The sequence below is a fragment of the Crotalus tigris genome, unplaced genomic scaffold (assembly GCF_016545835.1).
Source record: "Crotalus tigris isolate CLP2741 ecotype Arizona unplaced genomic scaffold, ASM1654583v1 scf7180000018455.1436977, whole genome shotgun sequence".
In the NCBI taxonomy this organism is placed as follows: Eukaryota; Metazoa; Chordata; class Lepidosauria; order Squamata; family Viperidae; genus Crotalus; species Crotalus tigris.
The window spans coordinates 521,963-1,098,678 of record NW_024097011.1 but is presented as its reverse complement, the minus strand read 5'-3'; the positions used below and the strand labels follow the sequence as shown (position 1 = coordinate 1,098,678).

General features: G+C 36.2%; 1 protein-coding gene across 1 annotated transcript; it reads left to right on the top strand.

Annotated features, from left to right (window-relative positions):
• Positions 1 to 314,085: 314,085 nt before the first annotated feature.
• On the top strand, positions 314,086 to 568,935 carry EDIL3 (EGF like repeats and discoidin domains 3). The gene is made up of 10 exons (XM_039352624.1): positions 314,086 to 315,175; positions 400,576 to 400,701; positions 453,619 to 453,747; positions 465,805 to 465,918; positions 475,014 to 475,195; positions 499,173 to 499,328; positions 502,892 to 503,036; positions 506,450 to 506,634; positions 542,598 to 542,753; positions 562,238 to 568,935. Exons 1-10 carry the CDS (start codon positions 315,109 to 315,111, stop codon positions 562,385 to 562,387), a joined length of 1,410 nt encoding a protein of 469 aa, XP_039208558.1. The 5' UTR covers positions 314,086 to 315,108; the 3' UTR covers positions 562,388 to 568,935.
• The last annotated feature ends 7,781 nt before the right edge of the window (positions 568,936 to 576,716 follow it).

Genomic DNA, 576,716 nt, shown 5'->3' with positions numbered 1-576,716 from the left:
TTTTCTACTCTGCCCTATCTATGTTTCCTGATAAAATACATGGGAAAATCCCATTGGAGGAAAATTCCACATAGGGCTAGGGTTAGGAAACGATGAACTCATAGAACAAAATGGACACCACCAACAAATTTCGAGTGCTTGGGTATGGTTTGAAGGGCACTGACTATTCTAGCCTATCCTATCTATGTTTCCTGGTAAAATACACGGGAAAATGCCATTGGAGAAAAATTACACTTAGGGTTAGGGTTAGGTCACCATGAACTCATAGAGCAAAATGGACACCACCAACAAATTTGGAGTGCTGGGTATGGTTAGGAGGGCACACATTTTCCAGCCTGGCCTAACTATGTTTCCTGGTAAAATAAATGGGAAAATCAAATTGGAGGAAAATTCCACTTAGGGTTAGGGTTAGGAAACCATGAATTCATAGAGCAAAATGGACACCACCAACAAATTTGGAGTGCATTTGTATGGTTAGGAGGGCACTGACTTTTCTAGCCTGCCCTATCTATGTTTCCTGGTAAAATACACGGGAAAATTCCATTGGAGGAAAATGCTACTTAGGGTTAAGGTTAGGTAACCATGAACTCATAGAACAAAATGGACACCACCAACAATTTTGGAGTCCTTGTGTATAGTTAGGAGGGCACTTACATTTCTAGCCTGCCCTATCTATGTTTCCTTGGAAAATACATGGGAAAATCCCATTGGAGGAAAATTGCACTTAGGGTTAGGGTTAGGAAACCATGAACTCATAGAGCAAAATGGACACCACAAACAAATTCGGAGGGCTTGGGTATGCTTAAGAGGGCATGGATTTTTCTACCCTGCGATATCAATGTTTCCTGGTAAAATACATGTGAAAATCCCATTTTAGGAAAGTTCCACTTAGGGTTAGGGGTAGGTCACCATGAACTCTTAGAGCAAAATGGACACCAGGAACAAATTTGGAGTCCTTGGGTATGGTTAGGAGGGCACTTACTTTTCTAGCCTGCCGTATCTATGTTTCCTGTTAAAATACATGGGAAAATCCCATTGGAGGAAAATTCCACTTAGAGTTAGGGTTAGATCACCATGAACTCATAGAGCAAAATGGACATCACGAACATATTTGGAATTCTTGGGTATCGTTAGAAGGAGACTTATTTTTCAACCTGCCCTATCTATGTTTCCTGGTAAAATACAAGGGAAAATTCCATTGTAGGAAAATTCCACATAGGGCTAGGGTTAGGAAACAATGAACTCATAGAACAAAATGGACACCACCAACAAATTTCGAGTGCTTGGTTATGGTTAGGAAGGCACTGACTTTTCTAGCTTGCCCTATGTAAGTTTCCTCGTAAAATACATGAGGAAATATCTTTGGAGGAAAATTCGACTTAGGGTTAGGGTTAGGACAGCATGAACTCATAGAGCAAAATGGACATCACCAACAAATTTGGAGTCTTGGGTATGGTTAGGAGGGCACTGACTTTTCTATCCTGCCCTAACTATGTTTCCTTTTAAAATATATGGGAAAATCCCATTAGAGGAAAATTTCACTTAGGGTTAGGGTTAGGTCACCATGAACACATAGAGCAAAATGGACACCACCAACAAATTTGGAATCATTGGGTATGGTTAGGAAGGCTCTTACTTTTCTAGCCTGCGCTATCTATGTTTTCTGTTAAAAAACATGGGAAAATCCCATTGGAGGAAAATTCCACTTACGGTTAAGGTTAGGTCACCATGAACTCATAGAGCAAAATGGACACCACTAACAAATTTGGAGTGCTTGTGTATGGTTACGAGGGCACAGACTTATCTAGCCTGCCCTAACTATGTTTCCTGGAAAAAAAATGGGAAAATCCCATTGGAGGAAAATTCCACTTAGGGTTAGGGTTAGGAAACCATGAATTCATAGAGCAAAATGGACATCAACAACAAATTTGGAGTGCATTTGTATGGTTAGGAGGGCACTGACTTTTCTAGCCTGCCCTATCTATGTTTCCTGGTAAAATACACGGGAAAATCCCATTGGAGGAAAATGCTACTTAGGGTTAAGGTTAGGTCACCATGAACTCATAGAGCAAAATGGACACCACCAACAATTTTGGAGTCCTTGTGTATAGTTAGGAGGGCAGTTACATTTCTAGCTTGCCCTATCTATGTTTCCTTGGAAAATACATGTGAAAATCCCATTTTAGGAAAGTTCCACTTAGGGTTAGGGGTAGGTCACCATGAACTCATAGAGCAAAATGGACACCACCAACAAATTTGGAGTCCTTGGTTATAGTTAGGAGGGCATGTAGCTTTCTCGCCTGCCCTATCTATGTTTCCTGGTAAAATACGTGGGAAAATCCCATTGGAGGAAAATTCCACTAGGGGTTAGGATTTGGAAATTATGAACTCATAGAACAAAATGGACACGACCAACAAATTTCGAGTGCTTGGGTATGGTTTGGAGGGCACTGACTATTCTAGCCTACCCTATCTATGTTTCCTGGTAAAATACACGGGAAAATCCCATTGGAGGAAAATTCCACTTACGGTTAGGGTTAGGTCACCATGAACTCATAGAGCAAAATGGACACCACCAACAAATTTGGAGTGGTTGGGTATTGTTAGGAGGGCACACACCTTTCCAGCCTGCCCTAACTATGTTTCCTGGTAAAATAAATGGGAAAATCCCATTGGAGGAAAATTCCACTTAGGGTTAGGGTTAGGAAACCATGAATTCATAGAGCAAAATGGACACCACCAACAAATTTTTAGTGCATTTGTATGGTTAGGAGGGCACTGACTTTTCTAGCCTGCCCAATCTATGTTTCTTGGTAAAATACACGGGAAAATCCCATTGGAGGAAAATGCTACTTAGGGTTAAGGTTAGGTCACCATGAACTCATAGAGCAAAATGGACACCACCAACAATTTTGGAGTCCTTGTGTATAGTTAGGAGGGCACTTACATTTCTAGCTTGCCCTATCTATGTTTCCTTGGAAAATACATGTGAAAATCCCATTTTAGGAAAGTTCCACTTCGGGTTAGGGGTAGGTCACCATGAACTCATAGAGCAAAATGGACACCAGCAACAAATTTGGAGTCCTTGGTATGGTTAGGAGGGCACTTACTTTTCTAGCCTGCCGTATCTATGTTTCCTGTTAAAATACATGGGAAAATCCCATTGGAGAAAAATTCCACTTAGGGTTAGGGTTAGATCACCATGAACTCATAGAGCAAAATGGACATCACGAACAAATTTGGAATCCTTGGGTATCGTTAGAAGGGGACTTAGTTTTCTAGCCTGCCCTATTTATGTTTCCTGGTAAAATACATGGGAAAATTCCATTGGAGGAAAATTCCACCTAGGGTTAGGTTAGGAAACCATAAACTCATAGAGCAAAATGGACCTCACAAACAAATTCAGAGCGCTTGGGTATGCTTAAGAGGGCACGGACTTTTCTACCCAGTCATATATATGTTTCCTGATAAAATAAATGGGAAAATCCCATTGGAGGAAAATTCCACTTAGGGTTAGGGTTAGGTCACCATTAACTTATATAGCAAAATGGACATCACCAACAAATTCGTAGTGCTTCGGTATTGTTAGGAGGGCATGGACTTTTGTACCCTTCAATATCAAATGTTTCCTGGTAAAAAACATGGGAAAATCCCATTTGAGGAAAATTCCACTTAGGGTTAGGGTTAGGTCACCATGAACTTATATAGCAAAATGGACAACACCAACAAATTGGTAGTGCTTGGGTATTGTTTGGAGGGCACTGACTTTTCTAATCTACCCTATCAATGTTTCCTGGTAAAATACATGGGAAAATCCCATTGGAGGAAAATTCCACCTAGGGTTAGGTTATGAAACCATGAACTCATAGAGCAAAATGGAATTCACAAACAAATTCGGAGTCCTTGGGTATGCTTAAGAGGGCACGGACTTTTCTACCCAGTCATATTTATGTTTCCTGGTAAAATACATGGGAAAATCCCATTGGAGGAAAATTCCACTTAGGGTTAGGGTTAGGTCACCATGAATTCATAGAGCAAAATGGAAACCACCAACATATTTGGAGTGCATTGGTATGATTAAGAGGGCACTGACTTTTCTAGCCTGCCCTATCTATGTTTCTTGGTAAAATACTTGGGAAAATCCCATTGGAGGAAAATTCCACCTAGGGTTAGGTTAGGACACCATGAACTCATAGAGCAAAATGGACTTCATCGACAAATTCCTAGTGCTTGGTTATGGTTAGGAAGACACTGACTTTTCTAACTTGCCCTATCTATGTTTCCTAGTAAAATGCATGAGAAAATCCCATTGGAGGAAAATTCCACTTAGGGTTAGGGTTAGGACACCATGAACTCATAGAGCAAAATGGACTTCACCGACAAATTCCGAGTGCTTGGTTATGGTTAGGAAAGCACTGCCTTTTTTTGCTTGCCCTATCTATGTTTCGTGGTAAAATATATGAGAAAATCCCTTTGGAGGAAAATTCCACTTAGGGTTAGGGTTAGCACACCATGAACTCATAGAGTAAAATGGAGTTCACCAACAAATTTGGAGTGCTTGGGTATGGTTAGGAGGGCACTGACTTTTCTAGCCTGCCCTCACTATGTTTCCTGGTAAAATATATGGGAAAATCCCATTGGAGGAAAATTCCACTTAGGGTTAGGGTTAGGTCACCATGAATTCATAGAGCAAAATGGACACCACCAACAAATTTGGAGTGCATTGGTATGATTAGGAGGGCACTGACTTTTCTAGCCTGCCCTATCTATGTTTCTTGGTAAAATACTTGGGAAAATCCCATTGGAGGAAAATTCCACCTAGGGTTAGGTTAGGAAACGATGAACTCATAGAGCAAAATGGACTTCACAAACAAATTCAGAGTGCTTGGGTATGCTTAAGAGGGCACGGACTTTTCTACCCAGTCATATCTATGTTTCCTGGTAAAATACATGGGAAAATCCCATTGGAGGAAAATTCCACTTATGGTTAGGGTTAGATCACCATGAACTCATAGAGCAAAATGGACATCACCAACAAATTTGGAGTCCTTGGGTATCCTTAGAAGAGGACTTAGTTTTCTAGCCTGACCTATCTATCTTTCCTGGTAAAATACATGGGAAAATTCCATTGGAGGAAAATTCCACCTAGGGTTAGGTTAGGAAACCATTAACTCATAGAGCAAAATGGACTTCAGAAACAAATTCGGAGTGCTTGGGTATGCTTAAGAGGGCATGGACTTTTCTACACAGTCATATCTATGTTTCCTGGTAAAATACATGGGAAAATCCCATTGGAGGAAAATTCCACTTAGGGTTAGGGTTAGGTCACCACGAACTCATCGAGCAAAATGGACACCACCAACAAATTTGGAGTACTTGTGTATGGTTACGAGGGCACAGACTTATCTAGCCTGCCCTAACTATGTTTCCTGGAAAAAAAATGGGAAAATCCCATTGGAGGAAAATTCCACTTAGGGTTAGGGTTAGGAAACCATGAATTCATAGAGCAAAATGGACATCAACAACAAATTTGGAGTGCATTTGTATGGTTAGGAGGGCACTGACTTTTCTAGCCTGCCCTATCTATGTTTCCTGGTAAAATACACGGGAAAATCCCATTGGAGGAAAATGCTACTTAGGGTTAAGGTTAGGTCACCATGAACTCATAGAGCAAAATGGACACCACCAACAAATTTGGAGTCCTTGGTTATGGTTAGGAGGGCATGTAGCTTTCTCGCCTGCCCTATCTATGTTTCCTGGTAAAATACGTGGGAAAATCCCATTGGAGGAAAATTCCACTAGGGGTTAGGATTTGGAAATTATGAACTCATAGAACAAAATGGACACCACCAACAAATTTCGAGTGCTTGGGTATGGTTTGGAGGGCACTGACTATTCTAGCCTACCCTATCTATGTTTCCTGGTAAAATACACGGGAAAATCCCATTGGAGGAAAATTCCACTTACGGTTAGGGTTAGGTCACCATGAACTCATAGAGCAAAATGGACACCACCAACAAATTTGGAGTGGTTGGGTATTGTTAGGAGGGCACACACCTTTCCAGCCTGCCCTAACTATGTTTCCTGGTAAAATAAATGGGAAAATCCCATTGGAGGAAAATTCCACTTAGGGTTAGGGTTAGGAAACCATGAATTCATAGAGCAAAATGGACACCACCAACAAATTTTTAGTGCATTTGTATGGTTAGGAGGGCACTGACTTTTCTAGCCTGCCCAATCTATGTTTCCTGGTAAAATACGTGGGAAAATCCCATTGGAGGAAAATTCCACTAGGGGTTAGGATTTGGAAATTATGAACTCATAGAACAAAATGGACACCACCAACAAATTTCGAGTGCTTGGGTATGGTTTGGAGGGCACTGACTATTCTAGCCTACCCTATCTATGTTTCCTGGTAAAATACACGGGAAAATCCCATTGGAGGAAAATTCCACTTACGGTTAGGGTTAGGTCACCATGAACTCATAGAGCAAAATGGACACCACCAACAAATTTGGAGTGGTTGAGTATTGTTAGGAGGGCACACACTTTTCCAGCCTGCCCTAACTATGTTTCCTGGTAAAATAAATGGGAAAATCCCATTGGAGGAAAATTCCACTTAGGGTTAGGGTTAGGAAACCATGAATTCATAGAGCAAAATGGACACCACCAACAAATTTTTAGTGCATTTGTATGGTTAGGAGGGCACTGACTTTTCTAGCCTGCCCAATCTATGTTTCCTGGTAAAATACACGGGAAAATCCCATTGGAGGAAAATGCTACTTAGGGTTAAGGTTAGGTCACCATGAACTCATAGAGCAAAATGGACACCACCAACAATTTTGGAGTCCTTGTGTATAGTTAGGAGGGCACTTACATTTCTAGCTTGCCCTATCTATGTTTCCTTGGAAAATACATGTGAAAATCCCATTTTAGGAAAGTTCCACTTAGGGTTAGGGGTAGGTCACCATGAACTCATAGAGCAAAATGGACACCAGCAACAAATTTGGAGTCCTTGGTATGGTTAGGAGGGCACTTACTTTTCTAGCCTGCCGTATCTATGTTTCCTGTTAAAATACATGGGAAAATCCCATTGGAGAAAAATTCCACTTAGGGTTAGGGTTAGATCACCATGAACTCATAGAGCAAAATGGACATCACGAACAAATTTGGAATCCTTGGGTATCGTTAGAAGGGGACTTAGTTTTCTAGCCTGCCCTATCTATGTTTCCTGGTAAAATACATGGGAAAATTCCATTGGAGGAAAATTCCACCTAGGGTTAGGTTAGGAAACCATAAACTCATAGAGCAAAATGGACCTCACAAACAAATTCAGAGCGCTTGGGTATGCTTAAGAGGGCACGGACTTTTCTACCCAGTCATATATATGTTTCCTGATAAAATAAATGGGAAAATCCCATTGGAGGAAAATTCCACTTAGGGTTAGGGTTAGGTCACCATTAACTTATATAGCAAAATGGACATCACCAACAAATTCGTAGTGCTTCGGTATTGTTAGGAGGGCATGGACTTTTGTACCCTTCAATATCAAATGTTTCCTGGTAAAAAACATGGGAAAATCCCATTTGAGGAAAATTCCACTTAGGGTTAGGGTTAGGTCACCATGAACTTATATAGCAAAATGGACAACACCAACAAATTGGTAGTGCTTGGGTATTGTTAGGAGGGCACTGACTTTTCTAGTCTACCCTATCAATGTTTCCTGGTAAAATACATGGGAAAATCCCATTGGAGGAAAATTCCACCTAGGGTTAGGTTAGGAAACCATGAACTCATAGAGCAAAATGGAATTCACAAACAAATTCGGAGTCCTTGGGTATGCTTAAGAGGGCACGGACTTTTCTACCCAGTCATATCTATGTTTCCTGGTAAAATACATGGGAAAATCCCATTGGAGGAAAATTCCACTTAGGGTTAGGGTTAGGACACCATGAACTCAAAGAGCAAAATGGACTTCACCGACAAATTCCTAGTGCTTGGTTATGGTTAGGAAGACACTGACTTTTCTAGCTTGCCCTATCTATGTTTCCTAGTAAAATGCATGAGAAAATCCCATTGGAGGAAAATTCCACTTAGGTTTAGGGTTAGGACACCATGAACTCATAGAGCAAAATGGACTTCACCGACAAATTCCGAGTGCTTGGTTATGGTTAGGAAAGCACTGCCTTTTTTTGCTTGCCCTATCTATGTTTCGTGGTAAAATACATGGGAAAATCCCTTTGGAGGAAAATTCCACTTAGGGTTAGGGTTAGCACACCATAAACTCATAGAGTAAAATGGAGTTCACGAACAAATTTGGAATGCTTGGGTGTGGTTAGGAGGGCACTGACTTTTCTAGCCTGCCCTCACTATGTTTCCTGGTAAAATACTTGGGAAAATCCCATTGGAGGAAAATTCCACCTAGGGTTAGGTTAGGAAACGATGAACTCATAGAGCAAAATGGACTTCACAAACAAATTCGGAGTGCTTGGGTATGCTTAAGAGGGCACGGACTTTTCTACCCAGTCATATCTATGTTTCCTGGTAAAATACATGGGAAAATCCCATTGGAGGAAAATTCCACTTACGGTTAGGGTTAGATCACCATGAACTCATAGAGCAAAATGGACATCACCAACAAATTTGGAGTCCTTGGGTATCGTTAGAAGAGGACTTAGTTTTCTAGCCTGACCTATCTATCTTTCCTGGTAAAATACATGGGAAAATTCCATTGGAGGAAAATTCCACCTAGGGTTAGGTTAGGAAACCATTAACTCATAGAGCAAAATGGACTTCACAAACAAATTCAGAGTCCTTCGGTATGGTTAGGAGGACACGGACTTTTCTACCCTGGCCTATCTATGTTTCCTGGTAAAACACATGGGAAAATCCCTTTGGAGGAAAATTGCACTTAGGGTTAGGGTTAGGTCACCACGAACTCATCGAGCAAAATGGACACCACCAACAAATTTGGAGTACTTGTGTATGGTTACGAGGGCACAGACTTATCTAGCCTGCCCTAACTATGTTTCCTGGAAAAAAAAATGGGAAAATCCCATTGGAGGAAAATTCCACTTAGGGTTAGGGTTAGGAAACCATGAATTCATAGAGCAAAATGGACATCACCAACAAATTTGGAGTGCTTGAGTATGGTTAGGAGGGCACTGACTTTTCTAGCCTGCCCTAACTATGTTTCCTGTTAAAATATATGGGAAAATCCCATTGGAGGAAAATTCCACTTAGGGTTAGGGTTAGATCACCATGAACACATAGAGCAAAATGGACATCACCAACAAATTTGGACTCCTTGGGTATAGTTAGGAAGGCTCTTACTTTTCTAGCCTGCGCTATCTATTTTTCCTGGTAAAAAACATGGGAAAATCCCATTGGAAGCAAATTCCACTTAGGGGTAAAGCTAGATCACCATGAACTCATAGAGCAAAATGGACACTAGCAACAAATTTGGAGTCCTTGGGTATGGTTAGGAGGGCACATACTTTTCTAGCCTGCCCTAACTATGTTTCCTGTTAAAATATATGGGAAAATCCCATTGGAGGAAAATTCCACTTAGGGTTAGGGTTAGGTCACCATGAACACATAGAGCAAAATGGACATAACCAACAAATTTGGACTCCTTGGGTATCGTTAGAAGGGTACTTAGTTTTCTACCCTGCCCTATCTATCTTTCCTGGTAAAACACATGGGAAAAACCCATTGGAGGAATATTCCACTTAGGGCTAGGGTGAGGTCACCGTGAACTCGTAGAGCAAAATGGACACCACCAACAAATTCAGAGTCCTTCGGTATGGTTAGGAGGACACGGACTTTTCTACCCTGGCCTATCTATGTTTCCTGGTAAAACACATGGGAAAATCCCATTGGAGGAAAATTCCACTTAGGGTTAGGTTTAGGTCACCATGAACCCATAGAGCAAAATAGACACCACCAACAAATTTTTAGTGCTTGGGTATGGATAGGAGGGCACTGAAATTTCTAGCCTGCCCTATATATATTTACTGGTAAAGCACATTCGAAAATTTCATTGTAGGAAAATTCCTCTTCTGGTTACAATGAAATCATACAGCAAAATGGACATCACCAACAAATTCGGAGTACTTGGGTATACTTAAGAGGGCACGGACTTTTCTACTCTGCTATATCTATCTTTCCAGGTAAAATACATGGGAATATCCCATTGGAGGAAAATTCCACTTAGCATTAGGGTTAGGACAACATGAACTCATAGAGCAAAATGGACACCACCAACAAATTTGGAGTGCTTGGGTATGGTTAGGAGTTTTCTACCTTGCCCAACCTTTGTTTCATGGTAAAATACATGGGAAAATCCCATTGGAGGAAAATTCGAATTAGTGTTAGGGTTAGGACAACATGAACTCATAGAGCAAAATGTACATCACCAATAATGTCGGAGTCCTATGGTATGGTTAGGAGGGCACTGACTTTTCTAGCCTACCCTATCTATGTTTCCTCATAAAATACATGGGAAAATCCCATTGGAGGAAAATTACCTTAGGGTTAGTGTTAGGAAACCATGAATTCATAGAGCAAAATGGACACCACCAACAAATTTGGATTCCTTGGGTATGGTTAGGAGGGCACTGAACATTCTAGATTGCCCTATCTATGTTTCCTGTTGAAATTCATGGGAAAATCCCTTTGGAGGAAAATTCCCCTTTGGGTTAGTGTTAGGTCAACATGTTCTCAAAGATCAAAAAAGACACCACCAACATATTTGGAGTGCGTGGGTATGGTTAGGAGGGCACTGACTTTTCTAGCGTGCCCTATCTATGTTTCCTGGTAAAATACATGGGAAAATCCCATTGGAGGAAAATTCCACTTAGGGTTAGGGTTAGGACAACATATATTCATAGAGCAAAAAAGACACCACCAACAAATTTGGAGTGCTAGGATATGCTTAGGAGGGCACTGAATTTTCTACGCTGCCCTATCTATGTTTCCTGCTAAAATACATGGGAAAATCCCATTGGAGGAAAGTTCCCCTTAGGGTTAGGGTTAGGTCACCATGAATTCATAGAGAAAAATGGACACCATCAACAAATTCGGAGTCCTTGGTTATGGTTAGGAGGGCACTAAACATTCTAGATTGTCCTATCTGTGTTTCCTGGTAAAATACATGGGAAAATCCCTTTGGAGAAAAATTCCACTTAGGGTTAGTGTTAGGTCAACGTGAACTCAAAGAGCACAAAAGACACCACCAACATATTTGGAGTGCGTGGTTATGGTTAGGAGGGCACTGACTTTTCTAGCGTGCCCTATCTATGTTTCCTGGTAAAATACGTGGGAAAATCCCATTGGAGGAAAATTCCACTTAGGGTTATGGTTAGGAAAACATGAACTCATAGAGTAAAAAAGAGACCACCAACAAATTTGGAGTGCTAGGGTATGCTTAGGAGGTCACTGACTTTTCTACCCTGCCCTATCTATGTTTCCTGGTAAAATACATGGGAAAATCCCATTGGAGGTTAATTCCAATTAACCAGTTCATGGTGACCTAACACTAAGCCTAAGTGGAATTTGCCTCCAATGGGATTTTCACATGTATTTTACCAGGAAATATAGATAGAGCAGGCTAGAAAAGTATGCCCTCCTAAGCATAACCAAGGACTCCGAATTTGTTGGTGGTGTCCATTTGGCTCTATGAGTTCATGGTGTCCTAACCTAGCCCTAAGTGGAATTTTCCTCCAATGGGATTTTCCCATGTGTTTTACGAGGAAACATAGATAGGGAAGGCTAGAAAAGTCAGTGCCTTCCTAACCATACCCAAGCACTCCAAATTTGTTGGTGGTGTCAATTTTGCTCTATGAGTTAATGGTGACCTAACCCTAACCCTAAGTGGAATTTTCCTCCATTGGCATTTTCCCATGTATTTTATCAGGAAACATAGATACGGTAGGCTAGAAAAATCAGTGCCCTCCTATCCATACACAAGCACTACGAATTTGTTGGTGGTGTCCATTTGGCTCTATGATTTCATGGTGTCCTAACACTAGCCCTAAGTGGAATATTCCTCCAATGGGATTTTCCCATGTGCTTTACCAGGAATCATAGATAGGGCAGGCTAGGAAATTGAGTGCCCTCCTAACCATACCCAAGCTCTAAAAATTTGTTGGTTGTGTCTATTTTGCTCTATGGGTTCATGGTGACCTAACCCTAACCCGAAGTGGAATTTTCCTGCAATGGGATTTTCCCATGTATTTTACCAGGAAATATAGATAGAGCAGGCAAGAAAAGTAAGGGCTCGTAACCATACCCAAGGACTCCAAATTTGTTGCTGGTGTGCATTTTGCTCTATGAGTTCACGGTGACCTAACGTTAACCCAAAGTGGAATTTTCCACAAATGGGTTTTTCCCATGTATTTTACCAGGAAACAAAGATAGGCAGGTAACAAAAGTAAGTGCCCTCCTAAACATACCCAAGCACTCGGAATTTGTTGGTGAAGTTGATTCTGCTCTATGAGATCATGGTGTCCTAACCCTAACCCTAAGTGGAATTTTCCTCCAATGGGATTTTCCCATGTATTTTACCAGGAAACATAGATATGACTGCGTAGAAAAGTCCGTGCCCTCTTAAGCATACCCAAGCACTCCGAATTTGTTGGTGAAGTCCATTTTGCTCTATGAGTTCATGGTGTCCTAACCCTAACCCTAAGTGGAATTTTCCTCCAATTGGATTTTCCCATATATTTTATCAGGAAATATAGATAGAGCAGGCAAGAAAAGTAAGTGCCCTCCTAACTATAGCCAAGCACTCAGAATTTGTTGGTGAAGAACATTTTGCTCTATGAGTTCATGGTGTCCTAACCCTAACCCTAAGTGGAATTTTCCTCCAATTGGATTTTCTCATGTATTTTACCAGGAAACTTAGATAGGGCAGGGTAGAAAAGTCAGTGCCCTCCTAAGCGTAACCAAGGACTCCGAATTTGTTTGTGGTGTCCATTTTGCTCTATGAGTTCATGATTTCCTAACCGTAAGTTGAATTTGCCTCCAATGGGATTTTCTCATGTATTTTACCAGGAAACATATATAGGGCAAGGTAGAAAAATCAGTGCCTTCCTAACCATAACCAAGCACTCGGAATTTGTCGGTGAAGTCCATTTTGCTCTATGAGTTCACGGTGTCCTAACCCTAACCCTAAGTGGAATTTTCCTCCAATGGCATTTTCCCATGTATTTTATCAGGAAACTTACATAGGGCAGGGTAGAAAAGTCTGTGCCCTCTTAAGCATACCCAAGCACTCCAAATTTGTTGGTGGTGTCGATTTTGCTCTGTGAGTTCATGGTGACCAAATCCTAACCCTAGTGAAATTTTCGTACAATGGGATTTTCCCATGTATTTTAACAGGAAACATAGAAAGGTCAGGCTAGCAAAGTCAGTGCCCTCTTAAGCATAACCAAGCACTACGAATTTGTTGGTGGTGTCAATTTTGCTCTATGAGTTCATGATTTCCTAACCCTAGCCCTAAGTGGAATTTTCCTCCAATGGCATTTTCCCATGTATTTTATCAGGAAACTTACATAGGGCAGGGTAGAAAAATCTGTGCCCTCCTACGCATACCCAAGAACTCGGAATTTGTTGGTGAAGTCCATTTTGCTCTATGAGTTAATGGTGTCCTAACCCTAACCCTAAGTGGAATTTTCCTCCAAAGGGATATTCTCATGTATTTTACCAGGAAATATAGATAGAGCAGGCAAGAAAAGTAATGGCTCCTAACCATACCCATGGACTCCAAATTTGTTGCTGGTGTCCATTTTGCTCTATGAGTTCATGGTGACCTAACCTTAACCCAAGGTGGAATATTCCACAAATGGGATTTTCCCATGTATTTTACCGGGAAACATAGATAGAGCAGTCAAGAAAAGTAAGTACCCTCCTAACCATACCCAAGCCCTCGGAATTTGCTGGTGAAGTCCATTTTGCTCTATGAGTTCATGGTTTCCTAACCCTAACCCTAAGTGGAATTTTCCTCCAATGGGATTTTCTCATGTATTTTACCAGTAAACATAGATAGGGCAAGCTAGAAAAGTCAGTGCCTTCCTAACCATAACCAAGCACTCGGAATTTGTCGGTGAAGTCCATTTTGCTCTATGAGTTCATGGTGTCCTAACCCTAACCCTAAGTGGCATTTTCCTCCAAAGGGATTTTCCCATGTGTTTTACAAGGAAACATAGATAGGGCAGGATAGAAAAGTCAGTGCCCTCCTAAGCATACCCAAGCACTCCAAATTTGTTGGTGGTGTCGATTTTGCTCTATGAGTTCATGGTGACCTAACCTTAACCCAAAGTGGAATTTTCCACAAATGGGATTTTCCCATATATTTTACCAGGAAACATAGATAGGGCAGGCAACAAAAGTAAATGGCCTGCTAACCATAACCAAGCACTCGGAATTTCTCGGTGAAGTCCATTCTGCTCTATGAGTTCATGGTGTCCTAACCCTAACCCTAAGTGGAATTTTCCTCCAATGGGATTTTCCTATGTATTTTACCAGGAAACATAGATAGAGCAGGCAAGAAAAGTAAGGGCTCCTAACCATCCCAAGGACTCCAAATTTGTTGCTGGTGTCCATTTTGCTCTATGAGTTCATGTTGACCTAACCTTAACCCAAAGTGGAATTTTCCACAAATGGGATTTTCCCATGTATTTTACCAGGAAACATAGATAGGCAAGGCAACAAAAGTCAGTGCCTCCTAAGCATACCCAAGCACTCCAAATTTATTGGTGGTGTCCATTTTTCTCTATGAGTTCACGGTGACCTAACCCTAACCCTAAGTGGAATTTTCCTCCAATGGGATTTTCCTATGTATTTTACCAGGAAACATAGATAGAGCAGGCAAGAAAAGTAAGGGCTCCTAACCATCCCAAGGACTCCAAATTTGTTGCTGGTGTCCATTTTGCTCTATGAGTTCATGTTGACCTAACCTTAACCCAAAGTGGAATTTTCCACAAATGGGATTTTACCATATATTTTACCAGGAAACATAGATAGGGCAGGCAACAAAAGTAAATGGCCTGCTAACCATAACCAAGCACTCGGAATTTCTCGGTGAAGTCCATTCTGCTCTATGAGTTCATGGTGTCCTAACCCTAACCCTAAGTGGAATTTTCCTCCAATGGGATTTTCCTATGTATTTTACCAGGAAACATAGATAGAGCAGGCAAGAAAAGTAAGGGCTCCTAACCATCCCAAGGACTCCAAATTTGTTGCTGGTGTCCATTTTGCTCTATGAGTTCATGGTGACCTAACCTTAACCCAAAGTGGAATTTTCCACAAATGGGATTTTTCCATATATTTTACCAGGAAACATAGATAGTGGAGGCAACAAAACTAAGTGCCCTCGTAACCACACCCAAGCACTCGGAATTTGCTGGTGAAGTCCATTTTGCTCTATGAGTTCATAGTGTCCTAACCCTAACCCTAAGTGGAATTTTCCTCCAATGGGAATTTCCCATGTATTTTACCAGGAAACATAGATAGGGCATGGTAGAAAAGTCAGTGCCTTCCTAACCATACCCGACAACTCCAAATTTGTTGGTGGTTTCAATTTTGGTCTGCGAGTTCATGGTGACCTAACCCTAACCCTAAGTGGTATTTTCCTCTAATGGCATTTTCCCATTTATTTTACCAGGAAACATAGATAGTGGAGGTAACAAAAGTAAGTGCCCTCCTAACCATACTCAAGCACTCGGAATTTGTTGGCAGTGTCGATTTTGCTCTATGAGTTCATGGTGTCCTAACCCTAACTCTAAGTGTAATTTTCCTCCAATTGGATTTTCTCATGTATTTTACCAGGAAACATAGATAGGGTAGGCTAAAAAATTGAGTGCCTTCCTAACCATACCCAATCACTCCGAATTTGTTTGTGAAGTCCATTTTGCTCTATGAGTTCATGGTGTCCTAACCCTAACCCTAAGTGGAATTTTCCTCCAATAGGATTTTCTCATGTATTTTACCAGGAAACAAAGATAGGGCAGGCTAGAAAAGTCAGTGCCCTCCTAAACGTAACCAAGGACTCCGAATTTGTTCGTGGTGTCCATTTTGCTCTATGAGTTCATGGTTTCCTAAACCTAAGTTGAATTTGCCTCCAATGGGATTTTCCCATGTATTTTACCAGGAAATATAGATAGAGTAGGCAAGAAAAGTAAGGGCCCCTAATCATACCCAAGGACTCCAAATTTGTTGCTGGTGCCGATTTTGCTCTATGAGTTCATGGTGACCTAACCTTAACCCAAAGTGGAATTTTCCACAAATTGGATTTTCCCATGTATTTTACCAGGAAACATAGATAGGCAAGGCAACAAAAGTAAGTGCCCTCCTAAACATACCCAAGCACTCGTAATTTGTTGGTGAAGTCCATTCTGCTCTATGAGTTCATGGTGTCCTAACCCTAACTTTAAGTGTAATTTTCCTCCAACTGGATTTTCTCATGTATTTTACCAGGAAACATAGATAGGGCAGAGTAGAAAAGTCAGTGCCTTCCTAACCATACCCGACCACTCCAAATTTGTTGGCAGTGTCGATTTTGCTCTGTGAATTCCTGGTGACCTAACCTTAACCCAAGGTGGAATTTTCCACAAATGGGATTTTCCCATGTATTTTACCGGGAAACATAGATAGGGCAGGCAACAAAAATAAGTGCCCTCCTAACCATACCCAAGGACTCCAAATTTGTTGGTGGTGTCGATTTTGCTCTATGTGTTCATGGTTTCCTAACCCTAAGTTGAATTTGCCTCCAATCGTATTTTCCCATGTATTTTACCAAGAAATATAGATAGAGCAGGCAAGAAAAGTAAGTACCCTCCTAACCATACCCAAGCCCTCGGAATTTGCTGGTGAAGTCCATTTTGCTCTATGAGTTCATGGTGTCCTAACCCTAACCCTAAGTGGAATTTTCCTCCAATGGGATTTTCCCATGTATTTTACCAGGAAACATAGATAGGGCAGGGTAGAAAAGTCAGTGCATTCCTAACCATACCAGACAACTCCAAATTTGTTTGTGGTGTCGATTTTGCTATGTGAGTTCATGGTGATCTAACCCTAACCCGAAGAGGAATTTTCCTCCAATGGCATTTTCACATGTATTTTACCAGGAAACATAGATAGGGCAGGCTAGAAAAGTCAGTGCCCTCCTAAGCATAACCAAGGACTCCGAATTTGTTCGTGGTGTCCATTTTTATCTATGAGTTCATGGTTTCCTAACCCTAAGTTGAATTTGCCTCCAATGGGATTTTCCCATGTATTTTACCAGGAAATATAGATAGAGCACGCACGAAAAGTAAGTGCCCTCTTAACCATACCCAAGCACTTGGAATTTGTTGGTGAAGTCCATTCTGCTCTATGAGTTCATGGTGTCCTAACCCTAACCCTAAGTGGAATTTTCCTCCAATGGGATTTTCCCATGTATTTTACCAGGAAACATAGATAGGGCAGGGTAGAAAAGTCAGTGCATTCCTAACCATACCCGACAACTCCAAATTTGTTGGTAGTGTCGATTTTGCTCTGTGAGTTCATGGTGACCTAACCCTAACCCGAAGTGGAATTTTCCTCCAATAGGATTTTCTCATGTATTTTACCAGGAAATATAGATAGAGCAGGCAAGAAAAGTAAGTACCCTCCTAAGCATACCGTAGCACTTACAATTTGTTGGTGATGTCGATTTTGCGCTATGATTTCATGGTTTACGAACAATAACCTTAAGGAATTTTCATCCAATGGGATTTTACCATGTATTTTACCAGGAAACATAGATATGACTGGGTAGAAAAGTCCGTGCCCTCTTAAGCATACCCAAGCACTCCGAATTTGTTTGTGGTGTCCATTTGACTCTATGAGTTCATGGTGACCTAACCCTAACCCGAAGTGGAATTTTCCTCCAATGGGATTTTCCCATGTGTTTTACCAAGAAAAATAGATAGGGTAAGCTAAAAAATTGAGTGCCTTCCTAACCATACCCAAGCACTCCGAATTTGTTTGTGAAGTCCATTTTGCTCTATGAGTTCATGGTGTCCTAACCCTAACCCTAAGTGGAATTTTCCTCCAAAGGGTTTTTCTCATGTATTTTACCAGGAAACAAAGATAGGGCAGGCTAGAAAAGTCAGTGCCCTCCTAAGCGTAACCAAGGACTCTGAATTTGTTCGTGGTGTCCATTTTGCTCTATGAGTTCACGGTTTCATAAACCTAAGTTGAATTTGCCTCCAATGGGATTTTCCCATGTATTTTACCAGGAAATATTGATAGAGCAGGCAAGAAAAGTAAGGGCCCCTAACCATACCCAAGGACTCCAAATTTGTTGCTGGTGCCGATTTTGCTCTATGAGTTCATGGTGACCTAACATTAACCCAAAGTGGAATTTTCCACAAATGGGATTTCACCATGTATTTTACCAGGAAACATAGATAGGCAAGGCAACAAAAGTAAGTGCCCTCCTAAACATACCCAAGCTCTCGGAATTTGTTGGTGAAGTCCATTCTGCTCTATGAGTTCATGGTGTCCTAACCCTAACCCTAAGTGGAATTTTTCTCCAATGGGATTTTCTCATGTATTTTACCAGGAAACATAGATAGGAGAGGCTAGAAAAGTCAGTGCCTTCCTAACCATACCCAAACCCTCCAAATTTGTTGGTGGTGTCGATTTTGCTCTATGAGGTCATGGTGACCTAACCTTCACCCAAAGTGGAATTTTCCACAAATGGGATTTTCCCATGTATTTTACCAGGAAACATAGATAGGGCAGGCAACAAAAGTAAGTGCCCTCCTAACCATACCCAAGCACTTGGAATTTGTCGGTGAAGTCCATTTTGCTCTATGAGTTCATGGTGTCCTAACCCTAACCCTAAGTGGAATTTTCCTCCAAAGGGATTTTCCCATGTATTTTGCCAGGAATCATAGATAGGGCAGGGTAGAAAAGTCAGTGCCCTCCTAAGCATAATCAAGCACGAGGAATTTGTTGGCAATGTCCAATTTGCTCTATGGGTTCATGGTGACCTAACCCTACCCCGAAGTGGAATTTTCCTCCAAAGGGATTTTCCCATGTGTTTTGCCAGGAATCATAGATAGGGCAGGGTAGAAACGTCTATGCCCTCCTAAGCATACCCTAGCACTTACAATTTGTTGGTGATGTGCATTTTGCACTATGATTTCATGATTTCCTAACACTAACCCTAAGGTAATTTTTCTCCAATGGGATTTTTCCATGTATTTTACCAGGAAACGTAGATAGGGCAGGCTAGAAAAGTCAGTGCCCTCCTAAGCATACCCATGCACTCCAAATTTGTTGGTGGTGTCCATTTTGCTCTATGAGTTCATGGTGACCTAAACCTAACCCTAAGTGGTATTTTCCTCCAATGGCATTTTCCCATGTATTTTACCAGGAAATATAGATAGAGCAAGCAAGAAAAGTAAGTGCCCTCCTAACCATACCCAAGTACTCCAAATTTGTTGGTGGTGTCCATTTTGCTCTATGAGTTCATGGTTTCCTAATCCTAAACTGAATTTGCCTCCAATGGTATTTTCCCATGTATTTTACCAGGAAATATAGATAGAGTAGGCAAGAAAAGTAAGGGCTCCAAACCATACCCAAGGACTCCAAATTTGTTGCTGGTGCCGATTTTGCTCTATGAGTTCACGGTGACCTAACCCTAACCCTAAGTGGAATTTTCCTCCAATGGGATTTTCCTATGTACTTTACCAGGAAACATAGATAGGGCAGGCTAGAAAAGTCCGTTCCTTTCTAACCATACCCAAGCACTCCAAATTTGTTGGTAGTGTCGATTTTGCTCTATGAGTTCTTGGTATCCTAACCCTAACCCTAAGTGGAATTTTCCTCCAAAGGGATTTTCCCATGTATTTTGCCAGGAATCGTAGATAGGGCAGGGTAGAAAAGTCAGTGCCCTCCTAAGCATAATCAAGCACTAGGAATTTGTTGGCGATGTCCAATTTGCTCTATGGGTTCATGGTGTCCTTACCCTAGCCCTTAGTGGAATTTTCCTCCAACGGCATTTTCCCATGTATTTTACCAGAAAATATAGATAGAGCAGGCAAGAAAAGTAAGTGCCTTCCTAACCATACCCAAGCATTCGGAATTTGTTGGTGAAGTCCATTTTCCTCTATGAGTTCATGGTGTCCTAAACCCTAACCCTAAGTGGAATTTTCCTCCAATAGGATTTTCTCATGTATTTTACCAGGAAACATAGATAGGGCAGGCTAGAAAAGTCAGTGCCCTCCTAAGCGTAACCAAGGACTCCGAATTTGTTCGTGGTGTCCATTTTGCTCTATGAGTTCATGGTTTCCTAAACCTAAGTTGAATTTGCCTCCAATGGGATTTTCCCATGTATTTTACCAGGAAATATAGGTAGAGAAGGCAAGAAAAGTAAGGGCCCCTAACCATACCCAAGGACTCCAAATTTGTTGCTGGTGCCGATTTCGCTCTATGAGTTCATGGTGACCTAACCTTAACCCAAAGTGGAATTTTCCACAAATGGGATTTTCCCATGTATTTTACCAGGAAACATAGATAGGGCAGGCAACAAAAGTAAGTGCCCTCCTAAACATACCCAAGCACTCGGAATTTGTCGGTGAAGTCCATTTTGCTCTATGAGTTCATGGTGACCTAACCCTAACCCGAAGTGGAATTTTCCTCCAATGGGATTTTCCCATGTGTTTTACCAGGAACGATAGCTAGGGCAGGCTAGAAAAGTCAGTGCCCTCCTAAGCATACCCATGCACTCGAAATTTGTTGGAGGTGTCCATTTTGCTCTATGAGTTCACGGTGACCTAACCCTAACCCTAAGTGGTATTTTCCTCCAATGGCATTTTCCCATGTATTTTACCAGGAAATATAGATAGAGCAGGGTAGAAAAGTCTTTGCTCTCCTAACAATAAACAAGCACTCCGAATTTGTTTCTGGTGTCGATTTTGCTCTATGAGTTCATGGTGACCTAACCCTAACCCTAAGTGGAATTTTCCTCCAATGGCATTTCCCCATGTATTTTATCAGGAAACTTAGATAGGGTAGGGTAGAAAAGTCAGTGCCCTCCTAAGCATACCCTAGCACTTACAATTTGTTGGTGATGTCCATTTTGCACTATGATTTCATTGTTTCCTAGCACTAAGTTGAATTTGCCTCCAATGGGATTTTCTCATGTATTTTACCAGGAAATATAGATAGCGTAGGCAAGAAAAGTAAGGGCTCCAAACGATACCCAAGTACTCCAAATTTGTTGCTAGTGTCCATTTTGCTCTATGACTTCATGGTGACCTAAACTTCACCCAAAGTGGAATTTTCCACAAATGGGATTTTCCCATGTATTTTACCAGGAAACATAGATAGGGCAGGCAACAAAAGTAAGTGCCCTCCTAACCATACCCAAGCACTCGGAATTTGTCGGTGAAGTCCATTTTGCTCTATGAGTTCATGGTGTCCTAACCCTAACCCTAAGTTGAATTTTCCTCCAATGGGATTTTCTCATGTACTTTACCAGGAAACATAGATAGGGCAGGCTAGAAAAGTCCGTTCCTCTCTAACCATAGCCAAGCACTCCAAATTTGTTGGTGGTGTCGATTTTGATCTATGAGTTCATGGTGACCTAACCCTAACCCTAAGTGGAATTTTCCTCCAATGGCATTTTCCCCTGTATTTTATCAGGAAACTTAGATAGGGCAGAGTAGAAAAGTCAGTGCCCTCCTAACCATAGCCAAGCACTCGGAATTTGTTGGTGGTGTCGATTTTGCTCTATGAGTTCATGGTTTCCTAACCCTAAGTTGAATTTGCCTCCAATCGTATTTTCCCATGTATTTTACCAAGAAATATAGATAGGGCAGGCAACAAAAGTAAGTACCCCCCTAACCATACCCAAGCCCTTGGAATTTGCTGGTGAAATCCATTTTGCTGTATGAGTTCATGGTGTCCTAACCCTAACCCTAAGTGGAATTTTCCTCCAATGGGATTTTCCCATGTATTTTACCAGGAAACATAGATAGGGCAGGGTAGAAAAGTCAGTGCCTTCCTAACCATACCCGACAACTCCATATTTGTTGGTGGTGTCGATTTTGCTCTGTGAGTTCATGGTGACCTAACCCTAACCCTAAGTGGAATTTTCCTCCAATGGGATTTTCTCATGTATTTTACCAGGAAACATAGATAGGGCAAGCTAGAAAAGTCAGTGCCTTCCTAACCATAACCAAGCACTCGGAATTTGTCGGTGAAGTCCATTTTGCTCTATGGGTTCATGGTGACCTAACCCTAACCCGAAGTGGAATTTTCCTCCAATGGGATTTTCCCATGTGTTTTACCAGGAAACATAGATATTGTAGGCTAGAAAATTGATTGCCTTCCTAACAATACCCAAGCACTCTGAATTTGTTTGTGAAGTCCATTTTGCTCTATGAGTTCATGGTTTCCTTACCCTAACCCTATATGGAATTTTCCTCCAAAGGGATTTTCTCATGTATTTTACCAGGAAACATAGATAGGGCAGGCTAGAAAAGTCAGTGCCTTCCTAACTATACCCAAACCCTCCAAATTTGATGGTGGTGTCCATTTTGCTCTATGAGTTCACTGTGACCAAAACCTAACCCTAGTGGAATTTTCCTCCAATGGGATTTTCCCATGAATATTACCAGGAAACACAGATAGGCCAGGGTAGAATAATCTGTCTCCTCCTAACCATACCGAAGGACTCCAAATTTGTTGGTGGTGTCCATTTTGCTCTATGAGTTCATGGTTTCCTAACCCTAAGTTGAATTTGCCTCCAATGGGATTTTCACATGTATTTTACCAGGAAATATACATAGAGCAGGCAAGAATAGTAAGGGCTCCAAACCATACCCTAGGACTCCAAATTTGTTTCTGGTGTCCATTTTGCTCTATGAGTTCATGGTGACCTAACCTTCACCCAAAGTGGAATTTTCCACAAATGGGATTTTCCCATGTATTTTACCAGGAAACATAGATAGGGCAGGCAACAAAAGTAAGTGCCCTCCTGAACATACCCAAGCACTCGGAATTTGTTGGTGAAGTCCCTTTTGCTCTATCAGTTCATGGTGTCCTAACCATAACCCTAAGTGGAATTTTTCTCCAATGGGATTTTCCCATGTATTTTACCAGGAAACATAGATAGGGCAGGGTAGAAAAGTCAGTGCCTTCCTAACCATACCCGACAACTCCATATTTGTTGGTGGTGTCGATTTTGCTCTGTGAGTTCATGGTGACCTAACCCTAACCCTAAGTGGAATTTTCCTCCAATGGGATTTTCCCCTGTGTTTTACCAGGAAACATAGATATTGTAGGCTAGAAAATTGATTGCCTTCCTAACAATACCCAAGCACTCTGAATTTGTTTGTGAAGTCCATTTTGCTCTATGAGTTCATGGTTTCCTTACCCTAACCCTATATGGAATTTTCCTCCAAAGGGATTTTCTCATGTATTTTACCAGGAAACATAAATAGGGCAGGCTAGAAAAGTCAGTGCCTTCCTAAACATTACCCAAGCACTCCAAATTTGTTGGTGGTGTCCATTTTACTCTATGAGTTCATGGTGACCTAATCCTAACCCTAAGTGGAATTTTCCTCCAATGGGATTTTCCCATGTAATTTACCGGGAAACATAGATAGGGCAGGCTAGAAAGGTAAGTGCCCTTCTAACTATACACAAAGACTCCAAAATTGTTGGTGGTGTCCATTTTGCTCTATGAGTTCATGGTGACCTAACCCTAACCCTAAGTGGAATTTTCCTCCAATGGCATTTTGCCATGTATTTTATCAGGTAACTTAGATAGGGCAGGGTAGAAACGTCTATGCCCTGCTAAGCATACCCTAGCACTTAAAACTTGTTGGTGATTTCCATTTTGCACTATGATTTCATGGTTTCCTAACACTAACCCTAAGGTAATTTTCCTCCAATGGGATTTTCCCATGTATTTTACCAAGAAACAAAGATAGGGCAGGCTAGAAAAGTCAGTGCCCTCCTAAAGATACCCAAGCACTATGAAATTGTTGGCGGTGTCCATATTGCTCAATGGGTTCATGGTGTCCTAACCCTAGCCTTAAGTGGAATTTTCCTCCAATGGGATTTTCCCATGTATTTTACCAGGAAAAATAGATAGCGCAGGCTAGAATAGTAAGAGCCCTCCTAACCATACCCAAGGACTCCAAATTTGTTGGTGGTGTCCATTTTGCTCTATGAGTTCATGGTGACCTAACCCTAACCCTAAGTGGAATTTTTCTCCAATGCTATTTTCTCATGTATTTTACCAGGAAACATAGATAGGGCAGGCTAGAAAAGTCAGTGCCTTCCTAACTATACCCAAGCACTCCAAATTTGTTGGTGGTGTCGATTTTGCTCTATGAGTTCATGGTGACCTAATCCTAACCCTAAGTGGAATTTTCCTCCAATGGCATTTTCCCATGTATTTTATAAGGAAACTTAGATAGGGCAGGGTAGAAACGTCTGTGCCCTCCTAAGCATACCCTAGCACTTATAACTTGTTGGTGATGTCCATTTTGCACTATGATTTCATGGTTTCCTAACACTAACCCTAAGGTAATTTTCCTCCAATGGACTTTTCCCATGTATTTTAAAAAGAAACATGGATAGGGCAGGCTAGAAAAGTCATTGTCCTCCTAACCATACCCAAGAAATCCAAATTTGTTGGTGGTATCTATTTTGCTCTATGAGCTCATGGTGACCTAATCCTAACCCTTAGTGGAATTTTCCTCCAATGGGATTTTCCCATGTATTTTAACAGGAAACCTAGATAGGGGAGACTTGAAAATTCAGTGCCCTCCTAACTATACCCAAGCACTCCAAATTTGTTAGTGGTGTCCATTTTGCTCTATGAGTTCATGGTGACCTAACCCTAACCCTAAGTGGAATTTTCCTCCAATGGGATTTTCATATGAATTTTACCAGGAAACATTGATATGGCAGGGTACAAAAATCTATGCCTTCTTAAGCATACCCAAGAACTCCGAATTTGTTGGTAGTGTCCATTTTGCTCTATGAGTTCATGGTGACCTACCCCTAACCCTAATTGGAATTTTCCTCCAATGGGATTTTCCCATGTATTTTAACAGGAAACATAGATAGGGCAGAGTAGAAAAGTCAGTGCCCTCCTAACCATACCCAAGCACTTCAAATATATTGGTGGTGTCCATTTTGCTTTATGAGTTAATGGTTTCTGAAACCTAACCCTAAGTGGAATTTTCCTCCAATGGGATTTTGTCATGTATTTTACCAGGAAACATAGATAGGGCAGTCTAGAAAACTCAGTGCCCTCCTAACCATACCCAGGATTCCAAAATTGTTGGTGGTGTTCATTATTCTCTATGAGTTCGTGGTGACCTAACCCTAAGTGGAATTTTCCTCCAGTGGGATTTTCCCATGTATTTTACCAGGAAACATAGAAAGGGCAGTCTAGAAAACTCAGTGCCCTCCTAACCATACCCAGGATTCCAAAATTGTTGGTGGTGTTCATTATTCTCTATGAGTTCGTGGTGACCTAACCCTAAGTGGAATTTTCCTCCAGTGGGATTTTCCCATGTATTTTACCAGGAAACATAGAAAGGGCAGTCTAGAAAACTCAGTGCCCTCCTAACCATACCCAGGATTCCAAAATTGTTGGTGGTGTTCATTATTCTCTATGAGTTCGTGGTGACCTAACCCTAAGTGGAATTTTCCTCCAGTGGGATTTTCCCATGTATTTTAGCAGGAAACATAGAAAGGGCAGTCTAGAAAAGTCATTGCCCTCCAAACCATACCCAAGCACTACAAATTTGTTGGTGGTGTCCATTTTGCTCTATGAGTTCGTGGTGACCTAAACCTCACCCTAAGTGGAATTTTCCTGCAATAGGATTTTCCCGTGTATTTTACCAGGAAACACAGATAGGGTAGGATAGAAAAGTCAGTGCCCTCCTAACCATACCCAAGGACTCAAAATTTGTTGGTGGTGTCCATTTTCTTCTATGAGTTCATGGTTTCCTAACTCTAACCCTAAGTGGAATTTTCCTCCAATGGGATTGTCCCAAGTATTTTACCAGGAAACATAGATAGGGCAGGCTAGAAAAGTAAGTGCCCTCCTAACCATACCCAAGGACTCCTAATTTGTTGTTGGTCCCCATTTTGCTCTATGGGTTCATGGTGACTTAACCCTAACCCTAAGTGGAATTTTCCTACAATGGGATTTTCCCATGTATTTTACCAGGAAACATTGATATTGAAGGGTACAAAAGTCAATGCCCTCTTAAGCATACCAAAGCACTCCGAATTTCTTGGTGGTGTTGATTTTGCTCTATGAGTTCATGGTGACCTAACACTAACCCGAAGTGGAATATTCCTCCAATGGGATTTTCCCATGTATTTTACCAGGAAACATAGATATGGCAGGTTAGAAAAGTCAGTGCGCTCCTAACCATACCAAGCACTCCGAATTTGCTGGCCATGTCCATTTTGCTCTATGAGTTCATGGTGTCCTAATCCTAGCCCTAAGTGGAATTTTCCTCCAATTAGATTTTCACATGTAGTTTATCAGGAAACATAGATAGGGCAGGCTGGAAAAGTCAGTGCCCTTCTAACCATACCCAAGCACTCCAAATTTGTTTGTGGTGTCCATTTTGCTCTAGTTGTTCATGGTTTCCTAACCCTAACCCTAAGTGGAATTTTCCTCCAATGGGATTTTCCCATGGATTTTACCAGGAAACATAGATAGGGCAATGTAGAAAAATTAGTGCCCTCCTAACCAAACCCAAGGACTCCAAATTTTTGGTGGTGTCCATTTTGCTATATGCGTTCATGGAGAGCTAACCCTAACCCTTCATGTTTATGTCACCATGAACTCATAGAGCAAAATTAACAACACCAACAAATTTGGAGTGCTTGGGTATGTTTAGGAGGGCACACACTTTTCCAGCCTGCCCTAACTATGTTTCCTAGTAAAATAAATGGGAAAATCCCATTCGAGGAAAATTCCACTTAGGGTTAGGGATAGGAAACCATTAATTCATAGAGCAAAATGGACACCACGAACAAATTTGGAGTGCATTGGTATGGTTAGGAGGGCACTGACTTTTCTAGCCTGCCCTATCTATGTTTCCTGGTAAAATACACGGGAAAATCCCATTGGAGGAAAATTCTACTTAGGGTTAAGGTTAGGTCACCATGAACTCATAGAGCAAAATGGACACCGCCAACAGTTTTGGAGTCCTTGTGTATAGTTAGGAGGGCACTTACATTTCTAGCCTGCCCTATCTATGTTTCCTTGGAAAATACATGGGAAAATCCCATTGGAGGAAAATTCCACCTAGGGTTAGGGTTAGATCACCATGAACTCATAGAGCAAAATGGATATCACCAACAAATTTGGAGACCTTGGGTATCGTTAGAAGGGACTTAGTTTTCTAGCCTGCCCTATCTATGTTTCCTGGTAAAATACATGGGAAAATTCCATTGGAGGAAAATTCCTCCTAGGGTTAGGTTAGAAAACCATTAACTCATAGACCAAAATGGACTTCACAAACAAATTCGGAGTGCTTGGGTATGCTTAAGAGGGCACGGACGTTTCTACCCAGTCGTATCTATGTTTCCTGGTAAAATACATGGGAAAATCCCATTGGAGGAAAATTCCACTTAGGGTTAGGGTTAGGTCACCATGAAATCAGAGAGCAAAATTGACACCACCAACAAATTTGGAGTCCTTGGGTATGGTTAGGAGGGCTCTTACTTTTCTAGCCTGCGCTATCTATGTTTCCTGGTAAAATACATGGGAAAATCCCATTGGAGGAAAATTCCACTTAGGGCTAGGGTTAGGACACCATGAACTCATTGAGCAATATGGAGATCACCAACAAATTTGGAGTCCTTGGGTATTGTTAGAAGGGGACTTAGTTTTCTAGCGTGCCCTATCTATGTTTCCTGGTTAAATACATGGGAAAATCCCATTGGAGATAAATTCCACTTAGGGTTAGGGTTAGGTCACCTTGAACACATAGAGCAAAATGGACACCACCAACAAATTTGGAATCTTTGGGTATGGTTAGGAAGGCTCTTTTTTTCGAGCCTGCGCTATCTATGTTTCCTGGTAAAAAAATGGGAAAATCCCATTGGAAGCAAATTCCACTTATGGTTAGGGCTAGGTCACCATGAACTCATAGAGCAAAATGGACACCACCAACAAATTTGGAGTCCTTGGGTATACTTAAGAGGGCACTGACTTTTCTACCCTGCCCTATCTTTGTTTCCTGGTAAAATGCATGGGAAAATCCCATTGGAGATAAATTACACTTAGGGCTAGCGTAAGGACACCATGAACTCACAGAGCAAATTGGACATCGCCAACAAATTCCTAGTGCTTGGGTATGCTTAGGAGGGCACTGACTTTTCTACCCTGCCCTATCTATCTTTCCTGATAAAATACATAGGAAAATCCTATTAAAGGAAAATTCCACTTAGGGTTAGGGTTAGGAAACGATGAATTCATAGAGCAAAATGGACACCACCAACAAATTTGGAGTGCATTGGTATGGTTAGGAGGGCACTTACTTTTGTTGCCTGCTCTATCTATATTTCTTGGTAAAAAACGTGGGAAAATACGATTGGAGGCAAATTCAACTTAGGGTTAGGAAACCATGAACTCATATCGGAAAATGGACACCACCAACAAATTTGGAGTGCTTGGGTATGGTTTGGCGGGCACTGACTATTCTAGCCTACCCTATCTATGTTTCCTGGTAAAATACACGGGAAAATCCCATTGGAGAAAAATTCCACTAAGGGTTAGGTTTAGGTCACCATGAACTCATCGAGCAAAATGGACACCACCAACAAATTTGGAGTGCTTGGGTATGGTTAGGAGAGCACAGAGTTTTCTAGCCTGCCCTAACTATGTTTCCTGGTAAAATAAATGGGAAAATCCCATTGGAGGAAAATTCCACTTAGGGTTAGGGTTAGGAAACCAAGAATTCATAGAGCAAAATGGACACCACCAACAAATTTGGAGTGCATTGGTATGGTTAGGAGGGCACTGACTTTTCTACTCTGCCCTATCTATGTTTCCTGTTAAAATACATGGTAAAATCCCATGAACTTATACAGCAAAATGGACACCACCAACAATTTTGGAGTCCTTGTGTATAGTTAGAAGGGCACTTAAATTTCTAGCCTGCCCTATCTATGTTTCCTGGTAAAATACATGGGAAAATCCCATTGGGAAAAATTCCACTTAGGGTTAGGGTTAGGTCACCATGAACTCATAGAGCAAAATGGACACCAGCAACAAATTTGTAGTCCTTGTGTATGGTTAGGAGGGCACTGACTTTTCTAGCGTGCCCCATCTATGTTTCCTGTTAAAATACATGGGAAAATCCCATTGGAGGAAAATTCCACTTAGGGTTAGGGTTAGGTCACCATGAACTCATAGAGCAAAATTGACAGCACCAACAAATTCGGAGTGGTTGTGTATGCTTAATCGGGCACTGACTTTTCTAGACTGCCCTGTCTATGTTTCCTGGTAAAATACATGAGAAAATCCCATTGGAGAAAAATTCCACTTAGGGTTACGGTTAGGAAACTATGAACTCATAGAGCAAAATGGACACCAAGAACAAATTCGGAGTGCTTGGGTATGGTTTGGAGGGCACTGACTTTTCTAGACTGCCCTGCCTATGTTTCCTGGTAAAATACATGGGAAAATCCCATTGGAGGAAAATTCCACTTAGGGTTAGGGTTAGGAAACCATGAACTGATAGATCAAAATGCACACCACCAACAAATTCGTAGTGCTTGGGTATGCTTAGGAGGGCACTGACTTTTCTAGCCTGACCTTTCTGTTTCCTGGTAAAATACATGGGTAAATCCTACTGCAGGAAAATTCCACTTAGGGTTAGGATTAGGAAATTATGAAACCATAGAGCAAAATGGACACCACCAACAAATTCGGAGTGCTTGGGTATGGTTAGGAGAGCACTGACTTTTCTAGCGTGCCCCATCTATGTTTCCTGGTAAAATACATGGGAAAATCCCATAGGAGAAAAATTCCACTTAGGGTTAGGAAACCATGAACTCATAGAGGAAAATGGACACCACCAAGTAATCTGGAGTGCTTGGGTATGGTTAGGAGGGCATTGACTTTTCTAGCCTACCCTACCTATGTTTCCTTGTAAAATACACAGGAAAATCCCATTGGAGGAAAATTCCACTTAGGGTGAGGGTTAGGTCACCATGAACTCATAGAGCAAAATGGACACCACCAACAAATTTGTAGTGCTTGGCTATGCTTAGGAGGGCACGGTCTTTTCTACTCTTCCCTATTTATGTTTCCTGGTAAAATACGTGGGAAAATCCCATTGGAGGAAAATTCCACTTAGGGTTAGGGTTAGGTCATCATAAACTCATAGAGCAAAATGGACACCACCAACAAATATGGAGTGCTTGGATATGGTTAGTAGGGCACTGACTTTTCTACCCTGCCCTTTATATGTTTCCTGGTAAAATACATGGGAAAATTCCACTTAGGCTTAAGACTAGAAAACCATGAATTCAGAGAGCAAAATGGACACCAGCAATAAATTCATAGTACTTCGGTATGCTTAAGTGTGCATGGACTTTTGTACCCTGCCATATCAATGTTTCCTGGTAAATTACATGTGAAAATCCCATTGGAGGAAAATTCCACTTAGCATTAGGGTTAGGTCACCATGAACTGATAGAGCACAATGGACACCACCAAGAAATTAATAGTGGTTCGTTATGGTTAGGCGGGCACTGACTTTTCTACTCTGCCCTATCTATGTTTCCTGTTAAAATACATGGGAAAATCCCATTGGAGGAAAATTCCACTTAAGGTTAGGGTTAGGTCACCATGAACTGATAGAGGAAAATGGACACCACCAACAATTTTGGAGTCCTTGTGTATAGTTAGAAGGGCACTTACATTTCCATCCTGCCCTATCTATGTTTCCTGGTAAAATACATGGGAAAATCCCATTTCTAGGAAAATTCCACTTAGGGTTAGGGTTAGGTCACCACGAACTCATAGAGCAAAATGGACACCACCAACAAATTCGGAGTGCTTGGTTATGCTTAAGAGGGCATGGATTTTTGTACCCTGCCATATCAATGTTTCCTGGTAAAATACATTTGAAAATCCCATTGGAGGAAAATTCCACTTAGGGTTAGGGTTAGGTCATCATAAACTCATAGAGCAAAATGGACACCACCAACAAATATGTAGTGCTTGGGTATGGTTTGGCGGGCACTGACTATTCTAGCCTACCCTATCTATGTTTCCTGGTAAAATACACGGGAAAATCCCATTGGAGAAAAATTCCACTAAGGGTTAGGTTTAGGTCACCATGAACTCATCGAGCAAAATGGACACCACCAACAAATTTGGAGTGCTTGGGTATGGTTAGGAGAGCACAGAGTTTTCTAGCCTGCCCTAACTATGTTTCCTGGTAAAATAAATGGGAAAATCCCATTGGAGGAAAATTCCACTTAGGGTTAGGGTTAGGAAACCAAGAATTCATAGAGCAAAATGGACACCACCAACAAATTTGGAGTGCATTGGTATGGTTAGGAGGGCACTGACTTTTCTACTCTGCCCTATCTATGTTTCCTGTTAAAATACATGGTAAAATCCCATGAACTTATACAGCAAAATGGACACCACCAACAATTTTGGAGTCCTTGTGTATAGTTAGAAGGGCACTTAAATTTCTAGCCTGCCCTATCTATGTTTCCTGGTAAAATACATGGGAAAATCCCATTGGGAAAAATTCCACTTAGGGTTAGGGTTAGGTCACCATGAACTCATAGAGCAAAATGGACACCAGCAACAAATTTGTAGTCCTTGTGTATGGTTAGGAGGGCACTGACTTTTCTAGCGTGCCCCATCTATGTTTCCTGTTAAAATACATGGGAAAATCCCATTGGAGGAAAATTCCACTTAGGGTTAGGGTTAGGTCACCATGAACTCATAGAGCAAAATTGACAGCACCAACAAATTCGGAGTGGTTGTGTATGCTTAATCGGGCACTGACTTTTCTAGACTGCCCTGTCTATGTTTCCTGGTAAAATACATGAGAAAATCCCATTGGAGAAAAATTCCACTTAGGGTTACGGTTAGGAAACTATGAACTCATAGAGCAAAATGGACACCAAGAACAAATTCGGAGTGCTTGGGTATGGTTTGGAGGGCACTGACTTTTCTAGACTGCCCTGCCTATGTTTCCTGGTAAAATACATGGGAAAATCCCATTGGAGGAAAATTCCACTTAGGGTTAGGGTTAGGAAACCATGAACTGATAGATCAAAATGCACACCACCAACAAATTCGTAGTGCTTGGGTATGCTTAGGAGGGCACTGACTTTTCTAGCCTGACCGTTCTGTTTCCTGGTAAAATACATGGGTAAATCCTACTGCAGGAAAATTCCACTTAGGGTTAGGATTAGGAAATTATGAAATCATAGAGCAAAATGGACACCACCAACAAATTCGGAGTGCTTGGGTATGGTTAGGAGAGCACTGACTTTTCTAGCGTGCCCCATCTATGTTTCCTGGTAAAATACATGGGAAAATCCCATAGGAGAAAAATTCCACTTAGGGTTAGGAAACCATGAACTCATAGAGGAAAATGGACACCACCAAGTAATCTGGAGTGCTTGGGTATGGTTAGGAGGGCATTGACTTTTCTAGCCTACCCTACCTATGTTTCCTTGTAAAATACACAGGAAAATCCCATTGGAGGAAAATTCCACTTAGGGTGAGGGTTAGGTCACCATGAACTCATAGAGCAAAATGGACACCACCAACAAATTTGTAGTGCTTGGCTATGCTTAGGAGGGCACGGTCTTTTCTACTCTTCCCTATTTATGTTTCCTGGTAAAATACGTGGGAAAATCCCATTGGAGGAAAATTCCACTTAGGGTTAGGGTTAGGTCATCATAAACTCATAGAGCAAAATGGACACCACCAACAAATATGGAGTGCTTGGATATGGTTAGTAGGGCACTGACTTTTCTACCCTGCCCTTTATATGTTTCCTGGTAAAATACATGGGAAAATTCCACTTAGGCTTAAGACTAGAAAACCATGAATTCAGAGAGCAAAATGGACACCAGCAATAAATTCATAGTACTTCGGTATGCTTAAGTGTGCATGGACTTTTGTACCCTGCCATATCAATGTTTCCTGGTAAATTACATGTGAAAATCCCATTGGAGGAAAATTCCACTTAGCATTAGGGTTAGGTCACCATGAACTGATAGAGCACAATGGACACCACCAAGAAATTAATAGTGGTTCGTTATGGTTAGGCGGGCACTGACTTTTCTACTCTGCCCTATCTATGTTTCCTGTTAAAATACATGGGAAAATCCCATTGGAGGAAAATTCCACTTAAGGTTAGGGTTAGGTCACCATGAACTGATAGAGGAAAATGGACACCACCAACAATTTTGGAGTCCTTGTGTATAGTTAGAAGGGCACTTACATTTCCATCCTGCCCTATCTATGTTTCCTGGTAAAATACATGGGAAAATCCCATTTCTAGGACAATTCCACTTAGGGTTAGGGTTAGGTCACCACGAACTCATAGAGCAAAATGGACACCACCAACAAATTCGGAGTGCTTGTTTATGCTTAAGAGGGCATGGATTTTTGTACCCTGCCATATCAATGTTTCCTGGTAAAATACATTTGAAAATCCCATTGGAGGAAAATTCCACTTAGGGTTAGGGTTAGGTCATCATAAACTCATAGAGCAAAATGGACACCACCAACAAATATGTAGTACTTGGGTATGGTTAGGAGGGCACTGACTTTTCTACCCTGCCCTTTATATGTTTCCTGGTAAAATACATGGGAAAATCCCATTGGAGGAAAATTCCACTTAGGGTTAGGGTTAGGTCACCATGAACTGATAGAGGAAAATGGACACCACCAACAATTTTGGAGTCCTTGTGTATAGTTAGAAGGGCACTTACATTTCCAGCCTGCCCTATCTATGTTTCCTGGTAAAATACATGGGAAAATCCCATTTCTAGGAAAATTCCACTTAGGGTTAGGGTTAGGTCACCATGAACTCATAGAACAAAATAGAAACCATCAAGAAATTTCGAGTCCTTGGGTATGATTAGGAGGGCTCTTACTTTTCTAGCCTGCACTATCTATGTTTCCTGGTAAAATACATGGGAAAATCCCATTGGAGGAAAATTCTACTTAGGGTTAGTGTTGGGAAACCTTGAACTCATAGAGCAAAATGGACACCACCAACAAATTCGGAGTGCTTGGTTATGCTTAAGAGGGCATGGATTTTTGTACCCTGCCATATCAATGTTTCCTGGTAAAATACATTTGAAAATCCCATTGGAGGAAAATTCCACTTAGGGTTAGGGTTAGGTCACCATGAACTCTTAGAACAAAATGGAAACCACCAACAGATTTGGAGTCCTTGAATATGATTAGGAGGGCTCTTACTTTTCTAGCCTGCGCTATCTATGTTTCCTGTTAAAGTACATGGGAAAATCCCATTGGAGGAAAATTCCACTTAGGGTTACGGTTAGGATACCCTTAACTCATAGAGCAAAATGGACACCACCAACAAATTTGGAGTGGTTGGGTATGGTTAGGAGGGCACTGACTTTTCTACTCTGCCCTATCTATGTTTCCTGTTAAAATACATGGGAAAATCCCATTGGAGGAAAATTCCACTTTGGGTTAGGGTTAGGTCACCATGAACTGATAGAGCAAAATGGACACCACCAACAATTTTGGAGTCCTTGTGTATAGTTAGAAGGGCACTTACATTTCCAGCCTGCCCTATCTATGTTTCCTGGTAAAATACATGGGAAAATCCCATTTCTAGGAAAATTCCACTTAGGGTTAGGGTTAGGTCACCACGAACTCATAGAACAAAATGGAAACCACCAAGAAATTTGGAGTCCTTGGGTATGGTTAGGAGGGCACTGACTTTTCTACTCTGCCCTATCTATGTTTCCTGGTAAAATACATGGGAAAATCCCATTGGAGGAAAATTCTACTTAGAGTTAGGGTTGGGAAACCATGAACTCATAGAGCAAAATGGACACCACCAACAAATTCGGAGTGCTTGGTTATGCTTAAGAAGGCATGGATTTTTGTACCCTGCCATATCAATGTTTCCTGGTAAAATACATTTGAAAATCCCATTGGAGGAAAATTCCACTTAGGGTTAGGGTTAGGTCATCATAAACTCATAGAGCAAAATGGACACCACCAACAAATATGGAGTGCTTGGGTATGGTTAGGAGGGCACTGACTTTTCTACCCTGCCCTTTATATGTTTCCTGGTAAAATACATGGGAAAATCCCAATTGGAGGAAAATTCCACTTAGGCTTAAGACTAGAAAACCATGAATTCAGAGAGCAAAATGGACACCAGCAACAAATTCAGAGTACTTCGGTATGCTTAAGTGTGCATGGACTTTTGTACCCTGCCATATCAATGTTTCCTGGTAAATTACATGTGAAAATCCCATTGGAGGAAAATTCCACTTAGCATTAGGGTTAGGTCACCATGAACTGATAGAGCACAATGGACACCACCAAGAAATTAATAGTGGTTCGTTATGGTTAGGCGGGCACTGACTTTTCTACTCTGTACTATCTATGTTTCCTGTTAAAATACATGGGAAAATCCCATTGGAGGAAAATTCCACTTAGGGTTAGGGTTAGGTCACCATGAACTCATAGAACAAAATGGAAACCATCAAGAAATTTCGAGGCCTTGGGTATGATTAGGAGGGCTCTTACTTTTCTAGCCTGCACTATCTATGTTTCCTGGTAAAATACATGGGAAAATCCCATTGGAGGAAAATTCTACTTAGGGTTAGTGTTGGGAAACCATGAACTCATAGAGCAAAATGGACACCACCAACAAATTCGGAGTGCTTGGTTATGCTTAAGAGGGCATGGATTTTTGTACCCTGCCATATCAATGTTTCCTGGTAAAATACATTTGAAAATCCCATTGGAGGAAAATTCCACTTAGGGTTAGGGTTAGGTCACCATGAACTCATAGAACAAAATGGAAACCACCAACAAATTTGGAGTCCTTGAATATGATTAGGAGGGCTCTTACTTTTCTAGCCTGCGCTATCTATGTTTCCTGTTAAAGTACATGGGAAAATCCCATTGGAGGAAAATTCCACTTAGGGTTACGGTTAGGAAACCCTTAACTCATAGAGCAAAATGGACACCACCAACAAATTTGGAGTGCTTGGGTATGGTTAGGAGGGCACTGACTTTTCTACCCTGCCCTTTATATGTTTCCTGGTAAAATACATGGGAAAATCCCAATTGGAGGAAAATTCCACTTAGGCTTAAGACTAGAAAACAATAAATTCAGAGAGCAAAATGGACACCAGCAACAAATTCAGAGTACTTCGGTATGCTTAAGTGTGCATGGACTTTTGTACCCTGCCATATCAATGTTTCCTGGTAAATTACATGTGAAAATCCCTTTGGAGGAAAATTCCACTTAGCATTAGGGTTAGGTCACTATGAACTGATAGAGCACAATGGACACCACCAAGAAATTAATAGTGGTTCGTTATGGTAAGGCGGGCACTGACTTTTCTACTCTGCACTATCTATGTTTCCTGGTAAAATACATGGGAATATCCCATTGGAGGAAAATTCCACTTAGGGTTAGGGTTAGGTCACCATGAACTGATAGAGGAAAATGGAAACCACCAACAATTTTGGAGTCCTTGTGTATAGTTAGAAGGGCACTTACATTTCCAGCCTGCCCTATCTATGTTTCCTGGTAAAATACATGGGAAAATCCCATTTCTAGGAAAATTCCACTTAGGGTTAGGGTTAGGTCACCATGAACTCATAGAACAAAAGGGAAACCACCAAGAAATTTCGAGTCCTTGGGTATGATTAGGAGGGCTCTTACTTTTCTAGCCTGCGCTATCTATGTTTCCTGGTAAAATACATGGGAAAATCCTATTGGAGGAAAATTCTACTTAGGGTTAGTGTTGGGAAACCATGAACTCATAGAGCAAAATGGACACCACCAACAAATTCGGAGTGCTTGGTTATGCTTAAGAGGGCATTGATTTTTTTACCCTGCTTATCAATTTTTCCTGGTAAAATACATTTGAAAATCCCATTGGAGGAAAATTCCACTTAGGGTTACGGTTAGGAAACCCTTAACTCATAGAGCAAAATGGACACCACCAACAAATTTGGAGTGCTTGGGTATGGTTAGGAGGGCACTGACTTTTCTACTCTGCCCTATCTATGTTTCCTGTTAAAATACATGGGAAAATCCCATTGGAGGAAAATTCCACTTTGGGTTAGGGTTAGGTCACCATGAACTGATAGAGCAAAATGGACACCACCAACAATTTTGGAGTCCTTGTGTATAGTTAGAAGGGCACTTACATTTCCAGCCTGCCCTATCTATGTTTCCTGGTAAAATACATGGGAAAATCCCATTTCTAGGAAAATTCCACTTAGGGTTAGGGTTAGGTCACCACGAACTCATAGAACAAAATGGAAACCACCAAGAAATTTGGAGTCCTTGGGTATGGTTAGGAGGGCCCTGACTTTTCTACTCTGCCCTATCTATGTTTCCTGGTAAAATAAATGGGAAAATCCCATTGGAGGAAAATTCTACTTAGGGTTAGGGTTGGGAAACCATGAACTCATAGAGCAAAATGGACACCACCAACAAATTCGGAGTGCTTGGTTATGCTTAAGAGGGCATGGATTTTTGTACCCTGCCATATCAATATTTCCTGGTAAAATACATTTGAAAATCCCATTGGAGGAAAATTCCACTTAGGGTTAGGGTTAGGTCACCATGAACTCATAGAGCAAAATGGACACCAGCAACAAATTTGGAGTCCTTGGGTATGATTAGGAGGGCTCTTACTTTTCTAGCCTGCGCTATGTTTCCTGTTAAAGTACATGGGAAAATCCCATTGGAGGAAAATTCCACTTAGGGTTACGGTTAGGAAACCCTTAACTCATAGAGCACAATGGACACCACCAACAAATTCGGAGTGCTTGTGTATGCTTAAGAGGGCATGGATTTTTGTACACTGCCATATCAATGTTTCCTGTTAAAATACATGGGAAAATCCCATTGGAGGAAAATTCCACTTAGGGTTAGGGTTAGGTCACCATGAACTCATAGAGCAAAACGGACACCAGCAACAAATTTGTAGTCCTTGGTTATGGTTAGGAGGGCACTGACTTTTCTAGCGTACCCTATCTATGTTTTCTTGTAAAATACACAGGAAAATCCCATTGGAGGAAAATTCCACTTAGGGTGAGGGTTAGGAAACTATAAACTCATAGAGCAAAATGGACACCACCAACAAATTCAGAGTACTTCGGTATGCTTAAGTGTGCATGGACTTTTGTACCCTGCCTTATCAATGTTTTCTGGTTAATTACATGTGAAAATCCCATTGGAGGAAAATTCCACTTAGCGTTAGGGTTAGGTCACCATGATCTCATAGAGAATAATGGAAACCACCAACAAATTTGGAATCCCTGGGTATGGTTAGGAGGGCACTCACTTTTCTAGCCTGCCCTATCTATGTTTCCTGTTAAAGTACATGGGAAAATCCCACTGGAGGAAAATTCCACTTAGGGTTAGGTCACCACGAACTCATAGAGAATAATGGAAACCACCAACAAATTTGGAATCCCTGGGTATGGTTAGGAGGGCACTGACTTTTCTAGACTGGCCTATCTATGTTTCCTGTTAAAATACATGGGAAAATCCCATTGGAGGAAAATTCCACTTAGGGTTAGGGTTAGGAAACCATGAACTCATAGAGCAAAATTGACTTTGCCAACAAATTTGTAGTTTTTGGGTATGCTTAGAAGGTCACTTAGTTTTCTACCTTGCCGCATCTATTTTTCCTGTTAAAATACATGGGAAAATCCCTTTGGAGCAAAATTCCACTTTGGGTTAGGGTTAGGAAACCATGAAATGATAGAGCAAAATGCACACCACCAACAAATTCGTAGTGCTTGGGTTTGCTTAGGAAGGCACTAACTTTTCTATCCTGACCTTTCTATGTTTCCTGGTAAAATACATGAGTAAATCCTATTGGAGGAAAATTCGACTTAGGGTGAGGGTTAGGAAACTATGAACTCATAGAGCAAAATGCACACCACCAACAAATTCGGAGTTCTTGGGTATGGTTAGGAGGGCACTGACTTTTCTAGCCTGCCCTATCTATGTTTCCTGGTAAAATACATGGGAAAATCCCATAGGAGAAAAATTCCACTTAGTTTTAGAAAACCATAAACTCATAGAGGAAAATGGACACCACAAACAAATTTGGAGTGCTTGGGTATGGTTGGGAGGGCACTGACTTTTCTTGCCTACCCTATCTATGTTTCCTTGTAAAATACACAGGAAAATCCCATTGGAGGAAAATTCCACTTAGGGTGAGGGTTAGGACTCCATGAACTCATAGAGCAAAATGGACACCACCAACAAATTTGTAGTGGTTGGGTATGCTTAGGAGGGCAAGGTCTTTTCTACTCTTCCCTATTTATGTTTCCTGGTAAAATACGTGGGAAAATCCCGTTGGAGGAAAATTCCACTTATGCTTAGGACTAGAAAACCATGAATTGAGAGATCAAAATGGACACCAGCAACAAATTCAGAGTACTTCGGTATGCTTAAGTGTGCATGTACTTTTGTACCCTGCCATATCAATGTTTCCTGGTAAATTACATGTGAAAATCCCATTGGAGTAAAATTCCACTTAACATTAGGGTTAGGTCAACATGAACTGATAGAGCACAATGGACACCACCAAGAAATTCATAGTGCTTCGTTATGGTTAGGAGGGCACTGACTTTTCTAGCCTGCCCTATCTATGTTTCCTGTTAAAATACATGGGAAAATCCCATTGGAGGAAAATTCCACTTAGGGTTAGGGTTAGGAAACCATGAACTTATAGAGCAAAAGTGACTTTGCCAACAAATTTGTACTTTTTGGTTATGCTTAGAAGGTCACTTACTTTTCTACCCTGCCGTATCTATTTTTGTTGGTAAAATACATGGGAAAATCCCATTGGAGGAAAATTCCACTTAGGGTTAAGGTTTAGTCATCATGAACTTATAGAGCAAAATGGACACCACCAACAAATTTGGAGTCCTTGGTTATGGTTAGGAGGGCACTTACCTTTCTCGCCTGGCCTATCTATGTTTCCTGTTAAAATACATGGGAAAATCTCTTTGGAGGAAAATTCCACTTTGTGTTAGGGTTAGGAAACTATAAACTCATAGAGCAAAATGGACACCAAGAACAAATTCGGAGTGCTTGGGTATGGTTTGGAGGGCACTGACTTTTCTAGACTGCCCTGTCTATGTTTCCTGGTAAAATACGTGGGAAAATCCCATTGGAGGAAAATTTCACTTAGGGTTAGGGTTAGGAAACCATGAACTCATAGAGCAAAATGGACACCACCAACAAATTTGTAGTGGTTGGGTATGCTTAGGAGGGCACGGTCTTTTCTACTCTTCCCTATTTATGTTTCCCGGTAAAATACGTGGGAAAATCCCTTTGGAGGAAAATTCCACTTAGGGTTAGGGTTAGGTCATCATAAACTCAGAGAGCAAAATGGACATCACCAACAAATATGGAGTGCTTGGGTATGCTTAAGTGTGCATGTACTTTTGTACCCTGCCATATCAATGTTTCCTGGTAAATTACATTTGAAAATCTCATTGGAGGAAAATTCCACTTAGCGTTAGGGTTAGGTCACCATGAACTGATAGAGCACAATGGACACCACCAAGAAATTCATAGTGGTTCCTTATGGTTAGGAGGACACTGACTTTTCTAGCCTGCCCTATCTATGTTTCCTGTTAAAGTGCATGGGAAAATCCCATTGGAGGAAAATTCCACTTAGGGTTACGGTTAGGAAACCATTAACTCATAGAGCAAAATTGACACCACCAACAAATTTGGAGTGCTTGGGTATGGTTAGGAGGGCACTGACTTTTCTACTCTGCCCTATCTATGTTTCCTGTTAAAATACATGGGAAAATCCCATTGGAGGAAAATTCCACTAAGGGTGATGGTTAGGTCACCATGAACTCATAGAGCAAAATTGACACCACCAACAAATTTGTAGTGCTTGGGTATGGTTAGGAGGGCACTGACTTTTCTAGCCTGCCCTATCTATGTTTCCTGTTAAAGTACATGGGAAAATCCCATTGGAGGAAAATTCCACTTAGGGTTAGGGTTAGGTCACCACGAACTCATAGAGAATAATGGAAACCAGCAACAAATTTGGAATCCCTGGGTATGGTTAGAAGGGGACTTATTTTTCTAGCCTGCCCTATCTATGTTTCCTGTTAAAATACATGGGGAAATCCCATTGGAGGAAAATTCCACTTAGGGTTAGGGTTAGGAAACCATGAACTCATAGAGCAAAATTGACTTTGCCAACAAATTTGTAGTTTTTGTGTATGCTTAGAAGGTCACTTACTTTTCTACCCTGCTGCATCTATTTTTCCTGTTAAAATACATGGTTAAATCCCTTTGGAGGAAAATTCCACTTTGGGTTAGGGTTAGGAAACTATGAACTCATAGAGCAAAATGGACACCAAGAACAAATTCGGAGTGCTTGGGTATGGTTAGGTGGGCATGGACTTTTCTCCCCTGCGTTATCTATGTTTCCTGGTAAAATACATGGGAAAATCCGATTGGAGGAAAATTCCACTTAGGGTTAGGGTTAGGTCACCATGAACCCATAGAGCAAAATGGACACCACCGACAAATTCGTAGTGCTTTGGTATGCTTAGGAGGGCACTGACTTTTCTAGCCTGCCCTATCTATGTTTCCTGTTAAAGTACATGGGAAAATCCCATTGGAGGAAATTCCACTTAGGGTTAGGTCACCATGTACTCATAGAGAAAAATGGACAGCAGCAACAAATTTGGAATCCTTGGGTATGGTTAGGAGGGCACTGACTTTTGTAGACTGCCTTATCTATTTTTCCTGGTAAAATACATGGGAAAATCCCATTGGAGGAAAATTCCACTTAGGGTTAGGGTTAGGAAGCCGTGAACTCTTAGAGTAAAATGGACATCGCCAATAAATTCTTAGTGCTTGGATATGCTTAGGAGGGCATGGTTTTTTCTACCCTGCCCTATCTATGTTTCCTGGTAAAATATATGGGAAAATTCCATTGGAGGAAAATTCCACTTAGGGTTAGGGTTAGGTCATCATGAACTTGTAGATTGAAATGGACAGCACCAACAAATTTTGAGTGCTTGGGTATGGTTAGGAGGGCATTGACTTTTCTATCCTGCCGTATCTATATTTCCTGGTAAAATACATGTGAAAATCCCATTGGAGGGATTAGGGTTAGGTGACCATGAACTCATAGAGCGAAATGGACACCGCCAACAAATTCAGAGTGCTTGTGTATGGTTAGGTGGTCACTGAATTTTCTATCCTGCCTTATCTATATTTCCTGGTAAAATACGTGTGAAAATCCCATTGGAGGAAAATTCCTCTGAGATATCTTTCTCCCAATCAACAGTTTCTGGAAATGGCCTCAAAGTGAGGAGACAATCCAGGACAAGACCGTTCCCTCTCTGTTCCCAGTCCCTTAAGACATTTCAGGATGATACTATGATCAATGATACCATATATGTTCGTCCCACTGCCTCTATGTATCATCAAAAAGCACAACCAATGTTATTTGTTTACCATTTTAGAATACCAAATGAATGGTATTTTATTCTGAATAAATTGTATTGTAAACTGCCCAGAATTACCTTAAATTGTATTGGTGGTATATAAATTTAATAAATAAATACAATAAAGTAATAAAATAGGTAGTGTGATCCATGTAATTGTATATAAGGTCTTGCAATATTATGTAGACACTGTGCTAATCATGATGCTTTTTAATTCACAACTAAAGTATAGTATAGCAAATATATTTTTATACTGAATATCCAAACACATAAAATAATAAGATCTAAAATGCAGCAAGTAGATGTATTTATATTAAATTTATAATCCTATAGTGCTGGAGTTTTAAAAAGGAGGGAAAAAACATAAATTATTCACTGCTCTCCAAAGCTAAATTGCCTTTTGATGTTTAACAACTGTAGTTTGAAACCACATTTAACCATAGTTCCCAAACCTGTACTTATGCCACTTTTATTTAATGCCTTTAAATTATTAATAAATAGTAAATGATTTGATATGGGGGGATTCTATGCAGAAATATCTAGGAATAAACCCCATTCAATAGGATTTCCATACAAAGCTGTGCTTCTACTAAAATATAATTCTTACTCAAATACTAAAAGAAACAGGTTCAGTTGTAACTTTCCTAGAAAAGTGGCAAGTCTAACATTTCAGCATGTTTATATATTTTTCTTCAAAAAATAATTAACATATATAATTTAGGAAGTCAAGGGATAATAGCCAATAAGGAATGAAGTACAGATGACCCAGCAGAATTTCTCTGTAATATAATGAAGATTAACTTTGATAAAGAAAAAAAGGAATCTTGTGTCATAGACAATTTGTTCTTTTGACTGCAATAACTGATTCATCTCCCTCTCCAGACCCATAAAGAGAATATGGGTTTCAAAATAGTTAGGAAATTTAAAAAAAGGGAAACTATGTATGTCTAAAATGGAAGCCATTTAAATTTCATGCTTCAAATTCAGTTGTAATCTTGCCTGTAGTAAGGAAAGTTGGAATCTTGCCTTTGTCAGGTTTCATGACTAAGATGAATTTTGTTTGCCTATTTAATTACTTCTATTTATGTGCTTGAGATTATGCTTTTCCTTTAAAAAGGAAAAAAAGCTGCTTCAGTTATTATTTCACTCTGAACTCTGTTGTTCCAAAATAATTCTAGTGATCATTTTATTGTTTCTGAAGATTTAAAAAAATGCTGTCACAAATTGCATAATTTAATCATTTATTATGGTCATTTGTGTTTTTCAATGTTGCTGGCTGGGGAATTATGGGAGTCTGCCATACATCTTAAAGTTGACAAGATTAAAAAACACTGCACTAGATTATCTCGGGTATCCGAAAACAAAAGATAACATCTTTCTATTGATTTCTCCCTTTCCAATACAGGTAGTCCTTGACTTATAACAGTTCATTTAGTGAATGTTCGAAGTTACAACAGCACTGAAAAAAGTGGCTTATGACCATTTTTCACACTTATTTGCATTGCAGAAGCCCCATGGTCACCTGGTCAAAATTTGGATGCTTGGCAACTGGCTCATATTTACCATCATAAATATGGTTGCAGTGTCCTGCGGTCATACGGTCATCTTTTGCAAACTTCTGATAAGCAAAGTCAATGGAAAAGCTTCACTTAACAACCGTGTTGTTAACTTAATGACTGCAGTGATTCACCTAACAACTGTGACAAGAAAGGTCTTAAAATGGGGCAAAATTCACTTAACAAATGCCTTGTTAGCAATAGTTGGGCTCAATTGTGGTTGTAAGTTGAGGACCACCTGGTATTAAAAAAAAAAGAATATGATTGCATAAATGACAAAGTAAGGCCACACTTGGAATACTGCATCCAGTTTGATGTAAAAAATATGTTGAGACTCTAGAAAGAGTACAGAGAAGAGCAACAAAGATGATTAGGGGACTGGAGGCTAAAGCATATAAGGAACGGTTGCTGGAATTGGGTGTGTCTAGTTTAATGAAGAGAAGGACAAGGGGGGACATGATAGTAGTGTTCCAATATTTCAGGGGCTGCCACAAAGAAGATGGAATCAAGCTATTTTCCAAAGTGCCTGAAGGCAAGACAAGAACCAATGGATAGAAATTAATGAAGGAGAGAAGCAACCTAGAACTAAGGAGAAACATCCTGATAGTTGGAACAATTATCAGTGGAACAACCTGCCTCCAGCAGCTGTGAATACTACAACACTGGAAGTCTTTAAGAAGAGATTGGACAGCTATTTGTCTGAAATGGTATAGGGTTTCCTGCCTGGGCAGGGGGTTGAACTAGATGACCTCCAAGATCCCTTCCAACTTTATTATTATTATTATTATTATTATTATTATTATTATTATTATTATTATTACTACTACTACTACTACTACTACTACTACTTCAAATACTGGGAAAAAGCAACAAAATGTTCAATCTAAAAGCAGTAGCTCCAACAATGGAACTTTTAAAGAAGAGATTGGTCAGCCATTTGTCTGAAATGGTGTAGGGTTTCCTACCTGAGCAGGGGGTTGGACTCGATGACCTCCCAGGTCCCATCCAACTTTATTATTATTATTAAGAGACAATAAGACTATTGGAATGCACTACACATATAAGCTCTCTGTGCAGAAAACAATGTTTCCTCTATTTATCTGCACACATTTGCTGTTGTAGAAGTTGAGACTATAGAACAGTGGTGGCGAACCTATGGCACGCGTGCCAGAGCCCCAGAGATGGCAACCGTCCCTCTTCAACCAGCTGCCCACTAACTCGCCAAGGTCCCAGGTGGCTGGATGCATCCCAGCACGGCTGGTTTCTCTCCCCCCATTCCATCCTCCTGGCCTCACATGCTCTCCTTTTTCCAGGCACGACCCACTGCATCACCTCCTCAGCTGTCGGCCGGCTGTCCAGCTGAGAGGCAGCTTCTTTGAACTGCTGGCAGTGGGCTGCAGAGCCCCAGAGTGTGCCAGTCGAGGGGCCGGCAGGCTCTGCTGCTGACAGACACTGTCAGCCCCCATGCGCTCGCTGGCCTCTGTGTGCGGGGGCCGATGGTGTCAGGCAGCAGTCGCCCCAGCCCCTGCCTCACCTTGCCCTGTGACAATGGTACCCCTGCCCTGCCCTGCCCTGCCTTGCCTTGCCTTGCCTCACCCTGCAGGACAAGCTTTCTACCTCCTGCCCACTGCTTTACCTGCCAGAGACCCTCTGGATCTCCCCCAACCCTGCCCAGCCCCCACAGGCATCCCTCCTCACGAGCAACATTGAGGTGACCATGCCCACCTTGGCCACACCCACCCAGTTTGCCATGACAACCACAGCCATGCCCACCCAGTGGGCCACACCCACACAGCACCCGGCGATAAATAAGTAGGTTTTGGGTTGCAGTTTGGACATTTGGTCTCTAAAAGGTTTGCCATCACTGCTATAGAATGAAGCATTCTTTCCCCAGAAAAGGAGTGCCAGGAGTCTAATCGTGTTATGCTTTGTATGTTCTTAGCATCTTTGTTTCATGTTGATTTTTTATGCCAGGTTGATATCTAGCAAAGGCCTGTACAGCTATAAGGATTGTAGAAAGCATTTTAGCATATGCTTGTAGCAAATACAAAATCAAGACTAGAAATATCCATCTGTCCATCCCTTGAACAATTGTTGTCAACTGAACTGTATGAAAATGATGTAACATCACCAGCAGTTGCTAGTCTAGAATCAAAATAGAAAGATAGACAGCAAACAGGGATAAGAAGGCAGGTAAATAGGCAAGCAAAACACAGAGATATAGTAATAAAACACTATGTTAAATAATTCTGTATTTAAATAAAAGCAGAATAAATGGAAAATTCTTCAGGAATTCATAGGGATTCTCATGAAATTTAAAATGTAATCTGCATGAAAAATATCTATCAATTAATGGAGAAAAACATTTTTAATATTGGAAACATACAGTAGAATATAGTTGCAATCAGCCATAAACAGTGTAGCAATTTAATAATAGTGGATAAAATTCACAATAATTACTTCTTTAACTTCTAATATTCTGGCTAGGGGGAACTCAAACAGCAAAGCACAGAACACAAATTAAGATCAACTAGTCAGCACACAGGACACATACTTCCCTACAATGTGCAGTTGGGATTTGGGAGGTGTAATGTTGGCTTGTCTGAAGCCATCTGCAATCTAGGCTTACCCATCAACCCCTTTGCAGTGTAGGTAAGTGGTGATGCCTACATGCAGTTGTGGGCAACTCTAAAGCAAGCTTTAGCTATCAACCCTGTTATATTCTAGAAGTCTGTCAAGTTCTCGTTATGTCACCAAGTCTGGGGGTCCCAGGGATCTGGAGATGTTCTTTGATGGCTCCGTTGTGGCTGATCTTTTTACTCTCTCCATGTGGTTTCTGTATTTTAAATTTATAATGTTTGTTTCATTTTAATAATAACTTTTTATGTTTTTACATTTTGTTTTTATATGTATTTGTTGTTTTACTGATAGTTCTACACTAACCAGACTGCTTTTTGTGAGATGGGCAGTTATTTAAATGTGATTAAATAAATAAATTTGACAAATATGTCTTTCTGGAAACCAATTGGTCTGTCTCTTTCTCTTCACACATCATAATCACCATTGTTATTAATAAAATTGACTGTGTGAGCCTACTGCATATTCATAAACTTATTTCTGATATTTGTCCTAGGAACCAGTCATATCAACTTTTCTTACCTTTTTTCTTGGATCTAGTAAAATGTTATTTTTTTGCATTTAAAAATACTTTTAAAAAATACTTTCCTAATGCAATTGCATACTTTTAAATACTTTCCTAATGCAATTGCATTATCTTCTTCAACTGGTTTTTTATTTTATAAATATATTTTCATAAAATCAAGATCATGTGAAGTGTTAATATCACTTTATAATGCCTTGGTAAGGTTACACTTGGAATATAGCATCCAATTTTTGTCACCATGGTGTAAAAAAGATGTTGAGACTCTAGAAAGAGTGGAGAAAAGAGCAACAAAGATGATTAGGGGACTCGAGGCTAAAACATAGGAAGAACAGTAGCAGGAATTAGGTAAGTCTATTCTATTCTATTCTATTCTATTCTATTCTGTTCTGTTCTGTTCTGTTCTAAATTAAAACAATATAGAACAATCAATATTGATATGCATATGGGGTTCACAGGATTGTACCAACAAAATGTAGCATTCAAGACTCTCCCTCCCTTTTTTTCCTTTTTTCATAGCATAATTAAAGATTAAAAAGGGAATTGGTTACTCAGCTTGGCCTAGCTTGATGGCTTTATAAGCAGCATGCCGCCAAACAAATAAACACACAGAACTTCAGATCTTTTCCTCCTGTCCTGTTAGGTGACTTTTACACCATCCTAGTAGCTCATGGTCACTACTAAAAGGAAAATTGTGGTTTGGAGCAGACTGATTGAAAACTGGACAAAGATTTATCTTGTCTCTTCAGTAATCCTGATGTTCATGTAAATTAATATATATGAGAATCTAGCCAAAGACCCATGTTGATAATTATCTACCGGATGGATCAATGGCTGATATACTATAGGCAGTTTACTATTTTCTGTATGAAAAGTACTGAAGATAAGACAACTTGAAAAAGAACTTTGGAGAGCTCTGAAAGTAGATCAGAGTTATTTGGATTGGCTTTTTAACTTTTATTCCACATTAGTGTTGCTTTGATCTATTCACTTAACTTTAATTTACCACATTCATGAAGATTAGGGGAAGGTAAGACTGACGACTGAAATAAAAGATCAGAAATTTACACTTTTGAATGAACTCAAATTAAACACAATTTACAGTCCTCTGAATTTTAAGATTCAGGTTATTTATTAAAAATAAGTATAAATAGGGTATTGTGCAGACAACAATGGCATGCATTAGGAAATACTGTTATAAAGCAAACATTCATTCATTCAGGTAAAATCTCAGTGAAAAATACAAGAAATGTACTTGGGTTTTTAGTTTTATTTTTTTAAAGCAGCAAATTGATGTAGGAACTGGACAGTAAGACTATATGATTGTGAAATTGAAAAAGAAAATTACCAGTTTGGGTCTATTCTCACCTCTGAGCCACTATATGAAGAACAGACATATCAGAAAATAGGACTTTTACAAATAAGAATGTCTCAAAATCCTTTAGTGAAAAAAATAGGCTTCTTGAGGAAGACGTGGAAAAGCAATGGCATGGTATCTAATTGGATTATGTGCTTTGGATATAGCTGCTACTTCCAGAAAATTTAAAAGTCTCTTCTCATTTGAGAAATGTTGAAAAAAGTCACATGTGATAAGGCCAACAGTATTACGGTTTTATACCAGGTATGGAAATGAGATTCTCTCCCACTCTACATTCTCAAATAGGCTCAAAAAAGTTAGATTAGGTTTATTGAAGATAATCATGAAGCCACACATATGGGAAAGTCTCCATCTAGCAACATCCACAAATTTTGTTTTTTTATGTATATTAGTCCAAAGTTTGAATTCTGGGTTTCTTCCTTCCACTTTCCCAAGCCAGTAGGGTTCACTCATTCACATTCATGAAGATTTCTGCCACATACTTCCTTTCAAACAATGTCTTTCTGTAATAAAAGCAACAGACATTCCTATATCAACAACTTTAACTCTTACTAGCAGAATGGGGAAGAAGGATCTTGCATATTTTATCATAGGTTGCTGCTTGATTTTACCCAAGAACTATATTATAGTGTATTCTCTGCTTTCCTGTATCTTACAGAAGACTTTAGTCTATGCATTAGAAAAATTAGAAACGGGAAAGATGTCTTTTTCTAGATAAATCTTTTTCATATACATGCACCTCCCTGCCCATCAATTTGGGACTTCATATTGAGTATACATATAAAAATATGCCTTAATTTTTATAAAAGGTAAAGGAGTCCCTTTAGGTTTTACTCTGCTGATCGTTGCTGACTCTAGGGGGCGGTGCTCATCTCCATTTCAAGGTCCCTGAGCAAGCACTATCTGAAGACATTTCCATGGTCATGTGGCCAGCATGACGTCATGGCGCACTGTTACCTTTCCATCACAATTGTACCTATTTATGTGCTCACATTTGCCTGCTTTCAAACTGCTAGATTGGCACGATCTGGGGGGAGACCCAGAACTCATCTCATCACGTAGCACTTAGGTCTGGCTTTCCAGCCAACAAGTCCAGAGTCTTAACTGCTGGGCCACCAGGCCACCCATTTAATTTTTGTAAGGCTAAAAGAAATATAATCTTAGCTATTGTTTTCTATATGCTTTAACACAGTTCTGTTTTCTATATTTCATCTTTCATTAAAGAGCTATAAACTGTAGTATAATGTGAAAAACATCCACCTGATGCATAATGGTAATATTTACATATAAGTAACCATACCAACTAACAATTAATTCGATTCAGATAACAACTGTCCAATGTTTAAAAAAATATTTTCAGATTATAATAATTGACAAGTGCCAATGGGCTATTATAATACTACAGAAGCTAAGCATTTTAAAATTGGGAAAACTTTTTAAAATACTATAATTCTTACATAGCTCACAAAATAAAAAAATGCATTACTTGTATCCAGAAAATGCATTTTTATTATATCATAATCTTATTTATGAGGTACAATTTTTTAATGGAGTATATCTGTTAACTTGATTTCAAGTTTTAAATCTTTTATTACAAATAATACATTTTAAGTATAAAAAATAATCTGTACTTTAATATAATTTTAATTTTTCTTCTAGACAGAAATTTAAATCCTAGATAGAGGTAGAATTATGTGATGGTATATAACGATTTACTTTTGTAGAGAAAAATCATATTCATTACTAATACATTGGCCTATCGAGATACAATTTGTACCACATAGTATTGAATGGATATTCATAAGTTTTTACTTACAGGATATGAAGCAATACAGATTAGCTGCATTATGTTTTCAATATTATATGAATTAACTAAACCAGCAGAAAGCTCCTAAAATAAGGATTATTCTAAAATATATCCTACTGAAGTTAGAAAGGAATGAGGAATTAGTTCAGTTACAAAGGCATAGCAAAACAAAACTGCTGTCTGCTGAAGTTCACAACAAAATTTTCTACTGTAATCATTACAACCCCCAATGAAACAAGGTATATTAAATAAGAATATGAATATAAACACATGGATTTCTGAAAATAATCTATAAAATGTGATATGTTAATATAAGCAATTAATAAAGGCTATGCATGTCAAGCAAAATTGCAAAAAAGAAAGCTTGGGGAAGGGTGCATAACAATGTATTCAAATTATAATATCTTTTCTTTAAAAAAAGAACAAGAAGAAAAATCAAATCTCAAGCTAATACAAGAATGAAAAAAAACCAAATGTACGAACAGAAGATTAGAAGCTGGAAGAAAATTGTTGATTAATTTTCCCTTTCTTGCATATTTGAATAATGTATGTTTAATATACATATGTTTTCTGAAACCAGTAAAAATGCCATTACTAAAATTTAAAAGTTGTCTGAGGTATAGGGGACCCAATCTTGGAGAAAGTTTAGAGATAAAGTTTAAGGATATTAGGCCTGTTACTGTGGAGAAAGACAGATGCCATAGTCAAAACTTATGACCATTTCTCCCATTCCAATCACTGGCAGTTAAAATTATAATCCACACCCCCCTTGCTCATCTGTAACATATGAAAGTTTCCAACCATATCATACAAGTATCAATAAAAATATTTCAGTTCTGTTCAAAGAATGGAGCTGATGAGCTTCAGTTTGACTGAATATTGTGAGAGATGGTGCCTACAGAGGGGGAGCTGATGTGATGGACTATAGTAGAGAAGCAGTTTCCCAGGAAGGAGGGTCAAACAAAGGGCAACAGAGCCCCTGGTAGGATAAAAGACAGAGGAAGAGAGTAAGGATAGCCACTCCCTAGAATCTACCAGGGTATATCAGTCAGGGTAAGAATGGCAAGGGTTTAGTCTGGCAAGATTCTGTCTATTGTGTGTCAGTAAATGAAGAGCTGAACTCTGACTGAATTGCTTTTCTTCATCCTTGGCCTTACCGTGACAAATAGGTAGTTTGTATCCTAGACGATAAATAATGCTGTTGGAATTAATTTTCTAACAGCTCCCATTTAAAAACAGTCTTGGTTTTATAGAAGAAAAAATATCTGACATTTACAGAGAAACACTAGCCTAGCTTCTCATTAAAAAAAAGAAGACAAGTTGTACTGCTGACTTTAAAAAAAGAGCAGATTACCCCAAATCTATTGCTATCATTTCACTTTTCCGCTTGTTGAAACTACTATAAAGAGGAAGAAGAGGATCATAACATGGAAAAGGGAAAGTCTTAAGGAAATGCTTCTGACATTCATCTCCTAATGGGGAAAATCTAGTTTGCATTCATGGATGCTTCTATGTAGACACCTTTTCATGACTGCAGCAAAACTTTAATCAAACCAGTTCAATCTCAAAATGGCTTAACACTTAATGTAGCTTTTATGAGTTGCTACTCTAAGAAGGAAGGAAGGAAGGAAGGAAGGAAAGAAGGAAGGAAGGAAGGAAGGAAGGAAGGAAGGAAGGAAAGAAGGGAGGAGGAGATATATATATATATATATATATATATATATATATATATATATATATATATATATTTCATTTGGATAAAACTGATATTTTTGAGTTACAAATATCAATATTTTGTCTTAGTTTCCTAAGAAGAAAATTTATAGAGATAGAAAGACAGACATTACTTGTTATCAATTTATATAAAACTTTATATTAGTTTGACATGCCTGCCTTAAAGCATGATAAATTAAATTGGATCTATAACTCTACTCTTCCTGTTATATGTACAGTATTGCTATTAAAATATTGTTTATCTGGAATGAACATTCTGATTCTGTATGTAGCTCCACACTTCTTCAATTATTTGAAAAGGGGACTAAGAATATGCATAATAGATCCATCATGAAGATCAACCTATTCTCCAAAGCACCTGAAAGCAGGCCAATACGCAATGGATGGAAACTAATCAAGGAAAGAACCAATCTAGAACTAAGGGAAAAAATCCTGACAGTTAGAACAATTAATCAGTGGAATGATTTGCCTTCAGAAGGTGTAGGTGCTCCAAAACTGGAGGTTTTTAAGAAGAGATTCAACATTCATTTGTCTGAAATGGTATAGAGTTTTCTGCTTAAGCAGGAGATTACACAGAAGACCTCCAAGGTCCCTTCCAACTCTGTTATTGTTATTCTATTATTCTGTCTTTTCACCAGGAAGACTATTCCAGATGTTTGTTGGCCCAGAGTAACACTGGGTTCATTGTACCAAGCATTTGAGCAAATAATACAGCTAAGAGCAAAGTGGGGCTCAACACTGTTTCTGCATAGAATTAAAAAGAGGTATTCTTGAGACCCATGTCCAAATCAAATGTACCTGCTGATAATCCACAAGCTGTTTTTTATACCATAAAACTACAAACACATCAGTTTCCTGATATTTCATTACTTGTTTATTGAACACGTGCACAGCTTAGGGTAATACCACATAATAAGCATGGACCGAGTACTTAAATGTTAAATGACACATTACTTTTTCTTGTTCCAGTAACTGCCCCACTTGAAAAATTCTTCAGCACAGTTACAAAGCCATGATTGGCCAGCTAGACTAATACTTCCTATTACTGAAGCATTTGTGGTCAGCCTCTTTACTTTCTTCTGGTAAGTGTCAAAGTAGGTATTAGCTAACTGCTGATTCTATCAATGGCTATATAAAGCAAAATCATAGACATGGTTTTTAAGATGGACTAGCTATCTTGCAAAAGCCCCCAAATAGTTTGTTCATAATTAATAGGCCAATTTGTGCAGTATCGAGAAGCCCACAAGTTTTCTATATCTGCATTAAAAGTTTAAAAAAGCTATATCGCTTGGTTTCTGTATATAGAATCTTACAATGTTATTTTGAACCCATATGTTGCATGTGTTTCTTAATTACTCTCTTCACTTAGAACAGACATGTCAAACACAAGGCCCAGGGGCCGGATGTGGCCTGCAAAGTGGTTTCATGTGGCCCGTGAAGCCATCCTAGAAACAGTGAGGGAACGGCCCCTATTTCCTCGGCCCTGGCCCAAGCCAGACGGCCGGAAGCCAATTTACAATTTTGTGGTGGCCATCTATGCTAAAATGCATTCAGTCTCCTTCTGACTTTGCCCTGGTACCCATAATGAATAACCTGGTTAAGGAGAGCAAGCACAGCAGCAGCAGCCTTGAGGAGGAGGTAAGTGCAGCTGGACACCCCCTTGGGGAAGTGGGGCTGGGCTTGGTGCCATGGGTGCTTGAGGACCAGGCTGGGCATTTGACCTCTGCTGGCCAGGGCTCCAGGCAGCCTGCACCACCATCCAGTCCCCCCCCCACATGGCCTGAAAGGAACAGTGAGGCTCCTCCAGTGGGCCATGCCTTGGCACTTGCCCTGGTCCTACCCCGTTCTGCCAGAGACCCTCAGATCTGTCCCACTCCTGCCCAGGCCCCCACAGGTACCATTGGTGCGAACAATGTCATGCCCACCCAGGAGGCCACACCCACTCCCTCCATGCCCACCCAATAGGCCGCACCCATCCTGGCCACACCCACCCAGCCCCCTGAGGGCAACTGCAATGCTGATGTGGCCCTCAATGAAACTGAGTTTGACACCCCTGACTTAGAACTTTGCTTGGTTTTTTTGTTTTCATTTTTACACTTTATACAATTAATATAGTGATACAGTATATTGTTTCATTGTAGATCAATGCCTTTTGATTTGAGTTGATATTAGTTTCATTTTAAATATTGGGCTTTAAGATTGATAGTCTGGATTTGATCTAACTGCCATCTAGTTAGAATATCAATCAAAAACTGTTAATGCCATTATGTTAATGGCATTAACAGAATAAAAATATGAGGAAAAAGAGAAATAAGGGTGGATTTCTTTCAAATTTTATGAAGATTTTTCAGTGTTTTTCAAACTTGGCAAACTTTAAGATGTGTGGACTTCAAATCCAAGAATTCCCCAGTCACTTATCTTAAATTTGTTAAGCTTAGAAAACACTGTTTTACATAATCAGTCATATGAAACTGAGTAAGAAAATTAGTATAGCAACCTCCTCCAACTTGCTTTCACAAACCAGTACGTTTGGGAATTCTGCCATTGTAATTCAAATACAGTACAGAGTTGGAATCAGAAGCTGCACATTTCCTATCTATAGTATGTTAATAAAATTGACCAGAAACACTTGTCCTATTGTTTTACCAAAAAATGTGACTATTGCCATATTTCCAGATTCTGTTATAGCAGCAATACATGTCAAGGCTATGATAAAAAAAATTCTGCTGTGATCACTATTACAATATATACCACTTTATGTAACTTATATTTGATACATGTTAACAAGCTTAATATACTGTGTAAGGTATTATAATGGCTTTTTTTAAAATAAAAAAAATATTTCAAAAACTTGAAGAACCAGAAGTGATACTAATTAATCTTTACTTGCTAAAATATACGCTCTTACATGGATTACTTAGTCACACTTAAAATATTTTATAAAGTCAAGTGTCATATGTAAATATGGTAATCTACTAAAGTTTCTTTGCATACAGAATTAAATAGACAAATATATTAATGTCACATAGATAATGCTCTAGTATTCCATTGCAATATTATTAAAACAGGGAAATATCTTATTTAAAACAATTTTTAGACCAGACTGAAATAGGAACCCTAAATATAATTAACAGTAGAAATTCATTGCATAAGACATATGTCGTGATGGAGCATTGTGCATCATTATCTATCATGCTGCACTAGTGTAAGTTGGTACATAATATTTTTAGACTTTGCAATCCAGGTTTGAGAGAGACTGAATAACCTCTATTCACTCATTAATATTAGATAGAATCATAGAATATGGTCCACAACCTTCTATGACCCACAACTGTATACAATAGCCTTCATTCCCTGAAAGCCAGATAATAACTTCTTATGGCAATCTTCAAACTCATTTTCCTATTGTCATAGGAAGGCATTATCAGAGAGTGCTTAAAATCACCCTTTGTACTTTTAAATACAGAGAAATTAAACTTTAGATTTTATTTAGTAGAAGAAAAATGGGAAGAACCAGTGCATAAGCTGGAACAAATCAAATGGGATATAATTAGATTGTTGTTATGTTGTTAATTGCGAAGTCGTGTCCGACCCATCGCGACCCCATGGACAATGTTCATGATTACATGATATTAAAACATAGAATTCTACAGGCTTTCAGGCCACATAATCTAGCTGTTGAATCATCTCAACACTACTTCCTTGAACTGATAAGTGTAGGCGATAAGCAATCACAATAATGAAGACATCAAAGAATTCTAGAAATTAATTTCACATCTGTTGAACCAGAAGAATCAGCATGTCAAAACTGTTATGATGATATAAATGGAATTATGGGAGAAAAACTTTAACACACAAAAATTCAAAATTTTTCATCATGAATTCATATTCAAAAATGGACTTGGAAAAACCTTAATGGCAATACCAAAGAAATGGATTACACTTTAATAGTTTATTCATTTTTAATGGATTGCTCAGTTTTTAACTGATTCAATATTGGTAATAATAATTAACTGGTACGTGAACCATTAAAATAGCACTAAACAAGAGGAGAAAATGTCTGCAAAATGTAGTAGCCTGCACAACCTATCAAATATGCAAGAGTAGGAAGGATGACAATTATGAAATTGTTTCAATGGACACAATGAATTGAACAATGAGAACTTAGCTGAAGCTCAATTTTGTACCCTGAAATTCTGTTATAAACAGTCAATCCAATTGATGGTGCCAAGAAACATAATCCAGAAAGCAATTTATTAAAAGGGTCTAACCAAATGATACAGAAATAACAAGAATGGAAATATGAATAATCAGCCAGAAACACTGTAGAAAATACAAAACAAGACCATTAAAATATATTGAAATAATATATTCAAAAATAGAACATGAAAAAGAACAAAAGACTGAAAAAGACCAAATAAGAAATAGGTGAACAAAACAGAAAAGAATAACAGAGCTGGAAGGGACCTTGGAGGTCTTCTAGTCCAACCCCTGCTCAGGCAGGAAACCTTATACAATTTTAGACAAATGGTTGTCCAGTCTCTTCTTAAAAACTTCCAGTGTTGGAGCATTCACAACTTCTGGAGGCAGGCTGTTTTACTGATTAATTGTTCTAACTGTCAGGAAATTTCTCCTTAGTTCTACGTTGCTTCTCTCTTTGATTGGTTTCCATCTGTTGCTTCTTGTCCTGCCTTCAGGTACTTTGGAGAATAGCTGGACCCCCTCTTCTTTGTGGCAACCCTGAGATATTGAAACATTGCTATCATGTCACTCCTTATCCTTCTTTTCATTAATCTAGTCATACCCAATTTCTGCTACTGTTCTTCATATGTTTTAGCTTCTAGTCCCCTATTCATTTTTGTTGCTCTTTTCTCCACTCTTTCTAGAATCTCAACATCTTTTTACATCATGGTGACCAAAATTGGATGCAGTATTCCAAGTGTGATCTTATCGAGGCATTATAATCAGACCACTCAATCACAACAAGTCAGCAAGAAATCTCAAAATGCATCAGACTTCTAATAACAGAACACAACTGGATACATTAATTATTTGAATTACACAATTCCAGCAGAAGTAGAAGATGCTATTCACAGTTTAGACAAGTCAAAATGACTAGGCCAGAAGGAGTTTTCTCAAACCTTGTGGTAGCAAAATGCACAAAACGTTGATAACATTATCTATGATTTACAACAAAGAAACCTCCCACTGTCATGACAATGTGCCAAAGTCATTATCACACACAAGTAAGATGATCCAAAATATATAAAATAACCTATAGATGGAAAATCTCTCTTTCAATTGTATACAAATTATTTCCAAAGAATTTGCAACAGAACTTGACCCAACTAGGAGAAGAAGCTGGTTTCCAGAATGGATTTATCACTGTAGATCATGTGCAAGTGATTCAGCAAATTATCAAATGTCACAATGAATATCAGCTACTACTTTGCCTCACCTTCACTGACTTTGAAAAAAAAGTTTTATTCTGTTAAATGGTATATTCAAAACCCTATAGAGGGAAGGTGTTGAAGTATCCTACATCACCCTCCAGAAATCAATATACAAAGGCTCCAGCTAACATCCATATAAATGAAAAGTCTGCTACCATGAAATAAAATTTAAAAATTAAATAAAATAAAAATTAAATTAAAATTTTATTTTTTTAATTTAATGTTTAATTGAACATTTAATTCCTTAACCATTTTCAAAGATGAATAATGATTTAATAATGATAGCAGCAAAGAAGACACAGCCATGTTCAGCAATTAACCTAACCTTTGCCAATAAAATTTGAAAACATGAATTAGATATATCAATAAAAAAATAAACCAAACTAAATTAGGTTTGGGAGCATGTGGACAATTCAAAAGCAACATGCCAGCTTGCTTAAGAAAGAAATTGTTTAATCACTGTATTTATTATCTATGCTGAAACAAAGTAGAAGAATAAAGGCAATTCTGTGTATATTTTTGTAAATTAAGAACTGAATTGCAGTATGGAGAAAGTTCTGGTTTTGGTTTACAGAAAATGAATTTTCCTATGTGTTGAAGATATACATATTTGATAATTCATCTACAGATTCCCAGATTTTTTACAAATCATTTCCTAAACATAAAGATCCTTTCCTTTGCGACTGTCAACATAACTTATTTTAATATCAGATCAAGAAGCAGAATATCTGAAGTTAATTGTATAGAATAGAGAGATGTAAGCCTAGGCATAATTATTTTTATTTATTCATTGTCCAGTATAAATACATACATATACTTTCTTGATCAGAAAATATCACTACATATTTCATCTTTAAATTTTATTTGTTCCTCTCCACATAGCTCTACTACTTATATATTGTACTCAATAAAATTTTCACATCAGTTTAGTCATGATGGCTCTAATCCTACCTTAAGTAGAAAGCCAATTGGGTGACCATGGACCAGTCATTTTATTTGAGCTCTAGGAGGAAGGCAAGTGTCTACTAGGCATAAAAGCTGTATATGATACATCACAGGATTTTTAATATCTGCTTATGGGAAACAAAAGCAGAAGGATAAAACTAAGCTATATAATTCTGCTTGTGAGCTTCTCATCTATATCAGATTAGCCACATAAAATAGGCCTTTGATCTAGTCCAGTCTTTTACATGCATACCTGTCTACTCTTTTCTCTTCCTTCTTTCACAGACAAAAATTATTTTATTAGACTTCTTTTTCCTCCATGCATCAGAAAGTTAACAGGCAACAAAAAATATTGTTGGGATAAAACATTTTACTGTGCTGCATTTACTAAAATTGTAATTAAAGAAATATTGCTTTCTGAAATTTTCTTAGAATTTTTTGGGAGGCAGCATGGGAAGTTTTGGGAGTTAAAAGTCCACACATCTTAAAGTTGCTAAGGCTGAGAAAGAGCGCCTAAAGCAGTGGTTCTCAACCTTTCTAATGCCGCGACCCCATAATACAGTTCCCCATGTTGTGGTGACCCCCAACCACTTATACATCACCAGGTGCCAGGGGCGTGGCCAAAGAAAAGGGGAAAAAATGGTGGTCAGCCTTGTTTGGTGACCCCCATGAAATGGTCGTTCGACCCCAAATGGGGTCCCGACCCACAGGTTGAGAATCACTGGCCTAAAGCATCAAAGCATTAATCAGAAGTGCATTTCCCTATTGTTGCATTTCATTGGAAAGGTAACAAATGCTAATCCTTACAGAAATGTAAAAGATTGAAAGAACTGAAAAAGAAAAATCTCTAAGCAGTCCCCCTGTATTTTTACTTGGTCTTTGCAATTCAGGATTACCTAAACTAAAATCAAAATGCAGCTACCTAAGTGATTCCAAGATTTTTTGCTGCTTGAACTGCATTCATAGATGAGTCCATTCACACATATATTTAAGTTTGCCAATTTATGAGATATAAAATTTTAGACTTTTTCATTAGTGTTTCCAATTAAATAATAATTGAAGTTAGGAGCTTCCTGGCCTGATCCCCTATTTTATTTTCTGATTACCTGTCGAAAACTGGCCAAATAATTGTATTTCTTCTATTTGCCTGAGTGTAGTCAGTGGAGTTTCATGATTCATAGTCTCCAAGTAAGTTTCTGTACTGCATTTTCCCAAAGTGGATATAAGACATAGCTTTTTTCTCAAGTCATTCTGATGGCTAACAGGCAGCGTAAATGCCCTGCTACTGTAAAACATTGTGAAGATGTCTTCAAATAATGCAAGGATAATATCTTTTCTTCTGAAAAATAGGCAAAAAGGAACAGAAAAAAATCATGAGAACAGTTTTCTCATTCTAACCATTGCCTTTAACACAAACGGCAAAAATCTGCAGCGAACTAAGGAGACAAGCAGAGAGAAAAAAAAATCAATGAAAACTTGTTTCTCAATGATGTGTTCCCTGGACAATATTACATTACTCATTTCTCCATATATATCAGGACAAACCTTTTTTTGGAAGGCTGGTTCCTTATTATTGGCTTGATTTTTGTAGGCACCCAGTACCCAAATGTTTTATGACATGAGCATTTGCACTTTAAATTCTATCTGCAAGAATGTGGCTGATAAACTCTCTTGAGATGCTGTGCAAAGAGATAAAACTTTATTACCACACATCTAAAGTTACTTAGGGAAGTCTGTCATGGCCCAGTGAGTGGGTGTCTGAAGTTAATGAACTGCTATCAGCAAGATAGGCTTCTCTGAGAGAAGCTAAGCTTCTGCAAAGCGGTAGCTTTGGAACAAAAGAATCAGTGACTCAGTGGGAGGCATCATAATTAATAAAGGGCAACAAACACATTGCTGTTTAATCTAATGTGACAGTGCTACACTGTAGACAGTAGCAGCACGGGGATTTCATTTATAAGGATGGTCTATCATTTGGTTACTCCAGAAAATTAGAAAGTATCAATCTCATCAGCAGTCAAAATGGTACACCAGCTGCCAAAACCTGAACTTTTAAAGTAACCCAGAAAGTTTGAAAAAGATAACTAGGGTACATAAAGAAGGGAAAGGGACATAAAAATAAGTGATGCAATTTGTTTTCATTATTTCCTGACATTATATGGCTTTTATATTCTCACTGTGGTTCTCATAGGATTTTCCTCTTACACATGTTTGTGTAGTGCTTTGGATCTAGGTTTGATGAAAGCGATCCCAGTTGTTTGCACGTGAAGAAGAGGATGAAATACAAAAATGGCTGACAGCAATTGCCTTTGTGCTCAACCCATGCTGTAAATTGCAAACTTCTAATACTTTATTTTACTATCCCTAATGCTTCTGATTGAGTCTAATCCTTTCAAAGAATGGAGTAATTACTGAGAATAATAACAGATGGTATTATGAAGGAAATCTGTTATTATTACAGATAAAAATATAAATTAAAGAATGATCATTTAGCATTAGTAGACATGATAACTTCATTAATCATGAAAATCATAATGCTACAAATATCTAAAATCTTCAGAATTACTTTTCTCATTTATACAGTATTGAAGAATTAAGGTCACAATACCTTGGAAAAATTCTTTCAATCCATTAATATCCTGAAAGTATATATTTAAAGTATTTTAATACTGCACATCTGAAGTTGCTATTACATAATATGTTGAATATTAATAGCTAGTAAAATGTTTAATTCTATATTAGAACACGAGTCTTAGATAAGTATGAAAAAAAAAATGAAAACTATCACTTGAAATGAACTTATCCAATGAAGACAACACATTTTGGTAAGATGGTCACTTAAACATTAAACAAAATAAAATATAATTATCAGAACATAGATTTGTCTAAGTGGAAGCAATTTGCTGTTAAAAATAAATGAGTATAACTAAATAACTGCTGGTATGCACACATTTTTATTTATTATACTAGTTTAATCAAGCAAAATTGATTCTAAAGTTTTATATTAATTATAAAATCATAAAAATTGAAAATACTATTACTACTACTACTACTGGTTTAAATATGCTACTAGTTTTGGAAATGGAATACATTGCAGTTGGCCACAATAGTAGGGATGTGTGTGGTTAGGCATGTGTAATATTGTAGTGCTAATTGTTGATATGCAAAATCAATAACTCTTATTCTTTTTCATAGTTTTTTATCTTTAAAACAGACTTTTAATAGACACCCTTTCAAGAAGATGTTGCCTTTAAGATTATCTCTCTAAACAATTAAAAGCATTGTCATATTGGTAAAATTTCCTCTAGCTAAGCCGCCTTTCACTATCCTCCATTTGTTTGTCCTTCTCTTCTTTATCTCTTTCTCATCTTCCAAACTCTGTGCTGAAATTCCCTGCAGTGTTCCTATTAAAATATATAATTTTATATAAACCAGCAAGTGAGAAGCTGCATTCATCTGTAGAATGTAAGAAGAGTTACCTATTAGGACTGTGCAAAACTTTCCATTGGATGATCCACATTGGGCCTTAGTACAACTGAAACAATTTTCTTTGAATGATAGAAGTATTTACAAGCTATTGTAAGTTAAAGTCTAGCTGTACATTTTTTTCCTATTTTAATATAGTTCCTTCCACTTCAAAATATTTTCTCTATATTTTGCATTTCTTTCCTGCTCCTGTTTTACCCATATTTTCTCTCTCTCTCTCTCCCCCTCTCTCTTGATTTTTAGTCACATTCTCTCAGTTGTTTATATTGCAATGTCAGGCTTGGGTAACAAGCCACTCAATCAATTTCTATTCCAACCAATGGATCAACACTCAATTGATATGAAAAAAGCAGAACTTGCACTTGAGGGGAAATGCTGAAAGGGGAAAAAAAATCTCAGTTGTATGAATAACAGGCTATCCATGCCCTATAAATAAATTACTGCTATTTTCCATTATAACATAATATTTCTATAATCATATAATCGCATTGCATTTGTCCATTTGGCAAAAAAGTCTTTGCAATTTGAACCTTCTGAAAAAATTTAATACGTTGGAGAACATACGTAGCAACTGTTAGAAAAACATGAGCTTAGCCAAGTGAAACAAGAAAGCATGAGAAAGAAAATCAAGATTGCCCAGCCTCAACTCTCTTTGGTTTAACAGAGAGGGATGAGAAAATACCGACCATCTTTTATTTGCTGATCTGTGACCTTTCAAGACGATGTTTACTCTATATAAGTAGAATTTTAGTATTTCTTGTGAAATCCATTTTCTAATCTAGCTCAAATAGCTGCCAGACCCTCTTCAGATAACATGATCAGGATGAACAATATCAGTTTAATAAATTGATCCCTGATAGGCAAATCATTAATTTCAAATGTGTAGCTGGTAGCAGGGGCATCTGTGTGTATCTATGTGATGGGTGTGAATGCATGCTTGAAGCTCCCTATCTCTTTTATATGCATCAACATATGCACACACAATAAGGGAGGGCTTTAATCACATGGTCACACTATCAATGTTGTCTTTTTGCCCTCCATATTTGGATGCCTATGACTGGTGGTATACTTGATTGGCAACTGCAGCTTGAACATTTACAATTTATGTTTGTTTTCCATTTATGTTTATCATTTCCAATATTGATACATATAAATCTGCTACTCTATATATTATTAATTTTTTTTATCAGGATTCTAAGACAGAAATAACATAATTACTAGAAAGCTGCATAATCTTGCAAAAATACTTTGAATGTTTTAAAGCAATTGTGATATTGAAAAGTTAGTTTAAAATATGCCATCATTTCTATATTAACCAACACATATTTTTAAAAACCAGCAGGAAAAATATGCAGAAATATAAATCAACAAAGTATCTTCTGAAATATCTCAAATCCTGATTTCTTATGGTATGCAGTGAAATCCATTAGGTTGCTCAAGACTGTATGATTAAATCTGACTATTTCTTGAGCAACAGATTACCTTCACCTCTTAAGGCTTATCTTTAAGTTTGTAATTTCTTATTTTGCTGTCACTACACTGAATAATTTTCTTCGATGACTTATTTCATTATTATCATTTCACACAGTATATCTTGCATAAGTAAAATGAAGTTAATGGAAACAGAAAAATTCTATTGAATTCTCAACTCTTGTTAGCAGGTGTTTTGCAAATATTTGATTCTGCTATTTTAGCAAATATATAAAACCAAATCACCAAAACATCACCAAAATATAAGCAATATTTCCAAAATAACAAAGCACAAAATGTTTAACTGCAGTCATGGGTCTGACTATTTACAAGTAACCCATTTTCACTGTAGCTGTGCATAGAAAAGAATAAGAACAATTTACAACTTGCATGTGCGAAACAGCACAATAGATCAAACATTTCAGAGGGTCCAGTAGATCATAGCAACTTACTGATTCCCAAACAGTCCATTCTTTCAGTGAAGTAATATACTTGCATATATGAATCGGGCTCAAAAAAGTAACAATTATCAGAAGCAATTCTGACCTGCAGTTCAGGCTCTCAACCCAACTTAGTCTAAAGCCACCCTGTGATTTAAAGGCTCTTTTATCTGTACGGCAGGTTGAATGCACTCTTATTTTTCAGACTAGTCTTTTAAATTCAATAGCAATTGGAGAAGGCTAATCTCCCACTATAGCTATTTTGTAGCTGGGCTTTCAAATAGTAGATATGTAATCTAGAATGATTCATACCCTGCTATACTTGAACATCACTTTTGTGATGAATGTACTTGATGCTTTTGCCCTGATAATAAAGTTTTAGGACTGGTTTACAAATCTTTTATTTGAATTTAAGAAGCACACTACTGTTAGATTGCCAAATAGATCACAGTCAGATGAGATTTCCTGTCACAAGCAGTCACTCTTTTCCAGTAAACTATGTAGTAATGTAAGCATTTTAAAAGTAAAAAGAAGAGAATATGAAAACTTTTCTAAATTGGTATGGAAATAAAAAAAATTCTTTAGTATTTTTTGTTTCTTATAAGACTTTACATTTTATTAAGTTTCAACAGAAGATAAAAATAGAAAGGAGAAAAAAAAATTAAGATGAGAAAACTTCATGACATTGAGAATATTGATCTATGCTACAGGCTGGTAATTTTATGCTTAGGAAGAAGACAAAAATAATAAAGATTTAGTTCTTAATTATAAAATAAGCCTTGCAGTTCTAAAAGTGCAAGAGGGAATAATATTTTAAAACAAACAACATTGTTATTTACATGTACTTTGTCTATTTTCTAAGAAAGTGTTTTTCAAACTCAGCAATGTTAAGATGTGTGGACTTCAACTTACAGAATTCCCCTGCCAACATGTTGAAGTCCATAAATCTTAAAGTTGCTCAGGTTGAAAAACACTATTCTAGGACATTCAAAAAGAAAAAGAGTAACTCAAATTGTTCTTGGGCCACAGTAAATCTCCTATGAGAAAGGCCTGCAGCATCTAAACCTTTTTAGTATGTTACCAAGGAGATTATCAGAAATAATAGAGATATATAAAATCATAACCAGTATAGAAATTATAAACTGAGAGAAGTTAAAAGATGGAATCATTCATTAAAATTAAATATAGAGAGAGTTGGGTACATAGAATGACGCACTTCTCTATATAACTATGCAATTCATTTATTTCTGGGATAATAACAACCACCAGTTTTTACATGTCTAAAAGTGGACTCAACAATCAGGCAGATTATCAACAGCTAGACATGTGTTTCTTGATCTTGGCAACTTTAAGATGTGTGGACAGAATGCTGGTTGAGGATTTCTGGGAATTGAAGTCCCTACATCCTAAAATCACCAAGGTTCCAAACACTGAGCTACATTCCAAACACTGAGCTACATTCTGACAGCAGTGGACAGGAAGGTATTGCAGAGGGTGGTGAGCATGGCACAAGACATCGTGGGCTGTTCCCTGACTTACTGGATAACATCGCCAGGGCCCGTTGCCTTGGCAGAGTGAGGAAAATTCTCAAGGATGACTCACATCCTGGTTGGTACCTTTTAACTCTCCTATCATCGGGTAGAAGATACAGAAACATAGCCAGCCATGCCAACAGGCTGAAGAACAGCTTTTATCCATGGGCTGTCAGGCTTCTGAATGGGACATAACTTTATAACTTTATGCATGACAGACTCGTGAGGCCAGCATGATGTGCAATTAGTTCACAGGGTGAAATAAATTGAGGGTTTGTAGTCACTGTTTGTGGTGAAGGGGGGGCACAGAGGGATGCTCAGCCAATTTCACTGTATACATGTTATACTTTGATAATAAAGGGTTTATTATTATTATTATCGATCATCGCACAATCAGCCAGATGTTCAGACTGGATTTGGCATTTTGTCTACCTATCGAGTCCTTACCCAGGACCTGGGATAGGCAGATGTGGATGTTTGATGGTATTACAGATATCGTCGCAGGATGGAAGCAGTTCCTAATAAGGCCGCCTTTTGCAATTGACTAATAGCGAATTTGTCAATGCCAATGGTGTTCAAGTGGTGCTCCAGTTGTTTTGGGATTGCACCCAAGGAGCCTATGACTATTGGTACTACCCTTGCTTGCTTTTGCCACAGTCTTTCTATTTCTATTTGTAGGTCTTTGTATTTTGTTATCTTCTCCAGTTCTTTCTCTTCTATTCTGCTATCTCCAGGCACTGCCACGTCCACTATCCAGACTTTTTTGTCTTTCTTATCGACAATTGTTAAGTCTGGGGTGTTATGTTGCAGGTGCTTGTCTGTTTGAATTCTGAAGTCCCAGAGCAGTTTAATTTTATCATTTTCTATGACTTTCTCTATTTTATGATCCCACCAGTTTTTGCTTACAGGCAAATGATATTTTTTGCAGATCTTCCAATGCACCATTGTTGCTACTTTGTCATGCCGCTGCTTGTAATCAGTTTGTGCAATCTTCTTGCAACAGCTTACCAAGTGGTCCACTGTTTCTTCAGCTTCTTTGCATAGGCGGCACTTACTGTCTGTTGCTGTCTTCTCAATTTTGACTTTGTATGCATTTGTCCTTAAGGCTTGGTCTTGTGCAGCCAGAATTAGTCCCTCGGTCTCTTTCTTCAATTTTCCTGCTCTTAGCCATTGCCAGGTTTATTATTATCTGCTTTCCCAGCTATTTTTTTCATGTATTGGCCATGTAGTGCTTTGTCTTCCCATGCCTCTATTCTGTTCTTCATTTGGTCTTTCTTGTAGGCCAGTTTGGTCTCTCCAGTAGTTAGTAAGCCTTCCTGATATACTAATTTCAGTGCATCTTCATCATTGTTCTTCAGATATTCTTCCAAAGCCATTTTTTCTTCTTCCACGCATTCCACATCCACCTATTTGCCTTGGTAGATAAAGTCTATTAATGTCACTGCGTGGATGAAGGGCATGATTCATTGTCATTATTTTTCTGGTCTGCCTATCCATTGCTTTTAGTTCTGCTTGAGTCCAGTCCACTATTCCAGCTGTGTACCTAATGACTGGGATTGCCCAGGTGTTGATTGCCTTTATGGTATTTCCTCCATTGAGTTTGGATTTTAAGATCTTCTTCACTCTCTTGATGTATTCACCTCTAATCTTTTTCTTGACTTCAGTGTGCTTGATGTTGTCAGCTTGAAGGATACCCAAGTATTTGTAGTACTCTTCCTCATCCAGACTCTTAATGTTATTTTCGTGGGGCATCTTGATTCCTTCAGTTTTCATTATTTTTCCTTGTTTGATAGTAAGTGTGGCACATTTGTCCAAGCCAAACTCCATTACAATATCTTGGCTATATATACGGACAGTGTTGAGCAGCGATTCTATTTCAGATGATGTTTTTCCATACAGCTTCAGATCATCCATATAAAGGAGGTGGGATAGTCTGGCAGATGTTTTTGATGTTTGATAGCCATGTCCTGAGTTATTCAGTATTGTTGACAGAGGAAACAGTGCAATAACAAATAGTAATGGTGATAATGAATCTCCTTGAAATATTCCTCTCTTGATATTAACCTCTCCCAGCCTCTCACCATTGATCTGCAACTGTGTCTTCCATTGTGCCATCGATCTTTGCACAAATTTTCTGATGTTTCTACTGACTCCTGTTATTTCTAGGCACTTTATTATCCAATCATGTGGCAGAGAGTCAAATGCCTTTTTGTAGTCAATCCATGCCACATTCAGGTTGGTCTTCCTTCTCTTGCAGTTTTCCAAGATCATTTTGTCTATTAGGAGTTGATCTTTTGTTCCTCTGCTATTGGGGCGGTTTCCTTTCTGCTCAGGTGGAAAGAGATTGTTTTCAACTAGATGCTGTTGTACTGCATCAGCTACCACACCAGTTAGTAATTTGAAAGTTGTTGGTAAGCAGGTAATTGGCCTGTAGTTACCTGGTGTTGCCCCTTTTGCTGGATTTTTCATTATTAGGTAGGTTTTCCCAGTTGTTAGCCACTTTTCAATTTCTCCTCCTTGTAGTATATTGTTGAACTGCTTGGCAATGAGTGGGTGTATAACAGTTAGATGTTTCAACCAAAACCCATGCAGTTCATCTTCACCTGGTGCTGACCAATTTTTGATTTTCTTTGCTCTTTTTTCTACCATTTTTGTTGTTATTACTAGTTCTTTCATTTCAACTTCTGTTTTATTTGCATCCACCTCTTTTAACCAAGCCGCATCCTTGTTGTATTTCTTTGGGTTATCCCATATCTGCTTCCAGAACTGCACTGTTTCTTCCTTGTCAGGTACTGACTGATTCCTTGCAGTTTCTCCATTGATGGATTGGTAGAAACGTTTCTGATTGGATTGAAATTGGAGGTTCTGCCTATAGTTTGCAATTCGAGCTTCATATCTACTGATTTTCCTGGCTATAGCTGTTATTTGTTGCTTTATTATTTCCAGTGCTTCCTTGATCTTCCTTGTTTCTAAGTGGTATTTCTTGATTAGGTATTCTTTGGTCTTCTTGTTCTTCAGCTTCTTTTCTTTCATCTGTTCTAGCTTGCTTGCATGTGATCTTAACTTGCTGATCTTATTTTCTAGTCTAACCTTCCATTTTTGTGGTGCACTGTTTGTTTGTTTTTCTTCTTTGTTGATTTTGCATCCCAGGTATTCAGTTATAACTGCAGCTGTGCTGTACATTAGTTGGTTTGTTTCTTGCAGTGAATTGGTGCTTATACTTGCTATTGCAGTATTTGCATCTTTTAATGCTTGTGCTAGCTGTTTCTTTGGAACAAGCTTCAATGCAGGCAGCCTTATTCTGTTGTTTTTGTGCTGTTCTAGATGCTCAGTTATTCTTTGTTTCAATTCTTTTATTTCTTTAGTTAGAGGGTTTTGTTCTTCCTGAGGAAGAGGTGCCTGGTTTCCAAATGAGAACAGTTGTATATCTCTGCTGGATTCCTTCACTGCCAACTCCCCCTGGTTTGCCTCTACATTCTGAATTACTTCTGGTAAGGCTTTGATTTCTTTGCCCTGGGTAAACCTTTGCAGTTCGTCCAATTCTGTTTCTGTAAATACTTTATTTCGTGTTATAAATCGGCGTTGATCTGCTAGTCTCTGTTCTGTTATTTCTGATTCTGGATGTTGTTCTTTCCAGAATTGGTGCATTCGTTTTAGATATCCTCGTCTTGTTGGACTTGATCTGTAGTAACAGATCATTATTTCTTTGTTTTCCATCACTGTGTATCTGCGACGGGTAAACACCTTTTCTTCCAGTAGTTCTGCAGCTGCTGGCCCTGGTTGCTCAGCCAACAGTCCTGAGTCCTGTAACCCATTTTTCACCAGATATCCAGGAACTCCAATATCTAGCGCGGACCTTGTTAACCCGGGCGACGTCCGAGCCGGTATGGCATTCTGAAATTTACGTCTCACCATATTTTTTTATGGGAGAGACACTCTTTGTCTGACTCCTCTGATGAGACCTGTCCAGTATGGTTGAACCTCTGGCATAGCTCTCATCTTCCTCAGAGTACACAAGCCCCACAACCACGTCAAGGTAGTGCCTCACTGGGGGTTATTATTATTATTATTATTATTATTATTATTATTATTATTATTATTATTATTATTATTCTACTTCCAGAATCAAAGGTAGGTCATTGGCCTGACAACAAGCAACAATAGTCTTCTTATGTTCTTAGATAACTAACAATAAAAAAAGTAATAGTCAAAATCACTGTTAAAATTAACTGAAATTAATGCCAGCTGAAGCCATTCTTAGATGTAAAGAGCAAAAGCAAACCATAAGTCAAAGTATTTTTTTTAACTTACATTGCATGCAGGTTACTGGCTAATTTTGCTCTTCACATTTCATTCTTTGTCTTTTTCTACATACAGTATTGCTGCCCTGTCTATTATGCCGTGAATCTGCTGTTATGATTATAGCTGTCAAGCTTATAATTCATAATTATAATGAGTATAAGGTTCAGTCACATTTCTCATATATGAGATAATCCTGATTTGGGGGAAAATATTGTCTTTTTGGTCTCATTGGGAAAAGTCAAAGAATCAGTTCAATTCAACTCTTCTGATGGGAGCAATGGAAATCATCAATATATACAGTATATCTCTTGAGTCTGCTTGAGGATGTGGTTGACTTTAATTGCTTACTCAGACAATATCTCCCATTCTTGCTATGCTAATAGGAAACTCAACTAACAAGGTTTTTCTGGAATTCAACTAACAAGGTTTTTCTGGATGCTCTTCCTTTTTCATCTGCTTTTTGTAGAAAAATGCTTTTATGTTTGTTGCCATTCTCATTCTACCGTTATCAACAGGGTATACAAGGAGTTGTAAAAAAAAATTAACAAGGCAGTGGCAACTGTGTAATGAAAGTCCTGCCTCTTTTTTAAAATGTTTTATTGGTTTTTTTAAAATTACAGTCTTTAGTGCTTAGTAAACAACATGTTGTCTGGGTTCAGATATTTAACATTAGTTTCTTCAAAATAAATCTGTTCAGTACTACACAATCCAGTATTTTTTCCCCTGATCCTCTTTTCTTCCTCATATTTTTTTCCATTTTCCCCTCATTACACAGTTACAATTCTTGGTACTATTGATGTATACAAAGTTAGATATAAGCATCTTCATCATATTTTACTAATATTATACAAATAACAATATCAATTCATAAATCAATATCCTGTTTTTCACGCTCTTGTTAAAGTTTGACTTCCTATCAATATTTGAAATATCTTTGTCAGTTATGATTTTCTTAATATTAATTACATTTATATAGCTAAAACTTTTATTCATACCAATCCTCCTTTTCATATTTCCCATATCAAAAAAAGAAAAAAAATGCTATTTTAATTCTAAATCATATATTTCATTACAAAAGTCTAATTATATCTAAGGGTTATCCATTCTTTTAATCATATTCAAACAAGTATTTAAATGTATAATGCCCCTCTTATAGGTCATTTTTTAAAATCTAACTCTCACTTTCTTTCTTTGCCAAGTAGCTTTCCAAGCAAGGCAATTAAATCGCCCAGAATTTTCTTTCTGTTTTTGTGAAAATAGCTTGGCATGAGGAAGACAATTTAGGTAGGGTATTTTTTTTGAGGGGGGGGATTCTGCCCATTTATATCCCTTAAGCAACTCCCACTTTCCTTCTTCCTCAATTTCTTTTTTCATTTTTTGTCTCCCAAGTTGTGATATTTCCCCTGACAGCTCTATATTCCAGTTTTTAAAATCTTCTTCCTTGTCATCAGGTGTATTTTGCAGACCTAAGGGGTAAAGGGTCTTTTTCATTTTCATTGTTATGACTACGTCTTGCAGTATTTTATTTGTATATGGTAGTTTATATTTCCCTTCTTTTATCTCTTCCATCTCTAGGTCCATTTCCTCTGCTTCATCTTCTGATTTCTGGTTTATTTGTTCATATTTTGAAGTCATTGTCTGGGAACTTTCTAGTTGTAGACTTAATTTGGAGATTTGGTCATTTATATTATCTAAATTATTTTTAGTCTCTTTTTGTGTCCTCTTTGTGTGCGACAATTGTTTGGTGAATTAGTTGTAGCATAAAGTATATTTCCTTCTGAAAGGTGTTTGTTTTTTCTTGAGGCATCATTCCTGGAGATCGTCTAGTATCACCAGTCTCAGTAAGAGTAGAACAAAGTTTCATCTAATTTTCTGGTCTTTATATGTAGCCTTTATAATCCAATAGGTTCCAGAATATGGGTCCAGTCCTAAAAGCAATATTTTATAGTGATCCTTTGTCTCAGGTATCCAAAAAATGTCAGTCAGGCAAGGTTGTAATCCACAATGTTCAAAGTGTTCAAAATGTTCAACCACCCTGAAAACAGCTCAAATGTCTCTCCCAGCCAGATGTAGTCAAAAGTCATTTTTTTCTTTCTCTCCCACTAGCTCTTGAGATTAAAAGTCCAAGCTCAGTATGTGTTTATAGTCCAAGAAGGTCAGGGTGATAAGTATGCCAAAATATTTTCCTTTATTGCCAGCTGTTCTCTCTAAATGGTTAATTAAGAATGACATGCTTGGTGGATTGTAGGTGAAAATATTGATAGGAGTGGCATTAGATTGAAGCAGTCTGGGAAATTTATCCAGAATCTTCCAAGCCTCCTGTCATATCCCTAACTGTGGAAAAATATAGTTACACATATACCTGCTTTAATATATTCATTTCTGTCACGTACATGAGAAAGAACTGTTTAATTTTGTTTTTTTAAGGCACAGTAAAATAAAAAATGGAGAGTGTGGCAGTTAAGGCATCAGACTAGAAACTGGGAGCCTGTGAGTTCTAGTCCTGAATTAGGCACAAAGCCAGATGGATAACCTTGAGCCTGCCTCAGCTCTAGAAAGGAAGCAATGGCCATCGATTTCTGAAAAACCTTGCCAAAAAAAGTGAAGGTATCTTGTCCAAGCAGTTTCCAAGAATAGGACAAGATTGAATGGAAGGGAAAAAAGAATAGAAGACTGAAGACTCTGGCATCTGGAGCACATTGATTTGGATCCAGATTTAATCTTATCTTCCTAATAATCTCACTGAAACCAAAGCAACAGTTTAATAATGATTAACTTTCCACTAATTTCAGTGGGTTTACTTTTAGATGAGTATTCAACAACAACAAAATTAGATAATTCGCTGAAAACCTAATGGATCTTGGAACAGATAGAATCTAATGCTCTTATTCTTTGTCTAACATGCATGTAAAATGCTATTAATTGTACTTAATCTACAGTTTTCAGCCTTTAAAAACACAGGCATCTACTGTATACAGCTAGTGCTGTTTAATACCTAAAAAGTTTTGAAAACTAATTAAATAAACTACATTTTATACTTTAAAAAATGACAGATATGTCTGAATTCATGCTAAGCTATCATGCTAATTTTAGCAATAAGGTGTTTTCATGCATATCAAATGTTTGTGTCATAACAGACTATAAAAATGATACAGATGTTAGAAAATGTGAACTGACATGTGCCATGGCCCTGTGGAATTATAATTATAACCATCTTGGAATGTCTGCAGTTGATTCTGTTTTGCCAGTGATTTTGTATCACTTAAAATGTATTATATATTTATATGGAATTTAGAAGAATATAGTTAAATGTATAGTCATTGAAACAAATAAATACTGTTTAAATTCTAACACACTGATAAATTTTGTATTATAGAATCATGGTAAACAAGAATGATTAAAAACTAAAAATATAACTCAGATTCATAGATCCATTTTGGACTCTGAAGCCTTCAACCGATTTTTAAAAACCTACTTATTATGCAGATGCCAACAAATTTACTCACCACAATGTTAAATTACCATGCCCCATGTTAAAATAAGTCTTGCCAATTGTACATCATTAGCACTTACAAATTCAAGAAAATATATTTTTTATGTTGATTTTAGTCACTTACTGCTTTTCTGTTGGAAAAGAACACTCAAGATTGGAACACTATACTGCCTGAAGGAGATCTTCAATATGGATTGCTTTCTGAAATCTGATGAGAGAACTACTAAGAGGTGAACAATTGATCATGGAAGTCTTTCCATATAGAGTTTGCCTGGTAGCTACCTATTTTTTTTTAAGGTTGTATTTTTCTGTGTTTTGAAATGTGATTTATTTTAGCTTGGAAATAAGCTTAATCCTAGTATTTTAGCCTATAATATACAGACTAGTACTAATCCAGTTTCCTTCCTTGATCCCAAAATTCCGACTGCATATTTGGAATTCTGATATTTGCCACTGAACCCTTGAAACATTATATAAAAGGAATCTCCTTTCTATGTGTTTTGTTTCTCTTTTCTGTAGGTTGGGAAAAATAATTTTACAGAAATAAAAAAAATGCTCCATTTTTCATCACTCACAAGTGGTACTGTAGATATATTTTAACAAAATTAACAAAATAAATTAATAAATGAAATAAAAACACAGACTCAATTGATGTATACGGTAAAAGCAACTCAGTCATCAGACAATTAAACGTTGCCCATAAAAAATCATATACCTCATTCCTCATTATCTGAAGAACTGCCTCTAATGGGATTGGCCCATCCCATTCACTCTGGTAGAAGAGACATGCTGTGGATCTCATTGGCCAAGGAGAAGAGCCTTTTCTGATGTGGCTCCAGTCCTTGGGAACACTGTGCTCCTCAAAATGAAATGTGCCTCCACTCTCTTGGCTTTCTGAAAGGATATGAAAATCTGGTTCTATCAAATGGCTTGAGGCCTCCATCCCAGAGGTAGTTAGTAGATTAGGAAAAGATTCCACCTCCATCCTTATTACATACTGATTCCTTTTTATCCACTTTCTTGTTAATTTTAGAGCTTAATGTTGTTAATTCTCTAATTGTTTGATTTTGTGTTTTATGATATTGTAAGTCACCCAGAGTCACTCAATAGTGAGATGGGTGGCATATCAATTTAATAATAAATAAATATAAATGAGTCTTTTCATTTATATTTGAAGGCAATTCAAAGGCTTTAATTTAATTTTCTAATTAAGGGTTTCCAAGCATTCTATAACATAATACTATAAGCAGTGGTGGGATTCAAATATGCGAACAACCAGTTCTCTGTGTGGGTGTTGCTTCCAGAAGTCTATTCTGGAAGCAACAATAAATTAGCTACCAGTTCTGCCGAAGTGGTGCAAAACGGCTGAATCCCACCACTGACTATAAGGCTTCCTGTAATAATAATATACTCTAAACTTTATGGTTTGTCTACCTCACTTCAAACTCTGGTTTGGGGTTCAGCTTGCCTTGAGAGAAGAAGAAACAGCATTTCTCCAAATAATGCATGCTATACTGACTTTGTTTGAAAACTCTGTGAGGTTAATTGAGTGGATATTAAATGTAAGCCAGGCTAAAATTGCCTGCCCTATAAATTGTAAAGCACTAATCCTCTGGATTTAATTTAAGGCTCTCCTATTTCATGCATCAGAGTAAATCATGTCATAGACAGTTTAACGAAGGAAATACTAATAAAAAGACAAGTTCATTTTGCAAAGTTGAATATAAATGTCTTTCAGTGCAGACATAACCTGGGTTGGCCATCTACCAGCAAGCAGAAAGGTTGTGAACCAGATTGTGTTGGTTTGGAAAAGAAACAAGTGGATGGAGCTAATCTCTAATTGTTAAATTTGCCTAACGAAGTTGAAATTTTTAATGATTAATTCCCATTAGATATATATAGGGGATAATATATTCAGAGTATAGTATAGGCTATATTATAGCATAGCTTAGAATAGCAGACTACAGCAAAACTTGTTTTTTAAAATATATTTAATGGTTACATGATTGGTCTTGGTAAAACTTCTTGAAAATATTTTCAGACTTATAATTAGTTGTCCAAGTACAAAAAGTAGCATGCCAATAATACTATATATGCATCAAATATGCACGACTGACCAGCTATAGGCAGAAATCGGGTGATCTGTAACTAGAGCATACTAAAGAGGACATAACTGTACTCTACTGATCAAGCTTACGTTTTATAAAGCCATGTTTTATTAATATGATATTATTTATGTATCCGTTTAATCCAACTACATAATGACTGGAGACAAAGTTCAGTCAAACTAAATTAGCTCCATTCCCTTTGTATATGTGTCATTGACATTTGGATATACAAAAATGATGTAGCTTGGATCACCGCACCATATTTGGCTCCTTTCCTGTTTTGACCTTCTTCCCCATGCACAAATGCCACTCTAAGTGACAAATTGATTAAGGCTGACAGAACCCTGTCTTCTCTAATTATGTAGCTGCATCAAACAGCAGTTGCATCAATATTATTTAACTTCATCCTCCTACAAAGCCAAATGGTTTTTTTTAGAATCTAATGGTTTTCTAGAATCTAGTTGAATCTAATCCACATTTTGTAAGTATAAATAGAGTATAAAGGTGGGATAGAAATAAATAAACTTTTGTTGGGTAGCTTTTTTGAAAAGCTATGTGACTACTATACATAGCTTTCTTAGTAAGCCCCCCATGCCTTTGTAGTATCCTTTGAAATTTAATGAATATTATTATTATTATAACCCTCTGTCAATTGTTAGAAGGAACAGAGCCTTAAACTTGGTATTTTCTTGGAGAGAAATGTGAGAAAGTTCATTCCATTGTTATGATATTTTTTTTCTTTTATATCATATTGTATTGAACTATTTCTGAAAGACTAGACTGATTTGTAAACAGAATTAACAGGTCCTGGCACATTCCTGGTATAGAACAGCATTCATTTTTCTCTTTGATGAAATAATAATGAAAATAATTCAGGGAGGGAAGTTATTTTGTGTTGAAAGGATTGTGTTGAAAAGATAAACTAGTGGCTAAGAAATGGTAAGTACAAACACAGTTAGAAACATGGAACCAACAATATTGCCACTATGTCACATTTCTCCTTATACATTAAAAAAGCCCCCACTTCAATACTAATAAAGGTGTCAAATATTTTCAGCTTTTCTATTTAGTTTGCTCAGACAATAAAACTTCTTTAATAATTGGTTAAACAGAGAGAAATGGTTTTTGGATTATAATGTTTCTGATATTCCTTGAAGTCCCTTATTCTTTGAATTAATGAGATGGAACAAAGTGCTAGAATCAGCAATAGAAGTAAATATGGTACATCAATCTGAAAGGAAGCTGAATGAGTCTTTGGGAAGAAAAGAATAAATGTGAAGATATAATTAGTCATTGTAATTTGGTGTCAGAATGATGTGCACTGAAATGGTCTATGGTTGGGTGTGCTAGTTCTATTCTTCTGAGTAAATACATCTGTCTTATTCATATTTGATCAAGGTAGATCATTTTATATATGATAATAAAATACATTGTATTTCAATGATCTTTAGAAATGAACTTTAATATATATATATATGAAATACAATGCAAGGTATTTTATTGTCATATATACTGTTGTATTTTTGTTACACTCTTTCCTGCCTGTTCACCAAAGTTCTGACTAGCATTGCTTCCATAGTAATTGTTCCATTAATATATGTTTAAATAGCATTCCTAAATTTCCTTCTTAAGAAGTAAATAGCTTTGTAACATAGAGCTTTTGAGTAAGCATGGTTAAGATTGTATTATCAATAGGTTTTTATCATATTTTATCTGTTTTTATTTGCTCTGTATTGTTATATTGACAGGCATTTTGATGCAATGGTTAACATATCAGGCTAGAAAGTGGAAGAATGACAGTTTTAGTCCTGCCACATGCATAAAGCCAGTTGAATGAACCAGTCACTCTTTCTCAGCCCTGGGAAGTGGATAATGGCAAACCATTTCTGAAAATCCTTGACAAGATAACATCAGGGACTAGTCTGAAAACTTGACAGGAGTCAAAGTGAGGCTGCATACACACGTACACACAAATACATATGTAGCATTACCCCCTCAGAGGCTGCCAAAGCCCAGGCCCTCCTAGCCCTCCCACTTCAGTCTCACTCATAGCCGCATTCTCAAAACATTGGAAACAATGTCCTTTTAGTGGGAGCTCACATGGAGTGAAGAGATGACAGGTTCTTGTCATCAAGGGGTTCACAGGAACAAAGATGACCAACCCCAATCACAGTAGTCAGTGAGTGACAGTGCTTAGCAGCCCCAGACAGTCGTGGCAATAATAGTCAGTAGTTTATACTAGCTATTTGGGATGCAAAAGGGGTGGGGAAATCCTCCAGCTCCAAGCAGCAATGGGAAACATGAGTTAGGACGGTCAATGCTCCACAGCCACAGCTCGCTCCACAAAGACAGCTCCCCACAGTGTCTACACTTGCACCGGTGATAGAAAGCAAAGTTCAAATGGCCGCTAGTCTCTGAAATCACAGCGACCAGCCTCTCTTTTCCTTTTGTTAATGCTCATAGTCCCAGGTCTCTGTATGGCAATTCCCCTTCCCTCCCTTCCTTTGTTAAAATCTGAATCTAACACCCTATCAAACTTTCTCTCTATCCTCTCTCCCTCTCCTTCCGCTCAGGATATTCCACCCCTCCGCGAAAGAAGCAATAAAACTCCACTTTCTCACTCTCTCTTTCCTTCTGTCTCCTTTAAAGAGAGAGAATCAGCTAAAACCCTCAAACTCCTCTTTGGCTTCACCTAGTTTCTCCCCAACTACAGCAACAACCACCCCACCCCCTTTTTCCTTTTCCTTTTCTCTCCTTCCATGCCCACCATGCCCAAACTGGCCGCAGCTGTCCGAGCTTCCATTTCCCTCTTTCTGGCCAGGTTCCCCGCAAAGCCTCTCAGCCAGCCCCGCTACACATTCCCCCCACCTAAGAAGTTTCTTTGGCCCAAAGAATAGTGAATTTTCTTCTAAACATCTATGTCATCCGGGAGCAAGTCAACCCTCATTTCGCAGTAGGCATCACTCTCTCTGTACTATGATCTGGGGCATCGTATGTTAACCTCTTTACTGGTTGTATCACCCGCCTTGGCACCATCCTCTTATAACTCCCCACCCCCAAAGGGACCCGGGATTGATGGCTCCTTCTCTAATTTTGGTAATCATGGGACATGTGAAGTAACCAGTTCCATCTCTACCGGCTCCTCTAACTCTACAACCTCCATGGTCAATGACCCCGTCTGTCCCCCAGACTGATCTATTACCTCAAGTCCCTGAGGGGTCCTCTCCCTTTCACGAACTTTAAGTATAGGCTCAGAAATATCGGGCCCAAATTGTTCTGATTCCACCTCAGTACCCACAATGGGGGATATGATCCCAGTATCCCCCAATAACACAACCAGCCTATAGAACTCTCTTTTTCTTCAGAGTCTTCCATTTCCCTTCCTGCAGACAAATCAGGTTTTGCCCTAGTTCCTAACCTTCTTCCTATTGTGTGGGGCTCAGTCACAGTAGTTGACTGGGTGACATATATTGCCTCATTCAAGGGCAATACATGATTTCAATACCACACTTTCAAAGGCCTTGAACTTGCCTCTGGTCATATCTGATACACTGGTAGCCCCAGCAGCTTCTTACCAACTACATATATCTGGGAACCCCACCGACCTGCCATTTTATGCTTCCCAGAGGCACTCAAATTCCTTAATAACACCTGATCACCAGACTACAAATCCTGAACTCTCGCTTTCAGGTCATAGTTCCTCTTATTCCGCCATTCTTGAGCCCCCTGGGCCACTGAGGCCTTTTCATAAGCCCCCTTCAGATTCTTCCTCAGTCTATCTACATAATTATGATGTGCTGTATCTGAGGTCTCATCCATTGAGGTGCCAAAGACTGTGTCCTAACAAACATCAACCGATACGGGGAATACCCAGTGGCGTCATTCCTCATGCTATTATACGCATGCACAATGATAGAAATATGTTGCGTCCAATGTTGTTTCTGTTCTTCAGTAAGTGTCCCCAACATATCCAAAAGGGTATGATTAAACCTTTCAGGCTGTGGATCTCCTTGTGGATGATAAGAGGTAGTATGTGACTTCCGAATGTCCAGTAAGCCCATTAGTTGCTTAATAAGCCTACTTTCAAAGTCTCTCCCTTGATCGGAATGTATGCACTAAGGTAGCCTATAATGTACAAAAAACTTCTCTACCAACACTTTGGCTACTGTAATAGCATGCTGATCTTTGGTTGGGAAAGCCTGGGCATAATGGGTAAAATGATCAGTCACGACCAATACATTTCCTTGCCCACTTGCATCCAGTTCCAGGCAAAGAAAGTCAATGAAATCCAAATCCAAGGGCCTATAGCCTTGTAAATGGCCCATCGATGCAGCCCTCAAAGGCAAGGTCTTCCTCTGAACACAATGCAGGCAGGATCGACAATAGTCCCTGACTTCTGGCTTCATACAGGGCCAGTAAAATCGATCCAGTACTAATCTAAAAGTCTTTTCCGGCCCCAAGTGTCCATGTTCATCATGTAGTGCAATCAACGCTGCTTCTCGGTGTTTCTCTGGAAGCAAAAGTTACCACTTTTATTGGAGGGGCCCATCTGAAGGGCCCCTCCAATAAACCACTCCATCGTGAAGCTGTAAACAATCCCACTCCTTGGGATGAATCAGCAAGTGGACCCTCCTGCTGATCACTTCTCAGAGCTCTTTCAGCTAGCGCACAAAGGGGATCTTCTGACTGGTCCCTCATCAGATCTTTCTTAGTCAGGGCAAATCTATCCTCCCTCTAATCTGAACAGGACTACAATATAATTTGGGAACACCTGCAATAGTAACCCCCACTGATTCAGTCCCAATTGCTCCCCTAGCTTGGTGCTCAACCCCTCGATACAATGCTTGGATGCCATCAGGAGTCAGTTGTATCCACTGTCCAACATATATCCCTGAATCATGATGTCTCCTTGACAAAGCATCTGCATCCGTGTTCCTCATACCCAGGTGATATTTCAAACTAAACCTAAATCCAGAAAGGGCAGCCAACCATCGATGCCCTGTAGCATCAAGTTTAGCGGTTGTTAGTAAATACCTGGGGGTTATTTTCTGTCTTAACCTCAAACTCTGCCCCATACAGATAATCCTTTAATTTATCCACAACTGCCCACTTGTGTGCCAAAAATTCCAACTTATGGTTAGGATAATTCTTCTCTGCTGGAGTTAAACCCCTGCTGATGTATGCAATGGGCTTCAACTGTTGTTCATGTTCCTGATATAATACTCCCCCAAGGCCATCCCGACTGGCATCCACATGTAACTCATACGGTCGATTAGGGTCTGCATAGGACAGGACTGGGGTATTCATAAGCCTCTACTTCAACTTATCAAAAGCTTGCTCACACCATTCAGTCCTTTCTGCCTGGATAGACTCCCGGGAGTTTCTGGGTCCCATGGTTTGATAGACCGGATTTGAACAACCCATTCTTCCTCTATTTCTTTGTTCTTTAACAACTCATTAAGTGGGTGAGCTATCTTTGCAAATCCTTCCACAAACATCTGATAATATGAACAAAATCTCAAAAACGATTGCAATTCAGCCACATTTTGGGGCCTGGGCCAAGAAACAACTGCCTCGAGCTTTGGTGGGGAGGTCTGATGCCACCCCCAGGCTGAGACAACATGACCTAAATAAGAGACAGATGATTAGTATGTCTGGGTTTATGTTTAAAAAACAATCAATAACAATTAGTTTCTATAATTCTAAAGTCCACATAATAGTTTTGCTTGATGTTATCTTCTTTCAAAAATGTTCTTTTGCCAACCTTGAATTAATACAATTCTTATTATTTGGATAAATAACAAATATAGACATTTTTCTAATATTTCTGCAAATAATAATCACATTGATATAAGGCTTCTTTTCTAACTAATCATCTTGATTGCCTTATCACAGATCCTGTTTAAAATTCTTATTTAAGTTTGTTTTCCCCACAATAATCAAAACATTCTTACCAGTTAAGATTTTCATTACACTTAAGTATTTCAGTCTTTTTCCTCATACAGGCCATCCCAATACTTTTACATTTCTTATATCTTAAAAAAAAGAAAAGAAAAAAAGAAAAGAAAAGAAAAAGAAATAAGAAGATAGTATATTACTTAAAATACATATCCCTCCTACACTTATGTACATTTATCCAGATTTTTTCTCTTCTTTTTAACCATATTCAAGCATTTTTTTAATCTTTAAGTGTTCCATTTAGTAAATCCAACTATCTAATCTTTTAGATCAGAGTCCCCAATCACTGGTCCATGGACTGGTACCGGTCTGCAGCATGCCAGCAACCAGTGCATACCAACAAGCAAAGCCCCATTTGTGGGATGAAGGCAGCATACAAAACCACACACTCTCTGATTTCTCCACGGAACCGGTTCCTGGTGCCCAAAAGATCAGGGACTTCTGTTTTAGATCTAATCAAAACATTTTTATCCATTCAAAGTTTTCTCAAGATCAATTTCACTTAAGTATCTAAAACTTTTCCTTTATATAAACCATCCCAACATTTTTATATTTCTCAGGGCTGACATTAATTTTTAGATTTGAAGTGTTTAATCAAACTATTTGAAAAGTGCTGTCATTATTTTGAAATGTAATTTTCACTGTTTCTCACATCTATCTGTCACTATACGGAAGATTAGCCAATTACTATAGGTACTAGTGAGAATAGCATGAGAATAGCAAAATATCAAGACAAGAAACAAAACAAACTGGATAATATTTAGGATGTACAATTTTGATTTGTTTCTTGGTTTGTTTGTTTTTGGTATAAATAAAATGTTTATATTAGCTTGAGAATCTATAAAGATAGATGAAAGCTCTTTTTCTATTTCTAAATCTGTTATTCCCTGTTGGAAAACTATTGCTTTTTAAATGGTCTTTTAACACGGTAATTTAACATTAATGCCCCAGGGCGAGGAAAGGAATATCAGTCCACAAAAGCTTTTTTTCTGCAGATGTAATTTAAGCTAGATAATATAACATCAAGCTGATGTTGAATGCACATTTCCTTTCTTCATCCTATTTTCTTCCTTTACGCAGAATAGTTGATTCCTTAACTCAGTTAATGATTTACTTTATGTAAAGAACACAACATAGGTCATCTCAAGAGATCCAATCCAGGCAGACAAAGAACCCTGTGATGGGGTACAAAAATATTAGTCAATATAAATTCTCAAAATAAAGATTATTGTCCAAACCAAGTACAAATCTGGATTCTTTTTGGATATTGACTGCAAAAAATTATCTGTGCACATTGGCAAAAGGAAATTTGGCAGCCTCCTTCATTGGCTAATTAACATCACAAACTCTACCTAGAGAAAATTCTCCAGACAAGTGGTATAGAGAGAAGGAGAAATAGCTTAAAATATCAATTATTGGAAAGATTCAACTTGATTTTATTACTTCTGCTAAGTGAAGGAGCTCTTTTGTATGATGAGGATTAATTCCAAATCCACTTTTCATACCGGCCTATTCATTAAATATTATTATTCTTCCAAATCCTTCACAGAAATCATAAATCTACTGGCTTGAAACAAGCTATTATTTTGTCCTAAATACATTGTTTTATATTAAAATGTCTTTTATGTATATCATCTGACTTAATAATGCCATGCTTGACTTTACTAGCCATTGATAGTCTTAAATAATTAGCAAGAATCTATAAGCATTTAGATTTTTATAAAATTTTATATTTACAGTTTTAAAATGTATGTTTTCATCAGTTCTTTTAATTTGTTATTTTAAGTGCATGAATTTTATTATAAACGTTTGGCTTTTTAAATAATAAATGTACAAATCTTTTTAATTTTGTTTAATAAAAATGAATAAGCTATGCAGAGAAAATACATTTCTTCATCATCAATCTTTTCCTACTGATAGATTTGATTGACCCAACATTATTTTGTTTCTCATGGGCACAATATAAGTCATGAGATTCCAAAATGTTATCACTATGCAATACCAATCTGTGTCTCAGAAATATGTATCATAAAAATGTTGAAATACAACTTGACAAAAGTCCTGCTGAGTTTTCAGTAATAAACAGAAAATACTTATGTTCCAAACAGATTACAATATAATGTTTGAAAGCTCTTTTGATATATAAATCAGATGACTTTTCCTGGATTATAAAGATGCTAAGACAGCCAAATATAAAATTACATGACAACCTATATGCATGTCCTCCTTTGATCTAATATACAGTATAATGGTGTTAATACAGCTCAGAATTAGTTATTAGGAAACATATTTGCATTACTTATTACAAGATCTGATTAGCTCCCAGCTTAGGAAATTGATTTAACTGAGATACATCTGAGTTCACAGATTTGACATGGGAATCATTTTGGGCTTATTTCAAAATGAATGATGTTTCTCCATTGGCTTCCATGAGAAATCACAAAGAATGGCACTGTTTTGGATAGAAATATGTGCTGTTTGCAGGTATAGTTGCCCATTCCAATAGATGCTGACATTTTCAAATTCTAGAACAGGAAAGTTCCATTTGCTTCTTTTATTTCTTGGCAAAAAAGCTAAGATTTAATGGCTCCTTTTCATTTCACAGAGGTCAATAAACATTGCCAAATTTTAAATGGATAGATGGAGTCTTTGTGCAAAAAAAAATTCTTTTAATTTAAGGGATGTTCAGCAAGGCATTTACTTATTTTCTGATCTTTTACAAGGTGACATGTATGAATTGGTATTTATACTGGTGCCTCTAGGGAAGAAATCTGATAATATTACATAAAGTTTGTTGAAATGCATGTGCATATATGTATATACAATACAATTAAACATAACTACTGAGAGGCATTCATTTTTTTACCCTTTGGGGTAATATGTATGGATATAGATATAGGTATAGACTTAAGGTTCATGTAGGCTGGGGGAAAATCAAATATATACTATATAGGTAAATAACAAGATATATAATTTGTGAATGAAAACAAGAAAGATTGAAAGTTTGCAAATCAAATTAGTGTTCAGTGTCTTCTAGACACTGAATAAAGTCCTCCCATGGTTATAGTAGCTTCCTTTATCTAAGGCTATTAAGCTAAGGTAGTTAAATGTGTTAGACATTTCTTTATCATGGTTTGTAAGGAGAGTAATAATAAAGTTGGAAGGGACCTTGGAGGTCACCAAGTCCAACCCCCTGCTCAGGCAGGTAAGCCTACCAGACATGTCAAACACAAGACCCGGGGGCCAGATGTGGCCCGCGAAGTGGTTTCATGTAGCCCATGAAGCCATCCTGGAAACTGAAGGAATGGCCTCCTCTGCCTTGGCCCTGGCCCAGGCCAGCCGGGAGCCAATGTACAATTTTGTGGTGGCTATCTATGCTGAAATGCATTTAGTCTTAGCTCCATCAGCCTTCCCCACATGGCCTGAGAGTAACAGTGAGGCTCCTCCAGTGGACCATGCCTTGGCACTTGCCCTGGTCCCACCCCCTTCTGCCAGAGACCCTCAGATCTATCCCACTGGCCACACCCACCTAGTAGGCCACACTCATTCCATCCACACCCACCCAGTAGGCTACACCCACTCTAGCCACACCCACCCGGCCCCCTGAAGGCAACCGCAATGCTGATGCAGCCCTCAATGAAATTGAGTTTGACACCCCTGCCCTATACCATTTCTTAGAAATGGCTGTCCAGTCTCTTCTTAAAAACCTCCAATGTTGGAGCATTCACCGCTTCTGGAGGCAGGTTGTTCCACTGGTTAATTGTTCTAACTGTCAGAAAGTTTCTCCTTAGTTCTAGGTTGCTTCTCTCCTTGATTAGTTTCCATCCATTGCTTCTTGTCCTGCCTTCAGGCACTTTGGAAAATAGCTTGACTCCCTCTTCTTTGTGGCAGCCTCTGAGATATTGGAACACTGCTATCATGTCTCCCCTCGTCCTTCTCTTCATTAAACTAGACATACCCAATTTCAGCAACCGTTCCTCATATGTTTTAGCCTCCAGTCCCCTAATCATCTTTGTTGCTCTTCTCTGTACTCTTTCTAGAGTCTCAATATATTTTTTACATCATGGTGACCAAAACTGGATGCAGTATTCCAAGTGTGGTCTTACCAAGGCATTGTAGAGTGGTATTAATACTTCACATGATCTTGACTCTATCCCTCTGTTAATGCAGCCCAGCACTGTGTTGGCACTGTGTTGTAGGTGAAGATAAACCTGAATTGGTTAATTAACTGAACTAGTACCTTAAGTCAAAATATTCTGTATTAATCTATTTATTGCTTTGTATTTTTATTATTTTTCTCATACTATCCTTTGACTTTTTTTGTTATTTTGATAATAACAAAGGTACAAAGAAATCAAAGCTCTAACTCTAGCATTTGTTTATATTTTTAGGTGTGGGTTTTTTCTCTCTGCTTTTAATGTAAATTATAGTTTTGTAGGGGTTAAGGGTCCACAATAGCATGAAATAATTATTAAGCATTTCTGTGACTTTCTATGTGTCAACTATATCCTTAATCCTTTTCACCTTAAATCATTCTGTTGCATTTACCTTGGGACTAATCCCAAGAAACCCACTAGAATACAACAGTAAATTAAAAACTGAGCAAAGAGTTTCAGCAGTATTAGTGACACTGAATATACTCTCAGGAAAGACTGACTTTGACCTTCTCTCTACTACAACAGTTAATATCAACTACTCAATAGAGGCTTTTATTGTCAGGCCTTGGAGATAATTCATTTAAATCTCTCAGCAGTCCATCTGCAGAAGAAATGCACAAATAGGGGGCATTTGAAATAGCCTTTGTCAATCAATCATAGCCCCAAAAGGCAACACCTGAAACTGCAGGCCAGAGCCATTAGGGGATAATAGAGTCAGCTCATCTTTGCTTCATTCCTTCTTTAGGGACATATCTGCAAGCTGTGATAGTCTATAGCCTGCAGATTTAGTAATTCAAGAAGCAGATGGAATCCTTAATTGCTAGAATGACTTATATATAAGTATTTCACTTACCTTTACGTAAAGGTCTAGGCTTTCTCATGTGATATTATCCTTGGAACTTTGCTGCTTTCAGACTTGACCTGGGAAAAGGAACAGATTTTCTGACAATAACATTATATATCAGAATTTCTCCCTGAGACTTCAGTTAAATAATACTTGTCCCAGGTACAAAATATGTTGAATATATGCCAATTCAGTATCACCTTAATTTGTGGAAGGTAATATAAGTTTCCACAGGAGATCGTTATATTAGAGTTATAATGATCCTGCCTAAGATATGATGGACATTTTGGAGTGCAGGCAAATACCTCTCTGAAAATAAGGTCCTGCATCTAATCTATCCTATAGGCCAAGTCAAAATGGTAATAAAGAGCACTCTCCAGTGACTGGATGGGACAGAATATACCCACAGCAATTTAAGAGCTGATAAAGTATAGTAGGCATTTTCAAAAGAATCAACAAATGCAGTCTACCCTCATTTACCAGAAATACAATCCTTTTCTTTACATGGAATGAAAACAAGAAAGAGAAGCATAACTTTCCCACCCTACATTCCATACATATAGATTTTCCAATTGAAAGTAGTGTACTTGTTGGAATTCTTGGGTTGTTGCTTTAACTTTCTTTTAATTAACTCTTACTAATCAGAACTCAGAAATGCTTTCTGTGTCCACATTTCCAGTCCACACTACTGCAGAAGCTGAAAAAATAGCCTCAACAGGTTAACGGGAGATTGGCGATGCCCACCTATGACCACTTCACCAACAAAATTATGAGTGAAATATTGTATGCTATTCATCTACCAAGATTTGTTCCAGGATAAGATGGAAAACATTACTTTAGACTTGGAGCAGCAAAAGACAAATTTTGGATAGAGTGGATTGGAGATTTATTAATTATAAGCTTATAATAATTAATAATAAATAATGTTGAAAAAGAACATGAGAAAATCATATGCAGCATTAAAAAAAAAAACTCCCAAAGGACTTCACAAATACTCTGTTCCCATTATGGAGCTATGTGGCAGTAGAGCCATGTCTTAAGAAACAGCTGGAACATTTGAAGAACGGAACCATATATATCTCTGATGAGATGGAATGAAGGAGGCATTGTGAACTTGTAGTTTCAAAATATAGAGAGGGTCCTAGTGTCCCACTTGTATCCCAATTAATGGAAAATGAGGATGAAATATTTACATATGAGACCATGTCTGAGATCTATAAAAGAATGGAGCCAGTTAGGCACTCTTTCAAGATGATTACCATGTGTCTACTTCTTGCCCTTTCTATCCATTCAGAAAAGAAAAGCCTGCGTGGAATAATCTACCAGTATAGAGAATCAGAGACATGATCTTGAGTGAAATAGGCAAGAACTGTTCTATAAGCAAAGTGAGTTGAATATCAGCCCTTCCAGGTAAACCAGGCAAGAAACAACAATATGAGCTAGTTTATTGTAAGACTACATTAATAGATTTTTGCTAGTCTGAAGATACATATCTCCTGCCACCCCTTCTTACGACTTAATCAATTAGGGCAGATCCTTCCTATATTTCTTCCTCTTACTGTTAACCTTTTGGGAAGATCTCCCCTCTCTTATTTGACTTTTGACTAGACAACATCTCTCTCACACCATTGCACTGAAAAATTCCTTAAATTCTAGGAAACAAGTCTGTATTTGGAAAAAGGCAGGCTCCTCCCTATTCACTGGGAGATTCTGTTATTACACTTAATTTCAGTAAAATATAGTTCTAGCCTTCATGTAAACTCTGTTTCCTGATCTGATTTACCCTGAAGAACTAACGTTCATTGACTACTGTTTCCTTTCAGCCACTGTCCCTTCCACAATCATCCTTGTACCTTTCCATCCTAATGAGGACTACAGAAATGGTCTTGGAGAAGAATTCAGCAACTATAATGGAAGCATTAGCTTGGCCTAAATAGGTAGGAGGAAGGTGAAGAAAAAAGTCAAGATTGTATAAGAAAAGAAAAAGAGAATCTTTGTCAAGTTTTCAAGAGTTTGTTATATCCTGTAACAATAGAGTTCCTATAGGCCTTGTGATGTCTTCTTTTCTGACCTGATCTATCTCAAACAGATGACACATTCCTTTCCCAGTTGTTTGCACACATGAATACTTTCACCTCATATTTCCACATCATCTTCTTTGACACTAATGTAGAGCCTTTCTTTTTCCTTTTTTCCTCTTAGGGCACCACTGTAGCTCTGATGCTATAATAATCAAAACAATTGGCAACACTTTGTCCTTTGTTTCTACATACCTATTAAATCCATGGAAACTTTGTAGCAAAGAAGAACTGATAGCTCATTTCAGACAAACAAAGGAATAAGGCAACGTCAATCTAAAAATGAAAAGAAAAGGGAAGGTCATAATATTTGGGGTAGGAGATAGTAAAACAAAGAGAAAATGCTTTACCCAGCATCAGAAAACAAAAGGCTTCTAATCTGAAGATGTAAGATTTGAGTGGAGCTTGATATGGTATTTCTGTATCTGTCTGGATTTGTGATTGTTTCCAGCTCTTTTTCTACTTCTCCCTCTAATTCTAGATCTTTCTTTCACCTTCACTTTAGATCTTTATCTCAGCAGAGAATATAGTCACTAAGCAGTCTAGAGGAAGTAGATACTGAGTGCAGCAACCAGCTGATGGAATGGAAGGGATGTGCTAGGCCCTACAGCCAATCAGAGTGCGGGCTGATGCTAGAATGGAACAAAGCGTTGGAGACTGTCAACTCTGAAGGCAATTCAGGTCAGAAAATACCACTTTTGAATTGAAAGTGGAAAATGCTGTATGAGATGCATTTGTAATGGGTTGGGAATGGCAGAAACATGTCATCTGCCTTGCACTCAGGAAGTTGTTTGTGACCTGTACTTATGCAAAAAATATTGATCTGGCTCATTAAAAAAAAATAATCTACCTACATGGTCACTAGGAGACAAAAGTCATGTGTTGGCACTCAATCAATCAATCAATCAATCAGTCAATCACTATCCCAATGATATTTGTATTACACCTCAAAATACTATAGGATTCTTGGGCTCTCTGAGTTTGGTGGTTTTCTTGCAGACGTTTCATTAGCAAATTAGGTAACATCATCAGTGCACTTCAAAAAAGCCACTAATCTCAGACAATCCCAAGGATCCCACATTTAATTCTGAGTTGCAAATATTCTCTTCTATCATTCCTCAAATGATATTATTTTTGATGTTTTTTCTTAAAGTGTTTTTGTAAGAACTCGTTTCATTTTATTAAGCATATTAATAGCTTATGTCATAAAACTGCTTTTAAATCTTCTGAACTCTCTTTGAACTATTTTCCCAGATCTTGCTCGCCAGACTTTATGCTTATCCCTGGTGATAATAAAAAAGCATGGATTGGACATTTCCAAGGTGATAAAAGAAGTAAAAGGAGGAAGAGGGGAATGGATTGCCCTATGGAGTTTTAAAGCTCCAATCTTGAAATCTATCTACCTATCTGTCTAGACAAATACATTCATCATACATAGTGTTGGCTTTTCAAAATAACTAGGTAAATTATTTTATATTTATATATTTATTTTATATTTATAGGATTATAAGTTCAACTATAATCTATCTTGGCTTAGTCAAAGAATTTTTCCAATTTTCAAACAATATCAGAATCACTTTGCAGAATGGTACCACTAGTATTTTCTGATTATTACTTCATATGGTATCTTATTAACTTCTTCACCTTAGACCAAATGTATGTCTTCCAAATTTTATCTGATGCATATTGCTGTCCCTTATAACATCTTGTTAAGTAAGATATTTTCTTCGTATCTACGTCTTTTCTTATATGCATCTAAGCACAGCACAAGAGTGGATTTGTCACATTTTTTCTAACATACTTTAACTCCATTATATTGCTTTTATCTTGTCCCAGGCCATGAGAAACAGGCTTCATTTGTCCTTGCCTTGTATTTCTCCTGTTCCTTAACATCATCCAAAGGCAGTCTCAAGATGCAGAAAGTCAGTTAGTAGTTCAAAATTTAACTATGTTGGTGTTAAGTCAGGTGGCTGACACTGACTGAAAATAGAACAATAAAGGTAAGACAGAAGTCAGCAATCTGGGTAGCAAATTTCATATTGGTTCAAGAATGTGTAAATGACCCCTATCAGTCATTCAGATTTCAATACTTCCACACTGGCAACCATCTTATCAGCTCTTTTTAGTTCCTTCAAATCTCCGTTAGATCTTTCCCTAATTATAAGGGAAACAAATCAGGATACATGAATGATATATTAATGCAAATCATGAAGCTTACCCAATTACACAGGTTGTTATTTTGCAAGTCTAATGTCTATGCTGCTGTACCTTTTTTACACATTCCTAGAATTTGTCCTTCCAGCAATCTCTTTTTTTGTGTGCCCATTTCAAAGGAACAAGAGGGAGGAAGGGATGAGAACAGTTTATTGCAACTTAATTAGGCTCTAAGGATTCATTCCACTAATTCGAGTCACAGGAAGGATAATAAAACACAGAGGGAAGGTAACAAGATATAAATAAATGTAAAAATCTAAACAGCATAAATATAACTGAAATACAAGCTGAATATTTGCTTTTGAAACTTATATTCTTGTCAAGCACAGATTTTCCAAACCTGTATTGCATTTGGTCAACTATATATGAGCCACCCAAATACTGTAAGGGAACAAAAAAGCTTTTGAAGACTGAGAGATCAGAATGAACAAATGATAATTGTGGAACCCAGATAAGATTTCATTAGGCATTATATCTTCCAGGTTCCATGCTTCTAAAACCATTACATTTCAAAAGAATATCTAATAAATACTTAGAAGCTTTCTATTAAAGTCTTATGGACAATAAAGAGAACCAATAAAGAGACATTTATTCTTTTGCAGTGTATTTGTTTTTGAATTTTCTCTTTATAGATGGACAAAAAAGTGATGACAATTTGGAATACCCACTGCAACCTCATCTGAAATGTCTGAAACTTGCTTATGAAACAGACAGGAGCAATGTGGTAACAAATCACCTAGGGCACAATTTGGAACCCCCTTCCACTCTCAATATGTCAGTGCACAATGAACTATACAAACAAGAGTGATTTATTGAGTAAAACCTAATTAATCCAACTAACATTGGATGTTCAGATGGAACTCAGAAAAAACCCTGTTTTCTGCTTTTTTTTTCTGCCCAGACAATTTGTCAAGCATTATCACTAAGCCAATTGCTTACCTCACTTTTTCAACTATCAGCAACCTCACTAGACATTCATAAGGATAGTATAGCACTAAAAGCAGAGATTTATAGGGGCCGTGAAATCTTGAGTTGTTGTTTTCAGAAGTGTAGTAGACCTGGCTGAACATTTGGAAGTTTCTAATCTGACTATGACACACAGGCATAACCTCTGCCTAACAATTGAACATCAAGGTCATTATCTTTTCAGAGGCAAGTGATATTGTAGAAAAGTATAGGATCCATCAGATGATGCTGTTCCAAGGAAGAAATCCAGAACATGCCTACCTTGTTAAAGCAAGTGATCTTCTAAAAGGTAGCCTACATAACCTAGTCCAATGCTACAGTACCTGGGGCTTTTTGGATGATGATCAGCAAATTGAATTGTACCCAGAAGTCAATCCTGGATGAGTTTATTGTTAGTCATCTCTAATAAGTTTAATCTTTAAAATGACATTAAGCCATAAATATGATCTAAGGATCAATGACTGGGCATTGGGAACAGAACACATTACTAATATAAGACCAATAAAGCCACGCTGTTCTTGGCTTTAAAAAAAATTGTTGGATCTGGCTTTTCCTCCAGGTGTTTCAGATTCTGTTGAGTGGAGCCACCTTTTGTTTATCTAATTGTCCCATTTGGTCATTATTTTATAATTTACACATTCATTGTTTTTTGTTTGTGTTGGTTTCTGTGGTTTACCTTGTGGTTCATGTTGGTTGAGTTGAGCAGCTCCATAACTCCAATCAATCAAAGAAACACCGGGACTACCTTTCCCATAAACAAACTGCTCCATGACTTCCACCACACTTTGCATTGTCCATTATTACCACAACCTCCCTGCAGGCCTGCCACCTTATCTCTCCCCAAATACTGTATACTCTTGCAGACTCATTTCCTAGCCCAAGGATCTCAATAAATCCACTGGTATATTCGGTGGTCTAGCAGCACTTGCACGCTTCTGACCGGTAATCAGTATTCTTCCCCACAAACCACCAGACTGTCCCTATCCCCCAAAATTTCCATCCCTATTATGTCCTGTTCTCACCAGGGGAACTGAGGCAGGAGTAACCTCATAAGTACTAAAGAACTTCTTTTCCCCTTTCCCCTAACTCCTTTCCTTCTTTCCAAGCAGTAGACTGGCATTGGAAATGAGGATTCAAATGAGCAAATATAAACAAGAGAGGTTCTATAACTGAGTTGTAAAGCAAATTGCAAACTGTACTAGTGCAAGTTTCTGTTATCCACCTAAGCAGAAGTGGCATTCATTTATGCAAATTATTGCATAAAGTAATAAGCATGGCTAAAAAATGCGTATATTAGCTGTCACATTTGGAACTGCTGAAACCTTTCCCCTCAAAAATTATAAAAAACTATTATCAATCCTGAAAGAAAATGCTCATGTATAGTTAATTCAAATGCCTCTTAAAATTAAATTGGGATTCAGTCTAGTGACTTGATCAATCTTCATGTTGCAAACTAGAACTTGTACTTCATTATGTGTAGTTAATCATTACAGGGGAAAAAAGAGGTTTCTTCCCCTTGCAAGAACAGATGAAAAATTATTAAGCAAATAAGAACCACATTCATTTTCCCCTATCTGATGCAGTCTGGTGCATTCAATATCAAAAATTAGCATGGATCACATTTTGAAATAGTAAAGCCATTTATCCAAATTATTGTCTTGACTAATTATTCACCTTTTCTTTTTAAATTGCTGAAAATTAGGAGAACTGAAAGCTAGTCATGCTACATTTTATAAGAACACCTCCATAACCAAATACTCCTAATTATAAACATTTAAAAGAAGCAGTTGATGAGATTTTTCAAAATCTCCCAAGCAGTAGCAGAATTTGTATAAAGATTAAAATAGGAGCCTCTATATTGGTGTAAGAAATTGCATTAATAAAGTTATTCCATATCACTGTGTAAGGCAGCACTACTCAAAGGTCAGTCATTTTTTTTTAACTTTCTAGATGAAGAGTGTCTTCAGGAAAGGGATATTAAAAAGTCAGGAATGGAATCATGGAACCATGGAATCAAAGCCTCATCACTTGGACATATGTAAAAATAGGGAGTGCTTTGATCATATGGTCATCGCCCTATCTTGACTGTTTGAAAAGCCTGCTCCAGCTGTATTCTTGATAACCATAAGAATAAAGAAGGAATGAATATTATACATTTTTATTCAGACCCCAAGTAGGTTTCTGAAGCAACACAGACAAATATGACAAAAGTATGACCAACACAGGAACTTCAGGAAATGGTAATAATTGTTTTATGATTGCTTTATGATACCCAGGAAGTTGTCTGAAACTTCTTTAGTTTATTTCTTCTGCACATTATTTTACAATGCAGATGCAAGCAGATTCATCAGTAACTGGACAATAGTTTCTGCCATTATTTTAAGTCAGTATTTCATAGCACCAAATCAAGGGAAATACTACATTATAATCACTGCAATTTTGAAAATATATAGCTAAAAATAAAGCCAATGTTTACATCCTTTGGGGACTTTTAAAATTTATTATAATATTAAGCATGATGACTAAAGCATGGTGCAATCTGTGGCAGAAGATATACTGTATTATTTTCTGTTAAACATTTAAATGTTATATGTGTTCTTCATAATTAGCTCAGCATTTCTCTTTCTTAATCAAAACTTAGGTAGCTTTTTTAATTAATAGCTAACCCTACTTGATAAACAATTATTTTCTGCAAAAGAAATGACTATTTTATGGAATGGCTTATTATATAAATTGCATCTTATGGTCTATTAAATCTTCATGCATATAGATAAGGGTTTCATGCATGAAAAAAAATAAAAATAAAACATGAACTTATACACTCCTGGGCAAAATTGTAATTATGTACTTCTAAAATATGTCTCAAAGATATTCTCCTAGTGAAATGTATCTTCTCCTAGTGAAATGTATCATTTTAAGAACAGCTAACACTTTTGAAATCATCTCAAATTGTCTCAGATATGATAAATGAAATACGGTATGCTGCATTCTCATATTTAGAAATTAATTTCAATAAAACAAAAAATTCTTTTGCTGCATAAACTTTCTGCAAAAATGACATATGTGCACATGTGTATAACATTTTATTATTTTTTTTAAAAAAGAGAAAAAACTAACAAGAACTAATGTTAAGAAATAATGTAAAGAAAAAAGCAAAGAAAAGTGCAAAAAAGAAAGAATAAAAAAATAAAAAAGTAGCTTCTGGTTTTCTTTGCAGCAATTATAAGAACAAGTACAAAATTACCTCTTATTCTACAGTTGCCCTCTTTTTCTATAATCTTTTTTTTCTAATCATCAAAACCATAAATCATAAGTCCATTTTTTTCTGTTTTACACAAGAAGTCTATTAAGGGTTTCAAGTCAGCAATAAATGTATATGTTGCCTTTTTTGTAATCAATCAATTTAGTCATCTCTAAAGTTTCATCATCTTCACCAACCATTTCTTCATTGTGGGTAGTGCTGAATCTTTCCACCTTATATGTGGTAATCTTGTTGCAATTATCACATATAAAAACAAAGTTCCATCACTTTATTCCAGTTATTTGTCCATTAATCCCAAAAGAAAACTCTCCAGTTTCAATAGTACATTAATTTTTATGATCCTCTGAATTTGTGTATGTATTTGTTTTCAATTTGTTTTAGATTTTCACATGTCCACTAGTCATGATAAAATGTCCCTTCATGTTCACATTTCCAACATAGATCTGAAGTACCTTTATAATTTCTAGACGGTTTCTCTGGTGACATATACCCATGATGCATCATTTCACAATAATTCTCTTTAAGGTTAGAACAAAGGTAAATTTCAATTCTTTCAGCCATATATTTTTGCATTGATCCATTTGTATATTGTGACTAAACTTTCTAGGCCATTCATCATACATTTTTACTTGTTCTGTTTCAAATTTTAATAACGTTTTATATGTTTTGGCAATTATATGTTCATCACTTTAGACAGTTCAGACTAAGTCTGACAATGTTCAAAATCATAAATTATTCTGTCTACTTTAAACCTTTCTAATAGCTGCAAATTGAAAAACCAGTGACAAGTATGTCCCCATGCTATCAGACATTCTCTTGATTTTATTTTACATTCCCTTTGACAAATTTCAAAACTTTAGCATTTCTCATATAGAAAATGCTTGCTGTGCTGAGAGTGCATTTTAAGCTACAGCCCGAATTTACATTGATTCCATATTCTTAATATGGCATGCCTGTCATCATAATTTTTAAAATCTACATTAATCTTAGCTTTGTCATACCACAAATATGCATACCTTCATAATCTCAGATCATGTCTATATTCAGTATTTCAAGTACCAAAATAAACAGGCGAGGGGACAATGGGCAGCCTTGTTTTGCTCCTTTTTGTATCTCTATTAACAATTATTTGCATTTGGAATAGTGGTGAATATCTGTAGCTCGGCTGTAGAATGAGGGTGAAGGTTCGTTCATTGAGTTTGTGGGTTGGTTTCTGAATGTTTTGTCACCAGGCTAGGTAACATCTTCAGCAGAGGTTAGGGGTCAGTGTTCATCTGTTTATAAGAGCTTCAGGTGTGGATGTGTCAAGTGAGAGTGTGATGAGTCTTGTGATGGATCAGGTGTGAGTCTTGTGATGGGTCTTGTGATGGGAAGATTACATCAGGTCAGGGTTATTGGGAGGTGAACTGCTGGTGGGAGGGGGGCTTGTGTCGGTTGGTTGAGGGTCGGTGCTGTCTCTGGTTGGCTGTCCAGTTGATTTGGATTCTGAGGGGTTCATTGGTTGGTTGTAGATCAATGTGTCTATTGATGGAATTGCTTGTGGAGTGCCAGACTTCGATGAACTCATGAGTGTGGCAAGTGGTAGCATGGCGAATGATTTTTGTGTTGCTCCAATCAAACAGGTGCTATTTGGTGTTGGTATGAGTTGAGATTAAGGATTTGGGATTGTGATGTCTGACTGCCAGCAGATGTTCATGAATCCTGTTTTTTAATTGACATGTTGTTTGTCCCACATAGAATTGGAAACTATAGACCAATTAATCTGACATCAATACCTGGGAAGATACTGGAAAAAATAATAAAAAACAGGTCTGTGAACATTTAGAAACAAAGTTATAATTAATAACCAGCACAGGTTTGTTAAAAACAGACCAGGCCAAACCAATCTTATTTTATTCTTTGACACATGACTAAATTAGTAGACCAATAAAATGCTGTGGACATAGTATATTTAGACTTCAGTAAGGCATTTAACAAAGTAGACCACAACCTACTTCTTTGTAAGCTAGAAAAATGTGGGATTGACAGCATCACCACCAGATGGATTTGTAACTGGCTGACAAACTGTACTCAACAAGTAGTCCTTAATGGTACTACATGTACTTGGAGGGAAGTAAGCAGTGGAGTACCACAAGATTCTCTCTTAGGCCCAATACTCTTCAATATCTTCATAAATGACTTAGATGAGGGAATAGAAGGGGATCTCATCAAATTTACAGATGACACCAAGCTGGCAGGAATAGCCAACACCCTGGAAGACAAGCTCAGAATCCAAAAAGATCTTGACAGACTGGAACAATGGGCCCTATCTAACAAAATGATATTTAATGTGAATAAAAGCAAGATTTTACACCTGGGCAGGATAAACCAAAGATACAAGTACAGATTAGGTGAAACCTAGCTCAAAAACAGTAACTGTGAGAGGGACCTTGGAGTCTTAGTAGATAATCACTTAAACATGAGTCGGCAGTGTGCCGCAGCAGTCAAAACACCTAATACAATCCTTGGTTGTATAAATAAAGGCATAGAATCAAAATCATGTGAAGTATTAGTACTGCTTTATAAAGCCTTAATAAGGCCACATCTGGAATACTGCATCCAGTTTTGGTTACTGCATTACAAAAAAGATGTTGAGACTTTGGAAAAAGTGCAAAGAAGAACAACTAAAATGATTAAAGGCCTGGAGATTAAAACATATGAAGAATGGTTGCAGGATTTAGGAATGGCCAGTCTACAGAAATGAAGGACTAGGGGCAAAATGATAGCAGTATTCCAGTATTTGAGAAGCTGCTACAAGGAAGATTTATTTTTCAAAGCACCAGAAGACAAGAAACAATGGATGGAAACTAATCATAGAGAGAAGCAACTTGGAATTAAGGACACCTTCCTAACAGTAAGGATAATTAACCAGGGGAACAGCTTGCTTTAAATTTACAAAATTTTCTCCAAAATTCATATCTTCCAAATTGCCAAAGACCCCCTCTGCACCTAAAGAAATCATGCAGCTTATTTTTCATTGTGTTGCTCCAAATATTCCAAAATGTCTAACACAATTCTAACATTGTCCTTTAACTGTCTTTTAAAGAAAAAAGCCCACTTGATCTTAATGAATCAGTTCTTGAAAAATTATTTTCAGTCTTTCAGCTATAATCATTGTGAACAACATATAGTCATTCTTCAACATTCACATTAGTGCAGAGCAGGGGCATCCAGTCTTGGCAATTTTAAGACTTGTGGACTTCAACTACCAGAATTCTTCAACCAAAAGTCCACAAGTCTTAAAGTTTCCAACGTTAGACTCTAGAGCAGGGGTCCCCAACCTATGGTTCATGGCCCACTGCCAGGCCATGGTCTACTGGCCACTGGGCCACGTGACAGGCTAGACAGTGCATGCACGTGTGTGCATGAACACACCTTCACTCGTTCTAGAGCCCACAAATCCTTTTTGCGAATGCACGTAGTGCTAGCATAGGCGGTGGATAGTGAATGCATGCATGCGCAAATGGGACTGCTAGGCCATGCAGGTTGTGCACCCCATTTGTGAATGTGCTTGGTGCTAGCAAGGCAGTTAGTGCCAGCATGCCTGCGCAAATGTGGCTGCTAGCGGTGGGAAGGTGCACATGGCTGCATTTGTACATGGTCCTCTGTATGCGCACATGTGCACACATGAAAATTTTACAGTTGCTCCCTTTCCCTCTAGTCTGCCAGCATCAAAAGGTTGGTGACTTCTGCTCTAGAGTTTCTTGTTAGGGTCCAGTCTTGTACCTCTTTAGGAATTACTACTACATTGGCCTGTTTCAAAGTATCTGGCATCTCTGTCTGTAAGATAATTATTATGCCTGTTAGAAGTTGAAAAGTTTGTCCTCATAACATTTATAGTACAAAGCCAATAAACCATCTGGTTAGGGAACTTTTCTGGTTAATCTTTTTTTATATAGCTGCTAAAACTTTCCTTATTGTTATAGGTATATAACAGTAGACTTTGTCTTTGCTATTTAATCCTTGCTAGATTTTGTTTTCTAAGATATTCATCTATTTTCTCTAAAAAATGTCATGTCCTTTATGCAATTTAGAATAAATGCTTTTGTATAGCAGCATTATCCCTTAATACAGTATTTTACACTTGAAATTCTATTATCATTTTCTTTTCTCTTTCTTTTCATAGTTTATATGCCAGCCATTTCCCTGAATTATTCGCACATTCAAAGTGATTTTTGATTAAATAGTTCATTTTTATTTCTATTTATCTTATTAACATAGATAGCTGTTGCTGTAAAAGCTTAATTTGTTAAGAGATACTTATTTCCCTGGAGAATTTTTGAATTCTTTTTATCTCATCCAAAATATTTTGTGTTTTCTCTTGACTCTTCTGGTTTAATATTTAGTATTAGATCCTCCCATGCTTGTAGCATATCAGACAGAAATTCAATATTATGTTGTATAAGCTAACCTCTGCTAAAAGCTTTATTTGCACTCCAAACCATTTTTAAATTAGTGTTTTATTTAAATTAAGTTGAAAAAATTATTTTCTTTTAACAATTCTCTACTATTGCTTCTTTCTGTAACAATGTTTCATTTAATCTCGGTCTAAAATAACTAGGTTTTCTTTTATAAACCAGACACAATTATGATCTGAAAAGTTATTTGGTAATATTTCTGTTTTAAATATTGTAGTACAAAGTCCTTTGAAATACAAATCATATCTATTATTGAGAAGGATCTATGTCTTTCTGAAAAATAGATATACTTTCTTGAACTGCCATTTTTCAGTTGCCATGTATCAACTAGACCTAAATTGTACATTATTTTTTTTAACTGTAACTAGTTATTTTTCCTCAGTTCTATCCAGTTGTGGGGAAATCACTCCATTCCACTCCCCATCAAATACTAGTTTTTCATAAGCTCCACTTTCTCCTCCCACAGTCTTAGTTCTGTGCAAATTAATTTCCACCCCAACAAATCTACTCATGGTTATCAGTCAATACAAATTCTGGTTTTAGTTGAAGATTTATATACCAAAACAACTCCATTTCTTCCTTTCATTTTTGATACATAGTGTGATAAATTTTTCCCAATATTTTATAACTCAAATATTTTATATCCTTTTTTCTAATAACAGTCTCTTGTAGGCAAATAATACCTTGTTTTAATGTTTTCAAATAATGAAATGCTTTTTCTCTCTTTAGAGGAGTATTTACTCTATTTATATTCCATGTTAAGCATTTGTAATCCACAACCAAGCCAAAAATTTATAAAAAGTCAATATTTATAGCACTCAATTCATTTTTTCAGAATCCTGTTGTGATTTTTGTAAAGTCTCTTCTGACATCTCCATTTGAATTTCCTCCAATTCTGATTTAAATCTTTCTAGAAACACCCTTACCTTTGGAACAGATATCATTCAAAATCTCTGTATTTTATCATACATTACCGCACATGGAAAACAGATAGTTTGATGATGGTTTATTTGTCTTAGCCTTAGAATTCTGAGCTGCATCTGCTATGAAGTAATATGACCTTTTCAGTTGAATGGCCGTGGTCTATTTTTATTTCGTTTGGATTTATTAATTGATGCCAGCCATAAAAGCCTATACTGGTATATTGCATGTTACTATCCTATGGTCATGAAGAGTAGGATATGATTTAGCAACTGAACAACATGTTTGGTCCAGACCAGACACCAAATCTGGTAGAATTGAAATTACAGATGATCTTAAACTGACTAAACCATGGAATCTTTTGCTTTTCCTCTGCCGATCCCTATTTCTTCTAGCTGGACAACATGAAAATATGTATTATATCACTGGCTATTTGCAAAATGACCCCTTAAAAAAACCTTGGGAAATGAATGAATATAGTATGCATGCTTGTACAGATAATTCCTGTTCATAGAAAGTGGGATGAGGAGCTAATGCAACTTGCATATCTTCACAAACCAACTTTAGTATAATATAGGCAAAAGATAGATTAAGTAACTTTTCATATTAAATTTCAACTTATCATCTGGACAATCTAATATATTGCTACAGAAATACCATGTACATCATAAAATTACTCATCTGAAATCTAAGCTGAAGGATTTGAGATATCCAGATCAAAGGGGATTCTGCTGCAAACCAAACCAAATAGAGTTAAGCTTGAGAAGACCCAAAATTTACTTATAAATGAATGAATTTCTTCACAAACTCTGTGTAGAAGTGCATGAGATAGAAAAGGGTCAGATGATATATTTGCATAACTTGCTGATAATCAGAGTGTAATTTTTGAGGGTGTATATTAAATTATGTAGGAAATACTAGAAATTTGAGCCTTGCTGCTGCTACTTCCACAATTTGTTCCACATCAATCACATCACATTTAGGTATTATCCATCTCACTCTCAGAGTATAAATATTAACTGCATCTGGAATTAACAGTAAAGTCTTATATATGCCCACCTATAAATAAGAACCAATGAGTTCAACCATATTTAAATTTAAAAAATTGGAATCTGAGTACTTTTATTTTACTGGATTCACTTGTGTTGTTATATTATTGAAATTGTCTCAGTATTTTAAAGAGACTACTAACACAGATTAAAAGACAGTTGAATTATTTGTGACACAACTTATTATATGAACCACGTCACTTTAAAGGACCAGTTGGAGAAATGGAGTACTGCTATTAACAGGTATCTGTTAAAGAAAGTATGTCACTGTAGAATATTATGTCATTTACTTTATTTTGTTAGGCATGGTATAATTTCTAAAACCAACATTTAAAAAAATGGTTTAGGCAAGTCAATCTAATTAAACATATGTCTAGACTATTGTTCATCATAAATCCAAGACCAGCTTTTTAACTTCTTTCAATCAGCCCAACTCTTTTTAAAATGAATATGTTTAATAATATAGAGTCAAAAAAAGCCCCCAATATTATTGGGCTAAATTGGATAATTGACTTACATTTTGGTTTCTTTTTTACTTTTCATTTTAACTGAATCCCTTGATAAATAAAATATATTTTGTCAAAATGCTACATTATTTCATCATTCCTGGAAATTATAATTGTTCATCATTCCTGGAAACTATTTATAATATGTATCACTCATCATGTTTCCAGGAAAATCTAAATCTAAATGGAGAAAGAAAATTAATCTATATGACTTACAGGTTGCTGAAAGGAAGGATGTTAATGGAAGATAATGGAAACTACTGGAAATCTTCAGACTGCACAAGGCGTGCACTTCAGGTAGAAGGGCCATTTAAGAATAACAATGAATCAGTTATTTGACATTTAATATATTACAACTTCTTTTTAACTCTATGAAGAAAGTTTACTCATAAATTCCTTTGGAACTCAAAATGAAATGGCTACATAACTTCAAGGGAGAAAAGGGGAAATTAGGGGAAATATCTTAGCCTCAGAAGAAAAGGTTGTGACATTTTTTTAATTAACCTATAGATAAAGTTTCAGCAAATTAATCACAACTAAACAATGCTTTATTTATTTATTTATAAATAAACAAATTTATAGTCAACCATCCTACAAAACAAGTGATTCAAAGCAGCATACAACAATGCTAAAACAATGAAAAATACCTAAAACATATTATTAAAACATCTAAACTATAATGTAAAAGCTAAAACAACAATAAAAATGGATGAAGGGATGTTAATAATAATTGAACAACCCACTACTTCAGTGGACCCCTGGGGTCCCTAGGCCTAATGCACAACCAAAACTTGAGGGACCTTCAGAAGATCAGAAGTGAGAGAACCAGCCTCACCTCAGGGTGGAAAATATTCCACAATGTAAGTGCCAGAGCAGAAAAGGCCCATCACCTAGGGCTGACCAAGCATAGCTCCCTAGATGACAGAATCCCTAACATGTCCTCTCTGTTGGATCTGGTGGGACAGGTTTATGAAATTGGAGAAAGTTGATCCCTCAAATAACCTGGTCCCATTCCACCCAGGGCTTTAAAAGTCAACACCAAAACTTTGAACTGGACCTGGAAACAAACTGGCAACTAAAAGAGCTTGCAAAACAAAAGTATGACATGTGTTCAACCAGAAATACACACTACAGCTCATGCCACTGGATTCTGCACAGGCTGAAATTTCCAAAGTTTCAGTTATCCCTTTATTTCAAGTATCAACCAAGATTTCAGATGGACTGCAATAGTAAATAGAACACCCCCAGTATTCTCTGAAAGCTATCCATCCCTGGGGACAGACATATTTAATATTCTGTTAGTCTGTTAGTCTATTAATGGATTCAGCCTCCTTAAATTGTATAATAGTGCCAGAGGATCCAATGGTAATCAGAGTGTGATCTGACCTCTGATAGGACAATATGTGACCAGGTCTTGATGACCTGTTATATGGAATAGACCCAAGTTTGTCATGGACACCTGAGCCCCCTCAGATTCCACTACCATGAAAGAAAGATTATAGTTCCCCAAGACAATAAATCTGGGGAACACCACTGCTACACCAGAAATGCAGTCAATGAGCTTTGGCAGGGAGGTTGCTAGGAGCCGGGAGGCTGGTACAATAGCAACAGTCCTAACTGATCTTTAGAGCTCAACTGAATGAACAGGGTCTCACATCCAATAAGCTACGGGAAGCATTCCTAAAAGCCATAAGCAATTCTCAGATGACATAAGAATTGTCACACTACCACCTTTGCCCTAGGTGCTTGTTTTTCATAAATAGAGATTTTAGGCCTAACAAAAGCTCTCTTTTTGCAGAGACTATGTTTTGCTTGAACAACAGTAATTCCTACACAACAGAAAATTATCACAAAATGGAGACAAGATCTTTGAAAAATCTTGATGTGATTCTCCACCCCACTTCCTAAGATATATTTAAAAAAGGATGAATGTGTATAATTTATGTAAATCTGTTATGATCTTGAAACTGTTTTTACTACTTGAAAAAGTGAAAAAGATATTCTGGTGACATGAAATTGGGGAGGGGAGGAAATCTAAAATATTCTGAAGTATGAATTGCCTCTGATATAGGTAAAGGACAATTTACTTGTTTCCCATGTTACTTTCGCCAGAGAAGAATTAAATATGGATTCTTGCCTCCTCTGCCTTTTCAATCAGCTATAAGATAGAAGTATACCATAAAGATTCATTTGTTTGAGTGATCTGAATTTTTTTGCCAGCAAATTGAGAAGATAGATATTGCATGACCCTATAAAATCTACAAGTTTGTGAATGATATTGTTTGCTTTTACAATCTGTATCAAATCTACACTATGTCAAAGAAACACAAAATGATCAGCAATTCCTAACTGATGTTTCAAAACCTAAGCTGATCTGGCTTTGTGACATTGTCCACTTGCAGCCTGTACGGATTGTTTGCAATTATTTTACAAAGAAAGCAGCCATTGTTTTTTTCCTGACAGCAGGTTGGTTGTTTTAGAAATATTTCAGAGGGAGGCATATTTTGGAGTTCAATCTTTCTAGTGTTTCTGTAGTTGCTGTCAAGTTTTTCTCTTAATCAAAATGGAAGTTTCCATTTTAAGCAAACTTAATTTCCAGGATATAATTAGAAAGCTGGTGGTAAAATTAGGGGTTGTATTACTCATTGCTGAAATTAAAAGAATAATTATTTTCCCAGGTTTATAATTACATAATTGTACTCTCAACCCAGTACTGCCAGATGATAAATACATAATAGCTTCCATATTGTTATCAGTTGAGGCAGTTGATAAATATAAATTTCAAATAAATATCTATATTGCAATATATGCTTCAATCTATCAGTACATGGCTACATAAAACCTGCATGGAAATGTATACAGATACTGTACTTCTATATACATTAAGGAAGATTATACACAAACAAATTGTCTGAAGGCAAAAGTAGTGATTTATATTTATAATTTGCTGATTTAGTTCAGATTGGAAGATCGCAGGTAAAAATGAAGTCAAATGAAAAGACATGGGAAATTTTGGCTTTTCAGTTATGAAGGAATATAGCAATAGGAGGGCTAATATCTCAGCATGATATTCAGTTTGGCCAAGTAGCATTTGATTTTTAAAGCAATAAAATGTGCATTCTTTATAGTGGCATCACTAATCCTCAGAGAAGTCAGTTTTTAAATTCCCTCAAGATATTACATATTTTTTTATAACTGAATATTTGGTGGCTTATATTCTTTCCTCTGAGATAATCTGTTATTCATATTCACACAACAATCAAATATTTTTGGGAAGATTACAAAATAATTTAATAGATGAAAGAATGAATCAATAAAACAATGACATAAATCAACAATTTCATGATCATGAACTATCTATATTATCCAGTGTTAAACATATGTAAGTTCTGGCATCTCTACGCTCAGCTGAGTCAATCCAAATTCCACAGTTGGATATTTGTTTCATTAATTCTTTTAATCACTTTGGGTACTTACTGGAATGAAATAGAAATCAAATAAATAATAATTTATTATCACAATTGGCAAAGAGAAATAAAGTAGCTCTGTCACTAAGGATTACCTTGCTAAAATCAGCTATGTTCAAATCCTACAAGGACATTTAATTACATATTCTTTTAGAGTTCCAAAATATTTTCCTTATATGGCTCTCCAATGCTATATAGTTGAATTGTTGGTCTTTCCGTTATTTTTTTTGTTACAGAGTTAGGAATTGATTTGTTACTTTGTCAAGAATTCCCTGTAAGTTGCCAGTTCTATGAAGTGTAGGCAGATGGATGGTGATTGGACTTTCTCTGGGCCTGGCCAGAAGCCTTTGGCATCAATAGCACAACAAAGGGATTTTTACTTCCATTTTAAAAAATTCATGAAGCATGGCAGATTTTCCTTGTTGTTTCATTATAACAAAGGATGCTCAATCACATTGAATTAGTATGAATTAAGGTATTACAGCATTGCTATTTGACTCTGAAACAATTTAGAACATACTGTTTTGGAACTGAATCATAGAAGGAATACTTGGAAGGTACACTAGAGACCATGTAGTGCCATGCCATACCTATGCCAGGAATGTATTGCTACATACTTTTCTACAGTAGTCTTGGATTAAGCTCTTTCAGAAACAGAGTTGACCAGCTGTTGAGCAGTCTGTTCAATAGTTGAACACCTCCTAATGCTAGGGGATTTTTACTAAGACCCTTCATTCCATATAATTTATGACTCATGTCCATTTGTTTACAGAACAATAGTGCTACTTGTTCAGGTAGATTGACTTCTTTCCAAAATATATGGCTTTCTTTGCAACATAACATATTTATTTGCTTATTTTGTTTAGGCTATTTTCTATTAGCTGAGCTCTGGAGAGTCTTTGGCATGAGTATTGGATCTAACACCAATTATATTATATTACCACATGCAATATAGGCCTTTCTTAGTCATTTGAGCTCATTCCAAATTTGGGTATCATTGTGATATAGCCTTAACTGAGAATTCTTTCTTGAATATTTTACATAAAAAATAAATGCTATTTGCTATCTTTTTTCTGTATTGTTTAACTAGTTTAATTGGTATTCTTGTTTTGCTTTGAAATTCTGCCATAGTTATAATAATTGGACTACCTGCATTACAAAATTCCATAAATATTGTAATGTAATGTAATGTAGTGTAATATAATGTAATAATATAATATAATATAATATAATATAATAATATAATATAATATAATATATCTTATACTCTTTGGATGGTGAAGTTCTGCTGCTGAATATTAAGAACCCGTCTACTTTTCTTCCTTTTGTATTCTAGCTCTTAATGGCTCTGACCTGCCTTGAAGCTGAATTAGTGTGCTTAGTAAGTATGCTATGAAAAGCCCATTTTGTAAATGTCTGCTTGATCGTTCTGAAGAGATGACTGCATGACTATTAAACTGTAAATCAAATGTGCAACAACAAACAGGTAGGCCTTTTTATTAACAGTCATGGAAGTGCAAGTCACTGAATTGCATAAAACCCTTTTATTAAGTCTGACAATCCTGCCTGTTCAATAACAAAAGTACACATTTCTGACTACATAATCTTGAATGCTGTATTTCAAAACCTGAACAGGTATCTGAGAGTCAGTTACATGTACATGAAGAATACATCTGCTAATCTTAAATTCAAACAATACCGTATAATTTAAAACTCACTTTAAAAATACTTTCTTATGCATATGATATATTTTTAACAGCATTGCAATATTTTTCCATAAGCAGCTTTGGAAAGTACATTTTACACCCATAATACTCCCATAACTTGGAGACAAAGACAAAAGCTGTTGTTTCTGAAATAATTCCAAATGAGCTGAGCAGACTATAACACTGCAATTTTAATGAGATCAATACATCGGCATACAAACTGCAAGACAGAAATCCAGCCTACAAAAATTTAATTTTTGCTGTTAGGAATACAAGGAAAATATGTTTTTAAAGATACCTTAAGGTTGCATTGTACTCCATGAAGATTTTATATAAACGTTAGTGGACTTGAATTCTTCAACTTACTAATATTTGCTAAGAAATGTTTACATTCTGTATCACATGTAGTATAAGAATTATTGAGCATTTTTATTCCTTGCTTGTTTCTGGATGTTATGAAGTTACATTTTCTAGCTTTGAATGGTTTTCCAGATTGTGTGTGTGTGTGTGTACCCCTGCACTGATGAGTACATGGTCTGAATGTAACACTCTTCTTAAAGATTAAAATATTAATATGAAGCTGCTGAGTATGGTGAGTGGCAGTATGGGTTCACACATGTCCCTATTTTGTGCATAAAAGAACTGATGTGTGAATTCTCCTACGATGAAGGAAAACTTTTTTCTAAAGAATTATAACTCAGACATACTAAATGAACATTAAGTAGCATTTCAAATAATAGCTTGCCAAAAATATTTGTTCAAATGGTATATATTCTGCTGGAATAACGGTGCACAATTTTTCTGAGTTAAACTCTTTCAAATTTGAAACGTCCTGTTTGTGAAAAGCTGTTCTGAGCTCAGTGCTAATTCTTTTGAACATCTCAGGGCATCCGAGAAGCTTGAAACAGCTGTTTTGAATTCAAAATGGTTTGACTAAAATATATTTTAACCCCCTACACTGGAATCACCGAGAAGCTATATGGGAAACTGAGATCCACTTCGGTCTACTATTTGTGCATATAGCTGAGTTCATTTGCAGATCACATTTAGTTAGAATTAGTACTTCTGATTATCTCCATGAGATCATTTAGAAGATTTTCTAGGATCATCTCACATGCACATATCATTTGTAAAAAGCAGTGTCTTCATATGAGAATTCAGTACATGATCACTGTTTATGGAGATTCTCAATCATCCAAATCATGGTTGTCCCAAAGGTTCTTTTCCAAAAGGCAACTGGACTTTGGTTTTTACTTGAGAAATGAAGAAGCTTCCCGGATGAGAAGTTAAACGTTCTCACAGAAAAAAACAAGAAAATCCAGTTGCCTTTTAGAAAAGCACTTTTGGTACATGATCACTGCTTTTTTTTTTTTTAACCTGCTCTGTTTCTGATTTGGTGATATCCCTTTTAAACTGTGGTGACCTAAAGTATACTGTAACTGATTGCACTTTAAATAGGAATAAGGGCATTGCACTACTGACAATTTTACTGAAAATTCCTTTTCTAATGTTCTCCAGCATGGAAAACGTTGTCTTCACAGCAGTCAATAACTTTCATGTTAATCAAAGTCTACCACCTCTACAATTTTTTTTATTACGTCTGTTTAATTTCCATTCATTAAATGTTTTCTTTGTTGCAGCATGTAGAGATATTTTTATTACAATGGGTAGGAGTAGAGGTCCATGGTTCTTCTGATATGCCATAATCATAATAATTTATATTACAATGAAGCATTATTTAAGAAGATTGGTATATTTTATCCTTAGCATGGAAGAACTGCTGAAAAGACCAATTCTTTTGGTGATATGGCTTAAAATGTTCCCTTATCTTACATAGATATTAAATTAATTTACCCTTGCATTAAAGCTTAATTAATAAAATTCATCTGAAAGGAAGATGGCAGGAGCAAATAGTACAATGAACACATGATTTGAAGACCTTATTAATATATTTTCAGCCTTAGATTGTACTCTCTCAAAGGCAAATAGAATTTAATTTGTACATTTATAATTAATTATTCACAATTAATCTGTTAAAACTCATCTCTGTTTAGATTAATGCCTTATCTCTCTTAAAGAAAGAATAGGAGCCCTTAAAGGCTGAATCTGGCTTACAAGACTTTTCCATACAATATGGGTAGGCCTAGAAATATATAGTATCCACCACTGAAGGCATCGTTCCCTCAGAGAATTGGGAAGAATGAGTTGAGCATCTTGGAGAAGGTGCTTCAAGATGCCAAAAGGCATCTTACAGCACTATATTTACAGTGTAGAGCTACAAATCCCAAGACACATTGCACGCAAGATTAAAGATAGGCTGAGGAAGAGAGAGAAAATGGAGAACTCTAGGAGTGTAGTCGAAAACTGATACATATTCAAATGTTGGAAAATACATTTCGTTTGAAAAAAGTCAGTCATTGACTATGAGGATGGGAACTTGGAATGTCATTTAATCATGACTTATTCTGGTTTTGTGACCCCAGGTTCTGAATGTGAATGTAGACGCCTATATACAGAGTACAAGCCATAGACATTCCTATCAAACTGGGCAAGGCAGAAAAGGATATTTGCATGGCTACCATGGTGCATTGTTTGGAAGCTGCAGTAAAATGATTTTTAAAAAAATATGAGGGGAAAAGGTAATTTTCCACAAATTAAAACTTCTTGGGACAAATACTTTATTCCAAGAAGAAATGCAATGAAGGAACACTTGACATTTAAAAAAAATATAAGTACTTCTTGAACTGACATTGTTGTTCGTCCATCGATTTCGATGAGGACCTTGACATCTTGTGGATTATGGGCCATCAACAATGTGTCCGTAGATTGCTGATAAGACCGATGTTAGCACAGAATGTTCTGCCACATACTGAACAAAGAAATGTAGACACTGTTACTTCAGCATTTACAGCTCTGGCTTTGCGGAGTGCTCGCTTCTCTTGTGCCAAGATTCTCCTTCTGTGTTCATATGTCTGGCAACCCTGGTACACCAAGGTGTGCCATGTCGGTCGATTATGCGCCAGAAGCTCCCAAGAAATGGTGTTAATATCCAGGGACTTGAGAGAGGCTTTCAGCATGTCTTTGTATTGCTTCTTTTGTCCCCTGTGCGATCATTTTCCTTGAGACAGCTCACCACAGAAGAGCTGTTTAGGGATGCGATGATCTGGCATCCTTACAACATGGCCTGCCCAACGCATCTGGGCGTTCATCAATAGAGTGTAAACTGATGATAGGCCTGCTCTGGAGAGGACATCTGTATCTGGTATCTTATCCTGCCACCGGATCCTCAAAATTCTACGAAGGCAAGTCATGTGGAAGTAGTTCAGTTGTCTAATGTGCCTCCTGTACACTGTCCAGGTCTCACTAGCATACATCAGGATAGTTAGCACTGCTGCCTGGTAAACTTTAAGCTTAGAAGCAAGGCTTATTCCACGGCGGTCCCACATGTTAGTCCGAAATCTGCCAAATGCAGAACTTGCCTTGGCAATTCTACAGTTGACCTCATTGTCAATTGTCACTGCATGGGAGAGGATACTACCAAGATATGTAAATTAGTTCACTGCTTGCAGCTTTTGTCCCTTTACTGTGATGGTAGGCTCTTGATATTGGGCTTTTGGAACTGGCTGGTGCATCACTTCAGTTTCTTCGTGTTGATGAGGAGGCCAAAGTTGTCACAAGCAGCTGCGAATTTGTCCATGCTGGCTTGCATTTCCTGCTCTGATCCTGCATTAAGAGCGCAGTCATCAGCAAAGAGGAGATCTCATAGCACAGTCTCCTTTACCTTGGTGACAGCCTGAAGTCTTCGCAGATTGAACAATTTCCCATCGGTTCTGTACCTCAGATTAACTCCCATTGAGCTGTTCTGAAAGGCGTCTGACAGCATGGCTGAAAACATCATGCTGAACAGGGTTGATGCCAGCACTCAGCCTTGCTTAACGCCATTAGTGACAGGGAAGGCCTCTGAGGCTCCACCGTTACTCAGAACACAAGCCTCCATGCCATCATGGAACTACTGTACCATCAGAATAAATCTGTCAGGGCACCCAAACTTTGACATAATGCACAATAATCCTTCACGACTGACTGTGTCAAAAGCCTTGGTGAGATCCACGAAGGTGGTTTATAGTTTATGATTCTGCTCCTGACATTTTTCCTGGAGCTGTCGAGCTGCAAAGATCATGTCCACCATGCCACACTCTTTGCAGAAACCACACTGTGTCTCAGTAGTATACCCTGTTCCAGATGGTCAATCAGGCGATTTAGCAACACTCGTGCAAAGATCTTGCCTGCGATGGAGAGAAGCGATATTCCTCTATAATTAACGCAGGCTTGTCGATTTCCTTTCCTCTTGTAGAGGTGCACGATGGACGTGTCTTTCAGTTCCTGGGGAATGGAACCTTGTTTCCAGAAAGATCGAAACAACTGGGTAAGTTTTTCAACAAGCACAGCACCACCAGCCTTATAGACTTCCACTGGGATTGCATCAGATCCTGGCGCCTTACCACTGGAACACTGACTGATGGCCTGTGAGGTTTCAGCCTCGGATGGTAGGGCATCCAGGCTATAGTTGATATCTACCTTGGATATCCTGTCAATCGCCTCATTATTGATGGTGGATAGGCGGTTCAGCACAAAGTGGAAATGCTCAGCCCAATGCTGTAAAATCAGGGTCTTCTCAGTGATAAGAGTTGCACCACTCAAATCCAATAAAGGAGAGCTTCCTAAGGGCTGAGGTCTATACAGGGATCTAAGGGCTTCATAGAATCGTTTGACATCGCCTCTATCAGCAAACTTCTGAATTTCATTTGCTCTGGCACTCAACCAGGAGTCCTGCATCTTGCGGAGCTTGCTCTGTACAATCCTGAGAGTGTTCATAAAAGCATTTTTCTTTGCAGTTGACGATGGGTCATTCTGATGAGCACGGTAGAGATGGTGTTTTTCAGCAAGCAAGGCCTTAATCTCTTCATCGTTTTCATCAGACCAGTCCTGCTGGTTCCTACATGAAGGTCCAAGAACCTTAAGTGCAGAAAAGTGCAAGATGTCCTGGAAACATTCCCAGTCCTTCTCAGCATTTTCCTGTATTTGTAGCTCCAGGAGTTGATTGTCAAGATCTTTTACTAATGAAACTACTACGTTGGGGTTTTCCATTGTACTGACGTTGATCTTTTTCATCACAATTCTGTTTTCCTGTGAATGATTCTTTGGCTTGATGTGAATATTTAACTTGGAAATAATGAGTCTATGGTCAGTCCAGCAGTCAGCACTCGGCATAGCCTTAGTTACTCTTACATCTTGCATGTCTTTCCTCCACACAATGACATAATCAATGAGATGCCAGTGCCTGGAGCGTGGGTGCATCCAGGATGTCTTTTTACGAGTAGGCAGGCAAAAGATGATATTAATAATGACCAGGTCAAGTGAAGGATCAAAGACAAACCCACATTAAGAGGATTTATGGGGTTTTAGTTGAATTGGATTCAGAAACGGAACTAATTAAAGATTGTATGATCAGATGGGCGCAGAATTTTGGTGAGCCAGTTCCATTGGACACTTGGGAAACCATTTGGGTGAGAAATGTCAAATTTACACAAGCACAGAACTTAAGGGAGAATTTTTATAAAATGTTTTATAGATGGCACCTTGATCCACAAAAAATGTCTCTTATGTACCCTGACTTACAACCTAAATGTTGGAGATGTGGTTGTATGGATGCTACCTATTATCATATTTGGTGGTCGTGTAGAGAGATAAAAGCATTTTGGATTAAGATATGGTGGAATATCCAGAGAATTTTTAGAAGGAGGGTAAAATTTACTCCGCAATTATTTTTGTTGGGTATAGTTACTGATTGTGATACAAAGGAGGTTATATTGATGTTAAATTTGATTACAGCCACGAGGCTGTTAGTAGGACAATATTGGAAGAAGGAATCTTTGCCTACATTGCAGGAATGGTTTCTTAAAGTGTCTTATTTGGCGGAAATGGCAAAGATTTCGGCTTTTTTAAAGGAACAAACGCAAGAGAAATTTCTTGCTGTTTGGGATAAATGGATAAAATTTATACCATTTAAATTGGATATAAAAAAATATCATATAGCTTTTTCATAATTTTTATTTTTATATATATACATATATATGTTAATGTTATATATATTTTTTTTCTTTTTCTTTCTTTCTTTCTATAAATATAATTTCTTAACTGTTTTTTTAATTAAGCCTATATCCTGCTCTGGGAAGCTCAGGGGGGGGAAGGGGGGGTGTTTGGGTGGGGGTAGGGGGAGGGGGGTTTTGTTGTGTAATGTTTAGTTTTTTTTTCTTTTTGTATATGTGGTTTTTTTGTTATTGTATTGTTATGTTATTTTTTGTAAAATTTATAAAACTTTTTAATAATAAAAAAAAAATAATGACCAGGTCATGAGCAGCACATGTCTTCAATAGTAAAAGACCATTGCTATTCCACGTGCCAATTCCATTTTTACCAATAACGCCATCCCAGGTAGAATGATCGGACCCCACTCTCAAGTTGAAATTGCCAAGTAAAATCAGCTTATCGGTGCACTTCACGGATGAAAGTAGGGCATCAAGATCTTCATAAAACTTGTCCTTTACTTCATCTGGATTTGTCATTGTGTGTGCGTAGGCACTGATCAATGTGGCTTGCTTTCCACTTAGTAATGGAAGATGCAGTGTCATGAGTCGATTATTCACACCCTTAGGAAGATTGGCAAGTTGGCAAACAAGATGGTTCTTAACCGCTAAGCCAACTCCAGACTCACGATGTTGGTCACTGCTATGTCCACACCAAAAAAATGTGTAACCGCCTCCTGTTTCTGTGAACTGACCTTCATTGGCTAGATGAGTTTCACACAGGGCCAAAATGTCAGTGTTAAATCTTGCAAGCTCTCTGGCTACCAGAGCTGTTCTTCTTTCTGGGCGATCTGCTAATGGATTGTCTTGAAGCGTACGTACATTCCATGTACCAATAGTAAGTGGTAACACCTTGTGTTTCATCTTAAATTTTGTATTTTGACCACATGAAATGGGATCTCCTCCAACCGCAGTAGGCTGGACATGGTTTGAAGAAAGCAACAATGTTTAGGGCACATTTTCTAGCCCCTTCCTCATACTACAGAGGTGAGCAGTGTGATCCTAAAGAGGGCTGCTTAGTCACTCAGATAGACGCCAAATCCAGCTGTTGCTTCATCAGCAAGAAGCGACCATTAGACCTGAGTGCAGGTCTGTGTCCACAGCTCCCAGTGATTCCACACCTGCTGCTTCTTCGCTCGCCTATCACCACAGGACTTTAAGATTTGTTGGAATTAGGGAAAGTCAAGATGTCAAGACTTGTGTGTGGATTGGATTTAAGTGAGGGAGAGGTGCGCATAGTCAGCCTCACTCTCTGTTCTCAGATTCCATCTTATTCCAATGGCAGGACAAAAGTCGAGACAGTTGGAGATGGGCTGGATGCAGTGGGTGACCAGGGCATCTTTTGTGTCTTGCCGTGCTCTCAGAGTACCACATCGCTTTCAGAAACTGCCTTCATGACTGTTGGTTTTATTTTAATAGATCTCATCCGCTCAATCCGCCAGAGTCTATCTTCACATGCTTGGGATAGACAAATCCCTTACTCACTGAGTGTTAAAGACACAACAACTACTCTCAACCTGGTTTAGCCAGCTTGTCGAAGCTGTTGCCCGGGGTGTGGCCACTGCGCATGTTACAGCTACTAAGAGCCACAGGTGAGAGCTGAGTGTCAGGTGGGGACCAAAGGTGTATGAGCTGCCCTAAAGAGGTACGACATGCCCTACACCAGAGGTACTACCCCTCCCTGACCACCCCATACACCCCAAACTGACATTAATGTATTAACAAAACATGGCATGGAAAAGATCTGATATTGGATTAAGAGTTACTATGGACATATAGTAGAAAGTGCTCAACAAGAAATTCACTCAATAACAGGAATGAAGTAGCATTTCTATAGACACTTCCATTAATTGTGTTCATTAGCAAAAAGTAGTGAAAAAGCTGGCAAATACAGTGAAAAGGTGGTTGGGGACACATGTTCAATGATTCAACCCAATCATAGGGAGAAATCACCTGACCAATAAAGTGTTTTTGACCTGCATAGAAAGAAAATTCTGTAAAACATATTACAAATGCTGCTGCTACTCATTCTCAACTAGATCCACTGTAAAATAATACAGCTTTTTGTTTAAAGTACCTGGACAAATTGCTGACTATCACTGACTAGTCCATTGTGCTTCTTGCACAGAATATGAAATATTTTGCAGTATGTGTGTGAATATCAAATTAAACAAAATATTGATGACTGAACTATAGAAAAAGTACATATAAAAATGTTTACTATGTTAGATGCTGAGTCATCCTTTGAACTACTTAATACCAAAGGAGGTAGTGTCTTGAACATGTCAAACATCTTAGAAAGGACCCATCTCAACAGTGAGATAATAGTCTCTTCTCTTTCTGAAATTGCGACATTTCACAATACAGATATCACTGCTTAATAATTACAGTTGGACCTGCAAGTCTATTGCTAAGCAACACATCTGTTAAGCAAAATATCATATGATCTCAATGGGCTTACAACCTCACTTCTGTTGGAATTGTTAAGCAAACCATCTATGACTTTAAGCAAGGCTTGATATGACTTCTGTTGTGGTTGTTAAGCAGGTTATCCATGGTAGTTAAGCAAGACATTTCATAAACATTACTTATGATTTTATTGCTGGCTTCTCTACTGACTCTGTCTGACACCTGCCATGAAATATGCAAATGACAATCACATGACCTTAAGATATTATGATGGTCACAAATTTCCATCAATTGCATAGTGCCTGAACTGATCACAGGGATACTTTAATGTGCATAACTGAGAATACTGGTTGTAACTTCAAACATTCTCTAAACAAGGCAATTGTTAAGCAAGGACTATCTATAATGACCCAAAGAGGCAGTATAGGGAGAGCAGCACAGGAAAAAAAATCTTCCAATTAATTTAGCTCCTGCGATGACAAGTAGAACTGGACAGATTGATATAATAAATTAATATCCACAAATTCTATGATCCAATTATAGATGGAAAGGTTGGTGATTAGGTGGGATCTGTTGTTAGTCTATCAACCATCTCCACTGTGATGCTCCCCCACTGGGGTTCCAAGCTAACTGGCAGGTCTTTAGGCCCCTACAAAAGGTAGGTTGGGGCCAACCTCCAAGATGTTCCAGAGGGCAGTGCAATGGCATAAAAGGCCCTTCTCTTGGATTCCACCAGCCAGAATAATTGAGCTGACAAGGCCCACAGCATGACTCCTCTGCCAGCATTGGTAGGATGGACCAAATTAAGTGGGATGAGGTGGTTCCTCAAGTAGCCTGCACCCATGCCATGATGGGCTTTAAAGGTGATTACCAACACCTTGAATTGCACCCAGAGGCAGACTAGCAACCAATGCAGCTCATGGAGCAGTGGTGTTATATGGGCGATTCTTCAGGCCTGAAGAATTATACATGCCACAGCACTATGCACCAGCTATAGTTCTGAATGCTCTTTAAAGTTAGCCTCCATGATTTCATGAAGTTATGTAGTTTTGTAGTTATGTTTATGAATCTGCTTCATCTGTGGAATATATATGGGTTTACTTAATAATTCTCACCTATGATTGTTCCAAAGCACCAGCTTGCCATTTAACTAGGAATTAAGATTAAAGAACCTATTAAAAATAATGACAATGATAAATCAGCCATGTCATAAGGGGAAAAAAGTTTGCTATGTTCTTTTCCTCCACTTTTCTCTGTGCATGTTTTTTTGAACATAAGCATTCCTGTAAATATTTGAATATGCTCTTAATAATTAATATCAAAATGTCCTAGAAAGAATCTATCCAACAGGCTGAAACTGTCTGTCTCTTCTGCAAAGCTTAAAGACTACTTTCATGTACTGCAAAATAAAACGATTGATTCCCCCCTCTTGAGGTCATGAGATTGTACTAAAGGCCAGATTTTACTGGCTTAATAGAGTTTGTGGTATGCCAATATCCCTGCATGATATATGTGAGAGGTGGTGCCAACAAAGGGGTAGCAGGTGTGATGGACTACGGTGAACCAACTGTTTCCTAGGAAGGAAGGAAAACATTCCAGACAGGAGGGCCACACAGGAGGTAGCACACCCAAAAGATTGATAGAAGACAGAGAAAGAGAATAAGGATAGCCATTCCCTAGAAACTCCTAGGCAGGAGTGTTAGGGTGAGAGTTTAGTCTGACAAGATTCTGCCCTTTGTGTGTCAGCAAATAAAGAAATTAAGTCTGGATGAATTGCTCTTTGTCATTCTTGGGCTTATTCTGACAGTATATTTGTAAAAGACGTTTGATGGGAAACCAGCAACATAATGAGTATCTTAGCATTGATGTTTTCAACAGCCCTAAAGACTCCTGAGAAGTCTGGCTTTCTGTCTGCCATACCAGGCCCCAAAGGGGCAGAGCCCTTTAGGCCCAATAGTATATAGAAATCTCCCCTAGGCAGAAAGGCCCAGCAGCACATAGGCCTCCTGCCTCTCCTCCATGGCTCCTTTCTCCCCCTCCACATTGGCCTTTCTTCTGCCCCACCATGCCCGGGTCCACGTCCCTTTCCCTTTAGCTGAAGACAGGTGTGCCCAGTTGATGTGAGACTCAGCAAGAAAGCTAGCAAAGGAATTTTTTTTCCAGGCTAGAGAGACAATCTTTCCCAAGGTTGGCCAACAACAGGAAATCAGCCAGTGAAGTTCCTGTTTTCCAAATGCCTCTCTAGCCTTGGGAAAGAAAGCCTTCCACCTGCAGACGTCTCCACACTGTTCACTAACGTTAGAGTTCTCCATGAGCGTCTTTGCAGCATTTTGTAGGCAAATTCCAAAATAACTAACCTAGAAGTAGTTTGGCTAGTGCTGGAGGAAAAGCATCTAGTGAAATCTTCTCCCATAGCACTTGCCTAAAACAATATGAGACCACCAAAAATTATTTATCAAGATGAAGGTAATTACCTCTTCCATTTAGCAAATCACATTGATGTCCAACACTTTGTTAAAGCAACTGAAGTTGTTTTATACAGATCTATTTTATACTGCTAACCCAGCAAAAAAAATCTAAAAATTGGTACTAAATTTAAGTTGCAATCCTAATGGGCACAACAGCTGACCTTAGTTTTTTTTATTCTTCTGCTTATGTTGATCAATACAATTATCTTGCATTTTTCCCTGTTTGTATGATAAATCAAATCAAATAAAAGCAATACTAGATCATCCATAACAAAATGAATCAATTAGTTCCTTCCAAATAAAATGAAAAAATGTAGAAAATGAACATGTATGACCTTCAGATCAATTTTATAATATGTAGATCCATAGATCAATGAATATATTTATTATATATTAATTATATCAGACTTATGCAAACAATAAACCTATTATAAATTATAAATGCTATCATTTCAAGCCAAAGTGAAAGAAGTATCAAGATCAACATCCATTTTGGGGTGCCTGACTTTCAGCTGCTGAGTATGCATGACTAATTAATTTTTGCATCACACAATTTAATTTGATAGTTTTTTAAAATTAGGCACATTTGGCTCACAGTTAAAAGAAATATGTTAATGGAAGTCAATTAATAATATTGAAACTGATAAATGATTGCAAAGATATCTCCCCTTATTGAGCAATTTGCCCTGAATATTCACTTAGTGGAAAAAGCAATCAGAAAGCATTCACAGGTTGGACTTCTGGGGAAAAAATGGCAAACTGAATATGGCTCAGCTAACAGTGCAGTCAACTACCATGGCAGAATGAAGAACTGGAGAAGAGACCAGTTCTTCAATAACTCACTTGAAATACCCCACAAGTGCTCCATACAGTTGCTTTTCATGAGAAAACCACAAGACAGTGATCTCTGGTGGTTTTTCAGTTGTAAGGGATGAGGGAATAACTATGCTCAACTGACAGTTGGCACGTTTTAAGGAAACTAGATTCACATACCACTACTTCTTTTTTTAAAAAACAATTTTCAGATATTGCTTGTTAACTGTTTTGAGCTATAGGGAACATTTGGATCAACAGGTTTTACAGCAGTGGATGAGTTTCCTTCAATTCTTAGTAAAAGAAGTTTTAAATGCAAGTTTAAAGATTTAAAACAATTTCTGTTTTGCAAATGGATCAGATTTTGGAATTAATTATAATAATTCTTCCTATGGAAAAAGGAGTTTGTTCTGTATTCTCTTTTTTAAAAAAAAGATAGAATGACCCTTTGAAGATTGGATATTAAAGGAGTCAAAGGAGCTAAAAATACATTTAAAGGAGAAGAACACCTAAGCTTGACTTACTAATACAGAATGAAGTAAAATATTTTAATTTTAAGGCTGCTGAGGTCATCCTGATAATTCTCTCTGCTTCAATTAAGTGATGCTGTTAAAGAAGTTTGTGAGAGTGCTGAAGAACCAGCCTTCAGCACAACTGTGGCAAGACAGAGGAACTGTGAGTTTTAATATCCCTGGATTCCACAAATTTTCCATCTTAATACTGCATGGAGGTACACCTCTCCAGTCAGTTGGTACCGTATATGCCGGCGTATAAGACGACTTCCGCGAGCGCTGAAATCGGCACCAAAGACAGGGGTCGTCTTATACGCCGGAAATACTGGTAGTTTCTGGCATATAAGACGACGTTCTAGGAATGCGGCCCGGCTATAAAGACGGGGGTCGTCTTATACGCCGGGTCACTTAATACGCTGGCATATACGGTATATAAAATGGGGCCCTTCTTGGACTGTTGACTCTTGCTTGAGGAGCAGATGCAGTTGTGATCAGTGGGCTTTTGCATAGGTTCATTTTGTATATCAGTTGTGCCCAATACTAGATTATATTCACGGCAACTGACACCTAGTAATCCCAATAGGACTGTTGTAATTTGCTATATATGGGACTGCCCTTGAAGAGTAGCTGTGCCAGAATGCAGAAGTGGAGGCGGTTTGGAGCATTTCTCATTACACTCACATAACACTAGTTTTCCATGAGTTACACTGCCTCCCTGTGAGCTTCTGGTACAATTCAAAATGCTAGTCTTCACCTATAAAGCTCTCCATTGCCTAGGACCAGGTTAATTGCAAGACTGCCTTTCTCCAATTGCTTTGGCCTATTCCATCAGATCTAATAAAGAGGACATGTTCTGAATAATTTCTATTGAATAATCTTATCTTGTTGTATCCTGAAGTCATTCCTTCTTAGTGGCTGTACCTGCCCTGTGGAACGCCACCCCCACTTTTCATGAGAGAGAGAGAGAGAGAGAGAGAGAGAGAGAGAGAGAGAGAGAGAGAGAGAGAGAGAGAGAGAGATTTTAAATGCTGTTTTCTCCACCAAATCTTCAAAACATAGCAAACTTTCTTCAGAAGAGATCTACACAAATTCCTTCATAATTTTTGAGTGCTTCACCTTTTTAAGCTTTGCAATATCCTTTGGGATGACTCAGTGACTATAATTATATAGACTATTCTAAATCATGGTCAGATGATTATAAGCATTATATTTCTGACAATTTTGTCTTTGACTCCTTTCTTAATGATTCCTAATATAGAATTTGCTTCCCATCAATTTACTTGGAACCAGCATTAAGCTAATTAGCCTGCAATTGCCTGGATTTCTCTTCCACCCACCTTCAGATAGTGCTTATTAAATTGGCATGTTACTAATTGCCTTGTGCCTCTCCATTAAAACAGCTGATGATAACAATACATTCCTTTAAAAAACAGCACTTTCATATTTGACTTTTTAAGAAATCTAGTGTGAATATTTCCTAGTTCCAATGAATAGAATATTTCCAATTTCATATTTAACTTCTGAAATAAAATAGGCGATCTTTGTTGACTAGGGTTATTTTGGAGGGCAGGGAAATGGCAGAAACTAGTTGAGACTGCACTATGTATGCATACCGACAGGACCATAATTTTCTACTTTTTTGATGGATTTGGGGTGGGGTTTTCTTTTGTTTAACTTATCTGTTTCAACCTCATTTTACAATCTGTTCCATCATTTGAGTAGAAAACTATAGAACCAACTACTGACAATGCTTGAGGAAGGGACTATGACAGCTTGAATAAAATTGATTCAGGAGTTAAAGAGTGCCTATGCTTGATCTGGAATTTCATCACTCAAAAGTAGTATTTGCTTTATTTTAACATTTTTATACTGTTATTTATTATCAGGAGATAACATAAATTTCAGACAAAGGATATGCTACAAGTTAAAGTTTCATCTCACATAATTTGCATTGGTGATCTAGTCTGAAGAGAATTTTTAAGTAAAACTTTAATGAAGTATGAAGATGGTATAAATTAGTTTTAATAAATGCTCCAAGAATAGGGAACAATTCTATAATTTAGATTTGAATGTACTTTCGATCTAGGAAATTATGCTCTTGTGTGCATAGCATATTTGCAATAATGCATGCGATAAAAACATTGTTTTCAGGTCTTGCCATTTGTTGCTATAATTAGAAATAGTAAATTGTGATAGCTCACAAATAAGTTGGTAAGATTGTTTGGAAAAGGAGAATATGAAAAAAGTATTCAGTCATATCAATAATGCTATTTTCCATGCAGCCCTGCCTTTATTCCTTCAAAGTCACTGATTAATATTTGTAACAATCGAAGCAACAACCATGGATGTCTTTGTGGTCAATGCAATATAATTTCAGGTGTACTTCAGCCCTACCAGAATATTGCTATGCTTTCTTACCAGTGAGGCATATTCACGAATAAATCAGGCTAGCTGTTCCTCTCCTATAACCACAGCATTCAAGAAGGTGCACAGCATGAATATAACAGAAGTTGGAGTGCAAGTTTATTGTAGTGGCTCCTTAGTTACTGAGCACTTAAGATGTAACTAATTAACACCTTGGGCTACTGTAGCTTATAAGAACAGGTTAGTTCTTAAATAATGAGTTTGCTTGAGGAAAATTCCAGCATTTAAAGTGAATTCAGTCTGAGTTTGCCAATTCATTTTTTCCCCAAAAACTGCTTATTCTTTAAATAAAGGGAGCAAGACTCACATATGTTCCCACAGCAGCACAGTTCTTTTGACTTACACTTAATAATAATAATATATAAACTGAATAGGTGTTTAGATATATAGGACTTCTGCCTAGCCCTGGCTGTGCTTGGATCAAGTCTAATTACGGCCAGTAGCTGGCTGACCGGCCGTACCCAGCGAATGGTCCTCAATGGAACTGCATCTATATGGAGGGAAGTGTGTAGTGGGGTGCCCCAGGGCTCTGTTCTGGGCCCAGTACTCTTCAACATCTTCATCAACGATTTGGATGAAGGAATAGATGGGGAACTCATCAAATTTGCAGACAATACCAAGCTGGCAGGAATAGCCAACACTCCAGAAGACAGGCTTAAGATACAGAAGGATCTGGACAGACTTGAACACTGGGCGCTAACTAACAAAATGAAATTCAATGGTGAAAAAAGCAAGGTTCTACATTTAGGCAAGAAAAACCAAATGCACAAGTACAGCATAGGTGGCACCATGCTCAATAGTAGTAACTGTGAGAGGGACCTCGGAGTCCTAGTAGACAATCACTTAAATATGAGCCAGCAGTGTGCTGCAGCTGCCAAAAAGGCCAACACAGTGCTAGGCTGCATTAACAGAGGGATAGAATCAAGATCACGTGAAGTATTAATACCACTCTTCAATGCCTTGGTAAGGCCACACTTGGAATACTGCATCCAGTTTTGGTCACCACGATGTAAAAAAGATGTTGAGACTCTAGAAAGAGTACAGAGAAGAGCAACAAAGATGATTAGGGGACTGGAGGCTAAAACATATAAGGAACGGTTGCTAGAATTGGGTATGTCTAGTTTAACGAAGAGAAGGACAAGGGGGGACATGATAGCAGTATTCCAATATCTCAGGGGCTGCCATAAAGAAGAGGGAATTAAGCTATTTTCCAAAGCACCTGAAGGCAGGACAAGAAGCAACGGGTGGAAACTAATCAAGGAGAGAAGCAACCTAGAACTAAGGAGAAACTTCCTGACAGTGAGAACAATTAATCAGTGGAACAGCTTGCCTCCAGAAGCAGTAAATGCTCCAACACTGGAAGTTTTTAAGAAGAGACTGGACAGCCACTTGTCCGAAATGGTGTAGGGTTTCCTGCCCGAGCAGGGGGTTGGACTAGATGACCTCCAAGGTACCTTACAACTTTACTACTATTATTATTACATCTTGGATGATTTTTTTGAATGAAAGAACTTCCTTGGACTTGTATACTACAATGAGAATTTAGAAACAAAAAATAAAAAAGACATAACATCTGAGATGCTAACTTGCTTCCCATTCTACTAAAAAACTAGGTGGATAGATCCATGACTTCACAAGAAGTTAAACCTGATTTGTAAGAGGCTTTATTTTACTTCATTTAATATATAAATGCTCAAGCACTCAGAAAAGACTGTATAAGTGCCATATGTTCTCTTTGTTGTACCCTGTAAGCTTTGCATCAACATCCATCCTTCTGTCACTATGTTAAGTTGTGAAAAGCTACAGAATGAATTCTTATCTGTATCAGAAGGCTTCTTAGAGGATTCTAAAGTGGATGAGAAGCTACATTTGTACAGAAAAGTTAAGATGAGTAAGATGTTTCCAATTCAAAATGTTACAAGCTTGAAATATTTTGCATACTTCCAGTTTCTGATGTAGAAATGATTTTCCACAAATAGGGAGCAGTGAGACAGGAATGCAAGAGTGAAAGCTGCAGGCCTAACATGTATCCCTGCACCAGAAGTCTTCAAACTTGGCCCTTTTATGACTTGTGGACTTCAACTCTCAGAATTCCTAAGTCAGCGTGCGTGTCTGAGGAATTCTGGAAGTTGAAGTCCACAAGCCATAAAAGGGTCAAGTCTGAAGACCCCTGCCACACACTGTCCCTCACTCCATTGTGGTTTAATGAATTTATTGCTAAATAGAACTTCAAGCTTTCTAATGGTTTTCCCTATTTTATTGAATCAGTTGGTCTGGTTTGTGTTGCAGTCCTGAATTGCATTTAGAAAATTTGATGATTTTATTATTTTTTAAAACAGAATTAAATCATTCAACAAAAAACATGTTGTCTGAGTATCTTATTCACTAATACAAATTAAATTCCTAATCCCTAAATCTTTTCTCTAACTATTGATAAAATAGATCCCAATAGATAAAATAGATCCCAATATTTGAAAATATTCTGTTTCTCCTTTTTCTTTCAACCTTAAAGTAAGTCTGTCCATTTCCACACAGTCTAGTATTTTTTTATTATTTCTTCTTCTGGTGGTATTTCTTCATTCTTCCAATATTGTGCAAATATAATTCTTGCTGCTGTTATCACATATAGAATTAAATACGTGCTTTGCTTATCGAGTATTTCTGGCATTATACCTAGTAAAAAAAAATCAGGTTTATAGTCTATGTATTTCTCTAACATTTTTTTCTAACCAAATGTGGATTATTGTCCAATATCTCCTTGCTTTAACACATGTGCACCACGTATGATAATAGGTATCTGGTTTGTGTTTACATTTCCAACATTTTTCTGACATATTTTTAAACATTTTTGCTAATCTTGTTGGTGGCAAGTACCATCTATAGAACATTTTATACACATTTTCTTTATATGAAGATGACATTGTCAACTTATAGTTTCTTTCCCACAAACTTTGCCACTTTTCTAAGTCTATATTGTATTTGATGATTTTACTGCAATATTTGGAAATCTTGTGCCACAGTGGCCATTGGGATAGTGACTCAGTGAGGTACCATCAAGATATTGTCTCAGAAGATTGCAGAAACAATAAATTCAGCAATAAAATATTGCATTAAAGGTGAATTATAGATTAATTATTTTGTGTTTGGATTGCTCAATATCTCCTTTTCTTGATCCTACACATGTGGTCTCATTACTCTATTTAGGAGCAAATGAGAGCAAATTAAAATGGTATGTAACACCTGCCATCTTGTATTTTTTTTTAAACTTGCTTAGAGCATTGTTTCTCAATTTAGCAATCTGTGGACTTCAATTCCCAGAATTCCCCAACCAAAGTTGAAGTCCAGACATCTTTAAAATTGCTATGGTTGAGAAACACTGGTTTAGAGGATTACTTTCAGAATACCATTGTAGAATATTGAAATTGTCACATTTCATGTACCTAGTTTATTTACAATGTATTTAAAATTTAAGTATTTCCCAAACAAATTATCAATTTCTCTCTTCCAGTGGCTTTATGTTTCAGAAGGAAAATCCCAGTTCATTAGCTACAGTGTGTAGTTTGGTCCTTCTCTGGGGATTATGTTTACTCTTTGGTTGGTCTTTGTATTCCATGATAGCACATCAATAGGATATGCTTCTTTCACTAACTCATTTATTTTCAGAATGGATCCTTTAAGGCCTTCTTCTCATTCAGCTCTCTAGCTCATGAACTACAGTCTAGACAAAATGATTCATAGCTCAATAACAATGGTTAATGTTGCAATGTCACACATGGTCTTGTAATGCTCCCATTTCCACTGACTGGAAGCATAGTGTGCTGAGTAAATAAGATTGCTTTGAAAGCAGAGCACCAACTGACTAAAAAATTGTGCATGTATGAGTCTATTTTTGTAAAACGAAGTAGTCACTGGTTGAATGCTAAATCTGAAAGTTGACTCTCTAAAGATGAGTTGCTGGCAGCCCTGTGCGGTTTTTAGCTAGCAGTAATTTATTAAAGTTACAGCTGGTGAAGAAGCCATAGAATAAGATATTCTGCACATTTTCCTAAGGACCTTTTCAACTATATTTAAGATTAGTTTCTTCTAAGATGGTAACAGAAGAGGCTTCCATTCACTATATCTCTGAGGAATACCCATTAGGCTATCACTGTATACTGTAGATACAGGAATAAAATGTCATTTTAATGGTCCACATAAAAATAAAATCCTTATTTCCATAGTTTTATTAGATATTAACCAAAAAGTGATGGCAGGGGTGGAAAACTTACCATTTTGCTAAATTACTGTGGCCAGAATCCCTCACTAGCGGTTATGCTGGTGGGGATTGCTGGGAATTGCAATTCAGCAACATTTGGAAGGAAACAAATCCTCAATTCCTGCTGGGTTAAATGAATGGTTTCAGAGAGAAGCAGGGCTCTTAGTCTGTTGCAGTAAAAAAATCTTGCAGCATCTGAAAGGTCATATAAGTTTCCATGGATCATAGTTTACCGTTCGTTGTGGGCATATCCTGAGAGAGTAGTATTATGTATATACAGCCACTGTTGTGAGAGAAAGGAATTGTAAAAGAAAGGTCAGAGATAGTAAAATGTAAGTGGTGCAGAATTGAAAATGGCCTGTTGGTAGCTGTCCTTGTTACTGGATGTTTAATAATAACTTAGATGTCAGATGTTACTTTAGTGTATAAAACCCTAAAGCTCCCTTCCTAATTGTATTATGACTGTGGAGGTTTGAATGGGGGTATCCGCTCCATGAAATTTCAAATGAAGCATATCTTGAAAGTGCTTCAACAGAGCAAAGCATCTGCTTCCCCAGAATCAAAGCACAAAGTTTTGCAAATAGGTCTCCTTTTTTTGTATCTATTTTGCATGTGCAAAAACTTTGTCCTTTGATGCAAAATAGCTGATTATGATCTATTAGCTCTTCATTGATGTTTAGGGTAGTAAAATTCCTTACCAAAGAAAAGCACTGCTAACTCACACATTTCTAAAACCCACTGTATGTTCTAAGGCAAGGTTGCCAAACTGCTGGCCTGTGGGCCGGTTGCATCATGCAGAGGCTGCACCCACCTTATCTCTGGCAATGCAAAAAATGTTGCGATATGTCACAACACGTCATGTGACATGGCAAGTTTGACACTCGTGTTCTAAGGGGTATATGCTGTTGAATACAACTGCCATCATTACTAAAAAGTAAATTCCACTGAACCTAATTAGCATTCTCTGTGTGTACAAGCTTAGGATCACAAAGATCAGTCAGTATACTTTCATGATGTTTAAAGCCCAATACACATTTTAAATGCCATAATAATGCTGGCGAGTGGTCAGAGTTGGGGTGGACAACCAGAGGCTCCTGAGAAGTTGTTGTTTTACAGTCCTTGGTTCCTAAAAATTTGGTAAACTTATTAAAACAGAGCACATATGCTTGAAGTTTTAAAACAGATGCAAAAAATATATGAGCATATAACAATTTAGAAAGGAGTTCTCAAAAATGTCCACCAAAAATTGGTCCATTTCTCTACTGTTAAGATGCAGTTATCAGATTGTGATATTCATATATATTATATACTTTGATAGCTATATTATGAAGTTTGCTTAGTTGCTGTTGATTTATTTACTATATATATTCAAAATTCAACCTAGAAAATTACCTGACTATTCTTAATGGCTGAAATATGCCAGCATGCATAACTTCCTTAAATAAACCTAAATATTTGAAGAGTTAGAGACAACCATCTAACCATCTTATCCTATTCCTTCTTCTTCTCCTTTTGGCTTTTCCAACCTTAGGAATTTTTGCAATGAGTCCTCTCCTCTCCTTTGGTGGCCAAAATATTAGATAGATAGATAGATAGATAGATAGATAGATAGATAGATAGATAGATAGATAGATAGATAGATAGATAGATAGACAGACAGACAGACATGATTTAAAGCTGAAACATAAAACAAATCCAAATGCTATAATAGTAGAAAACCAGATTAATTAAGCTAAAGTAAGGCCATGAACTGAGGATCACCTATGTAGCTTACTGTGCTAAATGGCAAAGGAGACCTTTATGGCTACCAAATTAGTGCAGTGACATTGTTGAAATAAAAGGGGGAAACTTATTTTTTTCAAAGTTTTCTTCTCTCTTAATGCAAGTGGACTTATTTCTTGTTTTAAGATGTATAACCACCTAGTGAAGCTTGATTGTTTTATGTGCAAGAGACCACATACAGCAGATGGTCTGTTTTTTTCCAGAGCAGTCTGTTGAGATGACTTTAGTTATGCCTCAACAGTTTGGAATACATCTCATCTCATGGTGTTTCTTTAGGGTAAGATTCTTAGCCTAGTTCAGGGATAGGCAACCTTGGCTCTTTTATGACTCGTGGACTTCAACTCCCAGAATTCCTGAACCAGCTTGGCTGGCTCAGGAATTCTGGGAGTTGAAGTCCATGAGTCATAAAAGAGCCGAGGTTGCCTACCCCTGGCCTAGTTAAAGATAGGAAGTAAGTACTGTTAAAGAAAAACAAGGACTAGAAGCATAAGAGTTAATGCTCAATGCATACAGCTGCTAATAATAACATAAAAACTGAGTATGTGAGGAATTTGGTCCACCACCCCCTTAATTGCAGATTTGCCATCCTTCTTGATTTTTGAGGTGTCTTCCAGACATGGAAAGCATTACCAATGAAAAGAGCTGTAGGCAGAATACTGGAGGATTCTTAACAATAATGGAAGAATTAAAAAAAAAAAACTATCCTACAATGGATGGGTAAAGTAGTTGGGTAGAAGACCTAACACATTCATGTTCTTCCAAGAATAGTTATATCAGTCTACTAATATTTGTATAAGAATTTGATACTAGAATATAAAATATTTATTGCAATATATGGTTTCCCTTTAATTGATCATTTTGATTTATTTATGGTTTAATTTTTTGGGACTGCTTCATGTATATAGCTATAAACCCACACTGAATAGCATATGTAATTGCTCTGAGTTGAATACTGAGATCGACTGGGAGGGTGCTGAGTGCAAAGTAAATTGGATATTATTTAAAATAATTTTCCCACACTCCCTAGTTACTAGAAATACAGATGTTAATAATATTAACACTTGTACAATTTCTGTAGATATTAATCAAGACTAACATGAAGAATACCCAGTGGAAAGTTGAGGCTTAAAAGGCCATGACAATTTAACATTAAGTGGTTGATGTACTATAGTATAAAATGCAGTGGTTGGACTTCTGACAAGACAATGCTAAAAGTCTGGAAATCATTACTATGAAATCATTACATTAGTAATGATTAGTTATAACTTTTTAAAGTTGTCATAAAAAGAGTTCCACAGTCTCTCTCTCTCTCTCTCTCTCTCTCTCTCTCTCTCTCTCTCTCTCTCTCTCTCTCTGACTAGCATTTCATAAACAACTTAAAGCAGTTTAATATTGATTAATTTTAGTAATCTAGAGAAGCTCCTCTATTTTCTTTTTACTGTTGGAATATTTTAGAATCCATTTCAATGTATTTGAAAAAATAATCTCAAATCTCATATGAACTGGTTAAGTGCTCAGAATGAAAATCTTTCAAGTTTAAGCCTAAAATGAAACAAAAAGTGAATAAGTGAATAAAGTTAAAAGTTATTAAGATTAAGTATAAGCAAAATTTTCTTTGTAGGATAGAGCTTAAAAGTGTATGATTAATTGCTAAGGTTACTGACATTCAAACCTTACTGTATGTTCCAGAACATCCTATCCAGAAAATAATCAGCAACCACTACAATCTCTGTCAACCCTGGTGTCAGGATCCCAGATGTGTTAGCATTGGAGCTAGAATATCAAGTAAGGATGCTAGTAGACTGCAGGCTAGAAAATAGAAATAGTGCTTATCCAGTATGTATAATAAGGTCAACAACAAGTTTAGAAATTTCCTTTAGTATTCAAAGTTTGATTAGCTTAACCATTTTATATTTATGGCTTACTATGTCATGGTGTATTTTATTAATTATTGAGCCAATATAAACCCAGAAAAGGACTTCATTCAATAACCAAGTAAAGTGAGTTCCATGAATATCACATAGGAACTATATTCTCAACCTGGGAAGCTGGTTTATCATCATATCACAAATATTTTATTTAGAAATTAGCTCCACAGATTCAGTAGTATTTATTTTCAGATGGAGTTTAAGCTTTCAAAAAATGTTCCTTATTAGCTGTCATGTTTTTTGACATTTCAGGTTTCTGAAACTTTGTTGTTGTTTTTTTGCTGTGACCTTTTCTACATACCTTATTTTGCATTGTGTTTTTATAAATCAGTAGCGCTTCGTAAAAAGAAAAAAGAACCTGAAAGGAATCTGCCTAGAGTTTCAGTTAAAACAATTTGATTTGAATAAACACTTGTTGCTATACTATATTTTTTAAAAATAAAATTTAGCAAAGTCTTCAAAATGTGAACATATGCTTTTGTAAGCTGATATGTAAACATTCTATCTGACATTGTTGGTAACTTCATATTTTTAATTAGACTAAGGCTTAGGACTTGATGTTTGCATCGTTGTCTTTCTGCCGAAATAAATATGTGAGAATTGCTTGGCTGTATAGAATTTGTTCACTACATAAAAATAACAGAAAAGCAGCAATCAGATTGACTGAATACAATACAGTATTTTAAAAAAACAACACTTTTTACAGTACTGCTGTTCACTCCAATTTTGCTTTCAGCTTGAACACAATGAAAATAATCTTAATCAGACAGATGTCTTATGCAGGGGACAGGAAAAGGAAGGACAGTTCTATTATTCATCTGAATCTCCTGGTGGCTATCATTGACCATTATCCTGTTGGATAACTGGGGCAAAATTATTTCTGGCTAAATATGTGCCCTAGCTGTAGGAGTCTATTTGGCTAGGGTAATTAGGACTTTTTTTTCCATCATGTACCATTTGCTATGATCTTTGTATTAACTTAAGCTTTGGTTATGTCCAGATGAGTCTATTGCAATGTGCTTTAAGATATGTCAACATTTTTAAGACATAGGAAGTCCTTAAATGTCCTGAGCAAAAGTGTAATTATGTTATTGTGATGGCATATTCAACCTACCAGATTTACATCTACATTAAATCTGCTGGGTTAATGGAAAAACAGTTATGTTTTCAATGCAAATCACACAAGAAATTGATTCTGTGATGTAACCCTATTTAAAAATAGTAGGGAAGATGTTTTATGGAATGCTTGGACTTACAAGGAATTAATACTTGATTTCTAATGCTGTTTTAAAGACCTTAAGAGACTGCATATAGAATATGATCAGTCTATAATATTTGTTTTGCAATACAGGTAGTCCTTGACTTACAACAGTTCATTTAGTGACCATTCAAAGTTACAACAACACTGAAAAAAGTGACTTATGGCCATTTTTCACACTTAACAACCATTGCAGCATCCCCATGGTCACATGATTGAAATTCAGAGACTTGGCAACTGATTCATATTTATGACATAATCGTGTTACCAGCTTAACAATCAGAGTGATTCACTTAACAATGGGGCAAGAAAGGTTGTAAACTGGGGCAAAATTCACTTAACAAATGTCTCAGTTAGCAATTTTGGGCTCAATTGTGGTCGCAAGTAGAGGACTACCTGTATATATCATTAGAAGACCTTGGTTCTAGTCCCTTCTTAGCCACAAAAGCCATGAATCTAAGGTTCGGAGAGAAACTTAGAGAACTAGGGGGAGAAGTAAGGAAGACTTTCTCCAGTGTATCATCTGACAAATTTTGTGATGAAACACTCATTCACTTAAAAATATTGGGAACCTCTGATATAAGATATTGAGACCAAAATAGAAGGTGAATAATATTTTAACTGCTTTTAATGAGTCTTAATGGTTGAATTATGTTGATTGTTAGTTTGTGATTTAATTGTGTATGACACCCAGAGATATATGCAAATGAGATGGCTGGCTATACAAATTCAATAAGTAAATAATAAATAGATAAATAAGAATTATTTTATATTATAATGCATTCTTCCAGATGGGCCAGTCACTTTCTCTCAGCACAACTCATTTTGCAGGGCTGTTGATCTGGGGAAAATAGAAGGAGGAAGGTATGTCTGGATATGTCCTGAATTATTTGTGAAAATAATAAAAGCAAAATACAAAGAAATTTTGGCTTGAATGTTCTAGCAGGAGGAATAAAGGGGTGATTTTTTTTTTAAAGTTTGTTTTTGCTATTGGAAGTGAAATTATATGCTTTCTCAGAATGAATGTTCTAATTTATTTATCCTATATATCAAGAGTATGATGTGTTAATGTGGGGGTTTGTTGGAAAAATACTGCTTTGATGGAACACTGAATCTGACAATTCTCACAATAATAAAGACACAGATTTTGTGTATGCAGAGATGGATTCGTTGATACAAAATAACTTATCTGCATATGCATACAAATTTATTCTAACTTTATTTATGGAAGTAATTTTACTCTGTTTTCTATCAAAATGAAAAAGATCATAAATACTCTTTAAGGCAGAAAACAATTGTTTTAACAGAATAAGAACCACACACTAATTATTTGTGCAAATCTTTAGAAAGAGATGCTTTTCAACATATAGGAGTAAATACAAAATATCTATATTCTAATTGCTAAAATACCTGTAATCATGCCCTGCATGGTTATTTTAGATATTAATCACATCTGACTTTGCATGAATTTGCATGCATGTTCCTTCCACTTGGCTGGGAAAAAGTAAAGTGAAGTACCAGTCTCTGTTTTAAGGGCTTCTGTGTCACCATCCCATCTGGCTGGCTCTATCCTCCCAACTGGGATTTCAACCTTCATTTCTCCCCTCAACCAGGAGAACGGCCCAAAGCACAAGGGTGTTCTAAGCTTTGCAACCATCAAACAGTCGTCCAAAGGTTAAAGTTATAATTCTTCTGAAATAACCAGCCCTGAAAAGATGGCTTAATAAAGTAAATGATTTTTATTTTATTTAAGCACTCAGCAATGAGAGTAACCTGGATGGTGTTCGGCTCAAAGAAAAGAGTTAGAATTGAAAGAGCCTATATAGACAAAGAAACAAGGATTAGGAGTATCCAAAATGGAGATTAAGCCTCTAGGAAAAAAAACTTTGTAAGAATCTGGCATACTTTTAACACGTTCAAATGGAAATAAACCTATGCAACCTCAGCGAGTTAATTATTGGACAAGATTTCTGTGGGTGTTGAATGTTTTTCCTGAATTCTGGAAGACTTACATGCTGTTTTGAGTTGTAATATATTGGATTACTTGTAAAAAGAATGTAATGAGCGAATATATGGAGCAATACACATATGAGAGTAGCTTTCTATTTCTAACATAATTTTCAACCTACCTGTAAAGCTTAACAGTGTATTTGGGGTTTTATGTTGTGATAACACAACATTTGTTAAAATTCAGCTGAAGGTCTGAATGCTCCTACTGTAGTAATTTATTAGTACAGCCTTTAAATAATTTAAGGTTGTTTCGAAATATGTTGAAAAACTGGAAAATATGGAAACATAAGCCTGATGTAGTGAATGGAGCCATTAAAAAGAATGAGAAATTGCAAGCAGCTTTGGTTTGTATAGTGTTATGGGGGAGGAAGCAACAGAAGTAGTGATACATTCTAATTTAAAGAGGAATTTGAAAAACAGAAGGGATGATTTGGGATAATTTGAGAAATGTGAAATGGTTATGGTGTATCCCAAAAAATAAGCATATATCTTTTACTAAGAGTCAAAGAGAAAGTGTTGATATCATGCCTAAATCAATCAATCAGAATAGAGCTGGAAAGGACTTTGGAGATCTTCTAGTCCAATCCCCTGCTTAAGCAGGAGTTCCTATACCACGAGTGTCAAACTCAATTTCATTGAGGGCCGCATCAGCATTGCAATTGCCCTCAGGGGGCCGGGTGGGTGCAGCCTACTGGGTGGGTGTGGATGGAGTGAGTGTGGCCTACTGGGTGGGTGTGGCCAGTGGGATAGATCTGAGGATCACTGGCAGAAGGAGGTGGGATCAGGGCAAGTGCCGAGGCATGGTCCACTGGAGGAGCCTCACTGTTCCTCTCAGGTCATGCAGGGGAGGGCTTATGGAGTTAGGACTGAATGAGTTTCAGCATAGATGGCCAACACAAAATTGTACATTGGCTCCCAGCTGGCCTGAGCCAGGGCTAAGGCAGAGGGGGACATTCCCTCACTGTTTCCAGGATGGCTTCACGGGCCACATGAAACCACTTTGCGGGCTCAATCCGGCCCACAGGCCTTGTGTTTGACATGTCTGCCCTATACCATTTCAGACAAGTGGCTGTCCAGTCTCTTCTTAAAGACCTTCAGCGATGAAGTACCCACAAAGTCTAAAGGCAAGCCATTCCACCAGTTAATTGTTCTCACTGTTAGGAAGTTTTAATTAATTAATTCCAAGTTGTTTCTCTTCTTAATTAGTTTCCATCCATTGTTTCTTGTCTTGCTTTCTGATGCTTTAGAAAATAAGTTGAACCCTTCTTCTTTGTAGCAGCCCCTCAAATACTGGAATTCTCCTATCATGTCACCCCTAGAAGGACTAGAGTTATAACAGATAACAGAGTTAAAACTTTTAGTGCACTCTTGTGACTTTAGACATCTATGTGACATTTTAATTAAGGACTGTATAATATGTGGAATAAGATTAGAAACAGTAAGGCCAAGATAAATTGTTTATCACTGTAACACTGTTGTTGTTTGTGGAACTGAAGAGATATTTGCAATTCCATTAAAAGACTTTGCAAATGCTGATAAGGAAATTGATATCTGGAGGAATGAATGGAACCTCTGGAAAAGTTAAATCCCAGCCAATAGTTTTAATGCCAACGATCAAAGACTGGAAGCAGGAATTTCTCAACTTAAACAAAAAAGTCCTACTGTTAAAAGAGAATATAAAAATATGGAAGGCTAAATATATTTTTTTAAAAAATGTATTGTACTAATAACAAAAATACACTAAAACATCACATGCATTCCATTAGATTCTTTCAGGCCAATTTTTTATTGGACTGGTTAAAAAGGAGGGTGTAGAAGTTGAATGGATTTAATTATTTTGAAAATCAGTAAACAAGTGTGCAAAATGGAGTATTTCATTCATATACTAATGTCAGGTGGTAAGGTCAACTGATGACACAAAGACTGAAGCGATTGTTAACACACCAAGCCCACAGAATAAAACTAAACTTCAGCAGCTTTTAGATATGTCTAATTATTTGACACAATTTGTTCCAGGAATGGCTACTGTAACAAGTCCTTTAAGGGAATTGCTGTTTCAGCATATGGAATTTCAGACCGTGGCTATACACAAAAGTCCATTAAGTAATTTGAAAGCATTTTTAGTAACAGTATTAAACTAATACAATAAAAACAGTGGTGGTGTTGGGGGATGTTAAAGCATCTAGTTTAGGTGCACTATTGCCAAAAGAGTGTAAGACATGTAAGTCTAAAGTTGCAGATGCCCTATCTGGAGTTTCTTAATCCAATTATGTGTGGATTGTTCTGATGTTGCAGTATATATCATGACATTTTTTCCTTTTTCCTTTTTTAAATTTATTTTAAATAATTATTAATCCATGTTTAAACATACACAAAAGATGAACAATTCACCTCACACAAAACAAAAAGAAAAAAATTATTCAAGTATTTTTTTTTAAAAAAAGAAAGGACAACTACCATGTTTTCCCAAAATAAGACCTATCACAAAAATGAGCCCTAGCTTGAATTTTATACCTAATATAAGCCCTACCCCCCAAAATAAGCCTTAGTTAAGGCCCACCCACTCCTTCCCATGTCAGGTTGTATGAGGTGGGACAAGGCATAAAAATCAAGCTAGGGTGGGGATGGGGGGGTGAAGTTGCCCCATGCATCCCACACCCACTTACCTCAGGACCACAGCAGCCAGGCCTCCCATGCCCTGACACTTGTTGCGCTGCTGGCTGATTTCTTCTGTGGCTGCTCGCAGCAGGATGTCATATGGAGTGTCGCACCCATGCTGCCGCTCATGTCAGGGTCTTATTTTCAGGCAAACAGGATACATGCCAAGTTCATCAGATCTAGTAAGACTTTAAAAGGGGGAAATAAATTACAAAATCTGTCCTACATTTTTTTTCCAAAGGGAGAGATAATGATGTGATATCTGATTTGCATATATCTGCAAAGAGAATTTAAAGTATTTAAAGATGCTTCATCAAATTTTAAGACCTTACAATGTTTAAAAAATACAAATGAAAATTTACTTTTAAAAATGAAAGAATAATATTATCTGAAAAGTTAAGCATTCACATCTTGAAATAATAAATGAGCTCATTTGAATTGAGATTTGACAAGATCTGAAGATGTTGTCTTTGGGCCAGGTATAAATATTCAGATAAAAACAATTGACAGACTTTTGCCAACTGTAACTATAAGAAGCCAATATAAATTACTTATAGTAATTTTGCAAAAGCTAGATATTGATATTAAATTTTACCTAAAAACCATTTCATAGTGGTAGATTATTATTCTAAATTTCATGAAGTTGGTTTGGAAATTATTTAGACAAATTGTGGTTTTACATTTTAAACCTCTCTTCACAACACATGGAATCCCTGATGTTTGAATATTTGAAGGGTTGAGACTTTATGCATACTAGTTTCAGTTCATATTATGCTCACTCAAGTGTGTTTTTATAAAAGACTATATGAAGGGAATCTTTAAAAAGTCAGTGTGGATGGCTTTATTTATTACTTGGGTCTTTATAGAAATAATTCTATTTTGGACAATAAATTACCAGCATTGTTATTGATAAGGGCGATATGTGAACAATTGAATCAAAGACAAGAAAAACAAAATAATTTTAATAACTAGAGGCTCAATCTTTACCATCTCTGGTTGTGGTTGATCATGTGTAACTTATACATAGTGGAATGTAGAGACAAGTCTAAATTTTAGAACATCAAATTCCTAAATCCTACTCTCTGTAAGCAGATGAAAGAACAATTTATTGATATAACAAAAAAACCTAGAGAGATATGACCAATGAAATCCAGTTGGCATTTTAAGTTTATCAGAAATTGAGAAGAGTTCAAACTCAAACCATGCTTTCTACCAAGGTTTTAGATTACTCTTGGCAAAGAAGATGCTGAAGTATCTTCAGTATAAATTCTGTTTTTTAGGATCAATCATCAACAGTAAAGAAATCAGCAAGTAAGAATTACACCACATGTCATCACTTGGTAGGACAGCAATGAAAGCCTTGGAAAAGATATTCAGATGCCATGATGTGTCTATACTAGTGTTTCCCAACCTTAACAACTTTAATATGTGTGGACTTCAATTCCCAGAATTCCCAAGCAACTCTACAAAATCAGAATAGTACAACCAGTGATGTTCCCTGTAACATACTATAGAAATGAAAATTGAATTTTGAACTTTGGAGAAGCATAATAGAAAGAATATTGATGCTTTTGAACTGTAGTATTAGAGGATGCTCCTGAGAATACCACAGAGAGCCAAGGAAACAAATACATGGATCATTGAAGAAATTCTCATTTCACACATAAATATCCAGGCTGAAATTATATTTCAGAATATATTCAGAATTATATTTCACAATAATGTGAAGACCTTTCTGGAAAAGGCTCTAATATTGAGATATGTGGAAGGAAAGAAAAGGAGAGGACAACCAGCACAAGGTGGATGGAAATACAGAAATGATAAAAACTCTAATAGAGGGAAAATGGCATAAATGCAAGGGTAGTGGTCTTTCAATTACACAACCATACACCTACTTAGGAGGGATATGCAAAGAAGTGCTGCTATGTTTCAGTAGGGTACTATGGCACAATATGCTTCCCTATAACAGCTTTCATCCTTTGATACATCAAACTATTCAGTCCTGTTGAAGCATTGGAAGTGGGGTGGGAGAGCAGTGCTGATCCATAATTATTGGTCACTGCAGTTATGGGCCTTCTGTGCATTCTCTGTGCGTGCACACAAATCTTACTTGTTGGTAAAAGAAATATCATGCAACCATTCCTCTCTGATATTTGGAAATGAGACTGCTTGTTTCATTGAAATGCTTTGAAAGGCTTCTTGAATCAAAACTTCATCAAAGGAAACATAGCATGAAACTTCTCCTACTGAGAACTGTGAGGTCTGTTATCCCAGAAATGATATTTACTGGATTATTTCTGTCTGTTTGACACAGTTAATTATTGAGGTCAGAGTGCTCATTTTGTTCCCCATAAGTTATTTACCACTAAAGTGACATCAAACTCCCTTGAAAGACCAGACAATCAATTCCACAACAATACTAAAATTAGACTTTGTTGAAACAGCTTATAATATAAGATTGCACATCTAATTGTCCTATCTTTCCCTTCTTCTTATATCCAATGAACAAAGGAGTTTTTAGCCTGAGCCACTTCTGAATATTATTGTTTCCCAGTACTTAAAAAAAAAGTATCAGCCCCTTTGTGTCTCAGTAAAGATTCTTGTGCATTTCTGACAAGGTCATCTCTTTTATTCTCAATAGTTGATTTATGAATTGCTCTTTTTAATGCCCTATAACACCAGTCCCGAACCTTTTGGGCACCAGGGACTGGTGCCGGGGCGGGGGGGGAATCACGGATCATGGAGACATGGTTTTGCATGCTACCTAGATCTCTCATATGTGCAGGTGAAGCTTTGCATGGCCCGGTTCTTAATGGGTCATTGACTGGTACCAATCCATGGCCCAGGGTTTGGGGATTCCTGACCAATAGAAAGTAAGATATCAACATCATGATTATTGTCATCATGCATATAAGCAACAGAAGTCCTGAAACTCTTGCAGCATATGGCTTAGAAAGGTATCTCTCAATATCAAAAAGTGGCAATATTTATGCAGGATTTCAATTATTAGTCTTTCCAGCCATATCTGGAAATGTTTTACCCTGTTCTGTTCTGAGCTTTTCCTCTTATAAATTTGTCATTTTTATTCTGCTCAGTTTCGACATACAGTAAATTAAATTACTAAGCATCAGGAATATCTTGGTGCATTCACTGTAGTATCAGCTCAGAGGATCAGTATTGTTTTCTTTTTGCTGTGTGCTGATTCGCTAGCTATGACTTAGCATTTCCCACTGAGACAATCATGCCAAAATAAGAATATATATTTTTAAAAGAAATCTGCCATGGTGAATTTGTAAAAAATAGCAAAACAGATTCAGCATGGCAAAAATAGTAGCAATGAATAGAATCCATTAGTATCAGTTCTTTGAATTAAAAAAAGAACTGATACAAACAAATCACTTGAAGGTTGTATATTAAAGTGTATTGGGGCTTTTTAAAAGGAGTTACTTAAGGAAATTATATGACCAAAGAATCCACAAAGAAATAAACAAATCCTGGCTTCAAGCATTAAATGTCATTACGAACAGTGTAATAAAGAAAATTTATATTTAACAAATTAGGGAAAAGATGCAGAACAAATGACAAATGAATGAAAAATGTTTCTAAAACCTTTTCCCCCCAAAATAAATTTATTTAACTCCAAAGGCTTAAATGATATTTTACATATGACACTAAAACAGATGAGATTTTTTAGTGATATACAATTATAGTACTATTCTATTAAAAAGTTTTTATTTTCCATTTATTCATACAAAATACAATTAAATTCCTAACCATTGGTACCGCCTGCCCATTCCCCCCAGGCTTTGTCCACCCTCTCTAATCCTTCCCCACGTCCCTCCTCTTTCTCTCCTCCCCTCCTACTCTCTTCCCCTCCCCTTCTCCTCTAACCATCCTACTTCCTCCCTACTCCTTCCTCCCCTCTCATCCCTCTCACACACATGAACGCAGCATAGGGGAAATGCCCAAGCGTTTACCATGACTATATTATCATTACCCACCCACTCACCCACCACCAACTCTCAACCCTCTCCCCCTCGCTTCCCAGAGCAGAGTATAGGGTTATTATTAAGAAAGTTAACAATAATAAAAAAAGAAAAGAAAAAAAGAAAAAAGAAAAAAAGAGAAAAAAAACATCATACTTAACCTTTAACTCCCCTTAAATTAAGTCATATAAACAAATCTCTACAACAGTTACTATAAAATTTACTCATAAAATAAATGAAACTTTATAGTCCCATATTTTTTCTGAATATAATCTATCCATCTTCTCCATACAATAATATATCTTTCTTGTGTATGATCTTTCAAATAAGCAGAAATTTTTGCCATTTCTGCAAAGTTAGAAACTTTAAATATCCATTCTTCTAAAGTAGGCAATGAGTCCTTCTTCCAATAGGAGCCTACTAATAACCTTGCTGCAGTTAATAAATTCAACATTAAAGTAGTTTCTTTGTCATTTAAATCCACAAAGATACCCAATAAGAATAATTGAGGGGTGAACTTTATCTTCCTTTAAAAAATCTTTTGAATGTTCCACCAAATCACAATCCAAAAAGCCTTTACCTTTTTACAATTCCACCAAACATGAAAATATGTTGCATCCATATTACCATATCTCCAACATTTGGGTTGTAAATTTGGATACATACAAGATAATTTTTTAGGATCTAAATGCCATCTGTAAAACATTTTATAAAAATTTTCCCTCAAATTTTGAGCTTGTGTAAATCTAACATTTCTAATCCAAATTGTCTCCCATAAGTCCAATGGGATCGGATCCTGGATATTCTGAGCCCATTTAATCATACAGTCTTTAACCAATTCTGTTTCAGAGTCTAATTTTATTAAAGCATTGTAAATTCTTTTTATATGGGCCTGACTCTGATCTTTAATCTGAATAACCAGATTTCCATCTTCTAGTGTTATTCCTTCTTTCTTATCTACAGTCCACCTGTCCACTATTTGTAAATATTGAAACCATGACTGTAGAATATTTTCTTGCCTTAATACATCTAGAGATTTTAAATGCCAATCCGAACCTGACCAAGTTAATAATTCTTTATACGAAATTTTATCAAAATTCATCCCCTTAGAAATCCCCTCAATTGCATGTCTAGGAATCCCCCAGATAGGTATTTTATAGTTTAACCTATAATAATACTTTTTCCAAATTCGAAGTAAGGCACTCCTCAAAATATTTCTTATTAAAAATTAAATATTCATGCCAACCATACATTAAATCCCATCCTTCAAGAACAAGAATATCCTTATTTGTTAAATTAAGCCAATCACTTATCCAAGTTAAGGCGGCTGCATCATAGTATAATTTCAAGTTAGATGCTTTAAGTCCTCCTCTTTCTCGGGCATCTTGCAAAATCTTAAACTTAACCCTTGGTTTTTTCCCAGCCCAAATGAATTTATTGATACCCTTCTGCCATTCCTTCAAATTTACATCTTTTTTTAAAATAGGTATCATCTAAAACAAGAAAATAAACTTTGGTAGAACATTCATTTTTACAGCTGAAATTCTCCCCAACAATGACAATTGCAGTTTTTTCCAGTTATTTAAATCCTTTTGCACTTTTGCCCATAATAATTCATAATTATTTTTATACAATTTTCCATTTGAGGCAGTTAAATATACTCCCAGATATTTAACCTTTTTCACCACCTAAAAATCTGTGGCTTTAACCAAACTTTCCTTATCATTGGCTAACATATTCTTAGATAATATCTTAGTCTTATGGTTATTGACTTTAAAACCAGAAACTTTTCCATACGGTGTTATAAGTTCTAATAGACAATCAACTGCTCCAATTGGTTGTTCCAAAATCAAAACCAAATCATCCACAAAAGCCCGTAATTTATACTCATTTTTTCTTATCTTTATACCCTTGATGACTGTTGATTCTCGAATCTGGATCAATAAAATCTCCAATGTCAAAACAAATAACAATGGAGATAATGGACATTCTTGTCTTGTCCCTTTTTCAATATTAAAAGTCTCAGTCAATCCCCCATTAAAAACAATTTGAGCAGATTGTTGCTGATATATAGCTTTAAGTGCATGTAAAAAATTATCCCCAAAATTCATTTTCTCTACCAGTGAGAATAAGAATTGCCAATCTAATTGATCAAAGGCTTTTTCAGCATCCAAAAATATAAAAGCCACAGGAATCTGATTGTTCTTATCCAAATACTCAATTAAGTCAATAATTTGTCTAACATTATATTTCATGTATCGCCCTGTTATGAATCCTGATTGATCACTGTGAATCAAATCCTTCATAACCTGCATTAATCTATTTGCCAAAATTTTTGTAAAAATCTTGTAATCTACATTTAATAATGATATCGGCCTATAATTCTTAGGATCTGTAAGATCTTGATCCTCCTTCGGAATCAATGATATAAACGCTCTTTTCCAAGAAGGAGGAACTTGTGCTCCCAGCAAGATACTATTAAAAAGCTCCTTTAATGGCTCCAACATTTCTTCATATAAATTTTTATAATATGTCGACGTCAATCCATCTGTTCCTGGAGATTTTCCCACCTTTAACTGCTTGATAGCTAAGCCAATTTCCTCCCAGTTTGCTGTTCCCCAGAAAGTTTAGGAAAATGTACTGATTGTAAATATTTATCTATATCCATTCCCTTTATATTATCACTTGAGTATAGTTTTGTGTAAAATTCTAAAAAACTCTTTTTAATCAAATTTTGCTGAAAAACTTCAGTATCTTTATATTTAACTTTCTCTATAATCCTAGCCTTCTGTTTCTTTCGTAACTGATAAGCTAATTATAGTACTATTCTAGTGCTGCTCATTTCTATTTGTCATTGTTTAGCCACTTCTATGAAATTCATCTGAAATTTTCTGTTCTCATCCATCTGCTTAATCAGAAGGTCCAATATTTCCCCAGTCTAGACATAAGTTTCTGTTTAAATTATTATGATCACTGTTCAACTGATATTCAAAACTACTTTTTATTTTTATTTTTTTCTGGAAATATTAAAAATATTCAGTCATATTATATAGGCTGTTAAATGCATCCTAAATATTACATTATATAACACAGCAGTACATTAATATTAAATTTAAAAAATACTTTTTTCACCTTGTACATTGTCTTTAAAATATATATCCTATTTCATTATTTATACTTTTCTATCCACCTTGATATTCACATCCTGTAAAGCCACAGTTCACTGTAACAAAATTTATTACTATTGTGTTATGACAGTCTGAAGCAGGTGTTTTTGTGTTTTTTTTAAAAAAACTCTAGCATTATCATAATTAAAAGCAATAAATCTGTGGAAATTAGATCATACTATTAAGAACATGTGCTGGTATGTAAGATAGTGAGTTTGGCGTAGCAGTTAAGACACTGGGCTAGAAACTGGGAAACTGGGAATTAGAGTCCCATTTTAGGCACAAAGTCAACTGGGTGACATTGGATCAGTCCTAGGAAGGAGGCAATGGCAAGCTACTTCTAAAAAAACTTGCCAAGAAAATTGTGGGGATTTGTCCAGGAAGTTGCTAGGAGGCAAGGCTGACTTGAAAGCAAAGTAAACAAACAAACAACTGTCCATTTCATCTGAAAGCCTGGGAGAACAATCAGGTCTTCAGGATCTTATGGAATACTAAGAGGATGGGAGCCAATGGATTGCAAGGTGAATCTCATTCTGGAGAGCAGGGACCATAGAAAGACAAGGCACATTTCCTGGGTCCTAACAGATTGCACACTTAAATCAAGGAAGCCAGAGTGTGTCATCTTTGCCAGTATATATTGGTTGCACAGCAAGCATAGGAGTTGACAGTCTCAAATAACATGACCCTATCCATAGTTAATAGTCAGACAAACATATGACGGGGAGATACAGTTCTGAAAATGAAGAGCATTATAGCTTGTAGATGAAATGGGATATATATTTTAAATGTTTCATTTTTTCTTCTGTTTTAACAGATCATAATATCTGTTTAAGATAGAGAGCTCTGCAATAGGAGGAGCCAAATGTTACTAGAATCTAAGACTGCCTAGGACAGAACCCCTGGCCAGAAGGAGTCTGCATTTGTCCTATTGAGAAATGCTTGGAGATTCTTCTCATTCCCTGTAGCCATGTTCCCTCTTTTTTTCCATGCATGGTATGATCTGGCCTTGAAGGACAAGTTTCGGAATCAGTACCACAAATAAAATATTTCTCTCCCCTTTTCTAAACAACCATAAAAAAGAGTATTGGGGTAGAAAAAGAAGCATCTTGGGCCCACTGTTGCAATTTAACTCTGCACCTTTTTTTATTAGCCATTCACAAACTAAAAGTTACTCACCGTAACTCTTTTTTACTCTTAGCAATGATAGATAACTTTAATTAGATATTTGGAAAGGTAATTAGAAATTACATATATGGTTACACTTCAAACCTATTAGCAGTTAAGGCAGTATATATAGTTCAAAGCTTCCCTGCATAAGTATTAAGCAAATTAGAAGGCTTAATCACTATGATATTATTTTCTAAGCTATGCACTGCTTTATTTCAAAAAGGACTTAGGATTTATAACATTAATTTGCCAGACATTTTATGGAATCCCTTCCTGAAGTCTAACTAATTTTTCATTCATTGCACCAAGTGCTACACTGATCTCACTGGGAATGAGGGAAACTTTTCTCCAATAAATGCGAAAAGATGCAGTTTGATTTCTGATATTTCAGATAGCTTTATTAATGGTGGCCCATGCACCTGGCATCCTGGTGGCAAAAATGCTAATGTGATCAGTTTGTAATTTTATGCACTGCTCATGTTTATGTATCAAAATATTAAATTTTGTTTACATAATTAGCTTATTCACTCAATGAGTCCTCGCAGTGACCTTAGTGAAAGGCAACTTGTGTATTCTAATAAGATATCAGAAGGTGATTTTTTTATTGATTTAATAAAGTCATATCATGTGATCATTTTTTTTAAAGATTAAAAAGCACAGCATGTGGGATAGGGGAAGTGTCCACTATAGTTAACAAACAAACATGAATTTATTTCCTATTCAACCATTGATTTTTATACAATACTATTTTTATATATATATATAATTGTTAGTGGAGCTGGGACACTGGAACAAGTTCCAGGATCAATGCTCCTTTTAAAATTTCTCTTTCTTCTAAGGATAAAAAAAATAGTGAAAAGATTATTAGAAAACTATATCTCTTGAGATATTGTGAAAGAACAGTAAATTGTTATTTATTTTTATGTTATATTTTTATTTTTATATTTTTCTTATTCTCAGGGCATACTTAGAAAGATACTTCAAGATTTCAAACAGCTCAGACATCACACTAATATACTGTATTTAATCATTATTTATTGAATAAACCCCATTCAGTGAGATTCATAAAAGAAGCTAAGCCATCAAAAAGGGTGCCCTGAAGTGACACCTTTCAGTCTTTCTGTCTCATTTACTAAAACAGCTTACACAGCTCCACCAGTTTTGTTAACTAGGAAAAGGGAGCAACATTTTGTAGTTTTGACTGAAACATTCCTTTGAAGTGTCTTTTGCAACTCCTTGTTTTAAGGAATGGATTAGCCATGCTGCTTTGCTTTGCCTTAGTAAAACAAAATTCGAACTTGCGCAGAACATGCAAAAAATCCATATTTCTCAAAGTGAAGTGGGCAGTAGGGATAGATCAGCCCTGTGTCCTTCTTCTAATTGAATAATGATGGTGAAGGGTTTTAGGCATATGCTAAGCAAGTTATTGCTTAGGACCTCATGGTCTGAAAGATCTTTGCAAAATGTCTGATTCTTTTGTTTACACTTTTATTAGATGTGAAAATTTCCATAAATCAAACTGCCCCAAATGGTTCACATGATCTTCATTAATTAAGATATGCTTTGTTTCTGCAATCATTCATACCTTCTATTCAAAGAAAATTCTTTGTGATCCCCAACACAGATTTGTTATGCATCTTGGTGACAGTTTTACCACATTCAACTGTTTTATATATCCTTATTCCCTATTAGCCCTTGCCAAATAGAGCCTACAGCTTTGCCATAGCTTAAGGTATAACTAAATCTAAAATTCAGCCCCAACAGTGTATAGTTTATGCAGCCCAGTAAACATTGTATAATGAATACAGAGCTTCATGAAAGATAAGGCTATACTTTGTACACTTCAAGTAACAAAAATTGATTGTTGTGCACTGTGCAGAGTCACTTTTGGTGAGATGGGTAGCTATATAAATTGGATAAATAAATAAAAATAAAAATTTGTCTGGCCCAAGGGAATATTATCTATATATTTTCTGCATTAGAAGTAAACTATATCTCTGACATTTTTTTTGCTTTATCCTTTTGTCTATATTTTATTATGCTAAATTACCTCCATCAATTCATTAAAATGCATGATTATTGTGCCTACTTTTGTTCAACTTTTTTCATTAGCTACCATTTGTCATCTTTTAAGATAAACATTATCACTAACTATAAAAAAATTAATAGAAATTTAAATACATTCAATGCCAATATAATTATCTTGAGAGTAATTCCCAAAGATGAAAGATAATAATAGTAAATATTCATTTTATTCTTGAAAGAGTTTTTCATAAAAATGATAATTAAAGTATTACAATACATATGTAGAGAAAGAAATATACTAAGAGAAGTGTTATAAAAAGCCAACTTACAATCTTATAAATGCTGGGCTTCATGCAAGATTGGTATTGAACACTAAAATGAATGAAGATTGGTTGCAGGAATTGGATATGGCTAGTCTAGAGAAAAGAAGACTAGGGAGTGACATGATAGCAGTGTTTCAATATTTGAGGGGTTGCCACAAAGAGTAGGGGAGTCAAAGCACCAGAAGGCAAGACAAGAACAATGGATGAAAACTAATCAAGGAGAGAAGCAACTTAGAATTAAGGAGAAACTTCTGAACAGTGGGAACAATTAACAGTGGAACAGCTTGCTTTCAGAAGTTGTTGTAGGTGCTTCATCATTGGAAACTTTAAAGGAGACTGGACAATCATTTTTTCTAAAATGATATATCTCCTGCTTGAGCAGGGGATTGGATTAGAAGATTTTCAAGGTTCCTTCCAGCTCTATTTTGTAACTAACCATACAGTAAACAGCTATTATTTAATATAAGTTACACAAGGACTTTGTTGATATCATTTTATTTATTAAATAAATTTATACAGCCACCCAACTCACATGCAGATGACTCCATGTGGCTTACATATATGTATTTCAATTACATATAATAAAATAAAATGTACTACACTAAAATCTTTTGTAAAGCTCATTTTGGAAAGTGATCTGCAAATGTATTGATTGGGTTGAGAATTTAGACTGAAATTATTTATGGCTATTGAAGCTGTACCAAGCTAGAAATAATTATATATTGTTATCCTGGTCCAGAATTTGGACAACAAATGTATCATTTAAGATGTTACACCTTTCAACCCTGGAAGGTTACTTGATGATTTGGCACAATAGGACCTAGGACTTAGGAGGACTACATGTTTAGGCTTCTAAATAAAAAACAAGATATAAATTTAATAAATTTAAAAAGTGTTTCCCCATGATATTCATAAATGAATCTTTTGTGCATATCATTCAATGGCAAGAATCAATCTAAGGACTCTGAGAACAAAACTAAAATAAAGAATGGTTTCTCAGCTGAAGTGAACAGTGTTAACTGCAACATTCTAAACAGATGGTGTAACAGAGTACTGATATGTAAATGCTCAAATATAAGAATTTATTTCCTAGTGAGCAAAGCTGAAAACGTTATCTGAAAGGCAAAGAATAGCTGAAAGGAACAGCAGCTCTTTTTCTTGTTTATTTTGCCTGTCAAAAAGTAGAATGCATTTGGAGGGTCTTGTTTAGTTCCAAATGGCAAATATAAATGACACATAAATAGAGTATTATGATCCATTGGTCTCCTCTGTGTGCAAGTGCTCAGTGCAAACAGGAATGGTATATCAGAATTACCCCATTTATCTGAATCAAAGTAGTCAATTTCTATGAAAAGTGAAGACCTGCTTGAGTTCAACACTTTCTTAATAACAGAAAATAAGTGATTTGATAGAACCTTCTTCTGCAGTATTTTGTCTTCCCAAGCTAGATAATAGCCTTAGAATTTCATGTTTAGATTTTTCAAGACCAGGCAAGTTCAGCCAGAAAATGAGATATCCCTTTATGCCTATGCTACTGAGAAGAACTGATTTAATTGGTTTACACAGAAACTATATGTAGATAGAACAGCTTGTAAAATTGGATCATGGTGAGGTTTATAGGTAACAGCTAAAGTAAGTGTTTAGGTAATCAGTGGAAGCTTATTGAAATATGGATAAAACATTCAAACCAGGACAATTTTTATTTTCACATGGGTGTACTCAGACCAAATGATTCCAATCACCTTGTGAACAGGGGTCAAGGCTTATGTTATACATATTATGTGGAAACTATCTATATCAGTGTTTCTCAATCTCGGCAACTCTAAGATTTATGAACTTCAACTCCAAGAAGTTTCCCAGTCAGCCAAGAAACCCACACTTCTTAAGTTGCCAAGGTTGAGAAACACTGGTCTAAATATTTGGCACCCAAAATGTTTGATTCAACTTGAAAAGACTCTTCATGCCATGAAGGTGACATGATTCACTTCCTTGTTGGTGTCGCTAGATAACAAAATTTCACATTAACAATAAAGGCAGTCTGCCAAGGAATAAAATACAATGCATCTGTACTTTCAACATTTATATTCAGCATGTCCTGTTCAACACTGATCTGGAAAGACTTTATATGATAGTAGTGATAATGTGATCTCCATGGGAGATGGTTTTCAGCAGTCGTCCCATTAAATGTAAAATAGATATATTGATGCTTAGGATCGATCTGTTTGAGTGATCATCTTGTTTAGTAATAATCCCATCAATCCCCTTCGATGCAAGGATACTTCTCAAAATATCTAATAAATTAGAACCATAATCTTTAGTGTCATCTGAAATCATTTTCTATTTTCCTGGGTGTTATTGGTTCAGTAGAAAACTTTAAAAAGTTAAAATGTGACTACAGGGTTCTGACCAGAGGCCACCTACAGAGGGGATCAAAACAGTCAAAACAGTGGTCATGACAACTCATGATAACTTATTTAAAAGAATGGCTCTCTGATCAACAAGTCATCTTGATTTTTTTTAATACATTCCCTTGTGGCTACACCTGGGGCTGACCATTATCCTGGAGAAAACAACTTTAGCTGTAGAAACCTATTTTGTAGAGCCAATCTGAATGTTCTATAAATTATACATTGCCTACCAATCAGAGACCTTGACCTTACAACCCCCTTTCCTACTTTTGAAAAATGACTGAAATCTTCAAAGAAGTGGTTCATTGGAGTTCACCAGATTAATTCCCAGCTTAAAATCTCACATCTTTGAAAGTGATTGCTTCTAAGGTTGTACGTTTCATTTATTATTCCTTTTTAATTTTGATTTCATTGGTTGATTGCATGGTCAAACTTGAAAATGTGTATGATCTGAGTTATCTATTGCTTCACTTGCAATTTTTTTTCCCAAAGTCAGTTTGGATTCAGAGAAAAAAAAGTTAAGAACCTTGAGCTGAACTTTCTTCTGGATTTAAAATCTCCCCATTTAAATTGTATCAATCTTGGATGTAATTATGAAAGATTCAAAAGCTTCATTTTGATAAGTATTCCTGTGATTATGATTAATTGCATCCCAAATTTTCACACATGTACAAAATGAGCAATTAGATATAGTACACTTCTTTCCTTACCACAAGACTAATAAGTTAGCTTATAAATAGTGACAGGATCATTTGAGTGTAAGAAACCTCTATATTACCGCATATCAGTTACAAAAGATTTTTGAACATTTGCTCCCATCTAAGGAATTTTAGCATTTCCACAGACTTTCTTTTTATTATTTTAATGTGAAGTCAGGCACAATGTTACAAATTGATTTTGGAAGTTCCACTCTTTAGTTTTCATTTCAGCCTTTGTACAGCTAGAATTTTATTGTGTTAAAACACAGTGTGATGTACAAAGAACATTATTATGCAATGCTCCTCTTTCATTCCATAGAACTTTTTCATTTTAGTCCCTTCACTTGTTTTGGAAACAGAAGAGTGGCCTTTTCCTTCTTTCTTTTTAAAAATATTTTTTACATTCATGTTTTTTGAAATGTAGAAGATAAGGGTAAGAAGCTACCTGTTCTGTGCTGGATTTTCATCCCCTTTATATAGTATTCCTTTGTTCTTTTATTCCAGGGGTTCATTTGAAATGTCCTTCAGATTTCATTGAACCCCCAAGTTGAATTGTCACAAGACCACTCTTCTCTCTCCTAACCCAAAGGCCACATTAATTAAAAAAAAATACAAAATACAGCCACTTATATTTACATATAAAATGTAATTTATTTGTATTAGAATCTTTTAGAGATGTGCAATTATGTGCAAAAATAAACATATATAATAAATCCTGATATTATGGTATTACTGTTGTAGTCTTATGTCATGTTTCACATGTACTGTTGGCAATTATCAAAACCAAACACTTATTGTGGATCAAGATTTAAAATTTACCTACATACAGTTCAAGACCAAGTCACAACATTTATTAATACATGTATAAATATATATATATATATATATATATATATATATATATATAGTTATTTATACATGTATAAATAACATATATATATAGCTGAGGTTTTCGCAGGTGTTTGTATGTAGGTCTTTGGTTATTTGGGTTTTCTCCTGCGTAAAATTGAAAGTGTCTTGGCGATGTTTTGACGACGTCCCATTTGTCATCTTCAGGTTGGTGTTTTCGGCTTCGTGTTCCTAGAAGCACGAAGCCGAACACACCAGCCTGAAGATGACAAATGGGACTTTGTCGAAACGTAGCCAAGACACTTTCAATTTTACGTGGGAGAAAACCCGAATAACCAAAGACCTATATATATATATATATATATATATATATTATATATATATATATATATATATACAGTGGTACCCTGGTACTCAGCTGCTTTGAAACTCATTGAATTTGGTACTCAATGCATTTTGACATGAAAATTTTGCCCCAGTACTCATAGTTTATTTGAGTACTGGGGCAATGCATAAGCTAGAAATTGTTAGTGTCACTGCTTTGTAACTCTCTACATTATTTCATATGGGGAAAAATTGTTTGGTACTCATCATTTTTGATACTCATTGCACCTCCCAGAACAAATTAATGATGAGTACCGTAGTACCACTATATTAGGAACAAAGCCAATAAAGTTAATCTTTCATAAAAGGTATGAATATAAAATTCTTTACTGCTTTTGAAATTATGGATAGTTGTCATTGAATAAGAATACAGTATATCAATCTTCTCATTATGAATGGGGGGTAGCAGACTAAAGAGCATATCTACTTGCTCTGATTTCCAGTATGCATACAGTGGGCTCTTTAGAAGGATATTAAAACAGTCCTATATCAACCTTATATTGAAGTACTTTGTCTTTATATGGAAGATTGGAATATCAAGGTAGATTCCCTACCTTTTTGGGGGGGGGTAATTTAAAAATAATTCTTATTTATTTAACACATTTGTATATTTTTCCATTTGAAAAATTGTATAACTAAAAACAATATATGAATGGCTGGCTTTTACAGAGTTTATATTTCAGTTTCTGTCATTTAATATATCTCATTTCAAATTGTGATGGCCTGGTGATACTACATTTGCACCAAGTCTACTTTGTTGTGTTCTATGTCTCACTACAAGCAATGGTTTGACACATTTTTGTTACCTTGCTTAGAATTTAGCAGTAGCTAAACATGACTATAATTAAGCTGTATGAGAGAGTTAATTTTGTATAAATTTCACAATTTTTACCGATATAGAAACCCACAGTAGATAGATAAATTGTTATACATTTATGTATTTTATGTTTTTTACTATTGGTTTCTCCCTCTGGTCATTTGCTGAGAATATTTTTTCCTTCTGAAATCCAGCAGAAGAACAAAGAAATAACTTCTCATTTTACATATCATCCTTTTAGTCCTTTTAAGGATTGTTGAATGAGTTTATAGTGTTTTTTTTTATTTTCTTCCAAAGCAAATATGCAAGGAAATAGCTAACCACAGCCCAAAAGATAGGAACTACTGTATGTATGCTGCTTTTGAAATGAGCTGCAAAGTAATCATCAGCTCCAATCTTCCCCAAGAAGAGCAGTTTAATAAGCAATTATTATTTGTGAGACAATCCTCCTGAGAAATAGCTGTGCTCTTTAGCTTTTATTGTTTGGTGTAATGGAAATTGACATGAAAAGAAAATAGTAGAGTGGGTTTTTTAACTATTTGTAAAAGAACCAAAACATTAAAATGTTGCTCCAATGGCAATTTCTATTCTGTGCAATTGGAACATTAGAGATCCAATAGTCACCTTGCTCCTTAACACAACACTTGCATTGAAGAAAATACTTCCTATTGAAACTCTAAATGCTGATGGAAATGTGTATTGATTTTCCTGAAAAGGGTGAAGAGATTATTAGGAGGAAAAGGAAAAGAAGAGGCTGATGACTTCACATCTTGTATTCAGAAACTGTTGGAATTCAGTCATTATTTATCGATCTGCTGAAAGCTGAACAAGCTAATGTGCTGAGGGCAAAATCCTACAGAGCAGACGAGCCATAATCAATGTGAATGTGATGTTACTTGTGTTTCTCTCATCTTTTGCAGGGGTGATAAAACAAAAGATCATGACACATAAACTCATTGAAGTGGCAAAGGAATGAACTCTGGCAGCCTGAGCCTCTTAGACCCAGGTGCCTCGTGGAGAAATAACTCCTCACAAGTGTACTAATCAAACTAACTTTTGAAAGGTGAAATAATGTTCATTGGAGGAAATGAAAAAATATGATCATTTGAAGAATGTATACAGATAATACCAAATATATCAGACAGTGAAAGCCAGATGGCTTGTATATGCTGGTTTAAGGATGTAAAAACACAACATGTATGTTACAGTCCTTTCCTTCCTTCCTTCCTTCCTTCCTTCCTTCCTTCCTTCCTTCCTTCCTTCCTTCCTTCCTTCCTTTTTCAAGTTGGGGTTTTCTTAGCTGAAATCTGCAATATAGCAGAAGTATTCTTCTTTTTGTAAATTTGTGTTCTTTTCTTTACAATTCATTTGACTGCTGAAATATTATCATACTGCAAAGATTTTGGGATTCATTAACCCTCCACAACTGACTTTCCATCCATCAGATAGGTTTCCTATGTTTTCTATATAACCATTTTTAAAAGCAAAAATCATAAACCAGACAACCTTTAAAAGACCAAAGAAGTTTTTATAAGCATAAATAAACTGTACTGCATTTGTTATATGACCAATCAGACTCTTAGGAGAAGCAAACCATCATGAGTAAAATAGTGGTCTGTGCATAGCATATACATGTACATACACAAATACAAAGATTCTAAGCAATTTGTCTAGTTCAGCATGATTTGTAGGGATGAAATATCAGTAATCAAAAACCAGTGCTGAAAAATGCTGTAAGAATTCAGCTTATTTTGAAAGAATGTGGACTGCTTGTGGGCATGAGTTTATAAGTGTTTATGTATCTCTCTACATTTTATTTTTTACCATTATTATGAAAGAATGAAAAATAATACACATTTTGAGTTGATAGGAAAAAACAATAAGAAAATGAAAAATAGAAATAAAAATAAAAAATAATAATAAATAAGATATTTCACAGCTTCTTAATACCAGTTGTAAGTGCATTTATATTTTATCCTGTCTCTCTAAAGTAACATAATTTCCTTCTTTTCATAATCTAATTTTTCTAATCATCAAATCAATAAATTAGCAGTTTATTTCTTTTTCTTTTTCCAGCAAAGGGTGCATAAGGGAGGTATCTCTCTGTGATTTTATGTGTGTATCACATGTATGTGCTCTGGGGATGTTGTTATCTATAGCATAAACAAATGTTAGCCTTTGGACATTGATCAGAGTAGGAATTAGTTACAAGGAACACTAGAACCAGAATCTTCTTATGCTTTCCTATTTCCCTGAGTTAAAATCACATCTTACTAACAGTTGCTACACACTAGACTTAGTGTGTAGCAACTGTATTTTTTCTGTATTTCTCTGCAACAATGTCTGAGACTTTAGATGTTACGGAACCAAAACTCCCAACATTCATCCTTACATTGGTAATGCTTCCTTTCATTACTGGGATTTATTAAATATCAATTTCTGAATGTTCATAGATTCCTTCATGATTTCATGTTTATCCAGTCCTCTTCTGATATGAGGTCATTAACACTGGCTTTAGCCTAGATGAAACAGGCATGCAGATTCTTACTTTGGTTATTCTTGGATATTATTTTTCATGAACTTGGACAATGTTGTGTTGGGCTCTTTGGATGATTTTGACAGGATGGCCACTTTTGAGGAAATTCACTATTCTCCCCAATCTTCTGCATTTCAAAGTGATGTCTCCAATTTCAAATCAGCATTTTATGCATGTTTTTGTAATCTTTTCCAGAAAGATAGGCATCAATACCTATTATGAGGATATTTAGAGTGATAAATGGCATACTTCTAGAATCTGTGTGGAAGAATTTCAGTGTGCTGAAGGGATCCAATCTTTGTAAAATTTATATAGGGCAGCACTGGCCCAAAATCTGTCCTGATTGTTTAAGGAAATATTCACACAAATCATTCTAAATAATCTCTTAAATGGTGGTCGTGGTTACATTTTCACAATGGCATATTATCTTATATTGGGTGATTTTGTTTATGAAATAACTATGTGTGTGTGTGTGTGTGTGTGTGTGTGAGAGAGAGAGAGAGAGAGAGAGAGAGAGAGAGAGAGAGAGAGAGAGAGAGAGAGAGAGAGAGAGAGAGAGAGAGCAGAACTCATATAATGCTGTGATAACATTCAGCAAAGATATTGCAAAACATTCCAAAACTCTGATAAGAAGTAAATACTTTCTTATATAATCGGATCTTCGAATAATCATAGAGATACAGTCATATCAAGATTTCTAGTTTACAGTTTTTCATCAATGTGCACATGTGCATTAATAGTTTAGAAGGGAGGGGGAAAAAAAGCAATATCTAGGAAATGCTTGTAGAATGCCAAATATCTACTTCACCAATAAGACCAGACAATTTAGAACCCCAAAGAGAATGGAGGCCCATGGGTGAGAAGAATTTTAGATGAAAGAGCTAGACATACCTGAAATGCATATTCATTATGGATGTTTGAAGCAGCACTGGTCTGCTTTAGTGAGACATGTTGCTTAGATATAGACAGCAACCTGACTTAGATACAGTTCTTCACTTTGACACATTGAGGTATTTCATTCTGAAGAATCGACATGCTGTGCCTTGTTAGAGTTTTGAGTCAGGGCCAATCCTCAATCAGATGCTTCACTAAACAATACAAGAATTCATTTGTCAATTGCAATGAAGTGACACAACTCTTCCCCTCCAGTGTTTGGAAGTGGAGGACCACAATTTTTCATTAAGTGCTTCAGAGGAGCACATACTGAAGATTTATCAAGCCAATTCATTTCTTTAAAACTCCATTCTTCTGTAATAGCCTATGGTCCTTGGGGATAGTTCATTTGATGTTTCTTTTCCCAGGAGGAAATGACTTGGGTTTTATATTTATATACACAGAATTTGAACCTGAGTAGTAAGATTGGCCTGTGCTGGGGGTTTTGTCTCTTTCCATTTAAAATATTTATCTACAATAATATTTTATACAATACTTGTATACTCTACTGCAGTAAGTAACTACTGTAGCTTGTGCTGTGCATACTTCTGAATGAAATAGGCTATCATTGCAGGTCTATCTATACTCACTCTTCTCAAATTTAATTGCATCCTGGGAAATTGAGAGCAAATTATACTTCTGAGACAAAAGCCAAGCTACAGTGATATTGGAATATTTTCAAAAACACCTTTGAGTCTCATAAAAAAATGATTATTTTTGTTTGAATGTCACAAAAGTTTTGGGAGATCAGGAAAGTTGCTATGGATGATAGCTCTAATGAGTCAGCTATGTTTATTTGTTTTTTTGCTTCATTTCTTTAGATTTCCAGCCTTCAGAATATACCTATATCTGTAAAAACAAGTGCATAAATATTTTTAAACCTTTCTTAGTCTGTACACTTGCAAAGCACTAGGCTTGGGAAAGTTATTATTAGTATTTTAGCATCAGCTAAATATTTGCTAGTATTTACATTATTTATTAAAGTAATCATTGAGTTTTATTTAAATGAAATCTATTTCTAACTTTTGTATACTTTTTCAGATATTCTTATTCTGACAGTGCTATTAATGTAAGCAGTGAAAATTGTTCAAGAACACCAAACCAATTTTGCTTCTGTTTGTCACAGAATGAAATATATTTTATCATTAATAGAATATATAACCTGACCTCTACATCTTGCATCTTTTTCTACTTCTCAGCCTAGTTACAACATCAGTGAAAAAGTTGTGGAAATGACTATAAATAATTGATAGGAAGATAGTGGAGGAGAGACAGACAGACAAGTAAAGCCACTTTGAAGTAGTGGTTAAGGTTAATCCCTGCCTAAGATATGAAGCCAGCTGGGTGGTTTTCTCTCAGCTCTAAGGAAACTGCAGGGACTTGTCCAAGCAGTTGCTAGGAAGACCAAACTGACTTTAAGGGGACAAAAAGTCATGAAGCCACTGGGTATCCTTGGTCTAGTCAGTCTCTCTGCAGTGGCTCCTAGGAAGGAGGCAACAGTAAACTACTTTCTGCCAGGAGTCAACACTGACTTGAAGAATATAGATATATATGACACAGACAGAGACAGAGATGATATAAATAGAAATGATAGAGACAGAAACAATAGGGATACAGTGACAGAGATGCTATAGAAGTGATAGAGATGAGATAGAGATGATAAAAGTAGAGGTAGAGATAGAGATACAGATAGAGACAAAAATGATAGAGATAGAGACAAAGGCAGAGATACACATAGAGAAAGTAAAGTTAGACTTCCGGTTAGGTGTCGCAGTGTAACGGGCACAGGAGGATGGGGCTCTGTCTTCCATGTTTGATTTTGCCCCGCTGGGGACCCTAAAAAGGGTCAAAAGTCATCCTGGAGAGGGGATGAAGAAGGAGGAGACCGTCATTGATTGCAGAAGGGCAGCAGCCCTTCCATTTGATCTGAACTGCTGACAACCAGAGAAAATAAGCATTAATGAGCAATTTTTGAGCAATGTGGAAGGAACTGGGTAAGATATTATTCTCTTTATGACTTTAAGACTTTTTCCTGGAAAAACATGTACAAAACAAAGAATTCCTCCCCTCCCAATGAGAGAGAGAAGGGGAATTTCCACCCCATTCCCTCAGGAAATGAAAAGCAGTGAACTAATTGCTTGGGGGAAAACAGAGAAAATTACAAGATTAATTTGGATTCAGTATATATATATACCTTTGAAATTTGGGGACTAAAAGTGCTTTTGAGACTTTTAGAAAAAAAGATTTGAAAAGCTTGCAATATAAGTTTGGATTTAAAAAGCTGACAGATGGCATGAATGACATCTAGTGGTTAACCATGGCACTACAATCTATTATGCTTAAAAGAAACTTGGCCCAGACTTAGGTAAGACTTTTGTTGTCCTTGAAACTTTCACTTTTGAAGACTGCAGCTGGGAAAAAGGAAAAAAAAAACTCTTGGGTTGCTTATCTGTCTGGCAGAGATGATGAACTGCCTGGATTATGAATACAAATACTAACTGACTTTTAGAACTGTGTCGTGGAGCTATTTCCCTGTAGAAGAAACATGCATTAAGATGATAGAATACTTTGGATTATAAACCTTTGATTGATGAACAGCTTTTAATTGTTTTTTTTTCCTCTGGACAGAAAGGATATGTTAGAATTCTAGAATTTTGCTTATAATTGTTTAGGGGAGGCTTAAGGATGGACTGATAGGCTGGCTCAATAATTTGGAGTTCAGATGAGAATTAACTGAACCTTTTTAAATCCCTAAATAGATTGGACTATAAAGACCATATACAAAAACAAAATGGATGCTCCATACTTAGCCTTAAATGGTAAAAAAAACCATCCCTAACATTTGTCTTCAAAGCCCCCAGCTTGACATACCAACAAGAAAATGTTGATGAATCTCAGAAAGAAACTCTTTCCATGTTGAAATCAATACAAGAGACAATTGCCTTAGCTCATGATGAGACTAAAAATAACACAAAGGAGATAAAAGAACGATTTTTTTTAAATCTAAACCTACAAATTCAGAAAATGACTACAGAGAAGGAACTAGTAATCCAGAAAATACAAGAAAAATTAGAGGAAGTGGATCCAAAGATGGAGAACCTAAAGGAAGGAAGCAACAGACTCAGACAAACAAAAAATTAGAAGACGTAGCAATAATACTGGAAATGGAAAATATATCTTACTTGTCAAGATCTGAGAACACATTTGAGGATAAGGAAGAAGAGCTGATTGAATGGAAGATAAAGCTGTTAGGAGAATTGTGGAAAATTGGAAAAGGAGGGAAGCTGTTTAATGAATATAAATGAGCTGAGCATTCTTCCAAAAATACTTTAATCAAATTGTCTTTCTTATTCCAAACAATATACACAAAAATAGAGGAAGAACTTCTTGATGATTCAAATGTATTGACTTGGAAAGTTAGTTGGCAAAGGAAGAAAGCTAGAGTAAGACTGAAGAAAATAGAGATTTTGACCCATTAGATGGGATATTACATTATTAAATAGATGTCTGAACATAGATAATTATTAGAAATAAAAGTATTATTATAACTAAAAAGATAGGATCTGCAACTAGACTACTATATTTTGATATGAGAAAGGAAATATGAAAATGACAAGAGGGTCTAAATAAGGAAAGTTTTTGGTTACCCAAATATAATTTATTATGAGAAAACTATAAGCGATAGAGATACTTTGAACATTGATAAGAAATCAAAATTTTAAAAAAGCAGGAAAAACAGGATATTGATTGAACAAATGGATTTTAAGTACAAATGCAATTAAGATATGTTTTGATTAGAAAAGATATTTTAAACTGACACTATTGATATTATGTATAATATTAGAAAAATGTGATAACGATGTTGATATTCAATTGTATATGTATTAACAGCAATAAGAATTGTATTTGCCTAGTGTGGAAAAATGTATAGCACCAGAAGAAGAGAGGAAACACTGGATGGTGTAGTATTGGATCTAGATTGAGGAAGTTAATATGTACCACTGAATTACTAATGGACCCAGTCAACAGATTGTTTGTTAAGTACTTTTATGATTGCAAAACTAGACAATTAATACAATATTTATAACAAATAAATAAAATAAATAATAAAAAGAGAAAGTAAATTTTATTACCCTATCCTTCATTCATATCCTTCATTCATATCCTTCATTTACACATTTCTAAGACCATACCTCTAAGTACCTGTTTTGAAAACATTGGTCCTACGTCACCCTCACAATGATCATTGTTTCTACTACAATAACCAAAGATTTCTCGCTGCTACACAAAGCCTTTTATAACACTGTTTAGCCTATACATCTATACATCTAAGCCTAAGTTCTTTTATTTGAATCAGTTGTGGTTAGATAGTAATAAACCACAAGCTATGTTATCAAACATTCAGCTAATCCTGAGCTCAAAATCTAACTAAGTTCTCATCTATCAATACTATTATGTTTTGATGCAAAAATTCAGATAACCACAAGAAATCTTTTTTTACTGCCAATTGTTATTTAGATTTCTATAGTTCAAAAAAATAATCTTATTCTGTAGTCATCTTGATTCAGAATCACTTCCCCCCCTTCCAGGCATACAGAATATTGAGAAAGAAAATGAATATAGATTCTTTCTTTCTTTCCTTCAACATGAATCACTGCATAGTGGTTTCAATTTTGATTGGTATCTCACATCTTTAGACTAATTAAAATAATTAGAGTAAGCTGTGTGCTGCAAAAAACAAACATTATCTCTAAAGAGGAAATATTTGAGATCTGAAGTAAAAATGGAGATGCTAAGGGATGAATTGTTATAAAAAAGATGACCTATTACTAAAAAAAAGTATGAAAAATGCATAACTTCAAGGACATCATGACCTTTTCTTTAATCCTGCAAACCTGTTATTTGAGTGGCTTAAGTAGATTAAGTGATGCTAAATGAACACAAATTTAGAAACATCACTGTTTAGAAAAGAATTATGCAGATCAGATTCCTTCCTAGAACAATGCTCATCCCTCTTTTTCTGGGACCTATATCTGAACAGATGTACTATATGAAGAATAAACTGTTGTGTCAAGCTACTTCTGGTCTATCATCTTATTTCTTTAATTTCTTACTTAGTTTTCCCACTTTTTCTTGGCAGCTGAAATGCATAATGACAAGGAACTCCCTCTAAAATACCTGTGCATTGAATGAAATCTCATGCTGAATGAGGTCACAGGGCTGCACATTAAGATGAATGCCAAATAATCAGGCATATTGTGAAACACTGTTTAGCATCTGTTACCGCTGGGTATCCCCACCAGACTCAGCTGGGTAATATAGTGGTAATGAGGGCAGGATATGGGGATATTGCAGAGATGAATACAAATTATGAGTGCATAAATTTAACATTCTAATTGACTTTTATAAGACTTGTTGTCAAAGGCAAATTTACAGCAGCTTTTCATGATTATTCAAATGTTTGGTTCTCAACTTAATTCTCCTTGTATGGCTAGAGTACACCATTCAGGAGAGAAATAAAAAACATGCCCAATGTAGCACAAAAAAAAATTGCATGCTTACAAAGCTTCAATCAAATTTTCACTGGGGCTTCACTGTGGACCATTTCTGCCAATGAGCAGTTAAGGGCAGAAATTTTGTCACTAGATGGTAGCCTTTTATGCCTCCTGTGCAGTCAGTCATCTTGGCAGCACTTTGCAGGACTACAGGCATGTAAATCCATTAGGTTTTTTTTTATTGAAAAGTTTTACAAAAAAATTTACAAAATATACCCCGAACCCACCCCCCCTACCCCCCTACCCCCCTACCCCACTTCCCAGAGCTGATACAGGGTAATAAATATAATAATCATAATCTAACTAACATTAACCAATTATATAGATAAACAAATATAATGCGCTTTAACTCTCTTTTAACACGAAGTAAACAATTTAAGAATAAACTTAATCATATAAACAAATTAAAATCCTAATTTCTAAACAACACAATATCATAAAATTTCCACTATAATAAACTAATAATAATATTCTAAAATTTATTCATAAAATAAATGGAACTTTTTAGTCCCATATTTATTCTGAATATAATCTATCCATTTTCTCCAAACCGAAATGTATCTTTCTTGTAAATAATCCTTCAAATAAGCAGAAATCTTAGCCATTTCTGCTAAATTTGACACTTTAAGCGTCCATTCCTCTATAGTAGGCAAACAATCCTTCTTTCAATATTGCCCTACCTGCAGCCTTGCTGCTGTTATTAAATTCAACATCAAATTAATTTCCTTAGCATCAAAATCTACTATAATATCCAACAAAAATAGTTGAGGAGTAAACTTTCTTTTAAAAATATTCTGAATGTTCCACCAAATTTTAATCCAAAAAGCTTTTACATTTCTACAAGTCCACCAAATATGAAAATAAGTTGCATCCAAACTACCACATCTCCAACATTTGGGCTGCAAGTTAGGATACACACAAGACAACTTTTGGGGATCCAAACGCCACCTATAAAACATTTTATAAAAATTTTCTCTCAAACTTTGAGCTTGAGTAAATTTTACATTTCTAACCCAAATTATCTCCCATGTGTCCAATAGAATCGGCTCTTGAATATTTTGTGCCCATTTTACCATATAATCTTTAACTAATTCCGTTTCAGAATCCAATTCTATTAACACATTATAAATTCTCTTTATATGAGCTCGAGTTTGATCTTTAATCTGTTTTATCAAATTCACATCCTCTAAAGTAATACCAACCTTTTGATCTAAACTCCACCTAACTAACAATTGATTATATTGAAACCAAGAATGTACAATATTTTCTTGCTTCAACTCAGCTAAAGATTTTAGTTGCCAGTCCTTCCCTTCCAAACTAAGTAATTCCTTATAAGAAATCCTATCCAAATTCACTCCTCTAGATACCCCTTCTATCAATGTCCTGGAATCCCCCAAATTGGAATTTTATAATTTAACCTATAATAATACTTCTTCCAGACACGTAATAAAGCATTTCTTAAAATATGAGATTTAAAAACCTGATCTACTTTTTTATTATAAATTAAATATGCATGCCAATATTTATCCATATAATAAATCCCATCCCTCAAGAAGAAGTATATTTTTATTTGTTAGTTTAAGCCAATCACTAATCAGAGTTAAAGCCACCACATCATAATACAATTTTAAATTAGGCGCCTTAAGTCCTCCTCTTTCCCGTGCATCTTGTATAATCTTAAACTTAACTCTTGGTTTTTTCCCTGCCCAAATAAACTTATTAATACCCTTCTGCCATTCCTCCAAGTTGGACTCTTTTTTCAAAATAGGTATCATTTGGAACAAAAAAAAGAAACTTTGGAAGAACATTCTTTTTAACCGCTGAAATTCTCCCCAATAAAGATAATTGTAATTTTTTTCCAATCATTTAAATCCTTTTGTACTTTTACCCATAATGTCTCATAATTATTTTTGTATAATTTAACATTAGAAGCTGTAATATATACTCCCAGATATTTAACTTTTTTCACTATTTCAAAACCTGTTAATTTAACTAATGTATCCTTTTCCTTCATAGATATTTTTTTCGGTAATATTTTAGTCTTATTGTTATTAACCTTAAAACCTGAAACTTTCCCATACTGCGTTATAATTTCCATCAAATCCCTTACCGAATCTGTCGGTTGAGATAATGTCACAACCAGATCATCAGCAAAAGCTCTCAACCTGTAATCATTCTGTTTTATTTTTATTCCCTTTATTGTAGTTGATTCATAAATTTTAATTAATAAAATCTCCATTGTTAAAACAAATAACAATGGGGATAATGGACATCCTTGTCTAGTACCCTTTTCAATTTTAAATGCTTCTGTTAATCCTCCATTAATTATAATTTGTGCCGATTGCTGTTGGTATATAGCCTTGAGAGCATACAAAAATTTATCCCCAAAATTCATTTTCTCTACAACTTTCAATAAGAATTGCCAATTTAACTGATCAAAAGCTTTTTCAGCATCCAAAAATATCAAAGCCGCAGGAATTTGATTATTCTTATCCAAATACTCAATTAGGTAAACAATTTGTCTTACATTGTATTTCATATATCTTCCAGTTATAAATCCAGATTGATCACTATGAATCAATTGCTTCAAAACTTGCATTAATCTATTTGCCAATATTTTTGAAAAAATCTTATAATCTGTATTCAAAAGAGATATAGGTCTATAATTCTTGGGCTGGGTCAAATCTTGATCCTCCTTTGGGATCAATGATATGAAAGCCCTTCTCCAAGATGGAGGTACCTCTGCCCCCAACAAAATACTGTTAAAAAGTTCCTTCACTGGTTCTATCATTTCTTCAGATAACATTTTGTAATAAATTGCTGTTAATCCATCTGTACCAGGAGCCTTACCAACCTTTAATTGTTTGATTGCCCAAATAATTTCCTCAGAAGTAATTAAACAATTCATCTCATCTCGTTGATCATTAGAAAGTCTAGGAAAATGTGCTGCCTGTAAATACTTTTCTATATCTAAAACTTGTATACTTTCACTAGCACAGTGGCTCTCAACCTTTTTAATGCCGTGACCCCAACCGGTCGTAAGTCAAGGACTAAACCGGTCATAAATTGAGGACTAAACCAGTCGTAAGTTGAGGACTACCCAACCAGTCGTAAGTCGAGGACTTTCCCTGCCCAGGAGCGCCACGCATGCGTGGTGCTGCCCCCTGCACTGGCTGAGGTGTAGCTGGCAAGCGGCAAAGACGGAGCAGGCTGACCACCAGCTGGGCCACCAGCTGGCCCAGCCAAAGGGAGGTAAGGTACCCGCCGGAAAAGGGGGAAAAATGGCAGACAGCCTTGCTTGGCGATCCCCGTGAAATGGTCGATCGACCCCAAATGGGGTCGCGACCCATAGGTTGAGAACCGCTGCACTAGCATATAACTTTGAATAAAAATCTAAAAAACTCCTTTTAATCAAATTCTGTTGATATACCTCTTTACCTTTATAATCTATTTTCTCTATAATCCTTAACTTCTGTTTCTTTTGTAATTGGTACCAGGTTTATTTGCATTACAAAATGTATTATGTTTCATATACCGCAAATTAATTGCAATCTGATCAGCCATTAACATATTAAATTGCTCCCTAAGCATAGTTATAGAAACCCTTAAACTATTATCCGATGGATTTAAAATCAGAGCCTTCTCTTTAAGTTTAATCTCTTCTTCCAACTCTATACGTTTTTGCGTCTGTTTATGCCTGTTCACATTATTCATTTGAATCAAAACCCCTCTCATATACGCTTTACTAGCATCCCAAAGCTTTTGTTTTATTTATTAATAGAAACCTCTGATCAACAAAGCATCCATTCACAAGAATACAGATATAGCACTAAACATTTAATTTATAGGAAATAAAAGTCATGATAGTTGCAATTTTTTGTTTGAAAATATACCCTCAACTCTGTGGTGTAAAGAGAAAAAGTTGAAATGGGCTTGAATGCTTAATGAGAAATAATCAACATTTTATTTGTTTTTATTGAAAAAAACTACAACACTTATCACAAAAATTAAAAGAAGTCTGTCTTCTAAAAAATGGGCATGCCACATTCTCTAAAACAATCATTGTGTAAAAAAACACTTGAGTTCCCAAGTCTCAGATGTGCTCATTGACCCCAAAGTAGTAATTAATTAATTAATCTAAGCCATAATGACTTCATCTGTTGTGATATCATCACATAAATGATGTGAATTGTGTATTTTACGTCATTTGTGTGATGAAGGTATGAGAGAGATTAAGTGCCACGGTAGTTAGAACGCAGTATTCTACAATGCAATCCTGATAGGGCTCTAGGTTAACTCAGCCTTCCATCCTTCTGAGGTTGATAAAATGAGGACCCAGATTGTTGGGGGCAATATGCAAATAATGTTTCTACATTATAACCCTCCCAGACAATGCTGTAAAGGTATACAACCCTAAATGCTATTGTATTGCTATTTCATTCTATTCTACCCACTTAAACTGTAATTCTGCAGCTCAATACAGCTACTGAGTTCTATTTTTTAAACAAACATTGCAATTTATGATTTGAAATTCTGGGACCAAAGATATTACATAATGTATAATTTTTCTACTGATTCCAGCAAATGTTGAAATCATTACATGAGATGTACTCACAAATTATTATTGCTGTAATGTTGACAAAGACATTTAGTAGATAATAGCTCTAGTCAATTTTTTCCTGATTGCCTGCAGATTTCAAACTAGATTGGGATACATCAGGCTGTGCCTCTGCTCTCTATTTCTCCTGTCTTTCACCTGTCTTCAAATGTCCTGAGCTCTATTCCTATTCATACAAATGTAAGAACAGCTTCCCTTCAGGCTTCCTACTGTATTTACAGGTTATAGATAGAAGTAGGCAGGGTTATCTGTTCTTCCCTATTTCTTAGCCTTGAATGACAAAAACTAATAATCATGTGTTTTCCCTTTTCATTTATGTATGATTGATGAGTGTATATAACTGTTAATCATTAGCCATTTTCATTAAAAAAAATCAAAATAATGAGATGTACTAAAAATGATCTGAACTATTAGTTGGTGGAAGGAAGGACTGGCAAAACCAATACAGAGGTCACGATTCCAATATAGACAATTTGTTGCACAATTCTGTAAAATAAATCATTTGAATATACTGCATATCCTCTTTCAAAAATTAGATGGAAAGCCACATGTGATTTTCCAGATGTGTAATACTTTTGGGGGCCAGAACATTGTTGAACATCACCAACTGTCTTGCTGATGGAGAATTGTGACAAATGCTGTATGTACATACATACAATACATTAGCTTTATCTTTTTTGATTTGTTAGATATACTATGCTGTGATTGAAAATTCCTGCAGTTTTTACATCTGTTGTACTTACAACAAATCATTAAAGTTTAGGTATCGTGTCATGATCTATAAGAAGCTATTTTTTCTTCAAGTAGTTGAATAGTATGTAAGTCTGCAAAAATCCCTACTGAGTGTATACTACAACTGTTTAATGATGTGTAAAATATATTCCACTGTGAAATATTAAAAATAAGTTGAAATTAAGGAAAATCTCTCCTGTGATGAAATGGAATATCTGGAGATTTTTATACATCTTGCACACACACACACATAAAAATAAATAAGTTTATACACATATTATCAGAAGAATACATCAAACATACTCTCACACACATTGTGTGTGTATGTGTGCGTTTGTGTATATTTGATGCATTCTTCTGATAATGTGTGTATAAACTTATATTATTTATTTTTATGTGTCCTAGAAAAAAATTATTGTGGTGGATAGGGAAATTGATGTGTCTAAACAGCTACCGAATTGTTTGGAAGCTGATACGATTTCTGTATTCTTTATCTCTCTTCCCTGTCTACCTTTTAGGGCACTTATTTTTCTTAGGTTCTTTTCATATGTGATAGATTTCAATTTCCTAAATTTCCATGTGGCAGAGCCATATTCATTTGGAAACCTATGAATTATTGTTCAATACATCTGAAGGATACCAATGTCGGGAAAAGTGTTTGAGAGTTCTATTGGCGGTGGGACATAAAGATGCTTAATTATTACACAAATTATTTAGTAACTAAAAGTAACAATATATCTAATAAAAAGTGAATTAACAGGCAAATTGTTTTGGGGACAATTTCTTAGTGGTGTCAATTATTTGGGAGATGTTGATGAGGGATGGCTATGGCTTTACAAAATATATAAATACAAATGAGATAAGAGTTTTTCCAATGAAACAAGGCACTCTCGATCTGTATTACAATTTGTCTTTAGTGAACAGATCAAATTCAAAGTGGTTCAAAGATGTGGTCAGCAACTGTTCTACAAGTAATGGTAGTCCTCAATGAACAGAACCTCTCAAGTTACTTAGAAACCAGTTCTGGAGTTCTGCCAGCTGCACACTTTCCATGGTCACATGATTGTATTTAGGGTGCTTGGCAACCAGCTTATCTTTATGGTTGGCTGCAGCATTCCATAGTCACGTGATTACAATTTGCCAGTTCATGGTCTTATTGGCCAGTTTCTTGCAAAAATGCCCATGGAAATATATAGATTTGTGACAGTGGTAAATATTTATAGCTTGGGTTCAGGATGAGGGTAGATATTCGTTCTCCGACTTTGTGGGTTGGTTTCCAAACATTTCATTACCAGGCTAGGTAACATCTTCAGTGGAATTTAGGGGATATCTGTGTCAGTGTTCTTCTGTTTGTAAGGCTTCCTGTCATCAGTAGGTTTTGTCATGGTAAGGTCAGGGTCACATCAGATCAGGGTCTTATCATGGGTCTTGTGGGTCAGGTGTGCGTCACCAGTGAGAATCTTGTGATGGGGAGGTTACATCATTGGAAAGTGAAGTGCTGGTGGGGGGGCTTGTGTGGGCTAGTTGAGGGTCGGTGTTGTCTCTGATTGGCTATGTGGTTGATTGGAATTCTGAGTGGTTTTAGACTGATTATAGGTCAATGTGTTTGTTGACGGAATTGCTTGTGAATTCAAATCAATTGCACAGCCAACCAGAGAAAACACCAACCTTCAACCAGCCCACACAAGCCCTACCCAACCAGCACTTCACCTCCCAATGACCCTCACCTGACATGCTCCTATCACAAAACCCATTACAAGACTCTCACTGATGACCCACACCTGATCCATCACAAGACCCACCACAAGACCCTCACTTGACACACCCACACCTGACCCATCACAAGACACTGACCTAATGTGACCCTCACCTGATATGACCTCACCATCACAAGACCTACTGACCACAGGAAGCCCTTATAAACAGAAGAACGCTAACATCTCCTAACTCTGCTGAAGAAGTTACCTAGCCTGGTAACAAAACATTTGGAAATCAACCCATAAGCTCAGAGAAAAAATCTCACCCTCATATATAGATCTGCAGCAAAAAGTCATGAAATTAGGTAGATGCCAAGACATGAATGTCATGATTTACAATGCAATCCAGGCTCCCTTTGTAAATCAAGGATTACTTATAGCAATTCTAAATTACAATACATTTTCGCCTTTTGTACATTCCTTACTTCTAGCACAGAGTACCTAAGGATCTCCATAGCTGATCAGACTGCTTTTTTTATGATGTAAGCAGAGGATTGTATTCTAATCTGGGACAGCTGCTTTCTGTATCCTCCTCTCTAAGATTGCATGCTTTGGTTAGTGTACATTAGTCCTAGGAAGTGTAAGCACACGCAGCTCATTCAAAGTGACAGATCCATTTAATACGATTCACCAAGTTTTATCCATTCATAGTTTCCCAGCACATCATGTTCCTGCCCCTGTGCTGCTTGGGTAAATTGAATTTGTCACTGGGAGAGACAAGCTGCACAACTACTGTCTTTGGATCATTACTCAAAGCCAGGGTGGACAAGCCACCACACAAACCTTAGCAGAATCATCATAATTATCCAAATGAAGCATAAAACTCCCATCTGTTATTTATCTCACCGATGTCAGCTGGGTTATTTTTGGTGTAAAGGTTTGCCATTCTTCCTATCACTTAGGTCAGAAGACGAAACTACAGGACTCCTGCCTGCCTGCCAATATCCTAAACAAATAAGTCTTGCAAAATAATGCTGGCACCAACTGGTTGCAATATCTAGAAGAATCCCAAGAAGTGTGCAAAATGGCACAGCCTCAATGCATTATTTTTTTCTATAGGACAAGTGAAAACTTCTCCATTACTCACTTGTATTAACTGATTTCTTGAATTATTCAAAAAAAAAAAAAAACCCAGTGTCGTCTTACCTCTACAACAGGGTCCCCAACCCCCCGGTCCGTGGACTGGTACTGGACTGCAGCATGCCAGCAACTGGTCCTCACAAACTAGCATCCCATCCCATCCCATCCATGGGATGCAGGAAGCACACAAAATGATGCACTCTCTGGTCCATGGAAAAACCTTTCTCCAAGGGAGTGGTCCCTTGTGCCCAAAAGGTTGGGGACCTCTGCTCTACAGGAACCAAGTACCAATATCCAAAACACTAATAAGACATGAGAAGTACTTTGCAAACAACACATCATCCGGCTTTACACAATAGGGTTCCTTCTGAACAGAGGCTGGCAGTGCAGCACCCCAAGATGAAATGGCTGTGAAGAACAGCTACTTGTGACTACAGAGAAGGGGCATGCCTGCAAAAGCAGGTACTGTAGTAGCTAATTGAAGTAGAAGCATTGTCTGCAGAAGAAGGAAGCAGTGCAGACAGATTGAATAGCACTAGCTGCAATTCAAAACCAGAACTTTTGACATGGAGTAAAAAGAGAAAGTAAGCATTGTTCTCACAGTATGGATTCATATTCTCAGTTAGTGGGGAATTTCATATCAGAACAAGCAGGACCTGCAGATGAGTACAAAGAAAGCTTGCATGACCTGAATGGAAGAAATGACATGATATAGAGCAGCATTAAAACATCTAAAACAGATTTCTGTTTTTGTTTCTCAGATGTAATAGTATAAAGGTCTCTTTGAAATGTTATTGGCACACTTCTTCAAGGAATGCTTCATGATTTCAACAAGCAGCCTTGGCAAACCTCTTTGGAGATTTCACAGTATGAATACCACCTCTGAAATGCTCTTCTCCAAAGGTCAGATTGTACATCATGTTAATCATACAGTTTCTATTTTAAGTATAGAATTTTTCTTTCACAAACAACCAGTGCAAGAAGGAGAGATGATTTGATTCAAGACACTGCCATGGGTTAGATTGGAAAGGTTGTAAACCCTCCATTCTGTTGGAATTCTATTTAATATGAGGGTATCCATCTGCTATTAGAAGTCATGGGGGAATGAATGCTGAATTCAGTTGGAATTATTTTATCTTATGTATAATAGAGGAATGCGGCAGAAGTAAAATTGCCATCTAACCAGAGGGGAAAAAATACCACCTCGTAATAATGACATTGTATCTTCAAGTCACTCTTGACTTCTAGTGACTATCTGAACAAGTCTATGCAGTTTTATTGGCAACAATTTAAGAAGTACTTTGTCATTGCCTTCTCCCTAAGATGAAGAGAGTAATACATCCAATGTCACCCAGTGGACTTTGTGCCTAAGGCAAAATGAGAACTCAGTCTCCCAGTTTTTAGTTTGGTGCTTTTAATCTCTACACCAGACTGGCTATCTTTTCCATAATCTACCAGAGCTGCAATCCAGTTCTGACTTCACTTAAAAGGAAAGGATAAGTTTTCTGAGCTTATGTAAATATATATATATTTGAATGGCAAAATAGAAGGTGGGGGAGGACAGTAAAAGAATAAGCAAGGGAATTGAGGAACACAGTTATCAATTGTTCTGTAAACATGTCTTTATTATGGAGTTGGCATTTGGGGCTATCATCAGCAATCTTTTTCAAGGAGAAGGAAAAGGGAACTGGATTTTTATCCTTATCAAGTAAACATTAAACTAATGCTGTTGAAATGGTAGGAGATTCACAGGAATGGAGGAAAGTGATAAACATAATCATTTGCATATACAGCTTTCTTCTCTGGGGCACTCTTATTTGCAAATAAAAGTTGTTCTTATGACAATATTGGGCAATCACATGTTAGCGACTCCAGCTGCTTCATAGTGCTCCAGATTGTAGCCTGTGGCTTTGAAGACTACAAACTAGAGACTCTCAAGGTGGATTTTTAATGAGCCATGAGCCTGTTTTTCTCTCTCTCCCTCTATCCTTGGAAGGCTTATTTTCAAACAAAACAACTTTCACATCTGATTGTTATTTGCCTTCTAGCCTAATTGAAGAAGAACACAAATTTTGATTAGCACTGCTTAATTGGACCAGTTTCTCTTTCTGGGTAATTTGCTACTGACATAGATATATTAACTTTATGCCTATAAAAATAGCAACCTGCATAAAAATGTCAGCAGTACAGTACTTCATTTTTGATGGCTATTTACATTAAAAATTGTTCTACTTTAAAGAAACACTTAAACAGTTGAAGACTGTGCAGAGAGCATGAAAGAAAAACTTGGAATTCTGTCTGTTATTCAGCATACCATCTAATGGCCAATCCAATAGTTCTGTGATATTTGACCTAGCAATAAAATTCAGTTGCCTAGAAAAAAGGTAATAGCTTTTCCACTTTTTCCCAGATGCTATTTGACAGCCTTTTCACAACTGGCATTCAGCAAATAAGTTGGGCTAGAGCATCCCAACTTAGTGCAACAATGGTACTGCTGATTAGAGGAATGACATATGGTAATTTGATGTATTTATAAGGGAGACGGATGATAAAAGGAGAAAGTGTTTTGGACTCTGTTGTTCATATTGAACAGTCCAAATGTCTCACTTCCTCAATACACAGATTCAGATCTGTGCAGAATTGCAGATTGTTTTACATATAGCCCCCAATATTCAAATAAATAGGGACAACATTTATGTATGTATGTATGTATATATGTATGTATGTATGTATGTATGTATGTATGTATGTATGTATTTATATTAGATGCCCATCTTTCCACAAGATAACTCTTAGTTAGCTCCCTATTCTATTGGGAGCTATTCTAACCATTCATTCATTAATATTTCTCATCCTAAAAGCAGCTCTCATGGCAAAGAATGTGTTCTCATGACTTTTTAAATGTATTTTAATTGGGGTTTTTTGTAAGTTCTTTATATAATGTTTGTTGTTGCCCTATGTCCCACATTCATTTTTTCCACACTTTTTTAACAAAAAGTTCTTTAAAAAAATAGTGAGGTGCAAATATTTCTTCAGTGAAGGTTAATCCTTCCTCCCATGAAAAGTCCATCATATACACTTACCAGTGTTGTTAGTCATACTAGAAATCTGGATTAGTGTCACAGGGACAACAGATGTTAAGACTAGAGATCCCCTATACTAACTTGAGCAGAAAAAATATGGCAAATCTAGATAAGCTTACCCAGGAGAAATAGGAAAGTTTAACCAAAGTAACTCATTTTAAAAACAAAAATAGCCAAAAAGAGGGTATATCATTTGTAGTTCTGTCTGCAAGAAAGTTGCTGATTAGCTGCTGATATTTGCTATCTATATATGAATTTGAAAGTACTGTACAGATATATTATCATTTACTGTTGTTCCCTAAGAATCTTTTCAGAGGTAATAAATATGTGGTGCAGCCAAACACCTTCTGCTCAGCCAGTTCCATCCCAGTTTTGTAAGAATCATAATGTGTGAGCCAAGTCTTTTGTTGATGTAGTTGAACCATCCCTGACCCACTCTTAGTAATTGCAGTTAGTTATTAATACATTTCTAATACAGTATCACGGAGATGGACTGCTGTTTGGAAAATAGAAAATAATTTTAAAAATACTAGTTTCAGAAATGCTTATAAATGTAGTTACATCTATAATTCAGGTTGATTTTAAAGATCACATTTTCCATTATAATGCCCCCTCCCCCCATCTAAGTTAAATGTCTAATTTTCCTTAATGATGGTTCTTGTTTTAAATGTAGCCTGCTTCCAGCCCTTCCTGGTACATAATCTCAGATACTCAAATAATATTCAAGGCAGCTTTGGGAGAGGTGAGGTTAGAGAATATAAGGTGAAACATATATCTGAACACTATCCCTTCTGTACTTGTATGGCAACACTGTCTCTGAATAAAGATTGCAGTCTGGAAATATCTAGGCAACCAAGTGTTTGCTGCCAAGGGATCCATTTAGACAGATTTGAGCTAGAAACATTGAGTAAGATATTTCTATACTGTGACAAGTCTGTAGCTATTTATATTTTATGATCTCTGATCTCAAGCTGCTTCTGATGTGGATTTTCCCTATGTGAGTTCAATGATTGCGTATTTTAGCTAACAGACCATTATCATCTAATTGTCTGTTCAGAGTCTCAACTTTACTTGTGTATTTTTGGGATGCTGTCTGTGATTTCCGCAGGTCTCTATTTTTATTTTCTGTACCATGGATTGTTTTACATGTGAATTCTTAAATGTAAAAAGGAGCTTCTACCTCTTTCCTTTTTGTGACAACTGCTGGGTTGTCAGTTGTTGCAGTGCTTTGCTCAGTGTATGTATCACCATCCTTCGTCACTAAATTGCCCTGAGTGCTGCACTGAGAAAAGGCTTGCCAAGGTTTTGTGCAGGGCTGCAGTGACCATGAATATAGGTTTGAACCCAGAATCCCTACATGGTCTGATCAATAGGGAAGCAAGGCAAGTGTTGCCTAGATGGAAAACACAGCTTTCTGTGGGAATGCCAGAAAAAATTCTTCTTGGCTGATCAGCCCAGCTGAAAATAAAAAAATATGGGAAAGAGAAAAAAGGAGGGATGCCCACTCACCCCATTTTGTAGCAGCCACTCATAATTACACCAATGGTAGGCAAGCCAGTTGGGTGGCAATTACTGAATAGCTCAAGTATCAGTGCCAAGTATGTTTTTCAAAACAGACACTTGTCCAAAGCAAGTAATCTGGTCAGTCAAGTTAAGGGATATTAGCATTTATAGAGAAACAGAATTATAAGAATGGGTTCTGGTAAATATAGTGAGTGGGGAGCCTAATGGGTAGCTTTGGGGGCAAGGACTATTTCATACAGCAATGGAATAAGAGGATTTATAGATAGAATAGAATAGAATAGAACAGAACAGAACAGAACAGAACAGAACAGAACAGAATAGAATAGAATAGAATAGAGATCCGTAATTAATTCTCCCCCACTTCTTGGGAGAACCATGACTAGTTCTACAGGGAGGAGGATCTCATAGCTTTGGCACAAGAGGAGCCCAAATGGACATTAAGACCACCTACATTTATTATTTTATTTATTTATTTTATTTATTTATTTTATGAGACTTATATACTGCTTTAAGTGCAAGCACTCTCTAAGCGGTGTACACCAGTAAGCAATGTATATATATATTTACATTGCCCCCAACAATCTGGGTCCTCATTTTACCTACCCCGAAAGGATGGAAAGCTGAGTCAACCTTGAGCCGGTGAGATTTGAACCGTGACCTGCTGAACAGTCAGCTAAAGTGGCCTGCAGTACTGCACTCTAACTGCTGCGCCACCTCGGCTCTTTTATCACCTGATTTTTATGACTGCTATAAAGCTGTACAAGATATAGGGCTGGGTTACTTGGGAGACTATCTGTCTCCCATAGTGTCTACCTACCAATTCAATCCAGCAGGGCTAGCATGCTCCAAGTTCCATCAATTAAACAATGCCACATATCAGGGTCCCAAAAGTGCACCTTCTCTGTAGCAGTACCTGGCCTCTGGAATGAGGTTCCCCTTGATATTTGAATGGCTCCCATCTGGATATTTCAAAGGGCCTTAAAGATTAAGCTCTTCACCCAAGCTTTTGAAGAAGATGCTGAACATTACCTGTATTCTGACTGAAGGTTTTAATTTTATATATCGAAAACCCCCAGGCACAACAGTTTCAAGGAATATGGTCCCATTCTACTTTACATACTAATAGCAAGGATGGAAATATCACTTAGAAAAGAGTTGCTAAATCATCTAAGATTCCCCCTTAATATTTCAACTGATGAAATATTAAGTTAAGTAATTCGAAATGTAAAGCTGTGGTGGAATCACCTTAAAATATTTGTTGAAAACCTGTTGCCTGATTGGTGAACTGTCCACATTTGTCCTATTATTATTTTATTTAAGATTTTAGTTTGCTCATCTATCTATAACTCATAGCTGCCTTCCTGTGAGAAGGGTGATATATGTCTTCCCTCTTCCAAATTTTTTGCTAACATATCTTGTTTTTCAAGCCTAATGACATGCCAATGACAAGAAGACTGTAATTAACTGATGTTTAGACCATCTTTGGGAAATACTAGATACTTCCCTAAAAAAAACTAAAGAAAATTAAATTTCTTCTCCTCTCCTCCTCCTCCTCCTACTCTCTGAATGGAAACAAGTTCAGTACAGAATACTGTTCAATATCCATGGAATGCAATGAAAAAAATGGAATGTGGTGGAAAGAGAAGAAACTCTTTCTTTGAGGATGCAAATATTACTACAACTTTTTGTTTCAGGTCCTCATTTGTTATACCCTCCTTCTGAATTATCAGTCCATTATATGGAAAGGGATGTTCTATCTACATGAAGGGTTAATGCTCATCTCACTAATCTTTCAAAGCATTCTTCTACTGTCTGTATATCTACTACCTACAATTGCCAAACAAAAGGAAACTGCTAATTTATATGTATCTATGCAAATTTTCAAATAAAGCGTTTATTTAAATGCTATGCAAGCAAGATTAAATAACAGCCAATCAAAAGAAGCCAAATAAAAAATATTTTTCCACAAAATTTGTACCTCAGCCAGGTTTTATGAAATCAATGGCTCTCCTTCAATGAATTTTCTTCTGTTCCAAAGTCTGCTTTCCTTTAGCTAATTACTATTATCTATCAATCATCACTATAACCAATAATTATATTGGAAGTAAATACAGTGTACATTAACATTAAAAGATATTCAAGGCAGCAAATAATCCTTAAAATTGTACATCTAATTACTATAAAACTCAAAACTATATTATAAGCATACTGAAAGTATGAGAAAAATGGTTGAGGACTTAATTTCTTTAATATTAAAAAAAAAACCAGAAGATTTCCATTTGCTGCTTAACCAAGGAATCTTTGGCTTTTAAAAGTCTGAGACTATTCCTACAAATTATACAACAATAAGGTTGACTTTTTCAGTCAAACTAAAGTTAAGCCAACTCTTCTAATGAAAGTAAATGAAATTCAATGTAGACAAAAGCAACGTTTTATACTTGAGCAAGAAAAAGCAAATGTACAAGTACAGATTAGGTGAAACTTGGCTCAATAGCAGTAACTGTGAGAAGGATCTTGGAGTTCTAGTGAACAATCACTTAAATATGAGCCAGCAGTGTGTTGCAGCCACCCAAAAAAACCAGTGGAATCCTGGCTGCATTAACAGGGGGATAGAACCAAGATCATGACAAGTGTTATTACTGCTTTATAAAGCCTTGGTAGGACCACACTTGGAATACTGCATCCAGTTTGGTCACCATGATATAAAAAAAAGATGTTGAGACTCTGGAAAGAATGCAGAAAAGAGTAATGAAGATAATTAGGGGGCTGGAGGCTAAAACATATGAAGAATGATTGCAGGAATTGGGTATGTCTAGTCTAATAAAATGAAGGCCTAGGGGCAAAATGATAGCAGTGTTCCAATATTTGAGGAGTTGACACAAAGAACAGGGGGTCAACCTATTTTCTAAAGTATGAGAAGGCAAGACAAGAAGCAATGGCTGAAAAGTAACCAAAGAGAAAAGCAACCTAAAAGTAAGTAGAAATGTCTTCAGAGTTAGAACAAGTAATCAGTGGAGCAACTTGCTTCCAGAAGTTGTGGGTGCTCCATCACTGGAGGCTTTTAAAGAGATTGGACAGCCATTTATCTGAAATGGTATAGGGTCTCCTGTTTGAGCAGAGGGCTGAACTAGAAGACCTCCAAGGTTCCTTCCAACTTTGTATTCTGTTAAAGTCCTCACCAATTGTAAGACTACTGTGTATGATTATGACTATAATGTTAGCACTGATGGGCAAGAATCACCCAAAAAATATGAACATTGGCAAAGCCTGTTTGTTAGGATGGAAGTTGAATCTCATGCCCTGAAAATATTATTTTAGCTTTGCACTCTTCAGTGCTAAGGCTAACATTATATGAAAAACATTTTATGCCTGATGAACTAATCCAATTCTGATGCTAAATGGTAAGCTAATTATCCATTATTGTCACATCACATGATAGTCAAATATATTTTGTTGATCACCATCCATTTATCCAGTATCGCAACTACTTTGAGAGTGAATAGGTAATCCACATCTGCCAATTTTTAAAGCTATTTTCCCCCATTTTTTCATGTCTATATCTCATACTCAGTATGCTTAGAGGATAAAAAGAGAGAGGAGCAATGAATACAATTTTGCTGAATCCTCCAATCTCTTGTTTATGATTACAGTCCAAAAGGGAGATTTTAAATTAGAAAACACACTTGACAGGGATGTAGATGAATAAACCTAATAAATTCTAATTAAGTTCTTTAACTACAACTGAACAGTCCAAATTTGAACATGATAAGCTTAATTACAATCTACTTTAGAATGTAACTGTTTCTCTCTTTCATAGGGCTAGAACAAAGAGTAACATTTTTCTTAAATATTTTCATTGCTGGGTGATTAATTTCAATTTCTTTTATACCAGGTAGAAATTGTTCTTGAGTGTGGTGTTGTTATATTAAATAAACAGTAATAAAAATGCTAATGCCATAGTAATGGGAAAAAATAATTATTGAATTCAACTTCAGTATTACTCAAATAATGATAGATGATATAATGTGAATTAACAAATGAACAGTCCGTATACAATATGAAACTAAACTTTAGGGGAAATAATACATAACTAAGTAAATAAATTTCTTAAAAATTGCATCTTTCTCTCTAATTACTCCCTGATTTTTAATAATAATAATAATAATAATAATAATAATAATAATAATAATAATAATAATAAAGTTGAAAGGGACCTTGGAGGTCATCGAGTCCAACCCCCTGCTCAGGCAGGAAACCCTACTCCATTTCGGACAAATGGCTGTCCAGTCTCTTCTTAAAAACTTCACGTGTTAGAGCATTCACCATTTCTGGAGGTAGGTTGTTCCACTCGTTAATTGTTCTAACTGTCAGGAAGTTTCTCCTTAGTTCTAGGTTGCTTCTCTCCTTGATTAGTTTCCATCCGTTGCTTCTTGTCCTGCCTTCAGGCGCTTTGGAGAATAGCTTGACTTCCTCTTCTTTGTGGCAGCTTCTGAGATATTGGAACACTGCTATCATGTCCCCCCTCGTCCTTCTCTTCGTTAAACTAGACATACCCAATTCCAGCAACTGTTCCTTATAGGTTTTAGCTTCCAGTCCCCTAATCATCTTTGTTGCTCTTATGCTCTAAATGTGGCCTTACCAAGGTATTGTAAAGTGGTATTAATACTTCATGTGATCTTGATTCTATCGCTCTGTTAATGCAGCCCAGCACTATGTTGGCTTTTTTGGCAGCTGCAGCACACTGCTGACTCATATTTACGTGATTGACCACTAGGACTCCGAGATCCCTCTCACAGTTACTATTATTGAACAAGGTACCCCCTATACTATACCTGTACATTTGGTTTTCCTTCCTAAATGTAGAACCTTACTTTTTTCACCATTGAATTTCATTTTGTTAGATAGCACTCAGTGTTCAAGTCTGTCCAGGTCCTCCTGTATCTTAAGTCTCTCTTCTGGAGTGTTGGCTATTCCTGCCAGTTTGGTGTCATTCGTAAATTTGATGAGTTTCCCATCTATCCCCTCGTCCAAATCATTGATGAAGATGTTGAGGAGCACTGGGCCCAGAACAGAGCCCTGGGGCACCCCACTACACACTTCCCTCCATGTAGATGCAGTTCCATTGAGGACCACATGCTGAGTATGGCCGGTCAAATTGCTTTGTTTTGTTTAAATTGTATTGAAAGTGTATCAAAGGAGATTATCTTCATGTTTTTCAAACATCCTGATACTAGATTTCAAAAACAGAACATTTGAGTCTGTTATTTCAAAGGTTGCATAAGTAATTAAAATCACCTTCCACCAGCTTCATATGAATTTATACCTGAAGTGTAGGATCTGCAATTAATTCTCCCAAGACCTTTAAGAAATCTTAAAGAGTAGCAATTTCATCACAGCTCCCCCCACCATGAAATTTATTAGGAAAGTGTAAATTGAATAAACATCTGATAACTTCAAGTTCAGCTAGAATTAACATAAAACTTATTTCAGCTAAATTGATCCTTCTGCATGTTGCCTTCCCAGTTAAGATTAATACAACCCATAACACCTCTGGTCTGGCAATACCAGACAAAATAAAAGAAGAAGCACCTGGACAGAACATTCATCCAGGTATATGCAAATGTTTTGTAGTCTTTAAAAAGGGAGAAGGAGGAGGATACAGGAAATATGGATCTGTTGCTAAAAGTGAAATGATTACTTCCCAACATTTATACATTATAGGTTCAATGCACTATGTCTACTTATAGATCAGTTGTCTTTTTTACATCCCCTGACATTGTTGAAACATTTTCAATCTGTAATCAACAACTATTCTAATATCTTTTCCACTCCATTCAATACTTGTGTCTTTGATTTATTGCTTTGTAGTTGCCACTATTAAGATTTCATTCTGTTATTTTCAATCCCTCTCTTTAACATGATTTTTTAAATCTTATTTCTGTCTTTTAGAATGTTGGCTATCCCACAAAATTTGGTGTCATCTCCAACTTCATAAGTATTGCTCCCACCTCCAAGTGATTGATAAAAACATTAAAGTGATTATCCAAGTGATTCATAAAAACATTGAAGAGTAGAGGCCTGAGGATCAATTTTGATTGGTGAGCAACTTTTGAAGAAATTCTCTGCATACAATTTCTCAGGCAGCTATGAATCCACTTGATTGTCATGCAACCAAATTCACACTTGGTAATCAGAATATTGTTTTTTTGTCCTGTGGAATAAACAGTATGATCTTCTGACAGGAAGTGTCGAGTTCCATACCATTTCAATTCACTGATACCTGTCAATGTCATTTCATCTTTCATTATGTTCAATTTTCCCATAATTCTTATGTTCGGTGGTCCCACTCTATGTCTTTGCAACTTTGGACATCATTTATCTACATGGCAATATAAGCAACTAACAAAGTTGTAAACCTATTTTAATCTATCTGTAACTGAAACATCATTAGTCTTTCCTTTTCATTGCTTAACCAGTAAGATTCAGTTAAGTGCTGAAGTAATATATATATATATATATATATATATATATATATATATATGTATGTATGTATGTATGTATGTATGTATGTATGTATGTATGTATATGTATATGTATATGTATATGTATATGTATATGTATATATATGTTAACTAGCATAAAATGCACGAACACCAGGACATTTATAAAACTATAAAAGTTTTAATAACATAAAATACCAAGCTTTCACTGGCTATTGCCAGCATAATCAGGGTAACTTCCAGTCAATGGGGGAAGCTATTTATGGATATGGCGCTCTTGGCACCCAGCTCCTAGCTCTCATCACAGGTCCCAGCCAATCGACCTGTGTTCTGATCATAATTTCCGTATTGCTAGCCGTTATTTCCTTGCTTTCCTTGCTTGTATCCATTTCACCACCCTTTCTCCCCTCCTCATGTGACCGTAGTTTCGTGCATTGTACATCTTTTCGTTGGTTGCTCTCCTCACCTTCTTTCCTAGCCCTCCCCATCGCCATTCTCCTCCCACCTTCCCTCTTTCCATGGTCCTTTTTCACAGCTACATCCATTGTCTTTCTCTACACTACGGGGTTTCGTTGTGGTTGTCTCATCATGACTCCCATTCTCCAGTGCTCCCTCGCTAGCTTTCCCTTTCATTTTCTTATCAATGGGAACGTTTTTAACGACATCGCCAGAGTCCGTCCGTTGGTGTAACCTGACCACCAACGTGGAACACGCTTTCGGGTATATCCCTGTAACATCCTGAAGTTGGCTATTGCCCTCCTCCCCACATGAAATCCTCAGTGTAGGGGTCACTCCCTCTCTGCTGCTCATCCATTTCCCCATTCTTTGGGGTTACGTGATCATCCTCAAGGGGAGGGAAGGGGGATCCTTCGGTTCTCGGTTTTCCCCTCCTTGTGTATTTCCAGAGGGGATCATTCCTCTCAGGTGTTTCTGGGAGCGTGTAGAGGCTCTAAAGTTGTAAATACTCGCCTCTTCATCCTCCCGTAGTTCTCCTACGTCTCCGAAGCGAGAGCGCACTGTTGAGGCAATAACGTGGGTGGCATTGGTCACAGTAGCCAGTCGCTTCTTAAAAACTTCCAGTGTTGGAGCATTCACCACTTCTGGAGGCAGGTTGTTCCACTCGTTAATTGTTCTAACTATCAGGAAGTTTCTCCTTAGTTCTAGGTTACTTCTCTCTTGATTAGTTTCTATCCGTTACTTCCTGTCCTGCCTTCAGGCACCTTGAAAAATAGCTTGACTCCCTCATCTTTGTGGCAGCCCCTGAGATATTGTAACACTGCTATCATGTCACCCCTCATCCTTCTCTTCATTAAACTAGACATACCCAATTACAGCAACCATTATTTATATGTTTGAGCCTCCAGTCTCCTAATCATCTTTGTTGCTCTTCTCTGTACTTTTCTAGAGTCTCAACATCTTTTTTACATCATGGTGACCAAAACTGCATGCAGTATTCCAAGTGTGGCCTTACCAAGGCATTTTAAAGTGGTATTAATACTTCACTTGATCTTGATTCTATCCCTCTGTTAATGCAGCACTGTGTTGGGTTTTTTGGCAGCTGCAGCACACTGCTGGCTCATATTTGATTGTCCACTAGGATTCTGAAATCCCTCTCACAGTTACTACTATTGAGCAAGGTACACCTATACTGTATCTGTGCATTTGCTTTTTCTTGCCTAAATTTAGAACCTTACTTTTTTCACCATTGAATTTCATTTTGTTAAATAGCACCCAATGTTCAATCTGTCAAGATCCTTCTGTATCTTAAGCCTGTCTTTGGGAGTGTTGGCCATTTCTGCCAGCTTAGTGTCATCTGCAAATTTGATGAGTTCTGCATGTATCCCTTTATCCAAATCATTGATGAGGATGATGAAGAGCACTGGGCCCAGAACAGAGCCCTGGGGCACCCCACTACACACTTCCCTCCATGTAGATGCAGTTCCATTGAGGACCACACACTGAGTACAACTGGTCAGCTAGCTACAAATCCATTTGGTGGTGATGCTGTCTAACCCACATTTTTCTATCTTATCAAGTAGTAGGTTGTGGTCTACTTTATCAAATGCCTTACTGAAGTCCAAGTAATTTATATCCATAGTATTCCTCTGATCCACTAATTTTGTCACCTGGTCAAAGAATGCAATAAGATTTGTCTGGCATGATCTGTTTTTGACAAACCCATATTAGTTTTTGATAATGACTTTGTTTGCCTCTAGGTGTTTGCTGATTTGTTGCTTGATTTAACTTGTAGACATTTTTTTATTAATCATTCCTTTCTGTCAAGTCAATAGTTGGGTGATGCAAGACAAACATAATGTTATGTTTGAACTTTGAAAGCTCCATTAGCAATAGTGGAAATACATCATCCTCTAAGTAAAGATTGTAGAATAGCTATTTAGAGTGATAGAGATGCACAGTATTCCCACATTGACCTTTGAAAGTAATTACAATGTTGATTGCATTTTATGCATTCTAGCATCAGAATCTTTATGAGTATCTGTCATTTTTCAGGAAATGAAAGTCCTATAAAGTTATGTGCATAGAAAACAAACAAATAAAGGAATTTTCATTATGAAAGATAGAATTAAAGGGTCTTCAGCACAAGAAGCATTCTGTAAAACAGAAACAACAGTTAGGGAGAAATGATTAACATATCAAGAGGTATTCATACAGGAACATAAAAGATTTAAGATGAAATCAAGAGAAAACATATGACAACAGAAGGACATAATTTTCAATGATTTTCATATGCTTAATTAAGAGAAAGATTTAATATGGAGGAAAAGACACCTGAAATTAAAAAAAAAACTCCACAGACGTTGAAATAGAATTATGTACAAATTATGAACATGTGATAGCAAAAAAGTATAAAGTTGTTAATATTTGAAATAGAAGATGAACAGGTGAAAGACTGCATGACAAAATGGGCTATTAATTGTAGAATCTAAAATGCATACGGACATTTGGGAGAGACTATGGGTAGCCGGTATGTAATTTACAATGTGTCATAATTTAAGATAAAACTTTTAGCAAATGATATATTCCTGATATATGACACCAGATAAATCATACAAAATGTACAAAGGTATTTACAACCAGTGTCAGAAATGTGTAAACAGGAGAGAACATTTTACTGGTATAGTGACATGAGGGTGCTGAGAGCTATATGAATAGAGTGCCTGGAGGAATCTCCCCTTATCCCTGGTATATGTTGTTGGAGCTGGGATATGATAAGAGCGGAAGTTGTTCTGTTAAAAGTGATTAATAAACAAATGATCAATAAACAAATTTAAAAAAACACACGTAGACTAATTCCCAGCACAGCAAAAAATTAAAAATTAAAAAAAACTTCTCCTAACATTTGCAAAAGTCTGATCATCAAAACTTAAAGTGAACTATAAGAAACTGTTTGGAAGAGAGAAATGAGTCCAAATGTTATCTGGGAATGAAGATATGAAAGACAGGAGTAGTTGCTCTTCACTTATGACAGTGGGACATTTCTAAAATCCAGTGTGAACTCATAATCTAATACTTTAAATGCTGCCAATAAGAGGGTAAATGTGCCAGGGCAAAAGAAAATTCTAGCAGACACATTTCAACATTTGAATGTCAGCATATTGTACCACCAGGCAATTTAATCATAGCTAAAAAGCACAACAGCACTTAGAGTGTCAGCTGAGAGATATTTAAAGGGCAGGGACCAGACATTTGGAATTACAAATAAACAAAGGAAAACAGTCAAAACATAAGACTTAGCCTTCAGAATTCCTTGCCTGATGTGTGCCCAAATTTATGTATTTATTCAGAGAATAAGAATTTCACATACACAATTTTGTTTGATTATCTAGTCTCCATTTTTAATGACTCAGTCTAGTCAGGGCGGTTCACTAGGATAGGAATTGAAATTACAAAACGTGGGTTTGGTGCAAGCTTTTTTTTTTTTTCAGTCACAATGAAAAAAAAATATTTATTTTATTAAATTTATATAGCTTATTCTGAATACATTTCAGCCTAGCTTAGTATTACCTCTTATTTAAGTATCAACCCAATCTGACACTGCTTAGACTTCTAGAAAGCTAACGTCAGCCAGGTATTGCCTGTCTCTACTGAAACATGTTGATATTATATCTAATTTAAAAAGAAATCATAAATAATCTTTAAATATTTATTTGCTGTTCTTTATTATTATGTTTATTTGCTGCTCATCTAGTTTCAAAGTGACTCTAAATATACAATAAAATAATAAATTAAACTGCAAAAAGTAGAAGGTGAACAGTGCAAGAAGTAGTAGTGAAAAGAAGGACTGCAATCACTATCCCTGATCAGGAAGGTGAACACTTCATAACCAGTTATGCCTTCCCAAATTGTTCTCTCACCCCAATACATTTTTCCCGTTTGAGAATCTGTAAACGATATGGTGATGCCAATCAAAGATGTTTGATTTGAGATAGGTTATGAAATGGACTGAAAACCTGTCTCTTACACATGAGTTTTTATGGATTTTTTGTTGGCAGTTTTTAAATGTGTGTATGTGCATGTTTCCATATAGATATAGATGTAAGAATGCACCTAAAGCCATTTTAAAAAGAGTAGCATAACTATTTGAAATACCAATAAACAAATCATGCATAAGATCATATTTTTGTGAGTCATTTCCATTAAATCCAAGATAATTCTGCTTTTAAGGCCAGTGGCAAAGTGAAGGCCATCTGGAGAAGTTTTAAAAATTAAATGCTAGTTCTAACACTCAAGTGTTACAAGGCAGCGTTGAAAAAGGTAAATGGGTTTAGCCTTCCAGAGAGTTGATTAACACTTCAAGAGAGGCAAGAAACAGCTTGATGCATGCACATGCTGTGCTGATTCCTGTTGTATATAAGTAGTATCTATGGAAGGCAATCCATGGCTTTTTATTGATTTCCAAAAGTAGACATTTCTTTTTGCAGACTCTCAGTGCATATAGATAGTATTTGCTTTATTTCATAAAAGTTTAATAAGTAGGAGCAGAGAACTCCTCTGAGGGGTAATGCCTGTATTGAAAGACAGTGACAAGTTAAGGATGTCTGGAGAAGCTTAACTACACCTACCATGTTATGCTAGAGTCCTGTGTGGCCTTCTGGAATAGATATTGGAAAGGAACTGCAGTGGGAAAAGTCAATGACAAAAACTGTATCCCAATCTCATAGCTTAGCAAAGGCAAGTCTCTCGCTGAAAAGTTATTTTTTAAGTATGAAAGAGCATACAATCTGCAACTTTCACCTGCCACTATTTTTTAACAAATTTGTTAACATTAATCATAATATAAATAATTTATAAAGTGAAAGAAGAGGATTGGTTAGGGGGGAAAAGGATATGCAATTGGATGAAAACTTCCTTTATAAAGTGTTCTACTTTGACTACTCTTTTTTATGTAGACTTTTTGTTCCTGTGAGGACCACATGTCCCATATGTCTCATTTTTGTCTGTCAACCTGGAAAAAATGGTTGTGTTGCACTTTTTTTGTGTGTGTATATGTATGCCTTATAGTCAGTGATGTAGTGTATGCTTGGACAAGTCCCTGCAGTTTTCTTGGCAAAATTTCAGAAGTAGTTTGCCATCACTTGCTTCTTAGGGCTGAGAGAAAGTGACTAGCCTAAGGTCACCCAGATGGCTTTGTGCTTAACATAAGACTAGAATATCAAACTCTGTACCTATTTACTATATTTAGTTCATATAATAGAAGGGAGTTTGTTATTTTAAAGCAGGGGTGTCAAGCTGCCGGCCCGTCCAGACACATCACGCGGAAGCCGCGCCCACCCCATTGCCAGCAATGGAAAAACAGTCCCGATACGTTGCAAGTTTGACATGTCTGTTTTAAAGCATCTGAACAAGAATATTTTGAATCTCAGCACTTTTTAAAATCCAAAACTTGTGGTTTTCCATTTTATTTTCACCACTGCTATCTCTCTATGTTATGATGAGAAAAGCTAAGCTTTTCTAGTAATTTGTGTTAAATAATATATTCTAATGACAGGAATAAGTAAATCAGAACACAGCAAGGGAATTAATTTACAAATATGAAAATCTATTAAATAACCATTTAATTTCTCTTGAAAGTACATCTCGTAGAACTGCTCTCACAGTACACATACTGTGTACCATTTCTTTCATCCCTAGGAATCAAAGTACATATTTGATTTTCTTCTTGTAAAAATACAGAGTAGCCAAATTAAAGTCATATCTAAATTTCTATTTGAGTTACATCATTCCTTATTTACTTATTGATTCAGCCCAAGAAAGTAACACAATGTAGTTATATGCAAGTATATCAGAAATAAATCCTATAGACTTACATCAGTTGAACTGAGTTTCAAGGATAGGAATAAGGATAGGAAAGAGCTTCTGTAAACTTTGTGAAAAAAAGTGTTTTTCATAAGATCTTGAACAGAAGGGAATTTTAGGACATTTCCAAATGGATGGTTTCTAGTGGTACTGATCTAAGGCTACTATGTCATTACTTAGTTCCTTGGAGGGAGATTGGTGGTTAAGAAATAGAGTAAATAAATAAATAAATATCCATCTTTCCCACTTAGCCATTTTTTGGTTTTCATTTTTTGTGATACACTGGAAATATTACTAAATAAAGATAATAACTTTAGACTCTCCTTCCCATAAAATTATCGATCAGATCAGCTTTATTTCAGTCTTTAGCTAGCAAAGCTATTCAATTATATATATATATTTTTAAAAAGTCCCACATTGAGTATTTTAAAACTCTGAGAAATCTAAACTTTGAGCCCCACTTCTCACTATAACTTATGTTGATGCAATATTTTTTTCAATGTAATCTTTTTCCCATTGATTTTTCTCCATTAATTCATGGAGCTGGAAGAGACAATTCAGCTAGTGGTTAGAGACTTCCTTATAGCTACTCACTTGTGGAATATTGTTTATAAATTTTTTTCCTACCATTATTTTGCAACAATACAAAGCCACTGGAAGAGATTATGTGTTGTCTGGAATATGATAGTATCACATAAGCTATGTATGGAAGCTAGCTGCCAAAACAGTCAGTAAGCATTACAGCCCAGTTTAAGGGAGATGTGCAATTGATGTATTTCATGACATGATGACATGAAGAGCTGACATCTCTCTTAACTCAGGGACCCTCAAGACCTGACATCTCTTGAGGGTCCCTGAGTTAACTGACTGGGGACAGTCATGTAGCTAGTAACGAAGCTAGCAAAATATTATATTTTAGGATTCAGGCTCTCTGCTGCACCAAAATATCATTTTAGTAAAAACCAATAATGATGTGCTGCCAATTTCTCAAAAACTGAAGTGTCAAGTGTCTTACTATTACTTCTCTTCCTTATCTGCCTCTCACACGGCCTACATTTAATGCATCTTGCACAGTATTCAGCATAATTTACAGTGCAGAGTTTCTGAACAAAATCGTGTTCCAAAAAGCAGGCTAAATGAGATATCAATTGCATTTCCATAATTGTTTATATTCAAAAAGCTCTTGCACTGAGCTAATTTAGAGTTTTTATACAGAAAGATGACTTTCTATGAAGCTACAAGGTTTCATGTGTAAATATTAACTAAAGTAGAATTCAATTAAAATGAATAGTATTGAATTATAATACTAAATTAAATTTGGCTTGCATTTATGCACACTTCATGATTATTGGCTAACCAAGCAATATATCTTGCTGGGCTTTATTTTAATTTAGCCTGAATTTCATTTTTTTATATATATAAAAAGTTTTTCTAATTAGAAATTCAATGCCAAATTACTCATGGAGGTTAGCTATGGATTTTTTGTTGACTCAAAGAAACCTAGCTGATTCAATTCCACTCTGGTGGCTTTCTATTGCTGAGATTTTTCTCCAAGAGAGATAAACTAGACCCTCCATTTCCACAGATGCCAGGACAGCCCTTTGGCAGCCTTAACATCTTGGCAAGAGAACAATCCTTGAGCTGCTTTGGCATAGACAGGATCTTGGTTCCTGCCAAACAAGTCCAAGATCCAACATTTTCAATTAGAACTTAAAAGCCTTCAGCTTAAGTTGCCAGATGCCATTAAGTCCCACCTGCAGCACAAGTCTATTAGCAAATTGCAGTATAAACAGAGTTATAGACTTTCTGATGCTACACACTTATCCCAATAAAGCAGTAATGCCTTTAAGAGCAATGTAATAAGCAGAAAGTTTTTTTATCAGTAAGGATAAATGCTTTAAAATATCTCATTCTGTCTAACATGCAATTCTTGACTGCACAAGAAATCTGACAGTAAAGAAGTATCATCATATTCAGTTGCAAGATGCTATTACTCTTATTTTTGTCCTTGAACTTTGGACCTACTCATGATAATAAACTGTTTACCATTTAAGTATTTAAATAAAAATTGCAGAAAATGGCAAGGATGCTGTATTTGGGATAGTGTTCTGCCTGGATGCATTGCAGATTGCAGAGTTATCCACATAAGACCAGAGGTTTTGCTGTGCAAGATATAAGGTTCCTGATTTTAGGTCAGTAAGCATTCCCACATTAGACCTCTTTCTGTTCTGAATCAATTCTGGGCCTAATTTTGCAATGTGAGTTTAAGAACTGGTGTGATTTATTTCTTACTCAGGTCCAGTGTAGTTGAAAATGCAGGAAATATTTTATTTAAAATGCTGCTACTTTGTGGAACATTTAAGTGGTCCACTTCCTCTGTTACTTTACTTTATCCTGTTTTCCAGTTCCTGGATTTCTTCTTAGCAGAGTTTTCAAAGTCGAGGGTTGCTTGATGGCTTTCAAAATCTCACATATTACTTTTATATGTGCTGTGTACAGAAACAAACTCAACATGGGAAGGATATGAATGGGAGTCAGAGAGAAATGTGTTTTCAGTTGCATATAATAAGGTTAAGATAATTTGTTCTACAAGACAAATTCTAATTCTGTGTTCTCAGAATTGTGCAGTTGGCAGAAGAGAAGATGATTATGGTTGTCTTCAATACCTCCTGGTAGATTTAAAAGACTTGTGATCTCTATTCAAGATGATTTGAAAAGAAAAAGATACTAAGTAGTACATTTCTTAGGAAAAAGATTACTTTGCTAGTATGTGTTCAAAACTACACAGATTTAAAAAGATTGTTTGCTAGTCACACTGAGCCTTATTTCTTAATGGTGCATGTACTTTAAAAGGTTGGATGCATCAAGCATAAACAAATCATTTTAATCTTCTGAATAAGTACCACCTATAAATGTCTGCAACCAAATATATAACATAATTACAGCCTTATCAAATGTGTTCTGTCCCTGAAAATTATTTGCTTTCTTAAATAGACAATAAACATCATGCATTTAAAATGTGAAATGAAGTATAAAAACAAGTTCAGAAAATAAGCACTTAAATAGATTGTTTACCTTTTACTGAAATGAATGTCATGATTTCTATATGAAAGAGAAAACTAAAATGTTTGTCATGATTTAATATCTAAATCGTTGTGGTTATGAATATAGGTTTTATTATCAGGCTCAAATTTGTCATATGTTTAAGAGCCACATTTTCATGCAATTTAGACACAACACTGTCTAGTGGTAGATTGAGATCTCTTGTATCCTTGTGACATCAATAAAGAGAGGCATTCATCTATGTAGTGAAAAAGATATTGATCTGCACAGGAACAAGCACGTAGGCTTCCAAGCAATTCTGAATTTGATGTCCTGAGCATTTTTCACATTTTCTTGACTACAGGTATTATCAACTAGTAAAATGCCTAAACATTGAAGAGAGAAGCCTCTTTAGTCTCTCATGCAAGCTTTACAAGATTTTCAGATCTTCCTCTCAGTGGCTATACATACAATTCTAAGCAAGAATCTCTTTCTAAGATTGTATCACAATTCCCTTTTTTCTATAACCTAGTCTTTCTAATTATCAAACCATGAGTCACAAAATCAGTTTCTTTTTTTTTTTGCAAAATATCCATAGAGGTTTCCAGTCATTGATGAATGTTAATGATGACCTTTCTCTAATCAATGAAGTTAGCTTGGCCATCTCATCCAGTTCTGTCAACTTCACTAACCATTCCTCCATGGTGGGTGATTTGGAAGTCATTTTTCAGTTTAGCTTGCTTTTTTTCTCCTTTTCTGTTGGCAGACACATCACTCTGATGACTAATAATTCATTTATAACCAACTACTGTGCCAAGCTTTTTTCCACAGGAACTTTTATTAAGCTGGATATCCTCCCCTCCCACCGTATACTTGCACATTTCAGGACTGCTTCCTAAGTGCTTTTGATCTTGTTCCTTTGAATTCCATTTGGTTATGTTTCTTTATCAGCATGCTTGCTGTATTTCAGTATTTTACTGAGAATGATTTATTTTTTATATGAATCTGCTTGCAGGTGATAGAGATTTTATTATTAAAAGAATAAACTATAACATTTAAATGCCTTCCACAAATCCAGCCCTATATCTATTATTCAAACCTGCCAAACAGAATAATCACAATCATGGGAAAAGTGTCCATAATGTTTATACATCAGTTGACAAAATATAACAGAGAAAGAAAGAAAGTATAATAATTTCATCCCAAACGATCTCCAATGCATTATCATGGAACCAGTGAAATAAATTTATTTCTAATTCTTTGGGCACTTAGGGGAAAAAATAAAAAAATACACTTGTATACATTGGGATATGAAATTATATTTTTCTTAGCATCTTTAAGATATTATCCAGATTTTTTTTCAGAAATAGTCCTTAGAGAAAGTTTAAAAAGAGCTATAGAATACAAAGAGTTTCATGTCTCTGCTTTTTACTGAGCAAAAAGATATAAATGACAATTAACAGAACTCTCTTCTAAGTATGCTAAAGGCATTACTTAGTCTTAGAGGAAAGCATTAAATACTTCAAAGAAAACTCAGAAAAATAATTAGAGAGGCCTAAATTATTCTAGCAAGATAGTGATATTGAGAAAACTGCCTACCCTTTATATTACATATGGGTCTCTTAAATCTTTGGATGTGAAGTTTTACAGTTACTTTGAAAGAAGGCAAAATATGGTTAATGTTATTACAATATTGTCTTTGTTTTCTGGATAACTGGTCTGCATTGTATAGTAGACATAAGAATAATGGACTAGGAAGCCTTACTCATAGTGACTCCTACCTTAGTCACTTCCTATTTGAATTTCAGGTCTACTTGGGGCTACTTGCTGGTCCAGATTGCAGCAACACAAACAATTTTTGGTATTTCCTATTGCCCCTACTTCCTTTGCTCATCGTGTGTTTTCAGGTGCAATTCACAGTGTTGGGCATTACCTTTAAAGTCCCCCCCCATGGCATAAGGCCAGGATACTTGCAAGGCTGCCTTTCTCTTATTGTTTCTGTCAACCCCAACAAATCTAATAAAGAGGCTATGCTTTGTCTTCTCATTAGCAGCCCTTGCCTTGTGGAACATCATCCCCCAGAAATTCAGATGGACCCACCCTATTAGCCTTTTGTAAAACACTGAAGGCCTGGCTATTTCCCCAGGCATTTGGGTCAGAGTGTTGACGGTGAATGGGGTTAGCAATTTATCCTTGGGCCCTGGGACACTATGGTTGTGTGAGATGGGTGGCTATATAATCAGACAAATATACTTATAATCTAAGTATAATTCTGAATGGCTTTTAAAATAGCAATATTCAAGCAGTCTTAATTTTCTACACTGTCAATTCTTTATGGAATTTATCTTCCTGAAAAGGATATGAAGATAGATAACAAATTGTTCCACCATTTGAAAAATCAGAATTACATTAATTGATAAATCTTTAGTGATCAGGATGGTGGTGGTCAGCATATTGTTTCAGTAAGGGTGGCAAGTTCAACACATTAGAGATGACACAGACTGAATGGAGCTATGTCACACTATGGCTTACTCTTCCTGGGTTTGGAGAGGGTAGGGTAAATTCTTATTTTTAAAAAAAATTAGTTTCCTGACTGAAAATAATGGGACACTATGCAGATGGATTCTCAGTGATTGTACTCAGAGAGGGTTCCAATGTCTACCAAAATAGAGCCTGGAAGCCACCTGTGGCCTTGGAGTTTTGACCGGCCCATCCTTACTTTGTTGTTGTTAGTTGCGAAGTCATGTCCGACCCATCGTGACCCCATGGACAACGTTCCTCCAGGCCTTCCTGTCCTCTACCATCTTCTGGAGTCCATTTAAGCTCATGCCTACTGCTTCAGTGACTCCATCCAGCCATCTCATTCTCTGTCGTCCCCTTCTTCTATTGCCCTCAATCTTTCCCGGCATTAGGCTCTTCTCCAGTGAGTCCTTGCTTCTCATTAGGTGGCCAAAGTATTTGAGTTTCAATTTCAGGATCTGGCCTTCTAAGGAGCAGTCGGGGTTGATCTCTTCTAGGACTGACCGGTTTGAATGCCTTGCAGTCCAAGGGACTCACAGGAGTCTTCTCTAGCACCATAGTTCAAAGGCCTCAATTCTTTGGTGCTTAGCCTTTCTTATGGTCCAACTTTCACAGTCATACACTGCAACTGGAAAAACCATGGCCTTGACTATACACACTTTTGTTGGCAGGGTGATGTCTCTGCTTTGTAGTACTTTACTTTTCTGAAATAGAAATATAGATATAGATAGATAATAAACGATAAATGACAGATCGATAGATAGATACTTTCCTGTTTTGATATTATTTGTCTTTCTGTCTATCATTTATCTCTATCATCTGATTTACCTCCTGCCTTTAACAAGCACTTGGAGTGATTTTAAAGAAATCAAAATGCAAAGAATGCTAACTGTATTAAAAATATTTCCAAAAAAGATGTATCTTTAAATTCCAGGAGTAGAAGCTAAATGAAACTCTCTAGGAATTTATATTATATAAAGCCATAGGAGAGAAAGACACGGCAACATCTAAATATGATTCACAGTGTTATCTGTATATCCCAAAGACTTTAGGAGGGAACCGGCGTCTATTGATGCTTGTTAATGACATTTCCAGTTATATATCACTTAGTTGACTGGATAGAAAAATCAATTCTAGAGAAATTTACAGCATATCTCAACAGTCAGGAATAGGTTTGTAAGAACATCTTAGATTCTGTATTTAGAACATCAAAACCATACTAAATGATGCAGCAAAATACTTAAACATAGAGGATAATAAGCACCTTACAACAATATCGTGTGTCCTGTTCAGAATAGAGAAGCAGAGAGGAGTACTGTGTTTCTTTTTAATGGAGAATGTCTTGTACCAAAGGTGCATTCTGATTTACTATCTATTATTAACTTAGTCAAATGCATTGCCATTGTTGTATGTTATTAATCATCTTATCTAGGATGGAGTCTTACCCGGTTATCTGGGAATGGTTTGAACCTATTAGACCTAAGGAAGTGGACATGGTCCTTAAGACTGTGAGTATATTCTTTAGACCTTTGTGAAAGCAGCCATGGGAGGGCTTGTCATGTGGGTCCTAGCAGTGGTTAATTCTTCTTTGAATGAGAGTTGTTCCTTTACTTTTTCTGGAGGCTTTGGTTCATCTCTCTTCTCAAAAAACCATCATTGCACCCCCATGCTGGACAATGCCTGTCCAGGATCCAATCTCCCCCTTTGGGGGAAAAGTGATCAATTGCACAACAGCAATGTTTTGATATGGTATGATAATTAATTGGATGGAATTTGGTTTCTTTAATGAATGGAAATGAACTAAGTCGAAGACTACTATAAGTAACAAAAATGGTCTTTTGGGCTGAAAGGTTAAGGATAATGATTTAGATTTAGAAGTAAGAAAACTATCACTATATACATGTGTAATGTTTAATTACTTAAGAGATGTTTGTGTATAATAATACGATTTGATAAGATATAATATTGTTTTTTTTAACTAAACTAATTATTGGAAGAAGAAATAAGATTGGTGATAAAAAGGGATGAGAGGGATTAAGAATTTGAATATATTTGTAAGAGGTATTTGAAGTGATAATATGTTGATGTAAAACACTATCTGATTATAGTAATTGAAATTGATTTAAAGTTTTAATAAACAGGTTTAGTAGTAATAGAAATTTAGGATGGAAATGAAATATATTAAATTTACTATGTTACTTGAGGGAAATAGAGAATGATAGTGAATGTATTAAGTTGAGCTGTTATTGTGTGATTTTATGTTGGAATCTTTGTTTACCCAAAAAACCACGGTGTGTCTTAAACACTTTTTGTTAAAATTATAAAACCAATAAAATATATTTTAAAAAAAAGAAATCTTGGCATTGGTCTATGATATATGGGGTGCCACAGGGTCAGTGCTCTCAAATTTCATACCTTCATGAGAACACAGATTAAGCTCACCTGTCACCATGGAGTACAATCATGACTGTGCATCTCTGGTTAATTAAGTGATGGTATGGATATTCTATTCCGGTGTCTGGATACTGTGAGAGAGCATGAGGAACAACAGACTTCAACTAAACTCTGGAAAGATGGAGTGGCTTTGGGTTTTCGATACCTCTGGTTCTAGGACTATAACATCTTTGGTAATGGATAGTGTTGCACTGCCTCCCAAACACACCCTATGTGCAATCTGGGAGTTCTCGTAGATTCATGACTTCTGCTTGAGGAGCAGGTAGCAATTGTGGTTAAGAGGGCCTTTGCACAGCTTTGTATTGTGCACCAGTTGCTTCCATTCTTGGATCAAGGGGCCCTACTCTCAGTCACTTATGTTTTGGTCATCTCCTGGTTCGACAATGTGCTCTGCATGGGTCTCCTCTTGAAGAGTATCTGGAAATTTCAGCTGTTGTAAAATACAGCACTGTGAGCAGTTATTTTGTTCCTGATAAAGCACGTTACACCTTTGCTATGCAAGCTGCATTGATTACTAGTTTGTTTCCCAGTTCAGTTCAAAGTACTGATATTGACCTTTAAGTCCTAAATAACATAGGAGTGGGATATCTGAAGGACCACTTCTTCCTGATTTCAAATGCCCATTCCACCAGAACTATTAGAATGAGCATGCTATAGATTTTGTCATCAAGCAATATTTGGTGGACCCTAGACAACAGGTCTTTTGTGGAGTCCACATTGTGGAATCTTCTCCTTCCAGATATGAGGTTGACATCATCACTTTTGAGCTTTCAGAAGTCCCTCAAGACTTGGTTGTGCCAAGGACCCCATGGGTTAACTTATGAGATGGATCCATTATCATTGGCATCCCTCAATCTACTGTATTATTTTTTTTTCCTTGGCTTAGTTTTTATTTTCTTGTATTGTTTTTAATGCTTTTAAATAAGTATATATAGTGGTTTTAGATAACCACTGTTTTATTGGATTGTTATATGCTGCCCAGAGTCACTTTTTGTGAGATGGACAATCATATAAATTTGATAAAGAAATAAATATATTTTATCCCTACAATATTTTTAAATATTTGGATAATTTTATGTCACTTTTGTCCCTGTTTTTAAAATTATATTATTTATATCACATTTCATTAACAATGCCTTACATTCTAAATAAAATTTAAATAAATTTCTGTTCTTGGTACAAACTTAATTCAGGATTATTCCCTATCAATTGTAACAATACAGATCATGAGGATTGAACAAAAACAGCTTTCTCTGGTTTTGAAGAATCAGGTGGAAATGATCAGAGCTTAGGTTATGATAGTATTAGAAAAGGAAATTTTAAATTTGTGGCTCTAGCACTATTAGTTTAAGCTTAGAAACAGAGAAAAATATACTTCAAAATGTAGCACTTTTAGATAAAAGGAGAAGAAAAATGTCTTCTTATACTTTGGGAATAAATCTGGAATGACAAAGTTTATTTTAGTAAGAATAGACTATGAACAGGCAATATCTCTTAACTAACATGTTATAGATGTCACACATTTATGCAGAGTCTGTAAACTCCCTCTGGAATAGTGAATAAATTATTGTTTATAAACCCTGTTACCCCTTACACAACAGGTTTATGCAGGGCATAGAAAAGCCTTTACTCTGGCAAGAGGTATTAAAAAGTACCCTACTCAGAACAATTCTGCCCTTATGAGATGGGAAGATAGAAACAATTGAGGTAATACTGATTTGCCAAGATTATAGCCATATATGCAGCACTTAGAATAGACCCTTGCAAGCAGATTTTCCAGGTTGCCTCAGGCATTTCTGTGCATTGCTTCAATTGTCTGATAGGATGACTCTGACCATAACATATAAGGTGGCAAAATTTTGTGTGGTGACTCCAGACGCTGATGCCTGCGGTGCCTGTAACAAAATTGTTTCTCTCCTCAGTTTTTGTCTCTTCATTTCCTGAACTCTTTGCTTCCTTCCAGTTTTGGCACCTGCTTAAAGATTATTTGCTTTATGTATTTATATTTATACTGATTTGTTTTATGAATTATTTTTCAACTTATATAAGGAATTTTTGTAAAATATACATTTTAATCATATTTAAATCACACTTTTAGTAAATCCAGAATTCTCTATGATGGTTTGTGTTTCCCCTACATTGTATCATCCTTTATTTGGCAAATTATAGTTTTATATTTCTATATATTTATTTATATTTCTATATAAAACTATGTTGTATAGTTTTATGCTGGTCTTTAGCTATAATAGTTACTTTACATAAATAGCAAGCTCTGGAGCATCTCACTGGTAAATAACAGAAGGGAATAGTCAGATTTATTTTTGTTTATAGTAAGAGACTAATATGTTTTCTCTTTTTTGTAACAATGTCTTGAGCTTTGGGGAAAATGTAACTTTCTGGTAGATACTTGTGGTAAAAAACAATATTCTGCATTTGAATAAGATGGTTTATAATTATAGAAGAAACAGGCTCAGTATAAATATATTGATATTGGAATCCTATTTGGAATTAACTGTATTAAATTCAACTTTGCTGACATCTGGTGGGAGTCATAGTAGCTATTGGATTAAATATTTTTTTAAAAAAAACATGAATGCAATTAAATTGGTAATATTAATAAGAATTTTGAATTCTTTGAAACTATTTCCGATGTCCCTAAATTGACTACAGCAACAAGATTTTGTGTTTGTTCCATCTTTGTTCCCATCTCCTTTTCTCTTTCCTTGAAATAGACCAAAGAGAAATCTTTACTGCAAACTAAATCAAACTCATAATGATATTGCAGTTGTGTAGGGGCTTGTTCATCTGTTTAAGACAGACTTGGCAATATGCTCATTAAGACAGCAAAGAGAAGGCATAATTTGAGAATCATTTGGCCTTGGCAAAGGCTGTTCCTGTGGAGATTAAGTCTAAAGAGCAACAGATTTTTGAGAATGCAGGTGCTAATCCATGGAAGCCTTAGCCTGCTTTCTCCTACTGTTGAAAAGAGGGGTTAAATAGGATTTTCAAAGTCTCTCGCAGTGACCAGTAAATTAAGATCTAGCTGGAGGAAGGGGTCATTGCTTCCTTTTGGCTTTTAAATCTGAGTTTAGTGCAGTTAAGGGGGGAAATGGGAAATTACCAAGTAGGAATTGGGAGTAATGAAGAAAAATAATAGGATGCTGCTAGAAAAAAGAAGCAGTGATTACAGAATTACAATGTGTAATTCAAAATATTGTTTTTGGTAACTTAAAGGAAAGATTAGATGAAAGTCTGTACAGTATGTGATGGAGCGAAACAATAATATAGAATCCTGATTGTTAGAAAGAGAAAATTAGATTTCAGATTTGGAATAGGCTGTTAGATTCATAGCATTAGATGGTGGTTAATGAACAGAATGATAAAATGGAATAAAGGACAAGGAATACTATAAAAGAAATGAAGGAAGTTAATGAAAAGGCACAAAGGACAGGCAATGTCAGATAAGAAGTTTTTAAGAAAAGTAATTTTTAAAAGACAGATTGTAGAAATAAAGCATAGGTAGTACAAAATGAAGGATTGGGTAAAGGTATTTGAAAGGTGATCAAGTCAACAAAAAGTGACTGGATTGCCATTAAAAGATTGGCCATTCTCCAGCATGATGAATGAAGAATCCACTGGTGGGTAATTTCAGCCTTCCTGCTCAGAAGAGACTAAGTCAGAACTTTAGCCACGCCTCCCTCTGGGAGTGTCCTCCAGTTTTTGACTTAGTCTCAGCTTAGTAGGACCAAATTCTTGTGGCTCCTCAGTTAGATTAGGTTAATTGATGGTTGAATTTCTACTTGGAATTTATTTTTTTCAAAGATTTCTAGATTAATGTGGCTTATTCTTTATTGATATTTGGAATCAAATTTGGAAAAAAATTTTGCTTTACAAATTCATTGAGAGATTGCCTGGAGAGAGAGTTCTTCAGGCCTTTCAGGCCTTAACAAGCCTAACTGGCTCCTGCAGAGCAGGCTACAGGCTGTTTTATTGTTTGGGGCTTTTAGCTCCGATTGAACTGCTCAGCGGGAGCGCGGATCAGCAGGACAGCTGGCTTGCTGCTCACAGAAATCCCTTGGAGATCAATCGTCGAAGCCAGGAGGCTCCCTTCGGCAGCAGCAATTCAGATCTCAGCGGAGGCTGCGTGACCAAATAGCAAGTGCTTTAAGGAACGGGAGGGAAGAGGGCTCTGTTTTTGATTACGAGTTCTTTAAAAGCTGTTTCCTTGCCAGGGACCTTGTATTTTCCTCTTCCCCTTTCTTTGGCGCATTAGCCATTATTAGTAAGCACTGAACAGGCATGGCCACCATTTTGAACACGGATTAGGCATGGATGCCATTTTTGTAGGGACTTTGTGTTCCTCTGAGCTCTATTGGGGCCTGCTTTTCTCAGTTGCTCTGGCCTGCTGTGTCAGGCCTTCACTGGGGGGAAGAACTTGTTGCTCTTTTCTGGATATTTGGTGCTTATTAAGAGAATCACATCAGTGATCGCCTCATTGCACCTGCATGATTATTCTGACTATTCATTGAAATTCAGGTTGTATATCCTTCTTTATTAGTGTGTGTTGAGTGAAGGGGAATTTATTTTAGAATCCACCTGTTTCCTGTTTAGTCTGTGGCACTGTGCCACAAGGCCTTGACAGGCAGTTCTAGTGAACTGTCTGTCTGTTTTTTGCCATTGCTGTGGTTGAGAGCGAGGGTCGTTTTCCCATATCTGACAACTAGATCTGCGTGTTTAGGTTCCCCCCACTTCTAGATATCCCTTGCCCAGATTATCTAGATTGCAATGGCAGACAGTTCCTCGCTCCAGGCATCACAAGGCTCTGGTATCCCCCCCCCGCACAGACAAAGCACAGTTCTACTGATTTGGACACGGGGGGGGGGAAGCCAAGACAAAGCATTTATCTACGCAACCAAGGCAAAATTAGTAGCCACGGCCATCTCCCATTGGATAGAAATCAAGGCAATAGAGCCTGTACCACAGGAACAGGAAGGAGAGGGATTTTACTCCATTCTGTTCGTGGTTCCCAAAGCCTCAGGGGGATGGAGGGCAATATTGGACTTAAAGGGTCTGAATTACTTCTTGACCTACAGAAGATTCAAAATGCAGTCCCTAAAGTCCATTCTGGCCAGCATCAGGAAAGGAGACTTTCTCTCCTCCATAGACCTGACAGAGGCATACTTACACATTCCGATACTTCCGGACCACCGCAGGTTCCTTCAGTTTTGTTACGCGCACCGGCATTACCAATACAGAGCCCTTTCCTTTGGCCTCTCTTCAGCCCCAAGGGTCTTCACAAAAGTTTTGGCAGTATTGGTGGCCCACCTCAGGATGATGCCGGTGTGCATGCAATGCTATCTGGACGATATCCTAGTACAGTCTGTTCGGTTGGGGTGCCCATCTTCAGACTCATCTTGCCAGGGACAGTGGTCCTGATCGGATCTAGTCCACAACATAAATTGGCTCGAACTCAGGGCCATACACTTAGCTGTCTGTCGGTTTTCCTCCCTAGTGACGGGACAGCACGTCCTGATCCTGACAATGTGGCAGCCAAGTCCCAGGGAGGGACCCGGTCCTAGTCACACATGCAGGAGGCTTTGGAGCTGGGTCTGTGGGCAGAGTCCACTCTGGGTTCCATCAGGGCAGAACACATATCAGGGGAAGCAAATCAACAAGCAGATTCCCTGAGCAGGGTCACAGTAGACCACTCAGAGTGGCGACTGGACCCGGCACTGTTCAGGGAAATCTCGGCCAGGTTTGGCCATCCACATCTGGATTTCTTTGCCTCCCCGATGAACGCCCAACTTCCAAGGTTCTTCTCCAGGTTTCTGACAAGGGGGGCGGAGGGAACAAATGCCCTCCAGTGCAAGTGGCCGGGGGGGCTGCTTTATGCCTTTCCTCCCCTCCCATTGTTACAGGCAACCATTTGCAAACTGATTCAGGAAGGGCAGAGATAATCTTAATTGCTCCACATTGGCCAAGGTGTCCGTGGTGTGCAGACCTTGTGGATCTATCGCTCTTGCCACTGTGGAGGATTCTCCCGGCTCGAGTGGCTCTCAGCCAAGGGAATCTTCAACATCCAGATCCACAGTGGCTCCAGTTGGCCACCTGGCACTTGAGCGGGAAAGTTTAGCAATCCTATTCGTCCTGGGTGATCTCAATGATCCAAGCCTCAAGACGGCCCTCGACTAATAGGATTTATGATGCCACGTGGAAGAACTTCTGCACATGGTGCACTAAACAGCAGCTCAGGCCATTATCAGTCACCATTCCTAACATTGGAGTATCTTTTGGAAGGTATGAATAAGGGGCTATCACCTAGTACCATCCGCAGGCAGGTTGCAGCCTTGCAAACGGTCCTTACCTGTGACAACCTGGTCCCTTTATTGCATCATCCGTCTGTAAGTGCTTTTCTGAAGGGGGTGGTTAATGCCAGACCACCTGTGGTCCATCATTATCCCTCTTGGGACTTACCTAGGGTGTTACAAGCCCTGACTTCTCCGCCATTCGAGCCCCTCAGGTCTTGTTCACTTCATTTCCTTTCCTTAATAGTAGCATTCTTGGTGGCTATCACATCGGCCAGACGGATTTCAGAATTGGCCGCACTCTCAGTTCGGAGTGATTTGTGTACCTTTTTTGAGGATAGGGTGGTCCTTCATTTGGACACTTCATTTGTTCCAAAGGTTAACACTTGGTTTCATAGATCACAGGACCTAGTTCTTCCAGATTTTTGTCCTAATCTGGCATAATGGCATAAGTTAGACATGCGCAGGGCTCTGCGTCATTATGTTAAGCAGACCTCAGCCTTTTGTAAATCAGAGGCCTTGTTCGTGTCTTTTCAGCCCTCTGCCATGGGTCAGAAGGTATCTCTTCAACCATTGGTAGATGGATCAGGGCATGTATTGCTCAGACCTATCTTTCTCAGTCACTTCCATTCCTATGCATATCACCACTCACTCGATGCGCAGTGCAGAGTGAGATGATGTAGTGCTATAACTAGAGAATCCCAAAACTCAAAGCCACCTAATCTTCCCAGGGTTAGTTGAAGCCTGTTGTTCTCAATCCATTTACAGCCTCCAGACACCTGGATGTATGTCCATATCACCACTTAATTCACCAGGGGCAGATATGTAGAATTGGATCTTATCAACCCATGACAACATATGAGACAACATAAAGTCCAGAAGTGAGTAGCAGGTCTAAAAAGCTAGTGGTCAGTCCAAAACCTATTGCCAAATTCAAGGATGGTGCAGCCAGCCAAAAATTGCTTGGAAAGGGCAGCCAGCAAAGCATTAAAAAATACAGTGAAGTGTCATAAAATGACAAGCAAGCAAATACAGCAAGTAGCTGTATTCTGTCCTCTGGCATGCTGCACTCTGGTCCAGTTTAACCATTCCTTTAGCCTCCAAACGTTCAACTGAACAGTCCACACCATCCTAGTAAATGCCTCAAACATAATAATAATTCACAAACACAATGCACAAACCACATAAACAATCATGACAATAGCCCTACTGTTCCCCCCCTCTCTCCCAACGACTGTCACCTTCATCCCAAAGCATCATTATGTACAAGATAAACAAAAGAAGGAGCTTGTGGTGAAGAAAGTCCAGCAGAAGTGATCGTAGTATGCAGTTTGATCAAATTGCCACCAAGATTCATTGAGACATGATGGGAGTTGTAAATCAATGGACTCTTATGGATTGATCCACAAACTGATAAAATACGATGTTGAATATGCAGCACCAGAAACTTTCATTCTTTGTTTCTTTTATCTAGAGATCCTTAGAAATAGAAAGAGCAAACAAGGTATTATCTCTTAGCTCCTCTCTTAGTGTTTCAGCCAGGGGAAAAGAAATAGGAAAACACTTTCAGATTTTCAATTTTCCCATTTCTTACTGAAATAATATAATTATTTTTTCTTTCTGAGAATGGAAAACTCCAGAAGTCTACAAAAATATAGACTTTGTATCAGAAAATGTAGCATTTTTAATAAGCCTATATTGTCTTTTTAGATTTTAAACATCTTGCTTTGGATACTCGTGTGTGTGTGTGTGTGTGTGTGTATTTCCTAAAGTCTATGAGGTCCTGATCTTGCTGTCCTTCAAAAAACCCAAAAAGTTCTGGCTTTCCAGCAGGTGCTCATCTATGGGCTGATTTTGATTTTCTTTGGATTGTTATTTTCTATTTAGTTATCTTTAATGCTATATTTTAAAATGTCATATGTTAGTCATTTTGATTATCATGTGGCCATACAAATCCAATGAATAAATAAATAAATCGCAAACAGTGTTAAATATGAACCTTAGTGAATGAAGTTCAGGATTCCAATATGGAGACTTTATACAGATATGATAGGATAACAAATTCAGAGCATCATTGGAATTGGTGCCCCTTCTTCTGAGATTAGTACCAGCCACCAGCCACTCAGTATATGTAGTAGAAAATGATCTGTCCATGGCACGGTTCTCCACCATCAAAAATACACCTTGTTGCCATATACCTTGAGGCTATTTTAATAATAAACATAAGAATATTATCACCTTGATATATTAAGGTCTTACTATGCAGAATAAAGGGCAGGTCATATTGGTTGCTTTGGAGATAATGTTTATTTTTGTAAATGTAAAAGTTTATATATGAATTAAACAGAGAGTTAATTAACTGCTAAGACAGTCCTCAAAATGATAATGTTATTGGAATTTTGATCCTCATTAAACTTGGAAATTACAAATGCAAAAATGATATTTAATGAAAACCATCCTTATTAATGCTGATTTTGTATTTTGAATGTAAAAATCAATCAATAAATATAGATTTGTTTGCTTTGTGTAGACTGCAGCAAAAAAAATCATTTTAAGCAGACTATATGATTAGATATTATGATAATCTCTAATTCTAGTAAAGTCACAGTGCAACTTGTTTTATTTATGGAAAGAAGTACATGTTGACATATAATAAAACAACAAGCTCAAATGAATAAGGTACAGATTTTTGTGCCATCTTGGGATAAGCTATTTTATAGGAATTTGTAAGCTTTCTTGGAAAATGTTCTGTGAAACTCCAGTTTTCCTCTCAATTTGAAAAATCTTACACAATTAATATATGATGCTTGCCTAGAGCTTACTCAAGCCTCAGAATGACTATTTTCAATATTCCTTCCCATCAAGTTATCAGTCATTATCCAAAATCACAAATGTAGCAAAAATGAAAGCTTGCACAGTTAATGAGTTACCCTGACATTATCAAACAGTTGGATCTTCATTCATTAGGCAAGTTCAATAGGGTGCTAAATTAGAAAGAATCAGGAAGTAGGGTAAAACAGCATTGATAATAACTGAAGCGCAAGGATGCTAAAGTGAATACTAATTTTCTTCTGCTCAGACTGCAGTATTAACATCTTTGATAGAACTGTCTTATCCATTCCCATGATGCCTCTACACTTGTTTCAGCTCAAGTTATGCTTTTGGTTTATAATTGCCTTCTTTGAAACTTCCTTACCAGACATTTTCAAAGTCAGATTTACTTATATTTAAACACAGCTTCACTTTGTCACGTCACTATGTGACAAGATGTCATGAACATTTCTGCTAGTACAGCTCCTGGAGCAGATGTACAATATGGGCATACCAAGATGCACCTGTAATTTCTTGTGCCACTGCATTCTGGACCAGCTACTATTTCTAGATAATCTTCAAAGGCAGCCCCATCTAGAAGACATTGTAGTTAATCCACATGGAAGGCGACTAAAGCCCGGGTCTCAGTTAGCATATAAAATGAAGTAGTGTAAAAATTCTTTTTTTTTTTTTTTTTTTTTTTTTTTATTAAAATTTTTATAAATTTTACAAAAAAAAACAAGAACAATACAGAACAAAAAACAACATATACAAAAGAAAAAAAAAATTAAACAATACATATAAAAAAAACCCCCCACCCCACACCCCTCCCAAAAACCCTCCCTTCCCCCCCCCTGAGCTTCCCAGAGCAGAATATAGGCTTAAGAAATAATAATAAAAAAAAAAAAAAAAATAAAAATAAAAATTAAATTAAAAACTTTATATTTATATATATAAAAAAGATATCTATAATATATATAAAAATAAAACTTATGAAAAAGCTATATAATATTTTTGTATACCCAATCTAAATTGTATAAATTTTATCCATTTGTCCCAGATAGCAAAAAACTTCTCTTGCGTTTGTTGCTTTAAGAAAGCCGAAATCTTTGCCATTTCTGCCAGATAAGCTACTTTAAAAAACCATTCCTGCAGTGTAGGCAAAGATTCCTTCTTCCAATATTGTCCAATTAACAGCCTCGCGGCTGTGATCAAGTTTAACATCAATACAACCTCCTTTGTATCACAATCTGTAACAATACCTAACAAAAATAATTGCGGAGTAAATTTTACCCTCCTTCTAAAAATTCTCTGGATATTCCACCATATTTTGATCCAAAATGCTTTTATCTCTCTACATGACCACCAAATATGATAATAGGAAGCCTCCTTATAACCACATCTCCAACATTTAGGTTGCACGTCAGGGTACATGTAAGACATTTTTTGTGGATCAAGGTGCCATCTATAAAACATTTTATAAAAATTCTCCCTTAGATTCTGTGCTTGAGTAAATTTGACATTTCTCACCCAAATAGTTTCCCAGGTGTCCAATGAAACTGGCTCACCAAAGTTCTGCGCCCATCTAATCATACAATCTTTAATTAGTTCCGTTTCTGAGTCCAATTCAACTAAAACCCCATAAATTCTCTTAATGTGGGTTTGTCTTTGATCCTTCAGTTGCTTAATAAGATTTTCATCTTCTCTAAGAAAACCCACCTTACAATCCATCTTCCATCTATCTAGTAGTTGCCTATATTGGAACCAAGAATAAGTAAAATTTTCTTGTGCTAATTCTTCCCGTGATTTTAATTGCCAGTTTTGTCCATCCCATTTAAGTAACTGTCTATAAGACACCATATCCATTTTAACCCCTCTTTTTATTCCTTCTATCGCATGCCAAGGTATAGCCCATAATGGTACTTTAAAATCACTTTTATAATATTTTCTCCAAATCCTAAGTAAAGAAATTCTTAAAATATGAGATTTAAAAGCCCAATCTATTTTTTTATTAAATATTAAATAGGCATGCCACCCATAAAGTAAATCCCATCCCTCTAGATAAAGTATCTCAGAATTTGTCAAATTTACCCAGTCACTAATTAATGTTAAAACCACCGCATCATAATATAATTTCAAATTTGGTACCTTGAGTCCGCCCCTCTCACGGAAGTCTTGCATAATTTTGAACTTAACCCTTGGTTTTTTCCCTGCCCAAATAAATTTATTGAGACCCTTCTGCCACTCATTTAAATTAATCTCATTTTTCAAAATTGGTAACATTTGAAACAAAAAAAGAAACTTGGGTAGAATATTCATTTTTATCACTGCAATTCTTCCCATTAGGGATAATTGCAGCTTTTCCCAATTCTTCAAGTCTTTCTGTACCCCGACCCACAACCTTTCATAATTATTTTTAAATAGTTTTGCATTAGAAACAGACAGCATCACCCCCAAATATTTTACCTTATTAACAATCTCAAAACCCGTCGAGTTAACCAAAATCTGCTTCTCCTGACTCGACAAATTTTTAGGTAAAATTTTAGTCTTATTTACATTAATCTTAAAACCCGAGACCAAACCATAATGGTGAATCAACTGTAATAAGTTTACTACAGAATAATCAGGTTGCGACAAAGTAACAACCAAGTCATCCGCAAAAGCTCTCAACTTATATTCTTTTTTATTAACATATATTCCTTTAATTTCCTGAGACTCTCGAATTTTAATCAATAATATTTCCAATGTTAAAACAAACAACAATGGCGATAAAGGACACCCCTGTCTAGTACCTTTCTCTATTGTGAAAACCTCCGACAAACCTCCATTAACAATAAGTTGTGCTGTTTGTTTTTGATATATTACCTTAAGGGCTTGTAATATGTTTTCACCAAAATTCATTTCTTCCATTACTCTTAGCATAAAATGCCAATTCAGTTGATCAAATGCTTTTTCAGCATCTAAAAATATGAGCCCTGCAGGAACTTGGTTGTTCTTATCTAAGTATTCTAATAAGTTAATAATTTGTCTAACATTGTTTTTCATATACCTTCCTGTTATAAACCCTGATTGATCTTTATGCACAAGATGATGCACCACCCTCATAAGCCTATTTACCAAAATTTTTACAAATATCTTATAATCCACGTTTAAAAGAGATATAGGCCTATAGTTTTTTGGTAAAGTAAGATCTTGATCCTCCTTTGGAATCAATGATATAAAAGCACTACGCCATGAAGGAGGAATCTCTAAACCCTGTAAGATACCATTAAAAAGATCATTTAATGGTTGAATCATCTCCTCCATTAAAGCTTTATAATAAACAGCTGTTAACCCATCCGTACCCGGTGCTTTCCCTAATTTCAATTGTTGAATTGCTGAGGCGATTTCCTCCTTAGTAATTAAACCATTAATTTCATATTTCTGATCCTCAGTCAGTTTAGGAAAACTTGCCTCAGCTAAATATTTATTTATATCTAACAGTTGTACATTAGTAGATTTGTATAGGTTTTGATAATAATCCAAAAAAGATTTTTTAATTAATTCCTTCTGAGAAACTAGTTTACCCTTATAATTTATTTTCTCTATTATTCTCAGTCTCTGTTTCTTTCTTAATTGATAAGCCAACCATCTCCCCGGCTTATTAGCATTACAAAATGTATTTTGTTTCATAAATAATAAATTGGTTGCAGCTTGATCTGCTATCAACATATTAAATTGTGACCTTAATAACTTTACAGATTCTTTAGTACTTTCATCAGAAGGATTTAGAATCAAAGCCCTTTCTTTTAGTTTAATTTCATCTTCAAGTTCTCTACGTTTCTGAATCTGATTTCGCTTATAAAAATTATTCATTTTTATCAAAACACCGCGCATAAATGCTTTACCTGCATCCCATACCATTGACATTGAAGTCCCCTTATACATATTCAAAGCAAAATAGTCCTTTAAACACTCCTTTAGTTTTTGAACATTCTTCTCTTGTCTAAACAAATTTTCATTAACTCTCCAGGATCTTCTTTCCTCTTTCTCTTGAATCAACTCCATCCAAACTGGACTATGATCCGTCAGTGATCTAGGAAAAATCTTTACATTCTTTACTTTATTATACAAATCCGTGGTAATCAAGAAAAAGTCAATTCTTGAAAAAGATTGGTGTCTGTCAGAAAAAAAAGTAAAGTCTCTCTCCTCTTGATTACGTTCCCGCCAATAGTCCCTTAATTCCCAGTCTTCTTTCATATCAAAAAAGGCTTTAGGTAGCCTTGCTTGTTTAAGAAAAGGAGAGGAACCTTTCTTATCCCTTTGTGTATCTAAGACACCATTCCAATCACCCATTAATACCACCGATCTATAATCAAGCAAAGTTATTTTTTGGTGTAACTGTTTATAAAATTGTTCCTGTTGTTGATTTGGAGCATAAAGTCCAACTATAAGTACTTTCTTACCATAAATACCAAGTTCAATCATCACATATCTCCCCTGGGGATCTGATTCTACCAGACAAGCTGGCAGGTTTTGTTTGACATATATAACAACTCCCCCTTTCTTCCCAGGTGCAGGAGATATAAAATGAGATCCCAAACGAGCATTAACTAAATATTTCTGATCTTTAAGTAGAATATGAGTTTCCTGTAAACAAATAACATCATTGGTATGTTGTTTCAAATAATAAAAGATTTTTTTCCGTTTCTGAGGAGAATTCAATCCATTAACATTCCAGGTCAAAAACTTTGCCATCTCCCTTGGCACGCAGCCTGGAGAAGACACCATCAAACTCTGACAGAGCTGCGTGTGTTGCATAACTCTTGGGTCTTGCTCCTCCCACCGGCGGTGATGCACTTCCAGGAGAATTCTCTTTGGGCTCTTTTTTACGTTGCTCTTTCTCTTTACGCTTATAAGCTGCACGAGTCATCCTCTGCTCTTTAGCCTCCGTTTGGCGTTGCTTTGCCACTTCTATCATCCCTGCGGAAACCAAATCTAGTGCCTCAGATTGCTGCTCAGGTTCCTTAGCACTCAAAGATTTCCGACCAGATGAAGTTGAGCCTGCACTCAGGACCGAAGTATAGAAATCTCTAGCTTTGTCAACTGTGTTCAATCTGTAACGTGTCCCAGCATGGCTCAAAACGATACCCATCGGAATTTCCCATCTGAATGGCATCGATCTAGCTTTAAGCTCATTGGTTAAAAAAGCAAAGTCTTTCCTACTTCTTAAAATTTTAGATGGGATTTCCTTTAGAATGATGACATCTTGGGCGGCAATCTGAAATCTTTTGTTGTAAAAAGCTTGTATAATCTCATTCCGCAGGGACTTCTTTGTAAAGTAAATCACCACATCTCTGGGCAAATTCTTCTGCTTAGCAATCCAGGAGTTGAGTCTATAAATTTTTTCTACTTCTCTCTGTAATTCTCCTTTATCCATATCCAAAGCCAGCGCCAGATCACTAAGAACCACCTCCATCAAATCTTGATTCATATCTTCCTTGAGGCCTCTAATCCTCAGAGCATACTCCATTTGTCTGTATTGAAACATCAAAATATCTTCTTGTGAGGAGTCCACCTTCCTTTCCACGTCTTGAATTTTGTCATCTAAAGAGTCAACTTTGTCTTCCACTTCCTCAAGCCTTGCATCGAGCTTAACCACCACAGTAGCCAAACCTGAAACAGCTGCCAGTATATCTTGTCGTAATTCATTATTATTTTCTTGCAATTTAGACTTTATCCCCGTTGTCTCTTCTTTGAGATCAGATTTAATTTCTGATTTAATCTGTGAAACAAATTGAGTCATTTCCTCTCTCATTTGAACTACAATCTCTCCCATTATGCCTCTAACCTCTTGCACTGAAAGTCCAGGTAGAGGAGGGGAGGGTGGTGGCTGAGCCGGTGGTGCATGTTTAGATTGTTGTTGTAGCTGTGCAGTGGAAGTTATAGGAGAAGAAATAACCTTGGGTACTGAGGAAGGCTGCTGCCTCTTTGAAGCCATTTTAAAAAGCACAATTATCACTTCCCTTTCCCCTCCAGCCAAAAAGGGAGGAGGAAAAAAAGAAAAAAAGAATTTTTAAAAAGAGACAAACTATAATCATTAAAAGTCCAGAATAAATCCCAAGAATAAGTAATAAAAGAGCAAACAATTCAAAAAAAAAAATTCTAAGCCAAAAGCAAAAGCAAAAGCAAAAAACAATCCTTAAAAAGGGAAAGTAAAACAAAAGAGAAAGGAAAAAAAAAACTCCGACACTTTCAAAACGCCATCTTAAGTCCTTTCACTAATATAACAAAGAAAAGGAGGAAAAATAGTAAAAATCAAAAGATAAAAAAATAAACACCTAAAATATAAGAAAAAGTCCTTTAAACTGCTCCGTCCGTTTAAAAATTACTCACCAAAATGCTGTAAACACGGAGATAGAAGCGGCGGTTTCTTTTGCTTCCAAGGAAGCAAAAACAGCTGGGAGGCGGAGATCAGCAAGAGCTCCGAGGGAACACTCCTTTCACCCCCTCTAGAAATAAATCCAGAGGGGGTTCAGGGGTTCTACCTCTACTCTTGCGTTCTCTATCCCTTCCCTTTGCCCGGGAAGGGATTTCCGAGCCGCGGGCCAGCTGATGCGCGCTGCGCTCCGCGGCTCTGACACTTCCCCAGCTGGACGGCTAAAAGCTAGCCGCCATCGCCGTCGCCTCCCACCGGAAGCTCGTAGTGTAAAAATTCTTCTGGCCATGGCTGCCACCTGCTCTTCAAACAGGAACAAGACCCTTAAGTTTTATACAAGTTCTGTTTGGAATAGTTCAACCTCATCCAGAACTAAAGATGGAAAAAATGTAGAACCAGGAGATGCTAAAACCCACAACCAGGATTCAGGGCTTAGGTGAAATCTGTTTTTCTCCATTCCCTGCAAACCTTCATAGCATCACATAGCCACCCCAGGAGAGAGATTAGAACTGGATTTTATTCAAATACACATGATGCTGCACTCAGTGTCATCAGATGATATCACCCAGAGGCTTTATGTAGATATTGAATAAGAACTGGGAGATTGTCAAAGCCCAAGGAATCTCACAGAGAAGGGACCATGGGCTAGATCTCCCCAATACCATTCATATGGGATAACAGGGTCTGAACAAGAGAGGAGGACCAGTGTAGAACTGTACCTCCCACTTATAATCCCCAAAACTGGTCCAAAAGGATACCATGATCAATGATATCAAATACTGGTAAAAGATTAAGAAGAGCCAGGGTGGATGCACTGCCCTTTACTGCTCTCATCAGAGTTCATTCACAAGTGCAAGCAATGCTATTTCAGTCCCATGCCCAGGTCTGAAATTTGATTGTAAAGGATTTAGATTATCCATTGCTTCCAGAATTCTCTGAAGTTGTTATGCAATTACCTTCTCAACCTTCCCTGATAAGGGAAGATTGGAAATGGAATGAAACTATAGTCTCTTCAAGCAATGGTGGAACTACTCACTCTCAAGGATGAGTTCAGCACCACCAGGATTCAACTACATATCTCCAGGAAGCCTTAGCAAGCCGGAAGGGACAGGGGTTTCAACACAGAGATAGCTGAGTTAAGAATTCCAACAACCCTGTCCACTTCCTCAGTATCCACAAGATCAAGCTCATTCCAAATAACCAGGCCAGACTGCATCTATGCAATGTTTTAAAATGGCTTTTAAAACTATCCATAAATTTTGTGAGCAGAGAAATTGGCAGATGAGTCCTCTGAATTTTTCCAGACTCTGGAGACTTTTTCTATAACTCCTCAGGCGAAGGACTTTCTTTTTGGCAGTGTTATTACATCATTCAGTAGAAAGAATTTTCTTAAGATGTCTTCTTTTGGGAATTAACTCTAGTATGAGAAATCAGCTAAAGAAATGGTTATACAATGCCAGATGACAGTCTCAAATGTTCCTTAGCCACCTGACACATAAATAAGCACAGAACTCACATATTCCAACCATGGAGATATCTTTGAAATCTTTTTTTCCCTTTAAAATAATTTCTAATGTAAACTCACTTTCATTGGATGAGAACTTTTCTGCTCAGACCTAAAATTAAATCAATACAGTTTAAAAATGTGAACTAAACTAAGTTTTCTGGCATTCCCATCTACCCAATTATCTTGCATTGATGTCCTTACTACAAAAGAAAACAATACAACTATAGTATATAACCGGCTTATGGTTCACATGAATTATATTCAGACATCTGTTTCTAAGGGAGCTTTGTGGATTCATTTCTCTTCTTCAATATAAGTAGCAGAAGCCAGTATAAAGCTTTATTATTAGTTACCTGTCCTTGTTCAGCTAATGGTTAAGAAGCCTGATCTGGATGTCTTTAACTTCAGCTTTGCCTAGTAAACATTTTCATGGATTAATCAACCAAATTTATAGATGATTGGTTCCTTCCTCTAATAGCTCTAATTAGGTTTTGGGTGTTAGGATATCAATGCCAAAGCTTTAACTAACACAACCTCTGCCTCATTGAGTCATCATTTCAGAGATATTTCTTTACCTAAACAGAGAAACAAAATGACCACTTGTGGGGAAAAAAAACAGTAGGGCAGGAGCGATTTCCAACATTCTGCTGGCTTCCCCATTGAGATTCCCTGTATGAATCTGGCAGAAAGCTTTAGAAAACTTCCTGCCTGCCTGCCTGTCTGCCTGCCTGCCTGCCTGCCTGCCTGCCTTCTTGCCTTCTTTCCTGCCTTCCTTCCTTCCTTGTGGGTGAGGGAATGAGGGAATTGCAAAGCTGACTGGAAAACTGTCACAGAATGTTGAAAATAAAGAACATGTCACTGCAGCAGGCACAGCACAGCAGCAGCCAGTAGTACTGAAGCAGCCACAACTTTTCCAAATTTCATCCTCTTGGGAGTCATGGGTTCCTCATTTGGACACATTTCATAAATTAGCCCATTGGTTCACCTTTTTGCCTAGTTAAAGGTCATGACAATGGGTGTTCTAGTAATAGTAAATATATCGGGAGAAGGAGAGAAGCCTAGGAGGCCCTCCCTGTTGCCAATCATGGAATGCCCTGTATGAGCACTAAAACTGCCAAAAGCACTGGCAACGTAACAGTGACATTTTGCATGTTTGCACAAGGCACATTACAGTAACAGCTGCTTAGACAGATTTCTGCATTTTTTTAAACAACTACTTCCCAATGTATTTCTATCCTTGGCATTCCCTTTCAAAAATAGAAAATACCAGCTGTTCCTTCTGTCTGCCAAGACCGAAAACAGCATATCTCCCTTCTCTCACCAAATAAATAAATTATTGACACATGCTGCAAATGCTCAGCTTTGCAATGGATTCCCTTTCCAGCTAAAAGATAACAACAATAAAAAAAAAGACAGTAGACTATTTCCTCCCTCCAGCAGAAGGCTGTTGATCTCCTGCAGACATGAGAAAGCGAAGTTTAAAGGCTACAAATAGTGATATAACATTACTCGGTGACTGCTGAACTCAGCGGTTTCAATAAGATAAAGCAAAGAGTGCTCACAAAATTGATGTCTTTAGCTTACTTTGTGCTCCAGGAATACCTGTCAAAATTTAGATCCCTATATTGCTCATTTATTCTTTTTTCAAGGGTTTTCTGTTTTGGGGTAAGTTAACAAGAATGAATCCTGTCTTGACAGAAAGATCATTGATGTAGCTTGTGGTTTCAGGGAAAGGCCTCTTAGCGCAATGAAATTACCTTGGATAAATAAGGTTAAAAATCACTGGGATCTCTTTATATTTTATACTCACTGCTATCTTTCTTCCATATAGTGTTCCTTAGATCTACTATATTATAATTATTGTAATTTCTAGCCAATATGGCATATTAGAGACGATGGGAATTGTTGCCAGACCTCTGTGTTGAACAAGAGTGGTATACATCAGGTTAATTAGATGCTCCTTCACGGCAAAGAGAAGTTTCTTAATCAGAATAGAGCTGGAAGGGACCTTGGAGGTCTTCTAGGTTTTAAAAACCTCCAGTAATGAAGTACCCACAACTTCTGAAGGCAAGCTGTTCCACTGGTTAATTGTCCTCACTGTTAGGAAATTTCTCCTCAATTCCAGATTGCTTCTCTCCTTGATTAGTTACCATCCATTCTTTCTTGTCTTGTCTTCTGATGCTTTGGAAAATAAGTTGACCTCTTCTTCTTTGTGGCAACCTCTCAAATACTGGAGTACTATAGTCCTTCTTTTCTATAGACTGGCTATATCCAATTCCTATAACCATATGTTTTAGTCTCCATGCCTTTAATCATTTTAGTTGCTTTTCTCTGCACTTCTTAACTTGAAGACAGCAATGAACACTTGCAAGGATAATCCCTACTTATTGTTTTTAAAAGTTTGTTTGGACCTTATTCTTTTGCTCTTTTAGTGACATGGATAGGGGTAAATTATTTTCCTTTAACAGTTTGACCCAAATCAAGTAGGTATTGATTAATGTTATAGATCTCTTCCCATGTAATTCCATCTGATCTGATTATCTGAAAATATTGCTATAGAAAAACAAAACCAATAATTTGCCCCTGGAATTCATCTTGCAGAAGGAGAAGAGGAGAAATCAGTATTGGTGAAGCAAACCATGGACTAATTTCACTTTACTAGGTAAGCACTATAAATTGGGCTTATTTGTAAATCATACCCAGGTAATTATATCAATTTTGTTTTATTTTGTCACTTATTGTAATATCCGAGGAGTTTAAAATGTTTGTGATTCACTCTGATGAAATTCAGAAACACATATTCAAATTGTTCCTTGAATAAACAGTATATAGAGAGTTATTACAAAATATTTTTTAAAAAGAATTATTAATAATCATTACTTTCATTTTTCTCTCTCATCATGTTTCCAGGCTACCAATTTAAGTTAATTCAGCACGGATCACATTTCACATGCCCAATTTCTAACAACGCTGTTCCTATTTGTTGCCTGACTATTTGCAATCAATAACATTCTAGGTACTGGAGTCATTGCAGTTACAAACATTGTTAATTAGAAAAAGAAATGCACTTGGTGTATTTTAACATTTTCTTGCACAATTGGAGAACATTACTTTTTATATCATTTATTTCTCTTCTCTCTGTTTCTATGTATATACATATGTATATACATATATTTTATTTGTATGTGTGTATCTAAATTATATATATAAAATCTAAAATGTGCCAAATATTCCAGGCCTCATCAAAATCTGTTTATGCATGCACACTCAGTAACCTATTTGCTCTAGCTTGCCTGCACTGCTGGGATTAGAAAATGGTCCTTAAACTAATGCATATCAAAACTTTGGAATTTCAACTTCAGCTCTTCATGCTTGAATAAATAATTCTTGTCCTCTTGCTTGCATTCAATTATTAAGAGGCTGTGGAGTTCAAATCTCATTCTGACCCTTTTGCCTTTTCAAATTGTGGTTTTGGAGTATCTAATTGCTGTCTTTGGTAAATAAGTTTCTTTCCCTTTCCCTTCTACTCCCCTTTCTCTTTCCCTCCCACTGCCTTCCTCTTCTCTTCTCTTCTCTTCTCTTCTCTTCTCTTCTCTTCTCTTCTCTTCTCTTCTCTTCTCTTCTCTTCTCTTCTCTTCTCAACACTCAGTTGCCAAATTTTGTTTCCTTCTTTTTGTGGTTGAATTAAGGTATAAAGAATAATATTTACTATGTCCTGTGTATTTGCAATGCATTTCTACAACATTTATTTAACATTATTACAACATTATATAAACACAGATATGCAAACACACACACACACAGCATTATGTATATGATAGTATTACAACATTCCCTGTGGAATATCTATTGGCAATATCCCAGCAAAATGATCACAGGCAAAAGGACTTAGCAAAAAACAACAACAACCCGCTTCACATCATTTTAGAACCAGCAACTAAATAGCACTTGGATATCAAAATATAAACATTGAGAAATTGTGAATTTGCTTTACAGTATTTTTTAAAAAATAATCTAAAGGGGAAAGTATGTAAAAATCCTCATTATATTCATGTGGCAGGACACTTCTTAGTAGAGAGGAAGCATGTAGCTAATCAATGCCAAACACAGGAAGGTAACTGAAGGCAGTCCATTGGACTCAAGATAATACAGGTAATCCCCCAGATATGAGCATTTATTTAGCAAGATTTCACAAAACCGAGGTTATTCAGAAAGGGTACTTACATTAGAAATTCAAAATTGCAATCAAAAACAGGCCTCTGTAGCCATGTGACTTGGATTCAGTCTCGACTAGCACGGCAGCCATTTTAACTCTGTGACTTGCCTGGGCCGGTTCAGGCCTTCGAGAAGCTGGAAGTGGGTTATAAGAATCAAGGTGGCAACTACAAACAAAGCTTTCCCATCTCCTTTGATCCCTTGTTTATATGTACCATGCACGTAACACACATTAAAAAAGAGGGCTAGTGGAAGGAAGCTGTCCTTGAATGATTGAAAACATTTTGTACTTCTGAGCTGAAAATCCTAAACAAAACACCTATTCAGCATTTTCTTCACTATTTTCTTTCTACTCTTTCTACCTCATCTCAGGTTTTCTCTCAGCTCATTTGTGGAACAGTAACCCAATGTATACATGAATCATAAGTAAAGCAAAATGGTAGAAATTTTTATGCAGATTTCCCCCAAAGTTAATGTGCAATCATTAGGAAAGTAAGAGAAAACAAAACTGACATGTTTTTCTGTTTTTGTGATAGTTATCCATTTGTGTAAGGAATTATAATATTTTATATTCGTACACTGCCATGGACAAGTGTTGGATCAGAAAACATTCATATCTCAAATCAATATTCTGACCCTTGTAAGGAACTATTGGGTTTCATAATTGGTTAACTATTTGTCTTCTTCAGTGGAGGGTATAAAATTTGTAAATCTAACAGCTTTTTTTTTTGCTTTTTAATTTTTCCTTTCTTGTCTGAAACCTGGACCTCCTTCCACCTCTATATATGTATTTAATTTGTAGAATATCTAATTTCCAAATGACTCTAAATACAGTTATTGTTGTTATTGATGACAAATTTCATACCACAAGAAGAAAATCTTGAGAGACGGTTTCTTAATATTCACCTGATTTCACAATAGCAAGAAGGCAAATTATGGGCATGTGAAAATATTTACAAGTTATGAAGACCCATTAAAAAAAGAGTACTGAAGAATACATAAAGCAAAAGGAATTTCTATTACTTGATAGTAATGAAAATAAAATACATGATGGCTCTTACAAAGACAGAATATAACTGACCTGTATTACCTGCCATATCATTGTTTCACCTAAAAATGCTGATTTTTTAATATGCACAAGACTTCTCTAATATTCATAAATGCTTTACACTGTGTAATCTGCAGCTTTGTCATGCATTTTGATATCATTCCTGTTGTGTCCTGAGCCTGCAAAGGCAGGCTCGGGACATTGCAACAGTCCCGGGCAGTTGCAAGCTGCCCGGGACCAGACTGGCTGGTGCCAGCACTCGCGCACATGCGTGAAGTGCAAAGTGCGCCAAATGTTGCCGTTTGGCCCAGGGATTGTCTTTAAGAGGAGGTGAGAGGCTTGTGTGCCTCGGCGTTGTAACAGAGCTGCTGGTCATCAATAAAGAGGCTCCTGAGAACTACCAAATGACTCCTGAAGTTATTGCCTTTCGCTGAGGACTCAATACTGGCGACAAAGGTGGGATGCCTTGCAATTACTTCAAACAATTGTAAGCTTACCCTGGAGTCCTGAAGCAGCAGGAAACGGCATTAAATTCAGCAACTGCCTGCCAATACAGCAAATGTTGGAGGTAAGCTGGCTGATAGACCCTTCCTGTGCTACTGAAGATGGCAAAGATAGGGAGACTTTCCGAGTTCGATGTTACGCATCCGGAAAGATCGGAGTCTTATGTGGCCAGAGTAGAAAATTATCTCAAGGTCAATTAGGTGAGAGAAGATGGCTTAAAAGCCGCCACCCTGCTTTGTGTTTGTGGTCAAGATGCATTTGAGATCGCTGAAAATCTAGCAGCACCTGCACCTCTAGAACAGTGGTTCTCAACCTGTGGGTCGGGACCCCATTTGGGGTCGAATGACCATTTCACGGGGGTCGCCAAACAAGGCTGTCTGCCATTTTTTCCCCTTTTCTTTGGCCATGTCCCTGGCACCCGGTGATGTATAAGTGGCTGGGGGTCACCACAACATGGGCAACTATATTATGGGGTCGCGGCATTAGAAAGGTTGAGAACCACTGCTCTAGAATCTGTTACCTACACAGACTTAAAGAAATTGCTAAAGGAACACTTCCAGCCCAAGTTGTCTGTCATTGCTTGGCGCCATACTTTTGAACAGAGGGATCAACGGGCTGGTGAATCAGCTAAAGAGTACATTGCTGCGCTGAGAAGAGCAGCTAAGCCTTGCGAGTTTAAGGACTTAGAAGAAAGGCTGAGAGACAGATTTGTATGTGGACTGAGACAGAGAGACTTGCAGCAGAGACTTTTTGCCAAAGAAGGCTTATCATTCCAAGATGCCTTGAGAGAGGTTACTGCAGAAGAGGCAGCAGGGGGGGGCAATCAAGAATATGAGGCCTATCAGAAGTACTCCAGAAGCTGTGTCCGTGCACCAGGACGGAGTCCAAGGGAGCTCAGAAGAGAATCCTGATGAAGAAGTAGACCGTCTCTACCCAACAAAAGAAGGGAAGTAGAAGGAAGGCAAAGAAAAGTCTTCAGCTGTTCCCAAGTGCTTCGGGTGTGGAGGTCGCCACAAGAGGACCGACTGCAGGTTTCGCTCTGCTATCTGTAGAGCATGTGGAAAGCAAGGCCACATTGCAGCTGTGTGTCTGGGCCGTCAGAAGGTACAACCCCAAGAAGAATTGCGCCTGAAAAGTACCAGGGTCCCCAGCCAAAACAGGGTGGGTTTCTGTGCTTCACAAAGAAACATTTATAAGACAGGCACACACAAACCTATCAAGAAAAAACTGTCACTTAAAGTGAAGTTGCAAGGAGTTCCATTGGTCATGGAACTGGACACTGGGTCTGCACTTTCAATTATTTCCATACACACATTCAGAAAGATTTGTTTTGGTAGTGGATTTCAAGCCAAGCTTAGGCCTTCTGACATTGTGTTAACAGACTTTCAAAACTCCGGAGTGTGTTTTAAGGGGGAGGCCACCCTTAACGTACAGTATAAGGATTTTGAAGGTCCATTAGATGTATTGATAGTGGGGGGTGAGGGAACGAGTCTCATAGGACTCGATTGGTTTGAGGCCTTGGGAATACATTTTACAGGGCTCAATAGCTTGCAAACAGTAGATCTACAGGAAGTCTGCAAAGAATTTGCAGATGTTTTCAGCCCACAGCTGGGCACATACAAAGGGCCCCCTGTGTCCTTAAAACTAGACTCCACTGTCACTCCTGTTAGAGTAAAAGCAAGAAGGGTTCCTTTTGCTTTAAAAGGGAAAATTGATACTGAATTGGACAATTTGATTCAGCAAGGAGTTTTAGAACCTGTTGATTTCAGTCCTTGGGAGACCCCCATAGTCACGCCTCTTAAGGCTAATGGGGACATTCGCATCTGTGCAGATTACAAATGCACTCTGAATAAGGCATTGCAGCAACATGCCTATCCTGTACCTGTAGTCAGTCATATCCTGGCCTCCCTCAAGGGGGGGCGTGGTTTTGCAAAGCTTGACCTAGCTCAGGCTTATCAACAGCTGCCTGTTGATGAAGCTGCTGCAGTAGCACAAACCATTTTAACCCACAGGGGGGCATTCAAAGTAAAGAGATTACAATTTGGAGTAAATGTGGCTCCTGGAATTTTCCAAAGCATAATGGAAAACACACTGAGGGGTATACCAGGGGTTTGTCCTTATTTTGATGATGTCTTAATTGCTGGAGACTCCACCCAAAATTTAGCTGAGAGATTGAGGGCTGTCCTGCTGCAGTTCCGGAAAACAGGCCTCAAACTCAAGAAGGACAAATGTAAAATTGCGGTGCCTTCTACAGATTTTCTGGGATTCAAAATTGATGCCAATGGGATTCATCCTGCTGAGTCCAAATTAAAGGCTATATGCATGGTCCTAGGCCTAAGTCCAAGGCCGAACTGCAGGCTTTTCTGGGCCTTTTGAATTTTTATAATTCATTCATTCCTAACAAGGCTAATGTAGCTGAACCACTTCATAGGCTTCTGGACAAACAGGCAGTGTGGCAGTGGTCACAAACACATGAAGCAAGCTTCAATGAGGTTATGGCCTTACTCACATCTAACAATGTGCTTGCACATTTTAATGAAACTCTTCCTGTGTGCATCGCGTGTGATGCTTCTCCGTATGGGGTGGGAGCAGTACTCAGCCACCTTAGGCCGGATGGAACTCAGGTTCCTGTTGCAAATTACTCCAGAACCTTGTCTTCTGCTGAGCAAAACTACATCCAGATAGACAGGGAGGCTTTAGCTGTTGTTGCTGGAATTAAAAAATTCCATGATTTTTTGTATGGCAGACATTTCATGGTCTTTACTGACCATAAGCCTTTGTTGGGGCTGTTTACCACAAACAAACAAACTCGCCATATCATCTCCCCCAGAATGCTGCGATGGTCAATCTTTCTGTCAGCCTATGATTTTTCTCTAATTCACAAACCTGGGAAAGAAATGGGCCATGCTGATGGCCTCAGTAGATTACCCCTGCAAGTAGTAGAGGCTGATCCTGCCCCTGCCATCAACATCCTTTTAATTCAGGCATTGCCTGAGCCACCGTTAAATGCCAGGGATGTGGCTGCTGAATCTGCCACAGATCTCACACTCTCCCGTGTCTTATCTTGGGTTTTGTCTGGATGGCCAGAGAGTTGTCCTGGCGCTGAGTTTCAGAGTTTCTGGCTTAAGAGGAACGAGTTATCCATGTTCCAGGGTTGTCTGCTGTGGGGCAGCAGAGTTGTCATTCCTACCTCAATGAGGTCTAGGGTCTTAGGTTCCCTTCACGAGGGTCATCCTGGCATTGTACGCATGAAGGTGCTTGCGCGCAGCCATTTGTGGTGGCCTGGGTTAGACAAGGAAATTGAAGCTAAGGTGCACGCATGCCATCTTTGTCAGCGCTCATGCCCAGAAATGCCACAGGCTCCTGTGCATAGATGGGAGGAAACACAGTCTCCATGGTCTAGGGTACGCATTGATTATGCTGGGCCCTTTCAGGGTCAATTCTTCTTGGTCCTGGTTGATAGCCATTCAAAATGGCTTGAGGTTGTACCTGTCTCTTCCACCACCTCTGCAAAGACTATTCAAGTACTGAGGGAGATTTTTGCTGCACAAGGGCTTCCGGATGTTTTGGTGTCTGACAATGGCCCTCAGTTCACTTCTTCCGAATTCCAAGCTTTCTTACAGGCCAATGATTCGTCATGCCACTTCTGCACCTTTCACCCTTCCACCAACGGTATGGCTGAATGGATGGTCCGCATCACCAAGGATGCATTAAAGAAACTGACATATGGGGACTGGCATCACAGGTTGGCAGATTTTCTACTTGCTTACCGCACCACACCGTCTACTTCTACTGGGAAAAGCCCGGCTAAACTTCGCTGGGGGCACAAACTGACTACTAAGCTTGACCGGTTGCATCCGGACAGACTGCCTTCTAAGTTTACACAACCCAGGGCACCAAGGCAATTGCTAGTGGGTGCCCCAGTATGGACCCGTAATTACGGGCCAGGTCACTTGTGGGTCCCTGCCACAGTATGCAAGGTTACAGGTCTTATGAGGTTTCCCTGGATGACGGTCGTATCCTGTGATGGCATATCGACCAGCTGTGTATGAGACTGGACTCACCTGCTGAGACTCCTGGGTCTTTTCCAGGGGGGAGGGGGACCTCTACGGGCAAAGGGAAGGGTGTGGGCAGCAGCCAAACACCAACAGAGAGGCCACAGACGGCCCATTCCAAGATTCCACGAGTGCTCCAAACAGGAATTCGTGGGAACCAGCTAGAACACAGGCACCAGTGCCTACTCCAGCCAGCGAGTTACCCCGGGGGCATAATCATTACACACCTACACCATTCAGCACTCCAGTCAGGGAGGATAACCGGGAGCATCCTAATAACTCACACCTTGAAAGAGAGCTGGCACACACTCCATCTAGCTGGCCCAACACTGCCACTGTTCCCAGAAAGGGGCATTTACATAGGGAGATGGTTGGAGGGCCGAATCCCAACTCTGATACCTCCGGCTTAACAGAGGGGGCAACTGAGTTTTGGGACAGTACTGAGATTCCAGACAGCCCTACTATGGAACTGGGAAGTGGAGGAAGGCAGCCTCATGATAGGTCTAGGGTAGACCTGGGAGGCTCTACAGAGTTGTCCAACAGTGGCAGCCTTCTAGAAGGGCCAGAGAGCCTGCAACTAGGCAGGTCAACCAGGTTATGGAGAGAACAAAGTGCTGGCCTGACGAGCCCGGTGGGCAAGCAAGCAGGCCAGGCAACAGGGCACGGTCCATGGGGACCACCAGGGTGAAAGGAAGGGGGCGAATACATAGCACCCCCTGGACAAGATGTGCTTGGAGGTTGCCAGGGAATTCAGAGGTCACAGAGAGCTAAAAGATCTCCTAAATATCTTGAAGATTTTGTAACTCTGCGGCAAAGCAGAAACAGTAAGAGGGTGTCCCTGTGAAAGGTTCGAATAAGGAACAATGGGAAATGAAGCCCAAAACATTACAGCCTGGTGCCATGGAGCTAGTGTGGCTCCCACGCTCGTGTTAAGGTCAAGTGTAACCATTAATGTAGTTGTAGCTTTAGCCGGGGGGGAAGGGGTGTTGTGTCCTGAGCCTGCAAAGGCAGGCTCGGGACGTTGCAACAGTCCCGGGCAGTTGCAAGCTGCCCGGGACCAGACTGGCTGGTGCCAGCACTCGCGCACATGCGTGAAGTGCAAAGCGCGCCAAATGTTGCCGTTTGGCCCAGGGATTGTCTTTAAGAGGAGGAGAGAGGCTTGTGTGCCTCGGCGTTGTAACAGAGCTGCTGGTCATCAATAAAGAGGCTCCTGAGAACTACCAAATGACTCCTGAAGTTATTGCCTTTCGCTGAGGACTCAACAATTCCTATGTTAAAGATTAAAATGTACTGCAATAACATGTGAACTGCTAAATCTATTTTCTAAACTTAGCTCTTTTCAACTATGAAACAAAGTGGAAGTTTCTAGATCAGATAATTGTAATGATAAAACATTATCAGAACCATTAATCAACTTATTTCATGAAGACCACTTATCATGAATGAAATGCTACAAAATATTGGCAATCTTTTGATAACCCAGAAATTGAATTGCACATAAGGAAAAGAGTCTGTGTGTATTTTTGGTAAGTACCTATGAAATTACAAATTCTAAAAACTCTTCCACAAGGAAAAGAAATAACCAACATATTGCTACTTTGCACTCTCATGAGTCATATAGATCTGGTTCTATTTTTGCCTTCTTCTGATCTGTGGTATGGTTGTCTTATGCTTTCTTGGGTCCCTATGGGAAGTCCTGTGGTTTTAAATTTACCTATGATCAGCACTAATGATGTTACCTAGTTTGGTAATGAAATATCTGCAAGAAAACAACCAAGCTCGGAGTGTACCAAGGATTACACAATTACACTATGTATAAGGCAGGAATACAAATTAAACATTCCAAATGAATGGTTATTTATTATTCCCTAAACATTTCCAGAAAAAGGGATCCAACTATCCACTGTTGAATTGATCTTTCTGTTAAGAATTGTTTTTCTCTTCCACATTCAACTAAAATCCATGGGCATGAAATGTGGTACCATCAATATGCTAATGATCTTTAGCTTTATATCACGATCCTGGGAGCAATAGACTTCAGCTCAAATCTAGAAAGAGTGAATAATTGTGGGTATTAGAGCATCTTGGTTCTGGAGACTTTCCATTTCTGATTCTGGACAGCATACAAAAGTAAACAAATTTTCTCAACGTCTTTATTTAGGTAATAAAATAAAATTTTAGAGAGAAGTAGACCTAGGATTGATCTTTGTGGCAAGTCCTCAATATTTATTTTCAATTTAATGAGTGTCATCACTCCAATCCCAAAAACTTACCCTGCCTTATCTAACGTATTGCTTCAGTTATCAATTTGATGAAAATTTATATGAAAATAAATATGTTTGTCAAAGCATAATCTTTGTTCTTTTATAATTACATCCTAATTTTATGAATTTTATATTTAGGTGCATACATGTACAAAACCTTCCATGCATGCTGTTTTCCTGCTTTTTTATCACTGTCTTGTTAAATTCACTCAGGTTTTTAAAATATCTTTTAATGGACAAACTATGGTCAATCAGACAGAATTAGAAATTTTATTTTACAGTTGAAAACTATGGTTTGAAGTTGCTATGTAAGGCTTTAAATAACAACATGTTTAAATAACAGAACATGTTTAGAAGAACTGCTCTGCTGCCAAAGTATTACATTCAAAACCTGGAATCAATTTTCTGCATAGTTGGACCCCATGTTTCAATTTTAAATAATTTTAGTGTAGTTAATCATTTAATGATTTAGTTACATTTTGAAACTATAAGATTATGTTCCTCAAAGTAAGACCACACTTGGAATACTGCATCCAGTTTTGGTCACCACATTACAAAAAAAAAAATGTTGAGACTTTGGAAAAAGTGCAGAGAAGAGCAACTAGAATGATTAAAGGCCTGGAGATTAAAACATATGAAGAACAGTTGCAGGAACTAGGTATGGCTTGTCTAGAGAAAAGGACTAGGGATGACATGATAGCAGTATTCAAGTATCTGAGAGGGTGCCACAAAGAGGAGGTGAGATCAACTTATTTTCCAAAGAACCAGAAGGCAAGACAAGAAACAATAGATGGAAACTAATCAAGGAAAGAAGCAACCTGGAATTAAGGAGAAACTTCCTAACAGTTGAGAACAATTAACCCAGTGGAACAGCTTGCCTTCAGAAGCTGTGGTGCTTCATTACTGGAGGTTTTTAAGAAGAGACTGGACAGCCACTTGTCTCAAATTGTATAGAGTCTCCTGCTTGAGCAGAGGTTGGATTAGAAGACCTCCAAGGTCCCTTCCAGCTCTATTCTGATTTATTGAAATATTAAGAAAAGTGCATTCCTAGTCTTTGATGTGATTACAGTAAATAATCATTAGTCAAGAACAACTTTATACCATAGCACCCGGAATGCAAGTAAATGTATAGTGGAAAAGAATCTTTATAATTGCTTTAGACATGTGTTTTCTTAGATAAAATTTTAGCAGGAGTTGGATAACAATATTTCTTTTCTCAAGTAAAAATGTGAATAAATGTTGTCTACTACTGTATTGTGCCCAGGTGATCTGAAAATATTCAGATATTATTCATTTCACTCAGAAAGTAAAGGGGCATTTTAGAAATAAGAGTCATCAGTTAAATGGTCTTTACATTAGGAACATATTTCACTGGTGATTACTGAACCTGGGAAGAGTGAAATGTTCTGGAGTGACTTTGAATGTCAGGCAAGAAACATTCTTTTCATAATAAGCCATAGGACAGCAGCTTTCTTGGGGATGCGAAATTCTGGTCACCTGCTGCAGGTCTTATTGTTAATATAGCAATTTCAAATTTTGTACTCAAGGACAATAGGGTTTGGTGTGACTCTTTCTCTCAATAGACATACCTTCATACAGAAATGGTGACATAAAAGAGATTGATGGAAACTTTAGCTCATTTTTTAAAAAAAATCTGTTGGCATAATAGCATTGTAAATCAGTGGTCTCCTTGGCAAATTCAAAATACCCCATTTTTTGTTTAAAATATACCTATTTCGGATATAGAGAGATATTTTGGCATAGTGGTTAATGCATCAGGCTAGAAACCAGGATATCATGAGTTCTAGTCCTGCCTTGGACACAAAGTCACTGGGTGACCTTGGACCAGTGACTCTCTCTTAGCCCTAGGAAGGAGGCAATAGTAAATCAGTTTTGAAATCTTGCCAAGAAAACTGCAAGGACTTCTTCAGGCAGTTACCAGGAGTAAACAAGGATTCAAAGGCACTAAAATGAATAAATAAATAAATCAACTGTGCCAATATAAATTACTATGTGAGCTCAACTTTAATTAATTAATTATACTCATTTACTGCTCATCTCACCTTGAGACAATTCTGGGTGGCTTACAAACTATAAAGCCAATAAAACTTTGCCACCATAAATATTAATAATAACAGTAACAATTTACAGTTAAAAAGATGGGGAGGAAGGGAGAAGGATGTGCATGGAGGGGAGATGGGGTGGTGTTTTAATCCATTAGAGACCTGATGAATTAACTTTGGGGGCTAACAAGTCCCTTTGAAATTTTGTGATATATCAGATGTGTCATAATGAAATGACTGGTACACAATATTACCTATTCACAAAAAAAAATGTTGCAGAGGCTAATGCTGAGATTGTACCTACTGCTGTCTCTTCTGGGCCCTTTCTCTCAGACATCAAAGGAGCTGGGATAGTTTAGTGGTGATAGAAGTTGATGGGAGAAGCTCATGGCCTGCCCTATTAAAGCTGTCAGAGAGGGCATGCAGCAGCTAGGAACCTTCATTTGGTGATTCCCAGAAGTGGGAATTTGCTCTGGTGTCTGCCTTATGGAAAATTTCACCTCCCCAAGATTAGATTAGCTCTGTCCATTTTGATATTTCTGAAGTGTCTCACAACCTGGTTATGTTATCAGGCCTGAGGCTCCCAGGGAACCAGCGACATGCTTTGATGGCTCCATTGTTTAGGGGAGCATTTGTATCCTCTCTTTTCCTATGGTTTATATTTTTGCTTCACATTATTTATCTTATGTTTTTATATATATGTTCTTTTTATATTTATTTTTTATTCAATTGTTGTACACTGGCTTTCTTTGGGAAGGGCAGCTATAAAAACTAGATTAATAAATAAAATAAATAAATAATTGGAAGTTGTACATTTATTTGCAGTTCTTCTATGATTCATACTGCTTTTTTATCTGCTCTAGTTCCTTCAAATTTATTAAGAAATGAAAATCAAATGGCTTTTGATAAGTATTTTTTGACAGATTGTTATAAGAACCATCTGTATGAAAATATCTGATCAAGAAAAGAATAATAAGGAAATATGTTTTTGATTGAAGGTAACATCCTAACATTCAATCCACATTTCAAATTATTCTTCAGGAGCTAATTAAGTGTTTATAGATTAGTCAACACATTTATCAACCAAGCTCATATCATCAGAACACAGAGCAATGCAAATGCAAACCAGAAAAAAACCAACATTTCTAATTTATGATTAGCTAACACTGCCCTATGGATGTCTCTCTTGTGCCAGTTTGATTGCTTCTTTGATGGAAGCTGCATAGCTAGGTGTTCATTATGTAGCTTTCTCCAAATGTAGTTGTTTCTGCAAAGCTGTTGACGTCTCTAATGAAACAATGGAATAGAAATAGAGATTGCAAAGCTCATTCCCTATATTACTTTTTCACATCAATGTTACCCTACTTTAATGGATAGTTTTTCTGTAGTAAGAAAGAAATATGGGAAAACCAAACAAGACAGAGAGAAAAATATGAAAAATCAGTTTGAGGAAGGTGATTAGCTGAAAAGACCACCCCTCAGCTTAGTTCAATGTGCTATTTCATAAAGTATCAGAGAGTTTTCCAGAAAAGCAATTATCTGTGCTTTACTCATGATCCATATATCATTAACTTTTAGTTGTAACCCTCACCTATTTTGCTACTGCTTCTTCTATCTTTGTTAATGAGGAATGTGTTTAAATCATTACAAAGATTAACTGATTAATGGGAAGCAACATAGCAGTATGAATGGTTTTCTCATTGCTTCTGCTTGAGGCCATCCATCTAAAAGCATTATCACAAAGCTGCTTTGATTTTTTTTAAAATGTATAACTAATAATGACAGTACCATATAATGGTACTACCTAAATAATTTTAAAGAGAGCATTATCCTGATGAAAAAATAGTTATTTTGTAATCTTTGCACAATTTATTTTTGATGGATTAAAAATATAGGATAACAGATGTGGGCTATCTGTCTAGAGGACATGATTGAACAATTTCAAAATACTTATTTTATTTCTTGTTGTATCAACAATATCTGAATGCACAAGGGATAATGCAATAACTCTACAACTAGAATGGCTCTTAAGAATTTGTGAAGGAGCAGTTGTAGTTTTGGAAGAAAAAGTGAAATTAAGAGGTATCAAGGATCAGTCATATACTTATCTATATCTTTTCCTCTTTTTTTTCAGACAAGAAGCACACAGGTAAAAATCTTAGCTTTCACTTGTAAACCCTGCCCATGGTTTGGGATGGGGAATAGAAGAGACAGAGAATCCTGGGCCCACTCATGTGCAGTTTGCATTATAACCTACCTATTGTGAAATAAAATGATAAATGTTTCCAGATCACCAAAAGTTATCTGCACTAAAGCAGGCAGAAGCAAATGAAAGAGCTGGAATAGGAGATCAGAAGCAAAATACAGTAATACAGATTGGGAAACATAAAAGCTACCCAGAAATTACTTGACACAAGTGATGTAACAGAATCCATCTGTTATCATGTTTTGAAATTGCTGCCTAACTATTAAATGTATTTATTTTTTTAAAAAAATATGAAATATTTTATTCTGCTCTTATATTTTAAAAGCATTAACATAGTTGCAAACATAATTTAAAACATTACCCCCTTAGTCTTTTATTCATATTATGAATAATTTTGTATACCTCAATCAAGTCCCCTTTAGTTTTCCTCCTTTATAAATTCAAAAGGTCCAAATGTCACCACTTTCCTTTGTGGTGAAGCTGCTCCAGTCCCTTGTTCATTTTAGTTACCTTCTCTAGTTCCACTGTATCCTTTTTGCAGGACAGCATCCACAATATTCCAGATGTGGTTACGTCATGATTTGTAACTGCTGCAAATGTTTATACACGCTATAAGCATGTACAGTATATATGATAATAAAGCATTGCCTCCTTATTTCTGAGAAAATATGAAAATATAAAAACATTTACAAGGATCTTTTGTACAAACTCTGTTTTATCTCTATTTAATCAAATATGCCAGATTTTTTATATAAAAAATCCAGTTGCCCATTTTATGAAGCAGAAATGGATATGGCAGAGCTTTTTCATTTGATGGACTACCTAATACAACATAGTAATGGCTTCATTTGTATTCTGAAAGAGAGCTGAGAAAGTATGGTTTTCTATATATGGAGAAGTTAACAGATTCATGACAGAGATTTCAGAAGAATTTCAACTTCCTCCTTAAATTTTGGTAGCCTACCCAGGCAGGATGACACAGTAACGAAAACGTCATTTTATTATTTGAATTATGTGAATACAACTTTATGCCTTTCATTATCAGATAGAGGTCACATCCATTTTATTTCATAAAATCCTACTCTGTTCTTTCAGTCTGAATATAATGTCTCTGAAAGGACATGGAGGCACTGAGCAATGGGTAAAAATTCTAGGTTGGATTGAGAATCAAATCTCAACCAATTTAGGAACTGTAAATGTGTGAACTTCAAATGTATGCACCTCAAAAATTTGTCAGGTTTGTTAAATGCTTGGTACCCAATTTTCCCTTTGGTTTTCCCAAGATAAGACTAGACAAAGGTTGGGATTTTTAAGGTTGCAATGAATGCCTTAAACCTCTTTAAGATAGTATTGCCTTTTAAAATTTCCCAATCTTATCCATGCGAAACACAGTCCCAAACATTTCAACCTCACCCAAGCAAGAAAGCAGGGAAGTGTAAATTCAGTTTTACAATGGCATCAATTTTACAATCAGTAGTCTGCCAAAGCATAGTCACATTATAGGTAGACTTAAGATGTTGTAAGAATCTTTACCCAGCTCAAAATGCATACAGCAACACAGCATATTTAAACCAATTATCTTTTATCTAGGTAGGTAGAGAGGGGGTGGACAGAAGTGAAGGCAACAGCCATGGAGATGCTGATCTTAAATGTTGTCCCCTGCTAGTTCTCTGTACGTGATTTTACTTTTGGGGATATGCTGATGTGTTTTTCATAGTGTTATAGAATTAATGACCCCCAAATGTCATTATAATGCTAGCAGCAGAGAGGTAACATTGGAATACTAAAGGGGGAAGATTTACAAATGTTACACTGGCCAAATTTGTACATTCCCATTCCTGCTGGAGCCTCTGAAGTACTATCCCCCGTGAGATGGTTTGAAACTTTGAGTTTTGAAATTCTAAGTCAAACTTAAAAGTTTATTTAATATCTGAAGTAACGATACCCATGGGAAAACAAATGGGGAAAGGACAAAATCAAATTACTATTTATTATTTAAAAATTATCTGGGGGAAAAAGAAATCACATTTTAACGAACTGCTTAGAAAAGGAAAGTAGCTCTGCTGATACTATTATATATATTAATCTGTACAAGTGAATGAAGTGCTCCAAATGAAGTTTACACTTTAAAGTAGCCATGTTCTACAAGATTATTTTCAGTATAATAAAAAAAATAAAAACTATAAAAACAACTTGCTTTAGTTGGAGCTTTAGTCTGAAGGCTATATTTTTCCATTTTACACGATTGCAATTTTGTTTAAAATGAAATAAATATTTTGTAATTACTATTCATCTAATACAAGGAGTGATATGGTTCTTGTTTAAGGATAATCTAATCTTGCTTGCACATGACCATAATAGCTAGACTCACAAGCAGAAAAAAAATGTTTAATGCAAAACTATTCAATCAGCTCTAACATTATCCTTGATGAATGTACAAAAAGATCTATAATATCTATGCACATGAAGCTAGTCAATGAACAGTTAGCACTATTTTAGCACTAGATAAAAATTAATGGAATGTAAGATGGATTAGTCCATGTGTGGAAACATAGAAACTCTAGAGCGATTACTCCTTTGACTCTGCCCCCAGGCTCTGCACTCCTCCTACAAAGATGCAGATCATTGGTAAGAAAAGTAAGGTCCTGCACATAGGCAGGAAAAACCAAATGCACAGTTACAGAATAGACAGTACCTGGTTCATCAGTAGTATCTGTGCAAGTTATCTAGTTGTACTAGTAGAGCACTGCTTAAATATGGGCCAACAGCATGCTGCAGTTTCCAACCCTCCCAAAAAACAATGTAGTCCTAGGCTGCATCAACAGAGAAATAGCATCAAAATCACAAGAAGTGATAGAATTGTTCTATATTGCAGTAGTAAAGCCACACTTGGAATACTGCATCCAGTTCTGGTTACCATGATACAAAAAATATGCCGAGCCCTGAGAAAAAGTGCAGAGAAGACCAAGAAAGATAAGAGGTCTATAAACTAAACCATATCCCAGTGATAGCCCTTCAAGTATTGACTACCACTAAGCTAAGGAAACTGGGTATGTTTAGCCTAAGAAAGAGAAGGCTTAGTGGTAGCCAATACTTGAAGGCTATCACAGGGAAGAGGGGCTCAATTTATTCTTCAAAGCACCTGAGGGAAGGAAAAGAAACAATGGATAGAAGTTCAATCTGAAACTAAGGAGAAATTTCCTGACAGTGACAATAATTAGTCAATGGAATAGCTTGTTTCCTGAAGTTGTAGGTTCTCCTCCATGGAGCTTTTCAAAAAAAGATTGGGCTACCATTTGTCTGGTATGGAATAACATGACTCCTGCCTGGGTTGCACTAGAAGACTTCCAAGGTCCCTTTCAGCCTTATTACTCTATGAATAATTAGATCAGTGCTCATATGCTGTGCAGGACACCATTATCATTTCTTGACTCTGAAATGTCCCTCTACAGAGTGGAAAAAGTCAGGCTGCAAAAATAAATATAGAAGTCACCTTGTAATTGTACAATAGACTAGATTAAGATGCCCAGGGTAGACATGAGACACATAGATCTCTTATATAGAAGTTTGGACTATTTTTAATAATCTGCTGTCAGAGGTTGTTTCTTTATTCTGCTTAATGATAGGATGTTGTTAGGCATTATCATGCTTAGCAAAAATTGAGAAAAGAGGAAAAGAGAACTAAAAGTAAAACTTGCAAATTGAGTCTCTCGTTAAATTTATTTCTGCGTGTCAGATGCTTGATGCCTGATATTTGTACTATGTATTAATGCCTTTAATGTATTTATTCAACAAATAAAAATAAGGAAAACTGAATATAAATTGCTGTTTAAAAGCCAGAAGCAGACCAATTTAAAAATGTTTTATTTCCATTATCCATGTTAAGAGATATAGTACTACATTGATTAGACATATAATATACACTTGTTTTATTGTTGTTTAAATACACATAAAATCCAGATTATGCTACATGAGTTACTGCCTGAAAAATAGAGAATGTTATAGTATTGATCTAAAAATTAAGTTACAACAAAGTAAGGGACAAGTTTTATGAAGCTCAGCAAATTGTAGTAGTGTAGAAGGAAAAAGGACACTTCCCACAGATGATACCACATAACATCAGGTCATCCTAAATGATCTGATACGATATGGGAGAGCTAGGTCAAAATAACATCATCAAAACAGCCAATTCACCAATAATTGAAAGAAGAAAAAGCATAGAAAGTTTATTAAGGTGTCTGTGGCAGCTTAATCTAAACAGAACATTTCTGAATATCCTCAGATTTTACTGACAAATAAATTAATTCAAACACCCCTTTCCTCAGAGTTAGCTTCTTTGATTTATTGCATTGATTTTGTGCACTGAAGAAAAACAGGATGCATTATCTATTCACACATTGTATTTAATCCTAACCCTAACCCTCTGCTGGAACAGGGACTTGAAAATAAGAAAGCTATGATTTTCTTTCTGCCAACTTCCATGTTAATAACAAAAGTAGAAAAGCCAATGTCCTATTTTTGTGTTATTTACAAAAGCCAATTCTAATCATCTTTACTTTTTCTAAAGCAAACATGGCACCATGGTGAAGTCCTGTTCTTTTTATTTAGTCAAATTTAGTTTAAAGAAGCATCAATCCAGCATGTAATCAGATTTCCTAGGAATAAAATCTATCTTGTGAATTAAATGATTGATAGCTCAAGGGCCTAGGCAAAATATCCACAATAGTCCCTGACAGCTTTGTGAGAGAAGAAAAAATACCCTCTAAATCAGAAATAAAAATGCATTGCCTTTATTTTTAAAAATCCCAGTTCTTTAGTAAGAAAAATGAGCAATCAGAAAACCAGCTTTACATTTCATATATTTAAATAATGAGCATATCATATTCTAGAGTCCTAAAATGGCAAGATTTACAGCCTTGTAAAGGTACCAGCTAAAATTTGCATTTAGCTTAAAAAGTTCTTACATTTGATGCACAGTGTTTCAAAATCTGATCTAATTCTTTGGTATCCTCTATTGTTTTCAACCAAGCAGCCCTATTCTGTGGGACTATTTGGCAACAAAAAGTGCTGTAGTAGAGAGACTTTCCAGATATTCAGGTATAACATAAATTATGAAGATATTTCTTTACTAGATCAGTGAGAAATCCTGCAACCACAAGAGCTTCTAGATTCAGTTAACCTCAAAGACCCCTTCTTATGTGCTCTTGTTCTCTCTCTCTCTTCCTTTTTTGTCTATAATTATGCTATTCACAATTGTATCTAAAAATAAACATACTGTCACCACCTGCTGGCCACAGATTTAAATGTTAAGGCATATTCTCCTGAGTCTCTTACCCTTGAGGCTCATGACATAAATGTGCAGCCTTTTCAAACATCTGTGGAGGGTTGTCACATAAGTTAACCTGTACTTGGCATAAGGAAAAGCATAGGCACTGACCAGTCCTAGCCACCTGTTGCTTTTGGAGACAGGAGAAAAATAGCATAAACCAGGTTGTGGTCTTTTCTTCGGTAGGTAGGGAGATACTATATGATATTATATGGGCATTTTCCCTCACAATACTACAAAGATTTTCTGCTGGCAAGTCATATGACTTCTTTAGGCTTAGGCCTTAGGGGAACTTCCAAATATTCTGTAGTAACTCAGTTTCCTTTCTGCCTTGCTCACATTGCTTGTTATTATTTCAGTTATTTTTTTATCTGTCACCCAATATAAAACCAATCAGTTCCAGTTGCTTGAGATAGAGCAGGTGAAAAATGAAACTCTCCAAAACACGTAACAAAACAAAACAAAACAAAAATGTATTTTACACGCAGGTGACCAGTACACCATACTGAATCTTTCCCAAGGCTGAGCAACTAGCTGTCAGTAAGATAGCAAGAGAATAGACATAGCCTGTAGATGCCCTGGAGGGTTCTTTCATGCTTAAAATTGTAAAGGAGGGCATAAAGGTTAAAGGCTATGTCTATTTGTGGTACATTTGGCTTCATGTCATAAAAGTTGCATAGGTCTCACTGTCAAATACTTGAGTTGAGCTGAAATGGATCAAGACAACTTGACTGATAATCAATGGAATAATTTGTCCTGTGAAGAGAGACTGGTGAGCTAGAAAAGTTTAACCTTGAGAAATGAATATTGAAGGAGGATATGATACACTCTTCTGAAAGTATGCAAAGAAAGCCAAGATGTTTCTCTATTTTATCTGGTTGCAGGATAAGGATAATGGATTTAAGTTGCAAGAAGGAAGATTTTAATGAAATGTTGGAATCAACTCCCTTACAGAGAGGAGCAGTGTGACAATGAAATTAGTTCTCCAGAAAGCTTCTTTTTACTGGATGTGTTCAAGAATCTATCAGGGGTTTTTTAATTTGAATTTCTGTACTGAGCTGGTGGTTGGATTCTATGCTCCAAGTGGCCCTTTCAATTCTATATATCTGTGGTTCTACATTTTGTATCATTTGGCCCCAGTAATTAGATTGCTATCATATAATTGCTATCAATTTCATTGATAGAAATGTAACACATTGTTCTTTTTCATAGGTAGGTGGGTTGTATTTTCTACCTATGAAAAAGAACAATGTCAAGAACAAAGGTCAGCCCACGAAAGAATTCCAAAGTACTTTATAATCCAACATATATTTATGCAATATATAAACATTTACATATATACATATTTACTATATACATATTAGACAAAAATGTTATTCCTCTGTTACATGAAAATGTGTACTCCTAGAAATGTAAGAAAAGAATAAGTAAGATCCCTGACTATTTTGGACATATTAGAACAGAGAAGGCAAAGTGAGCCCACTGCTTGAATAGTGCAGGCAAGATAAGATGGGACTGCTGCAAGATTATTATGTGCTCAAAATGGAAAATGTCTGAAATATACACAACAGAGGAATGGATGATGAAGATGACAGAATTAGAAGAGATGGCAAAATTTTCATGTTTTATTAGAGAAAAACAATAACTGCATTTGTTCATGACTGGAAATTCTTTATGGACTTTTTGCAGAAAAAAAGTACTTGTACAGTAATTTATAGGATTATTGATTATTGAAGGAAATTAAATTGTAATGAGAGATAAAAAGAGAGAGCAAATAAAATATAAATATGCTTGTAACTGATGTTCAGAAGATCAGAACTGCTTCTTTATAGCTTTTCCTTTCCTTTCCTCCCTGTCCTATCACATCACATCATATCACATCACCATGCTTTCTCTATTCCTTTATTCAACCTGGAAATGATGCAAAATGAAATACAGGACTTGCATGTTGCATAGAAATTACATTGCATAAAGGATTTACATGCAACAGAATATAGAAGGACTCAAAGTATCAACAGAAAAGCTTGTACTATTCTGAATATCTGAAGTGCATATCTCTAGTTCAACAATTTTTCCAGGCTTATAAAGGACTAGGCAACCCATGACCTCTTGGGTTTACCTTTTAGAGATATTTCCTTACCAAATTCCTCAATGCTTTCAACAATCACAGATCTTCTAAGGTACTGCCTTCCTGGAAAATTTGGGGTACAGTTAGAGATGTATTTGCCTTGAAAATAGCTCATATTGAACTGTATAGCACAGTTAAACATTAGCACAAGAAATGTTTTATGACATTTTATATTAGGTCATAAACTGTTTTATGGTAATTTTATGTCGTGAAATGTTTTATAAAATTCACCAAATTTTAATTTCATGGGAATCATAGGTCCTGAATTTTTGACTTATTTTATAAGTTAGCCCATTTGAGGCACCTTTGTTCAAAATGTTTTGCCAGTTAAAGGGTACAGGAATCAGAGTTTTAGTAGTATACAGTATGTAGATTGCAGAATAGATACCCCAGTCTATGAACAAGAGGAATATTTTATTTATACTATAGTCTGCTATGATACAATGTGCCTTTAATTCCATGCAAATTTCAGTAATGTGAAAGGACTTGCTTATTTTCAGTGGGCTGCCTGACAATGTTTGACTGCTTTGAAATTGTTCATTTGCTTTTAACTAGTACCATTAGCCAGCCATGCTTTTAGAAATTGAATAGGCTTTTGCTGTGGAACAGTAATGGCAGAAATTGGGAAGGTCTATGAGGAAGAGTGTTTTTCATTAACCAGAGTGTAATTATTGCTGTTAATCCTAATTTAAAATTTTACATTTAAATAAATAAGGTGGAGGAGGTGATTTTGTATTGCGACTATCAAATGCAGTGTCCTCAATACAGAAACTGTAACTCTCTATGGAAAGATATAGCAAAAAGGTCTATTAAAATCAATAGCGTTATCTTTGAGTAAACACGTATTGAACAATGACAGAACAAGAATATAATGGAAGTATCATGTTATATATAAATTTATATTCCAGAACTTGACTTTATTTAAAATATGAACAACTTAATAGTTTTGGAATTTGAATGAGTTATTCAAATGATCCCCCCCCCCCCCGGGCTGGTGTTATGAAGATTTTTTTTCTTTGTATTTGCAAAACACATATACAAATGAATTGTCTAGAGCAGGGGTAGGCAACCTTGGTTCTTTTATGACTCATGGACTTCAACTCCCAGAATTTCTGAGCCAGCATGGCTAGCTCAGGAATTCTGGGAGTTGGAGTCCACGAGTCATAAAAGAGCCAAGGTTGCCTACCCCTGGTCTAGAGAATGAAGGCTTGTATATTGTAATATAAATATTTGTAATCTACAATAAAGTATGACTATCATAGAGAATATTCTGGTATAGAATAATAATACGTAAAAAGGTAGTATTAAGTGCATTCCAATTATCACTTGTGCCATAAATTGGATATTGGAATGCTTTCTCATTGGGGCACAATGCATTCACTCTTGTTATCTGCTTTATACTGCATACCACAGGCTGCTTGTCCAAGCCTGCTGGTCTTCTGGAAGCATAAATGCATGAAAAAACTGAAAAACATTTTATAAATGAAATCATTCATTATTTGGGTAAAAATAATAGAAAAGACATATATCAAGAACTCACAAATAGCTTTATTTTTTTCCTCATGTTGTAAAACTGATACTATCACCATTATCATCAACAGATAACATTAAAATTGGTATCATTATGCTGATGTCTATGTTGCAGCTGTACTTCTGGGAAAATCATGTTCATGAACTTTAAGTGTTTAGAAGCTCCTTGCAGGAAGAAAAATTCAAGAACTATATCTATGGAGATAGGTAAGACAACGTGGCTCTTTGAGCTTACTTTGTGTGGTCAGGCCAGCTTTAGTTGCAATCTTTCTTATTTGATGTGGGAAACCCTGAACTTAGAATAATTAGTCTCCCAAAGAGATAAAATTTACAGAGTAGACAAATAGTTTTTTTTCCCCTCCTGTGCATTTAATACAGGGTATACAAACTTTAGTGACCTGTGGGCACCTTCAATTTTTGGTCTTAGCTTTGCTGAATCATATTCAAGGCCTACCGTACTTCTTTCCTCTCCCAGTTATAATGTAACTTCTAAAACTGTGAGTTAACTGAGCATTTTTAATAGGATTTAAGTGGTAGTTTCTGTTTCAGCACTTTAGTTTGTCCAGTCTATAATTAAAGGAAACCTATTTTACAACATGATTACACTGAAAATAATCCAATGTCCCTATAGCACTGGGACTTTATACATGAACCTGTGAGCCTCTGGGTCAATGAAATGGCTCAATGGATCAAGTCATAAATTATTTTAGATCAGAGTATTTCTGCTTCAACTTAATTGGACTGGGAATTGGGGCTGTAATGTGGTCAGCATTTTTAAAAGAAATCTTCTGTTATGGGAGAAATTTCAACTCATAAACCAATTAAAGATTGCTTAAAATGACTCTGTTCAATCTTGGAAAAATCTATAGTTTGATTTACTGAAGCAACAAAACAACCATCACATGAATTGCATTCATACTATTCCAATACATATTGCATCTGCAAATGGTTAAATAATATTTTGCTGTAAAAGATGCCCCGCTTGTTCTGACTGGTGAAAATATATCACTGGTGACTATGAAACAGACTTGCTCATTAAAACTTTGAGCTGAAGGAAACAGAGAAATTTTGGAAATTAAAACTTTACTGTAGGGATAGGTGACCAGTAGAATTTATTATGTCATCAAAATAACATTGTTCATGCCATGACATCATACAAATCATGATTACATGATAGCATCCTTTTGTCCCTTATGCCAATAGCACAAAGTTGTAATGTATATAATATCACTGTACTTCTTCCTCCCTCTTTCCCTACTAACTGCAGACTTTGTTATAGCAATGTTTTAGATACTTGGTCTTCTGGAAAATGTACAGTATCTAATTTAAGCTTAGCTTAGAATTGAATGCTTTCATTATCAGAAACCCAAGCAAAAGCTAGCTCCACTGAGCACACAAAGTTGGGAAAAATATACAAGGAGCACTGAAGGAGGGACAGAACACCCATTAAGACACTCAGATAATCAAATGAACCTGGTGACCAATGAGATGACTGATGTCAGATCACCCTCACATCACATTTGGTCTACAATCATAGATTTTAACAAACTATATAGAACTAATGGTCACATGGGAAGCTTTTTTGGTCTGTTTCTTGATAGAAGCAGTTTTTTTCACTTTCTTCACACAAAATAGTTAATTTCTAGCTAGTTATTCAGTCAAAGTATACAAAATATAGCAGTGAAGTTCTGAGCACCCTGAAATACAGCAGAGTCTAGTGTTAGATTCAGTAGGGAGCACTGGCAAGGAAAGATTAAATCTGCAACTGCACTAGCAGAACTGACATTATGGGCAGATAATTATGGGCAGATGTAATTGGCCTTAGGAAAACTGGTAAAAAGCACTTGTTACAGATCCTGGTTTGCTAATGAAGTTGTAATTTCAGTCCATAAATTCATATATTTTCCTTCTAAAGGAAAAGAATATTTTAACTGGACAGCCATTTGTCTGAAATGGTATAGGGTTTCCTGCCTGAGCAGGGGGTTGGACTAGATGACCTCCAAGATCCCTTCCAACTTTATCATTATTATTATTATTATTATTATTATTATTATTATTATTATTAATTCCTATGTCTGTGTGAAGGATGCTTATTTGTTTTTAAAACATTATCTGTTACATACTGAGAGAATTTGATTGTATTTAAGACAATTTTTAATATAAAGCAAAGCTTTTCCTTGAATATTTATTTTGAAAGATAGGGAGTGTGTGTGCAATTGTATGAGAGAGAATACAGGAGATATCAAAGTTTGCTTACAAAAATGCAAAGAAGGGAAATTAAGGGTGAAGAATCTACAAGATAAAAAGCAAGTGCTTTTGAATAATTGGAATGTTGTTATACAGAAATATTAGAAACAGCAAGATATATTAGACAGAAGGGAAAGTAATTTCTGTTGCAGTGCTGCTAACAAAGTGCAATTCAGGTTTGACTAATTGGCAATATTTATCAGTATCTTATAGATTAGTCAGTGTTACTACTTTGTAATCCTATATTACAAATGCAAGAAATGAGATTAAGTGTAGCTAGCTGACCTAAGGTACTCATTGAGTAAATGCTAAGGAATGAAATCCAAACTAGAGACATTGTAAGTCATAGCCATAACAATACAATTTGAAAACTGAAGACTGAGAAATGAGATACACTTAACTCTATGCTTATTTAGATAAGTAACTATAATTGTAACATTACCTATTGAGATATTCAGAATGTAAATTTATAGAAGGAAGAGGTTGTAACAACATTGGTTGGCCACCCTCCTTGTAGAGTTGATATGTGTACATCTCTACAATAATTACATAAACCCCAATAAAAGGCAAAGGAAAACAATTACAGGTAGTCCTCAATTTATGACCACAATTGAGCCTAAAATTTCTATTGCTAAGCAAGACAATCATTAAGTGAGTTTTAATGTACTTTAAGTCACTTTGTTTTTTAAACCTTGTTCTTGGTTTGACATTCTTGCTTTTCATCATCACTTTCCTTGAAAAACAAACAAACAAAAAAAATTCCAGTGATTTTACATCTCTAAGTTCACGTGCTGTATATTACATCTGTAAACACTGCACATTATCCAGTAATTATAGTGTGTTAAAAAATTCTATGCACATTACTAGGAAATAGCTATGTGTCACCAACACCTAAATGGTATGATATTATTAAGGAAATAAATAAGTAATGCAGACAAGTCTTACTTGGGCCATCAGTACAAGCTAGACAAGTGCTTTTTGAGTACAAGAACAGATAACATCACCCCACTCACACCCTCAGCCAGTATTGCAAATACGGCCCATGTTTTCCAGTATTGATTGTGTTTTGAGAAGTGAGCCACCTATTCCTATCTTTTGTATATAAATGTTATAAAATAGGTGAGCCACCTATTCCTATCTTTTGTATATAAATGTTATAAAAAGTGTTAAAGAGAACATAAAAATGAATATGAACGTATAACCAATAAAAGAGAATAGTTGTAGCTCAGGGTTGAAATGAGGAACTTGGTGTTCTCTGAGGGGTTTTTTTTAAATATTTTTTTAAATAATATTTTATTGATTTTCTCATTTTACAATTGGATATTTAAAAAGCAACATGATGACTGTGTTAATCAATAGTTCAATAGTGTACATAAATCTTTAGTATAAATCTCATATTGCAATATCAGATATTTCTTCTCTTTTCCCATTAATATCTGTTATCTCATATTAGGGTAGTACAATTCTTATTATTATCAACTAAATAAAAACATCTTTGTTACGGTTATCAATAATGTTTAGCTTATACATATCTTAATTGTGTTTGCACTTAATCCTTGTATACAATCAATGTCCTGTTATTGATTTTTTTTTTTCAGGCTTTAATTTCCCATCAATATTCAAAGTAACAGTATCATTTATGATTTCCAGGTATTTTATGTTTAGGTGACCAAACGTTTCCCTTATCTCAACTTCTCCCTTTTTCCCTTTTCATACCAAAGTCTAATATTCTAGTTGCACATCTTATCTGTTTAATTATAATGTTACTCTATTTTCTAAAAGTTATCTATTTTCCACCAGATTCAACCATCTAATTGGTAATATAATATTCCCTCTAATAAGTCAACACCATTATTTTCTTCAGACTTACTCTGGCTTTCTTCCTTTGCCAGCTAACCTTCCATCTCAATGCCTTTGAATCATCAGATAGTTCTCCCTCTATTTTTATATATATTATTTGGAATAAGAAAGACCATTTAGTTGAAGTTTTTTTGGAGGAATAAGCCCATTGGTATTCATTAAACCACCTCCCTGTTACTCCAATTTCCAACAATTGTCCTGATAATTTTATCTTCCGTTCAATCTGTTCTTCTTCCTTTTCTTCAAATATATTCTGATTTCTTGATTTGTGAAAAGTCTTTTCCATTTTCAATGTTGTCACTCCATTTTCTGATTTTTCAGTTGGCTGGTCTTTTGGTCAGTTGGGTCCTCTGTCTTAGTGTTTAGTTGTTCCAATTTTCCTTTTGTTTTCTGCATTGATACTTTTTTGCTTATAATCAAGATCTGGGTTTGTATATTTAAGCTAAAACATTGTTCCTTTGTGTTGCTTCTTATTTTATCACAAGCTGAAAGGATAGTTTCATGTATTGATTACAACATAGAAAGGATTTTTTCCTGATCTTCATCCATATTTTTTTAATAATATGTTAAGTTGAAGACTTTAGAATCAAACATTAGAAATAATTTGTGTCCTTTGTAGCTGGGTATGGAACATCTGTTTCACATTTTATAGGTGGTTTTATAGATGGTCTTTATAATAGAAATTGTTTATCAAGTAAGAGCTTATAATCCTAGGTGTTACATCATCTCATGTAATAATATATGCTTCTCATTCAGGGAAATAGGAAAGCAGTTCCCCAGGCATGGCTCTGAGAGTCAGTAAAAGGTTACATTCATAGTTCAGGCAGACCAGCTTCCAAAACAGTACATCATCCCTGCCACACAGATAAGCCACCCAGAAATCCCTTCTTTGCAGCTGAGTTTTTCAAAGTTAGTAGCTATCAAGGTCAAACAAATTTTATCTGAAGTCTGGGCTTCAAGCCAGGTTTCTTTTAGGCAATAACAAATTGTAATACCATAATTCACCACAAGATGTCACCAACACTTTTTATAGCTTTTTAAGTCCAAAACTTATATGGTGATTTTTCATGTCTTAAAAGAACACTTTTAGTCCCCAAGTTTCAAAAGAATATATATCCAATTAAATTAAAATTAATCTTATGGTTGCTCTGTTTCCCTGGGTAGATATAGTCACTGCTTTTCTTAGAGGGTGGGGTAAAAATTCCCTTCCCTCTCTCCTCCCAGGAGGGAAAATGCTTCGGGCAGCTTTTTCAGGAAATAAAACTTAGAATCTTAAAGAGAGGATCAGGTCTCACTCAGTTTCATCCACATTGCTTGAAAGTTGCTTGGTGATGCTTTTGACTTTGGCTGTCAGCAGCTTTGTCCTTCCCCCGCCAGTTTGGAGGGCTTCTCTGGATCAAGCGTAAGGGCCTCTGCCCTCCCGCAATCAAACTGGGGTCCTCTCCTTGCTCGTCACCTCTATGGGACGACTTTCAATCCTTTCCAGGGTCCCCCAGTGGAGCAAATTCAGGCGTGAAAGACAGAGCCTACCTTGCTGCATCCGTGGCAATGCAATGTCAAGCTGGAAGTCTCAAGATTTCATTACCCAAGCTAGGTAACATCATCAATGCTGATGTTAACTAATTTTGGATAATGAAAAGTCTGCAAGAAAACAACTAAGTTGAGAGAGCATCAAGGAACCTTCATAAACTAATAAAAAGTAAAGAAAAGAAAGAGAGAAAAGAAAAAAGAAAGGTACAGAAAGAAGGGATAAAAAATTGAAGCTTCCAATTTCCTTTGGAACCAATACAAGTTGATTGCAAAGTTGTCTCATATAATCATATTCTATGATTACAGAAGAAAGCTAACTTCTTTCTATTTTTTTTCCTAATCATTGAAACTACAACTCATAAGTCACCTTGTGGCTGCGATGAGCAGCAAATGAAGTAAGTAAGTAAGTAAGTAAGTAAGTAAGTAAGTAAGTAAGTAAGTAAAATAAGTGTATTTTTTCTGTCCCATACAAAGAGTCTATAAGGGGCTTTCAATGTAGATACAATCAAGAAAGTCAATTTAGCTATCTCTGCAAGTTTCCTCATATTCTGCAACCATTCATCTATTGTGGGTGGTGTTGAACCTTTCCATTTTTGAATGTGTATGTTTGCTGCAGACATGATATATAAAAACAAAGTTCCATGTTCCAATTTATTTCTAGTTGCCTGGTGATTAGTTCCAAAAGAAAAACCTCTGGATTCAATTATACTTTGGACTTTAAAATCTTCTCAATTAATGTAATAGTCATATTCAAAATTTCCAGGTTTTTCACACATCCACCAAACATGACAAAAAATGTCTTCATGTTTTTCACATTTTCCTCCTTTATATGTTTTAGAAAGTTTATCTGGTGAGATTCTCTCATCTATTTCAAGACTAAATGAACAAAAAGGGGACATTATGCAACTTTGTTTCTTCCTTTTCATATCTCATAGATTTTGGTTAAATTTCTATTAATGGTTGTATGTGCCATCTGTACAAATAATACCATTTTACCCATTTTATAAAATTCTCCCAAAATTGCTATCTTCCAAAACCTTAAACAAGAATGTCTAGTTTAATTATCAAAAGCCCTCAATGCATCTAAAAACGATCAATGCAACTTGGTTTCATTATGTAGTTCCAAATGATCCAAAGTATCCAACACAATTCTAAAATTATTTTTCAACTATCTCTTAGGTAAAAACCCACATTGATCCTCATGCATACATTCTAGTAAAATTATTTTCAGTCTTTCATCTAAAATTTTTATAAACAAATTGTAATCATTGTTTAATAATAATTAAAGACCCTGAAGTTCAACCCTGTGCTACTATTTCTTCTTAATTGATTGATTGATTCAGGTTGATCAATTATACTCAGTTCAACAAACATATTCTCCATTCAGCTCTGACATTTCCTAGTAGGTCCCCTTTCAATTTCTGCCAAGGCTGGTTAAACATGCTTTCTTTGCCTTACTGCCACCTACCCGCTATACTGCATGCTTGCCTTTTCTTTATAGTTTTAAATGTCTTTAAGTTATCATGTAGGGACACCTCTTTGTTTCTGCAAACCTGAATATATTACTTATCCCTTGCTATAAATTTCCATAGAATTGTATGGGACCTAGAAACTAAAGAACATCCTGTTTCCTATTGCTTAGAGCTATGCTGGTATAATAAGAGGAAAAAAGAAAAAAAAGTAGAAAAGGTCTGCATTAGTATCCAAGACTATAATCTGGGAAGAGGGGGGTGAAGGCAGATGAGAAAGTAACAGAAAAACATAGAGACAATATGGGAGGGGGTAACAATTCCTAAAAGAAAGGCAAGCACTGATGGACTGGTTCATTCAACAACATAGGGAAGGACAAGAAGCAGCAAAATGACCAGTTAGATCTCGAAGGACATCTTGTCCACTTGCCCATCCCTGCAATCCAGGCCTACTTTTCAGAAATTTGCTTAAGAAGAACACAGAAGTATCATAAGAAGCAAGTAGCTTAGACTGCTATGTGGAGTTGCCCTAAAAAAAAGTTCCTGGTGAAGGAGGCTGAATATTAGGTCTCGATTGGATATGAAATTCTGTCTTGAAAAGAGAAAGAGAAAGATTACAACATACAAACAACAGCAATAACAAGAAGGAACAAAATTAGCATTCATTCATTTATTTATTTAAAATGCTGAATGCTTCCAATTCATACTTTCATCTCAATTTCCTCCGAAAGCTGATGGAACAAAATCTGTGGGTGGCAGGCCACAATAAACCCTGAGAAGCTTTTGCATAATTTCAGTAAACATGCCATTCAAAGTGAAGCTTTATCCCAAAGACTTTTAGTGCCTTTACAATCTTATACAAAACCACTCAAATTTCACAATAATAATGACATTTTTAAATGAGTGAATGTTTTGTATCATGTAGGTAACCTCAGACTTTGAAGGCTATATTTTGCAGCTCTGGTTTATTTATTGACAACATAATGGCAAATGATTATCTCCAGTACTGATGTGATGATAGATTGTTTCTCATTTGACCTTCACAAGTCTCTCAACCCTTTATTTGCCACAAAGGACATTCTATTATATATTTGTCACTTACTGTAATTGCAAATATCTTATGGCTACAATCCAGTCAAAGGTATACAAGTGAGAACATAAATGCATGTTGAATTAATCCCAGATATCTTCAGGACAACATAAAAACTGAGTTCAGAGAGATATTTAATTCTTAGTTGATATACAAGATGGAAACTGACAATTTAATGGATGAGAACCTTATGCAAATTGCTCCCAAATTAGAAGTGTTTATTCTTTATCAGATCTAAAATCTAAAATCTATTTTTAATTCTTCAGAGCTATTTGGGTTTAATTTTGGGTAATCCCTAATTCAATCCGGAAACCTAATAGTAATATTTTAATTTCTCTGGACCAGAATGGATACTTATTTGTGTGGAGTCTTTGGTGTTCTTTGAGCTTCGTTGTTTTTAATGCAGACATCCCACTTTGTAAACAGAGAGCAAACCCTATTACTTTCTACGACTGTAGATGTTGTCTATCCAGGTAATGAAACATTTGCATGAAAACAATCAAACTCCGAGAGCACCATGGACTCAATTTTTCAATCCTGAGAAACATACATTCACTTCTATTGGTAACTTGTATTTTTCTTCGGGCTTATACTTAAATATGCTCTTTAAAAAAGAATATTTTTCACAGGGTGGCTGCAAATTGTCATCCTGGGACATATATAACAAAAACTTAGCAAAATTTTTATTTCCCAGTTTCTTTCTTTCAAGGAATAGGCAACTTCTCTGATTGTGCCCTAATCATTGTATCTTACTTCTGAAGCCTACTTCTGTTAAGAGCACAAAGAACTAGATTATTCAGTGGAAATATCAAGAGATAGACATATGGTAGGTTTGGCAAATGTCAATGATTTGGCACACTATTGCCATGGGAGAAAAGACAACAATCCATGCATATTTTATGTTAACTGCACAGGACTTCTGACCTTATTGTTTAATAAGTTTGGCTGAAAAACTTTCAGCAAGTAAACAAAATATATTTTTGTAAATAGTAATTTTGCAGGTACAAAAACTGCATAGTTTCATCTGTGCTACACAAAGGGAATCAAAGCAATATACCACGATGTAAAAAAGATGCTGAGACTCTAGAAAGAGTACAGAGAAGAGCAACAAAGATGATTAGGGGACTGGAGGCTAAAACATAAAAGGAACGGTTGCTGGAATTGGGTATGTCTAGTTTAATGAAGAGAAGGATGACGGGGGCCATGATAGCAGTGTTCCAGTATCTCAGGGGCTGCCACAAAGAAGAGGGAATCAAGCTATTTTCCAAAGCACCTGAAGGCAGGACAAGAAGCAACGGGTGGAAACTAATCAAGGAGAGAAGCAACCTGGAACTAAGGAGAAACTTCCTGACAGTTAGAACAATTAACCAATGGAACAACCTGCCTCCAGAAATGGTGAATGCTCCAACACTGGAAGTTTTTAAGAAGAGACTGGAAAGCTATTTGTCTGAAATGGTATAGGGTTCCTGCCTGAGCAGGGGGTTGGACTCGATGACCTCCAAGGTCCCTTCAAACTTTATTATTATTATTATTATTATTATTATTATTATTATTATTATTATTATTATTATTATTATTATAAAATATGAACTGTATTTTAACATGTCCTTGAGTTACCAGAATGAATAGCAAAGCTCTCTTTGCAAAAATCATTTATTTTGCCCAATGATTTAAAATGTTGCTTACTGTTATTTATTTATTTTTTTATCTAAGTTGGCCTTAAGAGAGTTCTTATTTCAAATAAGTGGAAGTGGAAAAACATAGAAATAAAAATACCTAAGAAAAGAATGACTTCTAACTTCTTTTACAGCAAATATAAATAAAACTTATAGTAAAAAAGAGGCTTCCAATTGGTATGGAATTTAATCAATGCCTATTTTCTAATCAGAGCTGTCAGCATATTACATTATTTTACAATACATGGAGAAGGTTTCTTTTTAAGTCCCATTTGTCTTCCTGACTATACTATCTATGAACTGAGCAGAAGCATTTCCATTCATGCTATAAACCAGAACACATTTTGTTTAAATCTCAAGATGGAATTTATCCCAAACCAACGTCTGTTAATCTTGTCTTGATTTTAAACATTTGTTTTCCTAAGCTACTACTTTAACCAACCTAGCTAGTATGCTGAATCCAAGCAGTTATAGTGTAAGTGCTTTAATAAGTAGAACGCCCAGAACGGAGTTCCGGCACCTTTTTGGGATGGAACCTTGTAGGGTAGGCAAGGCAGGTTGTATGACATGTGTGAGTTCCGGCACCTTTTTTTTTTTTTTAAGAAAAAAAGCACTGAGTAGAAGTCTGCTATGATCTAGATACTTAGAAAATACATATTTCTGAGTGTAGAAATCCAATTTTTCTAATTTGAACTTGGTTTAGTGCCTAGAAAGGTAATATTGTTCCTGTACAGAGTAGTATTAGTAAAATGAGTTCATTTTTGTGCACCTATAAATGAACTGATTCTTGTCCCCAGCCCTGTGACACTGATTTTAATTACCCCTTTAACAGTTTTGGTATATTTTTATACTATTGATGATAAAAACTTGATAGAAAGCTGATGTGCTGAAGAGCCAACTTCTACTACCTCCTTCACTTACAAGAATGGCTTTGCTCAAATATAGCATTATAGATTTTGGTTTTGTCTGTTTAAGATAAAAATAATGATTGTAGCCCAGGGAGTTAGATATGTGTTTATGTGTCCAGAAAGAGGCAAAAATAAATTACAGCAGTAGGGAGCATGCTAGGAATAGTGGGTTAATTTGCCACCTACCCATTAATGGTTTGTGATAGACCATTATCCCAAATGTCAACATTTTTACAAAAAGGAAGATTTTCCCATGGCAGTCATTTTGTGAAACAACATGTAGTATGTTCATAAAATTCTAAATGTTTCACTTTCATGCAAGATTACTAAACCAGACTTTTGCAGCTTAGGTCTGGCAACCTCACTTTCAGCCAGCAAAAATTACCTGAGCAATGCATTGCACTTTAAATTGAAATTATGTATGTATGATTTATTTCATCAACCAATGTGCTAGAAATGTATCCTTGCTTATATTTCAACCTGAAATAGTTGCTAAGAAAACATGACTAAGTCACTGTCCAGAATTTTTTTATTTTTAAAGTTTAAGCACTTCAGTGTCTATAAAAGATTACTGCTTTGTACAAAAAATATGTGTCTTTCTTGTTTCTGTAATGTCTGGTTCCTACAATATAAAAACAAATGTTTCTTAGACTTCTTTATTGATTTTTTTTTTCTTTTTCAAGTGGGGGAAAAAGAGATTGAAAGAATCAATTTCTTATAAATACCCAAAATTCCAAGTCTTCCCAATGTATGCATTATTTATCAATGGATAATACTTTGCGGTTATTACAGCTAGTTGCTCTAACAATTGCTGATGACATATCTGATTAAAAGGTAAGTTAATACTGATATCAGAATTTTTGTGATAAGAAGCCATTAAACGTTGCTTCTTTCATAGTCTATAGCACCTAAGACTCTATTATCTTCAGTAAAGCTCTCAAAATACCAGCCGAAAAATAATTTTAATATGACAAAACTGAAAAAGTATTAACTATGATGCAAAGAATAATAGTAATTAATTTAATTACTTGGTTTAATTTTTGAAAGGTTGATTTTACTGTTTGTAACATAATGCAGATCTCACCATAGAAAAAGCAACACACTCAGTTTATAGTGCTGAAGAAGATTACACATCTCAAAAAGTATGTAGGGTCCTCTGCCAACAGTGTTTAATAACATGCAAAATCACTGACCTGGATCAAAAGAACACTGAGGGATGGTATTAATTTGTGTAATAAACACTGAACCAGTTGAGTTGTCTGGGGAAATAAACAATTGCTTTGACATCATGGAAACAGCGATTGGGAATTCACATAGGGAATTCTCCTACACACAATTCACAAAAAAAAAAAAAAAAAAAAAAAAAAATGTGTGAGGATGAGTGGGCTACTCCCATCCTGATGACTAAAATATCCACCTTTGTCCACCACATTAAAATGTTCTATAAATGTATGTGTAAAACTTTGTCCACACGAATGAGGCAGCTGTCAGTAGAGACTTAAGATTGTTTTCCCATGCCAGCTTAATGCCTAAATTGCACATAGCAAGGCTAAGACAAGGTAAAGCTTCAGTATATGGGAAGGGGTTTATGTCCCTTCCTAATATTACATTCTCTCAAAGTAGATTGTTCTAGAAATTTTAGTGTTTTGACGTTTCCTATGAAAGTTGATTTTTGTTGGGAGATTGGAAAGGAGTAGCTTTGTCCCAGTTGGACAGGACTTCTGAGAAAAATAATAAAAGTTCAAGAGAGTATAGTCATTTTTCAGAAAGAATCAGATCTTTTTCAAGAATAAATATAATTTGGAGTTCAAGAGACTTGGCTACTAAATTTCTAAGGTAGAGATTTTACCGAAGACATTTTCATACCACAACTCTGTAAGTTTGATTTGTAAAAGAAAACCAAGTTCTTTCAGTTGGAGATAAACTGAAATTATTAAGGACTGCAAAAATAAAGTTTTGAATAATTTAAATAGAGGTGCTGATATGACATAATTCTGAACATAAGATGTAGAGGCAATAGAATTTGATGAGATAAAAAGAAAACAATAATTTTAAAAAATACAAATATCTCCCGACAAATTAAGATTTTATATTCCATTTCTCTTATTATTTTATATTAACAATAAGAGAAATGGGAATAAAATTGAATTATGCAAAGAAATTTGGAAGAGTGAATAAACCAGGGAAATGGCTGCTTTATAAATAATGAAAAGTTAAGAAAATGATATTGAAATTATAAGAGTGAGATACTGTATTACTTAATAATATGGCTATACAAAAATATTAATATTATTCTAATTTGTATAAAGGAGGTGATATTCTATGGGAGAAAGTAAATGAATCCCTTATAAAACAAATTTACCTAGCATTACAGAAGAACAAAGACAAAATTATGAATGCACCTATTACAATAAGTTGAAGTTTCAGAAACAATTAAAAAGAAAAAACCAGGAAAGGTGCCTGAACCAGATGGATTATCATTTGTATTATGAATGTTTTGAACTTTCACAACATTTACAAAAACAATGAATTTTATTTTACATGGCAAAAGAATATCAGAGATATGGAAAAAGTGCTAATGTAACATTAATCCCTAAAGAGGGAGAAAATTTGAGGAATTACACACCAGAACCATTAGCGAATAATGATTACAAGTTGTTTGCAATGATTTTAGTTGAAACACTGATAATAATTTTGCAAGAATTTATTCATGAAGATCAACATGTTTTTTTTTTCCTGAGAGACAGTTGAAAGATAACTCTTGATATTTTGGCTCATTTGGAAGAACATAATGAAAAATAAACCAAATTTTAGAGAAGGCTTTTGACAATTAAACTAGATTTTCTTGTTTAAGGATTTGGAATATAAGAATTTTGAGAATTTTTTTATAAAATTCTCCAGTTTGGTCTAGTAGTTAAGGCACCAGGCTAGGAATTAGAAGACTGTGAGTTCTAGGCCTGTCTTAGTCATAAAACCTGACTGGGTGACTTTGGGCCAGGTACTTTTTCTCAGCCTGAGCTACCTTACAGGGCAGTTGTTGTGGAGAAAAGAGAAGGAGGAGGGAGTATTGTGTATGTTCACTGTCTTGAGTTATTTATAAAAATAATAAAGGTGGAATAAAAATAAACAAACAAATGGGTAAAATGAATTTGTACTTCACATACGGCACAAATAATCATTAATGGAGATTTAACCAATCCATATGAGATACAAAAAGGAACAAGGAGGTTGCCACTGTCCCCTCTTTTGTTTGTTTTATTTCTTGAATGAGAGGATTGTGGTCTAAGTTTCAAAAAGAGTCTTACAAGTTAAAAGTTTTTGTAGGTGATTTGGTCCTTGTTCTGGCAGGGAATTGAGCTTTTAATAAATAAATGGAAGGAATTTGTATGTTTCAATATCAATAAACTGAAGACTGAATAAGTTAACAAAGAGAATGAAGATATATGATCATATAAAACTGTGAAGAATAAGATGGTTTTTTAATATGAAGCAGAATGTAAAATACCTGGTTATAATTATGACAAATATTAATTACATGCTATTTCAAAATAACTATGTTAAAACATGAAATGAAGCGAAAAAGATATAGCCAAGATGAGACAAAGTTCCATTGTGACTATAGAGTAGAATTTCTCTGATTAAGACAAATGTTTTACCTGGAATATTATTTTTATTTCATACAATGCCTGTTTTTACAATTTATGTACTATTTAAATATCAGCTGAAGGTAATATATGAATTTGTATAGCAGGAGAAAAGCATGAGTTAAATATCTGGTACTACAAGATGTGAAGAAAAGAGGACTAGATCTACCTGATTTGAAATTATGTTTTGCTGCCTGCTTTTTAGTTTGAATGAAAGAGTGGCTGTTGTGAAGAAATAGGAGATTATTGGAGTTAGAAGGACATGATTTGAAATTTGGGTAGCATGGATATCTATGGTATGACAAAGCTAAGGTTAATGTAGATTTCAAAACCCATTATATTATGTGGGTCATCCTTAGAGTCTGGAATGAATATAAATCTACTGTAGGGTGTGCCTGAAAACACTTTTGTGGCTTTCAACGCGAAAAGCTTTCTATAGAATATTGTACAATTATCTGAAAGATTTAAAGGGGATAAAATATTTTATGGCTTTGAACCATATAAGACTCAGCAATCATGTATTAATAATAATCATGTTATTTCTAAAATTATAAACTTTTCTTGAATTATGAGACAAGAAGAATAATTGAAAAAATGATATGATATGATATGATATAGTGGACTAACATTTTTGGTTACAATAAACAAATGTATAATGGGTCAATATGTGATTGAAAGGATAGAAATTTACATTATGTTCTAATCTTAAAGAGAACTATTGCTTGCATTTCTCACCAGATAAGCAGTCTAAAATGTAGAAAGCTACTTTGAATCTATGTGGGAAATGTGAACAACATGAAGGGGCTTTTTTCATGTTTGGTGGATATGTGAAAAACCTGGGAAATTTTGAATATGACTATTACCTTAATTGAGAAGATTTTAAAGTCCAAAATATAATTGAACCCAGAGGGTTTTCTTTTGGGACTAATATTCAGGCAACTAGAAAAAATTGGAATATGGAACTTTGTTTTTATATATCATGCAACAAACATGTATGTTCAAAAATTGAAAGGTTCAACACTACCCACAATGGACGAATGGTTGCCAAAGATGAGGAAACTTGCAGAGATAGCTAAATTGACTTCTTTGATTATAAAAAGACTGTATTTACATTTATGGCTGACTGAAAACCCCTTGTAGACTTTTTACATGAAGCAGAATAAAAATGCGCTTATGACTTGTCATTTCAGTGATTAGAAAAAAGATTAGATAATAGAAAGAAGTGAGCTTTCTTTTGTAATCATAGAGTAAGTGAATTCTTTTTATGCTTTCTTTCTATATTTTTTCTCTTTCTTCCCTTGTTTTTTTATTCTGTATTAGTTTCTGTTAGTTTTTTTTTACATTCTCTTTAAAAATTTTAATTACATTTATTTAAAAAGGGAATAAATCATGTAAGAGGTTCACTCTATTGAAACAAATTTTATAAAGCCTCAGTGCTTAAACCTGATTTCTTCTTAGTTTGCTCTGGGAGTACCACACATTTTCCTTTTATTCTTTGTGATGGATCCATTGCAAGCCTACATAAAAATATCTTTGTAAATGAAAGTAGAACATGATACAAAATTTCCTTTGGGTCAAGGAGTCTAATTTCTTGTATTAATTAGCATTCAGTCCACTGAGGTTTGCATGTATTTTACAGAAAGCTAAGCAAAAGATTCTACTGTGATCTAGTATCTACTTTGTTCAGTTTGATTAAACACAACAAAAGTTCCACTGGACTTCTTGAAACTACATACTTTATGCAGTCAAGGGCCTCAGTTTCACCTTCATTTGAATTTACCATGATTTTTAATGAGGATCTACTGCATAACAACACCATTTGTTGGTTAATTAAATTTCTACCTTCAAATGCCAACAAAGACTGAAAGTAAGTTTGGAAAGTAGGTTTGGGCTGATGAAAGAATGTAAGATGAAATTCATATTTTTTTAAACAATGGCTATAGCTTTAATGAACTGAGTTTGGAGTTCAAATAAAATTATTTACATAGATTAACAGCTAATAGGTACAGCCTCAGAAGAACTAATTTGCCTTAACTTAAGGATTAATTTAGATTTTTAACAATAAAAATACAACAACAACAACAACAATAATAATAATAATAACAACAACCCCCAGTGAGTCACTACCTTGACATGGTTGTGGGGCTTGTGTACTCTGAGGAAGATGAGAGCTATGCCAGAGGTTCAACCATACTGGACAGGTCTCATCAGAGGAGTCAGACAAAGAGTGTCTCTCCCATAAAAATATAGTGAGACGTAAATTTCAGAATGCCACACCGGCTCAGATGTTGCCCGGGTTAACAAGGTCCATGCTAGATATTGGAGTTCCTGGATATCTGATGAAAAATGGGTTACAGGACTCAAGACTGTTGGCTGAGCAACCAGGACCAGCAGCTCCAGAACTACTGGAAGAAAAGGTGTTTACCTATCGCAGATACAATAAAGGCAATCAACACCTGGGCAATTCCAGTCATTAGGTACACAGCTGGAGTAGTGGACTGGACTCAAGCAGAACTAAAAGCAATGGATAGGAAGACCAGGAAAATAATGACAATGAATCATGCCCTTCATCTACGCAGTGACATTGACAGACTTTATCTACTAAGGCAAATAGGTGGGCGTGGAATGCTACAAGTACATCAGATGGTTGAAGAAGAAGAAATGGCTTTGGAAGAATATGTGAAGAACAATGATGAAGATGCACTGAAATTAGTATATCAGGAAGGCTTACTGACTACTGGAGAGACCAAACTGGCCTACAAGAAAGACCAAATGAAGAACAGAATAGAGGCATGGGAAGACAAAGCACTACATGGCCAATATGTTAAAAAAAATAGCTGGGAAAGCAGATATTAACAAGACCTGGCAATGGCTAAGAGCAGGAAAATTGAAGAAAGAGATCGAGGGACTAATTCTGGCTGCATAAGACCAAGCCTTAAGGACAAATGCATATAAAGTCAAAATTGAGAAGACGGCAACAGACAATAAGTGCCACCTATGCAAAGAAGCTGAAGAAACAGTGGACCACCTGGTAAGCTGTTGCAAGAAGATTTCACAGACTGACTACAAGCAGCAGCATGACAAAGTAGCAACAATGGTGCATTGGAAGATCTGCAAAAAATATCATTTGCCTGTAAGCAAAAACTGGTGAGATCATAAAATAGAGAAAGTCATAGAAAATGATAAAATTAAACTGCTCTGGGACTTCAGAATTCAAACAGACAAGCACTTGCAACATAACACCCCAGACTTAACAATTGTCGATAAGAAAGACAAAAAAGTCTGGATAGTGGACGTGGCAGTGCCTGGAGACCGCAGAATAGAAGAGAAAGAACTGGAGAAGATAACAAAATACAAAGACCTACAAATAGAAATAGAAAGACTGTGGCAAAAGCCAGCAAGGGTAGTACCAATAGTAATAGGCTCCTTAGGTGCAATCCCAAAACAACTGGAGCACCACTTGAACACCATTGGCATTGACAAATTCGCTATTAGTCAATTGCAAAAGGTGGCCTTACTAGGAACTGCTTCCATCCTGCGATGATATCGGTAATACCATCAAGCATCCACATCTGCCTATCCAGGGTCCTGGGTAAGGACTCGATAGGTAGACAAAATGCCAAATCCAGTCTGAACATCTGGCTGACTGTGCGATGATCAATAATAATAATAAAATATCTACTGTTGCTATGGTATTTTACTAAGCTACCTAGCCTTGCCAAAGGTATTGGTATGCCATATAAACATAACTGAACAAATAAATAGTTTATGTAATTAACTGGGCTATCCATAGAAATGAATAAGACAAGTTCTGATTGATAAAAAACAGCTTTTATTTATCAGAAGTTCACATTTAAATAAAGGGGATTAAAGGTAATATATGGATATATTTTGGAGTAATTTAGAACTATTTCATTCCCTTTTTTTTTTGCTGGAACATTATGATCTGCAAAATGGACTGCATGGATAAACTGCCATGGGCTGCATGGAGAAAGTGAGGCATGAAGGAAACCTTTTCAATTTGTTTTGAGCTGAAAAACTGGACCTTTGTTGTTTCCACTATTAAACTTATTTTATTAGTAGTAGATTTTCCAACTATAATTGCTCATCTTCAGATTTCACCCTGAATTATTGAATTATTTGAATTCTGACCAGGAAATACATCTATGTGTGTATTTGAACACGCAAAATATAATGAGCAGCACACAGACACACGCACATAGAGACACACAAACACACACACACACACACACTCCAAGGCTTGCTACTGTTGTTGCTAAAGAGGCAGTCTCCATGGATGCAGTGTAATTGTCTGCAATGTAGATTGTGGTAGGTTCCAGCAAATATGGAAAGTTTTGTGACTATGGGAAGGTTTCCCACAATAAATAATCATGGTCTGCCTTTGAAGACATGAATCATTTTTCCTCCTCTGCTCTTCTTTTAATTTAAATGTCTTGATTTTATAAAGACTATTGTGTACTTAGTATTGTGTATGTAAGGATTACTTACCACTCCCCCCCTTTTTAAAAAAAATGCAATTGGTAAAAAGATTGCACTTTCTTGGGTTGAAGAAAACTTCTCATATTAGCCTGTAAGAACAGCAGTAGATGTTCTAGTTGTGTTTAATAAAGTATAGCAGCCTTTGCTCTAGTCTGTATTGATTTGTTAGAAGACAAAACAGTTCTTACTGAAGGGAAAAGAAGCAGTATTTTGCAGCAATGTAACAAACCTCCTAAACAGATTTTGATGTTTGCTATAGTTACGATATTTATAGTTGTCTACGTGAAGGTCATGATTTGGATTGGTAGAAATACTGTTAAGATATAATCATTTTATGGAGAAATTGCCATTCCTGGAGGGTATATAAAGGAGCAGGACCAATGTGAGTTCTAAAAAGAAACAAAATGCCTTACAGAGCAATACTATGTTATATTTCAGAAATCTGATATCAGAGCCTTTAATGATTCTGAGGCTCTTTTGGCTCCAGTCCAGCTCTATGGAAGAGGGAAGAAAGTGTCTCCTGGCTATTTTGTTTTATGTTGTGCTTTCCTTCCCATTGCAGCAATGGGAAAATTTAATCCATCCCAGTTTCAAGGCTGGTGTAACTCTGTAATTGCTTGGAGATATGTTTTGGGGATAAGGAGGGCTCTAGATTCAGAGAGTTTCCAATGTATCCCAGGGATTTTTCCTTTTTCTCTCTTTCTGGTGCTGAAATGTTTATACTAGGAAAGAGTTACACTGAAAAATATCATGATTTGCTAGAAAGTATATCTGGAAGATACAGAATGTCTTTTGCAAGCTGCATCCACAGTTAAATTATAAAGATAACCAAGAGCTTCTAGCAGAAAAGTTGAACTGCAGTAATGAACTGTAGAAAGAAAAATCTTCATCAGGGTCCAGTCCAAGCTGGGAATAAATATGGAGACTGCTCTAGAAAGAAGGTTATAGTTTATTGAAGAGGAGAGCCAGACAGAAAGATGACTCTGGAAAAACTGACCACATATAGTGGAGAGTGGTGGGTTTTTATACCTTCTTGAGCTGTTGTTTCGTGTTGTTCCTGTGGCATAAACCTGAGTGTGCCTTTCTGGTTTTCTGATGGTGGTGGGTTAATCCTATTATATCCCAAAGGTCATATCCTGCTTCCCTGGGGGTGTGGCTGATGACTGTTGGATTTTTGGTGTGAGGGATTGTTGATTCTAGGGAACTTTCTTTCTAATCCCAGCTTTCTGGCTCCAATCTTTCTGACAAGATTATCACATCTGGACTTCCAGTTCCAGATCACGACATCCCTAGTTGCACAGGGAGACTCGTCTCCTCATCAGCTAGTTTCCCCTCCACCGGTAGACTTTTATGCGGGTCGAAAGTCACCCTGGAGGGTGCAACTTCTGTTGACAAGGCTTCGCTCGACTGCGGAGGAGCAGCAGCTCCTCCAGCTGTCAGAGCCATCTCAGAGGGCCGACAGAGAAGGAAGATCAGCCAGTAAAATGGCCGATCACCCAGCTGCTCCAAACCGCAAGTCAAAGAACATCTAAGCATTGAGAACCACCATGGTGAATCCGGGTGAGACTTTTTTTTGGCTCCTCTCTTTACTCTCTTTTGCTTCTTTTTTGCTTGTAAGAGTTTTGTTGGAACTATTTCCCTGTTTTGAAAAAGCAGCTTCTATATGTTTGGGAAGAAAGGCATTGAACAAAGGAATAGAATAAAATTTTAGACACTATATTTTATTTTCTTCTTTTTTTGTGGTACAGAAAAAACTTTTTTTAAAGAGCTGTACTATTACTTTATGTTTGAAGATTATTTCTTTTTTCACATCATATTTCAAAAGATAGAAAAAAAGGGGGAAAATGGTGTCTGGAAAAGATTTTTTTAATCTATTGAGGACATCTACTGGCAAAAACCTAATATTGCAACTTCTGGTTACTCTTTGGAGATGGAATAGATCTGACTTTCAATTTTTTTCAAGAGAAAAGATAAACTGATGTAGCAGTGGGAATTGTGGGGGTGGATACTGCTCAACTTTTATTAAATACAGCCTCCACAAAAAAAGGAAAAAAGAGACTCTCTTCAATTACTATCAGTATGGAGAAAGCTCAGTTACAATTAAACTGCAAACTTATATTGGAAAAGATTTATGAGGTTACTGCAGAAATATGTGCTACAATAAAAGAGTTTACTACAGAATTAAGAACCAGAAGTTTCACTTCAATTCTTCAAACTGATCTCCAGACTATATCTGAACATTCTACAAATCAAAACTTACTAGAAGAGGAAACAACTGAGATAAAAGGGACTTTACCTTATAAACAAGTCATTTATAGTTTTGAGGATCAGAAGAACCAAAGATTAAGACTTGAAACTTTAAAGCAATGACGCTTTAAGGATGAGAGAAACAGAGGCCTAATACAAAGGATGGGATTCCTATCACTTCAAAGGGCACTGCAAGCAATAAGGAGAGATTTATTGGTTGAAAGGGAAGCCTGGTTATGGAAACCTGTCTGGCAGAGAAAGAAGGCCAGAATAAGACTGAAAAGAGAAATTTAAAATGATGTGTAATGGATTAAAAGGCACTGTTGATTTATGGACTGTTTTAAGGACTAACATTCAGACTTAGAAATAAGGGGAAAAAGAAAATAGGAGGGTGATTATTAGAACAGATATCTTAAAATAGATTAAGAATGTAATTGGTGGAATAATAGGTTTATTTTGATGAAAATTATTATGTACTGGAATGGGGAAAATGGTGGGTTTTTAGATCTGGATTGTTTTAATAACCAACTGAGTGTTTTAAATTAGTGGATGATGTTTTTGTATGATAATATAGATGTGGTAAGGTATGATAAACAATTGGATGAAATCTGAAGTTTGCTTAATGAACTGAAATGATTTAAAGCTTAATATTATTTTGTTACTTTAATTATATAATGGATTAAAGGTAATCTAGAAGATTAAGAATGTATTTTTTTAGAATGATAGGTTTATTTGTATGAAAATTATTATGTAATGGAATGAAGAAAATTGAAGAGATATTTTAGATTTGGATTGAATTAATAATTAATTGAGTTAATTTAATAAGATGATGTGTTTGTTTGATGACATGGATGTTAATAGTTATGATAATTAACTGGATGTAATTTGAAGTCTGTCTAATGGATTGTAATGTTTTAAGGTCTGATATTATTCTGTCAGCTTAAAGAGATTGATTAATTGATGGATTAGATATGTATAGGATAGATCAATATCTTATTTTAAATAGGGGATATTAGTGGAAGAAGAAATAAATAAGATGTATGTTAAAATTAAGGAACTAGAATACATTTGGAAGGGATACCTGTGTTGATAATGTTTTTATTTAAAGTTAATTTGATACGATATTTTAAATTCATAAAGCTTTAAAACAGGTTCAGGTTGAATACATTTAAGCTAGAATTGGATTACTTTAAATATACTATGCTATTTGAGAGAAAAAGAGAGGGAATATTTGATGTATTGATTGTATTATGTATATATGTTTTGTTTTTGGATGTTTGACTACCCCACCACCACGGTGTGTCCTGAGTACTTTGTCTTAAGAATTAAAAAACCCAATAAAATTTGTTTTTTTTTTAAAAAAAAAGATTATCACATCTGCATTTCTATAGACCTGGTTTCTGTTTGGGGCAGAGAGACTTGGGGGGTTAGTTTCTGTCTTTAAAATCCTTTGGGGAAATATATTCTGCCATTTTAATATTTCTCAAAATATTTCTTTCTTTGAATTCTTCCCACAGAACAAACTCAATTGAAGAAAGCTGGAAATTTCTTTCAATTCTACTTTATTAGTCTTTTGTAAATCTACTTGTATATATCTGTGTTCACCTTGATGCTGTTGTCCTTCAGAACTGGCACAATTAATTTCTGAATTATAACATCTGAAGATACAAAGAACCAGGTAGAGACGCTCATGCATGCACATAAAAGATATTGATCAAAATCCAGCCAAGTTAAATATTTTGGTGTTTATGCCAATAAATAAATCACCCAGTAACATTCTCTAATTCAGTGCACTGGAAAGATATCAGAAGGGTTTTCAAGTTCCAAGTGAAGAATTGTCTTAAAACAGGAACAAGAATGTGAAATAATTTGACTAAATCTATAGAAAGAAATAACAGATGGTCTCTTTAGACACTTTTTAATGCCCTTCATACTGGTAAAACTGATTTAAAAGTAGGAAGGAAAGAAGGAAGGAAGGAAGGAAGGAAGGAAGGAAGGAAGGAAGGAAGGAAGGAAGGAAGGAAGGAAGGAAGGAAGGAAGGAAGGAAGGAATTTATTCTTCATTATGTAATAAATAAATCGTGGTCATAAGATATACAAATATATAGAAACATCCTCATTTGTGCTTTTGTACATGTGAATATTTCTGCTCAAAAATAACAATCAAATCAATAACCTTCAGATTAAAGGAGAAATTCTTACACAAAGGTGTACCTAGCATAAATTATTTAATAATAGTGGGCATAATCTACTGATAAGTAAGCAATTACTGAAATATTAATACTTAATTGTGATGAGATGGTATCTACACCAACCCAATTATTTATAATAGAATAGAACCTAAAACACTCACTAATGTTATGTTCTACCTTTCCTCCTTACCCCTCCTATCTTTTGCAAGTTTTAGAATTCTTTTGCATAGTGCTACCAATGATTCAGCCTCCAAATTAAATAGCTCCAATTTATCCACAGATTTCCATCCAATTTCTTTCTTTAAAAAAAAAAGGTTTTTGAAAAGGTTCATAGAAGGTGAAATAAATGCTGAATGAGCCATTTAGAAAAAATAGAGCATATCAGTATGCAAAAATTCTACTGCTGAGAATCTCCTAATTAACTCTGTGGAATGTATCCTAATGGGTACATGTATAGATATCCAACTGAACAGAGTATTTCTGATCTTCTTTTTTAATGTAACTAATATCACAAGTCTAACAGGAAATGTTGTATGCCTGCATAAACACACACACACACATACACACATTTGAAGTTATGACAGATGTCCCATAGTTATATGATCACATTTTGGGCACTTAGCAACCAGCTCTCCTTTATTGCTACTTGCACCATCGCATAGCCATGTGAATGCAATTTGTGATATTTGTATCCAGTGCTTACTTCTGGTTTCTGACCCAAAAAAATATCCATTGGGAAAAATCAATTTCCTTAATGACCACAGTGTTTTCTTAAAGACAACCACCTTAGCTTAATAACCATCATAAAAAATAGTTGTGATTTCAAATATGATCAATTTATATAATGACATACAACCTCAATTATGCTCATAAGTGATGGGTTATGTGTATATACACACACATTCTCTCTCTCTCATACACACACACACAGAAACACAAACACATACCATATATATATGTATGTGTATGTATATGCATATGTAATGCATAATCTTGTCAATCAGACATTTTAGTATCACCATGTATGTTCTTATTCAAACATCATATTAAACCAAGCTGACATCAGGAACCTTCCAAATAATTTGGATCAATCAGCCTAATATTATTGGAATTATAATTCATATGAGCTATACCAGGGGTGTCAAACTGCCAGCCCGGGGCCAGTTGCATCAAATGGAGGCTGCGCCCACCCCAGCTCCAGGAATGCAAAAAAAGTTGTGATATGTCACGACACGTCAGATGATACGGCAAATTTGACACCCATGAGCTAAACAGTACATTATTACTGTAAAACATAATTGGGTCTCTGGATCTGCTGATTGCAGCTTAGCATTGTGCTTCAGGTTTAAACTATGGCTAAAATTAACTTTGTTTTGTGCAAAGTCTTATTTATGTCTGCTAGACTATGATTAATTAATTAATTAATCACAGTCTAGCAGACATAAATAAGACTTTTTGACTTTCAATTATATGTCAAACTATGGTAACTCTGAAAAGATATCAAACCTTTTCTCCAGTGAAGTTGTAGACAGATTTTATCTACTCTCCAAGTTCTTATTTTTTCTTGAAAGAGGTCATCTACATTTTTTAAAAGATAACTTTACTCAACATTGTGGATATTACGGGATTTGTGTGATGAGAATCATGAGAATGTATTTGAACATATAAATCCTTCCATTCCCCACTATCCAGTCAGCATTGAAGAAGCTTCTTGGATAAGAAGTGCAATGTCTTCAAAGAAAAATAAGAAAGTCCAGTTGCCTCTTGAGAAAGCACTTTTGGGTGCATTTGAACATGTTTATTCAGTGGATAAGCTTAGATTTGATGAGTAATCAGCTACAAAGTCTTCTATCAAAAACAAATGTTCCAGTAATAATTTTAGCAAGAGAATAACAAACATTTTCATTATTTCCTAATTTTATACTGTCATTTAGTGCTATAATGTATGATTACTGACTGATTTTGATTAAGTAAGCCACACCAAAACTCAGGATATCAAAACTTTGAGCATAACAAAATGCCTTCTTTCAATCATCTTTTTCTGGTTTACTCAGAAATAATTCATCTGATCAATGTATTTTTCTTTTCTGATTTTGTTCATGATTACTTCTACTTTGATGGGCTTGGAGATTTGTTATAAAGTGCACTAGCTCCCAGCAACTAATTATTTAAGGTCACCCATCACTAAGATTCCATAGTACAGCTGACATCTTGTAATTAATTGTAATGTTTGGCTGAAGAATGAAGCCAGAATTACTGTTAAATAAATCCAGGGAATTCATCCAGAACATTCCACAAATTTCCTTTTTTTAAATTCATGAACATATCCCACATTCTACATCAAAATAATTAATGAGAAACCATTTTCATTATATTTGAATTTTAATCATACAACGAAAAGCTTTTCTGAAACTTACAATAGAAGGGCTGATTTTGAAATGATAGCTCTTTCCACAGATGATAAAGAAAATGGAGAGAATGAAACAGCTCTTGTTCCACAGAACCAGTCAAGACAGTTAATAACAGCATAAAAGGACTTAGTATAGGGCCAATAGAATTGAAAAATCAAATTGTAAAACCAATGAAGAGTGAGATTCCATAATAAAAAACTAAATATGTTAAGTTCTTTTGAAATGGGAATTGTTAGCCTGAAAAACTCTGTAATGAGAACTTTTGGAGGATTTGATCAAAAGCTACAATTGGAATTCAATCCTATGCTTATTTGTGGAGAAATTCTGAAGTTCTTGAAGTTCCAGGCATAAATATCCTTATCTGTGGCCAAGCTGGCTATCTGAAAAGAGGAAATAAAAATGTTAAATACACAGAATGTTAATGAGGAAAACTGCAGTGGGAAAGGAATTCTCATGGCAATTGTATAATTTTCAAAAGAAAAAAGAGAAAAAATATAAGAGAAAAAAAGGGAAAGAAAGAAAAGATTAGAAAGAGAGACATACAGAAAAAGAGAGAAAGAAAACAGCAAATGGTTTCCAAAAACCATAACATTGATAATAAACAAATGAACACCAACTCAGAATAGTGATGTATATTTATATATTTTCACTTCAGTTTCTCTGAAATATTATACCCATATATTTTTGGATGATTTTGTAAATCCACATGGCTAAATCTTTTAAAAGTAAATGTAATTAATGTGTAATCACTGGGCAAATTTTTCAAAAGTTTTGCTTTGTGAAAACTTTATGGTTATAATAGACCCCTTCAAACTGAACACAAATATGCTTTCAGAATGACTGCACCATGTAAGGATCTTGAGAAATATAAAATTAGCTTTTAATTATAATTATTTAATCACATGTTTCCAACATGCTGCATGTCTTCTCCAGAGCTAAAAGTGTTTTGCTACTGATTTTTGTTTGTACTCAATGCCCAATGCATCTTGCTGCTGTGTCCAACTGTGGTCACCCAATATTGATGGATTCCAGTTGCCCTGATATTGTTTTACTACTATGGCAATGTCCGGGTGAAATCTTTCTGCGTGTTCATCATTGACTGCACTTGAACTTTCAAGAAAGAACTCCAAGTATAAATGCAAAAAATAAATTTTCAGTAACATGTCGCACTGCATAATCTTATATGTTGTAAGAAGCTGCCCAACCAGCTGAATGTAGTTTGAGATGCAGACAACACAGACTCATCCCCAACAGCCTGTGTCTGTGTTCAACAGTGAAGGGAAACAGGGCAAAAAACATGCTGCATAAAGCACAGCTCCACAACACAGTTATTTCAAAAGTTCCAAGAAGGCTCCACATCCATTTGCACTACTCAGGTGACCCTGTGGACACAGAAAAACTCCATGTGGCCTCAATGACTCTCTAAAAGAATGCAAATGACCAGTTGTCTGCAAGGAATATAAATCCTTCCATTCCCCACCATTCAGTCAGAGCTGAAGAAGCTTCTTGGATGAGAAGTGATATGTCTTCATTTTGGAGGACCCACTAGAAATGGCAACTAAACTGTTGGAGAAAATAGAAAAGTTTGGAAAAGTGGCAGGTTTGAAAATAAATAGAGAAAAGACTAAGGTATTTACAAAAAACCTAACAGATAAACAGAAAGCCCAATTTACAACAAAGACAAATCTTCAAATAGTAAAAAAGATAGATATCTAGGAATTCATTTAACAGCAAGATGTACAACATTAAAAGAGGACAATTATGAAAAACTCTTGAAACAAATAAAACTAAACTTGGAAAAGTGGAAAAATCTTCAACTGTCATTACTAGGAAGAATAGCTACAATTAAAATGAGTGTTCTGCCGAAATTACTCTTTTTATTTCAAACGATTCCATTTTTTTGATGACCTAAATGCAACAACATTGAGATTTATTTGGCAAGGGAAGAAAGCACGAATTAAAGCCAAAATGCTACAAGAATCTAAAAACAGTGGAGGATTTGGACTCCCGGACTGGAGACTATATTATCAAGCAGCCATTCTACTATGGCTCAAAGAATGGATAACGCTTAGAAACAAAAGACTACTGTACCTAGAGGGACATGACCTATAAATTGGTTGGCATGCCTTTCTGTGGTATGGGGAAAATAAATTCCAAAACCATGCTATAAGGAATGTACTATTTCTAGAATGGGAAAAAATAAAACAAAAAATTTATATTAAACTACCCGGGTGGCTTTCAACAATGGAAGCTTTTGCCTACCCAAATTTAATTAACTATGACAAAGTCGTTACTTACAAAGACATTCTGGACAATGAAGGGAAATTGAAAGATAGGCAAGATTTACAACGACAAAGTATTGACCTAGCATAGTGGCCCTATTTGCAAATTCAAACAAAATATTGAAAAGATGCAAAGACAATGGGATTTTATAAAGAACAGATAGAATTTGATCAAATATTTTTAAAAACAGATGAAAACTTGATTAAGAAACTTTACAGATTTCTTCTAAATTTGAAGATGGAAGAAGAACAAGTAAAAGAAACAATGATAACATGGGCAAAAAACTTTGGAGATTCTATAGACTTAGAATATTGGCAAAAGTTATGGGATAGAAACATTAAACTGACTAAAGCTGCTTCATATAAAGAAAATTTGTATAAAAATGTTCTACAGATGGCACATGACACCAGTAAGACTAGCGAAAATGTTTAAAAACACTTCAAATAATTGTTGGAAATGTAAACAAAAGCCAGGTACCTATTATCATATCTGGTGGGTATGCCCTACAGCAAAAAAAAATTGGCTTAAGAATCATATATGGTTGGAAAAGATGACTAAAATACATATAGAATTTAAACTAGAATTGGGTTTTTTTAGGAATACTAGGAGCCAAGTATGAGAAGGAGAATGAGTATTTAATATTGCATATATTGACAGCAGCGAGAATAGCATTTGCCCAATATTGAAAAAATGAAAATTTACTGTCTGAAGAGATCATAATTAAAAAAAATTTAGAATGTGCAGAAATGGACAGATTAACTTTAGAGATTAAAGAGACAGAAGATTCAGTTTATTTTAAAACATGAGACAATTTTTATCAATGGTTAGCCAACAGATAGTGAGAAATGAATGTGATACCTTACTGTGAATGTATATTAATAAGATGAGGGACATGTACTGACTAACTGACATTGTTTATGATTATTGTTTCTCATATTGACTATAGCTATTTACTATTATATTAATCAATGTTACTGAATATATGTACCCGGACAATAGTCTGATTGCTAAAACTTGAGAATGTTTATGTCAATGGGGGGTAACCCCATTGTTTTTCCCATCCCTGCCCCAATCCCAACCCTGATCCCCATCCTGAATCCCAACTCCCATACCGATCCCATCCCTTCCCTAACCTTATAAAACTCAATAAAATCTATTTTTAAAAAGAAGTGATATGTCTTCAAACAAAAAACAAGAAAGTCCAGTTGCCTCTTGAAAAAACATCTTTGGGACAACTATGAGCTGGATGACTGAGAATCTCCATAGACATATATCTAAACTGCGTTCCAAGCTTCAGAGCGATTACCTTTAGATCTCCACAGCTATTTCAGTTGTACTTGGTGCACTGGATGTGCTTCAACAACAGTCCATGTTTTTTGTTTCTTTCATGTGTTTATATAGCCATCAAGTATTAAAGAGTATACACTGTCATTGTGTAAAAACAGAAGATTTCTGTAAAACAATATGTGATAGGTTGAATTACAGGTTATTTTTGTGATTAGCAGTCAAAAATCTATAAGATACCCCCCAAAGTGTTTAGTGAATTGTTGTACTTAAAGCATTCTTACATTTATAGAAAATGTGTAGCTTTCGCAACAGAAGACAACAGAAAGCCAAAATTCTGCTATGGATAATACACCTTAAATAAGGACTACATACTGCAGTTTAAAATACCTTTTACATAGTGTTATCCAGATAATCTTATTTGTCATTTAAAGAACTGCAGAACAAAACAAGTTGAAACATCTGCTAATATGAATCTTCATCTTGTGTCATGGGACTACTTCTAGCTAAGCATGTTGATCCATAATATAAAAGATATAACTGAGATATCAAGAAATGTTTGCAGTTCCTTTATTAAATACTTTTCCTATTTGTGTTTATTTTTCTTTTTTAAAAAATATGATTGCTAGTACTGAACTTCACGTTAATCATAAGAATAAAATAGTAAACAACAAATATTATTCCAAATTTTGCTGATTATTTTCTTTTTTAATCATTCTTTTTTCCCAAGTAACCATTCCTTTTAATTCAACACACTTCATTAAATTGCTATTGTTACTGTTTTAATATACTATATATGTAATATATACAGGCTGGACAAAGTGACATAACATTTGAAGAAACAACAAAAATTTAAAAATATAATATGTATAGAGGAAGCATCAGCCATATTTTAAACTTAAGCTAAACAATAGCTAAACTTAAACTTAAGGTAAACAGTAGCTTAAGCTCTATTGCCAGGGTATGGATTTTCTCATGCCCAGCTCCAATGATAGTTTGTTTCCTAGATCTAGTAGAAGGCTAGATTAATCATTTAGTTTGCACAATGGTATTCAAGCATTAAGTAGTCAGGGAAGGGGCAAAAGATACTCAATAATTTATCTGAGCCTGGAAAAAATATTGACTACAGCTTTATTGGTTATATCTCACAAAATCTTGGTGTAGCCTGATGCCCAGAATTCAGTATTTCTGACAACCCTTCTGGATACATAGGTTCTCCCATTCAGCCAGTTTAACATAGGTTTGTGACATGTTCAATTCACAGAGTCATTGAGAGTTGGCTGGCATACAAATCTGATGAATAATAAAGCCATTCATAAAGGATGGAGTGTACTGAAAACCGGGTTTTGAGCACACCTTTCCTAGACTTTGATTCCTTGCTCCAGGTCCAGAGTCAAAGTCAAGAGATTTCAAATTAGTCAAGACACACTGAGTCTGGGTAAGCACAGGGCTGTTGGCAGTGGAAAAACTTGAGCTTAGCCTTAGTGTTTACTCATTTGGAAAGGCAAGATTCCTTTCTTGCAAGAAGCATTACAGAATGCCTTTGCTCTGTCTTGCTCTCTTTCTCTCTTTTCCTCTCAGCAAGGCAAGCACTTCTACTGGCATCTTCTGATGGTAGCTCTGTCTGCTGGTTACTGGAGAGCCTCACCTCCTTTGCCCGCAGCTCCTCAGACAGTAGTTCAACTAGCAAATCTGGATCAGGCAGCTCATTTCCAGTCTCCTCATTATGTCATAATGAGTCTATGCTCCTTATGACATAAGAGAATCATTAATATAACCACATGTTAGACTAAAACTAATGGTGGGGCTATTTGGGATTTCTTTGTCATATTTCCTTTTTTCACAGGATGGTATAATTGTTCATCTCTCCAGATTGTTTGTTGTTCCATTGCCACATCCAAGGCTACATTCTTTTACACCTCCAAAGAAGGCATTGGGCTACAACACTTTGTGATTTATTTTCTAAGACATGATTTTTTTAAAAAAAGGTGAGCGCCAAGAAAACTGTTTGTAGATAAATAGTCTTGCAACACATTAAGGATATACATTATAAAAAACAGGAAATAATGGAGGTTCCCATATTCTCTCCCATTCATTCAGGGAAAATAATATATGTACATGGTGGATGGAGCCTTAATTGATTTTAAAAATGGACCGGAGGGAAAATTAATTTTAAAACAATTAATTATTAAAATTAATTATGTTAAATCAATTCATTTAAAATTAGACAGACAATTTACTTAATATGTGAACTAGATAAACCATGTATATAAAGGTGAACTTGGGAGAGAGTGTGCATCAGTTTACAAATATGTGTATTTGACTATGTGCTGATAAGATATCAAGAGGAATCTAAATGGAGATGGTCTCTGGAAGAATTAGATAATGTAAGAAGTAAGGCCCTATCTGATGGCTATCTGACAGCTGGTTTCTCCAGGAAGAGTTGGAGCCCTATCATGGACAATTTTATTCATTTGGTGGGTAACACACAAATTCCTTTATTATTTTAAGGGGTCACCTTGGCACCCAGAACTGCTCATTTGAAGATGATTAACAAGCCTTTCTGACAGCCAAAAACTCCCTCAATCATTCTTCTGGGCAAGTCCGGCATGACAGGATGTTTGCTGCACTGCATCATATATTATGGTATCACACCTTTTGAACATATGGCAAACACATTGCTTCTGAGGTAGGTCTTGAGAGCTTGCTATTTTATGCCTCCTAAAGTTTTCAGATTCCATGGTAATAAGATATCCTTCACCTTTTTACACACAAAAAATGAAAGAGAGAGGGGGGGGGAGACAGACACAGAAAGAGGAAGAGAGACAGACAGACAGAGACAGAGACAGAGATAGAGATAGAGAGGATATCCAGTCAAATGTTACATTTGCATTGCAAACTAAAGTCATAAAATAATAATACTGCTCAGTAAACATAGATTGTCTTGAAGAAGGAAAAAAAATCCCACAAATTTAAAGTAACATAGACCCATTGGCAAAATTCCTTCTTTAGTCTGCTAACCAGTAATTGACTGAAATCAAAAGCAATAATCCAGCATAGAAAGGCAGAGTGGGGGGGGAGTCCAAATCAGAATCAACCCAGGACCATACATTCACCTTATTTATTATCCAAAGGACTGAATCCTCCAGCCCAAATCTTGATACTCAGGAACCCTTGTTCAGGCCCCAGCATCAAGAGACCCTTGTACCTCCTTTTCTTTTGCTCTGCACTTATGGAACCATTGCAGAAATGATCTGTATGTTTAATGTGAGTCAAGTGAGAACCTGAGCACTGGAGCACTTGGGTGTTCATAATGTATGACTTATTATTGTGACATTTAAATCAGTCTTTTTGCATAAAATAACATACTTTGACTGTATTTCTTGTTATTGTGTTTTCTCTTCCACTTCTTAATTCTATATTTTATATTACATTCAAAATTATTTACAATTAATCTATGGAAGAAGTTAAGTTTTGTCAAGAACTTACGATTGCTTATTAATTGCAAATTTCAGCAACTGATGAAGCAAATTGATAAGCAGGTTCTTGGTCCATTAGTAACTTTTTTCTGTGGCATTTCTGTGATCATTAGCTAAGCAGTTTTAGGAATACATTTTTAGTCCTGCTAGAGATTAAAATAGGCATAAGTTAATCTAAGTGACTCAAAACTATTTGTAAAAAGTGTACATTTCACCCCAAAGCAATGAAATTATTGCATATAGAATAGAACTAGATATAATTTCAGCACAAAGTAACATTCTCAGTATCACTTATCTGTACAGTACATGACTAAACTAGTAGACCAGCGAAACGCAGTGGACATAGTATACCTAGATTTCAGTAAGGCATTTGACAAGGTAAACCTCAACCTACACCTTGGTAAACTAGGAAAAGGTGGGATGAACAAAATCACCACCAGATGGATCTGTAGCTGGCTAACAAACCGTACTCAACGAGTAGTCCTCAATGGCACTACATCCACATGGACAGAAGTAAGCAGTGGGGTACCACAAGGTTCCATCTTAGGTCCAGTACTCTTCAATATCTTCATAAATGACCTAGATGAGGGAATTGAAGTGGAATTCCTCAAATTTGCAAATGACACCAAATAGATAAGAGTCGCCAACACACCAGAAGACAAACTCAGGATCCAAAAAGATCTTGACAAATTTAAACAATGGGTCCTATCCAACAAATTGAGTTTCAATGTGGAGAAAAGCAAAGTCTTACTTTAGGCAGGAAAAACCAAAAGCACAAATACAGATTGGGCGAGACCAGGCTTAAAAACAGTAACTGTGAAAGGGACCTTGGAGTCCTAGTGGACAATCACTTGACTATGAGCCAGCAGTATGCAGCAGCAACCAAAAAAGTTAATATAACCCTGGGTTGAATAAGCAGAGGCATAGAATCAAGATCATGTAATGTATTAGTACTGCTTTATAAAACCCTAGTAAGACCACACCTGGAATACTGCAGCCAATTTTGGTCACCATATCACAAAAAAGATGTTGAGAGTTTGGAAAAAATTCAGAGAAGAGCAAGTAAGATGATCAGGGCCTGGAGACTAAAACATATGAAGAATGGCTACGGGAATTGGGTTTGGTTAGTCTAAAGAAAAGAAGAAATAGGGGAGACATGATAGCAGTGTTCCAATACTTGAGGGGCTGCCACAAGGCAGAGAAGGCCAGGTTGTTCATCAAAGCACCAAATGGAAGGACAAGAAACAATGGTTGGAAACTGATTAAAGAGAGAAGCAACCTGGCACTAAGGAGAAATTTCCTGATAGTGAGGACAATCACTTACCCTCAGAAATCATGGGCACTCCATCACTGGAAATTTTCAAGAAGAGACTAGACATTCACCTGTCTGAGATGGTATAAGTTCTCCTGCTTGAGCAGGGGGCTGGACTAGAAGACCTCCAAGGTCCCTTCCAGCTCTATTCTATTCTATTCTATTCTATTCTATTCTAGTCTATTCTATTCTATTCTATTCTATTCTAGTCTAGTCTAATCTAGTCTAGTCTAGTCTAGTCTAGTCTAGTCTAGTCCATTGGAGAAAATGAAACCAATCTGCATTGAATACTTTATTGTTATATAGCAATATATAGCAATATATAGCTGAAAATACAAGCCTGAAGATGACGAATGGGACTTCGTCGAAACGTCGCCAAGACACTTCCAATTCTACCTGGGAGAAAACCTGAATAACCAAAGACCTACATACAAACACCCGCGAAAACCTCAGAATATATGTATGTATGTATGTATGTATGTATGTATGTATGTATGTATATGTATATGTATATGTATATGTATATGTATATATCCATTCATTGGAAGTTCCTAAGACTGCTACATTAGAAAGAAAAATACAAAATCTTAAGTCAAATCACAAAGAAGTAGAAAGCAGTAGTACCACAAAATAGAGCTGGGGATAAAAATGCTAAGTGGTTTGATATTACATTGGATTAGATTTTAAGAGCACTCTGCAAAAGTTGTATGAGAAATTGATTTTCATATCCTCACTTCTCTTACAGGTTTTTACATTCTCTAAAAAATTTCCTTTTAAGGTCGGGGAATACTGAAAGAACTCCAAGTATAAATGCAAAATGGAATGGCCTGTATCACTGAGTTTTGAAAAAGGAAATGTAATTAGATGCATTTCATCTCCTTTCTTTAGTGATGCTCAGTGGTGCATACTGGAACCTTACCCCCCCCCCACACACACACACCTGAAATAATTAATGAATTGCCACTCATTGTTCACTTGTAAGTTCAGAACATATAGGTAGTTGACAAGAAGTTCAAAAGACAACAAATAAAGGATGCATGAACTGTTACATAGCTGATATATTTTATTCCCTGTAACACTTCTGCCATTCATAATATGAATGTTCTGCACAATCATATAATAAGTAATATGGATTCTTATTTCACATAATGGGAAAGAGTATGGAATAAAAACTGTAAACTAACATTGTCAACTGCATAAAAGAAAAATCAATATAAAATGTTCTATAGATGGCATTTAGCACCGGCGAGATTGGCTAAGATGTATAAAAATATGAATCCGGATTGCTGGAAGTGCAAAAATAAGGAGGGAACATTCTACCATATGTGGTGGCAGCGCATCCAAAGCAAGGATTTTTGGGGAACAGATAAATAAATGGATACAGGAGATAACAAATATACAAATTGAACTTAAACCCAAATTATTTTTATTAGGTATAATTAACCCAAAGATAAGAAAACAATTCCAATATATCATTGTACGTATAATAACAGTGGCTCGCATTGTGTATGCGCAGTGTTGGAAATGTGAAAAGATATCAACAAATGAAATGATTATTCATAAGATACTAGAATGAGCAGATATATACAAGCTTACCTTAGAAATAAAGGACAAAGAGACAACAGAATTTTATAAGATATGGAATAAATGCTATGTTTGGCTAGAACAGAGAAATAAAAATGTATGATAATTTATGTAAATAACTGTAAATAATATGTATGAGATATATAACACAGTACTGTTAAGAAAAAAATGTATTTTGTTTGTTGTAAAGTAAAAAAGGAAAAATAAAATTAAAAAAAAGAAAGAAATGAAGCTGGAAAGGAGGGACAGTGTGCTGTAGTAATTAGATTAGGCCTGTGAGGATGCAGGCTTAAGACCACCCCATTGTCAGAGGTTCACTCAGTCCAATATATCTTACAGGGTTTAATATGAGATCCTGGAGGAAAGGTAGAGAAATCTAGTAAGCAAAAAATATTGAGACAACATGATTGGTTATTGTCATGGAGCATCCATTTCTCAATTAATATTATCTGCAGTATATTCATGTACATATACATATCCACATGTGTATATCTGAACCTTTATTGTAAAAAAGAAGTATTAGAATTAGTACATAAACATAGCCACCCTCTTCTTCATTAAAATTTATGTTTTTAACCCCACCAGATATGAATGTTCTAACTTTTCTGGACTTTTCTTAACAATTCCTAACTATGGAAAAAATCTTATCATGGCTTCACCAGTAATGGTAAGGGAGAAGGAAGTGAATAATCTCATTCTTTAGAGTGGAGATACAAATAATATGGCTTGAAATCAACATGAGATCAGTCAGCATCACTTTTTTTTTGGGGGGGGGACATTGTTGTTGCTGTTGCTGGTATAGTTAAGGATAAAAATGGATGTTCTAATCGTCTTAACATTGCAGGCTTTTAAAGGTTCACATTTTATTTCTTAAGACTCCCATTCCCAGAAAACAGTACATAGCTACATCAATTTTTGGTATGTTGACCTTAGTATATTGAGAAAGCCTCGTGTGGCTCTCAAGACAATGGAAAGTCCTCTTGGCCATTGGACAAGACAAGACTGTCTGAATTTATTTTGGGGTCTATGGAAAGAAGGCACCTGGTTACAGTAGATTCTACTGTATTGTTTTCTTCACATTGTGTTATTTTTTATGGGTTAGGGTATATGTCTATTATGGAATAAAAAAATTGATTGACCTTTTCAAGAAATCTGCATGTTTGAACAGGGACAACCGAAAAGCTCTCAGGACACAACGCTGCCCTGGTCTGAGATTTCAGCTTGAGGTTAGCAGTACGTTATGTGAATGGCCACTCCAGTTTAGCAGAATTTCCTCTCTATTTTCTGTTTGTTTTTAAGGAAATGTTATTACCAGTAAAAAGAGAACTTCTGTGGGACCCATCATACGTGGAAAGGAAAGAGATTCTCCTATCCTGTTAATCCCCTAAAAGCTTCTTACAACCAAGAAGACAAGATTCTCCAAGTTTCTTTAGTCACAGGTATTGTCAGGATAGTTAGGTTACTGAATCATGGAAATGAGATATACACTTTAACCCCCATTTATCAAAGAATATATTAGAATGAGGTGCCCCTTCATAACCTTAATTTTCTTCCTAAGTGTCTACTATTGTTATTGTTATTGCTCTGAGTGATAAAGAGGAATACATTTACATGTGTTCTCATCCTACAATATTTTGCAAGATAATATATTTTTTTACTCCAGAGAAAGACCAAGCTGGATCAGGCCTACAGATTATCCACTAGTGTATCCCCAGAACAAGCTGGCACTCCTGATCAGTAGCATCACCTAGCCAAGTTTCCTCCTTTCATTAATAGGACACAGCTATATCAACCTGTGTCTTGCATCTTCCCCCCCCCCCAAATACACACTAACTAGGATTTGGAATATGGCAGTCATCCTCCAGAACAAATAATGAGAGGCATGATATGAGTGACACCTGCAATGCAACTGCTATTGGCAGCCAGTAATCTGCCTCTAATCACCATTGAAAGAAGTGGAATATTTGATCTCATTGAACATGTTCCATAAGAGTGATATTCCCTGTTTTGGGGGGAAAATGGTTGAGTTAGTTGAGAATGCAGATGTCACCAAAACTTGTTGTTCTGCAAATATTTTAACTACTTTTTTTAAAAAAAAGTTTTGGCATCTCTTTAACATATTCACTGCAGATCATGGGATGTAAAACAAGCAGCTGGCAATGTGCACAGACTCCATATAGAAGTTAAGAACTGAGTGAATATGGGAAACCAGTGATCCAACTAGAAAATCTTTAGCTACAAAATTAGTGACTTGATTCCACTGCTCATGAAGTTGATATTAGAAAGTTATTTCCAATACTGAAATCTTGAGGTCAACTAAGGGAAAATAGAAATTGTCACAGTAGAATTAAAGAAATATGATAATTTGTCTTATTCAACATCATAATGATATTTTCCAGATAAAGTAGTTGCAATTTAGAACTGTCAGTTATTACTGTTTTCAATGAAATCAAGTGAACTAAAATGTGCAATTTAATGTTTAAGGTAAATTCGGTTGAGAATGAGTTGCCACTTCCATTCATGTTAATAGAATGTAGTTTTTTTTGTGATGGATAGTTTAGGGTACAGGCCTTGAAAATCAATAGGCATCAAACAGTAGCAATACCGACAACAAACCTTAAACTGAACCTCTGAACTGTTATAAGTTTCAAAATGAGAATACATGATTAAAAGCTTACTGACTTTCAGTATCTCCTTCTATCCTTTTATGCTATATAAATAAACAATTCAGAATATTAATATTTAATTATAAATTGACTTGGCAAGGATTTTTTTTTTTTTGCTATTTCCAAGGAGGTCAATGAAAGAAAGTGGCTCAAAAGTTAATATCCATCTAATCTTCCAAAATTGTTTAACACAGCAACATAGGATGAAAAAAGAATTGAATTTGACAGTGCATATAATTTATAATGCAGATCAACATTTTACATTATGCACTAGGCTTCACTGGAGCATGAACAAGGTTATTCATTTATCCTTGTCAAGATATTTTGGAAGTTGCCACCCTGAATCTTTGAGCCTAAGGTCTTATCTATTTGATTAGAGCGTCCACAATCTCATGCTGGCAGTGCATGGGGCTATTCCTTAATTACAATTACCTCAATCTGCTAGGAAGTGTCAAACAAAAAACCAAGTTTTTTTAAGAAAAAAGAAATCATTATTATGTTTTCTTTATACATACATACATACATACATACATACATACATACATATGTAGGTCTTTGGTTATTCGGGTTTTCTCCCATGTCAAAGTGGAAGTGTCTTGGCGACGTTTCGATGAAGTCTCATTCGTCATCTTCAGGCTGGTGTTTTCGGCTTCATGCTCCTAGAAGGAGCACGGGGTACATCTCTCGTCCTTGGGTTGGTTCCTCTTCTCATACTCTTTGGAGCGCTTTCTTTGCTGGAAGAGTGGAAGGAAAAAGTATGTTGGACAGTGAGAGTGGATGCAGGATCCCTAGGGTGAAACCTCGCCATAGAGAAAGTGAAAATGGCTACGATATACATCAAAGGGGTGGAGGTGGAAAGCACCCCAAAGAGTATGAGAAGAGGAACCAACCCAAGGATGAGAGGTGTACCCCGACCTGGGGAAACATGGGACGCCCCCCTGATTTACGAACATGGAAAAGGGGGGAGGTGGGTGGTAATACACATGTAGGTAAAGGATGCAAGGACAAACCAATTGACTTTGTAGGTGGAACAAAATGGTCGGCCAGGACCTATCACGAGGTCCAGGAGCCGAACGCAGACACGGTTACATCTATAAGTAAGTTCTCCCATCGACCTGTTTATACCCTGACGATGATGGCAGTTATAGGTCATCGAAAGCTTGGTTTTATTTATTAAAACTTTATTGTTTATATTTCCTGGTGATTAACATACATACATACATACATACATACATTCAAGAACATTGGTAAAAATGTGACTCCCAGGCATAATTATGAATAAAAGAATAAAACACGATCACTGGGAGGGTAAAAATACTTTACTAAAAATATACTTATACTAAAAAGTTGCCAAGCTTTCGCTGGGGGAACTCCTCAGCATCGTCAGGGCTAAAAGGCCATTACAATAAAGGTGGTTTAAGTAGGTTCAAGTAGCGTTTGTGCACGGCTCCTAGACCTTGTTACTGGCCCTGATTGGCCAGCTGATAACCAAGATGTGTCTATAACATTATGTTCCTTTCTCCGGATACCCTTCCCTATCCCTCCACTATTGGTCTTTGGAGGCGTTAGTAACCTTGCATCCCCTCCTCTTCCGATAATACCAACGCCTGCCGTATCAGGGGGAGGGTTCGATCTGATGTTTTCTTGTGTCTTATGATGGGAATAGGGTTCCACTAACTGTGGGTTAATATCCCTTCCCAATTGTATACCTCTTTCCTCCTTTGTTGTGTCCACAGCTCTTATCTGAGTATGGTATGCCTCAGCAATCATGTCTTTATTCCCCACCCCAGTCTTCCTTACATCCATTCCCTCCCGTTGTTTGGCACTCAAACTGCTCTCATTACTCCTCCCCTTGTTGATCGAGCGGGTTGTCATTCTATGCTTTCTCTCCCCTCTCCATGTGGGACGCTCCTCTTCGTTGCTATGGGCAACCACACACTCCGAGATTTTAGCGTTAAGTCTTTTAGGTGTTCTGGCTCCACTGATATCACTTCCTCCCTCCTGTGGGGGTGTGAGCCTCACATGGGGTTGTTGGGTGGTGCCTGGATTGTCCGTATCAGGCGCCCCTTCCCTTTCTTTCTCCATGTGCGGGGAGTCCATAGCCTCTATTCCAGCGTCCACATGTTGGGGTGGGAGACTCTCCCGCCGCACGATCCGGCACCGGTCATCTGGCAAGGGGGTGTTGATGGTATAGTTATTTACGTCCGTATGCAGGCATTCCCGACGGTGGGGGGGTGCAGCTTCCTGTCCATACCATAAGTGTTGGTATGATCGCTTGTGATGTAGTGAGTGGTAATTTGAGTCCCATTTCCGCAGCGCTTGACCACCTTCAGCAACTTGAACATAAGGCTATGGCTTTATACCAACCCAAGTTTTGGGTGAGGTACGTGGACAACACGTTCGCTGTTGTCAAAAGACAACATGTAGCTGCATTTATGGGAATATTGAATTCCATCTACTCTGATATAAAATTTACCGTGGAGGAGGAAAAACATAACACCCTTGCCTTCTTGGATATATCTATCCATTGCCAATTGGATGGATCCTTACATACAAAAGTGTTCCGTAAACCAACTCACATGGACAGGATCCTCCATTATCAGAGTAATCATCCAGTTTCCCATAAAATCAGTTGCATTAAAACATTATTTAAGCACGTTGACTCCCACTGCAGTACGGATGAGTATAGGAATGAAGAGAGGAGACACCTCTTTCGCATATGCCGTTATAACGGTTACCCATTAAGATTCATCAGACGGCATAGCGTAACAACTCATCTCCGGGCCAACCAACGTAGAGTAGAACCCTCCTTACAGAGAACACGTATCTCCCTCCCATACATTAACAATATCTCAGAGGCCACAGCCAGATTGCTGGCCCCCCATGGAATATAGGTGGCTCACAAGCCAAATCAAACTCTACGGTCTAAAGTCATGTGCCCAAAGGACCCCCTACCTCCTATGGAGAAATCATCTGTTGTCTATAAGATCAATTGTAAGAATTGCCAAGGCAACTATGTGGGGGAAACAGCCAAACGCCTGAAGACTCGCCTCTATGAACACCAATTGGCTATAAAACGGGGCGAGCAGCATTCACAACTTTGGATGCATATGGCGGAGGAGGGCCATCAATTTGACTTTGCTAATACCTGTATCGTAGCTAATGATGCCACGAAGGGAGGCCGGCTACTGAAAGAGGCCTGGTTCTCGAATGACAGCTCAATTAATCGTCACATTGACTTGCATCCAGTGCAACAAGCGCTGCGGAAATGGGACTCAAACGCTACTTGAACCTACTTAAACCACCTTTATTGTAATGGCCTTTTAGCCCTGACGATGCTGAGGAGTTACCCCAGCGAAAGCTTGGCAACTTTTTAGTATAAGTATATTTTTAGTCAAGTATTTTTACCCTCCTGGTGATCGTGTTTTATTCTTTTATTCATATATATATATGAATCTGTTTCATATTTAATGCTATTTGGTTTCTGCTTTGTCAACTTTAGACATAAATTAATATACTAGTATTATTGTCACAGTCATATTAATCTGAAGGAACCAATCATCATGCAACTGAAAGAATTTGGCAGAGCATTCCTGCAAGTTATTCTACTTAGCACATGGATCTCTGAGTATTTACAGTGTGGAGAAGGCTAAAAGTAATGGGGCAGACAAGGAAGCACCCCATAGAGAAACATGATAACTCTAAACAGAACTTCTGAACAATGATAATGATTATTCATAAAGGCAGAAGCTGGCAGGGAGAATAAAATAAAAGATTAGAAATCAGTCATTGCGTGAATTTCTCAATGGAACTTTGACTAACAGTGGAGAAGATGCCGAGGAACTACTGGTAGCTGGTAGTCAGGTATAAACCCAAGCAAGGTTAATACAAAACATAATTATTCAGAAGTAAAATTGGGTTCCAAAGTATTACTTTGATAAATATGCTGACAATTTCATTCTCAGACATATTGATAGACAGACATTTTGTGTCACTATGGCTATCACATTTCAAAATCTTTTTATTCTTTCCAACCTAAGAGAATGTTGTAAAAATATTGTAAAGAGGCTTAGGAACATGTCTGTATATCCCTTATCAGAATTGAAATTGACCAAATATGATGTGGTGGGAGAAGTTAAGTAAGACTTGAGTTCAAAAATGATGACATTCAGCCATGGATTGGACAATAGCAATAATAGTTAGACTTATATACCACTCCATAGTGCTTTATCGCGCTCTCTGAGCAGTTGATAATATCAGTATATTTTCCCTTACTGACCTCGGAAGGATGGAAAGCTGAGGCAACCTTGAGCCCATCAGGATTAAACTCCAGGCTATGGACAGAGTTAGCCTGCAATATTGCATTCTAATCATTACATCACCAGTAAATCCGGGGGAAAAACTTATTTAGTTCATCCCTATGACAGAGACAGGTAAGTAAAGGCTATGAATTTTTCCTGTTATATTAGGGCTGTCAAACTGTCAGCCTGCAGGCCGGATGCATCATGCCAAAACCACGTCCACCCCATTGCCAGCAATGGGAAAAAAAGTCACAATACGTCGCAACACATCATGTGACGTTGAGAGTTTGACACCCCTGTGTTATACCATTCTAAGCCCCTCCCTCTTCATTCCCTGACATATGACCCAGAATGGAGCTGCTTTGAAGGGGAAGGAAACAATTCCAAAAGTTGTAGTCTGCATGATTTCCCTAATTTGTTTCACCTATAAAATAATTTCAGAAGCCAAAAATCACATCCTCTTACTTCTTCTTCCAGCTTGGTGATAGGATGGGAAGATACAGTATTTTATTTACACTGTGGAATAGATGTGTTCTCAAAATTGTGATTCTTTCCCCTTTTTTCTTGTTTGAGGATGGCAATACGGATAGTCCTCAACTTATGAGCACAATTAAGCCCAACATTTCTGTTGCTAAGTGAAACATTTGTTAAGTGAATTTTGCGCCATTTTGCCACATTTGTTAAGTGAATCACTGCAGTTGTTAAGTTAGTAATACGGTTGTTAAGTGAATCTGGCTTTCCCATTGACTTTGCCTGTCAGGTCACAAAAGGTGATCACATGACCCCAGGACACTGCAACCATCATAAATACTATATGAGTCAGTTGCCAAGCATCTGAATTTTGATCACATGATCACGGGCAATGTTGTGTGAGAAATGGTCATAAGTTACTTTTTTCAGTGCTGTTGTAACTTTAAACAGTCACTAAATGATCTATTGTAAGTCGAGGACTACCTGTAATGATAATAATAATTGCTACAAGGCTAATGGGAATAGTGAAAGGGATTGTTATTTTGATCTAAAAAGCTTCAACCTCATATATTGCCTGAATAGGTTGAAGATGGCTGTCTTTGGAGCTGCAATATTATCTTATTCCCCAGATCTAACCTTTGTTCGAGAAAAAAATCCTTACTTTTAGAAATAAATATTTTTCACATAGCAAAAATTCTTAGGGCTTGTTTTTTAGACATGTTCAAGGCATTATTGTAAAAATTGGCTAATCTGTCCCACATTCTAGATGTATATCAGAATTTTGTTCTCGGATACCGAAAAAAATATTCTGACTTGACTCCTGATGAGTAGATGAACTACGTGTAGAACCTTTTTGGCAAGGAGTATGGACATGACTCATTATTGCCTTTTTCCAGGTTTGTCTCTCTCTCTTCACTGCCAATTTTCCTATAGCCCTGGAATTCTTTGGTGAACTTTCATCAAAATATCAGGTCTAATCCTTCCCAAATCAGTCAGGTGCTTCCAATTGTTGAGGTGCAAACTAATCCAATCATTATATAATAAGCCATGATATTTTTTATTTTGTTTTATTTTGTAGGGCAGTCAACCTAGAGAAAAATGCGATCAAAAAATAATTTGTCAACTTTGGGCAAATTAATGACCTGTGCTGATTAAATGAATTAAGGGCTTCATTTATATTTATTTTTAGCAAATTAAAACAAAGCAAGGAGGTTAATTGAAAGTTCCAAGGTTAATGTAGAGTTAGGTCTGAGCTTAGCATAAACCAAAGGGGATTTTGAATATGAGATGTTTGCAACATGCTGTTAATAAGGCCAGCTTTCCTACTTTTTAATGAAATGTGTTTCTTATTTTGTTTTCTTCTTTTTTTATAGCTTGCTCTTCAGTGGAGTATTATTACTATTAATAATCTTTACTACAAAATCTAGATACAGATTGTTAATTTACTCCTGTTGGAACTGATTCAATGTTATTTCTTATATTGAATTAATAGATCATGCCATAGAGGTTGCAACACTTATAAGTGAAGTCTATTCTTATCTTCAGTAATATCCTAATGCTATATTTTGTTTGAACTCTTATCAGTTCCAGGACTGGAAACTTAATTCGAATAATCAATCATATGCATAAGAACAGCAGGGGAATGTATTCAATATAATGCTTGGGATTTATTACATTTATTTACTATACATCTCAAATAGGTCATGTAATTTAGTTTTATCCCAAGTGGTTTTGGTTGCAATAAAAAGTAGCTTGGCCAGATTTATACAAAACCAGATCATTGCTAACCAGTTTATTTACACTGCATTTCCAGCTCAGCATCACCCTCAAAGCAAGATGAGCCATGCTGGCGGAGTTCCACTTCTGCTCACATTCATAACTGATGCATCCATAGCCTTTCTGTCAATTTTGGATGTCAACAGATCTATCTGTGTACAATTTCTTTCTTCTTATCTGTTAGTGGAAGCACTTTTATCTCTGCAGTTTAGGGAAGCTTAAACTGTATTAAATATATCCGGTTTGGTCTAAATGGTTAAGGCACCAGGCTAGAAAGTAGCAGACTGTGAGTTCAAGTCCTGCTTTTACCATGAAAGCCAGCTGGATGACTTTGGGCCAATCACTCTCTCACCCCAACCCATCTCATAGAGTTGTTGTTGTGGGATAAATAGAAGGAAGAACATGTGCTGGATATGTTCACTACCTTGTGTTATTTGTAAAAACAATAAAAGCAAGATACAAATAAACTAAAGTAAAATAAAATAATAAAAAAATAAAATAAAATAAAATAAAAAATAAAAGAAGCAAGCAAACTATTAGAAACATACTTCAGGGCATCTACCTGCTTTTTCAATGTTCTAAAGTTTAGTTTTCTGGCTAGGGCGTCATTACATATTACTCTATCACATAAAAGATTTTGTACAATAGACCATAATTATATCTAAGATGGAAACCTCTCAGAATAAATATATGCCTTAAATGTCTCACTCAACCTCACCAACTCAACTCACCAAAATACATCTTCTGGATGAACTGGTCCAACTAATCATAAGATTGGCTTAGTTTACAATTATTTTTGTACAGATCATTCATTTATACTTACCTAGAGAAAACCAAAGGTTCCTTTAATCTTGATTCTGAAATTATTACTATGCGTGGATAGGGAAAACATCATATAGCAAATTCCATAAAGCTACAAGATTTTTTTTCTTCAACTTCCCAGAAAAGCATCCGTAAATGTAATGTCTCATTAAATTTTAATATGAATGCATATATTACATGTCTTATCTAAACACATTAAGTCTTTTGTGCCGCCCAAATTCTGACAGGAAATACTGCAGGATGTATTTGGAAACTCATGAGATTTAGAAATGAATAATTCAGAGCAAGAATAGCAAAGGGCAGATAAACTTTCATGCTGCAGATAAAGGTGGAAAATGAGAATTCATCTTTCACTTATCAATAGGTTCCAAGTAGCATTAATTAATTGATATTAAAGTTTATCTAATCTTCTAATGTCTTTTGCAGAGTCCCTTTAGCAAAAGGAATTTTGTCTCTTTGCCCTTTATGTAGCAATTTTGGGAAAGGAAATATAAAAATATATTAATATATCATAGAAAAGTAAGCCACCTTTCAAGTTGATTTATCTTACCCAGGTGTTTGCTTTTGCATACAATTCCTCCTTAGCATAAAGCAATGTTAGGCACATTTGTGTTAAAAATGGTCTCAACTTTACATTTGTAAAAGAATAGTCAAAATTCACTTAAAGCATCCTTTTTTGAAATTCACAAAGAAGCCCTATTGGAAGCAAATATATGGATAATGAAACTAAATGGGGTAAAACCTATTTCTGTACTAGAAGTCTAGTAATAGCACGTTCCAGTGCTTTAAATGGTCCACAGGAGCATTCAGAGCTTAAAGTCTGAAGAGCATGAGAAGACTTATGTAACTGCATTATTCATAAGCCAATGGGCCTGTTAATAAAAGTTCTATTACACATCTCACATTCATCCTGCTGTTTAGAGTGTGCTGGCTGCTGATGAGCCAAGAAGCTCTATGTTCAGAAAGGAAGCAAGGAAACATCTATCATAAGTCAGAAACATCCTTCTTTCATGCTCAGAATCCATCAGTTTCCCTCAATTTTTTTCAAAGTTAATTTTCAACACGTGCATACAGCAACTCTTACAACTTTATAAAAAGATGACATTTCTTTTGACAAAACAGTGATCTTCTTGTATATTACCTATGCAACTATAGATCTTTCAGATCTAACATACAGTAGAATCTTCCATGTACAAATCTCAATAGATGAAAAATAGATTACATGTTTAACACAGATAACACCTAAACATAAGTAAGGTTTATTTTAAACTAGTAAAATATTTGTTTTTTAATTTAATCCTTGTTCATTCTCTCCATAGGACTAAATCAGCTGGGGTATCTGTTGGGGGGAGAATGGTGGTCAAAAATGATGATCCAGATGGTGGCTGCAGGTGCACAATTGAGATCCTATCTCTAATTATGTGGTAATAGGCACTGTCTTGACTTTTTGATGCCCCTGCAAATGCCACCTCAACATACTTTATTCATACTGTATTCAATATTTGTATATTCTTAACTTCTCTCTCTCTCTTTCTTTCTCTTTTTATTCTCACTGCTTTCAAATTACTGTTATACTTCTCCTACATTTGTAGTTCTCTATAATAAAATTAGGCAAAATTGAGCAGCCATTTCCTTCTTTCAATAAAGTTTTGATACTAATCATTTTCCAAGATAAATAAATTTATCTTCTTGTTTTAATTGCTTGTCAATTATGTTTAATTTGAAGTTGTCATTTTTCCTGTCAAACACAACTACCTTATTTTGGGAGACATTGATTTTCAATTAATTTTCTTCACTGCATCATGCAAGCTAATATTGTTTATTTTTTTCTTTGTAATCCCTGTAATCCCTTGCATCAGGGTGAAGTTGGGGCAACTGAATAGAGCTGAGCATTTACTGGCTGGATGCCCTTCCTGATGTCTATGTGGAATTCACAGCAGATATTTTCTCTTTGGACCCAGAAAGAGAAATATCCACCACTACCTAGGATAGAACTCACAGCCTCCTGATTGAGAGGCAAAACTGCACCTGTAGAGCACCACGCCACTCAATATTTATATATGTCTCTATATGGTAATAATTGTAAACATAATATTTAAATTTTCAGCCCTGGGAGTACAAGTGTTTGTTCCTAGAGCACTTTCTGATTACCACATTTTGAAGTGGCAAAAAACAACAACAGCATAGTAAAGCCATAAAATAGATTTAATATAATGTTACAAACAAAGAAAAAAATCTGTTCCACCAAAAATAGAAAATCAAAATTGTGGCTGGAACAACCTATTTCATTCTTAGTTCTAGTCTTCCAAGCTTTCTTGAAATTCTGGCTACTAAAAGTTTTCCTTTCTCCAATTTATGTTACAGTCTTTGCTTTACATGTCTCGAGGAGTCCATCTCTCATCACCCACTGAGAGAATTTGTTAGGTGGTATAGTGAGGCAAGTGATTGTAGCAATTGCACCATTTGTATTACCCTAGAAGATTTTCAGTGGCTTATATAAGTTAAATGAAAAGTAATGCCTCTGTTATCACTAACAAATGGCAGTACTGTTGCACTAGAAATGACAAACAAATAACATGCAACTTTGTCATGTTACTTGGCATCTCTTCTTTCATTTTAATGGACAACAGAATTGCTGTGAGGAAAAAGTTGGTTGCTATTGTTCATGAAATAGAAGCCTGCAGTGAATACTTGTCAGTATACTGATACACCAGGATTGTAGTTTTGACTGCCAAAGGAGTCAATTGAAATTCACCACCAAAGATAAATTGATTATGGTGATGATTTGATCTGGGCTCATCTAGAGGAAAATTGCTTTTAGATACAGTTCAAATCTTTAATGCCAACATCAAAATGATGTTTGAACTAAATAAGTGTGCAAAAACAATTAAAAAGGAATATTTACCTCACATGGAATTGAGTTTTACAATAGCACTAAAATCAAAACATTGACATTGTATTGGGGTGCTTGGGATATTTTAGAAGCAAACAATAATTGCATGCCCAAATGAAGAAAATAGTCAATAACAAATATATAAAATGAGCTAGAAACATTTTCAAACTGAAGATAAATGATGATAAGAGCTGTGGTGGCACAGTGGTTAAAGTGCATTATTGTAGTCTAATTCTGCTGACTGCTGACTGCCAAAATTTTGGCAGTTCGATTCTCATTGGCTCAAGGTTGTCTCAGCCTTCCATCCTCCCAAGGTCAGTAAAATGAGGACGCAGATTGTTGGGGGCAATATGCTACTCTGTAAACCATGAAGAGAGGCTATAAAGCACTGTGAAGTGGTATATAAGTCTATTGCTATTGCTATTACTATAAAGCAATTAAAATAATTAATTCTTGGATGTTTATGACAATATATCATACACTATACAAAAATAGATATAGATTGCTTGTATTGATTTGTTGCAAGTGAAGCAGGCTTTTTCTTCTCTTAAGAAACATCCAGCATTGTAAACATGGTATCATTATCATTTTTTTTAAATGCCATTTTAAATTCATATTGTAATAAAGAATGTCATGTAAAATGTCTTAGGAAGACCTTCTCTCCAGAGAATCCACATTTATGTAAAGGTAGTTCATTTTCATGGTTTACAATACCACTCTTTTAGTGTTTGCAGTGCCCTTTGTTGCAGAATTCAATATAATATTCTTGTACTTTTATTTCTGTTGGAAGTAGGCCATAAAAATAAAAGAAACCTATGATCTAAGCCATTCTTAACATATTTATATCTTTTGTCTTGTTGCAAAAAAAAATTCCCCTAAGAAAATCAAACATGCTGCTTCAACAACAAAAGGATCATAGTTCCGAGATCCTTTGTGGCTGAATCATTCCTAAAAAGTCTTCTGCCTGGTATTTTTATAAATGTAATGCATGGCATACATCAGAAATGGTTTTACCAACCTAGTAGAATATATCAATGCACAGCAAGGTTCCTGTAATGTGTTCCTATGAAATACATCAAGTAAGAATACCTATATTCCAAATATATACCACTCTCTGAAATTTTTCTGATCAGTATTATTATATATGAACATCCATACACACATATGCCATACACACCCAGACATATATATGCATGCACATACAGAGAAGTGTGGTGTAGTTATTAGGATCCTAGATTAGTAGTAGTGAGATATAGTACAAGTTCAAGTCATGCCTTAATCACAGAAGCCAGCTAAGTGATTTTGGGGCATGCACAGATTTCAGCCTAATCATTTTCAGATTCTGTGACAATTTGGCTGATAACCCCCCTTATAAAAATAGGCAAACAGTGCAAAAAGAACCAGATCCTGCAACTATGTAGAATAAATTCCAAGAACAGACATATACAGTAGTGGGATTCAAATATGTGAACAACCAGTTCTCTGTGTGGATGTCGCTTCTGGAAGTTCATTCTGGGCCTGGGCAACAACAAATTAGCTACCGGTTCTGCCAAACTGGTGCAAACTGGCTGAATCCCACCACTGGATATATACATATGTTTGAGTACACATGTATCTTTTGCAGGTCATATTCAGGGATGCACAGAGCTGAATGTTGTTGCTTATATATACATCACCATTATGTGTAGCTGCTTAACATTTTCCAGATAATGAACCTCTGTTCGGGAGGAAGAGTCAAAAATTTTATGTCTTGACCAAACAAAATCCTCCCCACTTTGTTATATGTCCTGTTTTGCTGCATGCAGTGCTGGTGCCAGCTGCTCAGATTCTCCAGCACTTGCCAAGGCCTATATTCCAAAAACAGCCTATTGACAATCCTTGCCCTTGGCTTTAATATTGCAATAACTTTCTGAAAACTGAATAGAACAGAATCAATTTAGAGAAGCAAGAAATAAGGAGGAAAAATAAGTAAAAGGTAGATTGAATTTGAAAATGGGTTGGACCAGGCTAGAAGCTGTCAAGAAAAAGCTCTCCTCCCCATAATTCTCCCAATGTGTTATGAATTCCTCAGCTAAAGAGGAAAACCTAACTGACTGTTAGCCTACAGCTTAGGAAACAACAGGTGGTCAGCCATCTAGGAGTGATAAGTCAGACTCAGAATATGTAGCTGCTATTTTAGGCAGCAAAGGTCAGACTCTAAACTTATGAAAGTGCCAACCCTAAATCATGCCATCAGCTAAAGAAATTGGCATAACTTAATAAAATGAGGAGCCATTAACTCCTCTAGTCAGGGAAAGCTAGGAACACTGGCTGTATAAGGGTATCTTCCCTCTCCTGATTCAAAATAATTCTTCAATACTGGACCTGTATTCTTCTGGCTTTTACTTTTACCCAACTCCTTATCCTACAAAAATTGCCACACCGCGTTGCAAATTATTCAGCTGTAAATTATCAAACTTCAGTAAACTTACCCTTCACATTACAGGCATGACACTCATAACACCTGAGTTCTAGCACTTTCAGCTAAATGATTTATAAACAAACTAATCAAACAACTAGAAAGAGGCTAATTGCCTCCTGTTTGCTTGCCAGTGAGGCTAGTGCATTCCTCAAGGCATCCTTATGGGAGGAGTTGAATAGTGGCCATAAATGTTGGTAATTGCTCCATTCTGAATTTTCTTCCTCCCTTCTACTCATAGGACCCAGAAGAAGACATGAGGAGCCTGTCCCATGCTTCTCAGTATACGGATTTGGATAAGCAAATGCAATACAATAATACAACGAAATACATACAGACAAATATGCAACATATTACTTCAAAATAAAGAAGAAAATACAAACATTGGCTAGGACCAACATTGATAAAATTTTGAAAACATTCTAGAAGCCATGCTCTGCACTTTTTATTTTTTATTTATTTATTACAAAAAAAAATCTATAGTTTAATCTCCAATGACACTGTTTATATTCTTTTCAGATCAGAAAGATTTGTTTCTCTCCCTTTACTACATAACTCACCTACTGGAGTTACAAAATCAATTAGTAATTAAAAAGTTACATCTTTGGGAATGCTCAGTTCTTTCTGATTACAACAAAAAATAACCTGTAGGAAGGCAATCCCCTTCATATTTTTGTGTTCATTTTGTACATTTTTACTCCCTTCAGATCTTTTTAATCAAATGTGTTTATTTTCAGTCCAACTTTAATAGTTTATATACAAAAACTCACAAATAACATTTCTTCTATAATCACACTCTAGATACACTTCAGATTGTTTCTATTTTGTTATTTTCATTTTACAAAAGGAATCTTTAAATGTCTCTTTGTAATATCCATGTTCCATCTGATCATTTTAACTGTTCAGCTTTCCTTCCTACTTACAAATTTATGGCCGACTGTCTTGCTGATTTATAGTATACTGTAGGTAGAAAAAATAATAATTCTATCTCAATGCAGTTGAGAAAACTTCATTTTTCTCAGCCCAGAAAAGGAATTACATTCCCCCCCACACAAGCAGTGATAATAAACAATTATTATTTTGTCATGTTTTATCAGATGACTGAAAACTACTGAAATTTTATTGAACAGGTTTAAGAGAAATAATGCATGCTTTTTAGTCCCAACTGAATGTAATGCTAAGTTGTTGTCTCAAACCCTGTTACAATAAAAGTTATTTACAACTGAAAAAACATATAAAAGGCCAATGTATGGAATACCAGTACATCTAATAGCAATTTTAAAATCTACAAAGTTCTTTCTGTTAAAAAATTTAATTGGAATTTTCAGGAGAAAGAACAGTCAATATGGCATTGTGGTTAAGATGTTGGGTGAGAATAGGAAGGCATAATCTACCCTCAGCCATAGAAGCTCACTCTAACTTTAGCCCAGTCTACCTCACAGAAATGTGGGTAAAAATACCTAACAACAGTTAGGTCTGAAGTAATAAAAATATTTTATTTCATATATTTTAACCTTAAGAAATCAAAAATGTTTCAAACTTACAGAAAAGTTTTTATTATAAACTGTGAGGCATAATAAAGACCCGGGGTGGCAAAGTGGTGAGAATGCAGTTCAGCAGTTTGATTTTTACCAGCTCAAGGTTGACTCAGCCTTCCATCCTTCCAAGGTCGGTAAAATAAGCACCCAGATTGTTGGAGGCAATATGCTGACTCTGTAAACTGCTTAGAGAGAGCTGTAGAGCACTGTGAAGTGGTATATAAATCTAAGTGCTGTTGCTATTGCTATAACAAGGGTGTGTAAATTTTACTGATACTTATTTAATATAATTTACATTAATTAGTATGAGAGTCACCTAAGATTAAATAAGGCATATTAATGTTGTCCAGTCAAACCACTACATTAAATTATCATACACAATTACATATTTTTTCCTAAGAAGTTCCATGCATAATAGAAAATAAACTATATGAAAATGCAAACAAAATATATTAGCTGGAGCAAAAGCAACTTACAATAAAAATACTCCAGTGACATACATACAAGGGATTGTACCCAGCAGTGAAACTTCCTCAGTACATAAATGAATGTATCTGAAGCTTCAGATCCATTTCCCCCCTTCTTGTTGACAAGCTGTTTTTCAAGGTTGGGGGTTCCCTCTAGCAATAAAACTATAGTCAGAAGGGAGTGAAAAGGATTGGCAAAAAAATATGTGTATTTTTAAGCTGTTGGGAGCCACAATATTTTTACTAAGGTTCTAACTTGGTGAACGATGGATTGGTTTCTTAGCCTAAGATATTACACCTATCTTTCCATTGAAATTCAGAAGATAACCATCAAATTATCATGTTTTAAGTGGAATATCTTTAATGTGAGAACTGACCAGGATCGTTCAAACATTTGGCATAATAAAATGCCTGTCTTTAATAGTAGCATTTGTTTATATGCACTCAGGAACTCGGGATAAACATCCCCACAAATCTAAACCAATTTTAAATGACTTTTTCTAGCAATTGAGCCTGTTTTAAGATAAATCTGATAAAAGAAAATGAATTATTCTTTCCACAACAGTCATTGTTTTCTGATTTATCTTCTCAGTTATCATTCACTAATGAATATAATTATTGAGGTTGGCAGAATAGTGCACAAGTTAATCTTTTGTTTGCCTTTCCCAGTCCCATGCTTTATCTACTGTATGCTATATACGGTATGTTTGCATCTTCATTGAATTTACTTTACTTTTGCTTGCAAGCGTAGAATTCTGTGTATTTTTTTCAGACATAAAATATATTGATCCTACATCTGTATTCTTATCTCATGTATAATACAAAGCTAATTTATTCTGAAGAAATTATAAAAAATACACCGTCTTATTCACAAATATTTCTGAAAATGTAAACATAAAGCCACATAATATACTTTATATATGTATTTGTTTAGACTGGGTTGAACTACTAAATATAGACTTTTATTATAAAACCTTGAAATGCTGGAGATTATAAGTAATGTCTAAAATAACCACAAATATATTGAAAACAATTACCAAAAAAATGACATTGACTCATACAAAAAGCAACTAAAAGATTCAGAACAAAAACTAAAATTTTTTTCCTCCCCAACCTAAAAATCTTCTGTGGGGCTGTCAGCCATGGTAATACATCACAGAATATGATATGTTTGTTACGATCATGGACAAACTTATACTCACAAAGTGCTGTAACAAACATATTATAAAGTTTATGTTAATAATGTCTTAAATCCAAATGTTCCAGTATAACAGGTTTATGAAATGAAATGTACTTAACTGAATCATAAGAATAATTCTGAAAAATCACATGCTGAACATTTTTAGATGAAACTAAGAAAATGCCAGGAAAGAAAAAGTAATTAATAATCTGTATTTAAAAACTGTAGTTGCAAAGAGGAGACTTTGCAGTGAATAAAAAAGAGAGATAACTGAAGATAGGGTTCAAAAAACAATATTGCAAAGTAGATGAGGAGAAAAGATAATATTGAAAACAATTTGCAATTTGGTGCTAAAGCACTCAAGAATTCAGCTAGAATATCAGTGATAAAATATTGACTTCTCAAGCTATGAGAATCTTTATTCTATCTTTACTTGTACCCATTATTGCCAAGTTGTATATGCCCTTTTTACTTTGTGAATAAAGCTTCCACCTATCACAAAGCCTGGAGTTTCTTCAGACACTTTTTGGTATCTCCCCAACAAGATTTCACCCTGGTCTTGAATAGAGAGTGCATAGTTATCACCCTCAGACATTTCATAGTTGAACATGGCAACAACAATTGTATACATTAATTCCCTCCCCCCCCCTCCAGTACCCATAACAAATCTTTTCAAAATAGTCCAGGAAATAGGTCAGCATTCAGACCTCATTACATTCTTTAAATCAGTGGTTCTCAACCTTTTTAATGCCGTGACCCCCAACCGGTCGTAAGTCGAGGACTACTCAACCGGTCGTAAGTCAAGGACTACTCAACTGGTGCAGCACCATTTGCAAAATGGGACTTTTGGCGGGCTCAGCAGGGCAGAGACAGCCTGGACAATTCCTACTGGCTTTTGAAAGCCAATAGAATTAGACTCTATTCAAGAGAGTCTATTCTATAGGCTTTCAAAAGTCAATAGAATAAAAGGGAGTAGCACAGCTAAGGAAAAGGGGAAAAAATGGCGGACTGCATTGTTTGGCGACCCCCGTGAAATGGTCGTTCGACCCCAAATGGGTTCTCGACTCACAGGTTGAGAACCACAGCTTTAAATGTTTGCCTTCCCACAAGAGCTGCTGAGAATGTTGGATTAGTTCAGAGTAAAAAGCCCTTGACTTATTCATTTCCCTCTTTCTAACAGATAATCATACTCTTTCTCTTCATCTCCAATTTTTCAAAATTTCATCTCAATTTTAAGGGTTTTTTTCTTGCTTTAGTTCAATTCTCATCTTGGCCCTGTCTACTATTTTAGGATAATGGCTTGGTAATTCTCACTTCTACCATATACCTTCCAGAAAACCTATCCCCTGGTGTCACAATTTATACTGCCTTTTTATGATTGAAAGATAAACAGAAAAAATGAAGGGGAGAATTTGAACCAATCTCACAGGGTATAAACAAAATTAAACATTGTTTTTAAAATCTAAATATTGTTAACTTTAAGTGTTAAAGCACAAACTTTCAATATTAAAAAGATTCAAATACAGTGCTGATGACAAGTTTTAATCAAATCAAATCAATCTTTATTGTCAAAGCCTCCCTTTGTGCACCCCCCGACACAACTCACAGTGACAACACACAATCTTATTGCACCATGTGAACTTATTGCACAACGTGCCGGCCCTGCAAGTCTATCATACATGGAGTTATTTCCCATTCAAAAGTCTGACTGCCCATGGGTAGAAACTGTTCTTCAGCCTGTTGGTGCGGCTTGCTATGCTTCTATATCTCCTACCCGATGGTAGGAGAGTTCATGGTCAGCCACCTACAAATGAGTTTATTATTAAATAAATGAGTTAATTATTATTATTAAATATTAAAGCACAAACTTTCAGTATCAGAAAGGTTTAAATACATTGCTGACAAATTCCTGGTCAACCACTTACATGAGTTTACATGAGTTAAATAAGGAAAATAAACAAGAAAATACCAGATAGGACACCAAGAAGCCTGCTGTGCTATAAGTGGAAAATTTCACCATTATTAATATTATTAATACAAGAACATTCTACAAAAATATTATAAATTCATGAACAAATATATGAATCTGTTCACATGCATACTATAAATAAATTCAAATAAAGTTTGAATAAAAGGTTGAAAATCTATTTCATCCCTTAATTTATACAGAGAATTTAAACAAAAAATATATACACCACATACAGCAAACAGAAATATAAAATTCCAATGCAATTTGCTAGCACTTTCTTCTCAACCTCTTTTCCCAGATTTCTCCCATGGCCAAAGTTTAAATCAAGAAGAGCTGAGATCCATTTCTACAGCCTGCTGGAGATATGGAACTCCTTCCATAGGGAGCAGAAACAGAGCTTAACATCATGATCCCCACCCCACCACACTCAGGAGGACTCAGCCAGTTACATGGCCCAGCAGTGTGTATAAGGAGGCTTCCAAATGATCATAAGAATGGTGCCCACTAGTTAATGTTAGTTAGAGTTTGATTATTATATTTGTAACCCTGTACTCAGCTCTGGAAAGTGGAGGAGGGAGAGGGGGGTTAGGGTGGGTGGGCTTTGGGGCATATACTGTAATTTTTATAAAACTTTTCAATAAAAAAAAAGAATGGTGTCCACTTGCAGAATGGCATGAGGCAGTCTGTGTCAGAAGATCACATCTCACATTACCTAAGCAGGCCTGTCAGCAGCTGCAGAACAATGCAAAGGTGAGAAATTTATGTGAGCTGCTAGGCCCTGTGGTCAGCTGAGGCCTCTCAGTTTGTGGTAGATTTCCATGCCCTGGTAGGTCCTGTAGCCAGATGAAGATCCAGAACCTGGTGACCAGGGAGCACATTGGGGCCTCTAGGGCCTCTTCCCACACTCATCTTAACAATCCACATAATTACTTAACAACCACAACTAGGAGAACAAGGATTGTGGTCACTGAGAAAAGTGGAAATGTGGGCATCTCATTTAACAACTGCTTCACTCAATAACAAAGATTCCAGTCCCAATTTTGGTTGTAATTTGAGGACCACATATATTTATTATTGCAGTATTTTAAGGAGATAATGTGTGCATATTTGCAGTTGATAAGCAGGTCTTGGCTTAAAAATTGCACATAAACAGTTCTATACTGATAGTTCCAAATTGAGCTTTTTAGAGTTTCAGTTCTTCCTAACAAACACAATTTTTCTCGTTCACTTCTGAAAAGAGGACAAAAAACTGTTACTTCTGTTCTTGGATTTCAGCAGACTTGTCAAACTATTCTTGCTGATGTCTCTTCTATATTCTAAATCTGTAGCCCTCTTCACTAGCCCTTCCATTCAGCAGTTCTCTCCCTGAGATCCTGTTTACTTCTTCTGAGTCTCCAGCTGCAGAGTCCTCCTCCAACTGCCCCTTGCTACACAAAGTACCTGTAGGCCATACCAAAAGAAAAAAGCCTCCAGAAATGTCCAATAACCTTTCCACTATGCCTCTACCTTTTATACATTTTACTACCTTTTACCTTTTCGGCTATATGTGTGCCAGCATCTAAGTATTTTAGTCAGACACAGTCAGACACAGAGCACCTTTGTGCCTGTTAGCTTGGTTTTTGCACACAGCAAAAAAAGGTGAACTTTGCCACTGTGACCTCTGTTTCATGTGTAGACAGTAAATACAAGGCCTCACTGTGCCATAGTGATCTTTCTTAGAGAGAGAGAATATAACTACAAGAACAGGAAATGCATCACAGGAACAATAGAGATGAATCATAAAGTAGCAATATTAAACACGAAACAAATACAACGAAGATGAATGATAGAGCTGCATATAAAGTAAACATAACACCCATAACATCTTCCCCTTTTCATATTAATCAACATTATGAAATTTTGGATGAGAACTAGTAACAACGCTTCCTATAGGTTGAGTCTGTTGGGTGGTTGCAAATGTCTGCCACTACGGGTGAAGACTGCCCCTCTTTGTACTAAGAGTTTCTCCAACCTTAACTGAGGTTTCGGGGCTCTTCTCACCACTTGCTGGGACGTTCTGCCTTTGACTGCTGTCAGGTATACCAGCTCGCTCAGGACTGTTATTAGCATTGGTCTTTGGCATCAGTACTGTGCATTCCCTATGGCCAGTGGGTAAGGTGAGCCTGGCCTGTCTACTGGATATGGAGAATCAGGCTGCAAGTTAGGCTGCTCAGCCACACACAGATTTACACAATTCTGATGATAGAGAGTTCCATCAATCTCCACTAGATAGGAATGTGGTGCCACCTGTTATAAACAGATACCCATTTTCCAGCGACCTGTTTGATCTCCAGGCAGCGGTTTCATGCAGATTAATTCTCCAATATTCAGTTCTGGCAAATCTCTGGCTGATTTGTCATATCTTACATTGCATACTTGTCTCTTAAGCTGTAACTTTTCTGGGACACTTTGTATCATAGAGGGCTCAAGCAACTTATTCGCCACTGGTAAGGAGGTCTTTAGTCTCCTTGACATCAGTCTCTGTGCCAGATTACTGTCCGTGCCCTCAGCTGGAGTATTTCTCCAATGTAGAATGGCCTTCCATGAGTCTTTACCTTGCACTTTCTTGCATAAATTGTTAACAATCTTCACAGCTTGGTGAGCAAGTCACATGCTCAAACTCTCAGTCAGTGGCAAATTTCCTAAATTGTAGGCTTGCAAACTGAGGGTCATTATCAGAGATCACTTTATCTGGTTGGCCATGGCATGCAAACTGAGCCTTGCATCTCTTAATGGTAGTTTCAGCAGACAAGTCAGGAAGAAGTTCAATTTCTCAATAATATGAATAGTGATCAACTAGCATCAGGTACTCTTTTCCTGCATAGTTGAACAAATCTATACTAATGATCTGCCAAGGACATGAGGGTATCTCATGTGACATCATGGGTTCTATGCATATTCATTGCAAGTGGGAAAATTGCTAACAAAGTCTTTGATTTTGCTTTGCATGTTAGGCCAGTAAAGAGTATCATGAGCTTGTCTGTAGCATGCCTCACCCCCAATGTGGCTTGAGCGTATGCGCAATAACATCTCTGGTCTCAGGACTTTGGCACTATGACTTTTGGCCTTTGTACAAGATACCATCTTGTACGCTAATCGCATCTCTGGAGGACCAATATTCCCTCACAATTGTAGGAACTGCCTCCTTCTCATCTGGCCGCCCACTCAGAACGATAGCCTTCAGTGTCTGTAAAACTGCTTGAGCTCACATAGCCGCTGATTTGTGATGTTAAGATAGTCTGCTTGATTGACTTCAGCAAAAGAGGTTTGTTCCTGTTGCAACCAACAAACCGTATGGTGCTCATGCCCTCCTCCAGGTGTCACCTGATCTGATGTAGCCCTGCTCAGGTATCACTGATATACATTTCATGTCCTGGCTTGTAGACAATGTTGAAGGTTGTAATGCTGCAATGTAAGCATCATGCTCTGCAAATGCCTGGGAGCACACAAAAAGGGCTTCTTTAATATGGCTATTAGCAGCTTGTGATCAGTTTCAGCTATGATTGTATCCCAGCCATAAAGATAATGATCGAACTGCTGGCAGGCAAATACAGTACTTAAACATTCCTTTTTGATTTGAGTGTAATTTAGCTCAGGAGATGAAAGAGCCCTGCATGCATATGCAACTGGATGACCTTCTTGCAATAGGCAGCATCCTAAGCCATTTTTGGTTGAGTCACTTTGAATTGCAACAAGCTTTGTGACATCATAGTATTTCAACACTGGGGCAATGGTGACCAAGTGTTTTATCTCCTTTATTGCCTGGTCATGCTTGGGAAGCCAATGCAAATTGCATCTTTGTCCAACAGATGTCTCAATGGCTGACACACTTCAGATAGGTGCGGCAGGATTTTTGCTAAGTATGTGATAAATCCAATAAATCTCTGCACTGATTTGGCATTGGCAGGTGGCAGCATGTCCACAATGGCTCTAATCTTATCTGGGTCAGCTTGAGAGGACAGGACATGTCCATGGAAATGGACTTCTTGCACCTTGAACTTCTTTGCACTGAGCCTCAGCATCACCTGCCTACAATGGTCTATTAGTGCTATTAGCTTCTCATCATGGTCATGCTCATCTTCATCTGTATCACCACAGCCAACTATGAGAATGTTATCAGCTATTGGCTTAATTCCACTGAGTCCACTAAAAAGTTCATGCTGCTTTCATTGATACACCTCCGGTGCTAGAGACTCCAAAGGGTAGTTTGAGCCATCTCTTTCTGCCCCAAGGAGTCCAGAATATGGTCATGTAGCTACTCTTTTCATCCAGTTTGCACTGTAAAAAGGCATCTCTAGTGTCAACAAGCGTGCTTTGAGTAGTTTGTGGAAAACGTCATCAAGTGGCACTAGGTAGTGTGACCATATTCAGAAACTTGGGATCAGTAGATATCTTTTCAGGCTTCCTAATAACAACCAAGTTGCTTATACAATCGGTAGGCTCAGATACTGAAGTAATATGTCCTTCAGTTTCATACTTGTCGAGTTGTGCTTTGACCAGAGGCTTAACGGCTATTGGCACATTTCATGGGGCACATTGTACTGGTGAAATGGCAGGATCAAGTTCAAATGAATGACTCTTGGAACATAATACGGAGCCCTCAAACACCTCATTGTAGACTTGGAGGATTTGCTGTTTTGTCAGTGGCCTCACCAAGGATTTTGAGGAGTGAATCTTGACATTGTGTAACTCAGCCAGAATGGTGAACTACATCAAACCAGATGCTCATATGTTGATCTAGATAATAATAGTTTCTGATCGGCTTCCACAATCTCAAATTCAAATTTGTGATACCCGCATGTATGCTGCATTCTATTTGGAAAAGTCCCAATGCTTCCATTACTTTTCCTGAATATAACTTCAGTTTGGTGCTACTAGGCTGAAAAGATATCTCAGGTGCCAGTTTCATTTTGTCCTTTAAACTCATGACATCACATGTTGCACCCGAGTCCAGCTGGCAGGGTTGGATTATATTGTTTAATCTGAGATTTATGAACCATTTTTTGCCCTTAGAGTTTACAGTACCAACGCATTCTTTTCTGTAAACCACTTTGGTGGTAGACAAGTGTGCATCCTCGGGATCTGACATTTGCTTAATTGTGTGCAGCTTCCTCGCTTCCATTTTACTTGAGAGACACCTCATGCAAAATGATTTGGTATCCCACATGCTCTGCAAGTTTTCCCATACGCAGGACACAGCTCTGTCATACATGCATTCTTCCACAGTACTTGCATGATATTGGGTTGCTCTCAGGTGAGTTGTGTAGTTGAATTTTGTGCTGATGCTTGTACGAGTGGTTCTTCATGCTTAGCTGTTGTTTGGAGGCTGCATTGACACTGCCAATCTATTTATCCTGCTCCAAGGTTCTTGTCTGTGAGTTCTATGGTATGACATATCTCAGTTGCAGCTTGTAAACTTAAATCATGTTCCCTCAAAAGGTGGTGGTGTGTGCTTTCACTAGTGATATCCAGAACTATTGTATCACAAATAAGTTTATCTCTCAAAGAGCCATAATCATAGCTTGCAGCTTTTTCTCTTAGCCATGGGACCAAACTGTCTATTGCTTCACCTCCTTCTTGCTTACAGCTGCCAAATATATATATCTCATATATGACATTTATAGAGGGTGTGAAAAAGACTTTTAAGGCATTTAGGATGGCTTTAGTATCACTCTTTTGCTCCTTTGTAATGAGAGAGAGAGAGAGAGAGAGAGAGAGAGCACAGGAAATGCATCATAGGAACAATAGAGATGAATCATAGAGTAGCAATATTACACAGGAAACAAATACAATAGAGATGAATGATAGAGCTGCATATAAGGTAAACATAACACCCATAGCAACCTCATCTCATGTTCAGTAATTACCCTGCTACAATAGTTAGAAACATATTATTCCTGCATAATGTGGAATATTATGGCTCAGGCTAATTAAGTCTGATTGCTCATTTTTTGTATAGCTCATACTATTACTTTGTGAATTATTGCCTTGTTTTATTATTTGCTGGATAAAATTGTAACTGATTGAAGTGGCTTTAGAATATCATAAAATAAATATTTACTAAAAATTTGGTACTAGTAAAAAAATACTTCTTTGAAGCATTTTGACATAATTCTGAGATTTATGTTTATTATAGTTTCTGAAAAGTATGGTGCCCTTTCTCTGAATAATAAAATAGTTTCCAGTGAGAAAATTCAAGCCTGACTTGAACCAAGTCATAATCTCTATTTTATCAATTCCTGTTGTAGCAAAAATGTATAATGCACAATTATTCTTTATTAGGTTCCATTTTGTACCTACAGGAAATTTCTGCACAGAGAGTGCTACTTTATCATTACTCAAGGAAAGGAATGAGAAATGATAAACCTGATAGTTCAAATAATTTAAACAAAAAAATAAAGTAAAAATGGTAAATATTTAATTTACTATTTATAAACAGCAGCAAAGGTGTGTGTGTGTGTGTGTGTGTGTGTGTGTGAGAGAGAGAGAGAGAGAGAGAGAGTCATCTGTGTTTTTTATATTGTTTACTTCATTGTCAATTGGAATTGAAGCACAGATTTTAATTATTGTGAAATAATCCCTTCTTAGAAACTTTCTATAAATCTAAAGTCAATTCCCATGTTGGCAGAGAATTATTTTATATGGACATAGTCATTATAGAACGTGAATAGGACACTACACTACCTTATAATAGTGTAATTCTAAAAATGAAATTATTGACTCATTTGTAATTTACTTGCATGAAAAGCCATTTTGTATTTGAGATAAGACAAGTAAAACTAAGTATCCAAGCTGCACAATGTGTTTTTCCTTAGTTTCATTAAAAGAAATGTATAATGATCCTCACAAGGAAGGATTCAGCACTGGTTAAGTATGTTTTTGCAACATCATAAAATATTTTTAGTGTTATGCTCCTGTATCCAGAAAAAAAATTATGCAAGATAATAAGATAAAGTTCTTGCATTGGCATGTTCAAAGCTATTTCAGAAGTTGCAGTACAGTATGTGAAATGGGACTAATGAAATTGTGTATTAGTAGGAATTCATGTGTTTTTAATGAATTTATTGAATTTCAGATTTAGCATTTTCTCAGAAATGTATGAAATATGTTTCATTGAGCCACATCAAAGAATATAATCTATGAATTGTTTCTCTATGTTAACACATAAATGGTTGAATGAATCAACATAATTTTGCTGATTAGTTCTGTTACTGGTTTTACTGTTTCTGTCAGGTTAAGCCCTGTGAAAATAGTTCAGGAAAAATATTGGTCTTCAGGACTATTTTTTCTTTTAAAATTAATATAATGGTGTCACCACAAACAATTTTTACCTCCTTCTCAGTTTTTGTGTTCATCATATTTTCCAAGTTAAGCAATATTGGGTCTGATCTGTACTTGAAATAGACATTGTTATAGTTAACCTTGAGTTAAACTGATAAAATTAGATATCAAAGGTTCCCTGAAAGTGACATCAAGCATAACTGGAATTTAAAGTGACGAAAAAGGATCTGGTGACAGGGACAAACTATTCACAAAAGGTTTGGTTAATGGGAGTAGAGACTTTTCAAATGAAAATGTGAGATCCTTTTGTATTGCAATGATTTTGTGATTTATTATATTGCTGAAACAGGCAGAGGTGATTCTAAATGAGAAATAAAAGTTCTATTTTTAAATGCTCATAAGAATTTCAACTGCTGAAATAATTTGCAATGCAAGCAGATAAAGGAGGAATATAGAAACAGTATTCCAAAGAATGAAGTGACAACAATTACCTCACACTACGTATTAAGAGAATTAACAGGAACAAATTTAGTTAATCCTCAATTTACAACTACAAGTCAGCCCAAAATTTCTGTTGCCACAGCAATTGTTAAGTTAATAAGATGGTTGTTAAGTGAACCTGGCTTTTCCATTAACTTTGCTTGTTAGAAGGTTGCAAAAGGTGATCACATGACCCCGGGACACTGCAATCATCATAAATATGAATCAGTTACCAAGCATCTGAATTTTAATCACATAGGCATGGGGATGCAGCAAAGGTCGTAAGTGAAAAATGACCATAAGTCACTTTTTCAGTGCTGTTGTAATTACGAATGGTTGCTAAATGAATTGTTCTAAGTTGAGAACTATTTGCATGAACTGTCTAAATTCCAAGGGTTTTAATATGGATTGATGAATATGCACCATTCTTTAACCAAGCTATATTTAAGCAGTAACATAATTATCATATTTGGAAATGTTAATTTACCATAAATGTGCACTATGTTATACAGAGTGTAGTAGCAGAGATATTATAATAATTATAATTATATATTCATGCATAATATAAAATATTATATAAATATATTAAATATAAATTATTATATAACAAATAATAATATAGTTCAGACATAGTGGCAAACCAGGAAGTGTCTATAATAAGGAAGCCAGAATAGCTATATATTCATTTCTATTCCCAGCCTTCTTTGCCTTTTCTTAAAGTAGGTGGGTAAGAAAAAAATGGTGGGAAAAAGGGCAAGAAATTCCAGAATTGTTCACCACCAAGTAACTCCATGTGGGTTGGGGGGGGGTTGGGAGGGGGGATGTAATATCTGACTGGTCTACATCCACTCATTGCTAATCAGTTTAACAACATCCTGCAAGGAGGTGAAACTGAAGATTGGTTAGCCTCTGGCAAAACCTACTGATTAATGTGAGATCCCACAGAAGGGTCAGAACCAAGCAAGTACAGGCCAAATTACCTGTTTACCAACAACCTTCAAATTGCGAATTGCTGTGGTAGCTGATACAGTCCAACAACATCTAGTTGAAAACAAGCTCTTTCTACCTGAGCAGAAAGGAAACTACCGTACCCATATAGCAGAGGAAAAAAAGATCAGCTTCTAATTGACAAGATGATTTTAGAAAACTGCAAAAGAAGGAAAACCTACTTGAACATAGCCTGGATTGATTACAAGAGGGCATTTTACTCCCTGCTACATGATTGGATAATCATGTGTCTAGAAATAACAGGAATCCATCAAAACCTCAGAAGTTTTATGCAAAGATCAATGGCACAATGAAAGACACAGTTGCTGGTCAATGATGATAGACTTTCAAGGAAATGCACTCTTACCACTACTGTTTGTCATTGCATTGATTCCTCTGTCAACAATACTGAAGAAGTCAGGTCATGGCTATCAAAAACATCTGCCAGATTGAAGTAGTGAAAATTGAAGGAATCAAGGTGTCCTATGGAAATAACATCAAGAGTTAGCATTATTCCTTTCCCACTGATTAGTCTTATATTTAAAAGCAATACATGTAAAATAGATTTGTTATTTGATCAAAAATCTGTTAAAGGTGATTACAATGCAGAGCCATGGTGGCACAGTGGTTAGAATGCAGTATTGCAGGCTAATTCTGCTGACTGCCAGGGGTTTGATCCTCACTGACTCAAGGTTGACTCAGCCTTCCATCCTTCCAAGATTGGTAAAATAAAGACCCAGATTGTTGGGGGCAATACGCTGATTCTGTAAATCCTTTAGAGTTATAAAGCACAGTGAAGTGGTATATAAGTCTAATTACTATTGCTATCCTATATTAATCCTCCCTCAATTTATATTTTGAAGTGTTGCTTTTATCTGCACTTTGTCATGAGTATACATTTTTATTTTAAGAAGTCTACCAGAAAAGCAGTTGTAGTTTCATGATGGATGGAGTGATTACTGTCTATATGAAATGTAAGATGATCTGGGATTTGAAAGGTGAAGTATTACTGTATAACTGTAAGATATTTCTTGGATAATTTCATCACTTTAGACCAGTTAAAAAGGACATAGGCCACATTATAAATCTCTTCTCCAACCAGTTAATCTGGAAAAAAAATAAATATAAAAAAATAAAATGTCTGACAGAAAATATATAAAAATATGATACAGAAATAGAGAAATATGGTTTTTGAGTAAAATGTCAAATATCTAGGGAAAAGAACAAAGTAAAAAACAAACTTGGTGGTCTTTGGAGAACTAAAACATAGGATTAGGAAAGATAGAAACAATCACAAACTGCCAAACAAGAGAATGCTTGGTGTCCATCTCCGTCAGTTTTATAATGATTTCAGCTCTTCAATAATTAAACATATTGTTCTAGTACTAAAAGAAACATTCACAACATAATCACTAAAATGTAGATAGAAAAAAATAAGTACTCTCCAAAGTACTTAAACTTATCAATCATATCTGAATGTACTGTTCTGTGTTCTCAGCAGAATTAGAAAACTGCCTCATAATACAATGTGATCTGAAAGCATTCAATTTCAAAGAAAACATTCACCTAATCAAGTAAGTTGATTATGTACTGTTTCCCTAAAGTGGCAAAGAAAGAAATTAACTTCTAGGAACTTCTCTCTGGATGATGAATTCAAACATTCTATGAAGTTTCTAATTTTGTGAAATTCCTGAAAACTGTATGTAATGTATTGGCCACAACTGTTTTAAATCACTTGCTGAATGTCTGACCTACATTGCTGTATTGTTTAACAGTTGCTGTTACTGAAAGCCAGACTGGCTGTCTCCAAGCTGATAATGAGGTTTGGAGAAGAAAACTGTTACTTCAAACCTATTGGTTGCCATCTAGAGGCTAATTGTATAAATAGCTGTGCAGAAGCCTTTAGGGCTGCTTCTCTTCTGAGTTAATAAACTTGTTTGCTGTTTCAACACTCTGCCTCATTCAATGCCTAAAGAACCGAAGCTATAACAGTGGTGATGAAGGTGGGATGTGCTGCTTCATTGAGAGAGCTTGAGGTCACTAGAGGGTGAGGTCAGCACAGAGCCTGACAGGAACTACGCCCCCTTCTCGGTTTGCCAGCAAGCCATGCTAGAGACCACCACACCCCAAGGATCCATCCTAGGGCCTACACAGAAGCCAGCAGCACAAGGCATTGAACAAAGAAACAAACCACCATGGTGGAGGTCGGGAAGCTCAAAGAATTTGATGTAACTCACCCGGAAAGATGGGCATCCTACATCTCCCGCATCAAAAATTACCTCTGCACCAACCAGGTTGCCGAAGATGGATTGAAGGCCGCAACACTCCTCTGTGTGTGCAGCCCCGCCACCTTCGACATTGCAGAGAACCTGGTCGCTCCAGCGCCGCTCAAGTCGGTCACCTACACAGACTTGAAAAAAAAGCTCTGAGACCACTTTGAGCCCAAGTTATCCGTTATAGCGTTGAGGCACACTTTTGAGCAGCAGAAGCAACAACCTGGCAAATCTGCAACAGAATTCATTGCCGCTCTTCATCAAGCATCCCGACTCTGCAATTTAACGGATTTGGAGAAGAGACTATGGGACCGCTTAGTCTGCAGACTCTAGAATCGAGAGCTCAATAAAAACTGTTTGCTAAGGAGACTCTCTCGCTACAGGAGGCCTTGAAGGAGGTCATGGTGGACGAAGCCACTGGAGGGGCCATTAAAGCACTGTGGCCCCCCAAAAGCGCGCCAAGCACCAAAGCCAAGAGGATGGAAGACACCAACTCGGACTACGAAGTCAACCAGCTACAAAAGCACCCGGAGAAGTGACCACAGCCAGCTGAGAAGGCAGTTCCATTCCTTAGATGCATGGGCTTCAGAGGCTGCCATCAACGCGTGGATTGCCAATTCCGAAGTGCAACATATTGGGCCTGTGGCAAACCAGGCCACATCGCCACGGTCTGCCAAGGTCATCAGAGGGACTGCCTGAAAGAAGACGCAATCAGGAGAGGTACCGGGGCCCCGGGTCAACACTGAGTAGGATTCTGCTCCAGCTGAAGGAGCGTATTCTGCACTAGTGCCCATCGCCCCCTAAACCAGGTTAAGCTTCAGGGAGTTCCATGCAAAATGGAACTGGACACAGGCTCAGCCATGTCCATCATTTCACAAGGAACTTCAGGTACCTATACCATTGTAGCAAAAGATGGGCCAAGCTCTGGCTATCTAATCTACTATTCACAGACTTCCAAAACTTCTGAATGGCCGTCAAAGGCAAAGTCACACTTCTGGTGAAATTCAAGGGGTTCAAGGGGCCACTAGATGTCATAGTGGTGGAAGACCAGTGCACGAGCCTCAAAGGGCTCGATTGGTTTGATGCATTGGGCATTTAAGTAACCGGCATTCACTGAACACAAGCAGCAGATCTGTCTGCAGTCTGCCAAGAGTTCGTGGATGTTTTCAGTTCTAATTAGGGGAGTACAAGGGTCCTCAGATCACCCTCAAGCTTGATCCTATGGAAACTCTAATATGGATCAAGCCTCGTAGAGTGCCTTTTGCGTTAAAACCCGTAATCAATGCAGAGCTTGATAAGCTAGTGGAACAAGGGGTATTGCAGCCTGTAGACAGTGGGGTGTGGGAGACCCCCATAGTAATGCCCTTAAAGGCCACGAGAAGTGCGAATATGTGCTGACTATAAGTGCACCCTCAACAGGGCACTTCAACAGCACATGTACCCTGTGCCAGTTGGCAGCCATATTTTGGCATCTTTGCAAGGAGGCCACTGTTTACCAAATTAGATTTGGCACAGGCCTATCAACAACTGCCCATTGATGAGGCCACAGCAGTAGCCCAGACCATTGTCACCCATAGAGCAGCTTTTAAGGTTAAGCGCCTACAGTTTGGGGTGAGTGTAGCCTCAGGGCTGTTCCAGGGAGTGATGGAATGCACACTCAAAGGAATTCTAGGGGTTTGGCCCTACTTCGATGATGTCCTCATTGCTGGGGAATCGGTTGAGATTCTGACTGAATGGCTTAAGGCCGCCCTTCAGCAGTTGCACGACGTGGGACTTAAACTAAAAAAAGAAAAGTGTAAGATTGGGGTAGAATCAATTGAGTTTCCTGGTTTCCGCATCGATGCCGAAGGCATTCATCTGACGGAATCTAAATTAAAAGCAATCCAGCAGGCCCCAAGGCCAAAGTCAAAGGGAGAGCTTCAGGCTTTCCTAGGCCTTTTGAATTTCTATCATGCCTTCCTCCCAAACAACGCCGCAGTGGTAGAGCCATTACACTGGCTCTTGGATAGACAAGGTCAGTGGCAGTGGACCAAGGTCCACAAGATAAGCTTCCAAGCAGTCAAATTACTGCTGTCATCGAACTCGGTTCTCACTCTTTTCAATGAGCAGCTACCTATCTGCATTGCGTGTGATGCATCCTCATATGGGGTTGTGGCTGTGTTAAGCCACTTAATGGCTGATGGGAGGCAAAAGCCCATCATGTACAACTCCAGGACCCTATCATCCACAGAGCGCAACTACGCACAAATTGACAAGGAGGCTCTGGCCATTGTGGCCAGAGTTAAAAAGTTCCATGACTACTTGTATGGCCGCCAGCTCAAGGTCTTCACAGACCACAAGCCACTCCTAGGGTTGTTCACCACAAACAAACAGACACCTCAGATTTTGTCTCCTCGAATGCTGAGGTCTATCCTCCTGTCAGCCTATAGCTACAGGATGATTCACAAACCGGGCAAGGAAATGGGCCATGCAGACTGCCTGAGCAGGTTGCCCCTGCCACATGTGGAGCCAGATCCAGATCCAGCTGCATGCATCCAGGCTAGCCAGGATTTGCCAGAATTTCTCCTTCACGTTGGGGACATAGCTGCTGGGACAGCAGCTGACAAAATGGTGAGTCATGTGCTAAACTGGGTACACACAGGATGGCTGGAGAAATGTCCAGGGCCAGAATTTCAGAGTTTCTTCATGAAAAAAGATGAGCTTTCAGCTCATAAGGGGTGCATCCTTTGGGGAAGTAGGGTCATAGTCCCAAGCTCCTTAAGGCCCAGGGTCCTAGAGTCTCTGCACGAGGATCATCCAGAAATAGTCCGGATGAAGGCACTTGCAAGGAGCTACCTTTGGTGGCCAGGGCTAGATAAAGCCATGGAGGCCCAAGTACATGGTTGCTACATGTGCCAGCAATCTAGACCGGAGATGCCATAAGCCCCTGTCCACCGATGGGAGGACACTCACACACTGTGGTCAAGAATCCACATCGATTTTGCCAGGCCCTTTCAGGGACAGTTGTTTTTAATAGTGGTCGATAGCCATTCTAAATGGTTAGAGGTCACACCAGTCCCTACTGAGACTACTGCCAGGACCATCCAGGAACTTCCAGATGTGTTAGTCTCAGACAATGCGGCTCAGTTTACCACTTCTGAATTCCAGTCTTTCCTCAGGGCAAATCTAATACGGCACTCGATGTCGGTTCCCTTTCATCCAGCCTCGAATAGCCAAACGGAACACATGGTCTGCACAACCAAGGAATCACTAAAACGGATTGTCACAGACAAAACGGATTGGCACCATAGACTGGCAGATTTTCTACTCTGCCGACGCACTACTCCCTGTACCACCATGGGCAGAAGCCCTGCTGAACTCAGATGGGACCGTTTGATCACCAAGCTTGACAGGCTGCACCCCAACCAGATTGCCTCGAACTCTGCTCAGCCAAAGGCACCTCAGAATTTGCAAGTGGGTGACTGGATTTGGACCTGGAATTATGGGCAAGGGGCTTTGTGGGTGGCAGCCGTGGTTGTTAAGGTTGTCAGGACCACTCTCTTATGAGGTGGTCCTGGAAGATGGGTGAGTCGTTCGCCGGCACATTGACCAGCTGCGTCGGAGGCTAGCAAACCAGTCACTGGCTAAAGCCTCTCAAGAGGGCCCTGCAACAGCGGCACAATAGAGGAGCTTGCACGCTCCAACAGAACTCTTACTCAAGGAGATGGGGAAAAGGCCGTAGGAGAGCTTCCCCGGACAGAGAGACAATATCCGCTGAACAGGATCGGCAAACTGCGTTGAGGGACAGCCCTGCAGACTTTGTTGCATGATTGGACTTTGGTTTGGGCCGATCGGGACTGGCCAGCCAAAGGGACCCAAGTCAACCTGACTTCACTGGACCTCAGAGTCCTGGTCTACCCAGCCAGGCAGGCAAGTGGGTAGACCCCTGCAACCCCTAGACGTTCAGAACGGTCAAGAAGGCTGCCTAAATATCTGCAGGATTATGTCCAGCAATTGAGAGTTTGAGCCATCTAGGGGGAAGGGGTGTAATGTATTGGCCACAAATGTTTTAAATCTCTTGCTGAATGTCTGACCTACATTGTTGTATTGTTTAACAGTTGCTGTTACTGAAAGCCAGACTGGCTGTCTCCAAGCTGATAATGAGGTTTGGGACCAGAAACTGTTACTTCAAACCTATTGGTTGCCACCTAGAGGCTAACTGTATAAATAGCTGTGCAGCAGCCTTTAGGGCTGCTTTTGTTCTGAGTTAATAAACTTCTTTGCTGTTTCAACACTCTGTCTCGTTCAATGCCTAAAGAATCGAAGATATAACATGTAGGTTTAATTTGTACATCTAGCAATTATGGACAGCTTGCTTGTAAATCATAGAGACAAAACAATAATCTAATATTTGGTGATGCTTTTTGTAGAAGTAGATATATATCACAAGACACCCTGGTTATGGCAGTAAACATTCTATTTATGACCAAATCCAAGATTTGTGTAACCGTTCCATCTCCATAATACATTTACTACACATACAAAAAAGAGCTCAAGAGGACTTTTGTTGTTAAAATATATTTTTGGAACCTGATTTAAAAGGGGTTGAAACTGTAAAAGCTAGATTTTGGTAAATTCTACCTGGTATTTATTATATCTTTCAACTTGTTCAGTTTATATTATTTATAGCTTATTCAGAAACAATTTGAATCACTGAATTATTGTTTTTATTTTTCCTTTCAGAGTTAAGATATATCATAAACATATAAGTAGTAATACATTCACAAATAGAACTTCCAGCAAAATGTAATGTGCGGGTTATTGTTCAGGATTACAGTGTACTAGCTATATTCTTTTTCCAATTCCATCCCACAACATCTTTGCTTTCCTATTCTTTCACTTCTGCTGACCCCAAATCCAGATATGTTCAGTTCCTTTTAGGTTGTGAAAATTGTGGAGTGGTAGGAAAGAGGTGATCTTTTGTTGTTTCCCCCTTTTTTTTACGCTGTTGAATATTGTCTGGCCTATTTCTCATCACTTCTTTCCTTTGGTGGTCATTTCCAAAATAATCTATTTTTATCATTCCTTGGCTTATCCTGACTTTTTCTTACTTCATAGTGATATCTCTACTACTTCATTTTTGCTTATAATACCCTTTGCCAAAATTATTTCTTACTGGTTCCCTTTTCCATACATCCAAGAACTCTTTCCTCAAAGGAATATAGTCTCTGTTTTGTAAGAAGATGCATGTTATAAACTGGAATGTTATTTTCACAGTTTATTTAATTCAAAGATAGGACAATGAGCAGTGATTGTTAGTTTCTGATGACTATGAGAACTGGGGCCTGTTTTGTCAAGTGTCAGGGCAGTGATCAGGTATCCAGGCAATTGGTTCTTTTTGGATCTAAAGATAAAACACACACCAGTAAATAAAGGCATTTTAAGCTTTATTATTAGCTAAGAGATGGATTATAAAGCATAATATAAAAAGCATACATACCAAGAAAGATAATACTCAGAACTTTTATAGGAGTCAGGAGCTCCTTAATGACTACAGAGATACTCCAAGGATAGCCAATTTCTATAGTACCTAGCACTAGGTTATGTGCAGAAATTCCCAACAAGCAACAACAACCCTGCAGTTTTTGTCACCATGGCTTCATGGACCTGCTATGGTCAGAAGACTGCAAGACCTGACCTTGACTGGCACATGACTCTGGGATGGAATCAAGAGTCTGAGAGTTTCACAGCTTTAAATCTTCAAAGTTACCTGAAAATTCTTTCCCCCTTTCCTTTATTCAATAAACAAGAAGAAAAACACCAAGCAGGCTAAGTCATAATGAGCTCTAAATGTCTAGTTAATAGAAGAAATCAAAATATACTTTTCCTTGGAATAACAATGGTTGCCACTACAGGACCTACTAGACAGCTGACATTCTCAGAACCTCTGTGCTGTAGATATTAAACAGGCCTTATACATTCTGGAAGTCCAAAAATGAAACTGTATTTAAAAATCAATCAATATAATTTATGAACTAACTTTTAAGCCAATGGTATGAAAAAATTCAAATAATAAACATATGACATTTATGGGAAGAAAGGAACATTTGAAGTTAACTTACATAAATAAGCAATAATAATCCATGAAAAATTAGCACATTATTCAATTCAATGAGAGAAAAATGAATGTAGAGCAGGGATGTCAAACTGCCGGCCCACGGGCTGGTTTCATCATACCGGAGCCACACCCACCCCATTGCCAGCAATGGCAAAAAAGCTCCGATACGGTGCGTGACATCACATGACGTCGCGAGTTTGACATTTCTGATGTAGAGAGTAGTACATTTATTTCAGTAAGGGAAAGGCAGCCACTACAGAGAGAAACAAAATTAATTCAGTAAGATATAGTGTAGAGAATCTCAGAGATTACATTAGAGAAGCTATGTAGAGATAATTGCAACAACATGTAAATAATATACATTAAGCTCAGGAAATAAACAAAAAAAAAATAGGAAGAAACTCAGTTCCACTCTTGGGATATTAAAGAGAGAAAAGGAAAATACAGTCATACTTCCAAAATCCTGTTATTATAGCTTAAGAACTTAATAACTTGGGGAGTCAATTTCTTAGTCTGATCTATCTGAAAGGGCTGAAAAAATAAAGACCTTGCATTGTATATTGTAGATTTCTGTTCTCCTGTCTTTCCTTGTGGCAAAGAAACAATGCTCAAACAATGCGCAACTGAAAGTCAGTTTGTTGATAATTCAAGTGCAGATTGCAATACATCCATTATTAAAAATAACTTGAATGAACACATTTCTATGAAATCGAGGAGCAAAGTTCTGGATTGTGCCAAATGTCTAGATGTAAAATATGGAGCCATGTTTATTTAATTATTATTTATAGAGGTTGCCTCATATAATTATCCTATGCAGCTTACAACAATAAATAAAAACAGATATTAAAACAAAATCACTCTTGTCGCTAGCACCAGACCAAACAGCTTCCCAGCTCAATACTTTTGTTATTGTACCTTATGGTTCTGGTTCCCTGCAATGCCCTGAATTGTTGTGGTATAGAATAAACAAACTGGGACATTAGGACAGAAGTAAATATATTTGGAAATATTTAGAAACTACATTTTAAAAAAAAGAATTAAGCTTTCCCTGCATATTTAAATTCTGCCTCCAAAGCTAACAAGTATAATAGCTGTAATATACTACAAATATTTTCATCTTTTGCCTGCACATCATAGTAGAACTAAGGAACTAAACAAATAAGTAGATTAACGATTGCTGCTGGCATGTTAAATTTGGCAAGTGGATATAATTGAAGAAATTACTTGATAAATAGTTCATCATTTTCCATGTTAGATTTTGCATATAACCTCAGAAATTAAGATTCTCCTTCTGTGAAATGACTACCAAGCCTTACAGAACTTACTTTCTGCTAATAACATTCTCTGACCAGTCACCTGGAACTTTTTTCTTCAAAAAAAATTGTAATGGAACTGCAAGACTGAATGCTACACAACCCTTTTCTTTCAGGTGTTATGGTGCTGAACACAGGGTTCAATGCCTTCTCTGTAATCATAGCTTTTATGGTGAAAACAAAAAGGCTGGGAGTGCTACTGGAGTAGAGGCAATCATAGATTATTATTAATAGATTCCTGACAACTTTAGGCTATAGTTCTAAAGACACAACTTAGAAGAAGCCTGTCTTGCTGTCTTGTAAGAATCTGTGCCATGAGTTAGTATATGTACCCCATGAAGATACCCCTCCCTCTTGAAACTAGTACTAATGGTGTAGCAAAATGTGCCTTGGATCACCAACTTGTGTGATCTATGTTACCCTTTTTTATATTGGACTTACCTTCTGGACTCATCTTCATCAGCAGGACACTACTATCAGGAAAACTATAAGCTATTTCAGTTAAGGGATAACTAGCAATAACAGATTAATGGTTGACAGTCAGGGACTTAAACACAGAAATGACTTAGCAATGTTGCCTGGGAAAAAAGCAGTAGGCAACATTTGTCTAGATATGAGAACTTCTTGTTGAAAATTGTGGTTTACATTGGAGACTGCTATAATGTGAAAAAGCTGTATTCCATTTTCCAGACACAGATATTAATATGAATCTTGCATGTTGCCCGTTGTGAAAAGTTTGCCACCTCAGTCAGTCACATGCATGCCTGTGAGTTCATATGGGTAATCATATTGACTTTGAGCATTTTGATATGTCTAGGCTGTAATAGAAATTTTATTTATAACAGTGGCCAACATGGAAAATACATCCATTACAGGGCTCTGACTCACAAGTAATCTTTTTGCAGCAGTGGGTGGGTGTGTATGCCTTATTATTCTCAAAATCAATGATCCATGGAATATGCTGCATGTCTTGGCAAATCAATACAAAAGTCCAAAATACAGAAATGTTTCACTTATGTAATGTTTTGTGAAATGATACTATACACAAGATATATTTGGTAATTGTGAATGTGTCCATGATTTTCAGTTAGTTGCTTGAGGAAATAATGCCATTGCTGTATTAGGACTGTTAATACATCGTCATTTAGTTTTGTTCCACCTTACAAATCAGTGTTGAGCAATACATATGCCCAGTTGACAACTGTCACATTTTGATCAAAGTGTCCTAACAGGTCTAACTGAAACACTGTTTAAGAGGACCAGAACATTCTTTATCGGGTGACAATTTATAATTATAGATATTTCATTATTTTAGCAATAGCCAAGTCTTGCTTAGCAAAAGATGGGTTGTGAGCATGTCCCAAGGTCCACATGGAGCTACTAGCATAAAGATTAAACCACAACTTTATAAAATAATGTTTTATGATAGATCTCATCCTATGATGCATGACATTCATAAGAGGTATAATTTATGGGCTTTCCTCACTTTCACAACTCCCTTGCCTGCATATTGTGTTGCTCTATCATGCAGTTAAGAAAAGGAAAAGAAAAATCATGTGTCTAGATGTAAATCACTCATGTGCTTTTAAATTGATGGTTCCAATTTTAATGTTTAAATCAAAGTTAAGCATCCTGTTCTGTTTCATGGAGATAGTTGAGAAGTTTATGCAGTATCCAAGTATGGAAGAGAAGTTTGTCTGTTCAAAAAATGTCTACTATAAATGTGAAAAGTCAGAAAATATTATTTGCTAAGAGTGCTGTTGCTTACCAATCACCATTCCTAACTTCCTGCATTCCCAGTTTGTTTCTTAGTTTGTAAGGTTACATGTCTGGGTGTGTACAGAAGCACAGTCTCTCAAAGAAAGCATTACTCTGCAGCAACTCGCCTTTTTAAAAAGTCTATGGGGCAGATGTATGTGGTTCAGAAGTGGTAAAGATTTTGCAATGGTCATGTGATTTATTTTATAGCATAGTAACTTTTTTTCTTATGATATGAAAAAGCAAAACAAGTAGCCTGGCAGACATCAAGACAAATGTCCATAGTGACTACACTGCTTAGCTCTGCTTAAAGTTGGTTTAACAAAACAGACAGACATTAATATTGTAGATATCAGCATCAATTGTTTAGTTTATTTTTATTTTATTTTATTTTATTTTATTTTATTTGTACCTTTGAATCAGTTTTTCATTCTTGGAAACTGACTGGTTCCTGCATGGTTTAATATGATAGTCTAAATAATAGCTTGAGACTAGTTAGATAATTTTGAGTAACCATTTCTGTTAGACTAGTATTTAAGCCACCTCTGCTAACCTAACATGCCCTACAAATGCATAGTCTTAGGCTTAGATTACATGCTTACCATGGCATGACCCTTAAAGGTATGACTCATAATGTCCTAGACTCAGCCAGCTACAAGGTGAGAATTGGATAATTCAAAGTCAAGGGATTTGGGGAGTTAAGAGCAACTATTCAGACAGAGTGGCTCCTAAAGTATGCAGAAGAGCACTGCATGTTGTGATTTCATCTAGAAAGCTATCTTGGAAATAGTTTGGAATTCTTCAGAGGGAGATCTGCACACATGGACAATACCTGTCAGTGATGAACAGTCAATATTACTAAGTAGTAACTGAGTTTGGGTTTGTTACAGTTTAGATGTCAGTGGCAAAGACTGGCCCACCTATGCTGTGTGAAACAATCAGAAGGGGGAAAGTGTTTGGCATACTTTGTGATCGGAGGGAAGGCAGTTGCCAGTGTTGTCCCCTTCCATGGTATGAGGTATGGCAGTCCAGAGAGGGATGCAGAACATACAGGGATGCAGAGAAACCTGAAGTGACCAAATGACAGTCAAAATCAGGCACTTTTGTTCCATCGGAGACTAACATGGCGTGCTAGGTGGGATGCAATATTGTGTGGGTTTGGCTACCATCACATATCAAGGAGTCTTAGACAACTTCAACTTCCCTCTGCCCTCCCCGCAGAGAAAAAGATGAGCCAATCAGAAAACTGGGTGTGTCCACAGTCCCCACTGCTTCTCTCCATCAGAAGCAGCTGCCTGACTGAAAGGAGAAGTGGAAGGGAAGAAGAAATCAGAACAGAGGACAGAGAGGCTCTCATCTTCGACTAAGGCACGCTGCCTCTGTTTGTATACAGCACGCTTTCCAGCCTTTTTCCAGCCCTCTCCTGCTCTCTCTTCATTGTTCTCTTCCCGGCGGCGGCGGCAGCGGGCGCAGCCAGTCAAGAGGCTGTCACGGCAGGCGAAAGGGAAAAGAGCGAGGCTCTCCTCCTTTTTCCCTCGCCCATCCGCACTTGTCTCTGCGAGCGGCGAGTAGGCTCGTGGCGCTTCCTTACGTGAGCTGCGCTTGGGTCTCCCAGGATCTCCTCTTTAATGTTAGGCAAGACGCAGAACCTATCAGGAAAGGGGAAAAAAGAGTGATAGAAGGAGAGTAGGAAGAAAAGGAGAGTTTTCCCTTTCTTGATCCACAGGGCAGAGGGGATTCATTCGACTAAAAATAATTTTAAGAAATAGCATTTATCACCAAGTGGCTAGATAGAAGGGCTCTTCCAGCCTTCCACCCTCCTTTGCCTGCGCTAAACTCACGCCTCTTTTTTTTCATCTACTTGGGATCGTCCCTTGGGGGACCCAAGGATCATGAACTGCTGGGTAGCCGCCTGGTTCCTGTTGTGCTTGAGCCTCGAAGCCCCTTCATTCGCCAAAGGTGAGGAGGTGGGGAGCGCTGATGGTGCGGATCGTAGGGACTAGCATGCTAGATGGTGGGAGAAGCAAGGCGGCGACCAGGGTCAAAGGAAAAGCAGCAGCTAAGTGGGTTTTTTTTTTTTTTTTTTTTTTTAAAAGTAATCACAAAGTCGACAGGAAAGTAAATCAATGCGGGGAATCTTGTGGAGAAGCGAAAGGCGGGTGGAGGGACGTGCTTTGCTACTGAAGGCTGAATAATTCAGAGCTGCCTGAACGTGGGTGTTTTCTTGTATGTATTTATTTGCCTTAATCAGATTATGTGTCATCTATCCGCAGACATGTTCCATTTAGCAATGGGAGCTTCAAGAATGCAGGGAAGGGTTCTGTATAATCTAGATAAGCAGAGTGGCAATATTGATAATGAAGCAAAAATTGTGTGTGTGTGTGTGTGTGTGAGAGAGAGAGAGAGAGAGAGAGACCAGCTTTTTCTCTAGAAACTCTTTTTACAAAATAAATCAGGCGGACAATAACTAGGTGCGAAAGATCTGGCGATATACACATCAGTTACGGATACAGTTGTAAGCTTCAATAATTATCACTTTTGCTAATCTACCTCCTGTCTTAAACAGGGCATCCTTACGATGTAGGGTGCAGAGATGGAGGAGGGAAAAAACTTCATAGCCCTCTGAATTTATCATTGCACTCAGGAAGATTAAGAGATTCAAGTATTAATTTTGTGTCTACAACGGATAAGCAGATGGATGGGTGGAGAATCAGATAAATACAGCAGACCGGCACAGATTCAGTCATTTGAATATATTGATTTTTTAGCTCCGATGCGGAAGGAGGACAAACATCTTTTACACGCCTGTATTCTGTGCCTTACACGGTTGCCTCCTTCCCCAAAGCGGCTTTAAAAAGTTGGGAGCCGCGGCTTCCTGAGGTCGAGGAAACGCTAAAGCAAAAGGCTTTGTCTGCTTGGGGGCGCGCGGGCGGAAGGATGACTAGCAAGGGGACAGGCAACCACTGGGAGGGGGGAAAGCAAAGTATAGATTGGCATAAGTTTGGCTAGCTTTGAAACAACTGCGTATATCTAGGGTGGAGGGTGTGAAGGGAAAGGCGCCATTCTCGCCCCCCCCTTCCGCGCCCCCGCTCGAAAGACTGAAGACGTGGTAAATGCCGTCTCATTGCTCGGCTTCTCAGAAAAGCTCCCTTGACTGAGGCAAGATATTTTCCCCCTATCTTTCTCCCTCCCTTTGTTTTCCCGAAGGAGACTCTCATTTCCATAACATCAATTTATTTGGTCCTGCGAGTTTTCTTGGAAAATAGCCAGCCCTGAGAAACGACTTTCTTCAGAGGCTGAGTCTAATAGAGAAATCTCAAGTTTTGTCTCTTGAGGCCGGAGGACGAATCGGTAACCTCGCTTTCCCAAATAAGAGAAAGGTCTTTTTCCTTTTTCCCCCATCTTCACACTGCCCAGACAAAATGAGGAACACTCCGGAAACATAGGGGGAAGAGATAATAAGGAATGAAGTACAGAGCGGGCCCGCGAGGAAGGCAACCTTGCGGCTGAATATCAGAAGCCTCCTTTGGCGGCCTTTCGCCTCTTGGGAGAGAGGGAAAGAGTTGCCCTTCGCTCACGTGCTCCGCTCCCCTAAGGGAGCGTGCTTGCCTTCACTTTGATCCTCCCCGCGTGCCAAGGCGCTAGGCGGGAGCTGGGAAGGAGGGAGGGAGAGAGAGGACACCTGAGCCCCTGAGATGGCGGAAAAGCGTGCGCCGCTCCAAGTAAGCCGGGCAAAGGCGCTCGGAAGAGCCAGCCAGCCGTCGAGAGGCAGCCGCAGCAGCCACCGCCCGCCGGCGTTACGCTATTGTAAAGAGCTCCGTGCTGCGGCCGCTCGCAAACATTCCCCGCCTTGGCTGCTGGCGGTGAGGCGGCGGCTCTCCCTGAAGGCGGAATCTCGCGGGCATTGCCGCACACGCGTTTTGAGGGGTTGGAAGTCCGGCAGATGAGAACATCTCTGTGATTTCTTGGGAGAAATGCATATCGAAGGAGCAAAGTCCCTCTGGCCGAGCCAGCTGATATGAAACTGACATTGTGATTTAGGGAAGGGAACTTCCGTTAGTGTGTATCTTCAAAGGGGGAGGGGGGACATCACTTTGGATGCCCTGTAAATGTTTTGCCTTCACCGATGGAGGTTGAACTGCGCAGCCTGCCCTTTTCGCTAGCTAGAGTTTCAGCGCGTTTTCGAAAATTTGTTTTTTATTTTCATATATTCACGATAGGGCGGGGATTAACCTTGATTGCAAGGATACTTTTATCTAAGGACGCTAAATATTTCAGCATCATAGTGGGAACTGTGAAAAAAGCTTGCTTCAAGACTTTTATTATCTGTCCATCCAGTATAACTCTTGGGTAAATACAACATATAATCAATAATTTACCCACTATGCTAGGATTCGTTCAAAAAACAACTGATAAATAACCCAAGTTCATAAAGGTTTGCATCATAATAAAAGTGTCTTTGTGTGCCAAAAAACTTGTTTTCCTTTGTTTTCTGTGAGTGATTACCAGGATTCTGGAAAACATTCAAAAATAGCTGCAACTAAAATCGTTAAAATTTGGGGGAATACCTAGGTATTGCCAACTTTGTTTCTTTAAGGACGATCTTATTCTCAATCCATTTAATAAAGCTAACTCCTGGTTAAAGTATATAAGATTCATAGTCAATGGAAAATTTTACTTTCAGATACCTAACCATGCATAGGAGTCCTCACAGTTAATGAATGTAATAATTAATCAGCTCTGCAAATTCTTTTGAGGAATATTAATAACACTAAAAGTATAATTATGATTGTAAAACAGCAATTTAAATTTTTAAAAGTCCCCAATTCTATCTACTGCTCAAGATGATGCTAGTCTGGTCCAAACATATGTTAGAAGTAATTATTTAATGTCCTTAATTATGCAATCTCTAGTCCCTCTTGAATATTTTGAAGAAAACTGAATCTTCTTAATAAATTTATATAAAGTGTGGATGAACTTTTAAGTACTATGCTCCTTACTTAACAATGCTAGGCCACTTTAGCATTAATTATTTTACCACAAAGTATCTATATATATATTTCTGTTTACTTTTCAAGTCCACATTTGCATATCTAAAATTTGGATATGCAGTTTTACTAATTTAACTTTAATTTCTTTGAAAATTAAATTAATATATAAATACAACTTAATACTTCCTTATTTGGTTTTTTTTTATTAGACCTAGCTATTACTACACTTAAATGTAGCAAGCCTCTGTTTTTATGCATGGACTCTGAAACAAAATGATCTGTGTGAAAAGCAACATCTATAACCATATAAAAGGATTATATCAGACTAGATAGAAATTCATATTTAGCTTCCAATGTTTATTTTGAGAAGAGTTTTCATAATCAGTGAAGAAAAAATCCAAATATTAGGGGTTTCTTGTGTGACTGCTTGTATGTTTAATATTTGTAAAAACAACAACAATGGTGGTTTGGGCAATACACTGCAAGACCTATTGCCAACAATGTTTTAGTATTCATAATAATGACATCTGATATATAGATACTCAACAATTGTAATCAAAAGACTACATATATAATACATATTGTAGAACATTATTATTAGATCTATGCAAAAGGGTAGTAATGCAAAACTGATGCCAAAATAATATATAAAGCAATCAATTATTTATAAAATCCTAGTAATATACTTATATCAAGTATCAACAACAGAAAAAAAGTATATGGTGCAAGTTATTGTTTTGGTTTTTAGAGTAACATATGTGAAATGTACAGTATTATTAAAAAAAATAAAGCATTTTTAGTGGCAATATATTCATTCACACTATATCAGCAGTTACTGATCAGTAGTATCTCCTGGCTAATCCATAGAACAACTTATTCCCCAAAATATTTAAACTTTCTGTGCCTGCAAAATAAACTTTTTTTTTTAAATCACAATAGCATATTTCTATAACTCCTGCTGTTATAATCAGGTAAATATAATGGTACTATATGGCACAATTATTCATTTCTAATAAAAATTGCCAAATGGCTTTGCTGGCTGGTTAATGTATAGTATATTTTCATAATTGTCTGATAGTTTGTCTACAATAACTTTTTTTATTTCTTCAAAATACCACTTTGTGTTGGATTTACATTTGTTTGTAGTTTATTCTAGTGAAACTCACATATGATACAAATAGGTTCAGTATACTTCTTGGCTGATTTTTCTGATCCTTCAGTCTGTCTTGATTGCTGGTGACAACCTGGAAAAGTGCATGCAATTTTCCTGGCCACATTTTTTTTTTTTTTTTGAAATGGTTTGGTATTGTCTTTTTCTTGTTAAGAGAAAGTGACTGATCCTGCTGCCTGCTAATAGTAGTTAATTCCAAGTACCTTCTATAAGCAAGGTGCCTAGAAATGAAAGCGATAGTTATTATATAACATATGTATGTAGCATCCTATAGACCATAGAATATTTTTAGTTTCTTCTCAGGCAGATCAGAGACAAGATTCGAATCAAGAGGAAGGGCACAGAATTAGATTACCTTCTACGTCTGCTTATGTCATTTTTCAATGTCTGAAAATCTCAACCTAAGAAATACCAGAAGGGTATCTTCCAAATCTATTTTAGTTCTCCCATTAGCTTACAAAAAGCAGTAGAAATTTGGATGAGTGATACAGAAATATTAAAAATTGGAAGAAAAAGAGGAAGTAAATCTAGATGGATAGAAATGCTAACATTTATTTTCATCTTCATCTTTGCTCTAAACTGTAACTAGCAGGACACTGATGTCAGAGTATTTTATATTGAGAATGCTGAGCCCTTAGTACAGGCTTTTTTTAACTAGCATTATAGAATCACAAGATACTGTACATAAATTGGAACTCATTATAATATACAAGGAAACAAAAACTGTAATATGATTAACCAATGTTTAAACTATGAGGCTGTATTTAATACAATCTCTATGGAAGGTGCTAAGATTGTTTTGGTACAACTAAAACCTAAGAATTATTAGAATGAACAAACAAATACTATTTGATCACGTGAAGTATTAATACCACTTTACAATGCCTTGGTAAGGCCACACTTGGAATACTGCATCCAGTTTTGGTCACCACAATGTAGAAAAGATGTTGAGACTCTAGAAAGATTACAGAGAAGATGTAATCAAAAAAAGATAATTAGGCTAAAACCTATAAGGAATGGTTGCTGGAATTGGGTATATCTACTTTAATGAAGAGAAAGATGAGGAGGGGCATGATAGCAGTGTTCCAATATCTCAGGGGCTGCCACAAAGAAGAGGGAGTCAAGCTATTCTCCAAAGCGCCTGAAGGCAGGACAAGAAGCAACGGATGGAAACTAATCAAGGAGAGAAGCAGCCTAGAACTAAGGAGAAACTTCCTGACAGTTAGAACAACCAGCCTCCAGAAGCAGTGAATGCTCCAACACTGGAAGTTTTTAAGAAGAGACTAGACAGCGATTTGTCTGAAATGGTATAGGGTTTCCTTCCTGAGCAAGGGGTTGGACTAGATGACCTCCAAGGTCCCTTCTAACTTGATCATCATCATCATCATCGCACAGTCAGCCAGATGTTCAGACTGGATTTGGCATTTTGTCTCCTATTTATGAAAATATAGAAATCATTTTTGACCCATAATCATCTAGTTCTATAGACAAAACACACTGAGTATTTGGTCAGTGAAAAATTGATACATGGAAATTAGTTCATTTTTAATCTGGAGATAATTTAATAATGGTATATGTTGTATAATGTATAAAAAGAAAGAAAAGAAAAAACATTCTTTCGATCAGACTAAGATGACCTTTTTGTCCTAAACCCAATTAGAAGTTAGGACCCAAATTCCTTCCAAACAAAGGAATTTTATGTATTTTGTCATAAATACCCATTATTGAATTGGGAGACCTAGCTTATGGTCATTCATACTGTGGTCACTTGCTGATTAGTTTACCACAATGTGCCCTACATGGGCTTGCTCTTGAAGACCATCCAGAAATTAGTACTGGTCCAGGATACAATGACATGCACAATTTTAGGAAACCTATGATTTGTCCATGTTACTCCACTGTTGTGGAAGCTGCACTAGGTTCTAGGTTTTTTTTCCAGGTCCAATTCAAGGTGCTAATTATCACCTTTAAAGTCCTAGGTGGCATAAGACCAGGTTGGTTGCATCATTGCCTCTCCTTGAGAGCATCTGCCTCTTTACCAATAGGATGGACACAATCCTGATCCCTTTTCTCAGATGCTGCCGTCTGATTAGACCTAGACAATGCTTCTTAGTAGCTGCCCCTGATCTTTGGAACAACATCCCCCCCCCAATCTTCCTGGTCTTCTAAAATGTGTAAAGACCTGGCATTCCCCACAAGCTTTGGGATTGTATAAGATTGGAGACCAGTGAGGATTTACAGTTTGTTTGCCCATGTGAGAATGTGTTGTATTTGGTGCACCAATATGTTTTTCACTGGCTTTTATGTTTTTTAATGTTTTTATGGTACTATTATTGTTTGTGAGCCATCTAGGGTTATGCTACACAAAATGAGCAGCTATAAATATATTTAAATAAACAAATAAATTGCTAATTTGAAAGTAACTGTGAAACATGATCCTATGGCATTTAAAAGAAGATGTTCATTTTAGTTCAATGTTCCCTTGAACTAAACCATATGAAGGAGAAATAAGCCAATGTCATTGGGTACATGTCTTGTGAGAACATAATATATATATTAAGAATTATGTTCTTTTTCCCACTGTATTATAAAAAAGGTGCAGAAGGTTAACATAAATTCATTCAAAATTAAAATATATATTTTGAAAGAAAAAGATAATAATAATAATAATAATAATAATAATAATAATAATAATAATAATAATAATAATAATAGAAGAGAAAGAACTGGAGAAGATAACAAAATACAAAGACCTACAAATAGAAATAGAAAGACTGTGGCAAAAGCAAGCAAGGGTAGTACCAATAGTCATAGGCGCCTTGGGTGCAATCCCAAAACAACCTGAGCACCACTCGAATACCATCATCGGCATTGACAAATTTGCTATTAGTCAATTGCAAAAGGCGGCCTTATTAGGAACTGCTTCCATCCTGCGACGATACCTGTAATACCATCAAACATCTACATCTGCCTATCCCAGGTCCTGGGTAAGGACTCGATAGGTAGACAACATGCCAAATCCAGTCTGAACATCTGGCTGACTGTGCGATGATTGATATAATAATAAAGTTGGAAGGGACCTTGGAGGTCATCTAGTCCAACCCCCTGCTCGGGCAGGAAACCCTACACCATTTCGGACAAGTGGCTGTCCAGTCTCTTCTTAAAAACTTCCAGTGTTGGAGCATTTACTGCTTCTTGAGGCAAGCTGTTCCACTGATTAATTGTTCTCACTGTCAGGAAGTTTCTCCTTAGTTCTAGGTTGCTTCTCTCCTTGATGAGTTTCCACCCGTTGCTTCTTGTCCTGCCTTCAGGTGCTTTGGAAAATAGCTTAATTCCCTCTTCTTTATGGCAGCCCCTGAGATATTGGAATACTGCTATCATGTCCCCCCTTGTCCTCTCTTCGTTAAACTAGACATACCCAATTCTAGCAACCGTTCCTTATATGTTTTAGCCTCCAGTCCCCTAATCATCTTTTTTGCTCTTCTCTGTACTCTTTCTAGAGTCTCAACATCTTTTTTACATCGTGGTGACCAAAACTGGATGCAGTATTCCAAGTGTGGCCTTACCAAGGCATTAAAGAGTGGTATTAATACTTCACGTGATCTTGATTCTATCCCTCTGTTAATGCAGCCTAGCACTGTGTTTGCCTTTTTGGCAGCTGCAGCACACTGCTGGCTCATATTTAAGTGATTGTCTACTAGGACTCCGAGGTCCCTCTCACAGTTACTACTATTGAGCATGATGCCACCTATGCTGTACTTGTGCATTTGGTTTTTCTTGCCTAAATGTAGAACCTTGCTTTTTTCACCATTGAATTTCATTTTGTTAGTTATGTATCTGTCTGTTAAAGCATATTGCAGTCAGCTTTTAAAAATGCAGCAAATCCAGTTCTGCAGACATTAGTGAACTTTGTATAATATGGAATCAAATGGAAAACAGCACTGACAAATGTAAAATCCATTCCAAATTATTTGCACCCCCAAATAAGAACACATTCTGTCTCTGTCTTTCTCCCTCCCCCCCTTTTTCCCTCTAAAGATGCTATCTAAGGCAATAGCTGTCTTTGAAAGAAACAGTGCATTCAAATTCTTTATTAATAATATAAGAATAATGTATGCTATTATTTTGTTTAGTGGAATTACACCATGAACTACATGGGATTATACTTTTTAATTATTTATTTAATCCTAGAAGACATTGTATGAAAAATTAAAAAATGATATTGAATATTATATGGAGCACAACTTTTGGCTTGTTCAAAACAAATTTGAGACTTGACTGTATTAGTAATTATGGTGATTCCACAAAATCTATGAAACTCCCTATTGGTTCAGAAATTAGAAGGAACCAAATATTAAAGAATCAAAATGTTTACCTTAATTAAATATAATAGTATAATTTCTTTCTAGCATAATTCAAATAGCAGATGATTTATCTGAATTATAGGAAAAATATAATGGTCATAAATACTCTACAATTATCTTTACATTTCGCTTTATAACAGTGAAGGAAAATAACAATATTTTATTGCAGGGACAGTTATTCTGAAAACAGATATAATACAAGGAGTAAAAATATACTGAAAGTTCAGGAAAGAACTTCATTATTGTTGTTTATATTAAATATAACCACCTAGTATGTCAAAACAACAACTAACATTTGCAAATCTATTACAGAACAATCAACACTGACAAACACCATCAGCTATCTTTGTTAATATCACCATAGACATGGATTACTTAGAATAGCAATTATGACAAGAAAGACTATATGTGTGTCAGGATCGAAAACCAAGGAATGGATACATCTTATTAATAGAACATAGCAGTTATACCATATACATAAAAGAATCTCAAACTGAAGTCATGTCTTAAAATGATAGACTTCAGGCTTATGGAGTGTCTGTATATTTATTAGAAGTTTGAGATCCATCAATGACAACCTGGTACAAAATACCATCTAACTCAATTATCAGTTTTACTGAGATATTTTTTTATATCAGTAAAAACAAGTATGCTTGATATCCCCTCACAACCTTTATTTGAAATGTATAAACTGACATCAATTCAGTGGACATAGTAACACTGTAACAAAAATAAGATCAACAAAATCATAGTTGTGAGATAAAATATTTTGGGTAGATAATTATACAAATCTGATACAATCAAGTATAGAATATTTCAGTGATTATTTTTGTATACATAACAGGTTGCATATATGCTTCTTACGTTCACTTCATCATATGCACCGGGAAATATGGCTTTCCATCATTCCTTAGATGTAAGAAATTAGGAAAAAGAAAAACAAGAAATTATTTTTCTCAAATATTGTACAACAAAGCAATAGGATTTGAAATTAAATTGAGTCAAGTAAAATTATAGTCAAGTTCATAAAATTATATAGATAAATATTTCAACATTTTTTTGTGAAAATGTAAATTGTATCACTGTAATACACATTAAGTATTTGCACTTCTATTTCAATCTGTACTACTTAGACAGTATTGCTTGTTATATAGATCAATCATAGAGTAAATGTTTTGGATATAAATAGTAAGTTTTTATTGCTGCAATTGATTTTATAGTTTTGGAATTGTAAATTGCCAGAGTCATTGATTGAGATAAGTAGCTATAGAAATTGAATTGAAAAATCAATAAATTCAATATTAGCTTTAGGAAGTCATAGAACTAGTTGATCTCATTGGGTTTCTAAGTGAAGATTTGAGTTTATTCTCTGATGAAGACTTTTCCAGAAGAGCATAATATAGAAACCAGACACTGTAATAAAACATAAGATGTGTGGTAGATAGGAGGAAGCAGTCAGGTCAGTCATGCTACCAAGTGCCAAGATGAATTAGTAGTATATTGTAAATGGCACCATCTTCTGTCTTTCACTATTATAATCATGTAGAGTGTTGACAGCTGACTCACCATGTTTAGAAAAAATAGGAACATGCTAAATAATTTAAACATTTTCCTTAAAAAAAAATAAAAAGCAGTAGAACTGAAAGATACTAAGATTGCACAGAATTTCTAAGAGTACTTCACTTCAAGAGTGTTTTAAGTAAAGCATCCCTTCAAAACTTTGTGAAGCTAGAGAAACTCCTCCAAAATGGGGAAACACTTCAGTTTTTGAGATAACTGTCACTGATTTAAGGTGGTCATTCTTGTGCAAAAGAATCACCAAGTCACATTTCATCACTAAGCAAATGGATAGGACAGCCATAAGAGGTTCACTGTTCTTTCCTAGGAATTTAGCAAAGAACATAAGGTTCTTGTATGTGTTAATCATAAATGCAGAACACTTTTGCTCCATTAAACTAAAATGAGTACTTCCCTGGAGATGAAATTAAAAGTCATTGAAATCTATTCTATTATTCTGCATTGCCAACAACTACACAGAGAAACTCAGAAACATAAAATGTATTTTTGAGTCTTTACACACCAGAATGTAAATACTCAGCATGAGTGTCTTGCCCATAGGCACTCATGGGAATTTTCTGGAGTTGGATTATAACTGCATTGGTAGATATCACTCTCATTTATACATATAATGTATTCTGGTATAACAGATCATTTTTCTTGTATTTGTGATATATTCTTTTCCTTTCTTTAATCATTTGAAAGTTTAAAGGAATTGTTACCAAAGATATCACATGTTCTACAAAAGGAATAAGGGAAGCTGCCTTATATAAATTCAGAGACTTATCTGTACTACTGTACAGTATATTGATCGCTTTCAGGAATTACAGCTGAAAGATTATTCAGACTGACCCGGAGAAGCCAAAAGTTGTATTTGGGAGCCTCTGTATGCAAAGCAGAAGCTCTATCACTATGATTCTCTTTATTCTGGAAATGCTGATGATCATTACAGGATGTAGAGAATAGCCTCAGAGTCAGTAGGAGATGTCCTATACAGGGTGAACGTGGAATAAGGGATACAGTTAATTAAAGTGTAATGCTCACTTTAGGAGAAAACAGTAATCATGGTCAAGATAACACTCTATAAGCTGCAAGAAAAAGCAGTCACAGCTAGATTCTGCCTTATAGAAGGGAGACCCCACAAACAGGTACAAGAAAAGGGACTTATAACCTTGGCTAGTAGTATGTGTATGTGTATGTATTGAATACACACATATACAATAAACCAGTCTTCAATATGCTATGTTGTTGCTACTATAATCAATTTTGCTTCCTGCATACTTCTATTTCCCTAAACCGAAATCCAGTGCACAGGATATTGGATAGCTGGACCATCTTGCACTAATTTCTTCAACTCTATTTGAAGTTACATTAAAAAAAAATGTAAAATAAAACCCCATCTCATTTGTATACCTTTCCAAATGCTAAGTGCAGCACTTACAAAAGAGCAAAATGATGTTTGATTCACTGAAGAAATATTATAAATCACAATCTTCTGAAGCTTCTCCTGTTTTTTGCAGTATGCATATAACAGTGAGAAATGTCTTGTGCGTACACTGGCAAGATAACATTTTTAAATGATTACCACTCAGAAAATTTTACAAACTCCATACTTTGTTCTTACTTTTTCTTTCTGAGTAATAGCACTATATCACAAGTGATGTTTGTGGGAACATCATAACAGGCAAAATGGCAGTCAAGACAACCTGAACGAATCCTGTCCCTTTGCTTGTGCTGATAAGTTCACCAGCTTGCTTGTTTTGACCTTCTTGCTTTCCCCTCCTTTCCCCTTCCTAGCAACACTAATACCTGGATTTCTCAGTGTATTTTACTCATTTTGGATGCAACAAGAAATCACTTCCCACTGAGAATTATAAAAAAACTCAAAACAGCCTTCTTTAGAGAAAATCACATGGAGTTATCAGGATAGGTTTGCAGAGTTTATAATGGTTCAAAAGATTTCTTTCTACATACAATGATTTTTATTAATTCTTATCTATCTATCTATCTATCTATCTATCTATCTATCTATCTATCTATCTATCTATCTATCTATCTATCTATCCACACAATTATATATAACCCCCTGCTTTTGAATAAATTCTTTAATTATTCCTGTATAAACAGGAATAGAAATAAATTATTACAATTTATTTCTCATAGAATATTTTTTCCTAATACCTTTTAAGTTTTCATTTTTCATTTCAAACATTTATAGCTATTCCTGTGGAACAGCATTTTTGAGGATTTTGCAGTAATCAGAAAAAATGCAGTGGAGATGCAAAGTAGGTATATTGGAAAAGGCAATAATATCTTCAGGAAAGGAAACAATTACATGGAATCAAAGCTAATTCAAAATTCATATGAGAAATAATATAAATCTCATCTAGCAAGCACAGTCAGTATAAAGGGTGAGAATAGTTTTTTTCAGAAAGGTTGCAAGATTACAATCAAGAATAGCATTCTTTTCTTTTTATTTTGACCTTATATCTCTCTGTCATTCATGTAAATGCTTTTCCTTACTTAGATTTGTTTTATGCAGGAAAAGAAATATTATTTATGTCTTGCTTTTGAAAACCTCGTATAGTTGCACATATGAAGAAAAAGCTTTCAGGTTGTTTTGAAAGTAATTAGCCTTGCCTAATGGAGAAGCATTAAGATCACTGCAATCCAGGGACACTTAAATTGAGGGGCCAGGGCAAAAAACACCCTTACAATGACATTTAAAAAAAAAACTGTTCCAAGAGTGACATAGTTTAAAACATAGACAATGCTTCATCTTTTATTATATACCTGAAAAGATTCACTAACTTTAATCTGATGAGTTGCTGTAAAGATTGGCTAAAACGTTTTCTCTAAATTTCAGCTAAGTGACATCTGTTTTTCAAAAGCTGCCATTACATCTGAAGTTGCTTTATACTGAATCTGAGCACCTAATTAGTATTTTGTATGCCCAGCAGCAGCAATTCTCCAATATCCTCTATGCATGTCTTTTGCAGCCATGTTACTGAGATTCCAGAAGTGCTAGTTATGGAATGAGAGGTTTTTTATGTGGAAGCCATATGCTCTGCCATTCAATTATAATCCTTCACTTCACATTTCTGTTGCTCCCAGTAAAGTTTTGAATATTACTGTTGCACATGGACAACTTGAAATTCAAGGTAATCACTATCTTTTAAATTAGCAATCTTGAATAGAGCTCGAAAAGTAATGTTAAAACTTCATTTTACTGAAACTTTTCACCTGTCATTTAGTTCTCTACAAATTGCCAACTTTGCACTCTTTTCTTGTGTCCCTAATTTAACATTTTCTCATCTACCAAATTTTCATTCCTCAAAATTTTACAGTCACCATTGACTATGTGATTGTTATTCTATTTTCCTTTAGATTCATGTATACAAAAATAAAAAATGTCTTCCTTCTTTTATACCCATTTAGTCAATTTATTCGGTTAAAATCTTTTAAAAATATGAAAAAAAATCTGGATGTTTTAAATTTTACCTCTATTACATATGTATTCATTTATAGGTTTTGTTTTTTATTTTCTTTTTTAATTTTGCATTTTTATATATTGACTTGATATTTTGATTTAATAGCAAAATCATTAAAGGTTTCTGGAATGATTTTATTTAATTTTATCATTTTTTTTTTCCTAAAGGAGTTCACAGTGGAACACAGAACATTAAAAAACAACAACCATTAATCAAATACCTAATAAAATAGCCAACATAGAAACAACTTGAGTAAAAGAAAGTTGCAGAAGTTCTATATAGCTGTAGAACAATTAAAGGAAAAATTTTTAAAGACAAACTGCATTTATTATTCTGCAAATGCTTGGGTACTTCATTAGAATTAAATATAAGTAATATGGTAAGTAGAAAAATGTTGGGGTAGTTTTAAGGTCAATAATAATAATAATTGGCATTGACAAAATCACCACCAGTCACTTGTAAAAGGCAGCTTGTACTTGGAATAGCTTACATCCTGTGATGACATCTTTAACACCATCAAACAACAACTGTCTATCTCAAGTCATTGGGAAGGACTCAATAGGTAGATAAAAGTCTACCTTTGCCACATCCAAAACATCTGGCTGATTGTGCAGTTAGCCATAATAATATAATGTATTGTAATTTATATCTTATCTTTATTCCAAGATTTCCTTCTCAAGACAACATATGTAAGATCATCCCAAATTATCCAATTTTCTTTATATAAAAACCTGTTAAAAATAAGCACTCATATATATGATGGAATGTTTGAAAATCACATGTTTAGGAGCCTTTGATTTTGAAAGCTGCTGAGAGATACAGAACAGGGATTCACTGATGAAGCAAGGAACTTAATAGCTTTAGTAATATTGTTGTTAAGGGAGAAAATTAAAATGAAAATAACTTAATAATCATTGGATAGTATTAGGAAGACAGTCATTTTATAATAATTAATTAACTAAGTTAAATCTTCCTCTTTTTTATTGCCTAATATGGGTACTTTTATAATGAAACAATAGATCTTAGACGATAATACAGGAAACGACTATGCTGTTTAAAATAAAAGTACAATTCAATGGATTTGTTGCCTTTTTAACATCAAATGAGCACACTCATAAAATGAATGAACGTAGTATAGATTTATTTAAGTTTTTGCAAAACTGGACATTTTACTTTTTTTTGCACATCTAGTTTTTATGTTTTATGAAGTTCAAGCTATGCTCATGTGATTCTGGTAAAGAAATCTTGGAAGGAGATTCCAAGATTCATTTCATTTCAAGTCAACATGCACTTCATGGGCACTGTAACAAATGTGTTATTAAATTAAAGTGAACATTTGGATGGAAAAGAGCAAAATCTCATATATTATAACTATGGTATCATTTTCATCTGATTATTTTTATACCTCACAGGAGCTATATTAATTAATTACTGTTGTCATCTTCCTTGATGTGTCATTCCTTTCCTTAAGTAAAGAAAATTTCCAGTGCTACCATGTTAAACATGCTATAATCTAATCTTTATGAATCTCCTTAAGGGCTTTCTAAATATGTAATTTTTTGTACTCTAAAATCATGTATGTGTTTTATTGCATATGTGGAAATTAAAAGCTTGTTATTTTTATCCAATTTTTAAAATTAATTTAATTTTTAATTATTTATTTGTATTCCTGCTTTTAATATCTTTACAAATAATTCAAGGTGGCAAACATATCCAAACACATCTTCATCCTTCTATTTTCTCTACAACAATGTGAGGTGGGTTGGACTGAGAGAGACTGACCCAAAGTCACCCAGCCAGCTTTCATGCCTAAAGTGGGATTTGAACACACAGTTTCTCACTTTCTAGCCTGATGCCTTAAAGTACAATGGTGGCTTATGAGAAAATATGCAAGATAGTGATGGTCATTACTGAGATTTCTATTGGCAGATATTGCACTGATATCTTTTACACGGCCATATAATACTTCTTGACTATTTAGCAAATATGACCCCCAATGGCTCCTGAGCTACCTAAATAAGGAACAAATCTATCCTCCTTTTTTACCTATTCAGCAGAATTTGTTTATCACATATTGTAGTTCTTATTTGTTCTAATTATAAAGTTCCCCCTCCCAAATTTGGGAGAGGCTACAGTATCCAGTTATCAAATAGTTAATATATGATCAATCAGTTTCTGAATTATGTCATAATGCACTTCCCTTTATTCACATTATTTTCACATCATTATCCTAGGTGAAACAATATTCTAAGTTTTATTCAGGCAATGTGCTAAAGAACTCTTGAATATCACATATTTAATAAATGTATTACAGGACTCAGGTCCTGAGTAATATTATTTACAGACTATATCTGGGTCCACTTCACTTTTGCAATAACCAGCTCTACAAAGATGTCATTACATATTTTTTTTCTTCTCCAGATTGCATTGCATCACTGGAAAGAAAATACATGAAGGAGATTAAATAAATTTTTATATAGCATAGATAAAGAAATCTGCTTATTTTTGGATGGTACCCCTTTCATTTATGTTATAGCAATTATTATCATTTGAAAAAGAGCTATATTTTGAAATATTCTATTTATTTATTTGGTAAATTTATATAGTTGCCCATCTCATATATATGACTCTGGGTAGCATATAAGAACATAGCAGCAAAATAACCAAAAACATATAGCAATCATAAAAAGCAATAAGAGCAATAAAAAACTATTACAAACCATAACACCCAAAATGTGTGGGAAAGCGCATTCAGTTTTGCTAGCAATACAACCATTTGGCAGCTCCTTACCACATGTGTTGGATTTCCACTTAGGAAGGCAAAGCTATGTTTTCAGAGCCTTCCAGAAGGCCCAGAGATCTGACCCAAGGTGGATGATGTTCCAGAGGATGGGTGAAATAGCAGAAAGTCACTCCTTGGTCCTCTCAGATGACACTTCTTTCTAACCTGATGGAACTGGTAAATGTGATTGGGAAGAGGCTGTCCCTCAAATTAATAAGCTTCATGCCCTATAGGACTTTAGAGATTACAGAAATTCTATGTTGTCATAAATCAAGGACTACATGTATGTTTATAGTGTGTATGGCTATCTACACTTTTAAGGTCATGAAAACATAACTTGGTTAAAATATTTTGTTAAATGAAATGAGAAATACTGGATCAATACACACAGAACTGATACCATGAAGTTTCATTGTTTCATTCTGCTTTATATAGAAAGTTTAAGATGATTTAATATGTGCTTGGTATTCTTTATAAATATTTTTATATGTATGCCTGCATATAGGTATGTATACAAGTGCACATACAACACGCAATACATATTCATATCTTTTGCAACACATTTCATTTTAGTTTACATTTTGGTGTAAGCCTTTGCCAAGATAGGAATCTCTAAGTAAAAATTAAATAATATAAAATAAATGTTGATCAGTATGAATGCCATCATATTCCATAATATATTCTTCTAGAAGAGCTCTATTTGATCACAAACAATATATTGAGAGAAAAGGTATTGGCTTTTCTCTTCACTAGATGAATTATATCTTCATCTTATATCTTGAAAAGGAAAGGCAGTGTTTTTATTCCAGCTTGTCACATTAGATGGAAGCAGTGGTGGGATTCAGCTGGTTCGCACCACTTCGGCAGAACCGGTAGCTAATTTTTTGTTTCCCAGGCTCAGAATGGACTTCCGGAAATGGCATCCACACAGAGAACCAGTTGTTCACATATTTAAATCCCACCACTGGATGGAAGTATTAATTGTGTATGGAATAATCCATATTTTATTACATGCTATACTGTAGCAGAAATGATTGATAGGATAAAAGCAACCTGGTATATTGGTCTTACATAGCTATGTTAAGTGTTATGTTCTTAGCACGCTATGCAATGTAACCTTCTGTATCTGTCCCCTCCAGCCTTTATTCCAGCAGATAGGCATCTATTTTTGTCACAGTGCAATCAGCTAATTCTACTATACCTCACCTATGCACACCCAGCAAGAGAGGCTTCCTCAAGTAATTATAAAGAATAGAAATGAATATGAACATCCTTCAGTTCAGTAAATGTACTATATCTATAGACCAATCATCACGGGAGATGCTTGCTTTCTGCAGATTTAAACTCTTTGATTGTTTAAGGTGTGCAGTGTGTGGTGATGAAGATGCTGTAAAAATCAATAACAAGCTATATATTGAAAGAAAACAGAAAAAATTGAATGTGGTCCTAAAAATCACACTTGGCATCTATATGCCGAAATACTGCTTCTTTTGTGGTTTTATTTCATCAATATCTATATTTATCATTACATCAAAATATCTTTTAAACTCTTGGCTTTGCACCATAGCCATATCTCTTTGTAACTACTTCTTGGTTATATACAGATGAGTTCCCTGATTTTTCAAGCATCAACTTTCTTTATGAATGCTGATGCATTAGAGTCTTTCCGGTGTCAATTGAGAATGTTTTGCTACCTGGAACAGAGCCATCTATATCTTCTAGGGCCAGATGTTAAATAGTCATGCTGCACTATTTAGACCTAATTCCTGTCATCGTTTATGATGTTTCTTGAAATTGCTTTATTATTCTAGTGCAGGAGTGAGTCACCTGCATCCCTCATCTTTCCCGCTCATTAGCTATGTTGCTAAGTTTAATGGGAGTTCAGTTTAACAATATCTGGAGAGCCACATACCATTCATCTTTGCTCATCTCAAAACCTGTTCTGAGCCTTATATATCTTTTCTTGATTCAGTATATAGTTTTGTTCTCATAAAAGTTTAGAGAAAACTTTCCCTCTAATAACAAGAGGATGAAGGTTTATCTGTAATTTCCCTTACAAAAGAAAGAGAGTAAAAAATAAGGTAAAGAAATATAGACCAAAGAACAGGGTTTGACAAAGTGCAACTGTATAAGAAGTAGATTCCTGTAAAAACCATTCTTTCTGGAGCTAAAGTCATGATTGTGTTACAAATGTCCTTCATGTAGGTGGCAGCAATTTTGAGTCTGCTCTTTGTTTACTTGAACACTAAAATGCGTAGCTTGCATTTTTTTTATAAATAGAGAAAAAGGACAAAGGGAAGATTAGATTTTTGTTTTTCAACTTGTTCTAGGAACATTAAAAATTGGTTTTTTTTCTACATAATATCTATAGTCACTCAGGATGCTAAAAAGGTAATTGTGATATAATGATCTGTATAGGTTTCAAAAATATTTAATCCATACATTTTTATATTGTTACAGGCTGGAGCTGTGAATGTAGCAGGTTGCACTGAGACACTAGGATTGAATGGGAATAATTGGACAAAAAGGATAACTTTAATGCATCTGAGGCAGGCATGTCCAACCTGCAGGCCACAGGTCACATGAGACTCTGAACAGCTAGCACTGCAGCACAAAATCGTAAACTTTTAATATTATTATTTGATTTAAATACAGAAACTATATTATATATGTGGCCCAGAACAATTCCTCTTTACTCAATGTGGCCCAGGCTAGCCCAAAAATTGGAAACCCATGATCTAAGAGGTTGAGTCACAGAAGAAAAGCTTGGTATTCTTACGCATAAGTTATATGAGATAAAAAAAAATAATTGTTTTAATCTTTTGTTTTGTTTCAATGTATCTTGCTTTAATGAAAAGCAACTGTCTGTGCTTTCATGATCATAAATACTTAAATGAACAAGTAGAAATCTTCTTGCTGATTTTCCCTCTGGCCAAATGCAAAATTCTGCTGCTTTTCTTCCATATTGGTCTTTCTGAGGAAAGTCAACAGACTGATTAAACTATATTTTCACCATTACTCTTTAAATTCCTCATCATAGACTTCTAATACTGTTTTTATTTTTAAAGAGTTGAGCAAAAAAGTCATGAAATTTTATATCTACTTTGTAATCTAGGTTCATTTAACAAAGTGTTCTCCAGTACACAAAGTAGAAAACAATATCTGGTGATATAGCTAAAAACCTTGTACCATATGTTTTTGTGCATGTCTATGTGCAGTACAAAAGTTGTCTGTATGTTTGCCTATCAATCAGAGTGCATGGTTGAATGGTATCACTTTTTGTTTGTATTGAACCAGCAATAAGAAAATAGAAACAGAAACTTGCAATAAACCTGCAAAAATTAATTGTATCTAATCACAATCTATACAAATTCAAAAATAAACAAAGAAATCATGGTGCTTAACTTTGACAAACAAAAACAGTAGTACTCTGAGATACTTAATTTTATCTTTTCCTATACAATAGAAATCCTTACAATTTCAGCTCTGTATTTAAATTGATTTCTATATAACTATAAGCCCTGGAGCAACATAGGTTTTTAATCTTTCCCCCAGATTTTTTTCTTTTGGGGGGGTTGTTTGTTTATGTATTTTTGCAATGCCAATAGCTCTGATCATGTTTCTGAGTCTTTGGCATTGTTTCCTGCAATTTTGAGACAGAAACAACTAAAAATTGTAAACAATCCTTACATAATTTTAACACAAACTAAAAATCCTAATTCTCCCAAATCCAGAAAATCTTTATACAGTCCCCTCACATTTTTTATTATTTTGTACCTGTTTTTGATGCTTCTGGCCACCAGAATTATGGTGCATTCCTGCACTAGCACTATCTAGAGAGACTAAGTGTAATTTCCTCCAAAAGGGAACTTTTATGCAACCAGGTTAGTAACTTTCCTGATATTTCATGATATGGAATGCATGTAATGAAACACCAGTTGACCTTTTTGATTGTCCTCAAAGTAGAATTCAGGGGAATAAAATAACAGTTCATACTGAAATCTAATCAATATGGTATGTGTTGGGGAAATGTCCATATATTACTTGTGGTCCTGAAATAACGGCTCATAATATTGTTTTCAATTTATAAGCTAGCTTTGAAGATGCAATGTTGTTATAAAGACTCTGTTTTTTTTATCCTTCCTACTAGAAATGATGAACACTTGTTTTTCTTTTTGAAGTTGGATGCAAGGCATCCATGTCAACCCAAGGTATCATCAAAATAATGAAACAAACATCCCAGCTCCATACCTCCATGCTGCTATCGTTGCAGTACAACTACAAAGGTTGCAGAGTTGGCATCACAACATTATATATTTTGTCATTAGTCCCTTGAATGGACAATGAATTTAATAAACCTTTAACAGGGTAAAAAAGAAAGTGAAATAATAGTCAGGAGTCTGAGAAGGATGATTCAGAAGGTAGAAGAAGAACCTTAGCATAAAATGATCACTGAAACTTGTAAGAGTGAGACACGCTTGCCAGTACTGAGCAACAAACCATTTTTATGAATGAAGTCCTTATTCGATTTGACTGAATTGCCGCCAACCATCATTTGCAATTGAAATATATACTGCAAGCTCAGTTGCTGATCACCAGTTTGCAATTTTTATTTTTATTCTTAAAGCATAGATTTATCGCTGCTGATCTTTTTTTAATAAAATAGAGAAAAACAAGAGAAAAATAGATTAAAAATAACAAAAATGAAAAAGTACTGCAATTAGAAGATAAATTACATATAAAATAATTTATCAAGCATATATAGATGTATGTGTATACACACATGAACATACATATATATTAATGAAATTGTTTATGTAATAATTTCAATTAAATAATATTTCATTTTAATTGCTCATGCATAATTTAAGTATATAGGCTATTCATTCATAGGGTATAGATAATGTCAGGCCTTTAATTCACTGGGTAAATTGGGACTATAAATTTGCCTTTTCATTGTTGACAATAAAAGGGAAAATGAGACTGAATTTCCATTGTCTAGCTATCAATTTCCTTGTGGTTGATAAAATATTTTCATTAGTATATACTTATTGTAATTACTTCCTTCCAGAACATAGTAACTTTAGGACATTGCAGAAACATATTTTAATGAAGTATTAATTTGGCTATATCCATATGAAGATATACTATATCCATATGAAGATTTTTTTGTACAAATGCAATAGGGCCCAATAAATTTGAAATAGTTTGTGGTGATGGTAACTGCATATTCTGTACTGTAATCTGAGATATAGTGAGGCTTTTTAGTATTTATTTAGGCAAAATGGGGATTTCCAATTCCAATTCCTATTTAGTCTTTCAAGTCTGTGTATAAAATTTACGCTGATTTATTTTTAACAGATGTTTATAAAGATTCTGGACCAAATGCTATTGGTCTATTGGGCCACATCAAGTTGTCAATAAATGTTTTAATTATAAATGTTACTGATAGATAGCAAGTCTATTATATATTGAATCCAAAACAGTCCAGTTAGCTTCAGCTCTTCATAGGAACACTTTGAAATGTTCCATCATGGGGAATTTGCATTAAATGAAGATGGTATAGGTCCGTGGTTGTGAACCTATGGCACATGTGCCAAAGGTGGCACACAGAGCCCTCTTTGTGGGCATGCGGATCATCGCCCAAGTCCTAAGCCTTCAGCTGGGTTTTATAAAACCTTTTTGCTTTAGGCCCCCACTGCCGTGTGCAAAAAAAAAAAAGTTTCAATCAATCAATTTCAACTTCTCACAGGAAAAAAAAGATCTCGCAAAGTTGGAATTGATTGATTGAACTTTTTAGTCCCACCCAGTCTGCCATTACCACTGTAACGGCATGCCCACCCAATTGGCTGCGCCCACCCAATTGGCCACACCACCCAATGAGCCACACTCACCCGGCATATGATATATAAGTGGGTTTTGGGTTGCAGTTTGGGCACTTGGTCTCTAAAAGTTCACCATCACTAGTATAGGTCAAAAGGTGTGCATATTGAAATAATCCAAGACTGAGAAACTGAAAGTTTTCTTTCTTAACTGTATATATAATTATTTTAATTTATCTTTGTCAGTCTTCATTTTTATTAACAGCTGAAGGTATACTATTTTGAGATGGATGCAAAATGAAACATTTGCAAGGGCATATGTTCCTCATCAGTACTTTTTGTTGCTGAAACCTTGTTGGATACTGTCTGTCTATCAAATTTGTATAGCTGCCCATCTCACATGAAAGTGGTTGTGGGTGGTGTACAATATATAATTAAAACAAATTAAAAAATAACAAAGGCACACAATTGGTGCATACAGCAACAGCCCCATTGTTTCATGAAATCCAGTACCATTTTCCCTTGAAGGATAACCACTGCCTGTGATTAAGCATAAGGTTTTTCATTTGTAAAATGTAACCAATGTTTTTCTGAAAATATTCACTAGTATTATTAGCAATTCAGTAATGTTAGTGATTCATTTTTGGAATGCCTACCCTTTAATGTGATAAATGAAAGAAATCTGTTTTATTTAGATTTATTTCATATATTTTCAGAAGCACGCTCTTGTTACTTCAAGGTTATAGCTTTTGTTTATCTGGTGCAGCCTTAGAACATTCAGCTAACCATTTCCTGCATTAGATAGAAAGAAAATAAAAGATTCTTCAAAAAAGGAAACAAACAGCTTCCTTCCTCTTGAATAACCTAGTTTTCAAAATATGTTTTTTAATTTTACCACTGTATTCTTTTGTAATGATAGTGCTAAGTCATGAATCTAGCTTCATCTACGACTCCAATGCAAAAAGCAACATACATTAGCATTCCCCTGATCTCCTGTCTCTTCTGTAGAGTCTGTATATTGTGCTGTGATGCTGGATCATGATTAGTATATCTATAAGATTACAAATAAAGTCTTGTTTGTCCTGAATCAAAAATGTTTTGCATCTATTAAGAGTCGAATGATGCACTATTTGTCATACTAAGATAATATATGATTTATACAGCATTCACACGTATACATTACATTTAGTCACACAATCTGTCAGTTATTCTACTGGATCTGAATAACAAATACACAGTTATATTGCTAAGAATATTTCTCTTACACATGCATGTTCTCTCTCTCTAAATTATTCAGTTATTTCTGCTTCTCTTAAGGAATGAATTGTAGAAGAATGGAAAAAGGGAACTAATAAATAATGCTTTACAAAGCATATCTTGTTTTCATAAAATTATGTTTATTGTATATATTTCTTCATATCCAAGGAATTGTGTGTTTCCTTTTCTTTGTTTTTAAACATGTCCAAGAATGGGTTTTGCTTTTTAATTATACTGTAAATATTGTTTGGGAGATCATGCTGTAACTTAGTTACATTGGTACAAACACTAATATTTTGTAATATTAATAGTTCAAAACGTCCTTATTCCTAAGCAGTGTTATAGCTAGAAATTATCTTTAGAAATCTGGATTCACAAAACACGTAGCAATATACGTAATCTAGATCAGGGGTGTCAAACTGCCGGTCCGTGGGCCAGACGTGACATGACGAAACCGCTCCCACCCATTTGTTGGCAATGGGAAAAGTTTCGATATGTTGCATGATGTCATGTGATGTCGTAAGTGTGACATGTCTGATCTAAATAATTTATTTAATGTCCACCTTTTTTAAAAAAAAACACATTTTGGGGGTCCAAAAATATGAAAGTATAGAAGAGAGAAAACCTGCTGATCTAGAAGATCATCTGAATCCAATAATAGAATTTCATTCCTGTTGAAGGACCAAGTACACAACTAACCTGGATTTGGCACTAATGTTGAGGCACAGATGACATTAATTGCCAATATTAGTTTTTATCAGCTTCTGACCTACAGCTGTATTCTTTATATTCATATTTAGGTTACAACTAGACTACCATCACCCTATCGGTTACTGCTGTATTTCCTGGGTGTTACTTTAAGCATTAAGTAACACTTTTAAAACAATACAGAGCTATGGGTTAGTTTGTTTAAAATTCCAGTATGCAAATCTTGCTTATCTGCCTACTGCTAAGACATGTTAAGTTAAGCTATTTTTTAAAAAAGTCTATGTTTTTGAAATGTATTTTCTCTAATTATTTTTGAATGAGGATTACCTGAATGTTCCAGTGTACTTTTAAAAGATTTTAAAAGATTGGGTGACTATTTGATTTACAATGTATCTATATCTAGTCCTACAAAAATGTAGATGTGGATGATTATATAGTATAGAAAGAAATGTAAAATATGTGAGTTTTTCTATCATCATCATCAACATATCTATATATTTGCTGCACTTATTCTCTGAAAACTGAATCATTCAGTTCACACACACACACCCCACATATATAAGCATTCCTTGGTTAAGGAAGAAGGGATGGGGTTGGCAAACAAGACAGTAGTGCAAATAGGATATCAATTTTTTTAAAGTTTTAGTTCTGCCCCAAGGAGACTGTATCTAGTTTGATAAGGGCCAACGAAAGTATTGAATAAAGCAATTACATTCTATCATTAGTACAAATAATTGTTTGGATTGGATGTTTTGTTACAACTCTTAGAAATAGAAATAATGAGAACCAAAGTTTGTGTCAGGCCTGATTTGCTCATCTGGATCTGGTGGCAGTGAAATTTGTTCAACCAGACACATGTGTGAATCTCATATGACTTGCAAAAGAATCCAAGAAAGATCCCAACATGGCTTGCTTTTTAAAGCAGAACCCTTTTGCTCTGGTATTATCCATAACCTATTAAATTCTTTCAAAGGCTGTTTCTAGTCCCACACACTCTGCCTGGATCACATCAGGAGGATCTTTATTCTGTGAATTATCAGAAAATCCAGAAAGTAAATACTGCAAGTTATGTCATACCCCAGACATGCTTTTTATTAATACTTGAATTCTGTATATGCAAGCTTTAAGAAGAAATGCTTGGCTGCAGTACTCCACAGCTAAATATGTCTTCTTTATATTTTGTGCAGAGAAAATAAAGCTTGTATTTCTGAGCCACAGAATAAATAAGAGCAATGCTTTCTATAATTGGAAATTGCTCAGGCTGATGCTTCCCTACATTTTTATTTTTACTGCTGAAGGGGATGGCAAATAAGTTCATGTAATTAGCAGAAAAAATATTAAAGGGTTTTAAGAATACTTGAGATTAAGAATTTATCTCTAGCTCCTGAGAATTCATAAGTGCAATCAATATTAATAAGAAAAGAGATGCCAGTTTCAAGAATATCAAAATTGTTTAGGCATTGCTATCTCTTACCTGTATTCATTTGCTTTCCATAATAAGTGGGATTTCTTCTAAGTTTGTGGTATTATCAAGATTATAGAGATATTTTAAGGATATAAATCTTAAACTGGTCAGTTTCTTCTATGTCATCCTTGACTTTTCTTCAGCAAGATGTAACCTGCTGTATATTATTTTACACACACACACACACACACACACACACACACACACACACACACACACACCAGTCCTCCTTACGGAACAAAGTCACTAAATTACTTGTTCATAATTGTAAGTCTACAACAACAGAGGGAGCACCAAATATTGTGGAGCTTGTGTGAATAAGAATTGATAATGGTATTACTTTCACTATACATCTGTCTTTTCTCCAAATGCCAAATACAGTAATTAATAGTTTTAGCTATGAACAACATCTTTGAATCTGAACTATTAAAGGAACTTCCAATTTCCACAAGGAAAATATTTTATTATCCTCCAATGACTAGTTTCTCCCAAGGGTAGGGAATGGGGAAAAAGAACATACTTTCTTGGGTTTCATGATTTCCAGAAATACTGTTCCATAGCAAGATATATTGTATGTAATAAAAGGGAATGAGGAATGGATTCAAAAGCCAGAAATCCAATTCTTAGATCAGATATGAGCCTCAAATAGATCTCTCTATACAGAACTGTAGGAAAGAGTACATCATAAAAATGATAAAAAGAATTCAACTGTGCCTTTTATAATAATTTCAGGTTTAATGGTAGTTTGTCATTTTTTCATAAACAGACAAGAAAGCTTTCTAACCTGACAAAGGTGGACAATTCAAAATGCAGCCTCATGAAGACATTCATCCTGTCTAAATCTTTCAAATTACATAATTAGTTCTTATCTAACCCTTTGCTATCTCCTTAAAATGGCTAACCTTGTTTTTGAATCTAAAAAGGCAAATTATTTCATAGACACCCATAGAAAGCTTGATTATGTAAGAGCCATGGTGGCACGGTGGTTAGAATGCAGTATTGCAGGCAAACTCTGCCCACAGCCAGGAGATCAATCCTGAGTGGCTCAAGGTTGACTCAGCCTTCCATCCTTCTGAGGTCGGAAACATAAGGACCCAGATTGTTGGGGGAAGTATGCTGATTCTGTAAGCATATTGCTGCTTAGAGAGTGCTTAAAGCAGTATGAAGCAGTATATAAGTCTAAGTGCTATTGCTATGTAACTCAAATCCCAGAAGAGATAATACCACATTATAGATTGTCTTCTTACTGATCTTCATGAAAATGGATACAGGTTAAACATGACACATCAAATTGTGCTCTGAATGTTTACGCTCAATTTAGACAAATTGAACTCTAAGAGAACTATACTGAAGGCTCAATTAATGCAATCTCGTAGATAGCGAGACTATATATCAAATCTATTGTCAGTTATCAGAATACCTTACAATTTTGCTTTCAAATTTCAAATAAGCCCAACAAGCATTTTACATTTTTGGATTTAAAAGTCTTGAGATAAAGCTTTCCACAAAGCCATACTAATTATTTATTAACACTAAAATATGTATTGGCTGTTATTTATTTAAAGCAAGTTAGTGCTGACTGCTGTTATAAACATTTCCTATGTATCCTTGAACACTGAATTATTTAAGTCGACTGTATTGCTTTGTTCGCAATAAATACAGAAATTTAATACTTTATCTTCCAAGTGACACCATCCTGTTGAAAATAACACTTGATTTTAGCCTGAATAAATTACAATTTCTCCAAGTTTATACTCTCTCTTACTTTCTTTGTTTGAAGTCCTGGGAAAGAAATTAATTCACAATATCTTGCCTGATAGAATTGCCACTAATAGCAATTTGAAATGCTGAGGAGATTAAAGAGGGAGAAACTATGACCAACTAAGTGTCTCATTCAGTGTACTCAGTCCAGAGAAAATGTTTAAGATTTTTGATTTCCTGGTGGGAAGATTCTAAAAATTGATCCTAGAGAATTATAGCTCCAGCTGATGAGAAACTATCCTATCAGACAGCCCCAGGTTGCAGGGCTCCATAGGTTCATGTACTGTATATATGAAACTGCACTTCTGCTCCCTGGAACAGAATCCCTCCTACATTTTCATGGAGCCAAAAGCTTGGGCCAGGGGTGTTTTCTGAGATGGTTTAGCAATATAATATTTTAATGGATTTTGTATGTTTTGGGTTTTCTGACAAGGCTTTTAATTTTATAGTTTCCCTTGTGGTTGTGCTATTGTTTTAATGATTTATTTTGTGATGCATTATTAATTCTCTATATATCACTTTGAGTTGAGTCAACCTTGAGTGAGCCAGGATTGAACTCCTGGCAGTGGGCAGAGTTAGCCTGCAATACTGAATTCTAACCACTATGCCATCATTGCACTGAAAGAAGGAAGAGGAAGGAAAGGGAAGGGAACAGTGTCCAGGAGCAGTAGGAGGGAATCTTCTTCTTTTTTTATTGAAAAGTTTTATACAAATTTATTATTACAATACAATAACTCTCCCTCTCTCTCCCCCCACCCCAACCCTCTCCCCCTCACTTCCCAGAGCTGATTACAGGGTTAAAAATAAGCAAACAAATTCTAACTAAGCTTATCCAACTATACCAATAACCAAATCCCTAAAATACTTTAACTCAAATACAAACAACTCCCAATTTAAACTATAAGTTAATCAAAAACTAAATGATACTTTCTAATCCCATATTGATAAGGGAATCTTCTGATTGATCCCTTATTAGTGACCTCAGCAGAGCAAGACATACTAGCAAAACCTCCCACTTCTGGGCACTTTGTTGTTTTTGTCATTATGCCCTCTAAGGTATCAAGTGGGCTAGCATAGATGTTTGACAAGCTTGGCTTCTCTGGGGAATGAATCCCTCATCATTGACAAAATTTGGTTATATCAAGGTTATGGTTTTCTGCTCATACTTTGTGTTAGGAAAGGCAGCAGAAGCTGGATAGAATGTGATAGAGGTAGGCAAACCACATATAAAAGAGACTGGTGTAGAAATGTCGCTTTACCCCATTTTTAGAGCACTAAATATTTATACTAATGTTTCCAAATTCAGACCAGTACTAATTATCTCATTGTCAAGAGTTTAATTCTACTCCTATTATGATCAGACTTCAACCTAAATTTAAATTGCTAAAAGTGAATTTGAAACCTCTGGTTATATTGACAGGACTATCACTGATAAATAAGATTCCATTAGTACAAAAGAAAGCAAAGTGCGGGCTTATGGCTAACAATAATCAAGAAATTAAGAACTGAGAGATTAAACGATCCCCAAATTGTTAGCTCTGTTACCTTAAACAAAACTCTGTTGTCAGAGAATTTAATAAAACCACACATCTCACTGGGTGATTCTTCCTCTTTACATTGGAAACACTATCATATTACTCAACCCCACCATTATAGCATTTCAATAAACTCAAATAGAAATTGCAATGTTATATATTGTCAGGAAATAATCTTTTCCATTATTCTAAGTAGCATTAGTAGTTTATTGAACATAGAAATGTACAGCCCTTATTTCATACTGTCAAGTGTTCATAGTATTTCTAAACATTTTAAGAATTTGCTACTAACTTGGAAATAGTTTACTATATTTAAAACCTTGTAAAACTATGAATAATTGTCTTTCTATCTAATCCTATTATAAATGTTTCAGTATAGGACTGCGTACTGTACAGTATAAGATACCTCTTTGATATAGAGTGAATAGAACAGAACAGAATACTTTATTGGCCGAGTGTGATTGGACACACAAGGAATTTATCTCTGGTGCATAAGCTCTTAGTGTACATACAAGCAACAACTAATAACCTATGATCATAATCATAAAATACAATCATAAATCATAAGATACAACACTCAGAGATGTCATAGGATACTAAATAAGCAATCAAAATAAATCATACTAGGATACTAAATAAAACAATATAAATCATAAGTTACAAGCAACAAAGTTTATAATCATAAGAAGATAAGGAAATAGGTAATAGGAAAAATGAGAAGTAAATAATACTGCTCTAGTATGTAGTTTGATAGTGTTGTTGGAATTAGTTGTTTAGCAAATGGCATGGGGGAAAAAGCTAACCTTGTGTCTTGTTGTTTTGGCATGCAATGCTCTATAGCATCGCCTTGAGGAAAGAAGTTGAAACATTTTTTTGTCCTGGATGTGAGGGATCTGTAGATATTTTCACAGCCCTCTTTCTGGTTCATGCAATATACAGGTCCTCAATGGAAGGCAGGCTGGTTGCAACTGTTTTTGTTGTTATTGTTTTGCAGTTCTAACTATTAGTTGAAGACTGTGTCTGTCTTGTTTTGTTGCAGTGCCAAACTAGACAGCTATAGAGGTACAAATGACAGACTCAATAATTCCTGTGTGTAGAACTGTATCAGCAGCTCCTTGGGCAGTCTGAGCTTTCTGATTTGGTACAGAAAGAACATTCTTTGTTGTGGTTTTTTATGACATTTTTTGTGTTAGGTGTTCATTTTAAGTCTTGAGATATTACAGAATCTAGAAACTTGAAGGTCTCTACTGTTGATACTGTGTTATCTAGTATTGCAAGAGATGGTAGAACAGGAGGGTTTCTCCTAAAATCTACTTTCATTTCTACAGTTTTGAGTGTGTTCAGTTCAAGATTGTTCCGGCCACACTACAAGACTAGTTGTTCAACTTCCCATCTATATACAGATTCATTGTGATCTTAAATGAGACCAATCTTTGTTGTATCATTTGCAAACTTCAGAGCTTTAACAGAGGGATCCTTTGACATTCTAATTTACTTTTTAAAAATAATTTGACATATACTTTACAGAATGAACAAAGAAGCTAGGATAATTAATCAAGATGACTATCGATTGTTATTTGGGAAATTTTTACTGTAAAACAGAGCTGACTAATTTCAGTTTGAGTTGCTTTGCTTTTGCACATAAATAGAAGCTTCTGATTAGCTGGCAGGATATTAGTTGCCTGAGGCTTTACTCTAGATAAATACTACATTAATTAGGCTCTATTCTCAAAACAGGAAAAAAATAATCAGAAATACCATTAAGTTGAAAGTCAAGGAAACATCTAAACATCCAAAAGGAGCAGAAAAGTTATAACAACAACTGAAAACAACAGTCCTTTCCAACTATCCCATTTCTGATTAAAGTAATTTGTACTACACACTTTAGGATAGAAATATGCAATTGCATTGAAGGCTGGACAGAGCTTTGCATGTGTTATCAAGACCAAATTTATATTGTGATTAACTTCACAATCTGTTTTTTGAAGTATTACACATCCCAAATACCACATTAGATGTTTTTAGCTTAATACGTACAGTATATTCTTTAATGTTCTTTCAAAGTTCTCAGCATGTATAGACAACTGACACTTTATGTGGCACTGCCTGGTAAGGTCTTCAGTAATTAACACATTATAGGCATGACAAAAAGAATGTGGATATGATTAGTGTAAATGAATTTTAAAAAGTAGAAAAATATTATTTAAAAGTGAAAGATAACTTGAAAGGTTCAAAGAATAGGAAGCAGGATAAAATTAATTTTATTAAATGATGAAAAGAAGCCAGAGTATCAACACATTTTGCAATACTAATGAATTAAATTCATTAATATAAATGAAGTTTAAATATACAAATGAGAAAAGTTAATATAAATAAAAGTAACCTAGATTTCCTTAATCGACTCAAATCCATATATGTGGGATGATATTTGACCAGACAACAATAGATAAGAGATGGTATTAAGAAATATATGTGGAAATTTGACCCAGGACGGATTACTGTTAATGCTTGTGACAATTTGGAATAGATAAGATGCCATGGTAATTTTTCTGCAAGTTGGTTACAGTAAGCGTTTGGTAACAGAAGGTTTTGAAGCTTTAACCTTGCATTGCTGTTATTGTTGTTCTTGTTCTTGTAGTTCTTGCTCTTGTTAACTATTTTGTCATTAATATAATATATAGATGACAGGTAATTCGCAAATAGATTTAATAGTTTAAAAATTTGGGGGCTGTTTTGCAAGGAGTGGGAAACTAATATTGTAGCAATGTATTAATCAGTAATCAATGAAAGGATAATATGTGTACATATGTTAGGGGTTTTTTGTCTCTTTTAATGCATTTTTTAATGTCTTGTTTGGTTTATGCTTTTTCTTCATTTGTTTGTTTTGAAAAACATTTTTTGGGGAGTTTTGTATTTTAATATTTTTTTTGAATAAAATAAAAATATAACCAGAAAAGAAATAGCAGGAAAAGTAACTCTATAAATTGATGCTCTTAATTTTAAGCAAAACTGAATATTTATTGAAACGAGTATAATAAACACAGAATAATAAAAATAAAATATCATGGCAGAAGAAGGTAAAGGAAAAGAAGCCTAAGATGGATGGGAGTTCTCAAAGGTTATGCTAAAATGGCAAACAATTCTAATAAAATATGTATGATGGGAAAGAAAGCCTACATATAGCTACACAAATATTTACAGCATGTCTGAAGCAAAGAAACAAATTGTTTGTTTGTTTGTTTTATAACACTTATCTGCTGTCTCCATCCATCTGGGCAGGGTTCAATAAAGCCCAAAGAAATGGGACAGATGAAACAGGCAGACAGGCAGGATATTACAACACAACCATAAAAATCCTTAGTACACCAAGAGTATTTTCCAGTTAACATACAGTAGGTGCTACTTTGGCTTGTTTTTATGTAATATAAAAAACTACATAAACTATCTGCCTGGGAAAGTTTAATTTGGATTTATGAACTGAAGAGAGGATTGGGTTACATGACCTAAATGACCCCATCCCCTAAAAGCTAACTGGTCTGGGAAGACTGAAGTAATCTAGATATCATTAGAATGTTAGACTCATCACTAGATAGGATAAATGTGCAAATCTAATGTAGAAATTGGTCACTAGGTTTTGTCTTATATAAAGAGAAATGAGAGGCATATATATTTGATAAATAAATAAATAAACATACACATTCAATTTTCATACTTTCCCAAAAGGGGAGGTAAACTCCAGTGTTTTATAAAGAATGAGCTTTGGAAAGATTTTTAAAGTATGCAATCTTTATATGCCTCTCTTTAAAGTCTCTTTAAATACTAGACATTAGGGGATGATATTGTAATCACTTATAAGGACTATTTTTTCACAGTTTTTCATGTTTATGTCATCATAAAGAATTATTAAATTCTTAAGCAGAAGTTTCTCAGCATCTCCTCTGCAGGAGGATTCATTAAAAAAAGACTGGGATTAATCTTGGGAAACAGAGTCATTCAATTCTTATAGAATGATCCATTGATTTGAAAATATCTGTAAACTTATTTACAAAATAGTTATATAATGTTCCAGAAATAAATAACTGGAGGATATTTTTCCCCCCTTTGGTCAGCCTAAAATCAAGTAGTTCTCAGCCTTGAATATATTAAGTGGTACTAATCAGTCTACCAAGGAATTTGGGTCAAGACATGACAGAAAGTGAAAGCCATTTTTTTCAAAGGACATTTATATGTTTATATGTATATGTATTTACATTTATTATTTTAAAGACATAATTTTAGTGATTTCCCCTTGTGTTCCACCTAGACTGCTTTTCTGTCCCATCTGTGATGTATGGGAACTATTAGACTGAGCTATCAGTTTCAAATGTGAGGCAAAGCATCACTTACATCATTAGTTTGTCATTGTAAGGAATTCCTATACACACACAGAGAGAGAAATACATTATTATTAAAGAAATGATTAAAAGAATAAATAAAAAGTAAAGAAAGTAAAGGGTTAAGTAAGTGATAAAGTGCAAAAAAGGAAAGCAAAAACAAAGAAAAAGAAAAGAAATGTTATAAAGAAGCAGTTTCGAACCTTGACAACAGGTATATTTACATTTTACCTTCTCTCTCTAAAATTGCAACATAATTTCCTTCTTTTTAGAGTGTACTCTTTCTAATCCTCATATCCATAAATCAGAAGATTATCAATCAAACAAACAAACCTATTTTGGCATTTCAGCTAATTCTTTCATCTTCATGATTCATTCCTTTGTTACGGGTATTTCCATTTTTTATGCATACAATGTAGGAGAAGGAATGGCAGAACCTGGGGGTAGGTGAAGTGAAAGGGGAGTCAGCCTACAATACCTATGTAGCCATAAGAGAACTAAGTCCATCTCCTCCTTTGAGTGCTGTTGACTCTAATCTAACTCTAAGTAGGTGCCGACTATTAGTTGAGAAGATTCCTGTGCATAGGCTTTTAGCAATAAATCACTTCAATTGAACTTTCATGTGTAGACTTGGTCTTTCACACCTGAGATTTAATAATATCATAGCAAATATTACATATAAAACCAATATTCCATACCTCTTTTTCTATAAGCTCTAAATTGTCCATCATGTAAAAGAAAAGGGGAATTTATCTTGTGACATTTTAATATATCTTTCAGAAACTTTCTGTGGATAAATTAATTTATTCCAATATCCCATTAAATACAATTTTCATTTGGTAAGTGCATTATTTATTTTATCCTTTGTTATTTTATCCTCAATTGGAGCATAAATTTTCATCATCAGACTCAAAGTCCCATGTATAGTAGTTTAAACTTCATATGTCTACCATAAGCAAGCTTCCCCCCTCCCAACCTTTTTATACCCTTAAGGCTTTAGATAAATTTATATTTCCTTAGTTTTAATGACACTATTGATCTCATGTTACATTTACCTCCTATTTGCAAATTCTACTAATGGTATTTCCCTTTAATGTCAAATAATGATGTTAAATAGTCAACATTCCCATGAAGGACTGGGTTATTTACTTAATTAATTCTAAGTAGCATCAAAAACAGTTTCTCTAAAACATGACTCTTTCAAATTTGTACAGTCCCTTTATCTGTTTATAACTTTCTTAGTCAAAATCTTGTTAAGCTATTTATTGTTATCAATCAATCAGAATAGAGCTGGAAGAGATCCTGGAGGTCTAGTCCAACCCCCAGCTCAAGCAGGAGACCCTATACCAGGGGTGTCAAACTTGCAATGTCACGTGATGTTGCGCAACGTATCAGACCAGTTTTGCCATTGCCGGCAATGGGGTGGGCGCAGCTTCAGTATGATGAAACTAGCCCACAGGCCGGCAGTTTTTGACACCCCTGCCCTATACTATTTCAGACAAATAATTGTCCAATCTTTTCTTAAAAACCTCCAGTGATGGCAAACTGTTCCATTGGTTAATTGTCCTCTCTATTAGGAAATTTCTCCTTAATTACAGGTTGCTTCTCTCCTTGATTAGTTTCCATCCATTGTTTCTTGTCCTGCAGTTTGGTGCATTGGAAAATAAATTGACCCCTTCTCTTTGTGGCAACCTCTCAAATATTGAATACTGCTATCATGTCCTCCTGGTCATTTTCTCTAGATGAGCCATACTCAAATCCTGCAACCGTTCTTCATATATTTTAATCTCCAGGCCTATAACCATCTTAGTTGCTCTTCTTAGCACTTTTTTCTAAGTCTCAACACATTTTTTGTAGCGTGGTAACCAAAACTGGATGCAGTATTCCCGGTGTGGCCTTACTATGGATTTATAAACTGGTACTAATACTTCATGTGATTTTGATTCTATGTCTCTGTTTATACATGTATTGGCTTTTTTGGCTGCTAATGCAAACTGCTGGCTCATATATAAGTGATTGTCACTAGGACTCCAAGATCCCTCTTATAGTTACTGTTTACTCAGTGAGTAGTCCTCAGTGATACTACATCCACATGGAGAGAAGTAGGCAGTGGGGTACTGCAAGGCTCTGTCTTAGGCCCAGTACTTTTCAATATCTTCATAAATGACTTAAATGAAGGAATAGAAGGGGAACTCATCAAATATGCAGATGACACCAAACTGGCAGGAATAGCCAACACCCCAGAAGACAAGGGTGGATCCAAAAATATCTTGACAAACTTGAACAATGAACCCTATCCAACAAATAGAACTTTAATGTGGAGAAAAGCAAAGTTTTACATTTAGGCTGGAAAAACCAAAGATATAAGTACAGATTAGGTGAGACCTGGCTCAAAAACAGTAACTGTGAGAGGAACCTGGGAATCCTAGTGGATGATCACTTGAATATGAGCCAGCAGTGTATAGCAGCAACCAAAAAGGCTAATACAATCCTGGGTTGTATAAACAGAGGCATTGAATCAAGATTACAAGAAGTATTAGTACCGTTTTATAAAATCCTAGTAAGACCACACCTGGAATACTGCAACCAGTTTTGGCCATCATGCTGCAAAAAAGATGTTGAGAGTTTAGAAAAAATTCAGAGAAGAGCAATTAAGATGATCAAAGGCCTGGAGTCTAAAACATACAAAGAACAGCTGCAGGAATTGGATTTAGTTGGTCTAAAGAAAAGAAGAAATAGGGGTGACATGATAGTAGTATTCCAGTATTGAGAAGAGGGGGACAAATTATTCTCCAAAGCATCAGAAGGCAGGACAAGAAAAAATGGTTGGAAACTGATCAAAGAGAGAAGCAACCTGGAATTAAGGAGAAATTTCCTAATAGTGAAGAAAATTGACCAGTGGAATAGCTTGCCTTCAGAAATCATGGGCACTCCATCACTGGAGATTATTAAGAAGAGACTAGGCAGTCACTTGTCTGAAATGATGTAGGTTCTTCTCCTTGGGTAGAGGGCTGGAGTAGAAGACCTCCATGGTCCATTCTATTCTATTCTATTCTATTCTATTCTATTCTATTCTATTCTATTCTATTCTATTCTATTCTAATGCTGTCTTTTCTACATTTTTCTAGCTTACTAAGAAGTAGGCGGTATCTAAGTATACTAGGTCCATAGCATTTTGCTGGTCTACTAATTTAGTCACTTTGTCAAAGAATGAAGTAAGATTAGTTTGGCATGATCTTTTTTGAACAGATCATGTTAATTGTTGTATTAAAATTTTAAAGAAATATTATTTTCTCTTTACTTTAGTTTCTGTAATTCGGAAGGAAGGCACCAAGAGGTATTTTTCTTTGTCCCACTGTTTAAAAATACCTCTTTTCAACCTTAAATTTACTGTATTCTTAAATAATTAAGAAAATGAGGGTTTTCTTAAGTTTTGTGTCCTTCCTAAGGCTAGTGTGTGCAAGTATGTTGTTTCTCCCTCAACCGCCAGCTGCTCTACTCAAGAGAAAACCATAGGACTTTCATCCCACTGTCTCTTCAAAAGGAGCAGCAGTCTGAGTTGTAGATAGGAAATCTCTTTGTCTTTCCTTTATTTAGAGAGACTTCCTGGCTGCTGCTCAGAGATCTCTAGTCCTCCATAAAACTTCATTTAAAACCTTAGATTGCAAGGTATTCCAACATGTAAAAAAGCAAATGTAAAAAAGCAAATGTAACCTCTTAAGTAGCTGATCTTTTCATATTCAGTGTGAACATCAAGATAGGTATTCAGATCTTTAATTCTTTAGCCTTTCAAATTCTGAACTCGAACAAAGCTTATGCTGCATTTTGAATAAATCACTTAACAGTGTAAAAGAGTCACTGGTGTCAGAATCATAATGGCACTTTTGTTAGCTTACTTATGCAAATAACCTCATTACAAGAAGGCTAGAAACCTGAGGACATGTGAGTATGAACTTCATCAGCTCCAGTACCACAGGGGACTGGCTAAAATGGCTGGGAGAGGGAGGGGAACAATGACAAGCTAACCAAGTATGTCACTTAACATTTTAGAAATGACAAAACCTTTTTTTCCCAATGTTATTTAAAAAAACCAACTGGACAAAACAATGAAACAAATCCTTTTCTTCTCTTAGTCACTTGATTATCCAACCGTCATTCTGATCTCTGCTTACCTAGTATATGAATATTTTATGATTTTGTCATTCAGTCACTTGTGATTCTTTGTGGCCCATGAATATAATTTCTTCTCAACTATCTGTCAGTAACTCAGTCTTTGAACTCAAAAAACATATATAACCATATAAAATCTTACACTGGCCAATGTGACCCTAATTTGTTATATATACAGTAGCCTTATTTATTTGCTCAAGTTTTGGGGATGAATAATAATTAAACTGGCTCCCCCAGTTAATGTGTTAAAGCAACCCAAATATTGACCAAAATACAGTTTAATAACTGTTGTACTTCTGTTAAAATATAGATATGATATAGCTTTATGACTACAGTACAAAACTTAGAAATAGGTGCATACACCTATCACTTAAGAAAACTTCTGGATAGCATCGATCAAGGGAGTCAGACAGTTTTTCCATTTATGAAGAGTGCAGTTCCACAGAGAATTTACCCCTAGAAAAACATGTTATGGGGTTTCAAATTTACTAGAGGCACATGGGCATTGTTTAAGTGCTACAGACTTTCTTTTGTATCTGCCATCCATAACCTAGAAAAAGGCCATTGGTAATGAGTAAAGGATAACCTAATAGCGTGCAGGTTTGGTTCTCTTGATTCTCTGAAAAGATGGTATAACTTGTGGGCTGCTGCTAAATTATGCTAATGTTCAATTTCTTTTAATCTTTGTTTAATAAGCTCCAAGGAAGATTTAGAACCCAGATTTAGAAAGAAATCAGGGACATGACAAGGTGAAACAGTTTTTTAGTTAATGTATACTGTATACCGTCTACATTTAAATTATAAGATAATAACTGGGACAGATATCCTATGGGAAATAGATTCTAAGCCAATAATTTTTTTTTAACTGCCAAGCTGTTCTTTCTATACCAATTAGCCCACCTAGTCTAAGTACAGCACTTGAGACATTCTGAAATGTAGAAAATATGACTCTCAAAAACTATGATTTTATTCTTCCAAATGGATGGAATTTTATGCTAGAATCAGTTGCACACCATACAGAAACTATTCATTTTACAACTGATAATATAGGATTCGAGTATATAATATCCATTCTGGCTCCTAAAAATTTACAGTGGCCACCACATTTCTCTGTGTTGCTGAGTGGCATTTTTGATATATACCATTTGATGTCTAGATCCTTGAAAAAAATGCACCCAGATATTTAAATCAATTAGCCTGGTTCTATTGATTGTATATCTATGAAACAGTTGTTCTTTTTAGAGCAGGGCTTCTCAACATTTTCACCCATTGTACCACTTTTAGGATATGGCAATATCTGAGTACCACCAGTCGCCTAGCAAGGTGTCAAAAACTTGATGACAAAAAAAAGTGATAAAGTACAAGTAGTCTTCAATTTACAACAGTTGGCTTAGTGACTGTTCGAAGTTACAATGACACTGAAAAAAGTGCCCCCGAAGCCACAGCCGAGCAAGACACTTGCCTGCCCACCCGGCAGCGCTCTTCCTCCTGTCCGAGGGGGATGTTTGGTTTTTATTCACTGTCTGCTGGGTGGTTGCAGCAGGTTTTGGTCACTTCACATGACCCTGGGACACTGTGACCGTCATAAATATGAATCAGTTGCCAAGCATCTGAATGTAAATCACAAGACCCTGGCGATGCTGCAACATTCCAGCTGATCGGCGCTTCTTGGCTCAGCAGAAGTGCCAGGATCAGTGCTGCTTTCCAGCTGATAGGTGCTTCTTCAGGGCTCAGTAGAAGCACCAGGATCAGTGCCGAGCTCCAGCTGGAGCCTGGTGCTGATCCTGGCACATCCACTGAGCCCTGACAGCCCTGAAGAAGTGCCGATCAGCTGGAAAGCGGCACTGATCCTGGTGCTTCCGCTGAGCCCTGACAGCCCTGCAGTTCCAGCCATCTCTCGCTCAGGCTTGTGTGGTGCTGCCACCTATTCAGCTCATTCCCCTTCCCACTACCACTTTTCTAGGATGGTCACGTACCACCTGCCAGGTTTCAATGTATCACAGGTGGTACCTGTACCACTGGTTGAAAAGCCCTGTTTTAGAGAATATCATTGTTTTGTTTTGGGGTTTGGATAACTAATAACCAAACTGCTCCGATAACCGTGCTAATGTTAAACTTTAATCATACAAAATCATACAAAATTAGCCCCATACTCTGAGGGCCTATCTAAGGCCAGCTGGAGTCATGAAATGAATTATGAGACCATTTGCATCCACCACTAATTTGGAATATGGGACCCACTATATAATCCTTGCTAACGTCACATGCATGCTGCTTGTGTTAAGTTTATGTACAGGTGATACAGACATGACTATTATATCTAAAATAATTTAGTCAGGAACAATGAAACCTGATTTTAATAAAATCATTCTCAATTGCGCTTGAAAGTCAATATTTCCCAGCCTGATGCTTTCAGGTGCATGGCATAGCAACCTGTCATCATTTACTGAGATCCATTCAGAAATCTTGCCTCTTTTAGCTAATAGCTTATAACATATATTTTAAAAGGCTCTTGGGGACAGAGAACAACTGCTGTAATGTAACCTTTTGGGGGTGATTAAGCAAGGAAGTGTTCACAGCTAGAATTTATAGAACAAATGAGAAGGAAATAGGAGCCAAAAATGGTGGCAATGCAGGCCACTGAGAATAAGAACCGAAGCAATGGAAGAACTGTTTCTATATTCTTAATTATTCACAAGGTACATGTGAATTACTTTGAAATTAAGTTAATGTGATCATTTATGCTTTTTGTTCACCAAGGACTTTGACGAAACATTAAATGCCGAGGACAATTAAAGTTTAACATTAGCACAGTCATCAGGAATATATTAGTGCTGAAAAAATCCATGGAGTCTGATGACTTGAATAGATTCTATTCCTTCTAGTATCAGGAATTGGTGCTAATTATTTCTGGCCAGTGAATCCATGATGAATGAAAAATATTGATTTTTGTATTCCCCAGGCAGAATGTTTCAGAGTTCTGTTCTTATGTTGATCACACAATCTGAAAGTTAAAAGTTATATTCAGTTTTCTCTAGCATTGATTACAATCATACATTTATAAATATGATTAAAATAATGCATTAATATATTAAGATAAATATATTATACATATATAAGGGAAAGATATACACAGAATATAAATTTGAGGAGGTTCAATTGAGAGATTTTTCCCCTAGACTTTCATGTGACCAACAGTGTTTATCCTTGCCTTGTTCGCGCTGAGTCTGCACTGAGGCAATCTGCAAATAGTTTAAAATAACATAACATAGCAAACATATATTTTCAATATTCAAATGTATGCATAATGCAATCAATGTCTATTATTTCTTTTCCTTTTTAATTTGAAATGGTTTAGGACCAGAATATAGGTATTTGATAATATATATTTTCTGAGTCCCATAGTGAGAAAGCATCTTCATCTGGTAATTTATATTGGTAATTATACTTTGATATCAATCTAATAATTCCCACAAGCATTTGAAATTTATATTAGATATTTTATGAATTATAATACTTTCACAATTCACCAGACTATTTCCTCCTCAGAATTACAAAGAAAAAAGTAGCTTATCAAAACTAATAAAGATCTGTGCTACTAGATTTCTATAATTATTTTCCTTTTAGACAAGATATCATTTTTCACCAGTCACACTTTCCTATTTGTAATATTTATAAGTATCATTTTGTTCTATGTATGGATTTTGTTGAGAATTGCATATTTCTCACTTAAGCAGTTTCAGTGCTTAAACATACAGACATAACATTTTATTTATTGGCTGGCTTAGAAGGAAGCTCCCATACAAGAATTTGGAGGATCCAAACTCTTTATATGTAAATTTATACTGAAGGGTGGCTGAAAAAGAAACCTTCATATCCCACCATCATCCTCACCATCACCATCATCATCACCACCCCAGCCTGTTCTTGGTTAGAAGCCTTCTATAACAAGTTCCTTTCCTGTGGCAGATTTTCAACTGTTCTGGAAATAAAATAAAAAATCTTTGAATTTTCTCTACTTCAATGTCAGACTAAGTAATAAAAAAAAATCTCTGGTAGAAGGGAAGGGTTTTTGGCTTTTTGGAAAAGCTGCTGGGATGGATCTGTGTGTATGTGTGCATGTACTATTTGAAGATGACAGTTTTACCAGAAGCAAGGAAGAAAAGACAGAATTATGGGAAAAAAACAACTCAGAATACTGAAAAGCAGTAGCAGAGACATAATGAGATCCAGAAGTCAAGCAAAGAAAACCAACAACAGCCTAATAAAAAGGAAAAGCAGTCTTGCAACAACTACCTAAATAAAAGTCTAAAAGAGAGAGGCGAAACAGATTATCATGCAACTCATCCAATCTGAAAAGGAAGCTCTGAGAGACAGAATTAGAGTAGTGACAAAGAGCAGGTAGGATAAATGTGTGGAAAGTAAAAGTGAAACAAGCAACGGTAGCTGAACTTATCTCAGTACCACATAAAGAAACAGTCCTGAACATTAGGAAGAAGTGCAAAATAATGTGATTCAGTGCACAAGGTTTTAAGAAGTTTACTTAAGGACTTTGTAAATAAGTCAGTACACCATTGTTTCTCAAGCTTGGAAATTTTAACATCTCTGAACTTCAGTTCCCAGGTTTCCCTAATCAGCAGAAACACTGCAGCAGATATAACAAAAGAAGTAGCTAGGAATGGAGTGTGGGTAATGGAATTACTTAATAAGAAATAGCTAGGTGTAAATAAAAGTCTACTTATGTATCTGCTAAGCAATAAATAAAAACTTTGTACAGTAATGTTAAAACATATCCATATTCATCCTGCTTATGTTTATACCATCCAAAATAAAACTGTCACAGAGGACATAGCATATTACCTACAGTCAAAATTGGGTTACTTGGATGGTCTTCCAGATTTGTTTGTTTGCCAATGATCTGATTGTTTGTAATTAACATTATTTACAAGGAGAATTGTTATTATCAATAATTAAAATCTCACATCCCATCTTTCACATATTTACAAGAATAGTATAATAATAAAATGCAATAAAATAAGAAAAATAATACAGTATTTGGAAAATTGCTTTTATGTTATAACATGGAGGTTACTTTTGTTTGAATATAATATTAATATTTATACATTTTCCTGGTCCTAAAGACATCTCTACTGATGTTGTATTTCTGAATTACAGAGCAAAACAAAATGGCATATAAAATCAATTTCTGTTTTAACTTTTGTTTACTGTAAGTATTTACTGACCTAATCCATGGGGCACAAAAAGAGAAAAACTTAATTTTTCTCCCTGCCCCTTGCTTGGAAAAAAATAAATCACCATTCTAGACATGAATGTAGAGATATTTTTAAAAGAAATCAACATTTTTACATTTATATCTTAACATAACAGCCATATAATGGATGCAAGTTAACAACTGCATTTGAACATAAAGCTAAATCATTTTTTGCATTATGAGAATAAGTCTCAGTTAACTTCAGATTTATGTACACAATGTTTCTGACTCTCCAAATATAGCTAATAAAAACTTGTAAGCTTTTGAACATATTCTGAAGAAACGAAGCCAGTTACAAAACATCCGAAGGCAATCTTATTTCGTTCTTTAAAGATAATATTGTTAAAAAACAGAATCAGCCATAATCATAATCACAATACTCTTCAGAAAATACATTGAATTTCCACTTTGATATGGTTTTCCAATGTTTGTCTCTATTCAGAGAAAGGGTAGAGAGAGCCTATAGTATCAAGATTTTAGTACAAGAATACAAGTATAATATAATATAAAGATTCTATACAGGAATACAAATAATGGCTTAGTCTGTAAGATTTCTATTCATTCCAGCACACAGCAGGAAAAAATGATTCATGTCAGCCAAGGCAACTTTCCATCAATGAATGATATAATGAATATAAATGGTATGTGGTGCTAGCATGGCAAAGGTGGACACCTATATTAGTCTGAATATATTCCTTAAAACACCTTTCCTCACATAAATGCAATCAAAATGTGTAGATATGGGGTCCCACAATTCCTCAGTCAGTGGCTCTTTTTCAGAATATTAGAAACTCTGTACATGTCTGAAGTAGGTCCAATTTGGGGGAACTACCCTTAAAATGGTTTATTGCTTTAAAAAGTAAAGTCTTAATAGATGTCTTCCTATGAAAGTATTAAGATCAGTATAATATAACCTTCTAGGAGAGTAAATGTGAGGGAATGGAGGGATACTTTCAGACTTGCAAGATTATGTTAATCTAACCGTACAATAAAGGTACAGTTAGTATTTATTTTCATGCTTCCTCCCTAGATTGTCTTGCAGAGATAACAGGTGATGGACCTGGCAAAGTTTGAAGTACACATCAAGCTCTTCAGATTCCTTTAATATAAACAAATTCCAGAGGACTGGCTATCTTGGCCTTTTGATTCCCAGTTTTGTAGGATAATCAGTTTATTGGCATGTGTGCTTCTGTAGACAACAGTCCACAGTTTGGGTGTGTATGTGTGTGTGTGTTTGTTTTGTTTTGTTTGCCATTAGTGTGAGTCATCAAAGTCAATAAATCATGCTAGACTCAAAAATGGCATTCGTCTATGACAGTATTAAATCCATTGCAGTTTTATTACAGGGATGACATGTTGGGATGACCTTAGCATCATCTGGATGGGAGCCAGGTGGAAAGTATATATAAATCTTTTGGCAGTATTTGGATGAAGAGAAGGACATTCCAGATAACTTCTTTTTAGTTGTTAGCATTTTCAGGCAGCAGATGATGATTCAGCAGAGCAACTAGCACTGACTCTCTGCCATGAATCTTGAAAATGCCTTTGAAAACTTTCATAGAGTCCAAATGAAGAAACTTTCTGAAGCATTTAGAAAATGTTGGTGTTTTTTTGTCCACCGTTTTCACAGCTTTTGGTTAGAAGTTCACCAACCAGGGAAAATGTCCTTTAAAACGTATTTTGTTAAAGGCCATTTCAAATCTAGTGTGTGTGTGTGTTATGGAACCTAATCAGGTCACAAACAAATATTTGGTTTGCTCACAAAAGTGTTCAAACTCAGCATGCAGAATTTTGCATACATTACAAGGGAAGGAGAAATTGTAGTTTAAAATCTGAAAATAGTCCTCTAGATTATTCCAAAATGATAAAATGAATGTTTTGCTTATGCCTTTTTGAAAGCTCTACAAATGCCAATCCTGTATTGTTATTATATGAAATGAGGTCACATTTTTTTAATTCAGTGATTTCTAATACTCTTAGCAAACTTTAGCTGAAAATGGTCTATTGCTAGACAGATATCACTACCCCATTACTCCATTAAACCACCATATTTTCACTTTACTAATGTATTTCTATTAAAACCATGAAAGAGAAAAGAATTTAATACCAAAGAAAAATATTTCAAATGAATTCAGTTTTAGATTAAGCATTACATCTTTGACATTCCAATCATAACCATTTACTCTTTGTTAAAACAGTATTAATTTTAGTAACATGTTTAGTATTAAATACCTCCAGAGCCCCTCTTAGAAGGAGATAGATGGTTGAAATAGGAAATATAACATAAATAAATAAATAAATATTCTCCTTCAAGTAGATGATTGAAATAATCCTTTTTCGAAACAATTCTACATCTAACTTTAAACCTGGAAGGTAAAAGCTATGAACAGGATCTTGTTTAGTGGCCCTATTCCTGCCCAGTCATTTACTTGCAGTTTTGTTATACATTTATTATTATGAGTTCAGTCAGTGTAACATATCAAGATTAGGGTGAGAAGAGAGTGTGAACTGCTGTATCCATCTACCTATTGGCAGTGTGTCCACAACATGCTTAACCACGTCAGTTACAACCTAACTGCTGCAATAACACTGTCTGTTAACATTAACATTATCAGCATTAACATTGGTTAAGCTTATTATAGCATACTGTTGTATGTTATGTTGGTTAGTTGGTAATTCAACACAGTGTGCAAACCAAAAACATGCCAATTCAATAAACACGTTAAGCATGTTGTATGGACAGAGCCACAAAATGCATGTGCATTGAAGCCACAAAATGCATGTATTCGATGAAGTTGCCTTCACTGAGGTATGATATTCTTTTGTCATCAGATACATGTTTTTATTCGATACATCCATGTAATTATTCAAGGTAAGGAATCCTACCTCCCTATAACCCTTACCGTTCATTACTTAGAGAAGTTTATTTTGTTTCATTTAGTCTTGACTTGATTATTCTGAAAATTAGTTTCCTTTGTTTTACTTATCATTTATTTTATTTTGTTATGACTAAATTTTTTTGGGGGGGAGAATCTTTATTAGCAACTTGAAGCCCTAGAACAGAAAACCAGATAGCATAAATCTCAATGAGTAAAACAAAATGAAACAAATGGCCCACATTTTCTTGGCTTCTGATTTGTTTTAATGTCAATACATGTGGGATATCAAGGTTATCACTGGCAATAGGTAGATAGATATAACAGTTCACACTCTCTTCTCACCCTAATCTGAACCCCAAGAGGTTCTGGCTATCTATCTATCTATCTATCTATCTATCTATCTATCTATCTATCTATCTATGACACTTACTTTCATTAACTATATCTGATTCTAAGTAGTTTACAAGCTAATAATTTACATAATGTAATATAACAGATCTACAATACTAAACTAATAAATCATCATGTAAAGTTAATTCGTAGTATTGCATATTTATTCAGGATGCAATCTTCAGAGGTCTTCTGAAGTTGCCAGGATTTTACCCAATCTTTGAAATATCATAAGGGAAAGGGCCACTCCTGCCTCTAAGGGCAAGATATTCCATAGTCAGGAAGCCCACCACCCTACCCCAGAATATCTCTCTTACACTAGATGTCCTGACAAATTGGCATCTTTAGGCCCTCCTTGAATATATTGAATGGGCATATCAAAAAAAGAGGAAGTGTTGATAATGTGAGATGGATGTTTATCACAAAGAGAGAACGCAGGGACATGGAATATAAATAGCGCACATAGGCCCATGCTATTCTTTTGGAATTTTAAGTTCTCTGCATAGGCCTCTTTCACATATGAGGGATATGCAAGGGAGCATATCTGCTGTACAAATAATGATGGGTCCTGGGGACATTTGGCTGTTGTTCTATGCACCTGTATGGAATAAAAGCCAGCTCCATGGTAAAAGAGGCACAACTCCAGAAATGGGGACAATGATACAAAACAGAAAAGTGTTGCCAAGCACATTATGGGTGAGGCCAGGGAGGGTATGAAAATTCTAATGCTCAAGTTAGTCAACAGAACAGATATAAGTTTAAAAGAAGGCACACTTTAAGGTATTCTACTTATGCTGAATTCATAACATTAAAAAGAATGTGCAATTACAATATATCTACATAAAAATGGATGAAAAATAAATTGCATAATTCTAAAAAAATAAAAAGGTCAAATTTTTGGCAGAAATGTTACTGATTACATGTAGTGCAGACATTCATTGCAATGCCTTTCAAAATATAATTGACATAATTTTCTACTTGAAAGTGCCAGATGCAGGAATATCTTGTACTTCTATAGTTACAGAACAATTTGGCAATCTCCTTTCTTTGCTTGAAAATGGATAAGTAAGATTATCTCTTCCATGATTATTATATTACTATGGTTTCAGATTTGTCAGCTTGGGGAATAAAAGCATGTGTAAGACTAAACTAAAACTGGATGTTATACAGCATGCATTATTTTCAAAGTCCTTTAGTCTAATGGGAGTTTTTACTTTGAACTGGTAGTCAAGTAAAATTACCAGACAGATGTTGTATAATGTAGATTCTAAACAGGATATTCTTGGAAATGAATGCAAGTTTTATCAATTTCAAATCAATGAGTAAAAGGCAGGGCTTTTTTTCTCATAGAACACCCAGAACAGAGTTCCAGCACCTTTTTTGGATGGAACCTTGTAGGGTAGACAAGGCAGGTTGTATGACGTGTGTGAGTTCTGGCACCTTTTTTTTTTTTTTTTTTTTTAGAAAAAAAGCACTAGTAAAAGGCATTTGTAACTGCCTGACTTATTCTCAGTAGCTATGGCCACAGCTGACTAGCCCTATAAGTGAGTGCTATGCTGGTATTGACTATTTATATTGGAAAAGACTTCACAGTTTAACTCAGGTAGACATTAGAGATAGATTCTTCTTACATATGGGGACTTTTTAGTAGATATGCTATCTACTGGAATCTTTCCAAAGGATCATTTTTCTTTCATGCATGTAATACTCATATTATATTCACATATATTCTCTCTCTCTCTCTCTCTCTCTCTCTCTCTCTCTCTCTCTCTCTCTCTCTCTCTCTCCCTCCCTCCCTCTCCCTCTCCCTCCCTCCCTCCCTCTCTCTCTCTCTCTCTCTCTCTCTCTCTCTCTCTCTCTCTCTCCTGTTAAACTCTTTTGCAATCATTGTAAGAGACCTCTGTTGTTTCTGGGAATCTGCTGAATTCTGGAAATCAGGTACATCTAGAAATCTGGTGTTTTATTTATTGGCTATTTATCAAAGTCACACACTTCTACAAAATAAGCAATCTGCCTAGTTTCTGCTATAGTCTTCTCATTCGTTCTCTGAGACTTATAATTCTTATTTTTTGTCTTTCATTTTTCAAACCACTCAAAACAGTTTCTGATACTTTGATTTTGTCTTTACTCTTGCAGACTTTAGTTTTCTGTAAAACAGTCAGGAAAATTATGAACTTCACAATGCTCTCTCCAGGCAATCAATAGATGGTACAAAAGTATTACTTAATTTAATACTTTGCCTTTTAAGATGGTTGCTGGCAGAATATCATTCATGTAGTCTCCCTACCCTTCACTGATTGGCTTATCCAAAGAAAAATGAGGAGAATCCACAGGAACATGTGCTCCTAACACCTAATGCCTCTGGATAGCCCAGAAAAATGACATCATTGAAGTTGCTTAGGATTGCTGAGAGACTAGGTAGAGTAAAGATGTATCTGAAAAGGTTAAATCATGGCAACTGGACCAAAGTTTATTAAAACTGAGACATTTTGTTACTCATCCAAGTAACCTCTTCAGTCAAATGAAAATTTTGGATAGGCAGAGAGTCATAGTATTGTCATCTTGCCAAGAGTTGGTTTATTCCAATGACTCTCTGACTTTCTGCCTATCCAAAATTTTCATTTGACTGAAGAAGTTACTTGGAGGGTAACAAAACATCCCAGTGTTTTGTTGCCATGATTTAACCTTTTTAGATACATACGTATTCTACCTACTCTCAGCAGCCCTAAGCAACTTGAATGATGGGATTTTTATGGGCTATCCAGAGGCAAAATCAAGCTTTTAATAGTGACTACCATACCAAGTGCACTAATCAAACAGGTGGTAAGAAAATAGGGGAACTCGGGCACCACACATGTTATGTAGAAAGTAAACACAAGGTCAGTCATAAAGGACTCAAATGTCTATACACCAACACACAGAGTATGGGCAATAAACAGAGTGAACTAGAAATTCAGGTAAAAGAGGGCAAATATGGTATTGTTGCCATTATGGAAACTTGGTGGGATGAAACCCACAAATGGAACAGACATCTAGAGGGATTTAAATTATTTAAAAGTAACAGACCAAATAAAAGAGGAGGTGAAGTTGCTCTCTCTATAAGAAATAACTATATGTCTACAGAAATAGAGCACAATAATGATGAAAACTGTCTTGAATGCATTTGGGTCAATATAAAAGGGGAGGGAATTACATTGCCATAGGTGTATACTATAGGCCACCCTACAAACAGAGGAAATAGATGAACTTTTTGCTAGTCAGCTAACTAAGGTATGTAGGAAGCACATCACAATAGTAATGGGGGACTTTATTTACCCTGACATCAACTGGGAGACAAACTCTGCAACAAGTGGAAGATCAAACAGATTCCTGACAAACCTAGCAGACAATTTTGCCAAGAACAATTAATCAGTGAAACAACCTACCTCCAGAAGCTGTGAATGGTCCAACACTGGAAGTTTTTAGGAAGAGACTGGACAGCCATTTGTCTGAAATGGTATAGGGTTTCCTGCCTGAGCAGGGGGTTGGACTTGATGACCTCCAAGGTCCCTTCCAACTTTATTTTATTATTATTATTATTATTATTATTATTATTATTATTATTAGCCACAATTTAACCTTTTCAGATACTTTTGGCCTGGATGATTAAATCTTCATTTACATAGAATAAGGATGGTTGCACTTTGCTTGTCTCAGTTATACCAAATTTTATCAGTAAACACAACTGATGCTATGTTGGTAGCAGGACACTGGACAAAAATTGTACATATGAGAAATTTAGAGTAGTAATTCAAGGCAGTACAGGTAATTCTTGACTTCTGACCACAATTGAGCCCAAAATTTCTGATGCTAAGTGAGATACTTGTTAAGTGAGTTTTGCCCCATTTTACAATCTTTCTCGCCATAGCTGTTAAGTGAATAAATGCAGTTGTTGCATTAATAGCATGATTGTTAAATGAATCTGGCTTTCCCTTTTAACTTTGCTTGTCAGAAGTTTGCAAAAGGTGATCACATGACCCCAGAAATCTGAAAATGTCATAAATAGGAATCAGTTGAAAGTATCTGTATTTTGATCACTTGACTATGGGATGCTGCAATGGTTGTAAGTGTAAAAATAGTCATGAATTACTTTTTTCAGTGCCATTATAATTTTGAATGGTCTCTAAATGAGCAGTTGTAAGTCAATGATTACCTGTAAAGTCTTTCCTTATCTTTTTTATCATTTTTCTTTATATACATAACATGAAATAACTGCTAATTAATGTAGAATAAATGAAAGAATCCTATTGTTTCAGTTAGTCTGAAACATGTCTGCCCAGAGAAACAAAATATTCTTGCTCAATTCCAATTTGTGAAGACCCTAATAGATTCCATGTTAGAGAAAAATAATATGTACGGCACTTTTCAAACTTAAAACCCAGTCATTCATCACTCTTTTGATATTAAAATTGCCCTATTTATTAGGTTCTCCCAGTTCTGATGTATTCAGTTTAAAAAGTTACTGCAATAGATATATTTTTATAGGAAAGTTATAATGATTGTCCTCATGAGTGAACTTATAAGAGTTTTTAAGGGCATATGAAATCAATGTGAAGGCTTCTGTTATTATTCCTTTCAGTGTTTTTTTGAGGAATGTTTATGCAAAGTCCATATGTCTGAACTTTAAAACCTCATCTATAGGCATCTGCAGGAAAAGGTAAGGAGGGCAAACAATTGCTGGTGCATTGTGACATCCTCACACTATGTGTATGATGACATCATGATGTATACATTATTTTGAAATTATAATAGTTTCTAAATGGACGCTTAAGATTCCATAAATATGGCTAAAATGACAAATAGCATGGAATTATGGGAGTTATTCTCTATAATCATCATATCAGAAGACATAATAGTTATGATATCATCTGTGTTCTACAATCATAAATTGAAATGTGTTCCAACTAGTCCTGAATGACAAATATAATTATTTTACATTTCATGGCACACTTGGCCCAAGGGATATATCCTACCACAAACGTGCCCTGATAAAGTATTGTTGCAGGAAATAATAGTTATGAGCTATCATTACACCTAACACCATTATTTTCCATGGCAACAGCTAAAATACAGCTTCTACCTTGAAAATTTATGTAGACTTTGCCTTCCTGAAAAAGTTATATAATTGCTTCTCGTTATCTGACCCAAAATCTTTATCTTCAAATTTAGTAACTAAAACTAATTTTGCATCTGGACACAGAATAGGAGGGCTTCTCCAAACTTTTATTGCTCCATTTCTCTCTCGTCTTCTCTTTCCTGTGTTTGTGCATGTACACATATTTTCCCCTATCTCTAGAGCAACACTTCTGTACAAGTATACACTAGGAGAAAAGAAATAATCAGAAGCAGCTTTGGCTTTTTTTTAATTGACAAGACTATACCACAGAGAAGAAAAATAATCACATAGATACAAACATACACAATCAGTTAAGGACTAACTATAAGGTAGAAACAAGTTGATTTTGATATGCCTTTTCTGATTTAGATTACATCTGCCATGGAGGATCAGAGGATCACTTTATAACTTCCTTATCTCTATCTCTATCTCTCTAGCTAGCTCCATGATCCTCCATGGCAGATGTAATCTATCTATAATGAGCTGGGATGGTGCAGTGGTTAAAATGCAGTATTGCAGGCTAATTCTCATTGCCTCAAGGTTGACTCAGCCTTCCATCCTTCCAAGATTGGTAAAATAAGGGCCCAGAGTGTTGGGGGGGGGGCAATATACTGACTCTATAATCCACTTAAAGAGGACTGTAAAGCACTGTGAAGTGTTATATAAATCTAAGTGCTATTGCTATTGTTATTATGAAATTTATCTGTAGCCATATTTGTTTCCAACAACTCTGGATGGATATTCTTCTTACAAGGAAGGTAATTGGCTCAACTCCCAGTTCTTACAGTATACTCTCTTGGAAGTTTAGTAGTCCAATAAAGTATTATATAAAAAACTCAAGTGTGCAAAATCCAGATTCCATGGATAACTTTTCATATTAACTTTTCCTCAATAGAGGAATTGCACTATTAATATGTAATGTGGCAGCCTTAAATATCCTTATTTTAAAATCAATTCATAGTAATAAATGTAGGTATATAAAAGTATTTATGTCTACAACTTTCCAAATTCATAAGTAAATTGAGAGATCATCATGTAATACATTGAGAGAGATAGTGTGCACCCAGCAGCAAGACTTATTTGGAAAGACAATATAGTAAGAAGAAAGCTTTCCTACAATATGTTTGGAAAATATGGCAGGGGAAGAGAGAAACAGAATGGTGTGTTCACATAATGACTCTCTGGACTGTTATTAATAGCTCAGTTTAATAAGAAATATGTTGAAAATCCTGGCTCTACTTTATCTCTTCTCCATATCCAGTGATTACTTTAGCCCTTTGTTTGTTAAACTGGCATGTGCTCCTCTAGCAAGACTATATTAGTGTGTTTGCATAGTTGCAATAACTCTTTTCTATTTCCAGGCAGTGTAGGATGAAGGTTCTCTAATCACCTGTTTGCTCTATAACTACTGTATTCTATTAGCCCCAACTGATTTTGCTAAATGACAGCAACAAAGACTTAAACTTTAGCATGTTGAATAAAGGAATAGTAAATAGGATCCTAAATCAAGAAAAAGTATGAAGAAATAAACCAGAGAAACATTTTAATAGATTGTCCAAAGTGAAATATCTTAGGGCAGGGGTTCCTAAATATTTGTCATCTTACCTCCATTTAGTATAATCTTAATGTACATACCTCCTGAAAATTCCAAACAGCAAAACGAACACAAATGAACAATTAAACTCTTGGCCCACCATATTGCACCACCATACACTAGGAAAGAAAGGGAATTACAGATTTTTTGTGGGTATATATTTAAATTCATCCCTCCCTCCCTCATAATGTTTACCCTATCATATCTGTTTATGGTTTAGCTTCTGTAAATCCATCTAATTGTGGATTGATTCATTCATTTAGATTTTTATACCACCATAATCCTTACAACACTCAGTTGTTATTGTTGAAAGGAGACTGCAATGTAGTTCTGTAATCTTAATACATTTTACTAATCAAAACCTAGAGATTTCTTAAGATCAACTGTTTTCAATCTAGGCAGTTACCATCAACTGGAAATTATGTTTGATACTTTTCATGCTTGGAGGACATTTCAAGATGTTGTCCATGCCAGTTCTCCTAATGATCTCATTTGGAAAAGGGGACTAGCACTACGTTCTTTGATTAGTCTTTGCTAATATATGTATTCTAATTTCCTTCAATAAATAGGAGCTTGTTTAATCTACGTATTGTTGACCTTTCCTTCCATTACAATGCTTATAATTATACAGTCTATTTTGTCCCAGATTATTCAGTTAATTTCCTGACGTTATTTGAAATACAGAGTTTGCAACAGAATCTTACTTGAGTGAAATATTAAAAAAGACAAAGCCAAAAATTCTTTTTAATCTATAGCATAGGCTCATCATTTTATGAAGATTAGTTTTATAACATGAATTTATTAGAAACATATGAAATGTAGAATGTATAGGTTTCATAACAGTTTTAAAAATATTTATTGCCAACATTGACATATACATACTAACTGAGGCATGCAGAACAGTAACACACAAATTAAAATAAAAAATAAGTTTTACTCAAAGCTGTCTAAATGACTGGCATGGGGACCATTAAATATTAAAATAACAGTAGAAATCTTAAATGTCTTAGATAAATTGACTTGCTAAATTCAAACTCTTCCTTTGTCTGACTGTATTTTCCACCTACTGAAATGCTGAAACTGGCCTGGAGAGATAATTGATCTAAATAACTGATTGTGTTGGTGCTTTTCAGTCAATTGGCTTTACATCTTATTTTAACAGAAAATGATTTAAATATCAACTTTTTATAGGACAGATTTTAAAAATGTGCAATGTATATATAAGATATATTTTGTGTGTATAATATAATCTGTAAATGTAAATGTGTATAGAATATGTTTTCCAACAGGAATATATATATATAAGTACTGTAAATGAAGAGGCTGTGCAATGTTTTGAAGCCCATGGGGCTGCACGTGCAATACTTATCTGCAATTTTTTAAATCAAATCTGCCATTTCCTAGGATCACACTATAGCTGTCTGATGGCAAGAAAAGGCTCTATTGCTTTAAGGAACTGCAAATAGCATGTTCCTCCAAAATAAAAAGGAAGCATAAGTTCACCTTTCATATGCAAGCACCATTCAAACTGGAACGTATACCTTATGCTCTCCTACAGAAAGTTTAAGGACATATCATATTGGCATGAAATGGTTTTAATATACCAAAAATTTAAAGGGTCTGCCTTGATGATTACAGATTGATATAAGAAGATATGATAATATCTTTAAAGGAAAAAAGATTGAAAAAGAATGACAAAGTTTTGGACAAATGCTAGCTTTTTAGTGACAGAAGTGTTGTGGCATTTTCACGGAATATAACTTGACATCTTCTGGATCTGTCAGTCAAAGTCTACACCAAACAGAGATAAGTGTTAACAGAGACTAATTAACTCAGAAACAGGTGGGAGAGAGACTGAAATATGATTTGATGAATGGGATTGAGATGCCAAGCTACATACACTAAATTTGAATCAGGAAGTTTTAGCATCTGGAAAATGTGTTCTCAACCTCGGTTTAATGAAAAAGTTCAAAGGATAGACTTTGCCAATATGAATTTGGCAGTTTTACTTGGAAGGATCTACCATGTAGATTTTTAAATTGGAATGTTTAGTCTTTTTATGAGCTGGAACAAATACTTTTAAGCATTTTGCTTTGCTGCAACATTTTAAGCCTTTAATCATAATTAATTTAATCTAGGGTGCTATCAATTTTTCCACTATCAGTGTGCTTTTGTTTGATTTGCATTTATCTTATATTTTAATATTGTAAATCACCTTTAATACTTATAATGCAAAGATATGTGATACAAATAATTTGACATCTGCAAAAATCAAACTCTTAGTTATTATAAGTACAGTTAGCATTAAATAGCAAGGTAACAAAATTAATATAAATGCTAATATGTTCAGTCCAACAAATGAGTTTGTTTTTAATTATTTTCTATAATATAAAAGTATGGATTTTTTTCCCCTTAAATATTTCTGTAGAAGAACAGGCTTCTTACCAAATACCTAAGAAACTAAAAATCACAAGAGGATTTATGAGAAGAGAATACTGTGATTTAGGAACTGCAAAGAAAAAGGGAAGTGAGCAGTATTTGTTACTTTGAGCCAGACAGAAAAGCCTATTGATTCAAATGTTAAAAGTTCTTGGTGCAAGGATGACAATAGAACATTAATTTAGAGTTATAAACAGCATTTCCTGTACAGCTCATCTTCAATGCTTTTTTTAGTGTTCAGAACTGAAGAGTTTGATTAGCACACACAGTTGGTTTGTCTTCCACATAACCCATTCCTCAAACCACCCCAGCAAATTTTATTTCTACAGGCAACTAAGGCCATTATGCTAAGAACAAATATTCTATAATCCTTTATAGAATATTATATGCTTGTGTATAATAGTTCAAATCTGAATCTACTTCAGAGACCAATACTCACAATTTTTTGAAGTCTAACTTACTAATTAAAATAAGGTCCAATTAATGTCAAATTAAACATGTAATTAGAACTTTTTTGTTTTTAAAAAGCAGATATTGGAATTCCATTTTTTTAATAGGATTGAAGTACATGGGTAAAAGCCCTACGCTTTTCTAACCCTAATCCTAAATCTTAGCCTTTTTCTATAGCTCTAGCCCTTAATAAAAACATCCTTCTCAGAGGTTGCTTGTAGAATTTGTCTGAGAGTTGGACACTACAACTCAACCTTCTGACTTTCTGGACAGCTTCAGGATGCCATTTACTGGTGAGAATACATTTACTGAAAGTAATGTGTTTGAAAATTTTAAAGCCATATTTTAGTTTTGTGTAGCAGGATTAGAGATATGAATCTTAACTTAAACCATTACTTTCCCAAACAAAAAAATTCTGAAGTCCAACATTTGATTATTTGTTATAAAATTTGAGCAACACAATCTCAGCATGTTCTGTAGTATGAGTGCTAGTCTGCGGCCATAGGTGGCCCATGGGCTATAGATTACCCAAGCCTTAGAACTGTGAAGCATTTTTATTCCAGAAATAATGGGAAAATATTTTCTTAGGACTATGACTAAGAAGAAAATGATGAAACTCCATTCATATTTTGAAGACAGCCCATCCTCACTTACTATTAATTCAAAAGAATTTGACCAATTTTTTCATATATGCTGAGTATCTCATCTGGTTGTTTTGGTGGTGGATTCTCCACCCTCGCCCAAATCTTTAGACTTTTTGAGATATATTTTCTTAGATAATCTGCTAAATTTATATGAAAAAAACATTGAATCACAACTTTTCAGGTAATTCAGTCACTAAATAATTGAAATGACATATGGAAAATATTTTTAAAAAATGAAGGATTAAATCCCAAACTTGTGATATTTTATGTAACAGAACTTGTGGGTACCAGTTTTTTAAAAAGTTCCTTCTTAGAATAGTAATTTACATTTGAAAAACTTGAGCTTGCATCAGAACTTTTCCAATACTCCCAAATTATTTAATTTAACATGATTGTTTACTTGTATTTAAGAAAATTTCAAAAAATATCTGTGACAATCACTGCACTATTTGACTCAAAAATTCTGAGGACAAAATTAAAGCATAGTCAGTGGTTGAAACAATATTATAAACAAAGATGATTAGGGGACTGGAGGCTAAAACATATAAGGAACAGTTGCTGGAATTGCGTATGTCTAGTTTAATGAAGTGAAGGACGAGGGGGGGACATGATAGCAATGTTCCAATATCTCAGGGGCTGCCACAAAGAAGAGGGAGTCAAGCTATTTTCCAAAGACCCTGAAGGCAGGACAAGAAGCAATGAATGAAAACTAATCAAAGAGAGAAGCAACCTAGAACTAAGGAGAAATTTCCTGACAGTTAGAACAATTAACCAGTGGAACAACCTGCCTCCAGAAGTTATGAATGCTCCAACACTGGAAGTTTTTAAGAAGAGACCGGACAGCTATTTGTCTGAAATGGTATAGGGTTTCCTGCCTGAGCAGGGGTTGGACTAGATGACCTCCAAGGTCCCTTCCAACTGTAGTAGTAGTAGTAGTAGTAGTAGTAGTAGTAGTAGTAGTAGTAGTAGTAATAGTAGTAGTAGTAGTAGTAGTAGTAGGGGCAATATGCTGATTCTGTAAATTGCTTAGAGAGGGCTATAAAGTACTAAGAGGTGGTATGTAAGTCTAAGTGGTGGTATGTAAGTCTTATTGCTATTCTAAGATTAAATAAGCCAATATAAAGTGAAAGTAGTTTGACAAAAATGTTTCAAAATATATCCAATGAAACTGAAGTTCTTATTCAATTTTTGTTCCCCAGCATCTAAACCTGTGTTTCTCAACTTGACAACTTTAAGATATGAAGACTCAACTCACAAAATTCCCCAGCCATCATTGGGAAATTGTCAAGTTTGAGAAACACTGATCTAATCTAAAGATCTTTGTTGTGGACATGTAAAAAAACCCGGAGAAATACTGGAAAGGCATATACAGCAGTATTAAAAAAAAATAGAAATCAAATGATATCACAGTTTACTAAGATAAATGTTCATGGTCACAAAGATAAACTTGGTACAATTCTGGAAAAGAAATATCTTACCAGTGTTATAAGACTGGAAAAATTAACAGCATATATTCATAACTGAAGTTTGACTAAATTTAAACATTCTGGATATTAAAATCTACCTATGTCATACTTGTCAAGTTTGAAAAACACTAATTCAGGGCACAGTTTTTAAAAGGTAAAAAGAATTTACCAAAAACCTGAACCAGAAATACATGAATAATTATAAATACTATAGATATTAATCAGAGCACTACAAAGGGGAAATTTGAAATTAAATATTTACCTTAAAAAAAATGGGAGGAGCATGTCTGCTACTGAGATACAATTATAAATCCAGAAATCAGCAGCATGTGGTTTCAAATAATTTACAACTCTCTGACAAACTTGCAAGAGCCATTTGCATTTTGAAACAAATCAACCATTAGCCTGAAGAAATGTTTATTTGTTCATTAGAAGAACTACAATACACATTTGTTCTCCTGTTTATCAGTCAGTGCCTTGTACCTTAAACTAGATTTATAGCTATGTTTCTGCTTCATTTGTGGCATGGTTTCAATTGTGGATAAACAGATCTGAACTTTGACAGTTTACAAATTGTTCTGTGCATCAAAACAGCCTATTAAATGGCTTTGAACAGAGTCACTGTTTGCTGTCAGCTGTTAGTTTGTCTCAATATTATCCAAGGCAAAAAATAAAAAAGACTAACACTGAGTGGCCATAAAAAAATGATGCTGCCTGCTATAAAATATTACTTATTATTCATATCCTCAATATCTTTTAGCCATCGTCTTTATGAAGGTAAATTCATTCTTAGAATGACAATCCTTGTGTTATCAAATAATACTATTTGAATACAGGTAATAAATCCAACTGTAAATTCCTGATATAATTTGCAATAAATAATGGGTCAGATCTTCTACCTGTCAATTATTACAAATGCACAAACAGTGTGGAACTGATAATCTTTTATATCTTCCATCCAAATAGGCTGTTGGCACTGTCTGAAGTGAAGGTCTAGAAAGATTTTCTCACATCTTGAGATATGAGAGAGTTTAAAGAAGAAGACATTATTTACATCAGCCATCTTTCAGATATTAGTACTACTTCTATAATTTAAACTTCTGTAAATGCTCTTTATCTTGTCCAAATCATTAAAAATATGTAGAGGCATGGATTTTCAGAACTGGTTTGCCATTGCCTCCTTCCTCGGGCTCTGAGAAAATAACTTGCCCAAGGTCTCCCAGCTGGATTCATGCCCAAGGACTAGAATGCATGGTCTCATTTTTTAAAAAAAATCTTTAGTCTTTAAGTTCAATATTTCCAAACCTGGGCCAATTCTAGCACTGAAATCCCAACAAATAATTAAACCTGCCTTTGGGGACATAATGTCTGTTCCAGATTATTCCATTATACCTGTTATCTGAATGGCACATTAATGTTAATGCATGTTAATATTTTCTCTTTAGATTTCAGCCTTTGTCCTTGAATTTTGTCTACCTTATAGCTTCCAAATTTATTTTCTTCTACTCCCATATCCAGATGTACTGCAATTAAGTTCATTGAGCCTCATTAGTACACATACCCATTTTTATCCCTTGAAGTTAGTTTATAGAAACAAATGTACTGTAACTAGTTAATGCTGTTACATTCTTTCTATCAACCATATTTCCTGAAGAATAATCATATAATTTTGTAGAAAATGAAAAAGTGCTCATCTTATTTATCTCCAGGATATAATTTAATTGTGGATGTATTCCTGTTTTTTGTCAACTCTGTTGATTAACTTCATCTTGAATCTGGATTCTGATGATTTTTTTATCTACAAAGTTGTATTGAAGTTTGATATATATGCTGGCTTTTCTTCTTTTGAAGTATTTGAATCAACATTTGGCCATTTTACTTCTTCTATTAAATTTAAAATTCCTTGAATGTCTTTGTAAACACAATGATTTTTTTTTAACTCCAGGGTTATTTGGTGTAAACTTATATGTTGCATCCTGGGCATCCTTGAGGGATCCAGAGTTCGATTTTTAGTCTATTTGCTTTGTTGTGTGTAAATCTGCGGTAGTTTTATGAACTCCTGAGCAATTCATCTTTGTTGTCTTTATACATCTCAGCTAGCAATAGAACTTGAGGCACTGTATGAATCACTGTCAGCTCCAGATTATGTCCATTTATATAACTCCCTCCATGGTTGTTAACAGTGTTTACTGAATGTTGTTTTGGTTGAGCTGTTTCTTTTGAGCTGCATGTATTTTTGGAATCTTTACTTCTGCACTAGTCTGATTTTTCCCTAGCCCTCTTCTTTCCATTCATAAACTGTATTTAGTTGAGCTGTTCTTTAAGGATACTTTATGGACATATCCTCTGCTTGCAACATATATGGAATTTTAATCCTTCCAGTGTTGACTGGTTCAAGTTATCTTTATAAATTTATAACATATAATTTTAGATGAATCACATTACTCTGTAGAAAAGTTACTTAAGAAACTTTTTACATTACCAAACTAGTTGTGGCTGTAGATTCAAATGTCCCAATTGATTTGGAATTTATGTATCTATTTATAAAATAGACATTCAGCTTTGTCTGTATGTTTTGCTGAAAAGTCAAATTAGGGACAGATGGTGGTGGAGAAGAACTATGTGGTCACTAGGGTTTGAACATAACTTGATGGCACATAAACAAATCCTTGGTCTCCCTGTTAAACTGTTAAATTATTCAAAGACTTTTCTGATCATTTCCTCTTTCTGCATTCAGTTTCCATAATATGAAGCAAATTGTTTGGATTAAATTTCCTTTTTTTAATCAGAAAAAATCCTTTTTAATTTTTTTTTAAACTTTAACTATTTTGAATTCCTTTTCCATTAGCATTTTTCTTAGTTTAATGCCTTCTTTAAGGTATTTTGTTTTTTCCTTTCCTGAATATTAATTCTATTTCCTCTCCTTCTGGGTACAGACTTATTTTCAATCATTCTTCCATCTATCTGCAGTAAATGCTCCAAGATTTATTAACTGGCTGCCTGTATTACTGTTATGAGAGTAAAATAAGTTTTCATGAGATAAGACACTTTTTATTATTTAGTGTATGATAAGAACATGACAAAGGGAAGTGAACATATACACACAATCCATGTAATTATATACAAAACATCTAGGGAGCATGGCAGTGGTCTCATAACTGGTAAGACACTGGAACAACATGTTTTCACAAGGACAGTTAATGCACACACCCATTTTTATCCCTCGTGGTCAATTTGTAGAAACAAATATACTGTAACTAGTTAATGCTGTCACATTCTTTCTATCAACCATATTTCCTGAAGAAAAATCATATAATTTTGTAGATGCCCCTTCTTTGTTGTTCCCCTCTGGGTTTGTTTTCTTTGCCATGGTCATTCTTGTACGGGATTTTTTAAAAAAATTTGCTCTTAAATGTTTATAAAAATTGTAAACTTCCAAACTTGCTAGGAGTTGGGTAGAATATAAATTTAATAAATTATGCTTGGTCCCACAGTCAGGTTAATGTTTAGTCTGGATTTGCCATTGTTATTCATCAATTGAATTCTTCCAAAGTTCCTGGGATAGGCAGAAGTTGTTTGATAGTGTGAAAGATATTGTCGCAGAATGTAAGGTGTTCCAAGTAAAGCTGCCTTGTGGAATTGACTGATGGTGACTTTACAAATGCTAGTGGTGTTTAAGTGATATTCCAGAAGTTTTTGGATTGTACCAAATGGATTTATTACTATTGGTACTATCTTTGTTTTCTTTTGCCACAGTTGTTTTATTTCTATTTGTAGGTCTTAATATTTTGTGATTTTTTCCAGTTTTATTTTTTCTTCTGTTCTACTGTTTCTAGTCACTGCCACATCCACTGTCTGGACTTTTTTTTTCTTTTTTATCAATAATTGTTAAGTAATGGATATTGAATTGCAGGTCTTTTTGAAGTCTAAAGTCCCAGAGAGTGTTATCTGCTTCATTTTCTATTACTTTGTCTATTTTATGGTCCCACCAGTTCTTATATGCAGTCAAATGCTATTTCTTGCAGATCTTCCAATGCATCATTGCTGCTACTTTGTCATGCTGTTGTTTGTAGTCTCCTTGCAGCAGTTAACTAGATGGTTCAAAATTTCTTCTGTTTCTTTGAAGAGGCAACATTTGCTTTCTGTTGCTGTCTTCTCAATCCTGGCTTTATATGCAGTTGTTTTTAAGGCTTTATATGCATGTTTTTAAGACTTGGTCTTGTGCATCCAGAATTAGCTTCTCAGTCTTTTCATATTTCCTGCTCTTAACTATCGCCAGGTCTTGTTATTATCCATTTTCCCTACTTTATTTCTTTTTTAATGTACTGGCCATGTAATATTTTGCCCTGCCATGTCTCTTTTCTATTCCTCATTTGGTCCTTCTTGTGGACCAGCTTGATTCTTCAGTGTTCAGTCAGCCCTCAAGTATTAGCTTCATTTCATCTTCTTTACTGTCCTTCAGATATTCTTCCAGTGTCCATTTTTCTTCTTCAACTATCTGGCATATTTGCAACATTCCAAGCCCACCTATGCTCCTAGGTAAATATAATTTGTCATGCATGGATGTCAGATTCTATGCAGTGCTTGAGTCCAGTTCAGTATTACAGCTGTTTATCTAATGGTTGGAATTGTCCAGATGTTAATCACCTTGATGGTATTTCTGTCACTGAGTATGGATTTTAAAATCTTCATTCTATTGAGTTATGCACTACACTACTCACCTTCTACTTGACTTCAAGTGCTTCATGTTTTTAGCCTGAAAAAAGTCCAGGTATTTGTAGTGAATTTCATAATTTCAGTCCTAATGTCACCAAAAGTCCACTAAGGACTTTCCCAGAGACAACATACCTGTTTTAACTTTTATCAAATAAATCAACTTTATATTCCTTCTTTTTACTTTTAACAATCTTGATTTTAGTCCCTTCAGATAATGTTCTAGATAGAACTTCACTTCCTTTCATTTTTCTTTGCCTCTTCTCATAAATTTCTTCAAAACTCTTTTTTGTAGATTTTTTTAAATATAAAATTATCTGTGTTATGTCCTGAGCCTGCAAAGGGGCAGGCTCGGGACGTTGCAATGGTCCCGGGCAGCTGCAAGTTGCCCGGGACCAGACTGGTTGGCGCCACCGCTTGTGCGCATGCACAAGGCGTTTTGCACGCCTAAATGTTGCCTTTTGGCCCGGAGAAAAACGTCCTTAAGAGAGGCTGAGAAGTCCGTGTTGCCTTGAGTTGTAACGGGGTTGCTGAAGAGAAATAAAGAAGGTTACTGAACATCAAGAATGTCTCACGTCGTCATTGCCATTAGCCAAGGACTCAACATTGGCGACGAAGGTGGGATTGCCTTGCAATTACACAAACAATTGTAAGCTTACCCTGGAGTCCAGCACAGCGAGGAAATGGCGTTAAATTCAGCAACTGCCTGCCAATACAGCTTCGTTGGAGGTAAGCTGGCTGATAGACCCTTCCTGCTTTACTAAAATGGCAAAGATTGGAAAACTTTCAGAGTTTGATATTACACATCCTGAAAGATGGGAATCTTACGTGGCCCGAGCAGAAAATTATTTCAGAGTTAATCAAGTAAGAGAAGAGGGCTTAAAGGCTGCCACACTACTCTGCGTTTGTGGTCAAGATGCATTTGAAATTGCTGAAAACTTAGTAGCCCCTGCACCTCTTGAATCTGTTACCTACACAGATCTTAAGAAATTACTGAAAGAGCATTTTCAACCCAAGTTGTCTGTTATTGCTTGGAGACATAATTTTGAACAGCGGGATCAACGGGCTGGTGAATCAGCTAAAGAGTACATTGCTGCATTAAGAAAGGCAGCTAAGCATTGCGAATTTAAAGACTTAGAGGAAAGACTGAGAGACAGACTTGTATGTGGACTGAGAAACAGAGATGTACAACAAAGGCTTTTTGCCAAAGAGGACATATCATTCCAAGATGCCTTGAGAGAGGTTACTGCAGAAGAGGCAGTAAGTGGGGCAATCAAAAATATGAGGCCCATCAAAAGCTTTCCAGAAGCTGTTTCCGTGCATCACGAGGGAGTTCAAGGAAGCTCAGAAGAGGAGCCTGATGAAGAAATAGATCATCTCTACCCAACCAAAGAAGGCAAAGAAAAGTCTTCACCTGTACCCAAGTGCTTCGGGTGTGGAGGTCGCCACAAGAAACTGGCTGCAAGTTCCGTTCTGAAATCTGTAGAGCATGTGGGAAGCAAGGCCACATAGCAGCTGTGTGTCTGGACCTACAGAAGGTACAACCCCGAGAAGAATTGCACCTGAAAGGTACCAGGGTCCCCAGCCAAAACAGGGTGGGTTTCTGTGCTTCACGAAGAAGCATTTTTAAGACAGGCACACACAGACGACTTAAAAAGAAGCTGTCACTTAGGGTGAAATTGCAAGGAGTTCCATTGGTCATGGAACTAGACACTGGGTCTGCACTTTCAATCATCTCCATTCACACATTCAGAAAGATTTGTTCTGGTAGTGGTTTCCAGGCCAAGCTTAGGCCTTCTAACATAGTACTAACAGACTTTCAAAACTCCAAAGTGTGTGTTAAGGGGGAGGCCACCCTTAACGTGCAGTATAAGGATTTTGAAGGTCCATTAGATGGGGGGTGGGGGGTGATCGTACGAGTCTCATAGGACTCGATTGGTTTGAGGCCCTGGGAATACAAGTTACAGGGCTCAACAGCTTGCAAACGTTAGACTTACAGGAAATCTGCAAGGAATTTGCAGATGTATTTAGCCCTCAGTTGGGCACATACAAGGGTCCCTCAGTGTCTTTGAAATTAGACCCCACTGTCACTCCTATCAGAGTAAAGGCAAGAAGGGTACCTTTTGCCTTAAAAGGGAAAATTGATGCTGAATTGGACAAATTGATTTAGCAAGGAGTCTTAGAACCTGTTGACTCCAGTCCTTGGGAAACTCCCATAGTAACGCCTCTTAAGGCTAATGGGGATATTCGCATTTGTGCAGATTACAAATGCATGCTCAACAAGGCATTACAGCAACATGCCTATCCTGTGCCTATTGTCAGCCACATTCTGGCTTCCCTCAAAGGGGGGCGTATTTTTGCAAAGCTTGATTTAGCTCAGGCTTACCAACAGTTGCCTGTGGACAAAGCTGCTGCTGTGGCACAAACCATTGTAACTCATAGGGGGGCATTCAAGGTCAAGAGACTGCAATTTGGAGTAAATGTAGCTCCTGGAATTTTCCAAAGAGTAATGGAAAATACCTTGAGGGGTATTCCAGGGGTTTGCCCCTATTTTGATGACGTCTTAATTGCTGGAGAGTCTATCCAAAATCTGGCTGAAAGATTGAGGGCTGTCCTGCTGAAGTTTCGGAAAACAGGACTCAAACTCAAAAAAGACAAATGTAAAATTGGGGTGTCTTCTACAGATTTTCTGGGGTTCAGAATTGATGCCAATGGGATTCATCCTGCTGAGTCCAAATTAAAAGCTATCACACAAGCTCCCAGACCTAAGTCCAAAGCTGAACTGCAAGCTTTTCTGGCACTTTTAAATTTCTACAATTCATTTATTCCTAACAAGGCTGATGTAGCTGAACCACTTCATAGGCTTCTTGACAAACAAGCTGTGTGGGAATGGTCATAAGCACACGAAGCAAGCTTCAATAAGGTTAAGGCCATGCTAACATCTACCAATGTGCTTGCACATTTTAATGAAACACTCCCTGTGTGCATTGCTTGTGATGCTTCCCCTTATGGCGTAGTAGCTGTACTCAGCCATCTCACACCTGATGGAACTCAGGTTCCTGTTGCATATTACTCCAGAACTTTATCCTCTGCTGAGAGGAATTATGCCCAGATAGACAGGGAGGCCTTAGCTGTTGTTGCTGGAATCAAAAAATTCCATGATTTTTTATATGGCAGACATTTCATGGTCTACACTGACCATAAGCCTTTGTTGGGATTGTTTACAACTAACAAACAGACCCCTCACATTATCTCTCCTAGGATGCTCAGATGGTCAATCTTCCTGTCAGCTTATGATTTTTCTTTAATTCACAAACCAGGCAAAGAAATGGGCCATGCTGATGGCCTCAGTAGATTACCCTTACAGGTAGTTGAGGCTGACCCTGCCCCAGCAATCAATATTCTTTCAATTCAAGCACTGCCTGAGTCACCCCTTAATGCCAGAGATGTGGCTGCTGAATCAGCCATGGATCTTACACTCTCTCGAGTCTTATCCTGGGTTTTGTCTGGATGGCCAGAAAGTTGTCCAGGTACTGAGTTTCAGAGTTTCTGGTTAAAAAGGAATGAGTTGTCCACCTTCCAGGGCTGTCTGCTGTGGGGTAGCAGAGTTGTCATTCCTACCTCAATGAGGTCTAGAGTCTTAGGGTCCCTTCATGAGGGTCATCCTGGCATTGTTCGAATGAAGGCGCTTGCACGCAGCCACTTGTGGTGGCCTGGGTTAGATAAGGAAATTGAGGCTAAGGTGCATGCTTGTCACCTTTGTCAATGCTCATGCACAGAAATGCCTCAGGCTCCCATACATAGGTGGGAGGAAACACAGTCCCCATGGTCTAGGGTGCACATTGACTATGCTGGACCCTTTCAGGGTCAATTCTTCTTGGTCCTGGTTGATAGCTATTCAAAATGGCTTGAGGTTGTACCTGTCTCGTCCACCACCACTGCAAAGACTATCCAAGAACTGCAGGGAATTTTTGCTGCACATGGGCTTCCGGATGTTTTGGTGTCTGACAATGGCCTGCAATTCACTTCTTCCGAATTCCAAGCCTTCTTGCAGGCCAACATGATTCGTCATGCCACTTCTGCTCCTTTCCACCCTTCCACCAACGGGATGGCTGAATGGATGGTCCGCATCACCAAGGATGCCTTAAAGAGACTTACCTATGGGGACCGGCATCACAGGTTGGCTGACTTTCTCCTTTCCTACCGCACTACACCTTCCACTTCTACCGGGAGGAGCCCAGCTGAACTTCGTTGGGGGCGCAAACTGATTACTAAACTTGACCGGTTGCATCCGGAGAGACTGCCGCCTAGGGGTACACAGCCCAGGGCACCACGGCAATTGCAAGTGGGTGCCCCTGTATGGACCATAACTACGGGCCAGGCCATTTATGGGTTCCTGCCACTGTTTGCAAGGTTACAGGCCCTTTGTCTTATGAGGTCTCCTTGGAAGACGGCCGCATCCTGCAATGGCATATTGACCAGCTGCGTACAAGGCTGGACTCACCTGCAGAGACTCCTGGTTCTTTTCCAGGGGGGAGGGGGACCCTTACGGGCAAAGGGAAGGGTGTTGGCAGCATTCAGACTCTCACAGGGAGGCCACAGAAGGCCTGTCACATGATTCCGCGAGTGTTCCAAACAGGAATTCAAGGGAACCAGTTAGCGCATAAGCTACAGCACAGACTCCAGCCAGGGAGTCACCCCGGGGGCATAATCATTACACACATACACCTTCTGCCTGTATTCATGGTTTGCTGTTTCAGTAATGTGTTCAGAATATGGTTTTGCATTGCTGATTTTATATATGTCATAATTATGAGTATAATGCATTTGTGTGAAAGTAAACAGAAATCCACACAATAATCACCTTCATTTCAAGTTTATGCTCCAGTTCTAACACAATCAAGTCATGAATATATTTTTCCAAGTAAGCTACTAAAGGCTATGGAATGTTTAAAAAACAAATCATTCCTGCAATATGCATTTGCCATACACTATAAATTGTTTATTAAAATTTTGAATTTGGATAATTCTTGTTTCATCAGAATCAATCACCAGATTTGTCATTTCCACCTTTCATTTATTTAAAGCCGCTCATTTTTATATTATTTGAATCCTATATTTCTGATTTAAATAAAATTCTTGCAGGCTTGTTTACAGGTTGTTAAATTTGGTATTTATTGACACAGAAGTCTTTGTTTCAGACAGCATACGGGTTTTTTTAGAAACATGAAATTCTTTTGAATAGCCACGGAGAATGAAGTATCCAGATATGGTTGTGCAATTCTTAAAGATACGCTGTAAATTTAGACAATGGATTAAAAAAGGGGAAAAAATCATCACACAGGTCACACATTTCAAATAGAAATCTTATCCTTTTGAAAATGTGCATTGAAAAGCAAAATTCCTAGCATCTAAGTTTTTAAATCTTGACAATGTTAGATAAAACTATTTTCAAGACTCAGGTTTCTTTATATTATTCCATTATGACATCCCAATCATGTCAATTTCTGAGTTTGAAAATTGATTGTTACTCACAATTATGAAACTGCATAGCAATAACAACAACACAAGAAATGCATTTTAACTACTATAGTGAGAACATATGATCTTTTGTATTGTTGCAATTAAAACAAGAATCTTTCATTATATAATAGCCATTCCTAATTTTTATAATTTCATACTTATACAAGAATACCATCACTTTTTTAAAGGATGAGAGATGTTTATATTGCACATTCAAATGAGTGAAAGAGTCTTAAAATGTGAATGACTGCTGGTAAAAGTGCACAGAACAAAATAAAGGCTTCTCTCAATTTACATCTGTGTCTCTTGAGGGTCAATTTATTTTGAGATTTTGAAGCCTAATTTGTTTTGCCTTTTACTTGATTTAATGAATCAACTTTCATTTTTAAAGACTTCAGTCTTAAAAGTTTTCCTATTTTTTATTAGCATGATTGGTGATGGGATTTCATAGTATAAATAAAATAAAGGTCTCGACTTACAACCTTTTAGTTAGCGACCGTGTAAAGTTATAACAGCACTGAAAAAGTGGCTGTTTTTCATGACTGTTGCAGCATTTCCATGGTCCTGGGATCAAAATTGAAATGCTTGATAACTGTCATGTATTTATGATGGTTGTAGTGTCCTTGGGTCATGAGATCGCCTTTTGAAACCTTCTGATGAGCAAAGTCAATGGCAAGGGTCTTCAAACTTGGCAACTTTAAGACTTGTGGACTTCAACTCCCAGAATTCCTCAGCCAGCCAGGGCTGAAGATCCCTGGTCAATGGGGAAGCCAGTTTCACTTAACAACCCTATTACTAACTAAACCAATGCAGTGATTTACTTAATGACTGTGTCAAAAAAAGGTCATAAAATGGGACAAAGCTCATTTAACAACTGTCTTGCTTAGCAATCGAAATTTTCGGCTCAGTTGTGATCATAGGTCGAGGACTACTTGTAATACAAAATGTTGCATTTCATTGGAAGTTTAATTTGGAATATTAGTTTCTTATTGAGATTAATTTAAAAATAATGATGCTCTATATTATGTTTTATAATGGTAATTATAAATGTGTATGTGTGTATATATATGCATATGTATGTGCCAATTTTGTGTATTTTCATATGAATGTTATTGTCAACATACTTTTTTCAGTACAACATTAAAATTGGATAATATGTCCGATGAGGTCATGGTTTAATTCAGTTTTTTTTTAAATAAAGATAATCTTTTATATATATATACAAATATTGCTATATCTTATTTAGTCTGTCCTTTCTTGCTTGCTTTCTTGCTCTCCCCCACCCCAGTTACAATGTTCTGGGTTGAGAGTGTGTTTGTATTAAATCAATGAAATAATTAAAATGAGATTTTTGTCAATAATTTGATAGCAAATTGCATTAAGGGCTTTCCAGATTCATTCAGATGTGCATATTCAATTAGTCAACAGTCTTTTTTTTTAATAAGATAGTATGGAGTAAATTATGAACAATGACCCAGTATTCTTATGAATAAAGGGAGTTTCAGATCCAGAAACTCAGAGATAAAAGGCTGGTCAGCATTTTTCTGGCCAGTTAACCTTGATTATTCTAGCTGATGCTTAATGGAAAAGAGAAATATAAAAACATTCATTTGTGAGCAGACCAATACAGAATAATGTTTGCTTAACTGATTTGTTGCTGATCTTGAATCATTTGACTCATTTCTGCAACCACTGGTACTATCTCTATGATCTTTATGTTTATCCAATAGGTAAATCCAAGTTTATATATTTTGTGTGTGCAAGTGTCTATCCTAGAAGTAACTAATTTGGCTTCTGTGTTTTACAAACTAAAATAAAGCCTGAATGTAAGAGAATTTAAAAAAAAATGTCCAAATAGGCTGTTGCATTAAACAAGTCAACAACAAGCCCTTTTTAAAGCTTGATTACTATCATGGATGTAGTTTGGTGAAGCATCTTCATACTATTTAAAGCTTGATTACTATCATGGATGTAACTTTGGTGAAGCATCTTCATATTATTCTGCTGGAATGGTACCAACCTATGTTGACAATTCTTGACTAATGGGACTATTGTATGAATTAATATATGTAAGGCAATTTCTTGGTTTCTTATGAACCACTGCTGCACAGTCATGTTGGCCCATAAAGGGGAAAACACAGTGGACTGTATTTTTGAGTTCTTCAGAAAAAAATCCAAGTGTTGGGCCACATATTTCAGACATTAGATCTGCAGTACAGTCAATCCTCAAAAAAAAAAAAAAAAGATTACAGATACATCATTTGGTATTACTGATATTAGATTACACCCAGTCATCAGCAACCAAACAAATGGTTGTGCCATGTAACTGAAAAAAAAATACCAAAATAAACATTGGTTCTCACTCAAATGGTTATTTATTAAATTTATATTTTTCCTGCCTCATTATCAAGCAAGATTTTCTGAACAGTAATAATATTTCTAATAATAATACCAGTAATAATAATAATAATTTTTCCTCTAATGAGAAAGGAACACTGACCAGATTTAGTCTGCACAAGTTTATCTAATTTTGAACTAGCTCCATTTGCACATCTAACAGATCTATAGAATGTTTGGTTTTGAGCAATTATAGTCTGGTAAATTTGTCATTTTTTTGATCAAAGTAAATTATATTTGTGCACAGTATCCTAAGTATTTTAATTGGAATGGCTTCTGGAGTCTTCTCATGTTGAATTTGCAATGACTTGTACTGAAAATTTTGTCTTTATTTTGTCATTTTATATAGAAATAAAATTGAATATAATTCTAGTTTAGGTGCTGAATGCTAATTTGACTATGAATTAAGATGAACAAAACATTAATTTTCCAGCAATCTCAAAAGCCATTACTATAAAATACTTTTTGTAAATTATACCAATTACTACATTACTTTCCCTTGCACTATAACGCTGTACTTTGCCTAACAGCAAAAGATAACCTAAAAACAGCAGTTCAGCCATTCTATATAAACAGTGCAGCACATCAAGTTAATAAAAGTCCAATACAAACTTGCAGTAAGATTGCTTTTATAATATTGTAAGAGAACAGCAACCTGGGATGCATTGTTAAAATAGAAAAGCAGGAGAAAAAATATCTTTGATGATTATATTAACATGTTCTAATTGCAAAATTTTAATATTTTAAGACTCAAACTCTCTATCATTTAAACAAGGGGTAAAAATTATGCTGAAAAATTATGTATCAAGTTAATATTAGGAAAAAACATTATCAGGAAATTCAAAGCTATAGGCTAATGAAAAACTGAAAAATATCCTAGAGGATAAGAAGAAAATGAATTGTTGTGAAAAAAAACCTAATAGACATGTCTTTAGAAAGTCAAAATGAATTTGACTTGAAGAAAAAAATTGACTTTAAAGTTCTGCCTTAAAATATGTAGGAACTTGTATTGTAAGTTGGTCAGCTTTTAAGACCAAATATAATAAATATTTTTTAAAACCACAAATACTGTAACACTATGCTTTAGCTCTGAAAAAGAACCATTATGCTTGCACAGTACAGTGATTTGATTTTCTAGGTTTCTTATAACCTAGCACACTAACTGGTTTTGCTGAACACTAGTCAAAAATAGAGTCGGCTTGTTTGTGGTTTAAAATATTATTGGCTAATTTGTGTATTAAGTCCATCCAAGCAGAATGTCTTAGATTGCTATAGCAACATTTCAATAATATGGAATATTAAAACCTCAAGCTTAATGAGGAGTAAAATCCAAATACGCATAATACATTCCAACTGTTGTTCCATTTCTTTTTCCTCTCTCTAGCAGTCTACTGGGATTTGTACTGAAATTAGCAAATAACAAGACTGAATATATGGATGTCAGACATCAAAGAAGTGCAATGAGGGATGATGCATGTTCTCTCCTTTATACTCTGTATTTTTTAATTGAAATACATTAATTTATATTCTGTTCAGTGAAAAGTATAACTCACATTAAAAGGAATAAAAACAATGAAACCCCAAATTATTTTAGCAAGAGTAGTTTCAACTTTTATTTTCATTTGTTTGTAATGCTGGATGCCCTTGATGTCTAATGACTAAAACATCAAGGCCAATTTTGCAAGTATTAATAAAATGATTTGCAGTGTACACCCATATAAACACAAGTTTACTCTTTTGTTTTTCTTGTTCTCCTTTAAGCATCAATTACTTTGCCACCATCTATTGTTTCATAATGATAACAATTAATTTTGTGATAGCAAACTTAACCCTAGGAAATAACTGGCAAGAAACACAGTAAACTAGGTAAAGGTAAGAATGCATGGATCTTCAAAAATCTACTCCTTTGACAAATTAGAGTCATGGAGTAGACAGAAATGGTTTGTTTATATATAATACATATTTTAAATTTGTTCTTAATTCTTTTTTCAATCTATTTTCTTTCAGTCTTTTAATCTATCTATGTCAACCTTTTTTCATTCGATTCATGTGTTTAGATAGATGATAGATAGATATAGATATAGATAGATAGATAGATAGATAGAGACAGACAGACAGACAGACATACAAATAGACAAAGTGAATATATGAGTATATATGTTTCATTTAAATGTAAACAAAAACACACATGCACACACTTATTCATATACATAAAAGAAGAATCTAAACAAGCTTTTTTATTTAGTTTAATTTTATATTTACCAGCAGGTTGAGTTTTTTTCCCCATTTATAGGGCTTTCAGGCAAACTTTGTCATGGGTTACACAGTCCTTCCAGGATATATGGTTATTCCAGGAAATATTGAAAAGAATAATTTTCAAAGAACCCGTACTGCTGTAATAATGCTAAGCATTTAAAAGATCAGACCTTTAAGAGGACCTCTGGCTAAATTGTACATTTTTAAAATATATATAAGTGAGTTTCCCACAAATTTCTGTGACTTTTTTTCAGGCAGCATACTTTTAAATCTCTATTGATAGCTATGATTTTATATAGTTAAATATTCAAGCACAACTATTGTACATTTGGCACAATATGGGAATGCCTCCCCTCTTTAAAAGTTCCTATGAAACATCCTCTATGAGGGGAAGTTGACCATGTTTATTCATTCATTTCTATCATACTGTATATATGGGCAAAACTTCTGGACCTGCTATGCATATAGAGATGAGTTGATAGGATACTTCATATACTGACACTATCATATTTTCATTAATTTTGCACATTTCAGTACTGGAAAGCATAAGTACAGGACAATGTCATATTAGCAATAGCAAGTAATATATTCAGTTATTTTTTAAAAAAATCCCTATCATATACTAGTGGAGTCTCTCAGATTGAAGAATTAATTAAATGCTCTGTGTGCTTAGCAGCCTAGCAACCAGGTGGAATTAAGAAAGATACTGGTAGGTTTCTTTGTATTCTGGTTTCATTCTGAAATAGTTCTTATCCTAAAACTCCATGCTTCTAGAAGACTTTTGTTTAACTTTTATGCCATAAAAATTTTACCACATTCTTAACTTGATGCATTGAGTAGGCCTATAACTCTGTTAGCGTACAGAGAGACTACTTATACTCATTTTATCCATGTAATCACTACATACCTTTTCTGTTTTGTTTGGAAGTCATCTTACTGTATAAACATGCATTATTTATAAATTGGAGAGTCATTTCCTAGTCCCAAACCCTAAAACAAATGTTCAATAATTGAAATACTTTGAAAGCAGAAAAGCAATATATATGAAGTATATGTGAAAAACAGAATCCCTGCTTCATACAGACCTATGGATTTCTTGGTTGTGGCACCAGTGTTATTTTGTTTGTCTGTTGTATTTACATTGTAAAGTAAAAGTCTATTTAGGGAAATGAAGAGCTACTAATGTTACTGAGCATTACTAGCCTGCTTTCCAAGTCTATCTTTAATAAGGAAATTGGCGGGAGGAAATCTAAAAGTAATTACACCACACTTAAAGTACTGTACGACCTTTTGCATCCAACTGTATTTATGAGAAAGTCCCAAAGGTGCTTTTTCAAGAGACAATTGGATTTCTTTGTTTTTCTTTGAAGATGTTTTACTTCTCATCTTCAGCTCTGACTGGATGGTGAGGAATAGAAAGGTTTATATTTTTTGAAATCCTTTTATTTCTCACCATTCAGCCAGAACTAAAGAAGATTCTTGGATGAGAAGCAAAATATTTTCAAGGAAAAACAAAGAAAGTTGCCTCTTGAAAAAACACCTTTGGGACAACCAATGACCTGGATGATTGAGAATCTCCGTAGACATTTAGTGATGTTCCAAAAGATGACACACAAGCCTGAATTTTTAGAAAGGCTGGGCCCCAAATAATGTTATTATTGGTAGGGAAATGAAAGATAGACTATATTATATGGATGCCATATTGTTGAAAGCAAGCACACCAAGTACAAGAAAACAGACTATGAGTCCCATTATTTATATAGCTCAAGAAAGGGAAGGGTTTATGATTTTCAACAGAAGAAAATCTAATCCCATACCACAGTACTCTTAAATCACCCAATGAGATTGTTTTCTGATAACCAGACAATGCTAACTGGCTATGGGGGAGGGAAAATGAAATAGTCTTAGACTTACAATCAGTTGCTTAGTGAACATCCAAAGTTACAATGGATTCCCCTCCCCAAGAGGGCCAGTACTCTTCAATATCTTCATCAATGATTTAGACAAGGGGATAGAAGGGTAACTCATCAAATAAGTAGACAATATCAAGCTGGCAGGAATAGCCAACACCCGAGAAAATAGGCTCAAGTTATAGAAGAACGAGAAGGCTCAAGATAGAAGGCTCAAGATACAGACTTGAACACTGGATCCTATCTAACAAAATGAAATTCAATGGTGAGAAAAATAAAGTTCTATATTTAGGCAAGAAAAACCAAATGCACAATGTATATAATATATGGTACTTGGCTCAATAGTAGTAACTGCAAGAGGGATCTTGAAATCCTGGTGGACAATCACTTAAATATGAGCCAGCAGTGTGCTGCAGTTGCCCAAAACCCCCAACACAGTCCTAGGCTGCATTAACAGAGAAATAGAAGTGTTAATACCACCTTATAATGCTTTGGTAAGACCATACTTGAAATATTGCATCTAGTTTTAGTCACCATCATATAAAAAGATATTGAGACTCTAAAAAGAGTGCAGAGAAGAGCAAAAAAAGATGATTATGGGACTAGAGGCTAAAACATATGAAGAATTGTTGCAGGAATTGGGTATGTCTAGTTTAATGAAAAAAAGGACTAGGTGTGACATGATAGCAGTGTTTCAATATGTTCCTACAGTATGTTCCTCTGCCACAAAGAAGAGGGGGTCAAGCTATTCTCCAAAGTACTTGAAGGCAGAACAAGAAGCAATGGATATAAACTAATCAAGGCGAGAACTAACCTAAAACTAAGGAGAAATTTCCTGACAGTTAGAACAATTAATCAATAAAATGATTTGTCTCCAAAAATTGTGGCTGTTCCAATACTGGAGGTTTTTAAGAAGAGACTGGACAACCATTTGTCTAAAATGGTACTGGGTTTTCTGCCTAAGTAGGGGGTTAGACTAGGAAACCTTCAAGGTCCCTTCCAACTCTGTTATTATGTTATCTCCTGCACAAAGTTGAGGTCACATTTTGGCTACTTGGCAACAGGCTCATCTTTCTTGGTATTTGCAAGGTCCTGCAATCACAGTTATGATTTTTGGTTATGGTTTTTGATATTTTTTGCTAGTTTACTTCCTGTTTCAGGCAAAAAAATCCATTCATTTAATATAATGGATTTGCTTAACAACCACTGCACAAAAAATGTCACAAAATTAGGTCCAGTAACATGGTGACCCGCTTAATAACTTCAATGACTTATGATTCTAATTCCAGGCTCAATTACCATCATAAACTGAGAACTATTTATATGGAACAGATTAAAACATAAAGTTAACTGCACTTGCATATTTGTTTGCCTGTTGACTTTCTAGTCTGCTTAATTACCAAACAATTCTAAGTATATTCCCAAAGAACAATGAAATACAGGGAAGAAAAATACAGGGAAGAAAAAAAACAACCAACATTCAGCATACAGAGAAACACAACCAGCAAATAGAGAGAAACCACAAAATACTCAACATATCTGTATTTCATTAATACTAAAAGGGGAAATCACCCATATGTATGCTGCTTTCATTTGAAATCCGATCTCAGATTAGACATGCAATTAGTAGAACTAAATCAGGCTCTGTGTGAGTTTCCAGTGCATTTATTTTTTTAAAAAAATTGTAACCCTCACTAAAATATTCTAAAAACTGTATAGAGTGTATATCTAGCATAAAATGAGAACAAGCTTTTCAGAAATAAGAAATCTGATGTTCATGTATATTCATATTCACCAAGATTACTTTGCTGCTGCCTAACACAAATCTACTGTATAAATGAGCAATATGAATTCAGTAGCATCTTTGACAGTGTATTCTTTGACAGATTAATTATTAACAGTGCTAGGATCATAATTCCCCAGCATCCTATAACTATATTGGTAATAATTGGTTCCACAACATTTTTTCTCCCTCTAAAGGAGTACCAAATTGATCTTTAAAGATTGCCCTCTAACCACCTTTATTTTCCAAAGGATGCTGTGAACAACATGAATCCTGCCCAGAGAACATTAAAATACAACAAAAAGGGGCGTTGTCTTACCTGAACACCTTTTCTCAGCATGATGATGGAGAATCCATGGATGGGTTGTCTTAATCTATCTGCTCCAATTAGACTAAGTCTGAAATTGGCAACGCCCCTCTGTGCCAAGTGCACCCCAGTTTTAGGCTAAGGCGATACCCAGACTTTAGTCCGACGCGTCTGAATAAATGGGAACCAGGCCTACTGACCTAATGGGAGGGAGTGGATTCTCCATCATCATGCTGAGCAAAGGCGTTCAGGTAAGACAACACCCCTTTCTCCAGCATGATTGGATGGAGAACCCACGGATGGGACATACCAAAGCCCTGTGTCCCTAGGGTGGGGAGTTAGATTGGGCCTGGGTCCCATCCAATGTTAATGCATGTTCTAAAACCTTGCGGCCAAATGAAGCCATAGAAGATGCATATATATCCATCTTGTAGTGACGGACAAAGGAGGAGGGCGATGCCCATGTTGCTGCCCTACAAACTTCCTCTATAGATGCCTGGGTAGACCAGGCTGCTGTAGTGGCTGCGCCCCGGGTGAAATGGGCCGTGATATGGCTGGGGACTTGTAGTGACTGAGTCTGGTATGCCAGAGAAATACAAGCTCTAATCCACCTGCCTATAGTGGGTGAGGAAACCTTTTGTCCTAATGACGAAGGGTGAAATGACACAAACAGAGCCTCAGTCTTGCGGAAGGATGAGGTTCTCTGTATATAGCAATATAAGGCCCTGCGGACATCCAATCTGTTCCACTGAACCTCTATGTCATTAGATGGGTTCGGGCAGAAGTCCGGCAAAACTATGTCCTGGGATCTATGATACAAGGAGTTGACCTTGGGCACGAAGGAGGGATCTAACCTGAGAGTAACCCTGTTCCTATGGAAAATACACAGGTCCTTCCTCACTGACAGGGCAGCCAGCTCAGAGATTCTTCTGGCTGAATTACAGCAACCAGAAATGCCACCTTCATTGATAATTGTTTGAGCAAACAAGTGTCAATAGGCTCAAAGGGTGGTGAGACAAGAGCCTGTAGAACCTGATGAAGGTCCCAGGAGGGGTATCTATGTACAGTTGGTGGTCTGGCATTGTTAGCTCCTTTTAGGAAGGAGCGTATCATAGGATGCTGTGTTAAGGATTTATTGCCACCGGAAATAACTGTGGCGAGTGCTGCTACCTGCCTACGGATGGTGCTTGTGGAAAGCCCTTTGTCCAGACCATCCATCAGGAACTCCAAAATAACTGGCACTGAAGCCTGTAAGGGTTCAATTTTGTGAGCTAAATACCAATTACAGAAGCTTTTCCACATGGCATCGTATATTCTATTCGTCGAGGGTCGCCTGGATTGCTGGATCATGGCTATGACCCTTGAGGAATATGAGTCTAGGCCTAAGGCCTGCCTCTCAAGTGCCAGACGGTTAACTGGAGCCATTGAGGGTCCGGATGATGTAACTCCCCCTGAATGAGGGAGATCCAATTGGCTGGAATCCTCCATGGAGGGGATGCGGAGAGCTCCATCAGGTCGGCAAACCAAGATCGTCTTGGCCAATGCGGGGCGACCAGGAGGACCTCTGCTTGTTCGCGAAGAATCTTCCTGATCGTGGCAGGTAGAAGGGGTAGGGGAGGAAAGGCATAGAGCAGTTCCCTGGGCCAGGGACTGCGGAATGTATCTGTTCCTTCCGCTGATGGAGACGGGAACCTGGAAAGGAATCTGGGAAGCTGTGAGTTGGCTATGGAGGCAAACAGGTCTATGGATGGGGAACCAAACCTGTCCACAATCTCTCTGAAGATCTTCGGATCCAGCTGCCATTCGGAATGGTCCACGGTGGCTCTGCTCAGTGAGTCCGCCTGCTGGTTGGCCACTCCGGATATGTGCTCTGCCCTGATGGAGGCAAGATTCAGTTCTGCCCAAGACCCCAGCAATCTGGCCTCCTGCATGAGAGGCTTGGACCTTGTTCCCCCCTGTCTGTTGACATGGGCCTTGGCTGTGATGCTGTCGGTTAAGACCAGGACGTGCTGGCCCTGTACTAAGCTGCTGAATCTCTTTAGGGCCATGTGTATGGCTCTTAGTTCCAGCCAGTTTATATTGTTCTTTAGATCCTGCCTGGACCACTGACCCTGGGCCCAGTGTGTGTGGAGGTGTGCCCCCCACCCAAATAGGCTTTGTCTGTGGTGATGGTGATCCTGTCTGGTTCTTTGAATTCTGCTCCCCGTGACAGTGCCGGAGAGTCCCACCATCGAAGGGAATTCAACACCGACCGTGGAACTCGGACCTTCTGGTGGGATGTGCTGGTATGAAGTCTCTGAAATGGAAGGAGAAGCCACTGTAATTCTCTGGCATGGAGACGTGCCCATGGCACAATTTGCACGCAGGACACCATCTTCCCTAGTAGCTGTGAAAGGGATGCCAATGTGACTACTCTGTCCCTCCGGATCCGACGTACAAGAGTCTGAATAGAGTTTCGTCGGTCCTGAGATAGGTAGACCGTGCAGTTGTCTGTGTCTATAACTGCGCCCAAATGGAGGAGCCAAGTTGTTGGTACGGTATGACTTTTCTGGAAATTAACAGAAAAACCGTGCTCCTGAAAACCTTGATGGCTAGGGCAAGGTCTGCTTGAGCACTTTGCAATGATGATGACTGAATTAGAATGTCATCTAAATATCATTGAACTCTGATGGGAATTTGTCTAAGGTGGGCTGCGATCACTGCCAGTACCTTTGTAAATACTCTCGGTGCAGATGAGAGGCCAAATGGAAGGGCTCTGTACTGGTAGTGGTGTCGGGCATAACTGAATCTGAGGAATTTGCGATGTCCAGGAAAAATGGGGATGTGCAAATATGCCTCAGTCAGGTCTATCGAGGTAAGAAAGTCACCTTGCCTGACGCTAGCCAGGATTGATTGAAGTGATTGCATCTTAAATTTCTTATACCTCAAGTAACGGTTTAGACCTTTTAAGTCCAAGATCGCCCTCCAGCCCCCTGAAGTCTTGGAAATGATGAAAAGTAAAATCCTCGTCCTTCTTGGTCTTGTGGAATTGTTTCAATTGCTTGTATTTGCAATAAATGAGCTATTGCCTCTGACATAAGTTCAGCTCTGGTCCTGTTCGTTGAAATAGGACAAGAGCGGAATCTGTCAGGCGGATGGGAACAAAATTCTAGTCTCAGACCTTGGGTGACGGTATCTAACACCCATGCATCCGTAGTAGTGGCCGCCCAAATGCTGGAATAGAGGGCCAGCCGGCCTCCTGTGGGAGGCGAGGCTGCAGGATCACTTGCCTCGCTTAAAGGAATGGCTCCCTGCGCCTCGAAAGGACCGCTTGGTCTGGAACTGTGATCTGCCTCTGTATGCTGAACGATCTTGCTGTCGTTCCTGTCTCTGAAAGGAGGGGCGAGGAGCCTGGGCCCAGTCCCAGGATGGAGCTGGCCGAAAGGGCTGCCTTCTGTAGTTACTCTGCGACAAGTTCCCCCAGCGTCTATCTCCTTTCTTTGATGTATTTGTCCTTACCTTCGATTAGGTATGGCTCTAGCGCCTTACCAAAGAGATGTCCACCTGTGTAAGGTTTAGAGGCCAGACGCCACTTGGCCTTGGTGTCTGCTTGCCAGTTTCTGAGCCAAAGGAGCCTTCGTGCTGAGATGTCTGCCGCGATGGTCCGGGCAGTGTATCTGGCCATGTGTAAGGAGGCATCAGCTAGATACTGGGATGTGGCCACCAACTTACCTAGATTCTGGTGGGCTCTGAGCTGGTCTGGAGGGATCATGTCCTGGAGCTCCCGTAACCATAGGACCGAAGCCTTGGCAAAGAAGGCCATGGAGGTTGCCGCCCTCGTTGCCCAGGCTGATGCCTGGTGGGACCTGCGTAGGGCGGACTCAATCTTTTTGTCCTCTGCCCTTAGTGCCTCATTTATGTCCCCAGGGATGTTGGAATTGGGAAACAATGAGTTCAAGGGCTCATCAATCTCAGGAATTTCCAAAAGGGAGGTCAGGGAAGGAGCAACATTGAACAATGTTCTCTCTGTCGCACCAGAGTTTAAGGGGGATCCTAGGTTCTCCCATTGTTTTTGAACTATATTTAGAAAAAGGGGAGGGCAGGGGATATGATTCTGTGAGACAGAGGGCTCAGTGTATATGGCATGGGGACCCTGGGATGTTGTTGGTGGGGTCTCCTGTTCTTGGGTGAGGTTTGCAGTAGTGCAGGCCTTGAGAAGCAGGGAATTGAAGAAAGAATGGTCAAAGAGACCGACAGGAGGGGTGGGGTCGGATGGGGTGATGCCCTCGTCCTCAGATAAAATCAGGCCAGATTGCTCAGCTCCTGTAGATTCCAAATCCGATGCGGGATCATCCATCCAATCCGGAGATTGTGAATGATACGTGGCCTGGGGGGGTGGCTGTGGGGTGTTGGAGGCCATAAATTGGGCCACAGCCTGGGCTATCATGGACTGGAGGGGGTTCGGGTTCAAGGCCTGGTTCTCAGGAGGGCGAAGCCCTGCTGCAGTAGGGGTGAATGTGGCCTGGGGCCCTGAGGTGTCCTGACTGGTTATACCCCTCCCTGAAGCCACTGTTGAGTTTGAATCTGACTGGGGAATTCCCCTGGGGGGAGACCAGGCCCTTGGGGCTGAGGCACTATGTGAAGAAAGGGGTTCAAAAATAGACCTTCCCATCGTGCCTGTCAGATCTGGGAGGCCGCTCTCAGTCTTTGGGACTCTTCCTCCCTCTGTGGCTCCCTGCTTGGCTGGGCTCGCTTGGTGGTGCTCTTTCCACTTGCCTCTGCTTGGCGTCTCCTCTTTGCCGGCTCGCTGCTTTTCTCTGCCATGATGAGTTGCTCTGGTCTCAACCTTGGCAAAACGCCCCCCTCGGCGCTGTACTTCACCAAGGGAGTCTACAGAGATACTTCAGCCCGTGAGGGGGGTGGGCGGGGAATTAGTGGGCACCGCGTCCCTTGGGAGCGAGCAGGCCCTCCCCGATTGAAACTGCTCTCTCTCGAAGAGCTTGCCACCGATGATCGAATACTGCCTTCAGGAGGAAGCTCCAGGCAGTCTGGGCCTCAGCCACACACAAAATGGCCACCGAGAGGCAATTCAAAATGGCGGCCACCAATTTCGCGCCCCAAAAAGCGGCCATTGGAAGGAGGCCTTGAGGCCTGGGGCCTAAGCTGCAACGAGCCCTCGTTCGGGTGAATCGCCTGGGCTCCTAATGCAGCTGGTGGCATGTAAATAGGCCGGCTGGGAAGCGCTGAGGTAGTCCAAGGCCTGATAGGCCTTCCCGGCTCCGAAAATTGGGCCGCGCCCAAATTCTCACCTGCTGCCTTCTGCTGGAGCCGAGGGACCTGGGAAGGCTCCCTCCGGGCTTGACGAGGTTCATCGTCGCTTGCGGAGCCCCCAGTGCGATCAGCAGCTTACCCTTGGTTCTCGGAGGTGCCGACCGTCAGCGTATGGAATCAGCGACCTCCGACGATCAGCTGGCAGTCGGAGATCGTCGGAGCAGCGTCTTGGTGGAAACGGAGTCTTGAGATCGAAGAGGTTTGATCTTGATGTCCCTAAACTGAGGGAGAAAGAAACAAGGGGAAAGTTTCCCCCACCCCCGGAGGGAGAGGATTGTGAGTCTGTCAGCCTGATTAGGCTTCAGACTGGGGATGATTGATCTTTGTTCTATATATAATCAATTCTAAATCAAATAGTAAATTATTAAATAATAGCCTGAGCTAAGTAATAAATGGAATTAAACAGTCTTCTGCTCCAGGAGCGAAGACAAAACGCGTCTTAAAGCAAAGAGACTAAGTCTAAAACTGGGGTGCACTTGACACAGAGGGGCATTGCCAATTTCAGACTTAGTCTAATTGGAGCAGATAGATTAAGACAACCCATCCGTGGGTTCTCCATCCAATCATGCTGGAGAAAAGCAGATGCTTTCAGGTATGGAAAGGCAGGTCATTGTTTCTCTGCTTGAACCAATACATAAATTAGTCAGATACTTAACTGACAAAAAGGGATACACAGCAAGCAAGAAACAAAGCTACCCATGTCAGTTTTCAAAATGACTGATTTCCCTAATACCTGGCAAAGTGAATGTGAATTTCTTCTCCTTCCCACTCATTTGAGAAAGTGTTGGCTTCATTGCAAGCTCTCTTGATGCTGAAATTGTCACAACAGAGTTGTTTCTTTGTAAATAGGTGTACTAAGGCTTGGATAGCTGTGATTTGTTTCAGCCCTTTCAGATGAAATATTTTATAATACCTCTTTGCAGAGCCAGGCAATTGTGATTATTTGATTGATTTACTATGGCCATCACATCAGTATTAACTGGTGATTCAGAGTGGAGATTTGTCCCGTATCCACTCTGAATCGACTTCATCTACATTATTGCTGATCATCGTTTTCTTTCCCTTCCTTCCACATATTCCAAGCATTATCTTTTTTTCCTTCTCCTTCCTTCCATTTTATTTATATATAAAATTCAATTGCATGAAGAACTGCAATTTTATATCCACTTATCAGGAAGTCAGTGCCATTTTTCTCAGTAAGATGACTGTTGAGTTGACATATATACATATATAAAAATCAAGTGTCCTTCAAAATGAACTTAACGTAGTAACTTTATACTGATCTCTATGTCATTCTCCTGGAAATGATTTGCTACTATGAGTTTCTGGGATCCATTTGATTTCCAGTCTAGCTTATAACCTTGATATTTCTGGATTTCTAACTATGTTCAGCCTTAATTAATATTTTTTAATTCAGCCAAGATCAGCTAGATGCAGCCACCCAGCTAGAGTGACATATATAGAGATTTAATATAAAGAATTTTGTTAGCCTGTAAAGACAGATGCATAACACATGAAAAGTATGCCCGATTTTCTGCTGAGAGATAACCACAATGTTGCCTGTTCTTCATGAAAATAATTGTATACAGCTATTGGCATACTGGTTTGCTTGAAAGTTGACTTATTTTCTTTTATTACGATCTTTAATTGTAATAGGAACTAATGAGCTTTGCTTGTGATTCAGTCTTGACTATTGTGATTCAGTCTTGTGATTCAGTCTTGATTCAGTCTTGATTATTGGTTTCTAATAGCTTTGAGAAAAAAAGAGGGAGAAGCAAAGAGTTTGAATATATCTGGACCTGGTGAACTTGTGTTTGAAGCTAAGGAGATACATAATGTTACATTGATCCATATTGTTGCTTTGAAAATCCCATTTCTTCTGCATTTTGATGTTGTTTTTACTAGGCTTTGCTTGTTCTAAATAAGAAGAAATTAATTTTTAAATTGACGAAGATTAATAGCATGTGATAGATGAATATGTGAAAAGAGAGATTTAGTTGATATATTGCATGAGCTGATTCTATTATTATTAAAACATTATGAAATACAGTGTACAGGTATGACAGAAAGAGAACTATTAATCAAATGCCTCTTTGACACCCAAGTGCTTAAATCAAACTCCAGTGAAATCAAATAGGTATTTTTAGATAATACTCTGCTTGACAGCTCTGCAGTTTAAAATGCTAAAATCAGTTGAGTATATGCTGAAGTTATATGTCATACTCTAGACAAATATATTACATTTTGTAAGAAATCAATTTGTCAATATACAGTCCAGCAGATGGAGGCTACAACATTTGATTTTTAGCTTACAATACCTCCTATCCTTTATACTTAAAAATCAAGTTTTCATTCAATTTTCCTGGTCTGCATTAAAAGAAAAGAACAATACTTATCCAAAACATCATATTTTGGATGAATTAAAAAAATACAATCCATAAAATGATGAGCATAAAAGATGGGAATTTTGCAACTTACTATTCAATATATATATAATAGTTATAAAAATAACTATAATATAAAAATAACTAGTAATAGTTATAAAAATAACTATATAGTCTTTGTCGCCAAGTCGCATTCCTAGAATGTCGTCTTATACGCCAGAAACTACCAGTATTTCTGGCGTATAAGACGACTCGGCGTATAAGATGACCCCCGTCATTGGCGCCGATTTTAACGCTTGCGGAAGTCGCCTTATACGCTGGCATATACGGTATATATATTGAATAGTAATTTGCTATTACTAAAATGTTATTAAAATGTTATTATATTATTAAAATGTATACACATTTTTTGGATTGCTAACAAAGAATAAGGGAGGATGGAATAGCTATTTCGAGCTTCTTAGCTCTCTTCAGCCAAACATACCCTTTTGAGAGTCGAACCTGGGCTGCTTACATATTAGGCAGCTGTGTTAACCTCTACGCCACAGGCTCTTTCTCGCTTTGTCACCTGTATCAGGGAGGGAAGAGACAAGGGAAGGAGATTTACCTACCCTGTTGGCCCAAATATGGGAGAAAGAAATCTTTCTTTCTTTTTCTTTTGCCTGTATCAGCTCAATCCAGACCCATCCACAGGCAGCAGTCGCCAACTGCGACACCATTTGTATATATACATTTTTTGGATTGCTAACAAAGAATAAGGGAGAATGAAATAGCTATTTCAAGCTTCTTAGCTCTCTTCAGCCAAACATACCCTTCTGAGATTCAAACCTGGGCTGCTTACATGTTAGGCAGCTGTGTTAACCTCCAGGCCACAAGCTCTTTCTCACTTTGTCAGCTGTTCTATATATATATATATATAGAACACCAGGTGGGGGAAGGCTACAATAGGCCCTATTTCCTAAGTATATATATTTCTTCTGAATGCTTATGAACATATATTGTTTACCATGCAGTTGAGCAATTCTTTTTTTCATTTATAGGGGATGCATGTGACTCCAATCCATGTGAAAATGGAGGCATCTGTGTGTCTGGTTTGGATGGTTTCTATACTTGCGAATGTCCTGATGGCATTACAGATTCCAATTGTTCTGGTGTTATGGAGGTTGGTAAGTGCAAATAAACAAAACAGCCAACATGTGAATATGCATTGTTATTTTCTAAAATATAAAAGTACAAATTTTCCTAACCCTTCTTGTAATAATCAAGCCATAATCTTCACTCCAAAAGGTTTAATTTTAGTCTTGTTTACTTCATATTTTCCACACTGGATGTCTTACTGGTTTGATAGCAGTGTGCATCATTTTAACAAATGTGATAGCAATTTTAAATATTCTGTATGTGGCTCTTATTAATATGACCTAAATAGGTGGCATGGAAGACATACATGAAATGTGGTGAATCAACATGCCTTCATCACCTGACTACAAAGAAGATCCATGCAGATTTACAAGGAAACCTAAAATACTGTCTTGAGAATACTACCATAGATCTTCTAGGTGGAAGTTATTTTTATTGGCTTCACCTGGATGGCATAATGCACATTTATGCCTTTAGTATATTTCAAAAATCATAGATATTACACAGATTACAAATACCGGTAATCTGGAGCCTGCAGGCAGTATTGCATTTTAAAAATATATATTTTAATCTTTTTTCATGTCTATGTCCAGTGGATGGAAATAAACTTTCATGGACCAAGAAAGTGAATATCGTATGGTTGGGAGGCAAGTGAAGTTTTGCAACTAGCCACAGTGAAATAGAAGCTAAAAGAATTACTGCTTCAAAGTTAAATTACACTTGATCAAAGAACTTCCTGGATGCTTGTTTTATTGCAGTGAATTTTAGATCCATTTTTCCAGTTAATAGGGGGAAAAATGAGAAAGACTTGCTATCTGCCAGCTGTATAAAATCCACCTGGGACTCCTGAATCAATCTTTCCATCTCATGAATCATTTGCAGTAAATAAGGCTTTAACAATCTAAGAGAAACAGTGGCAACTTTTCTATTATGCTCTTAGTAGCAAGAGTTTCAAATTGTGAATATAATTAACTCATGTCATGTATTCTTTTTTGCATATGATTATCTTAGTTCATGTGGATGGCCCAATATTTTTGCATGCAGTCAGACTTGTATCTATGGTACAGTATGTGATCTTAGATCAGTAGAGTTTACACTCAAGATTTTCTGTTTTCTACTAAGGTTGTTCATTCTTGTTAGCTGAATGTGAAGGGTTTTCAGAAGAGGCTCAAGGCTCATATAATCGGTTTTCTAATTACAATTTCTGTCAAAATTTCCATGACTTATACCTCATTTTAATCATATTTGCTCCATATTTAGCAAATTGTTATATTTATTTTATGCTCTTAATGACAATAATGTCAAATTTGATGGTTCTATGATTCTATTTCACTGTAAATATCATTATTTAAGAAAAATCATATATTTATGCCACATTATTGGAGTTGTTGCTCCCCCCCCCATTTTACTCTATTGGAAAAAGAAGTATATGAAGCTCTGATGTCCAAATCTTGTTCCAGATTTGTATTGGACTATCTATCCAAATTTATGTTTCTAAATGACCCTTATTTGTGGTCATTTGATACTCATTTTAGGCACATTTTTACATAAACTCTTTTTGAAAGCAAGTTGCAAATACCTTTCATTTCAGGCTTCTCCCTCAAGTGCAGTTGGGTTTGTTGTAATGTTAATCACAAATTCCACCATAAATTCCTTAACAATTTAAAATTTGCTATCTTCTGGTATATATTTGAGAAACAGTGCAATTTGGTCATATACGTCTAGATTCAAATCAAAGGCATTTCTTTCTCCATGACCATATTACCCTTTCTGAAATATGGAAAATTTGTGTATTCCTATACTGGATCAGACTTTGTAAATTTCAATATAAGCACAAGACCAATAAGTCAATGTCAATCAGTGAACACTATCTTCATACGCATCCATGCATTAACAAATAAAGTACTTGTCATGTAATTCTAGACCTGAAAATCAGATAATTATCAACATTTGTTAAAATGGAATTCTGATCACAAAGCTATCAACAGTTAACAAAACTAGTGCAGATGTGCTTTTCTGGAAGAGGGGAAGTACTCTGATTAGGTATTGCTTATGTTTCTATTTTATTTTGGAGTATAATTTTTTTGTCATCTACTTAACATAAGCACTCTAACTAGAGAAACATTTGGCTGAACAAGATTGGTTTTGCAAATGAAGAAGCAGATATCATCAGGCCCATTTGATTCATTCAAAAATGGCTAAATAGGTTGCAATTTAGCATGAGAGCCCCAATGCTTTCAAAGCAAGGCATTTAATTTTAGCTCCTATTTTTGGTGGCACAAAAAAAGAAATAAGCATCAGCAGCTGCAGTGATTCATTGACACACTGGTTAAATAATAACAACTGAAAAGTATGGGATCTGTCTTGCTTTAACCAGTGACATCTTTTAGGTTAATATAAAGTAATAATATGAATAAATATAAATGAGTTTTGGAAAATGATTGTGGGTAATTTCCAGTTTAGTTTGTAACAGGCACACTCTGCATATGTCCAGACTTGAACATGCACATACATCACTTATTAGCAAAATAGAACAAGAATCAGATGAAAGCAGAAAAAAAGGGAATATATGAACAGACAAAAGTGCATAATATCTAAATATCAAGTCACAGAGTTTTTCAGAATCACTAAAACAAATACTGTTGGGTAATTAGTATGAACAGTCCCAAAGAACCATGACTGTTTTTATCTTCCCGATGTTTCTAGGGAGCTCTTATTAAATTTATCAAATCTATGGTCATAACATCTATCATACCACTTATTATTAAGCCTATACTGTACCATCCAGTACTTATACTAACATATATGTCTATGCCTGTATGGATACCTTATTCCTAAATAGTTGATAACAATTCTATTTTTGTTGCCTAGATTTACTCTAAAGTCTTCAGCCACCATTTAACCACCTCCAAATTGGTTTCATTGCTGTCAATTGCTTTTGAAGCATTGATTAAGCAGTTTTGCAATCTGTGCTGGGGTAACAAAAGAAAGATGCTGGCTAGCTGTAGCTTCTCATCACTCTGCTGAATGGTGAATCTGCCAGACTCTTCTCCTTTCATCTTGTCTAGTGCTGGTTAGTGCTGGTTAGTGCCGGTTAGCTGAAGTCAAAACCTGCTCCTTCTTTACCATTAGTTGTCTGTTGAGCTGATAGTTAGAAATGCCTCTTTTCTTCTCACCTACATGACAGAAATCTTTCTCCTAAACACCTGCATGCTGATGCGAACTATGTTTTCTTTTTTATAATTGGGAACTAGGTATGGTGCAATGCTCCATAGGCTGCCTTAAAGTTCCCTAGGAGAAAACAAAGAGTAAGAAGAGCTGATGCTAGCCACTGCGCGGCTTTTGTTCCACAAGGTAATTTGAAATTGACCTGAAAGGTCCTGAATTTTAGAGACAATTTCTCCCAGAAAACGTCTTCTGGCTGGCTTCCTTAAGATTTATTTTAAAAGGTTTGGTTGAAGCTATAAGAATAAAGACTTTATTAAACCAAGCTGCTTTCTCACAGAGTGCCAGCTATGCCTGAACGACCTCTTCTTTCTTCTTCTCACATATTTAGACATAAATTTTGCTTCGCAGACTGAAGTCTGTTGCAGATCTGCAGGAATTAACATGGCATGAAAAGACTAGAGATTATTACACAGTACTAGGAAGCTTGGAAAGTAGGTTAGAGTTTCATTAAGCCTCTTGGAGCACAAGGTCTCCAGTTGTCAGGGCTAAATGTTAATACAATTTATATGATTGTTTAATGCTCAGAAGCCTTTGACCTATTTACACAGGAGTGAAATATCCAGATTCCAGTATTGTAAGAGTAGTTGCAGGTTCCTATTGTTCATTTTAATCTGCTGTGACCACACCAACATTTTGACCTCTTTGGATATTTTTCCCCATTGACCAGGCAAAAACCTGTCATTGAGATTTAATGCATTAAAAGAAAAGCTTATTAGACTAAGCAGTCTAGAAGAGAGCTGTATTGATATATTGCAGATCATGAGGCAATTATCCTCTCTGTCAAATATTTCCAAGCTTACAAGCAGTGATCACAGAAAAAGGAATGTGATGAACTAATTAAAAACAATATCAATCAAACCCAAACATATATTTTTCTTAGTCCCTAAATGTTTTGTTGCAGCGGGTGAGATGTTGATTCAAACTGGCCAAAGCTATTTTACACCCAAGGGACTGCCAGAATTTTCCATTTGTTCTCCTCATTTTGGCAGAAGAGCCAAAGGTTTTTTATTTATTTATTTAAAAAAGCATTTTTGTTTGTGTGTGTGTGTGTGTGTGTGTGTGTGTGTGTGTGTGTGTTGCTCTTCTTTGCAATGATGTAAAAATTGCTTTGGCAACTGCATTATCAGTCCAGGTGATTTCATAAAATAAGTGATTGGGTGGCTAACAATGAATGCATAGTTAGATATTTTGACAATAAAATGCACAAGAATTTTAGGACAAAGGCCAGATAAAATCTCTGCTGTCCAATCCCAAATATTCAGTTCCTGGGACGGAGCCAATAGAGGCAAGATCCTTGTTTCACAACATCTAACTCTTTCCTCTCCATGATTCTTGAAATGATTAGATTGCTGCATATTATAGCAATTTATTTTTTTTCTTGCCAAAGGCTACTAAAGAAAGTGGAGATGAGGATTAATGTTATCAGTTGTGATTTTCAGTGCCTTCTGGTTAAGTGCCTTACAGTCTAATAAGTAATCTTGTAATGTGTTTTTACTCTACTTCAGACATCAGTTATGATACCAGGATTGTATCCAAGTGCTAGCAGAAATCTATGTCACTCACATCAGGCAAACCATCAACTTTTTCTATTGATTTTCTTTTATTTTTATATACTATCCTGTTCCAAATCATTCATTTAGTTCACAGAACTTGTATTTGGATAGGAGCTACAATTGGTGTGTTTGACTGGAAAGATGGAAGTTTTTGTTTTAAGCTAGAGCAAACTGCTGTTAGATACATTGTAATTTTCTATTGCTGAATTCTGTGGTTCAACATTGAACTATCCATTATAAAAGTATAGGGATCCATAAATTCATAAATAGATATTCTGACACAGTACAATATATGATATCATGTTGGATTTGTTCTCTTCCTTCCCCTATTGATATGCAAAAAGTAACCACAACTCCTTACCAACTGATAGTACTATTCTCCCTAACTATAGGGAACAACAAAATGTCCATGGGGTGTGATTATATATTCAAGCTTGTTTTGCTTTTAAAATGTATTTATTTACTGTTATATTAGTAATGAAGAAGCAATATATATTTACAGATTCTGATGATGTGATAATTTAAGAAAAATATATCCATGGTGAATACTGTACTTGCAAGTCATATTTTAATGAAAAGATACATAACCTTTTCAGGTTCAAAATAGACTATAAAATGAAATAATGAATCTTCCTGATGAAAATGTCATAATTTTACAATTTTATTTCTGCATCTTGAATATATTTCATGTTCTGTTATCAAAGTATTTTGATGTATTATTTTTCTGAAAATACAAGTAATTAACAGATTCCTGAAATGTAGGAGCTATATTAACATTTAGTATTCAACAAAATCATTTAACTCAAATAATTTTCATAGGTATATACACAAGATGGTTGCACAAGTTTCTTGAAATTAATATTATTATTATAAAACATTTTTAGGGAAAGGCACTCATAATTATTAATTAGATTTTTAAGCAGCAGCCTTAACATGGCATACTGTCTTTTCTGTCCTACAGTTGAAATAAATTTCTTTAGAAAAAAAAATCCATTTGCCTTATTTGGCACAGTACCATGGCATAGTAACTTAGAATGCTAAACTTTTGAAGTTGTATACTGAAAATAGTTAGAATCTGGCAGTGATCTTCCTTAGGTGGCAAAGAATACTACTACTGCAGGAGCTGGCTTTCAGGTTGTGGCTACCATTAACAGTAGAATGTACATAATTAGGTTTTCAAGGGTTGGGAATGGGGGGGGGGAGTAGGATACAAAATGCTATAATTAGGAACATCTATGGAGAGGGAGGGATGAAGACCACAGCTGTTCATAGTCCTGACCTTCATATGCCCCTGGTAGTAGGTCAGGTTGACTGAAATTTGAAAGCATTTATGGATTTTGTTCTTTCCATACCATAGAAAGGCATGCCATTCTAAGTTGTAAGTTGTGTCCTCCTAAGTACGGTAATCTTTTGCGTCTAAGGGTTATCCATTCTTTTAGCCATGTTAATGCAGCTGCTTGATAATATAGAACTGAGTCTGGTAGCCCAAATCCTCCATTTTCCTTTGCTTCTTGTCACATTTTAAATCTAATTCTGCTTTTTTCCCTTGCTAAATAAAATTTAAAATTGATGTATCATTTGCATTCTTTTAGAGGGTCCTTGGGATCATCTGGAGGATTATCTGTGTCCTCAGGGTCACCTGAGTAGTGCAAATGTGTCTGGAACCTCCTGACTGCAGGATGTTTTGCCCTGTTCCTGTAGTCTGCAATATTTTCTGGAAATCCATTCATATTCCTGCATCATTTGAGGGTGCATAGCTAGGTTCCACACACATTTGCACCTCTCAGGTAACCCTGAGGACACAGATAATCTTCCAGATGACCCCAAGGACCCTCTAAAATAATGCAAATGACCAGCTATCTGCAAGGAATATAAATCCTTCTATTTCCCACCATCTAGTCAGAGCTGAAAAAGCTTCTTGGATGAGAAGCAAAACGTCTTCAAAGAAAAACAAGAAAGTGCAGTTGCCTCCTGAAAGCACCATTGGTGATCCTAATCAATGATGATCCTAATCAATGCATAAGCAATGGACAAGTCTAATGAAATATATATATGGAAGATGTCAAGAAGAATTAAAGCAGGATTTTACTGCAAATAGTTTATATTACTGTAAATTAACTATTTTTATTAAATAGAAGTCAATGAAACATGTAAAGAAAAATGGTATCATTGGAATTGGACAACATAATTTTTGTAGTAAATCAACACAAACATTTGGGAAACAGTTGCTTGGAAATAATCTCTAGTTAGGTGAAAGGATGATAAATAGAAACAAACCTTAGGCTGATAAATGTCTAGGATAATATAATAGATATATGGATGAATGTTATAGATAATTCTATAACACCTTCAGAAATTGATCTACTTTTCTGAAAAATTGCACCTATTTCTTTTCAGATATCCCATTTGATAACAATATGATTGTTGTAGTTGTTTTAAAAAGCTTAGCAAAAGAATCAAATTGCTTCAGTTTCAGTGAAAATTCCCTAGTCTGAAATGTTAGTAGAAGAAAATAGTTCCTCGATATAAGAGGATCTTTCGAGTGCTGAGAACATTCACTTAAAAGATGCTGAACTCGTGAAGCCACATAGGCATATCACACCTAGGGGTGTCTCCAAAGAGATCCAAAATGGCAAGATAGAGGCTATGACTATGTGACCAAAGCCCTGCCCCTTTGTTACATATATTACAAGTGGACAAGTCTTCTACTAAGTAGTTGTACAGCCCTCTTGACTTTTGTGATTCCGCTTAGCACAACACAGTTCTTTAATTGGCTTTTCTTCTTGTCTAAAATAGGCCCATGATCTTTTTGATAGAATAAATTATCCGCAGAAACTAATACATCCATGGTCTGAAATAAAGAATCAAAATCTTAGTTTTCTTCCTTCCAGGTTTTCATGGGAAACATTATATTCTTGAACTGAGGACCAGTTTCAAGAAGGGAAACTGTTTAGTAGTTAGGTTAAAGGCAGAGTGGGTATCTTCTGTTTCTTAATATGCTTGCATGCCTTTGCCAAACTCACAATCTTTTCACATTTTCATACATTAAACATCTGCAAGATGGGAAAAGAAAGGCTAGTTGTCTCTTTTAGATAAGCCACTAAATTTCTAGAAGCCAAGAGGAAACAAAATTATAGTTATATTTCTACTCCTTTTGATTTAGTTTCCTTGTCTGTCTTTTTAGACAGTGAATGAATAGGCATAAAGCTGTCTGGAGAAGGAAGGCCTTTCTTATTTCCTTTTTTTTGTGGGAAGTATCTGTAGTTTTTCACATAAATATGACTAATCTTACTATTTTTTTCTAAATTTCTAAGCATTTTTTAAAAATTGTGCCCTTGCATACAGATAAAGTCTGCTCTAAAATGGGAAGAAATCATAATACAGACACATGGCTGAAAGACTATGAGTTATGCCTGTCCTGAAAAATAGCTATTATATCCATGAATGGTAGGAACAAAGATGTATGACAATCCTACAAAGCGCATCAATGTTATTATCTAGGCTCCCAGTGTGTTGGATATTTCTAAGGGATTCTCATGGGGAAAGTCAATTGTAAAGTCAATGCAATTTATTAAATTCTGGGAGGTTTATGATCTGTACTGCACATTTTCCTTTCTCTTTCCACAGGCCTTTGTGCTGAGCCAATTTGGCCTGTGGCTGCTTGGAAATGAACATTTTCTCATATGCTGTAGTAATAAGCATAACATCTTCTATGAGTCAAACTTGGCTTTTGGACATGTTCATAAGGTTTGGCCAGCAAATGTATTGATTTAACACTGCCAACTTTTTAGTTGGTTTGGTTTTGTTTGGTTTGGTTTGGGTTGGACTCTTTGACTCCATAGTAGAAGCCCCATTCATTCAAGTGCTAACTAGATGCAGTCCTGATTAGCTTTTCATGATCAGCTGTGTTTTATTACTACAAGTGTTCTATAGAGGAGGTGTCTAAGTCTTTTTGAGTGTTTTTAGAGAGACTAGTGGGTTGCCATTTAAATATAAATGTCTAGTCTAGGGAAAAGTAGTACTAGGGGTGACATGATATTAGTGTTCCAATATTTGAAAAAAGAGGGGGTCAACCTATTTTCCAAAACATCAGAAGACAAGACAAGAAGTATTGGATGGAAATTAATAAAGGAGAGAACCAAGCTAGAACAAGAGAGAAATTTCCTGATAGTTGGAACAATGAATTAGTAGAATGACTTGTTTCCAGAAATTGTGGCTGCTCCAATATTGGAGGTTTTTAAGAAGAGATTGGACAACCATTTTTCTGAAATGGTATTGGGTTTTCTGTCTGAGTAGGGGGTTAGATTAGGAAATCTTCAAGGTCCTTTCCAACTCTGTTATTATGTTATCTCCCCCACAATGACTACTATTAACCAGCAGAACTGCTTGCCTTCAGAAGTTGTGGGTGCTCCATGACCAAAGGCTTTTAAGAAGAGACTGGGCAGCCATTTGTCTGAAATAGTATAGGGTTTCCTGCTTGAACTGGGGGTTGGACTAGAAGACCTCCAAGGCTCCTTCCAGCTCTCTCATTCTGTTAATATTATTATGAATAAAGTGGTATATAGTCAAATAAAGTGTTTATTCTTTCAGTGATATCCTACTTTCCCCAATTGACTGATGCTCAAAATGACTACCAATTCCTTGTTGCCTTTTGATTGATGAGGAGCATTTCTTTGTTTAATATGGGTAAAAGATCAATTTGTTTCTCTTTATGCATGGTTGACAGTGAATGCTGTTTTAAAATGGAACAGTTTTCTTTGATTTTAACTCTTGAGGATTTTAGCCATGGGCAGTAATATATTGTCTCAAATCTCAACTTCAACTATTGAAAAATATTATACCACTTTTTCAAAGTCAGAGGCCATATTGCTCAGTCATCAGAATTACCAGAAATGGTAGGCCTGTTTTGTGACACTTTCAAGCCCTTTTAAAATTAAATGTTCAACAAGACATAAAATCTGCAGTTCCAGATGTTTTTAACTGTATGAAGTTGAAAGTAAAGGAAATTCTAAACTCTGACCACATACATCCATATCTTTCCATCTCCTATGCCAAGAATCACTTCACAGAATACATTGCCATTTCCTGTAGAAATGTTCACCCATATTTCCAAATTTTGCTGAGAGTCTGTAGTTCAATAGTAGAGCCTCTGATTTGTATATAATAGATTGCAGATTTAATTCATGGATAGCTATACCTGGCTTGGTCTATCCATCCTGCTCACCAATCTCTACCAGAGTCATTAGATATTGGGCTCTGCTCTTATTCTGTACAAGTTGCAATGGACCACAGGAAACTGTGAATATTTTTTTAATCATGTACTTGCAGATAGATAGTTTGCTCATAGGTCAATCTGTTTCTGCAGAGTTTGATGTCTCTTCATAATTCCCACCAAACACTCAGTGAGAAACCTGGGGGTCTTAAGCCACTGTGAGTTCTCGTTCTGACTTAGGCAGAGTCAGCTAAGTGACCTTGGGCCAGTCAGTCTCTCTCAGCAATAGAAAGAAGGCAATCCACTTACAAAAAAGTTTCCAACAAAGTCAAGAGTCAAAGTACACACATACCCACACATACACATACATAAGCATACTGATAAATAGTAATTTTGCTCATGTGCTAATGACAACAATGATATTCAGCATGAATTCATTTAATTCAATGAAGTAAACACCTCAGCCATTCAAAATATTCCTAATAAAATCTGAACTTGGTATTTTCACATAAGCAATCCTAAAATGTGTAACACAGGTAGTCCTCGACTTATAACCATTTGTTTAGTGACCATTCAGAATTACCACAGCACTGAAAAAATGACTCATGACTGCTTTTCACTCTTATAATGGCTGTAGCATTACCATGGTCACGAGATCAAAATTTGGTCACTTGACAACTGACATGTATTTATGACATGAAAGTTGCACTGTCCTGGGGTCATGACCATTTGTAAGTTCCCAGCTGGCTTCCAATAAGCAAAGTCAATGGGGGAAGCCAGATTTACTTAATAACCACATGATTCACTTAACAACCTCATGATTCATTTAACAACTAATCATAAAATGGGGCACAACTCACTTAACAATTGTCTTGCTTACAAATAGAAATTTTAGGCTCCATTGTGGTCATAAGTCAAGAACCACCTGTATGTAGATTGACTGTTTCTTTTTCCCTCTTTCTAATTTTTATTTATTTTTTCATACTTGTGAGTTTGTTCACATTTTGCATGTTTCAACCATAGAAGCTGATTGCAATTAAATTGTATACATTTTAAACTAATAGCTAAATCTGTTGAATGTGCAAGTATTAATACATATAGCACAATGTTTATATAATCTGATCCCTTTTAAATGTTTTAGTAGAGTATAGATTAATTTAGAATCTTAACATACAATTATTTGAATTTGAATCATATTATGGTATAATAGTATACTGTATAGTAAGTAGATACCACCAACATTTGGAAGAAAATGTTTTTTTTAGAACATGTTAAATAATGTTTTAGAACATTATTTAAAAAACAAAAACAAACCCTACTTGGCAAATTTGCTTAGGGAGGTCCATGAGAGGATGATGTCCAAGAAATGCAGAAAGTAAAATTTTCCTCCTAAATCCATGTCACATTCATGTCCTCCTCCTCCTCCTCCTCCTCCTCCTCCTCCTCCTCCTCCTCCTCCACCACCACCACCACCACCACCACACTATCACCCCCACCCAAACAGATTCATTTGCTTTTCTATTTTATCCTGTCTAAGCAGATATATCCTTCTTTAGCTTTTCTGTGCCAGGGTCAGCAAGACACTTCCCATTGTTCTTCACAGCATTTTTGAAAAGGCAAGTTAAAAAAAACTTCCAGAAACATATCTCAAGAACAACTGAACTAAGATATAGTCAAAAGTTTTTAATGAGGTGCCCAAAAGTTAATCAAGCAACTATACATTTGCTAAAATTAAATCAGGAGAAAAACAATCCTTGACAACCTTGTAATTCTAATAACCTTTTACAAGGTTATTCACTCATTCCTGTCCTTCATTCACCATTTTATAATGATCTCTATTTTCTTCCTATCTTTCATTATGTTTCTTAATTAATGTGTAAAATAAACAATACAAAGTACAAATCTCTTCATATGCTTACAGTATTTTTTATATATCTGAAAATGAAGGCTAATTTTGGGGAGACATGTTATCAAATGATATTAGAAGAAATGCATTGAATATGACATGTGATGCTCTTCATACTTGAGGGTCTTCTAAGTGAACTCTGTGAATGACATCTAGTGTTGCATTAGTGGATTTCCATTAACACAACAGCACTTTCTCTTATTTCCTGAAACGGTCTATCCCTATATCTCCTAGCTGTAGGGTAAGGAGGAACTGAAAATTCTTTTACCAAACTGCATATCTGTGTAGGAAAGGACAGGAGATATAATTTAGTATAACATGTAAATTTGTTCTTATTGCATTTGGTGAGAATATCCCTCAATTAAATAGTATGTATCATTAAGAGATGCTATTTTATTGAACTTTGGGAAATGAACTGTAAGTGTAGAATGTTGTTTCTGAATATTCTTATACCTCTGTATACAGTTTCCAATATTCTGTCACCTCATTATCACCCATCCATTAATGCTACCTAAAAGAATACATCTATATGACGGCACAGTGTTTAGAATACAGTATCGTAGGCTAATTCTGCTCACTTCCAGGACTTCTATCCTGACTGGCTCAAGGTTGACTCATTTTTCTATCCTTCTGAGGTTGGTAAAATGTGGACCCATATTGTTAGGGGCAATATGCTGACTCTGTAAACTGCTTAGAGATTGCTGTAAAGCACTATAAGCGGTATATAAGTCTAAGTGCTATTGTTATTCAGAGAGAAGACTGCAGATTTTTTTTCATCCCCATCTCTAAATCATCCCTGTTTCTTCTATTGTTACCATTCAGTGCATCATAACATCAACACCAGTCTTCTTTCATGTCACAATCTGAAAGACACAAATTCCAACTTTAAACATTTATACTGTACATGTATACACATAATCTATGTATTTTTTAATCCTTTCATTCCTAATTAAACATTCACTTTCACATCCCTGCACATATTCATTAACTCCAGAAGATCAAATTTTCATTTAGATCTACTCCATCTTTTCTTTTTTTCTTAGTTTCATAGATACATACTCCATTTTCCCACTTTCATGCCATCTATTAATTCACATTTTTTACTATTTATTCATTTTATATTCCAATTTGCAATATTCCATATGTTATGCTTATAATTACATGGGCCTATGGATATTTAATTCTATCACTAATTATGATTTTTGGTCAACTGACGCTTTCACATAAAGCTTTTTAGTAATGTAGCAAAATAGCTTACTTCAGTTGTACCTAAGGCACTTGCAACACTCCCTGTTAACATTATGGTCATTAGTTGGGCACATGTTGGCCAATAAGCAGTGGTGGGATTCAGCCAGTTTGCACCAGTTCGGCAGAACCAGTAGCTAATTTTTTGTTGCCCATGCCCAGAATGGACTTCCGGAAGCAGCATCCACATAGAGAACAGGTTGTTCACATATTTGAATTCCACCACTGCCAATAAGGCACAAAGTCCATGTGTTCCCATGGATGCATTACAAGTCAAGATGACAACCATGACTACATCATTAAAATTTCTCCCTCCTCTTTTACAGCACATTTTAAAAGTTATAACATTTTGATCAGGTAGCTGCAACTACTATTTTTGACTTTTTGACATGCCCTCATGGTACATCTGCAAATATGGTTAATATCTGTAACTTAGACACTGTCTTGCAAGACAGACTAGTGTTGCCCATATGCTATTGAATAAAATAATACAAAATCAGAATCCATTTTTTTTCTTAGTAAGAGTGATCCTCAGTGTGGAATATTCAATAAATCTACAGCTTTAGAAATGTTTGACATGTCTGTAGCAATTATAAATAATTTGATACCATATGGTGGGGATAAGATTAGACTCATTTATCTGATAGAAGATGAAAACCTGAAATAATAAGGGATAAATTCTCCATAGAATTTGTAACTGCCATTTCCCTTAGGCATTTATATAAAAAGCAGTTAAGCACTTAAAATTCTAAGAAAGAAACAGTATGTATGAATTTTAAATAGTCTTTAATTATAAAAGGAATTCTAATAAATAAAATAAAATACCTTATAAAATCAATAGGTCTGACTTCTGTAGCAATGAAATTGAAAGTTGGATAAAAGCGTAGGTAAGCTGACTGACAATTTTGTTTCAAGTGTTTTTGACGAAAGGTTGAGTCACAGGGGCTGATAAACTTTTGATTCCCAGAAAACTTTCATTACAATAAAAAAAAGATCAATAAAAATTTTCACTCAGCCTACTTATGAGTAATATGCCAAGGAATTTACAAACCTCAATTTAATGTATTTTAGGAAAATATATTTTAGGAACCGGATTCTGTTTAATAATATTACAAAAGTGAATTCCAGACACTGCTCGGAATTTACTTTAAAACATTTCAGGGGCAGATATTTAATTACTCGTCATTTTCTTTTGCATATCTACAATTTATTAGATTTATATAACCACTATTCCTAAATGATTCTGAGTGGTTAACAGTATTAAAATAATTTTAAAATCTACACAAGAAACATAAATAGCACTTATTCCAAATATGAGCATTTGTGTCTACAAATAAAGTTTTCTTTATTATACACTTTGAGTTAGTTTTTGAGTGGAGAGCTGAGTTAAAAATTCAGAATCATCTCAAATCAAAGAAATGAGCAATCTGAAAAGTGTGAACTAATATAAAACATTTCACTTAATAAGACACATTCTAAATTGTCTAACACCTCTGTTTTTAACAGATATGTGTAGGATAATGGCTTATATGATTAGAAGCTTGAGCAAGCAGTTTTGGGCTACCTATCAGCAAAGTACAGAAGAACTGAGATTCAGTGGAAAAATGTGATCTACTGTCCTGATGTCTTGAATCAGACCCCAGCTGGTCTCTCTGAAATGGGATAATATCACAGAGCTAAGCCTGAGTAACCTGCACTTAACCTTGTTTTCTTTTAAACCTGCATGGATGCTTTTCTCCTTGTGGAAGAAAACACCACTCATGTCTTTGCAAGAAAAGAAATAATAACCCTATCAGGAGAAAGGCCTTTGCAGTTGGGGAAATGCCCCTGTCCACATACTATCTAGTGCTTCCTAGCAAATGAAGATCGAGCTCCAATTTATCACAGCTGTTTTAGAGAAAGCATCCTATAAGTTATTAGCGCTACAGGAAAAAAATCTCCTTTCAGAGCTGCCTTTTCTCCTTTCACATATGGTGAAAACTGTGAAGATGTGAAAGTTTTTGATTGATGAGTAATGTGATAGAAAGTTATACCACAAAGTTATTAAAGAACATATTGTACTGAGCTCACTGGGAATGTTTGTTCCAATATGTTAGGGTGTGTATTATAACAGCATTTCTCCTATACAATTTACTAGAGGGTGATGTAAAAATATCGGCAATAAACAACAATCAGAATAATCATATAGATTTTTCCTACTTTATACTTATATGTGTTCACTTAAAAAAGGATTTTACTTGATCTTTTGTCATCATCTAAATATTTATATTTAGTTGTCATTATCTAAATATTTATAAATAAATATTAAATTTATATGCTACCTGTCACACTATCCAAAATGATTTTGGGTGACTTACAATGTAAAATTAACAAAAATTAAATAAAAGACTAAAATCAAGACCATGGTCACTGTAGGGGTGGGCTTTTGTCTCTTATTCGATCAACCACCTCCAGCATAACATGCCCATTGGAGCACCAAGCCTCAGGAGTCAGATTTTAACACCCTTCCAGAAGGCCAGAAGGGTAGAAGCAGATCTCATATCTGGAGGCAAGATGTTCCAGAGGATGGAAGCCATGACAGAGAAGACCTCCCTGTCTTTGACCACATGAGCCAAAATTCTTTTGACGGGGTTTGAAGAAGGCCTCTTCTGCTGGTGTGAGTAAACTGGGCCAATATTATTAATATTATTATGGTTTATCACAAAGTCAGGCAGACGTTCAGACCAGATTTGACATATTTGTTCACTTATTGGGTTCTTCCCATGGGTTCTGATAGGCAAATATTATTGCATCAGAAAATAACAGAGTAACAGTGTTCGAAGGGATCCTGGAGGTCTTCTAGTCCAACCCTGTTCAATCAGGAGACCCTATACACTTCAGACAAATGGCTGTCCAGTCTCTTTTTAAAAGCCTCCATTGATGGAGCACCCACAACTTCTGAAGGCAACCTGTTCCACTAGTTAATTATTTTCATTGTTAAGAAATGTCTCCTTAGTTCTAAGATGCTTCTCTCCTTGGTTAGTTTCCATCCATTGTTTCTTGTCTTGCTTTCTGGTGCTTTGGAAAATAGGTTGACCCCCTCTTTTATGTGGCAGCCTCTCAAATATTGGAACGCTGCTATTATGTGTCATGTAGATGTAGAAGTTTAAAAATAGCTTTTACACATCTATTTTACTGCTATTTTAAGCATTAAATCACACTCCATAATTAGGCAAGCAGATGTGAAATTTTGGTATTGAGAAGTTCTGCAGATCATCTAAAAGGAAACGAGCCATATGCACTTTTCCTGACTAGTTCCTATTCGTAACATTGTCCTGGCTTCTATTATGCTTTGGTATTATGTCCTGAATCAAAATAAATGATGTAATATAATGTAATAATGTCTTTTCATTATTGATCACCTTTCTGACATCTCAATGTTGCAATTATAGATTTCAAATTAAGTCAGAGAGAGTCAATTGACATATAGTATTAGACTCCGAATAACAAAATTCATTTCCTTGCATATTTCTTCCTAAATTACTTATAACACTTTAATAAAAAAAATCAGAACTATATTTATCAATCTTTATGGTTTGCTTGTGACATCTCAGGAAAGTATATATTCTAGACATGTAATTAGAAGTAGCCTCAGTGATCAATATAATTGTCATAAAGAATAATATATAATACTCTCAAATGAGCTGTCAATATTATATATATATATATTGACAATATTATATATATATATATATATATATATATATATATATATATATATATATATATATATATATATAAAATTTGGATTTTAGAAATGTATATGATGTCACAGTTGTGACTGCTGCCTGTGGATGGCTCTAGTTTGAGCTGATACAAGGCAAAAGATTTCTCTCTCCCATATTTGGGCAACAGGTTGTAACATACAGCATTCTATATATATATATATATTCCCGAATACGCCAAGACCTGCATACCTGTACCCGTGAAAATCTACTAAAACAAATATATGCAGCAAATAGAATTCATATTGCATGGGTTTTTCTAATCTTAGTAGTATTATATTTCAGAACTAATTCAATGAAATTCAATGAAATCTGGCATACAATAGAACATGGGTCTTCAAATAAACATGGTCTAGTTTTTAACTAACACAGTCCAGTATTATTTTCCCCATTTACTTGTCATTCTCATTCAGCTTAATGGACAGGAATTGGCTTTCTTTTCTATTTTCCAAAAGAGAATAAGGTCTCATGAGGGAAGTGCAGGTTTCTTATACTCAGCTTAATTAGCTTAATTATTTCACTCTGACTAGCAATCTACAGCTTTCTTTGTTTTTCACATTTTTATTAAATCCCATGAGAAAATATCATGAGTGAACTCATCCCTTGGGCCTTGTTCAATTTGAAAAGCAGGAGCTATAGAGTAATGGAGACTTAATGCAACAAGTAAAACACAAATAAAAGTTGCAACATTTACTATTGCCTTACCATTTTAAATTGAGGACTAAAATATTATTAATGTACTATATATTAATAATTAATTATATATATTGTTAACAAAACTTTCAAGAACTCACATTCAGTTAGGCAGCCCAGTAAATTGTAACTCTGACTCATGAACAACACAATAAAATAAGACAATATACAAGAATAAGAAACATAATTAATCTATTTTATTGATAGCAAATGAATCAGTTTTTGCCTACTAAACACTGGAATAATATTATTCTGTTGACTGCAAAACAAAAGGGGCAAATATCTGTCTGTCTGTCTGTCTATCCATCCATCCATCTTTAATTAATAAAATTTATATTTATGGAAGTTTATTGCAAAACTTGGAGAAGATAACAGAAAATACCCACCTGCTGTACTTATAACAGTTAAAGAGAATTCTCAATTCTCTCTCTCTGCATGACCAGTCCAGGTGGTCAGTTTCAGTTCTGGCAAAGCATTGTCTGGTATAACCCTATGATAACCAGCACTTTGAGATAGGCCCAGAAACAACTGGAAGAAACTGCAGGAGCCTGTAGAATGAAATGATCTGCCAGCAATCTAACCACTGTACTCTGGAACAGTTTCAGCTTTTGAGCCATTTTCAAAGAAAGCTTTATATGAAGTGTGTTGTATAATGCATCCCTCTTTCTTAAGCAAGAATTATGCATCTGACAGGAACCCCAAATTACAAAACAGTTCCTTTTAGAGTAACTACCAGGATCAATAGGTTGGAACAGTTCATAGAATGACTGCTTTTTCTATTCATATACATTCATTTTAGGTTACAATTTTCTAGGGCATGAATAAGGAAAATTGACAGATGAAGACCTCCGTTTGTTCATACTTGTTTATTTTGGTTGAAAATTGGCAAGGTTGGGACTGCCCTATAATTAAGATAGTGTTCAATACTTCTTTGTTTATGGGGCATTGATTAAAGGTGGCAAATATAAGACCTTTATTGAAAAGTGCTTGTCAAGCACCAAGGAAATCAGAAAAAGCAGACAGTTCAAATAAACAAGCTTATTGCAACCTTCAGCTCTCTACAAAAATCTGAACTATTAACGATCAAAGCAAATTGGCAATAGATAAGACTCAGTGGAATTCAAGGTGGGCTGGACTTAAATCTCTTGTGAGTATGAAGGGACTTTAGGTTGATGATGCATTTGACCTTCCCTTGGACTCAAACTGGTAATCTCTTACAGTATTCCATTGAAGTGGAAGATCACTATACTTCTTGACTTTTTAGGAAATGCCCAGTAAACTTCTCAAACTGAGAAACAGTTCTACCATCAAGCAGTAGTAGTAGTAGTAGTAGTAGTAGTAGTAGTAGTAGTAGTAGTAGTAGTATTCTCTGGGGTAGTATAGTAATATTCTCTGCTGTTCTTTGTTTGATGATCCTGAATTAGAATTCCAAAAATTGTTATTCCATCTAGGAAGTAGGATCAGCTTATTCAAATTACCTTTCAAAATATCTATTCTTCTGTATTATATCCTCTCTTTCTTCCCATTATTGATATCTCTTGCATATACTCCCATACACAAAATAGCCATATCCAAAAATATTGTAGTCAGTTTGCACCTATGTCTTATGCTCATGCTTCTTTTATCAATTTTCTTATCATTTTAAAAATATTTGCTCAATAATTAAAATTGAAATGCCTTTTTCAGCATGGGAATGTTAATTATCAATTTTAATGGAATAAAGAGAGAAAAAACAGAAACAAAATTGGTCCCATCTGATAAACAGAGGTGTACATTAAAGAAGAAACGAAGATAAATTGTCAGATTAAGAAGAATGTTGCAAACATTCTTTCTTTATCTACAGTTTTACTTTGGCAGATGTAAATACATTCATAAACGTAAACCTACACAACCAATTTCTCACATGAGTACCTCCATTATATGCCATAACATTGTTTCCATGAATTGTTGAGTACCCAACAAGAGTATCTACAATTGAGAGTATAAGAAGATGTTGTACTTTTTGCACAAATTACATGATAGGATGTCAACTCCATTACAGTTACTCATATTTGCAATAAATATTATTACTAAATACAAGAACATTCATGTTTGTATATCATTGTTATTTTTAGCTAAAACAATCATGCATGTGATTTGAAGGCAGTCTTTTTGATATGTTCTATTCTTGATTTACAAGAAAATCACACTAATACCCTATCATAACTCTGTGTGAACATGGTGTATAATGTAATCTACTCTGTAGCAATGTTTTAATATAGCTATTTGCTATATGAATGCCACAAATGTGTCTTTTTTATCAAGCTTGTGAGATCTTAACTACGGTACATGATTCACTACTTAATATATATACTGTATATATCTTATGGAATTTTGTCCTATCCCATATATACCTAAACTCCCCTGCCCTGCCAAAATACTAGTGTAATAATGGTGTCCTCAACCTTCATAGTTTATATTTACATTCAAGAGTAATGTTATTTCACCATGAATGATCCAGCACTATAAATGGAAAAGAATGTTCATTATTTTTTCAGTCTTCCTGGATCTGGGCCTTTCCTATGTAATATTTTTACATAATTTTAAAATGCCTGATTAAATATGACAAAACAACAATAAATTCCAAATGTATCTCTATATTTACCTAGTATAATTGTACTTAGAGTAAATACATGCTAGTCTGTGGTTTGCAAGTTCAGAATCAACACTCAATATTTTACATGCTGTTTGGTCCTCAGTCCCACATTTGGCTCATGGTCATTGGTGACAATCTTGGGTCTCTGCATTATTCCAAAGATGCTTTTTCATGAGGCAACTGGACTTTCTTGTTTTTCTTTGAAGACATTTCACTTCTCATCCAAGAAGCTTCTTCAGCTCTGACTGGTCGGGAATGGAAGGATTTATACTCCTTGCAGACAGCTGGTTATTTGCATTCTTTTAGAGAGTCATTAATGCCACTTGGAGGCTTATCTGTGTCATCAGGGTCAGCTAAGTAGTGCAAATTGGTGTGAAGTCTTCTTGGAACTGCTGAAAGGTCTGTGTTGTAGACTGGAGATAGATGATGTTGTATCCCGGCCCCTCTGTTAAGAAACAGCTGTTCAGTTTTGACATAGATAGCCTCTTTGACCCCCTCTTTCAAACCAGCGGTCATCTTTGTCCAAAATGTGAACTTTACTGTCTTCAAAAGAGTGGCTTTTGTCTTTTTAATACAGATAGACTGCTGAATTTTGTCCTGATGGGTTTGTTCTCCTATGTCACAGGTCGGCAACCTGCGGCTCCGGAGCCACATGCGGCTCTTTGAGCCTTCCCCGGTGGCTCCCAGCCTCCTCTGCCTTCGCAGAGAGAGACAGAGACAGAGAGAGGCAATTGCGCTTCCCTGCTTCCTTCTCTCTCTCTCTCTCTCTCTCTCTCTCTCTCTCTCTCTCTCCCCCCCCCTCTCTCTCTCTCTCTCTCTCTGTGTGTGTGTGTGTGTGTGTGTGTAAAAGATTGCACTCACAGTGTTCTCCGAGGAGCTGAAAAGCTTTCTGGACGGAGCTCCTCCCTTTGCTGCGTCTCTGCAGGAAGCAGGAAGCAGGAAGGGCAGCTAGCTAGCCCAGCTAGGCTGACTCAGGAATTCTGGGAGTTGAAGTCCATGAGTCATAAAAGAGACGAGGTTGCTTACCCTGAGCTTGTTGGACAACAGCTTGAAGCTTGCCAGGTGAGCAGCAGATAGGAGAGAGAGAGAAAGAGAGAGAGAGAGAGGGAGGGAGAGAGAGAGAGAGAGAGGAAAGAGAGAGAGAGAAAGAAAGAGAGTGGGGGAAGAGGAATGGCAGGCAGACCAAGGGCAGATAGAGAGGGAGGGAGAGAGAGAGACAGACAGAGAGAGAGAGACCCTTTTGACATCTAAAATGAAGATAACACTGCATATATCCTTTTTTACCTGTATGTGTATGTGTATATATGTGTGTGTGTGTGTGTACATACATATACACACACACACACATATACACACACACACAAACACACACACACAAACACACACACACCTATAATAAAGGTAAAAAAGGATATATGCAGTGTTATCTTCATTTTAGATATCAAAAGGATTTTGCGGCTCCCGGTGTTTTGTTTTTGGTGGGAAACGGGTCCAAGTGGCTCTTTGAGTGTTTTGGGTTGCCTACCCCTGTCCTATGTTATGCTGTGCATTTATGAAGTAGTTGTTTTGTTTCCCCAATGAACAAATCTGCACATGGCTCACTGCATATACCATGTTGCTCAGTTTGTATCTGGGTGTTTTATCCTTGGTGTGTACTCCTAAACATAGGAGAACAAATCATTAAGACAATATTCAGGAGTCCATCTGCATTTAAAAGACAAAGGCCACTCTTTTGAAGACAGTAAAGTCCACATTTTGGACACAGAGGACTGCTGGCTTGAAAGAGGAGTCAAAGAGGTCAGCTGTCTGCAATGAGTATAAATTCTTCCATTACCCACCATCCAGTCTGAGCTGAAGAAGCTTCTTGGATGAGAAGCGAAATATCTTCAAAGAAAAACAAAAAAGTCCAGTTGCATCTTTGGGACAACTATGAACTGGATGCCTGAGAATCTCCATAGACATCCCTGCAATATATTTAGTTTTCAATTCCCTGAAATGCCTATACAGGTTAATCTGGAGCATGATAGGTGGTGTCAAGGGGGAGAGTTACCATTTTAAATTGTTAATGCTATTTTGATTACTCTTGGATCCCATGGAAGTGTTTAGGCGGAAGTTTGCAGCAAATAACTGTTGCTGTTGCATCTAAATAGAAGAAGGCAACAAGTAAGAACCTAAAAATTGGCATCCAGAGAAGGCAATTGGCTCAGCAAAACTTTTTTAATCAAAATGTTAATTTATGTCATAGAATTGTATTTGAATTTTTAGGAAATGTTTATCTCTACTGCTTCTTTTTGCTCTGAGATACAACTAGATGTTATTATTTTGAAAGTAAAGGGCTTTAATGTTCTTCTAAAGTAGGTTTTATATTTGCCAGATTGTACTGACATTTAAACTCTTAGAGTTTCCATAGAATGATAATCTCTACACCAATTATTTAGAGAACACAGTTGTTTAATTGTTGAACAAAAGTACCAATTTTTAAATACAGAGACTGTAATGAATATTTAAAATGCTGCTTTAATATCAGAGCTGTATGCCAAATCTTTTTTATTGCTTTCTGAAAGTGCATGAATCAGAACCACTCTTATTGATATTAAACAATCCTGCAAATTTTAATTAGTATGCTATTCATCTGCTTGGCAGAATCATTTACATATATGAACCAGGATTGATTAATTTATTTTCAAGTAAATGCTTTATTTAGCTATTTACTTACTAATTTGGAACAAACTTTCATAAAGCTGTAGAAATGCCTAATCCCACTTTGTGCCTTTGTACCTTCAGTTTGAGTTTCTGTAATTTTGATGTGCTGCAAATGGCACTACTATGGCAGTCCAACCAAAGAGAAAAACGGAAACAAATTTAACATTTATTTCTATAAAATTCACTAGCGAGATGGAAGGGAGAAAGAGTCATTGTCAGGTCCGCTCCTGAATAAGTCACCTTTACAATCAGGCTGCCACTTCAGTCCAAATGTTCTCTTTGTTTTGTAGTGTAACATTGTTATTATGCAGACTCTTCTTTGGAGCATTTTCTTAATTACATTAGCTAGCTTATCTAACTCCACCAAATGCAAGACCAGATATTATCACACCTTGAAAATACCCTTTGCTTTTGCACAATGCCTTCAATATGTGCCTGGAATCTAATAAGAAGAGAAGGGGATTGAGAAATATATGATTAGCAGGTCAGAAGAGGTTGAAGCTTACAAAAATGAAAATAAAATTTCCTGTATATTACATGGGCACTTAGCAAGACTCAAACATCTTAACTGAAATAGCTGAGTAAGAAAGTTTTACAGGTAGACCACAACTCAGCCGAAAATTTCTGTTGCTAAGTGAAACATTTATTAAGTCAATTTTGCTCTATCTTATAATCTTTCTTGCCACAGTTGTTAAGTGAATCAGGGCAGTTGTTAAGTTACTAACATTGTTGTTAAGTGAATCTGGTTTCCCCATTGACTTTGTTTGTCAGACGGTTGCAAAGGTTCTCCATCCAATCATGCTGGAGAAAGGGGCGTTGTCTTACCTGAACGCCTTTTCTCAGCATGATGATGGAGAATCCACTCCCTCCCATTAGGTCAGTTGGCCTGGTACCCATATTGTTCAGACGTGTCGGACTAAAGTCTGAGTATCGCCTTAGCCTAAAACTGGGGTGCAGTTGGCACAGAGGGGGCGGTACTAAATTTCAGACTTAGTCTAATTGGAGCAGATAGATTAAGACAACCCATCCGTGGATTCTCCATCATCATGCTGAGAAAAGGCGTTCAGGTAAGACAACGCCCCTTTCTGTTCAATTTTATCCAAACAGAGTGAGGCAGTTCAAAACCAAGTGGTTTGATAGAGGGATCACTAATGGTCAGGCCACAAGAAGGTACCCTGGACCATTCCTTTCTCCAGGCATTCTTGGACTTAAACTGGATAGATGTTAAGTGAACAGCTATTTTCCATGCTGGCGTATGTGATTTCGATCTTGTGATGAACTTGCATTATCCTGGCAAAAAGGGAGGGCCTTGTTGTTCAGCACCCTTCATCATAGCCAAATGGCAACTTGTTCTCTTCTAATATGGGGAATATGATATTGCTAAGTACCGGTAATGAGTAACTGGAGTGGGATATAATGTGCCAGAGATAATATGCATTGTCTGGCAAAGTTGGACATCAGTCATTTGGATGTGGGTGCTGTTTAACAACACACTAGCACAATATTCAGCTGCGGAATAAACCAAAACCAAGGCTGTTGTTCATAAGATTTTAGCATTAGCACCCCAGGATGTTCTACCACTATGTTCAGTAAATTGTTACAGGCTTTCAATTTTGCAGCTGTATTCACAATAAAACAAGGGAGTAAGCATTTCTTATTTAATATCTTCAAAATTCTTATGGGTGGTCTTACTCAAACCTCCAAATTCATCACATGAATTTGTCAAATTTGATGCCCTTAGAAAGAAATAATCCTTTCTAGAAATGATTATGAATGAGTACTGGGATCTTTTGAAAGCATCTTGTATATTCTAAAATCCTCACCCCAATATTGTTTTCTGATACCATGATTAGTAAGGAAATAAAAATTGACATCAATCCTATCTAAATTTATTAAGTATTTTAAAAAGTAAATTGCTTATTGTTTTGCTTCATATACTACAACCAGAAGTTGGCTACCATAGAACAAAATTCTCAGCTGTTCAATATTTTATTTAATTCTTTTTATTTTACGCATAAGTTGTATCCTGTATTTCTGCTCTGGCAAGTGTTAAGCACAACATATTTAAGAATCTGAAAGTATCAGGAAAAGAAAAGAACCACTGACTATCACTGTGCAAAATTGTATGCAGCATCTCATTTTGTATTCTAAACTGAAGACCCTTTTACAGCAGTACAATTGATGCGAAGTATATATTACTAACATTGTAATCTGCATAAATTTGTATTCCAAATAAAATACTTAAACAACAGCCTGTAACACACAGGTACAATATGTATTAAGAGTTTACATAAGACACATAGTTGCTGGGAGTTGGGCAGCATATAAATGTGATAATAAAACTGAAGCCACAAAGACAGCATTATAATGTTTGAAAAACAAGGAACAAAGAATATTTATTCTTGAGTGAGAGCCCCTACTCTTTTAAGTCAGACCAATTATTTTATTAAAACTTCTGCTCACTCAGCAACCTGCTAAAATGCTGGTGGTCAACCTACTTAGTGTTTAAACCTGTCTTTTATTCTATGGATAATTATTTTAATTGTTTTCCCAATAATGCATTTCATGGATAAAAATTCACGGCACTGTTCTCATTTTTCATTAAAATATGTGTGATGAAAAATTGCTAAATTTTGAAACATTCTTGGATGCCTAGCTAAAACAGTAGTTGGGAGCACAGCTATGATCCAATAGTTTCATTTTATTTCCCATATGCATACGTGCATTATGCATAATTGAGGTGCTTTGCTAGCTTCTTTAAGAAGATACGTATTCTATGCATTTAGCACAGAAACCTGATGGATCTATTTCCCTCAACATGTGTAAGGCCAAACAGATGTGAGATGGTATACTGCATTGTCTGTAGCATTTCCTCATATTTGGCTCCTAATAAAGCTTTTAATACACATACTATTAGGTCAGTATAGAAGCTTAATTGTATTTGGAAACACTGTTAGGCAGTATTCCTAACTGCAGAAAGTACAGTTCTTTCAGGTCTGCAACATACTTGACAGAAATCATATTGACAAGTATGCCGACGGTCTGCTGATATGTCTATAAGAATAACATCTTTAAGCCCATAAGTGTGCAGAGAAACTTCTGCAAAAGCTTCATGACATCTGAAATACTTCCTGCATACAATTGGTTTTTAAATCCACATCCCTCAGTGCAAAATCTTATATTCATATTCACAATTATCAGATTAAATATACACAGTTAAATATACACAGTGTTTATCATTAAGATCCTTGATATGCTTAAATGAAGACTCTTAAAAGAGGATTGTAAAGAGACAAAAATACAGAGGAGACAGAACAAATCAGGAGAAATGTACTATGAAAATGTGTGTGTGTGAGGGAGGGAGGGAGGGAGGGAGGGAGGGAGGGAGGGAGGGAGAGAGAGAGAGGGGAGGGAGGGAGAGATCAGAAGCAGTTTCGAAAAATGTAGGTTTGTAAACAGGCAGTTACTGAGCTTCCTATCTAAATGAATTCACAGTTGGAGATTCAATGAAGTAGTTGTCATTATTACATCCCAATGTTTTGTTTGATGCTAAACTTTCATGAGAGTGGTTTTGAAAATAAGGTATTGTACTATTGAGGAAGAAAAAGGATTTATTTGATATCAGGGGAGGTAAGATAATTGCAAGCTTTAAGGGGTTTTACTACCTGTTTTGAAGAAGAAATTGAAAAACCTAATGGGATAATCCATTGCATTTCGTGGTAAAAAGAGAAATAGAGAGACAAAAAATAACAAAAAAGATTATTCATTAATAAAGAAATGTTTAAAAAATATATGAGCATAATGTAATCACAGCTCTTAAGATCAGAAAAAGATAATGGAGATATTTAGATATGAAATATGCACAATATTAGGGAAAATTTGTTTCAAGTTGAACTCATTAAAATGCTTCATTACTCAACTTTCATGGACCATATTGACCATATATCATGGTATGCCTGGGAATCACTGAATAGACAAGAAAACCTTTCAAAGGAAAAGCCTACAAAAAGATTCTTATTGTTTACCTGGGGCGTTCTCACAGCTAGGGTACAAAGGCTCATGTGGAGTTCTTTATCAATCTGAAATTCCAACCAAATTTCACAGTCAAAAAGTGAATTCTATACATTTAAGGTTGATTGAAATTCCAATTCATTTTAGTATTGCAGATTAGATGTAAAAACAAATTGCAAATGTCTGTGGGAAAAATTATCTCATATAGTGGGAAGAAACAGTCTAAATATCCTATTTTGTTATCAAAAGACAGACATTCAAATGAAATAATAGATAAAAGTGGCATAGTAAAACTGATCTTTTTTAGACATAGAGTTGTCAGAAATAGAAATCTGATGTTCCTATCTAATTTTCCAATTATGGGGAAATTACTGTACATAATTACTGCCAGTTTAGTTTACACCTATTTAGACTGACACTCCCATTCAGTCCGTATATCCAGATCAGAACAAGCACATGCACCACTCAATTCAGCTAACAAAAATATACCTTGGCATTCATGTATTAAACATCAACAGGCACTAAAAAACAGTTAAGCAGGCAAATGAGATACAATGCAGGCAAAAAGAGTAAGAGAAACACAGACAACAAACAAGAATTCACATCATCTGTGTTTCTCTGTTAGAAATAACAGGATGATCCCTCTATTCTGTATCATTCATAAGAATGTTTAGGAATTATGTATCCAACACCAATAAGATTATCTATAGGTCTGGATATAGACATATATCCTAAGATTTGCAAAACTCCAACCTCACTGGTATTGGGGGTGGGAAGAAAATGTTTGCAAGGCAAGAAGAAATCACTGCTTTGAATCTTTTTTAAATAATAAAGAATCAGAACTCATGGTAATGTAACAACAGAAATGATGCAACAGACACAACTTTGCAAATAAAAGTATACCAGATATAATGGAAATATCAATTCCACAGGCTTAATGATCTTTGCATTTTTTGCACATTCTTTAAGTTAGTTCTTTAATGAACATATAATAATTAATGTATTAAGCTATATATGAACATCAGGAATATTTTGCAACAATGGTATGGTTGTTGTTGTTGTTGTTAATTGCGAAGTCGTGTCCGACCCATTGCGACCCCATGGACAACGTTCCTCCAGGTCTTCCTGTCCTCTACCATTTTCTGGAGTCCATTTAAGTTCACACCTACTGCTACAGTGACTCCATCCAGCCATTGCATTCTCTGTCATCCCCTTCTTCTATTGCCCTCAATCTTTCCCAGCATTAGGCCCTTCTCCAGTGAGTCCTTCCTTCTCATTAGGTGGCCAAAGTATTTGAGTTTCAACTTCAGGATCTGGCCTTCTAAAGAGCAGTCGGGGTTGATCTCTTATAGGACTGACCGGTTTGAACGCCTTGCAGTCCAAGGGACTCGCAGGAGTCTTCTCCAGCACCATAGTTCAAAGGCCTCAATTTTTTGGCGCTCAGCCTTTCTTATGGTCCAACTTTCACAGCCATACATTGCAACTGGGAAAACCATGGCCTGGACTATACGCATTTTTGTTGGCAGGGTGATGTCTCTGCTTTTTAGTATACTGTCTAGATTTGCCATAGCTTTCCTCCCCAGGAGCAAGCGTCTTTTAATTTCTTGGCTGCAGTCCCATCTGAGGTGATCTTGGAGCCCAGAAAAATAAAATCTGTCACTACCTCCATTTCTTCCCCATCTATTTGCCAGGAATTGAGAGGGCCGGATGCCATGATTTTGGTTTTCTTCATGTTGAGTTTCAAGCCAACTTTTGCACTCTCCTTCTTCACCCGCATCAAGAGGCTCTTTAGTTCCTCTTCACTTTCTGCCATTAGAGTGGTATCATCTGCATATCTTAGGTTGTTGATATTTCTCCCGGCAATCTTAATTCCCACTTTTGTTTCATCTAGCCCTGCTTTTCTCGTGATGTGCTCTGCATATAAGTTAAATAGGCAAGGCGACAGTATACAGCCTTGCCGGACTCCTTTTCCAATTTTGAACCAATCAGTGGTTCCATGTCCAGTTCTCACTGTTGCTTCTTGACCCGCATATAGGGTCAAGAGACAAATAAGATGGTCTGGTATTCCCATCTCTTTAAGAACTTGCCACAATTTGTTGTGATCCACACAATCAAAGGCTTTAGCATAGTCAATGAAGCAGAAGTAGATGTTTTTCTGGAACTCCCTAGCTTTCTCCATGATCCAGCGTATGTTGGCAATTTGATGTCTAGTTCCTCTCCCTCTTCGAAATCCTGCCTGTACTTCTGGTAGTTCTCGATCTACATACTGCTGGAGTCTAGCTTGTAGGATTTTAAGCATAACTTTACTTGCATGTGAAATGAGTGCAATGGTGCGATAGTTTGAACATCCTTTGGCATTGCCTTTCTTTGGAATTAGAATGTAAACTGACCTTTTCCAATCCTGTGGCCACTGTTGAGTTTTCCAAATTTGCTGGCAAATTGAGTGTAGCACTTTTACTGCATCATTTTTTAAGATTTTGAACAGCTCAGCTGGAATACTGTCACCTCCACTAGCTTTGTTGTTGTTCAGATTTTTTAAGGCCCATTTCACTTCTCATTCTAGGATGTCTGGTTCGAGGTCAGTGACCATCTCATTGTGGTTATCTGGGACGTTAAGCTCATTCTTGTATAGTTCTTCTGTGTAGTTTTGCCATCTCTTCTTAATCTCTTCTGCCTCTGTTAGGTCCCTGCCATTTTGGTCCTTTATCATGCCCATCTTTGCATGAAACATTCCCTTCATATCTCCAATTTTCTTGAAGAGATCTCTGGTCATCCCTATTCTGTTGTTTTCTTCTATTTTTTTGCACTGTTCATTTAAGAAGGCATTCTTATCTCTTCTAGCTATTCTCTGGAATTCTGCATTCAATTGGGTGTATCTTTTTCTTTCTCCTTTGCCTTTCGCTTCCCTTCTTTCCTCAGCTATTTGCAAAGCTTCCTCAGACAGCCATTTTGCTTTCTTGCATTTCTTTTTTTGGGGGGGATGGTTTTAGTTGCTACCTCTTGTACAATATTGCGAACTTCCATCCATAGTTCTTCAGGCACTCTGTCTATCAGATCTAATTCCTTAAATCTATTTGTCACCTCTATTGTATATTCATCAGGAATATGATTTAGTTCATACCTGAGTGGCCTAGTGCTTTTCCCTACTTTTTTCAATTTAAGCCTAAATTTTGCAACGAGAAGCTCCTGGTCTTGTTTTTACTGACTATATAGAGCTTCTCCATCTTTGGCTGCAGAGCACATAGTCAATCTGATTTCTATGTTGACCGTCTGGTGATGTCCATGTGTAGAGCCATCTCTTGGGTTGTTGGAAAAGAGTGTTTTTTATGACCATCGTATTCTCTTGACAAAATTCTATCAGCTTGTGCCCTGCTTCATTTTGTACTCCAAGGCCAAACTTGCCTGTTATTCTGGTTATCTTTTGGCTTCCTACCTTAGCATTCCAATCCCCCATGATGATAAGGACATCATTTTTGGTGTTAATTCTATAAGGTGCTGTAGGGCTTCATAGAACCGGTCAATTTCATCCTCTTCAGCACCAGTGGTTGGGGCATAGATTTGGACTACTGTGATATTGAATGGTTTGCCTTGGATTCGAATTGAGATCATCCTGTCATTTTGGGGATTGTATCCCAGTATTGCTTTTCCTATTCTTTTATTGACTATGAAGGCTACTCCCTTTCTTCTGAGGGATTCTTGCCCACAGTAGTATACCTGATGGTCATCTGAGTTAAATTCACCCATTCCTGTCCATTTTAGTTTGCTGATTCCTAAGATGTCGATGTTCAGTCTTGTCATCTCTTTTTTGACTATGTCTAGCTTGCCTTGATTCATGGATCTTACATTCCAGGTTCCTATGGAGAAAAAATCTTTACGGCATCGGACTTTCCTTTCACCACCAGATATATCCACAGCTGAGCGTCCTTTCGGCTTTGGCCCAGTCGCTTCATTCTTTCTGGCACTACTAGTACTAGCCCTCTGCTCTTCCCCAGTAGCATATTGGACACCTTCCGACCTGAAGGGCTCATCTTCCAGCATCATATCTTTTTGCCTTTTAGTACCATGGGGTTTTCATGGCAGCGATACTGGAGTGGTTTGCCATTTCCTTCTCCAGTGGATCACATTTTGTCAGAACTCTCTGCTATGACCCGTCCATCTTGGGTGGCCCTGCATGGGCTTATAGCTTCATTGAGTTACACAAGCCCCTTCGCCACGACAAGGCAGTAATCCATAAAGGGGAATGGTATGATACAAAGAGATAAAGTGAAATTAGTTTTTGCTATGCAGTTCTGTAAATGTGTGTGTGTGTGTGTGTGTGTGTGTATATGTATGTATGTGTGTATATATATGTGTGTGTGTGTGTGTGTATACACACACACACACACACACACACACACAATTCTCAACCGTTCTAGCTTTGTCACTTAGAAAGTTATAAAGGAATCAAAATCCATTGAAAATAAGTCACACATTCCTGTAACAAGTACAGCGGGATCCATGTAAGATCAATCAGCAGATTTTTAGCATCTGCACAGGAAGTAGGAAGCAATTTGGTTCAAATATAGGCCTCTGCTGGGTAGAAAACATTTGGCCATGAACCGTATATTCACAGAGAGAGAAGGCACATAAAACCAAGTCAGAAAAAAATATGACAGAAAGACAGCATTGTGATAGCACCATATGATAGCAGCGGCCTACTTATCATGTGTCAATCATTTTTTCTAAGGTATAAAATAACATAGAAGAAATATTGAATTGAATTGAATTCTTTATTTGGGCAAGTGTGATTGGACACACAAGGAATTTGTCTGTTGGCTATACATTACAATTTCCTTGATTCAAATCCTGAATGCCAGAAAAAGAACATAACTAGCTTCATACTTTTCACTCTCTGATCCAATTTGCTTGATTCAGGATTAGTGTGATATGAATCTTGAAAGTGGGGTTTATAATCCAGGGTTATGGTTTAACATTTGTGAAGCATTACATTGTCCAACAAACCATAATTGAAACAAATCATATCATAACATCTGTATTAATTAAGCACATATTTAGCTGCAGAAACTACTATAGAAATATTAAAGCGAAAACAAGGAAAAATAACTGATAGAAAGGAACTAACAGGTTATTGAGAAGCAGAAATAATTAATGGTTAAACCATATGTTAAACCACATGCACTGCCAGATAACACTATTCAACATCTAATACCTTTTGAAGTCAAATTATGTAGAGTATCAGTTGCAAAATGTTGCAAAGAAGATCAAGTTTAACTATGAATTTAATCTGCCATTTTCAGTAGAAGTGAGACTAAAAGAAAGTCTTTATCAACTCTGTTTCTTTTCAATTACAAAGTGACAGTGCATAACTTGAGCCTTAAACAGCTTGTCATCAGTAAATACCTTCCCAGTTCTTAGCTGAAATGCAAAATCATGGGTTGAACATTTCTATGCTGTTTTCTATTTCTCTGTAATCACAGTTCATTCAAATAAAAAAGGTACAGAACAATTGCAGCTTTTTATAAATATATCCTTTCTTTTGATGTAGCCAGATGAGGACAACCACGGAAATCAACATGCTTTATTGAATGTATAAAACAAGATAACCATTTAACCAACACAATCAAGTCTGGGTCAGTTATATTTCTTTATAAGGAATATTGAAATGTTGCAATCATACCATGCTGACCTATTAAGATCATCTTTTAAAAATACTAATCTGTTAATTTAGTAGAGGTCATAATATCCACTGCTTTTAAAATTTAGTCATGATTGGTACATATAAAATATGAAAAATTGGAAAACTCAAATCTACCAAATACTGAGTTTTGTCATTATTTATACTGTATGAATATTATAGCACTGTCCTTTTGTTCTTTAAATATATATCTCCCTTTCCTTGGGAATCATCTTGTATGAGTCCAATTAGTTCTTTGTTTGATATGAATTTACCCACAACAGTATGACTTCATTGACATCATCTGGTTGACTAATGAAGGAGTTTACCCCAGGATAGCTGTAGTGTGGATCTACTGATTTGATAATTACTGTACTGACAATGTAGTTTAGGAATATTGCCCATTATAATTGTGTTGCTGAGATATGAGCAGGATAGGATATACGGCAGAAGTACCCTACCTAAATTCCCACAAAAGAAGCAGAGCAAGAAGTAATGGATAAAAATTTCTGGGCCCAGTGCTCTTCAACATCTTTATCAATTATTTGGATGAGGGGATAGATGGGGAAGTCATCAAATTTGGAGATGACACCAAGCTGGCAGGAATAGCCAACACTCCAGAAGCTAGGCTTAAAATACAGAAGGATCTTGATAAACTTGAACATTGGGCTCTATCTAACAAAATTAAATTCAGTAGTGAAAAAAGTAAGGTTCTACATTTAGGCAAGAAAAAACAAATGCATAGGTTTAGTATAGGTGGTACCTTGTTCAATAGTAGTATCTGTGAGAGGGATCTTGGAGTCCTAGTGGACAATCACTTAAATATGAGCCAGAAATGTGCTGCAGCTGCCGAAAAAGCCAACACAGTCCTAGGCCGCATTAACAGAGGAACAGAATCAAGATCATGTGAAGTGTTAATACCACTTTACAATGCCTTGGTAAGACCACACTTGGAATACTGTATCCAGTTTTGGTCACCACAATGTAAAAAAGATATTGAGACTGTCTAGAAAGAGTACAGAAAAGAGCAATAAAGATGATTAGGGGACTGGAGACTAAATCACATAAGGAACAGTTGCTGGAATTGGATATGTCTAGTTTAATGAAGAGAAGGACTACGAGTGACATGATAGCAGTGTTCCAATATCTCAGGTGTTGCCACAAAGAAGAGGGAGTCAAGCTATTCTCCAAAGCACCTGAAGGCAGGACAAAAGCAATGGATGGAAACTAATCAAGGAGATAAGCAACTTAGAACTAAGGAGAAATTTCCTGACAGTCAGAACAATTAATCAGTGGAACAACTTGCCTCCAGAAGCTGTAAATGCTCCAACACTGGACAGCCATTTGTCTGAAATGGTATAGAGTTTTCTGCCTGAGCAGGGGATTGGATTAGATGACCTCCAAGGTCCCTTCCATTATTATTATTGTTGTTGTTGTTGTTGTTGTTGTTATATCAAGGCGAGAAGCAATGTAGAACTAAGGAGAAATTTCCTACAATTAATCAGTGTAACAGTTTGACTCCAGAAGTTGTGGGTGCTTCATCACTGGAGGTTTTTAAGAGGAGATTGGACAACCATTTGTCTGAAATGGTACGGGGTTTCCTGCTTGAGCAGGAGATTGGAGTAGAAGACCTTCAAGATCCCTTCCAATTCTGTTATTCTGTTAAAATTTGGGATAAGAGCAGGCATAATTTGGAGGTGGTGATGGGTGAAAGAAGGCAACATCCTTCAAGGAAACAGGAAATGAGCCCTCTGTCAACAATAGCCTAGCAATGTATTAGATAGCATCCTTCCTAAGCAGTATCCCAATGTCTGATTGATAGCATTGGAATTTCTGATCAAAGCATGGAACAAATTGGTTTATCTCCATGATATCATTATTTTTTCCAAGTTGTGGCATTTGGTAAACAAGTGTTTTTCAAACTTGCAACTTTAAGATGAGTGGGCTTTTAACTCCTAGAATTCCCCAACTAGCATGGTTGTTGGATCACCCATCTTAAAGTCATGTGTGAGAAACACTGTGGTAAACTGAGTACAAAAAAATACTCAAATTGAGTAAAAAATGTCATAAATGCATGTATAAATTTATATGTTTGAAAAATTTCATATAAAACATATATGATTGTTTTCGTGAGGAAAATATGTGCACAGCAACAAAAATATTATGTTTTCATGTGTACTTTAAATGTGGCAAACTACAAGAAAACTGGGTGCTTAAAATATTAGTGTTATATTTTCATTCTTAGTTGTGATTTCATGAAGCACACTCTTTTTTGTACAAATTTTCTCACTTATACACATTATAGATGAAGTGAAGGTGTTCAACCTTTTACAACAAATAAAAGATCACAGATTTATTACCCATTACTGAAAATAGCATCAATTTGAAGCTCTGCATAGACAACTTCATTAAGGAAAATTAATTGTTCCATAGTATTGTAATTCAGACTCATTATTGTGTCACTAAGCAGATAACATAACTAACCAGGATTAATAGAGAGACGATAGCAGAGAATGGATAGCCTCTGTAGCAATTTGATATTGCCTTTTATTTTAAGCAACAAAGCTGTTTCTTGAGAATTCACTCTGCAAGGTATATTATGCAACAGAAATTTTTTTATGTTCTGAAATTCACTATCAATATGGTTAAATGTTTCCAACCTGCAGAACTCTTTCTAAAAAAGCAAATTTTTCCTATGCATCTTTTTTTCAGATGATTTTGTGTTATTTGAGCAGATTATTACCTTGTTGATTGTTAGTCTAGGACCAAGGGGATTTAAACGTAAACGTAAACCGCTTATGGAAAGTTAGTGAGTGACTGAAGCAAGTCAAAATTTTTATTTCAAAGTTGTGGGCAAGATAGGAGAAGAGAAAATGAGGATACATCACAATCACTTTCTGAAGAAAATGTTTTGTTTATGATCTAACAAATCATAACAACTTGAATTATTGGTGCCCATCTTAACATGACTCTGATTTCCTTAGTTTCTAAGACTTACATGTTGTAATGGCATTGAAACCTAACAATCAAAATTAGGACTTGAGTAACATAAAACTAACTGTCTTTGATTACAATGATAATCTTAAATATGTTCAATTTCTTTAATGAAGGCTCAGTGAGTAGTAAACAGAAACCTTAGAAAGTGAGTGCTGGTGCTTTATGTGCTTCAAAAGTGATTCAGAAGTATTTTCTATTTTGCCTGCCTGAAAGTACAATATCTCTCTACTAATCATTAAAGTAGATCAAGTTTTTAGGTTTCACATGATACTGAAAAATGATGCTGATTTAAATTTTTTAGAGTGTAAAGAAGAGCAATAAAGATTATTAGGGGCCTAGAAGTTAAAACATCTCGGTTGCAGGAATTAGGTGTATCTAGTTTAATGAAAAGAAGGACTAGGGGTGACATGATAGCAGTCTTTCAATATCTAAAGGACTGCCATAAAAAATAGAAAGTCATCCAATTTTTCAAAGCACCTGAAGGCAGAACAAGAACAATGGATGAAAACTAGTCAAGGATCAATGTGGAAATAAGGAAAAGTTTCCTGACAATTAATCAGTGGAACAGCTTTCCTTCAGAAGTTGTGAGTGTGCCGTCACTGGAGGTTTTTAAGAAGAAATTGGACAAACATTTGTCTGAAATGGTATAGGGTTGCCTGCTTGAGCAAGGGGTTGGACTAGATGACCTCCTAGGCCCCTTCCAACTCTGTTATTCTTATTATTAAAGAAATCATGGATTCTTATTTCTGTCATAGATGTGTTACAGAACAACATATTGTAGGGTAACCTTATAGGTTCCACAATTTAATTCATCTACCTAATACAGAAATAAGAAAATATTTGGAAGCAAGAAATGATAAATGGGAGGGAGTGTTTTGTCTCTTAATACTCTCTTCCAAATTCTATTTGTTTCCAATTTCTCCTAAGCCAAACTTTCATATCAGAAATCACTGCATTATTTATTTAATTTATTTAATCAATTTATACGATTGACCACTTCAAAGAAATACTATGAGTGGCTAACAATATTAAAATAAAAATCAAAACATAAGCAAAACTTAAAACACACAGCAATGAAGAAATTCACAAACAGCCATTAACCCCAAAATATGGCTCCTTCACTCCTTTGGAGCCTTAGGATCTAGTACAGAATTAGGTCTTTACATCACATCTATAAATAGGCTTTGTATGAACCATTTCCTGGAGGAAAATAGTAGCCCAAACTATGAAAGAAGACATTTGGGGGGTTTTAGAGTTGAGTAAAGGGAGAGATGCTAGAGGAATATATAAAATATTTTTACTCAAACTTTTATAATTTTACCCATTTAAACAGAATGTGGGGGAGATTGTGGTCTTATAATACATCTTCACATAACATATAGTTCATAGAATCACAGGGGTAGAAGGAACCCTGAGAGTTTCTAGTCCAGTGAAGGTTAAGTTAGATAAATTTGGTACCATCAACTGTGATGATTGCTAGCACAGTTAGATAGTATTAGAAGGACAATTCATGGAATTTTCTGTTGGCTGCTAATCTTTATGGCTGCATTACATCTTGAGTTTAAAAACTTGGCTCAATTTTATTTATTATATTTATTTATATGCCAAATTTAGAGATCATCCATCTCATCCACAAAGCAACTCTAGAAGTTACTATGTAGCAACTCTATAAGTTATTGTATAGAAATTCTGCAAGTTCAATCTTATATACTGCAAGCTGTTATCTACAATGATATTGCTACTTAACTGGCTTCAGGAAAAACGTAAATCCTTCCTGATTTGATTTAGGTCAAGATTGAATATGCAATTCCTATAGCATTCCCTTCCTCCTCCTAATGTCTTATGTGTTGAGGAGATAATGTTAAGTCCAATGAAGTCCTATTGAGTTTTTGAAAAACAATTTGTTGAGAGTTGTCTATTACATGCTGATTGTTGCATTGTAAACATTCTTGAAACTTACATACACCCTATTCTTGTCAGAAAATGCCTACTTGATAAAATTAAATCATGCAGAATTGCAAACATGAATAGATTCCAAGGTCAAGAGTACTTTTAATTATTGATGGTTTTGTACAAAAAAATTAGCTGCCTTTCACAGCATATGAGGAAATATAAAGAAAAAAAAATCCTGCTAATTCTGAATGATGTTAGCTTGCACTTAGTGCTATGCTAATGGAAAAACTTTTTTTTCTTTTTTCAGAGCAGTTCTTATGTCAAGAACACATAAGGAAGTGATAATAGATGTAATGATGTGTAAGATGTTATTCTAAATTTATATGCTAAAATAGTAGATGGGGAATTTTAAAAGAAAGAATGGTGCCACGGATAACTAAATGATAAGATGTGCCTATGCACTGGATTTTTGTTTGTTTATTGACTGAGATTTATTTAATCAAATATCAAGCTACACCATGGAACCTTTTTTGTAGTATTGCTGGTTGGTTCCTATTTGTTATTTCCTTTAACAGCATTTACGTTTTACTTAAAGAAAAAATAGCTTTTTTGCACCATGTCTGACAGACTTAATATTTTAAGTCCAAACTATTTGACGCATTTGGAAATATTTAATCTTCAATTCAGAGTTGCATATTCTCTGGTGCCCACATATTTATGGAAAGTGAGTTTGCTATATTTGTCACCAAAGCTAAGAAAGTAACACAGTTCCTGCCTTGAAGTCCTTTCTGTAGCCCACAGAGAAAAGAGCCATTTGATTCATTTGCCTAAAAACTATATATATATATATATATATATATATATATAGGTCTTTGGTTGTTCGGGTTTTCTCCCGCGTAAAATTGGAAGTGTCTTGGCAACGTTTCGACGAAGTCACATTCGTCATCTTCAGGCTGGTGATTTTAGCTTCTTGCTTTGAGCAGCAATGTGTGGTTTTAGCTGTTTCTTCCTTTTAACTGCCAGTGAGGGTATGAACTGATTGGATGGGAGCTTGGCTGTGTTCTGATTGGGTGGAGGTGTGTTCTGAATGGTTAGGGGCTTGGCTGTGCTCTGATTGGCTGGGGGAGTGTTCTGTTTGGTTGTGCTCAGGTTAGTCTGAGTTGCAGAGGGGTTTAAGATTTTGGGGTTAGGGAGTCGTTTGTCAATAAGGGCAGGTTTCCAAATGGCTGGTAGGCGGGAGGTATCATCTCGCTTGTTCATGCTGTGTGGGCGTTTTTCTATCTCGATGGCTTCTCTGATTATTCTGTTATTAAAATGTTCACTTTTGGCAATGGTTCTGGTATTTTTAAAGTCAATTTCGTGTCCTGTGGCTTTAAGGTGTTGGACCAGGGAAGATGTTGGTTCCTCTTTTTTGACTGAGTTCTTATGTTCTTCAATGCGTGCACTTATTCTTCTGTTGGTTTGTCCGATGTATGTGGTGGGACAAGTGGTGCATGGGATTTCGTATACTCCTTGATTTTCTAATTCAATTTTATCTTTGGGGTTTCTAAGGATGGTGGATATTTTTCTGTTTGTGCAGAATGCTGTTTTGATGTTGTGTTTATGAAGGATCTTACTGATTCTGTCTGTGGTGCCTTTTATGTATGGGAGGAGGGCTTTGCCGTTTTCTTGTTTTTTGTCTTGGATTTTGGTGGGGGTTTCTTTTTGGATTAGGTTTGTAATCTTATTTCTATGGAATCCATTGGATGTTAGTACATTGGTGAGAGTGTGTAGTTCGGGTTTTAGGTGTTGTTCGTCAGCTAAGCGTTTTGTTCTGGAGATGAGTGTCTTGGCTACAGAGTTGATCTGTGCTGGGTGGTGGTGTGAGAGAGCGTGCAGATAGCGGTTTGTGTGTGTTTTCTTCTGGTAGATGGTGTGTCCTAGGGAGCCATTGGATTTCTTGTAGACTAAGACATCCAGGAAGGGAAGTTGGTTGTGAGCTTCTGTTTCCATGGTGAACTGTATTTTGGGGTGTAGGCTGTTGAGGTGTGTGAGGAAGTTGTCCAGTTTTTCTTTCCCATGTGGCCAGATTATGAAGGTGTCGTCTACGTATCTGAGCCAGAGTTTGGGTTTGTGATCCGATTTTTCTAGAGCTTGGGTTTCAAAGTGTTCCATGTAGAGGTTGGCAATGACAGGTGAGAGGGGTGATCCCATGGGTGCTCCTTCTGTTTGTTTGTATTTTTGTCCGTTATAGATGAAGTATGTGTTGGATAGGCAGTGGTTGGTCAGATCTAAGATGTGTTTGGGGGGGTTATATTTGTTTTGGAATAGCTGTCAAGGCTTCTTTGATAGGCACTTGGGTGAAGAGGGATATGAACATCGAAGCTCACTAGTAGGTCGCTGGGCTGTAAGTTTTGTTTCTTTATGATCTCTATAAACTGGAATGAGTTTTTTACGTGTGAGGTGATGGATTCTGCATAGGGCTGTAGTTGTTTGGCGAGAAATTTGGCTAGGTTTTGTAGAGGTGAGCCTATGGAGCTGACTATAGGTCTGAGTGGGGTTCCTTCTTTGTGTATCTTGGGGAGACCATAGAGTTTGGGGCATCTGGATGATTTCTCTCTGGGAATGATTCTTTGCTGGATCTCTTCGCTAATGGGGGAGGCTTTTATTTTGGATCTGGTGGTTTTTTCCAGGTAGGTGGTGGGATCTGTATTTAGGGGTTTGTATGTGGAGTCTTGGAGTAGGTTGGTTAATTTGGTTTGGTAGTCAGATGTGTTCATAACCACCGTGGCGTTGCCCTTGTCTGCTGGTAGGATTATTATGCTGGTGTCTTCTTTCAGGTTACGTAGTGCTGTCTGTTCCTCTTTGGGTAAGTTGCTTTTGGGTGGCTTGCTGGTGCAGAGGATGTTGGTGATTTCGAGTCTGATTCTGTTAGCGTCGTCGGGTTTGATTTTGGTCAGGCTGGTTTTCACATATAATGGTTTCAGTGGGGATGTGTTTGGGAGCGACTGCAAAGTTGAATCCTTGGAAAGGACATTGGTTTCGGCTTTGGTGAGGATCCTATCTGAGATGTTATGCACTGTTTGTTTCATGTGTGGCTGTGAGGGAGGAGGGGTTTGTTTCTGGCGTTCTTGTAGTCTTCGGAGTTTGTTGGTGTGTGTATCTGTCTTGAGGGTGGTCTGTGTTTCGGCTCTCCAGACGGCGAGTTTTTTGGATTTGTCCCAAAGTGCGGGGTGGATCTTGTTGCTGAGTTTGAGGTGGAGTGTGAGGAGATCTTTGTTGATTCGGTCTAGGAGGAATCTTTTTGTGTGAAGTTCATTTCTGATTAGGGCCAATTCTGTTCTTTTCAGGATCCGTTTGGTGGCTGCAGAGTTGAGTGGAATTTCAGTTGGAAACATGTGGGGATTAGATTTTGATCTCGGCAGTTGCGTAGGAATGTGAGGTCGCATAAAATGGAAGCTCTTTGGACATTCAAGTTTTTTTTCAAATAGGTCCTTGTCAGATGTGGATTTCCTCCCCGTAGAGGTTCGATATTTGTTTTGCTGAGGGAAAACAATATCGAACCTCTACGGGGAGGAATCCACCCTCTGACCAGGACCTCTAAAAACTTGAAGTCCAAAGAGCTTCCATTTTTATGGACCCGCACTCCTACGTAAACTGCCGAGATCAAATCTAATCCCCACAGTTTCACTGAAATTCCACTCCACTCTGCACCACCAAACGTATCCTGAAAAGAACAGAATTGGCCCTATCAGAAATGAACTTCACACAAAAAGATTCCTCCTAGACCGAATTAACAAAGATCTCCTCACACTCCACCTCAAACTCAGCAACAAGATCCACCCCGCACTTTGGGACAAATCCAAACAACTCGCCGTCTGGAGAGCCGAAACACAGACAACCCTCAAGACAGATACACACACCAACAAACTCAGAAGACTACAAGAACGCCAGAAACAAACCCCTCCTCCCTCACAGCCACACATGAAACAAACAGTGCATAACATCTCAGATAGGATCCTCACTAAAGCCGAAACCAATGTCCTTTCCAAAGGATTCAACTTTGCAGTCGCTCCCAAACACATCCCCACTGAAACCATTATATGTGGAGTTGAAACCAGCCTGACCAAAATCAACCCCGATGACGCTAACAAAATCAGACTCAAAATCACCAACATCCTCTGCACCAGCAAGCCACCCAAAATCAACTTACCCAAAGAGGAACAGACAGCACTACGTAACCTGAAAGAAGACACCAGCATAATAATCCTACCAGCAGACAAGGGCAACGCCACGGTGGTTATGAACACATCGGACTACCAAACCAAATTAACCAACCTACTCCAAGACTCCACATACAAACCCCTAAATACAGATCCCACCACCTACCTGGAAAAAACCACCAGAACCAAGATAAAAGCCTCCCCCATTAGCGAAGAGATCCAGCAAAGAATCATTCCCAGAGAGAAATCATCCAGATGCCCTCAACTCTATGGTCTCCCCAAGATACACAAAGAAGGAACCCCACTCAGACCTATAGTCAGCTCCATAGGCTCACCTCTACAAAACCTAGCCAAATTTCTCGCCACACAACTACAGCCCTATGCAGAATCCATCACCTCACACGTAAAAAACTCATTCCAGTTTATAGAGATCATAAAGAAACAAAGCTTACAGCCCAGCGACCTACTAGTGAGCTTCGATGTCATATCCCTCTTCACCCAAGTGCCTATCAAAGAAGCATTGACAGCTATTCAAAACAATATAACCCCCCCAAACACATCTTAGATCTGACCAACCACTGCCTATCCAACACATACTCATCTATAACGGACAAAAATACAAACAACACAAGGAGCACCCATGGGATCACACCTCTCCTCTGTCATTGCCAACCTCTACATGGAACATTTGAAACCCAAGCTCTAGAAAAATCGGATCACAAACCCAAACTCTGGCTCAGATATGTAGACGACACCTTCATAATCTGGCCACATGGGAAAGAAAAACTGGACAACTTCCTCACACACCTCAACAGCCTACACCCCAAAATACAGTTCACCATGGAAACAGAAGCTAACAACCAACTTCCCTTCCTGGATGTCTTAGTCTACAAGAAATCCAATGGCTCCCTAGGACACACCATCTACCAGAAGAAAACACACACAAACCGCTATCTGCACGCTCTCTCACACCACCACCCAGCACAGATCAACTCTGTAGCCAAGACACTCATCTCCAGAACAAAACGCTTAGCTGACGAACAACACCTAAAACCCAGAACTACACACTCTCACCAATGTACTAACATCCAATGGATTCCATAGAAATAAGATTACAAACCTAATCCAAAAAGAAACCCCCACCAAAATCCAAGACAAAGAACAAGAAAACGGCAAAGCCCTCCTCCCATACATAAAAGGCACCACAGACAGAATCAGTAAGATCCTTCATAAACACAACATCAAAACAGCATTCTGCACAAACAGAAAAATATCCACCATCCTTAGAAACCCCAAGATAAAATTGAATTAGAAAATCAAGGAGTATACGAAATCCCATGCACCACTTGTCCCACCACATACATCGGACAACCAACAGAAGAATAAGTGCACGCATTGAAGAACATAAGAACTCAGTCAAAAAAGAGGAACCAACATCTTCCCTGGTCCAACACCTTAAAGCCACAGGACACGAAATTGACTTTAAAAATACCAGAACCATTGCCAAAAGTGAACATTTTAATAACAGAATAATCAGAGAAGCCATCGAGATAGAAAAACGCCCACACAGCATGAACAAGCGAGATGATACCTCCCGCCTACCAGCCATTTGGAAACCGCCCTTATTGACAAACGACTCCCTAACCCCAAAATCTTAAACCCCTCTGCAACTCAGACTAACCTGAGCACAACCAAACAGAACACTCCCCCAGCCATCAGAGCACAGCCAAGCCCCTAACCATTCAGAACACACCTCCACCCAATCAGAACACAGCCAAGCTCCCACCCAATCAGTTCATACCCCCACTGGCAGTTAAAAGGAAGAAACAGCTAAGACCACACATTGCTGCTCAAAGCACGAAGCTGAAAATCACCAGCCTGAAGATGACGAATGGGACTTCGTCGAAACGTCGCCAAGACACTTCCAATTTTACGCGGGAGAAAACCCGAACAACCAAAGACCTATATACAATACCCGCGAAAACCTCAGATATATATATATATATATATATATATATATATATATATATATATATATATATATAGTTAATAATGCTAAAAATATGAACCCTGGGAGTATTCATATCAAGAAATAAAATGAACACCAGGGTAGTAAAACTATAAAAGTTTAATTAAAAAGCGCCAAGCTTTCGCTGTCCCTGCCGGCATCATCAGGGCTAGAGCGCCAGAAAGTGTGAGAGTTTTTTTATAGGCAAGTCAGAGTCTGCGCCCGGCTCCTCGATCTCGTCACCGGGCCTAATTGATTCAACTGCGCGTGATTGGTTTGCTTCCTCCTATTCCTCTTAGTTACGTGTGTGTTGTCGTCTCTCCTCCTTTCTTTCGATTCTGGGATGGGTGGGATAACTCCCCTACCGTTCAAATTATCTCTGTTCTTCAACCCATCCTCCCCATCAGGTTTGAGTGGTAATGTACACCTCCCCTTCCTTTCCCAATCATCCTCCGCTTGGCTGTTCTTTTTGCGATAGCCTTCTCTTTTAACTTTAGTACTTTCTCCTCCCATCCAACTGTCATCTGGGCAATCCTGTAAGTCGTTCTGAGTTGGTTGTGATATGCTGGTGATCTGGGACAGGTTGATGGATTGTTTGTCTACTGGGGGGGCGGCCCCCTGACTGTAATTACATTCAGTCGTCTTATCCTCCTCCCCCTTTCCTGAGCCTCCTGTGTTCCTTTCGCACGCGTTATAATTCGGAGGCTCGGTCTGGGGGAGGTAGTGGAATTACGATCTTCTCGAGTGCCGCCGTGCTTCTCTTTCGCTCTCCTCTCCCTTCTAACATCGTTCGTGCCCATGTGCGCATCGTGGGGGTCTTCGGAGTCTATGGGTGGAAGGCGCAACAGTTCGGTCTTGTAAATGCCACCCTCTTGCTCATTTTCCCATCCCAATTCACCTCTCCCCCTACTCTCTAAAGCGTCCATGAGTCCGTCGCTGGCTTCGCTCCGCACTTCACACATCCTCAATCCGGCCGTCTCAGCTGAATGGAGGGGTCGTCTCCTCCTCTCCAGATCGGTTGCCTCGCTTCTTTCCAGGCGCAGGCAGGCTGCCAGATTCATTCTGCTGTTCCTTTGGATCCGTGCTGGTGTTGTAAGAGTGGTAGGAATGCTCCATAATTGCTCTTCCTCATCTGGCCTACACCGAGTCAGTTGGGGGGTTGGCATAGTCTCCTTGATATTATCAGGGTTGTTATTAGGTCGTCGGTAATGGGGCAGCTGGTTGGTCGCACTCCACGATCTTAACGCCATATATGCTGGACACAGGTCAACGTGCCGATTCATAGAGCTGTTATTAGAGAGCCACGCCTCCCTAAGTAGGCGGCCTCCCTTGGTATTGTCACTTGCCAGCACGCTAACTTCACTGAAATTGAATCTATGGCCCAATATGTTTTCTGAGGTTTTCGCGGGTATTTGTATGTAAGTCTTTGGTTGTTCGGGTTTTCTCCCGCGTAAAATTGGAAGTGTCTTGGCGACGTTTCGACGAAGTCCCATTCGTCATCTTCAGGCTGGTGTTTTCAGCTTTGTGCTTTGAGCAGCAATGTGTGGTCTTAGCTGTTTCTTCCTTTTAACTGCCAGTGGGGGTATGAACTGATTGGGTGGGAGCTTGGCTCTGTTCTGATTGGGTGGAGGTGTGTTCTGAATGGTTAGGGGCTTGGCTGTGCTCTGATTGGCTGGGGGAGTGTTCTGTTTGGTTGTGCTCAGGTTAGTCTGAGTTGCAGAAGGGTTTAAGATTTTGGGCTGCCTTGCTATTTTCTGGCTTCGCGTTCGTGGTCGTGTCTCCTCTTCATGGAGGGTGTCAGTTTGCTTCATGTATGGATTGGAGAGTATTTTTAAAGTCAATTTCATGTCCTGTGGCTTTAAGGTGTTGGACCAGGGAAGATGTTGGTTCCTCTTTTTTGACTGAGTTCTTATGTTCTTCAATGCGTGCATAAGAACTCAGTCAAAAAAGAGGAACCAACATCTTCCCTGGTCCAACACCTTAAAGCCACAGGACATGAAATTGACTTTTAAAATACCAGAACCATTGCCAAAAGTGAACATTTTAATAAGAGAATAATCAGAGAAGCCATCGAGATAGAAAAACGCCCACACAGCATGAACAAGCGAGATGATACCTTCCGCCTACCAGCCATTTGGAAACCCGCCCTTATTGACAAACGACTCCCTAACACAAAAAAATACCAGACCCACACTCACAAAAACCACACAGGATGTCACCACCACATATCCACGCAAAAAACAAACCCAAAGCCACACCGATGACGAGGCACGACCACAAACCAGAAGCCAGACCACAGCTGCATCATTAGCCACTTTAAACCCCTCCAATCCATACATGAAGCAAACTGACACCCTCCATGAAGAGGAGACACGAACACGAACGCGAAGCCAGAAAATAGCAAGGCAGCCCAAAATCTTAAACCCCTCTGCAACTCAGACTAACCTGAGCACAACCAAACAGAACACTCCCCCAGCCAATCAGAGCACAGCCAGCCCCCCAGCCAATCAGAGCACAGCCAAGCCCCTAACCATTCAGAACACACCTCCACCCAATCAGAACACAGCCAAGCTCCCACCCAATCAGTTCATACCCCCACTGGCAGTTAAAAGGAATAAACAGCTAAGAGCACACATTGCTGCTCAAAGCACGAAGCTGAAAGCACCAGCCTGAAGATGACGAATGGGACTTCGTCGAAACGTCGCCAAGACACTTCCAATTTTACGTGGGAGAAAACCCGAACAACCAAAGACCTACATACAAATACCACGAAAACCTCAGAAAACACACACACACACACATATATATATATATATATATATATATATATATATATATATATATATATATATATGTATGTATATATTTCATTCAGACCAAGTATTTTTTTATTATATAATTAGTGCTGAATAGGATTTCAGTTGAATTTCAGTCTCATGGACACCTGAAGCCTCCTAGCACTTATTATTCTCTAGCTATTATCAGTGAAGATGTACTGAGAGCAGGACTCAAAGGAGCTCCAGACTGTATAGATCTATTACTTTTATGGTGCAATTAATCTTGTTGACATTACTTATATAAATGTGGATTAAAATGCCTGGAAAGCATACTGTTGATTTCTATTGCTCATTAATATTGATCAAAGGTTGTTGTTCCTTTTTGTGTAAGAAGCTACTTAAAGATTACATACAAAAGTGCTATTAAATTATTGATTTTTTTAAAAGAAGAATCTGAAGCCCAGTGTGCTTTAAAGTAAAACTACAAGAATACCTGGAAAACATTTACTGTACTTAATTAATAATATAAATCAAATTAAAATTATGGTGGCCTGTTTCTATATTTTAACTAGTATTTGTCATATTTATTATGCATACTGTCTCCTGCAGTAGAAGTTCACTAATGGTCAAAATCTAATTGTTAAATTTCTATAATCATGCAGAAATTAATGATTCTTAGTCAAAGTTGCTATTACACATCAAAATAATCATAACTTGCAAACAGATATTTTGTATTTTGTTAAGACAAGAAACTCCCTGGTGTATATTAAAGTACCCATCCTAAAAACCCTAATCTATATGCAGACTTCAGGTCTTGGGTACATCCCCAACAGTGTCTCCCAAAGGTGCCATAAAAATAGTAATTTTTAATATGAAAAAAAGATGACCATATACAATACATAAGGAGTTATCCTAACAATATTCTTAATTAATTTTAATCATCCTTAAATTTTGTCCTTTTTGAGGTGTGATCCTGATTTGCTATTTAAAGGCCCAGTGAGACCTACAGTTGTTGTGCATTTCTTGTGTATATTCACTTATTTATTTGACTGTCTATTTATTTGTTAAATTTATTTGCTGTCTATCTCACCTAGCTGTTCTAGGCAGCTTTAATGAATTTGATTAATTATGTTTTTTTTAATTTCCATCATTGCACCATCCTTAACAAAAAAGGAAGAAAAATGAAAAGGTTTGTAAATAGAAGTATAATAAAAAAGCAATAAAATAAACAATGACAAAAGAACACAGTAAGAATAAATACATCAACATTAAGATGATTTTTTTTTCACTTAAAAAGATAAAAGGGAGATAAAAGGAATGACTGACAGACTGTGAACAGCCTGTTAGGTTTGTAAGAATCTGTATTGCATAGGAATATCTACTACAAAACATTTTCAGATTATCCTGTTAAAACAAGAAGTTAATGAAAAGGAAAAGCTGGATGGCAAAGAGTTAGCTCTATTTATCTGGCTTGTAGATTCTCCCAGTCAACATAGACTGTGGGTTTATTGCAAAGATACAAATAAAAAACATAATTAATCAAATTCATTAAAATGTAACATAATAATACAGTCAGTACTAATACAATCAGTTGGCAGGCAACAATCAAACTAAAAGGCCAGAAAGAGTTTGGATAAAATGGTTGTCAGGTCCTTTCAGATTGCAAGAATGGTTGGATCTCAGTGTGCTTTCAGGGACCATATATTTAAGGTACAGGGGCTATTACTAAAAAGGCCTAGAATGGATGTCCATTTTAAATTTAAAGAATCCCTACAATATCTCAGAGAAAGAGGGGGAATTTTTCAGAAAAATGATGGTAAATCCTATATCCTGAGCCATGTGATTCAGTGGTTACAATGCAATATTGTAGGCTAACTGTGCCATCTGCCAGCAGTTTGATCCTGACTGGCTCAAAGTTGATTTAGCCTTCCATCCTTCCAAAGTTGGTAAAATGAGGACCCAGATTGTTGGGGGCCATGTGCTGACTCTGTAAACCACTTAGAGAGAGCTGTAAAGCACTGTGACACAATGTATAAATCTAAGTTCTATTGATATGGCTATATTGGGAACTAGCATGTGGAAGATTATAAATGAAAATCCTCTTATAATATAAAATGTAGATATATTGCTTTATATTTAAAGAGAGAGGGATTCATTTGAAATTTAATATGCAGGTAAGATAGCCTGATTAATTGATTAATCAGTAGCAGTAGCTAATAATCCTGTCCTTTCCAGTCTGACTCATTTAAAAGCAGTTGCTTTTAATTTTAACTTAATGCTATAAAAATTGTAGATATAATGTAAGTGCTACATCTTTTTCCTATTTCTGAAATGCCATTTTTAGCTTTTACTAATATTTAAATGTGACTTGGTCCCATTTAGATGATTTATAAACCTTCACCCTTGTTTAGATGTATAATTTCTTTAATATATTTTTGTATATTTCTATATATGTTTCTTTGATAATGAATGTTAACTATGGTGAATTAAGAATCAGTGCACTTAAAAAGTCAATAGTCTTTTTATGAAGAAAATTGCAACCCTTTTTAGATTATTAAAAAAGTGCAATTCTTGAACACTCCAGTCATTTTACTTATAATAAACTGGTAAAAATGTTTATAACAATGAGAGATTTTAAATAAACTTTTTTTAAAAAAAACTACTGATTTTCAGAGAATGAGGTTTAATTTTCTAAACAGAGAACATAACTGTATATTGTCCAGAATGATTGACTGAGATGAGTAACCATAGAAATTGAATGAATGAATGATTAAATAAATAAATAATGGCAGCTATTGAGAGTTCCTTTTATATGTTTTCAAGCATGCAATTACTTTTTAAAATTTTAAAACCATTGATTGCCAAGATATTCCAGCTAAAATCATGATTTATCACTAAAAATAACTGGGAAAATGTTAAAATATTTAACACAAGTTTGGTATAACAATTAATGTACTGGGCTAGAAACTGGAAGACTAAGTTACCTTTAAGATGAGGGCATATTGATATAGAAGAAGGTGGTAAAGCGAATAGGATTAAATTAGAGGATATTTTTCATGAATGGTTACTGAATGTAATAAGAGCAATAGGAGAAATAGATGATGAAAGAAATGCATGCAAGAGAGTCATGCAGTGTTCCTTTGGTTATTCAATGTATTTATAAATAAATATGCACCCAGTGCTCTGATGACTTTAAAGGTGAGGTTGTTGGAGATATGAATGAGAATATACTTTTGTATGCAGAAAATATTGCCTATTGGCTGACCATCTGAATACTTTATTGCCAATGTTGATTAGAGGAATACTGAAAATTAATGAAATACAAAGGCAATTGTGTTTGGGATAAAAAATAGAAATAATTACAGATAATAGACAGACAGACAGACAGACAGACAGACAGACATAGAGCAAGTTGAAGAATTTGACCATATTTATAGAAAGTTTACTATAGATGGTAAAATGGAATAAAACATTTTAATATGAAAATGCATAGAAAAGCAGTGGTAATAGGTAGTTTGCTTCAAGAAATAAATGTTTGCCTAAAGAACAAAAATAACTCCATATGAGTTTTGTGGATTACATAGACAAGAGATCAGTACAAAAAAAAATTCATTGAAATGATTTACTCATATAAAACAAAAAAATGGGACTGAATTGCAAATGACTATATATACATGAATATTTATAAATCCACACAAACAAACAAACAAATAAATGTGTGTGTGTGTGTGTGGTGATATACAGTATATGTATACATATACTGTATATGTATTTATATATCACCACACAAACACATTTATTTGTTTGTTTGTTTGTGTGGATTTATAAATATTCATATATATATAGTCATTTGCAATTCAGTCCAATTTTTTTTGTTTTATATGAGCAAATCATTTCAATGATTTTTTTTTGTACTACAGTATATACAGTAAACAGATGAGAAGAAAGAAAAACTGAAAAACTCAAAGTTGCTTAGAGCTGGTAAGTTTCTCAAAAAGGTAAAGTTGAAAGGTTTAAAAACAAAAGGCACTATATGATAATTCATATAGTGCCTTTTGTTTTTAAACCTTTCAACTTTACCTGGTTAAGGTAAAAAGCAAAGATAGTTTTCTAAATGGAAGTTTATGAATAGGAATGATGAATGTTATTTTTCTAAATCTGATTTATCTGTGTTTTCTTCCCTTTTCCATTTTTCATGCCTTAATTCCTTACTATTTCTTCCTCCTTTTCTGCTCTTGTTATAATATTGTTTACTCTAAATGGAACAGCATGAAATTCTGATGTATATAAATAAAATACAGTACAGCCATTGTGTCCTGATTCTAACAACAGAATAAAAGTTTTCAGATCTCCTGAAGCTATTTAATTTCAAAGTTTTGTTTTCCTTTATGCATGGAAAGAATACTTGCTTATTTTACTTGCACACTAAGAAAGGGAATTCCGTCGAATTTTACTCAATAGCTGCTTTTCCGAAAATAAAGAAGTTGCAGATGTCAAATTCTGTGCTACTTCTGACGATTTATGCTTCATGATATAGAGTGGGAAATATGCTTAGCTACAAATTGCCAGGTGGTACTGCTGCATTAATTACTTACTAATTCTATACTGAATTATGCACCAGTTAGAAAAACTATAGTGTAATTGTTCAGTATTCATCCCTTTTAAATTTATACTGATCATAACTCTCATTTGTTTTTTTAAAAAACTTTAATTACACGTTTGCTTTGAACTTTGAAGAATACAGAGAATTCGATTAATGCATTATTGTTGAATTTTGCCCATGTATAATAGCATAAGTCAGATAAGCTTATAATTAAGTGGCTAGCTCATAATAGCTTTATGATCCAGAGCAAATGTCTATACTCTTTGATGTTCTTCCTCTGTTTATCAATCTTCCGTGGATTCTCTGAACTTTCTGTTTCAGAATTTTAGCCTTGGAAGAGGTCATTGTTATTTTTTTTATTATTCAAGAGGAAACAAACCTGCCTAGAGAGAAATTCATCAATGTGAACAATTTTGCTTTAAATGTACTTATCCCTTCACTTTAACATAGGAATAGAATCAAGATCACCACTTTATAACGTCTTGGTAAGGCCACACTTGGAATACTGCACCCAGATTTGGCCACCACGATATAAAAAAGATATTGACACTCTAGAAAGAGTACAGAGAAGAGCAACAAAGATGATTAGGGGACTGGAAGCTAAAACATATAAAGAACGCTGGAATTGGGTATGTCTAGTTTAATGAAGAGAAGGATGAGGGGGGACATGATAGTAGTGTTCCAATATCTCAGGGGTTGCCACAAAGAAGAGGAAGTCAAGCTATTCTCCAAAGCACCTGAAAGCAGGACAAGAAGCATTGGATGGAAAATAATCAAAGAGAGAAGCAACCTAGAACTAAGGACAAATTTCCTGACAGTCAGAACAATTAATCAGTGGAACAACCAGCCTCCAGAAGTTGTGAATGCTCCAACACTGGAGGTTTTTAAGAAGAGAATGGACAACCATTTCTCTAAAATGATATAGGGTTTCCTGCCTGAGCAGGGGGTTGGACTAGAAGATCTCCAAGGTCCCTTCCAACTATTATTATTATTGTTGTTGTTATTATTATTATTATTATTATTATTATTATTATTATTATTCACATACTGGAAAAGAAAAGGCCACAGCTTATCTATCACTGTTAATTACTTTAACTATATTCTGTTAATATATGTTAATCCACATCCTTCCTCATCTGTTCCCAATCTTCATCAGCCATTCTAAAATTTTCATTAGCTTTTTTTTTTTAATTCTCACACTAGAATAGATGCCTTTAACCTACAGTTATGCCCAGGTAGTATAATTTTAGTAAATAGTATTTAATCTAACACCTAGTCTAAAGCCCATGGATTTCCCACTCTGTTATTTATCTAATTCAATGGTTTATACTAGAGGTATATCCTTGAGGTTATAGCCAGAATTTTGACTTTATCTAACTGCAAGATTAAGGAAAGCCATCCTGTTTCAAAAGAGGCTTTGGGGACCGATATGTATGGGGTGAATCATTTCAGCACTAGCAATGTTAGATTAAAAATTACATCGCGATAGAATAGATGGTCTCTATGAATTTCATCCAGGGCGTTGGGGAATTGTCCCAGCCTTGAAACTGACCACGCCCACTTCCTGATCTAAAAATTTCTCAACCACCTTTCAGATAAAGTGTCAGAGGCTTATTTTCTGCCTGTTCTTCTTTGGTTTTAAAAAACCCCATCAAATATACTGGGATAGCTGAAAAATATATCAATAAAAATGTGGCATTTTTAAACATTGAACATTGATAAATTTATCTTAAAAGCTTATTAGTCTATAAGTGAAATAGATTTACAAGAGAATTGGGTTTTATTTTGTTTTGTTTGGTTTGCATCCAGTATTTCATTTGTCTTTTTAAAAAATTCTTTCAGGGCCATGTCTTCCTAATCCCTGCCATAATGGTGGAACATGTGAAATCAGTGAAGCCTACAGAGGAGACACATTCATAGGCTACAGCTGCAAATGTCTTGCTGGATTTAATGGAATACACTGCCAGCACAGTAAGTTTTAAAATGATATTTATCTTTCCTACTTGATGAGAAAATACCTAGAACTGCTATTCTGCATAGTTATCCTGCATGTGTTTGACTGAACAGATCTGCTGGACTGTAACTGTAGATGTGTCTGAGCATCAGAATATTTGCTGGACACTTCCACAAGATTGTTTGCAATTTCTTACTATTTTTATTGCAATTCCAGTAGGAATCTTCATGCTTGAGTCTTTTCCATAAAGTAAAGATAAGATTCTTTCTTTCTTTCTTTCTTTCTTTCTTTCTTTCTTTCTTTCTTTCTTTCTTTCTTTCTTTCTCCTTTTTTCCTTTTGTTCTTTCTTTCTGTCGTCAGAAAATGGGATATTGCAATTTTCTTTAAAGCTCAGGGCTTTATACTGATGTTGTCAGCAGTTCATTCAGCTAATGATGGCTGAAGATAAAAAGGTTGTTAAAAAGTAGGTATTTATGCTAATAGGTTACCTATATTCTCTATTTCTGCTCATTTTAAAACTATCCCAAGACAGGTGCTGTTAGCCATGTTATTTAATTCAATAGAAAGACTTTCCCAAGGGCTTTATTAATAGATGTTCTGGATTTTTCTACTATTAGTTAAATGCACAGCATCATTTCTTTCTAAAATTTATTACAGGAAGTAAGGAAAAGTAAATTATAAATTGAAGAATTTTATTTTACTTTTTCTCCTTACACTGGAATTAAACAAATAAATTCTTTGCATTTGTCTTCACACATAAAAAAAATGTCCAACCTATCAAAAGCAGTACCATAGGAGACAGAATCAGAATGCAAGTCAAAATTAGGCAAGAAAATTGTAAGAGAACACCTATCCATTCTAGACAAGTTAAAATCACCAGGATCAGATGGATTATATCCCAGGGTATCTGAAGGAGCTGGCAGACATGATCTTGAAACTATTGAACAAAATATTTTAAAGCTTCTAGAGCATCGGGGAAATATCAAAGGAAAAAAGTTGATGTGTCTCCAATCTACAAAAAAAGGGGAGGAGGGGGACCAAATACAGGAAATTATAGACCAAGCAGAGTGACATCAATATCTAGGGAAAATCCTGGAAAAGATAATCAGTGCATTTGTAAACACCTAAAATGAACAAGACAGTTATTAGAAGCTAACATGGGTTTGTCAAAAGCAGCCTATGTCAGACAAATCTTATTTCATTCTTTGACAAAGTGACTGAATTAGTGACTAAGGGAAATTCTGTGGACACAGTATACTTTGACATCAGTAAGGATTTGACAAAATTGACCATTGCCTATTTCTTGATAAGATGTGGAATAGGGAGTACCACCCACAAATGGATTCTCAGCAGGCTGACCAACCATGCTCAGTAGGTAGTCCTCAATGGAACTAGATTTACATAGAGGGAAGTATGGAGTGGGATACTTCAAGATTCTGTTTTAGGCCAAATACTTTTCAACATGATCTAGATGAGGCGATGTATGGTGGAATTCATCAAAGTTATAGACAACTCCAACCTGGGAAGAATAAGTAACACTTTAGAAGATAGATTCAAGATGCAGATTTGAATGTTGGTCCCGATCCAACAAAATGTGATTCAGTAGTGAGAAATGTAAGGTCCTACATTTGAGGAAGAAAAACCAAATGTACAAGTATACTTGCTCAGCAGTAGCAATTGTGAGTGGATCTGGGGGTTCCAGAAGACCACCATTTAAGTATAATCCAAAAAAGCTAATGTGGCCCTAAGTTGCATCAACAAAAGGATAGTTTCAAGATAATGTGAAGTGATTGTACTGCTTTATACTGCACAGGTGTGGCTATACTTGGTCTATGTGATCAGTTCTGGTTACCACAATACCAAAAAATATTTTGAGACTCTAGAAAGAGTGCAAATAACAGCAATAACAATAAATGAGGGATCTAAAAGTTAAGGTATATGAAAAATGATTGAGGTAACTAGATATGTCTAGTTTAACAAACAGAAGGACTAGAAGTAATATGATATCAATCTTTCGGTACTTGAGGAGTTGTCACAATTTATTAAGCAATTATTAGAATTGCTTAAGCATTACAAATACTCATATTTCTTTGCCCATTACAGTACTGATCAGGTAAGGCATGGATGTTGGGGAAGATTCCATAGATGATCAATGTGTGCATAAATTGGGGATCTTCCATCACAGACCTTGGGCAGCTTATCCCTTTATTCTTTGTCATGGTGAAGATAACATATTCCATTCTGGGTCACTTCAGCCTTTTCTTGACCATTACATGACTGTTATATGACCTAGCATGATGTTTGTTATTAGACAGCTGATATTCCAGACCTTCTCTGATTTTGATATGATCATGCAATATTGGAATTCAAGATTATGCAAGCACATGGAATATAACACAGACAAACTAGAGTCTTTCAATAAACCTAGAGAGAGCTTGGGAAGGATTCCATGGATGAGAATCCTCAAGGGGAAAACAGCTCAAGAAGCTTGGGAAATATTGAAAAGTGAGATTACAAAAGGCCAGTCTAGCGTAACACCAATAAAGAAGAAAAATAACAGCTCTCAAAAGAAACCAGCATGACTACATAAAGAACTCTCTGATAAATTGAAAGACAAAAAGTACAAGTATAAAAAGTGGAAAGACAGGCACATAACTAAGGAGAATATCAGCAAATAGCCTGAGCCTACAAAGATGAAGTGAGGAAAGCTAAGGCTCAAAATGAACTAAGGCTTGCGACAAAAATAAAAAATAACAAAAAAGCTTCTTTCAACATGTAAAAAGCAAGAAAAAAGTTAATGAAATGATTGGTCCATTAGTGAGATAAAATGGCAAGAAGGTGACAATCAACAGGGAAAAAGCAGAACTATTTAAATTGTTTTTTGCATCCATCTTTACACAAAGGGAAAAAACAGTAAAACCTATCAAAAATTGTATCATAAAAAACAGATTAGAAACACAAGTTAAGTAGGCAAGAAAATGGTAAGTGAGCACCTGTCTACCATAGACAAGTTCAAATTACCAGGAACAGATGGATTATACCCAAGGTTCTCAAGGAACTGGCAGATGTGATCTCAGAAGCATTGAACCATATTTTTCAAAGATCCTGGAGCACTGTGGAACTACCAGAGGACTGGAAAAGAACTGATGTAGTTCCCATCTTCAAAAAAGGGGAAAAATGGATCCAGGAAACTACAGACCTATCAGCCTGACCTCAATACCTGGGAAGATTCTAGAAAAGATAATCAAGCAATGAATCAATGAACACCTAGAGGCAAAAAAAGTCATTACCAAAAGCCAACATGGGTTTGTCAAAAACAGATCACACCAGACAAATCTTATTGCATTCTTTGACCAAGTGACAGAATTAGTGGACTAGAGGAATGCTGTGGATATAATTTACTTGGACTTCAGTAAAGCATTTGATAAAGTAGACCACAACCTACTACTTGAGAAGATAGAAAAATGTGGGTTAGACAGCATCACCACCAGATAGATTCGTAGCTGGCTGACCGGCCATTACTCTGTGTGTAGTCCTCAATGGAACTGCATCTACGTCAAGGGAAGTGAGTAGTGGGGTGCCCCAGAGCCATTCTGGGCCCAGTTCTCTTCAACATCTTCATCAATGATTTGGATGAGGGGATAGGTAGGGAACTCATCATATTTGCAGATGACACCAAGCTGGCAGGAATAGCCAACAATCCAGAAGATAGGCTTAAAATACAGAAGGATCTTGACAGACTTTAACACTGGACTCTATCTAACAAAATGAAATTCAGTGGTGAAAAAAGTAAGGTTCTACATTTAGTAAAGAAAAACCAAATGCCCAGGTCTAGTATAGGTGGTACCTTGCTCAATAGTAGTAACTATGAGAGGGATTTCGGAATCCTAGTGGACATTCACTTAAATATGAGTCAGCAGTGTCCTGCAGCTGCCAAAAAAGCCAACACAGTGCTAGGCTGCATTAACAGAGGGATAGAATCAAGATCGTGTGGTGTTAATACTACTTTACAATGCCTTGGTAAGGCCACATTTGGAATACTGCATCCAGTTTTGGTCACCACGACTCTAGAAAGAGTACACACAGCCATTTGTCTGAAATGGTATAGGGTTTCCTGCAGCAGGGGGTTGGACTAGATGACCTCCAAGGTACCTCCCAACTATTATTATTATTGATCATCGCACAGTCAGCCAGATGTTCAGACTGGATTTGGCATTTTGTCTACCTACTGAGTCCGTACCCAGGACCTAGGATAGGCAGATGTTGATGTTTGATGGTATTACAGATATTGTCGCAGGATGGAAGCAGTTCCTAGTAAAGCCACAATTGACTAATAGCGATTGACTAATAGTGAATTGACTAATTTTACAATTGACTAATAGCGAATTTGTCAATGCCAATGGTGTTCAAGTGGTGCTCCAGTTGTTTGGGGATTGCACCCAAGGCACCTATGACTATTGGTACTATCCTTGCTTGCTTTTGCCACAGTCTTTCTATTTCTATTTGTAGGTCTTTGTATTTGGTTATCTTCTCCAGTTCTTTCTCGTCTATTCTGCTGTCTCTAGGCACTGCCATGTCCACTATCCCGACTTTTTTGTCTTTCGTATCGACAATTGTTAAGTCTGGGGTGTTATGTTGCAGGTGCTTGTCTGTTTGAATTCTGAAGTCCCAGAGCAGTTTAATTTTATCATTTTCTATGACTTTCTCTGTTTTATGATCCCACCAGTTTTTGCTTATAGGCAAATGATATTTTTTGCAGATCTTCCAATGCACCATTGTTGCTATTTTGTCATGCCGCTGCTTGTAGTCAGTCTGTGCAATCTTCTTGCAACAGCTTACCAGGCGGTCCACTGTTTCTTCAGCTTCTTTGCATAGGCGGTACTTACTGTCTGTTGCTGTCTTCTCAATTTTGACTTTATATGCATTTGTCCTTAAGGCTTGGTCTTGTGCAGCCAGAATTAGTCCCTCGGTCTCTTTCTTCGATTTTCCTGCTCTTAGCCATTGCCAGGTCTTGTTATTATCTGCTTTCTCAGCTATTTTTTAAATGTATTGGCCATGTAGTGCTTTGTCTTCCCATGCCTCTATTCTGTTCTTCATTTGGTCTTTCTTGTAGGCCAGTTTGGTCTCTCCAGTAGTTAGTAAGCCTTCCTGATATACTAATTTCAGTGCATCTTCATCATTGTTCTTCAGATATTCTTCCAAAGCCATTTTTTCTTCTTCAACCATCTTATGTACTTGTAGCATTCCACGCCCACCTATTTGCCTTGGTAGATAAAGTCTGTCAATGTCACTGCGTGGATGAAGGGCATGATTCATTGTCATTATTTTTCTGGTCTTCCTATCCATTGCTTTTAGTTCTGCTTGAGTCCAGTCTACTATTCCAGCTGTGTACTTAATGACTGGAATTGCCCAGGTGTTGATTGCCTTTATGATATTTCCTCCATTGAGTTTGGAGTTTAAGATCTTCTTCACTCTCTTGATGTATTCACCTCTAGTCTTTTTTTTTGGTCACCACAACTCTAGAAAGAGTACAGACAGCCATTTGTCTGAAATGGTATAGAGTTTCCTGCAGCACGGGGTTGGACTAGATGACCTCCAAGGTCCCTCCCAACTATTATTATTATTATTATTATTATTATTATTATTATTATTATTATTATTATTATTATTATTATTTGCCGCATAGCAATTTTTATTTCTTGTAGCTGGTATCCACATCTGCTCTAATGGCTTTTTTTTATTTTTCACCCATTTTTCACCCAGACACATTTATGTCTAAATTTTTCCTCAGGTGCAAATTCCATTCATCTATTTCTCCCAAGATTTTATTTCTTATAAAAGTTAAAAAGGCAATATATGATCTGGAGCAATTGTGGGCATGGATGTAGCACTTGTCAAAATCTCCTTCAGCCAAATACATATTTTCCCAAGACTGAGTGGCTTTTGCCACATGAGCCTAGGGGGAAATATGCTTAAAATATGCTGCTTAATAATTTCAAACAGAAATCTGCAACAAAGTGTGAAAAAGAATACCAGAATGAAGAATATTACTTTAGCCAAAACTATGCAGCTGAACTTGTAGACATTCTAAACATTTCTAGAGTATAAATAATTCATGTGTTTAACTTTATCATCCTATTAAACTTTGTTTTACTATTGTATTTCTCTATATCCATTTTTTTTCTTGGAAATATAAATATGTAGAGACAGTAAAAAAGCTAAGAAGGAAATAAAAGACCAGAAAGCATTGTTTCCAGAAATCAATACCTTGATAAGCATGGATTAACATTAGACAAACAGTCAAGGAGAAACTAATACCCTGATCAAGGAACTACCAAGGAGAAAGCTTCATAACAAAAAATGGAAGGCCAATTTACTACCGTACATATAAATAGAGAACAAACCCCAGTCAGCTGCACTGATGATGTTATTTGGTTGAGTAATGAAAAATATGCCAGCAAACAACTAAGTTCAGAGAGCACCCAGGACTCCATATTTCAATCCTGAGCTCAGATATTCCCTTTTATTGGATTTTAGTTTTTAGTATTGTACAGAGGACAATGACAATATCAAATTATTTAATTGTTGTTCTTAGAAGTCTTAGGCTTCTAAGGCTGCCTTTTCTATCTTAATTGGTTTTTAAGAAATAAAGGTAAAGGAATAGGTGCTGTGGAAAAATGGGTGAATTGCAAAAGTAGACATGGTAAAAGTACAATTAAATTTTGTCAGATTTTTTTAATGAACAATATTGAGGATGAGAACTATTTGTACAATTTTCATTGTATAGATTATTATTTGTCTAAGTAAAATTGGGGGTTTATCAATTTTGTTTAAGTGGGTTTGGTCTGATTATTAACTAAAATGATAAGGTGACCAAGTCAATGTCATGCGTTCAATTTCAAACAATAGTTGAGTTTGCATTATGAATTTTCCATTGTGCATTTTGGGGGTGGCATATGAAGTTATACATTTCGCACAGATATATTAGTCTCTGAGCACATACACTTAACTATACAAAATATATTTAATATCTCTTTAAGATTGAGGAGACTAAAACTTGTTTCAAATTTGGCTTTGTTCTAATTCATACAAAAAATTATTTTCTTCCTCCTCAATATGGTAGCAGTTCTAGCTCTTATGCAGTTGACATCCTGTCTATTCTCTGCATAAAAATCCTTTTTTTAAAAAAAAAAAATTGGGGCTAATTTTCTTCAGTCTTCAATACCACTTCTTCAATAAAGATGAGCTCTCTACATGTTGATCAGCTATCAATACAGCTCAACAAGAACTGCTAAATTAAATAAAAGTCTCAATTAAACTCTTGAGAGCAGCAAAAAATAAAAACTACAATGGGAAAAGTTTGCTTAAAACAGAAGCTTTGATTGCCAGGAGCACTCTGCTCATTTTGCTGCTTTTGTTAAATTGCTATCATTACAGAAAAAGCATTTAATTATTGTTGGACATCATAAGTCTGAAAGGAAGAGGGTAATAACTAAAGATTTAAAAAAGATGTTTACCCAGCAAAATGATCAGGTTTTTAATAGAATAATTTAAAGGTGTAAACAAATCTACAACAATTATGTAAATTTAAGCTTCATTCATACTTTTGTGCTTGGAATTTATCCACGCTCTAATATTTAGATATTTAAATATCTATTTAAATTTAAATATTTAATATTTAGTTGGAATAAAACCAAGTCCAGATATCAAATTATAGTTATAAACTTTAATCAACAGTGAAATTAAAATGTAATTGATTTGTATAGTTATTGTGGATGTCCCGAACATGCTGCTTGTGCTTCATGCTTTGCTTTGTGTGAATGATTAAAATAGTTTATATCATTGGCACAGTGACATCATAATATATGTGACATCAAATCTCCCTTCCAACCTTCCCTGTAATTACCCAAAGACAGAGTCAACACAGAATTTGTTACTTTTGTTAAAATAAAGAAAAACACTGTACTATTGTGATGCAGGTTCTGATGTTTTCTTATCACAATACACGTAACAGTCCAGCAATGCCCCAATGCTGGTTTTATTACTTCACCACTACCAGCCTGTTTGGGACACAACACTCTGTCTTTGACAATTTCTTTGACAATTACAGTGTTGAAAATATCACAGGTCATGTGGGGCAAGGAACCTTGGAAGAATCAAGGCATAAACTGGTGCTGCAATATCACATTGGTGTCTGAAGTACACAGATGGACTTTTATACCATACTCTGGTGCTTGACTGAAAGCACTTCTAAAATTGTGGGTTAATGAAGAATTCAGCTAGCCCTCATAAGTCAATTAAGGGATAGAAACATTCTTACTTTTTATAAGCAAATTTTGTAAAAGCGAAACTCTCTCTTTTGGCTGTTTGAGTACCTGCTCCTGGCTATCTCTCCATGTCTGAGGAGTATCTTCCAAAGCAAAGATCGAAAAAGAGATGGCTGTTTTCACAATTCAAAAGCAGGGGTTTTCTAAAGTGCTTTTGTACATTCTGAAACATTTTTTCATGAAATTTGCATAGACAGGATTTCAGGAGTTGTATTATAAAGTATGAAGGAACAAAATAAAAAAAAATATGCTTTAATCAACAGGAGTTTGCCTCATATCATAAACCAAATGCTAATTCTCATTTTTATCATTTAGTAAAATGTATTTATCTGAAAATGTGTAAACTAATAAGAATTTTGTTTCAGCCTCTATACTGAAACAAGTGTTACTTAAATAAACCTTGAATATATTTAATGTTTCCACTATCCTTTTTTTCCATTTTTTTAGAAAGTATTAATTTAGTTTGAACATAGCTTTGGAAGTTTGCTCTTTTTTCATGGAAAAACTAAAAGAAAAGTCATCTTGAAGCAGATCAGCACCATCTTTCCCATTGCTTTCCAGAACTTTAAAGAGAATATTTTCATCTCTTTAGGCAATACTTCACATTTTTTAAAAAAACAACCACTCACAACCCATTTAATTCATGCAAAATGGATGCCTGTAAGTTGGACATTGTTCATCACTGAATTAAAAGTAGAAGATACTATGTAAGCAAACAGAAATAATTTTAAAAGAACCTGAGCATAGTTTATTAGGAGAGAATGAAACTCGGTAAAGCAAAGCCACTATATTTGAACAATGAATAAATATTTTAAATTTCACTGGATGTGGTTCATAATTAATACCTGAAAATAGTGTGATGGCTTCCCCAGATGCCTCTCTAGATACCAATTCTGATGAGGAAGAGCCATTTCAGGCACATCAGAGGGGAAGATGGAGGAATGTCCAGAGGTTGCCAGAGGCTCCAAGTCAGGAGTGGAGAAGCCAAGCATTATGGAGCTATTGCAGGAGGGAGTAACTGGACAAGTGGCTGGCTGATCTAGGGACAGAAGGGACACAGCTGCAGATGGGAATTCCCAGGCTTCAGTTGAACAGAGCATGCAGCTACAGCTGGCCAGTGGAGATGAGGAAGAACTGCCTCCTCTTCCTGATCCAAGAGCATTGAGGGCTGAGAGGAGGCAGGCACAATGAAGGTCAGCCAAGCTACTTCCGAGGTGGCAGCCTCATCCTTCTTGGTGGAGTGCACCAGGCAGCAGCTATTTAGCTCAGCAAGTGGAGTGAAACAACACTGGGAAGAATGCATCCATTTCCTTGCCTTGCATTTGTCAACCTCTGTGTTTCTTGCCTTGAATGTCCTTTCCTGACTTGGACTTTGTACCTTGCTTGCATCTTGACATCTGGGCTTCCTTCATGGATTTTGCCTTTGCTTCACGGACTTGCCTTAGCCTTGTCTCTGCCTATCTCTGACTTGTCTTGCCCAGTGGACTTATATTGGGTTTGTTCCTAGACTGAACTGTGAACTCTTGGGGGATTGTGTGGTTGTTGGCCGGGAATTTCTGGAGAAGACTATTTGGGAATGAGAAAGCCTCAGATAAAACCTTTATCCCACCTGTGATGTGTGCGTATGTGAATGGAATCAGGACACTTATCTTAATGGCTGGTGTTTCCATTTAAACTGAATTGAAGAGCCAAACTAGGAGTTGGTTTTCATCTACCTAGTCTATTGCCTAACAGTCACATTGCTGCTGCCTGGTAATATTCATAGGTCTACTGGATCTGCACTGCAAAATACCAGAAAGATACAGAAAACTGTTGTTGCTAATAACTACCTAATGATGGAATTTTTACAACTCAGAACCTTTAGTCCTATAAGTATTCATTTATATGAAAGTTGGCTGTAGACCTCAGTTCTTCAAAATATCGTGGCACAGATGATGCCTTACAATTTCCATAGACTGCATTAGCACAACATGATGTGTTAATTGGTCACAGATTGGTCACTGGAGATTTTTAAGAAGAGGCTAGACAGGAACTTGTCTGAGATGGTATAGGTTCTCCTGCTTGAGCAGGGGGCTGACTAGAAGACTCCCAAGTCCCTTCCAATTCTATTCTATTCTATTATGATAAATTATTAAAATTGCCAGTTTGCTTTCACACAAAATTTGTACTTTCATGAAATAGTGTTTCTGTTTGTAGATCAGAATTATTCTTACAGATAGTGTTTTGACTCTATCCATTTCCTACATTTCTTCTTCAGTAACAAAAATAATAAAATAAACCATTTTATGGATATATATATATATATATATATATATATATATATATATATATATATATGTATATATATATGTAGGTCTTTGGTTGTTCGGGTTTTCTCCCACGTAAAATTGGAAGTGTCTTGGCAACGTTTCGACGAAGTCACGTATATATATATGTATATATATATATATATATATATATATATATATATATATATATATAGTCAATCATGGTAATAGAGTTCAAGGAAGATTATGGTGATTGTTGCCCTGAAGGCAACATTTTTAATATGTGAAATTACAATGAAAATAATGAATTACTAAGATTGCTATCTCAGTGTATATTAAAAGCAATTAAAAGAAGGAATAATATTGAATCTATGTGTGTGTGTAATTTAGAAATTTTTCAATCAACAAAGAATCAGTCAGGTTGGGCAAAATCCAATGCTAGCAGATTTGAACCATTTGTTGATAGGAGTGTATTTTCATTTCAATCTAAGGGAGTGTGTGTGTGTGTGTGTGTGTGTGTGTGTGTGTATGAGAGAGAGAGAGAGAGAGGGAGAGGGAGGGAGAGAGAACTACAACTTTTGCAGGACTCCATGACATTCATTCTTAGTGGATAGAAAGAGCTATAGTGACTCACTTCTAGGATTCTTTGTACGACTGTTTAAATTGCATAGAAGTACACATTTCCACAACTAAATCCTAGAGTATAAGTTACTGAATTAGTACCTTTAAAGAAACAATATTTGTATTATTTTGGAACTCAATGCAGTCCAAAGAAGAAATCTTTAAGAATGTTAATTGGGTAACAGGAAAAAGCTCACGCTAAGCTCTTCTGTCTTCTCCCATATGGCCATGGGAACTAGTTCAGAATGTGTACAGCTCACCCTCTTTCTCAGCACACAAAATCTCACCCAGATATAACATATCCAGGAATATAGGGAAAAAGGGAAAGTAGAAACATATCCAGAGATGCAATATATCATTACTTTGTAATCCCAAAACAGGATGCTGGAAGGAATTCCAGAACTTATTAAATACCTAGTTGGTGTAGTACAGACTATGGTACCAACTGCAGCATTTTGATATAGTGCAATATCTTAAAGTTAGGAGTAGTCAATAATATACTTCTTGTTCCAGTTAATAGTTTATTTTGCAGTTTTGTTTTCATGGACTTAGTTCAAGCAAAATTCAGAGAGAGGTTGTTTGTTGTGTTTGTTTTAATAAACAGGATTTGAGAATTAAGCAATTGTTCCATAGAAACCAATGTAGATGTTAAAATGTTTCTTTTGATTATATTATATTCCATGTTTTTTTTACTAACAAATGCCTGACTCTTAATTACATATCCAAAAAAGACAGAAGTATACATAATTTTTCCTTCACTGAAAACATGTTTATACTTTTTATAGGCAATCTCTCCAAGTACTGAACTTGTTCCGATAATGGAGACTTTTTGACTAAGGATTTAATTCCTTCCCCACAGATGTGAATGAGTGTGAAGCTGAACCCTGCAAGAATGATGGTATTTGTACAGATCTGGTAGCTAACTATTCCTGTGAGTGCCCAGGTGAATTCATGGGAAGAAATTGCCAATATAGTAAGTATACCCTAAATACACAAATTTCACCCTGATTCTTCTAGTATTAGTGTGTAACTGTTAAAAGTAAATATTTATGAAAGAAGATCAAAAAAATCAATATTTAAATGAAGATAACATAAAGCTGGCTCAATTAATACAATCTCTTGTAGCCTGAGTAGATTTATAATTACTCTCTATAGAATATTTCAGCAGCTTTTTCTACATTCCACTATTTTAGTAGAATACTTTTTATAATTTCTGTATTTTCAGAATTCACACAATTCTGCATTTTTTTTCCTCATCTTTTTCTCTTTTTCCCCTGATAAAAAGAAATAGATAGATAGATAGATAGATAGATAGATAGATAGATAGATAGATAGATAGATAGATAGATAGATAATAGATAGATAGATAGATGGGATTCAGCCAGTTTGCACCAGTTCGGCAGAACTGGTAGCTAATTTTTTGTTGCCCAGGCCCAGAATGGACTTCCGGAAGCGGCATCCACACAGAGAACCAGTTATTCACATATTTGAATCCCATCCCTGGAGATAGATAGATAGATAGATAGATAGATAGATAGATAGATAGAGAGAGAGAGAGAGAGAGAGAGAGAGAGAGAGAGAGAGAGAGAGAGAGACAGACGACAGACAGACAGACAGACAGACAGACAGACAGACAGACAGACAGACAGACAGAAAATAGATAGACTGATTTTGTATAATCGTGTTTGGGATTATATTTATGTATTCATCTTTTAATTCAAGGAAGGAACAAAGCAATATTTACCAATTGCTCTTTCATCATTATCATTCTTATTTGGAACTGTTAAAAGGAAATAATGGATGTTCTAATTATGAAAAATTATCATTTGTTCTGGTCTTTGGGAACAAGACAACTTTAAATCTAAAAGAACTTATAAACTATTTAGAATCATTGTTATTGTGTATATGTAGCAAAGAAACATAAATAAATAGTCAATTAATCATTTACTATAAGGCTAATTGGTTACTACATGAATATAAAACTCAACAGCATTGCTTACAATTTACTCTTAAGTTTGTATATGAAAAACTGGTAGCTCAGCAGTGGGTGGTCCAATTTTATAAGCCTCAGTTTCATGTGTCATCCTTGATTAAAATTGTCAAAGAAATAGGTTTTATACACATTTTATATTGTACTGCTGAGATGCAAAAGATATTGTTGAAGGGAAAAATATGAAATATTGGAATATTGGGGTACATTGTATATAAATTATACTGATCTATGTGGCAAAACATAAAATCTTTCTTGGAAAATTCTCTTATTTTTATACTTCCATTAACTACAGTTAATTGTAAGGTAGATTTATGATCCATATATAATAAGATGGACAGATGAGCTTATGTCCATATTAGCCAGAGAAATGTTAAAAATCACATTTTAGAAAAATCAACCATAGATTTCTGAAACTTTAATTCCTGAAGTAGTAATATTCATTAACTATAAACATAAACTATGGCATATTGAAATGCTAGCTATAATCTTAGTACAAGATTGTTCTCAGAGACTATAATATTAATGTAGAAAAGCTCCCTTTTCTTTCACAAATGTTTATAGCATATCAAATTCCTAATTGTGTAGCAATATTGTAATTACAAAAACTATCATTGCATATATTTATAGAAATAGTGTAATTGAAAATTATCAGCTATTTATGTAAATTAATGATTTATATAATATATAACATAATATACTATATAATAGACTGCACCTGCTTCTAATTAAGCCAAGTTTTTTTCACTATAGCTTAACCTATTTAAACATTGGTAATTATAAGAAATTTGTGCAATTATGGACATTCGATATAAGTTTTATATTATGAAACAGATGTTCTATTAAGATATCTGTTAACTTCATTTTATTCTTATTTTGAAATTAGCTTGGAATATCTTCAATTCAGGACATTTTTGAAATTTTGTATAAAACGATTGCTTGCAGATCACTGTTAGGAGATTTATATAAACATTTTTCAAACAAATAAATTTTAGCCATGTTATCACACTATAGGTCTCAGAACGTCTAGCAAATATAACAAGAAACTATTATATACAATGCATAAAAAGTAGAGTAGCTTATAGTTCATTATTGTTATTATTATACTTTAGGGATAGAAGGACTAAAACAAAAAAAGCTTTTACTGCATTTCACATCACACAGACGCTGGAGGTAAAGTCCTGGTAATAGGTTTTGCAAATTGTAGTTGTTTAGAACTTGAGTTCTCATGAAGAATCAATAAGTGTTATATTGTTGCAGAGGGACCACATGTCTCATGCACATTCTAATACAGGGATATCAAATTCGCAATATCATGTGATGTGTCGCGACGTATCATGACTTTTTTTCCATTGCTGGCAATGGGGTGGGTGTGGTTTTGCCATGACACATCCAGCCCACGGGCCGGCACTTTGACACCCCTGTTCTAATAGAAAACCTATCTTTCCATGCATATTTTCTTTTCCTAGATAGGACAAATGCTTATGTGATGTTTTTTTGAGGCTGCACTAGTAACAATTGTTACCTTACTAACAATTGCTGTCTACAAATTTCAAACATGGGTAGTGATCTTTTCATTCAAAGTTGCAGTTGCTATGTTCTTTAATTTGATATTTAGTATTTTCTTGCTATAAATCAGACTTCACCCATGTTTCTGGATGTTTTTCTGGAAATCAGTTGTTCTGGGGCTATAAATGTATTGAACCATTTCTCTGTATTAATGCTTCCCTGTCTTAAATAAATGAGCACATGGTAACTGTAATTATCTTATGCCTAGCCCTTGAAATATTTATTCACTCAAATCTCATTTGACTAAGCTGTTGAGGATTTGTGGAAGATGATAAAAAATCAGGCTAGATTCTCCCATCATTGCTGCATATTCTGGTATTAATATGAAAAATTTCTACATAATCCTGTCCTTCTCCTTCCCCCTCCCTCCCCTTTTTTCATATCATTTATGCAGCATTGGATACAACCAAAGAAAGTAAGAGTCATATAATCACATCTCCTGTAAAACTATGTGTGTTAGATTATGGTTATTTAACAGAGCAAGTTGCATCCAACACCAGCCATACAGTTAGGCAAAGATGTTGAACAGAAAGCTGTAGCAATATAAACATTGCTTATAGTTTTGTCTTTAAAGAAAAGCTACCACTAATATCAGAAACTGTAGAACTGCAGGTTGATGTTTCATTGAGATTCCATCTCATTTGTTAGATTACAATTGGTACTTACTGTGCCCTTGGTTTCTTCCACAATCAATAGTGGGGAAGATTATAGCCAGGCCTCTGATGAGAAAAACTGAGAACTTTTCCTCAAGTTACAGAGGATGGAAAGCTGAAATAATGTTTCAGCAATGCTAGAGAGATGTTAAAAGCTACAAATTCTGCATCTTGCCCTGCCTTCCTAAAAGATTCCTTGGACCCAATAGAAAACAATCTTGTTGCTGATCCACAAGTAAGATTAAATTAGCAGTTATTTTGACTTCTGGCATGGGGTTAGGGCAGGGGTGTCAAACTCGCAACGTCACTTGACGTGTCACAATTTTTTTGCCATTGCCAGCAATAGGGTGGGTGTAGTTTCGCTATGATGCATCCAGCCCTTGGGCCAGCAGTTTGACAATCCTGGGTTAGGGAATACCTTCTGTATTTAGAAACTAACAAACAAACAGCAAAACATATGCCTTGATTTGACCCTGAGTAGCAAGAAGAAATATATCTATTCTTAGGCAATGGGCATGTCTTAATATGTGTTCTGTGATGTCCAATTTTGGGGTATCTCCTTGAGCGTTTCATTATCATTTTGAATCTGGCTAGCATTTGTAATGTTTGTGCAGTTCTCTTCAGTCTCACCCTTGAAACACATTTTGTTCCTATACTAAATATATTTCTTTAACAATATTTCACTTTTATGTTGGATATTTTTTCCAGAAACAACACAATAATGTACAAGAATTGATTAATTTTATGCTATGAAATCAGTATCAGCTGTTAAGTGACCAAATATATTTTCCCCATGACATGGTCTTTTAACATGGTCAATGATGCACTCATTGCCACTATTACTAAATTCATTCATCTTGCTGCTGGTTGTCTTTTTCTTCTCTTTCCCACCAGTAGAGCCTTCTGCAGAACACTAGGTTTCTGCATAATGTGTAAGTAAGATAGTTTTAACCTAGTCTTTGTGCCAGTAGTTTGATGATTACTATGATCCCATCACTACTTGATGATCCATTATTGGTTTTCTTGATTGATGAACAAAATACTAGATTATACATTGCTGCATTTCCTTTGGATTAATCTGTCAGCTGCTAAATGTGAATAAGAACCAGGGCTGGTTTTAAGCTAAGAAAAAGTAGGCACTAGCTTAAGGCACCAAAGCTTAGGAGGCACCTCTTTCAAAATCATTCTAAAATGCAAATCTTTATTTCAGTGGGAAATGGCTTCATCAGTCAATGTAGGTGCCATATATGTTTGAGCAGGCCTTGATAGGAGCAAAAGAACATCAAACTCAATAATCAGTGGAATTAGAGCTTCTTTTTATTTTTGCCACAGTACTATCAATGAATAGATAGATATTGTCTTGACTAATATACCATTAGCATTAATCTGCCACTAAAATGGAGCTTTCCATTTTTCACAATTTTAAAAGGGAGAATATAACATTCTGAGACTTTGGGATATTTTAATAAATGTGACTGAAAACTTTTCTAAAGTCACCTCATGTAGAGTAAGGTCTAGTACATAAATTACTAACCCATTTCACTATCCTATGTTTATCTGAAAAAAGGTTTCATTCTAGGATTTCTTGGAATATGAGTTCCTTTCCCATAGGGACACTTAGCAAAAATGTAGTTATTTTTCATGCCTTGCAATGTTCTTTTCTTCAGATTGAATGTAAGGCTGCACATCACAAGTGCTGCGTGATTGCTATCATCTGAATCAGACAGGTAATGTTCATCTACTTAGATATTCTGCCCCTACAAAGATTAGTAATTTCTTGCCAGCCATTATTTCTGAATCTTCTCCCATTTGCCTGAGAATTATCTTTATATGTATGTCAAATACAATTTCACTTCCATAATTTTGCTTTGATCTATGTTACTCCCTGCACAGTTCATCATTTTCATTTGACATAAAAATTCTGTAATTTTATTATATTTCTTTAAAAAGAAAGATAGGATACACACACCACTCATAAACACACACACATACACACAATGTGTGTATATATATACATATACATACATACATACGTAATATTCTTCCCAGAGAATTAATTGAACCCACAAAGTTCCCTATTTTTTTCTTTACTGGCTGATGACAGGATAACACAAAATAGTTGGGGGAAAAATCATCCTTGCTTCTATAGGCACTTGATTGGCCCTTGGTCTTGTAGCAACAACCATAATCTTGGTTTTATAACAATTAATGTTAATTTATTATCAGTTAATTACCTGATTAAGAATCTCTAAGGCTTTCCTGAAGCAACTGAAGACTTTAATAGTATCAGGATATTATTTTCATAAAATAAAATAAGCTGTTTCTCTCCACAAATTTAGAAACATGTATATCAAAAGTAAAATACTTCACCAGCAAATTAACATAGAAGTTAAAAAGAAGCAAGAATAAAATATAATCTTGGAGAACTTCCTTGGCATTAGGACACACCTAGAAAGCTGACTTTCAATATAACATCTAATTCTTAAGATTGCAGTTAAGTGTTACAGCAAGTAATATAACTTGTAAATTGCAAATGAGTAATAATAAATACCTTTGAATTGTAAAGTTGTTAAGTTTATCCCCTAATTTTACTCTAGAAATAGAGTAAAATACAAATCTGAAATCAGCAAAGGCTGCCTTTAGGATTTAGTATTGTATTTTTGAACTAAATATTAAAGTACACATCCTTAGTTTACAGTAGAATGCTTCTACAATAGAGGACAAAGTTCAAGGAGATGCAATTATCTTCCATGAGCATAAGTATAAACCTTGACTATAGGCAAAATGCTTTCTGAATTTTCAGTAATTACATTTAGTCATGGAAGAGGAAAATGTGCTATTTTGTGAAGTTTAAAGCAGTAGGATCTTCAATCAATTACTTCTGAATGTGTGCAGAACTGAGGTCAAACCAGTAATTCATGGTTGCCAACTGTTTTACAAGGCTGTCAGTGCAACAGATAGTTCTCTAAGACTGTTCCCAGAATCATAATCATAAATTTTTATGGTATGATAATACAGAGCCAGTTCTAATGGAAACCTAATGGAATAGCTCTTCCAATATTTTTGAGCATTATTGTTTATTCTGGCTGTCTGCAGAAAAGATTTTAAACTGTGGATAGAAAAAGACCAATAATAACCCACTGAGATTCTGTTTCTTACATGGTTATAATTTGAACCAAACAAGCTTTTGCAATGCTCATTCCAGACCACCTATAATGATCTTTCATATGGTCATTGCTTTATTTCTCCCTAATGCTAAACACTGTAACTGCAAATGAATCTGAATGGCACGTTGCACATTGACATGTTTATGCATGAATCAGTATTAAACACTATAATACTGAGGGTCATCTATAATCAATTGTCTGCTTGCAGTCCGGATATAATGCTATACTAAGCATGGCCACAGTTACCTAATTTCACAAAATGAGTTATTAGCAGAAGGAAATCGCAGATGTCTCAGACAGATTTGCTTTTTACATGCCTGAAATACAAAAATGGTGCGGAACTGCTGCTGATGTCTTACCAAGCACTGCTAATAGGATAGAAGAAAGTAATGCATTTAAACTATCACACCACTGCAAAACCACCTTTTTGTACCACAAGTTGTTTCCAGTTTCTAATAATCACATAGATAAATTTTCCCCATGAAAATCATACCCTTAACATGTTCTTTAAAGTCTCAAAATGATGCATTCATCACTACTATAATTTAATCCATCGACTTTCCTGCTGGTCTTCCTCTTCTCTTTTCTTCTACCTTTCTCAGCATTAGAGCTTTTTCCAGAGACCTAAGTATTTGCATAATATGTTCAAAGTGTGCCTGGTCATTTGTGTATCAAATGAGACTTCTGAATTGATTTATTCAGTGATCTGTTGCTTTTTTTTCTTGGCTCTCCATGGTTTTCTCAGGAGTCTTCTCCAACATCAAATTCAAAACAGTCAATACTTTCCCTAAATCTAATTTTTGCTTCCGTAGAGTGTCATGGAGAATACCATGGTTTTCATGATTCTGATATTTCTAGGTATAGACACATCACAGCATTTGAATATCTTTTCCAAGGCCTTCATGGCTTTTACTATCCAAGGCAGAAGCTATCCATCACTTCAGTGTCTTCAATTTCAATTCTAAGACTATTTATTCTCTGTTGTCATTATTTTGGTCTCCTTTATTTTTAATCTTTGATAATAGGGCTTGCTGATCCTTTGCATTTTCAGCTATCAGGATAGTATCATCAGCAAACTGCAGATTATTGATGTTTCTTCCTTTAAAAACACACTTACCTTCTTCAGTTCCAATTCTTCCCCTTATTATATATTTAGCATATATAACCTTGTACTGCTTTGCTAACCTGGAATCATTCTCTTTTGCCATGTTCTGTTCAAAATGTGGCTTCCTGACTTGTGTATAAGTTTATCATGAGGACAGTGAAATGTTCTGGGGTTCTCATGTTTCTCAGCACATTCAGAACCTCTTTTGGCACAACCTTATTTGCAATAAATTATATTTTTGTTGTACAATTAGAAAAATAGTCAATTTTCAGATTTCAATGAATTCATCTACATTATTATAATTGGATCTACGATATCATACTGCCGAGTATTAGGAAGCATCTTCCGAAACTAAATGAAAGAGTGATGTACCTGGTTTGATCTAAAACTGATACAGTTTAAGCAACGTTTGTTAGACTGAAATCTGTTTTCTTAAGTAATTGAAATAGGTCTACATGTTATTTTTTAAAATAATTCATTGCAACTGGATTTTGGATTTATTGTACACATGCAGCCAACAATCCATATAAATTGCTGCCCTCAAATATCTGTTCTTAGTGATTGCCCTCAAACACCTGATTCTTAATGTAACTAGAAAGTACTTATTTGCTAATTTAATTGATCACTGGTTTGGAAAAGCTGGATTTAACAGTTTTGACCAATCTTTGGGTGACTTTTAGCTTGAATTCTAATGATCCATAAATTCAACAAGAAATCATTCAATACTGAAAAAAATAGTCTATATTATTAAAGGAAATAAATAAGCATTCTACAAAATTGGTGTCTTAATCAAAACGGTTTTAAAACAATAAAAAAGAAGTCTGAATTTATATTCTCTGTAATACATACAAACCCAAGAAAGAATAAGAGTACAATAATAAAGTTATTTCTAGAACCTAGGTCAGGTAAAATTGCATGGTAATGTTTTGCTTTTACAGTTATCTCCCAGTTACTGTACAAAGCAGGCTATACTGCAGTATTTGCTACATCGTTACTAGAGGTTGTAATACAAAGTATCCAGGACTGTGTTCTGGTTTTGATTAATAAATAGCATTCAGAGGACCAGTGCACAAATACAATAAAAAAGGAGGATTGTACACCCACACACACCCACACACACACACAAATGTACATAACATTATACAATAAAATATATAACAAAATGACTTTATAAGGGAATTCAGTTTAGGACACAATTCTGTGTGTGCATCATATGCATTTTCTATAATGTAAGATAACAGGAAACCTTTCTAATTACATTGCATAGACTCTAAGCAGAATTTTGAATTATTGGTAAATTGGAAAGCCTTATGCCTGGTCACAGAGTCAGCCTGATGTTTAGACTGGATTTGGCATTTTTGTCATATTTATTTGTTATTGCTATGTTTGCTTTGCAATGAAAATTCAAGCTTACTCATATTCTGGAAGGTAGCATACTAAAATACTATCTCGGCTATTTTTGTATTTTTCCTGTTGGATCTTCCATCTTCAAAACTGTAGTATCATGATTCTATAGCTTCAGTTTTGAAAGTTCTTGTTTTTCTTCCTTTCTTTTCAATGCCCCCTCCCGAACTTCCTACGCAGAATGCTCTGGACCATTGGGAATGGAAGGAGGAATTATTTCTAACCAACAGATTACTGCATCATCTACCCATCGGGCTCTTTTTGGGCTCCAGAAATGGTATCCTTATTATGCACGACTTAACAAGAAAGGTCTTATAAATGCATGGACTGCAGCAGAAAATGACAGATGGCCATGGATTCAGGTAACAGATGGAGCGGAGTACGTGGAAAACTAATAGCCTCTATTGCTAATATGGTTTAGTGATCAGTGCAACTTTTATAGAGGTGCAGACCTGCACTGAGGTGTTTTTTGAAGTAGTTTATGTTGCCCAGAGTCCAATTTCATTCATTCTAAATATATCTATATTTTTTTAATTATACAATTATTAACACAAAAAGAAAATTATATTTCTTTTCCTTTCTACACTGTTGCTTATTTAGCAAAAGATTCAGTTTATGTGTGATATTGCTTTTATAATAAGTATAGTTCCCCTTATAAACTTTTAGGTACATGATACACACCAAGTAAATATGTAATTTATTTTTCTGCCTCCTAATGAGCTGGATATTGAAGCTACCATTCTAAATGTGTATTGCCAGAATGTAATTAGTTGGAACTACAAGCTTGTAATTGGCTTGTGATTTAAAGGGTCACTAGTCATGGCATTACAAGCAAATTAAAAGGAAGCTCACTCATATCTAAGTTTAAAGTAGTCTATATAGATTTAGAAATAAATAAAATATTTTCCATGTTCAGCACTTACTGCTTCATTAGAAGCATTGAGACATGTTACTTTAACTCAGATATGAAATAATTTTTATATTATCTTATTTTAATATTCACTATTCAGATATGATCATATTTCTCACTGAGTTTTTGTATTATGTTTTGCTTTTTATCTCCACAACATTACTCTTACCTGTCCGTTTTCATTATTCCTTATCTAATGTGACCTTTAGCTTTTTACAAAGACATTTACCAAATATAAGGGTGTAAAAATGGAACATCTCTGTAACCTATGTAATATCAATATGTTTAAGATATCTGACTTATATTTTAAAACTTCCTAAACTGTTTTTCGTAACCCAAACCCTTGAAGTAAAAGTTTGAGCTAGAGACCAGAAAGGAATGGGATCATTTACTGTTCTTGGACATGGATTACCCCATTCCCTTTAAATATTGGACCAACTGTTCCAACCAAAATCCACCTAATACAATATCAGTAAGGGATTGTAATATAAACAACTGCTACAAATGAGGATGACGAAGACCAAACCTTGATCCAGGTTTCCAACTGGATGACACTTTGCTTTGTTCTTCCCTTATAAGCAGGAAAAATGAGTCATTGATAAAATACACTAGATTCTATCAATATAAGCAAGAATGCCAATTTTATCAAAGAAGAATAATACTTGGGCACAATTTTGGGAACAAAAGAATTAACATTGAATTAATTCACAAATTTTTGTGAATTAACTCAATAGTTCTAAGCAAGTTCCTTAGTTCCTAGATCATATACAATTTCTCACAGTTTTGGTATATTTTGGGTTGTTGAAAACCTGAATAAAATTCTCTGGTGACTTTGAACCAAACCTTCTGACTTCAGTTAAGGAATGGAAAATTCTATACTTGTATAAAAAGTTGACTTTTTATAATAAATGAATTTTATATTTGAAGTCTTAGTGACTTAAAAAAGGAGAGAAGAAAGCAGAACCTTAAAATTATCTAATAAGTTAACATCTGGAACACAAATAATGCAGTCACACAGATAAACTAGCCATTATTTTCCACGAGATGAATCATTGTTTTATTACACAGTAAATTAAAAATGCAGTTAATTTGAATCCTAATGGTAATTTCTAAACTCATATCTATGCGATTATTTATTTACAGTGTTTATATACCATTTTCCAGTACAATTATCACGGACAACAATTAAAAACAGCAGTGACATTAAAAATAAAAAATAAAATGGTACAAAATAGCATCTCCTACTAAAGTATCAAATACAATGGAACATGGGACATGATAGCAGTGTTCCAATATCTCAGGGGCTGCCACAAAGAAGAGGGAGTCTAGCTATTCTCCAAGGTGCCTGAAGGCAGGACGAGAAGCAACGGATGGAAACTGATCAAGGAGAGAAGCAACCTGGAACTAAGGAGAAACTTCCTGACAGTTAGAACAATTAATCAATGGAACAACCTGCCTCCAGAAGCAAAGAATGCTCCAACACTGGAAGTTTTTAAGAAGAGACTGGACAGCCATTTGTCTGAAAAGGTGTAGAGTTCCTGCCTGAGCAGGGAGTTGGACTCGATGACCTCCAAGGTCCCTTCCAACTTTATTATTATTATTATTATTGATCATCGCACAGTCAGCCAGATGTTCAGACTGGATTTGGCATTTTGTCTACCTATCGAGTCCTTACCCAGGACCTGGCACAGGCAGATATGGATGTTTGATGGTATTACAGACATCGTCGCAGGATGGAAGCAGTTCCTAGTAAGGCCGCCTTTTGCAATTGACTAATAGCGAATTTGTCAATGCCAATGGTGTTTAAGTGGTGCTCCAGGTTGTTTTGGGATTGCACCCAAGGCACCTATGACTATTGGTACTACCCTTGCTTGCTTTTGCCACAGTCATTCTATTTCTATTTGTAGGTCTTTGCATTTTGTTATCTTCTCCAGTTCTTTCTCGTCTATTCTGCTATCTCCAGGCACTACCACGTCCACTATCCAGACTTTTTTGTCTTTCTTATCGACAATTGTTAAATTGGACTTTCTCTATTTTATGATGCCACCTGTTTTTGCTTACAGGCAAATGATATTTTTTGCAGATCTTCCAATGCACCATTGTTGCTACTTTGCCATGCCGCTGCTTGTAGTCAGTCTGTGCAATCTTCTTGCAACATCTTACCAGGTGGTCCACTGTTTCTTCAGCTTCTTTGCATAGGTGGCACTGCATAGGTGTCTGTTGCTGTCTTCTCAATTTTGACTTTATATGCATTTGTCCTTAAGGCAGTGGTTCTCAACCTTTCTAATGCCGCGACCCCATAATACAGTTCCCCATGTTGTGGTGACCCCCAACCACTTATACATCACCAGGTACCAGGGGTGTGGCCAAAGAAAAGGGGAAAAAAATGGCAGACAGCCTTGTTTGGCGACCCCCGTGAAATGGTCGTTCGACCCCAGATGGGGTCCCGACCCACAGGTTGAGAACCACTGCCTTAAGGCTTGGTCTTGTGCAGCCAGAATTAGTCCCTCGGTCTCTTTCTTCAATTTTCCTGCTCTTAGCCATTGCCAGGTCTTGTTAATATCTGCTTTCCCAGCTACTTTTTTAATGTATTGGCTATGTAGTGCTTTGTCTTCTCATGCCTCTATTCTGTTCTTCATTTGGTCTTTCTTGTAGGCCAGTTTGGTCTCTCCAGTAGTCAGTAAGCCTTCCTGTTATACTAATTTCAGTGCATCTTCATTATTGTTCTTCAGATATTCTTCCAAAGCCATTTTTTCTTCTTCAACCATCTGATGTACTTGTAGCATTCCACGCCCACCTATTTGCCTTGGTAGATAAAGTCTATCAATGTCACTGCGTGGATGAAGGGCATGATTCATTGTCATTATTTTTCTGGTCTGCCTATCCATTGCTTTTAGTTCTGCTTGAGTCCAGTCCACTATTCCAGCTGTGTACCGAATGACTGGGATTGCCCAGGTGTTGATTGCCTTTATGGTATTTCCTCCATTGAGTTTGGACTTTAAGATCTTCTTCACTCTCTTGATGTATTCACCTCTAATCTTTTTCTTGACTTCAGTGTGCTTGATGTTGTCAGCTTGAAGGATACCCAAGTATTTGTAGTAATCTTTCTCATCCAGACTCTTAATGTTATTTTCGTGGGGCATCTTGATTCCTTCAGTTTTCACTACTTTTCCTTGTTTGATAGTACGTGTAGCACATTTGTCCAAGCCAAACTCCATAACAATATCTTGGCTATATATACGGACAGTGTTGAGCAGCGATTCTATTTCAGATGATGTTTTTCCATACAGCTTCAGATCATCCATGTAAAGGAGATGGGATAGTCTAGTAGATGTTTTTGATGTTTGATAGCCATGTCCTGAGTTATTCAGTATTGTTGACAGAGGAAACAGTGCAATAACAAATAGTAATTGTGACAATGAATCTCCTTGAAATATTCCTCTCTTGATATTAACCTCTCCCAGTCTCTCACCATTGATCTGCAACTGTGTCTTCCATTGTGCCATCGATCTTTGCACAAATTTTCTGATGTTTCTACCGACTCCTGTTATTTCTAGGCACTTGATTATCCAGTCATGTGGCAGAGAGTCAAATGCCTTTTTGTAGTCAATCCATGCCACATTCAGGTTGGTCTTCCTTTTCTTGCAGTTTTCCAAGATCATTTTGTCTATTAGGAGTTGATCTTTTGTTCCTCTGCTATTGGGGCTGTTTCCTTTCTGCTCAGGTGGACAGAGATTGTTTTCAACTAGATACTGTTGTACTGCATCAGCTACCACACCAGTTAGTAATTTGAAAGTTGTTGGTAATGCAGGTAATTGGCCTGTAGTTTCCTGGTGTTGCCCCTTTTGCTGGATTTTTCATTATTAGGTAGGTTTTCCCAGTTGTTAGCCACTTTTCAATTTCTCCTCCTTGTAGTATATTGTTGAACTGCTTGGCAATGAGTGGGTATATAACAATTAGATGTTTCAACCAAAAATAATAATAATAATAATAATAATAATAATAATAATAATAATAATAATAATAATAATCGTCGCAGGATGGAAGCAGTTCCTAGTAAGGCCGCCTTTTGCAATTGACTAATAGAGAATTTGTCAATGCCAATGGTGTTCAAGTGGTGCTCCAGTTGTTTTGGGATTGCACCCAAGGAGCCTAATATTATTATTAATATTAATTAATATTAATATTAATATTATTACTGTTGCTATTATTATTATTACCAAAAGCTCTGTTAAACAATGCTATTTGAACAGTATTTCTAAAGCAAATCAAGATAGACACCATTCAGCCAAGAGGATGATTGTTGTAGATAATGGGGCACATTATCTCTGCTTCCTTCACTAATTTTGCAAATAGGGAGAAGAAAACCTTAAGTAACATGAAGGAGTTAACTAAAGATATTGGAGAGTGAAATCACCTTATAAGACTTTAAATTTATGGCTAGTACTATACCCAAATTGTATCTAAAAGAACTGGAAGCTAATACAATATCTACCCAATATAATCTTTGTTTATATGCTATAGTGGTTCTCACAGTAGTTGTCCATGGGAAATTATTGCTGTTTCTCAGAAATTTCTAATGCAAAATTTATAAATTATTTTGTATAATCTAATGTCAAGGTAACAATGGACTGAATTATCTCTACTAAGGCAATCAAGATAGGATAACTGGCACACTACAAAAAGCTGAGCAAAAGTTTCCCTGGCCATGGTTTTTACTATGGTCTCTAAACAGTGGTGGGATTCAGATATGTGAACAACTGGTTCTCTGTGTGGATGCTGCTTCTGGAAGTCCATTCTGGGCCTAGGCAACAAAAAATTAGCTACCAGTTCTGTCAAACTGGTGTGAACTAGCTGAATCCCACCACTGTCTCTAACCATCTAGCAGCATACTCCAAGTTCCAGACTTGCTACTTCAGGTAGATTGCTTCCCTGGCAAATTTCCATGAAATATTTCACTATCACATTCACCCAAAAACAGAATAGAATAGAATTCTTTATTGGCCAAGTGTGATTGGACACACAAGGATTTTGTCTCTGGTGCATAATCTCTCTGTGTACATACAAGCAACAAAGGATAACTCATGATCATACTCATAAAATACAATAATCATAAATCATAAAATACAACACTTAGTGATACTCATAGGATACTAAATAAGCAAACAACATAAATCATACTAGGATACTAAAAGCAATTTAAATCATAAGATAAAAAAAACAAAGTTGTCATAAGAAGATAAGGAAATAGGTAATAGGAAAAATGAGAAAAATAGTACTAATACAGCCTTACTAGATTGTTTAATAGTGTTGTAGGAATTAGTTGTTTAGCAGAGTGATGGAATGGAGAAAAACAAACTGTCCTTGTGTCTCGTTGTTCTGGCATGCAATGTCCTATAGCGTCGTCTTGAGGGAAGAAGTTGAAACAGTTTTTGTCCAGGATGTGATATGCAGTATACAGTACATATCCTCAATGAAGGCAGGCTGGTAGCAATTGTTTTTTCTGCAATTCCAACTATCCATTGAAGTCTGTGTCTGTCTTGTTTGGTTTCAGTGCCAAATCAGACAGTTATAGAGGTGCAAATGACAGACTCAACAATTCCTTTGTAGAACTGTATCAGCAGCTCTTTGGACAGTTTGAGCTTTCTGACTGGTATAGGAAGAACATTCTTTGTTGTGCTTTTTTGATGAAGTGTTTGATGTTAAGTGTCCATTTTAAATCTTGAGATATTATAGAACCTAGAAATTTGAAGGTCTCTACTTTTGATACTGTGTTGTCTAGTATTGTAAGAGATGGTAGGAATAGGAGGCTGTCTCCTAAAATCTAACCTAACCCTAACCCTAACTATCATTTCTACAGTTTTGAGTGTGTTCAGTTCAAGATTGTTCTGGACACACCACAAGGCTAGTTGTTCAACTTCCCATCTGTATGCAAAATCGTCATTGTCCCAAATGAAACCAATCAATGTTGTATCATCCACAAAGTTCAGTACTTTAACAGAGGGATCCTTTGAGATGCAGTCATTGGTTTATAGAAAGAAGAGTAATGGAGAGAACATACAGTCCTGGAGGGGGGGCTGTGCTAATTGTACAGGTATTTGATGTGATTTTGCCTACCTTCACCTGCCGCTTCCTGTCTGTTAGGAGGCTTATGATCCACTTACAAGTGTGGTCAGGCACAGCTAGCTGAATTAGTTAGAAAAATATCTGGAATGATGATGGTATTTAATGCTGAGCTGAAAATTACAAAAAGGACTGTTGCATTGGTTCTTGAAGATTCAAGATATTGTAGGATGTAGTGCAGAGCCATATTAACAGCATCATATGCCAATCAATTTGCTCCCTAAGCAAATTACAAGGGGTCTAACAGCTGGATCTGTGATGGTTTTTAGGTGGGCTACCTCTAACCTTTCAAAGGTTTTCATAACTACGGATTTCAGAGCAACTGGTAGTCATTCAGTTCCAGTTTTTTCAGTACTGGGGTGATAGTAGAGCATTTGAAGCAAGAAGGAACATAGCACATCTCTAGTGATTTATTAAAGATAAAGGAGAAGATGGGGACCAGATGGTCAGCACAAGCTTTCAATCAAGAAGGAGTTATCTTTTCTGGGCCTGGTGCTTTTCCAGGCTTTTTTCTGTGAAATAGACCTTGCACATCATTTTATGTGATCACCAAAGATGGGAGTTCCAATGGATAAGTGTTGGTTGTAGGAGGCGTGGCTGTTGTTGATGTATCTGAGATGGAGATGGTGGTGATAGGTGACAGTGGTTTCCTATCAAACCTACAGTGAAACACTTTCAGGTCATCTGAAAGTTGTTGATTCCCTTCAGCATTGAAAGGGGGTTTTCTGTAACCAGTGATACTTTTAAGAGTTTTCCACATATTTGCTGGTTCATTTGTTGAGAGCTGATTCCTTGGGTTTTCAGAATAGCTTCTTTTTGCTGCTTTGATCTCCCATGTTAATACATTTCTGACCTGACTGTACAGCATTCTATCTCCTTTCCTGTAGGTTTTCTTTTGGGCACAATGTAGCTAGTTGAGTTTAGCTGTAAAGCAAAGCTTATTGTTACTGTATATTTGTCAAGGTACAGTATATCAAATATGGAAGACAGAAAGTCAGTAGGTGGAACCATGACATACAACACCCAGCCCCCCAAATGTTTGGGGACAAACGGAAGACTGAATTTTCTGATCTAAAAATCAAGTTACATTTTTAAATAATTTTTATTAAGACTTTTTACTTAGATAACATACAGATATAGAAATATAGAAAAAAAGAAAAAAGAAAAGTGAAGAAAAATAAGTTAAAGAAAGAAAAAAGGCAATTAAAAAGCATTTCTGCCCTTCTTAACAAAATTTATAAACCAAAACTTATTATCCCTTCTCTCTCAACATTACAATAATCTTTAAACTCTTATTCAGTCCATTTTTTCAATGATCAAATCCAAAAATCGCAATTTCACTTTTTTTCCATTTTCAGCAAAAAGTCCATAAAAGTATTTCACTCTTTTTTAAAAGCACTTATTATTTTATCCCTGATCAAATAGGGCAGTTTTGCTATCACTGCTAATTCTGCTATTTTCACAATCCTCCATTTTTTATATTTCAATATTTTTCTATATTTGTGCATATAATAATCTTGCTACATTTATCATATCAAAATCAATATTCAGTAAGTGTTTTCTAACTGGCTACCCATAAGCCTGAATAAGAAAAGTGTGTTTCATGTCAATGTTATTCTTCAAAATTCTTTGTATCGTTATATTATTTTATTATATATATTTTTATTTTTATTTTTCACAAGTCTTCCCTGTATAGTTATATGGCCCTTCACGTTTTTCATATTTCCAACATATATACTTTTATATATCTGAATATAATTCTCTGGTGTCATATATCAACAATATCTTATTTTATAAAAAAATTCTCTTAACTTATAACAGAATGTGCATTTTCAGTCCTTTTATCCACATTATCTCCCATTAATTTATCCCATTCTCTCCCAATATTGTAACCAAAATTCATAGTCCATTTTATCATACAATCTTTAACTGTTCCTCTTCTATTTCAAATCCCAACAGAAGTTTATTTATTTTTGCAGTTGTATGCTTGTCATATGTACACAATGCGTTTTCAAATTCTGTCTTATGTTGTTCAATCTCCATTATCTTTTTATCTATATTAAATCTTTCTCTGACAATTCTATTGGGTTCTTAGTGCTCTCTGAGCTTGATTGATTTCTTGTAGAAATTTCATTACTTGACTAATGACTATGTGTAGACAGAATAGGATTTGTTGACTGTTTGTATATAGTAGCTTACCTTATAAGTCTTTTTTGAGATGTGACTTTCTGTAGCAATAGCAATAGGATTTATAAATCCCCCCTCAGTACTTTACAAGTTTACAGCACTCTCTGGTTGGTTTACAATGTCAACATATTTGCCCCAAACAATCTGGGTCCTCATTTTACTGACCTTGGAAGGCTGAATTAATCTTGAACCTGTTAGGATCAAACTGCAGACTGTGAGCAGAGATAGCCTGAAATACTGCATTTTAACCATTAGCAGTATATAAGTCTCATAAATAAATAAATAAATAAAATTACACCACCAGGGCTTCCTCCTTGAATGTTCCTTTATTAGAGTATTGTTTTCTTCCCTGATTGTTATCTAGTGCTGTTTTCTGATTACGTATCTGGTGTTGACTCTAAAGGAAATATGTTCTTGGCAATTTGTTTATATATTTTAAATGGTATGTAAATGGTGGTTATCTTTAAGTATTTACATGCCTTCAGCCATCAGCCATTTGCCAAGTGCCAGGTGTCAAGGAAGGAATTCCCTACCACTTTTGGGTTTGGCTTGATCTAAAGCAGTGGTTCTCAACCTTTCTAATGCCGTGACCCCATAATACAGTTCCCCATGTTGTGGTGACCCCCAAATGGGTGTGGCCACCAATAAGAGGGAGTAGGACAGCTAGGGAAAAGGGAAAAAAATGGCGGACAGCGTGGTTTGGTGACCCCCGTGAAATGGTCATTCGACCCCAAATGGGGTCCCGACCCACAGGTTGAGAACCACTGATCTAAAGTGTTAACAGTTTTTCAGTCAAATCTGTGGTTGAGTATGTCCAATTTTGTTAATTTTTCAAAATTAAGGAGTTATCATTGTATCTTCTGACTACAAATTGGTATTCATGAATGCACTCCAATTATCTTCTACATGTTTGTCCATTGCCTATCCATTGCCTGTTCAATATCTATTCCCAAAGTTTTTTTTCTTAAAAAAGTAATTGTCTTTTTCTCAGACAATCTAAGGATTCAGAATAACACTCCCATGGTCTGCAACCAAACTTTGTATTAGGTGTAATACATTCCTCTTACTGAATAAGTAACTGTGCAAGATAAAGGAACAATAGCATGAAATTGAAAATGATTTCTTTCTTCATCTCTCCTGTTTCATCTTCCTAATATTTTGACTAGCAGTATAATATAGCAGAAGGTCAAGTGGACAATGGGAGATCTAGGTTTCCTTTTACAGCAATCCTTGGAAGAATTGCTAGTTCCATGGCTTCAGGTCTTGTGTCAGACTGATAGAAAAAAGGTAATTTCCCAGTAAAAGGATAAATTGCATTTGGAAGGAATTTGTAAAGGCTTATGGTGCTGTGTGGGAGCAGGAAAGGAAGGGTCTTGAATAAAGTTGGCATGAGCTTTTACAACCCCCACCTAATATTCAAGATTGCTTTTGCAAAAAGTAGCATCTTTTCTGAGTTTATTCTGATTATGCTACTTATTATAAGATTTTCTTTTTGCTACTTAGCCAGGACAGGAAAATTTTCATTGAGAGAAAAAGCCAACAAAATAGCAAGATACAAAATAAGCTTCCCTCCTGAAACTACAGATATTGATCTAGAGGTCAAAGGTAGAAATCTACTGGTCTCTTAGGTTTCACTGTGCGAAAGCTCATAATATTGTCCTCCCTTTTTCCTTTCTAAGTTTTTATATCTATTCTTTGCTGCAGGTTTGGTTTTGGTTTGTGGTTTTTTTAATTATTATTTGTTTTTGCGTGTAGTTTTGTTTTATTTGCTCAAGCAATTTAGGGGCAGGGAATCAGACTGGCACTGTGATATCTATTACCTATCATATTGTTTTGGAGAAAGTGATTTTTGCATTTGCTAGAGCTTGTCAATTGTTAATACTTCCTCACTTTTGATTAAAGCTTACATCCCTGAGGTTATATTGTGCTTAGTATATCAATTGACTGCTTAGACTAATGATCCCATGTAAGTTAACCATTTGTTTTCAACTCTAATGGAAAATTACAAATTTAATTTAGAAAAAGGTTTTAAAATATGGGTAGTTCTCACTTATTGACTGTTCAAAATTATGCCAGACATCTCTCCCCAAAGATACTTATGAACTGATTTTGAAGTTCTGACCATCATAACTGCCCCCCGTTACATGATTGCATTTGGAGTACTTGGCAACTAGCACACATCTGTGGTCATTTGACTGTTGCAAAAAAAAAAAAAAAAAAAAGATTGTAAAATTGGGTGCAGTCTCACAATGACCTGCTTAATAACCACCATGTAATTCTGAGCTCAGTTTTGGTTATAAGTTGAGGAATACCTATAAGCACATATGTATTTATAAATAAAGGTCCTAAATGAATATATGTAGGGTTCGTGTGATTAAAAAGACACATCATATGATTACATAACTGTAACTGAGTTCTGATCTCACTACTTTTTTATACATCTTATCTGAAAAAACGTGTTTGCTTATTTGATGTAATATACAGGTGATGTTCAGCAGTGTAGCTGTAAGAGTTTTATTTCAAATTTTGTTGAAAAAAGCTATTGTAATCTTATTGTGAAAAGTATTCTTCAGATATGGGGATAAAAACTTTAAATAATTGAAGATCAGACAGTTCACTATTGGAAATAAACACTACTATGATAATGCATTGAAGCTTAGCCTCAGCAGTTTTAAGATATAGGTAGTCCTCAACTCTCAACCATTTGTTTAGTGATTGAAATTACAATGGCACTGAAAAAATGACTTATGACCCTTTTACACACTTAGGACTTTTGCAGCATCTCCACGGTGACATATCAGAATTTGGATGCTTGGCAACTGGTTCATATTTATGATGGTTGCAGTGTTCCAGAGTCATGTGATCAACTTTTGTGATCTTTTGACAAACGAACTCAATGGTGAAATCAGATTCACTTAATAAACATGTTACTAACTTAATAACTGTAGTAATTCACTTAACAACTGTGATAAGAAAAGTTGTAAAATGGAGCAAAACTTCTTAACAACTGTCTTGCTCAACAACAGAAATTTTGGACTCAGTTATGACTTTAAGTTAACAACTTCCTGTATATGAAGTTCAGCTGCCAAAATTCTCCAGCTAGCATTTCACATTGATCAAGACATTCCATAAATTTTAGATATGCCATAAAAAATAGATGCTCATTCTGCTATTGATCTGCTAGTATTCTATGCAAGATTACAGAAAATGTCAAAGAGAGAAATAACAAAAGTAGTTTCAGCCAAAATCTCAAATACTATTGGTGCACGCATCTGCACTGTGATATTTTTTCTAAGTAAATGGTGAAAACCAAATTGAAAAGAGGAAAAAAAAAATCCTAATTGCAGTGCCAAATTTTCTCTTGAGACTCGTCAAATTTTATATTCCCTCTGCTTGACTCAGTAAAAGCTGCTCACAAACAAAGTGGTTTCAATTTTTAATGAGATGTATATGCCTAATTGTTACTAAGCAAAGGAAATATATATTTTTGTTTAACATCCATAATTCACTTTGGATAAGGCTCATATATTGCCAAGAGTTTGCTTATGGGGTTAGTTTTCTTTTCTTTTTCTTTTTTTTTTTTTGTTTCTCCACCTGAAGTCTTCAGATTCTTAACTTTTCTTTTGACAATACCATTACAGGTATAAGAAAAATATGTATATGTGCAGGAGTTTTCATATTTGCATTGTGCAAAAACAAAATCCAGAAAACACTAGAATTAAAAACCTACAAAAATAAAAATTAAAAATTAAACACAGAATTTACAGAACAACAGAGTTGGAAGGGACTTTGTAGGTCTTCTAGTTCAACTCCCTGCTTAAGCAGGAGACCCTATACCATTTCTGACAAATGGCTCTCCAGTCTCTTCTTGAAAGCCTCCAGTGATAAGGCACCCACAACTTCTGAAGGCAAACACAGGTCAGAGGGAGTAAAATCCCAATCAACTTTACTTGGTATTTCAAGGAGAATAGTATTATTGTTGTCCCTTTAACTAATGTTTGTATTTAATTTTTGATAACACATAACAATCCCTGTATTATGGATTTTTTTTTAATCAGCAAATTAATTTACCTCCTGTAAGGACCCACCTCAGCTAACCACACAAGAAAGCAGAACTCTTAAAATAGGCTTTGTCTCAAAAGGAACTTTTATTAGAGGTTAGTGACGGTAGGAAAGTCAAGGAGATCTGGGGGAAATCCCGCTTAAGCAGTATAGTTAAACAAGCAATCTTCCTCCTCCCAACAAAGTCATAGTGTCCATTTGAAATTCAGCCAATCCACAGGTGGCATGATGTTTGTGTAACTGGCACAGTTGACGCACATCTCAAGGTCTTCTCCAGTTTCGCTTCTACATAACTGATAAGGGAGACACACTCTTTTCTCAAGTGGATAGAGGTGGGAGAGAAAAAGTAGAAAGCGAAAGTTATCCCAAGCGAAAGCAAGTCCCCTCTTCTCCCAGCAGAATGGTAGGCCCCAAACAAGAGCACATATGCAGGGAAAACAACAAGGATTTGGGACCTGACACCTCCCTTGTGTAGAAGGTCTATTGTGGAAAAGATGCACAGAAGCCATAGGCAAAACAGGAACTCAGTCCAGGAAACCAAGAAAATGTGAGGGAAAAAATAACCCCTCAAGATTGCCCTTTCTTGACTCTTGTTTAAGAGGAATATCAGATTCTGTTATTATAGCCTATATAAATAAAGTTCTGCTGCAGTATTTCTTATAACTCAGTGGTTCTCAACCTTTTTAATGCCACGACCCCCAACCAGTCATAAGTCAAGGACTACTCAACCGGTTGTAAGTCAAGGACTACTCAACTGGTACAGCACCGTTTGCAGAATGGGACTTTTGACGGGCTCAGCAGGGCAGAGACAGGCTGGACAATTCCTATTGGCTTTTGAAAGCCAATAGAATTAGATTCTATTCAAGAGAGTCTATTCTATTGGCTTTCAAAAGCCAATGGAATAAAAGGAAGTAGCACAGATAAGGAAAAGGGGGGAAAAATGGCAGACTGCGTTGTTTGGCGACCCCCGTGAAATGGTCATTCGACCCCAAAAGGGGTCCTGACCCACAGGTTGAGAACCGCTGTTATAACTTAATATGGGCTTCTGTCAGAAAACCTGATTTCATTTTGTTCAGATTCCCAACGATTCATTTTTTCTGCCCCAAACCAGTTTTTGAGCCACTGAGCATTCTCTGACTAGTGAGCATACTTGGGTCTTTATTAAGCTATTACAGATTTCCCATAGACAGAATGAGCATTTTCCAGTCCATAGGAGACATGCAACCAAAACCTCTTTTGTTCTGGCGAGAAACAGAAACCCCAGAGCTAGCAGTATTGCAGTTCAGCAACAAAAGACTTAACGACAGATTTCTTCCCAAAGGTATGTACATTTAAAATAGGCTTAATGAAGCTTTCAAAAAAATTCAGTTCTCCAACATGCCATAATCCAAGCTACCTCCCACATGAAATGTCATTACACATTAACACAGCCCCTATTGCAGCCTTCCGTAGCTATAAAAAACATTTATAAAAACAATACCTCTACAACAGTGTTGGGATTAAAACATTTTCTCTGGGTTCATTCCAAGCTGGAAATGAGGCACACCAGACAATCAGTAGAAAGTACAAAGTATGTTTATTTCAGTTGCTTTGTGTGGATAGCTATGCCACATCTCTTTATTTCTACTTTTACAAGGTTATGAAGTTTAGAAATGTAGCCAGTTATTACTTTCGTTGATTTTTGAAACCAGAAAATAACTGAAAAGGTTCAAAAAAGAAAAAAAAATAAAGAAAGAAGACAGAGGTGTAAAAAGAAAAAAAAGTAAAGAAAGCAGAAAAAGAATGACTTCAGACTTTCTTTGTTACAAATATGAATTTAAAAAATACATTAAACTTTTATGAATGAAGGCAAATATATATATCTCCCAGGATAATGTTGCAGGATCCCATCTGGATTGGTCACCACGATCAGAGATTTAGTTTTCCGAGCTTTTGTATTGGGTCCTGCATCAGACTGTTATGCTAAAGTTAACATTTGTCTATATTAGTTTCTTACAAAAAAATCCGAAAGTGGTTTCAAGTGGAAATGAAATTATTCAGTCTTTTCTTTAATCAAAGCTGTCCTGTTCACCATTTCCGTCAAATCCATCAGCTTCATCATTCATTCTTCCATTGTAAGTATTTGTAGATCCTTCCACCTTTGTACATATAAAAGTCTTGCTGCTGTTGTCATATATAAAAGAAATTTCCATAAGATGTTTCCCTTTGTTTGACCATTAAACGCAAAAGAAAATTTTTTGGTTTCAATTTACGTTCACTTTTAAAATCTTCTGGGTCATAATACATGCTAGATCCCAATATTTTTTAGCTTTTTTGCATGTCTACCAGAGAGGGAAAAAGTACCTTCAGTTTGGTTACATTTCCAATAAATATTTGAAGCTCTCTTATACATTTTTGACAGTTTATCCAATGTCATATACAAAAAAATGCATCATTTTATAAAAATTATCTTTTAATTTAGCCAATCATTATCAATGTAATGGAATGTGTTACTTATTACAAACAAAGATTTACCTATTTTAGAGTGAAGGCAGATACCTCTTTTTATATGGTGTCTCTTTATCTAAAGCCAAAGCAGATTTTTTTAAAATGGGCATTTTATCTAAAATGGGTGTTTTTCTATGCATAAAGTATATATTTTTCTTTATATAGGTATGCATGCATTTTGGTACATGATATCTCTATTGTTCCTAATGGAGAATGTAGGTCTGTTGCCTATTTACTACTACCTATACAATCTTTAAAAGTATAAAAAAATCACAACACCAGCAACTTTGTACATTTTCTTGTAAAGAAGTGCTGTAATGTTAGAAATTTGGACTTTGCCCACATTTCTTGCACATGAATATTTGTCATTTTGCATATGTAAGTAATAATATTCCATTAGATTTTTTAAAATTGGTATCGCAGATGTATTGTTTCAAAAAACCTGAAAGTAGATATACAATCCCTATCCTGTACAGTGAATATATTTGGAATCATACTTTCCATCTTCATATAAATGCTATCTTTTATTAACCATATGAATTAATATAAATTTGTATCCAGAATAGCCCATGTACTTTATGTTTGGAAAGAGGAGGCAATCTATAATAGTTAAATCTTGAGCTTTTTCAGATAAAAATAAAAGTAAATATTTTCTCTGTTCACCATTTTTAGTCATGTTTTTTTCTACCCTGTGCCTAGCATATAAATAGGGAAAATTAATATTGTAAATTATATAGCAAAATTATTATTTGAAGTATAATAATTAATGTTTCCTCTTTTACTAAACATAGTTAGGCTGATCATCAATAATTTATACATTAAGTGTATTTTAAATGATTGCAGAATTCCATAAAATCTGCAACTGAGTATGGGCTTTGTGCTGAGGCTGCTGTCTAAACATGCTAGTCGTTGAATAATTCATATATCTCCATTAATAGAATTCTTAGCAACTACCTTTGGGAGTAAAATAATAACTTAATAAGAAGAAACAAGCCAAGCTAGTTTTTAGTCTGTCAAATTCTCAGAGGCACAAAAGGGTTGCTTCCCAATGAAACCCAAATGAGTTGATTGTCTAGAAAAATGCTGAGACTTTTGAAATATGTTTATTCTTACTTTAACCATCTACATGATAATCCAATTCCACTTATTATTTCTTGCACCAAAGACACAATAGTTTTTACACAAAGATGAACACCTCCATCTATATCAGAGAAATATCTAGCAAGTTCAGTGGGTACCAAAATAATATAAAATCATGGATACAAAAAGTATATCTAGTATTTTCCTCTTTCTTTCTCTCTCACTGTCACTGTCAGTTCCGATAGATGAAACCCATCAAAAGAACTTCAAGGCAAAAATTCTTCCTTAAAGAACATTTTATTCAGGAAACAAAGTAGCAGCACTACATAGCTGAACCCAAAAAGTAAATTCCTTTCCCCTGGATACAAAGTAACAAAGTGCAATTCCCACCCCCAATAAGCTGTCATAAATCACATTCTCCAATTAACCTAAAATGTGGGCTTTCTCCCAGCTCCTCAGCCTGCCAAAGCTCATCCTTGGGTTCCCACAAAGCAGTGTTATTATTATGGCTAGCTGAGCTCAAGCTTTCATCCCACCCACCCATCCCTTCTGCATCTGATTTCTAAATACCAGAAAAAGCATGTTAAAAGAAAAGAGAAAATGGCTGCAATTTTCATCAGTTGTCAGAGCGGGAACATCCAATGTTTACAGCATTGACATTCACATTCTCTCTCTTTCTTTTCTTTATGGTAGGAGATTTGTCTTTACATAATAAAATAGTGAAAATATTGGTATTCAAAGAGATCTTTAAAATCCTTTCCCTTTTTCTTAAAAATAATATGCTTTCTGTTTAAATTTCATCAATGATACCTAAGATTAGTTTTATAATGTCACTGTCGATCTAGGAAATTACAGCCTGACATCAATACATGGGAAGATTCTGGAAAAGATAATCAAGCAATGAATCTGTAAATATCTAAGGGTGTTATTTATTTAATTTATTTTTTAAACAAATTTATATGGCTACCCAACTCAATCCAGTTTCCTAACAGTGAGAACAATCAATCAGTGGAATGGCATCTACATTGAGGGAAGTAATGCAGTGGGGTACCTTAAGGTTTTGTCTTAGGCCCAGTATTCTTCAATATCTTCACCAATGGTTTAGATGAAGGGAAAGATTGGGAACTCATCAAAATTGCAGACTACGCTAAGCAGGCAGTAATAACTAACAATCCAGAAGATAGGCTTAAGATTCAAAAGGATCTTGACAGACTTATACACTGGGTTCTATCTAACAAAATGAAATTCGATGATGAAAAAGTAAAATTCTACATTTAGGCAAGAAAAACTAAATGCACAAGTATAGTATAGGTGGTACCTGGCTCAACAGTAGTAACTGTGAAAAGGATCTTGGAGTCCTAATGGACAATCAGTTAAATATGAGCCAGCAGTGTGATGCAGCTGCCAAAACAGCCAATGCAGTCCTGGGCTGCATTAACAGAGGAGTAGAATCAAGATCATGTGAAGTGTTAATACTGCTTTATAATATCTTGAACCCAGTTTTGGTTGCCACAATGTAAAAAAGACTCTAAAAAGCATACGTAGAAGAGCAACAAAGATGATTAGAGGACTGGAGGCTAAAGCATATTAAGAAAGTTTGCAAGAATTGGGTATGTCTAGTTTAATGAAAAGAAAGACTAGGGGTAACATGATAGCAGTGTTCCAATATCTAAGGGGCTGCCACAATGAAGAGGGGGGTCACACCTATTCTCCAAAGTATCTGAAGGCAGGACAAGAAGCAATGGATGGAAACTAAACAAGGAGAGAAGCAACCTAGAACTAAGGAGAAATTACCTGACAATTGGAACCTTTAATCAGTGGAATGAGTTGCCTCCAGAGGTTGTGGGTGCTCCAACACTGGAGATTTTAAGAAGAGATTGGACAACCATTTGTCTGAAATAGTATAGGGTTTCCTGCCTGAACAAGGGTTGCATTAGAAGACTTCAAAGGTCCCTTCCCTGTTGTTGTTGTTCATAAATGATAGAATATAACTATAGTAGACATCAATCTATTTTCCATGAATGTAAATGTTAGAAATAGCTTTGTCTCCTGCATACACATACGGCACATGTACAAGCATATTAACTATTTAGAGATTCTAGGAAAAATAGAATTAATCTATATAGTTTGAAATATTTCATCTCAGTTGCAACACATGAGATATTATTCAAATACCATCTCCACATAAAATGCGAGATCTAACTCAGAGGAGGGGAGCTGAAATTTTAAGAAAGAAAATAAGAACAATTGACAATAATGTTTTAGCCAAACATGCTCCAAAAGCAGAATGACTGGAATGGGAGCAGAATTCAGGGACAGATGGTGCTGATGCAACAGTATGGTTCTATATTTAATTGCTTCTGCTGTAAAAAAAGCTGAACAAGATAACTGAAATGAAAGGTAAAGAATCACAGCTATTAGCTGCTCAGTTTCAGTTTTGTTTCATTTCTGAGGTAGAAGGAAAGGAGATCTACCTTTTTCTCTACTTACAGTATATCACATATTAGAGTTCTGTATTTAGACAGAATGGGTTTAGTGTTTAAGGTTTCATGTATATTTTTAACTTCTACATTTCAGATATTTTTTTGGTTGCCAAAATAAATTATTCACCAGACTAACAGGTCTCCTGTGATTCCCAAATCCCAGGGCCCAAATTACAAGTCAGATTTGAATCATCTGGATGGCTGCCCACTGTACCTCTAATGCTAAACTCAACATTTGTGGATAGGAAGACAAGTTTTCTTTAAAGTTAAATATTCCTTTTAAGGACACACATTTTGTTGTCTTTAGAATTATGTTATTCCAATGTTATGATGTAAGGGTTTACAGTGAAGATGAACAGGTAGGTAGGTAGGTAGGTAGGTAGGTAGGGAGGGAGGGAGGGAGGGAGGTAGATAGATAGATAGATAGATAGATAGATAGATAGATAGATGGTTTTTCATGTTCAATCATGTCCAATTCTCAGAGGCAACCCGGATAAGCCCCTACAGTTTTCTAGGCAACGTTTTTCAGAAGTGGTTTGCCATTGCATCTTTCCTAGTGCTGAGATAAAGTGAATGGCTCAAGGTTAATGTTTTCAGGGAACCCAGGAAAATTTAAATTACTGAAAATGGTTGCTTTGACTTCATTGCTTCAACAGTTCTAGTAATATAAATAAGAATTAATTATTTAAATGAGGGGGAAAACTTTTTGCATTTTTTAAAATCAGTTGAATTATTAAAACAATAAATATATTGTGCATTCAAAGGATTAATAATTCTATGAGGCACATTTCCTCATTTGTCCCTCCTACAGAATATCTGCAGAGTTTATTGAGATTTATATAATGTAAATTAAGATAGTCATTAAGGCATTTGCCTTATTTTATCACATTTTTCTGCAGTACTAGCCTAGAAGTTCCGTTTATCTATTTTTTAAATTATTTATTAATTTATTAAACTTACTGTATTTTCCCCAATCTCATTTTGAAATGACTCTGGGTGGCTTACAGATGTTGTTGTTTGTCTGCCAGAAACTAGGCATTTGGAGGTTAACTTCCCTCCCTATGAACCATCCTCATTGCTTCTCCCTCTTCTCCCATGCCCATTTAAAATTAAAGATGATTTTTTTGGGGGTCTTCCAAACTGTTTTGGATGGGCAGAAAGAAGCATTTGATAGTAACATGCTATCAGTTGCCCAGCACAGCATCTTGAATGGATCATAAGATTTAAGAAGGGAAGAGTAAGATGGTTCTTAGTAAAACTGCAACCACTAAAGCTTACTGGGAGTTTGAATATGTCTAAGTTATGTATATAAAGACACAAATAAAAATACAGTACTTAATACCTATGATGATAAATAAGGCATAGGACACAATCTGGTTTGAGAAATACCAGGTAATTATCACCAGAAAAGATAGTCATCAGAGGAGATGTTGTTCTTGTTTTCTGTATTGCATTGAAAAACCCAAGATCAGATTGGATCCAACACATGTTTTTTTTTCTAAACCATTATAGCCATTTCTCCAAGCGGATTGGATGATTCTTGCCTTGTTCAAAAAGCTAAGGATTGAAATTCAAATGTTGAATTACATTTGGCAATGTTTAAAATGGGAATTCAATTTTTGTTTCAAATTACAGATATCAACATTTGTTTAGAGAACTTGAGAAAATTTAAATTACTGAAAATGCTTGCTTTGACTTCATTGCTTCAACAGTTCTAGTAATACAAGTAGGAATTAATTATTTAAATAAGGGGAGAGAACATTTTGAATTTTTAAAAATCAGTTGAACAATTAAAACAATAACATGTATTGTGCATTCAATGGATTACTAACATTTTCACATATTTATTTTATTAAAACCTTGGGGTACTGATTTGGCTTTCTTATAAATATGGGAAAATAATTGCTTTTTAAATGTTTTTTTGCCTTTCCCTGGCTGGTTGGAAATTTGTAATAGCAGCAATGTATCTTCTGGCCTGAAAATAATTCAAGTTCCATCTTCTGATATAAGATAGATTCCAATATGCACATATCAGAGTTTATATACTGAGTATTACCTGCAAAGGAATCTTCATTTTTACAAACAATGTTTAAGGGAAGATCAAAGGTAAACAGAGAGAAAGAGTTCCCGAAGGCCATGTGCCTGTCCCTGACACTGACTGCTTTATGGAAACCATTAAAGACCATATTTCCCTCCAAGAAATTTGGTCTGAGAATGGTATGGCCTACTGAATAAGGATTTTTTTCCCTGACACTTCTGGTTTAAAACCCTGTTTTATTTTTTTTGGGGGGAGAGATTATGTTTTCGTATTTGTTTAAGTTTTTTTTGTTGTTGTTGTTATTTTGATGAAGTACACTACCATGTATCCTATGCTAAGAAAGGTGGCGGTAATCAATCAATAAGTCAATCAAGTTCTCAGCTGAATTTTTGGCCTAATTCTCATGAGACACATAACTCTACTTACAAGTTATACATCTATCTATTTAATTATTTTCAAGAAATTACACCCTGGAGATTGTAATATCTGGTCATGTAGGTTGAAAATTGAAATATAATGCAGCATAATTTATAATATATACCATTTGCATATGGGCTATTAGATATTGTATTCCTTCTTTATTGTGAATACCTTAACAGTGAATAGGCCCGTTCTTAGTTTAATTGAGTAGTTTATGCTAAATTTAAAGGAAAAGGAATTTATGGAACTATAGTACATTATAAAGAAGTTAATAAATAGGCTATCAAATACATAGTTAATGCAGACACCAGTAAATTAGTTCATTTGGAATTGTGCTCTGATGCAAACCATTTATTTCAACAAGACCACAGATGTAAGTATTCCTGCAGGAACTGAGTTCCCTTCTATCATTTTTTTAAGCAATAGAACTGACTGAACAATTGAGTTTCATCTTTCATCTTTTTAATATAATGTATATGGACATTTGTCAGAGAAATGAAATTCTAGTCTAAAATCCTTTTATCACAAGGATTGCCAAGAAAAAAAGAGGAAGGAAAACTTCCACTGAATGAACTGAGATCTCTTTGCTTAATGCCTGTCTAGCCTTTATTCCATAAACAGCTGTAAGCTACATGAAGTCTTAGCCAAATCAAAATTTCTTTAAAACAGCTATACTGTAAGAATTAGTCCTTTCATGTATTCAGAGGGATACAAAAGCAGAACATCCAGATTCAGCCAGAGTTTCATTCCATACAGCACTAACCTTGTGAACTCTCAAGCTTCCTCCTTCTGTTATATATTCAAGATGGACAATATTTAATATTTATTGCTACGTATATGTAGGGATGTGGGTCTATACATATGTTGTTCATAGTATGTTTAGGTTTGTGTCATGTATGTGTTTCACTTTGAGAACGGGCAACTAAATTTCATTTTTGATGTGTGCCATTGTGCCCACAATATAAAAATGACAATAAAGGTTATCTTATCTTATCTATCCTGTATGTTACACTTTATTAAAATAAATGTGAAAAGACCAAAGTGGAAAAAAAATTTCTTGCTTTCCCGATTTTTTTCTTGTCTCTCTTTTCTTTGATTTCCTGTTCTGATATTCAAAAATTATTAAAAGAGCCCCCCTTCCCCTATTCAAATGCTTATTTTCAATGAAGAACATTTTTGAGAAATGAACTCATAGATTCATTAAGCAGCTCTTCCAAGTTCAACCCCCATATGATTTGTACAGTAATGTCATTCCATTATATATTGCAGTGAATTAATATGAAAGCTACTCAGAAATTATTGTTTATTGATTAGGATATTTCAGTTGCCTATGTTTTCTATTAACTTTATGTAAATCACTTGTAGGCAGAGAAGATTAAAACAATTATTTTAAAAAAATCATTTGAAATATAAACCCTATTTGAAATCCTTTTGAAATCCTCATTAAAAGTATATGAGCAGAATTGTCCTTTTCATTAAGGCAGGTGTAAATGTTAGGTAATTTAATCCTGGCAGTAAATACATTTCAACTTATATTTAAGAATGCTTTGCTTAGCTAACAATCTGATATATGATTTTCTTAGGAATCATAAATCAAACTTACTATAAATATTGGTCAATATGAAATATACATTATGAAAGTTCTTTTCACTTGCAGAAAAATATAACATCATTTATAACAATATTTTTAATTAACCAATATGTATGCATATTTATCTTTTTATTCTATAAAGCTAGTAATTATTTTACTTCCACTGACCAAAATACTATACAAACAGAATTATTGGTCTACGGAATTCCATGATCAACCATACATATAGTTGATCATTTTGAAAAAAACTGGAAAGTATATAAATATATATTAAGGTTTTTTTATTTACACAAGATTCCTTCAATATAGAATTTTTTACCGATTTCAAGATTCTCTTATTAGTGACTGAAAAGTCATTGGTTTATAAAAATATGTAAACACTGTCAGATTAAATTTTTATACTGGAACATTTCACAAAATGTTGCTCTGCTAATCAAAGAGTGGATAGGTAATGCACAAGCTTGCAGGACTAAAGCATGAATTTATTACTCAAATAGAAAGATTTAACTCCTTGTATCTATTTGTAGCAAAATAATTAACAGTTAATTGCAATTTTTAAAAAAGCGTTTGTTTCTTAGATTGTAGTTAGAATGGAATCTGCTTAATATAGTTTTAGCAATGGAAGTTATCACAAAAATCAGGCCTCAAGCAATATTCTCCAAGCTGTGAACTTGACTTTGTTCTGCATTATCCTTGTGTCCATAGGAATATGCACAGAAGAATGGAAAACATGCTAGAAGAAATTATTGTTCTTTAGCATGTGACATTCTCTTAAATTAACTATCATAAGTGAATTAATTGAACTTCCGTATAAATAAAGCCTTGGACATAGGAACATTTGGTGTTAGACTAGCCATACATTTTATTTATATGAGCAATAGCATGAAATGAAATACATTTCTGCTAAATAAAATACAGAGCTGATTATTTCATTGATGATGCCTGATTATAATTTCAGATAAATCTACAACGAAAAATGAGAATCACTGGAGTTATCACACAAGGTGCAAAGAGAATTGGAAGCCCAGAATACATTAAATCATACAAAATTGCATATAGCAATGATGGCAAACTATGGACCACATACAAAGTGAAAGGTACCACTGAAGATATGGTAAGTCAATTTCATCAATATAAAAGTAATATTTTGCTTGATATAAAATATATTATTTTAAATCTATGCATTTCAATAGTATAACTTACATAAAAATAAGCTTACAGAGACATTTCTGCCTTCAGATTTTATTCTTCAATTTTATAGGTTTGTTTTTAAAAATTATTTGGACTTTTATTGGATTGTTATTCAATCTGAATATCACCTTTCTCCAGCTGTTGGCAGCTCACAATGTATTACCATAATTATCCAGTACAAACAACAACCAATGGTATCTGGTCACTACATACAGAGAGAAACAAAAATAACAAAATCACACCCAAGCGGGGGCCTATCCATCTCAACCCAAGATCTGAGAAAACAATCAGGTCTCCAAGGCTTTATAGCAGGCATGTCAAACTTGTGACGTCACGTGACATCACACAATGTATCAAGCCGGTTTTGCCATTGCCGACAATGGGGTGGGCGCAGCTTCCATGCGACCTGTCCAGCCCACGGGCCGGCAGTTTGACACCCCTGCTTTATAGAATGCCCATAGGTTGGGGGCTCTTGGAGATAACTGTAAGATTTTTTGTTTCATCCCATGTGTGACTTGCAGGTTTTTTCTTCCTTCTCAAGATTAGGTCCATTTTGTTTATTCAAGTGGCACACTAGAGTACCAGTCTCGAAATACCATACTGCTTTTTTTGTTTGTTTGTTTGTTTGTTTATATCCCATTTCTATTATTTTCACAAATAACTCAAGGTAGCGAACATATCCAACACACCTTCTTCCTCCTATTTTCCTATAAAAACAACTTAGTGAGGTGGATAGAACTGAGAGAGAGTAACGGTCCAAAGACACCCAGCTGGCTTTCATAATTTAGTATGGTTCGTTGCACAGTCAGATAGATAGACTGGATTTTTATCCATCTACTGAGTCCTGCCTAAGGACCTGGGATAGGTAGATGCTGTTGTTTGATGGTGACAAAGGTATTATTGTTAATTATTATTAAATTAATTAATAATTAACTTATTAATAGTAATAATAATTATTTTTTATTATATTGTATGTGTCCCTCAGTTTGCAAGGTCAGGTCAAGCACCCACAGATCTTTTCAGCAACATTCGATGGGCAATACACAGGAAATCAAAAATCAAGCAGTAAGGAAATAAAAGATTTAAAAATGATTGAATACAAATTAATTATAAAAACATAAAGTTTTAAAATAAATCCAAGATGCTATTTTGTACCTGCCAAATGTTAAACAACAGCTTTAGATTGTTTTAGTTGCCTGATCAATTTCTTCTTGAAGTACATATTTACACAAACTATTCTTATATGCGTAGCTGCTCCTACTGCTCGCCAGACGCTTGTGTAAAACACTTAGTGATGTTCAAATGGCTCAAATATTTCTACAGGAACAAATAGGTATCAGGGCCATTCCCCCTAATAAATTCATAGTGCTGTAGCAATTCTATCTTATTTATGTTGACAAATGATTAATCCTTTAAAATTTAACCTGACCTATATGAAGTATACCCAATTGTATTTCACTCTTAAGAGCAAGAGAAGAATACAATGCCATTCCTGTCCTGAAGCAAGAACAGAGAATAGTATATTAAAAAATATTATTAAACACAAGAATATTTGAAGAAATTGTCTCTTACTATATACAGGGTCAAATTATATAGTTTGTTTTAATGCTATTGTCACAAAACAGATTCTATAAGGAAGCAATTAATTTAAAAAATCCAGATAGGTTGCTTTTAAGTTCATTTGACTTAGTAAAAGGTAATTTGGACAGGCATGGTAACCTTGGTAGAAAGCTAAGACTCAAAACATATATAGAGGCGTACAAGTACGGTAGGATACAGGAAGTAGAAAAACAGATATTCCAGCCCTTCCCTGCATTGCCACATACATTTTTTTTATAGAACACTGACACCTACTGGCTGTTCTACTACAAGACTTTTTGTTGCTATAGAATGTGGGTCCAAAATCGCTTGTCCAGTGATTGTGCAGATAATAAAGCATCCATTTAGCATCTAAATAGTGTTTTACTTAGTAAAAATATAATGTAGATAGGTGTGTCAAGCCTAGTGAAGGCAAGGGTCAACATATATGCATGTACAAGCATAGAAGAAGAGTATAGTTACAATAAGCAGTAAGAAATATTAGTCTATATTTTCCCAAAAACTTCATATATACTTTTAGTATGACAGTGAGACTGTTATTAATGGTTGATATTGCCTGCTCCTACACCTAACAAATACTAGTAAGAGACATGGTCTGGTAAACTAGTATGAGAATAATATTGAGAGCTTTTTGGTAGGAGACAAGTGAAAGACAGTGTTGAAAGCATTCTATCATTTATATCGTACTTCCAATCAAGAATATATGTTTATGGGTTGCTAATCAGTTTTAGCATATAGTTTATCACTAAACATTGTCAAATTAAGGTAATGATAATTTTACTGATCACAATTTTCATTGGTAGGTATTAGTCAAACCAGTCAGATACAAGCATAATAAAGGGAAGTCTTGTTCAAAGATCTAAACTCCAAATCAAACACCTAGTAGAATTCAGCAAATTCTTTGAAAGCGATATTTTGAAGTATGTAGAAGTGAAAATGAACCACCATATTTGAAACAATTACAAATTCTTCTGGCATATATGGCAGCTTTAGATGTGACTCCTGTTGTGTTCCTGAATATATCTAAAGGTAATCTGAAAAAGAAGTGGTTTTGGATGTGGATGTACACACTTCTTGTTGTTGTTGTTCGTCCATCGATTTCAATGAAGACCTTGACATCTTGTGGATTATGGACCATCAACGATGTGTCCATAGGTGGCTAATAAGACCGATGTTAGCTACGTGAATTGGTAGGGGAACAAAACTGTTCAGAAAGCATTTCAAAAAGAGCTGCTTCATACATTACTAAGCATTCCAAAGTAATTCTTCTGAAGAATTTGTGAAACCTTGATATATGTGACACCTCTAAGTCTCTTGCCATTTAATTCTTCAGACTAAGAGATATTGAGTGGCCCAAAGTCAACCAGTTGACTTCACATGTAAGGCAGGACTAGAACTCACAGTCTTCTGTTTCTAACTACCATACCAAACTGCCTCTCCCTTGATGACCTGAGGACAGGATATCTGTGAGATCATCTGTCTCCAATTATCTTTGCCCATCCTATATGATCTAACAAGATTGACATTTCCAAGTCCCATCAACAAAACAATGTCCTCTTCTCGGTCATCACATCTGACTTTTGGATTTGCATTCTGCCTGAGAATTGTACAATCATGATCCTGTGGTTCTTTAGGAAGTCCCTAAAACCCTGGCTCTTGCAGGAGGCACTGAAATGGGGCAAATTGTGAATTTGTTGGAGCATTTGCATTTTAAACTTTTATCTTTTAGTACATTGTTACTTTGTGTTTCTTACCCCCTCTTGCAAGCCACTTTGAGTCACTAGTCATTTGGATCACTAAATTAAATTAATAAATTAGTAAGCACAAATCAATATTTGTGGGTTACATCTGTCATGTGTGACTAAAGCCTATTATGTGCTGTTGCAGGTGTTCCATGGAAATGTGGATAATAATACACCTTATGCAAATTCTTTCACCCCGCCAATAAAATCTCAGTATCTACGATTGTATCCTCAAGTCTGTAGAAGGCATTGTACTTTGCGAATGGAACTTCTTGGCTGTGAATTGTCAGGTCAGTATTCTTAGAATACAAATGTTTCTTTGTATTATTTGTAAATATCCAGATGTCTTATTGCGAATTTATATATGTTGATATAAAAAACATATTTTTGTAATTCTTCCATTTATCTGTTATTCTCCTACTAGAATACTTTATCATCTTATTTCAGAAAACTAATTCTGAAGTGATCATATTGTTGTTTGTCTTAATACAAGAAATACATTCAAATCCAAAATTAAACCCAAAGCAATAGAATTAAATATACAACCAGTCTGATGTAGTGGTTACGACATCAGGCTAAAAACTGGGAGGCTGTGAGTGCTATGGTAGTCCCGCCTTAGGCACAAAGCCAGCTTCCTTTCTCTCAGCCATAGGAAGGAGGCAATGGCAAACTACTTCTGAAAAACCTTACTAAGAAAACTGCAGGGACTTATCTAGGCAGTGTCCAAGAATTGGACAAAACTGAACAGAAAGGGAGGGGGGAATATAGCCAGAACTGAAAATTAAATAAAAACAAATGAAATCGCATTTATATCATAATTTTCTGCTAGTATATATTAGCCCCAGAAGCTAATGAAGAGTCAAATACAAGTTTATTGAGTTAATTAAAATGTAATTAAAACTATCATTTTGTTTATTAAAAAAAAGTTCAACAGTTTCTTTTGCTGAGATTTGATTTGATTTTGCTTTCTTGTGTAGCTTTCTTTCCTCTTCCTCATTGTGACTGTGGTCGTTTTCCTATAGAGACAGATTTTAAAGTAAATAGAAAATTGCATCCAGGATCTTTGGCATGTTAAACTGTCTTCTCATTGTACTTTCCATATATGAAAACACACATTTGAATAGGTCTTTACCAAACTGCTCTAAGAACAGTAATAGCTACTAACTAAATCCATTTCAATGATCTCATCTACTTTCAAGGTCTTTATACCTCCAAATTATCATGCATCTACCATGTTTCCCCGAAAATAAGAACTATCCTGAAAATAAACAGAAGATGTGGGCTGGCAGAGGCCACACAGGCTCCTGCTAGACCGGGCTGTTGGTGCCAGTGCCATGAGGCGAGACAATGGAATAAAATAAGACATCCACTAAAAATAAGACCTAATGCTTCTTTTGGAGATAAAAAAAAAAAAATGAGACCGGATCTTATTTTCTTTTTTTTTTTTTTTTAATTAAAAGTTTTATAAATTTTACAGAAAAAGCAAAAACAATACAAAACAAAGAACAACATATACAAAAAAGAAAAATTAAACAATACATATATAAAAAAAAAACCCCATCCCAGGCCCCTCCCAAAAACCCTCCCTTCCCCCCCCTGAGCTTCCCAGAGCAGAATATAGGCTTAAAAAATAAAAATAAAAGTTAAAATAAAAACTTTATATTTATATATATAAAAAAGATATCTATAATATATATGAAAATAAAACTTATGAAAAAGCTATATGATATTTTTGTATACCCAATCTAAATTGTATAAATTTTATCCATTTATCCCAAATAGCAAAAAACTTCTCTTGCGTTTGTTGCTTTAAGAAAGCCGAAATCTTTGCCATTTCCGCCAAATAAGCTACTTTAAAAAACCATTCCTGCAATGTAGGCAAAGATTCCTTCTTCCAATATTGTCCAACTAACAGCCTCGCGGCTGTAATCAAATTTAGCATCAATACAACCTCCTTTGTATCACAATCTGTAACAATACCTAACAAAAATAATTGTGGAGTGAATTTTACCCTCCTTCTAAAAATTCTCTGGATATTCCACCATATTTTGATCCAAAATGCTTTTATCTCTCTGCATGACCACCAAATATGATAATAAGAAGCCTCCTTATAACCACATCTCCAGCATTTGGGTTGTACGTCAGGGTACATATAAGACATTTTTTGTGGATCAAGGTGCCATCTATAAAACATTTTATAAAAATTCTCCCTTAAATTTTGTGCTTGAGTAAATTTGACATTTCTCACCCAAATAGTTTCCCAGGTGTCCAATAAGACTGGCTCACCAAAGTTCTGGGCCCATCTAATCATACAATCTTTAATTAGTTCCGTTTCTGAGTCCAATTCAACTAAAACCCCATAAATTCTCTTAATGTGGGTTTGTCTTTGATCCTTCAGTTGCTTAATAAGATTTTCATCTTCTCTAAGAAAACCACCTTACAATCCATCTTCCATCTATCTAATAGTTGCCTATATTGGAACCAAGAATAAATAAAATTTTCTTGTGTTAATTCTTCCCGTGATTTTAATTGCCAGTTTTGTCCATCCCATTTAAGTAACTGTCTATAAGACACCATATCCATTTTAACCCCTCTTTTTATTCCTTCTATCGCATGCCAAGGTATAGCCCATAATGGTACTTTAAAATCACTTTTATAATATTTTCTCCAAATCCTAAGTAAAGAAATTCTTAAAATATGAGATTTAAAAGCCCAATCTATTTTTTTATTAAATATTAAATAGGCATGCCACCCATAAAGTAAATCCCATCCCTCTAAATAAAGTATCTCAGAGTTTGTCAAATTTACCCAATCACTAATTAATGTTAAAGCCACCGCATCATAATATAATTTCAAATTTGGTACCTTGAGTCCACCCCTCTCACGAAAATCTTGCATAATTTTGAACTTAACCCTTGGTTTTTTCCCTGCCCAAATAAATTTATTGAGACCCTTCTGCCATTCATTTAAATTAATCTCATTTTTCAAAATTGGTAACATTTGAAACAAAAAAAGAAACTTAGGTAGAATATTCATTTTTATCACTGCAATTCTTCCCATAAGGGATAATTGCAGCTTTTCCCAGTTCTTCAAGTCCTTCTGTACCCTGACCCACAACCTTTCATAATTATTTTTAAATAATTTTGCATTAGAAACAGACAGCATCACCCCCAAATATTTTACCTTATTAACAATCTCAAAGCCCGTCAAGTTAACCAAAATCTGCTTCTCCTGACTCGACATATTTTTAGGTAAAATTTTAGTCTTATTTACATTAATCTTAAAACCCGAGACCAAACCATAATGGTGAATCAACTGTAATAAGTTTACTACAGAATAGTCAGGTTGCGACAAAGTAACAACCAAGTCATCCGCAAAAGCTCTCAACTTATATTCTTTTTTATTAACATATATTCCTCTAATTTCCTGAGACTCTCGAATTTTGATCAATAATATTTCTAATGTTAAAACAAACAACAATGAGACCGGATCTTATTTTCGAGGCACATAGTAGTAGGACATAGGAAGCTTACCTTTTTCATAGTGGCCCCTGCCTTGTGGAACACCCTTCCCACTAAGATTCCATGAGCATGTTGTTCGTCCATCGATTTCAATGAGGACCTTGACATCTTGTAGATTATGGGCCATCAACGATGTGTCACTCACCTATTTGTTTTCAAGTATCTTTTTAAATTTGTTTTAGGTTGTTCTGAACCTTTGGGAATGAAATCGGGACATATTCAGGATTATCAGATCACTGCTTCCAGTATCTTCAGAACACTCAATATGGATATGTTCACATGGGAACCCAGGAAAGCTCGACTAGACAAACAAGGCAAAGTTAATGCCTGGACATCAGGGCACAGTGACCAGTCTCAGTGGCTACAGGTGATAATTTTGGATTTTTGTAAAAGAGCAACAGATTAGATTAGATGTTACATTAGAGTAGAGTAGATTAGAGTAGAGTAGATTAGATTAAATTAGATTAGATTAGATTAAGATATGGGGATATTAAAGGACACAGATAAATTTATAGAGTTTACTAAAAAAAATAAAAAATAACCAAGACATACTGAATTAAAAGAATTCCAAATACTAATAGGTACACTATAAGAAGCTATGCTGATATGGACATAGACTGCACTAAGTTTTCTCCATTGAAGAGGAATAGCCCCAAGTCTAAAGAAATAGTTGGAATGCCAACAATATTACAAATCTTTCTCTTTTTTATCATTACATGTTCTTTTTAAAAAAATAAAATATAAACATTTCCCAGAAAGATACCATAAGGTTTTACTTATTTGGCTTTGAATAACAAATTCTGCTTAACATTTCCTTTAGCGGGAATTAAATTATTAGCATCCATTAGACGCTGATCCAATAGAGACGTGTTGTGAGACTGGTAGAAATAGATTTCATTAGCTTTATTTCTTCAAGACCCCCCCTATTCTCTTAGAAATGCTACAGAGCAGATAAAGGAACCGTTCTCTCAAGTATCAGAGAGAAATGCTTCCATGAAAAGAACTTCACTACAAAGAGACCAAAATATGATCTTCAGGATTTCTACTTTCCTGTCTTACTCTGCACTTTATCTATTGCAAAAAGGATCCAGTCTTTAGTGGAAGGGAAATGAAGTTTTATTTATTATTTATTTAAATATATTGGCTGCCCAACTCTAGTAGACTCTGAGTAGAATATAAAACTAGGGAAAATATAAAAAATATAAAAACTAAAAGTGAAAAGCATTGAATCATGCAGGCAGTCAAAACTAAAATAACGTAATAATAACAAAAACAACAAAGCAATACAAGACCTATTTTTAAAGCTTACCTTACAATAGATAAGCTGTCATTAACTCTGAGGGATGTTCCAGAGCAGGGGTCTTCAAACTTGGCCCTTTTATGATTTGTGGACTTCAACTCCCAGAATCCCTCAGCCAGCACAGGGATACTAGGAATTGAAGTCCACAAGTCATAAAAGGGCCAAGTTTGAAGACAGTTGTTCCAGAGGATTGGGCTGCAATAGAAAAGATAAACTTCCTAGGTCCCACAAGACAGCACTCTTTCATGAAGAAAACCCAGAGATGACTCAATCTGCTGGAACATACTATACGGGCAGCAACAGTTGGAGATAAGTACTCTTCCAAACAGGCAGGCCCTGTGCCATACAGGGGTTTATAGGTAATATCTAGCACCAGATGAGACACAAGATCAACTTCTTCCAGTTGATTATAAATGTCTAAATTGAAATCCAATTCTTTATTTGCATTTCCATAGATCTGTTATCCATATGGAGGCAGTTATGTGAATAAATGTCTGTAAATCTGGGTACTTAAATTTAATTTAAGTAAGTGTATAATCAACTTGATTGTGCTGTTAGAAGTCTATCTGAAATGAGCTGAATAATAGATAACCGCAGATGCCATCTGGAAAGTTTTTCTAACTGATTGGCTGGCTATGTCATATCATGTCACAGCGATGAAAGCATAGAGTCTGATTTTAATTAAATATTTTTGAAACACATGTATCAGATCAGATTTACTGAAGCAAATTGAATTATTCAGATGGAAATTCACAAGCGCTATAGAACTGTAATTTACTATTTGTCAAAGAGGTTGACTACTTGGACTTGATTAACAAGTTTTCAAAAAAAAAAACCTTATTCCATCTCCATACGCACATGGCACCCTGATGTTATTTACTTATTTATTTTTTATACCAAATTCTTTCCTTAGACTTATTGTTAAGGCTCTAGATCTGCATTTCTCTACCATGTTTGGTTCTAGTAAGATTGATGCAGCCCTGTGAAACTATTAAGAAGCTGTTCACATTGCTTGTTTTCAGAGTTAGGATGATTTATAGAAGTTCCTGTATAGGCTAATATGTAGAAGTGTAACAAATCACCATACAGAGGACTGTTTGACAAGTCTCTGTTCAATTTACATATTAGAATCATTGTATATGGCAATGATTTGAATCTGCTGTCGGGAGGGGAAAGGATGCTCAGCGTGAAGTCTAACTGTACCAGAAATGTGCTACTAACTCCCTGCAATCATCTCACATATAAATTATGACTTATTAACTTCTTTTATTTTTTTTTACCTGTGATTGCTAAGCATTTCAGCTGTGTGATTACTGCTTTCGCTCTGAGCTTAGGGAGAGAAGGGAAAAAGAGAAAGTAGCAATGCCACGGTGTCTTTATTATCCTATGCTGTTTAGATGCACGCAAGTCATTCCTCTACAGAGAACCAGGATGCTCCTGAACCAAATGAAAAGAGGCTGCTCATCTGCCTATAGGCTACCTTGGTTGGTCAGTTTAAAATGAAAGCTGTAGAACCAAGTGGTAGCCACATTGCATCTAGAGTAAAAACAAAGCATTTGTGGGAGAAATAAAAGAAACTGGTTCTGACTCAGAAAGCCATAAATAATTTGGGTGTATTGAAGAAAAGTCTTTTCTGCCCCCCATTCATTGGATTCACCTGAGAACCTTCTTGTAGCTATTCCCTTTCTTTAAAATGTATTTCCTGCTGAGTTGCTTAATTTAAATGGGTCCCCTAAATGTTACTTATGGTGCAATCCTAGAGTTATGACAGCTACACACACACAAAGGTCACATGACCACATTTCAGGCACTTGGCAATTGGCTTAACTTTATAACTGATAGCAGCATTCTGCAGTCATGTGACTTCAATTTATGATTTTCTTTTGCTGGTTTTCAGCCTTGTTGGCTAGTTTCTAGAAAAAAATACAGCCATAGGAATTCATTCATTTGTTTAACAGCACATAGTCACTTACTGATTACAGCATTTGCCTAATGACTGCCAGAAAAAAAGTCATAGAATTGGATCTGGCCATGTCAATGCTTTGACTTATGATTGACATGACTTATGATGGAAATTCTGAGCTCTGTTGTCGTTGTAAGTCAAGGACTACCTGTATTGTCTTTATCATTTTTTTTAAAGGCCCCTAAAATTTATCTGTTAAATAGATATTGGCATATTGATTTCAGTTGTTGATTTTAATTATTTTAGTTTTGGTTACTTTAAAGAGACAGTTTGCATAGTGGTTAAAGCAGCAGCCAAGAAACTCTCAGTTCTAGTTCTGCTTTCAGCCAGCTGAGTGACTTTGGGCCAGTTGATCTTTCTCAATTCTAGTAAGCAGGCTTTGGTAGACCATTTCTGAAATTTTGCAAAGAAAACTGCCAGGAGCTGTCCAGTCAGTTGCCAGGAGTCAACTCTAGCACAAAAAGCAAACAAATGGTCACTCCAATTTTATTTATTTATTATCTTCTTCCCTTTAGATACAACTGAATAAAAATGCATAGGCCAATTAATGTGCAAATGTTTTCCTTTATCCTGATATTATACTGTAGAAAATGAGTAACAGAAATCTAAATTCAACAGCATGATTTTCCAACTGTTTTGCTCTGGTAGGCTTAATATACTTAGATTTATGTTTAATTTCTCCACTTTAAAAAGAGACAAACCACCTCTGCATGCATATAGAAACTGAGCTTTTGTTTTTACCTGTCATTGCCTTAATGTCTCCAGCTGAAATTTAAGGGTATGTTGATTTTTTTTGTAATACATCTTTCCCATAATGAATCCTGTGGTTGCCTGTTCATGAAACCCAAGAGTTTCTCAAAGATCAGAAGAATGTTGATTCCTCTAGACAAAATAGTGCCTTTTATAGAAAGGCTGAAAGATATACTTCATTTTTGTTGACTTTGCTGAACTTCAAAACAAAACTTATACAGTACAATATACACTAGTTTCATTTGAATTGTTCCACAACTGATGATAGTGTTGGTACAGATGGGCAAGGAGCTGCAATAATAGCTCTTATCAATTCACCTAGAAATATAGGTTGTGTTTCAGATGCTCTTCTGTTGTTGACCTGGTTGCTTATATAAATTGATTCCTTTTGCATTTAGAGTCTCCTGGAAGCCAAGAAAAAATATGCCCATTTTTCTTCTGCTTCAAAGTATATAAAATCTGTCAAGGGCAGGATATGCCTATTGAAAATGAATGATCATTTGCAATTAATAAAGTTTTTTTATGTGGACTCCGAAATGTATTTGACAATGTATTTTTATTGTTTATTTTTGAAGATGAACTTAGTAACTACTAGGCCTGTGCAAATTATGCTTTAAAAGTTCCACAATATAGAACTGTAGCAAGACACTGTTTCTATTGTATAGCTCCCTAAGACTGTAGAAGTCAGTCAAGATTAGTGGCATTGCATACATGCACAGCCACCATTGTGCATGACATCTCTTCATTGAACATCCATGTCTGTATATACACACAAATACAAATCCATGGATACAGTGGGGAAGATCTTTAAAACTGTTTTGTTGAGACAGGACACATCTGCTTTAATGCATCACGGAAAGGATTATTTCTCACACCAACATCTAACATCCTTCAAACTGTCCAGGAGAAAGGCCTTCTCTGCTGTTGGACCTGCCTTGTGGAACATCTCCCCTCCCATGTGAGGTTGGCCCCAATCCTCCTCTCCTTTCATAAGGGCTTAAAGTCCTGGGTCTCCCAGTTAGTTTGTAGGCCCAATGAGGGAGCAGCACATTGGAGGTGGTTAATCAAGTAACAACAGACCCCACCTCCCACTACTCTGCCCCCAGCCTCCCACCTGTATGAGATTTTAAGGATTTTTATGGTTTTAATTTTAACACATATACCACATATACAACTATGATTGATTCCAAATGAATCCTCCTGGATGAGTTTCTTATTCTCACAAGCAAGATAGGCAAATCTTATCCCTGTCATATTGCCAGTGTTATCAGGATTTGTGTAGGAATTAGAAGATATTAGTAAGATTGTGTTGTCTGGCTGGGAGGATCCTCATTATGAGACTGCCTACTTTCTCTTGAGGATTCTTCATCCAAATCTTCTGCAATATAATTTAAAACATCTGAAAGAAGTTAACCAGTTTCAAAGTATGTGGAAGAAAAAAAAAATAGCATGTCTTTTTGTATTGGTAATGGAATACTAGCTGCATTAGGTGTCTTGATTGCATAAGGTTAGGGCAGGGGTCTTCAAATTTGACCCTTTTATGACTTGTGGACTTCAACTCCCAGAATTCCTCAGCCAGTGTGCCTGGCTGAGAAATTCTGGGAGTTGAAGTCCACAAGTCATAAAAGGGCCATGTAATTATAGTCAGCTGCTGGTTCTTAGATTATATTTTCATTTCAGATGTCTCCCTGTTAAGGTTGAAAGGGAAAAAGGGATAGACCTGGATTATGTGCTCAACTCTGCTTCATAATTAGAACAGTTGAATGTCTGAAAATTACTTATACTGTAGAACAGGGGTCTTCAAACTTGGCCTTTTTATGACTTGTGGACTTCAACTTCCAGAATTCTGGGAGTTGAAGTCCACAAATCATGAAAGGGCCAGGTTTGAAGACCCCTGCTGTAGAACTAATTAATAAGGTTAACATTTATCCCTTTAGGGAAGGAAAAGAAAAAAAGTTGTATCCATGAGCTGGAAATGTGTTGAAAATATATATTTTCAAATATATTTCAATGAAACTGAAGGATGCAGACCTACACTGATTGTGCAACTCATCATATAGCAAGAAGTAAAAACAATGTTAAATTTGTATCAGAAACAGGTTTTTACATCAATGGTATCAAAAATAGTTTTTGAAAAGCAAAATAAATTATATCTGGACAGATTTTTTTTAAAAAAAAACTTTTCATTCAGTTCTTAAAGTAGGTCAGAATAATTACCAGATGAGCACTCTGAAAATTTAACAATATTTAAAAGATTATCACTGCAGAAGTTCTGTCCTTAATCTATACTATCTGCCAAAACAACTTCCTGAAGAACAGCTTCAGACAAATTTAGCTGATATCAATAATTTTGTAATTATTTGATTTCCTTAAAATAAATTAACCCTAACATGTAGGCATTAATAAGGTTTAAAATAGGCATGAACTGATGTTTTGATCCAGATCACAGTCAAGTCACATATTTCAAGTGTGAAAGAAGGAAAGAAATGAAATTATTTCAGTTACCTGTTCTGTAATTTTAGAAAGTGTTATGGATTTAATCAAAGTAAGAGGATTTAAAAGCAGGAGGAACAAAGAACAGCTTGCAATATTTTTGTTTATTTGATTGTTTGTTTTTAACAGTCATTCCTTTGATATAGTCCATCCAATGACTTTGCCATGGTTCTCTATGTTATGTCTGAAAAATATTCAGCTTTGCTTATTTTACATAATATTATTTCTCATTAATTGCAGTAATTAGTGATGAAAAACACTTGATAGCATGCAAGCATAATATCTCTGCAATGCATTCGGTAAAATTCTATAATCTATATCAGACATGTCAAACTCGCAACATCACGTGACTTCGCGCAACGTATCGGAGCTTTTCCCCCATTGCTGGAAATGGGGTGGACACAGTTTCCTGGTGATGTGTCCAGCTTGCGGGCCAGCAGTTTGACACCTCTGATCTATATCATCGAGTTAGCCTGTTGCTTGGAACATGATTCTGAGTAGGATCATTATACATATTGTTTTGCTTAAAATCTATATTGTTGCTTTGGTTAAAATGCTAGTGTATTTTAAAAACTGCTTTTACATTATCAGATCTTCCATTCACTGTTCATTTTATGAAAATGTTTATAGTGACAATAGAATTTAAATGTTCCATTTCAATGAAAACAAAAAAGCTTAATTTATTTTTAATGTAGTATTTGACCTATAAAATGCAGAGCCTTGGGACAAGCATTAGATTTATCCAAGATAGTCAGCTACAGTGATATAATTACCAGTGCAGCTCAAGAAAAGTCTTCTAAAACTTTATTTTACAAGCAATATCTTCTAGATTCAATGAAATAGCAGTAATTTGATTTGATTTGATTTGATTTGATTTATTCATTTTAGGTGCCACCTGACACCAAACTTGTCTGGGTGACTTACCATATAAAAAACAATAAAATACTGAATGAAATAATGAATAATGAATGAGAACAAAGAAAGAACAAGGAAAACAAAGAACAAGATAGGCTGACCAATAAGACAAAAATATTATTTTTATTGACTCCAGATTCTGTTTTCCTTTCATGACAATATGTTAAAATGAGATGACATATTACTGGTTATAAAAGGAAACTTAATTGTAAAATGTCTGGCATTTGAAATAATTAAAATGTCTCATTTATGTGATAAGGACTTAAAAATATTTGACACCTTTATTTTTTATGTGCAGCAAGATCTAAAATTAATTATAAACTTTGAAAGACCAATCCTGTATGAACACTTCTTAAAACAAAAAATAATAATAGACTCTATTACTCTCTAGAGTAATGGTTCTCAGGCTCGGCAACTTTAAGATATGTAACCTTCAACTTCCAATTCCACTTGTAGGTTTGTTGGTATGAGAACAGTAGAAGGTGGGAGCAGTGTGTACATTGCCTGGATTTATACAAAATAAATATGAGATGTAAATCTAATAATAAATAAGAATTTTCTAGCATGGTATTTAGTTCCTCAGGGTTCAGTATTAGGTTACTGTGGAAACCTGTACCAGGTACTCTCTCCCTAATGTTATTTTCCTGTTATTGGAGTTTGGCAAGAAACTCAAATCTCTTTTTTTTCCCCCTACTTTTTCTTAACTGCAACTTGTTTAGGTAATTTTTTTATTTGATGCAAAAACATTCATTTATGTGTCTATTTCTAATAATAACCTTCCTTTTGCACATACGGTTCACATTTTCTTTCTCTATGGTTATCCCTACTTTTTGAAACATTGCACTCCCTTTCCCCAGAACAAGTGATTCTTTTCCTCTTTTTTTTTTTTCAAAAGCTGAAGATCATTTTATTCCACTTTTTCTTTGGTTCTGATTGCTTCTTACAGATAGACTAATTTATTTATTTTGTACTTCCTGGCTGTATTTCTTCAATTTTCTTCATTGCTTTTTGTTCTAAGCCACTTCAAGACTTTACAGACTTTGGGTGGTCCATATAGGTATACAGGGCTGACTGGAAGGTCAGCTTTCATCACAATAGCTCAATACAAACTCTGCTTCTTGTGTGACTTAATGTGGAAGGACAGAAGTTACAGTGTGACATGAGCAGTTATAGGGACATCCTGGCTAGCTGCAGGTACCTATATTAGTTGACAAATAATATCAAATGAATCAATGCAATTTACATGTTGTGATTTAGATAATTGTGTACTTGTGTGTGGTCTCTTTCTACATACTTTTACACTGTGTCATATTTACTCAAAAGTAAATATCTATCATATTGTTTCCCACTTAAAAAGGAATGATTAGATAGAAAAAGTAACCAGGCTATATTTCCATTGCTATATTTGCAGTGAACATGAAACTGTTCTCCCATTTAAAAATAAATAAATATTTCAGAAGAAATGCCTGTTTTATTGAGTCCAATTTGGCCTTGTACATTAATCCTATACCAGGGTTTCTCAACCTTGTTAGGAATTTGGGAAGCCACCTGGGAATTTCCAGGAGCTGGTCCACATGTCTTTAAATTGCCAAGGTGCAGAAACACTGCTCTATATAATTTGCTGCTCTGTGGTCTCCTTGATACTCTCTGAGTTTGATTGTTTGCTTGCAAATGTTTAATTACTCAACTAGATAATGAATAGAGCACTGCTGCTGGGAGGATCAGAAACTGGTTTATTTCCATTAGGACCAAAACTGACCTCTCTGGCCAGTGCTAGACAAAATTTTCTAAATTGGAAGTTGGTAAGGATATAAAAGGAACAGATTATAATTTAATGACAAATACTATTTAAGAAATCCATCCTTTGAAATATTAGTCCTTGGTTTTATCTAGCTGTCTATTAATGTCTGTCTTTTGTCCATCCATCTATCATTTATCTATCATCGTAAATATGTGATGTGCCTTATATTTATAATAAACTCAAAGAGCAGATTTGATGGACCACTAGGTGTTTTTTCTGTTGTCAGTTTAATATGGCAGGTCATGTTACAGATTTAGAGTTATTTTGCAAATCAGCTTTACGTTTTCACTATACTTCTTTTCATAAAGAGGATAAAAAAGCAGATGAATTGTTCATGAAGATGGGGTATGTGTAAGATTTGTTTATTTGTTCTATCATTGTGCTATTATGTGATTAACCAACTATTCAAAATCATATTATAACATCCTGGTTGTGTTGTTTTCAGACTATCATCACAAGCACCAGTTTCGTGTTGTTTTATTTTAATCTTTCTGGCAAGATTAAGACAAAATATAAAGACAAATTCTGTGCCTAACTAGGAAATTATAAATAGAAGACATTTGTCATTTTCTTCTTGCATTACCAATAAAATCAAGGGAATCATGTTAGGAAGGGTTAGTAGTGCCAAATCTCCTGTAATTAACCTTAATTAAATGACTACTATATCAGAGATCTTCTTAGAAGCCAATAATCAAGGAAAATATTATGAATTATATAGAACCCATAATCTGTCAAGCATGAAACAATGCACAATGTAGCATGCAGAATGAAACAAAATCTTTTGTTTTAGTGTTCCTCCTCCTCCTCCAAATAGAAATTTAAAAATTAAATTTCATCTTTTTCATCTCTAACAAATTGAATCATTACCCTTTCTTTTGCTTTAAGCAATTAGTTAAGATCTTGCCAGATCTTTCACCATTCTCCCAGTATATATGTTGGAAACAAGTTAGCATGAATTCTATCTGCTATGACATAAGAATATTTAGTTCATTGTTTTCTGCACTTTCCTATGCAAATTTCTGTGGATAATTTCCATGATAATTTATATGAAATGCTTGATTACAGGTGGTCCTTGGGTTACAACCAAGTGTTCAGCAAATGTTCAAATCTGTAAATGGTCTTACAACCAGTCCTCAAAATTATATAATCAAAACTTGGGTGCTTGGCAACCAGTCCACATTTATGAGCATCACAGTGTTCCATGCTCAGGTTCTCCTCCTCTGCTTGACTTGCCTCTTCCCACCTATCTCCCTCTACCCCCCCATATCTGGCCTTTTGGTTACCCTTGACTGCATGGCCAAGATGGAAAGGCCACTGCTCCTGCCTACCCATCACCATTGTTTGCTTTTATTGTCTTCTTTGCCTCATCTCTCCACATTGGTCTCACTGACATAAATGTGACTCTTAGCTGGCAATGGGCTGACACTGCTGAAGTGAAGTAGACCTGCCAGGAGCCTGATGGGTAAGTTGCTGGAGATGAACCCAGCTGTGGGACTTGCAACTGACCAACATTGGAAAGGGGAGGGAAAGTGAAGAGGACAATGATCAGCTGGGGACAGGAGAAGCATGAGATTCTTCCCTAGTAAACACAACCAAGTCTGCCAGAAATGCCATCTCTAAACAGCATAGTCACATGATTCTGCTTAATAACTACTTCACTTAATGATAAAAAATCCAGTTCCAGTTGTAATACAAGGACTGCCCATTTTCCTGATCTATATTTGGTAAATGATTAACCAGTTGATAGAATAATGTCCATTCAGCTTCATCTCCCAAACTTTTTTCCATACATCAAACTCCTATATCTCATATCTCCTATGTAGATGAATATTTGACTGTATACTTACAGCACAAATAATAGCATTATGCAGTCAGAAGGTGAAGAATTGCCATGCTATAAATGCCTGTGTGTTCTAAGAAACAGAAGTTTGTTTGTGTTAATTTCTAGCTAAGATATTGCAGCAGCATTCCATATATAGTACTTAAAGTGAAAAAACTGACAAACAAGGTATAAATTAAGATTGTGAGATACATGTTTCTTTTGTGCTGCAAAGCTGGTAATTTTCATAACAATACATAGTTATTCTCATACAAATTACCCACGTGAGGTAATAAATTCTAAAATTATATTTTCTGGTAAATCACATAAAATATACTTTGGCATTAATACATATTTTAGATATGACTGTGGCATTATTTAACTTTCAGCAATAAGAGTATGATATTAGAATGAAAGTAGTTCTCTAACTCTGGCTTGGTGTGCCTATTTACTAGTAAATGGCAGTATTTCCCTTGAAATGTAATCCTTACATTGTAAATGATCTGAGTGGATTTAATGAGTTATAACCCTGTTGCTTTATGCAAGATAATGTATGTAGAAAACTTGTGAATTGGATAAGACTGGATCCATTGGTTCCTCTCCTATTCAACATGCAATTATTAAGTGTCTGAAAAGAATTGTTCCAGAAATCTACAGAGTTTATGCTTGTATAGCTTGCGTTTTTCAAGAATCACAACTGCTTATGGATTATAAAATATTGCTGGAAGATTTAATTCAGTTTTACAGGGCCAAAATTGGCTCAATTTTAACATGTAAAATTTTAACAGATAAATTACATTGTCATATCTACTAGTAATTTTTATGTTCCATAATTTTAGATAAGAAAAGTGTGCAGGGGGGAGAGTGAAGAGCCAGGATAAAACTAAATACAAAACAGTGCAAAGTTCTCCTTGCTTATTTGAAATAAGCATATCATGCAACTCAAATAGAAGTGCATTGTTGTCTTTTGCTAATGCTGAAAAGTACAAATCAGGATTGCACCTAGTTAAAATTTGGACACCACTAGGAAATCCTACAAAACTATAGACTGGATTCAATAAGATGAGAATAAGGCAGTAGCTTACTATTTCTGTATTGTTGCCATCTACTTAGTCCGCAAAAATTGAGCTCTTCAGAAAGACAACCAGCCCACAAAGGAATCTTTACTGTTAGTTTATATAAAAGAGTCATTCTGATTTAGTGGTTAAGACACCAAGCTAGAAACCAGGAAACCATGAGTTTTAGCCCCGCATTAGACATGAAAGCCAGCTGGCTGACTTTAAGCCAGTTGTTCTCTCTCAGTCCATTTCATCTCACAATGTTTCACTTGTAGGGAAAACAAGAAGAGGAAGGAGTATTGCATGTGTTTGAATTATTTATAAAAAAAATAATAAAGGTGGGAATAAACAAACAAATAAATAAAACATATTTTTGAAGGTTAAGTGTCATGTGCAAAACCATAATAGATATGGAATGTGTGCCAATTATGTCATAGATTGATCTGCATCATGTACTTCTTTGGCTTCCTGTCATAGATAGATTACCATCGTTATCCTTTGCTCTACTAGCTAGATTTCGATTCCATTCATTTCACACATCAGTAACTTATGTGTGTCACCTTCAGTAGGATATATAACAATACCAAGCCCAGTATTATATATTTAATTTACATTGCAAGTTCATCAGGCAGAATGCAGATCATGATTGCTTGCATCAGCCAGAATTAAAGCAAGGGAAGAAGTGAGTCAGCAACAGTGGCAGAGGTCAAAAGGAAAGAACAGGTCACTTCATTTTACGACATAGCCAGAAAAGAAATACAACATACAGATGACAGCTACACATTTTCTCTATTTGCAAATGGTCTTCTGTAATATCTTTCTGTCTTCTAAAGCAGTGTTTCTTAACAATGTGTGGCCTTCATCAACAGCATGTGATCCTGTTCTTGATTTGACTTCCTATCTGTAGTAGCCAAACAGTTTTTATAATTTTATGTGCAGCTAATGTTTTACATTGTTTAGAAAAAGCAGATTGTCTTATAAATAAGTTCATCTTGTGTGTTGTTTAGGCACTGATCCAAAGAGACAGAGAATGTTTAAATCATTTTTGCTAGCCTGTTTTCTGCTTATATTCTGATTCTTCCTGATGGTTGTCTTTTTAAAAAAAATAAAAAATCTCTGAGCAGCTTTAAAATAGCCACTTTTTCATTTTTACTGTGACTTGTCTTCCAATCAGCTGTCATAAAGAACCCCCACTCCACTTTTTAATAAACTTTTCACTCTTCAGAAGAGTATATGATTTAAAACCTGGTAAGGAATAATAAAACCATTTAGTATACTATAACTTCAAAATTGCTGTGCTGTGGGATAATCGCCAAACATTTCTTTTCTTTATGTAATTCTTTATTCAAGTTTGTATCCTGATGATCTTAAATTCCCATGTTTGGTTGTACTAATAGTCAAACAGTTCAATCTTTATCCAATCCAGTAATGTCCAAAATGGTGTAGGGTTCCTGCCTGTGCAGGGGGTTGGACTCGATGACCTCCAAGGTATTTTCCAACATCATCATCATTATTATTATTATTATTATTATTATTATTATTATTATTATTATTATTATTATTGTTATTGTTATGGATCATTGCACAGTCAGCCAGATGTTCAGACTGGATTTGGCATTTTGTCTACCTATCGAGTCCTTACCCAGGACCTGGGATAGGAAGATGTGGATGTTTGATGGTATTACAGATATCGTCACAGGATGGAAACAGTTACTAGTAAGGCCGCCTTTTGCAATTGACTAATAGCGAATTTGTCAATGCCAATGGTGTTCAAGTGGTGCTCCAGTTGTTTTGGGATTGCACCCAAGGAGCCTATCACTATTGGTACTACCCTTGCTTGCTTTTGCCACAGTCTTTCTATTTCTATTTGTGGGTCTTTGTATTTTGTTATCTTCTCCAGTTCTTTCTCGTCTATTCTGCTGTCTCCAGGCACTGCCACGTCCACTATCCAGACTTTTTTGTCTTTCTTATCGACAATTGTTAAGTCTGGGGTGTTATGTTGCAGGTGCTTGTCTGTTTGAATTCTGAAGTCCCAGAGCAGTTTAATTTTATCATTTTCTATGACTTTCTCTATTTTATGATCCCACCAGTTTTTGCTTACAGGCAAATGATATTTTTTGCAGATCTTCCAATGCACCATTGTTGCTACTTTGTCATGCCGCTGCTTGTAATCAGTCTGTGCAATCTTCTTGCAACAGCTTACCAGGTGGTCCACTGTTTCTTCAGCTTCTTTGCATAGGCGGCACTTACTGTCTGTTGCTGTCTTCTCAATTTTGACTTTATATGCATTTGTCCTTAAGGCTTGGTCTTGTGCAGCCAGAATTAGTCCCTCGGTCTCTTTCTTCAATTTTCCTGCTCTTAGCCATTGCCAGGTCTTGTTATTATCTGCTTTCCCAGCTATTTTTTTAATGTATTGGCCATGTAGTGCTTTGTCTTCCCATGCCTCTATTCTGTTCTTCATTTGGTCTTTCTTGTAGGCCAGTTTGGTCTCTCCAGTAGTCAGTAAGCCTTCCTGATATACTAATTTCAGTGCATCTTCATCATTGTTCTTCAGATATTCTTCCAAAGCCATTTTTTCTTCTTCAACCATCTGATGTACTTGTAGCATTCCACGCCCACCTATTTGCCTTGGTAGATAAAGTCTATCAATGTCACTGCGTGGATGAAGGGCATGATTCATTGTCATTATTTTTCTGGTCTGCCTATCCATTGCTTTTAGTTCTGCTTGAGTCCAGTCCACTATTCCAGCTGTGTACCTAATGACTGGGATTGCCCAGGTGTTGATTGCCTTTATGGTATTTCCTCCATTGAGTTTGGACTTTAAGATCTTCTTCACTCTCTTGATGTATTCACCTCTAATCTTTTTCTTGACTTCAGTGTGCTTGATGTTGTCAGCTTGAAGGATACCCAAGTATTTGTAGTATCTTCCTCATCCAGACTCTTAATGTTATTTTCGTGGGGCATCTTGATTCCTTCAGTTTTCACTATTTTTCCTTGTTTGATAGTAAGTGTGGCACATTTGTCCAAGCCAAACTCCATTACAATATCTTGGCTATATATACGGACAGTGTTGAGCAGCGATTCTATTTCAGATGATGTTTTTCCATACAGCTTCAGATCATCCATGTAAAGGAGATGGGATAGTCTGGTAGATGTTTTTGATGTTTGATAGCCATGTCCTGAGTTATTCAGTATTGTTGACAGAGGAAACAGTGCAATAACAAATAGTAATGGTGATAATGAATCTCCTTGAAATATTCCTCTCTTGATATTAACCTCTCCCAGTCTCTCACCATTGATCTGCAACTGTGTCTTCCATTGTGCCATCGATCTTGCACAAATTTTCTGATGTTTCTACTGACTCCTGTTATTTCTAGGCACTTGATTATCCAGTCATGTGGCAGAGAGTCAAATGCCTTTTTGTAGTCAATCCATGCCACATTCAGGTTGGTCTTCCTTTTTTTGCAGTTTTCCAAGATCATTTTGTCTATAGTATTATTATTACTATTATTATTATTATTATTATTATTATTATTATTATTATTATTATTATTATTATTATTAATCATCGCACAGTCAGCCAGATGTTCAGACTGGATTTGGCATTTTGTCTACCTATCGAGTCTTTACCCAGGACCTGGGATAGGTAGATTTGGATATTTGATGGTATTACAGATATCGTCGCAGGATGGAAGGAGTTCCTAGTAAGGCCGCCTTTTGCAATTGACTAATAGCGAATTTGTCAATGCCAGTGGTGTTCAAGTGGTGCTCCAGTTGTTTTGGGATTGCACCCAAGGCGCCTATTACTATTGGTACTACCCTTGCTTGCTTTTTCCACAGTCTTTCTATTTCTATTTGTAGGTCTTTGTATTTTGTTATCTTCTCCAGTTCTTTCTCTTCTATTCTGCTATCTCCAGGCACTGCCACGTCCACTATCCAGACTTTTTTGTCTTTCTTATGACAATTGTTAAGTCTGGGGTGTTATGTTGCAGGTGCTTGTCTGTTTGAATTCTGAAGTCCCAGAGCAGTTTAATTTTATCATTTTCTATGACTTTCTCTATTTTATGATCCCACCAGTTTTTGCTTACAGGCAAATGATATTTTTTGCAGATCTTCCAATGCACCATTGTTGCTACTTTGTCATGCCGCTGCTTGTAGTCAGTCTATGCAATCTTCTTGAAACAGCTTACCAGGTGGTCCACTGTTTCTTCAGCTTCTTTGCATAGGCAGCACTTACTGTCTGTTGCTGTCTTCTCAATTTTGACTTTATATGCATTTATCCTTAAGACTTGGTCTTGTGCAGCCAGAATTAGTCACTCGGTCTCTTTCTTCAATTTTCCTGCTCTTAGCCATTGCCAGGTCTTGTTATTATCTGCTTTCCCAGCTATTTTTTTAATTTATTGGCCATTATGGATCATTGCACAGTCAGCCAGATGTTCAGACTGGATTTGGCATTTTGTCTACCTATCGAGTCCTTACCCAGGACCTGGGATAGGCAGATGTGGATGTTTGATGGTATTACAGATATCGTCGCAGGATGGAAGCAGTTCCTAATAAGTCCGCCTTTTACAATTCACTAATAGCGAATTTGTCAATGCCAATGGTGTTCAAGTGGTGCTCCAGTTGTTTTGGGATTGCACTTAAGGAGCCTATTACTATTGATACTACCCTTGCTTGCTTTTGCCCCAGTCTTTCTATTTCTATTTGTAGGCCTTTGTACTTTGTTATCTTCTCCAGTTCTTTCTCTTCTATTCTGCTATCTCCAGGCACTGCCACGTCCACTATCCAGACTTTTTTGTCTTTCTTATCGACAATTGTTAAGTCTGGGGTGTTATGTTGCAAGTGCTTGTCGGTTTGAATTCTGAAGTCCCAGAGCAGTTTAATTTTATCATTTTCTATGACTTTCTCTATTTTATGATCCCACCAGTTTTTGCTTACAGGCAAATGATATTTTTTGCAGATCTTCCAATGCACCATTGTTGCTACTTTGTCATGCCGCTGCTTGTAGTCAGTCTGTGCAATCTTCTTGCAACAGCTTACCAGGTGGTCCACTGTTTCTTCAGCTTCTTTGCATAGGCAGCACTTACTGTCTGTTGCTGTCTTCTCAATTTTGACTTTATATGCATTTATCCTTAAGACTTGGTCTTGTGCAGCCAGAATTAGTCACTCGGTCTCTTTCTTCAATTTTCCTGCTCTTAGCCATTGCCAGGTCTTGTTATTATCTGCTTTCCCAGCTATTTTTTTAATTTATTGGCCATTATGGATCATTGCACAGTCAGCCAGATGTTCAGACTGGATTTGGCATTTTGTCTACCTATCGAGTCCTTACCCAGGACCTGGGATAGGCAGATGTGGATGTTTGATGGTATTACAGATATCGTCGCAGGATGGAAGCAGTTCCTAATAAGGCCGCCTTTTGCAATTGACTAATAGCGAATTTGTCAATGCCAATGGTGTTCAAGTGGTGCTCCACTTGTTTTGGGATTGCACCCAAGGCAGCCTATGACTATTGGTACTACCCTTGCTTGCTTTTGCCACAGGCTTTCTATTTCTATTTGTAGGTCTTTGTATTTTGTTATCTTCTCCAGTTCTTTCTCTTCTATTCTGCTATCTCCAGGCACTGCCACATCCACTATCCAGACTTTTTTGTCTTTCTTATCGACAATTGTTAAGTCTGGGGTGTTATGTTGCAGGTGCTTGTCTGTTTGAATTCTGAAGTCCCAGAGCAGTTTACTTTTATCATTTTCTATGACTTTCTCTATTTTATGATCCCACCAGTTTTTGCTTACAGGCAAATGATAATTTTTGCAGATCTTCCAATGCACCATTGTTGCTACTTTGTCATGCCACTGCTTGTAGTCAGTCTATGCAATCTTCTTGCAACAGCTTACCAGGTGGTCCACTGTTTCTTCAGCTTCTTTACACAGGCGGCACTTACCGTCTGTTGCTGTCTTCTCAATTTTGACTTTATATGCATTTGTCCTTAAGGCCTGGTCCTGTGTAGCCAGAATTAGTCCCTCGGTCTCTTTCTTCAATTTTCCTGCTCTTAGCCATTGCCAGGTCTTGTTAATATCTCCTTTCCCAGCTATTTTTTTAATATATTGGCCATGTAGTGCCTCTATTCTGTTCTTCATTTGGTCTTTCTTGTAGGCCAGTTTGATCTCTCCAATAGTCAGTAAGCCTTCCTGATATACTAATTTCAGTGCATCTTCATCATTGTTCTTGTTATTATCTGCTTTCCCACTATTGTTTTAATGTATTGCTATTTTTATTATTATTATTATTATTATTATTATTATTAACTATATTCCATAGCAAAGTATAAAATATAATAAAATTTATACATCCTAAAATACATTGAAACTTTCTAACAGAAATATTTAATTCACCTCTCTACAGCTCAGAAAGCCCAAACCATTTTCCAATAGTTGTGATGTCAGATAAAACTTTCATACCATTCCATGGGAAAAACCAACACTATTTTTTATTTTTTTATTTATTTTTGTGTCCTATATATTTTGATATTTCTCCAGAAAAAAGGTGGAATATAGTTTTCTTCCGCCAATATTTATCTTCACAATAACTTATGCAATGGCTTATCAATAGTTTAGATACTAAATTCATCTACTGGATTTCACAGCTGAGTGACATTGAACCATGTTCTTCCCATTCTTAACCAACTACAGAAAACTTATAAATATTGTAGTTATAAACTTATATTGAAAACACACATGTATATATTATTTTTATTATTATTTTATATAGATTTTATTAGTTTTTATAGGATTAGGAATAAAGTGGGGTTGGGGTCGGGATTAGGGTTGGGATTTGGGATTAGGGTTGGGGTTGGAGGTTTTCCAAATAACATTCTCAATATTTAGCAAACAGCATAATGTCTGGGTTCATATGTTTAACAAACAATAATAGATAATAGTTAATTATCATAAACAATATGTTAATTAATCACTCAATAGCCTTCTTCTTGCTAATATATATTCAAAATTACATATCACATTACTTTCTCTCTAACTCGTTTTTCTAGCCATTGATAGAAATTATCCCACGTTCTAAAGTACACTAAGTCTTCTTTCTCTTTTATCTTTAAAGTCAATCTATCCATTTCTGCACACTCTAGAATTTTCTTAATTAGTACTTCTTCAGCTGGTAAGTTTTCATTTTTCCAATGTTGGGCAAATACAATTCTTGCTGCCATTAATACATGTAGTATTAAATATCTGCAATCTTTCTTATAATTTGCTCCTATTATTCCTAACAAAAATAATTCTGGCTTAAAATCTATTTGTTTTTTAGTCATTTTCTCCAACCATAAATGTATTTTAACCCAAAACCTTTTTGCTTTAGGGCATGTCGACCAGATATGATAATAAGTACCTGGTCTTTGTTTGCATTTCCAACAGTTGTTTGAAGTATTTTTAAATATTTTTGCTAATTTCACTGGTGTCATATGCCATCTGAAAAACATTTTATATAAGTTATCTTTATATGCCACTGCTTTAGTTAATTTAATATTCTTTCCCATAACTTTTGCGTATCTTCTAATTCTATATTATATCCAAAGTTCTTTGCCCGTGTTATCATTGTTTCTTTTACTTGTTCTTCCTCCATCTTTAAGTTTAACAGAAATCTATAGAGTTTCTTAATCAACTTTCCATCTGTTTTTAGCAGTATCTGATCAAATTCTGTCTGTTCTTTATAAAATCCCATTATTTTAACATCTTTTTTATATCTCATTTGAATTTGCAGATATGGCCACCATGCTAGATCAATATTTTGTTCTTGTAAATCTTGTCTGTCTTTCAATTTTCCTTCATTGTCCAAAATATCTTTATAAGCCACAACTTTATTGTAGTTAATTAAATTTAGGTAAGCAAAAGCTTCCATTGTTGAAAGCCATTCAGGTATCTTAATATAAATTTTATCTTTTATTTTTTCCCATTCTAAAAGAAATGCATTCCTTATAAAATGGTTTTGAAAGTATCTATGTATTTTATTCTTCCCGTACCACAGAAAGGCATGCCAACCAATTTGTAGGTCATGCCCCTCTAGGTACAATATTCTTTTATGTCTAAGCATTATCCATTCTTTAAGCCATGTTAAAATAGTTGCTTGGTAGTATAACCTCCAGTCCGGCAGTCCAAATCCTCCACTTTCTTTCACTTCTTGTAGCATTTTCACTTTAGCTTCTTTTCCTTGCCAGATAAATTTCAATATTATTGTATTCAATTCATCAAAAAAGGCTTTTCCCAGCCTTACAGGAATTGTTTGAAATAAAAAGAGTATTTTTGGTAAGATGTTCATTTTCACTGTTGCTATTCTCCCCAACATTAAAAGTTGGAAGTTTTTCCACTTTTCCAAATCCAATTTTATTTGTTTAGCAGTCTTACACAGTTATATTCTTTTATTGTTACACATCTTGCTATTAGATAAATTCCCAAATATTTAACTTTTTTAACTATTTGAAGATTTGTTTTTTGTTAGTTGTTTTTTTTTTCTGTTAGATTCTTTGTTAGCACTTTAGTCTTTTCTCTGTTTATTGTCAACTCTGCCATTTCTCCAAAGTTTTCTATTTTCTCCAGAAGTTTGGTGCTGGTTTCCAATTGATCTTCCAATATAAAAACCAAATCACCTACAAATGCTTGTAGTTTATATTTTTCATCTTTTATCTCCAGTCCTTAAATTTCTATATCTTGTCTAATGTTTCTATTCAGTACTTCCAATGTTGGTATAAATAGTAATGGAGATAGTGGGCATCCCTATATTGTGCCCTTTTTAATATTGAGGTATTCTGTAAGATCTCCATTTACAATTATTTTGGCTGTTTGTTTACAATAAATTGTTTTGATTACATTTATAAAGTTTTTTCCAAAATCCATTTCTGCAGATTGCTGAAACATAAATTGCCAGTTTACATTGTCAAACACTTTCTGTACATCAAGGAATATTAAAGCCATCTGTTTCCCTGAATTAATTTCATAGTACTATAACACATCAAGAATCATTTGTAAATTATTTTTTATCTGTCTTTTAGGTAGGAAACTATTTTGGTCTGTATGTATAAATTTGATCAAAAATTTATTTAGTCTTTCTGCCATTATTGAGGTGAAGATTTTGTAGTCTACATTTAATAGCAATATTGGTCTATATTTTTTTATTTGCGTTAAATCAGAGTCTTCTTTGGGTATTGAAGTAATATTAGCTTCAGTCCATGTATTTGGTATTTTAGCCTCCAGGAGAATTTCATTATACAGTTCTTTCAGGATCGGACTTAATACATCTTGTAGTGATTAATAAAACTCTACAGGTAATCCATCTGGGCCAGGAGTCTCATCCTTTTTTTGCCTTTTTATAGCCTCTATAATCTCTATCATTGATATTTTTCCACTTAATATTGTATGTTTTGAATATTCTCTGGAATTTTTGGTAAGTCTGCTTTTTTAAAGTACTGCTGTATTTTTTTGTTTTGGAATTTCCTCTGCCTTATAAAGTATCTCATAATAATCTTTAATAATTTTTTTAATTGTATCATTTTGAAACAGTAATTCACCTTTTGGATCTTGCAGCTTGTTTATCAATTTTTTCTGTTTTTCTTTTTTCAGTCTCTATGCTAACCATCTCCCCGGCTTGTTGGCATTTTCAAAGAAGTTCTGTTTAGCCCTTTTAATCTATTGAGCCATTATTTCCATCTCGGCTAAATTTAGTTTATGTTTTATTGTCTCCATTTGTATCTTAAGTATTTTCTTTTGTGGATCTATTTGTAATTCTGATTCTAACTTTCTGAATTCTTCCTTCAACTTTAACTATTGTTGTTTCTTTTCTTTATTCTTTTTAGCAATATAAATTATAGCCAACCTCTGAAATATGCTTTAGCCATATCCCACACATTTTGAAGAGATGTTTCTTCTTTCTTGTTTATTTTGAAGAAAAAATCCATTTCCTTTGTCACTAGTTGTAAAAAAAATTTTTCTTTCAATATAGATTTATTCAAGGACCATCTTAATTTTTTCTTAGTTCCTCTTCAAGTCATCTTTATTGGGTTATGATCTGCCCAAACATTAGTTTCTATCTCAGTTTCTTGTATCATTGAATTAAGTTCCAAAGATGTCCATATCATATCAATTCTAGACCATGATTTATGTCTATTTGAGTAAAATGTATATTGTAATTTCTTTGGATTTTTCTCTCTCCATATATCTTGGATACAGAGTTCTTCTGTCATTTTTAAAAATGTTTTAGGTAATATATTTCCTCCTTTCTTCCCTTGTTTAGTGCTTTTATAGTCCAAAGTTCCATCTGTTATTGCATTAAAGTCTCCCATTATACAAATATTTTGATAGTTTAAATCTAATATTTTTATATAGTTTTTGGTAACATTGTTCTTGTTTATCATTTGGTGCATATGTTACTACCATCAGTATCTGTTTTTGATCCATCATTATTTCCACCATTAATATTCTCCTCTCTTCATCCGCATAGATTTGTTTGGGGTTCATCGTTTCTTTAATGTATAAAGCTATTCCTCTTTTCTTTTGAAGTGCTAATGAAAAATGAAGTTTACCAATTTTCAGTTGTAACAACTTATAATGTTGTCTCTTAATGTGTGTTTCTTGAAGACAAATTAGATCCATTTTTAATTTTTGTAATCGTGTAAAGATTTTTCTCCTTTTTGAAGGAGAATTTAGTCCATTTATATTCATTGACAAAATCCCACTCTCCTCCATTTCTTTCAATTATGTCTAGGTCTTAATCTTCTAGTCTATCTTATCTGTCTCTGATCTCTTGGTCTTGCTCCTTCTTCTGTATATGTGTTTGACTTAGTTGGTGAATTACAACATATGATTTAAAGATAAAGATGAGCACTCCTAACTTATCTAAAGTTGGAAAAAAAGGATCTTCTGCTCCCTCTTCAGCTTCTGCAAGTCCAGTCTATCAGAGATCAATTGATACAATGCTTCAAAAGAAAAGGCTAATAACTTCCAAAAGGATACTCAGGTGACCCTACAAGCAATTCAAGAGGCAATCGCTACTCACATGGCAGTCACATCGAGAAACCATGAGGAGTTGAAAAGTGATTTTGATAAAATGAATAAAAAAATTAACAATATGGATTCTCAATTTGAAAATTTTAAACAGATGATCACAGATAATCAATAAAGAATTCAAAAAAATAGAAGATAAATCAACTGAGGTTGACCAGAAACTAGAAGTTTTAAAAGATGGAAATCAGAAGTTGATCCAAATAAATGAAGAACTAGAAGACTCGATAGCTGGGATGGAGATGGAAAGAGCCTCATACTTTTAAGATTTCAAAATATAATGGAAAATAAGGAAGAGGATCTCCTAAGCTTGATAACCAAATTATTGATAGATGCAATTAGGAAATGGGAAATAGCAAATGGAAGGATAATTAGATCAGATCTGTTGAGTCAACTCAAACTATGCTAGAAGAAATAAAGTCCCCAGGGAAGTACATGTTAGATTTCTTAAAAGATCTACAAGAGATGAGATTTTGAGAAGAGTAAGAGATGAACCTTTGAAATATAAAGAAAAAGAAATTGTAGTCCTCAAACAAATTCCTAGGAGAATAAGAGAATCCAGAAGAGAATACCAGTTTCTAACTAGGAAATTAACTAAAAAAGGAGTGAATTTCAGATGGCTGATTTCAGAAGGGATTTTAATTTACTGAAATACAAAAAGATATAGACTGGACACGACACTTAAAGCAATGGAATTCTTCGATAACTATAAAGAATTTTTGGAAAGAGGTGATCCTGAATCCAGTACAAAGAAAGAAACAAAGAAACAGGAAGAAATGGCAGTAGAAAGAGCAGTCAAACCAAGAGAGGAGGAAGAAATTAAAAACACATGTGTATATTATTGTATCAGCGATCCATGCATGTCCATGAGTTCCTAAAGTTGTATTATCAGCTTTTTAAGCCCAAAGGCACCAAAGCCCCAAGGAATGTCTTGTATAATTAATAGGGTACAATGGCTCATGTAGTTAGGGTGCTGGTTGACAATTTCAAGCCCATGTTCAAAGCCCAAGTGCTGTTGTGACGGAGTAAGCTCCCATCATTGCTCCAACTCCTGCTGACCTAGCAGTTCAAAGGCCTGCAAAATGCAAGTAGATAAATAGGAACCAGTTTGGTGGGCTCATTAACAGGGACATGAAAGGAGCCCACAACTGGGCATCCCCCAGAGCAACGGTAATGTCACCAACTAATCTTTTCAGCATGGACACACTTTGGTGCTTCCAACATGGAAGTATAGCATAATAAGGTACAGTGCTCCTATTTTCTAGGAAAAGCCAACAATAATATTAACATGAAGATTTATCACTAATCCTGGTTCTGTAGTTCTTATCTGATGTTTCTTGAAGCTGAAGATTTTATATTTCATTAGTACAGGCCAAATATGCTTAAATACAGATTTGGACAAAAAAATATCTGTTAACATCAGCAGATTTTAAATGTACTAAACTGTCTGTGATTTCATCAAAATCTTGCACCCTGACAAGTAGCAATAGATGTTTTGTGTGTTGAATATAAGGAAAGGATGTCATTTCTAATTTCTAAGAATTTTCTTCACTATTTTCCTTTAAATGAACTTTGTATTTTGAGAACTATGTTCTTTCTTCTGCACCAAAATATATAAGCAAATTAAAGTTTAATGTTGCAGGGCATTATCCCAAACATTAAAATTAATTATTCAAATTCAATCTGTAATCTAATTTTACAGACAGATGCCTAAGCACTGCACTTTGACCATCAAAGCAGTGTGATTTTTTTTAAAAAAATGAAACTCTTGAAGTGAGTCTGCACTGAGTAATTTAATATGTATTTTATGTGATGTATTGCATATTGTGCAACAAATTAAAGAAAGAAAACATGACAAATAATATATTGTCTAGACCTCACTTGTAAAATTTGTTGTTTTAGTATAACAGCATACTGTATTATATTAATCAGCACAAAGAAAAGGTAGAAATTTGCCTTTCATTTCTACTATTTGTATATTAATTATTTTATAGCTTAAAATTTAATGCCACATAGCCTCAGAATTTTGTAGAAACACTTGTGAGATTTTACAGTTCACATTAACTATTCCTATTAAACTCATTTAAATGTTTTTAACAGCATGGTTAGTATCATAAATAAAAAATAAGCTCTTGAAACCATTCATATGATGTAAATAACATGAACTGGGATGTAGCGAAAACTACTGACGTATGCAAAAGTAATTGTTCCCTTTGTTGGTTTTTTAAAAAAGTAGAATGATTTAATGCATTGCTTTTTCTTTTCATCTTCAATATCTCAACAAGATACCACTAACAGTAACCCATATGTGTGTGTACATATATACAGTGAGGCTTTGCAACAGAAGAGGACATTTTATTGCAGTTGTAAAAACGCAGATGGATCATGCATTTATTTCTTGAACTTCAATACTTGAGTAGAATGAGATAATATTGTACATCACCCAGGGTTGCCCATGAATGAAATGGGCCGACTAAATTTGATAAATAAAAATTAATAAAATAAATAAATTAATCCAATATAAGCCATTGATTTTGCCAGACCTAGGCTAACCTGGACCATTGCTTGGGCAAGAGACCAATTTCTAACTACCTTTTTACTTCAGTCTTTCCCAGCAATAACAATGTCTGTTGTGTACACTTCAATTTCTAAAATTCTCAGCAATGTCTGCACTAGCTGCATAATTCTGGGAGTTAAACATTCACATATCTGAAGAATATGCAAATGGGCATGGGCTATTTTAATTTGCTTCTTTTCTTCCGAGTTCTGTTTATGTAATTGCCTGTATATCCTGCTCCAGTCTAGGAGCCTGCAGTAATCTGTGGTCAATTTTCCTTTGAAATACATATTATAGAAATGGTTACAGGCTTATCTGCATTTCCTCTGATTCTTTGAAATTTGTAAGTGGCCTTGAATATTTGTAGCTAAGAAGTCTTCAAGAAAAGGTGCACATTTTCCTTTTCCACTGCCTTTCCTGTCGTATGTTTTCTATCATCAATCACCTCTACCCTCTTTTTCCAGAAGAATAATATTTTTCCTTGTAAAGGGGGGGAGGGGGCACTGACATGCACACTGGCGCAGCAGTAGCTATTGCTTATGTATTCATGTTGAACATTCCAAAAAATCCCTTCAATTTTTTCAAGTGTATCACTTGAGTACTCAAGCAGCTGAATTGATTTGGGGGCAAGCTGTTTGAATAACTGATCAAGCATTCCTGCTGCTGTGCCATATTATGCAGCTCTGCTTCTGAAGTTCAAAAACAAAGAGAAGAGATGTAAGAAGCAGAGAGCAATGAAGTGAATAAAATTTCAATAAAAAATCAAGGACAATAAAAATTAAAAAGTGCCAGTGAAATATTTTTTAAAAAACAGATATGTTGGCAGAATTTTCAACTCTTCTAATATGGATAAAGGTTATTTCTAGTGAGACAAATATTAAGTCAGTGTTATTCTATGCACAAGGAGTGTTATATTAGAAGTTCAAGAGCAAACCCAAAATCAGTAGTATTGCTTGTACAGTTATGGATTGATTATCAGTCTAGAATAGGGGCAAAAATTCTGCTTACAACTCAAGGTTCTAAACAACAGAAGATAGGCACCCGGAGATATAGTTACTGAATTTGATACTTTGTGCACATTGATCATATTCTCTATGTCTCAGCTACAGAATATTTGAAATAAATGAAATGACTTCTCTCATTTAGATTGAGTTTGTCTTGAATCCAAAAGTGGGTTCATTTTCAACAAAAACCTGGAGTGCAGAATAACAGTATGTTTGCTTAAAATATTTTTGGTATCTAAGTACAGATCAGCAGTCATAGGTGCTTTAAAATCCCCTCTAGTGCTGGTGACTGAAAAATATTAAACCTTTAATAGCTATGTATAAAAAGATGTTAGAATATACTACACATGATATTAAAGAGCATAGACAGAAATAGAATGAGGAATTGGAATGTTCAGTGTATGAACATCAATAGCAGATAATTTTGATATCTTATGACATTTATATATTGTAGTTTAAAATTATGCTCAATTCAACAAAATATTACATTGGATAGGTTTTGATAACAATGGCCATTCAGTGGAAGAGATGGCCATTCAGTGGTTAAGTAAAACACTGAATAATTTTTAAGATATGTTGGTGTAATAAAACATGTTTCAGAGTATAAAGATGGATGCATTATATTTATAACATTTGGCAAAATAATAATGATATACAAAATTTCATAGAGAAGCTTTGTCCTAATGAAGCTTTGATAAAAGCATACCTTCAAGGTATGGTACATGGACTCTGTTAATCAAAACAGAGCAGTCAGACCATCACATGAGTGTGGGTGTCAAAAAGGGTCAAAAAAGCCCACATGGTGGTCATGACCATCCCAACAGCCCCATGTGTTGTTTCTTAAGTGTAAATACAGTTTGGATATCCTAGCAATTGTATTTGTACTCAGTTAACATTCTCATCCTTCCATCTTTGTACAGCTATTTCTTTGTATGGTCCACAGCTTTACATATTGTAGCTGACTGAACTAACCAATAGCAATCTATTTTACTTCTTGAAAAAGGCTAATCACTGTCTTTGTTAAAGCATTATGTATGATAATATATATGGAACCATGTGTCTGTGCTTCTTCTAGTGATGCTTATTAATTTAGTAATCACTAAATACATTGAATGAAATGTTTCTTATTCAGGAATATATGTATCTAGAACAACTTACAGTTTGGATGCCATTGAACTAATGTGAGTGCATGTCTTGTTTTTTTCTCATTATTAACTGCTCTTTTTGTAGCCAGTTAATAATTTTATGTCACTGGTAAAGATGTTCCACTTGGACTTAATGCTAATTAATTAATTAATATGCCTCCTATTTCACTAGTGAAATGATTCTGGGAGGCTTACAAAATTATAAAAAGATAAATATAAAAACAATAAAAATGATAAATATTAAATAGAAACTAAAAACCAAGAGGATGGACTACCTAGAGATGGGAACTTCTCTTTACCCTATCAGCCACCTCCAATATAGAGCATTCTCACTTGGGTCCCAAGCCAGCCAACAGAACCAGGTTCTAAGGCCCTTCTGAATGACCAAGAGGCTACAGGCAAATTTCACCTCTTGCAGCAAAATATGCCAGCAGGCAGTGGCCATAGCAGAAAGAGCTCTTCTCCTAGGCTTAGCTAGCCAAAATTCCTTGACTGATGGGGTCTGTAGCAAACCCCTTCTGCTGGATGAGTGGGCCTGGCCAATCCATATACCCTATAAATCTATATAAAGATGTAATAGCAGACTCAAAGACAGTCTTGCACAAAAAAGAAAGTTACTATCTCCTGACTGTTATTGGCTTTGGAGTTTGGCAGCTATGTTGCTTGTTAAAGCTATTGGTGTTTCCTCTCTATAAAGTATGGGCCATATTTGCCTTCATGTCTTTGAGTCATTTGTTGCTAATTACTATTTATCACTGTACAAAGCAAGCAATCTTCTATCTGTCGGCAACATAAGGTCCATTTAGAATTTATAGACTATAGTCTGGCATTCTGATCCTAAAACACATTAGGATGAAATAAGATCCACTGATTTCAAAACAACATATATCAATTGGAGCATCAATTCATATGGTAATTTTCTAGCCTTTTTTCCTCCTTGGTAACTTATGCTTTCATAATAAATAATTGGAATGCTCTAGGTTTAGACAGAGATATAAATATTATTCAAGGCCAAATTATATGTGATGGGACAACAACTCTCAGAATTTCCAGACAACATGATCCCTGGATATATTCAATTTTCACTGTTTTTTTTATTGCCAGCGATACAATCCAATCTACATCCCATTTAAGCAATAATGCTTAAATCTGTCTTTGTTTATTGAAAAGTTCTAATGATTACTATGACCCCTCCAGTCTCGTCCAATTATATATTTATAACTTTGGATTTACTTGTATCAATCTACTTTTCTTAGAAGCAAATAGGATACTGTGATCTGAGTAAACATACCTACAATCCTGCCACATAATATTTCAAAATCAAATAATATCCAAGGTTAAATTTATTTTGAATCAGAATATAAAAGGCAAAAGCAGCTTTCTTCACAGGTTTGAAGAACACATTCCAAAGTAAGGTATGGCACAACTTAACATACAAACACGAGCTATGTAAAAACCAAGTTCCAATTATTGGATTGTTTTTGGATAAGCTTTTTCATCTTTTTCATTAAAAATTAAAATAGACTGAATTTCACCATAAGACTAGAACAAAACAAAGGTTGGAAGACACTGTTTCAACATGAGTTAGGGGCAAGCCCTAGCTAATATTGTCTTTTCAATGAATGAAGGGATTTGCCAATATAAATTATTCTACAACTACTGCCAGTATCTCCTGAAGTTCTTGCATGGAATATAATTAAATTATATGTGTAAATGGCCAGCACAAATGAAATTGGTACACAACCATCTAGTTTGCATTTGATAAATAGAATTTAACTACTTTACATATGATAAATAGAAGTTTTTAAGGATTATTTATTTATTAAATGTATATGCTGCCCATCTCCCCAACAAGGCAACTCATATAAACAAAATATATGTTTACTTTTGGAGACAATATTTATATTAAAGTGGTTAAAAGTTAAAAGACAAAAACTCTTTTGAAACAACCTTTTGGAAATTGGTGTTAGCAGAAATTGCTCATTACCAAAATACGATAAAATAAATCAAAATAATCTAGTTCAAATATGATTTAGACATAATGTTCTTGTTATCAGTTACACCATGTACAATCTGATTATGTACTCCCATGATAAAGGCAACCCACTATGCACATTGTGCACCACACAAGGTTACTGCATGAGGGAGGCACCATTAGTAGGTTTTAAAAAAGTTTTTAATAGCACACAAACATGCATGTACATGCCTAGAATATATTAAAAACTTTTTATTGGTGTGCAAGTACATATTATCATATATAGAATCTACTTTAAAAATATTTTTGGCACAAGAGACCATATATGCCAGCAGTATCCTGCCCATGGTAATCCTACAGAAAACCTAGGTTTCAAAGAATGCGAAGAACTAGGAAAGGGCTAACAACTGCTTTTGTTGAACAAGTTTTTTTGAAATTTTAAGAATAATAAATAAGCCACAGTCTCAGTAGATTTCTACATATAGTTACTAGAATATAGTCAGTCCATTGCAGTTCTCTCACAGGAAGAGCAGAGAATGGGAAAATTATAATGAATTCCAATTTGTCCCTGTTGGGGAAAAATGATTGCTGCTTATAAAGTGTGTCATTTTATGGGGCTTCTCTGGAGATGATATGATAGAATTTCCTGTAATAGCATTTACTGATCTGTGACTCATGAATAGAGTTAATCACTTTATGGTAAGGCCAACACATCCCTATATGTGTTGTTATTTGTTCATGTGACAGTTTCAAATTGTACTTAGTTCTAAATCTTTCAAGAATCTTGGAAAAAACAGAAATTCAAGGTTATCTAGTTTGCAGGTTAATAATCCTAAATTTGGAAGTGACAGCCAAAATAATCTAATCTAGTGTTCTCAACTTTGGCAGCTTTAAGATACGTGAAGTTTAAGTAATTCCCTAGACACCATGTTGGGTTTGAAATGCACAGATTTTAAAGTTACCAAGGCTGAGAAACACTGATCTAATTTAACCCATGCCAGTGTAAGTAACCAAGAGTGGAGACAGAAAGGAATATCTAGAGGGATGTCACTGCTGTCTTATTCTAGCATCTGTTACCCTTATCCACTTTACAATAGATGATTTCTGCCTCTGATAAAGACCTGAGTTTCCACAGTGCATTGTATCAGGAGCTTCTTTTTTATATTTAATTGATATATTGTTAGCCTTGTCCTGAAATATAGATAAAAACATATACTGCAAGTAAGGAAATGTTTTCATAAAAACTAGTTATTTGGTAATTGTAATATATGTGCAGTTACGAAGTCTTAATATAAACAAATGATATTTTAATCTTAAACAAGGCAGCAATACTACTATATAATATATAGTTCCCTAGAGCCTGAGGGATGAAATCTGCTAACAGATTGGCTATCAAAGAGAACACAACTAGCTTAGAGACAGCACTTCATTAAATATTGAATATAGTCCAGGTAAACAATAATATACTTCAAAATGAATCATAGCCTGTGCAGTTATGAAAAGTTGGAATAGATTTATAATAAAATATAAAAGTGCTGTAATTTACTAGTTTTCATTCTAACAATTTTCATTCCATCACACAAACATAATTTTCTCCCTAAGGGACTTTATATGGAGTTTATTTTGTTTTCTATCAAAAATCATTCAAGTTAAACCCTCACTTCAATAAAGACTTCTGAGTTAGCCTAATAAACCTATTTGCATCATAAAGGTATTGCTTTAATGTAGCAATATTTTTCAACCTAACGGCATAGGGAAAACTTTTTGCTAATAATTTTAATAGCAATATAAGTGACATTAATGAAGCCATGACATTCAAAGTGCTTCTTGTTTAAATTCAGAACAAGAAGCTCTTAATTAATATTTAAGGGATTTTAAAAATTGAAAAGCTTTCAACATTCTAATAGCAGCTGCTTTAGCTTTTTAGAAGAACAAATCCCATGTGTTATCTAAAGCAAGTTGGGTAACTTTTCTCTGCTAAGGGCCATACCCTTTCAAGGTTAATGACATGAGTGTCACATGCCAAGAGCAGAAAACTTGAAGGAAATGGAAGATTGTGTGCCTGTCTTATGACAGCTCTTCCTTTTGCTCTCTAGTTTTCTCCTCTTCCTTCTCCTTTGTTCTTTTGAGTACTTTATCTGTCTTAAGCAGAGGAGGATATATATGTTAAATTAGAGTAATGTTGTGTGTTTAGGACTCTGACTTTATAAAAGAGAATAAGCATTTGAGTGTGTACTAAGAGGAAATAAGCTTGATTATTTTTTTAATATCATTGATGTTATATCACCAAATTCAACAATGTAATATTGATCTTTGTTATATATCTGATCATAGTTCAATTACTATGGATTATGTGTTTCATAAACAGGCTAAGATCTTGAGAAATTGGTATTTTAATGTCTCCCTATTGAATGATAAAGAATATGATACAACAAATGCAGGTAGAGACCTCTCAATCTTTTGTTTGAATTCAGAAACATTGAATGGTGAAATCTTTGAGTGGGAATGATATAAAGCACATGTTCAATGTAAAATTAATGCTTACTCAACATATAAAATAAGACTAAAAATAAAAGAGAAAAACCTTGAAAGATAAACAGAAACATTAATGGGCACAGATGGTTATATGCCCATCTACAAGTTTGTACAGAAAAACACAGAAAAAAAAGATATGAATTAACCTACTATAATATCTCAGCAGACAGATTTCATGCTAACATACACAACAAAGGTACTGTTAAAATAGCAAAAGTCCTGGTAAGACCTTGGCTAATAATTGTAAATGAAAGAACAATAGGACAATGATTCCAATTATTTAAAATGAAGGAGATAAAATGTATAAAACATCAATGGATATAAACTGTCAACTTTTAAAATTGTATTCAGAAGTATTTAGTAAATCAGAAAATGTATCAAATGAAGATATAGAACCCTTTTTAAATAAAATAAATCTACTGCTTTTAGATAAAATACAAAAATAACTTTTATTTACTTCACTATTTGAGGCAAAGATTAAGCAAATAATTTTTAAAACAGCAAGTGGTAAAACACCAGGTTTAGATGGGCTCCCTATTGAGTTTTATAAAACTTTTATAGATCTTTTGGTGCAAAAACTTTGCCACCTATAAAAAGAGATATTTGATAAGGGAATTTTATCACCAATGAGACCTACACTAAAGTTATTCTGAAAGCAAGTAAAGATCACACCAAATGTGCTTATTATCATCCAATCTCATTTATTAATATTGATGCAGAGATTTTAACAGCAGTATTAGCAATGGATTACAGCAAATGATAACATTTGTTATTAAGAATGGTCCAGGAGGACTAATAAAAAGTAGGCAAACAGCAGATAATATTAGATTAGTTGTAAATTTAAAGGACTAGAATAAGTATAAAGTTAAATTTGTAATTTTCTCATTAGATGTTGAAACACCATTTAACAAAATACACAAAGAATACATGCTTGCTGCACTAAATAAATTTGGATTTCTTTTGGACACTAGCACTATTAAAAAATTGCACTGGTTGTCAGGTATAATTCAAAGAGTGGGTTGTCTTCTTTAAAGGTCTACATGGATTTCTGTGGAGCCACCTTTTCCCAGCAATTTCTGCTTATCCAGTAAGAACCCATCAAACTCATCTCTGAGGAGGTTTTATGACTGGGGACCACAAGAGTATACCTCTGCCATCGCTACCCCTCTCTTTTTTATCATAGCCCTCTAATTGAGTTCAGTTCAGCATCAGTATTGCTGTTAATCAGGAACTAAACTTTGCTTTTCAGGAAGACTTTGCAGTTTGATAGAGAGCTTCACATCCTGAAATAGGCATTGTTTATAACTAAGAATATTATTTATTAGCAAACACTGTTTAGAGACATTTACAATTAAGTGAACTGTAAGACTAAGGAAACACACATGAATTTATTTGCTTATTTATAATAATTAGAAACTGGGCACCTATACTACATAAAATGACTACATTTAATTAAAACAAGCAACAATTAATTTGAAAATTGAAAATAATTATACTGTAGTTTAAATGAGAATATTTTATTTACAAAGGACTCAGACAGGAAGAGATAAGGCCAGATTGTTTTCCTATCATTTAATGGTTTATAAACAGCACTAATTATTGTGAATTGCATATGTATGAAGTACAGTTATTTAAATTGATCAACCTCTCATTAAAACTGTAGGGAATATTAAGAAACTTATTAACTTTTTTTTCTGATGTCCTGATAGAATTGGTAATAACCAGAATTGCTAGATTTGTACTCAGTAATGGGAAAATATCCTGCAGTTTTGCTTAACGTTCTCTTGACAAACAAATCTGTTAAGAATGTCAATCTGCTTTCAAACTGCAAACTTTCCCAGTACAAATTTTATGAGAGACAATTCTCTGTCACATGGATGGAAGCAATATCTTAACTCCTTTCTCTATTTGGGAGACAGACACTATTTTGTCTTTTTAAAAACAAGGCAAACTGCTGGGCTGAGACTGAGAAAAGGGGGGGATAACAGAATTTGGAATTTCTATTTTTAAAAAGTCCAAGTAAAATTTTAAAAAGGAACAGAAACTTCACATACTAATTCTGAAGAAATAAGTTGTGAGTTTAGAAATAAATTTACATTAAAAACTGAGAGAGATCTAGGAGTCCTACAGGATAATCAGTTATGAGCCAGCAGTGTGCTAGAGCTATCAAAAAAACCAATGTAATCCTAGGCTGCATCAACAGAGAGATAGCAACAAGATCACATAAAGTGATAGTACCACTTTATACTGCACCAGTGAGATGCAAAAAAAAAAAAAGATGCTAAGACTCTAGAAATGGTGCAGAGAAGCACCAAATTTGAGTAGGGGACAGGAGGCTAAAGCATATAATGAATGGTTGTAGCAACTGAGTATGTCTAGTCTAATGAAAAGAAGAACTAGGGGTGATAAGATAAAAATTTTCCAATACTTGAGGGCTGTCATAGAGAGCAGGGGGTAGACCTATTCTCCAAAGCATCTGAGGACAGGGCAAGAAGTAATAAATGGAAGTTTATCAAACAGAGATCCAATCTAGAATTAAGGAAAAAATTCCTATCAATTAATCAGTGGAATGGCTTGCCTCTAGAAGTTATGGATGCCCCATCACTGGAGGCTTCTAAGAAGAGATTGGACAGCCATTTGTCCAGAATGATATAGGGTCTCCTGCTTGAGCAAGGGGTTAGACCAGAACACTTCCAAGCTCCCTTCTAACTCTATTATTCTGTATTTTGATATTTATTTCTCTGTGGTAAGCAAGTCTTCTGTGGGGTCCTTGGTGCTTTCTGAGCTTGTTTTTTTTTTCTTGTAGATGTTTCACTATCAAACTAGGTAACATCATCAATGCCAGAAGAAAGTGGGGTTTGCTCTGAGTTTCCCATCTTTTATTTCTTCACATAAACTCAATATTGAATGAATATTTCAGGTTATGCACAAGTAAATAATTTTCTTTAGTAGTTATGATTTTAAATAATAAATGAAAATGCTATTTAAATCTATTTACATCATGGTCGGTATCATATTTTATTCTGCTTGGAACACTTTTTTTAAAATTTCTCAATAAAACTGGTGTTTTCCTTTGATTTTGAATAGTTCCATATCTTCCTTCTTCAAAGGGATTGTTGACATTTTGATATCTAAAATTAAAAGTGTTATTACAATTTTTATTTTCCTTTTCAAAATATAAATTTTGTTTTTTTATATCTTGTGCGATTTATCTACCTCCAAAGAAACACTGAAACTACTAGCTGCATAATCAGGAAATACTGCTATATTTCATTCTTTTCATTTTAATCATTAGAAAAACAGCATATGGTACAAGAGACTCATTTTTTTTTAATACACCAGGTTTAAAGGGATGTACCAGGTGAGGCACCCCCTGCAATTTATATGGTAGCAGTCGGAACTACCAAGTTACAAATCAAAGCAATAGGCTGGGCAAGAATGTGAAGACACAAAGGTCCTTGGAAAAGGTGGTTTTAGATCACTAGCCTTCATAGGCAAAATCTTGCAATAATGTTAATATTTAAAATACTAATTCCTTTTGTAAGAATTAATTTCAAAAAGATTGTAAAATGTTTATATAGAAAACAGCATGGCAAAAATGCAAACAACTATTAAAGGAAATGGATCAAAAATGCAACTTGAAAGATTTTTTTTCCCCATTTTGTATCCAGGAAATAGAAGTAATTGAATTTTTACCTGTTTTATATTAAAATTTTATCCATCTTGCATAATAATTTTTTTTGTTAAGTATTTCCTCTTCACTATTTATGTGAAGGGGAAAAATTGATTTGGGAAAGAAAAGGTATTCATTCCATTAACTGAAATTATTAACACATTTCGTTTACTTATATCAGTCAGTTCTTTCATAATCTGATAAAGTAAGCAATACATTTTAAGTTTTTTTTAAAAAAAGGTCTGGGAACTCAAGTTATTCTAACCTATGTTTTATTTCGCTTTATAGATTGATCTTCTTGTCCCTACAAAAGTCACTGGCATTATTACTCAAGGAGCTAAAGATTTTGGTCACGTTCAGTTTGTGGGTTCCTATAAACTCGCCTATAGCAATGATGGCAAATACTGGACCATATATCAGGATGAAAAGCAAAAAAAAGATAAGGTAACAAGGTGGTTGATATTTGGAATATACAGCAGGCATTGATGTAGCATTTTTCAACCCTGACATTCTCCAAGCTAGTAAGCTGCAGGTTAATGTATGCTGTGTGGTTTTATGGGATGTGCATGTTGAAGTTTCATGGTTAAAGGTCAATGCAAAATAAAAATTAATATAAATATACTGACATTTGCTCATATTTTAATATTAATATGTGTAAAGTGTCAAATTTAAATGAATAATAAAGACTGCTAAATGAAAAACCTTTACTAAAATTTTCTTTTCAATGTAATAAAATAGTGGTCAGAACATAAACATATATACTGAAGTAAATAATGTATATAATGGTTTGAAAAATATTTCTCAAACTATTCACACATCATCTGGAAGAATTCATATAATATGAAATAATTTGTATTTTATTTATTTTTTATTTACTTATTGAACTTATATAGCCAGCCATCTCATTCACATGTGACTCTGAGTGGCATACCCAATGAAATCACAAATTAAGCAAATAACATAATTCAGTCATGAAGATTCATTAAAAGCAGTTAAAAAAACCATTCACCTCCTAATGTAGTCCCAACTTCTCAGGTCAGAAGTCACCAATATTTTTGAGCTAGTGAATAGATGACTCACAAAATGGGTGTGATCCAAATGCCGCATGACAAACGAAAAATTATTTCATGCCTCTTCTCCTAGTTTCTCTAAGTTTTTCCCTCCGAACCTTAGATTTTTGCTTAATAGTTTAGGAGCTTTGAACACTTTGTGATCTAGTGGACATAATTTCATTACAAGTGTCAGTAACTACTTGAGTTCTTATAACTTTTGGTGTTTATTTTCAGTTATATACTTTGCCTTCCATCAGCCTCTTTCTTCATTGTTTTCTTTTTTTTTAAGTATTAGGTTCTTCTTCAGTGATTTTTACCACATTTTGTTTCCAAAATATTACATTTTATTTTTAATTCTTGCAGTGAACGCTCTTGTTTTATTTCATCTAGTACTGAATTATTTGTTCTTCTTGTAGTCCAAGGTATTTTCAACTGTCTTCTTTTCCAGCCTACTATTCACAGAAATCAATTTTTCTTTGTTTAGCCTTTCTGATGATCCAGCTTTCATAGCCATGTCTAATAACTAAGAAAACCATGGCATCGACAATACCTACTTTTCTTGTCAGTGTGATATATTTTCCTTTAATGTCCACAATCTCTTTGCCCTTTTTGTAAACACCTGGACACATTCTAAATGACGTAATGAACTCTGATGACCTCTTCATTCTTCTGCTGAAAGATTGCTTACATGGTTGTGAGACCCAGAGGAATTTTTGTAAATAAAGGTAATGTAAGAAGCTGGTGCTTTGCTGTTTTCTGTACCAGTATATCTCAAAGAACATAACATTATTTTTAAAAAAATATAATTCAAAGCATCTGTTTTTTAAAAAAGCATTGACACTGTCCTACTCATTAAAAGCTGCTCAAGGTCAGGAAACAAGAAAGCACAGCAGGGATACCAAGAATGCTTCTGATTGTAGTAAATTAGAATAACAGAATTTTGAAAGCCTGGACAGGTTTGTCTCTGTGTCTCCTTATGCTACATTAGAGTTGGATTTTTGTTTTTTGTTTTTTTGGAGTCTGGTCATACCTATGAGCACTTTCTCAGGAAAAAATGAATTTAAATGCATATAATAAAATACATAGATACATACTGAAATCAGTTATTATCCAATACAGTTATCAAAATATTTAAAAATAACAAATATATAATATATGTGGTACTTTATTAATAACCAGACAATATTTTAGGATATAATAATTTTAGATATAATTACAATTCTATAATAATTTTAGAGATTTATTAAGTCAAAAACAATGTTACAGTCTAGAGGCGATCAATTATCTTGTCTACATATGTTATTGAATAAAAAGCTAAATTTCAATTAGAGGTTAGTGAAAATTAAGTTGTGATTTTTTTCCCCATCCAAGTTCACAGATCTCTGTGAGCACCCAAAGCTCAGTGAAGTAGCCCTTAGTTGAGGGAGCCATTCATTCTTCAAAAAGAAGCAGTGCAAGGTAGAGATTAAGGAGGCATAGAGATAAAACACACATGTGAATACATGTGTGCAATTTGCATGTGTTTATGTATGAACCGCTGTATGTATATGTATGTACATGTGAGTGTGTGAGTGTGTATAGATATAGATGATAGATAGCTATACTGTTGCTATAGATGATAGAGGGGGGGAGAGAGGGAGGGAGAGAGAGGGAGAGATAACTGATACTGTTTTGGCTGAACTTCAGTTGCACACTTTCCACTGGAAGCAATGTAAATATAAGTTTATGTAACACCTGCTGTTTCAAACTGCCAGGTTTTCATGTTTAAATTGTTACTCGGCTCCCCAGGTAATACAGACCAGTGAAACTGCTAAAAGATACCATTAGAATGTTGTTTTTCATGTTCATTTAAAGTGGTTTGAAAACAGAATACACATGAATGCTGTTTTTATACCTGCACTGAGTGGAAATCGTTGAAACTATGTTGGAGAAAAATATATTTTAGAAGAAAAAAACTGAGTTAAATGGTGATCTTGCTTTTCTCAACTAGAGGTCAGTAGATCACTGCAGTTTCAGGGCTTGAAAATGGTATCATACGAGGTAAACAAATCTTTTTAAAGATCTACTGCAGTCTGTCATTTGAGAGGAAAATAATCATGGTACATCACATGAAATAAATTCTTATTATTGCAAATTTTTTCCCAGTATTCTTGGGATGTAGCAAACAAGAATGAATGTGCTGGAGGAGGAAAACTCAACACATTGTATTATGTACAGGGGATGTACAGTGGTAGGGTTCAGCCGGTTCACACCACTTCAGCAGAACCAGTAGCTAATTTACTTCTTACCTTTCTTTACACATGGGAAGTTTGACAAGTTTGTTATCCACAAGATTTATTTTTTTTATCCCTGTTCAGCAGTTCTAAAATAACCTGATTTGACTTGAGCGCTTTCAGATACCACATATTGATATTTATAATCAAACTGAAACCAGGATTTGGAAATATAAGGCAATGATAAGAAAGTCAGAAATGCCTGCAATTTTATAACATGTTACTATAGCTGCACTGATATCTCTTTCACTTTTCCTTTAAAAATCTCAAAACATTGTTATGTGGGATTTTCAGGTAAACTTTAATACAAGTAATTTATAGTATGTAGTATGACTTCATTTACCAAATGTGCACTTATTTAAAACCCAAATGTACAGTACGTGTACTATCATGTGTTTAAAAAAATCCAAATATAGCAAGTATAGTTGCATTTGGCAAATATATTAGCATTGCCTTGGCAGAGTATTGTCATGCAGAATTTCAGACAAATCTACAGCAATTTTAGTGCCAAATATTTGGATTTTTTTAAAGTGCATGATAGTACATGTACTGTATATTTTGGGTTTTAAATAAGGGTTATATTATTTAACTCTCCGCTCCCACCCTGACATATAGCTATGGGAAGTAATGTAAATGTTTGGACAAGATGCAGATCTGGCATACGAGAGCATACCACATACTATAAATTACTTGTATTAAAAACTATCTGAAAATCTTATATAATATGTTTTGAGATTTTTAAAGGAAACGTGAAAGAGATATCAAGGGACTGGAAAAACTAAAGTTATACAAGGACAGATTGGGTATTTTGGTCTTAAGAAAAGAAAACTAAAGTGATACATAAAAACACCCAATAAATACTCAGAAAAAAGACCAAAACATTTTTCATCCCAGTATACAGGATATAAATAATGGATATGAGTTTCACAAAAGCAGACTTGGCAATAGTAAAACCAAATAAGAAGAGATGTCATGAGTACCCTTTATTAGTCGTGTTCAGTGAAGATTGGACAGTCATCTGTTGGGGTGCTCTAGTTTGAATTTTTCCATTGAGTATAGACTTGGACATGATGGACCAAACAGTCTCATCCAATTCTAATAGTAGTCTCAGTCTTACAGCAGGAATATACAGTATAAAAATATTGCAAAAAAAAAAAAATCAATAAAGCAGTCTGTTAGTAAAGATAGTGCAGCATTGTTCCTTAACCCCACTCTACTACTAATAGATTAAGGTAAATGGGTAAATCAAGGGTTCATCTGTATTTCATCCATTTTGCCACCATAAATTTCCTCTGTAGTATTTTCAGATTTTTCAAATATATTGCCCGTGGGGGGGAGAAACTTTGCTCTGTTGGAGATCATTGTAACTACTGCAAAGAAGTAGTTGCATCCCCCAGCTATTATTGGAAAATAAAGGCTGCATTTCAAACAACCTTATGCTAGGCAATTAAACAGACCGAGTTTCATAAATTTCCTCATAATTTGAATGGAACCTGACTATTAAAGAAAATGTTATTTTTATTAAATTGTTTAAATAGTTTTAAAATTCAAAGTAAACCTTATATTTTATTTTTAAATTATAGAGCCAAAAAAATTAAGCCTATGTATATATAATTGCATCCTATAACTTTCTAACATCCTAACAGGAGCCCTGTAATATTACACAAGTTTATGTTAAATGCTAGATACTGGATTTCAAGTCTGTGTTAATACTTATTCTCAACTAATGGTATCATGGCATTGCAATGAAAAACAATCAAAAGATGCAGTCCCATGTATAAGGAAAGAATTTTTTAAAAATGCACCTTCAAAGTAGTTTTGGAAAAAAAATATCAGATTGTAACTTGTCTCCTTTTGGTACTATTATATAGATGAAACCAAGATAACAGAAAATAGTCCTGAGTCTCTGAGAAAGATTGTTATCAAAATACCTTGAGCATCTCATTTTTTTTACAAGGGCACCTTGTTATTTAATAAATAAGGATGGATGGCTATGTCACTTTTGTTTTTGTTCTGTTTCTCATTTTCTTGATGGATAAGTTCATTTCAGCCTATTTCCACATTAGTCCCCCTATTTGACATAAAGTCAAATACATGTTTCTAAATATATACATTTTGGTATATATTAATATGTACATTTGTACTTTCTTTCCAAATATATCAATTTTGATGTTCATACTTTAATACATAATTTTTGTGCACTAGCAAACTGCACAGTAAAATTCTAAAAATTGCAAGTTTCCAGGCAGGGGTTCTGCTTTACATACAATTTGAAATGATACATCTTTATAAAAAAAAAACAGACCAAATATTTATTTGTTTGTTTATTTTTCACATTTCTGACTATCTTCCTTAACAAGGGACTTTTCCTCACTAATTTTGAGACCCCATTTGGCATAGTGGTTCAAGCACCAAGCTAGAAACCAGGAGATTGTAAATTCTAAAACTGACTGACTGATTTTAAATCAGTTATTCTCATTTAGCCCAGCCCATCTCACAGGGTTGTTGTGGGGAAAATAGGAGGAGGGAGGAATATTAGGCATAAAGCTGCCTTGACTTATTTATTAAAATAATAAAGGTGAGAAATAAATAAATAAATTTTGGATCATTAATTTTCAGTATCATTGTAATGCTTTGATTTATTTTATTTATTTATTTATTTATTTATTTATTTCAGTATTTATATGCCGCCCAATCCCAAAGGACTCAGGGCGGCGTACAAAGTTAAAACAATGATAAAACAATAAAATAAAGCAGTCATATCGCGGGTCCGATCATATCCCGGCCCCCCGGGGACATCAGCCCCAGGCCTGCCGGAACAGGAGGGTTTTAACGGCCTTCTTAAAGGCCGGCAGGGTGGGAGTAGTTCAAACCTCGGGGGGAAGCTGATTCCACCAGGTCGGAGCCACCACAGAAAAGGCCCTTCCCCGAGGGCCCGCCAGCCGACATTGTCTGGCCGACGGGACCTGAAGGAGGCCCAATCTATGGGACCTCACCGGTCTCTGGGAGCTATGCGGCAGAATGCGGTCCTGTAAGTAACCTGGCCCTATGCCATGAAGGGCTTTAAAGGTGATAACCAACACCTTGAATTGCGTCCGGAGACCCACAGGAAGCCAGTGCAGCTCGCAGAGGATAGGTGACACGTGGGCGTACCTTGGCGCGCCAACAATCGCTCTCGCGGCTGCGTTCTGAACCAACTGCAGCCTCCGAACGCTCTTCAAGGGTAGCCCCATGTAGAGCGCATTACAGTAATCCAGTCTTGAGGTGACAAGGGCATGAGTGACTGTGAGTAGAGCCTCTCGGTCCAAATAAGGCCGCAACTGGTGCACAGGCGAACAAGGTGCAAAGGTCCCCCTGGCCACCACAGATAGGTGCAAAGGCGCAATTCGATCCAGGGCCACGGACGCCCCTCATTCCAGGCCGCAACCAGGGAGGTAAATTTGTTGTGGACAAGGGAGTCAGGTATTTCCCCAAGCTCCTCCTGAAACCGATCCCATTAGGCGCCTGGGGCGGAGTCGGTTCCCTCTCCCTGCATGCTCTGAAGTCCAGCCTCAATAGGAAATGATCTGTACATGACAAGGGCGAGTCCAGATCATGTCTCCATTGCCCCGAGAGCAAGGTCGAGTGTGTGACCACCCCTAGGAGTCGGATCCTGAATTACCTGGGTCAGGTCCATGGTTGCCATGGAAGCCATGAACTCCTGCGCCGCCTCTGAGCGATCGCCGAGTGATGGTAGGTTAAAGTCCCCCAGTACTATAAGTCTGGGGAACTCCACCGCCAACCCGGCTACTGACTCCAGCAACGCAGGCAGGGCTGTTGCAATGCAGCTGGAGGTAGGTACATCAGCAGCAAGCCCAACTGAACCCGTGAACCCAACTTCAATAGGAGGCCTTATCGCCACTAAATAAGTCCTAAGATAGGCTCTTAATAGTGATCGGTCAGATTCAGAGTTACTGGCCCTCCAACGTCGCTCTAGACGTCTCTTGTGGCGCTTCATCTCCCGGAGCTCCTCAGTAAACCAATCCGGGGACCACCACCACAGAGAGGTCGCAAAGGCGCAATTCGATCCAGGGCCCGGACGCCGCCTCATTCCAGGCCGCAACCAGGGACCCGGACGAGTTGTGGACAAGGGAGTCAGGTATTTCCCCAAGCTCCTCCTGGAACCGATCTGGGTCCATTAGGCGCCTGGGGCGGAACCACCTAGTCGGTTCCCTCTCCCTGCGATGGGGGAGTGATGCTCTGAAGTCCAGCCTCAATAGGAAATGATCTGTACATGACAAGGGCGAGATCTCTATTCCCCTTAATTCCAGATCATGTCTCCATTGCCCCGAGAGAAACACAAGGTTGAGTGTGTGACCACCCCTATGGGTCGGATCCTGAATTACCTGGGTCAGGTCCATGGTTGCCATGGAAGCCATGAACTCCTGCGCCGCCTCTGAGCGATCGCCGAGTGATGGTAGGTTAAAGTCCCCCAGTACTATAAGTCTGGGGAACTCCACCGCCAACCCGGCTACTGACTCCAGCAACGCAGGCAGGGCTGTTGCAACGCAGCTGGGAGGTAGGTACGTCAGCAGCAAGCCCAACTGAACCCGTGAACCCAACTTCAATAGGAGGGACTCACACCCAACAACCTCCGGGGCAGGAATCCCACGAGGACTCAAGGACTTCCGAGCGATGACTGCCACTCCCCCACCCCTGCCCTGATGTCGAGGCTGATGAAGCACCACAAACCCGTCCGGGCACATCTCCGAGAGGGAAACACCCCCCTCAGGGCCCAGCCAGGTTTCGGTTATACATGCCAGGTCCGCCCCGCTGTCCAATATTAAATCACGGACAAGGGGGGCTTTGCTGACAACGGACCTGGCATTAAGCAACAGCAGCCTACAATTAGGGCCCTGTACTCCCCTGTCACCAGTACTACAGGATGAGCCTTTTGAGGGGCCGGAACAAGGAATCGCTCTAACATAGCGAGTCCTCGTTCCCCAAAGATGGCCTGCCCCTCGGCTCCCGCCATATCTGCCTATCCCAATCATGACCGGGATGCTCCGACCTTCTCCCCTCCCCAGAGTACCCCCACCCTCACCAGCCTTCTCCCTTCCTGACCGGACTCGCTTTCCATACAAACCAAGCCCAAGGGTAAGTCCTGCCCCCCCTACTTTTGCTATTGCACTCAGCAGAGGGGGTACCAGGCTCCACCCCCGACTCCACCATTCTCATATCCCAAACACTCAATACACATTCACACTCAATTAATATACATAAAAATAAAAATATTCACATTCATACGCCCTAAATACAATAATAAAATTTACACATAACAGGGCCACCATTCATCTACATGCATACTCACACCCACAACAAACGTTCTCTAAAAAAATAGTATTGCCCCTCTGTGTCCCAGGCTGGTCCAGTGTGGCCGGCTAGGTGATCATTAGGTACTTGTCTTGGGGCAGACCGTACTTGGCCTTATGCTCCTCAAAGACCTGGGTCAACTTCTCCAAGTACCTCTCATGCAGCTCATCAATGGCTTCTCCGGACATCCAACAATTGTGTAAAGTCAACCCAGCCACGGTGGGACGGCTAGTCAAACTGGGGCTCCTTAAAGCTGAGTTGATTTCAATTGCTGGGATCGCAGCTGGGAGTGGAGAAAGTAACAACACCTCTGAGCATGTACAGAGTAGATTTCTAAGCCACAAGCTCGCCTCTCCCACTCCTTTCACGATGTGGCATTCGATGACAGGCCCGAACTCCTGGAAGAGGACGCGCAGCTCGCCGCTGGTGCAGGTGGCCGAGACGTTGCCCACAAAGGTCTTAACGGTGTGGGTGGGCCTCGGGTGGGAGAACTCCACAACAACCACGCGGCATGACAAAGTAGCAACAATGGTCCATTGGAAGATCTCTTCAGTGAGCATCAGATCTAGGAGAGTCAATTCTTTAGTCTTTTCTTCAGTTTTTCTGGAAAATGAAACAGCTACTGAGGAATTTGGGGCACCTTTCTTCCTTGGTAAATTGTTTCCCAACCAAAGTTTCTGGTATCCTCTAGTGTCCAATCTTCAATTTTGTTGTTCTACTACATTGTCCTCAGATAGCATGAACTATTCAGTTTATATTATTCACCTTGGGTTTTTATTAAATCATCCAGGAAAGATTGCTATGACAGATGCTAGGCCATGCTGTAATATTTAGCTATTAAAAAAATCAACCATTTAATTAATCTACCATATAGAATTTAAAAATATTACTTTCCAGGCCAAATTAGAATAATAGCTTACTGTAAATATGTTCCTAAAGATTATTTCATGTCCTTGCCCAATTAATTTATATATATATATATATATATATATATATATATATATATATATATATATATATATATATATATATCTTTAATAATTTTGAATATAGGAATCCCAGGTATGGACATTTAAAGTCAATCAGATAAAAATAAAGAGCTCTGGGATGTAAGATAAAAGGCTTTTTTTTTTATTAACTGCTGAGCTTTCGTTAACAACCTGTTAACATCATCAGAGCAAAGGGCTAAATGAGAAGGGGGAGCATGTGAATAAATTTACATAACAGTTAAAAAACAGTTGAAATGAGGCATGTGCACACATTGTGCCCAAGAAGCTCTTAAAGGCATAGAGCAGTCAGTCTCAAGACCATTTTAAAAGTCGCGCTTGTCAGCTGTTTGGCGCGTAGATCCAGCATGCCTTTTAGCCAGCCTCTTGGATTGTATAGTTTGTTTGGTGTAGGGTTGTTGTGTGTGTGTGTTTTGTTGGGTACGGTTATTTGGAATGTTTGTGTGTGTTCGTTTGTTATGCTTATTAGTTGTGGGTGGTTTTGTGGTGTTTGGGAATTGGGCAACCCAAAGAACCATTACCAATCAGTGATTTGTCCTCCATCGTATACAAGATCAACTGCAACACATGCCAATGTAACTACATTGGAGAAACATCAAAAAGACTTAAGACCAGAATACATGAGCATGTTTTGGCAGTAAGAAGACAAGAACAGCGCTCCCAAGTCTGGACCCATATAGCTGAGCATGGCCACACTTTTAACTTTAAAGGAGCAGAAGTCATTGCTCATGATTCCACGAAAGGAGGCCGTCTTTTAAAAGAAGCTTGATTTTCAGACTGTCATTCTATTAATAGACACATAGACCTACTACCTCCTTACCAAACCCTAAAAAGACATTTACAAAAACATAAAGTACCTAAACACTTCAACCCAACCAATAATAACACAAAAACACCACCCCAGCCACTTATCAAACCCCAAACCAACACAATAGATATCCTTTCTACAACACAATACTTTTCATCAAACCTAACTAAAGAATATAATTCTAACACAACCATGACAACTCACACAACCAACACACCATGTTCTGATATTCTCACACACAGAAACAACAACCCCCCTGACCACAACATCCAGGACACAAACATCCAAAACATAAATCCTGCACCCTCACAAGATACTCACACACAACAAAACATACACACACAACACCTAAGTAACAACAGAATATTAAGACCAAGACCAAAACTCCCCCCCTACAATGAAATATGACTTATCACATTCAATGGAACAAAATATTACAGCCCAATTCCCAAACACCACAAAACCACCTACAACTAATAAGCATAACAAACGAACACACACAAACATTCCAAATAACCGTACCCAACAAAACACACACACACAACAACCCTACACCAAACAAACTATACAATCCACCATCCTTAGAAACCCCAAAGATAAAATTGAATTAGAAAATCAAGGAGTATACGAAATCCCATGCACCACTTGTCCCACCACATACATCGGACAAACCAACAGAAGAATAAGTGCACGCATTGAAGAACATAAGAACTCAGTCAAAAAAGAGGAACCAAAATCTTCCCTGGTCCAACACCTTAAAGCTACAGGACATGAAATTGACTTTAAAAATACCAGAACCATTGCCAAAAGTGAACATTTTAATAACAGAATAATCAGAGAAGCCATCGAGATAGAAAAACGCCCACACAGCATGAACAAGGGAGATGATACCTCCCGCCTACCAGCCATTTGGAAACCTGCCCTTATTGACAAACGACTCCCTAACCCCAAAATCTTAAACCCCTCTGCAACTCAGACTAACCTGAGCACAACCAAACAGAACACTCCCCCAGCCAATCAGAGCACAGCCAAGCCCCTAACCATTCAGAACACACCTCCACCAAATCAGAACACAGCCAAGCTCCCATCCAATCAGTTCATACCCTCACTGGCAGTTAAAAGGAAGAAACAGCTAAAACCACACATTGCTGCTCAAAGCAAGAAGCTAAAAACACCAGCCTGAAGATGACGAATGTGACTTCGTCGAAACGTTGCCAAGACACTTCCAATTTTACGCGGGAGAAAACCCGAAAAACCAAAGACCTATATATATATATATATATATATATATATATATATATATATATATATATATATACACACACAACAATGTGACAATATGTATGAAACAAGGTCACCAGAGATTTTAGGCTTGAATTTTAATGTGCTGAGGCAGGACAAGGAGACAGAACAATTGACCGGCCACAAGAAATGAGTGACAATTTCCAATTTAATTATTTAATTTGCTAGCTTGGGAATAACTTGTGCTATTTTTCCAAGGACATTCTCTATTTCTGTCTCTCTTCTTTACAATTTTCTTGCCTTTTTTCTATTTCCCGCAGCTTTGCCAGCATAAATTTTCTAATCCTTAAATCACTTGTATCCATAATTTATCAATTTATTCATAATGAAATAGATGCATAATGGGGTAAATCAAAAGAGACTTAAGGTAGCATGCAATATTTAAAATAACAATTCACAATCAAATCCAAAAAAATATCAGTGCATTGGGAAAATACACAAACAAGAACATTCTACTACCTATCATCAATCAAGCAGAATTGCAAATCTGTTTCTGGCCTGTGTGAAAACCAAGTTTAAAGTTTTTCTAAAGGATAGTAGGATTGGTGCCAAACAGATCTTAAGGGAAGGATTAAACAGTGACACATAATGCACATGTCTAAATATGTGAGCTTCTGCTTGCTAAATATCATTTCAAGAAAGCAGCCAGTCAGTATTTGGCTAAGGAATAATTGGTTCTTCCTACAGCCCATAATATATTTATTAGCCATATTCAAATCCATAATGTGAAGGCATCTTCTTTCTCTTAGTCTTTCTCAACATCCAAGTCTCAAAACTGTACATAACTTTAACTATTACAATCTTTGTTGTTACTGAAATTTTCTTGTTGTTCATAATGAGTTCATCATCTTCCCCCTAACATTAATCTCTTCACTATTCCAGCACATCTTTGCTTTCTTTTGCCAGAGTCATTCTACTTCTATTTGCAGATCTTTGTATTTTGTGATTATTTTGTTCTTTCTTTTCTATTCTGCTGTCTCCAGGTACTGACCTTATTATTACTATTGGTTAGTCATACAGTCACTGTCACACACAGTAGATCACAACTGAGTTTAGATTGGATTTCATATTTTTATCCACCTATCAAAAGTATTACTGCACAATGTAAACCAATCCAAGTAAGGTTGCTTTTTGCAATGGATTCATGGTGATGTTGTCAATGTCAGTATTGTTCAGTGGTGATCCAGATATTTTGGGATTACACCCAAGGTGCTATGCACAAAAATGTGAAATTGCAACTGCCAGCTCTTTAGCTGGTGTTGCACTTGATATGCATTCTTTCCAAAAACCTAGGATGTTATGATGTATCAGTATGAGTGGATCTAAGCAGTGTAGCTTTTTATAATTGATAGATGTAAATTTTGTCAATATGCAGATTTTCTAAGTGGCATCCAAGATTTTTAATGTGGCACCCAGTGGGACCACCACTGGGATCACCATAGTCAGTTTATGCCATAATCTTTCAATTTCAATTTTCAGATTTTGATACATCAGTTATCCATGCTCATTTCTTTTTAACCTCAATTTTGAGCCACGTTTATCAATTTGTATTCAGAATTCCTGCAATATTTTAAGCTGCTCATTTTCAACAAATTTTCAAGTCACTTTTTTGTCACTGGTACCTGACAAATTTTACAGATGTTCCAGTGAATAATTTTGGTGATTATATTATGTCATTGTTTAAAAGATTGTGTAATCCTTTTGCATAAACTGAGCATAAGATCTACTATTTTTTCAGCCTCTTTGCACAATCTGCACTTTGAATCATTTGACAGATTTTGATTCTGTTCTTAATTGCATTAGTTTACATAACTTGTTCTTAAGCAGCCAAAATCAAGCCTTCCAATTTTACTTTTAATGTTTCAGTATGTAAGCCATTGCCATAGTTTATCTTTCTCTACTGTCCCCTCAGTCTTTTATAGAAATTGACCGTGTAATCTTTTTCCTTGCCAGCATTCTGTTCTTGTTTTCATTATATTGATATTCATGTTTTGTTTCCTGCACCTTTTATAAGTTCCAATTTTTAACTTGCATCAATGCTTGTTCTTGGCTTTCTTTTTATGCAATCAGCCTATGCATGCTTTTCTTCTTTGATAGTTTGAACTGAAGTAAACCTCTTCCTCTATTTCCGAGGGGCACATGTAATCTATCAATATCACCAGGAGGATGTAATGCATTGTGAATAGTCATTAACTTTCTTGTTTTTTAGTTCAGCTTGTGTCCATTTAATAATTCCAGCAGTGTATCATATTATAATATGGCCCAGGTATTGATGGCTTTGATGGTTTTTCTATCATTTATTTTTGTCTTTAGCACTTTTCTCAGTTTTTGGATGTATACTTTACTAATCACATTTTTAACTAGTCCATGCTTGATTTTGTCAATTGTAATATGCCCAGACACATATAGGCTCTGTCCTGATGGCTCCTGATGTTTGGCATTTCAATTCTATTGCTGTTCGTGATTTTACCCCCAACTGGGGGTCAGTTCATAGGTTGTTTCAGTACTGATTCTGTAGTGACTTTTACTGTTGCTTCTTCTAACTTATTATTTCTATTGTTCATATCAGCTTTTTCCTTTATGTTTGCAATTGTTGTTATTTGAGTTTTTTACTATTCTACCATTGTTTCTAGATCTTCACAATTTCTTTCTGAATCTCCTCTAGTTCTGCATCTCTTGTTGTTCAGTGACATTTGAGTCTAGATAAATTTTTTTCTAATGGATAAATTCTTCCTTCATTGGATAAGTTCTGAATAAATCCTTGTTCGGTGTTCCAATGTCAAAAAAATATTTTCTGATTACGGTCATTATTAGTGGTAATGGTATTATTCAATGATATTCTTCTTGTTTTAGACTATTATTCTACATCCTTTCATAGGTGTCATGACTGTTTGTTCTGAAGACTAAATTGAAGGCAGGGAAGGTATGTGGTAAACTCTGTCAGTTAATGAACTCTGACTGACAGGATCTAGAAAGAGAACCTTCTCTGCTGCTGCCCCTGCCCTATGGAATATTCTTCCTCTGGAAGTGAGGCAGGCCCCCAGTTTCCTGGTCTTCTGAAAAGAGGTTAAAACATGGCTCTACAGTCCTGTGTGGGAAGCCCAGGTGCGGGGCTGATTAATCCCCTAATAGTCCTCCTCTCACCTTTTAACTAATTTTAACAGTATTTAGTCACTCTTGCCTCCTCCTAAATTTTTAATTTTATTATATACTATTTTATATTGTTTATCTTTTTTTGGTATACCACCCAGGATCCCTCTAAGAAGGAGATGGGCAGTTCGGAAATGTGAAAAACAAACAAATAAATTAACATTTGATATTTTTCTCTTTGGGGAAATGTGAAGATTCTTTTTTGTACTTCCATTTCCATATTGCCTCTTATGTCTTCCCAGAACTCCCCAGGTAATCTTTTGCACATATTAACTGTTCTAAGTTTGTTCTATACAAATTTATGTAAAATGGTCTGATAAATAAATAAAATATTTATATTTAAAAAAACTTTCTGGTACACCTAGTCTTTATAATTTTCTACATTTAACTCACATATTTGACTTGGTAATTCCTTGAAATCATCACAATTATTATAAAATTTTCAATCTGCATCCTATTTCACCCTTCATTTTTTCTAACAATTAATTTCCACTTTGGGGCTGATGCTTATGTGATTATCCTTCTGCAATCACCTGGCAAGAAGGAAAAGGAATATACTTCTGCACATTAGCTTATCTCACCTTAGCAAATGAAGCCTAAAATGTGACCTGTATATCATGCAGACATTTACATTGAATCAGTCTGTTTTGCTGTTTGAAAACAATTACCTTATTAACATATATTTCTTTGGGAGAGATGTCATTTCATTCATTAGCAGCTTTTTTAGAAAAATCTCCAAGCTGCATGCTAGTGATAAAATATCACCTCAGCTTTCCAAAAGTGCACATAAACAATATTTTTCCTTATTATCTCCTTGCAAAATTATGCCCTTTACTGAAGTATCATTAAAGGTAATTAAATTATAAAAGCAGTAAAATATTTCAGGGAGCTACAGACATTATATACCGTAAATGCCGGCATACAAGGCGACCCGGCGTATAAGACGACCCTCTTCTTTATAGCTGGGCTGCATTCTTAGAACGTCGTCTTATACGCCGGAAACTACCAGTATTTCCGGCGTATAAGACAACTCGGCGTATAAGACGACCCCCATCTTTGGCGCCGATTTCAGTGCTCGCGGAAGTCGCCTTATACGCCGGCATTTACGGTACATGTTCTGTTTTGCAGGTGGTGGGAATGCCTTCTATCAATATCTCTTTTTAAATCCATGCCATTTAATGGAAGTGTCAAATTGTTTTCTTAGTTCTGAGCTTATCTCTGAAATTATCTCTGAAGAAACTGCCATCATAGTATTGCTATCAATCTCTCTCTTTTATCTATTTAAAACTAAGCATGCTAACATTTCCCCAACTAACACACAGTTGCGGAAGGGGCTCCATCCTACCTTCATATTTCCTAAAAAATTGAGGACATTTCCGCTTATGAACAGACAGCACGCCCTTATTGTGTTACATGATCCAGAACCAAATTGTATATGTATTTGGCAATTTGCATTAAAGTAACAACCATGAAGTCCAGAGAAAGTATTGCAAAATACGTCTTCTTCTTCTTTTTATGCCATATCCGTTATCGGATGGATGTACACAAAAGGAACTTGAAATGAAAATATCTCCCCCCCCTCTCTCTCTCTTTCTCTCTCTCTCTCTCTCTCTCTCACACACACACACACACACACACACACAAATCCACCATTAGTTGCCTTCCAAAAGTCTCATGAATAGGAGTGTCCACAGGGTGTGGTTAAAAAAAAGTCTAGAGGGTGACGAGCTCTGTTTGTTTTTATGTTGTTTTGTCATCTCCCCCTTCCTCCAGATAATATTGACCACACTTTCTAGACTCTTACTTGCTCAAAGAGCCATTTCCATTCTCTCCCTCTTACCTCCACATAATTCCTCTTGCATCTCTTCCTCTCTGGCCTTAAACCAAATCCAGATTGGCTGATTCTCAGCTTTTCAGTTCTGCCAGGCCCCACCTATTTCCAGGTATCTTTTACAAGTGTGTCGCTTTTTCTTGGTCTCAAACTCTTTTTCCATCCACTCACCATAATCAAAACACTCTGATCATTTATTTCCTTTTCATGGCATCCTTCTGCAAGTTTGTACCAGCTTCACTAATTTCCCCAACTTACTGCAATTCCTGTATGTTAGTAATTTTATGGGAGCATTGTTTGATGGTGCATACATGCCATTCTCTTTTAAAGAAAACAATGTCCTGCAAAGCACATACAAAAAGAATAAGAAGTAGTGAGGAAAAGAAATTAAAGATATCAGATGAGAAACAAAAACAAATAAATGTCAAGTACACTGATACTTTTCATGTTTCTATCCTTGTAACCAGTGGTGGGATTTAGCCAGTTTGCACCACTTCGGCAGAACCAGTAGCTAATTTTTTGTTGCCCAGGGCCAGAATGGACTTCCGGAAGTGACATCCACACAGAGAACCGGTTGTTCACATATTTGAATCCCACCACTGCTTGCAACCCATCCTTGCTTCCACCATGTCGCTACACTCACTTCACAGTTTTGATTGTAAACTTCTTAACTCTCTTTTCAAACATTTTTATTAGATACATACTCTATCAAACTATAACTATCTCATATGTCCACTTTCTCTCAACCTATTCATTCTTTGTCTATGAATTTGTTTTGTGATTTGATCCTTATTAATTCTCCGTATACGAACAAAGCATCTCAAAAACTGTCTGTGTTACTTTCCCCTTCCTTTTATTTTATCATTCAGTTCACATGCATTTAGGAGTCTAGCTCTTATTGTTTTGCCACACATCTTAAATAGCCTCTTTCTACCGTCTTCAATTTATTCCTCCTAATTCTCACTTACCCACAATAAACCTTTTATACAGGTTACAGTCATTTTCCCCTCAGTCAATAAGCATTCATTTCTCCTAACAAACATCTAATTTTCCACCAGTATTTGTACATCTAAATATTCTACAAATATTAGCCTACTCTAGTTTTTTTTAATCATAGTTTTATAACTTGCAATTGTTTGGTCCATTCTCAAATCAATGACACTCAGACTTCAATAGATTCAGTTTTCAAATCCATGTCTCTTTGCATGTTTTCTGAAAATCAGTTCCACACACACATTTATCTTCTTGACAAACATGCCTCTAAAATTGCCACAAATATTTCTTATGTATTTATCCATGAATATATTTAAAAACCAAGAAAACATTGCACATTCTTGTCTTCATCATCATTTTAGCCATTGTCTATTCACTGTAGGATATAGTCTTCATTCATTAACTGCCAAAATAGTAATGCTTTTAAATTTTTATTCCTTTGACATTGTAAGCATAAAAAGACTGATTAATACACACATTTGAAACTAATGTTTTCCTAACCATATATCGAAAACAATTCTCATTCATTCCTTGGTCTCTGAATGTCCCAATAATTCACTTGGTCCCATCTATTCATGTTACCAAACAGAATGACTTTTCTTTCTGGATAACATTCATTTAGAATGTTCTTTTTTAAAAAAAACAAAAAACCTTCATCTGTTGTTCTTCCATCCTCGCCATACATAACTATCACCAGCCCCTGAATGTTTAGTTTCATATGTACATAACAACAATTCTTATGACACAAGTTCCTACTTTCCCTATGTGAGCCTTATAATTTATAGTTTCGTATCCCTACAGTTTCATATCCCTTCATGGACTCTTCATATTGACTCCACAAGGTCAGTCTTCATTCAGATTTCTTATATCCTTCTCCATTCCCTTAGTTTCACAAACTTAACAGCTATGCATTTTTATTTATTTCATTTCATGTTATTTAGCACTTATATTCCAGATTGCAATCTTTTCTATGACCTGCCTCCAATATGGTTTTGGTGAATTGAAGCTTTCCCTGATGTATTTAAATGTATTTAAATAAGACAGAGAGGTTGTACTGTAACTTCTCAGCTTTAATTGTATTTCTGCCAAGTACAACATTTGCTTCCAACAGTAAGAACACTGGTCAATTCTGATACATTTTCAAGACTATTCTATAGTCCAAAACTCAATTTCAGCCCAACATGCAATTTTTTGTGACCTATAGTTTAATCCCTAATCTAGAGACTTCTTTCATGCCAACATGTTTGATGCATTCAACCAACTAGAAAGTAATTACAGTATATTGATAAATTTAAAACATCAATAAATAGCACAATATCAATCACAATATCAATACACCAAAGACTCCACAGTTCAACCCCAAGCTACATACATTTTCTTCTATTGTACCACATATAGACATCAAACACTTTAGAAAGCAGGCAAATGGGAGAAGCAAAGGAACAGCTGTTCTTTCTGAATGCCTATGAAAGCACGCTCTGTCAACCAGTATCAGTTAGAAAACCCTATCTTCACCAATACTGGCATGGAAAGCAACTGTATATGCACAGGGAGCAAATACCACATTCACTAGAATTGATGGTATTAGCTAGTTGGGTATTAAACCTTAGTAATTAAACAACCAAACTGAGAGACACAAAGCACCCACACATAAAATATATCTAAAAGTTCATAATAACATTAATGTAATTATTGACTGATTTAAACAGTCTATGAATATTTAGTGATGTTTTGAGCAACAATTTTCTTAATAATAAAATATAATGGACTTTTATTTATTTGCATTTAAGATATTAGAGCTGCCAGAGAACAGTTGATCAGTTGATCAAATCTGATGAGAGAAGGGTTTGTGATTGTAGATACCTGTAAAACCACTCAGTATACTTATCTTAAGAATAAATCTTCCTTAATTTAGAAGGATTTGCTCCCTAATAGACCCTAAAACTAATAGACATTAATTTTCAGTGGTGCATGAAGTTTTTCCCATTAAGCCAAATATCTATTTAAAAATAGAATAATTCCTTTCTAGGGTAACTTTTCTTTCATGTGACAAAATATCCTTTTTGAGGCCAGAAGATATAACATCCTTGAAGTGAATATATTTATTTGTTTTGTGCACTATGTATTTTTTATAACTAAATCTTGTTGATTACCTTTCAGGTTTTCCAGGGAAACTTTGACAATGATACTCACAGAAAGAACGTTATTGATCCTCCAATCTATGCACGGCACATAAGGATCCTCCCCTGGTCGTGGTATGGCAGAATCACTTTACGGTCAGAGCTTTTGGGCTGTACAGAAGAGGACTGATGCCTAAATCTGCACTTAATAGCACAACTCTTGATATTTCTATATATATATATATATATATTATATATAAAGTTCCATAGAAGAAACTGTAAAACCTGTAGGAAGTTGAATGGGCTTTTCATGAATAAGTGCTCACTTTCTGGTAGGCTGTTCTCTTTTGTAAGGAAGTCTAAGCCTGCCCTTAAAATGGTCCAATTCTGATGCATATTCTTATTTTTTTTCTTTTAGTCCCTTTTAAATCTGCTCCAGTTATTTCTCTGTTTTACTGTGAAATTTCAAGTTCTCTTTTGAGTTGTTCTCATTGGCTAAAATGTGATAAGAAATAAAAAAAATGTCATCATTTTTGCAAAGGAAATGAACATGGTTTTACAGAGTTCATTAGTAATCTGAAAACAAGCTGATGGAAGTCATTATTTCCAAACCCATGCGGTCATCTTACTTATTTACAAGTGATACTGTGGCTTTAGCAATAAGTTTTTCTCGAGAATGACTCCATTTGATTCCTTCCCTTGTGCCTATCACATACTGTCATGACAAATGATACTATTTTTGAAAACAAAAATCTGTGGTCTGCAGTCCTTCTGATGTCACATATTACATTTTGTAATTTCTTTAAAAGAGCTGAGTCCACACACTTTAGATTTCGTTTCCAGTTGTTTCACTTTTCATTGAGTATAATGGAAACATTTCATTGTCTTTTACATGTAATCCCATTAACTACTGCTGTTTATTTATGACCAAAGCTGAATTTTATAGAACAAAATCTGTCATTGTTATATCACGAAGTCTATGATTTTGTAAATTAATTCAGTTTACAGGGTTTTTTCTCCCTAAACAATGCTGGGCTGACAAGAACATGGACCAAATCCTAAGCTGATTCTCAGTAAAAGAAAGTTGCATAAATAACTTAATATGGCATTCATGTGCTCCTGTCTTTACTCCCTTTGGAGTTGGCTTGTTAATCTATGAAAGAGCTGCCCCAGCCCCTTGGGTCAATGGGCAAGGGAGTGTGATTTAAAAAAAAATCTAGAATTCATTCCAAAATGAACCAATGTATCTTAGTTCAGAAATGCAACTTCGCTATACCATTATCCATAAGCTACAGTTCAGAGGGACATATACAAGCAATGGGCTGGATGCTCTTATGATCTTTAAATGATTGCAACCTTCAGCTGTACAAAGTTATTTTGAGCACACAGGTTTGATAATAGAGCCAGGAACAGGCAAAGATAGAAGGAAAAGCAGGAGAAAGCAGAACAGTTTTACTGAATGCAAACATCAGACTTAATTTCAAATTGAGCATGTCTCTGGTTCTTAAGACTGTAAAGATGCTGTATAGCTTCTAATAACATCACATCACAGATAATAATGTAATTTCAATTATTTTTAAAACAAAGAATATTTCTTTCTCTACTAAAAGAGTTTAACTGCTGTGTGTATAGAAATTAGGCTACTAAAAGACGACTAACTAGCCCAAGACCCCTGCTACTGGAATTCAGCTTTCATTTACTCTGTGACCTAGGACAAGCTGCATTCCATTCTGCCAGAGCTTTCTAACAGTATGAAAGTAATAAAGTTATTGGGAGAGGATTAAGGTTTTCAAACTGATGGTCTAGATCACAGTAGTTCATAATGTTACTATCCTATCTACCTAGCTCCTTTCTCTCTCTTCTAACACATCAAAGGTACTTATGTGACAAGAATTAGCCATAATGCCAATTATCATGCACCTTGATTAAGAAATATTGCTTTCTGTACCTTGGATATCCTATCTGAAAATATACAACTAGGATTCAATGCACATCAGTCAATGCTAGAGAGCCATGAATCTCTAGTTTGTGCTCATCCTTAGCCAAACAAGATATGAGATCCTGTTGCCATGGGAAGGAGGGTACCAAGGTACTGCAAAAGGATGGTTGAGTGGCTTCTTGTTTCCACTTATGCCCAGCCATAGTGATAATTATATAAAAAAAGACTGTGAGAATTTGACAGATGACTTAATAAGTGGAATTTGAAATGAAACTCCAGTTTGTTCAGGGGGTTCTGCTAGACAGTGATCCTGGCCATGTTTGCAAAGCACTTTCATTTAAACAAAGTATTTGCTGAATGTATTTTTTTTTTTTACTTGAAACTCTATATCAGGGATATTCAAATTTGGCCCTTTTATGACTTGTGGACTTCAGCTCCCAGAATTCCTCAGCCAGGCACACTGGTTAAGGAATTCTGGGAGTTGAAGTCCACAAGTCATAAAAAGACCAAGTTTGAAGACCCCTGCTCTATATTAATCACCATCTCCATTCTTATTTTCATAAAAGGTATGTGGGATTGATGGGTTTTTTTAGCCTCATTAAAATAGTTCACACTAAACATTTTTATTAAATTGCATTTCTTTTTTTTCAAATCATGGTAATGTAAGCATGGCTTCTACAACCTTGATATATATAAAAAGAGCTACTCTATAATTGTAAAGAGTATAATTAGAAAAAAGGTTATAGCCAGCACTGGCTTCCTGCAGTGGAATGGATGGTGGGATAGATTATTATTTTTGAAACCAAAATCTCTTTCCCCATGGAAATCTCTAGAGCACATTTGGGAATACATGGGAGCATGGGAAAAAAAACAGTAAAGGGAGACAGATAGTATAGCACAAGCAGATGTAATGTTATATATATATCCCAAGTTCTTCACAGATTCTCCTAAAGATTTGCCACAAGTAGTTTGGGCTACATAAGTTTTTAATTTTCAGATGATATTTCTTAAAAATGTCTTTCCCAAAAAAGTGTACCCATAAAAAAGGACTTCTGTCTAGTCTTAAAATGATCAGAACTCACACATTTAATTTGTAAGGCTTAGACAAAGATACTCAGAGATGTTCAGTAGGGGAATCTAATCAAGGTAAAGCAAGTATCTGTAAGGAATGCCAAGGTTCTGTGTATGTTTATGACTTTTGTGTATGTGTGTTTGTTTTAGTTGGATTTGTGCTGCATTACAATCCCACTAGACTGTTACTGTCTTGTCTGTAACTGTGTTAACATTTCCTAACAATGTTATTTATGGAATTGTCTTTGATTGTAGTGAATAATTTTAAAGAGAAAGTCAATTCTGATTGTATTAAGGTGCAAAAGTCTGATGGAATAAAGGTAGTAACCAAGATGGCATTGAACTATATACAGCCCCTATTCTGCATTTTAGCTCTTATGAAAATGCTACAAATCACAACCAAGTGAATCTGTTCAATTCTAAATGCCTATACTAGAAGTTAAAGCTGCAGCAATAAACTTTAGCTTGTTGTAAGACTTTCATTTTATAGTGGATCTATACTTTAAAGCAGAGATTAGCTAAAGAGTGCTGCTGATATGCATTTCTTCAGCCTTTGAAAGCCACAAGGGAAAGTAACAATTATACTGAAATGCCAATCAGAGGGAAACATTAGATTTTAGATCTCTTTAAAAATTAGATCTATACAAGTGGGGGTAAATTAAACTCTATGGAAATTTTGTAAGCCTATAGTCTATGCTTGCTGAGGCAAAAAAATTAAAAAAGGTTAAATCCACCAAAAGGAGGCTCAGCGAGAAGCTGCAAGAATAGGGCTGGGAATTTGCTTGTGGCAGGTTGCCCATCCTGGTTAGCAACCTCATTCCTTCTTTCAGTGTTATTGGACCGAAGGTTGCACTTGTAGCCATAGGTTCATGCAATGCAAAATAAATTAATTTAGGTCTTGGCACTGAGAACAAATTCAGAACCCAATGCAGGGGTCTACATATGACTTTTTTTGAAATCAGGCAGATAAAATCTGGATTAACATCCCAAGCAGGTAACCCATGCCAACCAAATCACTGCTATTTTTTTATTATTATGTTTTTGTGCCAGGCACATAGCGACTGAATTGCAGAAATGATACATTTTGGCATATGTGGATTCCAGATCAACACCATACTAATACTAAGATTGTCTTTGATAGATCAAGGTAATAAACATATTTTTTACTCTGTAGAGAGTCATATGGAGGAAATTTGCCTGGATCTACCCTATCCCTTCAATAAGAAATGGTTTCTATATTGAGTTCCAATCTAACAAACTTCTCATACTCCTAGCACCATTTCATTGCGCTGCTAGTCATTATAGACTTATAAAATGTATTAGTGCTTTATTTTTTTAAAATGCAAGGAAGTGAATATTTATTTGGTTCACTATTAACATGGGTCATAATTTATAGTGCATAAAATGTCATCTTCAAATGTAGTGATTTATATTTATTGTTCTTTTTAAAATGATTGTGTTATTTATTCTTTGTTTATTTCTGTAAACTACTTAATTATATGATTCTGAAAAGTGTCTGTTTTTAGCAAATATGGGCACAATTTGTTGAAAAATAATTCTTGCAAGACCTACTTAAATGAATAAATGGATTACCCTGCTATAGCTATATTTGTGTCCTAGTACAGCTATAGAGAAAGTTGATCAGAATTATGTTAAATGGAAAATGGAAGCTTTCACTGATGCCAGTGGGAGATTCCTTTGAAGTAAAACTGTCTGCTTCTCATGAGTAATCTTTATTGGACCAAGGAAAGGAAGGAATTATTTTTAAATTCCCTTATCCTTCCATAATCCTGTTAATGCTACCTTACAGCTGCTATTTATACAGAAAAAAGTGTATAAAAACTGGTACACTCATATAATGAATATATTTAATTTGTTAGTCAATTAGACTTGCAAAGGATACATTTTCTCAGTGAATTGTGTTCTTTGGATCTTAAATAAGTTGACAACTAAATTGCACTTTTTAATTCTATGTGTCATTGTTTGAAATTTTCTACTGCTTTAGGATGTATTCTGTAGTAAGAATGAATGTGTACATCTATTCATAGTTGTTCAGTAAACAACACGGGTGAAACAGCCGTCACTGATCAAATACCTCCAAACAAGTCAATCCCATCAAATACAAAGCTTTTTCATACAGAAACTTCACACACTCAATTGCAAATCATCAGATGTTAATAATTGAGTACTTGAATAGTGTGTGATGTACATATGTGTTTAAGTCAGCCCTAGGTCTATAAACTGTATCTTATTAAAGAAACAGAATTCCATCATGCAGTTTCACATATATTACATTTGGCTGGCTGTGTTTTATAAACTGTTTGTGCTAAGTCAGTTCAGTAGCCAGTATTCCAGTCCAAGATAAATAGCTGGTGAATGATAACTGCAACTTTTGGCCTAAAATAGGACAGCAGATTCACAAAACTAGCTAAACTAGCCTAACGTGTATGTGCCTCACACAAAATGGTGAATTTAGAATTAAGTCATGCAATTACACCATATGTAGAGTGTTTTGTACAACCTTAGTCTTATGTGTATTTTTTAACATAAATTTGCTCTGTTCATGTGGCCTGTTTGCCCCTTCTGGTATGATCATACAGTACAAAATATCATTAAATGTCTCATCATTTTTAAGACATTTTGTGATGTGATTCATCAAAATATTAGAAGATAACAAACATAAAAGGACAAGTATAGACTCTCTACCTGGAATGGGAAAACCTATCTTTTTTCAGGATTCAGTAATCATGTTGCAGGATTTTGTACAGATAAATTTGTGTGCATATTCAGACCTTGGATAAATGAAACTACGAATGGGGGATAGCATCCGATCTTCCCTCTAGTTCTTCACTATATTCCAGAAAACATACTGTCCGTGTATGTGGAAGTCTGGGACTATTGTCCCACTTCACTTGTGATGCAAGCAAGAAAAAGAGAGAGAGAGAGAGAGAGAGAGAGAGAGAGAGAGAGAGAGAGAGAGAGAGAGAGAGAGAGAGAGAGAGAGAGAGAGAGAGAGAGAGAGAGATTGCCCACTTTCAATTTATGTTATCTGAAGCCAATGGAAATTTTCCAGAAGTTGGTACCTTGAGATTCACAACTAAATTTGATTTAAAATCAACAGGTTGTTTATTTTAGAGTAACATCTCCCAAGTCATTTCCTTTTGAGTGACTTATTACTTAAAATCAAATGTTAAGAAGAGAGTAAACTTGTTGGAACGATATGATAAAATTGTTTTTAACTTTTGTTTTATCTTTAACAGTAAAACAGAATATTATTTAATTTCCCCTCTATTTACCTAAAAATGATTTAATTATTTATTTCTAGATAGACTTCACCTTTCTATAGCTTTCCTAATTTGCTACTTTTATAGCCTGAGAATTAAAACATAATGCACAAGACTTAGGATAATCTACTTAATTGTATTAAGGGCTTGTCACAAAATCAACCGCAATGAATATATCCAGTTCTGATTTTTAGATTGACTTTCTCTTTTGGAATGAAGACATACAAATTCATGCAGTTTTGAAGACTAAGAATTCTAATGAGTGTACCTGTGTGTATACAATTTTCAAAACTGGCTTCTTATGTGTCAGTAAGTACAGAACTCTCTCAGATACCTTGACAATCTGTGTAAAGTTCCAATGTATTTTGTATATACTTAAATTACGTAGAATGATGTTAAAACAGTCTAGTCTTCAACCTTAACAATAAAACTTTTGAAAAATAAGCATGTTCTTGAAGTATTTTGAATACACACTGTATACCAGGAAAAGTACACTTATGTGCAAAATTCAAGTGTAAAAATTAAAAAGGCGCAGCCATCTGATGTTGGTGGGTGGGGGTAAAATCATTAACAATTCCACAAAAGCCTTTTTCAAGCTCAGTTCAGAACCATTCCAATCGAATATGTTATTTGAGACAAGGTTCAAGAAAAAGAGCTTCATTCTCCCACAGAATGGAGGAAAGTACAATCAATTGTAAGTTTTTCTATTTCAGCAGATGATAGGTTTTTGAGGTAGTCTAGAATATGAAAGGGTGAAAGCTGCTAATTTCATGGATATTCTAATTAAACTCTTTTATATATTAAACTGTCTGTTCCTTGAGAATAACATATGATAATGTATCCATTGATAATACTATTATGTTGGAACTGCCTAAGCAAAATTTCAGATGTACCATTAAAAAATTAGTCTTTTTGCCTTGGAAACCTGGATTTGACCAAATTTGATGATCCCGTGGTGAAAAACAGATTTTGTTTTGCTGTATGAACCATAGTATACCACAGCATGCTATGATAGCCCGATGGAGAACTCAAGATCAAAAATTACCTGAGAAACAGATTGCTTGCACAAGCAGTTTGTACATACATTTTTCATTTGTTTTATTCTTTCTTAAGCTCTTACACTCATCTCCAGTCATGTGAGTAGATTTCTGCTGATATAAATGAAACCTTTCCCTTTCATTTGTAGGAGCCATCTGGATTTGTAAGGGAAAATTTCAGAGGAGAGGCATCATGACAGGAAAGCTACACTTCTCGAGTCTCACAAGATGACATTTAGCTTATTTACTGGCTTTCCTACCAAAAACAAAACGCTAAAAACAGCTTTTCTGTCATGTTTACCTTGCTATAGTCTGCTTAGAACACTGAGTTCCACCTCCCTATGGCTCTTGTCTTTTCCCTGGGATTTGTTGTTTGTTTATTGGATTGCTGGTCTCAACCAGTGCCAAGCCTGGGACAATAGTTATGCTTGCTGCCTTAAGAGGCACACTTTGCTTCTTAAAATTCTGCCTGAGTTTTTTAGCACCAGACTGTGGCAAGCATCCAGGGTCATATCTTTTTGGCTGGCAGCCAATAGTCCTTTGTCCAGAAAACCCCAGTCCAGGAAAGGGTACAACTGGTACATTCTATGTATGTTGACCATCACTGTCACCTCTCTGACCAGCAGTTCTGAATCCAGGACTATCTCCAATTCCTTGCGGTCAATTAATAGTTGATAAAACAAAGACAACTTCAGAGGATAGCCCTCTCTAATAATATTGACCAAAACATTTAAGTCATCAATAAAATTTGATTGGCTTATTCATTGTGAATGCATACATTGTGAAGTTAAATAGTAGTTACAGTAGTATGGAGTTTGTTCCCGATAGTATGGAGTTTGTTCCTGATCCTTATGAAGACAAGGAATAATATCTTTCTATTACACATCAGAAAATATTAGTTTTATTAGTTTATTCAAAAAATGAACTACAGCACACTGGATACATCTCAAACAGGAAGGTACATTTGTCAAGTGTTTAACTTCACATGGCTAAGTAATGACTGATAAAGGTATGAGAACATTAACATCTCGATCAGGGCTCTTTTATTTCCTGTACGGAATGAGACAAAGAAGGTTCTCAATAAGGTGGAAGACAATACACTTAGTTGTCCTTTTTCCCCAATGAAGTTTATCTGAGTCATGTGTTTTGTAAGATGGGCAGCTATATAAATTTGAAAAATAAATATGTTTACCTAACTTTTTATTTTTTATGTATGTATTTATTCAAACTTATTATTTTATTTGTTTATTCCTTACTACAAATCCTGATGCTTGTTCCTTACAGATGTCTGCAGGAGGATGCCAAACAAGACAAATCAGTGGTCCTGGCAGCACAGTCAAAACCTTGTCCCTTTAGTGTATGTGTTAACAGTGAATTCTGGTTAAATGTAATGCCTATTTGCTGTGCGCACTATAATTCTACAGTTGCCTAGAAATGCATCGGTGGGTTTAGTAAAAGCCTATTGCCAAGTCAATAAATTAAGCATTTTGGTTTTAGTTAAACCATTACAACAGTGAAGACTCCATAGGTTAAATGAAGGATAGGAAGAAAGGAAGTAAAGGACAGAGTGCTGCCTCTAATTCCCCTCAATCTGTCTCTAGAAATGAACTTCAAACTGCATATTATTATTTTATTTATTTACATCCCATGTTTATTATGTTTATAAATACTTCAAAGTGACAAGCATACCTAATACTTTTCCTTCTTTCTATTTTCACCCCAACAACAACCCTGTGAGGTGGGTTGGGCTGAGAGAGAATGACTGATCCAAAGTCACTCAAGTGGCTTTCATGCCTAAGGCAGGATTAGAACTTACATTCTCCTGGTTTCTATCCTGGTGCCTTAACCACTAGGCCAGGGGTAGGCAACCTTGGCTCTTTTATGGCTCGTGGACTTCAACTCCCATGGCTGGCTCAGGAATTCTTGGAGTTGGCCCACGAGTCATAAAAGAGCCAAGGTTGCCTACCCCTGCACCAGACCATATTGGCTTTCTGGCTCTTCATTCAATGTAATAAATAATTGGCTAGACTGACATTTTAAACATTTTCCCATAACATTTAATAATATAATTCTGTCTAATCTTACAGTAAGCTTTTTTATGCAGCATTTATATAACGAATCTAATATTTTGTCTCTTCCACACCCACATTCCATTCATTTTGCAATATTGCAGTGTTTTTATGAATAAGGTTTCTGATGTCTCATATGCAATGCATTTATTATTTTCTAGCCTTTAATATTAAGCTTGTTCAAATATTTCATGATACACAGGTATTGCATATTGGTACAGTTATTTCCCAACAATATAATTTTATCAAAAACAGCTTACAGTGTAAGAAGATGGGAAGTCTTGTTCTTTTAAAAACTGATACATTTTTATCTGAAAGTATATATCAGAAAATAGAACAATATATTCATTTTTTAAATCTTCCTTTGACTACATAACCAAATCAGCACCCACAAGAAAAATACATAAACATGTTTTAAATTGATTAGACTGACATTTTAAACATTTTCTCTCAACATTCAAGAATTGTTAGAATAAGATCTCCAAACTATATTGATTCATCAAACATTATATTATATATAATTTCCATTTGTTGCCACTATTTAATAAACATATCCCAACATACAGTAGGTAGCAACATAAAACATCTAATAATAAAACATAAATATCTTGACAAATGGCAGTGTATCAGAATATTACATTCAACCCCAAAACAATCAACTAATGATCAACTAATATCTCAAGATCAGTATTAGGTGGACTGCATCCTTGCAGTCATACATTGCACTAATTGGAATTGGAATATATTGGAATTCCCATTCTTATAGGCATGATCATGTAGAAAATATAATAACCATGATGAAAAATTACCTGATCATGGATTATTATTGCCAAGGCATCTCTGATCGAACCTGTTGACAAAAAAAAAAAAAAAAACAGAAGAAGGCATGCAGAATATGACTTCCTGAATTCTTTGCAGATACTTTACCAGCAATGGATGTATCTAAGGTGAAGTGATGTGTTATATACATACAGCTATATATGTTACACTTTCTCTCCAAGTTGTAATCAAGGTCAGTATATATGTGTGGCCTCTGTGTACATGTTTGTGCTCTCTTCTCCTGTTGTATCTGTATGTTTTTGAATGTATATACTTAGGAGCATTGGAAAGCCTTGATATACAAGGAGTCCTCAATTTACAACCACAGTTAAGCTCCAAATTTCTGTTTCTAAGTGAGACATAAGTGAGTTTTGTCCCATTTTATTACCTTTCTTGCCTCATTTGTTAAGTGAATCACTGCAATTGTTAAATTAGTAACACAGTTTTTAAGTGAATTTGACTTTTCCACTGATTTTGCTTGTCAGCATTATAAAAGGTGATCACATGACCCCAGGATATTGCAACTGTAATAAATAGGAGTCAGTTGCCAAGTGTATGAATTTTGATCACATGGCCATGGGGATACTGCAAAAGTCATTTTTTCAGTGCAGTTGTAATTTTAAGTGATCACTAAATGAACTGTTGTAAGTCAACTACCTGTTCTCTGCTCTAAACCACATGACTGGAAATGGGGGGGGGCTAGAATGGAGTAGTTGCCAACATTCCAAACTGACGCCCAACTATCAGTAAGGTTCTATATTTAAGCAAGAAAAACCAAATGCACAAGTACAGTATAGGTGATATCTTGCTCAATAGTATTAACTGTGAGAGGGATCTCGGAGTCCTAGTGGACAGTCACTTAAATATGAGCCAGCAGTGTGCTGCAGCTGCCAAAAAAGCCAAAACAGAGGGATAGAATCAAGATCACGTGAAGTGTTAATGCCACTTTACAATGCCTTGGTAAGGCCACACTTGGAATACTGCATCCAGTTTTGATCACCACAATGTAAAAAAGATGTTGAGATTCTAGGAAGAGTACAGAGAAGAGCAACAAAGATGATTAGGGGACTGGAGGATAAAACATATAAGGAAAGGTTGCTGGAATTGGGTATGTCTAGTTTAATGAAGAGAAGGACAAGGGGTGACATGATAACAGTGTTCCAATATCTCAGGGGCTGCCACAAAGAAGAGGGAGTCAAGCTATTCTCCAAAGCTCCTGAAGGCAGGACAAGAAGCAATGGATGGAAACTAACCAAAGAGAGAAACAATCTAGAACTAAGGAGAAATGTCCTGACAGTTAGAACAATTAATCAGTGGAACAACCTGCCTCCAGAAGCTATGAATGCTCCAACACTGGAAGTTTTTAAGAGGAGACTGGACAGTCATTTGTCTGAAATGGTATAGGGTTTCTTGCCTGAGCAGGCAGTTGGACTAGAGGACCTCCAAGGTCCCTTCCAACTTTTATTATTATTATTATTATTATTATTATTATTATTATTATTATTATTATTATTATCATCATTATCATCATCATCATCATCATCATCATCATCATCATTATATTATTATGATTTCCATGCAGTGAGAGAATTTTCAGAATTTTATTTTTTCCACAGTCTCAAGTGAAAGCCTGCACTGAAAAAATGACTTTTTAAACTCAATTTTTTAAACTCAATTTTTTTGTTTGACAACTTCTACTATAAAATTTTTAAACTAGTTCTGCACCATGTTGACAGAGAGATGTACAGAATCCCAAGCACGTTTACATATTTTCTTTCCAATATTCTATTGGTTTGGAAAGAACAAGAAGGCGGGGAATTCTTTCCAATCCATTTACGAGCAATGATCGTAGGAGAGCATCTGTCTTTTATTCTGTGTAACAGAGTGGGGTGGGTGCCTGTGTACATTCTGATCATCCTTTTTGTGTCTTTGTGTTTTTGTGTAGTACTGTATGTGTGCACTGGAAAGTACAGGGGAAAAGAGTCACTTTTGAAGGCAGATATCCTGATTAATCTCTGTGGGCTTTTTTTACTTGTACTCAGCCACAACACAAGCAAGATAATTTTTCTGCCATGTTCCCAAATCATTACCTTCATTTCATAAGCAGTCCATGAATGCCATAATCTAGAGTTGTCCCCTAAAACACATCAGTAAGATGTTTCAAAGTTTACTCTTAGGCTAGTTCAATTCCTGCAAATAAGCAATATTTAATTTTAATCCATACCATGCCCAGCTTTTTTCAGTCTCATACAGATATGAACCTCTCTTCTAGTAACCATTTTGCTGGACATAGTGCATGTGAAATATAAATGAAATTAAATTCCAAAAATTTAAACAGCAAAACATTAAAATGATATAACAGTGACTTGGAATATCATAGGCTGAAATGATGAGAGCAATCTCTCCCCCATTAGCTTTAAATAGGGCATGGAGAAATCTAGCAGTTGACATTTTGTTGCCTAAAGAATGGGATAAATCCAAAATAAAAAAACTATATAAACATTATCAAAAACTTTATGATAATGTCATAAAGTATACATCGCAACATCCTTTTTAAAAAAAAAAAAAGATCTGGACTCTTAACATACTAAAGAAAGTCTACTCTAAACTGAGAGAAACATATATTAAATCACTGTTTTTGGCTCATCCTTAAGATATTTAACAAAAGAAGACAAACTATGATGAAGTAATTGATCAATATGGATGAATCATTCCATAAATCATAGGGAGCCACTTTTAAAAGAGAATTCAAATTGCCCTTTACATCCTATTTATATAAGGATGATTTTGTGTTTTCTCATGCTTTCTCACCGTTCTAGTCAGTAGTAGTGACTGTAGTATGTGATGCAGGATACTATGCTCTTATTCAAGATCCAAGCCATGCCTCAGTAAAGTCAATAGTGAAGCAGTTGTTTCAAAAAAAAAAAAAAAATACAGATCTATGTCAGAAAGGAAAATAGGGCCAATGTGACATTTAAGATCCCTGCCAACAGAATTTTTCCTCTTTTTGTAGAACCCTCAATTGATGTTCACATTTCATATACATACTCATCATTCCCTTTCCTTTTCTTTTCCATTTCTGGAAAATACTGTTTTGCCCTGGGAAATATTCCATCTTCTCACAGATGGCTATTCATTGGAAATATGCTCAAACTGCTAATGATCACATTTTCCAAACAATTTTAAAAACCTAAAACCAGATTGAAAAATTAGGCAATAACCATAAAAAGTTTCATGTGGGTTGGAGAAGTTTGTTCAACATCAATTCAATCTCTGAACCACCCAAAGGTGTGCACAGATTGCACCTGTAAGTGGATGGTCAGGAATGGAGAGAGAGAGAAAAAAGTATTTCACTACACCAAAACTGTGGAACATAAAACTCTAAACTTTTAAGCATCACCCAGCTAATCTAATCTAGTCAATATAAACCCTGACTGAACACAGAAGTGAGCAGTTGAAACATGCCAATTTCTTTGTGAAAATCTCCTGAAGTTACTCATGTAATATACTGTGTGTCAGCTTATCCAGCATGAACTTTTTCAAAGAATGAGCCTCCATTTGTTCCACTGTACACAGTTTTCTACCTTAATAAGAACCATATGAGTTCCCTGTTCATATGAGGGTACCTACATAATCATTTGTACATATGTAGACTCTCACAAAATCTGCAGAGCATATGTGATAGTTGTGAGAGAAATTATATTTGACTCATTCCCAAAATGGCTGCTGAAGGGTGACTCTTATTAAGGTGACCAACTTTTTTACAACAAAAAGGAGGACATGAATAAAATTAAGAAAAAAATATTGTAAATAAAAGAAACATTGTATTTATTGCAACAATAATACAGAATACACTATAATATGATAAATGCATAATAAAAACCATTTGTAACAATAACATTTTATATTGTAATTATGCTTACATGCCTATTAATTATTTAAATGAGTACTTTTCCATTGAATGAATTTTTTTGTCAATGTATCATCTTCTAACAATATATTGGAAATATCTGAACAAGAAATATCCTTCATATTGAATTTTATGGCAAGTGCTGCAACTAGAGTATCAATATTCAATATCGATTTCTCACTTGTCCAAAAATCTACACGGCTGGACTGCGCGGGGGTGGGCGGCGGAGGCAGACGTTGTGAGCCAAGCGCTCCAGGATGGCCATGTAGATGCGCAGGGTGAGGTGGTGGCAGCGCAGGTCAGCACTGCGTAGACCACCAGCTAGCGCAGCCCATGGAAGGTCAACTGCCCGCCGCGCCCTCGCCCACAGCCGCACCGCCGGCACTGCTG

Coding starts and splice junctions, on each gene's coding strand:
- EDIL3 (XM_039352624.1), top strand. CDS start 315,109: ATGAACTGCTGGGTAGCCGCCTGGTTCCTGTTGTGCTTGAGCCTCGAA. Junction 453,748..465,804: donor TGGAATACACTGCCAGCACA/GTAAGTTTTAAA, acceptor CCTTCCCCACAG/ATGTGAATGAGTGTGAAGCT. Junction 465,919..475,013: donor GGGAAGAAATTGCCAATATA/GTAAGTATACCC, acceptor CTTCCTACGCAG/AATGCTCTGGACCATTGGGA.